Source organism: Caretta caretta, chromosome 3, assembly GCF_965140235.1.
Source record: "Caretta caretta isolate rCarCar2 chromosome 3, rCarCar1.hap1, whole genome shotgun sequence".
Lineage (NCBI taxonomy): Eukaryota > Metazoa > Chordata > Testudines > Cheloniidae > Caretta > Caretta caretta.
In genome coordinates this window covers 120,697,005-121,273,720 of record NC_134208.1, presented here as the reverse complement: position 1 = coordinate 121,273,720, position 576,716 = coordinate 120,697,005, and the positions used below count along the sequence as shown (strand labels likewise).

At 43.3% G+C, this 576,716-nt stretch overlaps 5 protein-coding genes across 14 annotated transcripts; 2 read left to right on the top strand and 3 right to left on the bottom strand.

The window, feature by feature from the left end:
• The first annotated feature begins 9,513 nt into the window (after positions 1-9,513).
• Positions 9,514-64,574, top strand: EZR (ezrin). 2 transcript variants are annotated; one of them, XM_048844140.2, is made up of 14 exons: positions 9,514-9,619; positions 10,449-10,544; positions 31,169-31,252; positions 44,944-45,039; positions 47,143-47,417; positions 48,321-48,404; positions 49,185-49,331; positions 53,010-53,106; positions 57,691-57,854; positions 59,263-59,393; positions 60,239-60,399; positions 60,747-60,839; positions 62,223-62,474; positions 63,134-64,574. In XM_048844140.2, exons 2-14 carry the CDS (start codon positions 10,533-10,535, stop codon positions 63,296-63,298), a joined length of 1,761 nt encoding a protein of 586 aa, XP_048700097.1. In that variant the 5' UTR covers positions 9,514-9,619; positions 10,449-10,532; the 3' UTR covers positions 63,299-64,574. The 2 variants fall into 2 exon arrangements, with proteins under 2 accessions (XP_048700097.1, XP_048700098.1); XM_048844141.2 differs by lacking the exon at positions 9,514-9,619 and adding an exon at positions 9,694-9,717.
• A 2,078-nt stretch (positions 64,575-66,652) lies between these two features.
• On the bottom strand, positions 66,653-138,114 carry SYTL3 (synaptotagmin like 3). Of its 7 annotated transcripts, XR_012667702.1 has the most exons (19): positions 137,775-138,114; positions 136,728-136,911; positions 135,738-135,964; positions 120,544-121,147; positions 118,839-119,054; positions 110,972-111,036; positions 93,309-93,360; positions 91,761-91,827; positions 90,795-90,867; positions 89,069-89,196; positions 85,281-85,424; positions 81,223-81,401; positions 78,941-79,043; positions 75,913-76,083; positions 75,526-75,640; positions 73,278-73,386; positions 70,900-71,105; positions 70,358-70,451; positions 66,930-67,004 (listed from the first exon to the last, which is right to left on the bottom strand). XR_012667702.1 is itself a non-coding variant. In XM_075126837.1 (18 exons), the coding sequence occupies exons 4-18, from the start codon at positions 120,651-120,653 to the stop codon at positions 66,883-66,885; spliced, it is 1,860 nt and encodes a 619-aa protein (XP_074982938.1). In that variant the 5' UTR covers positions 120,654-121,147; positions 135,738-135,964; positions 136,728-136,911; positions 137,775-138,113; the 3' UTR covers positions 66,653-66,882. The 7 variants fall into 7 exon arrangements, 6 of the variants coding, with proteins under 6 accessions (XP_074982938.1, XP_074982941.1, XP_048700094.2 ...); XM_075126837.1 differs by lacking the exon at positions 70,358-70,451 and having other exon boundaries at positions 66,653-67,004; positions 137,775-138,113; XM_075126840.1 differs by lacking the exon at positions 70,358-70,451 and having other exon boundaries at positions 66,653-67,004; positions 135,738-135,846; positions 137,775-138,113.
• A 612-nt stretch (positions 138,115-138,726) lies between these two features.
• Positions 138,727-146,634, top strand: DYNLT1 (dynein light chain Tctex-type 1). 2 transcript variants are annotated; one of them, XM_048844146.2, is made up of 5 exons: positions 138,727-138,832; positions 143,064-143,105; positions 144,669-144,792; positions 145,719-145,796; positions 146,200-146,634. In XM_048844146.2, exons 1-5 carry the CDS (start codon positions 138,806-138,808, stop codon positions 146,268-146,270), a joined length of 342 nt encoding a protein of 113 aa, XP_048700103.1. In that variant the 5' UTR covers positions 138,727-138,805; the 3' UTR covers positions 146,271-146,634. The 2 variants fall into 2 exon arrangements, with proteins under 2 accessions (XP_048700103.1, XP_048700104.1); XM_048844147.2 differs by lacking the exon at positions 143,064-143,105 and having other exon boundaries at positions 138,736-138,832.
• Positions 146,635-150,821: 4,187 nt separating this feature from the next.
• Positions 150,822-209,860, bottom strand: TMEM181 (transmembrane protein 181). Of its 2 annotated transcripts, none has more exons than XM_048844142.2 (17): positions 209,303-209,860; positions 190,362-190,465; positions 184,268-184,320; positions 178,948-179,038; positions 178,179-178,300; positions 172,066-172,185; positions 169,396-169,476; positions 168,302-168,401; positions 167,629-167,759; positions 166,482-166,573; positions 165,258-165,315; positions 164,173-164,275; positions 164,003-164,054; positions 160,600-160,682; positions 159,047-159,136; positions 157,729-157,795; positions 150,822-156,327 (listed from the first exon to the last, which is right to left on the bottom strand). In XM_048844142.2, the coding sequence occupies exons 1-17, from the start codon at positions 209,431-209,433 to the stop codon at positions 156,249-156,251; spliced, it is 1,557 nt and encodes a 518-aa protein (XP_048700099.1). In that variant the 5' UTR covers positions 209,434-209,860; the 3' UTR covers positions 150,822-156,248. The 2 variants fall into 2 exon arrangements, with proteins under 2 accessions (XP_048700099.1, XP_048700101.1); XM_048844144.2 differs by lacking the exon at positions 209,303-209,860 and adding an exon at positions 198,190-198,313.
• Positions 209,861-233,445: 23,585 nt separating this feature from the next.
• Positions 233,446-531,133, bottom strand: TULP4 (TUB like protein 4). The gene is made up of 15 exons (XM_048844124.2): positions 530,906-531,133; positions 474,572-476,856; positions 333,747-333,875; positions 332,935-333,096; positions 295,840-296,020; positions 293,004-293,138; positions 283,336-283,502; positions 259,883-260,107; positions 256,317-256,551; positions 255,689-255,833; positions 253,935-254,079; positions 252,409-252,502; positions 250,230-250,373; positions 242,536-245,108; positions 233,446-240,427 (listed from the first exon to the last, which is right to left on the bottom strand). Exons 2-15 carry the CDS (start codon positions 474,821-474,823, stop codon positions 240,311-240,313), a joined length of 4,704 nt encoding a protein of 1,567 aa, XP_048700081.1. The 5' UTR covers positions 474,824-476,856; positions 530,906-531,133; the 3' UTR covers positions 233,446-240,310.
• Between the last annotated feature and the right edge of the window lie 45,583 nt (positions 531,134-576,716).

Below are 576,716 nucleotides of genomic sequence, written 5' to 3'. Positions count from 1 at the left end.
CAGCCCAAGCCCAAACCTATATACAGCAATTTTTAGCCCTGTAGCCCAAGCCTCACAAGTCCGACCTGGGCTGACCTGGGCCAGCTGTGGCCATGCCATGGAGCTTTTATCCCCATGTAGACATACTCTCGGTGTACCGTTAGATAAGGGTTGGAATGAGGCAGGGGAATGTTGTGAATCAGGTACGGGTCTTGTGGATCTCTACCTCATTCTGAGCCAAATTCTATTTGCAATTATGATAGTGTAAACCAGAATAGTAACTCCATTAATTGCAATGAAGAGTCACTACTCTGGATTTAGGCTGGTGTAACCAAGAACAAAATTTGGTTCTGAACTCATACTTTGGACAGTGCGCTGTGGTTTAAACCAGAGTAAGTGGTGAGTGAGGACAGCAGAATACGCCTTCCTCAGTGCAGAGGTTGGACATGAGGCAGAAGTGCACTCGCTGACCAGGGAGGATAAAACACCATGTTTACAATAATATATTATTAATCATTTGATTTCTTAAAGAATATTTTAACATAGGTATTTCATTTCTCTAAAGAACATGTGTCGTTTTTTGATGTTGTCAATTAGCAATTGTCCTTTGGGCAGCCTCCCTCCTGCTTTAATAAGTTATTTTTAAAATCAGTGTTGCAGCCCCATCCTCATTCAGGGCCTGATCCTGAACCACTGAAATCAATGGGAGTTTTGCCACTGGAGCAGGAACTCACTGTGCAATGCTCAGCCTGCGACACAATGAGACAGGGAACCTCTGGAAATAGTCTGGGCGTATATGATTAAAAAGACTGTCATATTCATTTTCAGGTACCAACATGGATTTATTTACACAGAGCCACATTCTGGTCTCATTGAAATCAGTGAGAACACGATGTGGACCAAAAGCTCTTGTTTTACATTGTATCATGTTTGTTTATCTCAGCTAGTTGCTGTTCCCACCAAAACCCAGTACTTAATGTAACTTTGAGTGTTTACACAATGGAGTAATGAAGGAGGCAATAAATTATTTCCTTTCCAATAGACCAGTTTGTACATTTTGCTCATTGCCACCTGAATTAAGTAATTACAGTTCTTTGAAAAAAAGTCCACAAAAGCAAAGTATCATTTCTTGTGCCATTGATCAATATTTCGATATAGTTTGTTTTGGTTACATTTTGTATGATATGATATTGTGTGAAGCATGAGGGTTACCAAGGGTTACTTAATTCACAGTATTAAGTACAATCCTTATACCAACAATGAGAGGGATTTTATATTTTCATAGAAAACATTCTGGAAACCCAAGCATCATTACCTATAAAAACAAGAATAGAAGGAAATGGTATTTTTAAAGAAAATTACTTTTTTATTGAAGCAGCAAAACAACTTTTATGGGCATTTGACTTTACTTTTAGGGTAGCAGTGGACTTAGAATCATAGAATCATAGAATATAAGGGTTGGAAGGGACCCCAGAAGGTCATCTAGTCCAACCCCCTGCTCGAAGCAGGACCAAATCCCAGTTAAATCCCAGTTAAACTTACCTTCACCAAACCCAGATCAGCCTGCCCTCAAAACAAAACAAAAAATGTCCCATACTCATTGCTTGTGTTCACCCAACCCACCAGCATGCCGCCTGTGTTGGCATCCATGTCACCTTCAGTGTGTTTCCCAAAGAATATAAGGCCTGATTCTTCCACCCATACTCATGTTGTTTAAATAGGAAAACTCAGTGAGTCAGATACTACTAGACATAAATAAGGGTGGCAGAGTCAGGCTCATAAGCTTTTAAAGTTTCCATATTGGTATGAAGGAGTAATTTATGACCTCAACAGTATGTATGTTACATGTTAAACACATATGAGGCTCGACAGTAATGTCACTTACTGGTTTTGCACCAAAGTAACTTCATTGACTTTGGTGGAGTTACTTCAGATTTAGCTTGGCTTGACTCTGATCTCATACAAGGGCAGAAGAATCTCTTACTTTTATGCATGCAATCCTTTGGATAGTACTTAAACTATGAACACAGTTCAAGGTTATCACTATGAATTAACAAGAGTTAGCTGAGAAATTAGTCTAATGTAACTAATTAAAAATGGCAATGGAGTCCAGCTATAATGAAGACATGGCTTTTTTCACACAAAACATCTCCAGTATGGGTCCAATCCTGCAGTTCTGATTCAGGCAAGACTTTCTTTGAAGTCAAAACTGGACTGTAAGTTTGGGTCCTATAAGCAGAGGCTCACTAACTGGCACTGTAGTTTGTGTATTTCAATGCATTTGAAATAATTAAAGTTTCCATTCTTCTCCCCTACAAATGGGGGTTTTCTATAGATGAGTTTCCCATAAATGGGTTACATTTAAAGAATGTCTAAATCTGAAAAGTAATCAATTACCTATTACTGATTGCTCTGAAATTGCTTTTTTGAGGTGCTTATGAGTTTTTGGTGAAACTGTGGCTGTACTGGGATGGGTAACATAACATTGTGGCTTAATCTCTGGAGAGGAATAAGAGTCCTAAAGTAAAGCACCTAAATCTATATTTGGGCACATAAAAAGTGGGTTGTTTTCAGAGGGTGTGAATACCCACAGCTCCCATGGAAGTCTGTGCCTGAGCTACTTACTGTGTATGCATACAGGACAGAAACCATGCTCCAGAGCTAAGCTAGCACAAATAAGTGCCTTCTATACTGTATTTATTATTTCATTAGAATTTTCCTTTGTTCCTGTTCCCTTCTCTTTCCTCATAGCTTACCACAGTTTCATCTAACTGGAAGTCCAACCCTTAACTTTAAGCCCATGTTTCTGTAGGCCAACATGAAACAAAATGTATTTATCCATCCTTAGTGTATAGGATTGGCATGAGTATTTGTGCACTATAAATATTCAAAAGCTATAGATTTTAAGGTCAGAAGGGACCATTTTGATCCTCTTGTCTGACCTGCATAATGCAGGCCTCAACCAGTAATTTCTGCATCAAGATCATAATTTTTGTTTCAGTTTCTGTTTGAGTTATATTGCCCTTGTTAAAATGTGGTATTTTAGAAAGCAAACAAAGCTCAAGAAGTGAGTTTGTGCCCGCAGTTGCTGAGGCACTGTGGCTCCTGTTCCTGCAATTCCTATTTTAAGTACGGTATAGAAAAAAAGACATTGTCTCAAATACCACGGTGTGGGAACTGTGAGCAAATGTTGACTTTTTAATGGCAACCACTGCATGGCTGACTTTCCTAGGTAACCAATACCATTCAAGGTCACTCTGGTTCTTTTGAATATCCTCCTGCCCCCATCTTTTTTTAAATGTACTTTTTATTTAATTACATTTACAAGCCTTATTTTGAGGATTTAAACGGTACTTAGTGGTGCCTGGACCCATGCTGGTTCTCTGTACAAGAATGAAATTCACCTTCTGTTTTTAAAGGCAGTATAACAAGAAATACTTTACAGAGTGTTTTGAAAGGAGTTGCTAGCCAGCATATTGCAGAACTTCATATTTACCTTTTGTGCCATGAGTCAGAGCTAATTACTTCACAGCCACGCACCTCAGACTAGGTGTGTCATTGGGAGGCATTGAAAACTCCATTTGCTTTAGATTACCTCCATGCCTAACAGCATCAGGTGAGCAGTAATCAGCGCAGTACCATTTTCTCCCAGTGAGGCCTCAGAATACATTTGGTTTGGTGGCCTCCTTGTTTCTGAATTGCCTCTTTGAAGGCACCAGTGACTGATTAGATAAGGCAGTTATGTGTATGCAGAACTGTATACAGCCCAAATAATAAAACGTGTTAAGTTTGCTCTCACTGTTTATCAGTGTAGTTTAAAACTAATTGAGGATTTATTTGTGGATGTGTAAACTGCGCTGTTCAGCATGAAGAGCTCTTTATCTCAGGGGAAGTGGACAAGCCTATGTCCAACAGAAGTTTGATTCCAGGTAGGTTCTACAAAATACCAGGGACCAAATGCAGACCTGGTTTAAGAAGGCACAGTTCTACTATATTCAGAGGCATTGCCCCGCTTATACCATGCCTGAATTTGGCCCAGTATCTTTAGCAGTAGCCATCCACTTTCAACACATTTGCATTATCATAGAGCAAACAGAGGATCTCCCAAGTGTGTCCCTGTACTCCATCTTAGCATCTTACTCATGATTAAGGTTAAGATTTTGTCACAGTTATTTTTAGCAAAAGTCACGAACAAGTAGCAGGCAAAAAAAAAAAATTAATTGGAGCCTGTGACTTGTCTGTGACTTTTACTAAAAATAACTGGGAAGAATGACAAGCTGATAACTGGGGGGTGGGGTGGATGACAGCTAGAGCCCAAGACTCACTGCCATGGCCGCAGCTGCAGCCTCAAGGTGTGGGGGCTGCAACACTGACAGCTGAAGCCAAAGAAGTTATGGAGGACCAGTAAAGTCAGGGAATCCGTGACCTCCATGACTAAATCATATCCTTAATCATCACTCTGTTTTTACAGACAGAGAAACTGAGCTGCAGAGATGTTAAATGACTTTCCCAAGGTCACACAGGCCCCAATCCTGCAAAGTGATCAGTGTGGGCAGACCTTTATATCCACAGAGTCCTTACTGAGCAGGAGTGGGACCTCAATGAGGCCCAGTTTCATGTTCTGACTACTGGTTCCCTGAGCCTCACTCCCAAGCCTCAACTGACTGGACAACATTACTTTTCCTTTCATTATCATTACCTTTGTGTAATGAGTAGGTGGCAGGTAGTGATGGGTGGACCTGAAAAGATTCAGACGTTTAGGCTTGGATATTTAACCATTCAAATAAATGCCCAACCCTCATCCATGCTATCTGAACATTTGGGATCTGCTAAATTGGGCTTTATTCCTCCGTGGAGCTCTGTGCCTGCTGAGAGCTCATTGCAGGACTTGATTTGGAACTCTCACAGATGCTGACTTTGTCCTCACCCATAACTATTTCACATTTGGGGACAACGTATACCTTCAAATCAGCAGCACTCCTATGGGTACCCGCATGGCCCCGCAGTATGCCAACATTTTTATGGCTGACTTAGAACAACGCTTCCTCAGCTCTCGTCCCCTAATGCCCCTACTCTGCTTGTGCTACACTGATGACATCTTCATCATCTGGACCCATGGAAAAGAAGGCCTTGAGGAATTCCACCATGATTTCAACAATTTCCATCCCACCATCAACCTCAGCCTGGACCAGTCCACACAAGAGATCCACTTCCTGGATATTACAGTGCTAATAAGCGATGGTCACATAAACAGCACCCTATTCTGGAAACCTACTGACCTCTGTACTTACCTGCATGCCTCCAGCTTTCATCCAGACCACACCACACGATCCATTGTCTATAGCCAAGCTCTACGATACAACCACATTTGCTCCAACCCCTCAGACAGAGACAAACACTGACAAGATCTCTATCAAGCATTCTTACAACTACAATACCCACCTGCTGAAGTGAAGAAATAGATTAACAGAGCCAGAAGAGTACCCAGAAGTTACCTACTACAGGACAGGCCCAACAAAGAAAATAACAGAACGCCACTAGCCGTCACCTTTAGCCCCCAACTAAAACCTCTCCAGCGCATCATCAAGGATCTACAACCTATCCTGAAGGATGACCCATCACTCTCACAGATCTTGGGAGACAGGCCAGTCCTTGCTTACAGACAGCCCCCCAACCTGAAGCAAATACTCACCAGCAACCACACACCACACAACAAAAACACTAACCCAGGAACCTATCCTTGCAACAAAGCCCATTGCCAACTGTGTCCACATATCTATTCAGGAGACACCATCATAGGGCCTAATCACATCAGCCACACTATCAGAAGCTCGTTCACCTGCACATCTACCAATGTGATATATGCCATCATGTGCCAGCAATGCCCCTCTGCCATGTACATTGGCCAAACCGGACAGTCTCTACGTTAAAGAATAAATGGACACAAATCAGATATCAAGAATTATAACATTCAAAAACCAGTCGAAGAACACTTCAATCTCTCTGGTCACTCAATTACAGACCTAAAAGTCGCAATATTACAAGAAAAAAACTTCAAAAACAGTCTCCAACAGGAGACTGCTGAATTGGAATTAGTTTGCAAACTGGACACCATTATATTAGGCTTGAATAAAGACTGGGAGTGGATGTGTCATTACACAAAGTAAAACTATTTCCCCATGTTTATTTTTGCCCCCTACTGTTCCTCACACATTCTTGTCAACTGCTGGAAATGGCCCATCTTGATTATCACTACAAAAGGTTTTTTTTCCTCTCCTGCTGGTAATAGCTTACCTTAACTGATCACTCTCGTTATAGTGTGTATGGTAACATGTATGTTTCATGTTCTCGGTGTATATAAAATATTCCTACTATATTTTCCACTACATGCATCCGACAAAGTGGGCTGTAGCTCACAAAAGCTTATGCTCTTATAAATTTGTTAGTCTCTAAGGTGCCACAAGTACTCCTGTTCTTTTTGCGGATACAGACTAACACGGCTGCTACTCTGAAACCTGACTTTTCCTGGAATTTCTACAAATACTGATTTCTGGTGTGTTCAGACATGCCACAAAGAGTGGCTGAGTTTGGCATTTTTTCTCCTGAGGACAGCCAGAAACCAGAGGTTCACACTTAGGATACATGAAAATAGAAAATATTGGAAAGAATAAAATGTTTTTGAAGCTCAGAAAATGTTCACTTAGACATCTGGCACGCAAATACTGAGTTACAGGTGGTTTATGTTGATGTGATATGTGTATTTATTGCTAATGTGTGAAGTCTCATAACTGCTGCTGCACAGACTGTCAATTCGATAAAATTTAGTGGTAAAAAAGTTAGTATAAATGCTCTATCTTATGGTGATGTCACACACAAGATAGATTTTGGATGGGAGACTCTCACGTGTGACAGAATTACCAACTTAATATCACTTCTGCAGGGCTCATGCACTGTAAAATTTAGCACTACATCACTGATTATATCACACAAACACACACACAAATGAGCTAGCCAAAGAAATAAAAAGTGTCAGAAAGTTTTCTTAAGGTGTGAAAAACATCTTGTTTCACATTAATCAAAACCAGCCGTATCCATGAAAATTTGCAAACTACCAAAAAGACAACCACAAAATCCTCCTCTCTGTGCTGAGAATAAGCATGAAACTTTCCAGCCCAAAAAGCAACTGGAGGTCTAACATAGTGAATGCCAGTGAAAATGAGGTAGGATCAGAGTCTAAAATAGGGAAAGAACAAGTCAAAAATTTCTGAGACAAGTTAGATGTCTTCAAATCACTAGACCTGATGAAATGCATCCTAGAATATGCAAGGAGCTGATGGAGAAGATATCTGAGCCATTAGCAATTATCTTTGAAAAGTCATGGAAGACGGGAGACATTCCAGAAGACTGGAAAAGGGCAGATATAGTGGAAATGGAAATAAGGACAACCTGGGGAATTACAGACCAGACAGCTTAACTTCTGCACCTGGAAAGATAATGGAGCAAATAATTAAGAAATCAGTTTGCAAACACCTAGAAGATAATGAGGTGATAAGTAACAGCCAGCATGGATTTGTCAAGAACAAATCATGTCAAACCAACCAGATAGCTTTCTTTGACAGGGTAACAAAAGCCTTGTAGACAGGGGGGAAGCGGTAGATGTGGTATATCTTGACTTTAGTAAGGCTTTTGATACTGTCTCGCATGACCGTCTCATAAACAAACTAGGGAAATACAACCTAGATGGAGCTACTATAAGGCGGGTGCATAACTGGTTGGAAAATAGTTCCCGGAAAGTAGTTATCAGCGGTTCACAGTCATTTTGGAAGGGCATAATGAGTGGGTTCCTGCAGGGATCAGTTCTTCGTCCGGTTCTGTTCAATATCTTCATCAACGATTTAGAGAATGGCATAGAGAGTACACTTATAAAGTTTGCGGACGATACCAAGCTGGGAGGGGTTGCAAAGTGCTTTGGAGGATAGGATTAAAATTCAAAATGATCTGGACAAACTGGAAAAATGATCTGAAGTAAACAGGATGAAATTCAATAATTCAAAGTACTCCACTTAGGAAGGGACAATCAGTTGCACACATACAGAATAGAAAATGACTGCCTAGGAAGGAGTACTGTGGAAAGGGATCTGGGGGTCATAGTGGATCACAAACTAAATATGAGTCAACAATGTAATGCTGTTGCAAAAAAAGCAAACATAATTCTGGGCTGTATTAGTAGGAGTATTGTAAGCAAGACATGAGAAGTAATTCTTCTGCTCTACTCTGTGCTGATTAGGCCTCAACTGGAGTATTGTTGTGTCCAGTTCTGGGCGCCACATTTCAGAAAAGATGTGGACAAATTGGAGAAGTCCAAAGAAGAGCAACAAAAATGATTAAAGGTCTAGAAAACATGACTTCTGAGGGAATATTGAAAAAATTGGGTTTGTTTAGTCTGGAAAAGAGGAGACTGAGAGGTGACATGATAACAGTTTTCGAGTACATTAAAAGTTGTTACAAGGAGGAGGGAGAAAAATTGTTCTTAATCTCTGCGGATAGGACAAGAAACAATGGGCTTAAATTGCAGCAAGGGCAGTTTAGGTTGGACATTAGAAAAAAACGTCCTAACTGTCAGCATGGTTAAGCACTGGAATAAATTGCCTTGGGAGGTTGTGGAATCTCCATCATTGGGGATTTTTAAGAGCAGGTTGGACAAACATCTGTCACAGGTGGTCTAGATAATACTTACTGCTGCCTTGACTGAGTGCAGGTGACTGGTCTAGACCAGTGCTACTCAAAGTGGTGGTCCATGGACTGGTGTGGGTCCCCTAGCCATCGGCTACCGATCTGCATGCACATTGGAAAAAAAATTGTTGGTCCCCCACATCAGATAGCTTGAGAAGCACTGGTCTAGATGACCTCTCCAGGTCCCTTCCAGTTCTATGATAAGGAAGAAAATGGAGAAAATTGTAAGCACCTGCCAAAGTGGTAGTTGCAAAGAAAGTGTTTCTTCAAATTACATGTGGAGAGTACAATGCGGGGGTGGGGCGGGGAAGGGCTAGTGGGGTGAAGAATTTTTGTCCAAACCCCAACAGCGCTAAATCCAAACAAACCCAACTCTGGGTAAATTCCCCAGGCACGTTGTTATTTGTTACTGGAGGCTCGTTCCTGTTGTTTGCTTCGCTCGCTAAACCCGGACCTAACGCTCGTTCATCACTGCACCCTAAAATGCCCGGCGGTAATTTCCCAGGCTCAGTCCTGGGAGAAGAGCGCCACGCTGACTGGCCGGGGGGGAAGCCGAGAGCGGTGCAGGTGGGAGCAGCCCTGCCTGGGGGCTGGCGTGCGCAGGGAGGCAGCCCCGCATTCACGCCGCGTGTGGACACTCTGAGCCGGACCCAGGCTTGTCCACACGGGAGAGGAGAGGAGAGGAGAGGAGAGGACTGGGCGCGCGCGCGCCGCTCTTAGCGCCGATTGCGGTCCCGCGGAGGCAGGCGGAGAGAGGGAGGCTGGGGCACAGCCCGGCGAGGAGGCGGGCCCCCGCTCGGCCATATTGCAGGGGGAGCGGCGGGGCGGGGCCAGAGGCGCGCACAGGGACCCGAGCGCAGCCCACGGCCGGCTGCCAGTGTGCCCAGTCGCCGCAGAGGACGGCCGGGTAAGGGCCCTCCCAGCAGCTCCCCTCTCCTAGCCGCTCAGCTTCCCGCCCTGGCGCCTGTGTCCGGCCGCGGGAGGACGAGGCAGCGCTGCCAACAGGTGTTGCGGGGATTGGCGCGCCGGGAGCTGCCGCCGCCGGTCTCCCCGCTTCTCCAGGGCGCGGTGCTGCCCGCAGCGCAGCGCCGCGCGGCAGAGGCAGAGTGGGGGGCAGGCAAGCGAGCCCTGCCGGCTCCGGGTGTGGGCAGACCGGAGCCTAGAGTCCGCCTTCGGCTTGACCCCAAGAGCTGTTGGGCTCCCCCCCGCCCTTCCCTGGTGGCTGTTTAAGGGCAAAGGGAGCCCGCTGCTGCCCTGGCCCCTCAGGGGCTCTCTGGGCAGGACCCTTCAGCGGCTCCTCGCAAGGACTCTAAACCAGCTGCTTTGCAAGGCAGGATCTTAATTGTATTGAATGCGTCCGACCTGCCTGCTGGCAGCAGCCCGGGCGGGCGGACTGTGTTGCAAACCAAGGGCTGACAATAGTTTCCAGTTTCTGCTCCCTCCTTCTTCTTTCCCAGGTTATTAAGCTTATACCGCTCAGGAAAGGTGTGTCTGGCCAAATGACCTTCTCTGGTTGCAGCTGGCTCCCTCCCCCCCCCCCCCCCCAAGTGGGCGAGGTCACTTGTGGTTTTCTTTTCTTTTTTTTAAGCAGTGGAGTTCCTTAGTAATTGTTGGTCATGTCTGAATCATCCTTGCTGCTCCCCCTGATTACTTAAGAATCCCAGCAGTGGTTTTAAAGTTCTTTACTTTTCCCCCTTCTCGGTAAACCAGAACTTTTTCCACTCTCCTGTTACCAGATCTCTTTAAAATAGAAGAAACACCTTCAAGCCACTGCACCAGCATTTGTTTCTGGAATAACAGAACCACTGCAAGAACTGAAAATGCCCAAACCGGTGAGTGTTATATTTCATGTCTTCTATCTTGTGGCATTCAATGTACATTCTATGTTTTACTGTAGATTGATAATTTACTTTTTTTTAGGTGACTGTTTCCTTCTAACACTTTTCACAGAGCAATCACACTATATCTGGTCTCAGTCCTAATCCTCAAAGGAAATCAGCACAACCCCTTCAAAAGTTGAGCCTGGGAGCTTAAATTATGACTATTAGACACTAAAAAGAACAGACTGAACAGAGACGGTGGTTTATAACAATCTATAACCCTTTCCCCCCAGCTGTCTTCCCCCTCCCTCCTTTCCCCCCCCCATGACTGAAGGGGTGTTAATGGGCCCTTTCATCTTGAATGATCCCTTGAAATATGTATTAACTATTTATGCTGAACAATCTGTTCCACCTTATACTTAGCTGTAACACCCTGAGTGTATCTCACAAACCTGAAGAAGAGCTCTGGGTAAGCTCGGAAGTTTGAGTGTCCTGGTCCAAGAAAATATATTACCTTGCCTGCCTTGTTTCTCTATTTCCTTCTATGTTTAGAAGGATTATAGAAATTAAGACATCACAATTTGAGAGATCCATGCGAATTTCAAATCTTTTTGATAGGGCATAGCAGCATGATGAAGTCATATAACCAGAGCCACTGGTTTTGTGGTTTGATGGTTTTGTGTACCTGTTGTGCAGGGGGTGCTAGGCTGGCCTCGAGGGGTGGGGTTAGGGTGCAGGGGGTGCTAGGCTGGCCTCGAGGGGTGGGGTTAGGGTGCAGGGGGTGCTAGGCTGGCCTCGAGGGGTGGGGTTAGGGTGCAGGGGGTGCTAGGCTGGCAGCAGAGGTCAGGCCTGCACTCACTGGCAGGAAGCAGCAGGAGCGACCCCAGCCTGCCCCACTCGAGCTCCCGGAGTTGTTAGGGGGATGGGGCAAAAGCTGGAAGGGGGCAGGGCCTTGGGAAAAGGGGTGGAGTGGGGCCTCGGGTAGAGTGGGGATGTTGTCCTGGGCCTGCACCCCCCTAGGGATGGCCCTGCATATAACCATCCAATATAAAAATCAAATGTTGTGTGGGGAGAGACAAGGTGTGCTCAAGTGAGAGAGACAATTTCTAATTCTAACAATCAGAAATCCTATCCTTCAGTTCTTAATTTAAACTTTTATTTATTTAGACTTTTTTAAATTTTAAACTTTTTATACTAGTATTTAAAATTATATAGTACCTTAATCTAACTATACAAAACTCTACCCCAAGGGCAAGTAACTGTTTTTGGTGGGCAAAAATATAATTAATTTTGTTCATTTATGGTTAACATGGGTGAGCAGACTTTGAACCTGAGTTGGTAAATCTTTGTAATTTTGCAAGGTTGCCTTAAAGGTAGAGGGGCATGTGTGTGTTCCTTTGTAAAATAGCTCATTTATAGCCTGTGGACTGACAGGTGTCTGAGGCTAAGTCTATTTTGTAGTGACTTAAGTGTTTTGGTTTTTTTTAAGATTCATTTGCTATTAAAATGTAATCATTCCAAAAGAGGAGAAATAGACTTATTTCTATGCATTATGAAGTATACTATGTAAACTCTCTCTGTGTGCATGAAGATATCGGAGCCAAAGAATTCGCTGGTTCCAGCAGAATGTATAACTGAAAAAGGGGTTTAGTAATGGACTTTGATTGGAGATGGGAGGCAGAGGTCAAACAGCTTGATAAAAATTATATTGTATTCTCTGGAAAGATAGTGAAACTAATATGCATACTTAAAGTTCATTGAATAAGTCACTTAATGAATAGGTCACTTCTAGGACAAGAATGCCAAAGGCCTTGCTTTTTCAAAGTGCTGAGCATTTAAACTCATGGGAACTGCAGATGCTCTGGACCTGAAAATCAGGCCTTGGTTGTGTCAACTATAACTATAAATTTATAAACTGATTTTTAGACTAGAAAGAGAGCATAAGAAGTTTTTTAAATCAAATGCATTTTGTATTCTAAAACCTTCGTATGTTGGTAGGAAAAATACTAACCCTTGAGTAACTTAAAAGGGAGGGATTTTATTATGCTCCCAAATGTAACTTTTAGAGTTAGCAGTTAACAAAGTTGCAACTATTTTGTTTTATCTTATAGAGACACACACACTACCTATCCTAGAAGAGAGTCCTGTGGCCTTTTATCTCTGTTTCTGTCTAGTCAACACTAATATAAGTGTTCTTCTGTAACAGCTCACAGGAAGCACTACATAGGATTTTATTAAGAGGCGTGATTTTAGATTTTCATCCAAATATAGGCAGAAATAACTCAATTTTTTTTTTCTGTGCAAGCTTGGTCTACTTTTTTTTTTTTTAAATGTTGTTGCCAACATTGCTATAAATATCTTAGAAAACCCGTTGCTAGTTGGGGACATACCACATATAACAATTAATTCACTCAAAAGACTAGAGGCCTGATCAAAAGCTCATTGAATTCAATGGACTTAAGATCAGGCTTTTGCTGTGAGCTATGGTTCGCTGTCAGGGGAAATCTTAAAGTTGCTAACCATAAAGGACAAAGTTAGTGCATTACTGCCACTGTATATCTTCCACAGAGGCCTGTCATCAATTTATTTTAAAATGCGGTGCGGCTGTAGCAAGTCAGAGCTCTGTGGCTTTGGGGTTTTTTAGTTATAGCTCTGCTTTGGAAAAAGGGTAAACAGATTTATCTTCCAGTGACTAGCAATTGATGTTCCACCCATCATAATGAAGAGTTTGTTTAATTGTGTTGCCAATGACCATTGTACTACAGTCCAAGGTTAACATGTATATGGACTGCAGAATGTCTAAAAAATTTCTGACTGACGATTCAATGTTCAGTAAAAATAGTACAATCTCTCTCCTTTCTTTATGTAAGAATATATGCCTTTCTATTGATGAGAGGTAGTAATGTCCATATGAAGGTCTTTTATAAACTCTGCCCCCCTAGAAAAAAACCTTTTTGAGATTCTAATATATTGCATTATGAACAATTTACCCAGTTTGCAATCTGCTTAACAGGAATGTGCATGCACACACAAATATCATATCCATTGAGAGCTTTATTAAGTGGATCCATTTTGTCTTCCCTCCTCCTCCATGCTGTTTCTCCAGTTTGCATCTTGGTATTGATGTTTTTACAGTTAAGATGGAAATATAGTAGTGTCAGTGGAAAGTGTAAAATGCTGCAAAGACTATCCTATAACCTTCATAGACTACCAAAGTGGCATTGGCAAACAAACTTTTTGAAATCATTCAGTTGGAATAATCTGAACTCATGGGCTCTGATTAATTTATGCTGAAAGGTACTGTAGGCTGAAGAAAAGTTCTTTCATCTAATCAACAAAAGCTGCTTACAACCATGTTCTTAATTCTACCTGAACTGAGCATGACACTGGAGCAATACCGGACAGAGATTGATATTGTTCCTCTCCTTTTGCTGGCTACTAAGTGAATAGAGAAGAGCCAGAATGTTGACAGGTGTGTGTGTGTGAGAGCAGCTGGGGAAGGGCAGCCAGCACCTCCTTTGGTTGGTTTCTGAGCCACGTGCCTTATTGGCTAGGATTTACAGGCATGGCTCTGTGGCAGCACTTACTGATCTAGCATAAACCCAGTCTTTATAATCAGTACTTAATCTGCTGTTCAGTAGACCTAACTCGTATGTTTACTGGAAAAGGATAGAAGAAGAATCATACTGGGATTACTTTATTAGAATACGTTGCTCAGTCTGCCAGTTTCAAATTAGGGGTGATTAATTTGGACTCTTCCCAGCCCTGCTGCTTGTTTTTTACTATCATTAAATAGGATTTTTATCAGTTTATAGGGCATTGTGGGATAGAAATTAAAGCCGTCACTTCAGAGCTGGAACTGCATTGTGAGAGATCAGAAAAGGATAATGCCCTCTGGCCAGAAGATTTAGCGACTCCTAAAGGGGAGTTAACATACTAAGTTAGATTCTGTCTATTTTCCGTTTAAAGTAGGTAAGATGTTGACTCCTTTATACCAGATCACCACATCACTGTAAACAAATATGATTTATCTATTCATATTTCATACCATCATTGATGGGAGACTTTGAGATGACCGATTGCTCTTATTTTTCATAATAGTCCCTTTTTAAAATTGATTAAAAAGCTCTAATTCAGTAATTTAAAAACTTTAAAAAAAAATCCTTGAAAGCAAAACCAACAAAACAAACCTACACAGTTTAGAGCAGTGGTTCTCAAAAAAAATTTTCGTGGACCACTTGAAAATTGCTGAGGGTCTCGGCGGATAACTTAACGATCTTTCCAAATGGTGTTTGTACCATTAGCTAACTATTGTAAAGTGCTTTGGATAAAAGCACTATATTAAAAAAAAACTTAATAATTAACATTTTTTGGTTCTACAGATAAAAGCACACAACTCATATTTTAATATCAGTATTCTTACGTTTCTAATGCGATGGATGTGCCCTCTCTCCCCTGCTGTGGCAGCCCCCGAGCTGGGGCTGAGAAGGAGGAGGGGTCTCTCCCTGGCAGCTGCAGCTCTGGATCTGGGGAAAGTTGCCTCTTTCTCTGGCTGCCGCAGCCCTGCACATCCCAAATTCCCCCCACCCCTTCTTGTCACCCCTCTGCCCCCTCCCACCTACCCCTTATTCTCCTCCCTCCCCCTCCCCCCAAGGCCACCACCTCACCTTACATGTGCATCTTCTCCAGGGTCCAGACACCAATTTAGTGGAGCCACGCCTGCTCCATGAGCCATGGCCTGTGGCCATTTGTTTTCTTGTGTGCAGCTGCCCAGGCTCACACCTTAGAGAGAACTATCCGTGGACCACCTGAATGGAGCTCACAGACCACTGTTTGAGAACCTCTGCTCTAGAGATCATTACCTTTTTGGTTCCATTTGTCATTTTATACAAAGAGATTCATTGCTTAAAATCAGGACACTGGCAGTACTACTGCTCTAGTGGCTTGTATTTTTTAATAGCTTTTTTCCCTTACTACTAAATTAACCCCATCATATCCCAGCACTGTCAGCTACATTTGAGGGAATTTCTGTTGAGTCTTGTGATGTACATTTTACCTTACAGAAACTGCTATAAGATGAATTAAAAACTATCAGCAGTACTATATGGCAGCTCCAAAAAATACCAACACAATTAAACTAAAATTGTGGATTTTGCAACAAGCATGTAATAAGTACGAAGTGTAGCTGTTCTGGAGGTAGACACGCTCTTAAATAAGCTATTTAGTGCACAACTTTAGGTCCCCAATCCGTGTGTGTTTGGAGGTTGGGATGGAAGCAATTATCAGTCAATTACTAGCAAACCAAAATTGTGTAAGTTCCTTAGACAATGGTTCCCTAGATTATGCATACTAAATTATTTGAGCAAGTATAAGTAGATGTCATCCTGCTCTGAAGGGATTTACCTAGACTCTGTCTGAGATTTGTTTATCTTAAAAACAAAATAGTAGAAAAAAGTCTAAACTCAAAGTTCTGCAGAAGTTGCTAGGGAAGGGTTTGCAGAAGTGTACTTTGGTGAAACCCTTCTCAGTAAATGAGGGAGGGGAAGCCACAAATGTAAGGGGCAGCAGAAGAAAGTGTGTAGGTGGCAATAGGGAGGGAGCGTAGTTGTTGGCAGGAAGTGAGTTGTATTGGGCCTGGAACATGAAAAGCTTGACTTGGAAGGTGAGAGGAAGCCAGTGAAGGGCATTGTGAGATTGATATGGACACAATGGCAATACAGGAAGGTATTTGACTTTTTTCTAATGCAGTAATCTTTTTGTACAGATGTGGAATGGTTCTTTCAGGATCTACAACCAAAGCTCTGTATACGAACATCAGTCACTTTTTTTTCTTTGTACTGAGTTTGATAGTGATTTATCTCTAACTTTTTGCCCAGCATATAATTTGGATTTTTTAGTAAATTCTTTTTCTGATCAGAGCTGAGCAAGTCCTGTGTAATGAATGATTTACTTAACAAACCTAGTCTTGCCTTCTGCTGGTGGAATGTCTGTGTGCTGATGGCAACTTTCTCAGACTTATTTGGTCTTGGTTCCTTTTTATGTGGGGCTGTTACCTGTGGATGTTTCCCCCTACCCCCAAGCTGTGTGCGGCAGTGACTGGTCAGATAAGTCTCAGGGTATGTTTCCTGATTTAGTCAAGTGCATACAAGTTTTGTGAATACCGGAAAGCAGATTTCATATTTAGCTTCTACAGATTTGTGAGATTGGCTCTCTCTACATTTATGCCTCTAAAATTCAGTCTCTTACTTTCCTGGAAGGCAACCCCTAAAAAGGGGGTGAGTACGGTCAGAAGAATTCATTTTTAAACACCTGAGAAAATAGTCGTGATAAACTTTTCCCCTTCCGTACCTCCATCCCAAAACCTGGCTCTATTCCTCATTATGTACCTTTAACTGTGGAGGACAGTGGACTCCTGCCTTCATGTTTCATAAAGGAATTATCTCCTTCAATTCTTCGTATCAGATTGGCGTAACTGGGTCTTTGAGTCTAAAATTAACAAAACTCTTGTATATGTTGACACTCACAAGCTGTTCGCAACGTCTATTGCACTTAATTCCTCCTCCCCCCAAGATGAATTTTTACTATCCTTTCAAGATTGGTTTACCTATCAAAGCCAATTTAATGTTTAAAAGTACTCACGAGTAATATAAGCAGTATATTTATATTTGTACTGTACCGGTCCTTGCCGCTTGTCTCCTTCCCCCCCCCCCCCCACCTTGATCCTTAAGCGTTGTGTGTTCCACCTCTCTCCAGAGAGGTGACACGTGCAGGAGCAACAGGGAAAAAAGGGGAGGGGCTGATGCTTCCCCCACCACTGCCCAGGAAACTGCCGTGGCAACAGGGAAACCCCCTGGTGGCTGCATGTGGCCATGGTGGCTGCATTTGAGAAATGGTGGTTTAATGTCTTGTCTTATTTGAAATTTAAAAACAAAAAAAAGTGGGCTACCTTATAGTAAAGAAAAAAGCTCTGCGCTTCTATTTGGAGACATTACACAACAAAAAACCTGATAATTTTAAAAGTAGGTCAGATTTTGAGACTAAAATTACTTCATGACCTTTACACATTTGCATGTGTGTGTAATTAGCACTCTTATTTAGTGCTTCTGTCCCAGGATCTCAATGTACTTCACATGATATTGGGTCTTGCATCAACCCTGAAGCAGATAAGCATTGTCCCATTTTACAGATGAGTGATCTTGTTCCCAGTTGTATGGTGGACTTTAGTGACCTCAGGTAAGCTACTGAAAATTGTATCTAGCCCACAGAAGTCTGGGACTGAGCTGGGAACAAAACTTGAGCCCTGACTTGCGTCCCCTTACTCTAACCACTGAGACCACACTCCTTTCCTGAAGGATGCAGTGGGCCACATCTGGCTTCTCCTCAGTCATGTGAGGTAATTCTGTTGATTCATGTGAATAAGCAAGCAGGATTTGGTCCAATATGTAAAGTTGATAACAGCTGAAAATAAGCCCTGGGGAGGAAAGATGGTCTTGTGGGTAAAGGTTTCTGATTTGAAGATTTGGATTTTTATTCTTGGATGTGGCACAAGCTTGACTTCTTTGCACCACAGTCTCCTCCTCTATAAATGGAGATAATGTTTCCCTATCTAAAAGGTGCATTGGGAAATAATATTTAATAAAGGACTTGGAGATTCTCAGTTGGAAGGTGCACTAGAAGTGTAGAGTATTCTGTATAAGCTTTCTTTCTCATGGGTACTGTAAATTCCTGATACTCCACGAAGAATATCCAAGAAGATTTTGTTTAATTGGTTAGCAGACTCAACTGTCTAAAACAGGTGTCATCCAAAGAGGAGTCTAGTTTAAAATTGAGCATAGTTTGTTTACAAACCTTTCGGAAAATTGAAAACTATGCTCAATTTTAAACTAGACTCCTCTTTGGATGACACCTGTTTTAGACAGTTGAGTCTGCTAACCAATTAAGCAAAATCTTCTTGGATTTTCTTCGTGGAGTATCAGGAATTTGCAGTACCCATGAGAAAGAAAGCTTATACAGAATACTCTACACTTCTAGTGCACCTTCCAACTGAGAATCTCCAAGTCCTTTATTAAATATTATTTCCCAATGCACCTTTTAGGTAGCGAAGCATTATTCGATTTGACCACAAGCCTTTTCTCCCCCTTTTCTTAGGTTTCACCCATTCCACAGCTACCTGCTTCCCTCCATCACATTACACATTCTCTGTGGGCATCTGTGGAGTGCACTGCCTTAAAAACTTTACGTTCTAGTCAAGGAGACGCTTTGAGTGATAAATAATTACTATTTGCTCTCACGTAAAGAGAGGTCAGTGCAAGCCAAGATGGAATTGTTTTGTTAGTAATAAGTGATGTGAGAGGCAGGCTGAGCTGTAGGGAAAAAAAATGTTTTATTAGCATGCAGAAGGTGGCATGAAAGCCTTGCCCCAGCTTGCATTCCTGAGCCCCTGGTGCCACTGCAAACTGCGTTCTTTCTGAAATGCAACCCTCTCTTCAGTTCTACTCTTACTTCATTAGCGATACTGCTACTAAGAGTAGAACTGAAGAGAGGGTTGCATTTCAGAAAGAACGCAGTTTGCAGTGGCACCAGGGGCTCAGGAATGCAAGCTGGGGCAAAGCTTTCATGCCACCTTCTGCATGCTAATAAAACACTTTTTTCCTACAGCTCAGCCTGCCTCTCACATCACTTATTACTAACAAAACAATTCCATCTTGGCTTGCACTGACCTCTCTTTACGTGAGAGCAAATAGTAATTATTTATCACTCAAAGCGTCTCCTTGACTAGAACGTAAAGTTTTTAAGGCAGTGCACTCCACAGATGCCCACAGAGAATGTTTGTAATGTGATGGAGGGAAGCAGGTAGCTGTGGAATGGGTGAAACCTAAGAAAAGAAGGGGGAGAAAAGGCTTGTGGTCAAATCGAATAATGCTTCGCTACCTAAAAGGTGCATTGGGAAATAATATTTAATAAAGCATTTTTGACACACATGGGATTGGCATGGTCTCTGAAACTAGGCACAGATGATAATGCCTTACTTTGGGGAAATTGTAAGTGTTGCCACCTCTTTTCATGTTCTCTTCTCACACATTCAGTTCCCTAAGAATATCCCTTCGTTTACCATGATGCCTCCGAGGTAACTGCGGAGAGCCTGATTACTAGTAAGAGCTTTCCAATGGGTATAGCTTGTGCCTCTCATCCCTTTCTGGGCACGTTCTTACTCTTCCACTTCCCCCGGACCCTCACACTGTATTTTCTGAACTGCCTGGACATGACCCTCTGGAAGTGTACATGACTGGCCTCTCCTTTCATCTGCTTTCCCTGTTCTCACTTCCTCACCCATTCATCTGCTCTGGCGGTGCCATACTTAGACCCATAACGTTCATAGAGCACCTCTTGAATAGTAATGTTATATGCTGGTAGTGCTGAGACATTCTAAGCAGGTTGTGTTCATGCTACAGTGGCCAGCGTATTTAGTCATTGGACAAAATCTACTTTGAGAAGGGAAACCTGGACTGTGATACTGCGTGTTCCTAGGCAACAAATTTACCATAGGATCTTCAGCTTCCACCAGATATGGACTGAAGGATCTTAAGGTTAATGCATCCTCCAGGGGGTGTACCATGAGAGAGTAAACTTTCAAAGCAATGCCACCACTGAGCGAAAAACACGAGTATTACTGGTTTGGGTTTGAGTTAAGCACCTGAACTTGCACTTACACTGGTAGTTGTTTTCCAGATTGATCCCTTAAATTTAATAAAGATACCAAGTGGTCTTGAAATATTTTATAGGGCTTATCCATAATATTAAGCTTTGTTTTATTTGATTACAAAAGGGTATTCCATTACACGGTCAAAAAACTACTAAAGCAATGTCAAATGGCTAAAAATCCCTGAAATTGTTTGTAAGCCTGAAAGTTTAGAATGTTTATTTCTAGTGTTAGTCAAACACTAATATTTACGGCTCTTGCTAACCATGGAGCAAACTTTGAACTCCATTTTTAGTCTAGACTGAGTGGCAATACATTCAGCAACTTCTGTAAACAAAGCCATTCATGTTTTAAAAGCTTCAGTTTAGGGTGTAAAGAGCTTATTCTTGTAAATACATTGAACTATATTATCAGGATGCAATTTTTTTGTGTACAGCTGTTGTGACAAAAGTGTCTAATCTGTAAAGGAGTTTCATGCAGTGGCTTGCAGATTTCCTTGGTGTTTATCATTTTAATACAAAGAATCTATTGTTTGCTGTGGTCTGTGAACCATTTGTCATCAAGAGGAGTAGTGCTGTGTTGAAGTAATCAGAAATGGTTGTGTGTTACAGCAGTTCTTGTGTGTACAAATATGGCACACTAAGTAAGTGCTAATAAAGTCTTTACCACATCCCCTATTCTGTAATAAGCCAAATAATTAAAAGTATGTTAGCTTTTTTTAGTGGAAGACTTCAAAAGTTCTCTTCACTTTTTAAAAGCCAGGCTGCATTAATAAAATGACAAACTCGATGTTATGACAAGTTTAAAGCTTAAAATTTTGGAACTTTCCAGGGCTAAATAAAATTGCTTTGTCTCACTGAAAAGTTGGGAATGTTTTTTGTTTTTATTTTTTGTCTTAAGCCATGAAAATTTGAGACATTGGATCTTAAACCTGTCACTCATCTGAGATTGAATGCTTGTTCAAGGTGAAGTTGGTACAAATGTAGTGTGGGAGGGGCTGCAGGAAGCCTGTGTTTGGGAGAGGAGGAGAAATGTTTCTCTGGGAAGTAGGTTTTTCTTTTAATGGCAATTGTTTGAAGCTGCTCAGAGGTCAACAACATTGAAAGCCCCAGGGAGGGGGTGAGTGAGCAGTATGCATGTGAAACTATTGATGCAGGATCAATTAAACTTCTCACACAGATATCATAGCCATATCTGTGTATGCATGTAATCTAATGCTTTGCAGCCAAAAGGTTCCCAAACACTTGAACTATTTGCATAAAGCTCCACTGAAATTCAGCCACCTCTGGGATAGAGGGCAGCATGTAGTTTTGTTGCATGTCAATGGAGGGGGGTAGAATGTTTTGGCCAAGGACACCAGTGCAAACCTGAATTCCAGTTTAAAAACTGGTGTGGTATTTTCTAATGTCCATTTAGACCAGAGAGGACTCTGTTTTGAGGTTTCTATCCCAGAGACACCCTCCCATTAAGCTGAAATAGTGCTCATTTATTTATCTTGGGCTGAAGAGCCAAGTTGGCCTTATTAATATAGCTGGCTGAAGAACAGGAATGAGTCTTTGTCTGCCCCAAGTCTTTTTTCACTCCAAAAAACTTTGACTTTTGACCAGCTCTATTTGTTGGGCTTTGATCTTATAATTCTAGAATTTTCAGACCAGGGGTCTCTGTTTTTGTGCACGTTGAAGTTACTTACAATAGTGGAAACTAAGTTTAAAACAGTGTCCTACAATACCTTGGGCAAACCCTATGGAATTAAGTAAAACCTTACCGAATGACGTTTAATAGCTTTGGGGTCCATTGTATTGAAAATGCATATGTTTATGTACTATTGTGGGCTTGTATGGAACTTTGCTAGGAGGAGGAAGGATTAATTTAATCTTTGGGAGATGATGTGAACTTCAAAAGATTACATTGACCAATATAGCGCAGACAATTAATCTTTTGGGACGATATGTGTGAAGTGGAATTCCTAGGAAGTACTGTACTGGGCAGGAGGGGATTGCAACCCCCTACCTACAATCTGAGCCTATGAAACTTCGCTCAGAGGGGAGACCTTTTGTCTGGTGATCACCTGTTGCAGGAGGACAGTTCAAAGACCCAAAGTGGATTCTCTAGGGACCAATAGACAAAAAAGGATTTTTGGATAAATAGCCTGGTTTTAAACAGGCCCAGGGCATTCATTCTGATCCAGTAAATGGACAGGACCCTGAGACCTTAGGGAAGCGTTGGAAGGACTGACACCAACCAGAGCCCTTGTGTATAGATGGATGGGGGTGATCTCTGGTAATCTTATTGGCATGTGTGTAGGTTCCTTTATTGTTTTTTTAATGTTTTCTCTGCAGTGCTTTTACCTTAATAAAATATGCTTGCTTAGAATGAACTGGGTAGTAACTTCTAATTAGCAATGACACCGTTTCATCTCTGAGACGAATAGTGAAGCAGGTCTGTTTAGGCAGGCTCTCTTTTGCTGCGAATAACGCAGTGAAGGCAGGGAATTGTTCAGCCTGGACATACTGTGCTCAGAGGAGAGAAATATGAGTCGCCACTGAAGAAGAGCAATGGCTAGGAGTCCAGAAGCATGAAAGTGGGTGCCCTTGCTGGATCACTGAAGGGGGATACAGATGTCATTGCCCTGAACTGTGACAACTACCATTCTGACGTGTTGGTGTTTTACACTCACTTTGCCGTGCCATAAATAATTACATGAGGATAGGGTAATAGAGAATTGGGGCCCTGGACTAGCCACCCTAGAACCACAAATTCTCCTGTAAAGGAGGCTGTATTCTAGGCAACACTTCGCATTGCCATATTCCTATCTCTCTCACCCTCTCGTTTCTTTATGTAAGAAAATAACACTGTCAGTAATTGTGCTATCTTTAAAAAAAAAAAATGCTTAGGGAACTAAGTCCTGCCTACCTCCCACTTTATTCAATAAGTAAAACCTCACTAACTTGCACTGATAAGCATTCTGCCTGTGACCGACTAACATCTGAAAGTAAAAAAAAAAGAAAAGAAATTATTCTGTTTAATTCACAGAACCCTAGTAGAAGTATTATATAGCTTATAACACTGTTTCTTTTGTAGTTGTCTCTTGCCACCCTTCTATAGAATGGTAGCTAAAATTCATAGTTTGTGTTGCTTTGAATCCTTTTACTGTCAAAAGAGCTTTTATTACATTTATATAGCAAAGGGGAAGTATGCCTCAGCTGGAAAATGACAAATTCCTTGACCCTCGTTCTTTCAAGTGCTATTTAGCTGAGATTCCCCAAATTTACATAATTATCCTGGAGTAGATTTCAGATTGTGACTCCTGGATCTGTTTTTAGGATACTGCCAATACAAGAACTCTTAAGGCTTGGTTACACTTACATTTTATAGTGCTCTAACTTGCTGGCTCAGGGGTGTGAAAAATCACCCCCCCCCCCAGCACAGCAAGTCAGAGTGCTTTAAAGCGCTAGTGTAAACAGACTCCAAGCACTGGGAGCTGCATTACCAGCACTGAGAGCTAATCGCCTCCTGGAGGTGGATTACCAGGAGCACTGAGAGCTCTCTCCCAGCACTTGCGCGACCGCACTCGCACTTCAGAGCACTCCCGCGACAGCGCTTTGAAGTTTCCAGTGTAGCCATGCCCTTACTTAAATGATGAATGTAAGTAGGTAGATACTACTGTGTACTAAAAACTCATTTAAGAAGGCATGAGTTACTATATTAAAACTGATAGCTTTCTTGTTAGAAAAATTGCCCTTGAAGTATAGTAAATTAGATGCAGTAAACATATGGGACAATCTGAAGCTATGTAATATACTTTTTTAAAAACTGAACTTCCTAAGGTTATTGAGCTGCTGTATTTACTTTCAGCATGTTTCTCCCACCTTGCCATGAAAGGCACAAAAGGTCTGTGACAAAGTCCAGCCTGTCCAATTTGAATTTTTATCTACTATCTAAACATTAGTGATTGGTGTTCTAAATCTGCTTTGTAAACCCTGAAAAATAATTTTTAATTGTACTGCATGTTGTGGGAGGGGAGGGGGGGGGAGAAGAGGGGCGATTTGGGTGAATATGACCTAATGCCCAAATTTGCTTGTAATGAGAGAAGAAACATTTAGGAGAAACTAATATCTGAGATGTAATGTTTTGCGGTTCAGTGTTAATAAGCAGATGTTGCATCATAGAAAGGATTATCTTGTATAGAGGCAAGTATCTCTTAGCAGTCTGATAGTGTCATTTATTTTAGAGACACAGATGAGTCCCATCTGGTAAAGACAAGTTCATAGCATGCTGTATGACTAAGAAGTATTTCCGTATTCTGTAACTTTAGTGCCAGTCTAGCTGTGTTTCTTACCATGTTATCTGTCTAGGTATGTGAGTTGCAGTTGTTCTCTTCTTCCCCTCTCCCCACCCAAGCTGCCAGCAAGCACTTAAAGTTTTGAGCCAATCTGAACTTGATATTTGTTACCTGGGGCAGTTGGAGGCTGGCACTTTCAGAGGAAATTGAACTAGGATCCTTGTTTAGGAAAGGGAGGATAGGCAGACAAAGGTGAAAGTAGTGCTGGCTGTTTCCTGGCTCAGAGGTACCCAGAAGACTGATTTCCTTCAGAGCAGTTCCATAGAACTTCTTGGGAGGGACATTATGATCACAGAGGGCAGTATAACCTTTAAAATCTACATTAAAGCCCAAATATTATAAATTAGTTGACCTTCTTTTGTACTATACTGGCACAGAACACTTTAAAAGATGTGTATGACATTCTCTGTCAAATGTCTGTCTTGATCTTTCTACTGAATCCAAAAAACTTAAAATACCAAGACAGGCTAGTTTAGTGAGTAACAACATTGCAGATTTCGTGATGAAATAAAAGATGATCAAGGAGGGAGTGACTGGAAACAGTGGTAGTTTCCACAAATGGCTTCTCCTACTCCTGTCTCAATAGACTTTTTCAAGAGGAGTCTCTTTATTTTACAAGCAATGTTGGGTTACAAATTAACTATTTTAAGAGGATAAGCACAAAATTGGTCATTATAACTTAGAACACAACTATTTAAAAAGACTGGGTTAAAATTCCATTCTGAAATTTTTCAGTGAGTGTACATGCTAAGTCAAACAGCTTATGCTACTAAAAACATCAGACTTGCTGCCTTTTATTTATTTTGAAGAACTTTGGTTCAGAAATTAAGTAATGTTTCAAAGGAACACACAAAGTACATGACTTCATTCCATCACTGAAGTGGAAATACAAGCCTAATGGAAAACTGAGTAGAAAAGAATGCTTTTCTCTTTAGCCAGAAAATCAAGAATTAAAACAAATAGATCATGGATTAGCGTTGACTAGTTCTTGACTTCTAATTTTTTTTTCTAAAAAAAGCTTAAATCTTCCTTAAACATTGTAGTTCAAATTAATAGTTGTCTGAGCCTTTGCTGAAGAATGGAAATACAAACCACAGATTAAAAGTCTGGTTATAAAATCCCTTGCCTTCTCAACTGCTTCAGCTTTCATACTCTAATTTTCCAGACATTGGTGTCTTCTGCAGTAGAGAAGACCTTTATCCTATGTACCACCCCTCCACCCCCAAAATAGTCTTCAGAATAAACCTTTCAGGCCTCATTTATGCACTGTATAGAATCATAGACTATCAGGGTTGGAAGGGATCTCAGGAGGTCATCTAGTCTAACCCCCTGCTCAAAGCAGGGCCAATCCCCAGTTTTTGCCCCAGATCCCTAAATGGCCCCCTCAAGGATTAAACTCACAACCCTGGGTTTAGCAGGCCAATGCTCAAACCACTGAGCTAAAGAAGTAAAAAAGGTCACAAGCTCAAATATTTTTCCTCCTCTTGTGGGTCACCTTTTAGGATAATGATAGAGGGGACCTATTTAAAAAAGAGAGATGAAGAGGGGGAAGATGCCTTGAGTTTAATTGCCCTTAATGAGGGATTAGTAAACCAACAAATTGGCCCTGCAAGGTGTAAAAGTTACAAGGAGTCTGGAACCCATTCCTGATACACACCACAAAAATACCCAGTGATGAGTTTAGTAGATAATAGCATAAAAGCTGTTTTCACGCTAAGCTGCATTTTATGCTTTTTGTACCATTTTATTTCAAAATCCTCTGCAACTTTAAGAGGTAATCTAAATTGCTAAAGACCTAATCCTACAAAGAGAACCATGTGGCTGGAATTCAGTGTGGAGTTCCATTTACTTCATTGGGGTCCTGTGCAACTACAGGTGTCTGCCTGTACTGTTCTCTCTACAGCTTCTGAACATGGGGCCTTATCTAAACACAAGTTGTACCAATTTAAATCTGTTTAGAGACTGGCATAGTCAAAGCAGTGTAACCCCCCTCGTGTGGACGCTCTTGAATCATTTCAAATTAAAAATCTGTTCAAGTGTCCACAATCAGATTTGCACTGAATTTTAACTGCCCAGTTTCTAAACCATACCACAGCTTCTGTGCTGCTGCTGGCAGCAGCTCTGCCATCAGAGCTGGGCTCCCAGCCAGCAGCCGTTGCTCTCCAGCTACCCAGCTCTGAAGGCAGTACTGCCACCAGCAGCAGCGCAGAAGTAAGGATAGCGGTATCAGAACCACCCCCCCCTGCACACACACACCCCCACACACAACTCCTTTTTGGGTCAGGACCACTACAATTACAACACTGTGAAATTTCAGATTTAAATGGCCAAAATCATGAAATTTACGATTTTTAAAATCCTATGACCGTGACATTGATCAAAATGGACTGTGAATTTGGTAGAGCCCTACTTAAAAAGATACTGCTGATCTGATACTAGATTAAGTAGGTAGGAGCAGAGCAGCCTTATTTATGGGTGGGTCTGAATTAAATTTTTCTTCATACTTCCACTTTTCTGTCCCAATAACAAGTAGGTTGTTCAGAGTAGACATTGTTCAAGTCCAAATCATAGGCTTAGTGTTCCATAGTCCAGTAGATAAGGCTTGTAAAAACTGTGATCTTAAATCTGAGCAGTTTGTCTCAAGGCTGGGTGTAAACTTATTTTATGATCATGCTGAAAAGCTAAGAGAGGAGATGATTATATAGTTCATCACTTGCACAGTTCTCTCTCTGGCTCTGGGATGGGGTGTGTTCATTCTCCTCATCTTTTCCACTCCCAGTGCACAAGAGTCTCTCTGCACAGGCCAAGCCATGTGTTTTGGTTTTTTTTTTTAAAACTTCTGTATATGAAAACACAACACAATATTTAATACATTTGTTTAAGGCCCTGATCCTGTAAACATAAATAAATAAATATATATATACATGCCTACTTAATTCTATGCTTGTGAATAAATTATTCGATGTCCATAAGTGTTTGCAGGATTGGGGCCTAAATGTGGAAAGCCAGCATCTTACTGTTCAGCACTTGTATATGCTAAAGTGTAAATATTTCATACATTGTGTATAGTACATACATTATCCCTTTTACTTTTCTGAGCTTCTACCATATTGGTGGGTTTTGCTCTCCCTTAGCTAAGGGCCAAATTTCAGTCTTGGGATAATGCCAAGATTTATTAGTGATGTCCTAAATGGTGAGCTGTCGTGCTGTCCCGTGCAGAGATGACTTCCCCTTTGGAAGTCTCCCTCTTATGCATCAGGCTTCCTCCTTAACTCCCTTCACTGAGGTTTCTGTTGCTGATAGGTTAGTAGTCTATCTGCTCCCACCATAGCATCTTCTCCATTTTGTCTGTACCTATGCAATTTAGATTGTCTGCCTGTTTGCTTTGGCTCTCATCTGTAGCCACTACTTTTCTATGGGCCTTGCTGATTACAGTTCTGGCATCGACCTCACCTTATGGGGAAAAAAAGTCCTTGTAATCCCTGACTCCTACCAATGGTCTCAAGGAGGCTTAGGCTCTAGACATTGCCTTTGTTACCTTGCCTCAGAGACCAAAAACTTCTACCATGTCTCTGTGTGAATATCCCAGAATCAGCTTTCAGATGGACCACAGAGCTCTTGTTTAGAACAAGGCTTATTAGGAGGGAGGGAGGAATTGCGAGGGGGTGCCTCTTAGATGGAAGACTCCGTAGCCTTACCAGGAAGGCCACAGACCCTTGAAAGTACAGTGGATAATTGAAAGCATGTTTCTCTTTCTAGAGATCAATCTCTTCAGCTATCCAAGTCCTTGTCTGACCTCTTCGGCACCGACAGAGATCCAGGCCTCAGAACCAAGTCCTTCCCTTAGCTCTGCTGGCCACTTAAAAGTTGATCATGAACCATTTTTTGAAATGCAGAGTGAGAGGGTTCATTAACTTAGTTTCATAGTCCCTTCGTTGTCTCAGTCTAAGGAAATTTAATATCTGGATGAACCAGGCAGCCAGTCCAATACATGTTTAGCATTATGGTATAGCCCCACTGCAACAGAGAGCAGATAGTTTACACATTAACAGTTTTGCCCTATGTTCTTACAGCTAACCCCTGTTTAAACAACTGAAAAACAAATGTGAGATGTGGGACCTTTATAAGGGCGCATAGTAGCTGATTGTATGGCTGTTTTCTGTAGCTTCTTTCAATTCTTAAAAATGAAGTATAACCAGGAGGATACCTTGCTATTGGAGTACTTAATCTTTGATATCCTTTCAAACTAGGGAGATAAAGAACTCTTAATATTCCCACCACTCATACTATAATGATGTGCTAGTTACTACTAAATCAAGAAGTGTCTCTTATGTCAGTTGGAATGCCATGTATAGGTAGGCAGTAGGATTCAACTCTACAACAGTAGGAAAAATATCCTTTCAACCTCCCTAAATCTCTGCAAAAATGTACTTTACCCCACAATGTGGCTTTCAGCCAAAAGTGTAAATAATCTAAAGGAACTGCAGATTTAAGGATTATGAATGTAAGCATTCCTTAGAGGGTGTGGGGAGAGATTAGTGTATAATATTATCTGACTTTCTTGTGTTGCAGGGGGTGGGCAAGAAGATTTCTTATTTGGCAGGGGTTAGATCTTGAAATCTTGGTCTTGCCATTTCTAAATAGAACTTTTTTCTGCTTTCATGGCCCCCGCCCCCCGTTAGGTACCCCTAGTGCACATTGTCGAGTTGGAAAATCCTTCCCTTTTGACAGGAAAAAGCTTGCTTTATTTATAAGCATGGAAATTGGGTACTGTCTTACATTTTTAAGGCTCCTAGAACTCTGCAAATACTAGAGCTAGAGTGGAAAAGAAGCTTTTGAAAAGTTTAGATTTAGTTGAAAAGAAATCTAGAACCTTCAAAATTCTCTCATGCTTGACAGTTTTTAAACAAATTGGGTCATCTAGCAGACAACTTCTGGGGTTTGGCCACGGGGGACACACAATTTTGCAACTGTTGATTCTCCAACAGGTAAATAACTGGAAGGAAGGAATGGAGAGATTTTTCTAATAACTTGTTGTTTTAATGACTCTTGGCACCTATGTAACTCACTGAAAGTGTCTTATGTTCTAACTTGAAGGTGTTCCATTTTGTAATTAAATACATTAAAACTAGTATTGCCAATATTTTACAATTGACGTAAGTGTAGTTTCATATATAAATTATAATTTTAAAGGACAGTCTCCAGTATCTACATTATTTTTAAGTAGCAGAAAGCTATTTAAACTTGAAACACTGTGCAAAAGAGCAGATATTTCTCTTCTACCTCTTAATCCTGGTCTAAATTTTTTTTGTAAATTTCACTGGTATAGAAGTTTCTCAACTATAGCAGACTTTTCTGGTCTGTTAGTTTTGGCTTTCCATAGTGTTGCATTCGTAAAATGATGCCTCCATCTTTTCCCCCTAAGGAGGTGGAAAAATACACCAAAATGTACAATATGTAGCTGGTAAATAAAAATATCCTTGCATTATTTTAGAAATGCAAATTATACATGGAACAAAGAAGGAAGAGGAGGAGTACATCACATCCCCTTTCCCTCATCTCACGTAGCAAAACTGCCTGTGGTTTCAGGTTCTTGTTCTCATGGTTTTTTACCTCTCCCTTATGGATATTTATGTTGCAACCTTGGGGGTGAAGGGAGGAGTCTTCCTGAGGTGTGCAAAGTGCAATACTTTTTAGGTGACAGTATTGTTGTATCATACCTTCAGATAATCCTTTTCTGGGCTGACATTACTGTGCTGCTCCTTATGATGCTTCCTGCAGGCTTGGTTGCTGCTTTCCTGGCTTTTTTTAATTAATAGGCAATTTCTTTGTTTACTAGTAAAATATCTCTAGTGTTCTGCATGCAATACTAACCTTTCCATTTTATACACTTGATTACTCCTTTTGCCTTTGAAATAAACACAATTAATCAGATTTATTATTATTAAAATACTTGTTCCACAGTGTTCTTAAACCTCCCTTAACGCCTTTTTACATGCGGAGTAGATCTGTTATAAGCATAATTATTGATGTTTATTGGATTAATGCTGATTGGCTTGGAAGAATAATCGGCTGCCTTTTACCTTTAAAACCTCATGTTAAATCCCAAATTTAATTTGGTCATTATGACATCCTTTTAGGATTAAGGGGTATCTTAAATGCAGCATGCGGTCCTTGCTCACCATGTGCTGTGCTCAGAAGCAATCAACACTAAAATGCTTTCTTATTTAACCAGAAGTCCAATCCAATTCCAGGCTGAGTAACAAAACCTGTGGAGCAATCTGGATAAGCCAGTGAAGTCAGTGCCCTTAATTAACTTTGTCTACGTGATAACACAAAACTCTAATTGAGGAATACACTAAAATGAAAATAGTCTTTTCAAAATAAAAAAAAGAGCAAGAGACTAGAGCCGTTGTTAATGCTCATTGTCCGTGAGATAAAGATGCCTACAATGACTTTAAGAATTATTTTTACTGGAAATAATGCTTAAAAACATGTACAGTACTGGTTCTATGAAATATACATATAGTTCACACTGATGATATGGTTTTTCAATATTTTTTTTAAATCACACTCTACTTATTTTCTCTTTAGCTCAATGTTCGAGTTACCACTATGGATGCGGAGCTGGAATTTGCCATCCAGCCCAACACTACAGGCAAACAGCTATTTGACCAGGTCAGTTGTGCATGTGTGTGAAACCATATTAGATTGTAAGCTCTTGTTCAGGTCAGGAGCCATTTCTCTTCTGTACAGGGCCTATCACAATGAGGTATTCTAAAGCCTGACTGTTGCCTTTGGACTTCGCCACAATAAATAAGCAAAGATTTTTTTAAATAAATAAATAAATGACCACTATTTTTAATATGAGCTTTCGTGAGCTACAGCTTACTTCATCGGATGCATACCGTGGAAACTGCATCCGATGAAGTGAGCTGTAGTTCACGAAAGCTCATGCTCAAATAAATTGGTTAGTCTCTAAGGTGCCACAAGTACTCCTTTTCTTTTTGCGAAGACAGACTAACATGGCTGCTACTCTGAAACCTCGCTTTATATTGAGTTTCTTTCTCCGGGTGCCAGAGGTGCAGTAGAGCGTGCTGGAAAGGTTTCACTGTGCACCGTACTAGTTTCTTCCATTGCTGATGTGCTGTCCTGTGAAGAATGAGCTGTTTAAAACTTTTTCATATGGGTAATGTCTTACCCTAAGCTACTGATATGTCTTGTCGAGATTACAGTGACTTTTGTCTTTCTACTGGTGTAGAGGGCATACTGTAAAATGAGCCCTGATGTACAATATACCGTTAGAGCAACATAGGGTAGATTGTCAACCTAACTATGTCAGTGTACACACTACAGCCTTGCTCCCATCAATATAAGTGCCCTACTACACCAACATAATAGGGCCTTGTTTACACTACTAATTTTTGTCAGCAAAAGTTAAAGTGCTTTAATTAAAGCAGCATAATTAAAACCGCCATTGCATGTCCACACTAGCTCCTTGTGTCGGCAGAGTGCATCCACACTAGCAGCTCTTGCATCGACACAGAGCAGTGCACTGTGGGTAGCTATCCCACTGTGCAACTGGCCATGGGGTGCTTTGGGAAGGGTTTGCAGTGCCTCATGGGGCAGGTACAGCATTATGTGATGCAGGTTTCTCAATCACAGGGAGTCCCACTAGATTGAAAAAGCAGCTGACAACTGAAGTGTGTTGGGGGAGAGAGGAGAGCAGTGTGTCTGGGGCGGGGGAGTCAGCAGGCTGACTGACCTGTCCTGGGGGAGGGGGACACGTCAGGCCCTGGCGGCACAGCAGCTTCTCCCGAAGCAGCCCGCTCTGTCTGCCTGCCTGCCTCCCTGCCTGCAGTTCTATGATTCCCTCTAAGTTCTCCCACAGCCTCCTCAGCTCAGTATTGTGAGCAGCTCTGTGAGCTCTCCGTGCTGAGGGATGTCAAAGCGGCACAGCAGTCCAGTCCCCCATCCTCCCTCCCCCCCCCCCGCCCTGTTCCTAGTGCAGGGCAGAATAGGAGCATTCCACCTTAATTATTTGCTCTTTGCTCTCCAAATGGAGCAGCACCGCTCAGCTGTTGGATACTTCAGGTAGCTTTGAAAGGGGAGGGGTGCATGTCTGCAGGGCAGCGGAGATCAAAACAGTGAGCAGAGCGGTTACAGAGGGCATTGTGGGATACTGGTGGAAGCCACTTATGTGGACAAAACAAACAGCAGTGTCTACACTGATGCTTTGTCACTTTGACTTTGCTGCAGAAAGCTTTATGCCTCTCGTTGAGGTGGTTTTATTTTGTTGGCAAAACAGAATTTTGCCACCAAAAGTAGCTTTGTAGTGTGTACAAAGGCAGCTTTTGCTGACAAAACTTTGTAGTGTAGACAAGGCCTAACTCTACCTCCATGAGAGGCGTAGGGCTTATATTGGTACAGTTAGGGCCACTATGTCCATGTAAATGCTGCTTACTTATGTCAGCTGTTGGCTGTCATTCTTGTCAATTTCACGGCTCCAGGCTGGAGCTGTGAAATTGACAAGAAAATCCTCCCCACTCCCAGCCAGGCTTCTGCCCCCTGCACAGGCTCCCTGCTGGGAGCCAGGCTGCCTCCGGGGTCCTGGCTCCATGCTCCACACGAGAGCATGGGTGCTGCCTGGGCTTCCCATACTGTCCCTCTTAAGTCAGTGGAATGTACACCACTGACGAAAGGAGGGTAGTGTGGATATGAACTCCGCAGTAATTACTGCAGGGGCTGTAAGCAGTGGTGAGCTGGAGCCGGTTCACACCAGTTCGCTAGAACCGGTTGTTAAATTTAGAAGCCCTTTTAGAACAGATTGTTCCGTGAGGGACAACCGGTTGTGAAAAGGCTTCTAAATTTAACCGGTCAAAAGTGGCACCTTAGGCACCGACTCCATGGGTGCTCCAGGGCTGGAGCACCCAAGGGGAAAATTTGGTTGGCGCAGAGCGAAGTGTGGAGTCCCGGCGGTGCTTACCTGGGGCAGCTCCCAGGAAGCATCCGGCAGGTCCCTCTGGCTCCTAGGGACGGGGTAGCATAGCTAAGGGGGTAGCAGTGGGAGCGGTCACTCCCCCCACTGATCACATCAAAAGTGGCGCCTTAGGTGCCGACTCCCTGGGTGCTCCCAGAGCACCCCCTGGCAGCTCCCTGCCCCACCCCCGGCCCCAGCTGACCTCTGCTCCGCCTCCTCCCCTGAACGCACTGCCCCGCTCTGCTTCTCCACCCCCCATCTCGCCCAGCTTCCTGCAAATCAGCTGTTTGTGCGGGAAGCCGGGACAGGCTGAGAAGCAAGCGGTGGCTTCCCACTCAGGCCCAGGGAGGCAGAGCGGAGGTGAGCTCAGGCGGGGAGGGGCGTGAGGAGGGCCGCCAGCGCTGCAGCAGGTAACCCGGGGGGGCGCACGGGCGGGCGCAGGGGAATCGCTCCCCGCCCCAGCTCACCTCTACCACCCTCAGCCTGAGCGGGAAGCCGTGGCCTGCTTCTCAGTCTTCCCGCCGAACAGCTGATTCGCGGGAAGCCAGGGGTGGGCGCGGAGAAGCAGGGTGGGGCGGTGCATTCAGGGGAGGAGGCAGAGCGGAGGTGAGGTGAGCTGTGGCCAGGTGCGGGGCGGGGAGCTGCCAGTGGGTGCTCCAGCCCCGGAGCACCCAGGGAGTCGGCACCTAAGGTGCCACTTTTGATGTGATCAGTGGGGAAGCGACCGCTCCCCCCCACTTAGCTATGCTCCCCCGCCCCTAGGAGCCAGAGAGACCTGCCAGATGCTTCCTGGGAGCTGCTGCAGGTAAGCACCGCCGGGACTCCCCACCTCATCCCCCCGGCAGGTGCCTCTGGCTCTTAGGGGTGGGGTGGGCACCCACTATGGTGGCCCACGAGACCTTCCTGCCCGGTTCAGGGGGAGGGGGGTGGATGGGGTAGGGATCCTGGGCGGGGGGGGGCATCAAGGAAAGCGGGGCTGTTGGATGGGGCAGGAGTCCCAGGGGGTGGGCAACGACCCCCTCGTGGGGTGAGGAGGGAACGTGTTAAGGTTTTGGCAGCTCATCACTGGCTGTAAGTCGACCTAATATAGGTCTATATGACAATATGAGGGTTGTGTGTTAAGGGAGAATTCTTTTAATAACTGAATATACACTAGAACATCAGTTACAAACACCAGAGTTAGAAACTGACCGGTCAATCACATTAGCTCATTTGGAACCAAAAGCAAGAGACCAAAAAAAAAAGGCAAGTACAGTACATTGTTAAACGTAAACTACTAAAAAAAAGAAAGGGAAAGTTTAAAAAGATAGATGGTTAAAAGCAGCATTTTCTTCTGCATAGTAAAGTTGTATTTAGTCAATGTTCAGTTGTAAACTTTTGAAAGAACTGTAACCTTGCATTCAGAGTTATGAACATTTCAGAGTTACAAACAATCTTCATTTCCAATGTGTTCATAACTCTGAGGTTCTACTGTTTATATAAATATGATGAACACACTTATTTCCATCAGGTAGCTTTTTAAATATCTGGGTTAAAATATTGCGTACATGAATTGCTGTTATACCTTGCACTTCTACAATAACACCTCTTGATTCAAGTCTAAGTACCTGCCTTTGGCAGTTGCCTTATCACCATTCTGTGCAGATGGGGAAGCAAGGAGGAAACTGAGGGACAGCAGATGTGAGTTGGCTGCAGAGTAGCAGGACCCCAGGAGAGTCAGGCATTTTGTATATTAAGCGTAACCGCTTTTTACAGGGCACATCCACCCTGTGCATTAGGACAAAGCAAAGAGGCTGGCCACTGGTGTTTGTGGGTTCTTCAAGGCACACACAGGACTTATAAAAGGAATGAGGAGTACTTGTGGCACCTTAGAGACTAACAAATTTATTTGAGTATAAGCTTTCGTGGGCTAAAGCTCACTTCATCATAGGCACTGAAGAACATGGGCAGCCACTCCTCTTGCTGTTGCTCTGAGGATATGCTTAAAAGAAACAGCATGAGCTCATCCCTGCTGTCACTAGTAGGAGGTGGGGCTGCTGTGGCTTAGAACAAGGAAGAGGCAATGATTGGATTGAGGCAAGTGGCATTTTTGTAAACCTTTTTGTACCTTTTTTTGTATGTGTAACAAATACCCAAGAGTTCTCACTGATTGGGTAGAACAGAAATAGGCCAAGAATGGCCTAATTTATCCTAGGCTTGCTTTTTGCAAAGACCTAGCTATGCTTCTGTATATATGAGAGATGAATTCACAGCTCTTGCTTGAAGGAGAACTTGTTTGTAATCATAAAGACTCCTGTATGCCAACAGAGCATTAATATTGCTTGGAAAGAGAGACTAAAACTGTACACAAAAATGGCAACTTTAGCTTAACGTCTCTTACAAAATGTTGAATGAGTTGGGTCAAACAGTTTTTCTTTGCTCCTCTACTGGTCCTTTTGTTAAAAGGCTGTGTAGTCTGGCTTTCAGCTCAAGTAGGCAGAACTGGCTGAATAGCATGCATTCTTTGTACAAATGTTGTCAGTACACTTTGAATGACATTTCAGACAAGAGTTGGCCAGAGCCAACTCAATCTTGTGGGAACTGTGTGGATTCCTTTTCTATAGAAAAGATAGTCTGAGTGGCTTTTGTTTTGGTCTGACTTGCATTCATTGCTGTACTTGAACGCTAACTTGCAATACCACATTTTATTGTAAGAATGACACCATTTTAATTTCTTTTGATCACTACAGACCTGGGCTAGATTTGAAATCTATAGACTGTTTGTCAAATCTCAAATAAAATGACTCTTAAGTGAAGCAGCATTTAGTTGTATGACCTAGCTACTGTAGCTACCTGTAGATCTGGCTTGACTTGCTACCCAGAAAATATAGGAGGGATGCAGCAGGAAGGAGGAGAATATATTTACTTGAATCTTTCAGGGTATAACTTTCAAAAGTACCAAAGTCTCACTTTCAAAAATGATTTAGGAACTATTGAAAAATCTTATCCTCAGTCTTTAGTGTTGCCTGCTATAGATGCAAGTCAAATATTTCAGGCAGAAATGATTGTTTTCCTTGAATTTAGCCAGAAGCTGGCAGTTAGCATGTGAGAATTCCTTTAAAAAAAAAAAAAATCAGCAACTATGTTGATTACCACAGGGGGGGCGGTGTATAGATTCAGTGGCCATGGTTGATTAGTGATAGACAATCTGTAAATTACAGCAATGCATATGACTCAAGGGAAACTGGAATTCAATGGAGAGATTATACAGAGGAATTACAAGCTAGATGCCCTACTTAAGAACATAAAGGTCATCTCGCACACCTGTGGGGGCCATTTCCCCTTGTTTGAAGTGTGCCATTTTAAAAAAACAAAAACAAAAACGGAATATGCTCTTGCACAACTCAGAATGCGAGCCATATGATTCTTGTGCCCTACTTTGGCTGACTCATAAGTGAAACGCTAATTTTATTAAAAATAGACTTTAGGTCAAAACGAATCTTATGTTGTCGTCAGCCAGAAGACTCCACTAAAATCTGTGGTTTTTGACAGTGGTAGGTGGTAAGAGGAACACACAGCAACGAGTAACTGGTACATAACTAGAAAAGGAGGACTTGTGGCACCTTAGAGACTAACCAATTTATTTGAGCATTAGTCTCTAAGGTGCCACAAGTCCTCCTTTTCTTTTTGCGAATACAGACTAACACGGCTGCTCCTCTGAAACCTGGTACATAACTAAAATCCCTCCTCCTTCCCAGCGGCAGAATTGGTTTGTTCCATCACAAAAAGCCTGAGAGGTTCCTGAGGTCCAGTTGTATTTTGAAGAGTGGGGAATTGAGCTTTACTCCAAACTCTCTGGCAGGGAGATAATGGTGACAAGAACGCCAACTCTCAACATCCATTCTGCTGCACAAAGCCCAGTTCTCATGATTTTTATTGCAAGTGTCATGATGGGAGGTTTTTATTAAAGTAGCACTCAGGTTATCAGAAAATCTCAAGTTTAATTGAAAAATATATAGTTTTCTAGCCTCCATGGCTGCAGAGAAAAGCTGAAAAAAATGAGCCCCAAGTCTTCAAAGTCAGATTTTTAAATGCATTTAGGTGCCTAACTCCTATTTCAATGGAAGTTAAGCTCACACACACACATCTGCCCCCAGCAACTGAAGACAAAGAAGCCTAATTTTTTTTTAAATCTCATGAGTTCTGATTTGAATCAGGATTTGACCGTGTGCGGATGGTAATACAGAAAACCTGGGTCAAACCACAAAATCCAGCAACTGGATTCATGCATCAGCTCACCACTGAGACCTTTTAAAACAACTTAAAATATATATATATATATGGGTGTGTGTGCTTCCCATGGTCAAGAAGGCAAGTAAAGAGTACTGAAGCAGCAAATTCTAGAGTCTCGTATCCGTTCCAGATGGAGTAAGATGCTTCGTAATTCTATGAAAGCCAACTAACAGCAGCATGCTAATTGAAAGGGGAAGATGAAAAAATAAGACCACATACTAAAGTTATTTTTATTGCCTACAACCAACACAGTCACACTGCAGGGCCTAATCCTACTGCTCTTCTTTGAATGGTCCCTTAGGAAACACTATGGTAGCCAATAGGAGTACTCCATGAGTTAGGCAAGCAGGATTTTGCTCATTTTTGCAATGAAGGACTTAAGCCTTGTCCTCAGTACAATTAAACCATTTTAAGTTAAAATCATGTTCAACAGAACTATATTTAAATCTACTCTCCAGCAAGGTTACAACTCATTTAAAAAGGCTTTTAAGTTCAAGGATCATTTGGCTCTTTCCAGATCAAATAAAGCAATTGTACTAATTTAAAAAGTCAAGACACTATTTTAGCTGATAGCATACATTATTTAGTTTATTGACTACCCCGTCCTTCAAATAGGCAGACCACATGCCAAATCTGGACCATCAGATGCCTTTGAAAGGACCCAGAAATTGTAGTTACTTATTTTTTTTTTATTTTTTTTTTCTCTGAGAGTCTGGACCCTGACTATACCTTGACCAAGAAATGTGTAGCCTGACAAAAAATAGACTACCTCTGTTGCAGGGGATAACCTAGTTCACCTTGACAAGCTATTACAAATGGTCTACTTGACAGATGCTGCTCCCTTTACCCTCTAGGGATTTCAAAATGTTAACTCTAGGCACTACACTCAAGATAGGTTTTCACAGATCACAAGAATGTGAAAATGCTCGCTCATATGCCATGATGGTCTGTGATTCTAACAAGTCATATAGAATTAACATGTGCTCACATTTTGCATAGGTACTTAAAAAAAATTACATGATGCAATAATTAAAAAAAATAAGCAGATGGTATGTAGCTTTTTAACTCAGTACTTTTCCTATTATTTTGTTTGTATTAAAGATATTGACTAGATGGGAAATCAGCCACTGATAGAGATGGGACTAAGTTTTGGCTAACTGATATTTGATCAGTGTGAATGTACAAACAGAATGACACAAACTGGACTACAGATCTTAAATTTAATCACAAAAATTGTTTGTTAATTAAGCCAGAAGCTCTCAAAGTAGGGGTTGCCTTCCCAAGTGTATTCTCAGAAGCGGTTTAAAGGAAGAGTGTGTGCCAAAAACTTGATCCCATTCCATTATCCATAAGTTACCATGCAGAAACTAGTGGCTGTTTTTGAAAGATTGTAGGAATCCAGGATTGTGAAACACCTTGTACTGTGGGAAAAGAATGAAGACTCTGAATATGAGCCTGATCTAAAAGGAAAGGGGTTGGAACATTCATAGGCTTAACTATTTTATCATTTAAAAAAAAAAAATCTTCACACAAGCCAGTGAAGTAGTTTCTAATTAAATAAAGGTTGAGAGGTCTGCTATACACACAGTAAGTTTTGTGGATTACTAGCAAATTCTGTTTTCAGAGCTTGCACTACATGTATTAGAGCCTGCTCATGCAGATTTCAATCTTACTCTGCTGCTTTCAGGTACGCTTAGATTTACAGGCTTGTTTGGGCTTGTCTACATAGGGAAGTTGTTTGGAATAGTGGAATAACTGTTTTGCGATAGCTTAGTCTATCAGTTCCCCCATATAGACAAGCCCTTCGCATTACTACAAGCAGAAAACCAACTGATGTTCAAAAGCCTGAAACTAGGCTACTGGGGTAATGAATTAGGCCAATTTAAGATGAATACTTGATGTTATACTTCCAGTGCTCTACATTCTAGTTTGAGGGATGGGATATTTTCCCTTGTCTTTTGAAATCTGTAAGTTTAACAATATCAACATTCTAAGTAGGATGTTTACCAAAAAAGGAAATAGTGGTCTACATCTGTTTCTCTTCTAGAACATGGGTGTATTTACAAACACTTATACAGAAAGCATAACTTGAGAGAATAGCATACATTGTGGCTCCTTTCGGCAGAAGACTACTGAAAGTCCAATTCTGCTCCAGATAGTGATTCTAAACATGGGGGCGGGGAGAAAATCAATCCTCTGTGGATTTCTAGATAAAGTGTGCTGCCTCCCAAAAGAAAGACGCCTTCCGACTGCCAGCCCTGAAAACTCCAGCTATGATATTATCGTCTATCTGATTCCTTTCATACTTTCACATCACCAGCAGTGAGGGTTCTGCAGCCCAAGTTAGATGTGTTCAGTCAAGTGGTGGCTTTTGCCAGACTATAAGTGCTCTTTAATCAAAACACTCCCTAAAACACACATGAAAAAATTCACTGCCAGATTGTGACTTTAAATTGGAAATAAACTGGTACTTTAGTAATGAAAATTGAGTTCACAGTCACCTTTCCTTTTAAAGTCTCCCATTGCTGGGCAAAGGCCCGCACAAATAATGGACTGACTGAGTAGTGATATTAAATCTCATGCTTCAGGATTTAAGACAATCTAATTATTAGGGGTTAGGACAACTGGGGGGAGGGGGCAGATTATCACACATCTGCCTAATGTGCGGTTTCTTGCCCCTTCCCCTAAGGCATCTGTTGCTGGACCCTACTGGAGACCGGATACTGAACTAGATGGATCCTGGGTCTAGCAAGTCTTACCTTCCTAGTCAGTTTCACTGTTTCTACACACCTAATGCAAAGTGAACAAAATGAAAGAGCAGGAAAATTATTTCTCTCTAATCTTAGGTGTCACTTGCAATAGCAGAAGGAAAGCCCACCACCACACGCACATAGTCTGAAGTTTTTAAGTGGATGTTATCCCTTTACGGTAGTTTATAGGTTGGGGTTTTTTTTTAATCAAGAAGACTTTCCTTTTCTTAATTCATATAGAAAGCCTGCTTCTAGTCATTACCTTGTTACAATTGCCCTTTACATTGCACTGTTGGGGAGTCCTTGGGAGCCAACTTCTGCATGGACTATGGAAAGATGTTGGGTAGACTATAGCTTTATTCTGCATAGCAGCTATTGTCACACAGCAGAGTGCCTCAGCAACCAGAAACGATTCAGGTGTGGGAGTTTTAAAATGAAGGTCAGTTTACGTTTCAATCTCATCCCTTCAAAACATAAAAACCCAACACTCTCTCTCAGTGCAGCTTTTCAATTAGACATAGTTGAGTATTGCTGTTCACCTGCAGCCCCCAGAGCTAACTGGTTTCTGATGGGGAACTGATCCCCAACTCTTGTTCTTTTTAATTGTTTGATGAGCGATGGGAAGAGTTGCTGGAACAGAATATCATGATGGGATAAATGAGACTTTAAAAATATGTGTCTGCTTTGGATTATGTCCACATACATTCTCCATAGACACATGGACCTCCCTAGCCCTCTCAGCATTTACCCCAATATAGAACAAATTCCTGAGGGAAATTAAATAAGATCTTCTCATTTCAGTATGAGCTTTTGGCACTGTACCTTTTTAAATTTCTGTTTCACTAGCTACCTCATTTTTGTGTAGTCTCCCTTTCTGAAATTAAATGCTACTGTGTTGGGCTGGTGTGGTGTTTTCCCTGCCACGGGGATGTTAAATTTAATTGTATTGTGGTCACTGTTACCAAACAGTCCAGTTATATTCACCTCTTAGACCAGATCCTGTGATCCGTTTAGGACTAAATCAAGAATTGCCTCTCCTCTTTTGGGTTCCAGGACTAGCTGCTCCAAGAAGCAGTCATTTAAGGTGTCAAGAAACTTTATTTCTGCATCCCATCCTAAGGTGACATGTACCCAGTCAATATGGGGATAGTTGAAAGCCCCCATTATTATTGAGTTTTTTATTTTTATAACCTCTCGAACATCCCTGAGCATTTCACAGTCACTATCACTATCCTGGTCAGGTGGTCGGTAGTATGTCCCTACTGCTATATTCTTATTATCTGAGTATGGAATTACTATCCATAGAGATTCTATGGTACAGTTTGGTTCACTTAAGATTTTTACTTCATTTGATTCTACACTTTCACACATAGTGCCACTCCTCTACCAGCAGGACCTGTTCTGTCCTTCAGATATATTTTGTACCCTGGTATTACTGTGTCCCATTGATTAGCCTTATTCCACCAAGTTTCTGTGAAGCCTATTAAATCAATATCCTAATTTAAATTAATATGAGGCACTCTAGTTCACCCATCTTATTATTTAGACTTCTAGCATTTGTATATAAGCACTTTAAAAACTTTTTAGCTGTCTGCCATTTTTCTTTTGACTGTTTCTCATCAAATCCTACCTGTATTTTATCCTCTTCTATCCTCTTCTCATTAGGACACAGGGAATCTCCATTTATAGATCCTCCCCATAGGGATGTGTCTCTCCGAGCCACATGCTCCTCCGCATCTGTCAGCTTTCCCCCAGCCCTTAGTTGAAAAACTGTTCTATGACCTTTTTAATTTTAAGTGCCAGCAATCGGGTTCCGTTTTGGTTTAGGTGGAGCCCATCCTTCCTGTACAGGTTCCCCCTCTCCCAGAAGTTTCCCCAGTTTCTAGTAAATCGAAACCTCTCCTCCCTACACCATAGACTCATCCATGCATTGGGACCCTGCAGTTCTGCCTGCCCAAGTAGCCGTGCACGTAGAACTGGAAGCATTTCAGAGAATGCTACCATGGAGGTCCTGGACTTGAATCTCTTACCTAGCATTCTAAATTTGGCCTACAGGACCACTCTCCTATCCTTCCCTATGTCATTGGTACCTACATGTACCACAACCACTGACTCCTCCCCAGCAGTACACATAAGTGTCTGTCTAGATGTCTTGAGAGATCCGCAACCTTCGCACCAGGCGGACAAGTCACCATGTGGTTCTCCCGGTCATCACAAACCATGCAATTTATGTTTCTAATGATCGAATCGCCGTAACTGTTGCCTGTCTCTTCCCAATAACTGGAGTTCCCTGCCCCGGAGAGGTATCCTCCATGTGAGAGGTTATCACAACATCATCTGGAAGGAGGGTCCCAACTATGGTTTTGTTTCCCTCTGTTCCAGTTGGATGTTTTCCTTCCCTGAGACTTTCATCCTCCTCAACTGCATAGAGGTTGTCAGACCAAGGGTGGGACCATTCTACTGTGTCCCAGAAAGTCTCATCTATGTACCTTTCTGTCTCCCTGAGCTCCTCCAGTTCAGCCACTCTGGTCTCCAAAGCCCGTACATGGTCTCTGGGGGCCAGGAGCTCCTTGCATTGAATGCACACATACGTCACCTGCCCATAGGGCAGATAATCGTACATGCTGCACTGGGTGCAATAAACCGGATAGCCCCACTCTGTTGCTGGACTTCTTCCTGCATTTTCTTTTTACTCCTGAAGCTCATTCCTTTGTTGCTGTTTTGTTTTTAACGGGGGGTGTTTGGCTGTAAGTTTAAAGAATGTTAAGTGTATCTTCCTTATACTCTCACAGAACTCCCATTAGCTGCTTCTGTTCGCTAGCTCCTCTGGTTGCTTAGTATCAGGCTTTTTAAAGCCCTGGTCTTCCTGAGTAGCCCCGCCCCCTGGTTAAGGGTTGAGGGGTGCTAAAGGCCTTAAGGATCAAAGCCTCGTTAAGAAGCTCTCAGCCTTGCCTAGCAGGTGACTAGGCTCAGCACATAGTCCCTCAGGCAAACAGACCACACAGTCTGAGAATGAGTGGATAGGGTTCTGGCCAGGAAGCATAGGTGCTGGATGGGGGTGTGCTGCAGAACCCCCTGGCTTGAAGTGGTTTCCATTATATCCAGGGTTTACAGTTTGGTTCAATGGCTCTCAGCATCCCTGCCAGGGAGTCAGGAGACCTAGTTTCTTGCGCTAGCTCTGCTACTGGCTGTGCAGCCTTTAGATGAATACCTTCACATCTTTGAGCCTTTTTACCCTCACGCCATCTGTCTGTTTAGATTGTAAAATCTTCAGGGAAGGGACTACTTGAAAGTTGGCAGCTGTCTAACACAATGGGAGTGGTACTTCTAGATGCTACTGTAATAGAAGTACCTAGAGGTGCTTCTAGTTTGTGCTAAGTATTGTATCTGCGTTTACATTTAAACTTTCTTTGTTGCCAAAAGAGGGGTGTGTGCGCTACTGTGGGATAACACTTGTTAGCTGTTCCACTGCAATGGCTTGTCTACACGTGGGGTTGTTCCTGAGTAACTCCATGTATGGACCCTTATGTGGAATAAAAGTACCTTGTTCTCATTGCTGTTCAGCTTAACCCACTGGAACCAGGTGTTCTTATTCCTGATAAGTGTCCACACATGGAGTTACTCAAGAACTACCCTATATGTAGACAAGTCCTAAAATCCTAGTGGATATGAGGCACTTATAGTGTTTACAGTGACCTCAACTGCAGGCAGAGGTATAGGGCTGACCTCACCTAGCTGCCTCACAGAAAAACTGCTCATGCCTTGTCTCCACAAGGATTTTAGTGGGTTAATTTCCCATGGTAAAAATGTACCATTTTTTTGCAGTGAAGATGAAACCTTAGAGGAGAGGGGCTTTTATAATTTCATCATTTTGATTCTTAAAAATAATGGTATCCACTGGCTCCACATACAATTGTGAACTCCCCTTTCCCTTCTTCCAACCAACACATCTTTCGAAGTGCCTTATACCAAGCAATTCTGCTTGAGTAGTATCATGAAGCAAAAATCCATCAGTCACCACTGATATGTATGCACAGATGGTAGGCCTTCCATCCGTCATTTCTCACCCTCCTTTTTGGGAGGTGAAATACGCAGCTAATGCTCCATTACCTCCTGTTTTCCAGGCTTCTTTTTTCTTCCCTGTCTAGGAGATCAGATTCTTGGATAGACTAGCTCATCAGGTAGGGGCTGCAGCTGGAGGTCCTGAAGCTGAAAACCTTGGGTGGATGGGAAGAAGGGAGGCCTGTTAGATCATTAATTAGATGTGGGTGGTGGGTGTGTGGGTTGGGGGGAGGGTTCAGCTGAGACAGCTGATAGTCCAAATAACATTTTACAGGTATATTAACTCTCTTATTATTTTGTTTCAGGTGGTTAAGACAATAGGCTTGCGTGAAGTATGGTACTTTGGTCTTCAGTATGTGGACAACAAAGGATTTCCAACTTGGCTGAAACTTGATAAAAAGGTAATTGAGATTTTGGGTTAACTATTGAAATTAGGCTAACTTTTGGTGTAAGAGTCATGCTGTGATATCAATTGCTGATGTCTGTCCTGTATATGCTGTTGTTAATTCCTTACAACTCCATGTTTCTGACATTTTTTTAAAGAGAACCAGCTGATTTAGGGTGGCAGGAATCCTGTGAACAATGGTCTGGCAAACCAGAGGGTCATTCCCATTCATGCGCATGCATATTGGCAGTCTGGTGTATAAATGTGATAGGGTTGTTTGCAATCACTTTATCAGGATGTACCTTGAGTCTAGCCCCAGCACATCAGGGCTTTCCACAAAATAAGCAGCTATTTTTATTTCTCTGAGTGGAACCTGTTAATTTATGGTGCTTAATCTTCCATGCTGGCACAGAATTAGTTGCGAGGCTCATTAGAATAGATGGTTCATTTCTAGGTTTTAAAAAAGTGTTATGCTATAATTAATGTACTCTTCATTCAGTGGTTTTCAGATGTTTTCGGGATTAAGATGAGCCCTTGGTGAGCAGACAGATTATTCCAAATCTGCCAATTGTAAAGTTTCTTGTACCTTTCTCTGAGGTGTCTGGTGCTGGTCACTGTCAGACAAGGAACTGGACAGATCACTGGTCTGACCCGGTATGGCAGTTCTTCTATTCCTGTGTTCCTGAATATACAGAGTGTATTGTGGAAGTCCTCTGCTCCTGTATTATCAGGGACTTCAGGTCTTAAACCCTGGCCCACTGGACTCTTAAGAGCTAGTAAGTTCCAACCTGCCACCTAGGGACCGGCTAACAGTTTCTGGAGTAGAAGCTGAACCCTAACAGAGGACTCCGGTCCTGGATGCTGACAGAATGCCTGGGGTCCTGATTGGTTCACAGCTTCTGTATAAACCCATCACAGGAACAGGAGGTTGGCCATGCAACTGGGTTCTCCACTAGGTCAGACGACTGCACTTCTCAGTCGTGACAGATTTATGGAAATGACAGCAAATGAATTTTTGAGTATTTTGCCACATAAGATGCATAAAGAGCATTAAATACTTTTCATGCTGTTTAGCAGCTGGGAGTAAGGAGGGGGGAGAGCACTCTGTGAAGCAATGGAGTGAGCACATGGAACCACAGGCATTCCATGAACCGTAGTTTGGGGTGGTCTTCTGTTTGTTGCTTAAAATGCAAACAAATCTTCATTTTTCTTCTAGTCTCCCCTAACAAAACCATCTGGCATGGAGTATAGATCAGTCTGAGGCACATGTACCCCTTTGAAGTAGTATCCATTTGTCCCCACTATCTAGTGCAGGGGTCTCAAACATGCAGCCCGTGGAGTTATTTGCTGCGGCCCACCAAGCTCCCCTCGCCCACCACCCTCCCTCCCCGCCAGCGCGCTGTGTCCCCGCTCCTCTGCCTACCTCCTGGCGCTTCCTGCCTCCAAACAGCTGTTTGGCAGCACTTAGCGCTTTCTAGGAGGGAGGGGGAGGAGGTGGAGAAGAGGTGGGGCAGGGATTTGGGGAAGGGGTTGGAATAGGGGCAGGGAGGGGGCAGAGTTGGGGTGGGGACTTTGGGGAAGGGGTGGGAAGAGGTGGGGCAGGGGTGGGACCTCATGGAAGGGATGGAGTGGGGGCGTGGACAGAGCGGGGGGCTTTTGTATCTTTATATTAAAAGGTGTCAGTGATGCGGCCCTCAGGCCAATGTACTAGTCCTCATCTGGCCCTCGTGGTGATTTGAGATCCCTGATTGAGTGAAAGGAGTTGCTAGGGAGTGTAAGAAGGATGCTATCTTTGCCTTTTTCTTGTAACTAAACAGGCTGCTTTTTGAATTAGCTGTGTGTTAAATTTTGTGCTATTGTAGGAGTGATCCTACAATGAATGCCTCATGGGTGGACCCTGGCACTTACACAGGTGCCCATCGATTTGAAAGGGATCCCATGCTGGTGCAGGAGTTTGTTGCAGAGTTGGGGCCATATTGACAGTAAATTCCTTGAGTAATCTGGTCTGTAAACCTGTACTAGAACACCGTCAAAACCCTTTTCTTTGTGAAAGAAACCCCTCCTATTATCAGTTAGCCATCTGCTCAGTTTTTGGGTCTGTGTGTTCGTTTTGTCTCAGGTCTCTGCTCAGGAAGTCAGAAAGGAAAATCCCCTCCAGTTCAAATTCCGTGCCAAGTTCTTCCCTGAAGATGTGCCTGAGGAGTTGATCCAGGACATCACCCAAAAGCTGTTCTTTCTGCAAGTGAAGGAAGGGATCCTCAGCGATGAGATCTACTGCCCACCTGAAACAGCAGTTCTTCTTGGCTCCTATGCTGTGCAAGCCAAATTTGGAGACTACAATAAAGAATTACACAAGTCTGGGTACCTCAGTTCTGAACGCCTGATCCCTCAACGGTGAGTGCTTTAAAATAAAAGGGTAAAACTGCCCTGAGTCTTCCAGTGTATTCCAGCTATTTGAACTCCCCCCAAAAATGGTATGATCAGAAGGCATGACTCTTCAAAAGTTAAAGCCTTTGCATCTCATTGTCCTCTGTTCCATCCAGGCTGCATGTGCATGACTGGAGGGCACTATTCAATACTTCCTTTCATCAGAAAATAAATAAGGGAATATTTTCACTTCTTTCAGTCAGAGTTTGGATTCCCTCCCACCCCCAAGTCTAATCACTAGCAACTGTTAGCAGTAACGTTTTGACTGGGGAACAGCAGATTGCCTTTATGAATATCCCTGGACCTGGAGAAGTTCTTTTTGCACATCATTAATTTTTAAAATCAAATTATCCCAATGACACACTCTCCCTGTACCGGACATCCAGCTGCAAAAATGAACTTCTCTTTTTAGCTCATTCCTCCAACTGTCTCAATGGTGTGCATTTTTCTTTCCATAAACTGTTCCACTTGGTCAAGGGGTCATGTGTTCTACCTTCATGCCCTTGTGGAATGAGGCTGTGGCCTTGGTCAATGACAGCCAGGGGTGCTTGCTGGGGAGAGATGGGGAATTATCTATGTTCCACTTCATGAACTAGTCCTTCTCCCAAAGGTGTTTGTTCTTGGCTGAGGGGTGGGGGGCATTTAGGGTTTTAGTGAGGTTAATTTCAGCAGCACACATCTGCACTTCCTGTAGAGGGATACAGTTTTGTTCAGAAATGCTACAGCAATAATCTTTAAAACAGCTTTATCTCCAGGTCTCGAGAGGGGACAAAGTGTGACATAAATATAAATGCATAGCAAAGTTAAATATTGCAACTGTATGACGCAGAACAAGTAACCTAATACTTCTAACTTCCTTCCATGTATCAGAGTAATGGACCAGCACAAACTTTCCAGAGAGCAGTGGGAAGACCGGATTCAGGTCTGGCATGCTGAACATGGTGGAATGCTCAAGTGAGTACCCCTGTTGGGCTGTATCTAGGTCATCTTGATTTGTTCTGTTAATCTCCTTAAGCACGCAGTTTTATTATGTATTTTTAAAGTGGGATCTCAAAGTAATTGGCCCTGGAAATAGCTGGACTATTATTTTCCAGTCCAGCATGGAATAACATGAAAATTCAGTAGAATTGGAAACCAGTTTTATAAAGTGTACTGCAGCCAAGCACAATGCATTTCCAGTCCAATTAACAAACCTGTAGGTCGGCATTGACTACTCTGATGTTCATAAAAGTTAAGATGACGTGAATGCTGGCACACACGGAGAAGACCTCAGTGAATGTATGCAACCTTCTGAAACATTCATTTTGAAAGCTTCTTGAAAGTCCCTTTAAAACAAAATACAATTAGGCTTGTAGAATGGAAAGTCGGGTTTACATTTTTCCATTGTCCACATGTTGGTTGGTTGTCCCCTACCCCACGCCATGACAGATGAATGCTACTAACCATCTCTTACTGAGAAGTCATGATTTAGGATTTAACTAAACAGGAATATTTTATTCTGTTCAATAATAAACTAAAACACATTCAGGACTTCTCCTGAGGCCAAGCATCAGAACTGGAGTTAAGCGCGAACTATTTGTCCCAGAAGCGACTCCTCTTTTTTTCCCACTTGCACAGATGTTTCTTCCACTAGCTTTGGCTTGTAATTTCTAAGGAGTTGGTTATCTTATGTATATATTTGTATTTCTCTTCCCCGCCCCCCCCCCTTTTTTTTTTCCCCTCCACCTCAACCAGAGAGAATGCAATGCTGGAATATCTAAAGATTGCCCAAGACTTGGAGATGTATGGGATCAACTACTTTGAAATCAAGAATAAGAAAGGAACGGACTTGTGGCTCGGAGTAGATGCACTGGGCCTGAATATTTATGAGAAGGATGATAAGTAAGTATGTGTGTGCGCGCACGTGCCTGATCCCTCCAAAGGACAATGGGCTGGTGCTGGAGCCCAAAGAACTTTAAATTAGTAAAATTAGTGCTTGCTTGGTGAATGTCACCTGAGTTTGGATAGCCCTGGGGTAAAGTTTATGCTGGGAAGCAGGGCAAGACTTGTGCTTTACGTGAATCCTGACTTGCCTCTTCCTTTCCTCACAATGTGACTGCTTTCTTCTTAGGCTATGCACCAGCATGTCCGAAACTTGAAATTATGTCTATAACATCTCTTTAAATGTAGTGCATGAAATCACAGAACTAAACTGCCAGGATTGTTAACTTCCATTTCCATACACGGCTGTAAAATCAGGCCCTAAAGAATTATTTTAGGGAAATATCAATGTTGTCCAAAGTTGGGTGATCAGACACCACACCATCACAGTGGTTGCAGCGTAAGAATCTATAGACCAGATTCTCATTATGCACTCCCAGGAACTGCCTTTTTCAGGGATGAGTGCTAAACACAGTTGCCAATAATGTAAGAGCTAATTAGAGTAAATTCCTTTAGTGTGTCCGTAGTTGCAACCGATCCTTTCAGTAGTTGTGGGCTCACTAGTAATGGAGTATGAGGGGGGGAAAGGAAGTCTGAGAAGCAGGAAGAAGTAGACTGAAGATTAAAGAAGAATAAAGTTTAAAAGGAAATGGGTCCTCTTTGTGTGTGTCTCATTTTGCTGGATTCTAAAAAATGAAGCACAGGCCCAAAGTGCGGCAAGGTGAAATAAGAGGAAGTTTGAAATGAAGGATTCTGTGTCAATGACTTAGGCTCTTAGTCTTGGGTTCATTTCTCTGAATTTCTAATATAAATTGTAAGACCTAATAATATTAGGGTTGCAACAGGACCTTAGGGGATGGAGAGTAAGTCTGGATCTAAAATGACAGTTGAGATGTAGCATTAATGGGAACTGTTTGAGGTTCCTGTTAGGACTGCAGAGGAAAAGAACGCATTTCTCTTTGCTGTGTTAATGTGTGCCATCACCCAGAAAACAAGGAGTGTCACATGAGATATTACATGAGTGAAACTACCTTTCTTTATTTCTTGAATGACTGGTTTCGCTGTGTAACCATGGTCACAGAAACAGGTTTTTCGAGCTGCATAACCAGGCAATATGTAGCCTTGACCTCTGAAAGAGAATTATGTAGAAAAACTTACAAAACAAAATAAATGTTAGGTCACATTATTTATTTTATTCAACTTTTTTGCTACTATGTAATTGGATCTTCCGAGCAGATAATGTCAGGACTAGGAAAAACAGTGGTGTACATAAATCAGGACTGGATGCACTGGCAGAGTTTTGGGATTGGGATGGGGGAGGTTGGGGAAAATTTTGCAAATGTTTTGTTTGCTGTTGAGTAAGGTATTACTACTGATTAAATACAGGAGTCTTTGCTATGTCGGTACCTATATTTAAGGGTGAATACCAGTCACCCCAAACTTGATTTCTACTACAGTATTTAAAATGTGGGGTGGGGGAGAGGGAAGACTATCATTATAACGTACTACATCTGGAATTTATTCAACAAGGTATCCGTGCCACCTCAAGTATACTGTATTACTACATGCTGGTGTTAGATTTCTTACTTAATTTAATATGGAGGAGACAGGAGCAGTTATTGCCAAAAACCTAGGCAAGCAGATTACTCTGTCTGTACAGACGCACAGGCACACAGAATAAAGGTTAAGAAATGCTAAATTTTAATAGGTGTTCATTTTACTTTTGCACTGGTTTAAAGGCTGGTGCTGGGAAGAAGGCGTGGGCCCAGTGTTTCTACCATTTGATACAAGACTTGGACAAATTTGCCTTAAATTGCAAGCTCTTGTTTCTCTGGGCCTCTTTTCCTTTCCTTCCCTCCCCTATGTATAGTGCTTATAATCTTGAAGAAACTCCAGTTATTAGAAGTAATAACCTGGAGTTGTTAAAACATTAAATATTTCTAGTACACTAAAGAGGTTTTTAAATGTTTGTTAGAAATTCCTTTGTCATTGAAACTGTTTGCCATCTTAATGATGGATTACTGCATGCACAGCTCCCCCACCCCACCCCCCAATGCAGTGTGCTATAGAACTTGTAAGAATCTGCTGTTCTTTGTGAGCAAGCACTGGAATTCTGCAAGCTTAATTTCTTCACTTCCACTTTGCTTCATTAAATTTATCAAGATGCAATCTGCCTATTCTATGTTTTAACTGAAACAGAGAAATTAAACTCGTGCTTGTCACTTCATCTAGGTAAGGAGAATTTTACACTGGCCCTTTCTTGTAAAGGGATGCTGTCTGAGCAGATTTTTGGCTCAAAATTTAGACTGCAAAAATAACTTTTTAAAATACTAATGAAAACTGGTTTTTAAAAATAACTGCACGTGCCCCAACAGTGTCTGAACACAGATGCTGCAGTATTGGGCAGGTATATGAGAACCTAAAAATGAAATGGACTAGAAAACAATTAGACTTAGTAATTTCTCTTTTGATTTATCTCTTATTTTTCCAAGCTCAGAAATTCAAAAAGTATTTGGCATAAATAGTGAAAAGTTAAGATATGGACTTGTAATTTTTTCGTTTTAATAATCTGAGGTCTTTGTATTACTGAGAGGAATTCTTGTTTGTTTTAAAATAGACTTTTAGCCTACCAGTTTGTGCTTTAACTGCAGGTATGTTTTCCAGTAGCAAAGAACTGGATAAGACTGTTTAGCATATGAGCGAGCCCATGGTTTAAAGTTCTGCTGTATGACTTTTGGGCAAAGTCCCTTGTGCAGGTTTCATGCAAGAACAAAACACCTCTTTGTCTCCAGTCTCACCAATAATCTGGGGGAGGGGAAGAAATATAAAAGAGGTGTCTGCTTCCCTTAACTGTCTCTAATAAGCAAGTGGCTGAGTCCCATGATCATATTCTTAAAGAAGATTTTCTGGGGCCTAAATCCATAGCATGCTTAAGTGCTGTCCTGAATAGGGATTGCAGAACATGGGCCTTAAAAGACAAAAATATGTTCCATTGTATATTTTATTAGTCAGAAAATAGATGTAAACTTCGGAGTCTGTATCATTCCAGACAGTGTTTGTTAATAGTTTTGGAAGGGCCCTATATACTTCAGTGCAAGAAAAAAAAAAGGGGGGATTGTGGGGTTTTTTGTGTGTGGTTTTTTTTTTTTTAAGCCAAGATTTTCAAAAACTGGTGCCTGAATTAAGGCTCCTAAATCCATAGTTAGATACCTTAAAAAAAGGGGCCTGACATTCAAAAGTGCTGAGAATGTAACAGATCTTGCAGTAGTCAAATGGAGCTGTGGGGACTGAGCACTTCTGAAATTCAAGCGCGCACACTCTTGCATTTAATGGCCACAATGTCACTAGGTTGGTTACATTGAATTAGGAAAGGGAGAGCCGCTGAGTTCAATAAGGGATGTTGAGGGACATATCTTCCTGTAGGCAGAAGAAAATGTTTTTCTCATGTTTTATTTAGTATTTCAAGTTGTCTAGTCTGTTTTAGAGCATGTGGCTCAGGCCCCTCCACCCCTTCCCCCCGCAGAGGAGTGAAGTAATGACGCATTGTATCAAATTCTGGAAAGAAGATCAATTAACCACACATCTTGTTGTTGTTTTGTTTGTAACTTGGCTTCTTTTAAAACCTGTCTTTGTTTTCAGATTGACCCCAAAGATTGGCTTCCCCTGGAGTGAAATCAGAAACATCTCTTTCAATGACAAAAAGTTTGTTATAAAACCTATTGACAAGAAGGCACCTGTAAGTACATTTAGAATGAACTCTTGCATATCAAGTTTAGATTGTTAAATACTTTTCATCTCCACGCCACAAAATACAGTTTTTGTACTCCTTATAAAACCTCTCATTGCATCAGAAACAGTATATGCTACTACAGAGTAGTCCTCAAATATTTCTTCCTATAACTAAGGCTGCAGTTCTGTCACAGAAGTTGTGGAAGTCACAGATTCCATGACAGTCTACGACCTCCGTGACTTCTGCAGCAGCCAATGCGGCTGACCCCAGTGCCAGCTGCTCGGGCAGCTCTAGGCAGCGCTGGCCCCAGGGAGTACCCACGCAGTCGCTGACGGAACTGTTCATCTTAGCAAAGAGATGACTAAGGGGGAATATGATAAAGGTCTATAAAAATCATAAATGGTGTGGAGCAGGTAAATAGGGAGGTGTGTTTTACCCTTCATGAAACACAAGAACCAGGGGTCACCCAATTGCATTAATAGGCCACTGGTTTAAAACTAACATAAGGAAGTACTTTTTCACACAATGCACAATCGACCTGTGGAACTTGTTGCCAGGGGATGTTATGATGTCTAAAAGTATAACTGGGTTCAAAAAAGAATTAGATAAATTCATGGAGGCTAGGTCCATCAATGGCTATTAGCCAAGTTGGTCAGGGGTGCAACGCCATACTCTGTCCCTAAACTGTTGACTGCCAGAAGCTGGGACTGGACAATGGGATGGATCACTCTAACTGCCCTGTTCTGTTCATTCCCTCTGAAGCATCTGGCACTGGCTGCTGTCAGAAGACAGTCTACTGGGCTAGATGGATCTTTGGTCTGACCCAGTATGACCGTCCTTATGGCCCTAAGGAGTTGGAGTGCAAAACAGCACTTCAGAATTATAGAAACATCCTTGTCTTGCTATACCCCACATACCACCACCCAAACACTCGCCACTGCCCCACCAAAAAAATATTCTCTACAATTCTATCTCACGCTCATATCTGAGGTACTTCCAAAGGTGATGTCTAAGTTACCTCTTCATAGACAAATAACTTTTGAGTCATTTTAAAAAAAAAAAAAAAATTATCCCAGGGCTTCTCTCTTCTCAGAACACCTGGAGTTGCTGGATAATTGTTTTTATACTAAAGGCTTCTTGTGATGCTCTCTAAAACTGAACATACATAGCATTCTTACTGAGGGTTTCAGGAGCACGTCACTCCAAAAGTGCATATCACACACTAGATTGTTGCATATTTTGACATCTGAAACTTCACAATTTTTTGGAGACAGATTAGGGGGCAACTCGCATTGCAATTCTGATTCCAAGAAAGGAACAGAATCTCTTAAATGAGCTTCTAGACTTATTAGGGTAGGGAGAAGCAAGGACATGGATACCTGAAAAGAGGTAATTTTAAATATAGTACTTGTGTATTTAAAATAAGCACGTTTTCCCAGGTAACTGTAGCGAATTGACTAATATCGCTATCAGTTATCAAACCATGAAGAATGGAATAACAGGAATAGGTGAGGCTTATTCTGACAGTCCTGTCTGCTGTTGGAAAAGCAGGAGAAAAGGACATTGAGAAAAGGGCATGCTCTTGCAGTAGCTCATCTATTAACATAAGGCTTGGGGAAAATGCAGCTTTTAGAAACAGTCAGTTTGGTTTTGGTAGGGCTTTTTGAGAAAATAATTGTGGCTCTGGAGTTAAAAGCAAATGACTCAAGAAACTTTAAATAATGAACAGCAGAATATTGAAAAAGTGTCGGTGTGAAATCCATCCTTTTCTTAGAAACAAATCTGTTTTATAATGTAATTCATGGCAACCACCAAAACAGTGCCCCGCTGTAAAGGTTCACCTCCCTGTTCATGCTGGACTTCTCAGTAGGAAAGCCCCTTTATGATCGCAGCCATACTTCACGCTGAGTACAAAATGTTAATCTCCTGTTTGTGATTCATGGACACAGCTTTCCACCCACTCTCCAATTGCAAATCTGAATGCATTTAAAATGGAAACTTGCAGGAGACTAATACAGTAAAGCTGTTACTATTGAAAACACCTATTATGTCTGTTCCATTCAGTTTCGAGTGCCTTGTATGCTCTAGATGCTTCTTGTATTCAAACTTTGCTACAAAAAAGAGAAGAAGAGGTCTTGTTTTTTCTGGACACATGTTTTGAGCTTCCAAGGACAAACGTTAAAAACAAACCAACAGAAATAACAACCCAGCCCTTGGTACCTACCTGAAGAATCCCCAAAGTAAAAATAGGATTGCCATTTTTTCTCTTTATATTGACAAGGCTTTAAGTTTACTTGGAGCAGAGTCTCACTCCTGAGTTACTTAGTTCTGTGGAGTTTCTTTGAGTCCATGTGCCATGGATACTGAATAGAGATGGAAGATTTTGCTGGGGGTATCAAAATACCAAGTGAGAATGCATATCTTCATCTCAAGCCAGGGTAGGGTGGGACTGAGCTCTTCTGTGCCTCTGATTATAATGTTCACTGCAAAACTCCTGTGTTCTTACATGAATTCATTTTCCCTTACTTACAAGGCTATAGATGACAAATGTGACTACCATCCATGACTTTAGTATTTACCTTCTTGGAGTTAGACATTGCTTAGAGATGGAGGCCATACCTGCATACAATACACATAGCTGTTCACCTTTTTTTAAACGTTTGCCATAAGTGAAAGCATAATGAATAACTTACAGCTGTAGACAATATCAGGCATGCCAAAGACATTGTGATCTGAATAGTCAGAAAAACCAAACAGACCACCTTGGTTGACTGCAAGGTGTGTATCCTTCAGAGTTTCTATGTGAATAAAACTTATCCTTGCCAGTTCTCGCTAAATTTGGAGTTAGGAGCATTTTTCATTATTTCTAGAGTCACTTCCAGTTTTATTAGTCATAGGTCCAAAATACCTTCTGAACTGCAGGTGTAATTGAAATGTTTGGAGCGGCAGTCATTGATGTCACAGACCCAGCCTCTGTAAATGCACAGCTCTGACTCTTCTTGTGTAAATTCTGTTTCATATGAACTATGAGGCACTCCACAGGAGGGTATTTCTAAGGGATTAGTCCATTTCTCAGGTGACTTGTCATTCAAATACTTGTCATTTTATCTGTTGATCTGTCTTATCACCCTATGGAAAGCATTCTGTAATAGCAGAAATGCAATGCTTTATTTATTGAATAATCAGTGTTTCTTGAGTTCAAAGCCCTACTGAATCTATAATTGTTCATATTAAAAAGCTATCTGGCCCAGTAACAGATGAAAAATTCTATGGCTTTGGGCATAGCCTTACTGAAGAACTTACTTTTGGAGGGTCCAACTGTTACCTACAGGGAGAATGAGTTTTGTTCTAATAAATGGATTGTTGGTTGATTTTGGATTTTGTGCAATTTTTGTTAACTCAGAAACTTTTCCCTGTTCTTTAACTCTGTTGGTCATCAGTGCTGCATGTAACCCAATACCCAAAGCATTACTCATGTGGTGTTGGTAGCTGGGGAGGGTGATAGAATAGTTCACTAATGCTCAACTAGAGCACTGATCACAGCGCAAATCTTCTTAAAAATGTCACCAAGAGACAAAGATGACAATGCAGATGTCATGAATGCAGAAATCTTGCTCCTATTAAAAACTCCCAAAGTTATTTTTGGCTCAGTAGCAAAAGGAGTGAGGAGTCTCCCATCTTCATTCTAGAGGAAGGAATTAAGGTGTTTCTCCTCTCCTTTCCCCCATCATCTAGGAGGAAGGGCAGCATGAATGCTTGATGGTGGCAGTCCCTCAGTGGCCTCTTCAGAAGTGGCTATGGACAGTCATTTGTCAAAGTGATGGTTCCATTAGTGTGTAGCTACACTCATCCGTGTTCTATATTTTGCACCTATGTAGAGATACCACTGCTGGGACTCCCAACAAATATTGATACAACTATTGTGGCTGGACTCTCCAGTACTGGAGACTTTCTGTGACATAGTAATGTTTGTAGGTATGCGACCCCCTGAAAAGTATCTCATGGTACAATTGGCTGAGAGTGCTGACAATTTTTCATCTTTGTCTGAAGAAAGAGATACTAGCAGGGTCTAAGACACTGAATTAGAGGGATCAGTGATCTGACCTATGACTGTAAATCCCTGCAGTATTTTTTAATATTAATCATATACTATTACATTTCAGGTCTCCTTAGGTTTTATTTCCATTCATAAGACCTCCTTGCCCACTTTGTATACAAACGAATAACACAGTAACCACACACTGTCATGTCTTGTGTAATAAATAGAGGTGGGTGGGTTACATGGCTGCTTAGGTATCCTCCCAAAAAATCTGATGGTCTTTCCAAGTGTTTCAAACCTCAGGAAACCCCTTCTGTACTACCGCCACTCTTGAATCAAGGTATTTATGGGAGTGTTGTTAGTCACTGGGAATACATAATTGAAAATGCAGCTGCTATTAATATATGAATGCCTGTGCATGTCTTTGGATTGCAGGAGGATAGTGGCCATGTGATTGCTCTGCCTACAATAAGTTAGAAGTGCTTTATCTCCTTCCATAGGAAACCATTGCCTCATGGACTGAATTCCATTGTTCTGCGTCTCTTCCATAGGACTTTGTGTTTTATGCACCTCGTCTAAGAATTAACAAGAGGATCCTGCAGCTGTGCATGGGCAACCATGAGCTGTACATGCGCCGCAGGAAGCCTGACACCATTGAGGTCCAGCAGATGAAAGCTCAGGCCCGTGAGGAGAAACACCAGAAACAGCTGGAAAGGTGAGCTGAGCTTGAGAGAGGAGGGTGAGAGCTCGGGAGAAATGTGGGTGACTGAATGGAAGCAAATTGGCAGGATTAAGCATTTTAGTTGTGATGACAGCTGAACTGGAGCCAATAGGGTGGGGTTGCACCAAAGCAGGTGAACCATTCAGACCCTGAGGGCTACTGCCCTCATCCCACCTTAGCCAGAGGGGAGGATTCAGGGCCAGATACTAACTTAGAGGGGGTATTGACTAAAGAGAGAAGAAACAATTCAAAAGAACATAGGAATTGCCAGACACTCTCAGACCTGAAGTCCACATGCCAGTATCCTATCTGACAGCGGTCAGTACCAGACGCTTGTGAGGAAAGTACAAGAAACTACATAGTGGGCAGTTAGAGAATAACCTACCCATAGAGAAATTTCCTCCTAACCGCATTTGTTGGCTTCTTCCCTGGAGCATGAGTATTTATATCCCTTCAAGTCTTTGTGATCTAACGTAACTGTAGGTATTCTTCTTATCCACATGGATTTCTAATCCCTTCCTCGAATTCTGCTTAAATCTTGGCCTCAATGGTCACTAGAGGCAGATAGGTCTGCCAGTTGATTGTCTTGTAGGAAAAGTGTTCCCTTCTGTCAGTTTTTAATTTGCTGCTGCTGTCTTTCATCTTATATTATGAGATGATAAATAGGAACATGTGATTTGACTATGGCTATTGTTACTTTGTATACTTCTAGCAGGTCTTTTGTTTAACTCCAGTACCATTTAGTGTAGAGCAATCTTCTCAATGGTTCTCCGTCTGAAAGTATTTACATGCCTCTAATCATTTTTAGAGAGGCATGGTAGGAGAGAGAATCTCTTATTGGACCATCTTCTGTTGGTGAAACAAGCCTTCGAACTTACCCAGAGCTCTTCTTCAGGTCCTCGAAAACTTGTGTGTCTCACCAATAGAAGTTGGGCCAATAAAAGAGATTACCCCACCCACCTGGTGTCTCTAATGTCCTGAGACTGACATGGGTACGACTATACTGCATCTGTCTGTGAATCCTTCTTTTTGCAGTGGGGTGTCCAACACTCAACACAGTGCTCTTGGGTAGGATGTAGCATTGACTTGGAAAAGAGAGACGGAAAGTATAGAACTTATCCCATTCCTTAGTAGTAGTGGTAGTATTACCCAGAGTATCTAAGAGACCTGGTTATGGCCCAGGACCCATTGTGCTAGGTGCTGTACAAACACAGAACAAAGACAGTCCCCACCCCCAAGGACCCCCTAACATAGTTTTTGACTGCCATTAAACACTGAGCAGAGGTTTTCACTGAGCTTTCTACAGAGATGCCCAGGCCTCCTGCAGCATGGATGCAGTTCAGTGGAGCAAGCAAACTCCTACCTTCCTATGTTCTAAACTTAAGTTATTTCTCTCTAACAGGCAACAGTTAGAAAGTGAAAAGAAGAAGAGAGAGACGATTGAAAAAGAGAAGGAGCAGATGTTGAGGGAGAAAGAGGAGCTGATGTTGAGACTGCAAGAGTATGAAATAAAGACCAAGAAGGCCGAGAAAGGTAAAGGGCTTGCACTGGTCAGCAGGCAGGGTCCGGGTGATTCCACCACACTGGGCTTTGCCCTTCTACTTTGCAAAGCAGTGATGTGGCTTGACAGCTGCCCTTATCCTAAACACTACCATCTTGTGACACTTAGATCTGCTGCACAAAACAGACTTCTACCAGTGTGTCTGTGCGCATGTATAAATATAGGGACAGCGAAATCCTTCCTTTTCAGTGTAGTGATCACCAGCTATTGTATAGAGAAAGTAGATGTCAAGTGACCTTTATTTTTTTGTCTGGGAACTGAGGTTCAAAACTGAATGTTCGCTTTCCCATACGAGGAAGGTGTAGTATGGCCACTTCCATCAGTGACTGACTCAAACATTTCTCACTCAAGTAGCTTTTAATGGTCACTCCTGTAACTCCCCTGCCAGGACACCTGATGCTTCGTTAACAAGACATCAGTGAAATTGGAGTCTGTCTCTTCCCTACCTCCAATGTGTAGAGAAATATGGAGGACCAGAAGCAGCAACATCCAGTCCTACTCCATAAATAGGTATTCTAAGACTTTGGAGTTGCCATCTTTTCCTCAATATAGAGTAAACCCCACAATTAGACTCTCGTTACCTACATTCTGTAAAGGGAATATTACCTAGAACATAAGCTACGGACCTCTTGCATATGATGTGTCAGGTAACTGCATTTAGACTTGTTCAGAAACCAAGTTGGAGTTTGTGGATAGAAAACTGGAATGAAGTATTTCTTAGTCTTGCTCCCATGAGCATTTGCACCAGTGTGCAAAACCCCTTTTGTAAAGTGGTTAGTTAAACCCACTGACTTACTGCTTTCCTCTTCCTTTACAGAGCTCTCAGATCAGATCCAAAAAGCCATGCAGCTTGAGGAGGAGAGGAGGCGAGCAGAGAAGGAAGCTGAACGTCTGGAGGCTGAGCGCTTGGCTGCTCTCCAAGCCAAGGAAGAGCTGGAGAAGCAAACTGTTGACCAGATGAAGAGCCAGGAACAGTTGGTAGGAACCATAGGCTTTTTGAGTCTTAGCATATAAAGCCTTGAGTCGTATATTTCAGTTAATGTAGGCTCACTACTGCATATTTTTAAATGAAGTCTTGGATACAAGGAAATGATCCATTAGGCCAGAGGACGCACTGCAGTAGCATAATCATGGAATCGGTCTTTGACTGGGAAACTTTTCAAATGATATACCAAATAAGTGCAAATTGCCCATAACTTAATGGAGTCTTTATCACAGTGGAGGAATCTATTCACAAAATCATGTAACATTTGTGTCATGTTTCTTATTCAGAAAAGCATTATTGAAAAAGCTCCAAATATAATTCTAGCCTTGCTATTCAATAGGCTACAGAACTTGCAGAATATACAGCCAAAATTGCTCTTCTGGAAGAGGCAAGGAAGCGTAAAGAGAGTGAGGTTGAAGAATGGCAACACAGGGTGAGTTTTTCTGCTTTCCTAAATTAGTACATTTTACTAATTCAAGTTTAAAGCTCTGGATCGATCTGCTTAGCTTTGTATAACACCACAAAAGAGAATCTTTACTAAAGTCCTAAGGGAAATGCTGAATTTATGAATGTGGCTATTAACTTCCAACCCAAAGTGCAATATGTAATTTCCCTCCTCCAACAAATCTGACTCTTCTCAAACCTCTAACCAGTGATCTATATAACAACTTAGAATGCAGTCTTAACTATAGAGTCATGATCGTAATGTATTTGGGCATCTTAGGAAACACATGTTCTTGTATGAAAGTGTTGAATGAAGGAGAGAGAAACGGACAAAGTAAGTGTAACAGCACTAATGTAGTGGTCCCAATAACTTTGTGCTATTGGAAAGTGCCTTCTTTTGGCCTTGACACAGGGGACTGAAGTATTCCTAATGGAATGCAGCAGAAGTGAGAGCAAATCTGGAAGATCCTTAAGTGTGTAGTTATATGTATGTGCCAACATAAATTAAACACTATATCTGGAAAACATTTCCTCATTCTTTGGTTTTCTATTTTGTCTTTGCTATTTTGCACTTCTAGGAAAACAACCCTGCAGCATTTTGTTCATGAATAATTATCGTGTAGAGGAAAATGTGTGTTCTTAACATTTTTCAAACACTGATTAGAGATCTGATAGCAATCCAAAAGTTTAGAGCTGGCTGGGGATACTCTGGATATTTCAGAACTTCAGTGAAAACTGCCAAAACTCTTAGCAACAGTTTTCCTTCTCTCTCCACCCCCCCCAACCCCAGCTACCTTTAAAGTTGAAGCTTGCCACAGTATTACAGTCCCCATTCTACATTTGCTGGAAGCTGAGTTCAGTTTTCCCACAAGACCGTAGCTAGTCCTGAGGAGGGAAGAACTGTTTAGCAAGCAAGAAGCCCAATTTCTTGCAATTTACACACCACTTTAAAGTTCCACAATTTAGGGATGTAATTTCTCATTTCTCATTGTATCGACTTCCCAACTAAACTGTTGGTCAGCCTTCTTTTTAATTGACAAGTAATATGTTATAAATATGGATTCCACATTCCCCTACAATACTAATTCTTCAGACATCATTATATGTCGGAGGAAGACTCTTGCTTAGTGAAATTATACTGGCCTCATCCACAATCCTAATCAAATTTTGTTTTGGTTTTTTTTTTTTTAATCTCACCACACAAGAGTATATTGAAAGCATTGTCTTCTGGTTTAGCAAATATCCAGCCACTCTAGCGCATCCCTTTCTTTCTGTCCCTTCCCCTTTGGGTGCTACAGTGTGTTCATTGAGCTGGGTTTAAATAAACTTCACATCTGCTTTTGTGCCCATTTTTTTGTTTCCACTTTTAAAGGCCAAGGAAGCCCAAGATGACCTAGTGAAGACAAAAGAAGAGCTACATTTGGTAATGACTGCCCCACCTCCACCGCCAGCCCCTGTCTATGAGCCAGTGAATTACCATGTCCATGATAACTTGCTTGATGAAGGAACAGAATATTCAGGCTACAGTGCAGAGTTCTCAAGTGAAGGCATCTTGGGTGATCGAAATGAAGAGAAACGCACTACTGAAGCAGTGAAGAATCAGCGTGTTCAGAGGCAGTTGATGGTAAGAAAACAAAATTATTGGGAGAAAACTTAAATCTAATGTTGCTGAAAATTGAGCCCTGTTTAAATGCACAGCTCTTCCAGAACGGTGTATGTAAAATATTAAAGGATCATCTATATGGAAACTTAGTGTACAGCAAGCAGGGTGTAAATCTGCAGCATGCTGTGAGGACCTGCTACTGTATACTAAAAGTTCATAGTGCACTTTGACCTACTGCTGGGAACCGTACTGTGCGCTGCAGAACTGTTTGTACATGGCAGCAGGGTCCACATGGCCGGTTAGCGTGCTGTAGGTTTACACCCTGGTTTTCCAGGCACTAAATCTCCATGTCGACAAGCCCTATAAGACGTCTTGAACATAAAGTTGCCTGTGCTTTAACATGATTGATTTTCTTGCAATACATATGGGCTTTGCTTATTAGTAGGGGTGCACTGACGCTTCTGGTTCTTTCAATTAGCTAGTGTTCACGGTCTGCACACTGTAATACTCAAATGTCCAGATCTCCAGTTCACCCATTTCCACCGTACTCTTCTGCATCCCAAGGATGTTGTCAAATGCCTCTAAAACATTATTAATCCTTGACTCTGTCAAACTCTCGTGAGATGCAAGGTCTTTCATGTGTGACTCAGATTTGTGACATTCTGTACTTAATATTGCAGACCCTGACAGATGAGCTGGCCCAGGCCAGGGATGAAAACAAGAGAACCCACAATGACATGATCCATACAGAGAACATGCGACAGGGACGTGACAAGTACAAGACGCTGAGGCAGATCCGACAGGGCAACACCAAGCAGAGAATCGATGAGTTTGAGGCTATGTAAGCGCACTTTACAGCCAAAAAGGCAAGACTATGGGAAAGGCAGAGCTTATCCTACAATCTGCCTTTTCTGAGGGGTCACTGTGTAACATCTAAATATCAAATGCTCTAAACCTAGAGAAGCTCCCACTGTCAGCTTATCCTCCAGTTTTTACTATTAAAATGTGGTGACTGCCCATTAAGTCTGTCAGCCAAGCAATTAACTCTGATAACTTTTGCTCATTCATATCCTAGTGCCAAAAGGCCTATAAGTCACATCCACTTTTTTTTCCCACGCAGGGTTTATTTTAATACTACATCTTTCTGTTCATAAAGATGATATGCTGTGATAGGTGGTACATCTGGATTCAGCAGTTTAAATAAAAACACAACGCTGTGGGTGAATTTTGTGCCATATATCTTTACACTCTTTAAGTACAGCACATAACCTGACTAATTCTACATTCTGCTTTGTCAGCAAAGACCTGCAGGCCCTTGTTTATAATTTTACAAAATGGTACCAGCAACCATCTGGGAATCTGTTATTTCTACGTACGATAAGTGTGAGGGGTCTTTTTTGTTGCTCTGTTCAATTGGAGAAATTCCTGCAGTGATCGCTCAGAAGAAATGCAGTATAGGAACACTCTTTGATACTCTCCTTGCATAGGTAGGCAAATATTCTTTCTGTTGGACTCATACTTGTTGATGTGTGTTATACTCCAGCTTAATTAATGATCAGCTGTAGTGTAGTATTTATATATAAATATAGTTGATAAATATGGATTGTGACACTAGTTTAAAAAGGGGAAAAGTTTTGCTCTGTATATTTTGTTACCTTTTTCAGATTTAGTATTAAAATAAATTGCATATGTAAAAACATTTGCCTAAACAAGATACTGTCTGCGCTACAGAAGGCGTGTAAAACTGATTACTTGCTATAAAACACTATCTGTAAAGTGATTTTTTTACTTCAAATAAAATTGTGATATGCACATAATTCAGTAAATACAACCTTACTGCACCTATTTTTTCTAACAAATTTTCTAATTTTTTAAAATATTTGATTTAATAATATTTCAGACTCCAACTATGAAGGGATTGTTTGTTTATATCCCCCTTGTATTCTGTCCATGAAAAGAGCATCTGTAGACTTCCTGTTACCCCCACCCCATCTTTGAAAATGTGTCCGTCTCAGTGTGTTGATTCAGTGCTGCTTTATACTCAACATTAAAGCTTTATACCAAGGGGGTGTGGGTTTTTTGCAACACGTGACTATGAATAAAAATCTGCAAGGTAACAAAGGATTTGAAGTTGTGTGTTTTGTGCTGCGTAGGGTGTTTAACCCCAGCGGAGCAGTGCTGCATGCACGTTAAAACTACAGTGCAGCTCTACATTTCTCACTTTGGAAATATGAACTCTTCTATATTTGCAGCTTCACAGTGAAATGTCCTGGGAGGGGGGGAAGAGAACACTTTCTCTTTTAGTGAGGGTGCAGGCAGAGGAAGACAACTGCTTGTTGCAGTAATGTGTGATTTTGGGGGGGAGGGGGTGTGAAAGGGATGAGACCTTTCAGATAGAGCATTCTCCCCACCCCAGAGAAGATGCATCCACCAGGAAACTGGTACTTTGCTTGATCTTAGACTGCGTCTACACTGGGAAACCTTCACACGCCAAGTTACCATTTGTTATAAGGTAGGCTTGCTTTCTGCAGTCAGACTTGCTGAGGCTGACTAACACAGCACTAAAGATGTCTTTACCCACAAAAGCCTCCCACTGGTACTTCCATGTCTTCATCTGAAAGTGGTGTCTGCCTTTGGTTACAGAATGTGCAAGGCTCTGGCCAAAAGGCTGACCTATGAGCTCTCCAGTGTGCTGCCACTCAATCAGGAGTGAGTTGTGAGGGGTGCCCCATTCGCTGAGAGCAAGAAAACTGCTGCATCACTAACAGTGTGCTCACTCCCCTCCTGCAGCTGCCTTCATCCAGCCTAGGGCAGCTTCTCAGCAGCCCCCAGAGCTTGGCTCTATGATAGAAGTGACCCTTTCTACAGCCTTCCTGAAGTGGCTCTACAGCTTTGAGCACTTCCCAGCCTCTGGAGCGAAGAGCTCTGTAGTTGAGGAGACAAAAGTAACTAGCAGCAACCTCCCCCCCACATTCCGAGAGCCTGGAGCAGGTGTTTCCAAACAGTGGTCCGTGGACCATCAGTATTCCACAGATCACTTGCTGGTAGTCATAGAATATCAGGGTTGGAAGGGACCCCAGAAGGTCATCTAGTCCAACCCCCTGCTCGAAGCAGGACCAATTCCCCGTTAAATCATCCCAGCCAGGGCTTTGTCAAGCCTGACCTTTAAAAACCTCTAAGGAAGGAGATTCTACCACCTCCCTAGGTAACGCATTCCAGTGTTTCACCACCCTCATAGTGAAAAAGTTTTTCCTAATATCCAATCTAAACCTCCCCCACTGCAACTTGAGACCATTACTCCTTGTTCTGTCATCTGCTACCATTGAGAACAGTCTAGAGCCATCCTCTTTAGAACCCCCTTTCAGGTAGTTGAAAGCAGCTATCAAATCCCCCCTCATTCTTCTCTTCTGCAGACTAAACAATCCCAGTTCCCTCAGCCTCCCCTCATAAGTCTGCAGAGAGCTGGCTGCCCACCAGCTAACTCTCATTAAAAGATGCTCATTAATAAATATGCTTTCCTTCTCCTTGTTAGCTACTGCTCTAATTGCCACACTATGGGGGGAAAAGCTAAGGATCTCTGCTCTAGAGTATTTGGTCTTGAGTCAGTCTCCCTCAACATGCATATCCCATTGTCCCTTCTGTATTAAGTGCCAAACTCTCTTGCAGTCCCAAGATATCAAAGTGACTAACATCTGAGGGGATACCTTATGCTTTCTCTCCCTCCTGCATTCTTCTTTTTTCTTTTAGTAACTGTACTGCAAACAACTTGCAAGCCAAAATCCATCCGTGCTTCAGGTGTCATGGTTTCCTAAGGGAATGTGAAGAAGTTTCACCTCTACTCAAACAGATGGGCTTCGACAACAGTTGTAACCATGTTAGTCTGTATCCGCAAGAACAATGAGGAGTCCGGTGGCACCTTAGGGGGTGGGTTTTTTACCCATGAAAGCTCATGCCCAAATAAATCCCTTAGTCTTTAAGGTGCCACTGGACTCCTCATTTTTAACCATAGTAACATTTCTGGCAACAAGTGCTGAAGCAACTCAGCAATTGTAGCTTCCCCTTTTGTAATACATACTACAATAATGCATCACTTAATCCCCAAAACACCGCCAGCTAGCTGCTGCTGATAAATGTCTTACCAGAGCTGCTCATGATGAAAAATCACTCATGGGATTTTTTTTAATTAAATGCTCCTGGAGTGTGACAGTTGAATATTTTATTAGTTTTGTAATGATTCTAATTACACAGTTCTGCTCTATGTATAGAAACAGGTGGCTTACTTGTAGAGAGCTCTTTTCAAAGGATGTTTCTTTCCAGAAGGCAGAAGTGACCAGGAAGCATGCCACGTTGCTTAACCTTGAGTATAATACTTTCTTCCATGTGTGAGCAGTTGGAAAGGATATGCTTGTCAAATGGGCGCTATTAGGATTTAAGTGTCCATATTTGAATGCAGCATAAGTGTAATATCTATCCAGATGTTTGGGCTGCTGAGTATTTTCTGCCACTGAAGTTTTGACTGGGGGTCTGAATCCCAGGTGCCAGATGGTTCTTCTACAGGAAAGTTGAAACAAAAGGGTAAGGCCAAGTGTACATGAACATTTCTGCCCCAACTAACTTATAATCTGTCTCCAACATTTCTTCTAATGCTTCGTGTCTCATTCTGTAACTCCATCCTTAGATACATGTGTCAAACTATTTAATTCAGTACAGTGAAGACACCATGTATTCTGCAGCAATCCTGATTTAAATTCTGCAGTAAGGACCCTGGTTTCTGCGGCACCCCACTGCTGCAGATTGGAGACTGCTCCATTTAAACAGAAGTATATTCATGTAAATATAGGAAATTAAAACCAGCACAGCCATGCTTGAGTTTATTACACAATTTTATTTTATTGTAACACTCCACTGTATCACAGAAACTGTTGGTGAAGAAGCTAGAATTTTTGTCAGGCAGGCAGGGCAGTGGCTGTCAACCTTTCCTGACTACTGTACCTCTTTCAGGAGTCTGTCTTGTATACCCCAAGTTTCACCTCACTTGAAAACTTGCTTACAAAATCAAAGATACTGTCACAGCACACTATTACTGAAAAATTGCTTACTTTCTCATTTTTACCATATAATTATTAACCAATTGGAATATAAATATAGTTTTTACATTTCAGTGTATACTATAGAGAGCAGTATAAACAAGTCATTGTCTGAAATTTGTTTGTACTGACTTTGCTAGTGCTGTTTATGTAGCCTGTTGTAAAAGCAGGCAAATAGCTAGATGACTTAATGTACCCTCTGGAAGACCTCTGTGTACCCCTGATTGAGCTTCTGGTACCCAGGAAGGCAGATTAGGACAAGTGCTCTACCTAGATGCTTCTGCTAAAATAATCAGCAGTGAAATAATGAAGTATGGACACGTACTGTCACTTATTTTCAAAGTCCCCCACTCAGAGAATGGAGCTGTTAACAGTTAGGAGAGATGAGGTTTGACTGTCAGCAGGCAATAAGGCATTGGCTTACACGCAGCTCATATTTTTAACCATGCAGTTTACAGATTAGTTTTAAAAGAAGAGGTGGATTCTGCCACGTACTCCGTGGCTAGAGAATTACATTGCACTGTCCTATTTCCAAGCAAAAGAATCTCTGGTCTCTTGTCTTAAAATCTACTTCAAAGCATGAGACCCTTTTGGTACAATTGCTCTGTGGGGTGCTCTGAGAGCAGGACTCCACTACACTCAGTGGCATGCTGGTGCTGTATTTGGTAACAATGGAAATACAGCAGCAGTTGAGTGGATTAACTGTTTTCCAGTTTGCACAGCATAGCTGGCAGATGGGCAAACAAAACTGCAAAAAAACTTACAGCTGTGCCTACACCACGGCTGGAGGCAGGCCTGGCAGCATGAGTGGACAGCTGGCTGCTAGTTCTGCTCAATCCAGCACACTACAACTAGCAGTGTGGGTGTGGTGGCATGTGCAGCAGCTCAGGCTAGCCACCCGAGTTCAACCCTTGGGTATGTGCTCGCATGGCTGGCCCAGGCCTGCTGCATGCACCACCCTAGCACCAGAGCAAGTCTTTGTTTGTCTAGCTGTGCTAGGAAGCCCATTCCTAGCTGCCCCGGAGACATGCCCTGGGTCTCACTGAACAAAGCTAATGAGGCTGAGCCTTTGCCAGATGAACTCATCCCCCTAGGAAAAGCCTAAGTGAAGTTCAACTAATCGACTGCAGTGGAGCAGAGGCATAGCAAGGTTATTCAAAGGGCCTTCTACTGAGAACACCAGCACTGGTTGCAGACCCCACAAAGGAGAAACCTTGGAGCGGAAGAGCCAGGTCTATGGCATAAGATTAAGGCAAATAGCAGCCGGTGGAGAAGCCTGCACAGTAGCAGAGCCTGGCCAGTGCCACCACACATCTAAGTCCTCATGCTATAAGCAAAAGTGTCTTTAAGACAAAACCTTATTGGAGGGATGGTCCCCTGCCCCACTCTCAAATGGATGTTTCTGTAATAGAGAAAACAAAGCACTTAGGTATGGGGGTGGACAGAGGCTTGCCTATCATTAAGGCTGGCAGGCAAGATAATAAAAGCTAGGTTATGCCCTGCTAACACTACTACTTGGGCCTATATTAATCTTCAGAAAACTGCCCAGTCGCCCCTGAGGAATTTGCTGCAGCACTTGCCCCGGAAGTTGAGATTTCATTCAATAAAGAGATGTTTGGAGCTTGGTTAGTTCAGAAAAACTTAAAAATATTAACTGAGTATGAGCTGGCAGCTAGCCTGAAACACCGCTCTCTTGAGCTAAATGGGATGTTTTCACATTGTGTCAGCAAGTTGAACTCTGAAGCCTACGGATGAGGATTTAAATCTGGCCACTTAATATTTCTCTGCCAGTTATTTAAGAGAAGCTGCCAGCTCAGATGGTTCTGCTACAAAACCAAAGCATGGCCCTTGCCTTCCTGGGTGCCTAACCCTCCAAATTCCCTCACCCAAGCCACCAAAATTTCCAGCTATTCCCCACCCCCAACAACTTTCACGCAGCAGTTCTATTACAAAACTGCAGCAGCTTGAAAAAAAATGGGGAAAGAAAAACAAATACCCATATAAAGCCTGGAGCTATGTACTGAGGGTACTTATTAGTCAGGTTCAGATTTAATGTAATAAACCTCTCCATTTTAAACTGTAAATGAAGCGGTTGCAGAATTTCCTAAGTGATGCAGATAGCAGGAGATCCTTGCACAGAACACCGGGGTCCTTGCTAGTCAGCTGGTAACCAAAAGCAAGTGCTGTCCACTCTAGTGCGGTGTTGTGAATTTCAGTTCTGTTAACTGGGTGGGCTTTGGTTTTAAAGCATTAATTAGACCAGCTGTAAAACATTAGGGTTTGACTTGGTCTGTGGTCATGTCAAAGGAGGGATGGCTGCGGGAAAGCCTGGCAGGAGCCAAAGCCACCAGAGAGCAACTCCAAGCAGGGAGTGGTTCAAAGGAATTCTCAGGCCCATTCCTTAGTAAACAAGCTAGAAAGGATGACTGGAGTTCCGTCACCTGACGGACAAGGGCTGGCGCCAAAGCAGCAATAACAGGCCCCAGTGAGTCAGTTCCGGAATAGGGTGATTTGACAAGCAACAACTGGTTGGGCTAGTGGGTGTGGTCACATGCTGGACAGCAGGTGAGAGTCTGACAATGGGTGCATACAAAATTAGGAGCCCACAAGCTACCTGGAGCAGCACAGGCAGAGGTTAATAATTACAGAATGAGAGCTCAACCAGAGCTGTCTGAAATGTTAAAGAAGAACGGAGTTCTAGCCTTGTCTCTTCTAAGATAAATTATGCAGAAGTTACCAGTAAGGCCCTAATTGGGCAAACACTTATGTTGCACATGCTTAAGTTTACACCTGTTCTACTGAATGGGACTAACTCACATGTGAAAAGTTAACGGTATAAGTGCTTGCAAGATTGGGACCACTCCCCCTTCTTTCTTCAAACTTGTCCTCCACACCTAGCTCTATCATGAATCTGTAAGAAAATAGTCAATTAAGGCTGGACAGAATGAGAGGCAGAGAGCTGGCACCTCCTTTACCTATTTGTAATTATTTTTAAAATCACACTTGTTTTTGCAGTTGGCTGCCCCTGCCTTTCACAGGTCTGCTGCCTGTGGTCTTAGGCTCTGATCCCAAATCCTGCCCCTAGTTAGCAGACCCCTGTGCCCACATGGAGCCCCATTGACTTAAGTGGCACTTTTCACAGGCGTAAAGTGAAGCATGTGCATAAATATTTGCAGGATCAAGGCCTAAGACTAAGTGCTTCAGGCCAAGGGCTGTTTCTTTGTGTGTTTTTGCATAGCACAAGTCCTGAGTGGGGCCTCCAACTGCTACTGCATTGTAAATAATAATTATTATTGTTATGTACAATAGGTATTGGAGTGTTTCTTTTGTCTTCAATTTTTTAATGATAAAAGACTTACTTGTGCTAAGCCTGGCTCCCCCCAGGAACCGGTCATTTGAGCCAAAAGATGCCTGGTTCCAGACGGCCAAGTCCAGACAAGATTGCCGTAGCTGAGATGGGGTCACACCGTCAAAGACAAACAGGTGCTTCCACTGAGGACAGCCTTCTTTCTTCAGGACAGGAGACTTCTGTCTTATCTTACGTTGGTCCGGGAGAGTGAGACAACTTCCAAAAAGGAATAAAATAGATGTTGGGTGAGGTCACTGACCTAAAAGATATTATCTCATCCACCTCGTTACTACTCATTGGAATGCTTTGACTATTAAAGTGAGGCATAAATACGAAATGGTAGTATATTAACATCACTTTTTTTTTTAAATCGTAGGCTTGATCCTCCTCCCATTGAGTCTATTCCCATTAACCTCCAGGGGAGTAAGAATGAGCTCCTGTGGCTCTGTTTGCTGATCCAATTGTCGGGGACCACTGTAGCAGCCTTTGCTTCCCAACAGCAGCTGGTCCTCCAGCCCATCCAGCAATGCCTGCGTAAGAGCAGCATTTTTCTCACTGACAAAACTAAAGAGACCATTCCACCTCTGGTAAGGTGCTCCTATCAGGTACAAGACATATCCTCACTGCAGGTATCCGATATCCTGCCTCCAGCTGTGTACGATGCTTGATTGTAGGAAGGTAAAATGACCCCATAATGCTAACTCTGCAATGCTGCACATGGGAGAAAAATTCCTTCCTGACTCCTGAAGTGATGGAGCAGGAAATGTGATTAGCTCCATCTTAGCTTGCACAGTAAGAACGTGTTAGGAAGGTAATCCAAAACGACGGCAAAGATGACTGTGCATGGGGTACGTGATTCTGTGATATGCTGACTGAACATAACAGAGTTTCACATACAAAACAGAGGGCGTGGCTACACCTGTGAGTTAGAGCGCATTAAAGCAGCCCCGAGCGCCCTAACTCACGACCCGTCCACACTGGCAAGGCACGTAGAGCTCCTGGACTCTGCAGCTGGAGCGCTCCTGGTAATCCACCTCCACCAGAAGCATAAAGCTTGCTGCGCCTCAGCTGAAACACCACAGCATCAGTGTGGACGAGGGGTTGCATTACTGCGCTGTGATTGGCCTCCGAAAATGTCCCATAATCCCCTGAAGTCAAGTGGCCACTCTTCTCATTGTTTTGAACTTGCTGTAGGAATGTGGATATGCCCTTTCAAAGCGCCGTTTCTGACAGCCGGCTGCTCATCTCCTCCAGGACAAAGCAAGCATTACTGTGGAATGCTGCTGTTGTGAGTGTGTGTGAGAGAGAGGGGGGAGGGAGGGGAGGTCTGCTGCTGTCTGAACTTACAAGATAGCATGCTGACATACTCTCAGCCCCCCAAAACACACTGTCTCTCCCCTGACATACACACAACTCACTCCTCCCCACCCTCCCCATCTGAAAAGCAAGTTGCAGCCACTTGCATGCTGGGATAGCTACCACAATGCACTGCTCTTTCTGGTGTTGCAAGAGTTGCTAATGTGGCCACACCACTGTGCTTGAATCTGATAGTGTGGACATGCTGCGCTCTCCGAGGGCTGGTTTAACGCACAGCGCTCTACATCTGCAAGCGTAGCCATGCCCTGCGTGACAGTTTTCACGGAGTGCACCCTTCCAAGTCACCGTGACAAACGCAGGATGGGGGTGGTCTCCAACAGATATGTGTACTTGTCACCTACATCAGTTCCAAACATTCTGAAGAACTCTTCCGAACTGCCTAGAATGAGTAGGATAATAGGTTACCTCTCCCAGTGAGTACGATGCTGTAATTCACTTTGCAACAGCACGGCTCAAAGCATGAATTAAGAAGACAGGAGTGGTTCTCCTCCCTTGTTGTTTGTAATCACATTTCCTAAGTTACAGAGTAGCAGCCGTGTTAGTCTGTATTCGCGAAAAGAAAAGGAGTACTTGTGGCACCTTAGAGACTAACCAATTTATTTGAGCATAAGCTTTCGTGAGCTACAGCTCACTTCATCGGATGCATTCAGTGTTTTCCTTTTACTGCTTCAAAACTTGACATTTAAACACTTTTGCAACTGTGAAAGCAGAGATTAAATCTCAATAACTGGTGGAGTCTCCTCAAATCCTAAATCTGTCTGAACAAGGCCTAAGCGTCAGATTGTGGCCCCTTTCCTTATGCTGGTAAGTGCTGCAATCTCAGGAGCTACTTGGGTAAATGCTCACCATCATGAGAAAGGACTCCACAATCTGGCTCCATACTCAGGTGTAATGTCTTTTACTCAAAGATCTACTCCCTGGAATGTGTTTAGCTCATTTTTAGCTCCATGCAGAAGTGGCTGATGGTTTTAAAAGATTCTAAATCTGAAGAGTTAAATCTCAAAAACATACCCTTTAACAAATGAGTTCAAAGTGCCACCACACCTCATCACAGGCAAGTTCTTAGCTCCAAGCACCACAAGGTGAAGCTGGCCATCAGCAGATGCTTGGTCTTCTCTCCCTAAAACAGAAACATTGCTTATAATTAGCGACCAGTGTGGGTAAATGGTTGGCTAGTTAACACAGGGCTAAGGGAAGGAAAGAAAGTCCCTAAGAACTGTTGCCCTGAAGTGAGAAAGTGCAGCGTGTTTGCTGAACTGCAGAGATATTTTAGACAAGAGGAAAGGTTTGAAGACACTTTTACAGTATGTGATTTTAAAAAATGGAGGGAGGGAGGGAGGAAAATCAGTGGCATGATGATGAGGAAGCTTTACCAGGTCCCAAGTGCACCTGCAGAGATCAAGGGAACAATCCACGTCCCGTAGTTTTACTCTGAGGCAGAACCAGCAGCAAGGATAATTGGCACAACCCACAACATGATGCACCTTGCCTCTGTTACTCTGTTAGTGTGTGTGTGTTTTTGACAGAGGAGGAACACATAGGTGAGTGTAGAAAGGAGAGAGGGAACAGACAGCATGAGGGAAGAGGAGGAGGACTGAACCAAGAAGGGAATGGTGACTGGGATACAGAGAGAGGAGATGGGGATCCAGGGGACAGAAAGAAATAAAACTAACAACTTACTTGATCTTTCCATTATTTCCTTCCTACCTCTATGTCTAGGACAGGGGTGGCCAACCTGTGGCTCCGGAGCCACATGCGGCTCTTCCGATGTTAATACGCAGCTCTTTGTAGAGGCACCGACTCCAGGGCTGGACCTACCGGTGCCAACTTTCCAATGTGCTGGGGGGTGCTCACTGCTCAACCCCTGGCTCTGCCACAGGCCCTGCCCCCACTCCACCCCTTACCGCCCCCTCCCCTGAGCCTGCTGTGCCCTTGCTCCTCCCCTCTTCCCCCCTCAGAGCCTCTTGCATGCCACGAAACAGCTGATCGAGAGATGCTGGGAGGGAGGGGGAAGCGCTGATTGGCGGGGCTGCTGGTGGGTGGGAGGTGCTGGGCGTGGGGACTGCGGGGAGCTGATGAGGGGCTGCTGACATATTACTGTGGCTCTTTGGCAATGTACATTGGTAAATTCTGGCTCCTTCTCAGGCTCAGGTTGGCCACCCCTGGTCTAGGAGATCTGCTGTAGAAGGCTAACAACAGCCAAAATAGCCACATCTGGAGCTCTGCCCTGCAGTGCTTAGTATTATCCAGTGAGCAAAAGAATGTGAAGCTGTCCCAGTCATCGACCCTCTACAGTTTTTCCTTCCTTCAGCAGTGACTGCACCATTTACAGAAACTGAATCCCAGTTAGAATGCAAAGTTAAACTTAACTCCGCTGAGCGTAGGCGTCGACTTCTGCCGGTGCCAGTGGGTGCTCGACCCCCCTCCCCACCCTGACTCTACCTCTGCCCCACCCCCATTCCAACCCCTTCCCCAAATCCCCGCCCTGGCCCTGCCTCTTCCCTGCCTCCTCCCTTGAGCGCGTCGTGTTCCCGCCCCTCCCCCCTCCCTCCCAGAGCTTGTTACGGCGCGAAACAGCTGTTTTGCGGCGGCAAGCACTGGGAGGTAGGCGGAGAAGCAGGGACGCGGCATGCTCAGGGGAGGGGGAGGAGGCGAAGGCAAGGTGGGGTGGGGGGGGTGGGAAGGGGAGTTTGGAGGCTGGTTTCCCCATGGGTGCTCCAGCCCTGGAGCACCCACGGAGTCGGTGCCTATGCCACTGACGGAACAAAAACAGTCTGAAGAGTGCAGTGCTTGTACCTAGCAGACATTTCCCCATCACCCGATTTATCAAAACTGATAGTCTCTAACTCCCGAGGGCTCCTGGAGTGGAATAACTGGCCTGCTACAGCTCAGGAATGAGGTGCACTGGCAGAGATCTGAGGGCACAAGCTTGCTTCAAGAGCATCTGAGTTCACTATGCCAAAGCTACTTTAAGAAGCACATTTATATCTGCTTTTTTGGTGTGAAAAGGAAAAAAATGTGAGACTGACAAGTCTGGAATTCAAATCATTTTACCAAGTTTTTGTTTTACCTTAAAAGGCTTCTAACTATTTACATAAGCACAACACAATACAAGCCACAATATGTAGGGACTATTTACTCAAGCAGGAATACGCCCCTATGCAGGCAGTGTTTATACCCAGATGAACACATAAATACTTTGTTTGTTTCCATGTTTTCATAGCCAGGGTAATTCATACAAGGCTGAAATGCTTTGTACCTCCTTTCGTCTGCTCTTCACACTGGCATTTTTTAGACTGGGATGGTAAGATCAGTTTTGCACACACCAGGAGTTCTCCGTTGTACTGAACCAGGTTGTCTTCAGGTTTTTCAGACTGAAAAAAGAGACACACAAAAGTCTGTATTATTATGATCATCCTATACCACCTCCCCTTCTCCTCATTCTCATTGTTTACCTATATCTGGAACATTCCCGCCCAGATCCTGGTATGGCAGGACTGGCCTGCTACATCAAAATTTCATTCTTCCTCTCCATGATCTAGTAAGGGTGGGCACTGATACAGCTTTCACTATATGCTATTTTTTAAAAACACAAACCTTTTTGAAAATTAAAAATAATAATGATAACCTAAAGTCTAGGAATCACCTTTGCTTTAAGCTGATACCAATTGAATGACTGTGTTGAATTGTCTTCAAAATTCCAAGATGCCAATGGAACAACCACTTCTCCAAGGAACACCCTTCTCTTGAGTGTTTCTGAGTGCCACACAGATATTTGAAGTTGCCGTGTTTCCAGCTGGGAGTAGTCAATCTTATACTAGAAAAAAGATAAATAGCAGTACAGGATTAATGAAAGCACATACACACAAACAAGAGCCAATCACAACACAATCACCAGTCTCCGCTCAAAGGAAGCCAAAGAATGGACTTGCTGAAGCCATGGAGATCTAGACTGAGCAGCATTATTTGAGATGGGACTGGGAAATCTGCATACTGTCTGCCCGCACTATGCTTGTCTCTAGCCAGTGTAATGGCCCCTCACTTCTAAAACATTGTATTCACTCACTTTTAACATTACAAAAATAAAACAGGACCACCTATGTCACTACCTGTGCTGCTAACACCTTAGATTAATAACCTGAATTTAAGAGTTTAAATAACTTTTCACGCTCTTTGCTTACTTTTTGCACCTCACTCAGCTGAGACAGCAATATTGGACAGGCCAATGTCACGTTCTAGTTCTCCAGCACTAGCATAATGCAGTTGTGCTTGGGGCGGCAGCACTGTGCAGATTAATATTTAAAGTGAAGAAAAATAACTTTTACATTGAATTATTTTTAAGAATCACGAAAACAGTTCTCTTCACAGTGGGCCTAATCTTCATTTACTCGACGGCCCTTTGCACTGCTCTGGCCACATAAAGCGCGGTAACTGTAATTTATTGCTGCTTTAAGTCTCTTTACAGGGCCAGAGCAAAGTAAAGAGACCCCAGTATGAATGAGATTTAGGCCCATTCACATTCTGTAAAAACCCACTTTTTATGTTATCAAATCTAACTTTGGATCCTGTTTTCTGGCCGCCTTTTAAGATGTAGGGACAACCTCTCCTGTATGACTGCACACATCTTGAAGAGGCTTGCGCACAATAGAGGCCACCAATTGGAAATTACCTGGCCTATTTACATTTATGGATTGGATGGTGTTTGAGAAAGTGAAATGGTGGATACACTGCCAGAGCTCTAATGCCTCTGTATGCCACCTGTGCACTGTGTTAGAAGTGGGCCAATTCTCAGTGTTAACACAGCCCTGTATCTTTCCTGGAAACAGTCTGTGCCAAAACACACTGATCTGTTCCTTATAACAGGAACTACTGGACTGTCCATTCACATGTTTAAATGAAACAGGCTTATGAAAAGTACTCTAAATACACATACGGGGTAGAGTGAACATGCTGAAGTCATGGATCTTGTCCTGGTAGGGAGCGTCAGCTGAGTAATAGCTGCAGGATTGGGCCCAGAATCTGATTTCTGCATCTCATGTCATGAGGGAGGTCTTGAAGATAACATATTGTCTCATGATTCCCTCACACAGTTTAGAATATTTCCCATTCCCATCCTGTTATTCTCCACTGCAGACTGAGCAAGACCCTATCCTATTTTACTCTGTAATTGTACAACAATAATTAGCAATAATGGCCCATGTGCTTCACCCCCTTCTCTCACTTTGCAGTGTGGAGGGGAATAAATCTGTGCAAAAAGTCACAGTGGAGCCATGCTGAAAGGGAAGTAGCTACGCTGGACACTTCTGCACATAACTATCTTTGCCCTCCTCTGCAAAACCACTCAGAGGCCCAAAGCTGGCATGGCAAGCTGTGAAGGGAGAAGACACCGCAAAATTGTGGTTGATCTGTAGGAAAAGCTTTAGGGAGCATTAACACCGCTGCACCCTCAGTGACTCCCCAGCAGACAAGGGGCACTAGCCGTGCCATACTGCCACGAAAGGGGGTATACGGCAGAGAAGCACAGAGCAGGAGGAGTTCTTCTGCAAAGCTGGCAATAATCTGGGACTTCAGAGTCCAAATCTAGGGCTTTCCTCTGCCTTTTGAGATCCTCCCCCACCATCACCCACTCCACACCCCGGCTGGTTCTGTGGACTCAGGGGAGGAGCAAATGCTACAGCTTTATTAGAGTCAAGGAGTCTGGGCATTAATCTTTCCCTTCCCATGCAAATGATCAGATTCCATTGGGGCATTTACTATCTTGCACATCATTGCAGTCCCTCAGCTACACACAGAAGGTGAGGTCTAATGGCCTTAGTACAGGGTGGGAGGTAAGAACAGCTGAGTTCTAATCCCAGCTCTGTCTGTAACTCACTGCAGCCTTAGCAAGTCATTCAAACTCAGCTTCCCCCTCAGTCAAACTGGGATAACAACACTTACGGACTGCACAGAGGTGCTGTAAGGATTCATAAAATAATGCTGTAAAGCACTTTGAAAATGAAAAATTACAGCCACCCTTACTCTACTGTGATGATTAATGTGTTGTAAATGAACAAGTCCAAACACTGGTGAATGAGACATCAATTGTGGTGGGGAAGAAAAAGGAGGAAACTAACACTTTGGATCTATCACTCCTTTGAGCACAATAGGAATGAATGGAATAGCTATGATTCATGTAGCAAATTGCAAAGAGACACTCCCTTTGACACTCACAAAAGAGATGTTAGTTCAAACAGATAACAGTACAAAGTACTAATTTTCCTTTGTAATATACACAATTAGTCTATGTAACCATAAAAAGATATGAGAGTTTCCTTTTACCACATTTCCGATCTCTTTAGCCAGAAACTGCAACAGAATTCGGTCAACTTTATGTTTTCTATGGACAAAGCCAGATGTTCCTTTTTTTTGCCAGCTTCCAACTTATTAATAGAGCTGTACAGAAATGTACAAGAGGTTGCTTTTATTCTGATTGGCATCCATCATTAGTTAATGGTTAAGTTCACTTTGACCCATAGAACTGAAGGGTGTGGCACAATCCTAAAAGCCCTCACACAGGGCTCTTCAAAGTCAAAGGGAGTTCTGTTCACAGAGAGCTTGTAGGATTGGGCACAAGAAGTGGAGACTTTGCTATGCATGTGAGAGATCTTTCCAGGTCACAAATGTTTACAAGTCACCTTTAAAGTTTCATGGAATGCTGGATCCACTGTGTTCTTTTTAACAGCTGTCTTCCGTTTACTCCGAGATGATTTATCGGGAAGCAAATAAGTCTTTGCATACCTTACAATTACAGAGAGGGATGGGGGAGAGTGCAAAATTTAGGACAGTTCAAACTGAGAAAGAAAAGGAAGGAAATAAAGCAGCATGTTCCCCACTCTCTAATCCTTGGCACATTCTTAATTTTTCCAGGGTATATTCAGTGCTGGTTAACGGTGCCAAATTCAGACTATCTGAAGCCTGACAACCTCAATTTATCAACAGAATGGACAGATGCAGTGCAGTGTTGCCCCATACTGGCCAGTTGGTGTGTTACAATCCTATCCTGATCATCTCTAAGAGTTAGAGGGCAGGTCAGTTTCCATGATCTCTCAGTCATTGGTCTCTGCTAAAGGGGCCTTGGGCTGGCTATGGGGTGGGGGGATGACAGCGCTGCCCTTACCACGGGACCCTGGGTGGTCATCCACCCATAAGGCTAGCTCTGCTCACACCCCAAAAAATGATGATCACCTCCCATACCATGTGACCCTCATGTCTGCACTGCACACTGCCCTCCGGCTGCCCAACTCTAAAGACAGTGCCTCTATCACAAACAACGCAGAAGTAAGGGTGGCAATTCTGCGACCCCCCTACAATAGCCTTGCAACCATCACCACAACCCTCTTTTGGGTCGGGACCCCCATGGTTATAACATCCTGACATTTCAGATGTAAATATCTGAAACTCTGAAACTGACAATTTAAAAATCCCATAACCATGAAATAGACCAAAATGGACAGTGAATTTGATAGGGCCCCTGCCACATAAGTAACTCACATTAAGCAATATTATCTCTTAATCAGAATTCTATGGACTGACAGTGGTCTACACCATGGAGTATGAGTCCAGAGCCAAAGATGATTGATGGCATTATGGATGCCCATTATCTGCTCGTAGGGCCTGTGGTGAAGGAGACAAATTCTACCAGAACATTCTTTAAAAATGTAGTATTTTATATTTAATATAACAGTATATAACTGTTAAACCGATCTGGGTTAAATTCTGGGGAAACTGAAGATCAGATGTAGCTTTCAGCAGCAACGCACTGCTTCCCTGTGCTTCCCAAGCCCCTTTGTACTGTGTGTGTTTTAAAAGCCTTTTCAGCAACAGGGAGTCATGCAAACCAACCAGCCATAGCTCAAACCAGCCAACAAGCTGACAGTTTTGACAGGTTGCTAGCATAAGTGTTGGAAACAACACCTACCCCAGCCAACTTTTGTGTCAAGTGTTCTAACTGTAAACAATGCCTGTACTTTTTCCTACTGGCTGAGACACAGCACTCTGTACACCAAATACAGAATGTAATGTTCACTACTACATGGAACTTCCCACACTATGCTCTCAGTTTTTTTGTGATTTGTATGCTGGCTACGCCATCAGGAAACTCAAGGGTTATTCAGTCACTTATTAAATATTCTCTAACTGTGCCATGGCATTAGCTGGCATTCCAACAAGGATCCTTTTATTAGAGTTCAGTTTTAGGATCCTCCTCTGCAAGAGACTCAATGCCAAATTCTTCCTGGTAGAATCTAAGCACAACTCTGGAATTCCAGCATGCTTATTGTTGGCCCAGCTGATCCAAATGCATTCAAACAATGTATTACAGTAGGGTCAAGCACTAACCATACAGCTGGACATTCTGCCTGATGAATTCCCATGAATGACTTCTGCCATGAAAAGACAGACAGAATCATTCATAACCAAAACAATAACCAGAGAGGAGACACTGGGTTAAACGTTCCAACATTAGCACCTACATTGCAAACAAAAAACACAAAGGCACCTTTCATACACAGAAATGGGTACTGTTAGCACAGTTAATATTTATATATTATATTTTGCAATTATCATTAGCTGTCATAGCATTTTACAAAAGCAGAGATTCGTATTCTCATTTCATAGCTGAAGATGACAAGGACAGACATGTTAAATAACTTGCCCAGTGTCATGCAGTGAGTCAGTCAGGAATGGAACATAGATCTCCCAACTTTCTGCCTCATGCCGGAACCACTAGACAATGAGTGTACAGGCATGTTTTACAGGCACAACTTAAGTGCTAACGGTCTGACATCTGGCCCTATGTGTAAGTTGATAAGTGTATAGTACACAGTGGCAAGTCAGACACACACATATGTACTATCTTAAAAAACTGAACACCTTGTTTTTGGCCTTTTTTTTTTTTTTTTTACATCAAAACACTTACGGGTTACACTTTTTCTTCTTCTCTTCTCCATAAGCCAGGTTCTTGCAGGCCTTGATGCAGACTTCTAAAGTGCAGGCTTTAAAGACGTATCTGATGGCAAACTCTATTTCTCCTGTGACATTAGCCATGTCAAAATTGCCAGCCTCGGTGCAAGTGCTGTTAATGCTATATAAACTACCCTAAGAAAAGACAAGGATTAAAAAAAGTGAGCTCAAATCCAGTAAGATAAAATAGTTTTTCTCCCTCAAATCTTAATATCTTTGCATCAAACTGACTGCTAAAGTCACAGCAAACAACTCAGAACCAACACAATACGTGCATAAAGCTATTTCTTCACTTGCCATACTAGACCTTAAATTCCGTTGAAATTCTACCAGATCTTCATTTTTCTATACAGAATTAACCATCTTTATATAGTAAACTCCATGAGGTAAGGGCAGTGTCTTCCTCTGTCCTTGAAACATGGCTGAGCATAACTATCCTATAGGCACCCACTGTATGAGACCATATCTCTATCTTGAAGTTGACTCCCCCAAAAATTAGTGTGTGACCAAAAAGAGGATTTTTTAAAAAGCATGTGACAGGAACAATATGGATACTGGATTGACCAGCACCCACTGATGTCAAAGGCCAAAGTCCCAAACATCTAAAAATGTACAGCCAGACTGTGTTTGTAGTATACAGCCCATAGTATGGGGCAGTGCTGAAGTACACAGCCCTGGAAAGAGCCTCAGGAAGTGTTGTAGGAAACAAAAGAGAGTCACTTATTAAACATTCCCTAGGGCTCCCCAGTGGCATATTTAAAGGGAATAGCATACTTTTCCTGCATAGCCAGCCATCACTGGGTACCAGTGCACAGGGGAGGTGGACCCCTGGCTCCACTCTTCCTTGCCCACTCTTTATCCTCCTTGGGGGGGAAGGTTCTGGGGTGCAGCCCCTGTGCTCCCCCAAGCGCCTGGACAGCACTTGTGGCCAGTCCTTACACAGGCCCTGAAGGTAGGGTGAAGAAGGAGGCTTTACTCCCTTCTGTGCCTCAGTGCAGCCACATAACTGCAGGGGGCAATCTAGCTCTCCATGTATTGAACTATGTATTTAATCAAGACAGTTCTGGTCTCTCCTCTCCATTTTTGTTTAACAATAGGCTTGAATGTGAGTGCTTCAGGGTTTCCTTTTAAGTACTATTACTTTGCAAACTGGACACCATCAAATTAGGCCTGAATCAAGACTGGGAGTGGTTGGGTCATTACAAAACCTAAACCTATTTTTCCCCATACTAATTTCCCCCCACTGTTACTCGCACCTTCTTGTCAACTGTTTGAAATGGGCCACTCTCATTACCACTACAAAAGTTATTTTTCCTTCCTTGGTATCCTGATGTTAATTGAATTGTCTCATTAGACTGACCTCACACTTGGTAAGGCAACTCCCATCTTTTCATGTATTTATACCTGCTCCTGTATTTTGCACTCCATGCATCTGATGAAGTGGGTTCTAGCCCACGAAAGCTTATGCCCAAATAAATCTGTCAGTCTCAAAGGTGCCACAAGGACTCCTCGTTGTTTCTATTACTAGCAAGTGTGTCTTCAAGATCTTGTTATTACAGCAATCTCTTCTGACACTAACACCTTCACAGAATGCAATGTCATCAGTATTTGACATCCCTCCCTCTGAAAAAACAGTCCAGTCCTATTCTACACTCCCACCCCAGCTTAGTTAACCAAGGAGTTCTTACTTTGCGTGCCTTAGCAGCTAACAAAACAGGCTAATGATTAGAATAGACTGTATCTCTCTGCGCTGCAGTTATTTTTAATTTGTGCAGTTTGCCAAGCAACCATTTCAAAATTCACAACATCTTTGACTGAAGTCAAAGAAGTCACCCTCTCTACCTTATAAGTTCCAAGTAACACACATTGCTTTTTTGGCCTGAGGGTGGAAAGAGAAGTCCTGACAGGAGCTAGGGTTACATTTTGAACTGATGTACAGCTCATGTAATCCAGCTGACCTCACAGGATGTAGGCCAGAGCAGCAACTAATCTCTGATGCAGTTTTCTTAAATTCTACTCACCCCTTCACCATAAGGAAGTAAATTATTTGACAGCTAAGTAAAAAACATGTTCATTTTTCACTATCACTCATCATAGGGAGGGAAGGCAAGTAGATTTAGTGCCTCCGCTGATAGATTTTAATGACAGTTTTGCAAAGCTGCCCTACTGTTTAGTTCATTGAACCTCTTATTTATTCAGAGGAACTGTATGCTTATTCCAAACAGTGCTTCTCAGGTTGGGTAGCATTATGTGTTCCTTGTTTTCAGTGTGTAGTGGCTTTAGCAGGGGTCAGATCCTCAGACGAAAGCGGGCATTGTAAACATTTAACAAGGAAATACCGCGTCCATTTGGTCCTCCCTCATAATAAATTAACAATGACTTCCTGTACTCAAGCCCAGCTGGCAGAAGTTGGAGCGACACCATCTCTTAGGTTAAATGATAGATTTTGATGAATCAATGATCAGCATCGCAGAACTCCCCCATAAAGACGGTGCTTGATAAAGCTGGGCCTCCCCTTTGACAGTACAGCAGGCGATATTTCACTGTTTAGACTGGGCTGTCCACAGTGCAGCCACTGGAGTCCCAGAATGCATCCTGCAACTGCCCTCCAATCCACTGCAAGCTAGGTTGTAACGGGCTTGACATGGATGCAAGGTCGGAATGATGCTAGGATGCACAACCCCCCTCCGAGATTCTCCTGGGCAGTGGGGCAAGTACATCTCCATACTATTCTCCAACATAGAGCTGTGCCTTATGGGCACAAACTAGCCCTATATTTCAGATACAGAGGTATGACTCATGGAGACAAGGGTTTCTAACAGGAGAGACCTCAAGTCCACTCTTCCATTCTGAAGGCTTTGTCCCTGGTCTCTGGTTGTTTCATCATTACTGGGGTATTTATCCATCAATAAATATCTATTCATGTTTGAAGGAATATATAATTATAAGCAATGATTAGGGTTATGTTCATTTATTTTTTGGTAAGAAATACAAGTTAAGTAAACCCCTTATATCAACGGGGTTTGTAACTGTTTTTTCCCCACACCTTGTCCCATCACTCAAAAAAAATAATCATGTTCTACAAGGAAAAGGAGGAATACAGGCAGATCACTATCCATTCAGAAGTCATCTCTGCTAACTGCATCACAGTTATGACCTATGTTAAGAGGAAATTTATGGCAACTCAGATACAACTGTGCGGTGAACTGTTGGCAAACACCGAGGGCCTGACTGTCCACCGCCTTGCACTTTGTGTAGTTATTCACACCTCTGAAAAGCAGGTGTAAAATTATCTCATCGTTCTGTCACTAAAAAGCAGGAGGCTGGTTCAATTACGTTTGGCCCCTAAGAGCCATTTTAGTTTCCTTCCTTCTTAACTCCAGCTCTGAAATTCCTAGACACTGCATACCTATTGTGCCCTGACAATTCCTGTCAAGTCATTTATAACATACTGAAAGCATTACCCTCAGTGACATACAGTTAACATAACAGCTAATCAAAGAGACTTTAAAACCCTTGTTGAATTAACTTCTGATTGGTTTTCTTCTCTCCCTTCTGGCTAAGATCAAGTGCAGTATCTGATGTGTCATCAGTTAGGGGACTATATTTTGTAGAAAATGTCAATGATTTAGAAAGGCTTTTCCATCCATAATGATTATGATCGCCTTTGCACTTCAGTGTTTTTGTCCTTTTCTATAAACCGTTCTCAGTGAAGAGAATGAGGCAGCTGAGTTTGCACACCTTAGAGGACATTAACTAAACTTCAATTAACCTGAGGTTTCAGCTAACTGCCATTCATTCAGCTGTATTTATGCTGCAGTAAATTTATAACACTGCTATAAGGACCATGCCAAGGACAGACAGTCTTTCCCTGATCTGAACGAAAGTAGAATTCTCTTCTTATTTCTGAGCATAATCCATGACACATGCTATATTGAACAAGCTTTTAACTCCTACCCTTCAGTCCATTTTACACCACTGTTCTATTCTGCTTCATCTTGCATTGACACTTACGTGTTTTTTGCCACCACAGAATACAGTGTCACTTCTGGGACTGGTTGAAATGTCTTCTCCCTGCTTGTAATACCTTTTGGTAAAAACGTCATTGTTGTCCAACGCCCCATTGATGAGTTGCTGAAAGCTCGGTATATTTTTTATCTGTAAGAGACGTAGCACTGAACTTCCATTCATTTGTTTTGTTAAGTCAAGTGCCCGGTGTTTCCTGCCCTCCTCCCCCTTGTGTTCTGCCACATAAATATACGGTCCATACCTACAATTCACATATGGGTGTGTCTATTTTGGGACACTGTTTGACTAAGGAAAAGGTCTATAACTACATTTTATTTGTAGACACACTGGTTGATCCATTGCTGCTCCACCCGGTCCACAGTATACCCCTAATCTTGTGTGGTGGACATGCCATTATCCACCATATGATGACTGCTAACATGTCAACTACAATTAAAGGTAATTACTGTAGCAGTGTATTAATAAAAGGCTTCATTAGGACAACTCCACCCCCACCCCCAAAATCCTGGCAGTTTGCCAAAAGAACTCTTCCTCCAGGAAATTACAAATTGTATGCTGCAGCAGATATGGCATATGCCTGTCTCCACCTATATGAAGAAAGACCGGAATGAACGTAACTTGAACGTGTTCTACAAGGATGGAGTGACAAGTCTTACTTTAGCCATGACTCCAGAGAAAGGCTGAACATTCAATGTTTGTTTAACTGTAACTTTGCTATAGTCCAGAATGAGGGAGTTCCAAGCAGCACATCTTTAAATTCCACTCCCCACACGAAAATTCTGACTGTGTGGGCAAAATTAAGAGATGAGGTAGGATTCCTCAGGGTCTCCTGTCCATCTGCCTCTGTTCTTCCAAGAAAATACAGTCTGTGAAACACACTTCATCAAGGGAATGGGCGGGGGGAGGGAAACAGCAGTAGGAAAGAAGGAAAAGATCACTTTGGATTAAATATTTGTTTGAAGAAACACTTTAGTGGAGTTTACTACCAAAGGACTAGTGAGAATATTCCTGCCTGAATGAACCAACAACATTAGTGAGAATTATCTGCACACAGGGAGGGGATAACATGCCCTTAATAAACACAGGGATTTCCTGTACTACTAGTAGAAAGACCTACAAAAATGGCCATTGATGAAGATGAAATGGTGAGATTAATTTGAAAACAGACCTCATTCTGAACACCAGGTTATGCACAATCCAAGCCATTATACTTCTCTACCGCGCTAAATACAAAACAATCATAAAGATGATGGATAGGGCAATGTTAATACCAGTGCTAAGGTTAGAAAAGCACATACACCTCTACCCCAATATAACGCTGTCCCCGGGAGCCAAAAAATCTTACCGCGTTATATCGAACTTGCTTTGATCCACCAGAGTGCGCAGCCCCACTCCCCCAGAGCAGTGCTTTATCGCATTATATCCGAATTTGTGTTATATCGGGTTGCGTTATATCGGGGTAGAGGTGTAAAAAAGGGACAAAATCAGAAAGGCTGAGGCACAAAGTGAGTTACACCTAGCAAGGGACATAAAAGGCAATAAGAAGTAGTTCTTTAAATAGGTTATGAGCAAGAGAAAGATGAAGGCCAGTGTAGGTCCTCTACTTAGTGAGGAAGGAGAGCTAATAACGGATGACAACAAGAAGGCTGAGGTGTTGGTGCCTATTTTGCTTCAGTCTTCATCAGTCAGCCTAACTTTGATGCCTGGAAAGATACTGGGACAAACTAACAAGAGTAAAAATAAATTTTTACTGCTTTATGTCATCAAAGCAAGGAGGCATGTCTGAGAATACATAGGGATCAGATCTGTTGAGTAAGAAGGTGCCATTTTGATAGTCACTCTTCAGCATAGAACTGCACTTTTAAGATCACTTTAAGAGTTCTGGCAGAGAGAATGCAAACAGTGTGATCGGGGGAAAAAAGAAAGGCGGTAACCTGGTTTACAAAGATAAAAAGAAACTAGGAAACCACAGAGGGAATAACAGATGAGGCATTTGATAAAGATTAACAAACAGGCTACACAGTGAAGTGTAAGAACTGATGGACACTGCCACTAGAACTATCAAAAGGAAGACAAAGATCAGAACTAGAGATAATGCTAGGAAAAAGTAAGACAGGGGCACAACAGCTCACAGAGATTAAAAGTAAATTTAGGGATCACACAGCATGAATGCTCAGAGCCATAAAATAGGGGTGGGGAAAAAGGTGTGAGTAAAAACTTCAACCAGAAATAGAAAATCTAGATTGCAATCATGACATCCAAAATAGAAGATCAACCAAAACTTCACCCAAATCAGCCAAAACTTCAACAGAGGCTTGGGTTTTTCAGTTAGAGGGACATTAGAAATTCCTGTTCTCCAAGAGCAGAGCTCCGACAACAGAATCAAGAAAAATGTTACCTTTCTATATCCCTAATACAAAGTGCTGACGTACCTTATCACCCTAAAACCTTTAGAATTTATAGCCAATTACAAAATCCAGACATATTGTTTGGCAAACATATCACTGGGAGATTTCAAACTATAGAGACCTCATTCATCTATAAAACACAATAGGATGTGTGTTTAATGTGCAATGAAAGCATGGTTAGGGTGTGTAGAGAATGTCAGTATATAAACTCCTTCCTTATTGCTTCTCAGTGTAGTGAAACACAGCAATGATTTTCCAGTGAAACCAGATAGATGAGGAAACACTGGGGATGTGGTTGGTCACACACAACTGGCATAGAACTAAAAGGAAGCACTGCGGTGATTAACCTATCTATATTTTTCCATAATATTTATAATATAATTTCAATGCATCCCATAAAAATAAACACCACAGAGATAATTTGCTTCATTTTCTAAACTACTTAGGATTTGCTGTACCAGGTCAGATCATTGGTGCATTACGTCTGGCATTCTGACACCGACACCAGCCAATTCCCGATGCTTTAGTGCAGGGGTGGCCAACCTGTGGCTCCAGAGCCACATGTGGCTCTTCAGAAGTTAATATGCAGCTCCTTGTATAGGTACTGACTCCAGGGCTGAAGCTACAGGTGCCAACTTTCCAATGTGTCAGGAGGTGCTCACTGCTCAACCCCTGGCTCTGCCACAGGCCCTGCCCCTATTCCACCCCTTCCCGCCCCCTCCCCTGAGCCAGCCGTGCCCTCACTCCTTCCCCTCCCCCTCAGAGCCTCCTGCACGCCACGAAACAGCTGATCAGGAAGTGCAGGGAGGAAGAGGTAGGCATTGATCGGGGAGGCTGCCGGTGGGTGGGAGGCACTGGGAGGGGGATTGGGGAGCTGATGGGGGGCTGCTGACATATTACTGTGGCTCTCCTCAGCAAATTGCCCAACAAGTCCCAGGAATGGCGTGGAAGAGACATAGTTCAGTCTCCTCTGTATCAGTAGCGGATGAAGGAGGGCCAGCAGATGGACTGGGAGAGTAATCGGAGCAGCCTATTGGCTAGTGTAGAGTGTGTACCAAGCAGCCCCAGGAGAGCTTGTGAGCTACATGCACTCCTGGTGTTCCCTGTTGGAGCAAGGTGGCTCCATGCAAACTAGCCCTTAGCTTTGAGCTAAGACTAAGGCTGGAGAATTTCAGCCAAAAAGAAGAATTACTGGAAGAGTTAAAAAAGGAGGAGATCCAGTGGCCATCTCAAAGTAACCTTAACTAGCTTCCACTACTCTAATAAAGCCAGTACTGTATCACGACAATCATCAGTCCTCTAATCATATTCCAATCACAAAACAGCCCTTAAAACTATAATGACTATGTATAATGAATTGCATACCCTGTTTGCAATATCGATGGCAGTGTCAGACTGACTCCTCCTTTCCTTCCTCCGTTCCATGTCCTGCCCATAATCTGTAGTTAGGAGACTTTTGTCAGCCCTCATATCATTCTGGGACTTTGAGATTTCTAAAATGAATACAAGGAAAGAGGGGCACATTTATAATGAACATTGTCAGCAAATCTGGAGATGTAGGAAGCTAATCCTATGCCTTTCAGATCTTTTAGATTACAGAACTACTATTGATTACCTGAGAAAAAGAAACAGATGGGAAAGCAAGTACCTGTCCCATTTTGTGTAACTGCATTCTGCCTACCTAAATTCCCCTTGCAGTCTCAACTGGAAAAGATATTCTTCACTCCTTGTTCTCAGCTACCGTGTATTTTTGCTGTATGCTATCAAACAGAGTTTCATCGCAGAGGTGCCTGCATTTCAGAAGCGGGTAAGAGGATGATCCCTACATATAGTTTAGATATTGATCTGTAAAGTGCTTTGAGTTCCTTTGGGATAAAAGGCACTACACAAATGCAATACCATTATGATCATTTACGGGAGTGCTACAGTGGAAATTAGGAAAATGGGGAGTCAATTAAAATGGATACAAAATATGGAAGAAAGTGGAAACATTTTATATTCAGGCCCCAGACCAGCACAAATGTAACCACATGCATGATTTTAAGGATGTAAGTACCCCCACTGACTTCAAGGGAGGAGGAGTCTCATTAGAAAGAATTCAGAGTGGTAGCCATGTTAGTCTGTATCACCAAAAACAAGGAGGACTCCTCATTAGAAAGGCGTGATTAAGAGGAAAGATGACAGAAAGGAGGCAAGAGACTAGTGCCAAGTTACTCGGGTCTAGTTTCATTTTATAATCCTTGGGATAAGGATACTACTCTAGCCATGAGGGACAAAATTTACAACTGCGCCCAGTCTGTGCAGCAGGCAATGGATTAGTAAAAATATATGCAAACAGTGGGGTCTCTGGTCTTCATAAGGGTCGGAGCTTGTTCTCTTCTGGCTACTGCTCTCTTTTGTTATGCACCCGGGGCCAAATTCTGCCCTCCAGTAGGTGCAGGTTGTTCCATATACGTATCCAAAGCCTAAACTTGCACTCTAAAATTACTGAAGAAGAGAGAATAGCAATAAGTCAAAGAGGAAAATGAGAAGGACAAAGAATATCAGGATTAAAGATGGACTGACGGGAGAGGATGACTTTTAAAAACACATACACTGACAGGAAGATAGAATGAGGGAGAAAAGGAAGGGAGAGGTTTTTTAAAAAAACTGAGAGGAAAGAGAAAGACAATACTAAATCCCTCCTTCTGAGAGTGATCAAAAAAGGGCAATCTGTGACAAGTTCACTTGGGGAGGGGAAGATGGAGAATACAGTGGTTACCACAATAGAAAGTTGGCATATTCCACGCCACAATAGTTGAGTTTGCTGCAGTATTTTCAGGTTTTATCTCCACATATCTGAACTGTTGCATTTGTTTAAAAAAAACCTCACCTTCATATATAGTCTTTTTGCTACTTAGCAAGAAAAGAGAGAGTGCTCAGCTGGGATCATCAGTTGCTCAGCTTGTTAAAAAAATCTGAGGGAATTCTGATGGAAAATGAGACATGCCTTATAAATATTTGTTGGCCTTAGCAGCAGTCACTAACAGACCCTTCACTTGTAACCACTTGTGGCTCAAATTTAAATGGCAAAGCACTGAAGGATACTTACTTTTCATATTTGTGGCAAGAGATAGAAACAAGTTTTCCACAGACTTATTAAAACTTTTAGATTGGCTGATTTCCTGCAATTGAGAGAAAAAAAAATTAAGAGATAAAATAAAGAACTGTGTTTTCAAAGCTTCCCATGTTCACGCGCCTTTAAAAATTGCAAAAATAGCATATGTGTAAGATTGCCCAGGGCTATCATTTCTGTAGCATTTATAAGCACATATTTTTGTACTACATGTAAATATTAGCACCAAAGTATCTGGTTGGGGAAGGGGGTGGCTCTTTCAACTGAGTTCTTTTGCACTACCAGCAGAAAACTCTCCAGGAAATTTCTATATTGCTTTCATAAATATAAACAAATGACATAGCTGATTATTTTTTTATAATACTGTTTGCGTTTACATTAAGGTAAGAAAGAGTCTGGCAGTCTGGATTCAGAGGATCCTCACAAGGATTGGAAGTAGAGCTAGTGAAAATTTTTCATCAAAATCAATGGGATTTAAGCATATGTATAAAATTAAAGATGTGCTTAAGTGCTTTCCTGAGCAGGGAAGGGCTGCTGAATTAGGGCACCAGAGCCTAATCCAGAGCCCTATGAAGTCAATGGTAGTCTTCCAATTTATTTCAATGGATTTTAGATCCGATCCTAATAATCCACCTGCTAGAAACTGTGATGAAATTGTAACCACCAAAATCATTCTGCTCTTCACTCATTTATACAAACACCACATGCAAAGTTTTCATTACAAATGGCTACATAACATGCACTAAAAAGTTGGTGACTAATCTAATATGTCCCTAAGAGACCAACTCCTCAGAAAAAGGAACGAGACAAAGGAAATAAAAGCATCATTTATATAGCAACAAATTCCTAAACAATATTACAAGTTGTTGCTATTTGCTACACTTCTGCGGCTGGCCGTTTCCACTGAAAGAGCTCTTAAATATCTGCACATATATACATTACCATTGCAGTGTTTCCCTTAGTGGTTTCCGTGAAAGGAGGGGGAGTAGGAGGAACCACAGAAATTTTACTAGGAAGTTAGGAGAAAAGAAACAATTAACATATTTTTCACAAGGCTCTAATATCTACAGCTTTCCCAACCTCTTTCTTTGTTTCTTCTCTTTCCTCAGAGGAGCCACCTCTCTCCTGCAACCTAAAGATCTTGGATGAGTCTGTGCTACGCTTCTTACAGGCTCAGCAAAGAACTTGCAGCCACAGGAGTGAGGGCTAAAGTGGCTTTGCACCCTCCTGATCCTTAGCTGCTCCAGCCAGTATAATTTAGACTGACCTGAGGGCCTATTTAAGTCACTGCAGCCTCCTTGGGCTGCCCTATGGTCACCAGTGCATACTATACCCCCACCCCACCCCACCCCGCCCTACCCTGCTGACTCCAGCGTGCATGCATCTTCCTGCCATCAATATCAGCAAATGTTGCCCATTTTTTCATGTTCTCTGTGTAGATATATCTTCCTACTGTATTTTCCACTGCACGCATCCGATGAAGTGGGTTTTAGTTTACGAAAGCTTATGCCCAAATAAATTTGTTAGTCTCTAAAGTGCCACAAGTACTCCTGAGTTTTTTTGCTGATACAGACTAACACAGCTACCACTCTGAAACCTGCCATCTACACCAGTTTGTGAGAGGATCCTCAGAAATCAGCCTTATGGCCGTCTTCCATGGTTCCTGTGCTGGAGGGATTCACCCTGGCTGGAACTGGGGCTTTTAGAGCACTTTTATTCTACCCCAACCCCTTCATGCAGCATAAAAGGGCCAGATCAGGGGCAATGATCTGCCCCTTGATCCTGTACTCTTAACACAATCAAAACCTCCAATGCAGACAGTGCACTTCCCCGTGCTTCTACTCTGTTCTATCTAGATACTTATATGATCATCCTCACCATTGTATCCGACCATCCACAGGTTCTCTGGTGATGGACCTATGCCCCACCAGAAAGCCTCAGTTTGGTCTATGATTTGTATCTATTCTTATTTACTCATTTTTAAAGGAACAAGATTCCTTTAACAGAATATACACTGCTTACACTTAGGTGCACCTTGACAAATAGGGACCTTCCTGTCTTATATTTACTTAAAAAATAACAATAGGCAAAATCTCCAGTCAGTTAACTGCATGTTTGTACCACTACTGTTTTTCCTGCAATGATTTTCAACCGACATCATTTACACAGAGCCTGTAAATGTGAAAAGCACTGGAGAAAAAGTTTACAGCAAAATACTGTATGCTTCCCTGAATTTCCAATAAGCTAAAGCAAGGAAACTGTCCAGCTAAAAGTAGGATTCTTTCTACTCTTTCTATAGAATGTACAAAGCCAAAAAGAGTGGCAATCTTTCTATAGTACTCTAATTGCATTCCAAACTTTTTTAAATCTTGAGATTTGCCGTCTTGGTAATCAGAAAACTTAAGCAGCAAGCTATTTGGTATTATAAAATATGTTCATTGTATTGTAGTCTCAGTGCCCTAGGACAATTTGTCCTTCTACAAGTCTTACCTCAGTTTTTGATAAGATTTCAAGAGCTTTGCACCAGCTGTTTCGTGTCTACCTATGAAGCAAGAAAATAATGTAGAGGTCATTTTGTAGCAATAACAGTAATCAGCACTTAGATAACAATTTTCAGAATCAAGGTGCTTTCAGGCACCGGACTTAATATATAAAAGCTCGAGAGGATGTAAATCACTATAGGTGAAATTAAACCAAGTGCAACAGACCACCGCAAGCCCTAAGCACCACTTAAATCTCACCTAAGCCAAAAACTGTTTTATTAGCTTACCTCACCCTCTCTTCAGAGGTAGTTTGGCAAGACTAAAGATGCTAATAATAGAAGTGTAGGACTGCAAGGGACCTCAAGAGGTCATCTAGTCCAGTCCCCTGAACTCAAGGAAGGACTGTGTAATAACTAGATCATTTCTGAATGGTGATTGTCTAACCTGTTCTTAAAAACCTCCAATGCCGTAGATTCCACAACCTCTGCAGGCAATTTGTTTCAGTGCTTAATTACCCAGACAGGAAGTTTTTCCTAATGTCAAATCTAAACCTCCCTTGCTGCAATTTAAACCCATCGCTTCTTGTCCTATCCTCAGACGTTAACGAGAACAATTTTTCTCCCTCCTCCTTGTAACAACCTTTTATGTACTTGAAAACTGTTATCATGTCCCCCCTCAGTCGTCTCTTCTCCAGACTTAACAAACCCAATTTTTTCTATCTTTCCACACAGGTCATGTTTTCTAGACCTTTACTCATTTTTGTTTCTCTTCTCTGGACTTTCTCCAATTTGTCCAGATCTTTCCTGAAATATGGTGCCCAGAACCGGACATGATACTCCTGTTGAGGTCTTATCAGCACAGAGTAGCGTGGAATAACTAATTCTCATGTCTTGCTTACAACACTCCTGCTAATACATCCTAGAATGATGTTTCCTATTGACTCATTTATCTTGCAATCCACTACAACTCCCAGATCCCTTTCCACGGTACTCCTTCCTAGGCAGTTATTTCCCATTTTGTACATGTGCAATTGATTGTTTCTTCCTTAGTGCATTTGTCCTTATTGAATTTCAGACTATTTACTTCAGAACATTTCTCCAGTTTGTTCAGATCATTTTGAATGTTTATCCTATCCTGCAAAGCATTCGCAACCCATTGCAGCTTGGTATCATCCGCAACTTTTATAAGTGTATGCTCTATGCCCATTATCTATATCATTTATGAAGATATTGAACAGAACCAGACCCCGGACTGATCCCTGCAGGACCCCACTTGATATGCATTTCCAGCTTGACTGTGAAAAACCTCTCATAAATACAGAAAAGTAATCTTATCTGATTCCCAGATACTGGGCCTATCTATCTAAGATACTTATATGTATATATATATCACCATAATATCTGAGTACTTTACAACATTTTAATGTATTTATCCTCACACTCTTACATGGTAGAGAAGTACCATTATCCCCATTTTACAGAAGGGGAACTGAGGGCAGGTCTTCACTTAAAATGTAGAATCAGCGCTTAAATGAAGATGCTCCTTCACCAACAGGAGACAGCTCTCCCACCAGTGTAATTAATCCACCTCTCCGAGAGGCAGTAGTTATGTCATACCCCTGAGAAATGTAGTTCTACTAACATAAGTCTGCAGTATAGATCTGGCCTGAGGCACAGATCTAAGTGACTTGCCAAAGGTCACACAGGAAGTCTATGGCAGAGCAGGGAATAGAACCAGGGTCTCCAAGTCCGAGGCTAACCAATACAAGACAATCCTTCTTCTCTAGGGTGCTAAGTGGAGGTAAATGGAACCTGAGTAGTGCATAGGTGTTGTGCTGACCCACTGTACAGAAGTAAATATGATCTATAAAACATAAACACTGTGAAAAGTAGTGCAAATGAACAGACAGAAAAGTAATACTCATGGAAGCACTTTCAATGTGATTTTGAAAAGGTCTTTTCATTTTTCACACAATACATTTGAACAATTATGAATATGCACCAATGACTCACAAACAAAAAAGAGACTGTGTATAAAGCTTGGGTCATCCAATCAGGGAGCAGAAACAATGACATGACTTAGATGACCAATCACAAGTCTTTAAGAACAACAATCATAAGTGCTTTATCAATCACGAACAATTAGAGTCATAAAAATCACAAACAGACAAAAGTTGTAAACTAAAATAATTTAATAAATGGAAAATAGCAAGTAACTGGCTCATTGCTAAGTCACTGTTAGCAATGTCAGCATGTCACTAGTAATATTGCTCTAAGAGCAATGTGAGTATTGTGGTCTGTTGCAGAAGACATCATTAACTATAACAATAGAGGAGGTAACACCTTTTAACAGTTGGGTTTGGTGGTAGTAATAATTTTTTCTAAATGTTATAAAGTTTACCAAGTGTCCTGAATTTGATGCTCAGTTGACCACAAGGACAATTATCATGAGTAATGTCCGGTATCTGGGTTTATTGCTGCTTTAGCCCATTACAGTAGAGCCTCAGAGTTAAGAACACCCACGTTACAAACTGACTAGTCAACCACAGACCTCATTTGGAACGGAAGTACACAATTAGGCAGCAAAAAAATAAAGGGAAAGTTTAAAAAAAAAGATTTGACAAGGTAAAGAAACTGTTTCTGTGCTCGTTTCATTTAAATTAAGATGGTTAAAAGCAGCATTTTTCTCCTGCATAGTAAAGTTTCAAAACTATTAAGTCAACATTCAGTTGTAAACTTTTGAAAGAACAATCGTAATGTTTTGTTCAGAATTACGAACATTTCGGAGTTACACACAACCTCCATTCCCGAGGTGTTCGTAACTCTGAGGTTCTACTGTAATTTACTATTTAGTAAAAGCAGCTAAATGCTTTTATGAAGGTTGGTTGTTTAAGCTGCTAAAATATTAACAGGAGAAGTGGCATACCGGTATAGCATTTCATTTTTTAAAGCCTATAACATGGAAAGAATAAAAATGTTAGCCATAGTGTATACTAGTAAATGAACCTTGTATTACTCTATCAAGCCAAAAGAGGGCTCTGTCAGTACACTCTTGGAGGATGCATAACTAAGCACAATGCAGTGTTTCAGTTATCCAGAGACCTGATCCTGAAAGGTGACGAATGTCATCAACCACGGTTTACTTCATTAGGAATTGAGAGCACTCAGCACCCTGTAGGACCAGGCCCAGTGTCTGAGAAAAAACGGTTACTCCCTTCTTGTAACTGTTGTTCTTCGAGATGTGTTGTTCATGTCCATTCCAAACAGGTGTGTGCGCACACACGTGCGCGTTGGCTGGAAGATTTTCCCCCTAGCAGCATCTGTCGGGCTGCCCTGGGCGCCCCCTGGAGTCGCACTTTCATGGCACTCAATATAGAGCCCTGCCGACCTGCCATCCCTTCAGTTCCTTCTTGCTAGCTACTCCGACAGAGGGGTAGGAGGGTGGGTATTGGAATGGATATGAACAACACATCTCGAAGAAAAACAGTTACGAGAAGTGAGTAACCAGATTTTCTTCTTCGAGTGCTTGTTTAATGTCCATTCCATCAGGTGACTTCTAAGCCAAATTCAGGAGGTGGGGTCGGAGCTGTTCACTGATTGGAGTACTGCTTTTCCAAAGGCCGTATTGTCTCTGGCCTGCCAGGTGATTGCATCGTGCGTGGCAAAAGTGTGTATGGAAGACCACGTTGCTGCGCTGCAGATTTCCTGGGTGGGAACTTGAGCCAGGAATGCCATCGATGAAGCCTGGGCCCTGGTAGAGTGCGCAGTGATCGGAGGCACGAGGACCCCTTCCAGGTTTGTAGCACTTGCTGATACAGGCCAAGATCCATGATGAAATGCGCTGGGCCGAAACCAACTGGCCTTTCATCCTGTCTGCCACTGCCACAAAGAACTGGACCGACTTCCTGAACAGTTTAGTTCTCTCTGTGTAGAAAGCAAGCGCTTTTCAGAAGTTCAGAGTGTGGAGTCTCTGCTCCCTGTTGTTAAAATGAGGTTTAGGGTAGAAAACTAGAAGGAAAATGTCCTGGTTGATTTGGAACTGCGACACAACATTTGGGAGGAATGCAGGGTGTGGCCTGAGCTGAACTTTGTCCTTAAAGAACACCGTGTAGGATGGGTCTGAAGTCAGAGCCCTGAGCTCAGACACCTTCTTGGCCGAGGTTATCGCCACCAGGAACGTGACATTGTAGGAGAGGTAGAGCAGGGAGCATGTTGCTAAAGGCTCAAAGGGGTGCCCCATGAGTTTAGAGAGGACCAAGTTGAGGTCCCAAGCAGGAACTGGTTGGCAAACATGCGGGTACAGCCTGTCGAGCCCCTTTAGGAAGCGGCTGACCATGGGGTTACAAAAAAACCAAGCGGCCTTGTACACCCAGGTGGAATACCAAGATGGCAGCAAAGTGCACTCTTATAGAAGGTAACGAGAGACCCTCCTGTTTCAGATATAGAAGGTAGTCCAGAATGTGCAGCACTTAGGCTAGTATCAGTGGCGAGTCGCGCTGTGCCGATGAGATTAAAAATCTCTTCCACTTGGCAAGGTACGTGGCCCTCATCGAGGATTTTCTACTGCCAAGGAGGACCTGTCTAATCTGGTCTGAACAGGAAAGCTCTGACAGATTCAACCATGGAGCTTCCATGCTGTGAGATGGAGCGACTGCAGGAGACTGTTGGAGACATCCGTGATCCTGTGTGAGAAGGTCCGGGAAGAGCAGCAAGGTAATCAGGGCTCCCACTGACATGTCTAGGAGAGATGTTGACCAATGCTGACGAGGCGAGGCCGGTGCTATCAGTATGACCCGAGCACCATCTCTGCACATCTTGAGCAGGACCTTGTGAACAAGTGGTATTGGCGGGAAGGCATATAAGAAAGCCCCTTCCCAGTGGAGGAGAAACACATCTGCTGTGGAGCCCAGGCTGTGATTCTGGAAGGAGCAGAACTGCTGGCACTTCCTGTTGCGTCGTGTGGCAAAGTGATCGATCAAGGGAAATCCCCACCTCTGGAAGACTGAAGTTGCAACGTCTGGGCGAAGGGAGCACTCATGGCTGCGGAACGACCTGCTGAGGCGGTCTGCCAGTTTGTTCTGAATCCCAGCCAGGTATGACACCTGGAGGTCCACTGAACGTTCTACACAGAAGTCCCATAGCATGAGGGCTTCCCGGCACAGGGGAGAGGAGTGTGCGTCCCCGTTTGTTGACATAGAACATTGCAGCTGTATTGTCCATCATGACTGAAACACATTGTCCAGTTAGGTAAGGGCAGAATGTCTGACATGCTAGGCGCACCGCCCTGAGCTCTCTGACATTGATGTGGAGGCACAGATCTGCTTGCAACCAGAGGCCTTGGTTCCTGCGGTCCCCCAGATGAGCTCCTCAACCCAAATCCAATGTCCGTCACCAACGACAGGGATGGCTGTGGGGCAGCAAAGGGGACCCCTGAGCACACCTGCTGGGCATTGGTCCACTACCATAGTGAATCGAGGACAGGGGGAGGCAAGGTCACCATCTTGTCCAAGCCGTCCCGGGCAGGTTGATAGACTGATCCTAGCCACGACTGTAGTGGCCAAAGCCTGAGTCTGGCGTGTCGTATCATGTACATAAGGCTGCCATGTGCCTGAGAAGCCCCAGGCACTTTCTTGCAGCAGTGGTGGGAACCTGCGTGACTCCCTGGATCATGTCGTTGAGGGCTTGAAACCTCACCTGTGGGAGGAATGCCCTGGCTTGGGTCAAGTCCAGTACTGCCACTGTGAACTCTATCCTCTGGACGGGGGACAGAGTCGATTTTGCTTCATTTAGGAGCAGACCCAGGTTGTCAAAGGTGGCTTTGATAAACGTGACCTGAGTTTCCACTTGTGTCCTGGAGTGGCCTTTGATCAGTCAGTCATCGAGGTACGGAAATACCTGTACCTGATGTCTCCGCAGAAAAGCGGTGAAGACAGCCATGCATTTGGTGAATACTCGAGCTGCTGCTGACAGGCCGAACGGAAAGACAGTAAATTGGTAGTGGGAACCATTGGCCACAAACCTGAGGAACTTCGTGTGGTTCTGAGTGATCGCGATGTGAAAATACACGTCCTTCAAGTCGAGGGCGGCATACCAGTCTGCTGGATCTAGTGAAGGGATGATGGAAGCCAGGGAGACCATGTTGAACCTGAGTTTCTTCACGAACTTATTGAGCTCGCGTAGGTCCAGGATAGGCCTGAGGCCACCGTTGGCTTTTGGTATTAGGAAATACCGGGAATAGAAGCCCTCGCCCCTGTGCTCCAGAGGAACCTCCTCCACCACCCCTAGTGATAGGAGCGACTGCACCTCCTGAATGAGAAGTTGCTCGTGAGAAGGGTCCCTGAAGAGGGACGGGGAAGGAGGGTGGAAGGGCGGGAGGGCACAGAATTGGATGGAGTATCCCCTCTCTACTGTGCGAATCACCCAGCTGTCCGAGGTGATAGGGGACCATGAATGGTAGAAAGGGGATAGTCACGAGGAAAAGGTAAGGCGGGTTAGATCCAGTTCATGATCTGGTGCGCCATCCTCGACTGCACCTTCAAAAGGCTGGTTTAGGGCCAGAGGGCTGTTTGGGCTGGCCAGAGCCCTGAGTTGCGGAAGGGTGTTGCCTCCTCCTGCCACTCCTGCTCCTCCTCCGAGAACCGTCCTGGCAGCTCTGCTGCTAGAACCTTTGAGGGGGTTCTAGCAGAGCGGGCGGAAGTGTCTCCACTGCGTGGTGGGGGCATGCAGGCCCAAGGATTTGAGGGTGGCTCGGGAGTCTTTCAGGCTGTTCAGCCGCTTGCCTATCTTTTCTGAAAACAGTGTCCCGCCCTCAAATGGGAGGTCCTGAATGGTTTGCTGGACCTCGTAGGGTAACCCTGAGATTTGGAGCCAAGCTTTGCGCCTCATAGCTACCCCCATCACCATCACTCTAGTGGCGGCATCTGCAGCGTCTAATGTAGCCTGCAGGGAAGCCCGGGAGATTAGCTTCCCTTCCTCCACCAAGGCTGTGAACCCTGCTCGGGAATCCGAAGGGACGAGTTCCATGAACTTTGCCATTGCTGCACAGGTGTTGTACAAGTACCTGCTCACAATGGCCTGTTGGTTAGCGATACAGAGCTGCAAACCACTGTCGAGTAGACCTTTCTCCCCACAAGATCTAGGTGTTTAGCATCCCTGTTCCTTGGGGAGGGTCTTTGGAAGCCCTGTCTCTCACACTGGTTAGCCGCATCAACCACCAGCGAATCAGGAGGTGAGAGTATAAATGCTCGAACCCTCTGGAGGGGATGAAATACCGCTGCTTGTTGCGATTGGCAATAGCTGCAAGGATGCCGGCGTCTGCCACTAGGTCTTAGTGGTGTCCACAATGGTCTTTGTAAGTGGCAAGGGTATACGTGAAGGTCCCGAGGGCGCTAGGATGTCCACCATGGGATCAGCCTCCTTTACCACCTCCTCAGCCCTGATGTCCAGACCCTGGGCAGCCCTACGTAGCAACATATGGCTATGGCTGTCCCCACCAATGCTTCGTGCAGTGATGATGGGGAGGAAGCATGTGCCAGGAGTGGAAGCTCCCTACCATCTGCCCCTGAGGGGTCACATGACTCTTGAGGCAGTGTTGGAGGTAGTGGTGCCATGGACGATGCCAGGGCTGTGGATGTTGAAGCAGGTGTCAGCGCAGTCACCAGCCCTACAGGAGGGAGCTACATCGGCACGCTCACAAGAGCCACTGGAAGCAGGGGCCCTGGTGCCAACATCAGTCCTGGGGCCGCCGGTGCCTGCATCAAGGTCAAGCGTGGGAGATGGGTGTGTTGATGCCATGAAGGGCGGTGCTGAGGTCGGAGCCAAGCACAGTGCTGGAGTCAACAATGGAGCTGGAGGCAGAGGTGTCAGGACCGTAGACACCGAGGGCAGATGCGTAGCAGAAGGTGGCATGAAGGTGGCAGAGTCCACGGAAGATGTCCCAGAGCATAGACCCTGGGTTCCTCCCTGGCCCTGGTGAAAAGCCCAGGGGGTCCAGAAGGGCCACTGAGGCGGGTTCTGCCACTGCGGAGGCCATGCCTGGGGCTCTCTCATGTCTCTGCCGGACCTCGACCTGCAACTTCTGCTCCACCCAGAGCAACAGGAGACGGACTCTGACTTCGAGGTCTCAGACACTGAAGACCATGGAGGAGCCGATCCTCGGTGTCTTGAATGTCGAGAGCTCAGGGAACGGGTAGGCTCTCTGTCCAAGCAGGTAGGTGCCGAGGAACATGGCGAGGGGGATTGTCTTGACACCATACCCGACTTCCCCTTTGAATGCACTGGAGGACGCGAATCCACTGGTGCTGAGGGTTCCTCCCTGGCAGGCGAGAACGGTGCCGTAAGATGGAGGAGGTCCTGAGCAGCCTGGTACGCTTCCAGCGATGATGGGAGCTGCAGCTGCTGTGTAGGCGCCAGTAATCGAGGTGGGGCCGGACTCAACTGCCGCACTTGGGCAGAAGTTGACATGGCCCCGGCACGGGATCCTGAAGAGTGGCCCACCTGGGGTCACATGTCTCGTAACTTGGCTGGAGGAGAACAGTCACCCGGCTTCTTCTTTTGAGGCACTGGTGAGTGGGAATGGTGCCTACTATCAGATGGGCCACATGAGGAGCTGTGTCAGTGCTGAGTGTCTCGGGAAAAGACTGTTACCTACCTTTTCGTAACTGTTGTTCTTCGAGATGTGTTGTTCACGTCCATTCCAATTAGGTGTGTGCATGCTGCGTACATGGACGTCGGAAAGTTTTTCCCTTAGCATCTCCCATCAGGAGGGCAGGGGAGCCCCCTAGAGTAGTGCCCTCATGGTGGTATATATATTACCCTGCCAGCCCGACCCCCACTTTGGTTCCTTCTTGCTGTTGACTCCAACAGAGGGGAAGGGGAGGTGGGTACTGTAATGGACATGAACAACACATCTCAAAGAACAACAGTTATGAAAAAGTAGGTGTCATAAATATACAGGGAAGGGTAACCATCTTTCTGTATACAGTGCTATAAAATCCCTCCTGGCCAGAGGGAAAACCCTTTCACCTGTAAAAGGTTAAGAAGCTAAGGTAACCTCGCTGGCACCTGACCCAAAATGACCAATGAGGAGACAAGATACTTTCAAATCTGAAGGTGGGGGGGAACAAAAGGTCTATCTGTCTGTGTGATGCTTTTGCTGGGAACAGATCAGGAATGCAGCCTTATAACTCCTGTTAAGTTAGTAAGTAATGCAGCTAAAAATGCGTTAGATTTCCTTTTGTTTAATGGCTGGTAAAATAAGCTGTGCTGGATGGAATGTATATTCCTGTTTTTGTGTCTTTTTGTAACTTAAGGTTTTGCCTCGAGGGATTCTCTATGTTTTGAATCTGACTACCCTGTAAGGTATTTACCATCCTGATTTTACAGAGGTGATTCTTTTACCTTTTCTTTCATTAAAATTCTTCTTTTAAGAACCTAATTGATTTTTTCATTGTTCTTGAGTTCCAAGGGCTTGGGTCTGTGTTCACCTGTACCAATTGGTGAGGATTATTATCAAGCCTTCCCCAGGAAAGGGGGTGTAGGGCTTGGGGGGATATTTTGGGGGAAGACATCTCCAAGTGGTCTCTTTCCCTGTTCTTTGTTTAAAACGCTTGGTGGTGGCAGCATACTGTTCAAGGACAAGGCAAAGTTTGTACCCTGGGGAAGTTTTTAACCTAAGCTGGTAAGAATAAGCTTAGGGGGTCTTTCATGCAGGTCCCCACATCTGTACCCTAGAGTTCAGACTGGGGAAGGAACCTTGACAGTAGGTAACCGTCTTTTCTTCTTTGAGTGATTGTTCACGTCCATTCCAATTAGGTGACTTCCAAGCTTACCATAGGAGGAGGGTAGAAGTCATGGAACGATTGATTGGAGAACAGCTCTGCCGACTGCTGCATCATCTCTGGCCTGTTGGTTAACAGCATAGTGGGTTGTAAACGTGTGTACTGAAGACCAGGTGGCTGCTTTACAGATCTCATGGATAGGGACCTGAGCCAGAAAGACTGTCGAAGATGCCTGTGCTCTGGTTGAATGGGCCGTAATTGCTGGGGCTGGAACCTTGGCCAATTCATAGCATGTGCAAATGCAGTCTGCGATCCAGGATGATATGCGTTGCACAGAGAAGGAAGACCCTTCATTCTGTCAGCTACGGTGACAAACAATTGAGTCGACTTGCGGAAAGGTTTCGTTCGCTCTATATAGAACGCCAAGGCTCTCCGGACATCCAGGGTGTGTAGGCTGCAGTGTCCCAGGCTCATGTGGGGTTTTGGAAAGAACACCGGTAAGCAAATATCCTTACCCATGTGGAATTGGGAGACCACCTTGGGGAGAAATTTAGGGTGTGGTCTAAGCTGCATCTTGTCCTTATGAAACACTGTGTAAGGCAGTTCAGAGGTGAGGGCTCTCAGCTCAGACACCCTCCTTGTCGAAGTAATGGCCACCGGGAATGCCACCTTCCAAGAGAGGTAGAGGAGGGAGCAAGTGGCCAGGGACTCAAATGGTGGGCTCATGATTTGGAGAGGACCAAGTTTAAGTTCCAGGTTGGGACCGGTGGGCCAGAATTGGGGGAATCCCCTTTCCAGACCTTTGAGGAATCGCCCCACTATGGGATTAGAAAACACCAAGCGCCCAGACTCCCCTGAATGGAAACCTGAAATGGCTGCCAGGTGCACTCTTATGGAGGAAGGGGACGGACCCTGATGCTTAAGGCGCAGGAGGTATTCTAGAATAACTGGGAAGGAAGCCTGGAGTGGTTGAAGGCACTTGGGTTTACACCAACAGGAAAACCTGTTCCATTTTGCCAGTTAGGTAGCCCTAGTGGAAGGTTTCCTACTGCCGAGGAGAATCTGTCTCACCGACTGAGAGCACTCTCTGTCCATGGAATTTAGCCACAGAGTTACCAAGCCATGAGATGCAAAGATTGCAGGTTTGGGTGAAGGAGGCACCCGTGGTCCTGCGTGATCAGGTCTCGGTGGAGGGGCAGGGCAATAGGGGCATTCATGGACAGCTCTATAAGGGTTGTATACCCATGCTGTCTGGGCCAAGATGGGACAATCATGATTACCATCGCCCTGTCTCTGTGAATTTTAAGGAGGACCCAGTGGACAAGCAGGATAGGAGGGAAGGCATACTTCAGACCCCAGCCCCATGGTGTTAAGAACGCATCAGAGACCAAGCCTGGACTGTGGTTTTGGAATGAGCAGAACTGAGGGCACTGACTGTTGCTCTCGGGGGCGAAGAGGTCTACTTGGGGATAACCCCAATTCTGGAAGACTGACTGTATGATGTCCAACCTGATTGACCACTCGTGCATGTGGTAAGACCTGCTGAGGCGATCCGCAAGCTTGTTCCGCACTCCTGGGAGGTAGGATGCTTCGAGCTGAATGGATCGGGCTATACAGAAGTCCCAGAGAAGGAGAGCCTCGCAACAGAGAGGTGAGGAGTGGGCTCCGCCTTGTTTGTTTATATAGAACATGGCAGTGGTGTTGTCTGTCAGGACTGTCACGCTGTGACCTTGTAATGTGGCATGAAAGGTTTGGCAGGCCAGATGAACCGCCCTGAGCTCCTTCAGGTTGATATGGAGAGGTATCTCGTCCCTCGACCACAAGCCTTGCGTCCTCAGGTCCCCTAAGTGTGAGCCCCAGCCCAGAACTGATGCATCTGTTACTAACGTCAGAGAAGACTGGGGCTTGGTGAAGGGGTCCCCTGCACAGACCACTAGTTGGTCCAGCCACCAGCACAGGGATTCTAGCACCTGAGCCAGGACTGTCACCATGCGGTCCAGGGGGCCTCTGTACGGACGGTAAGACAGTGCGAGCCACGCTTGTAAGGGTCTGAGTCTCAGTTGGGCATGCCTGACCATGTACGTGCATGCTGCCATATGTCCTATCAGCTGTAGGCAACACCTGAATGTGGTAGTGGGATACCAAAGCATTGAATTTACGATCTGCTCTATGGCCTGGAATCTGGGCTCTGGAAGGCTTGCTTTTGCCTGTATTGAGTCCAGGACTGCCCCTATAAACTCTAACCTTTGGGTGGGTATGAGAGAAGATTTGGGCACATTGAGGAGGAGCCCCAGCCTGTGAAACATGTCCATGGCCATCGTTATGTGGGACTGAACCTCTTTCTTGGAACGACCTGGGAGAAGCCAGTTGTCGAGGTACAGGAACACTCGAACCTGCCTTTTCCGCAGGAAGGCTGTCACCACCAACATGGATTTCATGAACACTCAGGGGGCTGTGGAGAGGCCGAATGGGAGAACCATGAACTGGTAGTGATGTTGGTTTATGGCAAACCGGAGGAAGCGTCGGTGTGTCAGATGAATAACGATATGAAAATATGTGTCCTTCATGTCGAGAGCAGCGTACCAATCCCCCAGATCCAAAGATGGAATAATAGTGCTCAGGGAGACCATGTGGAACTGGAGCTTGACCAAAAATTTGTTGAGTCCGCGAAGGTCTAAAATGGGTCAAAGACCCCCCTTTGCCTTGGGAATTAGACAGTAACAGGAGTAAAACCCCTTTCCCCTTAGCTCCTGCGGAATCTCCTCCACCACACCTATCTCGAGGAGCGAACAAACCTCCTGCATAAGGAGTTGCTCGTGAGAGGGGTCCCTGAAGAGGGACGGGGAAGATGGGTGGGAGGGAGAGGAGGAGGAAAACTGGAGAGTGTATCCCACCTGTACTGTGCGTAGGATCCATCGGTCCGATGTTATATGGGACCACGCATGGTAGAAGTGGGTTAATCAGTTTAAAAATCATGGGGATGGATCCGGCAACTGGGTTGGTACACTGTCCTCAGGCGCGCCCTCAAAACCCTTGCTTGTTTCCAGGTTGGGGCTTATTCTGGCCCTGGTTAGGTGTGCTGTTCTGTCTGCGCCTGTTATTTCTGCCCCACCTGCGATACGGCTCCTGCCTGGGTCAGGGTTGATACTGCCTCTGCTGCGGAGGCTGAGGCTTGAAGGGCTTTCTCTGGGTTGCCGGCGTATACAACTTCAGCGTAGCAACTTCAGCGTGGCTCTAGAATCCTTGAGGCTGTGAAGCCTGGAGTCCGTTTGCTCCGAGAAAAGGCCTGACCCCGCAAAAGGAAGGTCCTGGAGGGTATTCTGGACCTCTGGAGGGAGGCCCAACGCCTGGAGCCACGCTGAGCGTCGCATGACTACCCCAGAGGCAATGGTTCTGGCAGCACGAATTGAGGGAGGCTTGCAAGGAAGTCTTAGCCACCGCTTTCCCTTCCTCGATTAAAGCTGCAAACTCAGGGTGTGTGTCCTGGGGCAGGCGATCCTTAAACTTGGACACTGCCATCCAAGAGTTGAAGTTGTGTCTATTGAGGATCACCCGTTGGTTGGCTATGCATAGCTGGAGGCCCCTGAAGGAGTAGACCTTTCTACCGAAGAGGTCCAAATGCTTAGCTTCCTTGGCCTTGGGGACTGAGGCTTGCTGGCCGTGTCGTTCCCTTTCGTTGACTGCTGAAATGACTAGGGAACAAGGAGTCGGATGCCAGAACAAGAACTCATACCCCTTGGAAGGGGCCAAGTATTTCCTTTCTACCCCCTTAGTCGTCAGCATGATGGAGGCTGGGGTCTGCCAAATAGTGTTGTAGTTGGACTGTATGGTCTTTATGAAAAGGAGAGCAATTCTGGAGGGACCCTTGGGGGCCAGAATGTCCACCATAGGATCCTCGTGCTCGACCGTTTCTTCCACCTGAAGGCCCATATTGAGGGCAATTCTGCGGAGCAGCTCGTGGTGAGCCCTGTGGTCTATTGGTGGCGGTCCTGACACTGACATACCCACCACCTCGTCTGGGGAAGAGGTTGTCCTCATCTAGACCCTCCTCTGTGTCCCCACAGACCTGGGTCACTTCAGGGCCCTGCGGGGCTGGCACCTCTTGAGGTGTCGCAGAGCTTGGCGCCATCTCGGATATTGGGTCTGGGGGCGCCAGTTGCTCTTGTGAGTCTGGGGGTGGCCGGGAGAGAGTGGCATCCCTTGTCCTTGATGGGTGCCTGTGCGGCGACTTGGAATGGCTACTATAGCTAGAGCGACCAGAGTCGGCCTCGGATCCCAAGGATGCTGACTGAGTGGACCACAGCAGTGCTGAACATGCAGTGGTCGCAGGGTGCCAGGGAGTGGTGCCTGGCTGACCAGGACAACGAATGGTACCGGGAGTTCCGGGACTGGGATCGGTGTCGGGGACTGGTGTGCAGTCGCCGCGGGTGGCACTGGCTGGTTCGCCTCCAGTGCTGTAACCTCACGCTGGGTTGTGGGCACCGGGGAATAATGGGATGCCGAACTCGACCAGGAGTGGTGCCGAGATGGTGACCTGAACGGCGCACCATTGCTGGCTTCCCTCTGGATAGCACCCTTCTAGGTGGTGCCGGAGGGGGCTCGGCACTGACAACTCAATGAGGTCTTTTGCTGCCTCAAAAGTGTCGGGTGTGGAGGGATCTTCAAGGACCTCCTCCAACCCCTTGTCAGCACTAAATTCGCTGGGTACCGGACTCAACGGGCCCTGTGGCGCCAGAGTCAACGGTGCAGCTTCTTGGCTTGGGCCCGCAATGTGTCTTTGCGTGCCGGGAGCATCTCTGAGCGGCTTAGCAGCTCTCTGGGGAGAGCGCCCTCTTTCTCCGTGCTTGTGCCGCTTAGTCGGTGCCGGAGAAGTCGACCAGTGCCGAAGTTTGTTGTCCCGTCTCGGTGCCGATGATTTGCGGTGCCAGGTCACACACGGATGCCGGGGCACTTGGCACCGAGGATGCCAGTGCCGGTTGGTTGGAGGCTGGAGGTTGTAACGCAGCCTCCATGAGCAACTGCTTAAGGCGAAAGTCTCTTTCTTTCTTAAAAAGAAAAGGAGGACTTGTGGCACCTTAGAGACTAACAAATTTATTTGAGCATAAGCTTTCGTGAGCTACAGCTGGAAAATACAGTGAGAAAATACAGTGAGAAAATTTATATACACAGAGAACATGAAACAATGGGTGTTATCATAGATACTGTAAGGAGAGTGATCACTGAAGATGAGCGAATACCAGCCGGGGGGGGGGGGGGGGGGCGAGGGAGAGAAGAAAACCTTTTGTAGTGATAATCAAGGTGGGCCATTTCCAGCATTTCTTTCTTGGTGCACAGCTTAAAGGCCTTGCAGATCTTGCAGCGCTCTGCTTGATGAGACTCTCCCAGACACCGGAGACAGGAATTGTGGGGGTCGCTGTTGGGCATAGACTTGTGGCACGTGGCGCAAGCTTTAAAACCCTGGGCTTGCGGCATTCACCGCAGCCCAAGGCTGGTGCTGGAAGTAGCTTCCAGACACCTGAGACAATGGATTTCTAACTACTGATAACTAACTGATAACTACATATGAAAGGCTAAGGGATCACTCACAAGCGAGAGAGAGAGAGAGAGAGAGAGAGAACATTCCAACACTGCCACGGACGGTAAGAAGGAACTGAAGGGGGGTCGGGCCGGCAGGGTAATATATACACCACCATGAGGGCGCTACTCTGAGGGGCTCCCCTGCCATCCTGACAGGAACTGCTAAGGGAAAAATTTCCGACGTCCGTGCATGCAGCGCATGCACCCCTAATTGGAATGGACGTGAACAATCACTTGAAGAAGAAGAATCCTTTCTCGGTGCCGAGCTCGCTGATGGCACCAGGGCATTCCACATCGAGGATGACACAGTAGGGGTCGTGTCTCCCAAGCCTGGGTCAGAGTGGGGGCGTAGAGCTGTCTCCATCAGGATCTCCTTGAGCACTGTTCCCTTTCCTTAAGAGTTCTCAGACGGAACTTGCAGCACATCTTACAACGATCTTTCTGATGGGTCTCCCCAGGCACCGTAGACACGACAAGTGCGGGTCACTCTTTGGCATGTGCTTGGTGCAGGCCACACAGTTTTTAAAACCTGGGGAACGTGGCATATCACGGCTCCAGGAAGCAGAGTGGGGGAAAAGGCGGTGGGCAACAAACTCTATACTAAGACACTAATAACACTAACGAACTAACTATATACAACCAGATACAGAATGAACTTGCTGAGCAAGAGCTACGGGAAGTTCCAGCCACTGTCACTGGCAGTAAGAAGGAACTGAAGGGGTGGCAGGTCGGCAGGGCTATATATTAGGCACCACGAGGGCACGACTCCAGGGGCGCCCAGGACAACCCAATGGATGCTGCTAGGGGGAAAATCTTCAAGCCAACGAGCAAGTGTGCGTGCACACACTTGATTGGAATGGACATCAACAAGCACTTGAAGAAGAATAACAGAAAATCACTTTTCTGTGTTTGTGAGAGATTGTTTAGATTTACATCTTTACTACTCTCACCAACCACCTCTGGGGAGAGAGAGAGAGAGAGAGAGAAATGAGCGCATATAACAACTTTTGGAACTCCACTGACCGCAAGAAGGTGAATCAACCAACATTATTAAATTGGGAAATGTGTTCTATCTAGAAGGGGATTCAGTGAAGTTGATAAATAACTGCTGTCTGATTTTTAGCAAGGAAGTGTATCATTACTCATCTTCTCACTTTGTTTTGATGCCAGCTTTCAGTGAATACCTGTTGTTTCAAAGACTGCTTGATTACTTAATGTATAACATCCTTCTTCTCTTATATTGCTAATGTTTCCACAGATAAACACAGCTCCCTGAGGGGGTATTTTAAGGACCAGTGTCTATTGGCTTCACCTGCGTATTATCCCTTCTTACATCTGAAGTCATAAAATGGGGATACTATGGTCCAGGTTGTGTCATTTAGACACAGGTCCCAGATAGGGAAAGTGGGAAGCGACACCACCCCCAGGGGAGCTCAAGAAGGGACTATGTCTCATAAAACACAATCCTTTCCCCAGAATGCAGGGGTAGAGCACACACTGTAGCAGCCCTTTGGGCGATGCAGCATGTTCCTCATTCACTTGACCTGCTTTGGGTTCCAGTGCTGTGGATGAGGATGGATCTGCCACCACCACATGATGCAGCATGTTCCTCATTCACTTGACCTGCTTTGGGTTCCAGTGCTGTGGATGAGGATGGATCTGCCACCACCACACACCCATTGGCTACTTTGTGTCCCCAGTGGCATAGGAGGGCCCTACACAAGGGGGATGGCATAACTGGGCTCCAAACAGGTTTTGGTTTAGGTTCCCATAGATTAGTATGTGCTGAACACTGTCTCATGGTAGGTTTGTAAATTTCCCCTTTTTATTGTCTATTCTATCCTGTCCTCTTTGTAAGCTTTGAACCTACATCACTGAAATCAATAGGAACTTTGCCATTAACTTAAAAGGCTGCAAGACATCTCTTTGCAGTCCACATACGCTAGTGCATCTATATTTATTTCACAGACCATTGTATTTCTTATTCGTCTTAAGGTGCACACTTATTTGGTGCTCACAATTTCAGTTACATTGTTCAAATTGATATAGTTATCATGTTTCATTTTACCCAGTCAAAGTACTTTGCCCTTTAAAGGCCTTCTTCTGGCTTATGCTTGAGGCAAACAGGCAGGCATTCTGCTGTCTTACACCCACTGTAGAGACACATACCACAAGATCTAGTCTTTATTTCAGACCTATCTCCTACTAAATGGGCTAAAAATGAAACAAAGCAGTGTGTCAAGATTTTGTATTGTATATTAGTTAGATGAAGACTATACACCGCAAAGCAGTTTGTTGCCTGCTCCAGTAATTACCGTCAGCTGGGAATTTCTTGGCACGTTCCTCAAAGAACCATTCCCCAGTCTTCACTTTAATGTCTCTGAAAAACAAACAAACAGATATTTGAACCTTTTTCACAGTTTCCAAGATGAATTTTCAGGACCATATACATGTGCACTTAAGGCAAAAATCTAATTAACAGTCAAAGACTACAGAGTGATCCTTCTTAATTGTACAGTATAACTAATGGGAGATCACTACAATCTGACCCTGAGTTCAGCTTTGTGATCAGCTTTGTGCTCCCTGTAAGAACTCTTCTGCCCTGACATATTATCTAGTGTTTAGAGCAACACACTGGAAGTCAAGAGTCCTTGATTCTATTCCTAGCTCTGCACCTGACTTGCTCTGTGACCTCAGATAAGGTCCTTAGGGCTAGCTTGCTGTTTACTGCCATAACCTAGCTTGAGGGAATGTAAAGGTACTGTAGTGTGCGCTCCTAGGTGTAAGACAGAATGGCTATATAAGAGCAGCACATGCTGCAGTGCCATAACCCTAGAAGGTGCAACACACTCCCTCCTCATTGATGTGGACAGTGTGGTGGTGCCATGGCCTAACCCTAACCTTACCCTGCTCCTCTTTCAAGAAGCTAGTGCCACTGGTAGCAACTGTCATGCACATTACTTGCATGCATCAGGATCATGAGATCAAATGGGTGATATTTTAATGAGTATGAAATGCACATAAGGACAGATCCTTGAGAAAAATTCAAAAGCCTGTAACTAAACAAAACCAAAAAACTATATATAATTCTGACTGAAATTCACAAAGGCCAGGAAATGCAGCGGTTGAGTTGCCATGCTGGTTCTCAATTCATTCCCTTTTAAAATATGGTACAGTGTTTAGGACGCTGTGTGCTTTTGTTTCAGCTTGGTTTTAGGTTCCATTTTTAGGCACCTAAATAAGTGTCTTTGTATTCAGAGGAGCTGAACACCTGCAACTTTAACTTACTCCATTGGAAATGGAGTATGTTCAGCTCCTCTTAAAATCAGGCCATTTATTTAGGTGTCTAACCATAGATTATGGTGCTTAATTTAAGACAATGGAATCAGAAAATTTGGCAGTAGAGGTTCTGGTATAACTGTTCTGGACACTGCTTTAAATCCATATAATGTGCTATGATTAGGCTTGAAGGATTAGATTTGTATCGGTAAATGCAGGTAAACATCTATTTCACCATACACACACAAACTGAAGAAGAAATATTTCCATCAGTAATAATAAAAATGTATAGATAGACAAAGTAAGAAACGTACTGCTTGAGAATTTATTAAAGTTTGACTTGAGGATATTTACTTTGTATATTTTGACATGTGATGTAGACAATTTGTGTTTTGATGGTTATAAAGCTTCAATTTTTTGAATCTCAACGTCTACTATGATAAAATAATTATTGTCTGCCCCCCCTTGTGTGAACTCCCCCCATAATTTCCCACAGCTGTGAAAATTTAAATCTATAAATGAAGAAAAAGATGCTTAAAACCCATAATTTTGTGCAACTGTGAAAATTTAATCAGATAAAATAAAAAAAATGCTGTGGATCGGATACAAAGTGCCATCAAATGCATAAAACAATCAAAGAAAAATAGACAAAAATAAATATATTTTCTCCAATCTCATTCTATTATTTGTAACTTTAGCAGGTGAAAATATTCAGACAGAAGTGTTATTTTTAAGTTTTCTTAGATTCATACATTTTAAGGCCAGAAGGCCTTATGACCATCTAGTCCACGGGTGGGGAACCTTTTTTCTACCAGGGACCACTGACCCACGGAAAAAAATCAGTCATGGGCCACACACAGCCCAGCAGGTGAGGGGGTTCGGGGCCTCCCCTAGGCTCCAGGGTAGGGACAAGGGGAGAAATGAGGGGTTCAGTGTGCAGGAGGGGGCTCTGGGCTGGGGGCTGAGGTGTGGGAGGGAGTGAGGGCTCCGGTGTGGGGCCGGGGATGAGGGGTTTGGGGTGCAGAAGGGGGCTCCAGGCTGGGGCCAAGGGGTTTGGAGTGCAGGAGCATGCTCACGGTTGGGGCAGGAGGTAGGGAGGAAGTATGAGGTGCGGGGTCTGGGAAGGAGTTAGGGTGCGGGAGGGGGTTCCAACTTGGGGCAGGGGGCTCAGGGTGCAGGCTCCGGCCGGGCGACACTTACCTCAGGCGGCTCCTGGTCAGTGGCACAGCGTGGCTAAGGCAGGCTCCCTGCCTGCTGGGGCTCCGTGCTGCTCCCAGAAGCGGCCGCCATGTTCAGTCCCTAGGCAGAGGGGTGAGGGGGCTCTGCATGGTGCATGCTGCCCAGGCCCAAAAGTGCTGCCCCCGCAGCTCCCATTGGCCGCGATTCCCAGCCAATGGGAACTGCGGAGCCGGCGCTGGGGATGGGGGCAACGCGTAGAGCTTCCCTGATCACACCTGCTCCTAGATGCCACAGGGACATGCTGGGAGCAGCACAGAGCCAACCAGACTTCTGGCAACCTGGCAAGCAGGTGCTTGCGGCTCAAGCCCCGTGAGGGGGCGGAAGAGAGGGCACCAAGGCCGGGGCTTCCGGCCTGCAGCACAGAGACTTGCCGTGGGCCAGATGAAATGAAGCAGCGGGCCGGATCTGGCCACAGGTTCCCCACCCCTGATTTAGTCTGACCTACACACCACAGGCCAGTGATCTTCACCCAGTAATTCCTGCCTCAAGCCTATATCTTGTGGTTGGACTGGAGCATATTTGCTAGAAAGACATCCAGTCTTGACTTAAAGACTTCAAGTGATGATGAATCCATCACAACACTAGGTAACTTGATCCAATGGTTAATTACACTCACTGTTCTAAATGTGCACCTTATTTCTAGCTTATATTTATCTAGCTTCAGCTTCCAACCACTGGGCATTGTTATGCCTTTGTCACATTTAAGAGCCCTATGCTACCAGAACTACTCCCCATGTGGCTATATATAAACCATGGATTAGATAAATAGAGTTAACTTCTTAAGTTTCCACTGTAAGGCAAGTTTTCCAGACCTCATATCATTCTTGTAGTTCTTTTCTGAACTCTTTCCAATTGTTCAACACCCTTTTGGAGTGTGGAGACCAGACCTGGACAGACTATTCTAGTAGCAGTCTCACCAGTGTTGTACATAAGAACAGCCATACTGGTTCAGACCAAAGGTCCAGCTAGCCCATTATCCAACAGTGGCCAATGCCAGGTGCTCCAGAGGGAATGAACACAACAGGTAATCATCAAGTGATCCATTCCCTGTCACCCATTCCCAGTTTCTGCCAAACGTATGCATACATAAATTATATCAACTTCCTGTTTGATTTTCCCCTGGTTATACATCCAACAATTGCATTAGCCAGTTTAGCCACAGTAACACACAGGGAGCTCATATTCAGTTAGTTATTCATCATGACCCCTGAGATCCTTTTCAGTGTCACTGCTTCCAAAACAGAGTCCCCAATCCTGTAACTGACCTATATACGTTGTCTGTTGTTCAAATGACCTCATCTCACCAAGTGATCTAGACTGCTCTGTATAATTGACCTATCTTTATCATTATTTACCATTTTACTTATTTTCATGTCACCTGCACACTTTGCCAGCAAAGATTTAATATTTTCTCCTCGATCATTGATAAACATACAAAATAGCATTACACCAAGAACAGATCCCTGTGGGAGCCCACTAGAATCACCTGCTTTGGATGATGACTCCCCATTTACAATTATTTTTGGAAGTTTATCAATTAGCCAGTTTTTAATCCATTTAATATGTGATATATTGATTTTGTATAGTGCTAATTTTTTAATCAGAATGTTATGCGGAACTAAATCAAACACCTGACAGATGTCTAAATCCATACTATGTCAATACAGTTACCTTTATCATCCATACCTGTAATCTCAAAATCAAAAAAATATATCAAATTTCTTGAACAAGAGATATATTTTCCATAAAATCATGCTTTTATGGGGGGAATGGACAGGGGTAAGGGGGATGCTACCCTGAAAAGTTTGGGGACCACTGATTTAGAAAGACAAACAACATGATAAATAACTTTATCCTTGTTCACCGCTTCCATCTTACCACAGGATGTACATATTTAAATGTTACTTTACATCTAGCATTCATTCAATCCAGATTTAAATCTATAAATTTAAATCTATAAATTTATAAATCTATAAATTTATTTAGTTTGAATACATTACATGACTAACAATATGATCAGCCCCAAAATCCCTGATCTGAACATCCCCAAACTTTCTGAGGTTAAGATGCCAATTGGAACATTGCAGCTTGGCCTTCTTTCTACTCACGATATAGCAAACCAAATGCCGACCTCAGTTAAATATTTATTTTCTTTGGACAGGTGGGATGTGAGCACTTAAGAGTTGAATTTGGCTGACAGTGTTCATCTAGCAAATGGGGACATGTATGTAGCCCTGTGATAAATCATATCCAAGGCTATAATGGGACTGCTTTAGAGATATTTGCCCTCAGCCATGCACAGAGAAAGGGCATATGAGAAGTTAAAAGATACTTCTATTCACATTTATAAACTTATCAGAGCAAGACCATGAACAGAGGATGATGGCTGATTTCTGTTCACTTATGCGTGACTCATAGTAATACCTACAATCATCTAGATACAGCACACAGGAAATACATTTCCATTTTGTTTTTGAAATGTCAAAAACGGTGTTTTATGGTAGCCTTTTTGTCATTGCTTATGCTCAGTTTGGTCTATGAAGTTTGTCTCCACAGATAATCTAATATCTAAAACTAGTATTTAAAGAGCAGGGTAGGGGAGGAAGAACGTCAGTGATGTTGCTGATACCAATGTTTTGTGGGGGAAAAAACATTTTAACAGCAACTGAGAGCTAGATAATAGCATCAGGATTAAAAAAAATCAAGATGAAGATAATGAAATTATACTGCCTATCAAATGTACACCAGTATGTTTTGTAATTGATCATTTATAAGCAGTCACTCTACTTGCCATCACAAAGACACACAGAGACTCTGCTGGCCTAGATTCTGCAAGAAGTCATTTAGACGCTGATTTTCGGAAGTCAACGTGCTTTTCTTGACTTCAACAGAAGGTATGAGTGCTCAGTACTGTATCTCTGAAAATCAGACTCTAAATTTCTACATCTTTCCTCTTCCCATAAAATATAGGGCACTGAGTAGAACTACTCCATTACAGAGGGTCCACACATAGCCCTATCCATCTCTTAAGCTTTATAGTCCTGAACCAAAGCCCATTAAAGTCAATGGAAAAACTCCCAATGATTCCAATGGGCTTTGGATCAGGCCCTAAGTGATAAGCTCAAATGAGGCTTAAGCGCAGACAGGGCCTTGTGCTGTCCTTCTCCTCAAAGGTAAATTTCACTCACTGAGGATGCATAATTTTTCAACGTCTGCAATAGACAGAAAAATAGATTTCCTTGGGCGTGTTTATGTGTGTGTGTCTTGCTGCATGCATTACTAAATATCAGGATAAGTAATGATATGAGATACGATATGATGTGATCTTAATTGGCTGAAATGACACTTTTATTATAAACCTCTATTTTTAGTTGCTTTGGGATAAAAAGAGTTTTTCCATGTTACACTTAGCCTCTGAACAATAGTCTTAAAAAACAAATGAGAAAAAATGTGGTCCATTTGTCTTTAACTTATGGTTTCCTACACACAAAAATAGTTATGAATCCATCCCCTTTTCGCTAAAAAGAAAAGCACTTTGGAGGTGGAGATAATGGTTCTGGAGCTCATATAATTCAAAAGCTGCTTTTCCCTCCTTCCCCCCGAAAAAAACAAACTCATAATTATTTAGCCCCAAATGTCGAGCAAACTACTGTGCCTGTTTTGTGATAAATGCATTTCAAATACATTGTTTAAAAATCACAATTTACATGAAAAGACATTCATTGTGCATTCTTAAAGTCTGCACTGTCACCCAAGATACACAAACTGACTTTAAAAAGAACAGGAGTACTTGTGGCACCTTAGAGACTAACATATTTATTAGAGCATAAGTTTTCGTGGACTACAGCCCACTTCATCGGATGCATAGAATGGAACATATAGTAAGAAGATATAATTAATTACGATGAGCTATTATCAGCAGGAGAAAAAAACTTTTGTAGTAATAATCAAGATGGCCCATTTAGACAGTTGACAAGAAGGTGTGAGGATACTTAACATGGGGAAATAGATTCAATATGTGTAATGATCCAGCCACTCTCAGCCTCTATTCAAACCCAAGTTAATGGCATATTAATTATTATGCAAACTAAATACCATTAACTTGGGTTTGAATAGAGACTGGGAGTGGCTGGGTCATTACACATATTGAATCTATTTCCCCATGTTAAGTATCCTCACACCTTCTTGTCAACTCTCTAAATGGGCCATCTTGATTATCACTACAAAAGTTTTTTTTCTCCTGCTGATAATAGCTCATCTTAATTAATTAGCCTCTTATTCCACCTTTTCATGTTCTCTGTATGTGTGTGTGTGTATATATATATATATATATATATATATATTCTTACTATAGGTTCCATTCTATGCATCCGATGAAGTGGGCTGTAGCCCACGAAAGCTTATGCTCAAATAAATTTGTTAGTCTCTAAGGTGCCACAAGTACTCCTGTTCTTTTTGCGGATACAGACTAACACGGCTGCTACTCTGAAAACTGACTTTAAACTGGCAACCATCCACAGATCGTCAATCCTGTTCAAAAAGCTAGTACAAGACCTATGTACCACTTGAGTTCTTATTTCAACCTAAATTTGAGGTGTAAAGAGGGATTTACGTGGTGCATAGCCCTTATACTGACCTCCTTCACAGTGATGAATTTCATTTAAAATACTTGCCCTATGCACAGGGATGAATTTCACCTTCAGAACTGCTCGTTTGATTTCAAAACTCTGTTTTTGCCTATAAAGTACCACAACATTTCTCATCAAAGTCAGAAATGTATCAGAATATCCCTGATTTGGACTATTGAGCTTAGACAGGATGTTCTGAATAAGAGTATATTCAGTGGAGGTATTTAATATAGTAGTACAGAGAAGGTAAATCAAAAACTCTTGTTTACACTTTCTGGTAATACAAGAACAAAGTAATATGCAATGAAATCAAAAGGTAACAAATTTAAATTAGATAAGCATAGGGCTGTCTCTGACTATATGCGCTTGTCATCAGAATGTTGTTATTAATATTTGTTATACATTTTTAATCTACATGTACTATAGTTTCATATTATTTATTATATTAATTATTAAGTATTATTATTGTTATTATTATTATTAAACACAATGGGGATACCTCTACTCTTGTGATAAGGGCCTTGGGAAAAATAATGACAAGGAAGTAGTCAAGAACTCAGCCAAACATCTCATCCAAAAGATGGCACCTCCTGTGGCACAAGATCCCCAGCACCCTGCAGGAATGCACTGGTTCAGTACTGACTCATAGGGAAGATAGCCATCTGTGAGAATCACAGTATCAGTTACTGCAGCTATCTGGGTTTTCTTCAGATAATTTCTATGGAAGAACTGACTATACCAAATCCTGCCCTACCTTATGAGATCTAACACTATCACAGCCCCAGGAAATACTGACGCATGTTTGAGTCTCTGTGACCTGTCCATTTTGCTAAACAGAAGGGGTGAAATTCTGGCTCCACTGAAGTCAATGACAAAATTCCCACTGACTTCAACGGGGTGAGGTTTTCACCCCAGGCTTTCAACTCTTGTCAATGCTACCTTAATTATAACAATTTAGGCATTTTATTTGCTTCTCTAACTATTACAACACCACAAACAACAGAGATGGCTCAGCAAAACTAGTCAAATTTCTCACCCATGAGCATAACAGATGGTGCATTTCCACAAATAGGGATTCAGGCAGACACGGCACTCAGAGCACACTCGATGACTGCATCCATTGCACACTGCACCTCTATTCATCACCAGTCCCAAGGATTTCTGACAGCGAGCGCAGGATCTTTCTTGGTACTCATGGCTTACACTTTTTGCCCCCTTCCAACGAAGTTGCTGCAGCTGAATTTTCAATTTCCTGTCCACACCAAGCAAATAAAAATATGTACAATCACAAACTGATAATGTTTGTGTCCAATAGTGATAATAATTATGGGTCAAATCTTCAGATTGTGGCCTCTATTTTTACGTTGCCTGAAATCACTTTCATACAGTATTTTTTTGCATTATCAGTTGCACATGAAACCCCACTTCTGCACATAAATGGAGTTCTAATCTAGTACAAATGGTGCTCTGCACATGCAAATTATGCACATGTAACAGGGAGCCAAAAAGTATGTATGCAAGTGATCATGTGTTCAAAGCTGTGCACATGCAAAAGAAGTGGGGTTTGGTTCCCTTTGCAAATTTGACTCATGAATGAGAATTGCAAAAACATCTTCATTAAATACATGAATCAGCTAAGGTGAATTTAACTGAATTATGTGTAGACTTAAAATTACAAAAACTAAAACCAAAACCATTTTAAAACAAAAAATTGAAAATTGTTGCTTTTACTTACCTGACATAACCGTAGTTCAGTGTTTCTCTGACAAGGATCAGTAACATTAAGAATCCTGTTCCCTGCACTATTTGGTTACATCATAACCCTTCTGCAGGAGAATATTCTGACTATACAAAGTTGAACTGAGTAAATACCAAAGAAGTTACTGTATTTGCTCAAATTTAAAAATGAATTTGTTTCAGCTTTGCTTACAACCTATTAGCATTTGTTTTCCACAGACATTTAAGTTTTAATCATACAAATACTTGCAGAAAGCAAACTGTAGGGCCTACACTCAAATGTGAAAACATAGAGAATTTTAAAGTTGCATGTGTAAATATTAGCAACCCAAATGGTATGTTTTATATGGGGTGGGTTATTGCTTGAGAAAGTAGGTTGCAAGGTTCCAAAAAAACAATAACACCTTGTCAGAGCCCTAGTACACAGGAAACAAAATAAGCTAGACAAAGATTTAACCTCACCCTTTACAAATCAAATATCCGTGTGAAGGTACTGAGAGAGAAATAAATTTAAACTCTTCATTCAGCCAATAAAACCCTCTGGTGATGACAGAAAATTGCACGCTAGTACATGCAATGCACTTGGCATAAAATTTATATGGGATGGGACACTGCTTCACTCAGCATGGGGAACAGGTTCCCAAAACCCCTTGTGAGAATCCTGGAACAGATGAAATGACGTAAATCAGTCAAAGACCTGATCTCATTCTTTGTAACTGGGACAATCCACGTGCACCTGTGAATGTGATGAGGGAGAATTAACTATAAACTCTCCACTGAGGGAGTAACCCTTGTGGTAGCCTGATTTTTTCTAGGAATGCTAGAAGCTAAATTCATTGAGTAGTTTATTCAATGCACAGTATTTATTCAGCTCTAATGGATAGTGAGCCATGACACACTGGATACCTCTCAGTTTTCCCAACTGGAAAAAAGATAGGAGATGAAATAAGATTAGAGAAGAAAGCAAAGAGAAATGGTGGCATAGTACAAAAAAGGCAAAATACCTTATCCTTTCCTCATCCACTTTTCTCACCATCTGGTCACGGTACAGGACCTGTAAAACTGTCTCTCGTTCCAATTCCTTAAGGAAGTTCAGATTCAGTTCACAGGTCATTTTCCCCACACTTCACTTCCTTTAGAGACTCCTGCACTACACAGTTCTACTATATCCAAGCTGACAGATATGACTGTTGTCTGGAGTATAATATGGCATGCAGGAGGTCTATGAGTTCTTTTATGTGCCTGTGCTCTTATTTCATTGGTGATACATTTCTACTGTGTCATACTCTTGAAGAAAAGAAAAAAAGAGTGTTCATCTCCATGCAAATCATAATTTCCAGAGTGTCTCTGCCCCCTGATGAATACGGTCATTTAGCAGGGTCACAACAGTCTGCTGCCTTTCATATGAAAGTTCTTTTTTTGCTGAGAGTGGCTCCAAAACTGACAATAGCCCAAAGTAAGATTTTATTTGTAATCACCAGGCTGAGGGACCCTTCACACAGAAAAAGGGCATGAAGGAGAGGAAAACAGCTTGTCTTACTTGCCCTCTTGCTTTAGAAATTTCATGGTAGGAAGTAACTAGAATAAAAATAGTATCTTGTTCAGGACCTAGAGAAAAACAAAGATAAAGTGTTATTTTTCCTCATTTCTTCTTCTTCAACATCTCTCTGCTAGCATCTGGGCATTACTCTGTGAAAAACAAACTCTACCGTACACAAACTATACCTTTCACACACTGATTCAGACATGCTGGAGTAACCTGGAGATACTGAACAAGACAGACCATTCTTCAGTCAGCATTACCATCATTCCCACATGTTTCATTAATGCTTAGCTTTCTGCATTAATAGCTTAGAAAAGACTAATTTTGGTGTTGTGCTGATAATGCAAAAAAATCAATCAATTAATAAAAGTAGCTGCCAAGAAAATTCAGAGGCTGCCCTGGGGGCCTCATGATTTGAAGATATATTGGTTATGATATGTGCTCCTTAGCTGACTAGTAGCTGTACATCTCATCTTATGGAAGTGACAAAGCATTAAAAACTTGTAATAAAAGGAGAAAGAGCAACACCCCTTAGAGTTGTTTCTATCAATTATTTATACGTTTTAATAGCTAATGGACCTGTCATCTGAATCATAACTAGCTTCTTTCTGTAGAGGCTAGATAAAAGGTTTTGCACACAGCAGAGCTGCTATCTTTGTTAAACATACACAAACACAAAAAGTCAAGAGGATACAGTTTTATTTCTTGCATTGTGCACAAATAGCTCCTCATCCCAAACTGATGAGTTACTTATGTGCAAACATACAAGAAGCAGGAAAATACAGAAAGAGAAATAGATGAATGTGACACAGAGACCCTTTTTTCTCATCTCAGACCTGACAAACTCACTACACCAAAGATGTCTTTTACATGTCTTATTCATTAAAAAGTAGTATGTAAGGTATCTAGAGAAAGCTCCTAATTTGTCAAGAGTCATAATCTCATTGCAATATGTATGTACAAGTAATATTTATGAAATAATGTATTTATATGGAAAATAGGCTTTATGGACTTTGAGTAAAAATTAGTCACCGGGGTAACGTGTCTCCATGATGACCTATTCAAGCAAGAGGGAGCTGTCACCCCTCCTTAGTCAGCCATCGAGGTAATGCAAGGTTCTATTGTCTACCCTTGCCACACCCCAGAACAATCAACAGAAAACTATCGAAGACAATTGCAAATTATTGAAACCACTTGGAGGTGAAAAGGAACATTATAGGAGGCCGGAAATGACTCTGGGTATGAATAAAGACAAAAGACTGCTTCACTTTAAGAGAAGCAATGTCTATACTATAGCCTATGTCAGCAAAATTTATGTTGCTTGGGGGGGGGGGGGGAGTGGTGGAATCCACCCCCCGCCCCCGAGCGACATAAGTTACACAGACATAAGCACTCATGTGCACAACGCTATGTCGGGGGGAGAGCTTCTGCCACCGACATAGCTTCGGCTGCTCTCAGAGGTGGTTTTTTTATGTTGACAGGAGAGCTCTCTCCTGTTGACATAAAGCGTCGTCACCAGATGCGCCACTGCAGTGCTGTACATATAGAGATAACCAGAGTGTACAGGAAAGCACTCTGTATCCATTCACTGAGGAAAACCCCTGGCAGAGAAGGGTGCTTTCATGAGCATTTGAATGCTGGCTCTTCCGAAACTAGCCAGCTCTGCAACTGACAAACTTGGGGGGGGTGAAATCTACTTTATTAGCTAAGAAAAGTAACTATTAATAAGTGAAGACCCAGGTTCACATTTTATGATTTTGTTTCATATTGTAACCACTTTTTCTACCACTCTCACATTTCTACTTAAATCCCTATTCCTACTTTAATAAATCTTCTTTGGTTTTATAAGCACCCTCAAGTGCTCTGTGATTTACAGGAGCAGTGGTTTAAGGTACAACTGCTAAATTAGGGTATACTGCATCTTTGGGTACAGAGGATTGGAAATTGCTGAGAGTAATCAGTGTCAGGGGCTGGATATTGCAGGGGAACACTTCAAAGGGACTTCGGTGCACCTATTGCTAACCTGCTAAACTAGGGCTGGCATAGTCCAGAGGAGAATGCTTGAGTGGTTGAAGGGCTGGCACAGTCAGGAAGCTAACACCCAGCAACCACAAACAAGACTTCCTCTTGCTGGAGGAGGGGGGCAACAAGATGATTCACAGTTCTGGGTACCTCAAGAACCAGGGGAGAGATAGCTCAGTGGTTTGAGCATTGGCCTGCTAAACCCAGGGTTGTGAGTTCAATCCTTGAGGGGGCCATTTAGGGATCTGGGGCAAAAATTGGGGATTGGTCCTGCTTCAAGCAGGGGGTTGGACTAGATGACCTCCTGAGGTCCCTTCCAACCCTAACCTTCTATGATTCTATAAACCGTGACAACAAAGTTTAAATAAAAACACGCAAGAATTGCTTTGTATCTATGGGACATATTCTGTGGTACTTACTTGTACAAAACTCTCACTGAAATCAAAAAGCATTTGCTTGATGAAACTGCAGAAACTGGCTCTATATGTATAGCTTTCAAAAAACTGAACACAAGAAAAAGTGTGTTATTTTTTAATAATAATGCATATTACTGTTGCATCTGCAGAAGGGAAACAGTTATTGAATCATATTCAGAATATTTGCATATCTTACAAAATCATACTGTTTCTATTAGGTTATAAAGTCTATATTTGGGTTGGTCTGACCTATTCAGGAGAGTTTAAAAGCAGATCAGTTTTGACCCACCTCTATTATTAAAAGGCAATAAAATAAAAATTAGTTTTGAAATCAAGTCTTGAGTGTTTAATCTAAGTATTATAACAGTCTTGGGGTTCATTAAACAACAAACCAAATGAATGAGAAAGGAACAAAACTTTAATAAAACAAACTGGAGAGCATCTCTGGTGATCTACACACAGCCATGTGGTGTTCCCAACCACTGCCTCAAGGGCACATCTCCAAATTCCTATGTTCATAATACTGTCCCTTATGAGGGAGCGTCTCTAAATTATAATCTTCTACAAACATATCTCTATATCTTCCCTGTTAAAGAAAAACAAATTAACTCATATATAACAGCTAACAACTATCTAAAAACACATGCATTAAATTCTAAACCCATCTACTATATTTCCATAAACCCAGTTTGTCAACTACCTAGAGAGGACAGATTACTAGCACATCACTCTCCAGTGAGTCTTTACCACTCACTTTTCCCAAGTAACCTTACTCCAAGCAGGTTAGCAAGTCTCTATGAGTCTTCCAGGAAGTTTAATCTCACACTCTGATCTTCTGAGGATCAGCCTTTCATTAGAGTCTGAGTTGTTCACTTGTTCTTTGACAGTTGCTCCTTTGTGCATCAAAGGATCAGTCACATGGGAAATGCCAGAGTCCACATCAGCTGTCAATGTTGTGGAACCTTCTGGGATTAATCATACATCCCTTCAATTATGTCAAAATGTGTCCACCTGGTCTGTCTCGACTACATAAAACCTTGGATGCAGCTGTTCTTTAATGGCACCCCTTTGGCCCCAAGTATCAGAGGTGTGATTCCTCAGGTACACTCTATCACCTGGGTTAAGAGATGGGAGATCACAGGCCCTTTTGTCAAAATAATATTTCCGCTTCCACTTCTGATTTCCTTTCATCTTCTGTACGGTTGCACTGTTATGAGATTTCAGCAGGTCATCAGTAATTGGTAAATTAGATCTGATCTTTCTTGCCATTAACAACTGAGCTAGAGAAAAGCCATTCTCCAGGGGTGTACTTTGGTAACCAATAGTGCTTTATATAAATCACCCCCCACCGTCAAAAGTCTTTTTCATAAGATTCTTTACTGTCTCTATAAACATTTCCTAAAGTCCATTTGATTGGGATTTTCATCACAAAACATCAAATCCAAATTATCCCCAATCTCTGGCAAATTGCCTAAAATCTGCACTGAAAAATTGTGGCCCATTATTACTAAAGACTTCATCTGGAATTCCATGTTTGGAGAAGATTCTCTTCAAGCCGGCTATCACTAATTTATTATTAGTACTGTGCAGTGTGCAAATTTCTGGATACAGAGAATAATAATCTGTGACTATTAAATAATCCTTTGATTGTCAGGGAAATATATCAGTACCAACCTTCTAATAAAGCCTTTGTGGAACTGGATGCATTTGACTTTTCTGCATTTGAGATCTGCAGCATTTTGCAAAATGATTATTTCCCCCACATTTATGACAATATCCTAAAGGCAATACACTGTTTCTGACCTGTGACAGGTTCGGTCTGAGAGAACCCCTTGGGACTGTCACCTGATGTGCTGAAATTACCTCTGAGCCCATTTTCCCTGAGGGCTTGGAACTCCAGAACCCTGTCTTGTTGAGCCAGACACGCTAGTCTACTGCAACAGAGACCCAGGTCTGAACCACGCCCCCAAAGCTGCAGGCTTTAACTGAAAACCACTTAGCAGGTTACCTATCTCCAGCATCCAGACACCCAATTCCCAATGAGATTCAAACCCCAATAAATCTGTTTTACTCTGTATAAAGCTTATAGGATAAACTCATGAATTATCCGCCCTCTATAATACTGATAGAGAGATATGCACAGCTGTTTGCTCCCCCAGGTATTAATCACTTACTCTGGGTTTGTTAATAAACAAAAGTGATTTTATTAAGTATAAAAATAGGATTCAAGTGGTTTCAAGTAATAACAGACAGAACAAAGTAAGTTCCCAAGCAAAATAAAACAAAACATGCAAGTCTAAGCCTAATAGATTTAAGAAACTGAATACAGGTAAATCTCACCCTCAGAGATGTTCCAATAAGCTTCTTTCACAAACTAGACTCCTTCTTAGTCTGGGCCCAATCCTTTCCCTGGTACAGTTCTTGTTAGTTCCAGCTCAGATGGTAACTAGGGGTTTTCTCATGACTGGCAGCCCCCTTTGTTCTGTTCCACACTCTTTTATAGCTTTGGCACAAGGTGGGAACCCTTTGTCTCTCTCTGAGTTCTCACCCTTCCTTCTAAATGGAAAAGTACCAGGTTTAAGATGGATTCCAGTATCATGTGACATTATTCACTGGCTGGAATCCACGTATACAGGAAGGCTTACAAGTAAACAGAGCCATTTACAACCAATTGTCCTAGTTAATGGGAGCCATCAAGATTCCAAGCCACCATTAATGGCCCACACTTTGCATAGTTACAATAGAGTAATAAGAAAAGGAGTACTTGTAGCACCTTAGAGACTAACCAATTTATTTGAGCATGAGCTTTCGTGAGCTACAGCTCACTTCATCAGATGTATACCGTGGAAACTGCAGCAGACTTTATATACACACAGAGATCATGAAACAATACCTCCTCCCACCCCACTGTCCTGCTGGTAATAGCTTATCTAAAGTGATCATCAGGTGGGCCATTTCCAGCACAAATCCAGGTTTTCTCACCCTCCACCCCCCCACACAAATTCACTCTCCTGCTGGTGCTAGCCCATCCAAAGTGACAACTCTTTACATAATCAAGTCGGGCTATTTCCTGCATAAATCCAGGTTTTCTCACATCCCCCCCACCCCCATACACACACAAACTCACTCTCCTGCTGGTAATAGCTCATCTAAACTGACCACTCTCCAAGTTTAAATCCAAGTTAAACCAGAACATCTGGGGGGGGGGTAGGAAAAAACAAGAGGAAACAGGCTACCTTGCATAATGACTTAGCCACTCCCAGTCTCTATTTAAGCCTAAATTAATAGTATCCAATTTGCAAATGAATTCCAATTCAGCAGTTTCTCGCTGGAGTCTGGATTTGAAGTTTTTTTGTTTTAAGATAGCGACCTTCATGTCTGTGATTGCGTGACCAGAGAGATTGAAGTGTTCTCCGACTGGTTTATGAATGTTATAATTCTTGACATCTGATTTGTGTCCATTTATTCTTTTACGTAGAGACTGTCCAGTTTGACCAATGTACATGGCAGAGGGGCATTGCTGGCACATGATGGCATATATCACATTGGTGGATGTGCAGGTGAACGAGCCTCTGATAGTGTGGCTGATGTTATTAGGCCCTGTGATGGTGTCCCCTGAATAGATATGTGGGCACAATTGGCAACGGGCTTTGTTGCAAGGATAAGTTCCTGGGTTAGTGGTTCTGTTGTGTGGTATGTGGTTGTTGGTGAGTATTTGCTTCAGGTTGCGGGGCTGTCTGTAGGCAAGGACTGGCCTGTCTCCCAAGACTTGTGAGAGTGTTGGGTCATCCTTCAGGATAGGTTGGAGATCCTTAATAATGCGTTGGAGGGGTTTTAGTTGGGGGCTGAAGGTGACCGCTAGTGGCGTTCTGTTATTTTCTTTGTTAGGCCTGTCCTGTAGTAGGTAACTTCTGGGAACTCTTCTGGCTCTATCAATCTGTTTCTTTACTTCTGCAGGTGGGTATTGTAGTTGTAAGAAAGCTTGACAGAGATCTTGTAGGTGTTTGTCTCTGTCTGAGGGGTTGGAGCAAATGCGGTTGTATCGCAGAGCTTGGCTGTAGACGATGGATCGTGTGGTGTGGTCAGGGTGAAAGCTGGAGGCATGCAGGTAGGAATAGCGGTCAGTAGGTTTCCGGTATAGGGTGGTGTTTATGAGGCCATTTTTTATTAGCACTGTAGTGTCCAGGAAGTGGATCTCTTGTGTGGACTGGACCAGGCTGAGGTTGGTGGTGGGATGGAAATTGTTGAAATCATGGTGGAATTCCTCAAGGGCTTCTTTTCCATGGGTCCAGATGATGAAGATGTCATCAATATAGCACAAGTAGAGTAGGGGCTTTAGGGGATGAGAGCTGAGGAAGCGTTGTTCTAAATCAGCCATAAAAATGTTGGCATACTGTGGGGCCATGCGGGTACCCGTAGCAGTGCCGCTGATCTGAAGGTATACAGTGTCCCCAAATGTGAAATAGTTATGGGTAAGGACAAAGTCACAAAGTTCAGCCACCAGGTTAGCCGTGACATTATCGGGGATAGTGTTCTTGACGGCTTGTAGTCCATCTTTGTGTGGAATGTTGGTGTAGAGGGCTTCTACATCCATAGTAGCCAGGATGGTGTTATCAGGAAGATCACCGATGGATTGAAGTTTCTTCTAGCTTCAGATACAAGAATGATACATTCATACCAATAGGATGAACACACTTAGTAGATTATAAGCTTTGCAATGATACCTTACAAGAGACCTTTTGCATAAAGCATATTCCAGTTACATTATATTTATACTCATAAGCATATTTCCATAAACATATGGAGTGCAACATCACAGGGCCATACTGTGATCCACAGCTTCCTTATGAGCATCTGTAACCAGTCTTCCCCGTAGCAATGGTTTTCACAGCGAGTAGTTCCACTCTGATTTGACCTATTCTGGCTCTATTCTTTTGCACTTAGTACATGGATAACCCTTTCTGATGAATTCTGCTCTTTGGTTTGTTGTTTCACAGTTTCTGCTGCCCTGCATATTTGGAGAGCTTTTTCTAACGTTAAGTCTCCTTCAGGTAGCAGTCTCTCTCTTAACACATAGTCTTTAATGTAAAAATGAGTCTATTTCTGACCAGAGACTCTGTTGGCTCACCAAAGTCACAGGTTTTACTGAGTTTCCTTAATTTTGTGACATATTGCTCTATGGTGTCATCAGTTTTTTCATGCATGTAAAAAATGTCTCTCTTAAATATTTCATTCCTTTTTGGCATGCAATTTTCTCAAGTTTAGTCAGTATCTTGCTCATCTTCATGCTTTCACCTTCTTCAAACATAAAGTTGTTATAAATATCCAATGCTTCCTCCCCAACAACATACAAAAAGATTGATGATTTCACTTTATCATTTTTTTCTCTGCCCTGATGGCTGCTAAATAAATTCAAATCTCTGTCTGATATTTTTTTCAGTTCTCTGCAACATTGCCTGACAATTGCAGACTGGATGGAGGTTGCAACATGTCCATTTTTGGCTTTTTCCCCCCTTCTTAAGCTAGTCAAGTTCTACTGTGATCATCAAATACAAGCAAAAGCCTCTGTGCCCGGTGCTCAACGTGTTTCTCTTGTGCCTACCTTTGTCTCTGCTTTCAGTTGCAAACTCAGGAGTCAACTTCAAAATCACTGCACTTCCCTTATCTTTCAACTCTTCTGACACCATGTAACTATCTTTGGGTTCATTAAACAGCAAACCAAATGAATGAGAAAGGAATAAAACTTTAACAAAACAAACTAGACAGCATAATTGGTGAACTGCAGCACACAGCCATGGCATGCGATATTCCCAACCCTCACCTCCAGGGCACATCTCCAAATTCCTATGTTCATAATACTATCCCTTACGAAGGAGTGTCTCTAAATTATCATGTTCTACAAACATATCTCTACAGGTATTAAATACACGGGGCCAGATCTTTCACTAGTATAGATGGGTGTAGTTTTATTGAAATTAATGAAATTACACTAATTTACACGAGCTGAAGATCTGACTCATTATCTGTATGTTTTGTTTCAAGTATCAGAGAGTCCACATTGCCAATTTATTTGCGCATATCTACAGCTATTTTATGTTTTTATATGTGTGTTTTACATCCAAACTGTCAAGGATGGGCAGCAGCCATCACAGGCTGGGGGAGACTGTGCCTCCCCAAACAGCAAGGCGTGGCCCCACTCATGCTCTGCCCCCAGCCCCTCCCTCCTGCTTCCCGCTCCACTGCCATGGCTGGAGTCCAGCCTCCCTCTGGGGAGGGACTTGGGCCGCATCGCCATCCCGGTGCTCCGGGGCTGCGGGGGGGAGCTAGCCTGGGACGGGTGCCGGTGGCTGTGGTGGGGGCTCTGGTGGAGGGGGTGCGGAAGAGGCGGGGCCTTGGCTGGAAGGGGTGGGGCTGGAGACTAGCCTCCCCCCAGCTGGCAGTTCATGCACCACCCATGCTGTCAGGCTAACTCAACTTTATCCACCTAATTTTGCAAAAGAAGGCAGGAGGAGATGCTGCTTTTTATATCCAGACAGTAGCTTTGTATATGCTCCTCCTTTTGCGTTCTTTTGATAAAATCCTTTGATGACAAAAAACTGACAGATTTTCACATAGAAAACTGTTAAAGAAAAAAAAGATATAACATGAATTTCCGGTGGAAACAGAGGAGGCAAAGATATGAATAATCGTATTTTATTTCCTCACCAATTACATTTTCACCGGAAGTTACTAAAACACATTGAAAGCCACAGCAATTATGAATTCTCACAACATAGGCCATTTTCAAAGACATGTACAACCACGGCTCAAGTTGATCTTTCACTACAGTCATTTCTTTAAGGCTCTGCTCTTTTGGAGTCTGATCCTCCCAGGTACTGAGTCCCTCTTAAGTGGTGCTGAGAGGCCTCAACTCCCACTGAAGTGAGGAGGCATGCAGCACCACACAGCATCAGGCCCCCAGAGAATCTGTGAGCAGTGCCTTCTATTTCTCTAGGATTGATTTGAAAAGCTAATATTGTTACAATGTCCTCAATAAATCTGAAGGCAAAATTCTGAGGCATGTCATTTGGAGACTAGCAAATTCCACAGAAGTGATTAGCAGTGGGACGAAGCAAAACCCATCTCAAAGGGTTAATATTAATACACGGCTAATAAGAGCAACACCTACAGTTAGCAAATAAATAAATGAATAGTTATGTTATTTCCCATCCCCTCCATATTTTTAAAAACAAAATGGTTTTCCCACGGGTCTACAAAATGCCACACACAGAATGAAAGATTTCGGGCCCATTTTGTGAAACAGCTTTTTGACAGCAGCTATTTCTGAACAGTACATAACAAGCTGATAATGGGAAGTATAGAGAATCCTTTTTAGAGATTCACAGAATAGTTTATTTGTACACAAATAGTGATATTTTCAAGGATTTGTATTTGTACAAATACAAAATAATAATCGGCCAAATTCTGGCTAAATTCCCGTTTAAGTACATGGGAGTTTAGCCTGAATAAAGACTGAGGCCCAGATCCTCAGGGGTATTTAGGCTCCTAATTTTTCCACTGATTTCCCTGCAAGTTGGGAGCTAGATACCTTTGTGGATCTGGGCCTCAGCAAACAATTGAATAAAGACATTCGGAGATGGCCCAAAATAAGTACTTAGAATACCACCATTCAGCAACAATGGATTTGCTGCTGCTACTCAGATTCTGTGCACAGTAAAAATAAAAAAAAAAATGGGGCAATTGTACATTCAGTTCTGATCTCCTGAGATATAAATTATAACATCTGGCAACATTTAAAACATACAGAACCAAACCATGGCTAGGTCTGATTGGGGGTCAAACTGAGAAGAAAGGGCCCAGAATCATTTCCCTCCCCATGCCCCTATGCAGGTGTCAGCCACAGTCCCAGTTCTTGCATTCTGAGAGGTTCTGGAGAGTCTAGTGCAGTGGTAGCACCAGATTTCCCAAAAGGGATCAGGGCTAGGGATGCATGGCCAAGCTGAATTAGCACGGAGGGAGTGCCTGTTGCACCTAGCCCAGTGAGCCAAAATGCCTCTGGTGACTCCCACTGCTATGCGACCCCACCCCACAAATACAGACTGTGGCTTAAAAGCCACAACACAGCCAATAGCTTTACACAGCTTGGATGGAGGTTGGCTTGAATCATAAAAATGTAGGACTTCAAGAATTTATATAGTCCATCCCCCTGTGCTGAGACAGTACTATGAACACCTTGACCATCCCTGACAGATGTTTGTCTAATCTGTGCTTAAAAACCTCCTGCGATGAAGATTCCACAACCTCTCTTGGTAGCCTCTTCCAGTGTATATGTATAGTTGAAAAGCTTTTCTTAATATCTAACCTAAATCACCGTTGCTGCTGACTAAGCCCATTACTTCTTGTCCTACCTTCAATGGACATGCAGAACAATTGATCACCTCTTTAGAACAGCTCTTAACATATTTGAAGACTGTTATCAGGTCCCCCCCAGTCTTCTTTTTTCTAAGACTAAATATACACGGTTTTTAAATTTTTATAAAATCTGTATTGTGTTATACTTTGACTATTTTTCCCTACTCGTGAAAAGACAGAGTCAGGCAATCTTTGTTGCTCTGGCAATTTTCTTGTTTTTTGTTGTTCAATTATGTGTAAGCAAGGTCTGAATGAGCTCTCCCCTGACATCTGGTGATCAGCAGGGGAATAGGACTTCTGAAGCCAATCTTGTTTGCATGGACACACCCACTCAGTCTAGCTGTGCAGCATGACCCCAGAGAGAGATGAGCCCCTCCAAACACCACAGTGGACAGAGCCCGGGAGCTCTGAGCCCACCCCCCAGAGGGTCAGGTGTGGCACAGGAAGTATAAAGGCCCGACCCCAGAGCTCACTGAGAGAGCAGCCGCTCGGGAAACCAGACGCCTCTAGCCTATCTCCCAGTTGAGAAGCCCCAGCGACCTGCGGCAAATTCAAGGGCTGGCTGAGCCTGCCCCAGGCCAGCTACCCAGAGGAGTGGCCGAGCCTGCCCTGCACCAGGGATCCTGAGGAACTCACGGTGTTGGTACCCCCTGAGGACACCACCCTGATCCATGTACCTCAAGACGGGGAGTCCAGAAGTAGCCCGGGGGCAGCTGACCCTAGTCTGGCTGTAGCACTGCCAGAACCCATATCAGTGTGTTGCGGCCAGGATCCCCACTGACGCAGTGGTGGGTCTTCTGCTGCTGCAGAAATAACTGAGCACTGAAAGCTGTGTTAAGTGGTGGGACCTCAAGACATCTCAGAGGGTGTGGTGGAGCAGTGAGCAAGTGGCTGTGGGAACAAGAAAGCTGTCTTCTCCCCACAAAGGTGAAAGATGAACTCATGCAAAATCACCTCTGAACGCTGGGTCTCCACTGACCAAGGACAACAACTGCAAGTGGAGTGTGACGGAGGGAGGGGGACATTAAAGGAACTTTTGTTGATGGACTTAAGAACCTGAGACAGAAGACACTGCCCAATGTACTCTGGGATGGGTGTTTTGCTCATGGTCTTATGCTTATGAATCCTGCTTGTGCCATTTTCCCAAGATAATGCTGTGTTACTTTCCCCCTTTATATTAAAAGTTTCTTATCTACACACAGACTCTGTGCTTCTCGGAGGGGAAGTATTGCCTCGTAGAGGTGCCCAAGAGGTGGTGTGTACTTTTCCTAGGTTATTGGGTGGGGACTTGAGCAAGTTTTGTGTTGTATTGTTAAAAAGGAACCCCCAGATCAGCAGTTCTCAAACTTTGTTGCACCGTGACCCCCTTCTGACAACAAAAATTAATACATGACCCCAGGAGGGGGGACCGAAGCCTGAGCCTGCCCAAGTCCTGCCACTCTGGGCGTGAGGGCCCAAGCTGAAGCCCCAGGCCTCAGCAAGTCTAACACCAGCCCTGGCGACCCCATTAAAATGAGGTCATGACCCACTTTGGGGTCCCGAACCACAGTTTGAAAACCGCTGCCCTAGATATTGCACCCAGCCCTGTAACTTCCGACTCCACCTGGAAGAAGGGTTACATACCTAATTTTCTATAAATGTTCTAAGCTAGTTTAGAATCACAGTTAGGGAGTTTAGAGGGTAAACAAAGTGCCCTTATGGGGGCAAAGCTTCATGCCTCACAATCACCAGATTTTGTAATTATTTTGCAGATGTGGTCAAATTGGATGGAACAGGTGATTACTTTTGTAACAGTAGAGAAGAGCTTTTTTGAATCACTGAAGTTACCTGCATCAGACCTATTCTTAGGAGAAATCAAGAAATGATATTTTTAATAACGACTGTTCCTCAGGAGTCACAGGAAAAAAAAAATCTTACAAAATCTTCAGATACCTTCCTTCATTACATGCCTTCTGGGAAAATCCATCTAGCTAGCTTAGAGTTTTATACTGCCCTCATCATTATAATGCTTGAGCACCTTCTGTGTAGACTCAATAGCAAGGTTCCTAATAAACTTCATGGTTCCTCTCCCTTTTTATGGTATAAACACTTTGATTAAGATAGGGTTATGGTTTTGTTTGTTTGATTTGTTAATTTTGAGGCCGGGGGACTTTCCAGGGGCATTCCTAAACTTGTGTGAGGAAATGATACAGGGCCAATGTACACAGCTCTATGCCTTTCTCCTTTGCAGCATCCAGTGCTGGGTTCAGACTACGGAATCTTTGGAGCACTCTGAGCTCTGGCAATTTTGAGCTGGAGAGCAGCACATTGGTAGCAGTAGGGAAGCTGTCACAAGTTAGAGCAGCCCAGAATCCAGGAGGTCCAAATGTCTATAATATGATAGAGCTAGGTCTCATCCGCTTTCACAGAATGCTTTTTGGAACGCATATGCCGTATGAACTCGGCTATGCGGTCCACAGCCATCACTCTAACAACTAAACCACATTCTGATCACAAAGTCAGGAACAGAGCCAGAAATACTGATTCCCAGTATTCCACTGCTCTACCACATATAGTTGCCATTTTGTCACAGACAAAGGGTGTATCATGTTCCTGTCTATGGACTGGTCCACCTAAAAGATAACAACTTAGTTCTGCTACATTACTCCATTAGCCCAAGAGGACTGCAATGTGGATCTGGAAGTTCTGCGTACAACCTTTGCTGATGACCAGCCATTCAGGAAAATATAATATATGCTCACATAATTACAGGCTATAGCATAATGTATACATACAAGTGGGCACGATTAAGTTTGCATGAGTAACTTTACTTCTGCCATTTCTTAATCTTTCAGTATTTGACTTTGCAACTTTACCCTTCTCTTAAGGTTGCTTGTTTGCATGTAACATATATAAAGACTCTCTCTTAAATTACTACTTGTTTGGGGGCTGGATGCCACTAGGCACTGCTAATAAACCAGAGATCTTTTTGCTAATAGGTCACCAGTCTGAACTCAGACAAGCTCAGTAGGAGTAAAAATTGGGGTCTTTCTAAATTAAAATCCTCAGATGAAAGGCAAAGTATTTTATTATCATCTTTATTATTATTTATAATAAACAACACCTAAATATTGTGGTGATATATGGGATAATAGTATATGATTGTATATGAACATTTTTGTTTAATTTTAAATTACTCAGATATTTTCATTGTGAGATCTATGAATAACATTTCCAATTCCTATAGCCACATTTATTTTTTGGTTTTGGTTGTGACACTGAATCAAATACATACAAAATAATCTGTGAAAATGAGGTCCTGATTTGAGATAATTTGACTATTAGATCCATTAATTTAAAAGAGAGACGTGGCATATCTATAATAGAAACTCAGAGTAATGCTATTTCCTGGAAAAAAAACATGCAAATCACAAATGCTAATGGACTTTATGGCAGTTGCCTCTCATACAAATACCAATCAAATTAATTAATTAGAACTCACTTGACAAGCAGAATTATGAAAAAAAAATTTGCACTATCGGACTGCAACATTTTAATTTTCATGTAGATATAGAATGTTTTCCCATAACAATGTCTTTTGTGTTGTAAAAGGAAATATTTTGCTTGCACTTGTCTCTTGTAGTATTAATATCATCCTACTCAAGTTTATCCAGTAAAAGAGATTACTTCACAACAAATCACTTCCAGTTCAAGTTCCAGCTCCAAGTCTTTCCACAAATCCTTTAAAAACTAAGCAACATTGTTTAAGCAAAAAATCCATTTCTCCTTGCTGTGTTAGATAAAACAGATTGAAAATATCCCTTACCTTTTCAGCTGCCACAGAAGAAAGAGATGTGGAAGTGAACTGTTGGAGATTGAGGAGGTCACTTCTTCTTTACTGAAAAAAATTGATTTTCTCCCCACTCTTTTCCTTCCTGCAAGGGCCAAAATTGGAGTAAAACATCTGTAGAGGGTGATCCTGTGGCAGCCAACAAGGACCTGGCTCAGGGGATGGTTGCTACTGCTGCCACAGGCTCCAAAACACTGCTGTTCCTGGGAGCAAAGCAGAGACTAGTGACCAAACGGAAGTTATTAGCTTCTTTAAAATTTTAAAAAGAGGTTTCACCGTGTGAAAATGCAATGCTGTATTAATCAAAATGTGCTTACGGCCTCCAAGCCACCCACAGGAAGCGTAGTGGCTATGCTTTCTTAGACTTCCGAATGATTTTGCTTTCTGAAGAATAGATTTGCAAAAACTGCAAACCTCAACCTCCCCAGAGAGACTGAAAAACGCTGGTAAAGTGAGCAGGCCCTTTACTGGAAACAAGATAGCCTGGTTTCCTTTCCAGTCAGCTGCAGATCACAAAGCATGACAGATAGATAGACAATATGAACTTTCCTGAATGAACACCTATGAAAAGTAGAAATGAACCTTGTTGCGGTCCAAATACAAGACAGCACAAAGCTTTAAGCAAGCAAGCAGGCTGGTCTGCCAACGGGCTGCTCCTGTCAGCTTTCCACCCTCTCCTTTATTCTCTCTCTCCCCCCGCGCATTACATTCTCCAACAGATAAAAGGAATACACTGGCTTTGTTTAACATTCTTATTTACCAATTTCTATCTACCGCATTCCTTGCTCTCGGGTCTTGAGCCCAGTCCTGGGAGGCTTCCCACGGTTCATGTCATCTGGGCGAGATTCCAAGGTTTATGCCCTTGAGAGGAGCCGTGTGTGCACTGCTCCTACACAACACTCCAGGTGTGCCCTGAATGTTGCCAAGTGCATGAACCTTGCATGAATGCTACAGAACCTAACTCACCAAGAATGAGTCTGGAATCAGATGCAAATCAAAAATTCATGGATGTCTGGATTGGGGATTCCAGTCCAACCAGTTACAGAGATAGGCGGAGTATCTGCATCCAAACTTCTTCAGATTCTGGGAGGGGGTATTGAGCCTCTTTTTCCAGGTCAAGCTCATCTCTAGTTTAAAGGAGCAGTTATTTCTGGGTCAAACACAACATATAAAATAGGACAACAGGGTTCTTTTTATTTCTTAGATCTCTTGAAAAATGGCATTATCAGTACAAAGTCTATAAAGCATTGCCATCCACATGGCAAAATGAAGCAGCTCGTGTGACTCTTTAATTGCATAGCTCTACTAACCCAATAGGTTCAAATAGCTTGTGCTTAACTTTAAGCATGTCAGTAGTCTCACTTAGGTAACAAGAACTGCTCTTGTGCATAAAGATAAGCCCATGAGGAACTATTTGCAGGATTTGGGCCTTCGTCTTTACTACAGGGACCTTTGTCTTTACTCCGGTGACGTTCTTATTGGAGTAAAGACTTATTGGCAGTCTTGCCATCCAACCTTAAACATTAAAAAATGAGTTGGGTCCCCCAAAATAATGATAGTTATTTTTAATCTCATGATTTTTAAGACAAATGTTGGATTCTTTTTGTCTTTTGGTTTTTGAGCCTGTAAGATCCACTCGGGTCATGTTTTCAAGCTTTCCTCAACAGCCATGAAGACCAGACACATTCCCCCACCTCCACTTTTTTTTTAAAATGAAAGCTGAGATTCTTATGTGGGAGACTTGAGATGAAATCACAAGAGTTGACATCTCTGGATCTGTTATGATTCCATCATATCTCAGCATCTTCCATCCAAAGCCTCTGATGTGCTTTATCAACATAAAAACTCACACCACCTCTGGGGGAAAAACTACTTGGGCACCCCGGCAGGATTTGAGGCCAGACACAAAGGGCCAAGTTGCATGGGGGTGCAAACCAGAGAACAATCAGCACAGATGTGTTTGGGGATAAGTCACAATGGGGAGAACTCCAAACACATCTCACTAAGACCAACCTTGCCACCAGTGCCCGCTGGATTTTTTAAAAAAACTTTTCATTAAGGCAAAGTTACCACCCGTCTGTTACTATTCCGGGCTCCGGACCAGGGTAGCAGTCACAGAACCGGGATCCGGCTCGCCGGCTGAGGAGCCCCCCCCCAACCTCCGAGCACACTAGAAGGGGCGACCACATTGCTAAAAAGCTGGCCCCTCCGTGGCACCGCTCTGGCGGAGATCCGTGGAGTGAGAGTTTCTCCCAGGCCAGGCCGCGCATTACTGCCCCACTCCTGCAGCCGGGGCCCGGGCAATGCAGAGTCCTGCGGATGGCGGGAGCTGCGCCAGCTGCCGGGCGGGCGGGCGGGCGGGCCGGCCGGGGCCAGCCTGGGCACATGGCCAACGGGTCCCGGGAGCGGGCAGCGAGGCTCGCGCCACGCCTTGGCAGACCCAGCCCAGCTGGGCCCACCCTCTGCCGGGCCTATGGGTAACTCAGGAGGGGGTCCGGGTTCCCGTGGAAACCGACAACGACGCCCCCTTGTCACGTGGGAGGCGCTGGGCGGGGCCAAGCGCTGACTGACTGCTGTCACGAGATTAGGCTGTGGGGTGGGGAGGAAACGGCGCCTTTCCGGGCACCAACGTATCCCAGCATGCACCGCCCTGCCTGTTGCTATAGCTGGGGAAAGGCGCCTAAAAGAGCAGGGGTCGACTCCGCAGGCACCAGGACGAGCTGCAAACTGGGAGGGGGTGGAGGCGTCGGATGCGCCGGCGCAAAATGAGCCACTCGAGAACGGCGGAGGCAGATGTCGGAGAACAGAATGAGGTTGAATGCGCAGGCGCACTGTAAGCAGGGCTCCGAGCCGCAGAAGGCTGTGAGGTAACTGAGAGCGTTGCGCCGCCGCGGTTGGAGCGGCGGGGACGCCAGTGGGCGGGGTGGGTGCGCAGGCGCGGCGCGAGCGGCCCGCGGTTGGCGGAGAGGTTATTAGGGGGGCGCGGCCGCGGTGTTTCCTGCAGGCTGGCGGCGTGAGCGGCTGGGGTCCGGGCCGGAGGAAAGATGGACGAATTGCAGTCGGGGGAGGAGGTAACAGCTCGGGCAGCGGGGCAGGGATCCCGGCGAGGAGCCTTCTAGGGGCGCAGGGATCCCCTGTTCGCATCGCTGCCGCCCTTCCCCGACACACACGGTGGTTGGGGGCGGGCGGGCGGTGTTGCTAGGAGACCCACCCTCCGCGCTCCTGGGCTGCTCCGGGAGAGGGGGCGAGCTAAGCGTCCGGGGGCAGGGGGAGCCTCGCGCGTTCCCGGAATCCCCAACGGCCGGAGCGTGCCCGAGCTCCAAACGGGCTTCCCCTGGCTCGTGCCTTGCCCGTGTCGCGGGGGGCGGGGCTGCTGCAGCCCCGGGGCGTAACGCCCAGTGCCCCCCTCCTCGGTGCTTGTGAATCCCGGGCAGGGGGAGCCGAGCCTTTGTGTTCTCCATGTGGCCGCGCGGTGCTGCTGCCGCTGCCGGTTGCTTGCAGGGGCAGGGTGCCATTTGATTAGCGAGTACGACACATCCAAGGAATAATAAGTTGGCGTCCTTGTGGCACCTTAGAAACTAACCCATTTATTTGGGCATAAGCTTTCGTGGCCTAAAACCCGCTTCATCAGCCTGTCACCAAGGAATAACGTCTCCCAGAACCGCATGCCCGCTGTGGGGTTTTGATAACCTCACAAAGCAAGTGAATGAAGCTTGATTAATCCAAGTCTTAACATAGAATTCAAGCTTTAACTCTTTGCACATTAATGGTCATTGAAATATCTCACGAAGCAATATTCCCACACCCTGTCCCTCGGTCACTTTTGTGTCTCTGTATCTTGGGTACCCCTTTATCTTTCAGCCTCCTTCTATGCCCATATTATTTTCTTCTATCCTGAAAGTTTCTCTTTCAACACTCTTTTGTAGGCTATGATAGAGAAATATCGTAATAGACATTTTTCTGACATAACTACTGAACAATAGACTCCTGTCATTATATGAACTTCATGATTGCATTAAGTGCACAGAAATGTCACAGAGCATAGAAGCTTGAGCACAAAAGCAAGGGCACGCTGAATTAAGCCAGATAAACCTCCCAATTGTGCCTCAATTTTGCAGCACACAGATATTTTCTTTCATTTCAGGTGAACGAGCCCCTGATGGCATGGCTAATGTGATTAGGTCCTACGATGGTGTCACTTGAATAAATATGTGGACAGAGTTGGCATCATGCTTTGTTGCAAGGATAGGTTTCTGGGTTAGTGTTTCTGTTGTGTGGTAATTCCACCATGATTTCAACAATTTCCATCCCACCATCAACCTCAGCCTAGACCAATCCACACAAGAAGTCCATTTCCTGGACACTACTGTGCTAGTAAGCGATGGTCACGTAAACACCACCCTATACCGGAAACCTGCTATACTTACCTACATGCCTCCAGCTTCCATCCAGGACACATCACGTGATCCATTGTCTACAGCCAAGCTCTAAGATACAACTGCATTTGCTCCAATCCCTCAGACAGAGACAAGCACCTATAAGATCTCTATCAAGCATTCTTAAAATGACAATACCCACCTGTTGAAGTGAAAAGACAGATTGACAGAGCCAGAAGAATACCCAGAAGTCACCTACTACAGGACAGGCCCAACAAAGAAAATAACAGAACGCCACTAGCTGTCACCTTCAGTGCCCAACTAAAACCTCTCCAGCGAATCATCAAAGATTTACAACCTATCCTGAAAAATGATCCCTTACTCTCACAGATCTTGGGAGACAGACCAGTACTCGCTTACAGACAGCCCCCCAACCTGAAGCAAATACTCACCAGCAACCACACAACAGAACCCCTAACCCAGGAACCACTAACCCAGAGCCCGATGCCAGCTCTGTCCACATAGTAGTCAAGTGACACCATCATAGGACCTAATCACATTAGCCATGCCATCAGGGGCTCGTTCATCTGCACATCTACCAATGTGAGATATGCCATCATGTGCCAGTAATGCCCCTCTGCCATGTACATTGGCCAAACCGGACAGTCTCTACGCAAAAGAATAAATGGACACAAATCTGACATTAGGAATCATAACCCTCAAAAACCGGTAGGAGAACACTTCAACCTCTTTGGCTACTTGGTAAAAGATTTAAGGGTGGCAATTTTGCAACAGAAAAGCTTCAAAAACAGACTCCAGCTAGAACCTGCTGAGCTTGAATTAATCTGCAAACTAGATACCGTTAACTTGGGTTTGAATAGAGACTGGGAGTGGCTGGGTCATTACACATATTGAATCTATTTCCTTAAGCTAAGTATCCTCACACCTTCTTGTCAGCTGTCTAAATGGGCCATCTTGATTATCAATACAAAAGTTGTTTGTTTTTTTTTCCGCCTGCTGATAATAGCTCATCTTAACTAATTAGCCTCTCACAGTTTGTATGGTAACTTCCAACTGTGTGTGTATGTATATATACACACACACAATCTTACTATATGTTCCATTCTATGCATCTGATGAAGTGAACTGTAGCTCACGAAAGCTTTTGCTCTAATAAATTAGTCTCTAAGGTGCCACAAGTACTCCTGTTTTTGCGGATACAGACTAACACGGCTGCTATTTTGAAACCTGTATTATAACTTGTGACTACCATACCTGAATCAATGATCGTTTGGTTAACACATTAGCGCTGTCGAAGAGACCACCAGTTCAGTAAACTTTGTATTTGTTACCAAGACTTGTTTTTTAAGAAGTACTGATTCTGTGAAGATTTGTACACACAGATTATCAATTGTCTTCTCCTTTACCATTTCATATGGGAGAAACATATAATTTTATAAGCCTCCGATATCAGGAAATGTGACTGTAACATAATGGTCATGTTTGTTTAAATATTCTAGAACCTTTTCTTTTTTCAAATGCCAAAGAAAGTCCAGTATGAAAGCGTTAATGATAAGACTGAGAATCTAAATGTACAAGTCAAGAAGGTCAAAATTATGGATTCTACAGCAGAAGTAACTTAGTTTCATTACACATACACAAAGGTACAAATTTAGCAGTTTTCTGTTGGGACACCACATTGTTAACAGAATCCATCAACCAGAAAGCTGGCTTTCTTATTTTTTAATGAAGATTACATTGCCACCATTCCCCCTTTTCTTCCCCTCCCCTGTTTTTATTAATTATTCAGGACAGAGGAACTGATCCATCTTCATTCATAAAACATAATCTCATGTCAAGGGTTGACTACAGGCTCTTTGGTCTCTAAAGATATTTTGCAAGGGTCAGGTGGAATAAAACAATACTGTAACAAGTAAGGAATAAAGACACTTAAAATGGAACTCTATCAAGGAGAAACACATTATCCAGTTGCGCATATACACACGGCCAGTTTGACCGTGTCACTTTCCTGTTCTGCACCCACTCAGCAAACTTGATCTTGATGTTCTTTCTCAGGCAAAACTTCAATTTTACCAAGCTCAGTCATTTTACTATTACCCTAAGTATCTTCATTCCAATTTTTCCTGTTTTCTCCATCAGTAGTCACATCAGATTGTAAGCTGTTTGGAGCAGAGGTTATTTCATGTGTATACAGAGTCTAGCATTACTTGTGCCCTAATAGGAGCCTTGATACTACCACGATACAAACAACCTGGACTTCCAAGCAGAACTGCAAACGTTTAAAAAAGTTGTGGGGAGCCAGGAGACAGCTACCTACATGAAAGGGAACTTCAACAGAATAGTAAAGGTGGAGTGGGGATGGACATGTCCCCCTCCCCGTAAGGTTGCATCTGTGCTGTCTGCTTTTAACCTTTGTGTCTAACTGTAAATTGTAGTCTTAGATTTGAGTATATGTACTCAAGGACTGAGTTACTCAAGAAATCATAACTCCCTTTCCTGGCTTGTTGAAAGTCTTGATTGTTGCATTGTATAGGCATAGTTAGTATCATGCCACTGTCCTCCAAAAAGAATGGAACTGCTCAAAATAGAACTAATATGCTGAATTTTATTGTAAAAATGAAATGTCAGTTAAAATCTTACTTAATTCCATGCTAATCCAAGTGATAAGAAATATTTTATTAGCAATGAGTAGGCAAAGTACTGATTCAATCCAGTGAGAAGCCTAATTAAATGTAAACGAGAAAGTTGATTTATGTCTGACCGACTAACTGTCTAAATTATCCTAAAAAATGTACTTACTAGCTAAATTTCCACTAGTGAAACTTGTACTCGCAACTAGAAACTGGCTCTGAAACATTTAAAAGTATTCATTTATTTAAAATTCTACCTCTGAATTTTTCTGTAGACTTCTTTTGTTATTGATGAAGTGAGTAACATCGTTAAAGAGGTAAGAAGTTACCAAATGTCGTCTTGTCATGTGAAAATGTAACCTTGTATGCCCTATATTTGTGTTATGTTATTTTCTCTCAATAGTTTCTTTGTGTACAAAAAAACTTCCAACCAATACATTGATTAGTATTAGAAATAGATATTACATAGGTTATTCAGTATTCTATTAAGACTGATACCAGTTAATAATAGTCTGTTTGAAAAATCTATTTAAGTATTGTTATGAACTTAAAATATATTTAATATTTAGAGTATGTTCCTCTTCTAGTGTGAACCTGCCTTTCCTCATATTAATTCCTAGATGGTGGAAATTACATGAATAAAGTGAAACTTGCGCAGAAGGGCGTAAGCTCCATTTAAAACTCTTAGCATAAAGAGCTTTGCACAGGCCCTCTGCACAAACAGAAATTTCACTTAAATGTCTCTCCTTTCAGGACTTTTTCCTCAGAGATAATGTATGAACTACATATTTGATTTAGACACTTTAAAGTGTATTTGAGATAAATGCCCTGTAGTTGCAAGTTGCTAAGAAACTTGCATCTTGCCTACAAATCTTCAGAGGCGTTTGTTTGTGGCAACCACCTTTCCTGTTGTAGAAATTCAATGAAATGGCAAGTAGATGGGATTATGACACATTGGAGAGTTTATTTGGTTACTGTACAATAAAACAAAGTTACAGATTAATGTAGTCCTAATTAAGTGGAGTTACTGTCAATGAATTGTGCCCATTTAACATGTCTCTTACAAATTTTGGAAGGCCCCTTTCATATACTGTATATTTTTTTTCCTACACACTAAGTGAATTAGTTCTTTGTTTTTATTTTTTTAAGGAAGCAAACTAACTCTTCTGTAAGAAAAGTGCATGACCTAAAAATACCCATTTCAGCCATAAAAAGTGTGTGCCTCCTTACTTTGAAAATGTACACCATTGGGTACAAGTGAGAATCAGTACCTATAAGTAGTAGAATTTCTTCATACTTGCTTTTCTTAAATAATCTTCAGTCACGTGGTCTGTCTTATTTTACTACACCAATAGCAAGAATTTTTTTTTAAATCCTGTTACTTCTGATCAAGACTACTTCAAAGTTTAAGCACAGTTTAAATTCTACTTTCAGACCCAGCTCTCTGCACAGTCATACAGCAGTACCAAACATGTATGTGTGAATATCTATGCTTGTGATTCCAAATGTTTCCAGTCACTCTAGTTCTGTTGCAAATGCAAGTAACACTTGTAGTTCATAATGCATATTTGGGATTCTGGATTAGGGGTTTGAGAAAAGCAGGAATACAAATTAAAATCAAAGGCTAAGGTAAAACTGTTGACATCATCATGCTAACAAAGAGCAAATCATTTGGAGTGCTTTGTTCTTAAATAGTAGGTATGTGGCAAAAGTATTTCTAATGTATACCACTGCTACAGACTCTGGCATCTTCAGTGCTAGTTAACTTGGGGTTCTCCATAAACTGAATTCCAATGTGTTAAAAACATGAAGCACTTAGTTAAAATTAGAGGTCTAAGCTGGACAGTGGCAACAGATATATTTCTGTTTGTCACTTTTAGGCTATAGAAAGTGCAATAGGTGGCAATGCCTATCAACACAGCAAAGTGAACCAGTGGACTACAAGTGTGGTAGAACAAACTTTAAGTCAACTTACAAAGCTGGGAAAACCTTTCAAGTATATTGGTAAGTTTGTGCTGCTATATTGGCTTTATTGACTATACCAGAAGACTGAAATGTAAGCAGTCTATTAGTGAGATTTATTTAAAGATGAATGCAAAACTTTTCATAAAAACTTTACTCCTAAACTAGTAACTATATTTTAGTTATAAACTACGAATATACAGTCAAACTATAAAATAAGCTTTATTTACTTGTTAAGTATTTAGCATCAGTCTGTGGAAGATTAAACAGTCTGGCACTAGTATCTTGCATGCTGTTGATTTTGCTGCCTTTGCCCCCAAGAAGAAGTAGGAATATTGTTCCCCTTTCAGGAGGGGGGCTGGGAGGAGTGAAACATAGATTAAGTGACTTGCCTAGCATTCCACAGGAAGTATGTGGCAGAATGGGGGAAGAATCCCCATCTCTTGTCACATTTCACTGTCTTAACCACAAGACCATCCTTCCTATTACAGGTTATAGGCTTATTTATTTGTATTACCATAGTGCCTATGAGTCCCAGTCCTGGACCATGACCCCATTGTGCTAGGTACTGTACAAATGGGGGGGGGGAAGCCTTTCCCTGTCCCAAAGATCTTTGTCTGTCTTGAGCTGTTTGGGGGTTTTATGTAGATGATGGCCAGGGCTGACTTTTTTGGGACACCTTTGAAGTGTCCGTGTTAGCACCTTAGCTTTTTCTTGCTTTGTTTTTTAGTGCTTTATTATGTTGTACCATTTGACATGTAAGGGTCTGCATCTTTTTGCCAGGAAGTTTTTACAGTAAATTGCATTCATGTGGATATTGTATGTAGTGAATTTGAGTTCATAGACATAGGGGACTGATAACACAAATGCTAGTTTAATGCTAAAACTAGGCACTGATGTAAGCTGTGTTGATGATGATAATAGTCAATTTTGGTTCTCTAATGGAAGCTTCCTTTGTGTGTTAACAGTGACCTGTGTGATTATGCAAAAAAATGGTGCTGGCCTTCACACAGCAAGCTCTTGTTTCTGGGATAACACCTGTGATGGTACAGAAGCGACTTAATTTTCTTTCTTAAAAATAGCAACTTTTCATAAATATTCTCATGCTAGAACTTGTTTTTATTTTCAAGATTCTGTTGCCTTTATCTCAGATAAGACTGACAATCTTAAACTACTGTTTTGGAGCAGCGTGGTACGGATTAAACTGCCTTTAGGGGAAAGGAGGGGCAAAAGTCTCCAAAGCAGGAGGCTTATAAATTTATTTTGATACATGTGAAGTTAGCAGCTGATTTTTTTTTTAAAATGCACAGCTTAACTACTGAGACAGCTTCACTCTTTCTTGATTAAAAAGTGAAACTTTCAAATTCTATTTTTAATATAGATGCCTGATCATGATATGGGGAAGCATGCATAACTTCTTGGTTTTAAATACTTTCTCTTCTGCTGTAGGAAACTGCACTGTGAGATGGGAGAATAAGACTATGTACTGTATTATCAGTGTCTTTGGACTTGCAATATAATTGCCTTGGAACTGCTCAGCCTTCTACGGAGTCTTTTCTTCAGCACTTCCATTTCATAATCTGTTCAAACTGAATACACTTTTGTTTTAATGTACTTTTTTATGTAGTTCTTTCAAATGTAGAAATGTGAAAACACTAGTCATATGCTGTTACAAGGACTACACATTTGATCTTTATTGCACCAGTGTTGCTAGGCTGTCTTAACATTTCAAGGGCTTCTCAAGGTGCTAATAAAAAAAACAACAAAACCCTGAAACCTGCTGCAATGTAAAGGTTTCTTTAGCTTTATTCTCTGAAACTAATTTAAATAAGAATTTTCACACTTTGTACTTTTTGGTTAGCATTAAATTATTGAAGTTCATAACTTTGTGTGACTCTTCTATTGAATTCAACTGTTTTGTGTTTTTTGGGTTTTTTTGGTAGGGGAAGTTGAAGGGAATAACTTTTCATTCTTTTCAATAACTACTTGTTTTCAAGGTGTATGTCATACTTAATCTCTGATGTAGACAATCTGCCTACGCTGAAGTGTATGCAGAATTGCAAAAATCTTATTTGAGACAACACGCTTGAAATGCCACCATGGTAAAGACTAAGTGAGCAAAGGCACAGTCTAAAAAGATTATCTGATCTTCTCTCTGCTGCATTGAACACTGGTCCCAAGAATGCATTTCTTTGATATAGTAATTCAGTAATTTTGTGACCACGTTCTGCACCATTTGTGTTAAACAGGAGGGATCAAGAAGATCTGAGGCATCTACTATGGTCCAGTCCTGTCTCATCCAAATGGCCTAGCAGACATCTGAAACTTGGGTTAAATTGAAGTGCTATTAACTAACATTGGCTTATATGGGGGACACAGGGATTTGGATAACTAGAATTTTTCAGACGAAACAAATGCAGATAAGTGGAATTATAGTTTCTCTGGTTCTCTCCACAACTCTTATAGTTAAGGTAGATGTTTTCAAAGTCAACAAGCTTAAAAGAAATAAAGGGGACTGCTACGTCCCTTCTGAATGTTTGTGGGACCTGGGGTTGTACATGGGTTTTTTTTTGTGTTTTTCTGTGTGTGAAACTTATTTCCCAGTGGAAAAAACTGGATACACACAAACCAAAAGAAATGTATATCCTATACTATTCTTCAAAATGTTAATCTTGCCTTCTAAAATAGTAATCAGATGTTTAACCATTAGTTCACTTGCAGAAATGTGCTCTAGTTATCACTTGTGTCCTCAAATGTCATAGGGCATCTATATTGATGTATTATGAACACTTATATCTAATAAAAATGACCTACATATCTATAAAAGCAACTTCCACAGCACAACCAGAAACATGCAGGCCTGTGCTGGTTTCAACCTCCTAATGAACTGCTTCTGCAAAATTATTTAAATGGTTACAGGTTTGCAGAGTCAGGCCCTAAACCAACAGTGCAGTGTATAAAGAGGATTGAAATTGTTGTATTTTCTGCTTGGTTAGTATCCTTCAAAACAGGAGGCTGAAGAGGGCTATAAAGCCAGCTGCTAGTGGAATGATTTGGCTCTTTATGCCTCTTGCTTTTGCAGATTGGTATGAGGGACAGCCATAATTTTCACTTTCTCTAAGTGCTGCTGATGGTTTTTGGTGCAGTATGCTGTCCCTAACAAGTCACAGTGTCTATGCAGATATATAGGGGTATGTGTTGATCGACTAGTTAAATCAGAGGTGGGCAAACTATAGGCCACATCTGGCACCTGGGACCATCCTGCCCAACCCCTGAGCTCCTGGCTGGGGAGGCTAGCTGCTGGCCCCTTCCCCATAGCCATGCTGTTGGGCAGGAGCACAGCTTGCACCTGCCCACCTCCCAGGCTTTTTAATAAGCCAGTTCCACTGCTCTGAGTGGCATGGTTGGATAAGGGGCAGACAGGGAACAGGGTGTGGGGGATGGGGAGGTTGGATAGGTGTGGGAGTCCCAGGGGGCCTGTCATGGGGCAGAGGTGTGGATAGGGGTTGGGGCAGTCAGGGAGTGAGGTGGGGGGGGGGTGGATAGGCATGGGAGTCTGTCAGGGGGCAGGGGATGGGGTCCCAGGAGGGGGCAGTCAGGACAAGGTATGGGGGAGTTGGATAGGTTGAAGGCTCTGATAGGGGGCAGGAGCTAGGCTGTTTGGGGAGGCACAGCTTTCCCTACCCAGCCCTCCATACTGTTTTGCAACCCCTATGTGGCCCTTGAGCCAAAAAGTTTGCCTACCCTGAGTTAAACATTGAATTATAGTGTTGAAGAGCTCTATGAGCTCAAAAGCTTGTCTATTCCATTAACACAAGCTGATCCAACAAACCAATTACCTCCCCTGCTTTGTCTAAGATCCTGAGTTCATCTTGGCATCAGTGCCCCCATCTCAACTGAAGGGTGAAATACATAGCTGGAATCTGTCTGGACTAAATACCTAACCTATCAATATTAACCCACAAATGAACCAAACACTTAAAATTTTATCAAATGCTTGAGCTGCTGCATATGTTAACCTTACTTGTAATGTCTATATTCCATATTGTAATAATAATTAAGCAGGTGCAATGTGAGCCTTTGACTGACTGTATTAGCCACTGCAGAGGAGAGGGGTAATCAGTAGTGTGAAAAGCTCTTCTACAGAAATTGTTAGGCCCCCTCCCTATATCTAGATTGAGGAATAATGCAACAAATGGCCTAAAGAGACATTGGTATTCTGTTTGCCTCTGTGAAGATAAGTCATGGACATGGCCTCCTGAGTTACCAGCTGAGCACATTGGGGGTGGGGGGGAGAAGAACAACCCTGAACTTAAGGTATGTCTACACTGCACTTGGGCCCAGGGGTTTAATTGTAGTGCGCTTCAGTCCAAGCTCTAGGACCCTCCCATCCCACAGGGTCTTAGGCCCCAGGCTTGAGCCCTAAAATAAACAGCCTCTTAGCCCAAATCAGCTGATATGCTAACTGCTGGTTTTTAAATGCAGCATAGGCATAGCCCAAGCTTTCTATGTTGCTGGGATCTTGGACAGGGGAATGAAGTTTCCTAGGCCCAAGCAAGAGATTCCCAGCAGTTTAGGTTAGCTTTAAACGACAAATAGAGGCTTCTATAATAAGCTTGTTCTATTATCTTTTTATAAAACAAAAAGACTCCCTTATTCATGTAGCTACAGGCAGCTGTACACCTAAACTGCTGCACCAGTGCCACTATAGCGCTTCAGTGGAGACAGCGCTATGCTGATAGGAGAGCTTCTCCTGTCAGCTACTGCCTTGTGCAGGGGTGGATTAACTATGCTATGTCAACTGAAGCCCTCCTACTACCATAGATCACTGTCTACATCAGAGGTTAGGTCAGTTTGACTGTATCACACAGGGGTATGGAGTTTTCACACCCCTGGGCAATGTAATCATCGCTGTAAGTCTGTTCATAGACCTGGCCTATATTTGCTTGCTTTAACCTTGTAAATAACTCTAGTTTCCTTTTTCCTCTGGAATAAAATTGTATTCAAGCATTGTCCTTGGTGTGAGCTTTAAGGTGCAATTGATCTGAGGTAAGTGACTGGTCCTTGGGACTGGAAGTACCTGGAATATTGCTGAGTCTTGCTGTTTCTCAAGGGCCATCTATCACACAGATACTCGCCTAAGTGGCAAGACAGTCCTTGGATAGGCTGGTTTATCTGACTATTTAAGGCTATTAGTATGCCTGGAGTTTGCCCTTGAACTTCTGATCAATTTAGGGTTTGACACCTGGTTGTTTTAACAGTCCATCCTGGGAGGTCTTTAGTGATCTTGACTGAGGCCTAGACCAGGTTAGCCCAAGCAGCAGTATCTAATCAGAATGAAGTCTAGCCCAGCAGCTGAGTAATGCCTGTCACAGTAGCCAAAAAACAGCTCCAAGCCCAGAACCCGCAGGCATGCTACCAGGCTTCTCTCTACATGCTATAGCTGACATGGGGCTGAGGTAGTTAAGAGTGTATTTTTCCTGACCGTAGGGACCAGAAGGCATTTGATGAGATGCTAGTAATACACACTCTTTCACATTAGCTGGATATTTCTAAAATAAAGTACATTGAAATACTTGCCATTAGGTTCTAGGGTTAACATTGAGATGGACAAAAGCTAGCCCCTCCCCAGTTTGTCTCTGCATACTCAGAGGACCTTGCTCATGTTTGTAAAGTTGTCTTTGCAATCTTAATGGTTAGGAATCAAAGTGATTGCTTAAGTTCTGCAAAAAATGTCAAAGCAGCTACATACCACATGAAACAGCTCACTAGAAAACCCCAGGTGAGCACTGCTTAGCTTGTTTGTTTTCTTAACTGCAGAAATAATAAACCATCTCCAATCCTAGGAAGTCAAAAAGAATCTCTCCCTGTCTACACTGGTATTAGTTAGAAGTATTTAAACTCTTAAAGTTTAAAGAAGTATTTAAACAATAGAAGTATTTAAACTCTTCCACTGCTTGGACAGTATCAGTTGTATGTATGCATACCAGGCTGTCTCTTGCACCTGTAAAGAAAAATAGTGCTAGGTTATCATCCCCTAATGAAAGGAAAATGAAACCCAAATGCAGGTGTAAAGATATAGTATGAAAACTATTTATTAACATATTTAATACACAAAGTCTTCCATGTATCAGCACCCAGTTTTTGCTGAAGGAAAACAATCAGTTTTGCTTTGTATTCTATACCAGAAAGATTTCCAGTATAAATAGATGATTTATTAACAAGTTTCCCCAAAACACAATACTAATGCATCCCATGCATACCTTCCCAAAGCAGCACCATATTTACAGCTTCTCATTAACAATGTTTATCTTACACATTCTATACCATTTTGGCATACCATAGTTTTACTTCATTTTACATATATTTACAAACTTTAAAAAATTAAGTTTTACAATAGCATGAGGGTTTTGGGTAGTGTATGGCAGTTACTGGCATGTTCAGAACATATGGCAAAAAGGGAACAAGCAGGTTTCTAATTCTTATTACAATTATTACCTTTTGGCTTAAAGAAAGCGATCAAGTCCAGAATCCTTTCATTTCAAAACAATCTTCCCAAAGCAGTTCATGCTCTCTGTTAAACAGGATTTTCATTCTTAACCAAAGGTAGCAAAGATTTCTCTTCCCTAATGTATTCCTCTGGGTTATACTTCCCCTTCTTGGCCTTAAGAGTACAAGATATTAGTTTCCCAGCCAGCCTTAACACTGATGATGTCTTAAAGCCAATACAACAGCAAAAATGTGCATGAGAGTTCAGGAGCTAACAATACGTGAATCACCAGTGTAGGCCCGAGACCTGATCAACACCCCCACCCCCACATATTAAACCAGCCTTGGGTGAAACTCAGGAAGTTCACCACTAAACTTGAAAAAAAGGAATGTTCTGCTGCTGCGAAAGCACCCCCACCTCAGGAGTGTCCTTAACAGTTATAACCACTTGGTTACAACCAAGTTGTAACGTTGCTGGGAAATTAGGGAGGATACAGAAAGAGACTCAACAAATGGTAAAATAAGCTCTGACCATCTGCACAAATAGAGAAGATCACAATTTGGGCATGAAAGTTAAAATGTAAAGAACTTGGGCATCAAGAAGGACAAATGAATGTCAGTGCATAATTGGTTAAAATGTTTGTTATTTAGGAGTGTGGGATAATGTGATAGTTTTAGTATATTTGAAGGAGGGAGCTAGTTTTACCTATATAATGTAAATGACAAACAATGCTCTTTGGGAACCATTTCCAGACCTCAGTTCATCAAGCTGCTGGAATTCTGACCCCTCTGTACAACCATGATGTGCAGAGGCATCGCAGGGAACTCCCAGATGAATGAATCCTAACTGGTCATTGGGTGAAATTTGTCTGTATATTGGGAGTGGTGAGCATAAGAGATTTCCTTGGTATATGGATTCTGGGTGTGTTGCTAATAGATGTTTAAAGCACAACTGTGTAAGGCTCTTTCACTGGGAAAAGGTTCCGTAGAGCCCTGAACCCCGAGGGAAAGGGTGGGTACTTAAATTGACCAGATTTCTTCCTGAGGCCCTGGGTAAGGATACCTATCCTTACACCTTACACTCTGAGCCCTCCATAGGGTATATGCAGGGTGCCCTAAATTGAGTAGGTAACACCAGGGCCAGTGATATTTGGCTTCTACACAATGCACCAGAAGGATTTTTGAAAGTAAAAAACCCTACATGTTGTAAAAGAGGAAGCATCTCATTTTTGCCGTAAGCCAATACATTGTGGATGTATTTTGTATACATTACTCATTTTGCTGTGTTCCAATCTAATCATCATTCTTGAAAAGGTTTAATCTAGAATAATTACATGAAAGCCTGAAGTGTGTGTGTGTGGGGGGGGTTTAAAAACCCACCCCAATGTTTTTACTAGTTGTGTTTTAACAGCCCAGCACAAGTTCACTTTGACCTAACTGGTTCTTTGGGAAGAAAAAAATTCAGATTTACAAAATAAAAACAGCCATACTGGGTCAGACCAAAGGTCCATCCAGCCCAGTATCCGGTCTACTGCCAGTGGCCAATGCCAGGTGCCCCAGAGGGAGTGAACCTAACAGGTAATGATCAAAATGTACTTCTCTCATTGACTTTTCCCACTGGCCATATGGAAAACACGCAGCTAGCCAAGTGAATTTCTTACGTAGGTACCCTTTCATTTAATCCTTGGGTCATAATAGCACAACACACTGTGCAGAGACACATGAATTTAACTCCCCACAAAATATTTACAATCCATCTTGTTGCCACAAGAGAATTCCTCAGAATAATCTTTGGTTCCAAATTGTGCATCTGTGCAGTTTTCAATATTCATCGCCACAAGGCATGAAATATGTGATCTCTTGCTAGGGAGACTATTCTCCAGCCAGCCTTACTACTTCTGCCTATTTACTAGTTAGGTAGTGAATTTAATGCTGTGCTGCTTTAGCCAAACTTGCTAAGTTACATTGTAACATTGTTTTGAGTATAAAATACAATATGCATGAGTAGAGCCCAGCAAATCCGCAGATATCTATATCTGCGGGTGATTTTTTTTTTTTAAGATCGTGGATGGATGAGGATCCAAATTTTATTTCTAAAGCCCTGCAAATCTGTAGATATCTGCTTTATATCCCTGGGTGTGGATATCCACAGATCATTTTTGCAGATTGGATGTGGATACAAATTTTGTGTCTGCACAGGGCTCTATGCATGGGGAAAGGCAGTTCAATGCAGGATTTCTACAAAAGAATTCATGAACAAAATAAATAACTTTGTTTTTTAAAGTGCACATTTCCCCATCCTATTCTTATTTTTGTTCCTCTAACGAGCCATGTAATAACAAAAAAGAATAATAAAGGGGAAAAAAACAGCCTAGGAAAATTTTTCATTCTCAATACCATGATTTCTTGAAGTTGAATTTTAAAAAAAATGTTGTTTTCTTTAGTTAATGGAATCCAAAACCATATTTTATAGTCAGACTTAATATACTGTATCACAAGCATTCTGGATTATAGTAAGCAGCATTAGTAAAACTCAAATATCCTACATGGAAAAATATTTTAGCAAATCAAAAAAATGACTTTTACAACAGGAATAAAATAGTATTAAAGTGCCAAAAAGCTTTGAATGCACAAAAGTAAAAATCTGCATAAACATAAAGGCCTGATCCTTGTGTCGCTGCCTCCCACCCCTGACTCCCATGAAAGTCCATGGAAATTTTAGGTGCACAGGGAATGTCAGTGACTGGATCTTGAGCTTGACTTTACAAAGTCAAACTCAAGTACAAGCAAGCCCTGGATTAATTTTGCTTTCTTATTTAAGAAAAAGAGAAGCCAGTCTGTTTTTGCATTGGATTAAAAAAGCATCTAAAACACAACCTTATATTAAAAAAAAGTCGGTTAGCTAAAAGGAGTTGTTAAAGGTGCAACAACTACTGCAGTTTACAAAGACAATTTAACCCTGTCAGAATTTTTCCACATATTGTTACAAGTAACACCTACCATGCTAAGGGAAAAAAACTATTTGTTCTATTTCTTTACTTTGTGCACATGACAGGAGTAGGCCTTCTCTTGGCTTTGGTCTACACTAGAGACATTTGCTGTGCTAGGTATCATTTCAACTTCCTAGTATGTTTGTTAAATTTCATAGCCACAAAATGGTTTACACAAGCATGCTAAATATATTTTGTATTCCACTTGCTTTCAGCTGAACTAAATGCTAATTTTGTCAGACCCATTTAAAATGCCATTAAGAATACACACTAGCTGTAGTAGTTCAACTAGTCCTTCCATAGCACCCTGCGCAAGTCTCCCAGAATGCATTGCTCCTGAACATGAAACAGATACCCAGAGGTTATTGCAGATGAAGTGGTTTAGGACAGTTTTAATGTGAATGCAAGACAAACCTGCAATGGTTCCCAATGCAATTCAGCATGTTCAGTGTGAACACAGAGAACATTTATGATTAAACCAGTTCAATTCCCTAGCGTAGACAGGTCTTTGCAAAAAGATCAAAATCACTCTTTGTTCTGTATATGTTGCCAATTTCCCCATTTGTTTGTGTGGGTATTTCATTTAGCAACAGGGAAGAGAAACAGTAAAAAAAAAAAAAAAAAAAAATGGTGATTGTGAAACCACAGGAAAACCCACAGAAAGTCTCAGGGATAGGTGGCATACCTGAAAATACTAAACTTTAAAAAAAAAAAAAATTAATAGAAATTGACAGCCTCCCTTTTAAAAACAAAGGGATACCATGGTAGGGAAACTGAAACACATATTTAAATATCATGAGCAGCAATATTCCAGTAAATATTCTGAAGTTCTGTAGCACACTGTTCTAACATAGCCTGAAAAGGTACAGTCAAAAAGATACTTGTAAGTAGCAGGCATTTTAAGTATAGCTATTTAGGGGTTTCTAAAGATGAAGAGGTTGAGCTATCTACAGAACATGCTGAAGAACACACTTTTGTACATTTGTTCAACATGTCATCAAAAGTGATTGTTCTTATAATATAAACTCTTTTCTTTTTAACAGCTATGAAAAGACTGCATGAAAAATCCTAATTTAGGAAAGGATCTAGCAATTAAAAGAAGGTGTCTGTTAAAAATATTAAGTTGTATATTGTACACTTTGTAGGAAATGTAACCATTTTCTCCCTCCTCCGCCCCCAACACACTGATGGATTTCCAAACCAAGGTCTGCAACAGTTTAAAATATTTAAACTCGACGTTTTAACTTATTTTTGTCTTATTTTGTTTTGCTCATTCTAAGAGAAACCCTTACAAATTATTTTGCACTACTGATTATAATATATTATTCTGTTTATAAATTTAGGCCTCAACAGAACTTGAATATTTGTACTTGTCTCATATTCATAACTGTAGATATTTGAAAAACTTCCATTTTATGAACTCCAATCAATTACAGAGCTGACCACTGAACTGTGAATGCTTCCCCCTTGAAGCAGGAGCAATAAAGTTTGTGCTTTCTCAGAAATCAATGGAAATACCTGCCATTTCGCACGTCCAACTCAGGTGGGTAGGGTGAGGAAGGGAAGAAGAAAGAGAGGCACTTTATCACCAGTGGACACTGTACACAATAGCTAACACAAGCTGCATCAGGAGTGAAGATGATGTGCTGTACATAATCCTCTACAAACAAACAGCAAGGAAGCAATTTTAAATCAGCATATACTCAGTGACCCTCTTAGTTGGAACCAGACTCTGAAAGCCTCATTGTTTTAGCAATCTGTTCTCCACAGAAATCCTGTATGTGACATTTTCTAAACCTAGTGTAAAGAGAGAATTCGGTTTCTTAGAAGCCCGCACCACAATCTTTTCAAGCATTTCCATTTTTCCTTCAGTTTTGTAAACAGAAATAAACAGGAAGTCCTTCCTTGGGAGATAGTGTTCAGTAGAAAGCAGACTCATAAGAAAGCCAAAGAAGTGGTCATCTAGGAAAAACCTCAAGATCACTTTCATTCTCATAAGCAAGTCTCCTCCACATGAACTCAATCACTGTCTGATTCTTCCTTGTACTTGGCTCTAATGGCTTGACCATTCTGAAGTGGCATTTCTTCATAGTCACTCCTGTTAACAAACAGATATTTGTAAACATCCTGAACACAATGGCCAGCTACTTAGTTTCATGTAAACAGAAAAAAGCCAGTTCTACAATAATTTGGGCCGTCAATTCACAACTGATACAAGTACATCATCATTCACTAGGATTCACTAATCCAAAAGAATGCATTTCAGTTAAGAGACGTGAACAATACACAATCCTAGTCTCCAAATTCTTCCTCAAGGTTTGCTTCTATGCCTTGTCTACACTTGCGGCAGCGTGTAGAATACAGGCATGACCCATGGAGCTACATGCCACAGGCTTCGTCCACACTTGTCAGTGCAGTGCATAGTGCAGGGAGGCAGTGGGCCACTGCTAAAAATAGAAGTGGAGATGTGGAAGGCACTGCTTGGGCATGTAGAGAGCCGTTTAGGGTACATACCCCCTAGGGGTTCAGGCATGTATAGCATTCTACTTGCATAAGCCACATCTCACCATCTAAACAGCTACTTATACCTGTGCTAGCCGGGTGTGCAATGTGTTACTTTACATGCCACTGTAAGTGTAGACTTGTCTTTACTGTGACACCTATGGGACTGCTCACAACAGCTAATCAGGAGGCAAGCTGCTACTGATCAAAACTAAACACACACACAAGCAAAGACAAAAAAGCTATCACTACAAACTGCACATAACTAATCTATGCTAAACATGTTACCATGTCCTCACTCTTTCACCTGTTTTTGTTTTTTTGTTTTTTTTTACAAAGTCTGTAAGCCCTCAAGGGTAGGAATTGTTTTTTACTGTGTGTTTGTCCAGCACCAACGGGACCCTGCCTGGGCCTCTAGACGCTATGTAAATACTAATACTACTGTCGAGTTCAGAATCTGAACTTAGGCAATTGCATTTGATTATTAATATTTTTAATGAATATTGGATACCTAAAATAGGAATTGTCCTGCCCTACGGCAGTGGCCATTTTAAGTATGGCCTAGCTCTCTACTTATTCCCTCCTACTGCAACCTGCATCCTGCCAACCTGACTCCAGCACTCATTCCCCATCTACTCCCTTCTGCCAGCATATTCTCTTCCCAAAACCCGCCGTCCATATACTCCCCTCTCACTGCAGCTTGCCATTGTCCTCACACCTACAAGTCGGGAATGTACCTTTTAGTATCTGTCATGGCAGTCCTTTTTTAAACAGGAAAAAAAGAAGCCAAGATAGTATGAAATCTCATTACAATCATATTTTGGAGTAAAGTGACCCAAAATAGAAGACTCAAGCTACAGTTGTCCTCCATTCTGTAGTCAGTCTGTTTGGATTTTCACTAAGAACCACACAGCAGGTCTGAAAACTTTTTACATTAAATACAGCAACTCCACACCCACTGAATCACCAACAGATTTTTCACAATTGTGTTACTTACCCATAAATCACATCATCATCTGAATCATTCAGCATAGAAAAGGCAGGATTGTCTTTCAACTGTGACTCTGGAAAATATAGATATGATTTCATTTAACCAGAAAATTGCATTCCTGACTTCAAACTTTTAGATTAGACTTTTATCCAGAACTGAAGGGAGAGACTTTGTAGTTTCCAAGGAAGTTATGACTGGGATCTAGCCTGGAGTTTTACCCTGGCAAGGAAGGGATTGGAACCTGTGATTTAAACTCTTCAACCCCCCTCTCACAGTATGTCAGCATTCACAACAGCTGAAGTTGACACCATTGTCTAAAAACCCCAGGAGGTGGATAGTCTTTATATTTTATTAGCATCATTATTTCTTCCCAGGTACAATTTCACCTGTCCACATTACTTATACCTGATATTTTAGAACACAACACATTAGTCAGTAAATAATCTGGTTGAAAAGTATAGGCAGATTTTATGAAACATTTCAGTCCCTTTCCCTTATTTATGACTGAAGTTCTGAAAGTAATGAAATCTAAGAATTGTTTGGTCATTAATGCCTATCTAAGGTGTTATAACTTAGGGCAGAGTATTTTTCACTTTCACATAGGGAGGAGGAAGGTATGGCTGTAATTTCATGCTGGACTGGAAGGATGCACACTCTCTTTCCACTGGCTGTCTACAATACTGCCTCTCCAGGTTTCCCAGCATAGGCCTGTGAAATCTAGGGGCTAAGTATATCCCTGATGTAAGTTGACAACTCCACTGAAGTCAGTAGAATTACAGAGTGAAATCTGGCCCTAATGGTTTGTCACAAGATCCCATACCTTCTGCATGCTTTTTAATTCCTCTAGCCCAGGTACAGATGTAAATATTTGTTCCGAGCCAGCTAGCTAGTTGCATCTCCTATAACGGAAGTATGGGATTCCTGAAGCAGCTCCATTCATCTTAGTCCCAAAATCAGTTTAGTGAGAAACTGCTCTGCCCCAAACATAAGGCCCTCCACATGCATGTAGTACATGCTAGTTGCCCAGCATATTTACATTCAATGGTTAAAGCAGAAGACATCCAGTAAAATAAATAGCCATTTTTTTTATTGAGTATCCTAAAGCTATACAATATTAACAGGCACATACAATCCAATGTAAAATTTTCATGGATTAGATCAACACATATTTCTGTCATTACTGGCTATTTGAAGCCACCGTAAGCTGCTCCTACAGAACAAAATAAAGTGCTAATGAAACAGCCAACATGTGAAGATTTGATGAGCTCTATTGGCATGCCAGATCTCAGCAGCAATCTGGCAAATTTTACAGTAGGTCACTTACCATACAGTGCATTCTTTGATGGGGAATACACAAAGGCTAAAGTGTAAAGATAGAAGTTGAGTAAACCATAGAATGATAAGAATTCTGCTGGTAATAATAGTCAAGGATATTACACAATACAGCTACGTACATATTAACTTTGAATAAGCCAAACATTAGGCAGGATTCTCCCCGCAACAACATTTTCGGGAAAGCTTGATGATTTTTGCCCAGCACTTTCAAAGTATGAAGTGTGTACTGTTAAAAAAAAGTTTTGGGACACTGACGTTTAGTTTGGCATTGTCTTAGATTAAGTTAACTGGGTGGGAGGGAGGCGTGACTGCAATCAGATAGAACACGAAGACATGGTGGGGCTGTTGCCCTTGTTTTTAAGGTACCCTATTAAAGCGCTCTATTTTAGTTTCCACTAGTTTCAGAAAAGTTCAGCATTCATTTTCTAGCTGATAATGGGCACTTCTGGTCACACAGCCAGTTTCAGAATCTAGAGAGAACTGTACTCTAGTGGTTTGAGTTGAGGATCCAGAAATACACGTTCTAATCCTGGCTCCAACACGAACACTAGCTGGCAACATCTGGCAAATTGGCTTCCCCATCGCAAAATTTAGCGTATCTAAAAACCTGTACTTTATAATGAATGAGATGGAGCCAACTGCTTGACTATCAAATTAGAATTATGCAAATGCTGTTTCTAAACCGGAAGTTTTGGGAATATCTTCCAATGGTCGAAGCTCTAGAGCAGACTGTCTTTGCTTCCACCTTCCCCACCCAACCCTGCCCCGAAATGCCCTCTCTCTGTTATCTAGACCTGCACTGAATGGGTCTAAACAACACTGTAGTAAACATGCTAGTAACAAGTCTTTAGTAGTACTCCAGCTGTCCCTATACCAGAGGAGCTGTACCACAACAAAGGGAGATTTCTCAAAAATTGCCAGTGTAGACAAGACTGAACTGTAGCAAGATATGCATGAGCACTCTCCAGTTATAACAACATGATATTGCAATATTATTTTCCTTTCGTATTGGAAACTTAGCCCTGAACTGGAAAATGCAAGATGGCAGTTTACAGAACTACTTCCTGCCTCCTGCAATTACGCAGCCCATCATACTTTTGTTTAAGTGAATTTAATACCTATGCCAATTTGCAGACATCTGCTAGCTACATAATACGGTCAGCATAGGCAGCATCCATGTAAATTACCCCACAGCATCCTTCCAACATGACTCAGCCTTGCTCTGAAGGGATAACCTACTACACATATCTGGAAAGAAACTTGTCCTGTCTTTGTGCACGTTCAAGAGTGCCAATTATGGTTGTGGATTTTGTGATGTGGACAGCTGTTCAGAGAGACAAACTGAAACCAACACATTCATTTGGCAGCCATCATGAATAACCGTCAGAAAATAACTTGCAGTCACTACCAACCCGGGTTGGATTTGAACTGGTGATCTAGTGGTGAAAGGCACAATTCCTGAGCCATCGTCTCGGTACATTCATTTAACTGAAACAAGTTAACAATATTCCTAAATGACTGGAAGCCACAATGGAAGGATATAATTCTGATAATGAGTTGACAGCTCAGCTACAAAGTCGTCCTGTAGAACTCGTGCTCCAAAGCGTAGATAAAGTATAACAATGCTGTGGGAGACAAGACAGACACTGTGGCTATATGCACTGAACTGTAACAACATTTGATGAGGTGGGTAATGGGGCAGGGGTAAGAACAGAGTTATAAGAAAAAATGGCACCTTGTCTTAGACTAATGTGACAAATCTATTCAAATGTCTCTTAGAATAAGCAGCTGATTTCATACTCCTAATTCAGAATGTTTTTTGAAATTAAAAGTCAGTCAGTTGAAGGATGGGGAAATTTAGCCTATTTTTTCCTGGGTTTCCCATAAAGCACAATCCATGAAAGTCAGCAGTGATTTGACCCTACAGTGATGGAAGGTGCGTATTAGAACCTAGTTTAGAAAAAAAACATTGACAACTCACCCCAACCTCTGAATTTCACATACTGTCAGGATCCCAACTATACATATAAAATGATGGGATCTAAATTTGCTATTGCCACTCAAGAAATAATCTTGAACTCATTGTGGATAGTTCTCTGAAAACATCCACGCACACAATATGCAGCAGCAGTCAAAAAAGCGAACAGAATGTTGGGAATCATTAAGAAAGGGATAGATAATAAGACAGAAAATACCATATTGCCTCTATATAAATCCATGGTAGCCCACATCTTGAATACTGCGGGCAGATGTGGTTGCCCCATCTCAAAAAAGGTATCTTGGAATTGGAAAAGGTTCAGAAAAGGGCAACAAAAATGATTAGGGGTATGGAATGGTTTCTGTATGAGGAGAGATTAATAAGACTGGGACTTTTCAGCTTGGAAAAGAGACAACTAAGGGAGAATATGATAGAGGTCTATAAATTCATGACTGGTGTGGAGAAAGTAAATAAGGAAGTGTTATTTACTTTGTCTCATAACACAAGAACTGGGGGACACCAAATGAAATTAATAGGCAGCAGATTTAAAACAAACAAAAGAAAGTATTTCTTCACACAACGCAAAATCAACCTGTGGAATTCTTTGCTAGAGGATGTCGTGAAGGCCAAGACCATAACAGGATTCAAAAAAGAACTAGATAAGTTGATGGCGGATAGGGCCATCAATGGCAATTAGCCAGGACGGGCAGAGACAGTGTCCCTAGCTTCTGTTTGCCAAAATCTGGGAATGAGCGACAGGGAATGGATCACTTGATGATTACCTATTCATTCCCTCTGGGGCACCTGGCATTGGCTACTGTTGGAAGACAGGATACTGTGCTAGGTGGACCTTTGGTCTGACCCAATATGGCCATTCCTATGTTCAGCACATGAAACTCCACAGAAGGTGAATGCTGCCTTGCAAACAACTCTGCAGGGTGGACATCTCTCTGGTAGATACACATGTCCATAACTACAGTCTGATCAGTGTGATGGTGGCAGTAGTGGACAGTTCACTCTAAATAACTCATGAAAGGAGGTTACAGAGCAAGAGGTGTTCACCAGAGGACGGATTAGTAAACCACTCCCGGTTATAGGTGGCGACCACAAAACTGCTTTAGAAATAATTGATTTACAGGGGCAACCACAATGTGGGCTGCGTTAGCAGCTTGCCAGGACCCCAAAGGTTTTACCTAATTTACGTAAGACTGAAGTAGATTGCAGCTGTCCCCATCTTTAAATATGGAGGTGTGCCTCATGGATATTACAAGTCCCAACATGAAATGCTCCATCTTGTTCTGATAACCCTCACAGACTGATGCATACCAGGTCTTCTCACCTCTGAGGGCTGCACCTCCAGGATGAAAATAAGTGCAGCCACAAGCAACAGTACAGAAATCTGTCAGCTATATTTAGCCCTTGGTTGCCTCAGATTTAATCAGAGTGGATACCATCTCTTTCCAAGAGATAACACCAATTCTGTACCAAAACAGGTTCAGTCTCCTCTTAACTGTTGATGCTTGTAAACCACATTTGCTTAGTGTGTTTTAGACAGAAACAATTTTCCCTTTCATAAGAATATTCTAGATATACCACTTAAGTTTACAGTAACAGCCCCTTGCTTTCAAACACCATTCATGACGACACCATCAACCCCATTAGATGGGAGGAACAATCCCATATGTTTACGGCTCTTATACACATTCCCCTTTTGCAACATTTTAGGGCTGCCCTATAAAGAGCAACATAAGTCAATCTAAACTTTTTCCAAAAGGCAAACCATTTTCATGTCATGGAGAGTCAGATGTGGGACTCCACAAATCACTGCAGAAGTTTGAGCATTTACAGACTGCTCAACTCTCTCAGATGATCAGCACAATTGTATTTTTTTAATGCAGGCATACAGAGCAGGTTTTTAGCCACTCATCATTCTACTTATCCAAGAGCTTCACTGCCAGTTCACCAATCTCATCTTGGCCTCACTGATTCGAGACATTAAACAGGTCAGAGTGGGATGTCTTCATTTTGGGTTATCAATGTTCTTTCCCTTTCTGCTTCCCCTATTATCGAGGCCATTTGCCCCAGAGTCTAGGTTAACTAAACTCTCTGCATCCCTTAAAAACAGGCATTGTTGGTGCCCCACTGGCTTTCCTGGGCTAAAGACAGAATTTAATGGCAGACTTTCAGAAGAAAAGGACCATAAAAGTATGAAAGCTTTGTGAGCATCTCACAAGCTTCTTGAGCTCTACTGTTCTGAGAAACAAATTATGAAATCTGTCTCACACAATCTGCCTGGACAGCAACAGTGCAAGCTGAGCCACTGCATTTGCTTAAAAAAAAAAAAAAAAAGGTTCTTTATTTTTATAAACAGAGGGCCATGCACTTTCCAAGATCCACAGCATTGTTCTAGTGCAGTGGTCTCCAAAGTGGGGTGCGCAAGACCATCCTTGGGGGTGCACGGCAGGAGAAGTGCCGCTGAAGGAGTGCTGCTGGCACGGGGGCAGCAGCGCTCCCGGACCTTTGATTCTTTGGCGGCAGCTCGGCTCTCCCCGCTCCGTCTTCAGCAGCACACTGGCGGCAACTCTTCTTCCTTTTTTGGGTGGGGGCACTTTCCTAGAGCTGGCCCTGGGGGTGCGCGATCCAAAAATTTTGGAGACCACTGCTCTAGTGGGATATCAGTAGGAATTTTTTTTGAAAAATAAGAACTCTAAGATCTATCGATTATGGAACTGAGTGGTGTAATTTATTATTTGGTAAGTGCCGGTAGCATGAAAGATTTTAAAGTGTAGTTTGGATGCAGTGGCATTTTTAAGAATGAACCCAGAGAAAGTTGTGAATGGATAACCTGTTCTGAGGGTGCACCATTTTACTGATAACTTGATTGCCAAGAACTGTTTTTCTTTAAGAAAGTTTTACAAAGCTATAACTAGTACAATGCAGAGAATATGTACTTTAAAGACATCTTACCTAATGACAAGGACTACAAAGGTCAATGCAGTCAAGAATTTTAACCTGAGATCTGGAAGGATTAAGAACAATTGTCAGTCATTTGAGAGCTTACACCCCCCCTGCCCCAAATATCTAGCCATTCTTGGGGGAAACCCATTTGAAGGAAACATGAAGAAAATACTGCTTACCAACATAAGGCATGTTGCGAAGTTCTGAACACGCCCTCACTATCAGGAACAAAAGGTACAAGATATACACAGTTGCCACCACAAGGAAGAAGATTTTCATTCCCTGTAATAGAAAAAGATATAATCTAGTTTTACTAAACAAGAGCTATCCTTTTCTTTCTTCCTTCAGATCCATCCCAGAGACAGAAACCACCATCTCCAAAAGCATGATCCATTTGTTCAGGGCAATTAGGCTGGAGGAAGGAAGCATGATACTCCCTTGTCTGTAGCAGAAGCGGCTTGGTGGTTGTGTCAATCTTGGGACGTGGCACGGTGGAGCGGGTGTTTCATTAGCAAAGGCCACTTCTTTCAGCTGAATGGTTCAAATCTCAGAAGATTTCTAAAAATGGCCACACAGCTCTGTGAAGCTACAGGAGGCTGTACAGAACTGATTTCTCCTACAGAAGGGAAAGCAGAGATTTACTGAGAAGGCCAAATGTTCTGAGAATAGGAGGTGTGGAGAACTAAGAGGCCTAACAAGGAGCTCTTTTTTGGCTCTCTGAAAGGTAATGAATATGTTTCTGATGAGACCCAAGATGCCCTGGGTGGTTGCAACTGAGTTGTTACTGGTTAGAAAACAGTTCCGAACGGTCTTCCCTGGGGTGACAGCTCAACATTCACACTATGGCCTCCTTTCTTAATAGTGCAGTGGGCCTATGGATACATGCCCCTTAATCCAGAAGGAAACATTCCATGTCTCCAGTACAGAATATGCAATGGAGGGAGCATCTTTCTATAAACACACAAGTCCATTTTAAAGACATTCGCATTAGCCAAACAAAAAATCATCTGAACAATTTTCCTTAAAATAGTGAAAATATATTTTTAATCTTCAGATCTTCCATTCAGCATTTGGTTTTTTTAAAGTTTTACAGCAAAAAAATAGTTACATTTCAGCCTGATGAACAATATATAATATAATGTAATACTAAATAACTGCCAGATCTCTTCACACACCTCTTCCCCAGTCTTACCTGGGTAGACATACAAAATCCATATGGAAGTGTCAAAAAAGTTTGGGTTCAAAAAGGTTGATTCAAACTTACCTGAAAATTACCTGTGTCAACCCTGTACTGGTATGTTGGATCATGTAGTTCATTAACACTAGAAAATATCAAAGATCAGGAAGTAATCACAGTTCTAATGGTGTCAGGTTAAACCGGAAACATGCATTGACAAAAGACACTATTGGAATTCTAGACTTTTATACTGAGATTATGGATACTGGGCCAGATCCTCAGCTGATGTAAACTGGTAGTTCCACTGATTTTAAATTGAGACACATGGATTTATATCAGCTGAGGATCTGACCCATTGATTTTACTTGTCATGTATGTGGGGATTCTGGGTTTTCAGCTATTCTTTATTAATTTCCCATGTTTATTTTTGGCTACTTTAACACACAGTAATTTCCTACAAAACTTGGGCTTCACAGATTTATTGAGTTTGATTGGAGCAATGAAAAAAAAAAATGCAGGATCTGACTCTTCACTCATTGTCAAGTATGTATCCCTTATAGGACAGAAGGGCAGTCTCTGATTTCAGTAGCATTTTCCTGAAGCTGCATACCTTTCAACCTTACCCACCCAACCCCACTGTTTACTTCCCCCAGAAAAACAAAATATAAGAGGGACACAATTGTGGGTAATGTGCCTTAGAAAGCCACATCACTACAAATGGTGGGGTAGTTGTCTGGGAGGGGAATGTTTCTATCTTTATGTTAGCTTATCAAATTAGAAGGTCAGAGGGACTGATATAAGAGGAAAAATTAAATATATGTATTACTTGGCTAAACAACAGCTTGATGAGGTGAGTAGGACAGTTTACAAATACATGTAGAGTGTAAATACTGAGATGCAAGGTTCAGCATGGTCTAAGAGGGTACAGCACTTGGCGTAATGGAATAAAATTGAACAAACGAACATATCCTAACAGTAAGGTCTCTGCCTGGCCTTTCCAAGGGAAGGGGAAGCTCTACTACCTGGAATCCGGTTCTAAATTGAACAAAACACTGGAAAATGTACTGTAGGGAGCCATTATGCACAGGCTGTGGAATTTATATAGCTGTGTGTTATTAGGGCAGCCATTAGAAATTTAGTCTCAGTTTACAAAATGGGAAGATCTGACATAACTGGTGTAGCTCAATTTATCCATTTCCGGATCACAATCAAAACATCAAAAGACAAACAGACATCACTAATTGTAAACCACCTCCTCTTTCCCGATCAGCTTTTCCTCACTAAAACTTAGTGCAAAGGGAAATTACTTACGTTTGCCATATTCCTAATGTAACACAGGCCAACCATAGAAGACCAACGATAAAGAATTTGGGAAAATAGAACGTTAAGCATTTCCTTTCTCCCTGTTGGGGCAACAGAATACAGGTTAAGAACATCTGAATTCACCTGAGAGAGAATGTTAGTTCTCAACATATTAAAATAGGAACAGCCATACTTCGGGTTCACTCCCAAAGTGCTTTTTAAAAAAGCACCATCTGCAATTTATTTTGTAAGATCCAAAGCTCACTACAGACTGTATAAAAACTATGTTATAATCACATGCATGTTAAAACAAAGTGAGGCTATTGCAAGATCTGATTCACTTCATAGATTCTGAAGCTGCAGAATCCACTTCTTTCCATAAAATTGTGCTTCAGAATTTGAGTTCTCTTATTTTTTTTAAGATTATAAAATGTGTGGTTGCAAAAAAATAGACTTCCAAACATGAACCAAGTGGAAACTACCGCAGTGTTGCTCTGCAACTAGTCTAGAATAAGAACTGGGAGGTGTGAACCACGCCAAGAAGGCTGTGCCAGAATAGCTCAGTATTTCACTGCTAATCATTTTAGCCTCAAAGTCACATGACACATTCTCTACGCCGGTTTCTGAGATCTCCCTGACACAGTTTAAGAAAGGCAACAAGCTGGGTTTCTGAGATCTCCCTGACACAGTTTAAGAAAGGCAACAAGCTGGTCCTTGATATCAAAAAGGTGAAGAAACACTGCTCTATAACAGAGCCCTGTCTCTTCCCTAGCACAAGGGACAAAGCACGCAAATGGCTAACCACAAATCACATATTCAAGTCATAATACAAACAGTACAACACTATATCAGGCTTTCACAGCAGCTTTGTCACCCTGCAAATCCATTAAACGATGAGCTAGAATATATAAAACAGCTGATCTGAAATAAAATGGAAGAATGAGTTTAGTATATGGGACAGAATAAAAAGTCACATTACACTGTGTATTAGAATGAGCTTCATGAACACTTTCATATTAGGCATGATTTCATTTTGTTAACAGCTTGGAAAAAGTGTAGCACATAAATCAGGGAGAAAAATTAAAACTACATAATGCAAAATGGAGGTAATGTTAATATCTCTGCAGCAAGTACTGAGTAACTGTCCTCTCCTTACCTGCACTCGGATCCCGTGGTAGACACAGAGCCAGAACAGCAGCAATGCACACAGAAACACTGACTGAAAGAGATCATCAAGCAAGCCGGGAAACCAACTGTTCACCAAAAATGAGAGGGGGAAAAATGGATCTGTAACCGAATGGAAGAAAAAATTATAGAATTTTCTTTTCTTCTTCAATTTTACCCATTATCAATCAAAGGGGGGGAAAAACCCCAAACAGTCTTCAGAGAACAAGCAAGCAAATTTTTCAAAATCTTAGCAAGTAAGTGGCACTGCAGTTGGTTAAATCTGAAAGTTCATAACAAATACAAGGCACCTCCAACAGGTACTCCTCTCTGTGCTAAGCAATCACTAAGATTTTCCCCAAGATTTCCAGTAGAGTTCATGTTTTGTTAGCCCTTTAGTTAGAGGGCACCTACTACACAACTGTTTCTTGCTGGTTGCCTACAGTCAGGTCTCAGTGTAGTTCTAGTGTTAAAGTTCCTGAGGACATGTAACACGGCTGCTGCTGCCTGAGCAGTCCCTCATGGCCAGAGTCCCCTTTGCACTCTCTTGTCAGGACCACTTACACTTACTCAATTCCTATAAACAATCACATATTTTAAAGGGGCCAAGCTGATTGTAAGAGAACCCTACAAAAATGGCATAATATATATATACACACAAATACCATTGTAAAGCAGCAACAGGGGAAGGAGGATGGACATCCATTTCTGTTCAATTCCCCAGTCCCTCATGGAAAATTTCCGGAGGGAATGTGCAAACAGACACTGTAAAAAAACCAAAAATGTTATTGGCAACTGCCAGTTACTATATTACATACATCAGGCTTCATCTATCTTGTCCTTCCGAGCCTCAGCAGAGCTAACAGAGACTGTAATGCACTAACAATGTCACTCAAAAGGAAGTGTGCTCTGTCGAGCAGATTTTATCACTGGGAGTCAGGTCTCTTTCTCAGGTCTATTTCTCATTCTGATATGTTGTGTGACCTTGAGCAAGTCACTTAACCTCTGGGACAAACTGAAATGGAAACCAGCTGCTACTGCACAAATCAGCATAATTTGTGTGATGCTGCCAACTTACTGTTTGATATTACTATATATACACACACACTATAACAACATACCGATATCTGCCTAAACTAGCCAACAAAATTCACTGTCAGGTCAGGTCATATACCACATTCATTGTTAAAAGTTGTGTGTACACGCGCACATGCATGTGTGTATATATATATATACATACACACACACACACACACTCATATACATTATTCTAGAAAGTGTGTAGCAGCACCCACTACATTCAAAATTACATTAGGACTTTTATTCTAACCCAGTGTTTTCATTCATTAAGTCAGAAATTTTTCACTCCAGTTTTTCAGAAATATTTCATTACTTGGTCTCAGCCTCAAAGTGAATTTTTTCTTGAAAGTATGAGCAAAATTCTTTCAACCATTTTGAGTTGTACAAAGTATATGATTTTCCCTATTTGCAATGCTTCCCCCACCCAATCCAAAAAACACTCAAACACGGCTGAACTTGAAAATTTAGGTTGAACTAAACCCTTCCATTGTTTGTACAAACTTTAAAGCACAAACTGAATTATAAGTACTTTTAAAAATGGTTTTGCACATGCACAGTAGGAACCTTTGCCAATGTTGAGAGCTATGATACCAAACACAGGACTGTGTAGCAGTTGAATTGGCCACCTGCACACCTATCCCCAGCCCTCCAAAAAAGGTAAGTAAGAGACTGTACTCACAGTGACCATGAAAGTAAGAACTACAAAGACAAATCGGAACCAGATTTCCACTTGTGAAAAAGATGGGTTATAGGTTTTCCACTACAAGATAATAAAAGATAAATTGGTATGTTAAGAGGAAGCTGATAGAATTTGCATGACATAAAAAATTACTAGTACTTGCAGACACAATATTGCATAAAAGTCTCTACAGATGAACACACTGGCTTTCTCAGGTTTAATGGCCAAGCCATTTCAAATTCCACTGCACCACCTTAGAAAGATTAAGGCTAATTCATGTCTTGCCACCTTCTCCAACCTCGATATTGTTATGAAAATTTCAATAAATTAAAACAGAGCTAAAGCAGCCTACTGTTCCTCATGCTTAATACGAAGTTACAGGATAAAGAAGAAGCACGGTACATTCTCAAAGTGCCATCATACATGCCAAACCATAAAACTAAGGCAAAAAAGAGGATGAAACCAACATAGGTTAACTTCCCTTTGTTTAAGACTTTACAGTAAATTCATCGATTGACTCAATCCACTGCAAGCTTCTTTATTTTTTGAAGACCAGGCATGTTCGTAGCTGACTAAACTTGCTAAATTAAGAAGAGATTAATGATCGCTAATTAGCTCATTTATTTCTCCATCTGGTTTTTGCCTCAGGAAAAAGGAAAGCAAGTTCTAAAAATGTGCAACTAACTTAATTTCCTCCCCCATAACACATTTTATGGATAAAATGAAAAGGAGTACTTGTGGCACCTTAGAGACTAACAGATTTATTTGAACATAAGCTTTCGTGAGCTACAGCATCCGATGAAGCGAACTGTAGCTCATGAAAGCTTATGCGCTACAGTTCACTTCATCGGATGCTGTAGCTCACGAAAGCTTATGCTCAAATAAATCTGTCAGTCTCTAAGGTGCCACAAGTACTCTATTTCTTTTTGCGGATACAGACTAACACGGCTGCTATTCTGAAACCTGTCATTATGGATAAAATGTAGCTTATATAAACTTTTACAAAGGATAAGGGTTTAAGTTATTCTGTGGTCCACATATTAGACTTTAAAGGAGACTTGGAAAATGGTTATAAAAATGTACAAGCCCAGGCACAAAAATCTACTCGCCAACACTCTCTGGCCCCTTGCATGACTTTGGGCAAGTCACTTCACCTCTCTGTCACTGGTTTCCCTCTTTGTCAGTCTTGTCTATTTAGACTGCAAGCTCTTTAGATCAGGTACCATTTATTTTGCACTACATGTACAGAGCCCCACTATGTTACACACTGTGCAATCTCAGCTGGGGATACTAGGCACTAAATGTAATATAAACAATACAAGAGCATAGGGAAGACAAATAAAATGTGAATTTATTTGCCCTGGGAAAGCAGAGTTTTGCAAGGCTGCCTTAAAGGTCATGTGCAAAGCAAGATGATAAACTCTATCGCTTCACTAATGTGCTGAATACTCCCCACTTACCCAGCAAAGAGGTGCATTCAGTGTATAAAGAACTAAAAACTAACGTTTTCCCTTTTCATTTTAGGTCCCTGCATGCTAGCAGCTGTGACACACACACACAATGCTATACGCTGGAATACCACAGCGCAGCGACCACTGCTAGAACATACACCCAGACCACAGCAGCACAGGCAGGGTCAACCTCAAAGTTGCTTTTTGTATATTGGCTTTGGAGTCACTCAGCACAAACTGGTGAAGTCCTGTAAACATTTTGTTTTGCAAGTCACCTTTATACGCTATGGTTTACACTCAGCATATTTCTTCAGGGAAGAATGCCTCTGCTTGTCTTGAGTACATTTTTCCCTTTCTGCCCAACACTGTGTGTGCAAAAACACCCAAACAAAAACAAAAAAAACAACCCAATCAAGAGAGTTTCCTATAATGATAATTTTCTAACCCCATATGCTTTTGGAAAGTCTGGAGAAATCCTGCTAACCTCAATACACCTACCATAACAGTTGTAAAAGGCCAGTATATATTTGGGGATGTAAGATTTGAATTCACATATTAACCTATCTAAATGAGACATTTCTTGTGCGCTTAGATTCTAACACTGCACTCAGTTGAACATGGGAATGACAGAAATGCTATTTTTGGATTGCCTATTTGTATGATCATAGCCAGGAGGCTTTTCCATTTTACAGTTATTTCTTAGCAGTGCTTGAGTTCAGAGCTGTAAGAACAAGACAAGGGTTTCACATATGCATTCAAGTTCTTTTCAATGGTGTGCTTTGTAAGAAAATATAGAATGGCTTTCTGAACAGGCTTTCCTTATCCACACTAATCCGAACTGTACTAGCTGTAATCATGTTTGAACAGCTGTTGCTAGCTGGGTCTTAGTATGGCTTTGAGTGCTGATAAAGATTTCTTTTCTAGAGAACAGCACTACAGACTACTGCTCTAGGTAAGCACAAGTTCATAAAGTTCTGACAGAAGAGTCCTTCTCCAGAGTAATCAGAGAAATAGTGCTAGAACCTCGACAATGGCAAATAAAGTATGTTTACAATCTCAGTGAGGATAGGGCCTTAGCCTCCACACTTTTTCTGTGCAAGTGTTTCACCTTCAAAAGAGAAATGACGTACATTTTACTATGGTTAAAGTCGCCTTCTGCAACAATAATTAAAACTGAAGATTTTTTTTTTTTTTTGCTAGCATGATACTGTTCACTTACTGTGAAATTCACATTCTTGATGGGGTACATCAGCTTATTCAGATCCTCAAAACCAACAATGACTTCGTACTGAGTGTAAGTCAGGTAGCCAAGGTGAACCACAATGATTTCGGCACATTTCTATGAAAACACACAGTAGAGTCAGAATACCTCATAAGAGCTTTATGCTGTAATTTATATTTAAGGGCTTACACCTCAATAGGATTCAATTACAAAAAAACGACTAACATAGTAAAGTTATAATGGAAAAACAAATAAGGAGATCTGAGAGAGATTCCAAAGAAACTTATTTAAGGCACTCAGACAAAGTAAAAGCTCAGTGGGTGTCAACTGCCCATCAGCCAAAATACAGCTTTATTTCTCAGTAGAAACGGATCCAAGTGTAAGGTCTCCTGGTACCACTGATTTTTTTTTAAAAGATGACCTGCAAAAGACAAAAAGGGGTCTTTTTTTTCTTTGATGTATGAATAAAACTTGAAAGCTTTCTTTAAGAAGTGGCTGTTTTTTTAAAATGTCTTATAAATTTCTGATCTTTGATGTCTTCTGTTGTGTTTTCTTTCACTTTGAGATAGTTACAGATTAAAAGCACTAAAAGACTGTCTGGCTCTGAGGTGGTATGAGGTTCTGCTGAGGACACCAAAGCAAAGGATTGGAGAGCTTTATACAGACATTTTAAAAAATGTTAATGTGGGTCCCTTCTTAACCCACATTAATATACAGTACAAGGAAATCACATCCTCCAGAGCCAACTAAAAATGTACAGAACCACCAACAGTGTTTTTTGGGGGGGTAGAGGGGTCCCCAAACAAGTGACAGTTTTAGATTTGTCTGTGTGCTATTCTTTCTTTCAGTGTCAGAGAGCTAAGGAGAATATCAGAAAAATTCTAACCTTTCCAAAGAAGGTAAGCACTCAGTGAAGGATATTTATATGCCTTTGTACCTATGAAACCAAAAACTGTAAACATATGAGCAATTAAATGCTCCAACAACTCAGCAGCAGCAGAAGTGCTCTAGGCTGTCTTTGCTCAATCCACTGTTTCCCCAGATTATCCAGCAGATTAGTTCGCCATGCTGTGGTAATTTTCAAGTAATTGCTCAATTTATCATCTATACCTAGGGCCCTACCAAATTCACGGTTCATTTTGGTCAATTTCATGGTCAGAGGAATTTAAAAACCATAAATTTCATTATTTTGCCTATTTGAATCTGAATTTTCAGAGTGTTGTAATTGTAGGAGTCCTGACCCAAAAAGGAGTTGTGCGGGAGTCGCAAGGTTATTGTGTGTGTGGGGGGGGGGTTGCGGTACTGCTACCCTTACCTCTCCGCTGCTGCTGCTGCTGGCGGTGGCGCTGTCTTCAGAACTGGGCAGCTGGAGACTGGCGGCTGCTGGCCAAAAGCCCAGCTCTGAAGACAGAGCTACCGCCAGCAGCAGCACAGTAGTAAGGATGGCATGACATGGTATTGCCACCCTTACTTCTGCACTGCTCCTGGCACGGTGCTTCCTTCAGAGCTGGGCAGCCAGAGATGGGTGGCTGTTGGCCAGGTGCCTAGCTCTGAAGGCAGCATAGAAGTAAGGGTGGCAATACTGCAACCTCTCTAAAATAACCTGGTAAGCCCCCTGCAACTCCTTTCTGGGTCAGAACCCCCAGTTTGAGAAATGCTGGTCTCCCCCATGAAATCTGTATAGTATAAGAACGGCCATACTGGGTCAGACCAAAGGTCCATCTAGCCCAGTATCCTGCCTTCTGACAGTGGCTAATGCCGGGTGGCCCCAGAGGGAATGAACAGAACAGGTAATCAAGTGATTCATCCCGTCGCCCATTCCCAGCTTCTGGCAAACACAGGCTAGCGACAACATCCCTGTCCATCCTGGCTAATAGCCATTGATGGACCTATCCTCCATGAACTTATTTAGTTCTTTTTCAAACCCTGTTATAGTCTTGGCCTTCACAACATCCTCTGGCAAGGAGTTCCACAGGCTGACTGTGTAATGTGTGAAAAAATACTTCCTTTTGTTTGTTTTAAACCTGCTGCCTATTAATTTCATTTGGTGATCCCTAGTTCTTGTGTTATGAGAAGGAGTAAATAACACTTCCTTGTTCACTTTCTCCACACCAATCATGATTTTATACACCGCTATCATATCCTCCTTTAGTCATTTCTTTTCCAAGCTGAAAAGTCAAAGTCTTATTAATCTCTCCTCATATGGCAGCCGTTCCATACCTATAATAATTTTTGTTGCCCTTTTCTGAACCTTTTCCAATTCCAAGATATCTTTTTTGAGATAGGGCAACCACGTCTGTATGCAGTATTCAAGATGTGGGCATACCATGGATTTATATAGAGGCAATATAATACTTTGTGTCTTACTATTTATCCCTTTCTTAATGATTCCCAACATTCTGTTCGCTTTTTTGACTGCCGCTGCACACCTAGTGGATATTTTCAGAGAACTATGCACAATGACTCCAAGATCTCTTTGAGTGGTAACAGCTAATTTAGACCCCATCATTTTATAGGTATAGTTGGGATTGCTTTCGAAGGTGCATTACTTTGCATTTTCAACATTGAATTTCATCTGCCATTTTGTTGCCCAGTCACCCAGTTTTGAGAGATTCTTTTGTAGCTCTTTGCAGTCTGCCTGGGATTTAACTATCTTGAGCAATTTTGTATCATCTGCAAATTTTGCCACCTCACTGTTTACCCCCTTTTTCCAGATCATTTATGAATATATTGAATAGAACTGGGCCCGCAGTACAGACCCCTGGGGGACACCACTATTTACCTCTCTCCATTCTGAAAACTGACCATTTATTCCTCCCCTTTGTTTCCTATCTTTTAACGAGTTATCAATCCAAGCAGGACCTTCCCTCTTATCTCATGACAGCTTACTCTGCTGAAGAGCCTTTGATGAGTGACCTTGTCAAAGGCTTTCTGAAAATCTAAGTACACTGTATCCACTGGATCCCCCTTATCCACATGCTTGTCGACCCCCTCAAAGAATTCTAGTAGATTGAGGCATGATTTCCCTTTACAAAAACCATGTTTTGTTCCCCAACAAATTATGTTCATCTATGTGTCTGACAATTTTGTTCTTTACTATGATTTCAACCAGTTTGCCTGGTACTGAAGTCAGGTTTACTGGCCTGTAATTGCTGGGATCACTTCTGGAGCCCTTTTTAAAAATTGGTGTCACATTAGTTATCCTCCAGTCATTTGGTACAGATGCTGATTTAAATGATAGGTTACAGACTACAGTTAGTAATTCTGCAATTTCACATTTGAGTTCCTTCAGAACTCTTGGGTGAATACCATCTGGTCCTGGTGACTTATTACTGTTTAGTTTACCAATTTCTTCCAAAACTTCCTCTAAGGACACCTCAATGACAGCTCCACAGATTTGTCACCTAAAAAATAGGTTAAGTGCACACAAAAGACCAGATTTCATGGTGGGATACCAGATTTCACAGTCCGTGATCCGTTTTTCATGACCGTGAATTTGGTAGGGCCCTATCTATACCTAGTAAGAAAGGGACATGGCTTACGTTCTTAAGTCTGCCCATTTTTAAGCAGTCTCCATTTCAACCAACAAGACTGCAGTACAAATACACCTTTGCACCCTGCTCAAGTTTCTAACTCCAACAGCTGTGACATTTCAGTGGCTATCTCCCAGAACAGTGCTGGGAACTGGAAGAATGCAGGGGAAGAGACACACTCTGGTACTTCAATTCCTTTCACAACTAGAAATGGAAGTCTAGGTAGAAAGAAACTAACTTCCAGACACTGTCAGGTGAATGACATTTATCTTTTCCACTGGTTCTGACTAGTCATCCAGAGTTCAATGTTACTCAGGTAAGATCCAAAGTTAATCTAACTTTCAACATGTATATAGTATAGACACTCTACTGGTTTTTGGAAGAGACTACTCTTGAGAAAGAGTGAGGGTAATAAATCTTTGGAACAATTTTTACCAAGGGTTGTGGAAGATTCTCTATCACTGGCAATTTTTAAATCAAGATTGGATGTTCTTCTCAAAGATCTGCTCTAGTTCAAAGAGGAATTATTTCAGGGAAGTTCCAGTGCCTGAGTTCTGCAGGTCAGACTAGATGATCACAGTTGTCCCTTCTAGCCACAGAATCTGTGGAAAGATGCCAGATTGTCCTCCAGTCTCTGTTGCTGTCAAAGTGAGTCAACAGAATCAAGAGAAACAGAAGATGCACAATACTGTTGTGATAATGCATGAAACTTTCATAAGCACTTAAATGACTAGGAGCCTACGACCCAATGAATGTAAATAGGATTTGGGTTCCTAAGTCATTTAGGCACTTTTGAACATTTTACCTAATCTTTTTATTATTTTCTTTTTTACATCGTTTAGAGGGGAACACAAGCCAGAAAACTAGAAGCAGCATCTAGACTGACTTAAGACATTCAAACCGTTCAGAATGCCCATGTGTAAGTGAGACAAAGTGACTAAGCAGAGACAGAACATCTCTTAACATACTCAAGTTACAAATATTTGAAATATTTCACTAAGACTGTCATAAATATAAAGGGAAGGTTAACCACCTTTCTGTATATAGTGCTATAAAATCCCTCCTGGCCAGAGGGAAAACCCTTTCACCTGTAAAGAGTTAAGAAGCTAAGGTAACCTCGCTGGCACCTGACCCAAAGTGACCAATGAGGGGACAAGGAACTTTCAAATCTGGAGGGAGGGGGGACAAATGGTTTTGTCTGTCTCTGTGATACCTTTGCCGGAAACAGATCAAGGATGCAAGTTCTCCAACTTCTGTAAAGTTAGTAAGTAATCTAGCTAGAAAATGCGTTAGGTTTTCTTTGTTTAATGGAGTTGCAGGGGGTGGGGTGGGGTGTCACAAGGTTATTTTAGGAGGGAGGCGCGATATTGCCACCATTACTTCTGCGCTGCCTTCAGATCTGGTGGCCGGAGAGCAGCAGCTGATGGCCAGGAACCCAGCTCTGAAGGCAGCGCCCCAACAGCACCAGGGCAGAAGTAAGGAAGGCTTGGTATGGTACTGCCACCCTTACTTCTGCGCTGCTGCCTTTAGAGCTGGGCGGCTGGAGAGTGGCGTCTGCTGACTGAGGACCCAGCTCTGCAGGCAGCAGCTCAGAAGTAAGGTTGGCAATACCATACCAAGCCTTCCTTACTTCTGTGCTGCTGCTGGCAATGGCCTTCAGAGCTGGGCTCCCAGCCAGCAGCCGCCGCTCTCCTGCTGTCCAGCTCTGAAGGCAGCACCACCACCAGCAGCAGCGCAGAAGTAAGGGTAGCAGTACCACAACCCACTCTACAATAACCTTGAGACCTCCCCCCCCAGCCAACTCCTTTTTGGGTCAGGACCCCTACAATTACAACACCATGAAATTTCAGATTTAAATAGCTGAAATCATGAAATTTACGATTTTTAAAATCCTATGACCATGAAATTGACCAAAATGGATGGTGAATTTGGTAGGGCCCTAATAATGATATATGGTCCTCACTGTGTAATTAAGATCTTTCTTCTAAAGAAAGTCTCACTCATGAGGTGCTATAGTTTGATGGCTCTAAGTTAAACTAACTCAAATCTTAGATGCTGGAGAAAAGGGATGCTAGAACTTAAAAACCTTAAATGAATACACTTAAATAATGTTTTGTCTCAGACTCAAGGCAGTGACTATATTACAGCATTCTGATTCTTCCATTTAGGATCTGTTCACATTAATACTAAAACAGTGCTAGCAGCAACTGCGTTTAAGCTAGTTGTCACTAGCTGAGTTTTACCATTTTCCCAGTGTGAAGGGGATTTTTTTTTTCTGTAATTCAGTTCCATTCATGCTATTGACAACCTGAAAAGTAGTCTATATTCTGGTTTGGTTACTATGGATCTCAAAAGAAGTCATGCCACACAGCTGGACGAAGCCATTTTACAACCTTGCTAGCAAAATCCAAGAAACACAGTATTACTAGCACAACTTCAAGCATAATGTAGACAAACTCTTACTGCAGGTTTTCCCCTGTGGCCTCCTTATCAGATACTCTCCCCACATCTACCACGCACGAGTAGTTTTAGAAGAATAAACTTTACAATCAGTGTTGTTTCAAAAAAAATACTTACTTGTGCACAGTTCAGTATTCTCGTCCGATTGTAAACTTGGTTATTAATAAATGATGAGCTTCCATTTTCTTCTACACCACGTATTTTAACTGTCATAGTAACATTTGTTTTGAAGCTGGACTCTGTAATTAAAGAGAAAAATATTAGGCTGTTGTCCAAAACAAATGCAGAAATGAAATCTCAAATAGAGTTACTACATGCACCAATACTCCCAGCTCACTGAAACTGATCCAGTTATGCTTTGTTACAGTAGAGAGGAAAAATCCTGCATTTCTGACTTGGGCAAGAATTCCCATTAAAGTCAGTGTGGTATTCAGTGCAGTTAGCAATACCTGATAATGTGATTTGAGAATCTGAGTGTTAATCTAGGGTCAATATCTTGTAACATCAACTAGTCTAATCCCAAAAGAGGAAGCTAGAGAGAGAGAGAGAGAGAGAGAGAGAGAGACAGACAGACAGACAGACAGACACAGACAGAGACACCACATTACTGCTTTAGCAAAAAGTATAAAAAAGAAACAACTTTGAAATGTCCCTGCAGCCATTCCCTTACTTTCTTAGCTAATAAGTCAAGTTCTGCATATTTCTTGTGATGGGTGGGTTTTTTCCATGCATTTTGGATCCAGGTAAAACTACATGAGAATATACATGACAGCTAAGTGAAATACAGGTCAACTACTGTAACCGTAATTGACTTGTTATACCTACTGTAATAAAATTCCAGGATAACATCAGTTTTCTGAAATAATAAATTGGACAAGGTGCTTACCGTTAGGCTGATCCAGCTGAATCACACATGTCAGCCACAGCTGCTGATTGTAAGTAGACAACGGTTTTGAATTTAATTTAAATGGCCTCATCTGGAAGAAAACAAGAAGGATTTGAGATAATTCACGTTCATCCTACTGCACTAGCCATTTGGACATGCAACAAATAAATACTTCTGTTACCATTCTACACTTCTGACAGAAAAGCATGTTTTTCTTTTAATCCATTAAATGATCAGTTCTTGGTACAGTGCTGGTGGTGTGAACACCACCCTCGAATACATTTCATTTTATCAGCACAGAGAGTTTGTGTAGCTTTTGAATTAAGAAGAGACAAAAGTATTTAAAGAAAATAAAAGCAGCAGCAAACAGTTAAACAAAGAAAATGTAAGTACAGAAAGGAAATACAGTTTTATGTTTTCAAATTAAGTACCAACAGTAGTTTATTTCTAGCTCTACACTTCAAGAATCGGAGTTTTAGTCATCAGATTGCTACATGTCAAGCTCATTCAATCTTTTGTATCGAAATGGCAGCCATTTCCCCTTGGATGTTCTAAAACTTTTATATTCCTTTTAAAACCATGAAACAAGAAATGGATAGGTACAAACTACAAGCAGAAGTAGGTCAAATTCTGAATGGAAGTTTTTCTAAAAGATATACTCTAATTCAAACAGGAATTAATTCAGGGAAACCTGTGTTTTATACACGAGGTCAGACTAGAAAGATGATTATAGTGGTCTAGATTCACAGATTACAAGGAGTAGTGGTAGAAAAGAAAGGCTTGGCTTTTCCTTGCCATACCTCTGCTCATTTGGGTACAATAAATGTGTAAGAATGAATTTGAGCATAACCTTTCGTGAGCTACAGCTCACTTCATTGGATGCATTCAGTGGAAAATACAATGGGGAGATTTATATACAGAGTGATCAATCAGTGAAACAATGGGTGTTACCATACACACTGTAAAGAGAGTGATCACTTAAGGTGAGCTGTTAAGCAGAAGAGCTGGGGACGGGAACCTTTTGTAGTGATAATCAAGGTGGGCCATTTCCAGCAGTTGACAAGAACATCTGAGGAACAGTGCGGGGGGGGGGGGGGGGGGCTGAGGAGGGGGGTGGCAGAAATAAACATGGGGAAATCGTTTTACTTTGTGTAATGACCCATCCACTCCCAGTCTTTATTCAAGCCTAAGTTAATAGTATCCAGTTTGCAAATTAATTCCAATTCAGCAGTCTCTCGCTAGAGTCTGTTTTTGAAGTTTTTTTGTTGAAGAATTGCAACTTTTAGGTCTGTAATCGAGTGACCAAAGAGGCTGAAGTGTTCTCCGACTGGTTTTTTGAATGTTATAATTCTTGACGTCTGATTTGTGTCCATTGATTCTTTTACATAGAGACTGTCCAGTTTGACCAATGTACATGGCAGAGGGGCATTGCTGGCACATGGTGGCATATATCACATTGGTAGATGTGCAGGTGAACAAGCCTCTGATAGTGTGGCTGATGTGATTAGACCCTTTGATGGTGTCCCCTGAATAAATATGTGGACACAGTTGGCAACGGGCTTTGTTGCAAGGATAGGTTCCTGAGTTAGTGGTTCTGTTGTGTGGCTGCTGGTATTTGCTTCAGGTCTGTAAGCAAGGACTGGCCTGTCTCCCAAGATCTGTGAGAGTGATGGGTCGTCCTTCAAGATAGGTTGTAGATCCTTGATGATGCGTTGGAGAGGTTTTAGTTGGGGGCTGAAGGTGATGGCATTCTGTTATTTTCTTTGTTGGGCCTGTCCTGTAGTAGGTGACTTCTGGGTACTCTTCTGGCTCTGTCAACCTGTTTCTTTACTTCAGCAGGTGGGTATTGTAGTTGTAAGAATGCTTGATAGAGATCTTGTAGGTGTTTGTCTCTGTCTGAGGGGTTGGAGCAAATGCGGTTAGATCATAGAACTTGGCTGTAGACAATGGATTGTGTGGTGTGGTCTGGATGAAAGCTGGAGGCATGTAGGTAGGAATAGCGGTCAGTAGGTTTCCGGTATAGGGTGGTGTTTATGTGACCATCGCTTATTAGCACTGTAGTGTCCAGGAAGTGGATCTCTTGTGTGGACTGGTCCAGGCTGAGGTTGATGGTGGGATGGAAATTGTTGAAATCATGGTGGAATTCCTCAAGGGCTTCTTTTCCATGGGTCCAGAGGATGAAGATGTCATCAATGTAGCACAAGTAGAGTAGGGGCATTAGGGGACGAGAGCTGAGGAAGCATTGTTCTAAGTCAGTCATAAAAACGTTGGCATACTGTGGGGCCATGCGGGTACCCATAGCAGTGCCGCTGATTTGAAGGTATACATTGTCCCCAAATGTGAAATTGTTATGGATGAGGACAAAGTCACAAAGTTCAGCCACCAGGTTTGCCGTGACATTATCGGGGATACTGTTCCTGACAGCTTGTAGTCCATCTTTGTGTGGAATGTTGGTGTAGAGGGCTTCTACATCCATAGTGGCCAGGATGGTGTTTTCAGAAAGATCACCGACGGATTGTAGTTTCCGCAGGAAGTCAGTGGTGTCTCGAAGATAGTTGGGAGTGCTGGTAGCGTAGGGCCTGAGGAGGCAGTCTACATAGCCAGACAATCCTGCTGTCAGGGTGCCAATGCCGGAGATGGGGCGTCTAGGATTTCCAGGTTTATGGATCTTGGGTAGTAGATAGAAAACCCCAGGTCGGAGTTCCAGGGGTGTGTCTGTGTGGATTTGTTCTTGTGCTTTTTCAGGGAGTTTTTTGAGCAAATGGTGTAGTTTCTTTTGGTAACCCTCAGTGGGATCAGATTGACAGGGCCAGTAGAGTACCCAGAAGTCACCTACTACAGGACAGGCCCAACAAAGAAAATAACAGAACGCCATCACCTTTAGCCCCCAACTAAAACCTCTCCAACGCATCATCAAGGATCTACAAACTATCCTGAAGGACGACCCATCACTCTCACAGATCTTGGGAGACAGGCCAGTCCTTGCTTACAGACCTGAAGCAAATACTCACCAGCAACCACACAACAGAACCACTAACTCAGGAACCTATTCTTGCAACAAAGCCCGTTGCCAACTGTGTCCACATATTTATTCAGGGGACACCATCATAGGGCCTAATCACATCAGCCACACTATCAGAGGCTCGTTCACCTGCACATCTACCAATGTGATATATGCCACCATGTGCCAGCAATGCCCCTCTGCCATGTACATTGGTCAAACTGGACAGTCTCTACGTAAAAGAATCAATGGACACAAATCAGATGTTAAGAATTATAACATTCAAAAACCAGTCGGAGAACATTTCAATCTCTTTGGTCACTCGATTACAGACCTAAAAGTTGCAATTCTTCAACAAAAAAACTTCAAAAACAGACTCTAGCGAGAGACTGCTGAATTGGAATTAATTTGCAAACTGGATACAATTAACTTAGGCTTGAATAAAGACTGGGAGTGGATGGGTCATTACACAAAGTAAAACGATTTCCCCATGTTTATTCCCCCCCCACACCATTCCTCAGATGTTCTTGTCAACTGCTGGAAATGGCCCACCTTGATTATCACTACAAAAGGTCCCTGTCCCCCACTGTCCTGCTTAATAGCTCACCTTAAGTGATCACTCTCTTTACAGTGTGTATGGTAACACCCATTGTTTCATGTTCTCTATGTATATAAATCTCCCCACTGTATTTTCCACTGAATGCATCCAATGAAGTGAGCTGTAGCTCACGAAAGCTTATGCTCAAATAAATTTGCTAGTCTCCAAGGTGCCACAAGTACTCCTTTTCTTTTTGCGAATACAGACTAACACGGCTGCTACTCTGAAACCTGTGTAAGAATGGTTTCTGTTCTCTAAAACAAATATACATAGGTGGCAAGTTAAATATAGAGAGCACAGGTAAAACATTTAGGGCTCAACAAATTGAACACACAACTTTATTATTTCAAAGCAATTTAAGTACTGTCCCAAATACCCCATCAGATTACTGCCCAAGATAAAACTGGAGTGGGTATAGAAAAAAAACAACAGCTAAGATGCAGGAAAAGTGCAGAGCCTTGAAAGTGAGGATGTGAAGGCTGCTTTTAGGAAACCAGATCTCTGGTGTTTACTTCATATCTTTCACTTACCAGTGAACAATTGCCAAGAAAAAACATTCCTTCCCGTTGACAGAATGGAAAATGGATGTGGGGGTGTTAGTCCTCGTTGAGGACATTTTAAATTCTCTGCTTTCAATTTCCCCTCCACCCCACTCCCTTACGGATGCACACTGTGGTTGTCTTTCTTGGCTAAAGAGCAATGCATGGGTTCTCAAGGGAATCCCACACTTTGGTTGGCCTCTGCCCTATTACAGGTCTCCCTAAATTACCAGCCTGGAGAAGAACTAACTGAGACTAGAAACTGATTCTGGCTACTCATGAGTAAGGCTACGTTTTAGTCACGGGTATTTTTAGTAAAAGTCAAGGGCAGATCACAGGCCGTAAACAAAAATTCACGGCCCATGACCTGTCCATGACTTTTACTATATATCCCTGACTAAAACTTGGGGGGGGGGGGGGAGAGAAGGAGCAGCTCAGGGGGACACGCGGCCCGGGGTTGGCGTGACGAGTGCTGGGCCAGGGGGCGCAGTGGGTGGGATGGCGGGTTTCATGGCTGATGCTTGGGGGGTGGGGGGAGCACGGCGATTGCTGGGGGGGGGATACCATAGGTGCGGGGGGAGGGGGGTTGGCGGGGAAGGTTCCCTACCCAGCTCCTGAGCTCCACTTGCTGCCTCCGCTCCATCCCAAGCTCCAGTTCTGCAGCTCCCATTGGCTGGGAACCGCGGCCAAAGGGAGCTGCAGGGGTGGTGCTAGCCAGCAGAGGCAGCACATGAAGCTAGGAGCTGAGGGAGGGGAGCCCCCCCCACTCCAGGTAAGCATTGCCCTGCACCCCAATCCCCAGGCCTGAGCGCCCCCACACGCAAAGTCCTGCTGCTGGGGAGGGTTGTGGGGGGAGAGCAGAGACTGCTCCAGCAGCAGCCAGTGTGCCTGGCCCAGGGGCCACCCAAGCTGCTCAGACGGCCCCCGGGTCAAGCACACCAGCCACTACAGAAGTCACGGAGATCATCGAGTATTACTCATGAGGCAACATAAAGCACTAATCTGAGAAAATTTAGCCAGTAAATTCTGAATTCCCGTGCAAGTTGGAAAGCACAACACACAGATATACCAAAATATAATTTTTCATTTAAAATCTGACTTCTTAAGCATGTGTGTAAACTAATAAAATGCTTTTTAACAAATAAAGTCACCTGCCATGTAACAATATAATGTAGTTCTTACCTTTAAGTTATTCAATTTAGCTGTTACTGCAGTGGATTCAATTACACTAGGACCTAAATGACAGTCAAAAGGAGAGAAGACAGTACTGAAGTAAATCCATAAATACTGACATCATAGTATGATACTTCAAACTTGAATAATTATCTTTAATCTCAGGATTCAAAGCAGTTTGCAAATATCAGTTACGCAATACTCCAGTGAAGCAGGCAAACATTACACCATGTTATAGATGTGTAAACTGAGGGGCAAGTCCCTTGATAGCCATACAAGGCCACTCAACAATTAGGTAGCAGAACAGGGACTAGAAGTCAGGAGTGCCAAGTCCCAGATCCCTACTCTGCCACATGCTACAAATGCACTCAAATAAAACACTAGATATTTCCTTCCAACTAAAATTATTTCTTTTACAATCCTATTAAAAATTCACAGCCCACCCCAACTAATAAATTGATTCTGCTATATTTGTGATTAATACATTTGTAACTATCCAATAAAGACTGGTGCTGTGGTTAATACTTGTGTCTAGAGATAGAAGCGAGGAGGCATTATTAGGGAAGAGAGATCTATTTAAGTTGCCCTACAGCATTAGAGCACCCAGTGCACCATTTGCACACCCTGGGGTTACAGTAATGATATTTTGTGGAATGAGTGCTGGATTTTGACCATCTTGGTCGGTTGAAAGGAATTACCTATGTTTGTGTCTAGGTTACATATAATTAAGGCTAAGATTTTGTCATGGTTATTTTTAGTAAAAGTCACAGACAGGTCATGGGCAATAAACAAATATTCTTGGAAGCCGTGACCTGTCTGTGGCTTTTGCTGCTGAGGCTCCATTGTTTCTCCCCACCACTGTGGTGGCTGGGAGCTGAGGGGTTCCACCTCTGGGCCCGCGGGAGCTGGAAGCTGCAGGGTAACCATATTTCCCAAAGAGAAAATGGGAAACCCCCAGCCACTCACCTGAGGCAGTCCCCCCACCCTGTGTGCGAGGCTGTCACCTGTCGCTGGAACCCTGAGGAGTCAGCTATTTTCCTTAGCTACTCTTGTGCAATCCTCACTAAAGGCAATAAGGTTTGACAGCTGTAACTAAGGGCAAAATCTGAGACAACAGGGGTGCATTAGTATAAATGAGTGGTAAATTGTTTGTACTACTGAAGCTGCACAAGTTAAAGAACGCAGTTTGATTCTCAGATCTCAAGCTGAATTCACAGTTGCAGTGCTGACAGTTACACACACACACACAAATAGTAAGCCTCTCCTTTTGTTTGTAAACTGAGCACATTTGAGACGTAGTCATTGAGACAGGAGGTGGACCACCACACAATACCATTTTTCACAGAGCCACTTTGAGTAACACCACAGCTATGAATGGTACCCAGATTTCTAACACCCAGTCCTGTGCTTTAATCACCATACTTCCTCTTAATATGCTGTTTTTCGATCCCAAATGTTTGCTGGGATTAGCCACCTGTAATCAGCAGACCAATGCTTCTTAGCCTTGGTCTACACTAGGAGCTGAGGTCGAATTTAGCAGCGTTAAATCGATTTAACCCTGCACCCGTCCACACAACAAAGCCCTTTTTTTCGACTTAAAAGGCTCTTAAAATCGATTTCCTTACTCCACCCCCGACAAGAGGATTAGTGCTGAAATCGGCCTTGCTGGGTCGAATTTGGGGTACCGTGGACATAATTAGATGGTATTGGCCTCCGGGAGCTATCCCAGAGTGCTCCATTGTGACCGCTCTGGACAGCGCTCTCAATTCAGATGCACTGGTCAGGTAGACAGGAAAAGGCCTGCGAACTTTTGAATTTCAATTTCCTGTTTGGCCAGCGGGGCAAGCTGCAGGTGACCATGCAGAGCTCATCAGCACAGGTGACCATGATGGAGTCCCAGAATCGCAAAAGAGCTCCAGCATGGACTGAACGGGAGGTACAGGATCTGATCGCTGTATGGGGAGAGGAATCCGTGCTATCAGAACTCCGTTCCAGTTTTCGAAATGCCAAAATATTTGTTAAAATCTCCTGGGGCATGAAGGACAGAGGGCATAACAAGGACCCGAAGAAGTGCTGCGTGAAACTTAAGGAGCTGAGGCAAGCCTACCAGAACAGCAGAGAGGCAAACGGCCGCTCCGGGTCAGAGCCCAAAACACGCCGCTTCTATGATGAGCTGCATGCCATTTTAGGGGGTTCAGCCACCACTACCCCAGCCATGTTGTTTGACTACTTCAATGGAGATGGAGGCAACACGGAAGCAGGTTTTGGGGACGAGGAAGATGATGAGGTTGTAGATAGCTCAGAGCAAGCAAGCGGAGAAACCGGTTTTCCCGACAGCCAGGAACTGTTTCTCACCCTGGACCTGGAGCCAATACCCCCCGAACCCACCCAAGGCTGCCTCCTGGACCCACCAGGCGGAGAAGGGACCTCTGGTTAGTGTACCTTTTAAAATACTATACATGGTTTAAAAGCAAGCAAGTTTAATGATTAATTTGCCCTGGCATTCGCGGCTCTCCTGGATGTACTCCCAAAGCCTTTCCGTCCACCATGGTAGGACACTTTACCACTCCAAGCCTGTAGCATGTACTCAGGAATCATTGTAGAACAAAGCATTGTAGTGTATGTTTGCTGGCGTTCAAACAACATCCATTCTTTATCTCTCTGTGTTATCCTCAGGAGAGTGATATCATTCATGGTCACCTTGTTGAAATAGGGTGCTTTTCTTAAGGGGACATTCAGAGGTGCCCATTCCTGCTGGGCTGTTTGCCTGTGGCTGAACAGAAATGTTCCCCGCTGTGAGCCATTGGGAGGGGGGAGGGATGAGGGGCTAGCCATGAGGTGGGGGTAGGCAAAATGCAACCTTGGAACAAAAGCACGTGCTATGTATGTAATGTCAACAGCAAGGTTTACCGTCAAAGAGTGTACCCATTGTTCTATAAAATGGGTCTTTTTAAATACCACTGTCCCTTTTTTTTTTCCTCCACCAGCTGTATGTGTTTAGAGGATCACAGGATCTTCTCCTTCCCAGAGGCTAGCGAAGATTAGAAGGCGAAAAAAAAGCACTCGCGATGAAATGTTCTCTGAGCTCATGCTATCTTCCCACACTGGCAGAGCACAGACGAATGCATGGAGGCAGACAATGTCAGAGTGCAGGAAAGCACAAAATGACCGGGAGGAGAGGTGGTGGGCTGAAGAGAGGGCTGAAGCTGAAAGGTGGCGGCAGCGTGATGAGAGGAGGCAGGATTCAATGCCAAGGCTGCTGGAGGATCAAACTAATGTGCTCCAGTGTATGGTTGAGCTGCAGAAAAGGCAGCTGGAGCACAGACTGCCACTACAGCCCTTGTGTAACCAACCGCCCTCCTCCCCCAGACGCCCAAGAACATGGTGTGGGGGCCTCCGGTCACCCAGCCACTCCACCCCAGAGGATTGCCCAAGCTGGCATTCAATAAGTTTTAAAGTTTTAAACTTTTAAAGTGCTATGTGGCCTTGTCCTTCCCTCCTCCACTACCCCTCCTGGTGCTTCTCTCCTCCACCACCACTCCTGGGCTACCACCTTGGTAGTTATCCCCCTATTTGTGTGATGAATTAATAAAGAATGCATGAATGTGAAGCAACAATGACTTTGTTGGCTCTGCAAGCGGTGATCGAAGGGAGGAGTGGAGGGTGGTTAGCTTACAGGGAAGTAGAGTGAACCAAGGGGTGGGGGGTTTCATCAAGGAGAAACAAACAGAACTTTCACACCGTAGCCTGGCCAGTCATGAAACTGGTTTTCAAAGCTTCTCTGATGCGCACCGCACCCTCCTGTGCTCTTCTAACCACCCTGGTGTCTGGCTGTGTGTAACCAGCGGCCAGGCGATTTGCCTCAACCTCCCACCCCGCCATAAACATCTCCCCCTTACTCTCACAGATATTATGGAGCGCACAGCAAGCAGTAATAACAGTGGGAATATTGGTTTCGCTGAGGTCTAAGCGAGTCAGTAAACTGCACCAGCGCACTTTTAAACGTCCAAATGCACATTCTACCACCATTCTGCACTTGCTCAGCCTGTAGTTGAACAGCTCCTGACTACTGTCCAGGCTGCCTGTGTATGGCTTCATGAGCCATGGCATTAAGGGGTAGGCTGGGTCCCCAAGGATAACTATAGGCATTTCAACATCCCCAACAGTTATTTTCTGGTCTGGGAATAAAGTCCCTTCCTGCAGCTTTTGAAACAGACCAGAGTTCCTGAAGATGCGAACGTCATGTACCTTTCCCGGCCATCCCATGCTGATGTTGATGAAACATCCCTTGTGATCCACCAGAGCTTGCAGCACTATTGAAAAGTACCCCTTGCGGTTTATGTACTCGCCGGCTTGGTGCTCCGGTGCCAAGATAGGGATATGGGTTCCGTCTATGGCCCCACCACAGTTAGGGAATCCCATTGCAGCAAAGCCATCCACTATGACCTGCACATTTCCCATGGTCACTACCCTTGATAGCAGCAGCTCAGTGATTGCATTGGCTACTTGCATCACAGCAGCTCCTACAGTAGATTTGCCCACACCAAATTGATTCCCAACTCACTGGTAGCTGTCTGGCATTGCAAGCTTCCACAGGGCTATTGCCACTCGCTTCTCAACTGTGAGGGCTGCTCTCATCTTGGTATTCTTGTGCCTCAGGGCAGGGGAAAGCAAGTCACAAAGTTCCACAAAAGTGCCCTTACGCATGCAAAAGTTTCGCAGCCACTGGGAATCGTCCCAGACCTGCAACACTATGTGGTCCCACCAGCCTGTGCTTGTTTCCCAAGCCCAGAATTGGCGTTCCACCGCATGAACCTGCCCCATTAGCACCATGATGCCCACATTGCCAGGGCCCGTGCTTTGAGAGAAGTCTGTGTCCATGTCCTCATCACTCTCATCACCGGGCTGACGTCACCTACTCACCAAGTTTCGCTTTGCCAGGTTCTGGTGCTGCATATACTGCTAGATAATGCGTGTGGTGTTTAATGTGCTCCTAATTGCCAAAGTGATCTGAGCAGGCTCCATGCTTGCCGTGGTATGGCGTCTGCACAGAAAAAAGGCGCGGAACAATTGTCTGCCATTGCTCTGACGGAGGGAGGGGTGACTGATGACATGGCTTACAGGGTTGGCTTACAGGGAATTAAAATCAACAAAGGGGGTGGCTTTGCGAGAAACAGAATGGCCCCCTCAAGGATAGAACTCAAAACCTCAAGGATAGAACTCAAAACTGGGTTTAGCAGGCCGTTGATTTCACGGAGGGAGGGAGTAGAAAATGAATACAAAACAAATCTGGTCTATTTCCTGTTTTGATCCACTTCATCTATCTTTATACATCTTGCTGGCAGCAGATTGTGTAGTATGACCGCTAGCTATCGTCATCTCCTGGGTGATCAGCAGAAGACAGTGCAGTATGACTGCTGGCCATCATCTTCTGCTGGCTGCAGATTAAAAGACAGTGCACTGCCGGTAGGACTGAATCGCCATGAAACAAAACTTAAAAGGGAAATGACTTGGCTGAATCACTCCCATGTTTGCCCAGGTGCCCCTGACCTCATCGAGGTCAGTTAAAAGAGCACCCTGGACTACGTCGACAATGGCTACCAATCATACTGCACTGTCTGCTGTAAACTGTTGCTGTGTAGCAATGCAGTACGGCATCTGCCAGCACCCAGGAGACATATGGTGACGGTTAGCTAAGCGGGCTCCATGCTTGCTGTAGTATGGCATCTGCACAGGTAACTCAAGAAAAAAGGCGCAAAACTATTGTCTGCCCTTGCTTTCACGGAGGGAGGGAGGGAAGGGGGACCTGACGATACCCTTAGATACATCAATCTTCCATTTAGCTAATCTTAAATGTACCATTTGTTTACTTAGCATCTACTTTGGTATAGAAACCGTATAACTAAGCAAGGAAATTATTCAATACATATGTAAGAAAACACCTGTAAACACCAGATGCAGACTTGCAGCTAAGTACACCTCTGGAGATCTCAAGGCACTAGCCTCATTAACACTGGAGCAAATCTGTGGAGAACATGTTATTTACACAAGTTAAGGTATGGAAACAGCCAAAGCTTTTAAAAAAAGACAGTAATAATCTTACCTGCAATTCCTATGAACACTGTCAAACCAAAACAAATGAAGAATACAACAAAGACCAGGACAAAGTGTCGTTTGGACAGTGTATACAATCGCATTGGTGCTAACCTGCAGGAAGCAAAAGAAAGCCCAGAATTAGCACTCAGTAATGGAACTTGTAAAAGAGACTGCATCAGCCAGCCCACAAAAATAAAAAAAATTAAAACAATTTCTGTGGCAATGTGGAATACCAAGAAGACTCCATCAATGATGCACTTTTACAGAGCAAGCATAACAGTTTCCTTCCAGCCACGCACATTCAGTGTCTCCAACTCTCATGATTTTTTTTCTAAGTGGTTAGAGGTTGAAAATACTGCACACTAAAGAACGTGAAGTTCTTCTTGTTCTAGTACTTTAAACTGCAGCAGTTACCATTCCTTTCATGCCAAAAGCATTTTCTGCTATCCTAGGATCTAAGCGTGGGAAAGAGTCTCCTCCTTAACTCCTCCCAGATAGAAAAAAGTTCTATATTTGAGCTCAACTATCTGATATACAGACGCACACAGGGTATTGTGAGGGTGCCATATTTCTAACCATAAGAGCGAAAGCTGATGCTGATGCCCTGTGTTGCTTAACTGAGATACACATATCTAACCAGCTTTCCACCCATTTTGTATAAATATGGTCCTGGAACTTCATGTAATTAAATACAGTATCTGCATTCCAATTGGAATTGCAAGAGTTAAGACATCTTTTCCAGCAAGTGCTTTGTGGACCAATGGTAGTCCACAGAACACAGTTTGAGAGCCTCTGCCTTAATGCATTTTTATACTGTATTCCTCATGATTAAAGTGCCTTAATATTCTTAAAATTTATTAAGCCCAAATCTGTGATCCATGTTTCCTTGACATGATCACTTACATGCAATTTTGATTCAAATGGTATCTTCTTAGCATATTGGATCAAAATGTAGAAGTAATTGCCAGATACTGTATTTAATTAAAGGCATCTTTCTGAGGTGTGACATTTTAAACAGCTGAAACTTATATGCTCATTTTAGTTCACTCAAGGGGAAAGCCAAGCATTAGTCAGATTTAGAACAAAGATGTAGGTGTAAGGAGGGATGCAAATGAGTCACTGTTCACACGGCAAGTTTGCACAAACTGGCTGTATGGGATTCTTGTGGTAGCACCTTGCACTGGCAGTCCATTGCACTGGCAGTCCAAGGCCCGTTAAGCATGTCTGTCTCTCCTGTTGCTGTGCAAAAGGTCTATAAAACAGGAGAAACTGACTGACTATACAGGGAAGAGTGAAACTAACTATCCATAGGAAGTTCTCCAATGCGCAAATAGAAGTACATAGGAAAAATATTTCTCTGATCTTTCAGATACATAAATCTTCACTTGCAACAGCAGGCACAAGTTTCTTAGAGAAGTGTGGTTTTTAAATTGACAATGTCCCTTTAAGTTAGAACTGTTTAAGTTTCTCACCCTTGACTACACATAGTTTTTGCACTCATTTAAATTGACCAGTTTAGCTAAGTCAGTACAAATTTTTGTGTGGACACACTTATACTGGTTTAAAATGTTTATATGGGTGTCTACTGCATTGGTATGAATAGATGTGACACAATGTTGTGCTATTCATCATTTTCCAAGGGCTTTCAGTTCTATAAGTTGCCTGGAATTTCTTGCATAATTAGCAAAAAGAAAAGGAGTACTTGTGGCACCTTAGAGACTAACCAATTTATTTGAGCATGAGCTTTCGTGAGCTACAGCTCACTTCATCAGATCTGATGAAGTGAGCTGTAGCTCACGAAAGCTCATGCTCAAATAAATTGGTTAGTCTCTAAGGTGCCACAAGTACTCCTTTTCTTTTTGCGAATACAGACTAACACGGCTGTTCCTCTGAAACTTGCATAATTAGGAATGTCCTACATTGGATATTTCTTAGATTGTATTGGGAAAGAAATAAACATGCATCATAACAGGTAGCTACTTAGTCAGTTGCAGAGTATCCTGAAGCAGTTAATATCAGGATCAGATAAAACAATGTGTCATTTCTTCATATGCATACTTTTATCTCCTCATTTCAGCAGAGATTTCAAAGCATTTAACATGGACACAAAATGCAGCTAAAACAAACATTCTTCTGAGTATCCACAATCCTCACGTAAAGTAACAAGACTCCTCACTCACAATATTTATGGAGCTGGCTTGACAACTGCAGACATGTAGGTCCTTTATTTACTCATAGGACAGAGATAATGTGAGCAGCAGTGGTGCATGCTTCCCCACCCTGTGCTGCAGAAACCACTTCTACAAATGGAAGCTCAATTTTTATGTTCACTCATTATTAGATGATGTAATAGGTGTACAAAGTATTTTACAGCTGATTAAGACAACATGGGCTTTGCTGAGAAGAGAGGAACTTACAACAAAATGACAAAAGACTACTGGGGGAGAAAGAGGAACAGAGCAAATACTGGTTTCAGAGTAGCAGCCGTGTTAGTCTGTATTCGCAAAAAGAATACAGACTAACATCCGACGAAGTGAGCTGCAGCTCACGAAAGCTTATGCTCAAATAAATTTGTTAGTCTCTAAGGTGCCACAAGTACTCCTTTTCTTCTTAGAGCAAATAATGAGAGACATAGCAAATACTGAGATGGGGGATACTTCTCTTGGGGAGCACGGGGCATTAAACATACAGCGTGAGTGGTTTTCATATCTTTCACCAGTATGTTTATTTAAAATAATTTAAACTTCTGCTACTGGTGAGTTATCACTGAAAGGCTTTGAAAATAAACGTTCTGTATGTAAGGAAGGATTTCAGTGAAGTGAGGCTGGAACACAAGAAAGACTGTTCTAAGCAAAAGGGGCAGCATAGAAGAAGGCATGAAGATGAGAATGGAAAAAGGAAATAAAGGGAGCATGCAGATAGGGACTTATGTGAAAGGAGTGAGATGTGGAGAAAATGAGAGCAGAAAAAGCAAGCAGAAAAAAGTTATATAGCGCCTTGAATTCAGGATGAAGAAATGCGAGCAACGTACAGACTCCATCATAGGCCTCTGATAATACATCTAAAAAGAGCATCAAACTGTGAAGCAGAGGCCTACATTGCTGCCAGTTCTCATGATTTTAATCACAAGTCTCATAAAATTTTGTTTTTCTTTTAAGCTCCAGCTCCTGGGTCCTGTGACAAAAACAGAATGAAAGCTGAGATTTTAATGTAAACTAAATTTCTAGCCCTTATGGTTACAGAGAAGAGTTTAAAAATGTGAAGCCCTAAGGATGCAAAACCAGAAGGCAACCAAACAATCCACCTTTTAAAAATCTCCGTATTTTTAAGCAGATGGAGTAGGTAATACTGCATCTGTTTATCACAAACTGAACAGGACAACTAATTTCACAGAGGCCACCAAACAGTTATAATGATAATCTCTTTCAAATCTGTCTCCTAGGCTGGGTCAGATTTGAAAGAGATGATCTGGAGGTGAGATGCTCTGTATTCCCATACTAATCCCGAGCTATTAAGTCTCCACACTGTCATGAACAAAGCTCGGAAACACCTGCTTTCGCAGCAATGGCAACGGAAATTGTTTAGGAGAGTACAGCTGTAGCCAGTATTTTACCTGTCTAGATGCTTCATGAAGGGCAGACCACTGAACAAAACCCTGTCTCCCACCAGAAGGACAGAGATCTACCAAGTCCCATGACAATGGTGATTCCCATCTTTCAGAGCAGCCAGGAACTTGAGTGTTCAAGTAACAATGACACACACAAAGGCCAAGCAAGGGAAGGGGAGCTCTATTTTTTAATCATACACCTCTCAGTCAAAGCCTATAAAGAAAGATGTTCCCACACCCTCAAGGCCCAGGGGCAGCACGCTGTAGGAAATACTAACTAAGGCATGCATGTCTATGCTGCCTTTCACCACAGCAGCAGCCAGGGAGGGCTAATACGAGACGCACACTTGGCTTTTTAGCAGAATGCTGAGCCTGGACCCAACTGCCCCCACCACCCACTTTGGTACTGGCCTTGGTTAGAAGCTGTTTCGTAAATTTGTTGACCACATACAGTGAGATACTCTGTGCTTTTCTATTCACTTGTATCAGGTCCTCTTCCATTGTTTTTTTCTTGTCTCAGCTGGCAACATTATTCATCCATACACTTTAGAATTTCTCATTTGTCTAGACTCAGTCCACTTAATCTTTGGTAAACAAAATATGAACTTTGGACTATCCATTTCAATCACTTTTTCATTCCTTCCTTCCTTCAACAGTTTCAGTTCTCTCCAACTAAGAATAACCGGTCTTATTCCACAATCAGCTAATGGCTGTTTCATATACTAGAAGTATCACCATTGATTCTGAGCATGCTGCAAATAACAAAAACAGAATTTTACAGATGTGCAAAAACATGCAGGTGGATAAAGGATAATAAAAAAATCAAACAAGGATTGGCATCACACGTTAAATGAGGACATCACAAAGGAGGAAACAGCTTTTGAAATGGTTGTATCTATCAGTGAAACGAAGTTCAAAAAAAAAAAAAAGGCTGGGGAGGAGGAAAGGAAGTTATTAAAGTCTTGGTCATTAACAGAAACTATGGGTATGTCTTCACTAGTAATGTTATAACAAGGCTGTGTAGTCACGGCAGAGTGCTGCGAGAGCGCTCTCCCAGCGCTGTTAAAAAAAAAACAAAACAACCCCACCCCCACAAGGGGAGTAACCACTGGAACTGGGAGCAAAGCTCCCAGCGCTGGTGCACTGTCTACACTGCCACTTTACAGAGCTGAAACTTGCAATGCTCAGGGGGGTGTTTTTTCACACCCCTGAGCAAGAAAGTTGCAGCACTGTAAAGTGGCAGAGTACACAAGGCCTAAGTTGAACAGCTGGGGCTGAAGGAAGAACTAAGGCCAATCAAGAGTGGGAGTCAGAGTCAAATGAAGGAGAAGGACAAAAAGGAGCCTAGAAAAGTGATAAAGTTAGATTGAGGCAACAAGGTAAACATAAAAGTCAGTATAGAGGAGCTTAATACTTGCCTAAACTGCCCACCATGAAACTAGTAGTAGATTTGGTACTATCATCTTGGGAGAAAACATTACAAATGATCTTTCCCATTCCATGAGAGAGCAACTGTGATCTCACCCTATTCCTGCAGTAAAGTTTCTATCAATGTCCACAACTCGAGTAGTCTGAGGAAGGGATTTTAATATAATGATCCCGATATACTTCCAGCAGGCCAACCTATCCTTGTCATCTGGTCACTGACAGATAAAAGACTATGCCAACTCTCCATCACATCCATCACATCTCCTTTTCTGTGTTACTCTACTTTAGCTTCTAGAATAGAGAGCAATTCTTACGGTTTGGCCAGTCAACAGAGGTTCTCTTAACATACTCAAATATTCCCAATAATTGATCTAAAAAATACAAAATTATCCAACTACGGCCAGTCACCAAGTCACTGAAAGTCTTGTCCCAAGTTGCAGATCTCAATGAAAAATCCTAGATACTGTAATATGGTGATAGTGAATTTGTGGATAATAATGCAGCAGGTTTTGTATACGAACGTGCAACTGTCAGCCAACTGGAGGGGAGGATATTTGAAAAATTTTGCCAGTTACAGGGCTCAAAATTATACTTTTTCTGCATTGCCACAAAAGTCAGTATAATTTACTTTGGTTGCTTATTTTGTATATTCTGACCAGTGATTTAAATCATGATTTAAATCAAATCCACCCTGATAGTTACAGTCTACAATAATTTCTAGAACTTTAATTGGGTACAGGGTTCTTCACTTTCCCCCCTGAACCGTTATGTAGTTGCTCTGCACTGTTAAATTGACATATTCTAACCTAGAGGTGGCTGCACAAAAGTGGCAGGCAAAGTGACCCCTCTACGCATTTATTGCTAAATCTATAAGAGACTTTAGAATGAAAGGTATTAAGTATATAAATGCAAAACAATAGCTCCCCACTTAAACATGTAATTTGAATATCTTTTCCAGAGAATAAATAATACAGAAGTCCTCTAGAAAAGGCAACAGTGAATCCTTGACTGGGCAAGTTAGCTTGGTCTGCAAGAGTATGTTCAAATACCTAACAAATTTTAGAGACATTTTCCTGTGCCACTGGATAAGTTAAAGACAAACGCACACATCAACATACAGTGGAGGGCACAGAAATACCGGTAGATCGTGATCGACTAGTTGATCCCGGAGCCTCTGCCAGTCGATCTCAATCTCTGGCCCCTAAAAGGTAGGCGGTGCAGCAGGGCTAAGGAAGGTTCCCCCCTGCCTGCCCTGGCCCCACACCACTTCCAAAAGCAGCTGGCATGTCTCTGCAGCCCCGGGGGGTGGGGACAGTGGGTCTCTGCGCCCTGCCCGCGACCGCAAATGCCGCCCCCGCAGCTCCCATTGGCCGCAGTTCCCAGCCAATGGGAGCTGTGGAGTCAGTGGCGGTGGGTAGATTTTTCACAACCCTGAGCAATAGTTATACCAATATAAGTTTATAGCATAGACCTGGCCCGAAACATATAATGCAAAATCCTTCAAAGGAAAGAGACTTTCAACACTATGTTTATGTTATACAACTGTCAAAATCAAGACCAGTCTCTAAATGAGTGAGTAATGCCAGGTTTGTATTAGAAGCCATACAATGTTTAGCAATTCATGATTGTGACATTCCAAGTTTGCCTAGAGTAGCAAACATTCTAGCCCTAATTCCTGAATAAAGTCTGCACACAGAAAACAGCATACGTAGGTAAACACAAAAATCAGAACTGCCCTAGAATTCAACAGCAAATTAAACTATATCTGCACATCTAATACATCTTCAAACACCATAGCAGGCCCTTCAACCAAAGCAGCCTTCCTAAGAGATCCGCATTCACCTGGGCAGTGTTTCTCAGCGACCAGTCCGTGGACCAGGGCCAGTCCCTGAGATCTCCCTGACACAGTGTAGGAAGGCAGCAAGCCAGTCCCTGGTATCAAAAAGGTTGAGAAACACTGACCTCGAGGATCAAGTTACTATTTAACTAGAAGTTAGGTTCAATGCCTAATCTGATTTAGATGATGTTTCCTATACCTTTCCCCTTCATTTCTATCTAAAAACAGCCCCACGCTAAAGGACACACATTCAAGGCTCTAGACACCTTTGAAATGCAGGTAAAAACACAATGCTCAAGGGACTACAACTTAAATCGTCCAACACATCCGCTTTTTTCTTTCTCCCACCCAATCACACCTCCTCTCACTGCCAGTCAAGCTGGCCAACGGGACTTCAACCACACACCCCCACTGAACAAGAGCCACCCCCCGCCCAAGATCGGAACACCCGCTCGAGGGATGCGTGGGGAGGGTGCTCGCACTGGGGCAGGCAATGCGCTAAAGCTGCCTTTCCAAGGCTACGCTCCTTGCCGACCCCACGGTCGGGTGACCTGGTTTCCCCGCGAGGTTCCCCCAGGAGCCAGCTGCGAGGCTGCTGAACGCTCTGCCGGGGCTCGTGTCTCACACAGGGCGCCGGCAGCAGGCGCTGGCTGGGGGCGGGGGGTCACAGAGCACAAGCCCAGAAGGGACGGTGGGGAACAGTTACGCTGGCTGCCCTAGGGCACAGGCCCTGCCCGAGTCCCCCACCCCCGTGTGTGTGTGAGCGGGGGGCTCTGCGCAGGGCCGGGAGCGCTGCCTAAGGGCGCAGCGAGGGGAGGAGAGTCGTTCACTGGGGGGGGGGGGGGGGGACACCTAGACCCAGCGCCCAGGGTAAGGAGCAGGCTGGGGGAGCGGGGAGAGGGACCGCCCCGCCTTGGACGCGGCTCGGAGCCCGAGACACCCGTCCCCGCGCCCCCCACTCACAGCTCCATCTCCGAGCCGCATGCGCACTGGTGGCGCCTCCTCCCGCAACAGAGTCGGACGCGAGCCGCAGTCTCACATCCGACCGTGGCAAGATCAGCGGCAGCAGCAGCAGCGCTTCCGCGTGCGTCAGCCAACCGCCACGTCACGCCGGGATCTGTCACGTGACACCGAGACGCTTGCCCAACTCTTGTTCCTGGGGGCGGGGGGAAAGGTCCTCCGTGCGCACCTGCTCGGGGAGTGAGGCGCGAGCGGGCTACGGGGGGCGGACAGGGACACGAATCTACACCCTGATTACTTCACGACATCCATCTATACCCCCCCGCCCCCCCGCCCGGGACGCTGGCCTGGCCCGGCCCGCCCATGTCATCGGCAACCAGCGAGCCCCGCCCCATCACCTCAGCAGGGCCACGGGCGGTGTTGGCACCACTTGAACTAAAGGGTAGGAAACGGGATCGAGTTAACTCGGTGCCCCAGGCCGTGTGTGGACTCGGGTGACCAGATAAGACGTGTGAAAAATCAGGAACGGGGCGGGGGAAGATTTCCAACTTTCTAATCGCGGTGGCACAAACCGAACACCCCGCCCCTTCTCCATCCGCCCTGCCTCTGGGTCTCTCCCACCCCACTCACTCGCTCATTTTCACCGGGCTGGGGCAGAGGGTTGGGGTGCAGGGGGGGTGAGGGCTCCAGCTGGGGTGCGGGTTCTGGGGTGGGGCCAGGGATGAGGGGTTCAGGGTGCGGAAGGGGGCTCAGGGCTGGGGTGGGGGAACAGGAGAGGGTTCAGGGAGAGGGCTCCAGGTGGCGCTTACCTCGGGGGGCTCCCCAGAAGCAGCGACATGTCCCTTGGCTCCTAGGTGTAGGGGCAGCCCCATGTGGTGCGCGCTGCCTTTGCCCGCAGGCACCACCCCTGCAACTCCCATTGCCTGCGGTTCCTGGCCAATGGGAGCTGCAAAGCCAGCGCTCAGTGCGTGGGCAGTGCGCAGAGGCCCCCTGGCTGTCCCTCTGCCTAGGAATGGAGTGACATGTTGCTGCTTCTGGGGAGCCATGCGGAGTCAGGTAAGGAGCCTACAAGCCATGCCAACCGGACTTTTAACAGCCCAGTCAGCAGTGCTGACCGGAGCCACCAGCGTTCCTTTTCGACCGGGTATTCCGGTTGAAAACTGGACACCTGGCAACCCTTGAGTGGGGATAATAGGTGCCTATATAAGACAAAGCCCCAAATATTGGGACTGTCCCTATAAAATTGGGACATTTGGTCACCTTAGTGTGGAAGCAGCTCCACCCGCACCCAGGGGCTCCGGGCACAGAAGGGCGGGTCCCTGTTCACCCCCAACCACGTCCGTTGCTCCCCCGCCCACTCCCCCACCATAGGCGTGTGCACAGCCGCCTCCTGGACATGGCTCTAGCCCCGTGCAGCACTGGGACTTGCGCTGCCCCACCCCCAGCTGCTGCGACTCGCGCCCTGGCCTCGGGGCCACACTCAGCCTTGGTACTGTGGTAGCAGCAGCACGACCCCAGGGCACGCGGCAGAACAGGGCTGCAGAGCAGGGGGCACAGGGACAGGCCAGCATTGAAAGAAGAACCTGTGGGCTCAGCAGCAGCACACACAGCTCAACCCGTCCCAGGGAAGGTATCTCCACTGTCTATGTGCGCCTGGTACTTGGCATGGTGGTGAGGGTTCCATACATTAGCATCAATGATCAAGGGATACTCTCCTCTTCTAGCAGCTGTCAGGGGGCCAACAGCATCCCATCAGTAATGCTGACCTACCAGCAGGAGCAAGTGCTGGGCTTGTCTACACTTACAGCGCTGCAGATTTTCCAATACGACCCCGAGCAACGTAGTTCTATGCTACAAACTTATGTTGGTATATCAGGGCCAAGCTTCAAACTGTAACTCCAGAACACAGCTGAGGGCAGACCTACACTTAAAGCTGCAGCAATGCAGCTGCGCAGCTTTAGCACAGATGCTACTATGCCCATGAGGGAGTTTCTCCCCTCAGCATAGTTAATCCACCTCAAGGAGAAGCGGTAGCTATGTTGGCAGGAGAAGCCCTCCCGTCATCCTAGTGCTGTCTACATCCGGGGTTAGATCAGTATAACTGCATGGCCTAGGGGGTATGGATTTTTCACATCCCTGAGCTATGTAGTTATACTGATGTAAGTTTGTAGACCTGGCCTGATTGTGATATCTATATATACTCAGCCCTGGTCTGCACTACAAACTTATGTCAGTATAATTACGTCGCTCAGGGGTGTGGAAAATCCACACCTTTGAGTGATCCAGTTATACCAGCCTAACTTCTGGTTTAGACAGCGCTATGTTGACAGGAAGGCTTCGCCCGTTGACATAGTTACGGCCTCTCGGGGAGGTGGAGTACCTACACCGACAGGAGAAGCTCTCCTGTCAACATAGGTAGCATCTTCGCAAAGCACTAGAGCGTGCATCTGTAGCACTGTAAGCATAGACAAGTCCTTAAGCATGTTAAGTAAACATAACCACAAGGGAAGCAAATAAACATTTGCAGTACAGGAGAAGGTGTGCTGGTCTGTTAGTTGACCTCCAAGATTTCCCCCTCTCAGCTCATGATCCTGTTTTAAACTGTTAACTGCACAGAGTAATGAAATTTTAGAATAAAACAATAGGGCTGTTTAAAGTACTAGCTCAAACAGAATTCTTAACAATCATTTCTATTTCCACATGTATGTTTCCAATTATCTCTGCTCCAATGTTATTTTTAAAATAGGTTAGAAGAGAATAGTTTAGCCATTATTAAATATGTAGGGCTTGACTCAGCATTGTGTTACTCCAGGCTCACCCCAGTGGAAATCCATTGATTTTTATGGAGTTACACCAGCTGACAACTGGAGTAATACAATGCTGTTTTAGATCTGTGGTATCTATACAAACACTAGAAAAGGTTTAGCTGTTTAAGAGCCTGATCTTGCCTCAGTGAAGTGAGTGGAAAGTCAATGGCCTTTGAGCTTAAGCCTCATGTCTCACAAGGCACCTGAGGCATGTCAGTAGTAATATCTAAGAGCTCACTGCTTAGATGGTTTGTCAGTGGCAGACAAGTAGGGGAGTGACATCAATGGGAATTGGATCAAGATCTGGCATACTGCACACTTTGATGTTATATAACTTACTTAAAACACCACATGCGTCTTTTTATCATATTCCCTACACTGCTATGCACATATGTTAGAAAGTTGCAAAAGCTGTTCTACAGGACAAAGAGCTTCTTGTAACCACTCTAAATTCTGCTCCAGGAACTAGCTGCTGGAGACCCTGCAGAGTGATGCAAGCTGAGCCTACCACTTCTCCAGAATTAAGTGTGTCACATATATGACACTCTAAGCCTCCTCTAGCTTTTGAAATTGCTCCTGCATTTGGATCTGCCAGGAGCTAAGCCAGCAGATGGACCCCTTATGCTTACACATTTCTGAAGCTACTTTGCTTCTTAAAAAAAATTCTTTATTGAAGCGAGTACCAAAGTAATATCAGGGATTCCTCCTATATCTGGCAGGAGTGATTTTACAGACTAAAGCCCCAATTCTGCAAATAATCATGTGCCTATTTCATTTATATGAGTAGTCCTCTTTCCCAGATGCACTAAACAGAACAACTGAGGATTGAGTCACTTGTGTTTAAGTGACATGAGACATTCCTTCCTCTCCAGGACCTTAACGGTACTCCAAGACCTTAAGGGTACATCTACACAGCAAGCAAAAACTTATGGCATCAAGTCTCAGAGCGCAGTCTACAGACTTGGGCTCACACTGTGGCACTAAAAATACCAGTGTAGACATTCAAGCTCTGGCTGAAGCTCAGGTTTTGAAGCCTAAGGAGAGGGGGTGAGCTTCAGAGCCTGAACTCCAGGCCGAGTCCAAACATCTGTACTGCTATTTTTAGTGCAGTAGCACCAGCCTGAGTCTGTAGACCAGGCTCTGAGTCTTGCTGTCGCGGGTTTCTGCTTGCCATGTAGATGTACCCTAACTGGCTAGCAAATTAAAGACTAGAAGTGAAATCCTGATCTAGTTGAAATCAGTGGGAGTTTTGCCATTTAAGCAAATGTGGCCAGGAATGGAAGTTAAAACCATGTCTCCCATATGCCACTATAGAACACTAGGCAATGAGAGTTGCCCACGCACACCCCTTTTACAATAAGGCAACTGAGTGCAGGCTACATGACAAAGTACATTAAATGCACTTGCTTTTCTACTGTAAAAATCTGTGTTTGAAACTGGCTTGGGCCACAAGTAAAATGAGTTTGATGATTTCATTCTGGTTGCCAGGGGACATTCTCCATATCACAAAATTACACAGCAATCTAACATCATATGCTTTCTGTGTTCAGGAGAGGCACAGAACTGTAGTAACAGAGAGTCTTGAAGGTCAGGACAGAGATATATTGAACGAATCATGTGATACAGCCTTCATCAAACTTGCCCACACTTGGTATAGCCCAGATGAGATTCCTTAGACCTGGAAGGATAAGATTTACCTACCGTCTTTTGAGTCAAAGTCTGTATGATCTTTATCTGCTGCTGTAAACTTGCTCTGAACACACCTGTTGAGTTTTGCTTATCAGCTTTCAGGTAGCATCTACTTCTATTGCTGGTGAAAGTTAGGGATTAATGGCACAAGCTATTGTATTAAAATTAACCATATATTTAGAAAGCAAAAAGCCAGACAGGTGTTTTTGAGGTTGAATCAAACCTATTCATCTAAGGTATAAGGACTGACATCTTATATTTTGAGTCTGTGTGTGCTTAGTTCATGGAAACATCACTTCACCTTAGAGACAGCATCCTGTTTTCTGAATGAGTTTTGAATAGCACTTTCAATAGAAAGATAGTGTCAACATTGTTGTCACATTGGGACCAGCTTCAGTGTACAAGAGATAAAAATGTTTTTAATGTGCCATGTTACAGAGACTCTAGTCAGATTACAAGTAGTTGCAAATTAAAGCCTATCTAGTAAGCTATTGCTTTAAACACACTACTTAAAATATAACAATATTGCATATACTATTGCTTAATGAACAATCATTTGCACAAATGTTAATGCTTATCTGTTGAGTCTTCTGAGAGACTGGACAGCAAAGGCTGTCAAAGACCCACTGAGCAGGCAGAGAGGCATGGGGCTAGATAGTTTATCAAGTCCCTAAACTCACCCTATGTTTCATACTACTCTTTGGTTTTGATAATAGCAAGTATCTAGTAATAAATAAAATGTCAAGGTTGCTGCTAATTAAAGACATGAGAAACCTGCTGTCTATGCCAGGATAAAGTTCAAAGTACTCCCCAGCTTTGAAGTTTATCATCTACGTAGGATAGAGCCGTCTCAGGATGAACCCCGTGCATTACACCAAGAATTCGTAGATGGTTCAGGCAGTACAAGACAGTGTATGATAAAAGCTTATCACATCTTTTAAACAAGCCGAGTATTTCCTGCGCCAGTTTACTTACATGGTGTAGTGTTTATGTTATGGTCATCCTTTAACTTCACTTATCATTGATAATATTATATATTTTATTAAGTTGTCTGCCTGTGTGATTTTAAAATATTATTAGACACATGGGACCCAGTTCATCCCTACTGTAACTCCACTGAACTCCGTGGAAATATACCATGGATGAATTTGGCCAATTATGTAGATATTTGTACAGGCAATTAGAACTATATATTTATAGCATTGTTGATTATTTAGTTGTCTTCTGGTGCTGATATAGTTTTGAATACAATTAAAAGAAGTGATATCATTTTACCCAGAATAAGTATTTTGGAATACCAAATAAGTGAGGGAACACATTTGTGAATTTTAATGGACAAAAATAGATAGTCCAGGACACACAATAAGGATTTGAGGACTCAGAATGATCTAAGAGATTATTTCTGACCCAGAATAGGCCTTTGTTGGGATGGCACTGCTAAACAACACTTTGAAGCAACTACGTCAGGAATATGCAGGCTTGCAGCTCCCACCCCCTTTGAGGTTTTTCAACAAGTCCTTCTATCTTGGAGATGAGAAAGTGATGGAACAATATATTTACAATATCTGTGAGCATTTTTACCGTGTTGGGAAGAGAAGCTGCAGAGTCATACCTTTAATGATTCATGTACGTACACATTCAGTATCTCACAAACATTAATTGATTTATCCTTGCAATATCCCTGGGAGACAGGGAAATGTTATTGTCGTTTTATAGAAGGGAATAAGGCACAGACAGATTAAGTGACTTGCTCAAGGCCACACAAGAAGTATGTGGCATAGCTGGGAACCCAGCCCACCCACCTTTACTTTGAAAAGTTCTAGCACCTCCACACTTTGGAATAGGGACTTGAAATTTGCCAGGGGGGAGCCTTTGTGTCATAGATGAGCCTAACCTTATTCTCAAAAACAGCCGAATCATTTTGACTGAGATTTTCCCAAATGGTTGAAATTTGGCAAGTTATAAGCAACTGAAAATAGGTTCTTACACTGGGAAGTGTTGCACAACCTTAACCAAATGCTGCTTTTAGTTATAGATCTGCTGTGACATCATGGAATTGCATAATTTGGCCACTACACTACCATTTGAAGGACTGTGTTCCTGCCATTTCCTCCAAACAGCCATGCAAGTTAACTTATAAATTCCCTTCCAAAATTTAGTCATGAAAGTTGAGATTTTCAAAACCTAGGGGATTTAGCTGTTCAACACCCACTAAAATTAATAGAAGTTCTGTTGTGAGGCTAAATCTCCTAGTTTGCTTTGAACATACATACTGGTTGAGATTTTCTAAAAGGGCACAAATGTAGAGCCTCTACTAAATCTCCGTTGCATCACAGGAAGACTTAAAGCAGCAGCAGAGGGTCCTCCTCGTATGGGAAATCTTCAACTACCAGCCCTACATCAGTTGCTCTGCTCCTGCCTCCCTACCTGGCATCAGAGGTATTCCAAGGTCAAGAAGGAGCATGCCAGGGTGGAAGGGAGAGTGGCTTCTTGAGAGCCATTATTCATTGGCATCAGTTAGAGCAACCCTAAAGCTGCTCTAACTTGTGTGGAGGCCAGTATGGCTCACATCAGTCTCCAAGATTAAGAAGGAAACATGATGGTAAGCCACCAATCTTTTCCCCCTTCCCCCAGTGCACTGAGCATTCTGTGACAAACCTGGCCCTAAGTATACTAGATCTCTATAAATACCATGAGTGGTGATACCAATTATATTATTTACAATATTATTAGATATCACATACACAATGCTGTTAATTTACATGGTGCTTTACAAGCATATAGTAAAATGCATTGCTTGCCCTCAAGAGCTTCCAGTCTAGACACAACTGTAACTTCATTGCCCTGCGAGGTGGCTGATTGTTTTGTCTCCACCCCCAGGATGGTGCACGTGACTTAGGTCACACTGGTCAGTGACTCCATGGACTTGCATAATCAAAATACATATTATTTGGGCAAAACTAACTTGCCAGCATTTACATTCTTAGCCCAATGCAGCAGGATATAGAAACCTAGGCTTAAGACTTCTGAATTCTGCCCCTCCCCCATTAGTCTGGGGTGGCAAGAGTTTCATGAAAGTTCATTAAAAGAGCTGTATCTAAAGAAACTAAAAGAGAAAAAGCCTCATTCTCACCTTTCAGCCAGACAATGACAAATCCTGTAAACGTCAGGGGCCAGACCCACAGCTAGTGTAAATTAGCATTGCTCCAATGATGTCAGTGCTGATTTACCCCAGCTGAGGATCTAAACCCAAGTTGCTGATGTGAAAACCATAGCCAGTCTCACCCACTGTTCAATGTCACTTCCAAAAGTAGAACAGAGCACACTGGTGGTAATATCAGATGTACAGGAACTTTTGTAAACAGTGTAAAGACTCAATATCCCTACCTGTGAAGGAACTGCTACATTTTATTGGGGTTATCCAAATTAATTACATTCAAAACACAACTTATAACCAATATCAGTGAAGTATACTTGACAGGAGCGAACATGTCTGCATGAAGATTCAGCATGACTGAAAACAGTTAATGTTCTAAAGGATAAATGATGCAAAATCAAAGCCATACAAAACACAGAAGCATCCCACAGGAATACTATCATATCACAGATGTCACAGTTAAGGTTGTCACCTTGAAGACTGTGGTTGAGAGCTTGATTTGCTTGGGGTAGAGATGGTGTGTGTTTGCAAGTGAGTTTGCATTTGTGAGAAGACAACCATATGTACCTGTATGGCTTTATTCTGTATTTCCTTGTTTCGAATTAAGTGTTATTTGCCCCTCACAACCCTAACTGTTTTTAGTGACATTTTTATTTTTGAATTAAAGACAGGCCACACAACCTGATATTTCTAATACTGAATTGCCAAAATCCCCCACACCTCCTAAGAAGCAAGGATTTCTGTTAAAACCTTGTCTAAAAGCTTCATCCACAGCTCCTATTTATAAATTAATACTAGTATACTGAGGATGATATAGCTGGTTCTGCCCATCACAACTTATAACCAACAATCGGAAGAGCACACTACAATGTCAAGGACTAGTGAGACTGTAGCTGTCCTTACCAAGAATCTAAAAAGCAGATGCAATTCTATACCTGTTAATGAATTAAAAAAACGGAAGTGCCATGCAGACTGGACTGCTAGATTTACAGTGGATAAAAACAGCATATGTAAGCCCAGTGGTTCAGCAATAAATGTAACAATACTTAGCCCAAGTCATCCATAGATCTCAACATCCTTTGCAAAGGAGACAAAGTATAATTATCCATATTTTACAGATGGGGAAACTGAGACACAGATGGGGTAAAGTGACTTGCCTAAAGTCACACAGTAGGTCAGTGACAGAGCCAGGTCCTTAGTGCAGTGCCATGTACACTGGACCATGTTGCCTCCCCTTCCATATTTACCAAGTGGAACATATTTCTATGTGGAAGATTTGAAATTGACAGGTATTCTTGATCTGCAGGCTTATGTGGCTAGGAGCCCTGAATGAACTAAAGCACCAGCTTCCTCAGAGGCAATGTACAGCTGTGTTATTCTAGAAGAGCTAATACCAGCACAACCCACAGCATCATTCTTGATTCAAAAAGCTATTTCCCTGTCAACCACAAAGATAACAGCATAACGTTTTACATTTCTATAGCATCTTTCACCCCACTGGTTCTACAGCAAGTAGTGCAAGCATTTACAGCTGCTACTATCAAGAGATGATGGCACTGGAAAATGGCAGCCCAGAATTAACTTTACAACTACATTTGGGCCATTCCAATATAGTCTCTGCCATGTAGTATTGAAAGCCCCTTACTACATACTGTTGGTCAAAACAGGGGGTTAAAGAGAGTTTATATTGGAGAGCTGCTGCTTCTTACTGAAAACAAAGCAGCACAGCTGCTGGATGGATACAGTCATCTCTCAGGCTCTATTCATATCACATGTTTGTTATCCCTAGGCCCAAATCCCCACTACCTGGTACATTCTATATTCATTGACCCCTTTGCAAATCAGACTGGTAGCTTTTTACATCCACACAGTATTCACTTTGCACAGGTAAAAGTGACCACACAAGTTGCAAGACAGTGGTCATCAGGAACCCCATGTCCAAAAACCTAGCAGAACCAGCAGTTGGAGTCTACGTATGGCATAGCTGACATGTACTATATTGCCACAGACAGCATGCTAACATAACAATTATAGTGCTGACATGTTTGCCCCCCTTCCTCTGCCCCATTTCTAATTATTTCCCACAACTTCTCAGACTGGGCTTTGGAACAATGAGCCACTGTTTTGTTGGGGGAAAATGCAGCTATATTAAACCCTGCCAGGATACATGGATGGTGCCAAGTTATCAGACAATGCTTTCTGCTTTCAACTGCTCTTGCTGCTGTGGATGTAGTGACAATTTAAATATAATGGGCCAGATCCTTAGCTGGTGAAAATGGGTGCAGCACCACTGAAGTCAAAGGATCCATGCTGATTTACCCCCAGCTGAGGATCTGGTGCATTGTGTACAAATATTTAAATGGATGTAGTCATATACTGTGCTCAGATACAATAGAGATCAGCATAAGCTAGAAAGAGCTATTATATAATAGTTTATGCTACTTAAAGCAGAGAAACAGGTGATGGAACTTCCGCACAGAGGTTTTCCTAGAAATCACTTTTCAAGGAGAGATAACAGACTAGTTCACAATAGTAGGGAACCTCTTTCATATTGTCCTGAGTGCTCAAGATCCTGGGAGGCCTGGATCCATCTTTCTGTGTCCTAGAAATCTATGTCCAGGTTTTATCAGTGAGATTACAGCATTGGCGTTTTAGACAAAGGCCAATTCTAGGTGGTTCTGGTTGATGGACTCTTACTGCAGATGGTTCCATATGAAGGGATGATTAATTTGTTTTGGGCTCAGTACAAAACCCTGACCTAGGTTTTTCCCGCACAATCACCAAAGGCCCTTATTGGGTGTTTCCATGTCATGGAAAGTAAATTATTCCACAATAATCAAGGGAATAAAATGGCCTGGGATATTTTTGAAAGGAAAGTAGAAGGAACTCATATATAGTAGAACCAGAGAGATCCTTTCCTCGCTCAGCCTATTCACCCTATGGAATTTCAAGAGGACGAGCCTCTTAGCAAACCCCTCCCAACTTTCCAGTGCCCTATTTAAAATGGCCTTTTCGCCTTCAGCTGCCCGGACCAAACCACCACTAAGCAACCTAGGAGGTTGCCACCGCCATGATTCCTAACTAAACATCACCCAACCCCATCAAATCCCAACACAGATGCGGTAACACAGGCCCGGCAACTCTCCTTCCTTAACACAGCCATGGGAGAGCCTGGCGCTCCGAAAAGCCCCTCTCCCTCCTAGCCAAGCCGCCTGCAAACGTCCCGGGCAGGCCAGCTGGCGGGGACCGTGCACGTATTTAACCAGCTGAAGGCAATTGGGGATTGCTTTCGGTTCCCCCGCTGAGCAGAACAAACACTTCCCACCCCCAGGGGCCTGCAGCGCTGAGCCCTGCGGCTGCAAAGCAGCTCGGTAAGAGCCTGGCCGCCCCCGGAGCCCAGCCGCAGCCCCTCCGTGCTTCCCTGCGGGGGGGTGCGCGGCGCTGGCCGCTCCCCAGCCCTTACCGGTAGTAGCGGTCATCCTTGTAGGGGGTCAGGTCCTCTCGGATCTCCCTATAGGTCTCCTTGACCCTCCGGCAGAAGCGCTTGAGCTCGCCGCAGAGCGGGGTCTCGAAGGCGGGGTAATCCGCGTCCATGCCGCCGCCGCTGCCCCTTCAGCCCCGCGCTCAGCCCGCGGCAGCAGCGAGCCAGGCCCCCCGAGCGAGCGCCCTCCGGTTCCGGGGCCGAGGCGGCGGGTGGCGCTGCCGGCCGGGGGGAGGAGCTGCCGGGCTGGGCCGCCCCGCTGGCCGCCTCACACGCGCTGCTGAGGTGAGTCCGTGGGGGCAGAGCTGCCGTCCCCCCCCGGCAGACGGGAGCCTCCCCCGGCCCCGCTGCTTCTCCTGCGTGATGCCGCAGCCCCGGGGGGTGTTGCGGACAGGAGAGAGGGCCGGGCTCGCGGAGGCGGGTAGGAGTGGCCAGTCTGAACGGGAGCGGGGAAGATTTCAGCACCCTGGACAGATTCACCGGGGTGTTACTGGCTTTACCGAGCAGCTCGCCCAGTCCTCCAGCCCAGCGTTTCTTCCCTCGCCGGCTGCTGTGAGAGGACAGCCCCCAACGTTGTCATAGCTGTTGAGATGATTTTCATTCCCACCCAGAATGTCGTTTTTGTCTGGGCATTATTAAAATGGATTATGATGATGATTATTATTAAACCTTTAGCCGTAGATCTACTCCTCCTTAAGTGTAAGGAAAATCTCGGGGGAGATATGTTGTTTTAAAAAGTGTATACGTGTATAAAATGTCCCCCTCCTCCATCATCAGCGGCTACACTGAAAATGTTAAAATATACATAATGAACAAAGCCCACCAAAACAAAGAGGAAATAAAAAGATATTTACCATCATAAACACATAACCTCCAATCAGTTTCTTTTGTGGTGATTACAGATGAAATTCTTAATTAAAAGGAAAAAAAAATCCCAGACAAAACCTCTACATTAAGAAGCCGCTAAATTTAAGAGTCATTTAGGGGTAAAGTATTCTACAGGGATATTGTAATTATCCACAAATCAATGGTTCTAACTCCAGGACGGTCAGTTAAGGTTAAACTTAAAATAAACCAAAACATGTTAAGGGGAATACAGTCAGGTCTCTCAAACAACTTTAACTCCACCCTGTTGGGATCCCTGGAGGAGACACAAATGAAAGAAAAAGCGTTTAAAACTCAGTTTAACCTAATTTGGGTCCCCAAATACTAAAATGCCTGATTAATTGTATAGTTATTGCTGCTGTCACTAAAGGGTAGAATTAAGGTTTCTGCTGAAGGAAAAACTTTCAGCCATCAAGAAAAATGGGGAGACATGGACCTTAATCCTATATATTTCCAAATGTAGCCAATGCTCAGGATTTCAATGAGTTTTGACTATTTTTTGGAAGTTTGAAGACTCTGTGACAGGGCAGTTATAGTTATTTGGCCGCTCTAACTATGTAGTCACGTAATATAATATATTTGAATTTCTTTTAAGTTTAACCTTAACTGTGAATTTCCCAGCAGTATAATTAGGGCCCTACCAAATTCATGGTGCATTTTGGTCAATTTCATAGTCATAGGATTTAAAAATAATAAATTTCACAATTTCAGATATTTAAATCTGAAATTTCCCAGTGTTGTAAGTGTAGGAGTCCTGACCCAAAAGGGAGTTGTGGGGGGGGGGGGTGTCTTGGTATTGCCACCCTTACTTCTGTGCCTCTGCTGGCAGCGGCTCTGTCTTCAGAGCTGGTTGGTCGGAGAGCGGTAGCTGCTGGCCGGGAGCCCAGCTCTGAACACAGAAATAAGGATGGCATGGTATGGTATTGCTATCCTTACTTCTGTGCTGCTTTCTTCAGATCTGGGTGCCTGACCAGCAGCCGTTGCTCTCCGGCCATCCAACTCTGAAAGCAGCACAGAAGTAAGGGTGGCAATACCATGACCCCCTTGCAGTAACTTTGCAACCCCCTTTTGGGTCAGGACCCCCAGCTTGAGAAATGCTGGTCTCCCCTGTGAAATCTGTATCGGATAGGGTAAAAATACACAAAAGACAGTTTTCACTGTCCGTGAATTTGGTAGGCCCCTATGTATAATGCTTGGTTTTGGAATAAATGGCTAAGTGAAACAAGGCCCTACTTGCAACTCCACAGCATATCTGTCTGTAATGCAATAAATTAAATATCTGATCAATTCAAAAATTTCAGGGACTGTTCATAGCATCAATGGGCAGAACCCTATTGATTTGGGGGGAAATTGGAAATCAGGCTTCTCCAGTTTTCCACTAAAATCACCATTTTATCACTCAGGATACAGGATTGAAGCAACGAACCTCAGGGTTAGGGTGCTGGAGAATTTCCTCTGCCAACAGTGCCATCAAATTAGCATGCTGCTGCCTGGTTTTAATGGAAATCAGGCTGCTGAAAGCCTCTCATCCCCCCATTCTGACCACCTCCTGCCAGGTGCACTTTTCATCCCCTGCACTCCAACCAGGCCCCCAATTAGACAGGCCATTTGTCTCCCTACTCTGACCAGCTCCACCCTCACCTGGGCCTCACCAGCCAGCCTCCTCACTTCCCCATTCTGAGCAATATATCCTGAGTGCCCAAATGGGCACTCAGGATACAGAGATGGAGGTCAAGGGGCTGTACCATAGTGGGGGCAAGGGGTCCAGCTGGGTGAACAGTTCAGCCTACACAAGCAACAGTATGTAGTCCTCTAGTACAACAACCCTGTAATGTATTTTACTCTAAATTACTGATAGGTATTCCCAACCATCACTCCACTTTAATAATTCCTGGACAAAAACTACATTATCTAAATTATATCCATTTAAAAACAGTATTAATTCAGAGGGAGCAAATTAGTCATAGATTTTTTTAGGGCCGAAAGGACCACTGTGATCATCTAATCTGATGTCATGCATTACACAAGTCATAGGACTTCCCTGAATTTCATAGAGCCGCCAGATGAGGTTAGTATTAAGATAGACCTTTATGGAAAATTTCTATAGGCATTAATTCAAAAGAATCAGCTTTCAATATGTTTTTGAACAACCCTAGAATTTAATAAATAATTATATCCCTGCTATAGAAATCTATACGATTTTTTAAAAAGCTATACAAAAATATCATTCCTGATTAAATTCTATAGACCTGATTTGTATTTACATGAAAGCTAATTTAGACCACTCTGGTACTGTAAAGATGGGTAACTGTGTGTGTAAAAGAAAATCACGCTTTAAGAGCCCTTTGCGCTACAATAGCGGTGTAAAGTATAATGAGAATCAATCCTTGTAGGTTTTTAGAGAAATTTCTGTAGAACTCTATTGAATTTTATAGGGTTTTTCCTGAAAGGAATTCACACTTAAGCCTTGTTTTAAAAGTATTCTACTGAAAGTTACATTAGTAGCTTCATGAACAAATGTCAATTATTTGGTATCAGTACTCATTAAACTTGAAGGAGTTTAACATTCATGTCTCATTTTTAATCTCTCAAGAATAAATAAAGGAGGAAAGCAACCTTTATTATTATGAAGGCTCTTCAAATTTTGGGAGGATTTTTCCATCTTTACTTTTAGATAGTATTTTATTTATAATAATATTAGAGCACACACTCTTAATTAAACATCTTCAGATTAGAGGTACTCAAGAGGCCACCAATGTAGCAGTGTCTTTTAGAAAATAAAAATTTCAAACTCAGAATAGAGACAGATATATTAAGGCATATATACCTTCCTGTCCTGTGAAACAGTCAAATAGGATTTCATGAAAACATTTATTGAAGTTGAAATGTTATAGAAAGTATGCAGGCATTAATAGTGCCTTCATAGTGATGGTTGAATTTTGCACTTTAAAACAGGGATTAAGCTTCTTTGTGTGAATAATACTGTGCATGGGTTCTCAACCTGGTGGTCATGAACAGGTATCTGGGGTCATGGCTGCCTTCTTATATATCGGGGGTAGCCGTGTTAGTTTGTATCCACAAAAATAACGAGGAGTCCGGTGGCACCTTAAAGACCAACAGATTTATTTGGGCATAAGCTTTCGTGGGTAAAAAACCCACTTCTTCAGATGCATGGAGTGAAAATTACAGATACAGGCATAAATATATATTGGCACATGAAGAGAAGGGAGTTACCTTACAAGTGGAGAACCAATGCTGAAAGCTAATTTAGTCAGGGTGGACATAGTCCACTCCCAATAATTGATGTGGAGGTGTCAATACCAAGAGAGGGAAAATTGCTTTTGTAGTGAGCCAGCCACTCCCAGTCCCTATACAAGCCCAAACTGATGGTGTTAAGTTTGCACATGAATTGTAGCTCAGCAGTTTCTCTTTGAAGTCTGTTTTTGAAGTTTTTTTTTGTTGAAATATGGCTACTTTTAAATCTGTTGTTGAGTGTCCAGGGAGACTGAAGTGTTCTCCTACTGGCTTTTGAATGTTACCATTCCTGATGTCTGACTTGTGTCCATTTATCCTTTTGCGTTGAGACTGTCTGGTTTCGCCAATGTACATGGCAGAGGGGCATTGCTGGCACATGATGGCATATATCACATCAGTAAATGTGCAAGTGAATAAGCCTCTGATGGTGTGGTTGGGTCCTATGATAGTGTCGTTAGAGTAGATATGGGGACAGAGAAGGCAATGGGGTTTGTTACAGGGATTGGTTCTTGGGTTAGCGTTTCTGTGGTGTGTAGTTGCTGGTGAGTATTTGCTTCAGTTTGGGGGGCTGTCTGTAAGCAAGGATTGGCCTGCCTCCCATGGCTTGTGAAAGTGAGGGATTGTTTTCCAGGATAGGTTGTAGATTGTTGATGATGCACTGGGGAGGTTTTAGCTGGGGGCTGTATGTGATGGCCAGTGGTTTTCCATTATTTTCCTTGTTGGACCTGTCCTGTAATAGGTGATTTCTGGGTACCCTTCTCGCTCTATCAACCTGTTTCCTCACTTCCCCAAGTGAGTATTGTAGTTTTAAGAATGCTTGATAGAGATCTTGTAGGTGTGTGTCTCTGTCTGAGGGATTGGAGCAAATGCGGTTGTATCTTAAGGCTTGGCTGTAGACAATGGATCGTGTGATGTGTCCTGGATGGAAGCTGGAGGCATGTAGGTAAGTATAGTCATCAGTAGGTTTCCAATATAGGGTGGTGTTTATGTGACCATCACTTATTTGAACTGTAGTGTCCAGGAAGTGGACTGGTCCAGGCTGAGGTTGACGGTGGGGTGGAAATTGTTGAAATCCAGGTGGAATTCTTCAAGGGCCTCCTTCCTGTGGGTCCATATGATGAAGATGTCATCAATGTAGTGTAAGTAGAGGAGGGGCGCTAGGGGATGAGAGCTGAGGAAGCATTGTTCTAAGTCAGCTATAAAAATGTTAGTATACTGTGGGACCATGAGGGTACCCATAGCAGCTGTGCTGACTTGAAGGTATAGGTTGTCCCCAAATTTGAAATGGTTATGGGTGAGGACAAAGTCACAAAGCTCATGTTGCCTTCTCATGTTGTTAAATAGGAGGGAGGTACCATTGAGCTGGGGAAAATATTTGTCAAAAGGAGGAATTAAAGTGTTTAAGGCTCCAGTTCAGTAAAACCACAATTTTGAACTATTTTAAAAATTGCCATCTTTGTAAAGAGCATCACTTATTTTTAGTTTGTATTGGAAGTTGTGCAATAATTGTAATAAATAAATGAAAAAAATAGGTTAAAAGGTTAACTGCTTGTTCCCATTTAACTACATACAGCATACAGTTAACTGACCTTTTTTCTCAAAAGGTAACAGCAACAGGGTATGCTTCAGACTCTGAACCAGCAGAAAAAACATTATTACAAAGATGCAAGCTGGTTTCCTTCCTATTGTTCTGTTACTATATCCATCAGAGCACCAGGGGACATTAAGCCTTTGGCATCACACCATTCCAGAGACCCTACATTAGCATGAATGCAGTTTTATTGGCACATCAAGAAATCATGAGTATTAGTATACAGAGATCAAGTCTGCAGGTTATAAGAGGTTTATCGTTGGCAAGATAATTGTGTGGTCTTTAACTGTTAGGATTATAGCATTTCCAGACAAATGAATACTAAGAATCATGTGTATTTTACATACATATAAAGATTCATAATGAAACCACAGCCTCACTGAAGTCAATGGCAAAGCTCCCATTAACTTCAAGGAGGTCAGGGTTTCACCCTCAGTCGCCAAAGGGTCAAAGTCATATATACTTAGATTTTCAGAAAGCCTTTGACAAGGTCCCTCACCAAAGGCTCGTAAGCAAACTGAGCTATCATGGGTAACTGGGAAGGTCCTCTTATGGATTGGTAACTGGTTAAAAGATAGGAAACAAAGGGTAGGAATAAATTATCAGTTTTCAGAATGGAGAGAGGTAAATAGTGATGTCCCCCCAGGGGTCTGTACTGGGGCCAGTCCTATTCAATGTATTCATAAATGATCTGGGAAAAGAGGTAAACAGTGAGGTGGCAAAATTTGCAGATGATACAAAACTACTTAACTATCTTAAGTCCCAGGGAGACTGTGAAGAGCTATAAAAGCATCTCCCAAAACTGGGTGATTGAGCAACAAAATGGCATATGAAATTCAGAGTTGATAAATACAAAATAATGCACATTGGAAAACATAATCCCAACTATACATATAAAATGATGGGGTCTAAATTAGCTGTTTCCACACAAGAAAGAGATCTTGGAGTCATTGTGGATTGTTCTCTGAAAACATCCACTAGGTGTGCAGCAGCAGTCAAAAAAGCAAACAATGTTGGGAATCATTAGGAAAGGGATAGATAATAAGACAGAAAATATCATATCGCCTCTATATAAATCCATTGTACGCCCACATCTTGAATACTGCATGTAGATGTGATCACCCCATCTCAAAAAACACATATATTGGAATTGAAAAAGGTTCAGAAAAGGGCAACAGAAATTATTAGGGGTATGGAACAGCTGCCATATGAGAAGAGGTTAATAAGACTGGGAGTTTTCAGTTTGGAAAAGAGACAACTAAGGGGGGATATGATAGAGGTCTATAAATTCATGACTGGTGTGGAGAAAGTAAATAAGTGTTATTTACTCCTCATAACACAAGAACTAGGGGTCACCAAATGAAATTAATAGGCAGCAGATTTAAAACAAACAAAAGGAAGTATTTTTTTCACACAACGCACAGTCACCCTGTGGAACTCCCTGCCAGAGGATATTGTGAAGGGCAAGACTATAACAGGATTCAAAAAAGAACTAGATAAGTTCATGGAGCATAGGTCCATTAATGGCTATTAGCCAGGATGGACAGGGATGGTGTCCCTATCCGCTGTTTGCCAGAAGCTTGGAATGAGAGACAGGGAATGGATCACTTGATGATTGCCTGTTCTGTTCATTCCCTCTGGTGCACCTGGCATTGGTCATTTTCGAAAGACAGGATACTGGGCTAGATGGACATTTGGTCTGACCCAGTATGGCCATTCTTATGTTCTTATCCTCCTTCAGATACTAAGTTTAGCTGCATTGAGTCTCTCTCAGCATACACGACTAAGTCACAGATAACCAGACTTTTTGAAAATATTGGACTTCATTAGCCATTCTCAGAAAAGCAAATACATTGTACAATAATTTACTGTGTAGTTGATTCTTAAATACAGCCATGTGGAAAGTGACTCCAAGGAACTGCTTTTGTAATTGTTACAGTTCATTTCTTCAGCTTTCAATAAAGGCATAATTTCAGTTACTGCAATTTTAAGGGGATTGAATTATAAGTTATGTTTGAGCATCTATATATAATAAAACCGTAAGACCTGTATCTATGCTAACAGTCCTAGATCATTGTGGTATCAGAGGTAACTCAACCAATCACCACTCTTACTCTATGGCTAATTTGCATTGCAACAGTTTCATTGGTTGTACAAAGTCAGTGATATAAGGAGACAGCAGAGATGGTAAATTACTTAGCCCAGATGTCACACAGTTCTTCAAAGTTGATTCATCACCTGTACAACTCAATGCAAATTTCCCAGTGCAACTCACACACCCATAGAGATCAACACGACCATCCACACAACACCACAACCAGCACACACAATAACTCCAAACAAACACACAGGTGTGCATGCTGCATGGGGGGGCTGATTCACCATCCACCGTTCACAAACCAATTCAAATCTCCCAGCTGAATGCACACTCATTCACCCTCACTCATACTTCCCATACATTGTAGCAGCAAAGTCACAGGTCATCCATAGTTTTTAACTGAACTTACCCTGGGAGTGAAATACCCAACTCCACCTTTCACCAAAGCAAATTTTAACTTTAAACACAATTCTGTAGGCAGGACAGGTTTGTGGACAAGACCATGTTGATTTCTCCCCCAACACCTTTGGAAATGGTCAGGCTATTACTACTTGAAAATTGGTTATTGAGTCTGTAGGGTAGTTATTCAAAGTGTTTTGTTTTGTTTTTCAAACAAGCATACCATATTGCCCTCAGAATGGTCCATGTGAATTGCTACAATACTGGATGTGGTATATTTCTTTAAAGAAAAACTGACGTAGGTAAGTGTGACTGGATCCCTGGGGTGCAGCCTGGGACTGTGGGACCGCTGTACCCGCTTAACTTTCTCCAGCCTGGGCTCTCTCTCACAATGCCTGAAACCGGTGTGTTTGGGAAAGCTGAAGACGCCATGAAAGGCTGGTTTGGACTGGTACACAGAGCATGGGGAACAAAGGTCTCTGAAGGAGACACCCCCAAGAGACCCCAGGATTTCAAACCCTCCCAGGAGATGAGGCAAATCGGAGATCAACAGCGGACCCTGGACAACCTGTGCGCACAGGACAGAACTCATGCCCACCCTTCCCCCTCTTCTTCTTACGTTACACCCAGACCTAGCCTGCCTTGGGTAGTGCGTGTGTGAGTATGAAAGTAGGTTAGAGCTTGGGGAACTAACTAGAAATTTAAAAACAATGTGACAGACTGACAATTTCCTGCAATATCCTGAATGAACTTGATTGAATTAAGTTAAACTTTATTGAATTAGGTTAATACCTTGAGGGGTCGTTGTATTAAAAATGTGGTTGTGTATGTGTTATTGTGGCATTATAGTATTTCCATGGAAGGGTAAGTAGGAGAACAAACAGCAGGGAGTTTCAGGTTATAACATCTCAGGAAAAACTACCTTCTGGAAAGATACACATACACTAGTGTAAACTGGATTCTCTCGGAACAAACAAACAAAGCCAGGGTTTTTAAACTGGCTCATGGCCTTCCTGATCCAGCAAGTGGACAGGCCCTCTGGTCTGTGGAGGGCCTCAATCCTTAGGGTAGAATTGGAAGCACTGTGCCTCTAAAATCCATGTTAGGGTTAGGGTTAATTCTCGTAAGCTTATTAGGCTGTGTGTAGATTCTTTCGTTGTTTTTAAGATATTTGCTCTGTAATTTTTTATCTTGAGAATAAAGTAGGCTTGTACAGGAAGTGAGGAGTGGTAACTTTCAATTGTTGACACTATTATCAGTCTCTGAAGAGAAAGCAACCTGTCTGTGCTGGGAAATATACAGTGAAGGCAGGGACCTGTGCAGCTTGGGAATACATCAGTCAGAAGGGAGAGAGATGTGGGTCTCCACTCAGAAAGGCAATGGCTGGGAAGCTGGAACCTGAAAGTGGGGGCTCTTGTGAACCACTGAGGGGAAATACAGGTGCAGTTGCCCTGATCTGTGACAAAACATGTCTAGTGATATAGACTGTCTGTTGTTTATTTTTTTTAATCTACATTTTGGTCTTAAGCATTGTTCCTTTCAAAAGGCAGGCATGGTACTTTGAGACACATACTCCAGTCTTCTAAAATACTAGGATTAACTGAATAATGATGCTATTTACACCATATCATTATTCAGGGAAGATATCACTACTCAGCTATATTATTTATCATACTTTTTATATTTGTTTCCCAGTTGCCAGAGTGATTCTAGGAATCTCAGAGGATTCAATTAAAACTAATGTGAAAATATTAAAATATGACAAAAACTTTGGAAAGTTCCTCCCTTGCTTTTTTAAAAAACAACTTACCGTCTATACTACAGAAACCATTTGAGGAAAGGTGGGTGAGGTGAAATGGGATGAACTCATACTACTGCAACTCGTAATCGTTAATACTAGGGGACCTAATTCAGCAAGGTAGTTAGCCGTGTGCTTAAATGTAAGCAGGAGTAGATCCATTAACTTCACTGGAAAAAAATAATAAAGGCTTTAAGATGTGCTTGTTAGGCAGTGTTGTTCCAAACAGTAATGTATGGAACAATCTTGCATTGACAAATAGATGGACATCAATAGGCTTTTTTTTCTGGTTTGCCACTTTCCAGATCTGTATGGCTTTTTCTAAAGTTCTCTCACACATTTTCTTATTGCTGCAGCCTTCCCTAATCAGGGAATCTCTTAAGGGGCCAAAATTGCAAGACTGTCTCTTTTGCTTCAACCCTCTAACATATTCCTCAATACTTTTGGGGTGGGGGGTTGTTTGTTTGTTTGTTTTCACTTGTGGAAGAGGCCTCTTTCATCGGTTTCTTTCTTCCTTCCTGGGTATACAATAAGCTTCCAACTATCCCTATCAAAACCATTGCTGTCCCCAGGAGAGAACTGTAAGGTATTAAAGATATCTAACTCTTCTGCACCAGATACAGCTAATTATAAGGTCACTTCCCTGGTACTGTCCATTATGTCTGCATCCACTGCGATCATATTCAAGCCCCTGTTTGTGATTCCTGCACATTTCCCCCCAACCTTAATTCTGGTGGTGGTTTCATGCTGTCCATCCTTTCTGGCTGTGTATGTGCAGTGCAGGCCCCTGGAATTGCTGTGAAAGTTCTGCCTGGGTGGTCTCAAATCCATCCATTCCGGATAGCAGGTGGTGGTGTATGGCAGGGAGAATGTGGATTTAACAATTATATTAATTTTGTTCTAACATGTGAGCTTGCTGCAGTCTGCACGTCCCTGATCTGTCCCTGCTGTCCTGAGTCTCACCTTCCATGGAGAAGGATGACATTTGGTCTCTGCAACTAGACCCCAGGTCCTTGCTTAACAGCAGCTTCACCAAAAGGGCACTCTGTCGGGGGGAAAAAAATGAAGGCTTTGGGCATGAAGGTAGGCTGTTGCTTTCACACACCTGGGGCACATAACCTCGGTCTCATTTCAGTCAGTATCTTGAAACTTACACTATTTTCTTTTGTCTCTTGGCCTATTAATGGGATCCTCCCCTCTGTCACCACTGCACCACTCCCCTCTGAGGCTGGTAGCATACTGGGTGTAGCACACACTCAGAGACACATGCTCTTGGTGCTTTAAGCACTAGGCTCAAGCCCTAGGTGGGTTCCCACAATGGTATAATGTTTTGGGTACAACAGAGAATTCCTTTACTAGGGCTGCCAGGGAGTCATAGCGATGTAGGGCTGGAAGGATCTTTAAGAAGTCATCAAGTCTAGCCTGCTGTGCTGTGGCAGGACCAAGTAAACCTGGACTATGTCCAACTTGTTTTTAAAAAGCTTCCACTGATGGGGACTCCACAGCCTCCTTTGGAAGCGTATTCCAGAGTTTAACTATCCTTATAGTTAGAAAGTTTTTCCTAACATCTAACCTAAATCTCCCTCGCTGCAGATTAAGCCCATTACTTAATGTCTTACCTTCAGTGGACATGGAGAACAATTGATCACGATCGTCTTTGTAAGAACACTTAACATAGTAGAAGACTGCTATCAGGTCCCCTCTTAGTCTTGTTTTCTCGAGACTAAACACGCCCAGTTTTTTTAACCTTTCCTCATAGGCCAGGTTTTCTAAACCTTTTATCATTTTCATTGCTCTCCTCGGGACTCTTCCCAATTTGTCCACATATTTCCTAAACTGTGGTGCCCAGAACTGGACAGAGTACTCCAGCTGGGGCCTCTCAGTGCTGAGTAAAGCAGGAGAGTTACCTCCCGAGTCTTACATACAACACTCCAGGCAATCACACACTGGCCAGCAGATCCTCAAGTCAGTCCTCTTGTCTGTAAGCTGTGATCTTGTTCAAGCTGTGAGAGAGAAAGGGGTAATTTTCAATTGCTGGATGCCAAGTAATTTTCTTCTAAAAATATTTAGTTTAGAGAAACAAGAAGTGGTAGGCCAGCTCTCAGTTTCTCTTACTGCCAAACCTCAGAAAGCCACATCAAAAGATGGCATTATTGATACAGGCTACTCATGAGACTATCTCAGGGGATGTGACTCTCACTATTTTGTCCCAGGGGTTCTTTTACATACCTAAGGGGACACCAGATTCAAGACTAAGCAAAATAATCACAGTTATTAACCATGGCTATTTATTATTACAGGAAGGAAAAGAAAACATTAGACAAACACAAATGATAAACTGATTACTTCTGTTAAAATTTCTTCGGTATGCCGCTGTGGCGAGCTTTTAGCAGATATTACACCTTTGCGAATGGACTGGCTCTGAGGTGTTCTTTGTTTGGTAAGTTAAGACCAAAGTATATGGTTTCCCAAAGTTATTGTGAACTAAGTCTTAGTATTTTATTAGATATATAAAAGCTGTTTTATGTGTGGGCAAGACAAATTTAGCTAGGTTCCACCTGCCCTTATTATTAATAACAATCGCCACCAGCAGCCAGTTTATAGATGGGCATAATAAGAAATCTTAACTATATCCTATGAAATCAAAGAAAATATTTAAATCAGTTACTTAGGAGAAGCCATTTAAGAGCTGTCTTGAGACAGGCTAGTAAACAAATATTAAGAATCTTAAATCAATTAAAACCCACTATTTTTCTATCAGTCTTTAGCCCATTTCCTCTCCAGGAATACACGGTCTTACCATTTGGTGATTAACAGGAGAAATTGTTAATATTTTAAATTACAACAGCACTTCAATATTCCAACAAAATCATTACACAAGTTTTTTAAACATAATCCCTTCCCCGTGTCTTAGTTAACTTTCTTTCACTAATCCACGTTGAACTGTTGGGGAGGTTTCCTTGGGTTGGTTTCTTCTTGAGTCTTTTCTGTTTTTCTCAGCTGCTGTGGCAGCTTGCTTGTTGAGATGGACAGGATACGCTAAGTGCCTGCTGTTTAGACAGGGTAGCAGAAGGCGAGTGGTTATGTGAGGAGTGGTCATTTCAGATTTATTTATGCTCTGTTCATAATTTCATGGAAACAGGAAGGAAAACACACCTCTTTCAGTCTTGTTTAGAATCAAAGGTGATTGTTGTTACTCTTTCATTGGCTCCATGCCTTCACAAGCTGGTTTAGGCTACACCTTCATTCCTGAATATGCAGTCTGTTTAAGAAATATGCATCATTCCTAACTGTCTTTGTTCTTCTTGTGGAGGGAAAAATCCAGATAATCTTTTACAGTTAGAACTTAACTCTTCCTTTTTATTCAATTCATTTTGAACTATTCCTTCAATTTTATTAGAGTTCAACAGGAAATTAAATTCTGTTTTCAGAAAGTCCAAACACTCCTGTTCTTTACAGGAAGTTTTTAGTTTTCAAAATCTTTAAATTTAAATAACCTGTAGAAAGTCTCTATCTTAAGTTGATACCACAAGACTATTTTTCTTGTCTTCCTGAGTTGTATGAGGGAGTTGCTTGAGCACTGCCACTAATTAATTTCCCATGAATATAAATATTCTATACTTAAATGGCTTTTTATATTAGTAATTAGTTTAGCAAGTTCATAAGATTCCTTGTTGATATATAAAGCATTTTACATAGCAATGATATTAGGAACTTTGTATTTAGTTAACATATTTGGAAGTATGCATTTCACAAAGGCGTTTGCCATTTCAACCTTAACAAATAAAGGTTTGAAACATTTCCAGCTGCACATATTTTCCCTAGAGGGTTTTAAAGATAGAAGTAGAACTTTTTAGTTGAAAAGAAGGGGGGCTGGCAGAGGTCCTTTTTACCCCCAAGGTTTTATTGTTTGATAAGGGTCTTTAATTTTACTTCTCAAGTCCTTCTTGTGTTTACCAGTTGGGGTCTTTACAATTAACGCCTATCAAACATTCCATACAAAGCACCAGTCATCACAACCAAGCATACATCCATTTTTCAAAACACAGCATAAGAGAAATGGGCATAAAAAGTTAAAGCATAGGCTTAAATTGCAGCAAAGGAGGTTTAGGTTGGACATTAGGAAAAGCTTCCTAACTGTCAGGGTGGCTAAGCACTGGAATAAATTGCCTAAAGAGGTTGTGGAATCTCCATCATTGGAGATTTTTAAGAGCAGATTAGACAAACACCTGTCAAGGATGGTCTAGATAGTACTTAGTCCTGCCATGAGTGCAGGGGACTGGACTAGATGACCTCTCGAGGTCCCTTCCAGTCCTATGATGCTATGATTCTAAGAAAGTTTAAAATTCTGTTTTTCTGAATTTGTATAAATACTCTTACTGGTAATAAACATGATTTTATGGCTAAGGAGGAGTTACATTCCTGAGACTTGTCCTTGGGAAGAGAAGGTAAAACATCCCTTTTGTTAGCTTGAATATTTCATATAATCAAAAAAATATATTCATGGAGGTACACTTCCCCAAGCATCTTAGGTAATAAATTAGTGATAAATCTCTTGTAAACTTCAATAAAGGCACAGGCAAGTCTAATGACAAATGTATAATTTATTAATATAATTTCTGCATAGATATGTAGGTCTGTCCACCACAAGGACCATCCACACAATCCTCTTGTTTGCAGAGCATTCCCAAGTATTCACCAGCCATGTTGGCCACCTGCCTGTAACAGGCTGCTCCCCACTCCAGCTCTCAAGCTTCTGTCCACAGTCAGCTCCCAAGCTGCTGCTGCCTCCAGTCTGTTACTCCTGCTGCCATGCAGTTGCCAGGTCTCCTCTGAATATCAGTTCCCTTCCCTGTGCTGGAGCAATTATGGAGCCTGCCACTGGCTGGCTGTTGAACTGGGAGTGGGGGCACCACTGCCTCGTAATGAGCCAGCAGGTTTATTCACATTCTCACTCCACATTTTGTTCCACCCCTTTTTGATTATCACCCCGCAGACACTCCCCATTTCCCCTTTTGGAAAAGGCCCCGGCTGAACGTGAGAATTGTGCACCCCTTGGCAGGGTTGCCAACTCTTGCTATTTTATTGCAAGTCTCATAATATTTGGTGTTTTTCTGTAAGGCCCAGCTACTTTAGTCAAGTGATTATGTGACAATCTCAACTTTCATTTAAAGAAAGTAAGGAAGTGTCTAGCCCTTGTGGTTGTGGGGAAAACTTCAATACGTGACCTGAGTGCATCCTAAAGCTCAGGAACCAGAAGGTAAAGAAAAGAACCCAAAATATATTATTTAAAAAAACAAAAACAACTTTTTTGGGCCCTGATTCATGGCCTGACTGCTCAGGGTTGGCACTATTCATTTTCAATTAATCTCTCTGACCAGAGCCCTGTTTTCCTTCCTTTCCCCTGTCTTTGTAGCAATTATAGCTGGTGTGATTGGGATAATATTGAAAAGCATCAAGAAGAGAATACTTATCTCCCAGCTACATAGTATCTCATCCATGTCTTTCGGTCAAGGAGAGAGCATGTCAGTGTCAGGAAAGAGCTTCTCAAAGTGAAACTAAGCCAGTCTTTTTCTCTAGGAGGTCCTTAAATACAGATCTCCTCATCAGTGTTCATTTCCTTCCCAGCTACAGACCAAGCACAGAACTGATCTGGTCACAGGATTTCCCCTGGTATTAGCAGATTTAAGATGTCTAAAATGGAGAGATTGGGCTTCCTGTGGCCGAGTTTCAAGGTGGCTTCAAACAATACTAGCTAAAATGGCAGCTTCACCTAATAGCTTTAAGCAAGAATGCCTGGGGACGCTAGATACAACTGGACCAACTGATGCCAAGAATCTAAGGCAAAACATAATTCATCAATGTTTCTGATGTGATGCCCTGGCTGGAAGTCTGCTAGGAAATGTAAGCAGATGCTAATATAAGAAAAGAGAGGACCCCTGCCATCCAAGGGCAATACCCCAGTGAAGAGCCCAGTCCATCCAAGCTGCTGGGATTCCTACGAGTACTGATCCTGGGCTCCACTCTGGAGCGTCATCTGTTGGACCAGCTTCAGTGTAGAAGGGGTTAAATTGGAAGCCCTCACTGTCTGCCCTCCTACCTCAGAGTTTTGAGGCTGTTGTGAGGAGGGAGGATCTCCACTGCTTTACCCCTTGCCTTGTGTGAGAGAGGACATCTCCCCTGCGCTACCCAGCACCAGCTGTCCCCAGAAGCACTGAAGTCAAATTGATGCAATTCATGGCCATTTCACAGGTTTCTGAACAGCAACAGTGAAAACTGTGATCACTAATGTTGGCATAAGACACATTCTAGGTGAGTGTTGTTCGGAGTCAGTTGAGAAGGTTCAAAGGCTGATGATTTTACTTACCTTTAGGTTTCCTTTTGAGTAGCTTCACTTCCAAGATTCCCCATTGTTCTTTGGTTCTTAACAAAAAATGGCGCAGATGCAGAATGGAACCAATTATTGCCATACTAAAGCTATATCTTGAGGAAAGCATACATCACAAGTGCCCACAGGGATAGAAGCCACTTTGACTTCTAAAACTCCTTCGTTGTCAGTAGCAGCATGACTTTTAAAACAGACTCCAAACTTAGAAGGCCAGGTGGTAAGCACTATGTTACAAGCAGATGGACCGCTTTTTTCAGCTTTTTTGACAGAGATGAATTTCTTTTTAATTTCTTATGGCTTGATGCATACATCAGGGAAAAAACAATATAGAGAAGCTTGGAGGAAAGTTGTAAGAACATTTAACAGACACTCACCTCCAGTGTGTCCTAGTGGCTGGATGTGGTACTACACTCTTTGTCCTGCTGCTAGTGCCCCCTTGTTGACCTTAGTAGGCAGGTCTTCAATGACTCAGCCCTCCAGCCAAGTTACACAATCAAAAATGGATGCAGCCCTTCCAGGGTAGCAAAAGTCCAACAAAACTGTCTGCCCTCACGAGGGTCTTCAGCCCTGTCTCTGGGCCCTTTAAAATTCTGCTCTTTACTGCGACTTCTAAACAAGCCTCTTCCCCTCTTGGGGCTTAGGCCACTTTGCTAGTGGCTGGTGGGGGAACCCAGGCCCACCCACTACTCCAGGTCCCAACCCAGGGACCCTGTGAATAGCAACCACATACTGCTGCCTCCAGTTCCCTGGGCCTTTACCCATGTAGCCCCTTTCGCTTCACCCTGACCTCAGGGCTGAAGTTCTCAGATCCTCTTCCTCCTTGCTGCACGCCAATGCCACCTGAGCCCACCTTCTGCTTCTCCTTCAAGCACCTGTGACCAGCAGGGAATCCCCAGTCCTGTGTCTCTGGCCCCAGCCAGGAACTGACCTGCTCCTTTCATCTGAGCCTGCTGGGCTCTGATTGGTTGTTTCTATGTACCCTCTCTAGGCAGGCCTGGAGGACCCATCTTCATTGCTTCTTTACTGGGGCAGGGTGTGGTAGGACCTTGGGGCTTCTGGTAGGGGGCCATGAAGGGCCAGGTGCACTGTGTCACAGAACGCAGCACTGGTGAATTGTAATGATAGATTAGCCACTGAACAGATTTCACTATGGATCTGACAGGAGTAACAGTTACTGTGGTGCTCTTCAGCTTTACGGCATTAGAAAAAACTCTGCCAGGAGCCACTTGGGAGGGAGCTCCAGTTCATTTGCCCAGCAATCCCAGCACAGCATCCAGGGTGGATTTGATTTAAATCACTAGTCAGGAAGACTCGATTTAATCATGGATTTCTACATAAAAGTGCATTCTTGTTGGTTGTTATAACCTTAATACACATTCTTCACAACTCAGAGAGAGATGGAGGTTTCATTTTTAGAAGGTACACACTATACATTTTTAAAGAGATTTATTTTGAAAATTTTTCAGATTAGTTTTACAGCTATATCAGAAAATGAATGATTGTTTGGTTATTTCATTTACCAAAAGTAATTGAAGCAGATATTTATGAAGTTATTGGGAGGTGAACTATCAACAGGTTAATCATTAATATTTGGAGGATTTTCTTGCCATGCTGTATTAGCAGGAGATCATCATCAGACAGTCATTTAAACTGTTTTATTTAACTAAAACAACAATGAAGTATTCTGGATTTTTTCTTCAACAGCAAGCCTATAATAATTTAACAAAACAAGCATATGAATTTTTGAATTTAGTTAAACATTCAAGTTTTTTAAAATCAGGTTTGTTTTTGTTAAAATTGTTTAACTAAAATAGTTAAATTAAATATTAAAAAAAAATTAAATAGACCGTCAGCCAGGTCAACATGAGAAACTTAAAATATTGGCTTCTGCAACTAACTCAGTCATCTTCACCTTCATTTTCCTGTTTGTTCATAATCTGGAAAAGAAAAACAAGCTTTCCTGCTTTTTCAGGTCCCAAACGATTTCTCAATTTGGAATGAATTAGTCCAAAGGAAGAAAATATTCTTTCTACACCAGCAGAAGCTACTGCTGTTAAAAGTGAGATTATCACTTCAACAGTGTCTGAATCCAAGTGCTTAAGTGACTTCCACCAGTTCACTGGTATGACTTTCTTTAAATCATCATCAGCAAACGTATATTTTTGAATGGTTCACCCTTAGCTCTGAAGTTTATTATATTTGGCATTATGGAGGGATGATTGCTGGATGTCCATGTCATAGCCAACTCCTCTTCTTCAGCAGTTAAGGTTTGACCCTGGTACCAACTATTGAGAATATTTGTAAGAAAATGAGCTGGAGATAGTGCTTGTCCCATTCGTTTTTTAAATGCTTGTAATTTAACTCTGTCATTGCACATTTCTCTTTTTAAGATCTCACTCAATTCCTTCCAAATTTCAACAGCGTCAGCAATAAAACAGCTATTTCCCTGCGTTTTGTTCAAGGCTACAGAAATAGGCTTCAGGGTACGCAGCATGTGTTCAACATTTCTCTTAAGCCCAATGTTGAGAACTTTGGCTGTGACAATGCCGTCTATTTTTTCACGATTTTGTTCACAAACTCATCAGATTAGGCCAGTTCTTGATCTAGTGCTCAAAACAGTCCACTCCTGAGTTCTACTGCACGTCTTGTGGGAGAGTTCGCTTGGTTCCTTCCACTTTTTTCAGAGCAGCTGCTGCAAAGTGGTTGTTATGGAAGTATTTTGCAATTTCAACATTAGCCTTTATTTCTGGAACACTGAAGTCTTTGGCTAGGAGGTGCATCAAATGAGCACTGCAACCGTATGTTATTAACTTGGGACTCTCTTTACTCTCTTCTAAATAATTTCTTCTCATTTTGGATATATTTGCAGCATTGTCTGAGACCAAGCTGCACATTAGACATTTGAATTTTTTTTCACAGTTTTTTATAGCTATACTGCTACTTCTTGTAAGTATTCTGCTGTGTGTGCATTTCTTGATGTATCAATTGTTTCTGTAAGGAAGACATTCCCTTCTGTTGTCACACAAGCACATACAACAGGATCATTGTGGACATTGCTCCACCCATCAATTTCACCCTCTAGGTCTTTTGCACACTGCTCAATTTCTCTTTCATACACTTTATCCAGCAATTTGCTGCAACCTCTGCTCTGTTGGGTGGACTGTATCCTGATCTTAATGACTGAACCATGTTAATGAAGTGTGGGTTCTCAATCATACGGAAAGGAGAGTTTCTTGCATAAACAAACCGGGCAATTTTTTCATCAATTACCTCTTTTTGTAATCTGCTGGTTCTTATCACAAACTTATCTATGCTTGTTTCTGGATGATGGAGTTTTTTTTTCTTTTTGCTACAGGTGATTTACTGTGGCTATGTGACATACATGATGTGACTGAAACACTGTCATTGGCAGATCACCTTCAAGATCACCATCATTTTCTATAGTTTCAGAGTTGATAGTCTTCAGAATCCTGTATGTTGAGGATGGATTCTCCTAAACAAAATAAGTCAATGCAGTTATTTAATTATTATTACCAGACTGCTCATTTAGTATAAGTCATTGCATTCACTGACACTGAGTACTACTTTAAAGATGAAATTATAAAAGGAAGATCTGCCTATTTCAGCTATTTATTTTTTATCACAACTGCATATAAAATGATAGTACCATAGAGTAAGAACAATATTTTTTGCTCAAACATGAGAATTCAAGAATAGTCCAGAAGGAAGAGAGGCAGTCCTTAAGAAAGAAGCATGAAATAAAAAAGTTTACCAACCCTGAAGATCCTGCACATTCAGACATGTTCCTTTCATCATCTTCAACGCAGCTTCCTCCTGAGAAGGAACTCTTCTCATGATGTTGTTTCATTCGGGTAACCAGGCCTTGCATTTCTTTGTTGCACTGTTTGCATTTTGCATGCAAGCCTGTCTTACCAACAGGTAGAGGAACTTCATTAAAATATTCCCAAACTGGGTCTCCTTTATGGCCTGCTGCCATAATAGGTTTTCCCTTCTAGTAAGAGAATGGTATGGTAGATCTCAAATTAATGAAGACTCAGAAAGACCTCAAGACTTCTAGAATATGCTGCTCAAACAGTTTCACTTTTGTTTCTACTGCCTGTCCCTCCCTTCTCACATTTATCTCCGGACTACTACTTCTTGTCCAGATCTATTCCACCCCCAACAATCTTCTATTCATCTAACTTTTTGAAACTTTGCACTTTTAGAGAGAGGTAAGGGATTGACTCTGTGTATACAAATTTGCAGAGGGACAATACGGTTGAGGTCTGTTATTTCTTACCTCTATATATTATTTATTTGAAAACATTTTTGCTGTTAACAAGCATGTTATATCTGAAGACACAAATCCACAGTTTGAGAACTGCAAAACTAAGCATCTCTGATGGTATCTTCGAGACTGAGCACTGAGTCCCATTGGGTAGATAGAAAGATTAATTTAAATAATCTATACAGAAGCCCCTGGAGCCCTATAAAATTGGGTCCCTAATCCATGAACTATTGGAACTCATTTACAAAACTTTTCTTAAGCATTACATGAATATATTGTCTCGTACTATAGAATTAGAATATTTAATCCCTATTCCATTATGAGATATCTTTGAGCTATAATGTATCTTAATTAAAATTATCTTTAGATAGGGTTTTCCCCCAAAAAGCATTTTATCAAAATCCAATTTTTTGATTAAAAAAATTGATTTTTATCCACCCTGACTGCATTATCTGTAATCCCCAAGACAAGGACTCCTGTGATCAGCATTCAGCTCAAGGCTAGATCCAGACCAGAGATGTGTTGAAACCATGCATGTTTTCTTCAACAAAGAGTAAATTAACTTGTGAAATGGAAAGGTCAGTCAAGAAAACAGAATCATACTAGTTACTCAAAGGCGTCTGTCGCAGGGCGGTCTGCCCCTTTAAGGGCCCGTGGAGCGGCCAGCCCTGTCCTGAAGAGGAGCCCACAAGCAGCTGCTGGCAATCTGACCCAGCTGGACAGAATCTAGTGCTTGGGTCTGATAATTCCTAGCCAGGGGATACAAAGGAGAGCTCCTGCCCCAGGAGACTGGCTGTGACCAGGAGAGGACTGGGAGTGCACTCTCCTGTGGCTACAGCAGAAGGCTGTGAGAGGCAGGGAAGCCCTGCAGATGCCCTTAGGCTTGGGAAGGTCCAGCACATTAAGCTATTGGAAACAGAGGGCTCCACAGTCTGAGCTAAAGAACAGGACTGTTGCTTTTTGTTGTTGTTTCAATTTCCCTTTTTTTGTGTTAAAGACTAAACAGAGCCCTGAGGAAAGGGCTACAGACTGAACTGGGCATAGCTGATTGTTTGTCTTTGCCTGGTGATTGGGTCCACTATCCTAGAGTCCTTTTAATTGAATGGTCCCAGGGATGGGGGGGAAAAGCCACTGTATCTTTGTTATCTTTAGTGTCTTTCCTTTGCTGCGCCTGGACAAATGCTATTACCGTTACATCTTCTACACATGTTGTGGATGCCTCTTTTCCAAGATAAACATTCATTTCAGTTTACAAAAAATAACAGATTATTTAAATGGCTTTGAAATCAAAGAGTCACACAGCAGAGTGGTCAAGGCAAAAGGAAGAGATTAATCTCACCAAAGCTATGCACTGAAGGGAACAATGACACCTTTGTTTTGAGGGAAAAAAAGCCATCCAACTGGAAAGCAACCAGAAAAATGGAGAACAAAGACATGTTATTTATGGTAGTTAAAATATAACTTGTATGGCTTTCCTCTTTGTCCAGGGGAAGTATGTGGCGAAGTTGGAAAGGATGGACATATCAAGGGATGCAACACAGTAAAACCGCTTTCAAAGATGAATAGGTTGCCCTTTGGTCAAACAAAAAATAGATTTGAAAATTTGCCTCTTGTGAACAGAAGAAAAAATAAGAAATAGAGAACACACAACTGTCATGGATGAGGAACTAGATGAAGGGTCTGAAATGAACCTCACCTGATGGAAACTGCTGTTTTTCCTTTTATAACATCATGCAGCTCCTTCCACAGCTAGGCATTTCTTTAATTCCCCAGCCTGTCCCATTCACGCTGTATCAACAGTATTGCTAAATGCTGTCAAATAGTTTAAAATATTTAAGAATAAAGGCAGGTTGTCTCCTTTCATTTCATTGTTAACACTATCTTAGCAAAATAGTATGCCAGCCACACGGAGATAGAGTATATAACCTGATGATCAGAGAATAATAATACTAATGAGAACTGATCTAGAAAATCACTCATTTTGACTTGTGGGCTACATATTAAGTATTTAATCATAAATATAGGTTTACTATAATCAGGGCAGCTGTAGGATTTGTAGTCCCTATCTGAAGACAAATGCTGCCCAATCCAGCTCCCTCTCCACCTGCAACTGCCCTTCCCACCTCGGTGTCTGTGATATCACCCCCAACAACCTCTTGATCAGGTGATGTAACCAGAGAGCACTGGAGGCAAAGGACTCTGTGTCAACTTAGATGGCATAGACTTAATGCCACTACTGTCTACAACACATATGAAGAGAGACACATACAAATAAGGGGGATCCACTGGAGCTCTTCATGCCCATCTGATGGGAATGCAGAAGGTGCTTGGACTCTTACTAGGATGCTTTTCCTGTACACGTAGACACTTCTTTTTCTGTCACTCTTTGGCTAATGGGTGCATGATAAATTTGAAACTAACTTACCTCCATCTGGTTGCTAAGAGAGGGAGTTTCTATTTCTTTCCTCCCAAGTTCAGAGGTCAGCAAGGAGGACCTGCCTAGCCTCCATCCCTGTCTGGCCACCATCATTGGGTCCTTTTCCCCTCTCTGTATTGCAGCATCTTCCTCCAGTGCAGCTCTCTGGGTGAAATGATTCCTGTCACAGTTTCATTGCTGACCACAAAGTTCTGAACTGCAGTGGTGAAAGTCTTGTTTATTTGATTCCACCGATTCTTGGGAAAACTACAGCAGCATTAACACTAGAGCTGTCTGCAGACTCAGCAGACAACACAGCATCAGGCTACAATTGGATCCAGGTTATCTTTGCAACCATAAGGGCTCAAGAATTTTTAAAAAGCTGAAAATCTGCAGAAGGTGATGGTGATGTGGGACTGCAGGTCCTTCACACTGGGCAGTGACATACAAGGGAGTGGATTTTAAAAGTCCTGCCCTATTACACTTTATACTGTAGTTCACATTTAATGTTTTATAAATATTAGCATCACAAAACAAGGTAATCCATTTTAGTCTTATTTTTGCCCATTGCTTGTTTTTCAGTAAAAAAAAAAAAAAAAAAAGACAGAGGCACACTATCAACTGTCATTGCGTTTTTATTTATTAAAGATGAGAGCACTTGAGGTAACATTAAAGTTTCCAGTATGTAAGTGGCAATAAGAAAAATAACACAAATCCCAAATGTAATTTACTTCAATTAAGAGCAAATTGCCTAATATCCAAGCACAGTAGAACATACTGTAAAAACTCTTTGTCTTTCATCTTCCCACATGAATGACAGCAGGTATGATGGGCAGGTCTCCGAATGAGCAGGGAAATCCCAGTCTAGAGACGTAGTTGTTCAGGAGAGCAAACTATAAGAAAGCTGGCTCTGGAATATTAATGTATTTCTGATTAAGACTAGTCTCCTGTTTTAAAAGCATTCAGGATGTTCAACAAGAAGCAAGATACAACAAACGAGTCACAGATTTTCTAGTCTGCAAAATTTTATTAAGCAACAGCTGGACAACTCTTACAACTCCAAATCATCAAGGAAAAATAGGGCTATCAGTCCATCTCTCAATCATGTAGACAGTAAAGAATTTGGACAAACCACGTTATTAAAGGGAAACCATTAATGCTTTCTAGGTACCACCCATACAATCTATTACACAAGATACATAAAAGGAGAGGCAGATCAGGGTAAGTCTATAATTACTATGAAAACCTGGTTCTGAATGGCATATTTTAAAAAAACCCAACATTTCCAGAAAGATGTTTTTAAAATAGTGTACGTATGTAATAGTACGCAGCCGTGTACCAAGTTCCCCGAAGGCTTGAAAAGAACATGCTGGGTCATTTGGCTAGAGATCTCGGCACCCGCATGACTGCACACTTGTTTAAAAAAAAAATAAAGCCAAAAACGGTAGTAATAAATTCAGAAATAATGTCAAAAGTTACAGTACCAAAATAATGCATTTATAAACAAATGCAAAAAAATACCTTTTTCAGGCAATACTACCGTGCCTTTTTCAATCAAATGCATCCTCATGCGATTCAACAACACTACATATTTTGCATCTACAACAAACAAGATCTTAAACACCATCCCCCCCAACACACACATCCACAAAGAAGAGAGAAAAACGCAGTAAGAAATAAAAGAATAGGAAGCAGAGGCAAAACATAGACCAAGCTAACAAAAGAAAAGAAAGGAAAATTACAAGTCTTATTAACAAGGAACCGGAAATAACATAGATTGATGGGAACTATGCTGAGCACTATTTTGATGAAATACTGAAAACGCAATCATCTGCTAACATTATACGAAAATGTTTCTCTCGATTTTATTATTATTTTTAATCTTAACACTTTTATTATTTGAACCAGCTGTTAATCTGGCCATCTTTTCACAATCAGTTATCTGGCCAAAGTGAACATTCAGACAGACAGCTTTGTCACTATCCAAAACTCCTGTATCAGATTTTATTTTTAAATTTGGAGTTAGTGTAAATTGTAGGGGAACAACTAGGAACATTTACAGAACCTTTACATCTGTCTACCATTATGAATCCAATTTTTCTATGCACATTTTGGAGAGAGAAGTGGTTTGGGGTTGTCTTTCAGCCCCCAAAGTCATTATGGTCCCAATTGTTCAATTGTATCTGTGTGGACAGACCCTTGCAGAGCCCCATTCAAGTCAATCTGTACAGTGCAGGAGCCTGCCTGCATAGACAGATTTGCAGAATTATGGGCATAGAGTTGTTTTTAATTTTAATAACAAAAATTGCTTCAGTGACTACTCCTTTATCCTCTTACTTGGTTAACTGTTCTTGCTATTATTTTCCTATTTGTGCAGATGCAGCACAAAACAATCAAAACCCCAAAGCAATTCTTTCCTAAAACTTTTCTCAACATGCAATGCTCTGTGCTGGGTTGGATTTTTTAATCCTTAAAGTTTCTGTGTGTGATTGTGTATTTGTGCACACTTGAAAAAATTTAATCTTAAAATGATTCCCCTTTGAGCCCACTCCTGGGAGATGGTAATATAGCTTCATTCACTCCAGCATGATACATGCAGCAACAGCCTTAAGCCCCGATCCCGGAGAGGGATTCATGTGTGAAGACCCTTATGCCCATACAGGATTGTACTAAAATCAATAGGACTCTGTGCTGGCAACGTAGCACTAGGTTGCCAACAGTGTAGAGTAGTTTGTGCCCTGTAGAAATATCCACTTTTATTATAGTGCAACTAACTACTGCTCTGGCAAACACCATCTTTCAAGCTAGTAGAAGCCAAATTTTTCCCTCTTTTTTGTCAAAGCTGCTCCTCCTCCATCATGTTCACCCTTTCAGATGAAGATTTACACAGTTACCAAGTGCTCATGGGGCACCCCGATGTAACATAGCCACAAAAAACAGACTTCAGAAATACCTGCACTCAAATTATCTGAAGCAACAACTCAAAACACAAGCAAAGTCTGATTACCTCATAGTGGCAGTGAATCTTCATTGAAACATGGAACAAAAATGGAACGGTAAACCTTGGTAAACGGTAAACTTCAAAGAGGTTGCTTAAGATGGTGGCTATTTGAGGTGGCCCCAAGTGCAAATTTACTGTACTACTACACAAGATCATTCTGACTGTATATGGAAATTGCCATTGCCTGCTCTGGGAATGAATGTAAAACTATTAACTTGACCCAATAATTTTCCTTTATGCTACTTTCATCTCCTCCCCCCCCACCACCACCTTATTTCTGCTATTCTAGAACCATAGTACTACTGCTGAATAGTACCAGTGGTTCTCAGGATGAAATTCACTCCTCTGCAGAGGGCCGACAAGGTCTTTGTATTATTTTTTGGACCCACTTAAACCACATTTTGAGGGCTAGAGCCAGATTGTCAAATGAAATCTGGCCCCTTTGTGCCACTCAGGCAGTGCAATGGGGATGGATTCTGGCTGCAAATCAGCCAGCAGGGAAATCCCCTGGCACAGGGGAAGTCACTGCTGGTGTAAAGCTGGTGCAGTCAAGTCCTGCACGAGCTGCTCTCTCGACTCTTGGAGCCGGAGGTATGTTGGGGAGATAGGCGCATGGTGGAATGGTGCTCCGCTCTGCCTATCCTCTATTGTAGGGCCAATTAAAGCTTCTCAGCTACTCTAAGCATTCCCAGGGCTGTGGGTCAGCTCAGATTAGCCTCAGAATCAGGGAGCTGTAACAGGAGCAGAACTTGACCACAACAGACAATCTAGCCCCTTAAATAGGATTTCAGTGATGCACAGGCTGTGTATTAGCCCTCTGCACAAAGATGAAAGTCACCCAAAGTGAGCCATATATAAAACACTTATTTTATACATGAACTCTCCTCTGTTCTGTACCTCAAAACCAAGGCTAGCTCTAAGAAAAGAAAGCAAATCATGATTTGTGTTTTTTAAACCATCTCCGTGACTGAAAAAGCCAGTTAAAACATAATGGGAAAATACACAGTATAGAGGACAGATTTCTGCAGGTCCCCCCCCAGCCACCAAAAATCTACACTGTATGTAATCTACAGAATCCCCAATAGCATATCTACTTTTTCCAACTGCCTGATAAACAAGATTCTTCCCTACATTATAAAATGTTGAATATTGTCCAGCAAAAAAAGTCCTATACACATTCTTAAACAATTTCTTGCAGCAAAACATATTGCTAGCAAACAATTAATTACAAAGATCCTCTTTTCATATAAATAAGAAAGTGTGTATAACTCACTGGTACATAGTAATAAAATAAACCCTAAATCACTTATTACATTAAGCAAGATAAATAATTTGACTCAGACATTAACAGGAAATTTGCATTAAATTATCTTTAAAAAATAACTCAACCCCTCAAAAAACAAAACATAAGCCTCTTGGCTTAACAATTATTGCACAACTAAAAAAAAAAGCTTTTGAAAACCATATTGAACTACTGGAAACTATTGTATGTATAAAAGAATTAGGTAATTCAGAACACGTTGCTATTTTCTTCCTAGAAGAACTTACAATTGTCTACACAAAAACTAAGTTGTAACACTTAAATATAAAATGTAAAATTAGTGTTTTGGCTTGAACGCAACAGCAATCTTCATGATTAAAATCATCCTAGTGGAAGTATTAGTTTGGAGGGCTTTTAAAGTTGTTTCTTAAATTTTCTCTCAACATACGAAGAAAAAAAAAGGAGAATGATCATTATGACCTGCTGTCTTCATAATTTAGGACGCAACTGTACACTCATAATTTAGGACCCAGTTGTCCATATACACAACTCAGTTGACTTCAGCAGGAATTGTGTATACTTAACTGAGGGCAGAATCTGTCCCTAACCCTAGGTAGTCTTTATGCCATTAAATTGTTGCCTTAAAGGGACACTGTCAACATACTTACAGAAGAAAAACTCTTTACCTTATAACATAAAAACAGAACGAACGTTAGAAATCATCATTTTCACCATTTGTGGTGTTTGTTTTTGTGCTTCTGTAAGGTGGGAACAAGGCCTTCTTCTATGTCTGGAAAGCTCCAAGACCCTGTGGGCTACCAGAACCAAATACCAATGGATCCTGGATAATAAAACTAGACTGGCAGGTTTCACTTAAGTTTTCGCCACATTTGCTTTCTGGTTTTCCTGCATTTGCACATTGCTGCTGTTAATTTGGTTCTTCATACTGCAGGGGAATGTTAAAAAAAAAGATGACAAACCTTTGCCTGGAAAGTTAAAGAAAACAACAGTATGAAAACAGTTCTGTTTAGATGAGGTATGCTGAGCACAAACATGTGCAAACATACTTAATTCCATTAAATCTGCACTCTTGGCCTAAAACTAGTTGACAATGTCTCTTTAAGAGGATTATTTCTAAAAAGCAACAGAACACCTTTCCTCCTAAAAGAAGAAATGAATCAATATGCTTTTGGCCTCAACGTGTTCAGTGCACACTTCTCAATATTCCAATACTGCTTATGGGATTAATTAGAGCTATTCGGATCTCTTCAGAAGCACGATTGGGTCAAGCCCCGCAATCCTCACTCATATGGGTAGTGCCACTGAAATCATGTGAGTAAGGAATAAGCCTGTTGCCTAGACAGCACGTAATTCTGCACTGACTTTGGGCCCAATCTCGCTCCCACTAAAGTCGATGACAAACTCCCACTGATTTCAAAGTCAGCAGGACCAAGCCCATTTGATCCGTCTACCTCCTCCTCCACACACACTCCAGAAGCTGTTACTAAAATCAGCTACTAAATAACTGCGGAGGTGGGGGTGGGGTTCCTCTGTAACAGAAAGATATACACCTAATTGGTGGAGTTTCAACAAAAGTGAATACATAAAAGCAAATAGAAGAGTTAATGCCAAGGGAAATATTGGGCTTGATCCACTCCCATGTGCAAGCAGAGACTGCTGAGCCCCACGATGATACAGGGATTATACCACCATTTTCCCCAGGGGCTCTATGACCGAAGGGCAGCATTATCTTGCAGGTGGGTCTTTTTGGGGCCACACTGGTGGAGGTTGCCTGGGAAATCATCTGAATCAGCACATCCCTAGATATCCTTGTCAAAACCTGGCTCTGGCCAGCATTACCTACCCTGTGTTGTCTGGTTTCAGAGTCCCCAGTGGAAGTTGGAGCCAGGGAGCTGCTGCATCCCTTCCTCCACTGGGGGTCCTGGGCCCGCGATGGGTTCCCTCCAATGAATCAAGACTACTTAGCCTAGCCTACCTTTACAGACATTTCAAACAATCACAGTGATGTATTTTACTCTCTTGGTGTATGGTTTGTGTTTCAAACAAAGTTATGAAGGGCTTCCTAGTAAGGAGTAAAACTGAGGTTTACAGACAGAGATAAACCAGCCACTACCCCATCTTTCTAAATGTGTTCTGATTTGAAAGAGTATTTTTAAAGGAAATCTACAGTTACATTTTGCAACCTACTGTGGATTTAATTTAATGAACAATCAGGGTTTTCATGTGGTACCGGGGAAGCATTTCCAAATCAAACTGTATTCAACAGAGATGTGGGTGTGCATGTGTGTGTGAGAGAGAGAGGGCACTAGAGCAATAAACAGAATCTCTCTCCACTAAAGCAACCCATTGAAACACCTAATGCGGGCTTTGACTTCTATTAGACTTCTACTGCAGTTAGAAACAGTCTTGTTACTGTATATAGTTGATTAAAAAGCCATAACCAGCTATATAAATTTTGGCTTCCCATTCTGTTTTTGGACTGTTAACCATTCAAACTACAGCCTATAATGCTGTACTCCAATAGGAGATCGGTGAAAGGGGCGGTACTCTCCAATATTTTCTTCCTTTTCTCCCTTTTTTCCAAGCAGCAGTGATGAGAAATCCCCTACTGTCATCACATGCCTTTCTCTTTCCCAATTAAAGCAATGCTCTGATTCACCATAGATTTAGAAGAATTTTACTCACTGGGCCCATTTTATTTATTTTAACAATTTTGTTCTTAATGTGTAAACATCTTTTAGTGAGGAGCAGGTGTAGCCCTTGCCCATGTGCGACACCAGGCTGCATCATGTACTACACACATGTAGTACAAGTCAAAGAATACTGCTTACCTATACATGTACATATGCAACTCTCACAACTCCTCCCTCCTCTGTTCTCCATCATCTAGTGAAACACATTTATCCCAAGTAACAGCACACACAAAAAGCAGACACAAACTTCTTCGATGAAATGTGTTCTGAAACCATCCAATGTAACAGTTTTGTTTCTCTTCTGAATAATACATCAGTATTTATAAATTAAATATTGACCTTCGTAAACCTCCTTGGTACCTGCAGTGCTCAGCTATGATCAGAGAAGAAACCTGTGTCTTCAAGTATTATAGCTTTTTTTTTTCCTGCTATCACTGATGTAGTAGTACAAACTGGACCAGAAAAAAGGTTATGTTCCCTGTTTTAAAAAGAACAGAATGATATAAGGCAGTCTACCAAAGAGAGCAGTCTTTTTTAACCCCGCTACGAGCTTACGTCAGCTACTGCAGCAAACACAGCAGAACCACCACAACAAGCCAAAAGCCACATTTCCCAACATAACACTGAATGGCTCTCACCCGATGCTCTTTCTGAAACCCCAGCACAATGTTAAAAAAAAAAAAAAACACAAAAAAACAACCCAAACAAACAGCTCCCCCACCCCAATAATGACTAAAGTTAATGCCCTCTTTTGGGCACCAAGAGATTTTTCCAGTTTTACTGCCTTCTTCACTCCCTGGCACCTTTCTGCACCTAAAACAGGCCGCCCTGACATTTTCCAGTTCGGCCCTTAGGAGATTTTGTTAACGTTTTTCTCTCTCCAGTCTCTGCTCTTTTCATTTGAGGCGTTGAGTCACGTTAGCCAGAGCAACTGCAAAGGCCTGCACTGCAGAAAACGGATATTGAAAGTCCAAAATGTAAGCATTGCCATCAATCCTTCCGAACTGCATTACCTGGGGAAGGGTGGAAGGTGGGGGGAGGAAAAAACAAGGAACAAGAGGTCAATAGAAGGGAGAGACCAAGAAGTAATAAGGCAAAAAGCAAGACTGTGATATCCTTATTCATACTGAATAGTACCTTACTCCATACAAAATCAATAGGGCCAGTCGCAGAACAAAGTACAAGTATGAGTGAGGACATCACAATCTGGCCCATAGAAATCTACTCTGTAGAGGAAATACACAGCCTTAAAAGACCCAGGGTCAGATTCAGCCATGGTGTAAGTGGATTTAACTCCACTGAAATCATTGATGCTGAGTCAGGACTAAGGTCCATACCATCTGCTCCTTCAGACAAATCAGAGGAGGATCTCCACAGGGGATCCTCAGAGAGAGATCCCACTGCATCACCCTATCAGAAAGGCAGTTTTATCCCAGGAGAAAGCCACAGCAGGCCCTGCCCCAAACCTGGCAGAACTCCTCTGACCCACGTGGATCCCTGGCATATGCATAAGGCCAGGGCCATCTGCACAAAGGCCCTTTGACTCTAGACCACCTCTGGGGGTCCTCCAAATTCCTTGGAAACTGCTACCAGGGCTTCCATGTGACCACAGCACACCCAGGAAATTATAGGCGAGGAGCTCTGAGGGAAAGATTTTATTTTTTTTATTAATTTTTATAAGACCAGAAGGGGGACAATTTGCATCACTCCAGCCTGCTCACATCTCCCTCTAGCTCACCAGACTCCATCCTTTCCCTGAGCACAGCTCCGGAGCAGTATGAAGAGGCCTCTATAATCTCTGGTGGTGGTGTGCAGACCTGCCAAAGGTCACACACCTTACATGACACTCACACCTATTCCTTTGCTGTCTCTTTCTGATGATCATGATCCCTTTTGGGCCTTAACATCTATAGATCTATAAATCTGGACCCCGGCCTCCAAAACAAGGGCAGTACAAGCTGAAGGGGAAACTGGCATATATCATATTGGGTAGAAACCAATGTCACTGCTTTCGTATTTGTCCTTCTGAAGTTATTAGCCATCTGTTTTTTGGACAGTATCAGTGGTAAGCAAATTAACATTTCCATTGGTTTATGCTGACAATCTATCTTGGTATTTCTATGACCCTCATCACTGCAGTATCCAAACCCCTCACGGTCATTAACATATTTTATCCTCTGAACACCCCTGGGAGGTAGGCAAGTACTATTCCCATTTTACAAATACGAAACTGAGACACATAGAGAAAAAGTGACTGACTGAAGGTCACACAGGCAAGTCTGTGACAAAGCCAGGAACTGAACCCAGCTCCCTTGAGTTCCAGTCCAGTGCCTTAGCCACTATACTAGCCTGTCAGCAGCCCACTAAGGTCTGGTTTTGGTGTATTAATGTCCCACTTGGACAAACTGAGAGAACCACATTCTTCTGATTTTGGTTTTCTGAAATATCTAAAGACCTCTTCTTCATGAGCAGCACACGATCCTCCTACTCCAATTGGAGGGCCATAGTTTCTGCTCCTCTGGAAATAAGAACCAGCTGGCCTCCTCACAGGTACTATTGATCACTGTTCATTGGGAGTGATTTGGGGTTTGGAGGGAGACTGGTTGCTTGCTCACATCTCTATCTCTGCTTCCTTATGTATTTGGAGAGAGAGAGTGTGAGTGAGTGAGAGAGAGTGAGTGTATACTGGGATTCACTAATGCTATCAAACTAGCTATCATGAGCAATTTCTAACTTGATTTTTAACTGCAACTGGAGTTTGCAGTATTAAGAGCAAAATTCTTGGATTTTTCCCTGTAATGCTGTAGGTTAAGACTATTTACTAAAAGTACATTTCTTTAGAAGTGATAAGTAGTGAGATTAAAAGAGAGCCTTTCCCCGGGTCTGACAGGAAAAGGATATTAACATGCTTTCATTGTATATACGTAAAGGCTGAACCTCATTCTTAAAAACTGCTGATCACAGAGCTACCAGCAGAACTAAGAAGCTCTTTATAGAAGCGCAGGAAGATTTGTGTAAGTTAGAAGCACAGTGCAGCACCCCACTCTCAGAGATAAGGGAGCAGAACAGAGTATCTTTCCCCCCGGGCACCTTGTCACTGCAATTGCTGCTGCCATCCTACCTGTCGTCCTTCCAGCTCAATCTGGAAGTTTTTTGCAGACTCCTGGGTCACCCGTCCTCCGAAGTCCAGCTGATACACCTGTGTCGCCTCGTTCCACAAAGGCTGCTTGTTGGCCATCACATACACAAAGCCCTGGCTTCCCAATCTCCCATCCTCCTTTTCATTGGCCTTCCGGCACTTGAACTCATCCAGCTCACTGGCTGTCCTCAAATTCCTTTTGGTTTTCCATCCCTTTTTGCTGCCTTGGCTCTGGTTCATCAGTTCATCCCCACTGATAAAAAGCTCTGGCTCACTCTCTGAACTGTCCTGAAACTCATTCGTCTTGTTCAGCTTCTTTGACTTCAGCTGGTCCTTCTGGCTCTTGACTTTCTTCTTCTCCCTTCCTAGCCTAGGGCTGGATATTAGGGAGTTGAAGTCAGTCAGTGTCCTTGCCTCCTTTTTGACCTTGCCCTCTGTGATAGCCTGCACATTTCCTTCCTCAGCTCGACTATCCAGGCGCTTCCGGTTCTTTTTCCCAAACTTATCTGTCCGTTGAGGAATGGGACTTTCTGTGAGGGAGAGAACCTCCTGGAAGGTGTCTGCTGTCTCCACCATTACTTCTGTGCCCACATGACCCTGAAGCTCTGCTGGCGGCGGAGACATAACTGGCTTCTCCACCACAAGAAGTGACTTGGGGGGCAAAGTGCCTTGGGAATTCTGTACAGGTGGGCATGCACTGTAGGAATTCCATGGGTGCAAGGCTATTGGTGGCAGCTGTAAACTAGAGCAAGTGCTACTTCCTGGATACATGGGTGGCAAGGGGCAATAGGAGAGGTTAGATGGATAACCTGGCTGAAGCACTACAGTTGGCTCTTGTTGTGCAAACTGTGTTGGGGCCAGAGCTTCTTTGGGGGAGCAGGGGGCCTGCATTCCCTGGAGAGGAGGGGCACTGTAGCTTCCTGGATAAGGTACTCCAACCCCATAACTCATCTGGAAAGTGGCAGTGGGACTGGTTGGAGATTTGGGGGAAACAAATGGCACTCGAGACATATCAAGATGCTGAGCTTGCCCTATTAGGGGAGCAGGTTTGAGAGGATTGGGCACTGAACTTTGAGCTGTCCTTTCCTGAGGAACCCATATCTCCTCACTCACCATAGGATCCCATTGGTACGGGGGTGGCCGCTTCACACCAACGGCAGCCTCTGTCAATGCTACAGGCATGTGCCTTATCGATTTCTCCACTGGACAGTGCTGAGAAAGTGCCTCATCCTCTGTGAAGGCAGAATTGATATAATCGGTCCGATCACGAGAGTTATCAGGTGGGCTCAGCAAATTGTATGAGGACTGGGAGGCCAAGGGCGAAGTACTGACTGAGTGAGCAATGACAGAGCTGTGCTGGGAACTGCTCCCAGTGGTTACGTCAGGCCTCATACTGCTAATACTGGAAGTGCTGTTGCTAGCATTGGCATGACTGATGTTCCCACCACCGCTGCTACTCGTGTTGCTGTTACTGCTGCATTGGCTACAGGTGTATAAAGCTGTCGGTGCCCTCTGCTGGTACTGTGCTGTCACAACATTGCTCTTAGGTTTTGGTGGATGTTGTAAAGTGGCTCTTTGGCTGTCGACCAACTGAGCCATTTTCAGAGCTGCCTCTCTGCTGTTCCTCCGCAGAGTAGCATGGATAATACTACTGTCCAGCCTCTGTGTGATGCTACGGCCCTGTGACAGCTGGCTGGCAATTTCTGGGTAAGGTGGTGGATCCCCAGTCGGTATAGAATAACGAGGAACCGTCAGCCTGTTCAGGGTAGCACTGGAACAGGGCTGCTGGATTTTCTTCTCTGTTGCTGTAATCCTTAAAGTGGCAGAGCTGCCGGGACCTGGCAGGGTGTAAGTGTTCAGCATCCTCGTTCGAGGCCGGCACACCTCTTCAACATTCCCACTGCTATCAAAGGTTGTTATTCGCTCATAGCCAAGAGGGGTCTGATAATGTCCTGCTGGATAAAGGGAAAAGTCTCCCTTTTTCAGACAGAGATCCATAGGTGGCTGGGGCGGGATAGGCGGGGGAGGTGGTGGTGCAGTGGGAGCAGCTGGTATGGTTCCAGGATAAGGAGGGGGCGGGTTCATTTTGTTCAGTTGTATTTCTTGTGCAGTGCTGAAGACAACAGCATCCCCTTCTGCCAGCTGTTGCACTGGCCGTAAAGTTTTTGCCTTTTGGTGGTGTTCGTGGTCTCTGTCTCCATCTCTGTGATCCATTATCGCCATCTGTATTGCACCCTGCGGCTGCAGGGATAACTGAGGCGGTGCCTGGATGATGCGCCCCATTTCCACTCCTCCAAAAATCACCTGTCCTGGATTGGAGTACCTGCTTGAGACTGGGTACTGCACTGCGTTATCACCCACATGCTCTGTCGTCCCCACAGCTGTCGTCTGATTGGTCAAGACATCCAACTGCACGTTCTGATTGGCCAACAAGGACTGGACTAGTCCTATGCTCTGAGTCGGTGACATAGCTTGCGCTGAGCTGTGAATAGGAGCAATAGGGATATTGACGGTGCAGGGGGGGTTGTTCTCAGGGACTCCAGATGCTCCAGTTACTGCAATAAGAATCAAAATAAGCACAGTTTAGAGACTGCTATAATCAGAAAGGAAAAAAGGAGATTATTAGATTCCCTCCTCGTGTGCTGCAAAATAACTTTATTTTATCTGTGCTACTGGCAATCTGGTAATCCATAATATATCATCATTCATACTCCAACTAATGACAATCATTTCGGCCCTGATCCAGCAAAGCACTTAAATATGCATGTAACTTTAGGCAAGGAAGTAGTCCCAGATTAAAGTCAACGGGACTACACATGGGTTTAAGTGTTTTCCTGGGTTATGGCTTTGTATAGCGCTATAAATTTATGTGGCAATTTCCCAACAGACAGGAAGGCGCAAACTTGTCATCTAAGGTAGACAAGACACAGAACAACCGTTCAGGAAGGGGAAGGCTGAGGCTGGCTAGGACGATGATTCATGGAAATAGTAAATTTTTAGGGGGCATTTGAAGGAGGAGACAGAGATGGACAAGAAAAGTTAGAGTATTGCAAGAGCGCAGGACAGCATGGTAGGGGTGACAAGGGCAACAGTACCACAAGAGAAATGGGAGGATCATAGGGAGAGAAAGGGTGGGATGGAGGAAATGAAAGGACAGGCAGCTACAGTCACTATGATTGCCAGGTATTGGATTTGATGCCGTAACAGACAGGAAGCCAATGAAAGGTTTCAAGGGTAAATTGGTCAGAGCACTGGGGAGGGAAGATGACTTTAGCAGCAACATTTTTAATAGACTGGAACTGGGATAGGTGAAAAGCCACGTGTAAGAGAAGGTTACACTCATCAATGTGAAAGGGCCCAGGTGCAAATGAGGGTTTAGCAGTGGAGATAGGGAGGAAAGGATAGATTTTGGTGATATTCATTAGAAAGTAGCAACAAGACATGGAACTTGATCCAGCTCCCATTGAAATCAACAGCAATGTTCCCATTGACTTCAATGGGAGCAGGATCAGATCATTAGCAAAAGACTGAATATAGTGTGAGGAGAAAGAGAAAAAAGAGTCAAAGAAGACACTGAGATTTTGAGGACAGGAGACAGAAGAGATCATAAAGTTGTCAATGGAGACTGAGAAAGGAGAAGGTGCAAAGAGGTCAGGAGGAAAAATAAAGGGCCATATTCTTAGCTGATGTAAACTGCTGTCACTCAATTGATTTCAATTTACACCAATGTAGGGTGTGGCCCAAAAAATTCAGGACTGAGCTTGGAACTAGTGGTGCTACTCCTAGAGGAAGTGCTTGAATGGTAGCTTGTGATGCAAAACTCGGTAGATGGGGAGAGGTTTGGGGTAGAGAGTAGATTTGAAAGTAAGGGAGTGAATGAGAGTCCAGAGTATAAGAGATACCAAGAGACTGAGGGCAATGAGGAGCCATTGAACCAAAAGAGCACCAATTCACAGAAGGCAAGAAAAGAACAAAAATAGATGGGAGAAGAAAGAGTGCTCTACAGTGCTGAGGGAAGCTGACAAATCACAACGACAAATGAGCATCACTGACCTTGGCCAGGATTGTTTCAGTGGACTGGAAAGGGCAGAAGCCAAATCGGGTACCTCCTTTTCATTTCTGGCAACTTCCCATGAGCTATCGACTGCCCTCCTGCTTCCCTCAGACCATCCCAAACCACCAGATATCCTCCTGTCTTCATCTCAACCCCTCCTGTACCCCCAACCAAGCCTCAACTTGACACCTTCCTACCCAAACACATTCTTGCCCCTATAGCCCCTAAAGTCCTTGCATCCTCATAGGATTATCTTGGAAAAGTTTTTTTCTAAAATGTTGATACCTTTGGATCAGGGACAGAATTAGTGAATGAGAGTGGAGTGCAAAGGATGGAGATTAGTGGGACAGTGAGAAGGGAAAGAAAAGGAGTCAAAATGAGAAGAAGTGGCAGAGTTAAAAGGAAACACATGGTGCCAACAAAAGGAAATGAAGGCAGAGAGGGAAAGAAAAGGCTAAGAGACTAGTTTCATCACCACTGCAGTGAGTAAGGGAGTCAAGTCACACTGTGATGTGGATTAACACAGAAGCCTTATTAAACTCTCCCCTTTGTTAGACTTCACCTTTATACAGTGCAATTAATTTCTGTACCAAAGCTGAAGCACAGGTTTGATTTCTGGCAATATCTGACCTAAATGGACAGTATGATAAGCAAGGGATAATTGTTGCACCAGCAATTACCCCAAGAATCTTGCAAAGTTCCCTGATGATTCTTCTTAAATAAAAAACATGAAGGATGACTGGTGAATTAGAACTGGCATTTGTACATAAATCTATTACGTTTGTCTCCATGATTATTAGAATGTATGATACCCATAGAAACATGGGACCAAATCAAACCCAGATCCATCTAGTCTGGAATACTCTAGTCATGGCCAATACCTGATTCTTTTGTATATCTGCAAAATTCTACTCACCCACTCACCCAAGGATAACTTTTTTTCTGATAGCATTAGCTTTTTCATCAACATCAATCATCATGACAAAGGGTAGGTGAGTAGATTTTTGTGGCTGGGCTGGTAAATTTTCAGGGCAATTCTGTCAGGTTGTTTTAGAGGAAGGGAAAAAGCTAAAATAAACAAACAAAACCATAAAGTAAACCATAAAGTACCTGGCCAGCTGTGCAAAATATACGTTTGGCTTGTCATACATTTTTTCTGATGGCCACAGGTTATCAATTTATGCCCTGAAGCATGAGATTTGATTATTACCTAAGCTTTACACTCATCCAAGTAAAATTTCCATTTGCCATCATGCTGTCAGATATCCCAAGTGTTTAAATCTAGCAGGAGTTTCTCACATTCCTCGATGGCTTTTTCCTAATTGATTTTTTGCATAATGTGCAAATTAAATCAATTCATTGTTCATTTTCCTTTCAAAATCATTAGTGGTTATATTAAACTTGCCCCTGGGGCACCTCACTACTGACTGCTCTTCAGCCCAAGAGCAGCTGTTTACTATAGCTTTAGTTCCTAGTGCTTAAGCACTATTTTTAAGCTACAAGATATTCTTCATTACCTCATGGCTATTTATTTTCCTTAATAGTCTCTTATAAGAGACCTTGTGGAAAGCTTTTTGAAAATCTACATAAACTCTATTTGCTAGATCAGAAGTGAATTTTCAGGAGAAATTTGACAGAAAAGAGAAGAGGAAGATTGCTGAGGAGAACAGGATAGTATGTATTTTTATTCGCTTTTAAAGAGTTCTATCAGATCTCATAGTAGTTTGATCAGATGAGGTTATACTCAGGGGTGAAAGTGAGCCAGTACGGGCTGGTACTGCATACCGGTAAGAACCCGCACCGGCCCATACCCAGCCCACATTAAAGTGTTGCCGCGGCAGTGTTGCCACGGGGGAGGGGGAGAGGGAAGGGACAGCAACATTAAAGCGCGGCCGCGGCAAAGGACCCTGCAGTGCTTTAACGTTCCTGCCCCTTTTGGCCCCCCGGCCGCCGACGGGCAGGGGGCAAAGGGAGCAGCTGCCCTGGGGCCGGCGATTTAAAAGGGCCTGGGTCTCCAAATGCTGCTGCTGCTGCTATGGCAGCAACCGCATCCGGAGCCCTGGGCCCTTTAAATCAACACAAGAGCCCTGAATGGCGCGGGCCAGCCGGACTGGAAGGGCTGGCTGGGGGATGCTGACCCCCCCAGCCCCGCCCCTTCCAACCATGGCCCCGCCCCGCCCCGTACCGGTAAGTGGCCTCAGTTACTTTCACCCCTGGTTATACTTGTCCAAATATTGCACTGCACTTTCCTTAACTCTCCCCCAGTCTCCTTAAAAAGGAGGTGAGGTTCACACAGCACGTCTTTTAGCTCTTTTCAAATAAACGGAATAGGCATATTACAGATCCACTCCAACTCTCAGTGAAGTCCATGTGGGTCTTTCCATTGATGTTCATGGCAGCTGGATCGGGCTCCATGTTAGGAAATATTTAATACTGAGAACAGCAATTGTTTTCAAATACATACTAAATCCCCTCCTCCATATCTCCACAGCATTGTGCCTTAGTTCCTTCAGTGTTCTTGGCTGAATACCATCAAAAGCCTGGTGATTCAGCAAAGCACTTCAAGCATCTGATTAGTCCCATTGAAGTCCATGAGGCTACTTTGATGCTTGAAGTTAGACACACTGTCAAGTGCTTTAAGAGATCAGGGCTTTAGGGCCCAATCCAAAATCCCAGGAAAGGCAACAGGAGCCTTTCCCATTGGTCTTTGGACCAATCCCTTATTGGTTTGTAATTTTTCAACTTTCTTCCACACCTTCCTCCTTAAAGAGACTTGAGTCTCCATGAAGCCACACTTTGGATTCCCATGAAACGTGACCATGGAACAGGAATTTCCCCATTGCCCTCTACACTATAGGAATGATGCAAGCAAAGTAATTTAAATGATTTGCTGCTGCGCCAGCCTCTTTATTTGCATGGCTTAATTTTACAGAAGGAGATCCTAGTGCCTCCACCTGCTTTCATTTGCCACGTCTGCATCCTCAATTCTGCCTGCATTGCTGGGGTCTCCCATTATGTCTTTCATGTCTGGGCCGGATAATCATGTACATATCATCCCAGATTATAACATTAAAAAGAGGCTACTCAAATATTCCTGCCATCCTTTTAAGCATAATTATAAATAAAAAACTGAATGAGCATATCACATTTCCCAGTTGAGCAGAGTCCTCGCTGCTCTGGGAATCTCAGCTCCTCTCAAACCCAAGTGTCTGGCACAGCAGTGCTGTGTGCTGCTGCTCTCATATCCCAAGAATGGGTCTGACAGGCTTCTACAATATTAGTTCCCCACAGATGTATATAAAGGGTTTCACTCTATGGAGAATTCCTGTAGAATTTAATAGAGGATGTTTAACTTTCTGCTGAACTTTAAACTAAGCAATGGAATTCCTTCATAGGGATGTAATTCTCTAATAAATTCTATAGGCTTTTAAATGAAATGTCTATAGAAACCTGTTTAGTTTCAATCCTATTAAATTCTATAGGACCTTTCCGTAAAGGGAACTCACAGAATAGGGATTTGCTCTGTTTGTTTATTTACAGGGGTGGGGCCAGGGAGTGAAGGAATCTGTCCTCAAAACTAGCCAGACCCATGGAATTGTGCAGACATTGAATTCAACCTCACCTGGTAAATCATCTTCATCTTCACTGAAAACATTGGGGTTGAAAACAGGCAGGTTAATATAGTCCATGGAAATCTTACGCACTTCAGGGAGATAAATAGTCATCTGCCTGGGCTGGAGATGCAGCAAACTGGTTTTATAAATCACTTGGAAGGGGGGGAAAAAAGAGGAAAAATACTTATTAGGTAGAGAGGCTAAGAGAAGATTCAGAGTTCAACAGAACAGAGAACCAAGAAAAATCAATTCAAAGCAGAGAGTAGGGCTGGAATTGATTTTATGTAGTTTGGTTAACAAACAAATATATGTACTTGTGTTTAACTAAACAATCATGAAATACATTACAGTAGCAGGACTTCAGAGGTGGTTCCTTACTGCATGGAAGTTTTCTGGGATTGTTTTTTTAGTTACTCGTCCTTAACTAGAAGCAGCATCACTTTAGTTACCCATTCTATAGGAGCTACACAAATACTGAATTTCTACATGTCAGTACAACAGGCCATTGGAGCCAGTTAAAATTTTTCACTGGATCAAGGGGAGAAGGAAAAGGGTTATCATCACCTCCTAAAGGATTTTTTGTCCTGTTTCCCCCTAAATCTCACTATGTAAAAATGTGAGGGTCAATCCTTGCAAATATGGGGTTGTAAAAATATTGTTATATAAGCTTTTGGGGGGGCATGGTGCTGTATATAAACAATAATAATAATAAATAATAAAATGGAGGGAACATCCCATACAGTTACGAAACACCGCTCCTTAGTCAGTAGGAGGGACCATCGCTGACAGACAAACACTGCTCCTATCCCAAGCAAAGGAACTCAGGAAGCTTGTTTAACATAGCCCAGTGACGAGCATGGCATCAATACCTAGGAATTTGATCCTGCATCCTTTGACATTAATGGCAACACTCAGTGGGTGCAGGACTGAGACCTAGTTGAATTAGATAGGTATTATTTTGTAATTTCATTAATTCTTCCATGACAAGAGATGAAGCCCTGTCTGCAATGTAAAGCTGCCCTCCTCTGGCATAATCTCCTAACACTCTTGCCCTCCCCAGGAGGTTAATCCCCTCAGGCGAACACTTTCTCCACTGGTACAGGGTGGTGCAATTTGCACCTCTCTTGTGCCAGCAGGAGAGTCAAGCCCTGCATTAAATAGTAGTACTGTAGTTACTTTAAGACTCCAGTTCAGGGTGGCGGGGCTTTAAATAAAGATACTTCTTCAAATAAATTTGAAAGCTAACAGCAATAATATCCACTTTAGGGTTAAATATTCACATTGTTCAGGCTTTCAACAAAAGATTCAATGAAAACTCCAGAGATTAGTGACATCCCATTAAAAAGCTACTCTGTATAAATCTTTCATAAGTAACAAAGATGGGGCCAAACCCAAACAGCCATTGGGAAATTTTGATCTGGATCCAGTTCAGAGCATTGTTGCCTGGTCCCATCTCTACTAAATAAGAATATACAATTAAAAAAGGGGGTTTTCAAAAGAGTTTTTAGAAATTCCTATAACTGCTTCAGTATCTTCACCAACACTCCAATTTTGCCACCCTTAATCATGCTGAATGGGACCTTATTCTGCTCCCACTGACATCAAAGGGACTGCACTTGGAGATAAGGCCTACCCAACATAAGGGTAGGAGAAAGGGCCCTAAGTGTATAAGGCTGCTTTCAGTGAGGGCGACCATTTTGCTGCTGTCTGTCTAAGCAAGAGAGCTGTGTGACCATGCAAATACTTGACTTCCCCCATTAAAAGCTCTGGAAAAGTTGCTGTAAGGTAAGATCTTTTAAAAGTTATTTTGATATGTATAATAGTTGTTAGAACCGTTGTAAAAAATAATACATTTTTTTTTAAATTATAGCACTTACCTTACAATAACTTAGAAGCTCCCTGATTTCTGAAGTTTTCTAACTGGAAAGATTATTCTTTCAATCCTAGTTCAAATAACTGAACTGTCAAAATGGTAGGTTCTGGTTTGATTCTTAGTGGATCTTTTTTTGACTGAGTTGTTGTTGGATTTAGAGATTTAAATGGCAATTGCACTGAAATTTCCCTGGGACCGAGATTAACAGCATTACTGAAGCAGGCTCTTCATCATTTTAAAGAAAATCGTACGGAGCGTTTGTTATTTGTTAGCAAGAGCTCAACATTGGAAAAATCAAGACGGGTCAGTTTTACCTGCACCAAGGTTAGTTGGTAGGAAAGCAGCCAAACCCACAATTTTAAATTTGGTTCCCCAGATATTAGATGTGACCTGAGCAAGGTAGTTGTGCTGCAAAGGGAGAAAAAAAAAAAGGTTTAAAGTTTTTTTGGCTCCTACAAAATCAGCAAAAGTAAATATTTGTTTTCAAAAAATAATATAGCACTGCTTTGTAGAAACTCTAATGATGAAATATCTCCACGTAACTCACTTATACATATTACTGTCTGCTCTCTTGTGATCCTTACAAAAATATTCGGAGCACTAAAGCTATTTCAAATACAAGACAATTTCATCTCATTCTCTTTTATGCAGTGGCCTAATGTCTCTAACCATCCACTAAGTACACCCCTTCATTCAGGACTGTATTTTGCTACTGTCCCATTTTGCTATCTGGCCACCATCAGAGTAGCTCGCATGAATCAGATATATGGCAACCACACAAACAACTTGGTGGAAGACCTGGCAGCAGGGATAACTGGAGAGCACTGCAGCTGGCCAGTAAGATCGTTGCTTCTCCCACACAATAGCATAGTGTATCATTTGTATATCTTTGCAGTAAACAATCACAAGATAGCATATAATTTTCTCATTGGATTTTATGTTTAATAACCACTTAATGAAGAATAAATACAATAGAAAGGAATTATTAACAAGCATTTATACAGCATATTTTTCCAGAGATCCCAAAGCACTGTACCACAGTGAGTACATTATTATATTATCATTTTAATTGATGGGTAAGTGTCATGGCTTCTGGACTTCTGCCCTATTTTCTATTGCTGATATATAAGTGATCCAGAACATTTCACAAGCCAATGGTTACCATTTGCGTATTTTAAATACAGAAAGTATATAAAGAAATACAAAAAGATCAATTTAGTGCTAGTGAAATGGGTGAGATAGGCAGTCCTGGGGCATGAAGTGTTCCATTTACCCATGGACTGTGCACAGTACAAACAGCAGAAGTGCTAGCCTCCCCAACATGGTGTTCCCACCATCACCTGGCAGAACCAGTTGTGGGGGACAGGATGGTTCTGTCCCCTGACCCATTAAATTCCTTTGTCTCTGTAGACCGACAACAAAGCTGGTGACTATAGTGGTATTATGATACCAACACCTAGCCACAAAGAACTGAATAAGGACTAGAAAATAATTCTACATAGGGCATTCGACAGCCAAGAACATAGCAACTGGAATTTAAGTCTGTTATATAAAGATTCCTAAGATAAATGGTTGCCTTTTAAAAAGTCAGAGTGAAATCAATGGAGCGAGCACCCTCATCATTTACCAGCTCTTACCACATAATGCTACCTGAGATTCTACCGAAGTCTCCTATTATAAATACAGAGACATAACTAGCATCTCAGATACCACTGCGTAGTAACTCCATTAAATGACAGATTTTCAGTGGTCACCACTGGATATATATTATAAATTGTTGTTTCTGGAAAGAGAAGATATATTTAGGTACAGGTCTGGTAATTATGCAGTCATGCAATACCTGAGTGATATCTTCCAATGGGAACTCTCGTCGAGTTAGGCTTGGTGAACCAATAGAAGGTTTCCTTATTGGTAACCTTGGAGATCTTGATATCTCCTGAGCAGCTCGCGACAACTTTGGAGATTTGCGGGCATCTATATTAATTCTTCACGTAAAGCAATAATTAGAGTTATCAGGCACACACAGATGGACATACTTAACATTTCTGGATACACTAAGTACAGTGAAGAAAACTGGCATATTCTCTTTAGGTGATGTAAGCTACAGAAGAAAGTGGTAGGATTACCTAAAGTCTGCTTAGTCTAATAGATAGAATCTTAAATTTTATGGGCCAAATTCAAAGGTAATACGTAAAGAGATATAAATCAGATTCCCTTACTCTAACTTAGACTCAGATTCCCTTAGGTCTGATTAGTGATGCAAAAGGGAGGTTAAGATGACGCAACTTATAAACTCCACATAAAGGCGTAAGAATATGTTATTAGATTGCACTGACTTTAGACAGTGTCCATGAGAACATAAAGAGGATACTTTGGTTACTGGACACCTGTACCACTAGTTCAAACTAAGGTTTCACAAACTTGGTCAGTACTCCTCTGAGCATAAAAAAAATTACTTACACCTCCCTCACGTATGTAAACATTGTAAATGAGGTTCCAGAGTGAGAGTCTGAGGGGGTGAAAAGGGCCATCAGTAGAGAAAATAATGAAACAAATGTAACACAATGCATGCAAGTAGACCCTGGATACGCAGGTAGCCTTACTGATATCAACAGGGCTCCCGGATTCTCCCTGTGCACATGGCACTCAGGACCAGGGCCCAGGTTTACAGAGTCAGGCCCTGTTTAATGGTGAAATGCAAAACAAAAAGAACGATACAGAATTATATTATGTGCATGTATGTGTACTAAGATATCACGTAACACAGAGCTGGGAAAGAAATATTTTCTTTGGGTAGAACGCCCCTTCATTCTGGCTAGTGGGGGCAACGTTTGTAGAGCACCTATCATACTGGAGCTCTCATTCACGATGGGCCCATAGGTGCTACTCCAATACAAATAATAATAATAACGTTGAACTTGATGTAATTTTCTCTACTTTTTTTCTGTCCGTTCTGCTAAGCCTGTATGGACATTATTGCTGAATGAATTATCAACAAGTGGCAGCTGCTTAGAAAACACATGATGAAACACTCACAATTTTTCCTCCAGTCACTGGGACAAGGCAATTCAGTCAACAGACCTTTCTACATTTAGCGCTTTCATCACAGATCCAAAATACTTTCTATTAAGCAGATACAGATCCCCCTTCTACTCCCCTTACAGATTCCATCTACATATTGAGTGTGCATCTGGGTGTGCATCTGTGTGTGTTGGGGAGCGAACAGAACAGGCTAAAGAATGAACTTGAGAAGCTACAGACTATTCCTTTGCTATCTTGAACACAGAGTGTGCCTTAGACTATTTTTTCTGATCTGATTAGCTATTTGTGAGAGGCAGACCAAAGCAGTGGAGTTTGCCTATTATTATTATTACAGCTAACCACAGAGAAGGTCTGAGTTCTTCTTTCTCAGAGAGAGAGAAAAAAAGAGCTCCTGAAAAGCTGTAATTTCCACAGGCAAATTCTTTCTTATGAAAGGCATTAGAACATCCCCCTTTGCCTTAATTTAGGTTGTCATGACAAGATTAAAAAAACAAAACAAAAAAAATCATACCCACAGAAAAGAAGAAGAAAAAATGCCCAAGAAATCATTACCTGGGGAGTTTGGGTGATTTGCTAGCTCGAGTGATTTTGGGAGATTTCTTTGCAGCCCAGTCATCACTCAGTTCGATATCACTGGAGTCTGAGCAGTTGCAGCTGTCAATCACAGTAGAAATCAAGCTGTTTCCATAGATTTCATCTACCAAGACAGGCCCCAAAAAATTTAAGAACTGTTTTAGAAACCTGATCCCAATTACAACTATCAGTCATCGGGGGGAAAAAAACAGTAGCTAAGATAAAAGTCTAGCAGGGTGTGTTTGCTGCCAAGTATAAACTCAAAATTTCTGATAGCCTAAATTCAGGGGAATAGTGTTCAATTGTATCAGGTGACTCACAGACAGAGACTGAAAAATATTTATTGTTAATTAATGATCCACTCCTCACCAACCAGTGTGCAAGAGGTCACATTTTATAAACCAAAAGCCAACATGAAATGAGTTTGGTGGCTTGATTCTAGCCCACAGTGGAGACATCTTCACATGACAAAAAACAGCAGTGCAACTGCTTCATGCTATACTAGTTATGTGGACAAAGAGGACTTAAATCTCTGACTTTCAGCCTAAACCCTTTTGCAATCAGCATTTTTACAAATATGAACAATCCACTTATAAAAATATGATACCTGCTTTTCCATCGGTTTTAGGGTCCATGATGACAAATTCTGGCCGCAGTTTGCTGATTCGGCGCCCTTTTAGGATAGGCACCAGTCCCCCTAGGTATTCCAAATACAGCGTGTAGCATGGACCTCCAACCTCTGGATCATCTTCTGTCCGCTTCATCGTGCAGTGAAGCCTTTCATTGCCAGTTGTTGGGTAGCTGACAAAATCTCTCATATTGTTGGGGTCTGGGATAGGAGGCTAAATTGAATGGAGGGAAAGAGAAACACATGTCATTCTTATTCTCTGGGGTTAGGTAGTTATATAATACTAACCCTACCCAGTGAATATGGCCTGTGATAGCTCAGAATTAGCATAGATTAATGTCTGGCCTATTGAATCACCCACCACCAGGACGCACGTGCCTGTTGATTCGATCGATAATTGTACTCAGAATAGAAAAAAGTTAGCTACCGTTTAAGAGGAAGGATTGTCTCGTGATTAAGATGACATTGAACTGGGATCCAGGAAATCTGAGTTCAATTCCCAGCTCTTCCAAGGTCACTTATGTGACCTTAGGCAAGTGATTTAGGCCATTTGCTTAGGAGCTCTGTTAAACTTTGGCCTCAGTCTTTCTGCAGATCAGTTTTCCATTTGTAATATGAGACTAATAATCCTTCCTTTGTCTGGCTTGTATATTTAGGTTGTAAACTCTTTCAGGCAAGGACTGTCTCTGTACTTGTACAGTGCCTTGCACAATGCACCTTTTAGACATTACAGTAAAACAAATACTGCTAACAACATAGAATCTACACTCCTCAATTTGCTTCAAAATGAATATAAAGAAAAAAACTGAGCAAGACAAAAAATAAGCATCCTTAACTCTGAGAGAAAGGCCAGTACCAGATTAGCAGAGGTCTATTGTACACTACATATCTTCTGAGAGCAAAGAATTACAGGTATAGTAAGGTTTCAGAGTATAGTAAGCTTCTGCAAAGGTACCAGTTATAATAGAACCCTGCACTGGGATATTTCTGGGATTTCTGTGCACACAAATTACCTAATTAGCAGTACACAATTTTTTTTTCATAAGCAAGAACCAGCCAAAGCATGATTCACAAAGCATAATTCACACTACATTATATTATGGGCATGGTTTGCTCTCATTTTAAACAGTGCTGGACTAACTCCACTGTCTACAGTATAGTTACTCTCTATCATTGGTATAAACAGAAGATGAATCTGACCCAATATAATGAAACAGGAACAAGAAAGAGATAAGATGCACCTGATCACATAAAATATACTACCTAAGGCCAGAGTCATGCAAAGACTGATACATGTAAGTAACCCTGTGCATGAGCAGCCTCTTAATGCTTACTTTAGTGACTAAAATAAGTTTTTAGTCCATTTTGGGACTATTCACATGCATGTTTGCAGGACTGGGGGCTAAGAGACATCCTAGGGGAAAGAGGAAAGATTCATAGATTGCAAGGCCAGAAGGGACCATTGTGATCTAGTCTGACCACTAGTGTGACAGTCCATAGAACTTCCCCAAAATAATTCCTAGAGCTGCTCTTTTAGAAAAACATCCCGACTTGATTTAAAAATTGCCAGTGATGGAGAATCTACCACAAACCTTGGTAAATTGTTCCAATAGTTAATTACTCTTACTATTAAAAAATTACACCTTATTTCCAGTCTGAATTTGTCTACTTCCTGCAACTTGATTGTCTTATACCTTTCTTTGCTAGATCAAAGACAGAATTATTAAATATTTGTTCTCCATGTTGATACTTTTAGACTGTAATCAAGTCACCCCATAACCTTTTCTTTGTTACACTAAATGGATTGAGCACCTTGAATCTGTCACTATAAGCCATATTTTCTAATCCTAAAATATGGTCTGGCAGGTGCAAGTGATCTCAGCAATATAATTTCAGCAGTTCACAAAATACAGAGTTTTTTTAGAGTGGGGTAGATAAAGCCTTTGTAGGGAGTCTGGGGGAATCCATTCCCTTTGTATTAATTTTTGTTTTAAGTACTAGTACACTGCATTTGATGCAATCTGGTACATTCTTTAAAAAAGGGGGGAAAAGTGATCCAAAACAAACTATATTCTCTAAACAGACTGGACACACATCAATAAAAGAAGTACATGACAGAGGCTTAGCATGCCAAAGCCCTGACTTCCAGCTACTAATCAAAGAATACAGTTCTTTTAAACAGGAAAGTACAAAAATGAGCACTTAGCTGTAGGAACTGAAAGGCACAAGAACAAAGCAGCAACTTTAAAGCATCAATCAAGCTGCTGAAGCTAGAAAATTGGAGCACTGAACACTAGCGCTTAAGAGGAGCTTCCAGTTCTATCCGTGGAAGGAGAAGAACTGAAGAACAGGTGTTACCAGCCATTAGAATGGTAAATGATGCAATCACTCAGACCTTTGAGCTGTTCAGGTAGCTGTCATCTACCAGTGGCATGAGACTCACAGAGTGAGACTCTGTTACAGTTAGTGTGAATCTTTTATACCCTTTGGAGAAATCATTGTGAATATGGGTGAAATGAAATAATTTCACAGTCTGACTCTACTCTGGAAAGTGACTCTCTACAAAATGGCACCTCCTTACATAGCAGACCCATTCCCTGTGTAAATCCAGAATCACATCTGTTGAAATTAATGACGAAGACAAGTTTTTACTGTCATTCACTCCCGCTAGCCTCGCTGAGGCAAAACAGATAAGAGCAAACGAGCTAAATAGTATCCCTTCTTGTGTATCATCAAAAGAATTGCTTACCAAGTTTTAATCACAGGGCCATTTGCCCAGTCCCCTTATCTTCTAATTGTGCTCTCAGTTACACTTGTGGTGAGCAGAACTGAGCAGAATACCCAGGTGTGCATAGAGTTGCATAGAGAGGAGACTTACCTCACTACTCTGTGAAATGAGGCCTCCTCACATGCAGCCCAAAATACCCATCTCTACCAAGAGACAAAAAGGAGGACTTGTGGCACCTTAGAGACTAACACATTTATTTGAGCATCTGATGAAGTGGGCTGTAACTCACGAAAGCTTACGTTCAAATAAATGTGTTAGTCTCTAAGGTGCCACAAGTCCTCCTTTTCTTTTTGTGGATACAGACTAACACGGCTGCTACTCTGAAACCTACCAAGAGACAATATACTGAGGATCAAGGCTGCCACTAGAATCTGAGTTTTTCTGAGAGAGAGCTAGTTAACCACGGGCTTTTCCTTTACAGGCCATCCCTGAAGGAGACCTCGTAGCCAAAGCATTCTTAGTCTTAATTTCTGATTTTAATATGTGTAAAAGCTTTTGATCCATTAGTAGAAAGAGAAGGAGTACTAGTGGCACCTTAGAGACAGGTGCCATTAGTACTCCTTTTCTTTCTGCGAATACAGACTAATACGGCTGCTACTCTGATCCATTAGTAGTTTCCCTCCTTTTATCGTCCTCTTTTCTAACGGAGAAGCATTGGGTGAAATCCTGGCCTCACAGAAGTCAATTAAACGTTTGCCTTGATCTCTTGGGAAGAGTTGGGTAAAGAAGAAAAAGAAAAGGCTGTGATTCCTTTTACCTTGATAGTTGGTGTAAAGGCAGTGGTGAGGTATGAGCAGAGCCGAGGAGGCAGCGTCAGTTTGCTGATATCCTTGTCATCCCGCAGAGAGCCAGCGATGGTCTGCTGGCAGAGGAGCTGCAGGCTGGAGACCCTGTGCTCTACTCTGACAACATAGAGTGCAGGGCCGGAAGCCATGAGCAGGCGTGAGTCCCTGTGGCCCCAGCAAATGGAGATTATGGGACGCTGCGAGAAAGGAAGATTGCACAACTTAACACAAGAGGCATTTTCTCCCAGACACCTGTGCAGCAAGACATATGTTCTGTAGTGCCAGTTTAATCTAGCACCAGCTGCATTAGCAAAGGCCTTCAAAAACCAGCTAAAATAAACATAACTGTGCATTATGTTACTGCTCACAAAGGGGGCTAGTATAGAGTAACACTGAGCATTTATTTTCAGTAACAATACTTAGCATTTACATAGCATTCTTCAGCCATAGTTCGCAAATCTCTTTACACAGGTGGGTAAAGCATTCTTCACCCCATTTCACAGACGAGAAAGGTGAGGCCCCAAGTGGTAAGTCACTCCTTCAGAATCACTCACTACATCAATAGCTGAAACAGGAAAAGGACTCGGGTCTTTGGATTCCCTGTCCAGAACCCTGTCTACTACCAGACTACCTTGTAAGAGTTTTACAAAGATTTAATCAGACTTCACAACACCTGGAGTTACCTGTTAAGTGGTATAACTCACATTTTCATCTTGGAAAACTGAGACACTGAGAAGTTAAGCAACTCAGTTAAGGGCACTCAGCGAATCAGTGGCACAGCTGTGATTAACACGCAGGACTTCCTGCCCCTGAGTTCCAAACTGAAGTCACTACCCCATGCTGCCTCCCCAGGATATATTTCCAGATGAAAATAAAATCTAAAGCACTATCATAAACAAACTGCACCTATTGCCCTTTACTCATCCATTTGTTTGTGGTGCTAAATGTCTAAATTCATATCAATAAAACACAAGAATAAAGAGTTAGAGGAGACGGGATTGAAGTAGGTAAACCCCAAGGTACAGCAAAAATCAGATTGGGCCATCCTTTGCACTTCCACAACACAAGGACATGAAAGGCTCATGTGGGGAAATTTAGAACAAATCAAAGGAACCAGTTTTCAGATAGTGTATCATCGAGCTGTGAAATTAATTCATGTAGCTGGATTAAAAAATAAATAGAGTGTATACTTTTATAACCACCAGCTTTTATAGTGATCTGTACTAAGGATAACCTCGTGCTTCAGGGTGTAAACTGATCCTCATTTGTTAAATTTTCCTACACACCCCTTTGAGCTTTCTCCCACCCTGCTCCTTATGCAACGGAGGGGCTTCCCAGAAACATCTGCAAAGCCACTACACTCTATCCTCCTTACAAGTCACCTCTGTCCCAATGCCTCCAAAACACTCTAGTCTACACGACTGCCAGGCAGGCGTGCTGGGACAACTGTGTTTGCTGTATCCACCTCTTGTCTCTCCTCTTAGAACTTGTTTACACTGACATTTAGTTGGCAGCAAGCTTGGGGTGTAAATCTACCCTGTACTAGCCTGCTGTGCACTAAGCATCAGTATGGATCTGCTGCCGTGTACTAAAAGTTCCCCAGTGCACTTTGATCTACTCTCATTTCGAAGCACTGTGCACTTAGCACCATGGAGTCTTGATTCCAGATTGGGCCCTGTAGGTGCTCACACAATACAAATAAACAACAGGGGTGAGAAAGAAATGGGTTTTTTTGGAAATAACGCTGCACAAGAGACTATAGTGAGTGCATTGTAGAGAGTTATTCCTTTCTCTGAAGCACCAGCTCCTGGGCCACTGCTGGGCACAATCCTGGTCTTGATGGACTAGGTTCTGATCCTACAAATGTCTAGATTAGAGGTGTTCTTTAGGTAAAGAATGAACACAATTTACTGAAAGGTTAGGTATACTTTGAAGTGGTCACGTAAAAATTTCTTCAACTTCTACCCAAAACACACTGAACAAGAATTGAGCATGCAGAAGGCAAGCAGCAACAGAGAATTAGTAATCAGGAACATGAGGTCTCCATCTGAAAGATTTCATAGTGCACAGATATCTGGGTTAGATCTGCTAAGAAGAAAATATTAATCTAGCCCAGAAGAAAGACTTTTTTCGACTTCAGAATGTTTAAAAAGGAGAAACTGGGGCAAGATGATTTTAGGTGAATGACAGATAGCAAGTGCAGCTGCTTCACACCACCTCAATGCTTAGCATCCAGAGAAAGGGCAGGATGAAGGAACTTAATAAAAGACAGGATTTTCCCTGCTGTGCCATCTCACCCTGGTTTTAAATGTAAAGGAAAATATTGGTTTTAAGGTGGGAGGATTACAATGAAGTACAGCCACACACACACTCCTGTGGAGGTATCAACCTTCAGGCTGACTGCTATGGAAATGGAAAACTGCAACAGGGGAACATTCCAATGTTCATAGCGACCACTAAAGGCACTTTGTAGTGGCCAATGGCACTTGTAGCCCAGGGGGCTAGCTTGCCTTTATTATATTCACTGCTTTGCATTCTATTCTGCTTTGCATTCTGTTTCCATTGGCCTGTATCTTGTAAGACATTACCTTCAGCAAGTTAGTATAAGGCTGGAGGCCTATGAATTTTGCATAGATAAACGGCCCAATAAAAAACCCCAAGTATTTGGGGAGCTGAAAATAGAGTTTAAGGGAATGTTCTGACCACAGGTACATGATTCAACCACAGAAGTGTCCTGGAAACGAAGTGACATATATAACAGGTACATGAGATACATCTAAGGCTAGTCTGCTTTCTTGCTTATATATCTTTTCTTATAAGTTTCTAATGGGATTGATTATTTGTTTTATTATAATAGGTTTACAGATTGATAGTAGAGTATATTTTGGCTGTATCGCAAGAGACCTACAGGCCACATCCTGTATGTTGAGCTAGGGCAAAGTTAGCATACATATGTTTGGGACCTGTCACCTAGATAGATGATGATCAGCTAAAGCATAAGTACCATATATGGCTGTGACCTTTAACATAGATAGCTAAAGGATGCATTGAAGCAGGTTGGCATAGGGGCTTTCCTAAGTTCATACCCTTTTAAACTTAACAGGTACACCACAACTTGGAAAGAACCAAAATAACCGGTTAGGACAGAAATAATAAATGTGATACCTAACCACAAAAGGGCCATGGTAACGAACTGATGTATATAATAATAAGTTGAGATCATTGATATACTAATCTATAGGAAAAAGAAACTCCTACATTAGTAAGGTGAGGAAATACAAAGAAAAGGGGGGAAATCCCCTACTGAATATGCATCAAACATAATGGTGTCAGTGTAACATATTATAAAAATGGCATTGCAGGCTAGGGGCAGTAGGAGAAGGAGATGTAGTCCTTGGGAGGTGCCAGAATGATGGCCACTGGTGATGAGGGGGAAGGGGATGGTGATGAGGAAGATAATGGTTAACATGTCAGGTTGTTCTACAGGAGATGGTGTGAGTATATGGATGTGCAGATGTACATTCTGTAGTATCTATCGATCTTACTAAGTTGGGGTGTTTGTGACTGTGCTAAATGTATTAATAAACTATATTTGTAAATATAAAAGAGTTCCTATAGTGTGAGTTGCAACTGTGCACATCGGGGTTCCCAACTACATAATAATTTAAATACTGGGCCTGATCCTGGGACAAGAACCTGTCAACACTCAAAGTGATAACCAGGGATTCTTAAGTAATCAATATAATTAATACATAATCTAAAGATCAGGCAACACACTTAAAAGAACTGAGAAATCCCTGAAGTATCATCAACAACCTATTACACAGCCCAGCATAACCACACACTTGGGAGATTTTGTCTGTTCTACATTATATTTAATTGTAGGTACTTTTTAAAAAGTAGGAAACCCATTGGCAGTAGATTCTACATAGAATCATGAGACTGGAAGGGACCTTGAGAGGTCATCAAGTCCAGTCCCCTGCACTCATGGCAGGACTAAGTATTATCTCATGGCAGAACCTAGCCTTGGGCCACTACCAGCAGGAATCTCCCTTGTAGTCCCTTATGCTCGTTCATCAGTTGCTTATTGGCCAGAACCAACCTCCACCCTGTGCTGACGGCACCTGGGACCTGGCTCCATAGGTCAGGAGTTAGAGTCTTGGTCTTGTAAACCAGGGAGATGCAGCAGGGTTGGGAACTCAGAACTGGTCAATGCAGCTCATAAAATAGGGAGGACTGGACAGGGAAGGGGCAAGGCCAGGGCACATGGGGATGTGCTGATTCATGCTGTGGAGCCCTGGAGAGGACAGGGGCAGAAGTGCCCCTATTTTCTCCAAGGGTTGAATTCCACTGAGAGTACAGCTTTCCCTGGCAGTACAGATGGTCTAAACTACACTCTTTTCTACATGCTGGATGAATCAACATGTTACTCCTGGGTGAATTCTGCATAAAAAAATTAAAAACTCTGCACCAAAAAATTTAAAATTCTTTGCACCATATTTTAAAATTCCGCAAAATTTTGCATATTGTATTTGTCAAAATAACACAATATAATCACTCAAATTTCAATTATTTTGGTAATTTATTTCAAAATACCTGTCAACAAGTATATCAAGAATACAAACAATGGGGGGAAAAAAAGATTCTCCCAGGAGTAGAGAGTTAAAGAAAACCCTACAACAACCCAGTTCCAGTTTGGGGGTGCTGGAGGTGGCTGCATGGGGCCCTCCAGAGCCCAAACACCCACACACCCATTCCCCCACAGCCCAGCCGTGGGGTCCGCCCTGGCCCAGATACCTGCACTCCCTTTCCCCCCAGAGCCCAGTTGCAGGGCACCCCCCAGTCCAGACACCTGCACCCCTCCTTACCCCAGCCATGGGGCACCACCCCATCCCAGATACCTATATCCCCCTCACCCCACAGCCTTTACTCCCCCCAGCTTCTTTACCGTCCCACCGGGTGATGCAGTGCCGCCCTGCCTTTCCTCACCCTTTGTCAGAGCCGGGTCTCCCAGGCGCTCTCCCATCTCCGGGCAGATGAGGATCAAGTCAGGCAGCTGGAGCATGCAGAGCCTCCATCCCCACCGGGTTGGGCGCTCTGCTCACTGCAAGCTGGGCTCTGCAGAGTCCAGCGGACCCGAGGGGCAACTAGCAGCTCTGCAGCACCAATTCTACAGGGAAAACATGAAATTCTGCGCAGAACATTAATTCTTCACAAATTCTGCATTGAACAGTGGCACAGAATTCCTCCAGGAGTAAGATGTGTATATAATACAGAGAGAAGGAATACACAATTGTGTGATTTAGCACTGGAGTTTTATCAATATGTGGGTAGGATGGACACATCATTCATGACTTTTGAAACCATGGGTGACACCTCTGGCAGGAAGGTGGTGTGAGTGTGAGCAATACAACGTGGGAAGTTAGGAGGGCATGAGTTCTAGTCATGGTTCTGCCACTGACTCACGGTGTGGCCTGGTGCAGTTCAGTTTCAATTTCCCCAACTTAATTTTGTTGTTTCCTCACTTTTACATGCTTGACTTGACTACATTTTCCAATGTAGATTTTTGAGTATGTGATGTTTATAAATATACAGATATGCATGTGTGCAGTACATACACACTATATATACACACACACACACATATATACATACACATACATATTCTATTCAAATCACAGTGCTTACACGCTCCCATTGCTATCCCTGTATCATATAAAATGGCTTAGCACAGTTCCCTCCCACAGATCTTTACATCTTTTTATCTCAACATTTTCTAGGCCATCAGCCAATCTTCATGCTGGTATTGATTTGCTTTTGCTTATTGATACTGCAGAAATGCTTTGTTGGCATTTTCTTCAGGATAGCACTGCAGTAGGACAGTTCTACAGCATTCTTCATATCTAACATCCAGTATCACCTCACATAAGGGGAAGGACTATAGGGATTCAAAGTGAGGTACAGTAAAAAAAAAAAAAAAAATTCACTATTAGACAGGAAAAAAACCCAACTGCCAGATGTGGCCTGACCTTTAAATGCATTGATCAGAATAGCATTTCTCAACAGCTGCCCCTCACACATTTCCTCCCTGAACTGTGAAGATGTGGATCGATTACTGCAGCAAGTCAATTATCTACCTGCCACAGTGCTCTATCCGAATTCTGCTGTGTGAAGTAGCTGGCCTGAGATGTCCTTGCTTCTCATAAAGCATTCCATTTATTTAGGGCAGTGCCAATAAAAAAGGGGGGAAAATGCTGTTGATAACCATACCACTTTATATACGTTCTATTATACTTTACAGGGAATCATAGAATCATAGAATATCAGGGTTGGAAGGGACCTCAGGAGGTCATCTAGTCCAACCCCCTGCTCAAAAGCAGCACCCATCCCCAATTAAATCATCCCAGCCAGGGCTTTGTCAAGCCTGACCTTAAAAACTTCTAAGGAAGGAGATTCCACCACCTCCCTAGGCAACGCATTCCAGTGTTTCACCACCCTCCTAGTGAAAAAGTTTTTCCTAATATCCAACCTAAACCTCCCCCACTGCAACTTGAGACCATTAGTCCTTGTCCTGTCCTCTTCCACCACTGAGAATAGTCTAGAACCATCCTCTCTGGAACCACCTCTCAGGTAGTTGAAAGCAGCTATCAAATCCCCCCTCATTCTTCTCTTCCGCAGACTAAACAATCCCAGTTCCTTCAGCCTCTCCTCATAAGTCATGTGTTCCAGACCCCTAATCATTTTTGTTGCCCTTCGCTGGACTCCATCCAATTTATCCACATCCTTCTTGTAGTGTGGGGCCCAAAACTGGACACAGTACTCCAGATGAGGCCTCACCAATGTCGAATAGAGGGGAACGATCACGTCCCTCGATCTGCTCGCTATGCCCCTACTTATACATCCCAAAATGCCATTGGCCTTCTTGGCAACAAGGGCACACTGCTGACTCATATCCAGCTTCTCGTCCACTGTCACCCCTAGGTCCTTTTCCGCAGAACTGCTGCCTAGCCATTCGGTCCCTAGTCTGTAGCTGTGCATTGGGTTCTTCCGTCCTAAGTGCAGGACCCTGCACTTATCCTTATTGAACCTCATCAGATTTCTTTTGGCCCAATCCTCCAATTTGTCTAGGTCCCTCTGTATCCTATCCCTGCCCTCCAGCGTATCTACCACTCCTCCCAGTTTAGTATCATCCGCAAATTTGCTGAGAGTGCAATCCACACCATCCTCCAGATCATTTATGAAGATATTGAACAAAACCAGCCCCAGGACCGACCCCTGGGGCACTCCACTTGACACCGGCTGCCAACTAGACATGGAGCCATTGATCACTACCCGTTGAGCCTGGGAGTCTGCAAGCAAATCTACCATAGAGTATTTAACATGAGTGCACATTTCTTTTATGCTAGGAGCAGGGAAATATAGCCACAAATTCTGGTACTTTCATTTCCATTTTTATTAGGGCTGTCAAGAGATTAAAAAAATTAATCGTGATTAATCGCACTGTTAAACAATAATAGAATATCATTTATTTAAATATTTTGGATGTTTTCTACATTTTCAAATATATTGATTTCATTTACAACACAGAATACAAAGTGCGCAGTGCTCACTTTATATTTATTTTTAATACAAATATTTGCACTGTAAAAAACAAAAGAAATATTACATTTCAATTCACCTAATACAAGTACTGTAGTGCAATCTCTTTATCATAAAAGTTGAACTTACAATGTCGAATTATGTATAAAAAAATAAAACAAAGTCCACTCAGTCCTATTTCAGCCACTCAGACAAACAAGTTTGTTTACATTTGCAGGAGATAATGGTGCCCGCTTCTTATTTACAATGTCACCAGAAAATGAGAACAGGCATTCGCATGGCACTGTTGTAACCAGTGTCACAAGATATTTACAGGCCAGATGTGCTAAAGATTCATATGTCCCTTCATGCTTCAACCACCATTCCAGGGGACATGCATCCATGTTGATGACAGGTTCTGCTCGATAACAATCCAAAATAGAGCAGACCAATGCATGTTCATTTTCATTATCTGAATCAGATGCTACCAGCAGAAGGTTGATTTTTTTTTTTTTGGTGGTTCATGTTCTGTAGTTTCCACATCCGAGTGTTGCTCTTTTAAGACTTCTGAAAGCATGCTCCACATCTCATCCCTCTCAGGTTTTGGAAAGCACTTCAGATTCTTAAAGCTTAGGTCGAGTGCTGTAGCTATTTTTAGAAATCTCACATTGGTACCACCTTTGTGTTTTGTCAAATCTGCAGACAGTGTTTGTAAACCAAACAACATTGGCTGGGTGGGTCATCATCTGAGACTGTTATAACATGAAATATATGGCAAAATGTGGGTGTATAAGAGGAGGGGACATACAATTTTCCCCCAAGGAGTTCAGTCACAAATTTAATTAACGCACTTTTTTTTTTAAACTAACATCGTCAGCATGGAAGCATGTCCTCCAGAATGGTGACGGAAGCATGAGGGGGGCATATGAATGTTTAGCATATCTGGCACGTAAATAATACCTTGCAACGCTGGCTACATAAGTGCCATGTGAACGCCTGTTCTCACTTTCAGGTGACATTGTAAATAAGAAGCGGGCAGCAGCATCTCCCGTAAATGTAAACAGTCTTGTTTGTCTTAGCAATTGGCTGAACAAGAAGTAGGACTGAGTGGACTTGTAGGCTCTAAAATTTTACATTGTTTTGTTTTTGAGTGCAGTTATGTAACACAAAAAATCTACATTACACATTAAATTACACTTTCATGATAGAGATTGCACTACGGTACTTGCATGAGGTGAATTGAAAAATGCTATTTCTTTCATTTATCATTTTTACAGTGCAAATATTTGTGATCAAAAATAATATAAAGTGAGCACTGTACACTTTGTATTCTCTGTTGTAATAGAAATCAGTATATTTAAAATGTAGAAAAATATCCAAAAATATTTAATAAATTTCAACTGGTATTCTATTGTTTAACAGTGTGATTAAATCGCGATTAATTTTTTTAATTGCAGTTAATTTTTTTGAGTTAATTGCGTGAGTTAACTGCAATTGACAGCCCTAATTTTTATCATACCAAATACCAGCAGATTTTATAAGGATCCCACCAGAAAATATAAATGTCTGAATGAATCCTAGGGATCAAATAAAAACACACCAAAAAAAGTGTAATTTCTATACAAATAAAAAGGCTTTTAGGGCTAAGCAATGCTAATTTTAAACACAGTACACCGAAGGGCAATTATTTACATGAAGCATACTGAGTGCAAACACAGATTCAAAACTTGGGTAACAATGAGCTAGATTGTTTCAGAAACAGAAAGGGGAATAGAGACTCTAGTATGTCTCCTTGGCTACATGCATCCCAGTTGGGAATGTCCTTCCTTATATTATAGCAGTGTCCTGAACTGGATACTCCTAATTAAGTTAGATTCCTGTGCTATTTTTTCTTATTTGACTCATTCCTCCCCCTGCCAGGGGACCAGTATAATTAGGCTTGGAAGGATTAGATTTTTATTGGTAAATGTTGGTCAACATCCATTTCACTGCACATACAAAAACTGATGAAAAAATATTTCCATCAATAATCTAAATCTGAAGACAGAAAAAGAAAGAAAAATGCTGCTTGAGAACTTATTAGAGTTTGATTTAAGGATATTTACTTTGTATATTTTGACAGGTGATGTTGACAATTTATGTTGAACAGTTATAAAGCTTTAACTTGGTGAACCAACTTCTACAGTCATTAAATGTCTGACCCTCCCCTCATAATTTCCCACAACTGTGAAAATTGAAATTGACAAAAGTAAAAAAAAAAGCTAAAAAATAAACAGATAGTATCCACTGAAATTATTAAAAAATAAAAATCAAATTCTGCCAAGTCTAAATATAATATACAAACCTTTCATCCCATTCACACAGTTCAGTCAATCTGAATTTAGTGAAAGTCATACGCTCCTTATTGATTTCCTATGTGCTCAGAAATCCTGTGCACTAAGGCCTGCTCACTGTCTGAACCAATACCTTGCTTCTTGGGACTGGAAGCTCCGCTGGTTGTGAAACACAGTATCCATGAAAATTAGATTTGGGGGCAGGAAGTCTCACTGCTGGACACGAATCAATGAGATGGGATTTTGGCATTGATAAGTATGGTAGAATTTCAAATCTTTCAACAACGAGCACCTAGTTATAAAGGAGAATCTGTCTCTGACTAATGAATATGTTTAAGTACACCTGAAAAGAAACTAAACATATTTTGCTTGCTAATTCTTTCCTTCACTTAAGAAACATTGAAGTTTTACAGGCGCACGTTCAACTCCTAGCTCTTCCTTCTTTCTGTCTCTCTCTTTTTTTTTTCTTTTAAAGAGAGGAGGGATGGCCCAGTGGTTACGGTACTAGCCTGAGACTTAGAAAACATAGATTCAAGTCCTTGCTCTGCTCCATGCTTTCTGTGTGACAAGTCACATAGCCTGTCTGCCTCAGTTAATTTACCAGTGTGTTGTGAGGATAAATGCATTAATGACTGAAACACACACTGATACAATAGTGATTGGGCCATATAAGATTTTTCAAACTGCAGAACTGACAGTTAGTTTGCTGTTTTGTTTCTTAGTTATTTCAGCTCAAAGTTTCCATAATAAAGCATCTTTTCACACCTCAATCCAGCTGAAATATGTCAGTTTTAACTGAATGAGTCTTTTCCAAGACAAGATAATCAACTTGCAGAAAAAGAGATTCAAATTCTAGGACATGAACAACTCTGAAGATTCCTGAACATGTTTGCTGGTGTGACAGTGACCAGTTTACATGGGTTTTTATGGCCTGTCTTACTTGAACACTTCAAGGCCTTTACTGAGATCCTGAAACACATCCCAAATTGCCTTTGTTGCTATTTCTGTAATAAACAAACTCATGTTGAAGCTTTAGTGGCAATCATCCAACAACCCCCAAATAGGATTCAGTTCAGTAGATATAAGCAAAAGGCCACAATAACACAGAAGCAATGAATCTGAGGACTATAAGTGATGTCAATTAGGACCATGTACGTCAATTAGGATCATTAGCACGTCAGTTCAGCTGGAGAATATAAAAGGCAGACTCTTCCCGCATTATCTTTTTTATCTGAAGTTAACCTAAAATTCCACCCATCTCCCTGGAGCCCTGAGTTGAATGGATTTTATACCATTACAGGGTATCTGCAGAATCCCTTGATCTTTAATCCACCAATTCAGATGCTGGGACTTTTATGGGACAGAAACAGCATTTAAAAGGCAGAGAGGCCTTGTGCTTATAGTAAAGTGCTAGGAAGCAGGCGAATCTTGCTTTTAAATCCAAGCTGTGCCACTCAGAGTACAGCCATAAGGAAGTCACTTTATTTCTGTATAGTTCAACACAGTTTGTGAATTTGGTGAAAGATATCCCTGAATACCATATTCTGCTGAATTGAGCTATTTTAAATAAAAACTTACCTTTGTTAAACACCTGTCAACACTTGTTCCTGCAGGAAGTTCCACAGTCCATAATGCAAGGTCTGTACACTACAGACAAAACTCTAGTATTCTGAGAAAGTTAGGCCCAGGCCAATTAGGAGTTTGCACATACCCATAATCTGTCTGAAACAGGCAGGGCAGGAATTAATTCTTCTCTTTTACTACACATCTGGAGGAATCATAATGCTTTTTTTTTACCAGGTGAATCTGATATACGTGTAGGGCTTGCTTGCTTATTACAAAAAGCTGCTACATTATGCCAATTTAGGGGAGCTCAACGTAGGGAGTCACAAACCTCCAACAGGTGTTAGGTTTTGAGCCACACTGCCTTTCCCATATTGCTCAATGTGGTATTGGAGATTGCCCAAGTTTGAGAACCTCAGTACTAAATGAAAAGGAGTACTTGTGGCACCTTAGAGACTAACCAATTTATTTGAGCATGAGCTTTCGTGAGCTACAGCTCACTTCATCGGATGCATATCGTGGAAACTGCAGCAGACTTTATATACATACAGAGATCATAAAACAATACCTCCTCCCACCCCACTGTCCTGCTGGTAATAGCTTATCTAAAGTGATCATCAAGTATTTAGCTTCATTCTTTTCAAAAAAATTTCAGTTCCACTCATTTTATACTAGGTCTACCTTCCTGAATTTGTACAGCTCCTGTTCTATTCTAACAATATCAGAATAAAAGATTCTGTAACAATCAACAAAAAATTACACACAAAACTAAAACCTTTTAAACAGAACACCCCACTGAACAAACATTTAAATAACTGATACATTGAGAAAAATGTGATCACACTATAAAACTGTCTGTTTATCAAGGTCAGCTGTAAACCTAATATTGCTAAGTATACAGTCAGTTATGAAGTGTGCCATGTTGGTTCCACTCTCTCCCTCCACACAGGTAGTTCTCTTTGGCCTGATTCTGTTTTACTTACCACAATTTTACACTGGTGTAACTCCATACACTACAGTAGAGTTACTCTCAATCTACACTCATGTAAATGAGATCACAATCAGGATCTCCAGGCCCAAATTCCCGTTGCTATGGTCCTCTTTGTGCCATGTAAGAGAGAATTTTAAGGCCCATAGAAAGGATCAGCACCTAAGCAAATTATCTGCGTCATTAAGCAGAATGAATGATCACAACTTCACAGATTTTTGTAAAAAGAAAAGGAGTACTTGTGGCACCTTAGAGACTAACAAATTTATTAGAGCATAAGCTTTCGTGAGCTACAGCTCACTTCATCGGATGCATACAGTGGAAAATATAGCGGGGAGATTTTATATACACAGAGAACATGAAACCATGGGTGTTACCATACAGACTGTAACAAGAGTGATCAGGAAAGGTGAGCTATTACCAGCAGGAGAGCACGGAGGGTGGGGGGGCAGGCGGGACCTTTTGTAGTGATAATCAAGGTGGGCCATTTCCAGCACTTTACAAGAACAGTAGGAGGGGAAATAAACAAGGGGAAATAGTTTTATTTTGTGTAATGACACATCCACTCCCAGTCTTTATTCAAGCCTAAGTTAATTGTATCCAGTTTGCAAATTAATTCCAATTCAGCAGTCTCTCGTTAGAGTCTGTTTCTGAAGGTTTTTTGTTGAAGAATTGCCACTTTTAGGTCTGTAATCGAGTGACCAAAGAGATTGAAGTGTTCTCCAACTGTTTTTTGAATGTTATAATTCTTGACGTCTGATTTGTGTCCATTTATTCTTTTATGTAGAGACTGTCCAGTTTGGCCAACTGTGTCCACATATCTATTCAGGGGACACCATCATAGGGCCTAATCACATCAGCCACACTATCAGAAGCTCGTTCACCTGCGCATCTACCAATGTGACATATGCCATCACGTGCCAGCAATGCCCTTCTGCCATGTACATTAGCCAAACTGGACAGTCTCTACGTAAAAGAATCAGTGGACACAAATCAGACGTCAAGAATTATAACATTCAAAAACCAGTTGGAGAATTCTTCAATCTCTTTGGTCACTCGATTACAGACCTAAAAGTGGCAATTCTTCAACAAAAAAAACTTCAAAAACAGACTCCAACGAGAGACTGCTGAATTGGAATTAATTTGCAAACTGGATACAATTAACTTAGGCTTGAATAAAGACTGGGAGTGGATGTGTCATTACACAAAATAAAACTATTTCCCCTTGTTTATTTCCCCTCCTACTGTTCTTGTAAAGTGCTGGAAATGGCCCACCTTGATTATCACTAGAAAAGGTCCCGCCTGCCCCCCCACCCTCCGTGCTCTCCTGCTGGTAATAGCTCACCTTTCCTGATCACTCTTGTTACAGTCTGTATGGTAACACCCATGGTTTCATGTTCTCTGTGTATATAAAGTCTCCCCACTATATTTTCCACTGTATGCATCCGATGAAGTGAGCTGTAGCTCACGAAAGCTTATGCTCTAATAAATTTGTTAGTTTCTAAGGTGCCACAAGTACTCCTTTTCTTTTTACGGATACAGACTAACACGGCTGCTACTCTGAAACCAGATTTTTGTAATGTCTGCAGTGAGGCAACTGTGAAGTGATGTGGCAGGAGCCTCCCCTACTGGGAAGCTATGAAGCAGTTGTATCCAGTCAGAGGATGTTTTTTTTTAAGGGCAGGTATAGTAAGCTGATATACTGGGAGTGACTGGGTCATTACACATATTGAATCTATTTCCCCATGTTAAGTACCCTCACACCTTCTTGTCAACTGTCTAAATGGGCCATCTTGATTTTCACTACAGAAGTTTTTTTCTTCTGCTGATAATAGCTCATCTTAATTAATTAGCCTCTTACAGTTTGTATGGCAACTTCCACCTTCTCTGTATGTGTATATATATCTTCTTACTATATGTTCCATTCAATGCATCCGATGAAATGGGCTGTAGTCCTCGAAAGCTTATGCTCTAATAAATTTGTTAGTCTCTAAGGTGCCACAAATACTCCTGTTCTTTTTACTGAAGACCCTGCCACACATCCAATGAGTAATTCTGAAGTGACGGAATTGGGTTGCAGCATTCTTGGTAAACAATTTTAGCAAGTCTGTAATGAGAGTCTTGAGTAAGTCCAATTATTACTATCACTGTCTGCTTAATGCAGGAGAAGGAGTTATGATGATTTAACAAATAAATACAAAAGGTTTGTAAATGTTCCTCCAGTAAAGAATGCATGAATAGGGCATTTCACTATTTTTATTCTATGTTAAAATGCAAGAGAAGCATTACTGAAAAACAAAACCACTAAAGAAAGGAATTTGGCTTATCTTTGCTTGATCAGATTTGGGTGAGGGGAAGAAATGTTAAACAATTAGGTTTACAGGAACGGACAGTATTCCTTTGACTAGTTTTCAGTTTATGGGCAGCCTTTAAAATATATTCTTTGTATAAACAAGCACTGGAACTGCAAGTGTGCTTGATACCCCAACATTACAAGTCTTTGCGTTTTTATTCAGATAACTGTGCATAGGGGATGGTCCCCATAAGATGAAGGCTCAGTACCGTGGGGCGATGCTCACCCTCAACTCTCAGTGAGTTCAACAGGAGCTGAGAGTACGTGGTGCCTCATAAGGTAAATTCCAATACTGGTTCAAGGCCTGCCACTGTTGTTCAGTCTATCCAGGTTTTTTGTATATGCATTTCTGTGATGTTAAGGGGAGCTATGAGTGTTGCGTTAATGCCACTGACAGGGCAATATGCCAGGGGCTCTTACACCTTGATTTCTATACTATCCCAACTGTGAATTATTTTTCATATAAGTCTTAAGCTGGATTGAATGCTTCTAACTGAGCATGATCCCCTTGCTTATGATGTTATTTATATTCAGAGATCGAAGCCAGAAAACTAGGTTATCCATTTATGAACAATATAATCACTTATTGATGGTCAGGGATTAAGAGTTGATAACCAGATGTTATGTAGGACACTGTACCAAAGCAGGAGGAGAAGATGGAGACATAAAGCACAGTTTGTTCTCAAGGGAAACTGTGACAATGATCATCATCATTATGAGTAAACCAAAGTGAACAGTTATGAGGTTCTTATTCCTACTCTGTGGCTAGCTGTGGCTTTACACCAAGTAATGTACGATCTAACTAAACTGAATGTAAATTCTACAGCAGTTTTCACTGAGTTATTGTTATAAACTACCCAATAAATTGTCACTTAATCCCCACCAAAACATCCAGGATATACAAACAGCATAAACAATAACAGTTTAATGTATTTTACAGTGAAGACATCAGATAACTGCTTTATCAGACATACGAACCAGGAATACTTCACACTAAATCAATTTTGCACCAGTAACCTGATCTCTGCAACATTCATTGCTGCTAAGCTTTCTTGCCATTAATTAAATCAGGAATTGTGCTGGTATAAAATAAATGCACCATCCCATTCATACACTGCCTGTTCAAGAGGAAACAGCTTTCATAGCAGGGTTTGAGATGAGACAAACTCTCCTCTTCCCACTCATTCCCTTTCAATTGCCAATGGTCAGTTTTATAAAATCCCATCGCAGCATTGACTGCCATTCTCCAGCAGATTTTTGATTTTATTTCTGCTGGTGTTCATAAGACAAATTACTGGGATCATGGACTCAGTCTGTCCACTACATGTATCTTTGGAGCAGCCATGTAGAATAACAAATGTCATCTACTATCTTTTTGTGCAATACGAAGTTCTAGCTGATTTTGTCAGTAATCCAAAGGATCTACAAATTGTAGTACACTGCTGCTTAGATCAGGGATGGGCAACTGGAGAGCAGGGGGCTTCATCCAGCCAACCAGATCATTTCATTTGGTCCGCCAGAGTCCCAGCTCAGGACAGAAGGTCTGGCAGCACCAGGGCTAAGAGGGGGGTATGGCAGGGTGGGGCATCGCGGGGGGGAAGGCCGGCCTGCACATATGCATGTATCACATACCCTGTGGCGAGATCCAATGGGCTGGAGCAGAGAGCTGTGTCCAGCACCGTAGGATCAGAGCTACTGCTATAGGGTGAGTGCAGGGCGGGTTCGCTCTCTAACCCTGCCTGCTTGGGGCCTCCCACAACCCAGGGACAAGGCACTCTCCCACTCAAGTTATCCTTCCCCTGGGGGCAGGACCCAACACTCCCCGACCCACCAAAGAATTTTAGTGGATTTTGTGGCCCTCTAGTACCTTTCAAGTTGCCAATCCCTGACTTAGATGGTTATATTATTAGGCCCAGTGTTGAAACCTGTGTACGCATACAATCTAAATGGACCAAGGACAGGAGAAACAGATCTGAAGTACCTTGGTTAGGCACCCCCTCCTCTCAGTTTCACCAGTGTAAATTATAAATTAGTTTAACTGAAGTCAACAGAATTACACAAGCCAATGTAAGATGAAAATCAGGCCCTAATCTTAGGTCTGGTCTACACTCAGTGTTTGTACAAGTATAATTATTTTGGTTAGGATGTGATTTTTTTTTTTCTGAAAGTTATATACCAGTATGGTCCATAGTGTGGACACAATTATACCAGTAAAAAGGTATCTTGTACTCCTATAGCGTATTCTGCTTCCTATCTGGGGAATTATACTGCTATAACCAAAATAGTTATACTGGTGTAAGCACTTTTGGGGCTTGGCTACACTTGCGAGTTACAGCGCATTAAAGCAGCTCCGGGCACCCTAACTCACGACCCGTCCACACTGGCAAGGCACGTAGAGCTCCTGGACTCTGCAGCTGGAGTGCTCCTGGTAATCCACCTCCACCAGAAGCATAACGCTTGGTGCATCTCGGCTGAAATGCCCCAGCGTCAATGTGAACAAGGTGTTGCATTACTGCGCTGTGATTGGCCTCTGGAAATGTCCCATAATCCCCTGAAGTCAAGTGGCCACTCTTCTCATTGTTTTGAACTCGCTGTAGGAATGCAGATATGCCCTTTCAAAGCTCCATTTCTGACAGCTGGCATGCTCATCTGCTCCAGGACAAAGCAAGCTGTTACTGTGGAATGCCGTGTGTGAGAGAGAGGCGCGGAGGTGAGGGGGGGTCTGCTGCTGTCTGAACTTACAAGACAGCATGCTTACATACACTAAGCCCCTCCAAAACCCACTCTCTCTCCCCCGACATACACACAACTCACTCCCTGTCACACTCCACCCCACCCTCCCCCATTTGAAAAGCATGTTGCAGCCACTTGCATGCTGGGATAGCTACCACAATGCACTGCTCTCTGTGGCATTGCAAGAGCTGCTAATGTGGCCACGCCAGTGCGCTTGCAGCTATCAGTGTGGACAGACTGCAGCGCTTTCCCTACTGTGCTCTACGAAGGCTGGTTTAACTCACAGCGCTCTACATCTGCAAATGTAGCCATGCCCTTACACTGAGGAAAATTAATCTCAATTAACTAAGGGCTTGGCTACACTTGCGAGTTAGAGTGCATTAAAGCAGCCCCGGGCGCCCTACCTCATGACGCATCCACACTGGCAAGGCACGTAGAGCGCTCTGACGCCATGGCTAGAGCATTCCTGGTAATCCACCTCAACGAGTGGATTAACATTTGATGCGCCCCCGCTAGAGCGCCACAGCGCCAGTGTGGACGCCCTGGTCTGTCAATGCGCTCTGATCAGCCTCCAGAAGTGTCCCACAATGTCTGTTCTAGCCACGCTGGTCATCCCTTTGAACTCTACTGCCCTGCCCTCAGGTGACCAACCATCAGACCCGCCCTTTAAATTCTCTGGGAATTTTGAAAATCCCCTTCCTGTTTGCTCAGCCAGGTGTGGAGTGCTCTCACCGAATCCTTCCAGGTGACCATGGCTCCAGGTGCCAGGCGATCCCCAGTATGGAGCAACGGTGTGTTGCTGGACCTCATCAGTGTTTGGGGGGAGGAAGCTGTCCAGTCCCAACTGCACTCCAGCCGCAGGAATTACGATATCTTTGGGGAGGTATCAAGGGACATGGTGGAAAGGGGCCATGAGCGGGACGCACTGCAGTGCAGGGTTAAAGTGAAGGAGCTGCGGAATGCCTACCACAAAGCCCACAAGGCAAAGCACCGCTCTGGTGCTGCCCCTGCGACCTGCCATTTCTACAAAGAGCTAGACGCTATACTGGGGGGCGACCCCACCTCCACTCTGAGGACCACCATGGACACCTCAGAGGCCATTCAACAAGGCAGGACGAGGAGGAAAGCGGGAGCGAGGGTGCTGAGGAGGAGGGAGACACCCCGGCATCCCTAGATGCATGCAGCCAGGAGCTGTTCTCAAGCCATGAGGAAGGTAGCCAGTCGCAGCGGCTGGTGCTTGGGGAAGGACAAACACCAGAGAAGGTTCCTGGCTTTTATAAGTGGCTTTCATTTTGGGAATGAAGTTATTCAGTGCAGACTCTTGGGGCGAGGAAGGTTAGGGCTGCATGCATGCCTAGATGCGGAATAGGGAGTTGATTTGCTTTCTCACATTGCAGTAATTGGCCTCAGTGATCTCTTCAAAGGTCTATTCAGAAGTTGGGAAATGCGCTTGTGCAGGTTTCTTGGGAGAGCCACGGTGGTCCTTGTCCCAGTCAGGCTAACATGTCCACGTCACTGTGCTGTGAGGGGCGGGGGAACCACTGCTGCACACAGGCAAGCTGCATATGGGCCAGGGCGGAAGCCACATTGCAGTAGAAGACCCTCCCTTGCTTCCCAGGTCACCCTCAGCAGCGAGGTATCTTCCAGGACGAACTCCTGTGGAAAATGTGGGGAGAGCGTTCAGTATAGGGGCCCCTTGCAGCTGTTGGCTCTTCCCAAGGCACAGAAACCTAGAAACCTAGAGGACAGTACGGCCGTGAAACTATCAGTCCCCCTTGACCCAGTGCTTACTCCCATTTTGGGGCTCCCGTGGGTTATGTGCGCTCGCTTTGGGATGGGCAAATTATGCTATTGTGTAGACTGTGCATGCCCTTAAGTACTGGGGAATCATTGCTCCGTCTGGTGTGAACAAAGCTGCCTCTGTTAAGTGTTGCATTTTGCCTTTACAGATGCAACCTTGAGATCTCAGCCGTCGGTGTTATCACCGACCGAAAAACTTCAATGAATTAGGAAGAGGCCACGTAAAAGCAAAGAAGCCATGCTGCATGAAGTCATGCAGCAGTCTCTTAATGAGAATCAAAAATTGCAGGAGTAGAGGGAGAGTGAAAGGAGGATCTGCCAGCAGAATGTGGAGCACCGGCAGAAAAGCGCGGAGCTCTGTCAGCAAAGCATGGATTGGCTGATAAGCATCATGGAGCACCAAGCGGACTCGATCCAGGCACTCGTAGCCATGCAGGCAGAGCACTACCGCGCTCACCCCCCCTGCAGCCCTTGTCCCAAAACTCTTTCCCTTGTGCCCCCATGTCACCTCCAACCCACTATCCCCAACATCCGGGTTCTTATCGCCACCAGCTGCCTCCAACACTTGCAGCTTCACCACCCAGCCCTGAAAACTACGACCCTTACCCACTGCACTCAACCCCCATCACCATGCAGTATAGCCACCCTGAAGTGCAGCACTCATTGCACAGCACTCCAGACAGGAAGGCTGAGTGCTGATAACAGGACATAACATGATAACAGGACATATGCAAATCTGTGATTGTACCGTTCCCGACCCCGCCCTTGCCCTTTCTGTTTCCCAAGCAGTTGTGTTTCTTTTCAATAAATGGATTTTTTGGCTTTGAAAAATTCTTTATTATTCCATAAAGTAAAAGATACCTTAGCCCAGGAAAGAAAAAGGCACTGCAAGTCAGCATAGCAAACACAGATTCCTACTAACATTGGAACCAAGGCACTTCACTCCCATGCAGGGCACCAGACATTACTGGTGGCTTTCAGCCTCAAATTGTTCCCTCAAGGCATCCCTAATCCTTGCAGCCCCACGCTGGGCCCCTCTAATAGCCCTGCTCTCTGGCTGTTCAAATTCAGCCTCCAGGTGTTGAACCTCCAAGTTCCATGCCTGAGTGAATCGTTCACCCTTCCCTTCACAAATGTTATGGAGGGTACAGCACGCAGATATAACTGCGGGGACGCTGTCATCAGCCAGGTCCAGCTTCCCATACAGAGAGTGCCAGCAGCCCTTTAAACAGCCAAAAGCACACTCCACAGTCATTCTGCACTGGCTCAGCCTGTTGTTGAACTGCTCCTTGCTGCTGTCAAGGCTCCCTGTATAGGGTTTCATGAGCCATGGCATTAAAGGGTAAGTGGGGTCTCCAAGGATCACAATGGACATTTTGACTTCCCCTACGGTGATCTTCTGGTCTGAGAAAAAAGTCCCGGCTTGCAGCTTCCTGAACAGGCCAGTGTTCCGAAAGATGCGTGCGTCATGCACCTTTCCAGGCCAGCCTGCGTTAACGTCAATGAAACACCCACGATGATCCACAAGCGCCTGGAAAACCATAGAGAAATACCCCTTCCAATTAACGTACTCGGAGGGTAGGTGGGCTGGTGCCAGAATTGGAATATGTGTCCCATCTATCGCCCCTCCACAGTTAGGGAAACCCATTTGTGCAAAGCCAGCCACAATGTCATGCACGTTACCCAGAGTCATGGTTCTTCTGAGCAGGATGCAATTAATGGCCCTGAAAACTTGCATCAAGGTCGATTTTCCCACTCCAAACTGGTTAGCGACTGATCGGTAGCTGTCTGGAGTTGCCAGCTTCCAGACTGCAATAGCCACCTGCTTATCTACCATAAGGGCAGCTCTCAATCTCGTGGCCTTGCGCTGCAGGGTGGGGTTGAGCTCATCACACAGTCCCATGAAAGTGGCTTTTCTCATCCAAAAATTCTGCAGCCACTGCTCATCATCCCAGACTTGGATGACGATGTGATCCCACCACTCAGTGCTTGCTTCCCAAGCCAAAAAGCAGCGTTCCACAGTGCTGAGCATGTCCATGAATGCCACAAGCAATCTCGTGTCGTATGCGTTACTCGAGTCAATATCATCGTCCGAGTCCTCAGTGTCAGTTTGGATCTTAAGGAGTAACTCGACTGCCAAACATGACGTGATGGTGAGACTCGTCAGCATATTCCTCAGCAGTTCGGGCTCCAGTCCCGCAGACCGAATGGGAAGACAGAGCGTGCTGTACAAAAAACGTTGAAAGATGGCACCAAGTGTGGATGGAAGCACAGGGATTGCTGGGATGCGAACCGATGCATCACGGGGTGTTGGGACAGGACCCAGAATGCCCTGCACTCCCCACCGCCTTCCCACAAGCCATAGCGCCAGAATATCAGCACTTAGATGCCTATATGCACATTTGGGTCCCTAATGTTTTGCACCCAAGCTTGGATGCAGAGCATATTATTATAAACAGACAAAACTTACAGAAGAATTAAATCCAAACTAAAATGTAAGGAATTAATTACTGTATGCTACTCTTGAGAGATAAATAAATACAAATATGGAAATGCGGGAGTTAGTTTGCTATGATGTCCTTAACTCAGCCTTTTGTACTCACTTCATCTCATGGTATTGCAGAATAAACAAAGTAAACAACAAACAATAACAATAATAATAATGACAGGTTTCAGAGGAACAGCCGTGTTAGTCTGTATTCGCAAAAAGAAAAGGAGTACTTGTGGCACCTTAGAGACTAACCAATTTATTTGAGCATGAGCTTTCGTGAGCCACAGCTCACTTCATCAGATGTGTACCGTGGAAACTGCAGCAGACTTTATATACACACAGAGAATATGAAACAATACCTCCTCCCACCCCACTGTCCTGCTGGTAATAGCTTATCTAAAGTGATCAGCAGGTGTGTATATCTATGGAACATTCCATCACTTGAGGATTTCAGAGCATTTAAACATTAACTAAGCCTCACAACACCATGGAGAAGAATGAAAGAGTTGTTGTCCCTATTTTATAGACAGTGAACCAAGGCATAAGGTGAAATTCATTCCTGTTCAGAGAGCCAGCATAAAACATATGCACCACTTAAGTCTTATTCTGTGGACTTACGTGGCATATAGGTCTTTTGCTGAAGTTCACCCAGAGAGATTAAGTGACTTGCCGAAGGTCATGTGGGAAGTCTGTGGTGAATCTGGGAACAGAAACAAGCCCTCCCAACTCAAAATCCTGTGTTTTACCCATAATACCATCCTTGCCCATAAAGGTAATAAAAGATTCATACATCGTAGGACCTCCTGTTCTATCAGGTCATCCTACCCTATACTAAGACAGAGTTGTCTGTATATGTAAGGAAATAATAGAAAGGGAGGACAGTCTTGTGGTTAAGATACTGGATTTAGACTCAGGAGATATGAGTTCAAGTCCTGGTTCTGCCACAGATTTCCTTTGTGACTTTGGGTAAGGCACTTAGGCACAGATTGTTAAAGGTACTTAGGTGGCATTGTGCTCAGTGTTGCCACACCTGACTGATTTAGGAGCTTAAATCTCATTTTCAAAAGGGATTTAGGCACTTAAGAACCAAAATCCCATTAACTGTCACTGGGATTTTGGCTCCTAAATGCATAAATCCCTTTTGAAAATCAGGTTTAAGCTCCTAAATCAGTTAGGCATTGCAACGCTGACCACAACAATGCCTAAATACCTTTAACAATCTGGGCCTTAGTCTCGCTGCTCTTTAGTTCCTCGTCTCTCATCCTTGTGTCTGTCTTGTCTAGACTGTAAAGTCTTTGGTGCAACTGTCACTCACTATATGTCTGTACAGTGCCTCACACAACGGGGTCCCAATCTCAGTTGGAGCCTCAAGGCCCTACCATAATACTCATAATAATAATAATTTGTATGATACATTCCTGCAATTCAGATTCTAGGAGCTCTATGAGATCAAAGACTTAGAACTCGTTAAACACATTCAGTTGAACACTTCAGTAATGTGTGCCTATATTATTGGGATAATGTAGGTGAAAAGTTACTAAAGCTCTGGTATTAATACCAGGGTTAACTTCTAAAACATCCCTTACCTGCACAGGAGTCTCCAGAGTGTAGATATGTTCCCCACGGACATTGTAGAACTTGACGAGTGCACTTTTCAGAATGGAACTGCTACCAAGGTCAGCTAGCTGACTTTGCTTTTCCATGCCTGCTACAGCCAGCAGGTCTCCCTGTGTACACCACTGCACCACTACATCTGAAATCACAAAGATAAGACACCTGTGGGGTAGGACACAACCAATATGGGTAGCAAGTCCCATTATCAAAAGTTACTTAGGAGCCCAACTTTCACTGAAGGTCAAGAGGAATTAGACTCCAAGGTCAGTTAGGTGCTGCAACACTTAATAGAGCAATACCTAAACACCTTTAAAAACTCAGCTCGTAGAGGCCTAAGTCCCACTGACTTTCAATGACTCTTAGGCTAATATGTCACTTATGCACTTTTGAAATGTAATCTGCTCTATCTTTAATAAAATATAACAGGTGTGTAAAAACTATATTGCCTTCTTTAGCTTTGCAAAGAGTCTACAATGTATATCAGGGCCTACATTTTGGATGCAAGTATCAGCAAGGAGCAAAATAATGTATTATAGATGTTATACACAATATACACATCAATACACACACAGCTACTCTCTTTTGATCAATAGGGATCCCTCTCCTACAGACATCTGCCCAGGCCTTTATTTTGGGATGCTGATTTCTGCCCCTGACGCCCTCCAACCCCCATCTACTTCAGCAAGAGCACAGGAATAAGATCTTGCGTTGCTGCCTTCAAGGTCAATGGCAGTTGTGTGTGTGCAAGGACTACAGAGCAGGCCTGAAGAGACTTTTCCCTTTAAACCAGAGATGGAAGGCAGGCCAGGCAAACTCTGTGTTGGTTGGGGATGCTCAGTCTGCCAAGAACCTTTTGAATACAGTGTTGTTGTAGCCAGGTTGGTCCCAGGATATTAGAGAGACAAGGTGGGTGAGATAGTATCTTTTATTGGACCAACTTCTGCTGGAGAGAGAGACAAGCTTTTGAGCTTACACAGAGCTCTTCTTCAGGTCTGAGAAATGTACTCAGAGCGTCACAGCTAAATTGTTTCAAGAAACAGATTGTTTCAAGGGGTCATTCAGAGTGAAGCAGCCCATTAATACCTCTCCAGTCATGGGGGGAGGGGGGAGAACCTATGGGTGGTGGTTAGTAGGTTACAGATTATTGTAATAAACCATAAATCCAGTGTCTCTATTCAGTCATTAGTGTCTAGCAAAGTTATGAATTTAAACTCCCAGGCTCATCTTTTGAAGGTGTTGTGCAGGTTTCCTATGAAGATGAGGACTGAGAGATCAGATATGGAGTGATCGCTTTGTGACAAGTGTTCACCCACAGGAGATAGGGTGTTTTTGTCTTTTATTATTTTTCTGTGAAAATTCATTTGAGAACGCAGTGATAGTCTCATGTCACACACATGGTTGTCACTGGGGTATTTAGTGCACTGGATGAGGTATACCACATGTGACAGGCATGTGTAGGACCCATCAATCTTGAAAAGTGTGTTGTGGAGGGTATTGATCATCGTAGCAGAAGAAATACATTTACAGATTTTGCATCTGCTGTTCTGACAGGGTCTGGTGAGTTGATGTGTGCTGGTCTGTGGGGAGCCTGCTTCTAATGATGAGCTTGGAGAGGTCCTTCAAACAACCCCCCAACATGTGCTGTACCTCATCCAGTGCACCAAATGCCCAGACAACAATGTGGGTGAAACCAGACAATCACTGCACTCTCAAATGAACTCTCTCAGAACAATAATAAAAGACAAAAACACTGTATCACCTATGGGTGAACAATTTTCACAAAGCGATCACTCTATATCTCTATCTATCTCAGTCCTCATCCTCAAAGGAAACCTACAAAACACCTTCAAAAGATAAGTCTGGGAATTTAAATTAATAACTCTGCTAGACATTAAAAATCGTGGACTGAACAGTGACACTAGATTTATGGCTTATAACAACAACTATCTATAACTCACTAACCTCCTACCCCTGGTTTTCCCCTCCCCCCTCCCAATGAATGGAGAAGTATTAATAGGCCACTATTCCATGAATGATTCCTTGAATTATGTTAACTACTTATGCAAAACAATCTGTTCCACCTTCTCTCTCTCACCAACAGAAACTGATCCAATAAAAGATATTACTTCGCCCACTTTGTTTCTCTAAGAACGTTTGAAGACATTTATGGGCAAGAAGTGGTCTTCAAATGAAGACGCAGAAGAGAAATGAGAGTTGGCAGAAAGGATCTCAGAATTGTTTTAAGTTGTCAGCTTGTCATTTTCAGGGACTTCTATGTGCAATTTTAATATGGTTTTGTATTACTGCAACTGTTGCCTTTCTGATGATATTTCTCACTGGGATTATGCTTCTGAACATAACAGAGACAGGATATTTGTTTTTTAAGTGGATTTTTTCATAGACTAGCACGCATGATGTTCCTCTAAATTCTCTCCCTTAAAGTGTTTCTACAGTGGGATTTAATTTCTCTTCCTAGAATACTATGACAGACATATTAGAAATCAATGAGACAGACAGACCAAACCCATTTCTAATAACCTTCCTAATTCTGTTTACCCAAGAGAACAGAACAACCTCTTTTGGGCAAAAGTCTGAGGTGATGTGCTGTGCCATACTTGAACTCTCAACCTAGTAGGAAGAGGGGGATTATGGTGGATTTAAGACACCTTTGTGCCCTTTTGATCCTGGCCTGCTCCAGAAGCTGGAGCGGCCCCCAGCATCAGTTAGACAGCTTTGAAGTCTAAGACGTGGCAGCCTTTCTGGAATCTGCACAATGCTATGTGCTGCAGCCCTACCCCCAATATGTCCCTCTTCTCCCCATAGCCACCCCACCACACACACAACATGCCCCTATGCCAGGGCTTGTTGAGGGGTTCTTGAATAACAGCCTCACAGCTATCTTCCTCAGGTCCTGCACCAGGAGAATCTTCCCTGGCAGCAACTGGGGCTTTTACAACCCATTTATGTTGCTCCACCTCTTTTACCTGGTGCAAAGAGGCCAAAGTAGAGGTGGCGATCTCATTTCTAATACTTTTTGGCCTCCTCTTGTCCTCATTTCAAGAAAGAGAACAAGGACATTAGTGTGGCTTATGTAGCTTTCTGGGTTTAGAACATCTGTCCTTTAAATAATAATGATATAAACTGTAACTGTAATTATTCGGTTTGTGGTCTCACACAGAATGGGGCTGGCATTTCTCAAATGCAGAAGACACAGTCCCTGACCCAAGGAGCTTAAAGTTTAAACAGACAGAGACCGATGGGAGGTGTATGTATGTGTGGGGGGAAGAAGTGGAAGGATCACAAGCAGAGTGATCCTGGTAAAGACGGGCATGTGTCTTGTTAGTTCAGCTTTCCTGGTGATGATAAATGCCACCAGAACTGGCCTACCACATGAGGGATAGTAAGCTGCCTCCCATGAAGAGTTTAGTAGCAGATACGAGTTAAATGCCCTGGAGCTCTGGGACACATTCCTTCTGGGACAACGTTACTCCACACAAACTCTTATTCTGGGCTGTGCCCTCAGGGACAATTGAACCCTGAAAGAAAAGCAACTCACTGTAACAGAGAGTTGGGTTCAGTGTAGGCAGAGACACAGCTTGCATCTAGGGCATAAACTAAAAGGTAAAGTGTAAGGATTAAAGGGAGATTGTTGAATAACGCAGGACCTATATTTACAGGTCTATTACAAGAGTGGGTGGGTGAGGTTCTGCGGCCTGCAATGGGCAAGAGGTCAGACTAGATGATCCCTCCTGGCCTTAAAGTCTATGAGTCTATATTTAACTTGCCTCAGGTCTGTTAGAATTTCCATGCATCTTTGGTGGATGGAAAGAGGAATTTGAGTTTGGGAAAAGCAAATTTTGTTCCAACAGCGAAAGCAAGCTTTTTTCTGAATGCAACATAATATGAATGTTCCTGGCAAAGTGACAGAATGTTTTACACCTAAAGCAAAGCTGGTATAACAGCAAAAGGATGTTGATGTTGCTTTGGGTGTGATATCCTCACAGAGGCCTATTTGGAAAATACATATAGTAGCCTTCAGCAGTATATACAGACAGAGGAGCCTGCTGCAGAGTCCACAGAGCAATATTTGCATATTTCAAACACAGACCCATAGACGAGAGTTCACATGCAATATTGAAGACTATCCAGTTAATATGAGGCACTTCTAGTAGTGCCCTCTGTAGCTAGAGAGCACAGAGAAACTCCGTGAGTTGTTCTCAAGTTCTCCCACATCCTTAGCATGGGATGATAACCACCAAAAGTTACAAAGATGCATGACCACTCTTTTGACAAGAGGAAAAAACATAGGAAATACGAATAAACTTACACCAGCAACCCCTGAAATACCTACAGGTATACAGCAGATCATGGGTAGGCTCAAGCCACAAAATGGTGACATAACCTCTCTCTCTCTGCCTCCCCTATTGCCTCTCAATAGTCTGATCCTACAAGGTGCTAAGCATCCTCCATTCCAACTGAAATCAATCACACAGTCAGGCTCACAATCTTTAAAGATGTTGATACTATAGCTTGTGCCCTAGCATTTAGCCCAGGGGGATTAGGGGGGGTTACATGATCATACGTACTTCAGGAGGTCTGATATTCCATCTAGTAAAGGGTAGAAGAGACAGACAGACAGACATAGGCCCAGATCCTGGGTCATGGCAGCACTATGCTCAGCACAGCTCTGGAAATGGAATGGGGTATGACTTGTGCCTCTTGTTCCTTGACTGAATGCTGGGCCGGTCCCCGGTGGACATTAGACCAGAAAGCAGCTCTAAACTGTCCCAGCTCCCTATGGCACCAAGGAGCCATTCTGGCAGCTGGGGATTCCCAGGTCATAGGGGTTCCTCCCACCATGACACCATTTCCCTGACTGAAGAGCCTCCATGTCACCCAAGGATCCCCTATACAAGGTGATATTCCCAAAGCTAACCAAGCTGGTTTTAGGGCAGCTTTGCACCAACTGTGCCAAACTACCATAGTGTGGCTAAGGATCTGTCCCCCAATAGCAGTAGTTTAATTCTACGCAAAAACCTATGCAATGTTAGGGCTGAAATAGCTAATGTTCAAAAGACAGGAAATTCCAAAATTTAGGGTCCCTAACTACACCAGCATTAATTCATGTTCTTTTTTATTATACACAGGAATAACAAACCAACAATAGTATACTAAAGGTTATATTTTAAAAGAAAACCGGGCTAGAAGATACAACCAGAATGCAAGGTGGCTGAGTTAATTCTTGGAGGACCAATTTCAACTACTGCAACTTCCTGACTTAGAAGTTTTTGATAATTCAAGATTAATGCTGAGATGCCACTAGTTTTTTTATATGTATTTTTCCAGACTTTTAAAGACATAATATTGGTGGAAATAAAAGAAAAAATGAAACCAGAGGATGTCTGTCTTGTTGATGTCACCAAAGCTAACAACTTCCTTGATCAGAAGCCTATTCCAAAGATTTCCTGGACTTATGGCGGTTTTCTCTGAAGAGCTTTCAGGCTTTACTAGAGGGGCTTCCAGGATCCTTGTATCTGGATTTACTATGATAAAAGTCACCCTACATGGGGAGCTCCTGTCATACCCCAATGGTCCCATCCCTCAGGAGGTCCCCTGGGAGAGGCAGATCAGCATTGTATATTGCTAATGCTATTGCAAGCTTCGCAAGGCATTTTGGGAAGGGACAAAGGTGTGAGTGTGGAGTGGAAGATTCCTTTGCAGGCTGTGAGAGGCCAAAGGGGGAGGGAGGAAGAGAGTAGAGAATGGGTTAACTCAATACTTCAGCTAGCTCAGTCAGAAGATAAGACGCTGGCCCCAGTCCAAGGTCACGGAGCCCGACGAGAAGTCTGCAGCTCTATTCATATCTTAGCCAACCCCAGCCAGCCATAAGAAAAGGAGAACTAAGCTGAGCAGGACTGCAGAGATTGCAAAAACGAATGAGATGGCGAAGGCCAGCAGAAAGGGGGGAAAACAAAGTTTTGCATCCCTGGAGCTGATGTGTTTTGGGAAAGCTGAGGAGGCCACAGAGACCCGGTTTGGACTGGTACAAAGAGCACGGGGAACAGAGGTCGCTGAATGAAATGTCCCCAAAAGAACCCAGGACTTAAAAACCCTTCTGAGAGGCGAGGCAAATCGGAGATCAACAGCGGACCCTGGACGATCTGTGTGCACAGGACAGAACTCCCGTCCATCCCTCTCCCTCTTCTTCTTACGTTACACCCAGGCCTGGCCAGCCTCGGGTAGTGCGTGTGTGAGTATGAAAGTGGGTTAGGGCTTGGGGCACTAACGCTTTCTTCCTTCCTCTGTGTGACATGGGGAACCCCTCCCCCCCAGCACTCTCTGCTGCTACTTTATTATTTTACTAATAAAGCTTTAAAACTTAGACCCTTGGTGTGCTCCTTCATTCCCCCCCCCCCCCCCAAAAAAAAACAAACGATCCTGCAGCCTCAGCCTGATCACGTGATGCTTCAGGCAGATTGGTAACTAGAATCTGTCACACTCCTAAAAGATCATTGTTAATAGTGGTGACCTAAAGCTAGCTATTCTTTATGTAATCTGAATCTTGAATACTCAGCCCTGGCTCAGTGGGACTTGAAATATCAAACCACGTTTAAAGAAAATCATTTGAAACTGGAAAAATATCATGATGTTAAACAATTTTCAAATCCTTACGAAAATGCACTTCATGTTGCATTCAGGCTTGAATTTATTTTCAGATCTAGAAAATCAGAAATGTTTGAGTTAACCATGTGCAAAATGTCTGATTGAAACATTGGGAAAGTGCATAATTAAAAAAAAAATCCTAATAAAAAATCCCCCAGATTTGCTCAAGTGACTTTGCTTTCCCCCAGCAAACTCAGTCCCTAACCCCCTCATCCATGGTCTGATCTCAAGCACTGACTAGTACATATAGTATAACTAGAACTATAATTGTACATGGTGTATGTTACACATATGCATAGAAAATGGTAAAGGGTGAAATGACCATAGTGCATTTTGTGTAAATATTTTTTTACATAAATTTCTAAAATATAGGTGTTAAGGATGAAGTTGTAGTTTTTGTTTGTGTGGATACTGTAAATATCAGGAGATCAATAAACTCATTTCTTCAATTCTTTTTAGTTCTGACTGAAAATGCACTTTTGCCCATCTATGATTATAACAACATGCAGCTCTTATATATTGCTTCTCATCTATACAGCTCTAAGTGCTTTACAAAAGAAGATCAGTATCATTACCCCCATTTTACAGATGGGGAAACTGAGGCACAGAGAGCTGAAGTGGCTTGTCCAAGGTCACCCAGCAGCAGAGCCAGGAACTCAGATCTCCAGACTCCTACTGCAATGCACTATCTTCGAGGCCAGATTCTGCCTCTCTTACCCATCCTGAGAAGTATCTTAGGACCCAGTTCAGCAAAGCAGTTTTGCATTTGTTTAAGTCCCACTGAAATCAATGGGACTTAGTCACACACTTAAAATTAAGGATGTGCTTAAGTACTTGGTTGAATTGGGGCCTGGGAAGCTGGCCCCAGTAAATGAAGTGGTTCCAGCTCCCCGGTGCCAGAGCAGACTGGTTCAGTCAAGAAGGGCAGGTAAGGGTTGCCAGGTTCAGTCAGAGGAGACTTAATGAGGGAGAGAGTCCTTGTGAGAGTCAGTCAGGAGAGGTGGGAGATTGGAAGATGTCTCTGGGGAAAGCTGAAGAGGGAGAAATTGGCTAGGAGACCATATGTTTGGGACCTGGGGGGGAGGCTGAAGGCAGGAGAGCATTAAGATGCGTTTGCTGGATGGTGTCCCCAAGCCAGAGTGCTAGAGCCGGAGGGCTGAAGGCAGGGGAAGCAGGGAAGAGAGTTGCCTGCTGGCTCTAAGCCAGAGGGCTGAAGACAAGGGCCGGAGATGGCTGAAGGCTGGGCAGCAAAAGAGATGCTTACCGGCTGACATCTCCAGAGCTGGACCGAGAGGAACTGAGAGGGCTAGGGGAGTGAGGGATGCTCCCCTGGCAAGGATGCTCCCAGCAGAGAGGCTGTGAGGGTTTCTGTTGGGAAGAGCAGGGTGGCACTCCAGCTGGAAGGGATAAGAACTTAAAAACGGCCATACTGGGTCAGACCAATGGTCCATCTAGCCCTGTCTTCAGACAGTGGCCAATGCCAGATGCTTCAGAGGGAATGAACAGAACAGGTAATCATCAAGTGATCCATCCCCTGTTGCCCATTCCCAGCTTCTGGCAAACAGGGGCTAGGGATACTTTAGATCATGGTTTTGCATCCCTGCTCATCCTGGCTAATAACCATTCATGGACCTATCCCCCATGAACTTAGGCAGTTCTTTTTTGAACCCTGTTATAGTCTTGGTCTTCACAACATCCTCTGGCAAAGAGTTCCACAGGCTGACTGTGCATTGAGTGAAGTACTTCCTTTTGTTTTAAACCTGCTGCCTATTAATGTCATTTGGTGACCCCTAGTTCTTGTGTTATGAGAAGGAGTAAACAACACTTCCTTATTTACTTCCTCCACACTAGTCATGACTTTATAGACTCTATCATATCCCCCTTAGCTGTCTCTTTTCCAAGCTGAAAGACCCAGTCTTATTAATCTCCCCTCTTATGGAAACTGTTCCATGCCCCAAATCATTTGTTGCCCTTTTTTGAACCTTTTCCAATTCCAATATGTCCTTTTTGAGATGGGGCAACCAGATCTGCACACAGTATTCATGGTGTGGGTGTACCATGGATTTATATAGAGGCAATCTGATATTTTCTTACTATTATCTGTCCCTTTCCTAATGATTCCCAGCTGTCCTAGCATAAGGACTGGAGAGGGCTGTACCGGAGAAGTGGAACACAGTGAGGGACACTAGGGCTGTATGTTACACTGTTCAGACTATGCTGGGGAAATCCAGACTATAGTAATAGGACTTTTGTTATGATTAATATGCATGGGATATTTGTAATCAAATTGACCCCACAAGGCCTATTTATCTGCAGAAAGACTCCGTGGACAATTTCCGGGAAGTTTGAAAGGGGAATCTGTAGCAGGCACATGCCTACCAAAACACAGCAAGACACCACTCCCAGTTGGGACGGCAGCCTGATGACAGTGTCTTACTCTGCAAGAAGGTGTGCATGCGCACATAGACAGACAGACAGACTTAGTAAATATTTAGCTGTCTACAGATTATAACTAATCACTGAAGTTTTCGTTTTCTCAAAATGACTTGCATCTTAATATTTCTACCTAATACTCAATAACTCTACCAGCTATAACTTACATTTGGCTGATACAAGAATGACTGATCCTATAATGAATTTAGGATACAAAGAAAACTAAGTTACCTGGGCATTCATAAACAACCACGTATAGGCAGGACCATTATGGCATTAGCCTGGAGGAAAGCAAACTGTTTAAATAGGTTTTAATATCCGAAATGCCTCCTAAAAATATAAAATCAGCTACCAGCTTATTTCAAAAGCAAGAAGTCTAATAGCTGTACTTTGCTATTATATCAATAGGTGTCACTGCTGACAATGAGAATCACTGTAGCAGGTACCAGGCAAGACACTAAACACAACCATATAGACAATAAATAAATGAAACCATCAGAAGAAAAACTGTGTATGTGAGGGGAGGGATGTCTCTCTTTTGTACCTCTCAACCCTGAGCGGATGACAGTAGGAGACAAGTCATCATAGTTGTTCATTAAACTAATGTCTCCTGACGTGAAGCTGACAGTGAGTAGTGGTTTGGTGTTCTGCACCGGGACTGGATATGCAGCTGGACCATCTGCAAAAACAAGATTGTTGAGTAAGCGAAAAAGGAGCTATCAAATGCGATTAAACCCAGGTAAAAGCACATTTCAGTCCAGCCTACTGTCACAATGACCAGTTCTGAGACTTGAATTCTGCCTGATTATTTTTTCCCCATGGACATGAGCAAAGGCAAAATACACTTGGCTAGTTAGCCTGCCTCTCTGACACTATGAAACCAACCTCTGACCTGTACCCTCCCCATCCGAAGAACAGTACCTCTAGAGTGTGATCGCAAGAAACTGAAAGCAAATTTTCCACTCCTCTACGGTATTCTAGTATTCCTTGCCTGAAACTCTGTTGTTATTCCATTTTAGACCTATGCCTCTCTCTCTCTCTCTCTCCACAGCCACTGATGGGAGGGTGGAGTCATTCATTTCAGCTGGCGTTTGAAAGTACTGGGTAGTCAGTGTCACCAAGAAGTAGCAAAGACTAGGTACCAGACATTTTTACCACAGCACACCTATAAAGCACTATACATATAATACTGTATTATACTATTATAATCATACTTACAATTATATGCTTGCTACATTTTATCACATTGGTGGATTCTGCTGAAGACACCAGGAACATCGTAAGTGCATCTGAGTATAGCAACTAACCCCTTACAGATTTCAGTGCTTTACATGTTAAGCGCTAAATAGTGTATCCTCTGACCAGAGTCCAAATATGTCTTGATGCCTACATGCAAGGGGGATATGAGCAAACGGTGCTTTGGTGACCATTTCTTAGAATGTCCTTGCCTCCATAAGCTTATTTTTCAGTGTTCATGTGAAACTTCCTTTGTATTTAATATTTAATGACCAATAGCACCATCTGTATCATTCATTATTTAATTCTCTTCTTTGACTGGTTCTGACAGAAGACATTGCAGTCCCTAGATAAGACAGTTATCAGGACCCAAGCGCAGTGCATTTTGAGTAATCAAATATGACACAGTTGGCTAAGAATGGCAGTGCTTCCAGAACTCACAAGAGGGGTGATCAAAAAAGTACCTGGAGGAAAGAAATTGTCCTATAGTTGGTACATTTCCAAATAAATACATAAATTGGCATTGTTTTTTAGATGAGTAAAAATCCATCACACGTCAAGTCCCTCCCACACATCTATGTGAGTCAAAGGCTTGTCACCTTTGAGAAGTTTCTGATGCACCTGTAAAGCTTTAAAAAGAACACATCATATTAGAATAATCATTAGAAGCAGGCCTGTAATGAGAGTCCACCCACTCCTGATTGACTCAGCATCAGTAAGCATGTTTCCTGCTCTACGAAGGATCATTTTGAGTTGCTAGTTCTCTCCCATCCTTCATCCAAATCCACCACCCCAAAATTGGACCCTTGGTATTGCAAAATGGCAACAAAATACAACTACCTTTTTCCTTGCCATTCATCTAAAGCTTCCTTGGAAATCTGAAGTGACAGGAATCCTTTTCATCCTCTTCTTTTACAAAGGCAAGGCTCCAGCACTACTGGAGAGGGGCTGAGGTGGTGATTCATATCCATATGAAAGCCTGAGCGAAAGCCAGGTTCAACGGTGCTGAACTCTCGCTAGCTGATTTCACAAGATTTCTGCCACTCTAAGTTACACCTAAACTGGTTACAGAAAACATGCCCCTTTTGGAGTGGATCTGAAGTAGATCTGAACTGCCAGGGCATGTTTGGAACCAACAGATCAGATCTGAGGTGCTGGTTCAGACTCATCTTTAGTCAATATGTACTTTAATTTTCCACTGTCCCATCAACATTTATATTATTCTTTAAATTAGTTGGACTTGATATACTGGAATAACAATTTTGTCCCCAGCACTAGCCAAGAGGAGTATCAGTTTAGTATCTGAACTGTCCTTTTACTGGGGGACTATATCCTGCCCTTGCAGGAGAATGAACACAATCATCTATTAGGTCTTTGCCATCTCTAACTTCTATGATGGTTTAAAAGCCAATTGGTGCACCTAATCATGCGATACTATACCATGGTAGGGAGGAAGGGACTTCATCCTGACCGCAACTGGTAATTAATGTATGCTTGGAAGCATGAGGACTGATAAGCCTAATCACCCTTTTCCTAGCTAGTGTAACCGCAGGGCTATTTTCACATCTAATCCTTTTATGAAAAGTACTAAGCTCAGTACTAGCAGGGAGGGACTTTATACTGAGAAGCATGATCACTGGTTAAACAGGATTTCTTGGAAATAAAACTCACACTATTTATAGATATGTTTAACAGTACTGGAAATATTATTGCCATGGGTGACCCTTTATATGGATCTATATTATAATGCACTAGTTTCTCTGACTACCTGTCCTATGACAATATGCATTAGGACAGCTGGCTTATACTGCTAAAATGTGTCAGACATGCTCAGTAACGATACTACTTTGCTCTTACGCCATGTTTTTCACTCACAGATCTCAAAGCACTTTATGAAGGTATCATTATCCCTACTTTACCAATGGGGACAGAGAGGGGAGTGACTTGCAGTGGGTCAGTGGCAGAGGTGGGAATAGAATGCAGGTCTTTCACTCCCTATTCAGTGTTCTATCCGCTGCCCCTTGTGGATGAAACCTTGGAAGATGTATGTTCCAATACTACTATAAAGCATGACTGCTCCATGGCACTGCTGTTAGTTAAGTGTTAGCAAACATTAAACAAAAAAAAGCTGAAGGCAACATCACCTTGCGGTGGGGAGTAGTCATCAGAATCTGTGTCACTTTCACTGCTGTCTTCCACCAGGAAGCTGGGGTAGTTCCAAGACATACTGAGGATGCCATCTGACTCGTGAAGGAGAACATGTGCCAGCATTCGGCCATGGCAGTCCATGACGATAACTTGACCATCAGCAGTGCCAAACAGTACCTGAAAACAACAGAATGGGACACTTAGGAGAGAGACAGTTCCATCAAATGTAACTGATTTAAGACTTCTTAGAATACATCTTGTCAATTAACTAGGTGCATTGAAAATTAATCCAAAGCAAAGTAGTGAGATGTTCCACGGGTCAGTCTCTAAACTGGTACTACAACCCAGAAAAAAACATGTTCAAAGAATGTTGTTAAGGTTGCAAAGTCAAGCACTCAAATTAGGAAATGCAAGAAATAAGGCTGCCTGTGCAACCTTAATTTACCCCCTTCTGCTTATGCGTTAGGATATTGCTCCTGTTGACCTCAATGAGAGTGGGACTGAAGAGAGAACTTTCTACCCACCTGATTGAAGTGGGGTGGACTGGATTTTCAGGTGAGGCCTAGGAGGGGATTCTGCTGGGAGGCAGAACTTTAGAGGGACTGGAAATCAACCAGCTGGCCTCATTAGTTTAATAGTTGATTCGATTGTCTATTTATCCCTAAATAAACTTGATTGTGTTCCTCACATACCCAGACTCTGAGTGTACTTGGAAGAAGGGAAGACACTTAAATTACCTTTAAGGATGACCACGGGGTTTAAAGTTTAAGTTCCTAAAACCTGAGTAAGTTTTCAGGTGAGGACTCAGGACAAACAATTTGTTTATTTTAAATAAAAAGAAAAGGAGTACTTGTGGCACCTTAGAGACTAACCAATTTATCTGAGCATAAGCTTCCGTGAGCTACAGCTCACTTCATTGGATGCATACTGTGGAAAATACAGAAGATGTTTGTTTTTATACACACAAATCATGAAAAAATGGGTGTTTATCACTACAAAAGGCTTTCTCTCCCCCCACCCCACTCTCCTGCTGGTAATAGCTTATGTAAAGTGATCACTCTCCTTACAATGTGTATGATAATCAAGGTGGGCCATTTCCAGCACAAATCCAGGTTTTCTCCCCCAGCGCGCCCCCCCCCCCAAACCCACTCTCCTGTTGGTAATAGCTTATCTAAAGTGATCACACAGGAGAGTGGGTTTGTGTGTGTGTGTGGTGATCACTTTAGATAAGCTATTACCAACAGGAGAGTGGGTTTGGGGGGGGGCGCTGGGGGAAAAAACCTGGATTTGTGCTGGAAATGGCCCACCTTGATTATCATACACATTGTAAGGAGAGTGATCACTTTACATAAGCTATTACCAGCAGGAGAGTGGGGTGGGGGGAGAGAAAGCCTTTTGTAGTGATAAACACCCATTTTTTCATGATTTGTGTGTATAAAAACAAACATCTTCTGTATTTTCCACAGTATGCATCCGACAGCATATGCTCAAATAAATTGGTTAGTCTCTAAGGTGCCACAAGTACTCCTTTTCTTTTTGCGAATACAGACTAACACGGCTGTTACTCTGAAACCTTTATTTTAAATGGAATCCCTACACATTATTTGAACCTTGCCCTTATTGCTGTTAATGGCATGTGAGAGAAAGATTACAAGAGTGTTTACAATACCTCTAGAGTTTATATAATCCAGAACACCAAGAGGCGGCGAAAGGAGATTATGTCAGCTGTTACAATATTAAAGGGACAGATGACTAAGTGAGGTTTTAGCAGAGATTTCAAATGGATTATGAGAAACACAAAGGTGGATAGAGGAGGATGAGTTATTCAATTGATGAGCGACAGTTTGGGAGAAAGTGGGAGAATGTCCTCCGACAACCGTGACAAAAGACAATACAATCAATCAACTGGAACTAGATCATTATAGCCCAGGAGGAAGGCAATATGTTACACCTTCAGGAAAAGATAGAGGAGAGCTTCCATCCATTATATCAAACACAAAATGGATGATGTGAGGATTTTTCTTGTTTAAAATAGTATTTAACGAAGATGCAGTAAGTCTACAGAAACTGGAACTTACAGTTCTCTCTCCCTTAAACATGTCCTGTGCCTTTATGCTTTGAACAAGTTAAGGTCTCTGTGTTTAGAGAATTTTAGAAGACTGGCAACCAACAATAAATAAGTTATAATAATGAATCCATGAAATGACAAATGCATTATTCAAGGCAGCTGCTGCTACCACATAGTTCTAACCAAGACACGTATATTTTAGGCAAATTTAACTGAACAACTTGAAATCTAGTGAGTTTCCAAAAAGGAATTAAAAGTAGTTTCATGTACTACATCTGCCCCTGTGCCCTTAGTGCACTACCTAATTTTGTGGTTTTACCCTTACATTTTTCATTATTTCAAGTGTGTTTCTCTAACCTGTTGCTGTGTGAAGCACTCATACAAATAAAAAGGGAAAATGACTGACTATACAGGGGAAACAGTGAAAATGTACAAATTAAACAAGCTGGGGAAAGGGGAAATACAGATTTTATTTTCTCATCTGCTACAGTGATCCTAGGTTTTACTGGTACAAATAGTACTTTAAAAAGTTTCAGACAGAAATGTAATTGTAAAGTTCTTTCCAAGCAGATGAAAGGAGGACACATTCCATATTTCCCATCATGTGCTGATCAACAGCTACAGAAGGCTGAAAGTGAGAGGAGATAATGCAAATGGGGGAGGAGCTTGGGGAAGCTTTTCATGGCTGGAAGTTTAAAAAAAATAAAATTAAACAATGCAAGCCAAATCCTGCTCTCATTTACACTGGTACAAACCTGGAGTAACTCCACAGGGGAACTTCAATGAAGGCCTTATTGAAGGCAATGGCGTTATTCCACCTTAGTTAGCACTGCTATAAGTCAAAGCAGAATTTGGTCATTAACTATAATCACTTTGTGATACAAATGCTTGTGTGCTAAATTCTGATTAATGTATATGCTAAGTAATGGTTTGGTTACCAGCCTGCCAATATCATCTTTAAGTATGAGGCTGGAAACGCTCTCCCTTTGCTCAGCCAAACCTTGCCTCTTATTTGTCACCATTTGTACTCGTCTCCCACTCTCATCTTCTTGTCTCCTTTCAGGCTGCCCTGAGATTTTAACTGTTGCCTCCCCACCCAATCTTCCTGTGCACAAAAAACCTCCTACTTCTCCTTCCAATACCTCCTCTAACTGTTCATCTTCCACAGATAATCACCACCTTCACGTCATGCCGCGACAACACAGACTGTTTCTTTGACCGATCTACTTTGAATTTGACCTGATTGTAAAACTGACTGAATTTGATCTGTTACAGGGAATGTTCCTTCATACTTGTTTGCAAAGTACCAAGCACAGTGGGTGCTTAGCAATAATGTTGTCAAAATGAGATTTTCGGCAGCTGAACTACTGTAGCAGTAAGGAAAGCATTTGATACTGTTCCACATGGGAAATTATAGTTAAATTGGAGAAGGTGGGAATTAATACAAAAATCGGAAGGTGGGTAAGGAACTGGTTAAAGAGGAGATTACAATGGGTCATGCTGAAATGACAACTGTCAGGCTGGAGGGACATTACTAGTGGAGTTTCTCAAGGCTTGATCTTGGGACAAATTTTATTTGACATTTTCATTAATGACCTTGGGACAAAAAGTGGGAATGCGTTAATAAAATCTGCAGATGACACAAAGATGGGAGGTATTGCCAATATGGCGATGGACCGGACTATCACACAAGAACATGTGGATGACCTTGAAAACTGGAGCAATACAAATGGGATGACATTTAATCGTGCAAAGTACAAGGTCATGAGCTTAAGGACTAACAACAGTATTTATTATAAGTTGGGGACTTACCAGTTGAAAATGACAGAGGAGAAGAAAGACCTGAGTGTACTGGTCAATCACAGGATGACTGTGAGCTACCAATGTGATGCAGCCATGAAAAAGGCTAATGCAATTTTAGGATGCATCAGGGGAGATATTTCCAGCAGAGATACACAGGTGTTATAACCACTGTACAAGGCACTGGTGAGACCTCATCTGGAATACCTCATCATGTGCAGTTCTGGTCTCCCATATTTAAGAAAGATGAATTCAAACTGGAACAGGTGCAGAGAAGGGTACGAGGATGACCGGAAGAATAGAGAACCTGATTTATGAGAGGAGACTTAAAGACCTTGGCTTGTTTAGCTTGGCAAAACTAAGACTGAGGGGAGATATGATTACCCTCTATAAAAACAGCAAGGAGGGAGAGGAATTATTTAAGTTAAGGGCCAAGGTTGCTACAAGAACAAATGGATATAAACTGGTCATCAACAAATTTAGGACTGAAAATTAGACAAACGTTTTTAACCATCAGAGGAACAAAGTTGTAGAACAGCCTTCCAAGGGGAATAGCGAAAGCAAAAACTTAACTTGTTTCAAGGCTGAACTTGGTAAGTTTATGGAGGGGATGGTATGACAAGACTGCCTACAATGGCATATGGACCATCCACATTTGCTTTTAGCTAATATCTCCTAAGACCAGAGATATCTGTGTTATGAGACAGAGAGAACAGAATTTCCTTTTCTACACCTCTAAACCATTCTTTATTTTTATATCAATCATGTCCCCTCCTACTTATCTCCTTCTAAGGTAAACAATCTCCCATCCCTGCACCATTCAGACTGATTTCCCTCATACAGACCACTCATTTTATAAAGGCTATCATATCCACTCTATTCATCTCATTTCTAAGATAAACAATTCCAATCTTTTCAATATCTCTTTATATGAGAGTTTTTCCAGGTCTCTGGTTATTTACATTGCTCTTCTCTGAACCTGCTCTAGTTTCATAATAGCCTTTATAAGTCATGGCAAACAGTACTGTACACAGTATTCGAGATGCGGCTGCACCACTGATTGATATAGAGGCACCATAATATTTTCCATATTCTCCATCCCATTGCTTATATATCCTAACATCTTGTTTGCTATTTAGATCACAGCTGCATATGAGCAGAGGTCTTCACTGAGTTGTCTACAGTATAACCCAGGTCCATTTCTTGAATTGAAACAGCTAATTTAGAACCTTGTAAGGTGTGTATGGTAGTTTAAATTTTCCCCTCCAACGTGTATTACTTTGCATTTATTGACATGGCTTTCCTTTGCCATTGTGTTGCCCGTCATCTAGCTTGTTTAGGTCTCTCTGTAGTTCCTCACAATTTTCTCTGGTCCTAACATAAATAACTTTGTGTCATCTGCAAATTTTGCTACCTCACTGCTCACCCTCCTTTCCAGATAATTAATAAAAATATGAAACAACACAGGACCTAGTACAGAACCCTGGGCTATCCCATTGTTAACTCTTTGCCTTTATGAAAATTAACCATTTACTCTTACTCTTTGTTTTCTGCATCCTAGCCAATTTTTGATCCATGAGAATAATTTGCTTCTAACCCCATGACTACTTACCTTTTTTAGTAGCCTGTAGAGCAGTGGTTCCCAAACTGGGATTCGCGAAATGTTACAGGGGGTTCTCGGGAAAAAATTCCCTAATGGCAGACAGAGCTGTCCCTAGGGACCCCGGGCAGCACGGGGCCAGCAGCCTGGAGCCCCTGGACTTCCAAGAACTAAGCAGACCAAGCAAGCATATCTATCCTACTGAGGAAATTTAAACATCAAGACTCCTTATAAGAAATGGAAAGGGAGGGGGATAGTTTTTGCTGTTTTGAAAATTAAATTGACAGCTAGTATAGTTTTTAAAATTATGAAGAACAAGTTTAAGCTTTGTTGTAACGTGCGTTGTTTGCCTAGACTGTTCAAGACCTGAATGCTTGTGTAGTAGGAACTCTTTGAGTTGACTTCTTAAATATCTTCATGCTGTTTCACATCTGATACTCCTTGATGAAACATAGGAGCCTTGTCTTATAACAGGCTTATTCAAAGTGATACAAGCTACAGAAGTGAGATCTTGGAAGAGTGTTGCCATTTTCATAATGTAATAAAAATACTGTAATGGTAAATATTACTTAATAATAAATAGTGCATAATAAGCATGCCATAAAAACAAATTTTATATTTCCAAGATCACTGCTTTTATAATTTATACTCAGGTAAAGGAGAAAATCCCTGGAAATATTCATTTTTAGGAGGGGGTTCGCAAGACTTGTCAGTTTATTGAAAGAAGTTCACAGGTTCTTAAAATTTGGGAACCACTGCTCTAGAGCGGGACCTTGTTACAGGCCTTTTGCAAGTCTATATAAATGTCTACCAGTTCTCCTTTATCCACTGCATTATTGACATCTTCAAAGATGTCTACAAGACTAGTAAAACACAATTTTCTTTTGCACAAACCATGCTGGTTAGTCCCTATCATATCATGATCTTCCGGGTGTTTTGTAATTGTTTTTAACTATCATTTCAACCAATTTGCCAGGTATATAAACATACTGGTTTATCACTCCCCAGATCATCCCTACATTTCTTTTGAAATACAGATACATTTGCTACCCTCCAATCATCTGCGACAGAAGCTGTTTTTAATGAGAGATGCATGTTTTTGCTAGCAGCTTAGCCACTTCATACTTAAGTGCCTTCAGTATGTGCCACCTTGGTCTGGTGACTTACTGTATTTTAAATTGTCAATCTGCTTCAGCACCTCTTCTTCTGTCACCTCAATCTCTGAGAGTATGAGATACTGAAAGAGAATCTTTGTTACCAAGAAAGAGCATGTCTAGGGCAGGAATCTCCCCAACATTCTTGATGGTGAAGACTGACGCAAAGAAATAATGTAGCTTCTCAGTAATGTCTTTATCTTCATTAATTATTCCCTTTACCCTCTGGTGATCCAGTGACCCACCAAATCTTGCAGTCTTCTTGCTTCTGGTACATTTAAGAATCTCTTGCTGTTTGTTTCTACATGCTTAGCTATTTGCTCTTCTAACTCCATTCTGGCCTTTCCCTCTTATAATTTAACTCCTGTAATTTATGCTCCTGTTTATTGGCTTCTCTAGGGTTAGATTTCCACATTTGAAGAATTTCTGTTTTGAATTGCCTCTCTAACCTTGCCATTAGGGCATATTGATTTACTCCTTGCCTTTCTGGTTCCCTTTTGTTCATCAGTACACATATCTTCTGAAACTCTAGTATTGATTTTCTAAGTAGCATCCATTTCACCTCTAAGGATTTTACTTAATTTATTTAACTTTAGGGCTTTTTTTGACTAATCATCTTTTCTTACTGAAATCTTCCTTTCTTAAGTTTAGTGACACTTTTTGGTATCCTATGTTCTGGCTTCATTTGCTCTGGCGTTGCTGAACTCTGTGTGTGTGTGTGTGTTCGCGTGCGCACGTGCATTGCTCATCACAGAACGATACCTCAAAAATGACACTGCAAAAAGAGACATTAATGCCAACTGTAACTGCATTGTCAGAAATGCAGTACATGGTTCAAGAAGGCTGCATCAGAAGCTCTGTTTGCTTTAATTCAGCCATCTGGCCAAACATTAGTATTCATCTAGAAATCCACATTACACCCTTTGCCATAACGCCGTCATATTAATAAAGATAAATCTATTTTTTGTGATCCACGGTTAAAGGACTATAAACTGATTAAAACATAAAACAAACGTACAAATATCTGCTTATGAAGAGGTATTTAACAACCGACAAGGGATATGGAAAATTATTACCTCTAAACATTTTCAGTCCTTATTCTAATATAAAAATGTGAATCTCCAGAAAGATTTTGGTTAGACCATTTTATAGTCCATGTAGTCACCAAATTAGCATTGTGTATTCCCTTGTGCGTCCCTCATTTATAGGAGCTACACCTGCAAATTGTGGACAACACAACAGCAATAATCAGCTGCTCCTCTGGTGCTGAGAAACAACTTTAGGATTTTTTTTTCCTTCACACACAATCAGAGCAGCATTTCTGGCTTCATACCCACTTCCCTTCTAAACACGCAGAGCGGTGGGATACGGACAGGAGCAGACAGCTGCTCTGCTGCAGAGTGCTTTTTATTGCCATTAAAAATTCAGCTGCTGTAATATGATTTTCTGAACTTTAAAGATGACACAGAAAGAAACATCACCACAATTTGCACAAAAACTGTAAAGAAAATGTGTTAGATTTTTCATTACTGTCTTTCAACCTCAACAAAACTGAAGGCAAGGCTTCAATTTCCTTCAGGAATGAAAAAGAGGCAACAGCCAACACATGGATGATATACTAGTATATCCTGCTGCTTGCTCCCATATACATAGAGCAGACGAATTCTCATTCCAGGCCATGAACCATTTTCACAGGTGCTGCTGGATAGGCTGCATACTTTCACAGGAGAAGTCCTCAGAGTAAAGATAACTATTACAAAGCTCTCAAGTGAGAGGACAAAGCAAATACACTGGAGATCTTAGTGACAACACTGTTTAAGAAACAGTGAAATACTAAAACCAGGGTACCCAGCCAATATTTCTTTACTCCTATCTAACATGATGATATTACAAAGGAGTAAATGTAAATTATCGAGAGACTTTTAATATCTTCTTCCTAGAGCCAAAAATACTTATATTCTCAACTTCTGGATCCCAAACAGCAAACTGACTTTGGACATGAGAGAATGGAGACACTTGCCCACCTGAAAGAGATAATCTTGCATATACTGTTTGAAGGCAGACAAATTCTATGAAGTTTGATTTCTTTATAAATCAATAATTATATCTGGTCTAGTTTTGACTCTCTTATCACACAAAGTACATATACATCTCTACATTCTTTCATGACTCTCGAGACACACTTTAGCACCCATCATGACATACCAATTAGATTATTAAATTAAGAGAATGACCCTCCACAGAAACACTTGGCTTAACATGCTGAGTCTTGATTGACAATATGCCTCAGTTACACTACACAGAGACAACCGTTATTTTTTGTTACATAACTGCATTCAAAAACAAAACAGTGTAAAACTTCAGCGCCTGCAAGTCCACTCAGTCCTACTTCTTGTTCAGCCAATCGCTAAGACAAACAAGTTTGTTTACATTTACAGGAGATAATGTTACCCACTTCTTGTTTACAATGTCACCAGAAAGTGAAAACAGGCATTTGCATGGCACTTTTGTAGCCGGCATTGCAAGGTATTTACATGCCAGATATGCTAAACATTAATATGTCCCTTCATGCTTCAGCCACCATTCCACAGGACTTGCTTCCATACTGATGACGCTTGTTAAAAAGATAATGCGTTAATTAAATTTGTGATTGAACTCCTTGGGGGAGAAATGTATGTCCCCTGCTGTTTTACCTCATTCTGCCATATATTTCATGTTATGGCCGTCTCAGATGATGACCCAGCACATGCTGTTCATTTTAAGAACACTTTCACTGCAGATCTGAGAAAACGCAAAAAAGGTATCAATATGAGATTTCTAAAGATAGCTACAGCACTCAACCCAAGGTTTAAGAATCTGAAGTGTCTTCCAAAATCTCAGAGGGACGAGGTGTGGAGCATGCTTTCAGAAGTCTTAAAAGAGCACCACTCCAATGTGGAAATTACAGAACCTGAACCACCAAAAAAGAAAATCAGCCTTCTGCTGGTGGAATCTAACTCAGATAATGAAAATGAACATGCATCGGTCTGCTCTGCTTTGGATTGTTATCAAGCAGAACCAGTCATCAGCATGGACACATGTTCCCTGGAATGGTGGTTGAAGCATGAAGGGACATATGAATCTTTAGCACATCTGGCACATAAATATCTTGTGATGCTGGCTATAACAGTGCCACGAGAACACCTGTTCTCACTTTCAGATGACATTGCAAACAAGACGTGGACAGCATTATCTCCTGCAAATGTAACCAAACTTGTTTGTCCGAGTGATTGGCCGAACAAGAAGTAGGACAGAGTGGACTTGCAGGCTCTAAAATTTTACATTGTTTTATTTTTGAATGCAGGTTTTTTTGTACATAATTTTACATTTCTAAGTTCAGTGTTCATGATAAAGAGATTGCACTACAGTACTTGTATTAGGTGAACTGAAAAATACTATTTCTTTTGTTTTCTTAAAGTGCAAATACTTGTAATAAAAAACAAATAGAAAGTGAGCACTGTACACTTTGTATTCTGTGTTATAATTGAAATCAATATATTTGAAAATGTAGAAATCATCCAAAAATATTTAAATAAATTGTATTCTATTATTGTTTAACAGTGCGATTAATCGCTTCCCAATCCTAATTGTTAGGAAATGCAATATGGTCATCGGAAGGTATTTTCTTCACATACATCAGGATAGCAGTAGTGTAAAATACAGGGTAATTTTTTCTGCTAATTGTTTTATGTGCAAGCCCCATTAATTCTACCAAAAACCACCGAATCAGGCAGTGGAAGCCAACTGACATTCAGCATTCTCACACACACTTGGCAGCCTCCTGTACTGTCTCCAAACCAAGACTTCCTTAGCAATTTTCTGAAAGACAGCATAAACCTACTCTACTTCCCTCAGAGAGTATGCTAATGAACTGTTGGTATGAAGAAAGAAAAGGCAGGCTAGAAATGCCATCCAAAAAGATGGCCCTAGCAACAAGGGTGACACTCTGAACTAGCGAAACTGCAACGGAGAAAAGACTTAGCTGGTAAAATCTACACTGTTTTGGTTCTATTAATTCAGAATTCATAGGTGGTTATTATCACACAGGGTCAGATCATAGCCCAGCTTAGATGTCTATGCAAGATGTAAGAGGCACTATACATCCTGCCCACTATACAGGCTCCCCAGATCTGGAGTCTGGAGATCTGGAGGGGTAAAGAGGCTACCTCCCTGGGAGCAAGAAGAAAGCAGGGAAGGAATCATTCCTTCTCAACTGCTGCAATCACTGCCTCTACTAAAATGACAGAATGCTGACAAGAAATCAGCTCTTGGATAAACATCAGCTGCCTTAAGATGGGACCGAGGCAAGACGGAAGTGATACTAGTCAGAACACAGAAACGCTTTGAACAGCTAGCTGAGATGTTGTCTCCACCTTCCAGTGAAGGCAGCCAGGCCCCATTCATCTAATTGATGTGAAGCCTCAAGGTCCTGACTCCTGTTGACTCCTCCCGCAGCCTGGAAGACCAGGAAGCACCAATATTGAAAAAATCCCTTCCTTCACTTTCACTTCTAGCTTGCTGGCAAACTTCATCCCTTCCCCTACTGATTTTATATGGAAGGAGCTTCCCCAAATGCCTGTGTAAAAGGGAAGACTTTGCAGAGTAACCAGAACTTAATAAATCTGGGTTATGATTAAGGCTGCGAGTCTGTCACAGATTCCGTGACTTTCTGTGACCTCCGTAGCGGCTGGTGCTGTCTCAGGGGCTGCCCCTAGGCCAGCAGCAGCAGTTTGGGCGTGTGGGAGGGGGCTCAGGGCTAGGTGCAGGGGGTTGGAGTATGTGGGGGGGGGAGGGCTTACCTTGGGGTGGGGGGCTCCCCAGCTCCCACTGGCATGGCTCTGCAGCTCCTGGGTGAAGAGCCCAGGGGGCTCAGCATGCTGCCTTTGCCCACAGGCCACGCCCCCGCAGCTCCCATTGGCTGCGGTTCCCAGGCAATGGGAGCTGCGCAGCTGGCGCTTGTGGCAGGAGCAGTGCATGGAGCCCCTGGCCCCTGCACCACCTAGGAGTTTCAGGGACACACGGAGCCAGGTAGGGAGCCCCTGTCAGACCCGCCAACCCTCCCCTTCAGCACCAGGAGTGGTCCTGAGTCGCATGCTGCTGCCCGGCCCCTCCCTAGCACCAGTGGGGTCCCAGGCCACCTCCCCCAGCACCTGTGGCACCCCCGGACCACCCTCCCAGAGCACCCACGGTCCCCTGCATTTTACTATATACCCAAGTTTTAGTTAGGGCTATATAGTAAAAGTCATGGACAGGTCACAGGCCGTGAATTTTTGTTTACTGCCTGTGACCTGTTCATGACTTTTACTAAAAATACCCGTGACGAAAACATAGCTTTAGTTATGGTCAACCAAGGGCGGAAGCGATCTCCAAAGTTTGCTGCCAATATCCACTTTAGGATGGGGCACAGAGACACAAACTGCACTTGTGCTGATGGGTGACCTCCTACGGTCCAGTCACAGGATGTACAAACACATTCATCCTCAAACATCTCCTGTGCTTCCTCTCAGACTGAACCCACACGGTCGTGATGGGCAACTTTTCCTCACAAGGCTCAATTCTCTCCCTCACCCTATACCTGCATTGGGTGCCCTCTGAACAGAATCCAGTTCAAGGTCTCTGTCAAAGGCCTCTACACAATACATCCCAAACAGAACACCAAAGGCCCTTAAAGCCACAGAGGAACCACAGAAGGCCTGGATAGAATATGTTTAATCTTTACTCTGAAGAAAGTCCACTGAGGATAGAAGTGAGGCCTAGGAAAGCATCTACTGTGCTATCGAACTGATGATGTGGCTGCTCATTGCACACAACACAGAATGAACTGTCAGTGCTTGGCTGCAAAGTGGCTGTGAGCTCTGAGCTCTCTCACCTTCTGTCATCCTTATCCTCAAATGCTGTGTGCTCGGAAAATGGTGCAACAGCATCCACTTGATTCAAAAAAAGGCAAGGGAAAGACCAGGGAACAAACACTAAAGGAAACTGTTTAGAGGACTCAAGAAAGCACTGAGAAACCTATTATTTCTAGTAAGTGCAAAATGCATTTTAAAATAATCCAGTAAAAAGAAGAGAGAGGGAGACCAAACAACATTCACTAAACTAGCATCACTTCCTTTCATAAAGCTCTGACATTGTTATTTGGTGTTTAACGGTCAAGTTACTAAGCAAAGAACAAATACATGTTACTTGTTTCCAACATTTATAATATATATCTCTCTCTCTCTCTCTCTCAAGAGTATCAAAGTCTCACCAAAAGCCTTTAAACATTCTGAGTATATATAAAAATCCCACATGTTTTGTCTAGAAAGGACTGCATTAGGATATTAAACATTCATAAAACTCTTAGCACGAACAACCTAAGGTCATTAATTTTAATGACAAGCCTTCCATGAAAGCTTGAAATGCTTCTAAAATAGTCCAAAAATATTAAGATATTTAAGTTGTGCAGGGTTTATCTAATTGTTTTTCTAAATAAAAGAACTTGTCTTGAAAGCCAACTGAAGTGTACTTTTCCTGTTGTCTATTTTCTTTTTTGATGGTACTGCTACCAGTTTTTTGCTCCATTATGCAGCACAAAGCACATGGTCCCTTTTATGTGTAATTTAACCACTGAATTCTTTGTGGATTGAATAAATTACCTAGTTAGTTAATAACACTTCCTATATGCCATAAAAATTTTGAAGCCATTTTCCCCCAGTGATTTGTGCACTGTATCTATCAATGCAAATGTCTTGTTGTGCCTTCTTAAAGGTTACAACGTCTTCACTACAATACTGATCATTTCTAATCATCCTAAATATGTACAATAAGCACACTGGAAGGTGAGATGCATTCAAAATTTTGATTGGGGAAAAGCATATTTGCATGTGCAAAGAGACAAAAATATAGCTATTTCTTGGCATTTTTAAAAGAACCATACTAGGAGGTGGGGAATACTTTAATAAAGAAAGACCAAATGCACTGCTTATACTTTCAGTTCTTACATCCTGCAGTTTTTTATGTCCTTCCTCCCACCCCCACATGCAACATAATTAGGGCAAATTCCCCCATCACTGCCACTGCCACATGTACATAGCTCCCTTTCATCATTCTGTCAGCTCATTAAAGTCCCATCTTTAAGATTTTTTCACAGTTACATGCATGTACGTAATTAAACTTGATAAATGCAAGCACTACAGTAGTAACAAGTACCTGAATCATGCTGCTGCTACAGCACCTGACTAATAACTAGTGATATGGTAAATGGAAACACAATCCATAAGTCTGGAGCACCACACATCAGTATAGTGTGTAAAAGAAGACCTAGGGGGGAAAGACATCATGGACCATGTGTGGTGCAAAATTTCCAAACACTTAGAACTCCATTATTTCTAAGGTAGATTTTTTCAGCTATGTCAGAGCTACTTCTCCTTATTTCAGATAAAGTCCAAAACAGCTCCTTCCCTGATGAGGAAGAAGCAAATGCAATCTGCGTGCTATATGTGAAGGCACGGAGATCCAAGACAAGCACAGTGGGAGAAACCATGGCAGTGTGCACCATGACCAGGGACAGATGTGTCTGTCGGATTCCTCTCCACAAAACTAGGAGCATACCAGAGTATTTCAGGGAGGTGAGAGAGGGACTGAGGTCACTCCCCTTGGCAGGCTGATCCCATAGGCAGACATGCCAACTCTTGCGAATCTATCGCGAGACACACAATTTCCAAGTACAATTAAAAGCCTCATTCATGATCTTGCAATAGACTTGCCAAATCTCAGGATATTTTTCCTACTGACAGGGCCGGCCTTAGGGGTAGGCCACGTGGACGACCACCCAGGGCGCCATGGTCGGGGGTGCCGTCTAAGTGCTGCAAGCTGGCAGGCCTGGGCTGCTGGAGCGGGAATGAGTGCAGGCGATGCTGCTCAGAGCTGCCAGTCCGACGGGGAGGTGTAGGCAGCAGGGCTCGCCCCTGCAGAGCCAGTGGACCAGTCTCTAGGTTTCCCCTTTCCACAGGCATGGTGGTCACGGGGTGCATGTTAGAGGAAGCCCCCAGGCTCAGAAACTCCTCCCTGTACAGCCTGGCCAGCTGGAGAGTGGCGGCTGCTGGCTATATGCCCAGCTCTGAAGGCAGCAGCACAGGAATTTGATGCCAGCAGGAGGAGCTGTTGTGATGACTCAAGAAGCTCCTCCAGCCCTGTGATTTCCAGGATTGGTCATGTGACAGAGCTCTGTGTGGCAGCCTTGGGGCTAAGGACACAGACCTGACCTGCCACCGAGACCTGCCTTCATGTATGGCCCTACAGCAGAGGAGAGGGGGAGGAGTCAGGGAAAAGCTGCTGTTGAGTCCAGGGCCTTCCCTACTTTGGATCTTTTCTCTACTTGGGATCTGGATAGAGGAGAAGCCCAGGGGGGAGGGGAGCATGTCAGGGGAAGGGGGCGTCAGTGAGGTAATGTTGGTTGGTCCAGGGAAGGGGAGAAAACCGGAGGCAGCAAGCCAGGAGATGGGCGAGGGAATCAAGACAGTCACAGGAAATGAATGGCAGGTGAGGTCCCCTATCATAGAGATGAGGAGAGGGTAACTGGAGTCTCCATCTGAGCAGCCAGGGAGAGACTTTTCAATCTGAAATTATCACACATAGTCAGAACATTAGAGAGGGGTGAAAATGTAAACAGGCAAATTCAAAAACCTGGTTTGATGTTTTTAAAATCTCAGGATTTTTTGAGAATCCGACTCATGATCCTACTGCACAGGTTATGACTTGAGTGTGCTTCTTGTTAGTGAGTTGGTAGTTGTGGGCCCAATTCTGTGAGGTGCTGAGTGTCTTCAACTCCCATAAAACTAAATGGGAGTTGAGGGTATAGCCTATAGGGCAAAGTTTGCTTATGGTAATTGAAAATGTGCTGAAATGGAAGTGGGGAGCAGGCCTTTAGGCCCAAAGCTGAGTCTTCATATTAGCTAAACCAATTTTTAGCATGAATCAATAAGAGGTATTAATAGAAATGACATAAGGCATAACCTTTGGTCGTGTAGTAAATAAGGCTTTGTTCTAACTGGTTTTAGCAGGCATTATAGGGGAATTTTGGGATTTTTGGAACATTGGTAACTGCAGAATTTGAACTGATGCAAATGAGAATTTGAATGATATTTGATATTAACAGCTAGTAAAGAAATAGAAGATATTTGGATTTGGGAGTATGGAAGATTAAACATGACACAGTAAATAAAGATAGAGTAAAAGGTAGGTTAATTAGGTAAGTGGTGTTATAATAAGTGGTTTAGATTAGCGCACGCTCATCCACCATGGAGGTACTGTTAGAGAAAGGATATATACTCATTCTTCTCACCCAGGGACACATCATCCCTGGATGCACCATTTCACCTTGAAATGTAAGTATAAATGCAGTGTATGGTTAAACAGTAAGGCTTGTTTGCTTTAACCAATTATTTCATTTTAAACAGTCTTTAATTCTATCACTCGTGTCATTCACAGTCCTCTACTAAATAAAATTATCTGTAACTGCCCCAGAGGCTCAAACCTTAGAGAGTTCAGTTTGCTTCTATTCCTTATCTTTAAACTATTAATTGGGAACTCATAAATCAAGGCTGTCTGAGAATTTCCCAGGAGGCACTCAGCACATTTTATTATTATAGTTCAACCTCAGATATTTGAAGGACTGTGGAACAAGTATGAAACCTTCAGCTCGTAAGAGATGTTGGTTCTGCAGGTTTTAAGTCTATACTCAGTTAGGCAGACCTGAGCATAGATTTCTAATGCACAAATCTTGCAATTTTACTCCTGGGGGAATTCTGTGCCAAAAAATTAAAAATTCTGTGCACAATATTTTAAAATTCTGCATATTTTATTTATCAAAATAACACAATATAATCATGCCAGCTTCAATTATTTTGGTTTTGTTTTTTTTTTCAAATTACCCATCAACAAGTATGTCTGTAACAATACAGACACAAAAAAAGATACAGGAAATGTTTCTTTGACAAATAGATCCCTTACTAGACATATTAATACGAATTACATATGAATTGAGTAATTCATTTAAACTACAATAAAGATATGTATTTCCTTTACCCCTCAGAAGCAGTGCAAAGGCTTGAGGGAGTCAGGGTAATGGAGGAGCTGAGGGAGAGGAAAGGAGCCTGGGAGTGAACCTGGAGGGTTTTTGGGTATGGTTTCGAGAAGTATGAAAGAGGCCAACCAGGTTTACCTTGTCCAGAGGTGCTGCTGGGAAGTGAATCCACGGCAGGGAGGGAGCAACCAGGGACAGGGCTCAGTGGGGCTGTGACCCCAGACCCAGCCAGCGAGAGGGAACAGGTCCCACTCCCTTCCCCAGCAGCTGAATTCCAGACAGAGCTGCAGAAGGATCCCTCCTTGGAGAAGCTGAGGAAACTTGCTGGCCACAGCACTGCAAACCCCCTTGGGGAGGGCTTCAGGGACAGATTCCTGTGGGAGAAGGGATTCCTGTACCGGGAATGGGCTCCCCAAGGGGAAGTAGAACTGTTGGGAATCAGGAGGCAGCTGATGGTGCCCCAGAAGTATCGCCGCAGGCTATTGTACCTGGCCCACGATGTCCCTCTCCCAGGACACCAGGGGATCCAGCACCCCAGGCAGAGACTGCTGCAGAACTTTTACTGGCCTGGAGTCTGTGACGCAGCCCAGCAGTACTGCAGGTCCTGCAACCCCTACCAGAGGGTGGGGAAAGCCTGGGATAAGAGTGAAGCTCCCTTGAGACCCCAGACCATCATAGAGGAACCTTTCCAGAAGGTGGCTATGGACATAGTGGGGCCCCTCAGCAAGGCGACCCATGCAGGGAAGAAATACATCCTGGTGGTGATGGATTTCGCCACCCGCTACCCAGGGGCAGTGGCTCTGTCCTCCACCGAGGCAGACACCATGGCAGATGTGCTGCTGACCATCTTCAGCAGAGTGGGCATCCCCAGAGAGGTCCTTAAAGAGAAGGGATCCAATGTCATGTCAGCCCTGCTCCGGGGCTTGTTGGAGAACTGTGGGGTCTGGCCCACCTGGGCCTCTGCATATCATCTTCAGTCTAACAGGCTGGTGGAGAGATTTTATGGGACCCTGAGGATGTTGCTGAGGACTTTTATGAATCAGCATCCACAGGATTGGGACAAGTACCGGCCCCACCTGTGGTACAGGCTTCCCTTTTGAGTTGCTGTATGGGAGAAGACTGAGGGGACCCCTGGACCAGGTAAGGGACAGTTGGGAGGAGAAGGGGGAAGACCCCCTGGTGGATTCGTTCCCTGAGGTGGGAGCCAATCCTCCCATCAGGTGTATCCTGTTCAGAGTCACTGGGAAAACAGCCCAGAACATGGAGAGAGAGGTCAAGGACATGCTGACTTTAGAGGTGATCCAGCTGTTCAACAGTCCATGGGCCTCACCCGTGGGGCTGATTTCCAAGAAAGACGGGTCAATCTGGTTTGGGGGGACTATCGGAAGCTTAAAGCCATCACCATGTCTGATGCCTACCCCAGGCCTAGGCCTGGTGAGATTCTAGACAAGCTGAGGGGGGGTGGAGAACTTGGCCCTGGCGTACATTAAGGACATCTGTGTCTTTAGCCAGACCCGATACGAACATGTGTCCCAGGTGAAGACGGTGCTGGGCTGCCTCAAGGAGGCAGAACTGACTGTAAAAGCTGGAAGGTGTAAGGTGCAGATGGCAGAGGCATTGTACCTGGGCCACAAGGTGCGGAGAGGCAGACAAATCCCAGGAGGCTGCCCACCAGAGAGTTATGGAGCCAGTGAAAGAGGCAGAGAAGACCCAAGAGGCCCACAGGAGAGCTAAGGAGGCAGAGAAAACCCAGGAGGCTTCCCACAGGAGAGCTATGGAGGCAAAGGAAAAAGTAATGGAGAAGAGGAAAAAAGAGAGGAAGCAAGCACTGGAGATAGAGAAGGCAAGGGCTCAGCAGAATATACCGGATAACCCTAACAATCCTTCCCCAACAATCCACAAATGGGAGTGACTATGTCCACAGTATGATGAATTCAGTAATATTGCTGAATATTTTCTCACCTTTCAGAGACTGTGCACACTCCATAAAATTCCTGAAGCTCACAAGATGACCACACTGATCGCAAAATTGACTGGAAGAGCTCTGGACATATTCAATAAGATGCCTATTGATGAGACTTCTGACTACAATAAATTCAAGGATTTGGTTTTAAAGCAATTTCAAGTTACACCTGAAACTTACACAGTAAAATTTCGAACCCTTAAGAGAGGGCCTGGACTAAGCAATGGGGCTTATCTAAACCAAATGACAGATTTTGTTTGATAAATGGCTCAACGGATGGGCTGTAACTAACTTTGGAGGAATGCGGAATTTGATGACTCAGGAGCAATTCCTGAATATGTCCAAGGAGGATATAAACAGTGTTTGTGGGATAAGAAAATGGACTCAGCAGGAAGTCTTGCTTCTTATGCTGATCAATACGAGCATTCCCAGACTGCGAGAGAGGAGGGGCAAACCGGAACAAAATGGGTGGAGGGAGGAGAGAGAAACAACCCTGGTCGCAGTTGGAGTGGATACCAGAAGGAACACCCTCAGACCACACCCTACTATCAGGGGCAGCCCAAGGCCCCAATTACACCCCAAGGAACACTCCAGACACCTTATCTTCCCGCCACACCGTTCTCCAGCAACCCACCTCACTCCAGTGACCAGTCAGCTGGGCAATGTTTTAAATGTAATGAGCTGGGGCATGTAAAGGCCAACTACACCAAGAACCCCAACAGACTACAGATCATTGCACCGGAATCACCACAGAGGGCCTCAGGCCCAGATGCCTCCCAGACACCCTCAGAGCAGAGGGAAACTGTGAGTATGGGCGGGAAGAAGGTCACCACATGGAAGGACACCGGAGCACAAGTGTCGGCTATCCATGCTTCCTTAGTGGACCCCAATTTAATCAACCCAGAGGTCCAAGTGACGATTCAACCCTTCAAGTCAAACTCTTTTGACTTGCCTACAGCCAAGTTCCCAGCCCAGTACAAAGATTGGTCAGGAACGTGGACTTTGCAGTCTATGACGATTATCCCATCCTCATGTTGTTGGGGGAAGACTTGGCCTTTCATGTGAAGCGGGCCAAGAGGGTGGGAATGGTCACCCACAGCCAGGCTAAGCAAGCTGTCATGCCTAGCTCTGTTCCGGAAACTTTTACCAAGACCCGGTCAGAGGTGATGGAACCAGACCCCATACCAACGTCTGCAACAGCAGTAATGGATCCAGTCCCAGAGACCCAGACAGAGTCAGTCCCGGAACCGGCGGAACAACCAGAACCAGAACCATTGCCAGCACTGAATCCAGTACTTGCAACCCCAACACCAGAAGGCCCCACTGAACCTGCACCGGCAGCAGCAGATAACCCCACACAAGAAGCTCAGCTGGAGCCTGAACCCCAACATAGTGCACCAGGGGAGAGCGGTTCACAGTCAACAGAAACAGCCCCATCACTGGCATCACTTCCAGAGGGACCAAGCCCCGGTCCACAATCCAATGAGGAACTAATGTCTCCAGCATCAAGGGAAGAGTTCCAGACTGAACAGGAAGCAGATGAAAGCCTCCAGAAAGCTTAGACGGTGGCACGGAGCAACCCACTGCCTCTCAGCTCTTCTAATCGATCCAGGTTTGTGGTAGAAAGAGGACTTTTATATAAGGAAATTCTTTCTGGTGGACACCAGGGAGACTGGCGTGCTCAGAGACAGTTGGTAGTTCCAACTAAGTACCAGGTAAAGCTATTAAGCTTAGCCCACAATCATCCTAGTAGCCATGCTGGGGTGAACAGAACCAAAGACCATTTGGGAAAGTCATTCCACTGGGAGGTAATGGGCAAGGATTTTTCTACCTATGTCCGGTCTTGTGAGGTGTGCCAAAGAGTGGGAAAACCCCAAGACCAGGTCAAAGTCCCTCTCCAGCCACTCCCCATCATTGAGATTCCATTTCAGGGAGTAGCTGTGGATATTCTGGGTCCTTTTCCAAAAAAGGCACCCAGAGGAAAGCAGTACATACTGACTTTCATGGATTTTGCCACCTGATGGCCGGAAGCAGTAGCTCTAAGCAACACCAGGGCTAAAAGTGTGTGCCAGGCACTAGCAGACATTTTTGCCAGGGTAGGTTGGCCAATGACATCCTTACAGATGCAGGAACTAATTTCCTGGCAGGAACTATGGAAAGCCTTTGGGAAGCTCATGGGTGAATCACTTGGTTGCCACCCCTTACCACCATCAAACAAATGGCCTGGTGGAGAAGTTTAATGGAACTTTGGGGGCCATGATACGTAAATTCGTAAATGAGCACTCCAGTGATTGGGACCTAATGTTGCAGCAGTTGCTCTTTGCCGACACAGCTGTACCACATCCCAGTTTAGGGTTTTCACCATTTGAACTTGTATACAGCCGCGAGGTTAAGGGGCCATTACAGTTGGTGAAGCTGCAATGGGAGGGGTTTACACCTTCTCCAGGAACTAACATTCTGGACTTTGTAACCAACCTACAAAACACCCTCCAAACCTCTTTAGCCCTTGCTAAAGAAAACCTAAAAGATGCTCAAAAAGAGCAAAAAGTCTGGTATGATAAACATGCCAGAGAGCGGTCCTTCAAAGTAGGGGACCAAGTCATGGCCTTAAAGGCACTCCAGGCCCATAAAATGGAAGTGTCGTGGGAAGGGCCATTCACGGTCCAAGAGCGCCTGGGAGCTGTTAATTATCTCATAGCATTCCCCACCTCCAACCGAAAGCCTAAGGTGTACCATATTAATTCTCTAAAGCCCTTTTATTCCAGAAAATTAAAGGTTTGTCAGTTTACAGCCCAGGTAGAAGATGATGCTGAGTGGCCTGAAGGTGTCTACTACGAAGGGAAAAGTGATGGTGGCGTGGAAGAGGTGAACCTCTCCAAAACTCTTGGGCGTATGCAGTGACAGCAGATCAAGGAGCTGTGCACTAGCTACGCGCCGACGTTCTCAGCCACCCCAGAACTGACTGAACGGGCATACCACACCAGTGACACAGATCATGCTCACCCAATTAGAGCCGAACCTTACCAGGTGTCTCCTCAAGCTAAAACTGCTATAGAATGGGAGATCCAGGATATGCAACAGATGGGTGTAATCTGCCCCTCTGGCAGTGCATGGGCATCTCCAGTGGTTCTAGTTCCCAAACCAGATGGGGAGATACGTTTTTGCGTGGACTACTGTAAGCTAAATGCTGTAACTCGCCCAGACAACTATCCAATGCCACGCACAGATGAACTATTGGAGAAACTGGGACGGGCCCAGTTCATCTCTACCTTGGACTTAACCACGGGGTACTGGCAGGTACCGCTAGATGAATCCACCAAGGAAAGGTCAGCCTCCATCACACGTCAGGCTGTATGAATTTATTGTGCTCCCTTTCGGGCTGCGGAATGCACCCGCCACCTTCCAAAAACTTGTAGATGGTCTCCTAGCAGGATTAGGAGAATATGCAGTCGCCTACCTTGACGATGTGGCCATATATTCGGATTCCTGGGCAGAACACCTGGAACAGCTACAAAAAGCCTGCAAGCACCTAAGGGAGACTAACCGTTAAGGCTAAGAAGTGTCAAATAGGCCTAAACAGAGTGACTTACCTTGGACACCAGGTGGGTCAAGGAACTATCAACCCCCTACAGGCCAAAGTGGATGCTACCCAAAAGTGGCCTGTCTCAAAGTCAAAGAAACAGGTCCAATCCTTCTTAGGCTTGGCCGGTTATTACCGGCGATTTGTACCGCAATACAGCCAAATCGCCACCCAACTGACAGATCTAACCAAAAAGAAACAGCCAAATGCCGTTCAGTGACGAAGAGTGTCAGAAGGGCCTTTAACCAACTTAAAGCGACACTCATGTCCAACTCTGTGCTCAGGGCCCCAGACTTCGACAAACCGTTCCTAGTAACCACAGATGCGTCCGAGCATGGTGTGGGTCTTAATACAGTCTTAATGCAGGAAGGACCGAATCAAGAGTTCCACCCTGTTGTGTTTCTCAGCAAGAAGCTGTCTGAGAGGGAAAACCACTGGTCAATCAGTGAAAAGGAATGTTACGCCATTGTCTACACTCTGGAAAAGCTACGCCAATATGTTTGGGGACTGCGTTTCCACCTGCAAACTGACCATGCTGCGCTACAGTGGCTTCATATCACCAAGGGAAATTACACAAAAAACTTATTCGGTGGAGTTGAGCTCTCCAAGATTTTGATTTCGACATACAACACATTTCAGGAGCTTCTAACAAAGTGGCTGATGCACTCTCTTGTGAAAGTTTCCCAGAATCAACTGGTCCAAATCATCCTTAAGATGTGGAAAATATTGTTACTCTTTATACAGTTAGTAGTATATTTAGAGGTGTATGTGTCTTATTAACTCTGTTTTCCCCTTTGAGCTCCAGGAAGAAATCACAGCCAGTGTTCACCCTATCTGTGATTTGGGGTGTGTGTGTCATAAATATAAAGAGAAGGGTAACCACCTTTCTGTATACAGTGCTATAAAATCCCTCCTGGCCAGAGGGAAAACCCTTTCACCTGTAAAGGGTTAAGAAGCTAAGGTAACCTCGCTGGCACCTGACCCAAAATGACCAATGAGGGGACAAGATACTTTCAAATCTGGAGGGGAGGGGGGAACAAAGGGTTCTGTCTGCCTGTGTGATGCTTTTGCAGGGAACAGATTAGAAATGCAAGCCTTACAACTCCTGTAAAGTTAGTAAGTAATCTAGCTAGAAAATGCGTTAGATTTTCTTTTGCTTAATGGCTTGTAAAATAAGCTGTGCTGGAGGGACCTTGTAAACTGGAGTAATAGTAATAGGATGAAATTTAACAGTGAGAAGTGTAAGGTCATGCATTTAGGGATTAATAACAAGAATTTTAGTTATAAGCTAGGGACACATCAATTAGAAGTAATGGAGGAGGAAAAGGACCTTGGAGTATTGGTTGATCATAGGATGACTATGAGCTGCCAATGTGATATGGCTGTGAAAAAAGCTAATGCGGTCTTGGGATGCATCAGGAGAGGTATTTCCAGTAGGGATAAGGAGGTTTTAGTACCGTTATACAAGGCACTGGTGAGACCTCACCTGGAATACTGTGTGCAGTTCTGGTATCCCATGTTTAAGAAGGATGAATTCAAACTGGAACAGGTACAGAGAAGGGCTACTAGGATGATCCGAGGAATGGAAAACTTGTCTTATGAAAGGAGACTCAGGGAGCTTGGCTTGTTTAGCCTAACTGAAAGAAGGTTGAGGGGAGATATGATTGCTCTCTATAAATATATCAGAGGGATAAATACCAGAGAGGGAGAGGAATTATTTAAGCTCAGTACCAATGTGGACACAAGAACAAGTGGATATAAACTGGCCACTAGGAAATTTAGACTAGAAATTAGATGAAGGTTTTTAACCATCAGAGGAGTGAAGTTTTGGAATAGCCTTCCAAGGGAAGCAGTGGGGGCAAAAGATCTATCTGGTTTTAAGATTAAACTCGATAAGTTTATGGAGGAGATGGTATGATGGGATAACATGGTTTTGGTAATTAAATATTCATGGTAAATAGGTCCAATGGCCTGTGATGGGCTATTAGATGGGGTGAGATCCGAGTTACCCAAGAAAGATTTTTCTCTAGTATCTGGCTGATGAATCTTTCCCATATGCTCAGGGTTTAGCTGATCGCCATATTTGGGGTCGGGAAGGAATTTTCCTCCAGGGCAGATTGGAAGAGGCCCTGGAGGTTTTTCGCCTTCCTCTGTAGCATGGGGCACGGGTCACTTGCTGGAGGATTCTCTGCTCCTTGAAGTCTTTAAACTACGATTTGAGGACTTCAATAGCACAGATATAGGTGTGAGGGGTTTTTTTTTGTAGGAGTGGTGGGTGAAATTCTGTGGCCTGTGTTGTGCAGGAGGTCAGACTAGATGATCATAATGGTCCCTTCTGACCTAAATATCTATGAATCTATGAATGTATATTCCTGTTTTTGTGTCTTTTTGTAACTTAAGGTTTTGCCTAGAGGGATTCTCTATGTTTTGAATCTGATTACCCTGTAAGGTATTCACCATCCTGATTTTACAAAGGTGATTTTTTTACCTTTTCTTTAATTAAAATTCTTCTTCCAAGAACCCGATTGATTTTTCATTGTTCTTAAGATCCAAGGGTTTGGGTCTTTGTCCACCTGTACCAAATGGTGAGGATTATTATCAAGCTTTCCCCAGGAAAGGGGGTGTAGAGCTTGGGGGGATATTTTGGGGGAAGACGTCTCCAAGTGGGCTCTTTCCCTGTTCTTTGTTTAAAATGCTTGGTGGTGGCAGCATACTGTTCAAGGACAAGGCAAAGTTTGTATCTTGGGGAAGTATTTAACCTAAGCTGGTAAGAATAAATTTAGGGGGTCTTTCATGCAGGTCCCCACATCTGTACCCTAGAGATCAGAGTGGGGAAGGAACCTTGACAGGGAGGTGGAGGGGAAGGAAGGGATTGTTAGGGAGTTGGGGAATCTCCCCTTGCAGAACCTGGCTGACCTCTAGACTTTCCCATTCAGTCAGACACATATTCCCCTGTATCTATGTGTCCCTGCACCTCCTACCCCCATCCCCATGTGTCCCTGCATCCCACCTCCCATTCAGTCCCAGCTCAATGTTGTCACCACACTAGCTCCTGAGCCCATGCCCCAGTCTGTCCCCGCACTAGACCTTCTGAACCACAGTCTGTGACCTCCAGCAGCTCTGCATGCCCTGCTCTGTCCATCTGGTGCCTCCTCACCTGTCCCCACTGTGAGGAACACAGCCACTCTGGCTGGTTGCCCCCTCTTCTGGCAATGCAGCAGCCCCTGCTGGGCAAAAGGTATAACTGCAGTGCCTCTCTAGCAGAATCTATATTCTGCAGAGAAAAAAAATTGGGAGGACGGGGGGATGAATTCTGTGCATGTGCAGTGGCAGAATTTCCCCAATGTACAAAACCCCATTGAAGTTAACAGGGCTCTCAGAGGGTGCAAGGATGTGCGTGCAACGCAGTCAGTTCTGGAATCAGGGCCTAACTCTGCAGCACCTGCTCCCCAGATATAGAGAATGTCTGGCCTCGGAGAGGTTTTCTCTGTACTAGATTAGTGCAGGGACTGTGTGTTTATACAATCCCAACAATGGGGATCTTGACTGGGACCTCTAGGTATTACTGTAGTACAAATAATAAAAAAACTACATGCACTGAAGGCTACAAGTGCTTTTGAGCTTCAGGAGAGAGAAGGTCAGCAGGCTGAGAAAGGCACAGTAAAACTAGAATGCTCTAGTCCCTCTGATGTATTTTTTCGAAGTGTTCAATCACAGGGGTTTCTCATTTTCTGATTGCCCAACTTGAGAAACCTTGGGCCTGATATTCAGAGATACTGAACAGGGACACAAATCAATCATTAAAGTTGTGTAATTTTAATATTTTGATTATATCTTGTCCATCCATTACTCTTTGTTTGACTTATCTATTTAGCTTGTAAGCTCTTTTGGGCCAGGATCATGTCATACCGTATCTCTGTGCAGCACCCAGCACAATGGGGTATTGATCCAACTATAGACATACAGGACATACAATGTACACAGATTCCATCTGTTCTGCATCAATGCCCAGAAAGGAGAAATTGTTTTAATGTTAATTCTTTTCTGGGTCCCAGATTCCATCAGGAAATTCAAGATGTTCAAGATATGATTTAGAAATTGAAGTCTGCCTCTGTTTGCTGGATGAAACAAAATATGATGCTGAAGCAGCCAGGGTTGCTATGCAAATAGGCAAGGTGAGTCCTGGGGACAATAACGAACCTCTCCCCCTCAAACATCCGACACGGCCTTGCACTGCAAACTACCAATGTTCCAAATGCTGTGCTTATTTTCTGCACCACTGGTAACAATAGTGATACAGATATAAATGGCTAATTGAGGCACAACCAAGAACCCAATCCTATATATCCTTACTGCCGCCTATGGAACTACTCATGGTAGTAAGCAATATGCCTGGTACTATTTGCAGGACTGGAATCTAAATGAGCTAATTGCCTATATATTTATTTTCATATCAAACTGAAGAAAGAAAGTACCTTGTGATGTTTCACATCAACCACTCCCCCAGGTCAAACAGAATATTAACAAGCCCTTGAGTCTCCATAAGGAAAAACTAATAGTAGGAAAAGAGAAACTAGACAGTGAATCTTATGACCGTAAAAAAAGAAGTCTAATAATTTACTTCACTGGTAATGCAGGGAATAAATGTAGGTAAATAGTACCTCTTGAGATATTAATAGCAATAACTGAATATGGCCTGTTCCAGGAATTAAAACAAAGTCATTCGTTTTCAACACGACTTTACTGTGTTGAAGACAGTGGGTCTGATTCTTCTCTCACACGCACCAGCAGAGCTCAGTAGTAACCCCAGTGAAGTCAATGGAGTTACACCAGTATCAAACAGTCATAAGTGAAAGAATTGAGCCCCATGTGCAGTTCTTGTCCAACCCTCTGGCAATACAGCACCTCCTTGTCATTATTAGATATGTCAAAGCCCTCGCCCAGCTCTAGTATTTTGAGATAAACTTCTATACATGGCCAAAAACCATCACAAACATGATTTTAAAATCCAGTATACAAGTGCATCCTTCCAGGTAACAAGATAAAAGCTTTCTTATCACCAACTATTAAAATAATCCCTTTTTTGTGGGGCACATTTTAACAATACTCTTTAACAAGGATTGATGCCAAACGAGTTTTTCTGAGAAAGGTGCGGAGCTGCGTACACTCCACCTGCCCTGGCCGGGGGAGTCTGGGGGCACGGACACAGGCCGAGGGCTGCTTTTGGCAGGCTCCCTTCCCAGGGGAAGTGGAGGGTCCGCCACAGCTCCCCACAGCTGCCCACGTGGCTCTCATCATGGCTAGGCTGAGGCTCCGAGGCCCCCCCCAAGCTGAAGCCGGGTCAGAGAGAACCGCATGGGCAGTTCTGGGGAGCCTGGGTACCTCCACCTGCCATGGGCAGGGGTTCCTGGGGGTGGGGACATGGTCAGGGGACTACTTTCACCCTGAGGGGCGGGGGTGTCCCTGGCCCCCCTCCGGCTTTCGGCTTGGCCTGGGGCAGGGCCTCCAGGGGAACAGGAGGGAAGTAGGCAGGCCCTTGGGGGAAGGGGAGAGGTGGGGGGGCCCGGCCCCCCCACTTTTGGGAAGGCTCCAATACCCTTGGTCTCAGGACAGCGGCTAAGACTTTATACTGTCCATCATTTCAAATTACATTTTCATTCCTGCATTATCCTTCCAGATTCTTCCGCCAACCAAAAAGGGACTTCACAAGACCCTGACAAAGCAGGAAAGCAGCCATTTCCAAGAAGCCACGAGGTCATACCCCTGAATGATTCAGTCAGTGGGAGCTGAAGTAAACTGTAGCAGGTCACATTGCTCCGGGGGTGCTGGAACAATTTTTATAGTAGGGATACTGACAGCCATTGAATCAAACTGTAAATCCTGTATATGATGGAAACCACTTCAAGCCAGGGTGTGTGGCAGCAGACCCAGTTTCAGCACCTATGCGATGCCCTCCAGACAAAGGGCCCAATCCTGCAAAGTCTTACCACTGAGTATATAGTGCTAAGTATCATGAGCAGTCCCATGCAGCTGATGGGGCTCTATGCAATAGTATGTGCAATGTCCAGTAATAAGGGTTCTGGCCCATGAGGTCAGATGCTCCAATGCGGGGCTTGGAAAATGGGGGCAGGCTGAAAAATGATGCAAGCCCCATGATTGTTTATTGAACTGAAAAGCCCTGCTACTGAGTGTTGATTTATGTTTGTGAAGCACTTTGGAGATGAAAAATGCCATATAATTATGTGCTATGAGTGTCCTACTTGAAGTGACAACCAGTCAAATGTCATTCTCTTTAGAACATTAGAGGAACATTTCTTACTGGTAACTAATTCCTGAAGCAGCATATGCAAGAAATCGGGGTTTGCAACTCACCTCTAGATTCCTGTGCCCTGGCTGTTGGAGTCTATCACCTAGCTCCTCAAAGGTAGGCAGGTACCTAACTCCCATTGATTTCAGAGGTTACAAGCATGGTCCTGTTCCTACAGATGAATGATTCCATGTGGGGTCAAAGCTCCTTCTAACCAGGGCAGTGAGCAAACAAATCTCCTGAACTCACAAGGTTTTCAACTTGAGCAAGGAGAACAAGCCATTCAATTACAAGACCAAGGTTCCAATGAGTTAGTACAGTCACCTGATATTCACTACCATGAATGCCTTGGCCCCAAACCATCTTCTCCCCCCACCAACTGGGAAGATCACCATGGTTCACAGATGAACTACAGCAGATGAAAGTTAGACTGCCAGTTTCGCAAAACACATTCTGAATCATTCCACCAGCAGCACAAACAACCCTTACAGGACTTAGCCAATGGAGAAAAGGAAGCAAAATGAGCCTTCTACTCCTCCACAGTCAATACAGAAGAATCTCGGCCAGCAGAGCTATTTCGCATAGTGTAACAGGTAACCTACCAAGATTGCATCACCCAGACACCAGATGCAAGCATCAAACACTGCAAAGAACTGTCAGCACACTTCATTGATAGGATCAACTGAATACATATGGAGCTAACATACCCCTGACCGGATTGTATTATCGACCCCACCACCCCTGACTGAGTTGGGCTTCCTCACACATCACAAAGTTTAAGATGCCCTGAAAAATATTAGGGCCGCAACATATAAAACCAATCTATGTTACTCATGGCTGGCAAAAGCCAGTGATGAACAACTATGCCCACTATTAATGGAAATAGTCAGTGCCTCCTTCAGAGAAGCACATCTATCAAACGCCTTGAAAAATGCAATAGTTCCTCAATCTTTAGGAAGCCTGAACCTGAAACTCTTTCCAACTATCATCCCATCTCCAACCTCCTGTTCCTGGGCAAAATAATTGAGAAAGTAGTAACCACCATGCTTCAACAATATGTGACATCAGTCAACCTCCTGGATGCCTCACAATAAGGGTTCAGACCTGGGCATAGCACAGAGATGGCTCTTGTGACACTAAAAAGTAACCACCTCATAGCAATAGACACAAGTAACAGCTCCGCCTCTCCAAAGGCCCTCAGAGATCCATATTATCCATACTTCTCTTCAATAGCAACATGAGACCACCGGGAGAGACAGAGACATGGTAGGGGACTAACAGCCCATGCTTTCGACACTCAGCTATATACCTCATTCTCAACTGATGCAATCACCACCATTACTATAATGTTAGAAATCCTACAGGAAATTAGCTATTGGATGAAGACCAGCTGGCTCAAGCTGAACCCAAGCACGACTGAAATAATACTGGTTGGAAACTGGCCAAGACGCTCTCTCCACCTTCCAGTGAGGGCATACAGCTTTCATTCATCAAAGTGGTGTGAAACCTCAGGGTCCTCTTTGACTCTTTGTTAAATGTGGATGACCAGGTAGCAGCAGTTTCCAAAAATGCCCTCTTTCACCTCCAGCTTGCTAAGAAAATTCATTGTTTCCTCCCGGATGAGGTCCCAGCTGCAGTGATCCAAGCATTTGTCATCTCCAGGTTGGATTACTGTCACTCACTGTAGTTGAAGCTGAAATGTGAAGAGAATGCATGGGTTCCATCTCTTGCAGAATGTAGCTGCCCACTTTCTCCATAAGTCAAGCCACCGTGAGCCCATCAGGCCCATGCTCAAGTCCTTTCATTGGTTCCCAGTCAACTTCCAATGCCAGTTTAAGGTTTTGGTCATCATTTTGAAAGCAATTTATGGATCTAGTCCCAGATACATCAAAGAACAAATTTCCATCTGTGACCCACTGCAACAGCTGTGCTCTTTTGGGATGATGCATATAGCAAAGCCCCAGACGGAATACCTGAGAGCTGGAATAAAGCATTCTTGGCTGAGGGAATAGGCTACAGAATAGTCTTCCCAAGGAGATCAGACACATCCAGTCGGACTGTGTTTAGGAAATGTTGCAAAACTTTTGGTAAAACTATTGTACTGTGACACACAATACGAACATTCTCTTCTATTTCCAACCTCTGCCACCTTAATAAAAATATAACAAAACAAACAAACAAAAACCTTACCCCAGGCAGTGTTTCAACCGCGAAAAGGAAGAAGTGTTAGAGACTCCATGAAGTTCACTAGGGACTTCGCTATTGCTATTGATTTTATGCAGAAGGCACTCAGATACTTGTTACCCAAAATTGGGCCAGCTAGCAAGCTTAGGGAGGACTAATGACCAACCAGAGTTTGGCAGAAAGCAGCACGTTTATTACATTGATAGCTAAGCTCAAAAGAAGTGTGGGGGGGTCACACTCACATACTCACACTCCCAGGACAGGCACAGCACTGGAGAGGTTAGGATTCTTCAAAGTAAGTGAAGGTAAGTTTTCCCGAGGCATGCGACAAACCACTGGCCAGGCAGTCTGGGCAAAGGGCCTTCACGGGAGGTACAAGCTTGTGAGTGCACTCCTGAGCACATGGCCCCTTCCCCTTTTAAGGGCTGCTTCTCGTGGCCTGCAACTAGAGATGACTTGGCCACATCTAGCTGGTCACACTCCACCTCAGACAGTGTCCATTCATTGGGTGTGTGAGCGCTGCCTAATCAGAGTCCCAGATACCTTGTCTACCTGGGAACTCTTCTTGATCTTCCAGCTGTTCAAGCAGCCCATTCATCCCACAAGCATTCCAGGAGGGAGGGGAAGGGGGAAAGCCACTTCACAGGTATTCAAAGAGGGAGAGGAGACAAAGGGGCGGGGGGGGAGGGAGTGTAACAGACCTTTTGAACATACAGGTTATACAGAGCATACAGATCACTGCTGCTCCTAAAACAATACTACAGCAACTGTTGGCTGTATCAAAGCCTATGGGCTTGTCTACACCTGAAGCGCTACAGCAGAGCTGTAGACATGACCTATGCCAAAGGGAGGGGTTCTGCATCATCATAGGCAATCCACCTCCCCAAGAGGTGGTAGCTAGGTCGATGGGAGAATTCCTCCGTCAACCTACCACTGTCATGGGGACTTCGGTCGGCTTAACTATGGCTATGTCTACAGTAGAGACCTTACAGTGGCATAGCTGTATACCGCTGCAGTTGCACCGCGAAAAGGTCTCCCGTGAAGCCCCTCTATGCCGATGGGAGAGAGTGCTTCCATCTACATAATTAAACCACCCCCGACGGAGCGGTGATAGCTGTGTCGGCAGGAAAGCATCTCCCAAGCGCTGTCCACACTGGCACTTCTGTTCGTGAAACTTATGTCGGTCGGGGTGTATGTTTTTTTCACACTCCTGACCAACAAAAGTTTTACTGACAAAAGTGCTAGATATAGCCTTAGTCACTCAAGGATCTGGATTTTTCACATCCCCTGAGTGACATATGTGGTTTGATCTAATTTTCTAGCCCTAAAATAGATGGATAAGACAGTAGCACTCAGCTGCTCTGAGTGGCTGCTGCAGGCAGAGAGGGAAGAGAGTTCCTCTATCCTTTCCAATGAGGAAAAACTGGTAAGGGGTTGGGGATAGGACAAGTGGGTTGCTGTGGGAGGGGAATAGGACAAGTCATCATTGACTGTTGGTGACAAATTGATTGCGGGAGAGAAGTGTGTGACTAAACTGGAGAAAGAGAGACGGACATGTATGAGAGCATGAGAGGGAAGGAGAAGAGATTAAAAGGAAAACTAGGTGGGGAGTCAGGCAAACATAATATTTCAAAACGTAGAACCTTCCCATCTGTAAGAGTATTGGGGAAGATTTCCTCTCCCAACAAATTAAATGGAACCGCTGAGTTTATATATGTTGGCTACAGCATGGAACTAACACATTTCCTTTGGTGTCAAACAAATATTCAGGTTTCCTCCTTTCTCTGTTACAAACTTCAAAAAATATTTTGCAGTTCTAGCATAGAAAAGAAAGGAAGTGGAGAGGTGGGGTGGGGGCAAAGGAGGGACGACACTAAAATTTCATTGAGGACAAGTAGAAAAATTAAAAGATAAACCATCATGGAAATTTAACCTTTACAGTGCACTGTTTTAAAGGTCACAGTATCATTTTGTGGAATATCTTCCAGGGATGCCTTCATTATCAATTTTCATAAGTATCAGGTGTGAAAAAAATCAAGAAAATAGGGAAAATGTACATTCAAAATTTGACATTTACTTGCCATTTGCTGTATCACCAAGTGATGCTGCTCTAGGTAACAGAGACAGTCCTGAAGCTACCATAGAATAGAATATACTGTGGGGTTGATTCTCATCTCACTCACATGAGTATTAATCAGGCATAACTCTACTGAACTCAGTGAGGTTACATAAGATTAAAACTGGTGTGAGATCAGAATCCAGTCCTGTACATACATGTCTATGTGTGTAACAACAATACAGTCCATTCCCTCTAAGTCCTTATCACATAAGTGCATAGTCTGTTCATGTCCTTAGTAATCACCTGGTCACAGTCGCTTTCCCTTGGACCTCATGTAATCCCAGTCCCTTTACGTGGACAGAGTATTATGTTGAAGCGTATACTGAAAGCTACCCTCATCTGCATACTGTCTCTGGATAATGCATACAAATATGCACAGTGTCATGTGCAAACATGAGGGTTGAGTGGAAAATGTCAGACTACACAACAGCACTCATATAGTGTCAATTTTTGGTTACTATCAAAGCATTTGCCTACAGTAAAGATTTTTAACTCAAGTTAACTGATTTCTAACTAACCTGAATTAGCGAACACATTTGTACATGCTAGTCTTGGCACTCCACCAACATTTGTGCCCTGGAACATACAAATGTGAGAGCTAATTTCAATTAGCTGGCAATTAATGAGTGACCAGAGTTTAACCAGTGAAACAGAGGTGAAAGACCCCATGGAGAGGATAGTTTAGTCAGGGAATAAAGCATAGGACTTGGAGCTGGTAGATCTGCTGCTTGTTTGTTTCCACTGACCTCAAGCAAATCATTTAATCTCTGTTCCTCAGTTTCCTCAGCTTCAAAAAGGGAATATAAAACTATCTGCCTCACTAGGGTGGTGTTGCGATAATTAATTCATTACTCTTTGCAAAATACTTTGGGATTCCAGTCCTATGATTATAAGCAAGCTCTGTGGAAATACAAAGTACAGGCTAGTCTCATCTTATGCTGGTGTTACGTTCCACAGTCAGCGCGTAAAGCGAAAATCCCGTATAGTCAAAATTATATTGAGTGTAATGGCGGGCAGAATCGCCTGCACTACAGGTACAGTATTTAAATTGTTATTTTTCTTTTTGTTTTGTTTTGTTTTTGCCAACCGCGCAAAGCTAAATTAGCGCATGTAAAATGCCCGTAAGATGAGACTCACCTGGATTTTTATTATTATTATTATATCCCATTAACAATTCCCTAATGGGCTTTGCATGGACTGTTGTGTTTTGTATGGATTTATATTCCAAATATACGTCACAGGTACCTGGAGCCTGGATCTGACAATTTTTAAGGAATTATAAAGCACATAAATAAAATGATCCAATCCTGATAAAATGCAACTTCTATTTCCACAAGGTAATCTGTCCCCATCCTCTCTCTCAGTGCCATATGACAGACATATTAATTATAAAGAGGATGAACATTGTGGAAGAAGAGACTGTTCAAGTAAGGACATGAGCTGAATAGTGAATGAGCCATTGGATATACTGCAAATGAAAACCAAAGGGCTACCGCAGTGCCCACTATAATTGACACCATGACCAACATATTATGTTGAATTAGGAAAGCAATAATGGAGAATTTTACATCTGACTTTTTCAAAGCTCAGCAAGATGTATTCCATGGTTCAAGAAATCTTTTTATTTTATTTTTTAAGGAGATTGATTGCTTCAGGTCCTCGTTTCTCTCAGCTTTATTTTCAAAATTTGGTAGGTCCATTTACTCGTTCAAAGATGCAAATGGAAATGCACAACTAATGCACAATTCACAGACACAGTCACTTTTATTGCTTGTGCAAACTGGGCAACTGCAAGTTCAAATGACAGTATAAGTAACTGCCTGTTTGCACAAGCCTTACCCCAGTTCACTTGAATCACTGAGATAATTGCACAAATGCATTAGGTGCATAACAGCACGGTCCCTTTTTGCATGCATAATTTGAAATGAGGCCCCAAATGTTTCAGTATACCAGGAGTGAAAAATGGCCCTGGATGACACAGTAATTTAGAATTCACATTGTCCAATGCTTTTGTCTAGTGCATGAGAATTACCTCTTCACGTAAATTTTCATAATATTTAGATGGGCTCTGGTTAGTCTCAGTTCTGAGGGTTACCAAAAGAAACTACACCATTTGCTCAAGAAACTCCCTGAAAAAGCACAAGAACAAATCCGCACAGACATACCCCTGGAACTCCTACCAGGGGTATTCTATCTGCTACCCAAGATCCATAAACCTGGAAATCCTGGACGCCACATCATCTCAGGCATTGGCACCCTGACAGCAGGACTGTCTGGCTATGTAGACTCCCTCCTCAGGCCCTATGCTACCAGCACTCCCAGCTAACTTCGAGACACCACTGACTTCCTGAGGAAACTACAATCCTTCGGTGATCTTCCTGAAAACACCATCCTGGCCACTATGGATGTAGAAGCCTTCTACACAAACATTCCACACAAAGATGGACTACAAGCTGTCAGGAACAGTATCCCCGATAATGTCACGGCAAACCTGGTGGCTGAACTTTGTGACTTTGTCCTCATCCATAACAATTTCACATTTGGGGACAATGTATACCTTCAAATCAGCGGCACTGCTATGGGTACCCGCATGGTCCCACAGTATGCCAACATTTTTATGTCTGACTTAGAACAACGCTTCCTCAGCTCTCGTCCCCTAATGCCCCTACTCTACTTGTGCTACATTGATGACATCTTCATCATCTGGACCCATGGAAAAGAAGCCCTTGAGCAATTCCACCATGATTTCAACAATTTCCATCCCACCATCAACCTGGAACAGTCCACACAAGAGATCCACTTCCTGGACACTACGGCGCTAATAAGCGATGGTCACATAAACACCACCTTATACCGGAAACCTACTGACCACTATTCCTACCTACATGCCTCCAGCTTTCATCCAGACCACACCACACAATCCATTGTCTACAGCCAAGCTCTACGATACAACCGCATTTGCTCCAACCCCTCAGAGACAAACACCTACAAGATCTCTATTAAGCATTCTTACAACTACAATATCCACCTGCTGAAGTGAAGAATCAGATTGACAGAGCCAGAAGAGTACCCAGAAGTCACCTACTACAGGACAGGCCCAATAAAGAAAACAACAGAACGCCACTAGCCATCACCTTCAGCCCTCAACTAAAACCTCTCCAATGCATCATCAAGGATCTACAACCTATCCTGAAGGACGACCCATCACTCTCACAGATCTTGAGAGACAGGCCTGTCCTTGCTTACAGACAGCCCCCTACCCTGAAGCAAATACTCACCAACAACCACACAACAGAACTACTAACCTAGGAACCTCTCCTTGCAACAAAGCCCGTTGCCAACTGTGTCCACCTATTTATTCAGGGGACACCATCATAGGGCCTAATCACATCAGCCACACTATCAGAGGCTCATTCACCTGCACATCTACCAATGTGATATATGCCACCATGTGCCAGCAATGCCCCTCTGCCATGTACATTGGTCAAACTGGACAGTCTCTACGTAAAAGAATAAATGGACACAAATCAGACGTCAAGAATTATAACATTCAAAAACCAGTTGGAGAACACTTCAATCTCTTTGGTTACTCAATTACAGACCTAAAAGTGGCAATACTTCAACAAAAAAACTTCAGAAACAGACTCCAGACTCCAATGAGAGACTGCTGAATTGGAATTAATTTGCAAACTGGATACAATTAACTTAGGCTTGAATAGAGACTGGAAGTGGATGGGTCATTACACAAAGTAAAACTATTTCCCCATGTTTATCCCCCCACCGTTCCTCAGACGTTCTTGTCAACTGCTGGAAATGGCCCACCTTGAGTATCACTACAAAAGGTTCCCCCCTTCTGCCCCCCGCCACTCTCCTGCTGGTAATAGCTCACCTTAAGTGATCACTCTCGTTACCGTGTGTATGGTAACGCCCACTGTTTTATGTTCTCTATGTATATAAATCTCCCCACTGTATTTTCCACTGAATGTATCTGATGAAGTGAGCTGTAGCTCATGAAAGCTTATGCTCAAATAAATTTGTTAGTTTCTAAGGTGCCACAAGTACTCCTTTTCTTTTTGCGAATACAGATTAACACGGCTGCTACTCTGAAACCTGTTCTTACAATGTACTCATTCTCCTGTTTATGTTGATTTTAGATGTGTTATTTCATAAAACATGAATATAGGTATTAATTTCCTTACTGTAAATGCCATTACCTGCTGATCATCAGGAGTCCATATGCCACAGGTGATCTGACTCTCCAAGTTAATCTCTGAAGACCAATGTCTCTGTCCACTGACTGAACCAACCAGCACAAATCCATCCCTATAGGAGATGAGAGCTTGTGTCCCATCATGGCTCCATGTAAAGTCGCTCACCTTAACATATACATAGATAAGAGATTAGACATTAATCATGCAATAATCTCCCAGTTATTATAAGTATTACTATACCCATTTTATATATGATTTATTATGGAGAAGTTTAACATGGAATCAATATATGGTGTCATAAAACTTGCTTAGAAGAACGCATTTTTATCACATGGAAATGGAAATCAGAAGAGTTTCTGATGGTGATTAATTGAGGGTTTAGCAATTTCACACTGTCCCACCAGTGAAAAACTCAATACACTGAGAACCAGTAACAAGAGTTAAAAAAAACTTCTTGAGATTGTTAACTAGATACAATGGGATAAAAAAGGACTATTCCTTTATCATGCTCCTTCTGAGTGAAATTCACCAGTGGGCCACTGAAGTCCCACTTAAGTCTCACTTAAGCCTTGTTTTGAAATCTTAAGTAGAGTGTGAATCTTGTCCTGGCTTTCTGCCTCATAGCAAATATCATCCTGTTTGTAAAACACAAGGAGCTCAGTGTAGCAGGAATCTCTATGACACTCCCTGTTTAGTTATTTTAATAAAGAAATGTTTTTAAAAAAGGAAGATTGCACTTTGCATTTTCATCGTTTTCATTTTGAACCTCTTATGATTTGACTGTTCTTGACTAAAGAGAAAATGTTCACACCAACCTGTGCCCCACGATCATTCACAAGCTCCACAGACCATCTGCCTTCATATTGAATCCAAACAAAAATTCCTCCATCTGCATCACAGGTTGCCAGTTTCTGGAATGGTTCATTCCATCTCACCAATACAACCTAAAGAGATTCCAAACAAATGCAGCATTACCATGACTGTATACAGTGTTAACAAGTGTTTTACTAGAGACTCAATTAACTAATACTGCAAAATAAACAATGTCATATTTAAATTCTGAATAAGATCTACAAAATAGTAATTTTCGGCATAATATCATGCAACTCTCAAGAACAGCTGGACTCATTTTATTACAGGACTCATTTTATTATGGCTGTCAAGCAATTCAGAATTCTCCCAACTGTCAGGCCTTTATGGAAGACATCAGATACTTTTGAAACTAACAAAAACATGTGGTAATCCAGAGTTCCACTGCAGAAAGAGTAAACAAACCTTGAAGTCCCTGTACACACAATCTGTCTTTCTCAAGCCACTTTCCCCTGTCCCTCACCTCAAATGCTACCAGATTCCCTGGGTCAAATTCCCAATTCTATTGACTTCAGTGGAGGCAGGTCCACTTTCACCAGGATTGAATCTAGCTCCCAGCATCAACAACCCCTTTAAAAACATTCCAGTCTCCCTAATTCATGAGAATTAGGAACATAATTTAACTTGAATGTTTCTTCTCTGCTACCGATTGCAGAGGGAATAGAGGCTTTGTATGGGTTCTTCTTTCTCCCATTAGAGACGTTTGGATTCTTCCTACAGAATTTAACCAAGCTGAAGTCTGCCATGACTGGTCTCTCATTTATAATTAGCATGAAGTTAAGTTAATAAATGAAGCCACTTTAGAGGCCTCAATATGTACCTGAAATGAACCACGTCATCTTAGTGCAGGGGTGGGCAAACTTTTTGGCCCAAGGGCCACATCTGGATATGGAAATTGTATGGCGGGCCATGAATGCTCACGAAATTGGGGGTTGGGGTGTAGCAGGGGATGAGGACTCCGGCTGGGGGTATGGGCTCTGGGGTGAGGCTGGGGATGAGGGGTTGAGGGTGTTCCGGGCTGGGACCGAGGGTTTCAGAGGGTGGAAAGTGGAACAGGGCTGGGGCAGGGACATGGGATGGGGTCAGGGGTGCAGGCTCCAGGTGGTGCATACCTCAAGCAGCTCCCGGTAGCAGCTGTCCCCCCCCCCGGCTCCTATGCGGAAACGCGTCCAGGCAGCTCTGTGTGCTGCCCTGTCCACAGCCGCCACCTCTGCGGCTCCCATCAGCCGTAGTTCCCAGCCCATGGGAGCTGCAGAGGCGGCGTTTCAGGCGGGGGCAGCGTACGGAGTCCTCTGACTGCCGCTACATGTAGGAGCCAGAGGGGGGACATGCCGCTACTCCCAGGAGCCACGCGGTGCAACAGCATGTGCAGAGCAGGGCAAGCTCTGACCCCGCTCTCCAACTAGAGTGCTGGAGCAAGGCAAACCCTGGACCCTGCTCCCTGGCAGGAGTTCAAGGGCAGGATTAAAACATCTGAAGGGCTGGATGCGGCCCCCGGGCCGTAGTTTGCCCACCCCATCTTAGTGCCTTAAACAGAAATTAGCCTTAAAAAAACATTTACCTTCTGCTCTCATCTTTCACATTTTTTTTCTGATTTAGTTTAATTTCCAAGATGTCAGAATAATCCAGCTAGGTATACATACATACTCACCACCATATAAGAGCATAATACATGAAACCTGCAGACAAAAATATTAAATCGACAATTATCAGAGTGTAAATTTAGTTGTTGAATGGACACTCAGAGTCTAGGATGAGTGAATGTTAGATGCTGAATTGTTAGACAGCACTCATCAATCCAAATAAATACTCTTCATTTCCCAAAGAACATGACTATGTTTCCTGAAATTCATTTGGCTGTTGACTAAAATGGGATGATACTCTTGAAGGGCCCCATTCTGTGGCTGATTCTGCACAGGAGGATCCTTGCACCCATCAGCCCCACTGAAATCAGAGGTTCTGGACAGAGCCAGGATCAGGAGCTAAGTTTGCAACATTGGGACTTAAATTTACTAGCTAAAACGAACTCCTGTACCAGTTTATGGACTGTAAGGGCCAGATCCTTAGCTGGTATCAATCAGCATAGCTTTCCATTCTTGAAGGATCAATCTTGTAGCTACTAAAATAACCCAACAGAAATTGTCTCTTGGTGCGCTATACAGGGCTCTTGAGTAAAGGTTGTGGGGAGAAATGGGTGTGGTGAACCTCTTATTTGCTCTCAAACAGCAGAACAGAATCCCTCCAAACATCCTGCTAGAGTAATAGCCTCACACCACAGCTCCAAGTGGCTTCTCTGGAGAGGGTGTCCAGCCCTGAGCTGGATAGCTCATCCAATGCTGTCAGGCACACAGATGGCTTTTGTTTGGAAGAACAGTAAGCAGCACATTGCTCTAGGCTGCTATGAACCATCCTCCACTTGGGCTGGAGTTGCAGTCGAAACGGCTCTGCTGCCCCCTTCCTGAGCTGCTCCAGCAAAGAAGGACCAGATGTGTCAAAATGGCATTATATGTATAACATGTCTTACTGTATAAATTAAACATATACAGAGCAATCACTTCATTCATATTGGGGTGAAATGCAGCAACCAGGTAGGGCAGGGGTTCTCAACGATTTTCTTTGAGCTTCCCTACCTCCCCCAATACGCTATAAAAATTCCACGGCCCACCTGTATCACAACTGTTCTTCTGCATATCCAGTAGATTAAAAGCCAGGGCCAGCATGAAAGGATAGCAAGCAAGGCAATTGCCCAAGGCCACATACCACAGAGGGCCCTGTGAAGCGAAGCTGCGCGGGCTTCAGATTCAGCCCCAGGTGGAGGGGCTGGGGCTGGGGCTTGGGCTTTCTGCCCTGGGCCCCAGCAAGTCTAACGCCGGCCCCTCTCTGGTTTATTTTGGCGGACCACCTGAAACCTGCTCGAAGCCCCTCAGGGGGTCCCAGACCCCAGGTTGAGAACTGCTAATGCAGTAGAACACACCATTGATTCTCAACAGTATTATGAAGGAAGTCAACAAAATACCTTCTCTAGCAACCTTCTCTAGATCTTCATTTAAATCAGTGGAGCTGCAAATACTCCCCCCACCTCTGGAGTTATGGGTGCTCCACACCTCTGGAAATCAGGTCCTTAACGCCTAGAACAGAGGTGGCCAACCTGTGGCTCTGGAGCCACATGCGACTCTTCAGAAGTTAATATGCGATTCCTTGTATAGGTCACCGACTCCAGGGCTGGAGCTTCAGGCGCCAACTTTCCAACGTGCTGGGAGGTGCTCACTGATCAACCCCTGGCTCTGCCACAGGCCCTGCCCCCACTCCACCTCTTCCCATCCCCTCCCCTGAGTTTGCCATGCCCTTGCTTCTTCTCCCCCCGAGCCTCCTGCATGCCACGAAACACTGATCGGGAGGTGGGGGAGGGAGAGGGAGGCACTGATCAGCAGGGCTGCTGGTGGGTGGGAGGCACTGGGAGCCTGGGGGGGGGGAAACTGATGGGGGCTGGTGACGTATTACTGTGGCTCTTTGGCAATGTACATTGGTAAATTCTGGCTCCTTCTCAGGCTCAGGCTGGCCACCCCGGCCTAGATAGTACTGACTGGGCTTTTCATAGACAAGATAGACAAACTGCAAGGGGAACTTAGGTACAGGAGATAAACCAACTGCTCTAACGACATCATAGTTCTTATCTAATCCCATAAAAACCTGAGTTAAGATGCCCCTGCATTTTAAGATCACCTTGTTGTGCATGGCTCTTATAAGGATTTGAGAAGAGGATATGATTTTACAGATAACACTTATTAACTGGCCTGCTGACATGAGCTAAGGGCATAGTGGCAATATTTAACTTGAAATGCCTTGGCTCTTATCTATTTTCAAATGGAACCTTAGCGAAACTTGACAATTTCTCTCTCTCCTTCTTCTGATTATAGTATAAATGGAAGTGAAGATGATTGGGTGGAAGCGATCCTCTAACAAAATATCTCTGCTTTCTTTGAATTTGATACACTGTCCAAGAGTTCATTTAGATACCTAGACATTCATACAATTAGAATAATTAGGCCCATGTATACTCTAATATTTATACCTCTAGTATACCCAGACTATCCAATTTAGTATGTTTCTGACCAAATCTCAGCCTGATGTGAGCTGCCATGATCAAAATACCAAAGAGCCTCTGACATTTAGAATCATAAACTCACTTCTATAATTACAAATGAAAGTAGGGCAATGACTTCATATGTCTGATGGTAGCTAGCTCAAAAAGAAGTCATTTTTGTGACAGCATTTTATAATCCAACTTTTTTAGAACATGGAGCAGATGTTCTCATTTCACAAGATCATGTTTAAGATATGTTTCCTTCATTTAAATTTAGCACCTGACCAAAAGGTGCTGACTCCACAGCTGCTCAAATATCTCCAATTTCATATTTGGCACTTACTGTATTTGGAGGAGAGATAAAGAAAGGAAGAAAGGTTGCCCAGACCATTCAAATGACTTTTGAATCAGCTAAAATGCATGAAAACAAATTAAAGGTGAAACTCAACCCTGAGCAAAGAGCCAGAGCAAGGCCTATAATACACCCCACCACACTGCATAAGCTTCACTAACAGCCCAAATTCTCAGGGTATACATTGCAATGTAAGCCCTAAGTCCTGGCTTGACACAGGCTCAGACCCTCCACCCCCCTAGGGTCCTAGAATGCTGGGTCCAAGCCCTGAGTTAGTGAGACTTGTGTGTAGATGGAAGGTGGGCTAGGCTTGAGCCTAAATTCAAACACTGGGCTTACATTACAGTGTACAAAATACCTCCAGAGGCTCCAAGCTTGTGTTACCTTTAATATTCTCCATTGGGCTTTCTGGGCCCAAATCCTCAAAGGTATTTAGGATCTGGGCCCTTGTATCCTCATTGTGTACTCATAGCTAATAGTTTTTTGGGGTTTTTTTTAGTAAGCCCTAATATATTCTAAATAGTGCTTGAGCCAAAGGCCAACAAAATCAATGGGAGTCTTTCCATGGACTTCAATGAGTTTTGGATCAGGCCCTTTTTGTTACGTTTTTTCTACAATATGGGATGATGATGAATTTGTTTGAAAAGTAAAGCATTCAAAATTTTCCATAGTTTTGTCTTCAGTGTCATCTTCATTTTGTTGGATTACATTTAATTAATACTAAAGGCACTAAAAACTCTCCACAAGAACTAACTGCATTGTTATTATGATGACATGAACACAATAGAAACAGCAAAAAGGAAAGCCTTTGAAAATAATTTTTCATATAGTATTAAGGCTTTCTTATTCTTGTGACACATCTTTTGCTTCCATATTATAAATTAAAACTCAACACATCTATGCAAGGATTAAATGTCACTTTTTTAATGTGAAAAAACAACAACAATGTGCAGTCCAAGCTCTAGTGCCAGGCTTTAAATGGGTAAGGAAATATTTTTAAAGTTCCTTGTTTATCTAGATCCCAAATTTGGCTGGCCAGGGACAAAATATGCTTCCGTCTTTTCTTTCTTTTTTTAAAGCCAACATGTAAACATATTGTTTATTAAGGCCCTACTTAATTTGCGATATTGCAGATCCCACAATACTAGGCTTGCTCTGGAATTTTGATATTAATTAGCTTACTTTGCACAGTCTGAAGTTTTGCATACATTTTGAGGTTTTGCAATACAAACTTTTTCCCCCATTAGTACAGTAGAATCCCATTTAGCTGAGCTGATAGCGGCTGGGGCTTGGGCTGTCAGCTCCAAGCATGGCAGGGCTCCCGCTATAAGCCCCATGCATTAATGACTGTAATATAGTTGCAGCAAAATGTCTGGTTATCAAAAAAAATTGCAGGCATAACGTAATACTTGAGCATTTATACTGTTCCAGCAATTTTTCTAAAACAAATAGGTCTTCGCCAGCTTTTCCAAATTACTGCAATTAATAAAGGTCCATTATTACTTTTCCGCGATTTTCCATGTCTTGTCCGCAACTCAGCTGCAATGATCTGACAATCATCCTGCAATTCAAGTAGGACCTTATTGTTTATTAAACAAAAGATGTGCTGTATATCAGCCACGATTATTATTTATATTCTGATAGCACCTAGAGCTCCCAGCTGATTTGCCTGAACTCTGTTTTTGATTTCTTGATTGTGTGTATGATCAGTGGTTAACCTTGACTGCAACAGGAGGAGGAGCTCTTATCACACCAACCCAGGAGGAGGGGGATGGGAGCTGTGCGGGAGTGCTGTTTAGCCAAGCCAGGGAGAGCTGCCTTGCACCCCATATACCTCACACACAGTCCCTTGCTTTACCCTGAGTGTGTGATTTCTAGGCAGATATAGCTATGAACAATGTTAAGGAGGGAACCCTCTGCTCATACAAGTTTTCCAGTCAGACCACCCTGCCCACACCATAGTAGGAAAGTTACACGAGTTTTGCACTTCCACTGATGCTAAAAAGCAGCAAATTCAACTGCTATATTCAGTCATTCTCTGGCCTATTTACATCTGACATGGAATACCGGGACAAGTCACCACCTGATTTGGCGCAGTATCCTTAAGAATCAGTATTTCAGATTAGTACCAGAGTAGAAATTGTATTCCTGCAAAAAGGTAATAATTTGGCTACCATTCCTGAGACACATGTCCACAGTATAATTGTGATTTCATCATGAGTCTTGCAATATTCAGTTTCAGAGTAACAGCCGTGTTAGTCTGTATTCGCAAAAAGAAAAGGAGTACTTGTGGCACCTTAGAGACTAACCAATTTATTTGAGCATAAGCTTTCGTGAGCTATAGCTCACTTCATCGGATGCATACTGCGGAAAGTGTAGAAGATCTTTTTATATACACACAAAGCATGAAAAAATACCTCCTCCCACCCCACTCTCCTGCTGGTAATAGCTTATCTAAAGTGAAAAGAAAAGGAGTACTTGTGGCACCTTAGAGACTAACCAATTTATTTGAGCATGAGCTTTCGTGAGCTACAGCTCACTTCATCAGATGCATACCGTGGAAACTGCAGAAGACGTTATATACACACAGAGACCATGAAACAATACCTCCTCCCACCCCACTGTCCTGCTGGTAATAGCTTATCTAAAGTGATCAAGTTGGGCCATTTCCAGCACAAATCCAGGTTCTCACCCCCCCCCACACACACAAACTCACTCTTCTTACAATGTGTATGATAATCAAGGTGGGCCATTTCCAGCACAAATCCAGGGTTTAACAAGAACGTCTGGGGGGGGGAAGGGTAGGAAAAAACAAGGGGAAATAGGTTACCTTGCATAATGACTTAGCCACTCCCAGTCTCTATTCAAGCCTAAGTTAATTGTATCAAATTTGCAAATGAATTCCAATTCAACAGTTTCTCGCTGGAGTCTGGATTTGAAGTTTTTTTTTGTAATATCACAACTTTCATGTCTGTAATCGCGTGACCAGAGAGATTGAAGTGTTCTCCGACTGGTTTATGAATGTTATAAATCTTGACATCTGATTTGTGTCCATTTATTCTTTTACGTAGAGACTGTCCAGTTTGACCAATGTACATGGCAGAGGGGCGTTGCTGGCACATGATGGCATATATCACATTGGTGGATGTGCAGGTGAACGAGCCTCTGATAGTGTGGCTGATGTTATTAGGCCCTGTGATGGTGTCCCCTGAATAGATATGTGGGCACAGTTGGCAACGGGCTTTGTTGCAAGGATAGGTTCCTGGGTTAGCGGTTCTGTTGTGTGGTATGTGGTTGCTGGTGAGTATTTGCTTCAGGTTGGGGGGCTGTCTGTAGGCAAGGACTGTCATGTCTCCCAAGATTTGTGAGAGTGTTGGGTCATCCTTCAGGATAAGTTGTAGAACCTTAATAATGCGTTGGAGGGGTTTTAGTTGGGGGCTGAAGGTGACGGCTAGTGGCATTCTGTTATTTTCTTTGTTCCACACAAAGATGGACTACAAGCCGTCAAGAACACGATCCCCGATAATGTCACGGCTAACCTGGTGGCTGAACTTTGTGACTTTGTCCTTACCCATAACTATTTCACATTTGGGGACAATGTATACCTTCAAATCAGTGGCACTGCTATGGGTACCCGTATGGTCCCACAGTATGCCAACATTTTTATGGCTGTCTTAGAACAATGCTTCCTCAGCTCTCGTCCCCTAACGCCCCTACTCTACTTGCGCTATATTGATGACATCTTCATCATCTGGACCCATGGAAAAGAAGCCCTTGAGGAATTCCACCATGATTTCAACAATTTCAATTCCACCATGATTTCAACAATTTCCATCCCACCATCAACCTCAGCCTGGTCCAGTCCACACAAGAGATCCACTTCCTGGACACTACAGTGCTAATAAACAATGGTCACATAAACACCACCCTATACCGGAAACCTACTGACCGCTATTCCTACCTACATGCCTCCAGCTTTCACCCTGACCACACCACACGATCCATCGTCTACAGCCAAGCTCTACAATACAACCGCATTTGCTCCAACCCCTCAGACAGAGACAAACACATACAAGAGCTCTATCAAGCATTCTTACAACTACAATACCCACCTGCGGAAGTGAAGAAACAGATTGATAGAGCCAGAAGAGTTCCCAGAAGTCTCCTACTACAGGACAGGCCTAACAAAGAAAATAACAGAATGCCACTAGCCGTCACCTTCAGCCCCCAACTAAAACCCCTCCAACGCATTATTAAGGATCTACAACCTATCCTGAAGGATGACCCAACACTCGCACAAATCTTGGGAGACATGACAGTCCTTGCCTACAGACAGCCCCCCAACCTGAAGCAAATACTCACCAGCAACCACATACCACACAACAGAACCGCTAACCCAGGAACCTATCCTTGCAACAAAGCCCGTTGCCAACTGTGCCCACATATCTATTCAGGGGACACCATCACAGGGCCTAATAACATCAGCCACACTGTCAGAGGCTCGTTCACCTGCACATCCACCAATGTGATATATGCCATCATGTGCCAGCAACGCCCCTCTGCCATGTACATTGGTCAAACTGGACAGTCTCTACGTAAAAGAATAAATGGACACAAATCAGATGTCAAGAATTATAACATTCATAAACCAGTCGGAGAACACTTCCATCTCTCTGGTCACGCGATTACAGACATGAAAGTTGTGATATTACAACAAAAAAACTTCAAATCCAGACTCCAGCGAGAAACTGTTGAATTGGAATTCATTTGCAAATTTGATACAATTAACTTAGGCTTGAATAGAGACTGGGAGTGGCTAAGTCATTATGCAAGGTAACCTATTTCCCCTTGTTTTTTCCTACCCTCCCTCCCCAGACGTTCTTGTTAAACCCTGGATTTGTGCTGGAAATGGCCCACCTTGATTATCATACACATTGTAAGTAGAGTGATCACTTTAGATAAGCTATTACCAGCAGGAGAGTGGGGTGGGAGGAGGTATTTTTTCATGCTTTGTGTGTATATAAAAAGATCTTCTACACTTTCCACAGTATGCATCCGATGAAGTGAGCTGTAGCTCACGAAAGCTTATGCTCAAATAAATTGGTTAGTCTCTAAGGTGCCACAAGTACTCCTTTTCTTTTTGCAATATTCAGTGTTTTCCTTAAAGCTCCAGCCTTTGGAGTCATACAAAGACAGGAAAATCTCAATTTTTATTTTATTTATTTATTTATTTAAAGAAAGTTTCTGGCTCTTCTGGTTTTGGAGAAAAGCTTGAAAACATGAATCTTAAAAGCTCATAAACCAGAAGGGAAATGCAAAGAGACCAAATTTTATTATTTTTTAAAAATCTTGTGATTTTTCAGCCAAAAATATTCCATTCCATGATATTGGAATCTTTGAGGTTGGCAACACTGAAATATGCTTGAAAGATATATTTTCAGTTCTACACAAGCATGCACAGTTTATTTCAGCTGCACTTTCAATAGGCTCACGCAAGCCTTGAAACATCATTATTATTTTTACCATAGCACCCAGAGGATCCAGACAATTGCGCTTAGTGCGATACTAACTCATAGGAAAGAGATAGCCCCTTCTTCATAGGCCTTACAGTCTAAGGGCATCAATTCTGCAGCTTAATACATGCAGCCAGGCCCCCATCAATTTCAATGCACAGGCAGCAGGGGCCACACATATAGATCATTTTAAGACAAGTTAGCTTAAAACAAGATGCAATAAACTGCTGTAACAAAAATGGAAGGAGAGAGGGGAGGAGGAACTGGGTGACAGTGACAGAAATACACCAGGGCTAACAGACTAGCTATGTGTATAATTTGTAGGTTTGATTCTTTTTAAGGATATAAATAAGCAAGAGACAAAATGGTATCAGTAATCCCTGCTGGCCACCTGCCTAGCCATTATCAGTTGGCAATTTATTGTAGGCATCACAGGCAATTCAGGTCGTAAGGAGAGATGATACAGAATCATCCTTGCCTCCTACAAAATGAAAACAAATCTGGGAAAGTCGAGATGATACATACAGAGTAGACAAGGCGAGTGAGGTAATATATTTTATCGGACTGACTTCTCTTGGGGAAAGGGACAAGCTTTCACATTCCACGGAGCTCTTTTTTAGGTCTGGTATGATAAATGATACATCCAGGTTGGCTTGCATCATCCAGGCCTTAGATCTGTGAGATTATATAAGGCAAGGTGGACAACTGTCAAAATGTCCAGGGCTGGACTATTTGACTCTGACTTGTGTTGAGCAAGGCAAGCAGATCATGATACTATTGCCCAGTTACACATTTACTGTATTTATGTTATTGCATTTATTTTGGGGGGAAAAACAGCTTACATACCCTCTTCCCCACCCTCACAAAATGACGATTACCACTGAGTCAGTCTTTTATAAATGTTTGAAAACACAAGATTAATCAAATTTAATTTAATATAATAAAACAGTGGTTCTCAAACTAGGGCCGCCGCTTGTTCAGGGAAAGCCCCTGGTGGGCCGGGCCAGTTTGTTTACCTGCCGTGTACGCATGTTTGGCCAACCGCGGCTCCGACTGGCCACGGTTCGCCGCTCCAGGCCAATGGGGGCTGTGGGAAGCGGCGCAGGCCGAGGGATGTGCTGGCTGCCCTTCCTGTAGCCCCCATTGGCCTGGAGTTACAAACCGCGGCCAGTGGGAGCCGCGATCAGCCGAACCTGCGAACGCGGCAGGTAAACAAATCAGCCCGGCCCGCCAGGCTTTCCCTGAACAAGCAGCGGCCCTAGTTTGAGAACCACTATAATAAAATACTAATAAAATAAAATAAAACAACATGTATAGAATGTTGCACCCAAGGATCTCATACACATTGATGAAAAGTAAATGATTTAGCATCACAACACACCTGGGAGGTATGAAGTACTATCACCTTCATTTTACACATTGTGATACTGAGGCACAGAAAGTTAAGACCACATTTTTCAAAAGCAGTGTCAAGGTTCCTTCCCCACTCTGAACTCTTACAGATGTGGGGACAGATGTGGGGTACAGATACAGATATGTATGGATGTGGGGACCTGCATGAAAAACCCCCTAAGCTTATTTTTACCAACTTAGGTCAAAACTTCCCCAAGGTACAAACTATTTTACCTTTTGTCCCTGGACCTTATTGCTGCCACCACCAAGCGTCTAACAAAAAACAGGGAAAGAGCCCACTTGGAGACATCTTCCCCCAAAATATCCCCCCAAGCCCTACACCCCCTTTCCTGGGGAAGGCTTGATAAAAATCCTCACCAATTTGCATAGGTGAACACAGACCCAAAGCCTTGGATCTTAAGAACAATGAAAAAGTAATCAGGTTCTTAAAAGAAGAATTTTAATTAAAGAAAAAGTAAAAGAATCACCTCTGTAAAATCAGGATGGTAAATACCTTACAGGGTAATCAGATTCAAAATATAGAGAATCCCTCTAGGCAAAACCTTAAGTTACAAAAAGACACAAAAACATAAATATACATTCCATTCAGCACAACCTATTTTATCAGCCATTTAAACAAAACAGAATCTAACGCATATCTAACTAGATTGCTTACTGACTTTTTACAGGAGTTCTGACCTACATTCCTGCTCTGGTCCTGGAAAAAGACAACACAGACAGAGAGAAGCCTTTGTTTCCCCCCCTCCAGCTTTTGAAAGTATCTTGTCTCCTCATTGGTCATTTTGGTCAGGTGCCAGCGAGGTTAGCTTAGCTTCTTAACCCTTTACGGGTGAAAGGGTTTTTCCTCTGGCCAGGAGGGATTTAAAGGTGTTTACCCTTTCCTTTATATTTATGACAAGCAGCTTCTGAGTTTGGGTGCTGAACTTGGGATACCTTGGGCCAGATTTTCACAATGTTGAGCATCAACAACCCCCAATGACTTCTAATGGAGGTGTGAACAATCAACAGTTCTGAAAGTCCAAGCCAAGATAGCTCAGCTTTTGCACCCAAAAACAGAGCCTCCTGAAATCAGAGGCTTCTCTTAAAAATATTGGCCTAAGTGACTTGGCCACGGTCATATAATGATTCTGTGGCAGAGCCAGAACAGACTCCAAGTCTCTTGACTATCTATCCCGAACCTTGACCATCCTTCCTCCTTTGTGAGGAGAGGAGAGAAAGGCAGGAGAGCTCCCACTGTTAGAATATTCCCCCTGGAATATTCCCCCTGGGAATCTTGCTCCACTGTATCAATAGAAGTTGATATATGATGAGTATTTATTATAATTAATTTTGTTCAACTGAAATTATTATAATGAGCAATAGCCTAAACTTATTCCCCACATGACTGTATTACTCTAACTATTGCTCTTCCTCAACCCGTACCCTCCCTCCTGTTTTTGGCCTTCACTTTTTCTATCGTTTCTACATGCAAGAGACTGTATGCTCTCCAGGGCAGGAAATATAGCCCTCATTTCCATAAGTGTCCAGTGACTATGGGAACCTCAATTTTTGGATACCCAGTTTGAGATACAGTACTGTAAAGAGGCCTGGTTTTCAGAAAAATGCTGAGCACCACTCCATGAAAATCAGACCCCTTTGCAGCTCTTACTAAAGAAAGAAGAAACAGATGAAAATAAGAAAAGCATTTCAATTTAATTTGGGGGATTAAACTACTTGGTCATTTCTTTCTATCCTTGGAAACAGAAATATATTATTGTTTCTTTTAGAGAAGAAAATAAAAAAAATGAGTCACCTGGTTTACAAGTATGATCAGGAAAGCAGATAAAACTGACTGAAAGGGCTGTGCTCCCTACTCAAATATTATAAGCACCCAAATCTAACATGACTTTGCAAAATGCAATATAAAGACTTCTAGATAAATCATTAATAATGATTGTGCACAAAGCTAAGTAGCTGGTGCAGTTTTTGGAAGTACAATACTGATGACATTACATATCATTACTTCTAGGCAGCATGGAAAGCACAATACAAAGGATTAAAAGGAAATGATGGTCTCCCTCTGTGTTTATGCTGTGAACATACAACATCACCATTCATCTTAGGTCCTAAACAACCATTGCTGCTCCAGTCATGGACCCTGTCCCTAACATGTTATGAGGTGAGAAAGCAGATGCGATCGTTGGAACTTCATACAGTCCCCTATGTGATTCCAATATCAGACTGCTGTTACTCCCATCTATCGACAGCGGAGAATAAATTTTTCTCCCCCACAATCCTCCATCACCTAGAACAGCCTCTATTTCTTTCTTTACCTACTTGATCAACTCTCTTCAAATCAATTTCCATCTCTCCTCCTCAGCCTCACATTCAATCCTTCCAGCTAATAAAACATTCCTATTCTATTTTGTTAGCCTCCCAGTTTCCATGTTCTCTTTCCCCCCAAAGCTCCCAGGTAAAACACACAACTATTTACTTTTATCATACCCCTGCTTTACAACATACAGTAGTTTGCATTTAATGCTTGTACTACGGACTAATCAACTATGAAGTGGTTAATAGGACTTTTGTATGAAAGATGCTATAACAGGAACACTAGTTACTTCCTCTCCTCTTCTGTTGTCCCACCAGCCCCGATTTACACAAACTATGCTCCATGGCTGAAGAAACATAAGAACACTGCTGTGGTTTAATCTCTCTGCTTTCTAAACTTTGGGGAACTACTCTCCAGTATATTGACATCATATCACTTCCTGGAAAACCGGGTGAGCCTAATTTAAAAAAAAAAAAAAATCAATAGGCTAGTTTCACTGATTGTTTAAAAAAAAGAAAAGGAGGACTTGTGGCACCTTGGAGACTAACAAATTTATTTGAGCATAAGCTTTTGTGAGCTACAGCTCACTTCATCGGATGCATTTTCACTTCATCGGTCCTCCTTTTCTTTTTGCGGATACAGACTAACACGGCTGCTATTCTGAAACCCGATTATTTTAAAAGATTGAATGTTTAATCGTACTTTAAAACATTAGCTTTTATTTTGTTCATTTTCTATTGCATTGCTATAGGTAACAAAATAAAGTCCAAGCACAGTTAGTGCTATAGCCATGGAGACTGAAACTTCATAGGAAGACACTACCCCAGAATGATCATCCAGCACGCAATGCAATTACTAAGGCTTTTGACAAGGCATTTTAACAAGGTCGCTACATGTTTTTGAGTTGACATGTGTATGATTTATACCAAATGGAACTTCTTCCCAACACCACTTGGCCCTGGTGATTTTAACTATTTATGTGGTCATATTTATTTTATTACATTCTGAGTAAGATCGACCTTTCACATTTTCTTCAGTTTCATATAAGGTTAGGCCTTGGTGGAATATATGGCCTTCTGCTGCCTTTAGCATTTCTGATTTCACTTATTTCTGGCACAGATGACTAAATAGGCCAGTATCTGCCAATTCTTACAGGATAGGTATAATTTACTAAAAACGGTCCTCTTGACCTAAAATAGTGAGGAGTCTATGGTGTTGAAATCTCTGCTTTGTGGTTTCAATCTTGATCCCAGGTCTCCTTTGCTTTTAACATGTGGTACTTAGATTAGTTACTACAGTGATGGAGGCCATGCGCCTAGAGACATATGGGTAGCTAGAGCAACCAGTTCCTAGTATTCCTTCTCAAACCTGGAATGAACTGGCGGATGGATCACTAAAAGAGATCTACACTCAGTGCTAGCTAGTGTCAATCTTCCTCTGCTCCTCAGCAAGATCCTACTGGAGGGCAGGTGGCTCTGGAGGATGAGGATGTTCTTCTGACAGACTTCCCCCTGCCAACACACACAACGTGTTACTACTGCAGCAGAGAATATTGGGCAATGCCACACTAACTGATAGAAAACATGCAGATACTAGATATAAATCCAGGGTCGAATTCTATTTGCCTGACATGAGTCATTTACTTCATCTGGACAAGTCCTATTAGTTGGTGAGGCAGATTTGACCCCTTGGTATTAAGCATATTGCACTGGGTTATACACATTTTTCTGTCCTTGTCTATAATGCTTCATACGATGTTTCTAGTGATATTGGGAATGCTGATATGGAACACATTAATGCTGCTTAACCAATAATGAGGTTCATTTAAAATAAAACCCCAAACACTACAACAAGAACATTTAACTATTGCTATTTGTCTCTACGGACTTTACCTAGCTGTGGAATTTATACAGAGCAGGTAGATAGAGTTGGTAAAGCCAGTAGATTACTGGAACATCTACAGTACAGAAGTTTGAATGGGCATGTTACCACATGGTCAGCGCACAGTCAGGGAGGCAGGAGTCTTGGATCCTATTTCTGGTTCATAGCTTATATGATTCGCCCAAGGTCACACACCAGATTGGTTCAGTCATCTATTTCATACTTATTCACCAGAGCAGCTCAGAACGGGGTTACTGTGTAGCTTAATTAATGTTAGTGAAGCGCTGTCAGAGCCTCAGAAGAAAAATGATGATATAGGAGGGCAAAGATTTACTATTCATTGACCTTTAACCTATTTAAACAAAACTTACCTAGGTCAAGATGAAAGTATAACTTCTTTTAAAGCAAAGAGCAGTGATACACTATAAGTTTCAGAGTAACAGCCGTGTTAGTCTGTATTCGCAAAAAGAAAAGGAGTACTTATGGCACCTTAGAGCAATTTGACTAAATTTGAGCATAAGCTTTCGTGAGCTACAGCTCACTTCATTGGATGCATACTGTGGAAAGTGTAGAAGATCTTTTTATACACACAAAGCATGGAAAAAATGGGTGTTTACCACTACAAAAGGTTCTCTCTCCCCCCACTCCACCCTCCTGCTGGTAATAGCTTATCTAAAGTGATCACTCTCCTTACAATGTGTATGATAATCAAGTTGGGCCATTTCCAATCATACACATTGTAAGGAGAGTGATCACTTTAGATAAAGCTATTACCAGCAGGAGAGTGGGGTGGGGGGAGAGAGAACCTTTTGTAGTGGTAAACACCCATTTTTTCCATGCTTTGTGTGTATAAAAAGATCTTCTACACTTTCCACAGTATGCATCCGATGAAGTGAGCTGTAGCTCACGAAAGCTTATGCTCAAATAAATTGGTTAATCTCTAAGGTGCCACAAGTACTCCTGATAAGTATAGGCCCAATCCTGCAGTGCTAATTAAGGCAATATTTAAATTCAACCTAAGTTTTGCCTGAACAGGAACTGCAAGATAACTAACACCTGTATGTATTTCCCTGATTACATCATTTGTTTTCTCCCCCGCAAAATAAATCTATTTTAATTCTGAAGCATTCCCATCAGACAATTTAGATATCATCCCTCAAGTTATAAACATGTTCCAAGGCAAGAATATATGAGAAAGACTGAGTGAAAACAAAAGTTAAGATACAAATAAAAAAATATTTCAAGTCTTTTTATTTTGAACTAGCCGCAAGGGTTAGACCAGCATGCTCATCATATTTGTCTGGATCCTTTCATTTCCTATACAAACAAACAATTCTAGAAGGTGGGTATATTAAAATGTATTAAATAAATATATTAAAATGTAGCTTGTGTTAAGGCAAAAAAGAAAGCAAATCCACTTTGATAATCCAATCATTAAAAAGCAAATGCTGTTCAGACAGCTTGAAATCTCTGCAGAACAAGAATATTTTTTAAATTAGAAACTGAATCCTGAGCAGTCTAGGCCAGTAAACTCCTCGCATTTAAAGGTGACAATTGAAAGTTATCCTTTAAGACAGCATAAAGAAAAAAAGAGAAGTAGGCAGATTTAATATTAAAACAGACAAGTGCAATTTCAAATTTTACTGATGTTACAATCACAGAGCATAGTCTAAACATCAACCATCTACAATAAGTCTTTCCCCATTTTGCTAAATGGAATTTCAGACATTTACATGGTTTGCTCTGCTACCCTGATTCAAGCTTTACATGACATGGTAATAAAAAGCACCCTGACAGAATAGGCTGTTCTGGACAACATTTTCATTTGAACCAATATGTACATTGCTTCCAATATGGTTATACCAAAATTAATTTAGAAGTTTTCTCTATGTCCTCCTCCCTTCGTGTGTTCTAATGGATAGGGTACCAGATAGAGGTAATCAGGAGACGTATGTTCTATTCCCAGCTTTGCTGCTGATTCTCTGCTTCACCTTGGGCAAGTCAGCTTTACCTCTGGTCCTCAGTTTCCTGATCTGTAAAATGGAAATCATGTCCCCTGTCCTACAATGAGGTCTGCCCATTCAGATCCAGTTCTGGTATCATGCCCAAGGCTGTATGTTTGTCACAGCCATGACATCCATGAAAAATACCATGACAAGAACTCTGAGAACGTTCCCCAGACCTGAAGAAGAGCTCTGTGTAAGCTCGAAAGCTTGTCTCTCTCACCAAGAGAGATGCTGGTCCAGTAAGATATTATCTCACCCACCTTGTCTTTCTAATATCCTGGGACAGACACGTCTACACCAATACCACATATATAGCAAGTATCATGACTCTTAGGGGGGTTGTTTAGAATACAAAAGTCGTGTCATACCAGCCAGTCAAGCAAGATTCAGTCCTCACATTTTTTTTTTTTCAATTGGTTCTTCGTGCCTAGTGTAGTGAAACCTGGAGTTCAGTGGCTTTAAACATTTAATTATTACATGGGATTTTTTCTTTTAAAATAAAGGATATTTAGTTGATTTTTTCCATCTTCTCTCAATAATTTATTATTCAGATATTGTGTGCCATGCCTTTTCCTTTTTGTTTTTAAAATTCAGTTATGGCTTTGGCTTTTCCCCCCCCCCCAAGATGATAATGTTGTCACAATGATATTTATCTTCCTTTGTAAAGTGTGTTGAAAGCCACAGTGCTATAAAAGTATTTAAGTATTATTCTTATTAATAATACATGACAAAAGATTTTTTTCATACAGCATGCAATTTAGCTTGTCAACCACTGTTTTTTATTTTGATATACATGTATTTTATCTTTTCTGCTTTTCTTATATTGCATTCAGCAATAACACACTCTTTCATATACATGCTATGTTTTTGTCTTTTGGTTTCCAGAGACATTACATTCCCTTCTCGGCTATAAGTAGGCTTGGAAGGATTAGATTTCCATCAGTAAATGTTAATTTAACCGTACACACACACACACACACTAACCAATGAAAAAATATTTCCATCAATAATAATTGAAATTTACAGATAAAGTAAGAAAAATGCTGCTTGAGAACTTAGAGTTTCATTTAAGGACATCTGCTTTGTATACTTTAATGGGAAGCTGACAATTACTGTCTGACACCCCCATTGTCTGACTCCTCCATAATTTCCCATAATTGTTAAAATTCACATAGATAAAAATAGAAAAAAATGCGTAACCGCCTAATTGTAAAACTGAAAATTTGACAAAAATCTAAAAATTGCTTAAACATAAACATTGATGTTATCTGTTGAAATTATAAAAAAATATTAATTCTGCCAAGCCAAGTTATAACAATGCCTTTATTTTATATTCAGAACTGTCCTCTCTCGTGTTACAATCATAAAGGAATTATTATGAAGAAAAATATAGCGAATAATAAATGTTGTGCTGTAGCTAAAGAATTGCAAACTTTCAGTAATCATAGTCAGAATTTCTTGCTCTCTCTCTCTCCATCTTTCAGTATTTTAGTAAGCACATCAAAGAGAAGTCATGGTCCCTGCTGAACTGCATAGCAAAAGGTTTAGCCTCTAGAACTCTAGAATTAATTCAGGTGTTTGAAGAACAGTTGTATGGGTTGTTTCAAAGCATCTTTTTTCCATTAAGAAAAAAATCTGGTGGAGAAAAAAAAATAATTGCACTTACAACAACAACAAAAATCAGAAATTAACCATGGTGGGTGTTGTAGAAAACGAGTCACACCCTCTGTTTGGTTCAAACAGTCTGAGGTCCTTTTATTTGAATACAAACATGCAGGGAGAAGGAGACAGAGATGGTCACATGCAGGTGCTACCCTGGTCTCTCTCTGTCCTGCCTCTAGAATACCAGTATTGTATAGTTTTTTTTCATTCAAGTCAAATGATACACTTCCTTAATTTTTTTTAAACACTCAAGCATTGTTAATAAAGCCTATAAGGAGGCAAAGTAAACAGTATCATAATTAGCACTGTGCAGATGCACTTTGTTATTATCAAGATCTGCGGTTTGCTTGTGGCAACGTTTTGTCTAGGGGCTTTTGCAGGTTTGGGTTGGGGGGGTTGCATATAATGGACAGCTAGGGACTTGAGCTAGGCTAGAGGTTGGCCTAGTTTGTTATCTGGGTCAAAATACCACAGGCCCAGCATATGCAAATACTCTTAGTTTAAGCAAAGTCTTACAGGATGCAGGGCCTGTAGGCCTCTTGCGTTACCGCTCTTGCCTATGCTGCATATAGTGCGTAGATCTTGTCACAGAGAGGGATGGGGTCAGGTCAACAATACTTTCCTCCACAGTGGGGGAGGGCTCTCTAATATCCTAGGACCAGCACCGCTACAACACTCCATACAGAAATTAATGATGTCACATACCCTTTCACACATCAGGGATAAATGAAGGGGAAAAACAGAAAAATGCCAACAGACAAAAAATTAATACGTAAAATGTTGCTTAGAATAAAATAAGGATAGGAAAGATTAGAAAAGAAGCCTAATGGGGCTGAGAGAGAGAGAGAGACAGAGGGAGAGAGTATTCTTTATGGCCTTGACCGAGCAAAGCATTGAAGTACGTGAATAGTTCCATTGGGTTCAGTGGAACAACGCAGATGCACAGACAGCACATGCAGAAGGTTTTGCATGAGCAAGGCATTGGGAGTAGGGTGACCAGATAGCAAGTGTAAAAAATTGGGACGGGGGGGAGGGGATTAATAGGTGCCTATAGAAGAAAAGGCCCCCAAAATCAGGACTGTCCCTATAAAAGTGGGACATCTGGTCACCCTAATTGAGAGTCTTTCTATTGACTCCAAAAAGAGGTGGTTTGGGCTATACAGGACCAATTCTGGGAGATGCTGAATGCTTCCTGTGAAGTCCATGTGAGCTGGAGGCACTCATCACCTCACAGGATTGGACCCTCATTTCACAGCGCAGGGCATTTCTGGAAAGGGACTGAAAAAACTGTCAACATGCGATAGCTGCTGTGTGCATATTTTGGTCAAGGCCAAGTGACTGGCAGATCAGAGCTTGTAAGCTCTTCAGGACCTGGACTCTTCTTTATTGTTTGGAAAGCATCTAGCACAAACTAAATAGCAACAAGATGAACTTTCTTCCTGGAGTAGCCTTCAGACATCTAAGGGACTGCAGGGATATCCTTTAATAACCCGTACCCCTGCCACTGGCATTAGGAGAAAGAACTGCCACTGTCAACATGCAATGACAGCACTGAGGCTGCACGCAGACCCGGAGGGCTATGTCTGCTACACTGGACAGCAGTTTCCAGTTCAACTCCTATATTCAAGTGCTAACACTTTGTCCCGCAATTATTCCTTTTACTTGGAGAAAAAAATATTATTGTGCCAGTTGTTGTTCCCCTGAGTTTTTCCTCCTTGAGAATGAATTTCAGCTTACATGAACATTTAAACAAATATGAATAGTATTAATGGCATTAATTTTAAAAAATGGTAATGTTTATAGAGAGTTCTGAAAATACAAGAAGTGCTATATAAGGATGAAATGTTATTAGTTGATTTTTTTCTTTTCCCAGAAGATTGGAAAAAAAAGATTACATTTAACACAGTGATAAAAAAGAAACATCTCATTTTTTAGTATAGTTTAATGCGATCACTAAATTAGACAAGACACCAATACCAACCATGGGCCTAACTCTACTCCAACTGAAATCAACAGCTACACTAGGGGTAGTCAACAGGCGGACTGCAGGCCAAATCAGGACTGCCAGACACTTTTGAATGGACTCTCAAATCTTATTATTTACTTGTGGTGGGGGGATTTTTGGGTTTTATTTTTTTATTATTATTTTCCTCTGGAGTCTGGACCTTGACCAAGAAATTTGGACGTTGAGAAAAAATAATTGACTACCTGTGAGCTAGTCCGAGAGGAAGGTTGGCCCAGTGGTTAGGGCACTAACTTGAGAGATCTCAGTTCAATTCCCTGCCACAGATTTTCTGTGTAACCTTGGGCAAGTCAAGTGGTCTCTCTCTCTCTCCCCATCAGTTTCCCTTCTGTAAAATGGGGATAATATTACTTTCCTATCTCACAGAGGTGCTGAGAGGAAAAATACATTAAAGATTGTGAGATGCTCAAATACAATATGGTAGCCAGATGACGTATATATGACCACATCTGTAAAACTGTACCATTTAATAGTATTTATACTCAGGCTGTTTTAGTTTTAAAGCAACCTTTGCTGTACCATTTTTCTTTATTTAAAAAAAATCCCAAAGTGCAGAGTTAAACTTTCCCCATCCCTTAATTTTTCTTCTGCAAACAACTACTATTTATGTGTGTAAGAGCTGTTGGATAGGACCTTTCATTTGCAAACTGAAAATGAATCAAGACATACATAAATAAAACTTTCTAACTACAAGTGTAGGTAAGCTCTGGAATAGGCTTCCAAGGGAGGTTGTGGAATCTCCATCATTGGAGGTTTTTAAGAGCAGGTGAGAGAAGTACCTGTCAGAGATGTCTAAATTTACTTGGGCCTCAGCACAGGGGGCTGGACTTGATGACTTCTCATGGTCCCTTCCAGCACATTTCTATAATTTGACAAATGACATGAAATGAGAGGAGGTGGTATCTGTGCACCACTTTGATGACGAGTGGGACACTGATCTTTTCCCCCTTCTCCTTTTAAAAATTTTCATGCAAATTTAATGCTCATAAAAGGTGCCAGATTGACAGCAAGAGACTATAGTCACCTGTTTATCCACAGAACAAGCAAAGCATGGGCAGTAGCAATGCAGATTTCCCAGCCAATTTGCCTCAACCACCACCAGAAGTAGCCCTTCCACCATTTAGAAGGGAGATGGTAGTTCAGCCTTCCTGATCATTCAGTCCTTTCTCTTTCTGATGAGGCTGCCAATAAGGGGGAAATTAATACCATTTTTTTATGTGATGTGATCTTTTATTTGCTCTGAAGCTGAACACCACAGCTATCTGTTTTCTAAATAGACTGAGGCTGGGATTTGCAACGGTGGCTAAAGGAGTTACACATTTGACCCCACATAGAAAGGCAATGGCAGTTGGGTGTCTAACTCCCTTCAGTGCCTTTGAAAGCCTCATCTTAAAACACTCTAGGTGGTAGACTTATGGAACTCCTCCAAAGGTAGATTGGTTCTAAGGATTAAGGCCCAGTTTCTCAAAAGGTATTTAGGCTCCTAACTTACACTGAAATCAATGGAAGTTAGGAGTTTAAGTACCTCTGAGGATCTGGGCCCAACTACTTTGTGAATGCTCCTTTAGGAACAGAATGTGCTCATTAAGACTCAGTGTGGTTAAGAAGCCTACTTTAAAATGCCTGTCACTGAATGCACAAAGGCACCTTGGTTTTAAACTGTTTTTCAGGGGGCACATTAAAAGATCTAAAACTTAACAAATCTCCCTATGTGCCATAAGGCACATATTTTTGTATTTAAAAATCTACATACGAAGTCTATTATCCGAAACAGTGAAAGGATTTGCCATAAAATTGTTTTGTGTGCACCTACAGAACACAAAACGTAACATCTGAAGAGATGTCCTGGAGGTGTACCCAACGCACCCCTAAAAATGGCAAACAGATTTAAGAACAAAAATTCAGTTCCTCTGAATAAGTTAATGTAAGGCCTAGAGTCCCATTTGCAAAGAAAACCCCATTACTGCTTGTTTCACATAGAAACTATTGCACTTAAACTGCAAATACAAACTTTGTCCAAAGTATTTTTACAAAATGTATTTGGACAGTTGAGCATCTCGCTCAGGGCTTTGTTCAGGTGTGGAGGTGATATGTGAGTTATGAAAATGACAAGACATTCATCTTTGTCTACAAATATTCATTTGAGTAACAATTTCTGCTCAACATTTTAAAGGATTATTAAAGAAGAAATGAGCTAGATGCAAGTCTGAAAGAAATTAAGACATGAACTAAGTTAAAACACCTGACTGAACAAGATCCACATGAGGTCTGCTCCAGTGCAATATTTGGCTATGTCTGTTCTACACAGCTTTTAGTGACACAGCTGTCTCACTACAGCCGTGCCGCTAAAAGGAGCACAGTGTAGCCACTGTTTGTCGACTCTCCTGATGACAAAAAAATTCCACTGTCGGCAGGAGAGCTTTGAAGGAAGGCTGCCAGTGGCCTCTTTCTTCTCTCCTCCCCTCCAGAGAGGGAAGGATTGGGGTGGGGATGCCGCTGGTGGCTCACTTTCCTTCATGCCCTACCTTCCTAAGGCTCCCCCTTCCCCCATAGTAGAGACAGCTCTTTGCTCAATGAACTGTCCTTGGACTCATACAGTACTCATTCCCCATGAGACATACACCTCCACAGCATGGACACTCTGCCCCCCTTGCCCTCATGTCTCCCATGTGTGTACACTGCTTTATCTGTGAGAAAATAGGGAGGCAGTCCTATTGTCCAACTCTCACCAGAAGTGCATGAGCCACCTTCTCAATCCCGAGTAACCTGCAAACAAAATTGATATGAATAAATTGATATGATGAGATGACATTTTAATTTGGATTATTTTTTAAATGCTTTGGCTTTGTCTGTTTGCTCTTTTTTTCTGAATACGCAGAAGATCATCAATACAGAAAGGAGTGCCCAGCACCTCACTGTATGAGGGCAGAATTACAGTTCTGTCTCAGCTACCCTAGGACAAAACTACAGAGAAAAACAGTTATCCTTTCCTACAATGAAGCATTTAGTAACCTTACTGCAGGGGCACAGACAACTTTATTTGAGGGTGCTACAGTTAAAAATAATAAAATAACAGCTGTTTATTATTTTCATGAGTAATTTTGTACCATGATTAAGATTGTCTATTTTTATACAACGAGATAAACTTCTATGAATACAATCTGCACATTTTTTGATGGGCTAAAGACTCCCCAAGTCCCCACTTATCTCCCCTCATATATTGGCTGTATTGGGAAAGGTGCCATCCTGCTACCATAGTGAGTACCATACACAGTAGTTGTAGGGCGACCACGTGTCTGGTTTTCAACCAGAACACCCGGTCAAAAAAGGATCCCGGTGGCTCCGGTCACGTTGACTGTCCAGTTGCCGGCACCATGCAGCAGTGCTGGCAAGCTCCCTGCTAGCCTCTGCGCTACATGGCTCCCGGGAAGCAGCCAGCATGTCCCCCCTCTGGCTCCTATGCATAGGGGCAGGCAATGGGCTCTGCATGCTGCTCCCACCCCAAGTGCTGTCCCTGCAGCTCCCATTGGCCGGAAACCGCCGCCAATGGGAGCTGCAGTGACAGCGCCTAAAGACAGGGCAGTGCACAGAGCCGTCTGTCCAGTGCCGCGCCTCCATGTAGGAGCTGGAGTGGGGGACATGCCACTGCTTCCGGGAGCTGCTTGAGGTAAGTGCCGCCCAAAACCTGCACCCCTGAGGCCCCCCAGCTCATGTCCCAACCCCCTTCCCCAGCCCCGATCACCTTCCCACCCTCCGAACCCCTCAGTCCCAGCCCGGAGCACCAAACCACTCATCCCGAACCCCATCCCAGAGCCTGCAGCCCTAGCCGGAGCCCTCACCCCACCTCGTACCCCAACCCCCTGCCCCAGCCCAAATCCCCCTCCCGCCCTCTAAACCCCTCGGTCCCAGCCCAGAGCACCCTCCTACACCCTAAACCCCTCATCCCCGGCCCCACATCAGAGCTCGCACCCCCAGCCAGAGACCTCACCCCTTCTGCCCCCCATCCCCCTGCCCCAGCCCGGAACCCCCTCCCACACTCTGAACCCCTCATTTTCAGCCTCACCCTGGAACCCGCACCCCCAGCCCAGAGCCCCCTCATGCACCTCAAACTTCTCATCCCTGTCCCCAACATGGAGCCCACACGCCCAGCTGGAGCCCTCACCCCCTCCTGCACCTCAGCCCCCTGAGCCAGCCCAGTGAAAATGAGTGAGGGAGTGTGGGGACAGCAAGTGACAGGGGGAGGGGGGATGGAATGGGTAGGGGCAGGGCCTTTGAGAAGGGATGGGGTATGGGTGGGTCCTCAAGGAGGGGCAGGCGGGGCAAGGGTGTTCGGTTTTGTGCAAGTAGAAAGTTGGCAACCCTAAGTAGCTGTGCAGAGCTGGTGTCTCCTTGGGTGCAAATTACAACACCAAAAACCAAATTAAAAATCCATAGAATTCTGAGCAAGGTTAAAATAAAAACAAAAAACAAAAAAACACACAAACTATGGACCTGATTCTCATTTACACTATATTCTCTTTACCCCATTTTGGCAGAATAAAGGGGCCTTACAACAGGATAAAGTAAGCTCACTTTACAAACTCTACATTTACTCCCAATTTAAGTGACATGCAAAAGGGCCTTAGTGTAAATGAACATCAAGTCTTATACAATCTAAATTAACCCTCCCACTGAAAAGTAGTTTAGCGGTCAAATACATTCTTGTTAAAAGTTTCAAGAAGAAAGGAACCTTCACAACCCTTCAAATTATTGCCCGAAAAAGTGTAGAAAAAATTGCTGGAGAGGGTGTGGGCTGAATGCAGAGAAAAACAGACACCCTACAGCAGAGCTCTATGGATCCTTTTTTGTGTCTCTTTTTCAAAAGTGCTATCAAAAAGACAAAATACTATTTGAAACCAGATCTTAGAGCACTGAAGAGGGATGGACCACTAGCTGATAACATGAAAGCAAAACAAAAAGTGAGAGGAGACAGCAGAGGCAAACAATTTCTTTAAAACCCACATTCCCACCCAGCATCAGTTACATGAGAACTTTGAATCAGTGTGTTCCTGGAGGCCCTCATTTATTTGGTAAGCACTATCTTATTTTGGAATGTGAGTGTGGCAATGGAATTGTTGGAGAAGGTCAGAGAGGAGAATGTACTGGAAGACTAAACATTTACTCTTCCCCATCCCACACCATTTTGTCTTCCTAATCTGTGGGTTAACCCTTCTGCTCAGATAGACGTATACATAATAGTGGAATACGACACCTGTACTGTTTATATTTAGATGTGCTCAGGGACACCTTGTTAGGTACATTAATAAAAAATAAAGTTAAAATGAAAAATAGATACAAATAAATGTTTGGTTTGCTAGGAACCTTTACAAAGGATCCAGTGTCTAGGCTAGATAAAGTGTCAATAGGAATGTGCTGATGTAGCTTGGACTAACAGTAAGAAGGCAACAGCCCACAACATTTTGCACAATTTGGGTTGCACTCTGAGAAATGACTGACAATATAATGGGGTTCCACATTACCTCTCAATATCCATACAGATCAGCTGTGCTCAGCCCACAAGATAGCTAGCAATTTTCCCAACTGCTAGGTCTTCAAACTCAAATCAGCACTGAGAAAAATCAAGCAGTGCTGTTTCTACCTCTTCCGAGTCCACCCACCCTCAACTGTAGTAAAGATTCTAGAATCAGAACTCAACTGACGATTTTGCTGATGGATGTGCAAGGCGAATTGCAATCTAGCTTGCACTGCCATAGCTATAATGGCTACAATAGCCCTCCAAATAAGACTTATATGGGACTTGATTGTTGCACTGGCCTTGTGTTGGCTCTCTGCACACAGAGGCATTTCACCCCAGTGTGAAACATAATAAAAATTTAATTTTGTCAGTAAACAGATCTGACACCAAAAGTCTAGGAGCAGACATGCTATGCATGAAGGTGCCGTTTTAATACCGTTACTTATCTGCCCATTATCACACTTCAAAACTGGTCATTCAAAGAAAGATTTACAATAATCCAAACTTAAATAAATAAAAAGCAGAGATCAGCGCTTTCAAATCTCTTGACATTTCCCAAGTTACAGTTGTAACTGTCCAATAATCACATTAGCATGGATCATAAGAGACAGAATGGAGACAAACAGTACACCAAGGTTTTCCACTGCTAGAACTGGGGCTATTTGACTATCCCCAATTCTCAAAGAAATAATAAATTACTGATTAGCCCCATAATGAAGTCTAACTAAGAGGAACTCAGTGCGAGTGGTCCACAAAGACTGTGGGTCCCCCATCTTTTGGGAGGCTGAACCCAAACTTATGGGCAGCAATGGGGAAAGCTGCCTGCAGTTCTACCTGCTATACAAGAGGTCACGTGAACTCCCTATCAGCCTGCAGCTGTGTGGGCCCCTTCTCAGAACTGTTTTCATGACATCCAGCCAAAGAGGACTGAGGGCAGCTCATTAAGATGCCAGTTCATCGGCAGGCAGAGGGAAGAGGAAGAGTTGGCTCAACCTCCTCCCAGCCTAGAGTGGCAGGGTGGAAAGAGCAGGTGAAGCACAGGTGCACGGGAAGGGAAGCACAGCACTGTCCTACCTCCAGCACCAATGCTTTTAAGGGAAGAGGGGGGAAGAGGAAAGGGAAAAGCTCAATAAATGGAAGAGGGACCTCGAGGGAAGGGAAACCTGAGAGAGACAGATGGGGACCTCAATGGAAGAGCAGAGAAAGAGATGGGACTGTTATGGGGGAGGTATGTGAAAATGCAAGGAACACGGGAAGTGAGTGACTGAGAGTAAGACAGTGCATGACAGATGGCTTGTCTTCATTGCAAAGTTAACTCAAGTTATAACTTGAGTCAGGTTTCAGAGTAGCAGCCCTGTTAGTCTGTATCCGCAAAAAGAACAGAAGTATAAGAACAGGAGTACTTGTGGCACCTTAGAGGCTAACAAATTTATTAGAGTATAAGCTTTCATGGGCCACAGCCCACTTCATCGGATGCCAGAAGAGGAAGATTGGCAGGGCCAGGGGAGTGCCCAGAGGTTGCCTACTGGAGGGCAGGCCAAGCAGGGAAAATGGCAGGGCGCCTGTCATAAATATAAAGGGAAGGGTAAACCCCTTTAAAATCCCTCCTGGCCAGAGGAAAAAATCCTCTCACCTGTAAAGGGTTAAGAAGCTAAAGGTAACCTTGCTGGCACCTGACCAAAATGACCAATGAGGAGACAAGATACTTTCAAAAGCTGGGAGGAGGGAGAGAAACAAAGGGTCTGTGTCTGTCTATATGCTGCTTTTGCCGGGGATAGACCAGGAATGGAGTCTTAGAACTTTTAATAAGTAATCTAGCTAGGTATGTGTTAGATTATGATTTCTTTAAATGACTGAGAAAAGAACTGTGCTGAATGGAATGACTGACTATTTCTGTCTGTGTGTCTTTTTTGTAACTTAAGGTTTTGCCTAGAGGGATTCTCTATGTTTTGAATCTAATTGCCCTGTAAGGTATCTACCATCCTGATTTTATAGGGGTGATTCCTTTACTTCTATTTCTATTAAAAGTCTTCTTGTAAGAAAACTGAATGCTTTTTCATTGTTCTCAGATCCAAGGGTTTGGGTCTGTGGTCACCTATGCAGATTGGTGAGGATTTTTACCAAACCTTTCCCAGGAAGTGGGGTGCAAGGGTTGGGAGGATTTTGGGGGGGAAAGACGTGTCCAAACTACGTTTCCCAGTAAAGCCCGTTAGAGTTTGGTGGTGGCAGTGGATATTCCAAGGACAAAGGATAAAATTAATTTGTACCTTGGAGAAGTTTTAACCTAAGCTGGTAAAAATAAGCTTAGGAGGTTTTCATGCAGGTCCCCACATCTGTACCCTAGAGTTCAGAGTGGGAGAGGAACCTTGACAGCGCCGCTGGCTGTCACCTTTGGCCCCCAACTGGAGCCTCTCCAGTGCATCATCGGGGATTTACAACCTATCCTGAAGAACGATCCCCCACTCTCGCAGGTCTTGGGGGGTGGACCGGTCCTCGCTTGCAGACAGCCCCCCAGCCTGAAGCAAATGCCCGCCGCCAGCTGTGCACCACACAACCAAAACACTGGCCCGGGGGCCTGTCCTTGCAGTGGGGCCCAATGCCAACTCTGTCCACATGTTTATTCGGGTGACGCCGTCATAGGACCTAGTCACGTTAGCCATGCCGTCAGGGGCTCGTTCACCTGCACATCTGCCAGTGTGCTGTATGCCGTCGTGTGCCGGCGATGCCCCTCTGCCATGTTCATTGGCCAGGCTAGACAGTCTCTGTGTGGAAGAATAAATGGACACAGATCTGACATCAGGAATCGTAGCATTCAAAGGCCGGTGGGAGAACACTTCAACCTCTCTGGCCACTCAGTAAAAGATTTAAGGGTGGCAGTTTTGCAACAGAAAGGCTTCAAGGACAGACTCCAAGAAGAGACTGCTGAGCTTGAATTGGTGTGCAAACTAGATACCATTGACTTGGGTTTGAATGGAGACTGGGAGTGGCTGGGTCATTACACATATTGAATCTATTTCCTTAAGTTAAGTATCCTCACACCTTCTTGTCAACTGTCTAGATGGGTCATCTTGATTATCACTACAAAAGTTTTTTTCTCCTGCTGATAATGGCTCATCTTAACTAATTAGCCTCTCACAGTTTGTATGGTAACTTCCAACTTATCTGTATGTGTGTGTGTGTATATATATATCTTACTATATGTTCCATTTTATGCATCCGATGAAGTGGGCTGTGGCCCATGAAAGCTTATGTTCTAATAAATTTGTTAGTTTCTAAGGTGCCACAAGTACTCCTGTTCTTATAACTTGAGTGTTACTCCTAACTCAGATCCAATCTACATACAAAACCCCTTGAAATGCTGGCAGGCCAGATGCCAGCTCTTGCCAAGGCTGCAGGCATTAGCTAAGAACTAACGAACTCATAGCTGGGGACGAGACCAGTTCACTTATGTTTTAGTGTTGCTCAAACCAGGTACTAGTGTTATAAGAATTTACTCTGTGTTCAGACTCTACAGAATGTTTGTAAATTGCTGCACACATTAATCTTATTTGTAATGTCTGTATTCCATGCTAGAAAGCAATATGTAAGTTTTGCTTTATAACTTTGAAAATATTTGCTCTATACTTGTGAACTAAGATGGGAAGTGATTCCCCTCAACCCTTCTGGAAGAACCATCAAAATCAGATGGGCCATCAAGGAACATCAGAATACAAAGGATTGGTTAATGGCCCAATTGCACCTTGGAAATGCTACATGCAAGGAAGCTCCTCCTACAGACTTTAAAGGATGAATGAACAAAATAAAACAAAGACACAGGAAAATGTTCATTCTCATTGCTGTTGAACTCTCACAGGGCCAGCAGCCAGAGACACCAAACTGAAGCCAGAGATCCCCGGGGGCTATCTCCTGAAAGACACTTTGAATTGATAGATCACGACAACTCTGTCATTTGTAGGATTTACACTGTAAGTTATTTGTGTGCATGTTTGCTTGCTTTAACCGGTAAATAATTCTCTTATTTATTTTTCCTTGTTAATAAACCTTTAGATAGTTTATTACAGAATTGGCTACAAGCATTGTCTTTGGTGTAAGAGCTAGGGTACCAATTGATCTGGGTAAGTGACTGGTCTCTTGCGACTGGAGACAATCTGAATATCGTGTGTGATTTTTGGAGTAAAAATGACCATTTATCATCAGCTCCAGCTTGGTTGGGTAGTAAAATAGAATGGAGAGTCTAAGGGGACTGTCTATGACTCCATGGTGAGACTGTTAGAGTGATTCAGGAGTTCACATTTGCCACTGGCTTGGTGAAATCCAATGATAAAACTTACCCCCAGTTTCGGGTGTCTGCCCTGAAGTTGGCACTCACAGCCATGAGCCACTTCAGACAGTGTGACAGCCCTCATCTCAAGTGTGGTGGTGTTTTCAATTCAAGTTGACTGGGCTGTTATGGGGTACAGGGTAACGATCGAGTGAGTGCAACTCGTTAACTGCTAACACAACCATTCTGCAGTATGGACACAGGCACATATCCACTCACATGCCCTTAATTGTCCAATGCCTTCCCATAATTCCTCCATGTGCCCAGAAAGGACCAACAAGTTCTCCCACAATTCACCAGGAAAGAATTCTTAGAATGGCTCAGCTTACTATAGTACAAATAAGCAGGGGATATGCCCCTAGAAGTCTTAGGGCTACTACATGAGTGAGTGCAGCACCAGTGTGGACACAGTTGCTCAAGTATTACTTTGCAGTGTGTCCACTCTCACTCAAGCTACGCTAACTTGAGAGAAATAAGTCTAGGATAACTTGAGTTAACTTTGCGGAGACAACATACCAGAGACGGGAGTAAAAATGAGAGAAAGAGTAAAAAGGAAGGAGATGCTGCTTTTCAGAGAGGCAGGGGAAGTGGAAAGAAAGGAGACCAAATTAAAAAAAAAAAAAAAAGAGGTTGGAGGTTAAGAAACTGAATAACGGAAAAACAAGAAACAACTTTTTGACTAGTGAAAGCAATTTAAGGACCTTTATTTTATTGTAGTTGCCTGGCAGACATCCTAAATTGTTGTAAGTTTGGGAAAGAAAGGGATGCTTATTTTGAGTACTTACGTTATATTAATGCTGCTCGCTACTCTGGATTCTGCTGTCTGGGCCCCATGGATAACAGTTAGACTTTATAATTTACCTTTTTACTAAATTGCCAAATACCATAAAACTGTTTGTGTCACATACAAGCTTCTTTTTTTTGGTGTGTGTATGCGTGCACTCCTGCGCTTCTCCACTCCTCACTTTGTCTTCCTGATTTATTCTCTTCCGTTTCTTTTTCTGCAACATCTCCCTAAAAGAAGTTCAGTAGATTTCCTTTGCTTATTTCCATGCTACTCCCTTTACAAGAATGGAACAGGAAGAGGTGAGACGGAGATCCTTCCAAACTGCAGACACAGCAGCAGGGACAAGAGTGGTCACTAGCCTATCTGGATCTTTTCTCAGGCTATGTCTACACTGTAACGTAAAGCCCAGAGTTTGAACTCAGGCTCAAGCCTAACCCCCTTCTGTCTACACACAAATCACACTGACCCAGGGCTCAGATACAGGGTCACAGCACCCCATGGGGGTGCAGGGTCCAAGCCTGAATCAAGCCAGAAGCCAGGTTTCAAACCCTATTGCTTGAAGGGAAGGGGTTGGAATGGGGGCTGGGAAGAGGTGGGGCAGGGGCGGGGCAGCAGGTGGGGGTCAGTGATGCAGCCCTCAGGTCAATGTACTAGTCCTCATGTGGCCTTCGTGGTCATTTGAGTTTGAGACCCCTGAACTAGTCCAAAGAATCAGTTCATTAGCCCTCTCAGAAACTTAAGGCCACTAACCTAGCCCAGAAAGCTTTTGCCCACTATGTGTAGATGGTTTCCTTAAATGAATTAAACCTTTAATATGAAAGTGGTCATATGCTTTTAACAATGCCATCTGCTTTTCTCTGCTTGTGTCAGAGCAGAATAGGTCACATGTCAGATAGGCTATTCATGAGGACGGATGCCATCTAGCTCCGAGTGGGCCTGATCCAGCTTCCATTGACTTAAAAGGAAGTTGGATCAGGCGCTTTCCTAGCAAGATTTGTTAACAATTTGCCACAAAAGAAGGTGAGTAATGTGTTCCCTTGATGTTCCTGAGACTGTAAGCTTTTCAGGGCAAGAATTCTTTTTTTGTGTTTTTGTATAGCACTTAGCACAGTGGGGTCCTGGTCTAAGACGAGGACTCCTACACGCCACCTCAACACAAATAAAAAAAAATAATAATAAATAATTCATGTACGGATCCAAGGATGTGGTCCTAGAACTCAGGAAGCCATAGATTGCTGATGCTCCCTTGTCACCACCAAGGGAGATAGCTGAGGCAGCACCTCACTAATCCTGGAAGGCCAGATCCCACAGGAAATCCTATCCGAGTTCCCAACCCCTCCGGCCACCTGATTGGCTCACACCAATTTAAATCTGGAAGTGACTTTGGGTAGGCTCATAGGTGCTGACTCCGTGGGTGCTCCGGGGCTGGAGCACCCATGGGAAAAAAAGCAGCCCCACCGATCAGTTCCTCTCCCTCCCTCCTAGCACCTCCCATCTGCCACGATCAGCTGTTCAGCGGCGTGCAGGTGAGGGGGAGGAGCGGGGGAAGGAAAAGGCAAGGAAGGGGGTAGAACAGGGTGGGAAGAGGCGGGGGGTTGGAGCAGGCACGAGAGCTTGGGGGAAGGGGTGGAGTAGGGGCAGGGCCTGGGGTGGAGCAAGGGTCAAGCCCCCACCAGGAACTGGGGAAGTCGGCACCTCTGAGTGGGCTGTCTGAGCAACTGTGCAGATTCCTTGCTGCTAATGCTGCCACATTACTAGATCCTGCTCTTGTCTGTCTTGCTCAATCTGCATCCAACCTTGCTCTGGCTCCTAGCTTCTGCCTCGCCCCTGCCCTAACTCCCATCATTCCTCTCCTCCAGCTCCTGCCCTTATGCCTCGCTCCTGATCATCAGCTACTGATCCTGGCTCTGATCCCCAGCTCCAACTTCTGAGTCTGACTGGCACCAAAAGACTTCTCTCGTAATTAGACTTTTCTTTCTGTATAGCCCGAAAAGGGTGGACTACAATATGTGACCCAGCCGGAGGGCTGAACCAAAAAAGGACTGACCCCACAGAAAGGAGTTGAAGAAAGGGGGACCATTGGCCCCACCCCTTCCTGACCACTAGCCAGTCACCTTTCACAATACAGTAATGAGAAATGTAAGTTACCTGCATTACTCATTACAGTCTATGCTATCGTAACAAGTAGTCTCTTCATAATGTTCCCTAGTGTGCTTTAACATAATACTGTTTCAGACAACACTACATTAAAGCACACTAGGGAACCTTTAGTGCACACCAGCACCGTTTACAGAGACCAATTAATGTGCAACACATTAGTGTGCTTTAGAAATCACACCATCATAGTCCATCTTACTGCTCCATCCATGTAGACAAGCCCTTAGATACAAAGTAACCATTTTTGGTGTAATTCTAGTATTTAATGGATAAACACCTATATCTTTTGCTGTTGTAATAGTATCAGAAGTGTTTTATCAGTTGAAACCTAAAATCAGAGGCCATGCCAAAGTGATACAAATATTATTCAACAATCGGCTAATTAGATCATGACATACAATACCCTAGGGGAATGCCATCTGGCAGATGTTGCAAATGTCATCCTAGCTGTGTTTGACCTGTAATTCTTTGTATACTGTATTCAGAACAAATTCCCACAGGCAGTTCTTCCTCATTTCATATAGACTAAAAATCACACCAATTTCATTACAATTGCAGCTGGTCCAATAACCAGCCCCCGCTATTTTTTCCTAGTTGATTTAACAACCCAACAAGGGTGCTACAATCAAGGGATGCAATCAACTACACATCTAGCAACATAACAGACATGGACTTGACAACTCAGAGAAGCAAAGTACTAACATTATTATTTTGTTTATAACGATAGCACCTAGAGGCCTCAGCCCAGGTCAAGCCCCCATTGTTCTAGACATTGCACAAAAAGACATAGTAAATGACAGTCCCAGCCCCCAAAGAGCTTACAATGTAAAGTCAATACATACCAGTTTGTTAAAACAATGAGGCTATGAGGGGAGGAAAGCTATTGGTAGGTGTCCTAATAGGATGTTTTAGCCAATAGCAGCTATATGCTCAATGCCTAGGTGAAATAAGCCCCTCAATTAGAAGTAGTAACAGCAACAGGCCATTTGCTGGGCTGTTATTACTTGGCATTTCCTGTACGCATCCCAGAGGGGGTATGTCTATGCATTCTTTCATCATAAGATTTGTAGGTTTTGTAGGCTGCAAAGAATCCTAGAGGTGATACTTCCACCCCTGCTTTCTGGTAGTTCCCAATAGTCCATGTCTTGCTAACAAAAGACCTACTCTTAGCCAAACTACTAGAAACACTTCACCTTTTTTTAATGTGAATATAGTGCGGAAGAAAAGCAATGGATTGACAGCCTTGGTGACTAAAGTCCTCTACTAATCCACTGACAGTAGAAGAAGCTTCGTCATGTTGCCCCATGATTGACCCTAACCTGGGTGGACTATTTCAAAGAGGGAAAAAGTAATTATGGGAGACTCCACTGGCCTGCTAACAATACCAAAAACGGTATCAATTACTGTGGTGTGGACATCGGTCTATGAGAAAATGGAGTGAGATCAAACTTGTTTCACACAGGCCACCACAGAGCTACCAACCCAGGTTGTATCTGAACCAAAGAACTAGAGATGAAAGAATCTATATCCAATTTCCAAGCCTCTGAGCCATCTAGACCACGTGTTTTGCTTTGTTAAAAAGTCGTCCTTACAGTTTAGATATTTATGTATCTCCCCACCTCAAAAAACAGAAACTAAGGGAATAGTAAGCAAGTAGTTGCGGCACCAGCGCTAGGAGAGAGCTCTCCCAGTGCCATAAAAATACCCCACCTCCACGAGGGAAATAGCTCCCAGCGCTAGGAGTGCGGCACCCAGCACTGGTGCCCTGTCTACACTGGCACTTTACAGCTGTCAAGGTTCCTCCCCCACTCTGAACTCTAGGGTACAGATGTGGGGACCTGCATGAAAAACCTCCTAAGCTTATCTTTACCAGCTTAGGTCAAAACTTCCCCAAGGTACAAAATATTACACCCGTTATCCTTGGAATGGCCGCTACCACCACCAAATTAATACTGGTTACTGGGGAAGAGCTGTTTGGACGCGTCTTTCCCCCCAAATTACTTCCCAAAACCTTGCACCCCACTTCCTGGACAAGGTTTGGTAAAAAGCCTCACCAATTTGCCTAGGTGACTACAGACCCAGACCCTTGGATCTTAAGAACAATGAACAATCCTCCCAACACTTGCACCCCCCCCTCTCCTGGGAAATGTTGGATAAAAAGCCTCACCAATTTGCATAGGTGACCACAGACCCAAACCCTTGGATCTGAGAACAATGAAAAAGCATTCAGTTTTTTACAAGAAGACTTTTAATAAAAAATAGCAGTAAATAGAAATAAAGAAATCCCCCCTGTAAAATCAGGATGGTAGATATCTTACAGGGTAATTAGATTCAAAAACATAGAGAACCCCTCTAGGCAAAACCTTAAGTTACAAAAAAGATATACAGACAGAAATAGTTATTCTATTCAGCACAATACTTCTCAGCCATTTAAAGAAATCATAATCTAACACATACCTAGCTAGATTACTTACTAAAAGTTCTAAGCCTCCATTCCTGTTCTGTCCCTGGCCAAGACGACTACAGACAGACACAGACCCTTTGTTTCTCTCCCTCTTCCCAGCTTTTGAAAGTATCTTGTCTCCTCATTGGTCATTTTGGTCAGGTGCCAGCGAGGTTACCTTTAGCTTCTTAACCCTTTACAGGTGAGAGGAGCTTTCCCCTGGCCAGGAGGGATTTCAAAGGGGTTTACCCTTCCCTTTATATTTATGACACGCCCCCCAAATCTCAGCTAGGGTGAAACACTGGCTGGGATTTCTTCCTGGAGCTCTAGGAAAACAGAGTTAAGAAGACACATGCATCTCTAAATATACTACCAAGTACATAAAGACTAACAATATTTTCCACATCTCAAGGACGATTTTAACCAGTTGATTCTGGGAAACTTTCACGGGAGAGTGCATCAGCAACTTTGTTAGAAGCTCCTGAGATGTGTTGGATGTCGAAATCAAAATCTTGGAGAGCTAAACTCCACCGAAGAAGTTTTTTGTTAGTTTCTTTGACGGTGTGAAGCCACTTCAGTGCAACATGGTCGGTTTGCAGGTGGAAACGCCGTCCCCAAACATATGGGCGTAGCTTTTCCAGAGCGTAGACAATGGCGTAACATTCTTTTTCAGTGACTGACCAGTTGCTTTCCCTCTCAGACAGTTTTTTGCTGAGAAACACTACAGGGTGGAATTCTTGATCAGGTCCTTTCTGCATTAAAACTGCTCCCACACCACGCTCGGATGCATCTGTGGTTACTAGGAACGGTTTGTCAAAGTCTGGGGCCCTTAGTACAGGGTCAGACATGAGTGTTGCTTTAAGCTTGTTAAAGGCCTTCTGACACTTTCCGGTCCACTGAACAGCATTTGGCTGTTTCTTTTTGGTTAGGTCTGTCAGTGGGGCAGCGATTTGGCTGTAGTGCGGTACAAATCGTCTGTAATAACCGGCCAAGCCTAAGAAGGATTGAACCTGTTTCTTTGACTTTGGGACAGGCCACTTTTGGATAGCATCCACTTTGGCCTGTAGGGGGCTGATAGTTCCTTGACCCACCTGGTGTCCAAGGTAAGTCACTCTGTTTAGGCCTATTTGACACTTCTTAGCCTTAACAGTTAGTCCTGCCTCCCTTATGCGCTCAAGGACTTTTTGTAGACGTTCCAGGTGGTCTGCCCAGGAATCCGAAAATATGGCCACATCGTCAAGGTAGGCGACTGCATATTCTCCTAATCCCGCTAGGAGACCATCTACAAGTCTTTGGAAAGTGGCGGGTGCATTTCGCAGCCCGAAAGGGAGTACATTAAATTCATAGAGCCCGAGATGTGTGATGAAGGCTGACCTTTCCTTGGCAGATTCATCTAGCGGTACCTGCCAGTACCCCTTGGTTAAGTCCAAGGTAGAGATGAACTGGGCCCGTCCCAGTTTCTCTAATAGTTCATCTGTGCGTGGCATGGGATAGTTGTCTGGGCGAGTTACAGCATTTAGCTTACGGTAGTCCACGCAAAAACGTATTTCCCCATCTGGTTTGGGAACTAGAACCACTGGAGATGCCCATGCACTTTCAGAGGGGCGGATTACACCCATCTGTAACATATCCTGGATCTCCCGTTCTATAGCAGTTTTAGCTTGAGGAGACACCCGGTAAGGTTGGACCCTAATTGGGTGAGCATTACCTGTGTCAATGGAGTGGTATGCCTGTTCAGTCAGTCCTGGGGTGGCTGAGAACGTTGGCGCGTAGCTAGTGCACAGCTCCTGGATCTGCTGTCGCTGCATACGCCCAAGGGTCATGGAGAGGTTCACCTCTTCCACACCACCAGCACATTTCCCTTCGTAGTAAACACCTTCAGGCCACTCAGCGTCGTCTCCTCCCTGGGCTGTAAACTGACAAACCTTTAATTCTCTGGAATAAAAGGGCTTTAGAGAATTAATATGGTACACCTTAGGCCTTCGGTTGGAGGTGGGGAATGCTATGAGATAATTAACAGCTCCCAGGCGCTCCTGGACCATGAATGGCCCTTCCCACGATGCTTCCATTTTATGGGCCTGGAGCGCCTTTAAGACCATGACCTGGTCTCCTACTTTGAAGGAACGCTCTCTGGCATGCTTATCATACCAGGCTTTTTGCTCTTTTTGAGCATCCTGTAAGTTTTCTCTAGCAAGGGCTAAAGAGGTTCGGAGGGTGTTTTGTAGGTTGGTTACGAAGTCCAGAATGTTAGTTCCTGGAGACGGTGTAAATCCCTCCCATTGCTGCTTCACCAACTGCAATGGCCCCTTAACCTCACGGCCATATACAAGTTCAAATGGGGAAAACCCTAAACTGGGATGTGGTACAGCTCTGTAGGCAAAGAGCAACTGCTGCAATACTAGGTCCCAATCATTGGAGTGCTCATTTACGAATTTACGTATCATGGCCCCCAAAGTTCCATTAAACTTCTCCACCATGCCATTTGTTTGATGGTGGTAAGGAGTGGCAACCAAGTGATTTACCCCATGAGCTTCCCAAAGGTTTTTCATAGTTCCTGCCAGGAAATTAGTCCCTGCATCTGTGAGGATGTCAGAGGGCCAACCTACCCTGGCAAAAATGTCTGCTAGTGCCTGACACACACTTTTAGCCCTGGTGTTGCTTAGAGCTACTGCTTCCGGCCATCGGGTGGCAAAATCCATGAAAGTCAGTATGTACTGCTTTCCTCTGGGTGTCTTTTTCGGAAAAGGACCCAGAATATCCACAGCTACTCGCTGAAATGGAACTTCAATGATGGGGAGTGGCTGGAGAGGGGCTTTGACCTGGTCTTGGGTTTTTCCCACTCTTTGGCACACTTCACAAGACTGGACATAGGTAGAAACATCCTTGCCCATTCCCTCCCAGTGGAATGACCCCCCCAAACGGTCTTTGGTCCTGTTCACCCCAGCATGGCCACTAGGGTGATCATGGGCTAAGCCCAAGAGCTTGGCCCGGTATTTAGTTGGAACTACCAACTGTCTCTGAGGATGCCAGTCTTCCTGGTGTCCACCAGAAAGAGTTTCCTTGTATAAAAGTCCTCTTTCTATAACAAACCTGGATCGATTAGAAGAGCTGAGAGGCGGTGGGTTGCTCCGTGCCGCCGTCCAAGCTCTCTGGAGGCTTTCATCTGCTTCCTGTTCGGTCTGGAACTGTTCCCTTGATGCTGGAGACATCAGTTCCTCATGGGATTGTGGACCTAGGCTTGGTCCCTCTGGAAGCGATATAGGGGAGGGAGCTGTTTCTGTTGACTGTGAACCGCTCTCCGCTGGTGCACTATGTTGGGATTCAGGCTCCGGCTGAGCCTCTTGGGTCAGGTTATCGGCTGCTGCCAGTTCAGGTTCGGTGGGGCCCTCTGGTGTTGAGGTTGCAAGTACTGGACTCAGTGCTGACACGGGGTCTGGTGTTGGTTGTTCGGCTGGTTCCGGTTCTGGGACTGGTTCCGTCTGGGTCTCTGGGACTGGATCCACTACTGCTGTTGCAGACATTGGCCTGGGGTCCAGGTCCATCACCTCTGACTGGGTCCTGATAGAAGTTTCCGGAACAGAGCTAGGCCTCACGGCTTGTTTAGCCTGGCTGCGGGTGACCATTCCCACCCTCTTGGCCTGCTTCACATGATTGGCCAAGTCTTCCCCCAACAGCATGGGGATGGGATAATCATCATAGACTGCAAAAGTCCACATTCCTGACCAGCCCTTGTACTGGACAGGCAACTTGGCTGTAGGCAAATTGAAAGAGTTGGACTTGAAGGGTTGAATCGTCACTTGGATCTCTGGGTTGATTAAATTGGGGTCCACTAAGGAAGCATGGATAGCTGACACTTGTGCTCCGGTGTCCCTCCACGCGGTGACCTTCTTCCCGCCCACACTCACAGTTTCCCTCCGCTCCAAGGGTATCTGGGAGGTATCTGGGCCTGTGGACCTCTGGTGTGATTCCAGTGCAATGAACTGTAATCTGTTGGGGTTCTTGGGGCAGTTGGCCTTTACATGCCCCAGCTCGTTACACTTAAAACATCGTCCAGCTGACGGGTCACTGGGGCAAGGAGGGTTGCTGGAGAACGGGGTGGTGGGACGATAAGGGGTCTGGAGGGTTCTTTGGGAGGTAGGTGGGGCTTTGGGCGGCCCCCGGTAATAGGGTGTGGTCTGGGGTGGTCCCTTCTGGTCTCCGCTCCAACTGCGACCAGTTTTCTTCTTCTCTGCCACCTCCACCCATCTGGCTCCAATCTCTCCTGCCTCAATTACAGTTTTGGGTTTCCCATCTAGGATGTATCTTTCTATTTCCTCAGGAACATCCTCTAAGAATTGTTCCATTTGCATTAGGAAGGGCAAATTTACTGGAGATTCAACACTTGCTCCTGATATCCAGGCATCCCAATGTTTTACAATGTGGTAGGCATGTCGGGTAAATGACATGTCTGGTTTCCACCTTAGGGCTCTGAACCTCCGACGAGACTGCTCGGGTGTTATCCCCATTCTGACTCTCGCCTTGGATTTAAACAGTTCATACCTGTTCATGTGTTCTTTAGGCATTTCAGCTGCCACCTCAGCTAAGGGTCCACTGAGCTGCGGCCTCCGCTCTACCATGTATTGGTCAGTAGAGATGTTGTACCCAAGGCAGCCCTTTCAAAGTTTTCTAAGAAGGCCTCAGTATCATCACCTGCCTTGTAGGTGGGGAACTTTCTGGGATGGGAAGTGGTACCTGGAGAAGGATTGCTAGGGTTTGTTGGTATATTCTGCTGGGCCTTTATCCTCTCCATCTCCTCCACATGCTTCCTCTCTTTTTCCCTCTCCTCCTCCACATGCTTCCTTGCCTCCATTTCCCTCTTGTGGGCAGCCTCTTGGTGTTGTTCTGCCTCCCTTTCTTGTTCCTTCTTCAGCTGCATGAGTTCTATCTGTCTTTCATGTTCCCTTTGTCTTTCCTCAGCCTGAAATTTGGCTAATTCGAGCTGTAGTCGAGCCGCGGATTTTGCCATTCTAACCTCTCTGTTTTTACTAACTTTACACCCGAGGTTTAGAAATAAACAAACAAAACTTGGCTGTAAAATTTTGCTGTGCTGGAATAGAATACCTATTCTCTGATAGTGACTGTCAGCCTACAGAAAAAGACAATTCCCTTGTCTCTGCTCTGGGCCCAAATTAAAGCAAAAAACCTCCAACTACTTGGAAACCTGCTTACCCAGCCCAAAGAAAAAGCAAATGGGTAGAACACACACCCCCTATTTACTTTTAGGAAGAAAAGAAAAAAAAACCTCTGGGTTGGAAGACTGTGAATTTCCCTGCAGGAGTTAAGTACCCTGCCTCCAGGCAAAGAAAACCTGCAATTCACAAGATAATCCCCTTTTGTCTCTGCTTGGCCACAAAGCAGAGAGAAACCAAGCTGCTTTCAGTTTCAAAGCTGCTTTCTGGACTTTCTTTCCAAAGAAAAAAAAATTTCCTTTTTAAAATCTGTATTTCTAGTTCAAAAAATCTCAACTGGATCTCAAAATGATTTCAGGTTAATCCCACCACTATGCCACCATGTCAAGGTTCCTCCCCCACTCTGAACTCTAGGGTACAGATGTGGGGACCTGCATGAAAAACCTCCTAAGCTTATCTTTACCAGCTTAGGTCAAAACTTCCCCAAGGTACAAAATATTACACCCGTTATCCTTGGAATGGCCGCTACCACCACCAAATTAATACTGGTTACTGGGGAAGAGCTGTTTGGACGCGTCTTTCCCCCCAAATTACTTCCCAAAACCTTGCACCCCACTTCCTGGACAAGGTTTGGTAAAAAGCCTCACCAATTTGCCTAGGTGACTACAGACCCAGACCCTTGGATCTTAAGAACAATGAACAATCCTCCCAACACTTGCACCCCCCCCTCTCCTGGGAAATGTTGGATAAAAAGCCTCACCAATTTGCATAGGTGACCACAGACCCAAACCCTTGGATCTGAGAACAATGAAAAAGCATTCAGTTTTTTACAAGAAGACTTTTAATAAAAAATAGCAGTAAATAGAAATAAAGAAATCCCCCCTGTAAAATCAGGATGGTAGATATCTTACAGGGTAATTAGATTCAAAAACATAGAGAACCCCTCTAGGCAAAACCTTAAGTTACAAAAAAGATATACAGACAGAAATAGTTATTCTATTCAGCACAATACTTCTCAGCCATTTAAAGAAATCATAATCTAACACATACCTAGCTAGATTACTTACTAAAAGTTCTAAGCCTCCATTCCTGTTCTGTCCCTGGCCAAGACTACTACAGACAGACACAGACCCTTTGTTTCTCTCCCTCTTCCCAGCTTTTGAAAGTATCTTGTCTCCTCATTGGTCATTTTGGTCAGGTGCCAGCGAGGTTACCTTTAGCTTCTTAACCCTTTACAGGTGAGAGGAGCTTTCCCCTGGCCAGGAGGGATTTCAAAGGGGTTTACCCTTCCCTTTATATTTATGACAACAGCACTGAAAGTTACAGTGCTCAGGGGGGTGTTTTTTCATACCCCTGAGCAAGAAAGTTGCAGCGCTGTAAAGTGTGTGTGTATTTCAGTAAAATCCTATAGGAGATTCTGCTGGGCAAGATATGCAGATATTTTCTGCCTCGAGTCACTGGCTTGTCTACTGAACATCTGGAAAATGAGAAAGACAAAACCTGCTAAAGGAATTAATTACATTTAGGCAAGTAAGTCCATATCTTGCCTCTCATTATCTCCTGATGCCATTTCCCTCTCTCCTGTCATATGAAAAATCTCAGGACTAATTCCTGATTTACTGAAGGTCTGAGAGGACAGCCATTTATCTGGACAGATGCAACACAGAAGCAGAGGCAGGTTGCTGCTAGACTGTTCTAAAAGTGAAAATCTATCCCAGTAATGAGAAACTTTGGTTCTATTTTTACAGGTCAAAGGTATTTTTTATTTTAAAGATGTCTTTGGCTTGACAACTTATACATCTCTGTCGAATACCTAAAGGCTCTGACTTAAAGGAATATCGTCACCCATTTAAAAACAAGTACATGCCAACATGGAGTTTAAATTGGTTTAGGTACCACACTGACCTCTGAAACGCCCTGCCAATTTTTGTGGTTTTACAACCAATCATTTTCACCTCTTCTCCCACTGCAAAGCCCATCCCCCTAATCTCCAGTAATGGCTTGCTCCCAATATCCACTATTGTTTCTATAAAAAGAACAGGAGTACTTGTGGCACCTTAGAAACTAACAAATTTATTTCAGCATAAGCTTTCGTGGGCTACAGCCCACTTCATCAGATGCATAGAATGGAACATAAAGTAAGAAGGTTTTATATCTATCTATCTATATACACACACACACACACAGAGAACATGAAAAGGTGGAAGTTGCCATACCAACTCTAAAAGGCTAATTAATTAAGATGAGCTATTTTCAGCAGGAGGAAAAAGAAACTTTTGTAGTGATAATCAAGATGGCCCATTTCAGACTGAACATTTCTTGAAGAGGTCCCCTGACGAGGCAGACTTCCCCCCACTGCAAATCTGTCATCTCTTCCTTCAATTCTGCTTTCTTCCTCATCATGATTTCTCCACCATCCATCCATTCCCACGGTCTCTGATGCCTATTTGTTACCTTTAACTCCCTCCTTAAAATCTTTCCCTGTAGGAAAAAAAATTTACCACCAGAAAAATTAGACAATGGAACAAGTTCCTGTGGGAAGCTCTGAAACTGCCATCATTGGAGGTATTTAAAGCTAGTCAACCAACACAGGTTTGGCTTGGATATAATGAAATCAGCACTTCCATAATGCAGGTGGTGGACTAGATAATCCACAAGAGGTGCTGTCCAACCCAAATGGTTCTATAAAGTCCAATTTCAAAAGCAATAAAACCTGTCTGCTGGGATATTTCCTTATCAAGCAATGATGTCAGAACTGCAGAATGGGCTTTCTGACTCTATGTATGTAGGAAGTGAAGTTTGGGTTTCTTTGTCCTTTATTAAACTTTGTGTATTTAAATCATGTGATCAATGGCTCCATGTCTAGTTGGCAGCCGGTGTCAAGTGGAGTGCCCCAAGGGTCAGTCCTGGAGCCGGTTTTGTTCAATATCTTCATAAATGATCTGGAGGATGGTGTGGATTGCACTCTCAGCAAATTTGCGGATGATACTAAACTGGGAGGAGTGGTAGATACGCTGGAGGGCAGGGATAGGATACAGAGGGACCTAGACAAATTGGAGGATTGGGCCAAAAGAAATCTGATGAGGTTCAATAAGGATAAGTGCAGGGTCCTGCACTTAGGATGGAAGAACCCAATGCACAGCTACAGACTAGGGACCGAATGGCTAGGCAGCAGTTCTGCGGAAAAGGACCTAGGGGTGACAGTGGACGAGAAGTTGGATATGAGTCAGCAGTGTGCCCTTGTTGCCAAGAAGGCCAATGGCATTTTGGGATGTATAAGTAGGGGCATAGCGAGCAGATTGAGGGACGTGATCGTCCCCCTCTATTCGACATTGGTGAGGCCTCATCTGGAGTACTGTGTCCAGTTTTGGGCCCCCCACTACAAGAAGGATATGGATAAATTGGAGAGAGTCCAGTGAAGGGCAACAAAAATGATTAGGGGTCTGGAACACATGACTTATGAGGAGAGGCTGAGAGAACTAGGATTGTTTAGTCTGCAGAAAAGAAGAATGAGGGGGGACTTGATAGCTGCTTTCAACTACCTGAAAGGGGGTTCCAGAGAGGATGGTTCTAGACTATTCTCAGTGGTAGAAGAGGACAGGACAAGGACTAATGGTCTCAAGTTGCAATGGGGGAGGTTTAGGTTGGATATTAAGAAAAACTTTTTCACTAGGAGGGTGGTGAAACACTGGAATGCGTTACCGAGGGAGATGGTAGAATCTCCTTCCTTAGAAGTTTTTAAGGTCAGGCTTGACAAAGCCCTGGCTGGGATGATTTAATTGGGGATTGGTCCTGCTTTGAGCAGGGGGCTGGACTAGATGTCCTCCTGAGGTCCCTTCCAGCCCTGATATTCTATGATTATTTTAAAATAAATGTAAAAAATTAGGGGGGAGTTCAAAGAGCAACAAAATTAAGTAAGGAGCAGGAGAGACTGGCTTAGGAGGAAAGAATAAAATATCTAAATATATTTTATATCTTAACAAAGCAGCGATTAAGCAGGGTCATTGTAACAGCCTACCAGTACCTGAATGATGTAAAACAACAAGGGAGAAGAGGAATTATTAAGTGCAGAGATACACCAGGAAGATATTAAGAAAAGGAAAATTTAGTTTAAAATATGAGGTGAAACTTCCATGCAAGATCTAGATGGTAGAACAGTCTCCAAAAGGAAGAGGTGGAATGAAGTCCAGCCCTGGAAATATTTAATACCATAACTCACAAAGCTTTAGAAAATTTATTGTAGGGAACTATCTTGTACTGACCACGGATGATCTAACACGTTGTTTTCCAAATGTTTTACTAAGGGGAACCACCAACTGCATTTTGTCTTTTTTTGCGACCCCCCATTAAGTATATGAATCCTCCACCCCAGGACTGCAACCCCAGTGATGAGCTGCCAAAATCTTAACAGGTTCCCTCCTCGCCCCACAAGGGGGTCGCTGCCCACTCCCGCCCCCCGGGACTCCTCCCCCCATCCAACCCCCCCGCGTTCCTTGACGCCCCCCCCAGGACCCCCGCCCCATCCCCCTGACTGCCCCCTCCCCTGTCCCCTGACTGCCCCCGGAACCGGGCAGGAGGGTCTCGTGGGCCACCGTAGTGGGTGCCCACCCCATCCCTAAGAGCCAGAGGCACCTGCCGGGGGGGGCGAGGTGGGGAGTCCCGGCGGTGCTTACCTGGGGCAGCTCCCAGGAAGCATCCAGCAGGTCCCTCTGGCTCCTAGGGGCGGGGGAGCGTAGCTGGGGGGGAGCAGGGGGAGCAGCTGCTCCCCCACTGATCACATCAAATGTGGCGCCTTAGGAGCCGACTCCTTGGGTGCTCTGGGGCTGGAGCACCCATGTGGAAAATTGGTGGGTGCAGAGCACCCACCGGCAGCTCCCTTCCCCACCCCACCTTCACCTCCTCCCCTGAACACGCCGCCCCGCTCTGCTTCTCCGCAACTCCCCCCCTAGGCTTCCTGCGAATCAGCTGTTCAGCGGGAAGCTGGGGAGGACAGAGATATTTGGGGATAGTTGGGGATATTTTGGGGATGGACAGCGAATCGCTGTTCCCGCTGAACAGCGAATCAGCTGTTCAGCGGGAAGCTGGGGAGGACAGAGATATTTGGGGATAGTTGGGGATATTTTGGGGATGGACAGCGAATCGCTGTTCCCGCTGAACAGCGAATCAGCTGTTCAGCGGGAAGCTGGGGAGGACAGAGATATTTGGGGATAGTTGGGGATATTTTGGGGATGGACAGCGAATCGCTGTTCCCGCTGAACAGCGAATCAGCTGTTCAGCGGGAAGCTGGGGAGGACAGAGATATTGGGATGGGTTGATCAAAAATTAAAAGATTTTGGAGGAGAAAGTGCAACCAAAATCTGAGGTTCAGCTTTGAAGGAGGCAGAAGAGGGGCTACAGCCTGGCATACTGGAGTGAAGCATTCATAAGGCTCTCCCTCTTGCCACAGAATAGACGGGCATCAAGGCAACTCTGTGAACCAGAAAGGTACAGATAGCAATAGAGACTAAAACCCTTCACTGGGCAGGAGCATCATGAGTAGCTGCCATACAAGCTTCCCCATGAAGCCTCACTAAGGTATTCCAATCCTGACCTGAAAAGAACACCTCTAAGGATAGAGGGTAGCTCAGTCAAAATGCCCACAGCATGTCTGCGGAGAACACCAACAAATATGTCAGCCAGTACAGCAATGGTAGTGGTTTTAACAAGGTTGACATCTGCTCACCAGAAAGTGGAATGAGATCAACTTGTTTCATATTGGCCACCGAACCAACCATCAGATGGCAGAAACTTTTGGTCACCACCACCCTCGCCAACCTATGTCAGTTTCTAATGGGAGTTCACAATATTGCTTAGGTCACAAGGAGCCTCAAATCTAATCTCATCAACATTATTGTTGATGACATGAATCCCCCACAGCTTGTCAAAACTGGTAACCTTTACTCAGGGGAGTCAGGTAGTATGACTATTGCCTGTCAGAATCCAGATGCCCTGGCCAAGCGCAGAAGAGGGGGACTAGAGAGTAAACGCCTGTACCCAGCCTAACTACCAGTCTCACACTTTTTTTGTATTAGAATTGGTCAGCACTAAAAGTAAAACAAGACAATGCCAAGTCATGTACTACATAGATTCATCGATATTAAGGTCAGAAGGGACCATTATGATAATCTAGTCTGACCTCCTGCACAATGCAGGCCACAGAATCTCACCCACCTACTCCTGCGATAAACTTCTCACCTATGTCTGAGCTACTGAAGTCCTCAAATCATGGTTTAAAGACTTCAAGGTGCAGAGAATCCTCCAGCAAGTGACCCATGCCCCATGCTAAAGAGGAAGGCGAAAACCCCCAGGGCTTCTTCCAATCTGCCCTGCAGGAAAATTCCTTCCTGACCCCAAATATGGCGATCAGCTGAACCCTGAGCATATGGGCAAGATTCACCAGCCAGATACCCAGGAAAGAATTCTCTGTAGTAACTCAGATCCCACCCCATCTAACATCCCATCACAGGCCATTGGGCCTATTTACCGTGAATATTTAAAGATCAATTAATTACCAAAATCATGTTATCCCATCATACCATCTCCTTAGAAATGTAGATTTATTTTTTGTTACATAACTGCACTCTAAAATAAAACAATGCAAAACTTTAGAGCCTACAAGTCCAGCCCTACTTCTTGTTCAGCCAATAGCTAAGACAAACAAGTTTGTTTAGAATTACAATGTCACCTGAAAGGGAGAACAGGCGTTTGCATGGCACTTTTGTAGTAGGCACTGCAAGGTATTTACATGCCAGATATGCTAAACATTCACATGCCTCTTCATGCTTTGGTCACCATTCCAGAGGACACGCTTCTATGCTGATGATACTCGTTAAAAAAAAATAATAATAATGCATTCACTACATTTGTGACTGAACTCCTTGGGGGAGTCTCCTGCTCTGTGTTTTACCCGCGTTCTGCGATATATTTCATATTATAGAAATCCTGGATGACCACCCAGTACATGTTGTGCATTTTAAGAACACTTTCACTGCAGTTTTGACAAAATGCAAAGAAGGTACCCATGAGAGACTTCTAAAGATAGCTACAGCACTCGACCCAAGATTTAAGAATCTGAAGTGCCTTCCAAAATCTGATAGAGACGAGGTGTGGAGCATGCTTTCAGAAGTCTTAAAAGAACAACACTCTGATGTGCAAACTACACAACCCGAACCACCAAAAAAGAAAATCAACCTTCTGCTGGTGGCATCTGACTCAGATGATGTAAGTGAACGTCTGTCCATCCACGCTGCTTTGGATTGTTATCAAGCAGAACCTGCCATCAGCATGGACGCATGTCCTCTGGAATGGTGATTGAAGTACGAGGGACACATGAATCTTTACCGCATCCGGCACGTAAATATCTTGCAACACCCACGTTTTTTCTGTATGTTGTTTCGTCAGAACGATGCTACAGGATGCACCTGCATAAGATATTGACTGCACACATGCTAACTATAAAGAGACTCACTGCTAAGAAACATTTTGATATAACTGGTTCCAAGTGCCATACTGTATTCTCAGCAAAGGATATTAGGCTATATTCTCAATGACACTAACATCCCTTTAATTATCCAGAGCAGCAGAAAGAGGCTTAAGTATCTGAGAATCTGACCTATTACTGGCACACAGTTCAATCACTGTCCTGTGTTTTTAGTATTCTCCTCTCTCTGTGTGATTAAGGGGAATATTGCAAGAGTAAATGTAAAAATGAAAATATTACATTGCTCAACTAAAGAGATCTTTACAAAAAGTCTGGTTCTGAAAATAAGAGTGCATAAATACATAAGACAGACTACACTATTCTGCAGTTTCACCATCTATAGTCCAAACTCTCCCACAGCTATTTGCCAATAGAACTGCATGACACAACAACAGCTTATATAACTGCAGTACTAATGGTATTACTGCACTGCCTACAAAAAAACCCATTTAGCTCAAGAGTAAAAGTCATTCATGATTACTTAATAAGGCTAGATACTTCATGTCATTAGGAAGGCCATATGCTTTTGAAATGGATCCCCAAGGACATAGGTATTTCAATCAGGGATACAAAAGGTGTTTCTTAACAAGTAATCTTACAAAGCTTGAGTCACTCCTGCTGGAGACACAAATACATTCAGTGCTGGCTGGAAACAATAACTTTGCATAAGGTATGTAATGCTGTCACTGTTACACCATATCTACTATCCACATCACTTCCTTTCCCTTTCCTCCAATTCTGTCCTACAGTGGTCCAGGACGCGAACAAACAAACAAAAATACACTCTCCATCCCAACAACATTTACTTATTATACATGACTTTCCATCAATAGAGTGCAGAGTGCTTTACAGGTGCCATGCCTCACTGCTATATGTTGTGATGGTGATAACAATTGCTTTGTACACATTCAGTTTCGTCTTGAGGGAAATGTTTTTGAATTGCCACATGTTGTTGAGTCTTCCAAATGCTGTGTTTGCCTTTCCGACTCTTCTTATTTCCTAGGAATTAGTACCATCTTGACTGATGGTACTTCCAAGATACATAAAATTGTCCACCTTCTCCAATTTTGATTTCTGTCCCTGTAGTCCCCATTAACATGACTTAACATTTCTTTGCATTGTATCTCAAACCTATCTGTGATGTTCTGTACCTCATGGGAATACTCTACACTGGCATGCTCATCCTTATAATACGATTGTGTGGTATCTAACACAGTTTGTCATGTTGGGTGTCATGATCCAGTGAGCATTGTTGTTATAGTGATGTTATAGTAACTGTTGTTTCAGTAATGTTATAATTTCATGTATATAGTTATGAGTCTGAAAATGTATCCTCATGGCTTAAAGCAATCCCAGGCAAAAACTCTAGGAGCAGAGCTGCAGTTCACACTTCATCAGGGCATGTATGGGACAAAACCAGCCCAGCCTCAGAGGAACAAAGGACACTGGCCTAGGCAACAAGGGATCTGTTGGACTCTCCAGTAAGTCACCCCCCTTCCTTTGGTCAGTTTGGGACTGCGATGAGGTAATGCTCACCTGACTCTGAAAGGTGTGGGAAGAAGGAAGAGGGAAGAAAGGACATGATAAAAGAGAAAGACATTTGCCATGCTCTTCCTCTCTCCTCCACCCTTCATCTACAGACATCACCACCAAGCAACTAAAGCACTGATCAAAGGGGAGAGCCTGGCTGAATTGGCAACCAGCCAGCCTGTGGTGAGAAACATCTAAGTTTGTAAGGGCACTGAAAGTGTTAAGATCAGCTCAGAATGGGTTTTGCTTTTATTTCATTTGACCAAATCTGACTTGTTATGCTTTGACATATAATCACTTAAAATGTATCTTTATAGTTAATAAATCTGTTTGTATATTCTACTTGAAGCAGTATGTTTGGTTTGAAGTGTGTCAAAGACTCCCCTTGGGATAACAAGCCTGGTACATATCAATTTCTTTGTTAAACTGATGAACTCATAAGCTTGCAGTGTCCAGCGGGCATAACTGGACACTGCAAGACGGAAATTCCGAGGGTTGTGTCTGGGACCAGAGATATTGGCTAGTGTCATTTGGTTGCACAATCCAAGGAGCAGCTTACATGCCAGAGGCTGTGCGTGAACAGCCCAGGAATGGGGGTTCTCACAGCAGAGCAGGGTAAGGCTGGCTCCCAGAGTCAAGGATTGGAGTGACCTAGCAGATCACTGGTGCAGACAACACCAGAAGGGAATGTCACACTATCTTCTCCATTATTTCTTTTACTTAGTTTGTATATTTTTGTACTCCATTGGCATCTTTATTGATAAGAGCAATGTCATCAGCAAAGTCTAGATCAAATAGCCTTGAATTGTTCAATTTTAGGTCATATGTATTACTGTCGCATTGTTTTAATCCATAGTCGATGACTAGCATAAACAAAAATGGAACCAGGATGCACCCCTGCCTTACTCCTGTCTTGATACTGAATGGCTTAATCCATTTTAATGCAGCATTTTGAGTTGGCATACAATGGCTTCATAATGTTGATTAATTTTGTTGGAATTCCATATTGTTCCACAATTTTCCACATTGTTTCTCTGTCTACACTATGGAATGCTTTTTGAAAGTCCACAAAATTGATGGCAAGACTGCCTTGGAATTCAATTGTGTTCTCAATAATCTGTCTCAGGGTGAAAATATGTAATATATGCTTATCACTATAGCATGAGTCCTTCAGAAACATTAGTCTACCTATCTTCACAACACCCATGTGAGATGATGGGATGTTATTACTCCCATTGAACAAGTGGGGAACTGAGGCACTGAGCCATGAAGGTATAAAATGTTCACTATTTTTGGATGCCCAAACTGAAACCACTAGTACTGATTTTTCAGAGTACTTAGAATTATACAGCACTTTATGTTCAAAGCACAGCTCCCAATTACTTCAGTTACACCTGTGAATGCTCAGCACTTCTGAAAACCAGACCATTAGGTATCAAGTCGGGCACCCCGAAAATGAGGAACACAAATTAGTGACCAGCTGTGAAAAGTGTGGTTAAAGTGACTTGCCCAGCATCACACAGGAACTCTGTGACAGAGGCAAGGATAGAATTCAATTTTCAAGGTACTATTCACTTGCCTTACTCATATGACTGCCCTTTCTCTTCATGCAATCCCCTATGTCATTCACTACACACCTTCCAAATTCTGCAAGAAACAAAGTGGTCATCCTACAGTAAAGAGTTTCCTTTATTGCACAACCTTGATTCATGTCGAGAGAGAGAGAGATTTCCTAGGTTTTTAAAAAAGCAAACTGAAAAAAATTTCAACATGTGGCATCATAATGACACACATGTAGGTCATCAACAGAGTTAGAACCTTTAGATGCACCCCCCAGACCTCTGCCACTTGAGCTAATGGAGTAATTGATAGCAGTAGTAGGTTGTCATCCTCTACATGGACTGGAACTCAAGGGGGATGAGACATACACTTTGCCAGTGGGTTTCGAGGACATTTGCTGACAAAAAAGGAATGAGGAGACTCAGGAATCTTAGGTTCCATTCCATGCTCTGGAGGGGAATGTGGAGGTAGTGTACACAGACTCTTCTGCCTATTCCCTCCAATCTCAACCCATTTTGCCCCATCCCCTCCAACCAGACCCTATCCCAGTCCTGTCTCTTCTCAACCCCTTGCTTCTTGCTCCAGTCCCATTCTCTTGCCAACCGGTCCCAGTCGCCACTTCTCAGGCTTTTCCTCCCAATCCCAGTCTCTTTGCCCAGCCAATCCAAGTTTCCCACTCCAGGATTGCTGTCCAGTTCCAATCTTCCCACCCACTCCCCTTCTTTCCCCCTCCTCACACACAGTCCTAATCTCCTAGTCCAGCAAGTCCCAGTTCCCCTCCCAGCACCTTGGTCAAACTGTCTTTCCCCTTTCCACTCCACTAGCTCCCACTCCTCATCCAATCTTAGGGCATGTCTACATTTGCCATTTAAAGTGGAAAAAGTCCCTTTTTTGGGCAAAAACCATGGGAACATCTACACTTGCCATTGACTTTTTGCAGTGAAACTTCTGAGTTTCACTGCAAAAAGAAAACCACCACCACGAGAAATGTACAGCTCTTACTTGTGATGCTTTTGTGGTGCTAGGCAAGTGAAGACACGTTTTTCCTGTTTACAGAGCTTTTAGCCTCCGCAGGATATCCCACAGTGCCTAGGTGACCACTCTGGCCAGCAGCTCTGCTGCTCTGACGCCAGGTAAAGAGACATCCACTCCTCCCCCGTAAAGCCCCAGGAACTTTGAAACTCCCCTTCCTGTTTTCTTGGCAAGTACTCACTTATCTGGCCAGGTGACAAAGCCTGCTCCTTGGAGCAAAGGATCCCCTGCTTGGAGCAATGCTGAGCTACTGGAGCTGATCAGTGTTAAGGGAGAGGAGGCTGTACGGGGACCCAGGATGCCCCACGATTGATCACACACACATACCACAGCTCCCCCCCCCCCCGAGCGAGAAAGTTGTAGCACTGTAAAGTTCCAGTGTAGACAAGCCCTTAGTGTGTGTTACCCTCCAACTGTCTCTCAATTTCCCCCCTGCTATTTCCCTTACTGGCTCCCAGACCCAGTTTTCCCCTAGATCCCCGTCTCTATGTCCACTCAGTTCCAGATTCCCCCCCGTCACCCCTGACTCCCAGTCACCCCTGACTCCCAGACCCTTGTCCCATCCCTGACACAAAGGCCAGCTCTTCTCACTCCCACCAAATTCAAGTCTGTTTCAAAGCAAAGGGGTGCTAGAGCTATTCAAAGAAGGTTGCCAGAATTTTTTTAACACGGGCAAAGCACCATATTTTTCACTAGCCTTATTCTTGGAAATTACTGCACTCTTTTAGCTTAATCAATAAATAAAATAAATAATTCAGCTTGAGGCAAACACTTACATGGAAAATTTCAGCCCATTTAGAAAACTTAGATGCAACTGAAAACAGTGTCTTACAATGGGAAGTGTCAGACAGCCTTAATAGCAGCTGGTGCTTCCAGCCCCTTGTATATGCCCAAATAAATCTGTTAGTCTCTAAGATGCCACAAGTACTCCTCAGTTTTTTTGCTGATACATACTAACACGGCTTCCACTCTGAAACCTGTACCATACCTGTGAATGGTGCTTTACTGGAAAATAAGAAGAGACAGCTCTCTGCCCAGGGGAGTTTACAATCTGATAACCATATCCATACAAATTCCAAGTCATAGAAGAGGAAATCTGAACACATCTGGGAAATGCCTGATGTCCAGTCCTACTATGGTTCACATACTGCCTGAAGATTTGTTATATTTCTTTGCTCACAAAAGATACAACCTGCATCTAAATCCTACAATATGGATTTCACAACATAACTGCAATGGTAACAAAGCACAGACTGTCTATGATACTGTCAATGAATAGTGGTATCAGCTCTTGGTTTACAAACTGCCAGTGATTAGTTTACTGAACAAAGAGAAAGACACTCATTTTCAGATATACTTTTTCACTTTAAAGCTATCCAATAGCATACATCTTTGATATAAGCCTATTGACTTCCAAGTACATTAATTAGCTCTTGAAGGGTAAGGGGAGAGAAAAGGCAAGCTTATCTCATTGCTGTCAAAAATATGCAGTCTGACTGCTGGTACAAAGGAAATTACCCATCAGAAAACTCAAAATGGTGTTCTAATGAGGGGGCAAGTATTTGACTTAACTCTACAATCAACCATATTGATAAGTGTTTAGTACCTGATAAGTACAGCATTCTTGCAGAGTTCCAGCAGATCAATGACTTCGAATTACATGAGCTAACATTCTCCTCTTAACTATTCCTTCATTGGGGAGAAAATGTAAAATACAGTACATCTAATAATTGGCCAAACCAGACAGTCTCTAAGCAACAGAATAAATGGACACAAATCTGACATAAGGAATCATAACATTCAAAAACCAGTAGGAGAACACTTTAACCTCTCTGGTCACTCAGTAACAGGCTTAAAGGTGGCAATTTTGCAACAGAAAAACTTCAAAAACAGACTCCAAGGAGAAACTGCTGAACTTGAATTGATTTGCAAACTAGATACCATTAACTCAGGCTTGAATAGAGACTGGGAGCGGCTGGATCATTACAAAAAGAAAAGGAGTACTTGTGGCACCTTAGAGACTAACCAATTTATTTGAGCATGAGCTTTCGTGAGCTACAGCTCACTTCATCCCACTAATTATCATTACACTAATTGAATCTATTTCCCCATGTTAAGCATCCTCATACCTCTTGTCAACTGTCTGAAATGGGCCATCTTGATTATCACTACAAAAGTTTTTTTCTCCTGCTGATAACTAGCCTCTTAGAGTTGGTATGGCAACTTCCACCTTTTCATATTTTCTGAGTGTGTGTGTATATATATCTATCCTCTTACTATATGTTCCATTCTATGCATCCGATGAAGTGGGCTGTAGCCCACGAAAGCTTATGCTCAAGTAAATTTGTTAGTCTCTACATAGCCACAAGTACTCCTGTTCTTTTGCGGATACAGACTAACACAGCTGCTACTCTGAAACCTAATAATTTAAGACAGCTTTGTCCTCAACTGAAAACTCAATGCTATGTGCATTATAAATTCTGTCCTGTAAACATTCCTAGCTTTCAACTTTGGACCAGCTGTCATGTACATCTGACTACTTGGTCCATTAACTTTCTTAAATACTAGCTTTTAACTCCATAAGTGGAATGGATTGCTACATGTTCAGCCTGCAGCATCCTCAGCTGATAGCCAATCATCCTGGACAATTGTGATCCTAAAGCTAAATAGTCCCTCAAGACAAGTGGGATGCTATCGCAGGTTAAAACAGCCCCATGCAGAGTATTCTCTTGAAGTTCACTTCTTACCTTACACTTACAGTAGTCTTCCAATATAACCCAAATTTGTCTACTGAATTAGCATAGTATCTCTGTGACACTCTGTACCTCAAAGTAGCACCCTGGGACGCCCATAGTCACTACTGTGATATGATTATATATTTTGTACAAAGTATACCTTGTGATGTATCATTTTAAAAGTTTTGATCTGTTGAACATTAATAACCTGTTGGATTGTATGTATGATCATTGTATGTGAAGTTATGAAGTATTGCTACATATGTTACTGAAATATGTTGTGAGGTTGGGAACACCCATAACCAGTCTTTCAGTTGCAACAAAGGAGTAGCCATCAGTAGCCACATGGCATTAATGGCTCATCAACACACAATCCACTATCCTATGGACTTTTCAGAGGAGGCACATAAACCATGGAGGTGGACTAATCCACGTCACAGCAAAGATCTTTCCAGCAAGCTGGAAGAAAATATAAAAGTATGTGGCAAAATACCTTGTTCGCCTCAGTAGGCTCAGTCCTTTTTAGCCTTGGAGACTCAGGTTTGGGGCAAGGCGAATCCTTATAGGTGGCACAGGGTCCTGCTACTCCTCTCCTCAGTCAGTCCCTTGTGCTTGTTTTCCTTCCCTTCTGGGGAGTAAGTGCATCCTCCCTAGTGGGAAGGTCTGGTGTCTTGCTGCAAACAGCCTACTGACAGATTCCCTGCTCCCCTCACTCTGCCCCTCCTACCACCCAGGGGAGGGTTTAAAAAGGTCCCAAGTAGTTGGAGTCAGCTGAACCTAATTGGTTCCCTAGCAACCCCTTTTCCAGCTGAACCTTACTGCCCCATGGTTCTCTCTCCTCAGTGGATAGGGAGGGGCCTTTTAATCCCCTGGGACTAATTACTACCCCCCCCTTTTGTAGCTGTTTGTCCTGGGTTTACCACAAGAGACACAGTGACATTATTACTTGGCCTCTTCCCGCCCCACAAATCTCAACACCTGGAGGAAAGTCTGAACGACAAAGACAATTGAACTGGGGAAGGGTGGTCCCAGACTGGAAGGGTGTCCAGTCTGTGTATTGAGGATCTGTAACCTGATTTACCATCTGTCAGGATGAGACACTGCTTGATTCAAATCCTGCTTAGTTTATAGAACTTAAGAAACAAAAATAAATTCACAGTCTAAGTAACCAACTTTGATCTCTATGCTTGCTACTTATAATCACTTAAAATCTATCTTTCTGTAGTTAGTAAATCTGTTTTATATTTTACCTAAAACAGTGTGTTTTGGTTGAAGTGCTTGAGAAATCTCAGCTCAGGTTAACAAGGGCTGTTGCATGTCCACTACCCTTTTGTCAGAGTGGCAAACTAGGTAACGAACTTACACTGGCCAGGCTTCTGACCGGTGCAAGATGGCACAGTTCTGGGGTGCAAGACTGGGGAGCAGGGGGGAATTGGTTGGAGCCTCTCTATTGATAGTTCATGACTGGCTGGGAGACCATTCATGTAACACAGTTGGGTGTGTCCCTGCCTGTGGTTGGCTGTGTAAGTGCAGTGCCTGTCAGAGGTTTGTAGCTTGACATCAGCCTTACAGTGTGGTGGGACAGATGCTCAGTGGTTCCACAGTCCAGGTTGCACCCCAGGGACCCCGTCACAATCTCCCAAAAGCACTGTTTCTTTATGATATCTTTCATACTAAGACAGGTAGCACAAAAAGTTTAAAAGCTAACTGCTGCCTTGAGTATTTACACCCAAGTAAGATATTAAACAAAGGCAACTGACTGACAGTGATATAATTTTCTGGGGATGCTCTGCTGAGGTAACACCAATACTTACAACTTACAGAGTGGCTTTATATGTAAAAGTGTAATACAAACATTAATCATAAAAGCTTATTAACCACAAAACACATGAATGCACTTAGTGTCCTAATATAGAATCATAACCCAATAGTTCAAAAGATGCCTATTATTTTATATAATGCTTCGATTCAAATCACCCCTCTATTTTGCTCCCCAAACTCTAGCTGACTCCTTGCTGTTGTCTAAGAAGCTAGTTCAGCACTGCTACCTTGGCAGAGGCTGAGCATTCATTCATGTGTCACAACCCATGAATTACATGCTGCAAGTGAAAGCAAACAGACTGAGGTTGTTCTGCCTAAATTTTCTCATCCTCAATTATTTTCTCATACACAACTGCTGTGCATTTAATATGTGCCATTCGTGTAACATGGGACAATATTTCATAAAGAAAGACACCTCCAGATAATCCTATTCCAAAGAGATTCCACACAGATCCATCCATCAGTAATAACACTCAGCACTTAACACTGTATTTGTAAAGTGATGTGAAGATGTAAACACACACAGCCTTACAACATCCTTGCAAAGAAAGCATTACTATCCTCTTCACGGATGGAGAAACTTGCCCATAATTACTCAGCAAGTGAAAGAGCTTCAAGAGTTCCTCTTTCCTCATCCAGCAATTAGTGCACTAGAGAGATCCTGCTGCCTCTCTTTTTATACATTACCAGTGAAAACCTTGTCCTATTGAAGTCAATGGGCGTTTTGCCATTGGCATCAATGGGCCAGGATTTCATCCTGATTTCTTCCCCCACAGTTCTTCCTACCATTCTCCCCCCGATCATGTTGTTTTGTTGTTGTTGTTGTTGTGTGTTGTTTTATTTATTTATTTTTGCTTCTTATTATTTTCAGGTAGATATTTTTACCAGTAGCCTTGTGACACCCAGCACTTGAACAGGATCCTTCACTCTTGACGTCCAAGTCATGACTCTCATTGACTTCAGCGGCAGAGGATCAGATCCTTAGAAAGGGTCTTTAGAAAGTATCCTAGCATCTACAATCAACAAGATACCTTCTCTTTTTCTCTCCCTCTCACTTAATTAATCTTTACAATTAAAACAGACTTGGCAATTTGTCATGAATCTGAAAATATGGCTTTTGATTCCTAGAACAGTCTGAGCCAACTGTGTTGAGAGGTGATGTTCCCAGGACTACAGGGAGTAAAATAAATTAAATCTAAATGCATAATAAGGATGTGGATGACCTAAATACATGTGTCTGGTCTGCAGCATAGCTCTGATGTGTTATTTGTAGATTTCAGACACATGGGGGGAGGGCAAGGGGGGGAGATAACAGCTATCCAACAGCGAACTCCTGTTTGCATTTAAAATAAAAATCACTCTCAGAGGGTTTCATTATGCGTCCTTTAATGATTACAATAAAGCTTTTGTGACTATAAATATGATTGAGACCAGTCTTAAAAGTCCTTTCAGAATGCTCAGCTAGATGCAACCTGCATGACTTAAGTTTTATGTTCCTGCTCCCAATCAAATCAATGCAAAAGCCCCAAGCCCCATGTAAGGATGATGAGCAAACTTTAATAGATCAGTTTGCAGTTTTTAGCCCAGCCCCTTGTGTAAAGAAAGCACAACAATAACAGCTCGATATGAGCAAGTACAATGTCCAGTAATAAAAGGCCTTGAGTGCTTAGTCTGAGTTGCAATCCAGCTGTATCAAAATCCAGATGACTGAATGTGTAAGAATCTACTGAAAAGTAGACATGTAATCCCACCACTCTCAGTTACAGAGATGAAAATCTGGGGAAACTCCAGTGAAGCTGGTGAAGTTAGTTCAGATTTACACTGACGTAACAGAGCAGAATCTGCACTGAACTGCCTTAAGGTAAATTCCCTCTCTTGGTCACCTGCTCCATTATGTGTCTGAATTATTATTGTTGATTTTCAGCGTGATCCTCCACTGCGATTAGTATCTCTGGGGAAATGGTGAGAGCACTCAACTCCCGATGAATTCAGTGTGACATGATTCTCAGAGGCCACTCATGCAGAATCAGCCCCTTAGATTACAAGATCTCTGGGACAATGACAATGTCCTGCTTCATATTTTGAACAAGTTGGGTATGCTGCTGGCACTCACTACATAACAATTAATACTAAATTTTCAAGTGAGGAAAGAGTTGGGCAGCAATCAACATAGGGTAAAGTCACAAGTGTTCATCAATACAGAATGGAAAAAGTGGTAAGCAGCCTCTGAGCTGTTTCAACATGATCAAGATGTGGATAATCAACTCTGTATATCCCGACTCTGCATAGTTATGACTAAATTATGGGAGTATTGCACATTCTTCAAGCAATTCAAGCTATTTTTGGCTTCCAACACAAAACAGTGCTGCTTTTCTTTTCAAAACAGCCTAATTTACTTTGGCTTATTCAAGATCTGAAAATGCTGAAACAGCAAAAAGAAAAAAAATATCATGGCAGCAAGTCATTTTCATACAAACACATTTCAGCTGGTGACAACTGCAAAACATGGAGAGAGAAACCTTGGATCCTGGGAAATTACCAGAGTACTGGTTACAAAAGTGCAATGTATGATCGCGTGCACAGGCCAGGGCAGTGCGGATATTCATCTGATGATTTTAGATAATCTGAAAATGGCAAAACATGGACTTTTACTGTCACAGAGAAACAAAAGCAATAGGTGTTGGTGAATATTCCAGTATTGGTTCAAGCCTTATTAAAATCTCATCAGGGAGTCCTTAACAATGGAGTTATAATATTGTGGAGCTATGACAATTTACACCCGTGAAGGATCTGCCCTTTGAGTTCTCTCTGTATACATGCTACACATTATTGTTTGTATTTGTACACACAATACACCTACACACGTATGCTTTCTTTTCAGTGAAACTTTGGTGCCATTTGGAATGACCCACTTAACATGGGGCATATTCTAAGGAACACCATCTTCAATTTATAAAGTTAATGTAAAAAGAAAGCAAAAGTAATACAAGCAGAAAAGCAGTACCTGAGTTACACTGGTGTAAATCCACAGTAACTACATTACATGGATAAGCTACTGAAGAAATACACAGCTGTATTACACCCTCTTTCGCCTCCCCCAGGATGAAAGATATGCCAAATATTATAGACAAGTTCTCGAATTTGTCACATTTTTGGCTGATTTTTTTTAAAAGGTATATTTCTGAAGTTAAAAAAACCCAAACTTTTAAAACTATGACCTATATTCTGATCTCAGATATACTAGTGTAAAACTAGTCACTCCACTGAAGTCAAGGGAACTGCTTAGGATGTACACCAACGTAAATCAAAGCAGAATTTTACTCTTCATCTCCATAACTAAGCAAATAACCATATGGTGGCTTCTTCGCTAAGCTATTTACTGAAATGTTGGCAGTTCTTCATTCAACATTATGTCTAAAGTATAAATAAATAAATCCAGCAATCATTCAGTTAGAAGATTTTTCAGTTGTTAAAAACACCCTCGGGAAAAAAAAAAGTACCCCAGTTTAGTATAAATATGAACTGAAACCATTTTAATACAAATCTATAATCAAGTTCACAAAGGAGAAGGAAGTTTGCTGCTCTCAAGGAACCCTGTCTGATTTCAAGAAGCATCACTGCAACCGTGCTGGCATATAACCAGGCGATGAGAGGGACAGCTGCAGTCCCTCACCACCCGCATGATTCTGAGTGAAAGAACAGAACAATCACGAGGCAGAGCTCCTCTGTTAGGAAGCCTGAAGGGATGTTCTTTGCGATGGCATCAAGTGAGAAGACAAGAAGGAAAAATCCCAACATGCAGCTAACAAATACTGAGAGGGCAGGCCCTGTCAATCTTTAAGAAGTTTTCTGGAGAACAGCACGTAGGTGTTAAAAATAATTCTTCAGACTTTTGACATTATGAATTCAGCGTTCCATTTGGAGTTGTTTGAGAAGATACAAGGTGCACGTCGCCTTTAACATTCCTTTAAAAAAAACCAAAAACCTACTCTAGCTAGCATGTAAGGGGTTTGATGTGGTACCTCATAACATTTTGATTAAAAACCTAGAGCAATATAAAATTAACATGGCACACATTAAATGGATTAAAAACTGACTAAATAATAGGTCTTAAAATGCAACTGTAAACAGATAATCACTATCAAGCTGGTGTGTTTCCTTATTCGGTGCCAAAGGGATCAGTTCTTGGCCCTGCACTATTTAACATTTTTGTTAATGACCTGGAAGAAAACATAACATCATCACTGATAAAATTTGCAGATGACACGAAAATTGGGGGAGTGGTAAACAATGAAGAGGACAGGTCACTGATTCAGAGCAATTTGGATTGCTTGGTAAACGGGGTGCAAGCAAACGACGTGTTTTAATAATACTAAATGTGAACATATACATCTAGGAACAAAGAACATAGGTCATACATACAGGATGGGGGACTCCATCCTGAGAAGCAGTGACTGTAAAAAAAGAATTGGGAGTCGTGATGGACACTCAGATGAACATGAGCTCACACTGTGATGCTGTGGCCAAAAGAACGAATGCAATCCTGGGATGCATAAACAGGGGATCTTGAGTAACAGAGAGGTTATTTTACCTCTGTATTTGGCACTAAAGAGACCACTGCTGGAATACTGTGTCCAGTTCTGGTGCCCACAATTCAAAAAGGATGTTGATAAATTGGAGAGGGTTGAGAAAAGAACCATGAGAATGATTAAAGGATTAGAAAACATGCCTTGTAATGATACACTCAAGGATCTCAATCTATTCAGTTTAACAAACAGAAGGTTAAAGATGACTTTTACAGTCTGTATCGACATGGAGAACAAATATTTAATAATGGGTTCTTCAATCTAACGGAGAAAAGTATAACAAGATCCAATGGCTGGATGTTGAAGCTAGACAAATTCAGAATAAAAATAAGGTGTAAATTTTTTACAGTGAGAGTAATTAACCACTGGAACAATTTACCTAGAGTCATGGTGGATTTTCAATCACTAATAATTTTTAAATCAAGAATGGAAGTTTTTCTAAAAGATCTGCTCTAGGAATTATTTTGAGGAAGTTCTATGGCCCGTGTTACACAAGACATTAGACCTGATCATCACAGTGATCCCTTCTGGCCCTGGAATCTATTAACATAAACTGGTTTGGTTTATATTTTAAACTATCACCTTTCTGTATTTAACAATTATTATCCACCATGTGGACTGATTTAAATCGAAGTGATTTAAGTCAGCAAGCAAGAATTTTTGTACTTTCGAGTTATTTTCCAAAGGAAAAGTTGATGCTCTTTGGCTAGTAACTGTTAAAACATAGTGATTTGCAAATAAATACTTCCTTTACACTACATTTGATATTTCTTTCTGCTAACCAGGAGGATATACAGTATCTATATACATTTAAGTAACTAGATAGTTTAACGCACACTTATTCAGATTCTTAATTTTTACATTTTTTATAATGTTAGAAAATGGTGAATGTTGCATTTCTCACTCTAATAGATCCTGATTAATTTTCTTCCCTGTGATTTGAGTCAAGCTCTATTTGGAATTAAATTGGAATTCAATTAAAAATCTGCAAAAATAGCATTTTAATTTTTGTATTAGTTAAAATTACCTTAAATATGGTGGGTATGCAAGAAAAAAGTTTATCAAAACCTATTTTGCATTTAAAACTAACTGTATTATGCATAATTAGAGAGTGAATTAAACTAATTGTTTCTGGTCACCATGTCCTTCAAGATTTTAGAACTAGTAGATCTCATCATCTTACATCTTGTTTGTGTTCATAGACTGGAAAAGCAAGAGCTTTCCTGCTTTTTCAATTCCCACTCAGTTTCTTAACTTTGAAGTAGTCATTGAACTGAACCAGCTGAATAAACCAAAATGAAGAAAATAGTCTCTAAGCACCGGCAGAAGAGGGTACTCCAGTCAAAAGCTAGTTTAGTGTTTCAACAAACGCTAGTTCTAGGTACTCAGCCAGGGACTTTCACCAGTTTGACTTTCTTTGACACTTTGGCAGCAAACATATACTACTTAATATTATTTCTTTGAATGTAATTGAAATAAGTTTAATAGATCAGTAAGTTTAGGTCTTACCATGGGTTGTCATAATTTTAAATAGGTTTATTTTTAAACACAAAAATTTATTTAATTTCAATAAAAACCCGAATTTAAAAACAAAAGCAATCTGTTTTGATTTATTTTAACAAACTTTTTTCCACCCTGTTATCCACACGGCAGCCCCAGTGAACCAGCACATCAATCAAAGTGCTAAGTGTGCATCTGAAGAATTACAAATCCATGTGTAATACAGGCATATCAAAGCTCACTCACTGGGTGTGAGACTCTCTCATTAGCATGCCATCTCACTCTCACACACATTCCTAAGCTTATCTCACTCATTTTGAGTAAATATATAAAGATTTAAAACATTTCTCAGACACTGTAAGAGACAACAATTTATCCAGGGCCTCAGGCACAAGGCTCAGAGCTTGGAAATTGGTGTACTGTGGTAACCATAGAGACTACAGGCTCTTGTTCTATGCGCGCACATGTGGCGCCTACACAGGTGTGTGTGTGTGTGTGCACGTATACTTAACAGTCAAAAAAATATGAGTTTGCCCAAAAAATGAGCAAGACTTGAACAAACGTTTGTGGGTTCTGCAAAATACAGTTCAAAATTTAAACCACACTGGACAACTTTATATCCTCAGGGATCTCCAACCATCTAGGTTTTTGTTCCAACCCGCAAATAAATGTTTTTATTAAAATCTACTGGTTTGCATTGCATATAGAATTCTCACATGCCCTAGACTAGGGTTTAGGGTTGCCAACCCTCCCGGATTGGCTGGGAGTCTACCGATCTCCTGATGCCTATTGAAAGCAATCTGGGAGATTTTAATAGGCCACTAAAAGTCTGGTCGGTGGCGCAGCGGGGCTAAGGCAGGCTCCCTACCTGCCCTGGCTCCAAATGGTTCCTGGAAACTATCAGCACAGCTCTTCTTGACCTGCTGCTCACAAACCGGGAAGAATTAATAGGGGAAGCAAAAGTGGATGGGAACCTGGGAGGCAGTGACCATGAGATGGTCAAGTTCAGGATCCTGACACAAGGAAGAAAGGAAAGCAGCAGAATACGGACCCTGAACTGCAGAAAAGCAGACTTTGACTCCCTCAGGGAGCTGATGGGCAAGATCCCCTGGGAGAATAACATGAGGGGGAAAGGAGTCCAGGAGAGCTGGCTGTATTTTAAAGAATCTTTATTGAGGTTACAGGGACAAACCATCCCGATGTGTAGAAAGAATAGTAAATATGGCAGGCGACCAGCTTGGCTTAACAGTGAAATCCTTGCTGATCTTAAAAACAAAAAAGAAGCTTACAAGAAGTGGAAGATTGGATAAATGACCAGGGATGAGTATAAAAATATTGCTCGGGCATGCAGGACTGAAATCAGGAAGGCCAAATTACACCTGGAGTTGCAGCTAGCAAGAGATGTTAAGAGTAACAAGAAGGGTTTCTTCAGGTATGTTAGCAACAAGAAGAAAGTCAAGGAAAGCATGGGTCCCTTCCTGAATGAGGGAGGCAACCTAGTGACAGAGGATGTGGAAAAAGCTAATGTATGCAATGCTTTTTTTGCCTCTGTCTTCACGAACAAGGTCAGCTCCCAGACTACTGCACTGGGCAGCACAGCACGGGGAGGAGGTGACCAGCTCTCTGTGGAGAAAGAAGTGGTTCAGGACTATTTAGAAAAGCTGGACGTGCACAAGTCCATGGGGCCGGATGCGTTGCATCCGAGAGTGCTAAAGGAGTTGGCGGATGTGATTGCAGAGCCATTGGCCATTATCTCTGAAAACTCATGGTGATCAGGGAAGGTCCCGGACTACTGCAAAAAGGCTGATGTAGTGCCCATCTTTAAAAAAGGGAAGGAGGAGGACCCTGGGAACTACAGGCCAGTCAATCTCACCTCAGTCCCTGGAAAAATCATGGAGCAAGTCCTCAAGGAATCAATTCTGAAGCACTTAGAGGAGAGGAAAGTGATCAGGAACCGTCAGCATGAATTCACCAAGGGCAAGTCATGCCTGACTAATCTAATTGCCTTCTATGATGAGATAACTGGCTCTGTGGATGAAGGGAAAGCAGTGGACGTGTTGTTCCTTGACTTTAGCAAAGCTTTTGACAGGGTCTCCCACAGGATTCTTGCCAGCAAGTTGAAGAAGTATGGGCTGGATGAATGTATTATAAGGTGGATAGAAAGCTGGCTAGATTGTCGGGCTCAACGGGTAATGATCAATGGCTCCATGTCTAGTTGGCAGCTGGTATCAAGTGGAGTGCCCCAAGGGTCGGTCCTGGGGCCGGTTTTGTTCAATATCTTCATAAATGATCTGGAGGATGGTGTGGATTGCACCCTCAGCAAGTTTGCAGATGACACTAAACTGGGAGGAGAGGTAAATACACTGGAGGGTAGGGATAGGATACAGAGGGACCTAGACAAATTGGGCCAAAAGAAATCTGATGAGGTTCAATAAGGAGAAGTGCAGGGTCCTGCACTTAGGACGGAAGAATACAATGCACCGCTACAGACTAGGGACCGAATGGCTAGGCAGCAGTTCTGCGGAAAAGGACCTAGGGGTTACAGTGGACAAGAAGCTGGATATGAGTCAACAGTGTGCCCGTGTTGCCAAGAAGGCCAATGGCATTTTGGGATGTATAAGTAGGGGCATTGCCAGCAGATCGAGGGACGTGATCGTTCCCCTCTATTCGACATTGGTGAGGCCTCATCTGGAGTACTGTGTCCAGTTTTGGGCCCCACACTACAAGAACGATGTGGAAAAATTGGAAAGAGTCCAGCAGAGGGCAACAAAAATGATTAGGGGACTGGAACACATGCGTTATGAGGAGAGGCTGAGGGAACTGGGGATGTTTAGTCTGCGGAAGAGAAGAATGAGGGGGGGATTTGATAACTGCTTTCAACTACCTGAAAGGGGGTTCCAAAGAGGATGGCTCTAGACTGTTCTCAATGGTAGCAGATGACAGAACAAGGAGTAATGGTCTCAAGTTGCAGTGGGGGAGATTTAGGTTGTATATTAGGAAAAACTTTTTCACTAGGAGGGTGGTGAAACACTGGAATGCGTTACCTAGGGAGGTGGTGGAATCTCCTTCCTTAGAAGTTTTTAAGGTCAGGCTTGACAAAGCCCTGGCTGGGATGATTTAATTGGGGATCGGTCTTGCTCTGAGCAGGGGGTTGGACTAGATGATCTCCTGAGGTCCCTTCCAACCCTGATATTCTATGATTCTATGTGGCTCCTAGGTGCAGGGGCCACCAGGAGGTCTCTACACGCTGCCCCCAGCCCAAGTGCCAACTCCGCAGCTTCCATTGGCCGGGAACCACGGCCAATGAGAGCTGTAGGGGCAATGCCTGCAGGCAGGGCAGTGTGCATAGCCATCTGGCTGCCCCTGAGCCTAGGAGTTGAACATGCTGGTCACTTCTGGGAGCTGCTTGAAGTAAGCGCCACCCGGTCAGAGCCCACACCCCTCGCCCCCTCCCGCATCCCAACCCCCTGCCCCAGCCCTGAGCCCCCTCCCACACCCAAACTCCCTCCCAGAGCCCAGACCCTGCACTTCCTCTTGCACCCTGGTTAAAAAGGGGACCTGGTAGTGTCTGGTCAGATGTACTGACCGGACGTCAAAAGTCATTAACCCGCTCCAGCCCCTGCTCACCCAGAATCTCCTCCTCCCTGCAGGCGGGCTCTTTGTCAGGTTGGAGCAGCTCCGGTCCCAGCCTCAGAGCAGAGGGAGGCCAAGGCTGTGGGGAAGGGGAAAAAGGAAGGTGCAGATGATCCAGTGAGTGATGAGGGGAGCAGTGTAGAGGTGCAAGCGATGGGGCAGGGCCTTGTGGGGGAAGAGGCAGAGCACAGGCAGGGCCTTGGGGGAAGAGGTGGAGCAGGGGGCGGGGGTTCGAGGGAAGAGGCAGGGTAGGGGGCAGGGCCTCAGGGGTCCAGTTACCACCAATTAGAAAGGTGGCAACCCTATCCTAGACTTTAGCATGAATTAGGACATTCAAGTGTTTCATATGCTATATTAAGCAGTGAACATTTTAAAACAAACTATTAAGTGCTGGTTGGATTAAAAACCTGGACTATTGCATGTCGCCAAGAACCAAAGATGAGAGTCCCTGTCTTAAGTAGTGAACTAACATTCCACCTAGAAAGTCTCACTCTTTGTGACTGTAAATCTCACTCTTAAGGACAGCCAACCCTTGGCATCTCTGATAATAATGACAGATTTCAGAGTAACAGCCGTGTTAGTCTGTATTCGCAAAAAGAAAAGGAGTACTTGTGGCACCTTAGAGACTAACCAATTTATTTGAGCATAAGCTTTCGTGACCTACAGTGAAGTGAAGAAACAGATTGATAGAGCCAGAAGAGTTCCCAGAAGTCACCTACTACAGGACAGGCCTAACAAAGAAAATAACAGAATGCCACTAGCCGTCACCTTCAGCCCCCAACTAAAACCCCTCCAACGCATTATTAAGGATCTACAACCTATCCTGAAGGATGACCCAACACTCGCACAAATCTTGGGAGACAGGCCAGTCCTTGCCTACAGACAGCCCCCCAACCTGAAGCAAATACTCACCAGCAACCACATACCACACAACAGAACCACTAACCCAGGAACCTATCCTTGCAACAAAGCCCGTTGCCTACTGTGCCCACATATCTATTCAGGGGACACCATCACAGGGCCTAATAACATCAGCCACACTATCAGAGGCTCATTCACCTGCACATCCACCAATGTGATATATGCCATCATGTGTCAGCAATGCTCCTCTGCCATGTACATTGGTCAAACTGGACAGTCTCTACGTAAAAGAATAAATGGACAGAAATCAGATGTCAAGAATTATAACATTCATAAACCAGTCGGAGAACACTTCCATCTCTCTGGTCACGCGATTACAGACATGAAAGTTGCAATATTACAACAAAAAAACTTCAAATCCAGACTCCAGCGAGAGACTGTTGAATTGGAATTAATTTGCAAATTGGCTACAATTAACTTAGGCTTGAATAGAGACTGGGAGTGGCTAAGTCATTATGCAAGGTAACCTATTTCCCCTTGTTTTTTCATACCCCCCCCCCCCCCGATGTTCTTGTTAAACCCTGGATTTGTGCTGGAAATGGCCCACCTTGATTATCATACACATTGTAAGGAGTGTGGTCACTTTAGATAAGCTATTACCAACAGGAGAGTGGGCTTGTGAAGGGGGGTGGGGGGGAGAGAAAGCCTGGATTTGTGCTGGAAATGGCCCACCTTGATTATCATACACATTGTAAGGAGAGTGATCACTTTAGATAAGCTATTACCAGCAGGAGAGTGGGGTGGAGGGAGGTATTTTTTCATGCTTTGTATGTACAAAAAGATCTTCTACACTTTCCACAGTATGCATCGATGAAGTGAGCTGTAGCTCACAAAAACTTATGCTCAAATAAATTGGTTTGTCTCTAAGGTGCCAAGAGTACTCCTTTTCTTTTTTCTGATAATAATAATACTGGGCACACCCATGGCACCTTCATAGCACAAAACTGCAAAACACTTTGCAGCCATCATTAATTAAGCATCACAGCAATCCTGTGACGTAAGCAACTATCATTATCCCCAGTTCACAGAAATTAGGGCATAGACCAGTCAGGAGATTTGCCCAAGGTCACAAAAAAATAAGTCAGAGATAGGCCCAGGATTACAGCCATGATCTCCTGACTCCAGTCATGTGTTTTGTAGCAACACCATGTTTCTTCATTAAGATTTCTATTACAGGGCCCTGCTCCTGCACACAGAAGTCAACTGGGATTTTGCTATTGACTTCAACAGGAGCAGGTTCAAGCCAATGGTGAGCAAAGCCTAACCACAGACTAGCAGATAAGGCCCCTATCCTGCAAGTTGTTTTGTGGAGGCAGACTCGTATGTGGGTACCTAACTCCCTTAGGTCACTCACAGTTTCCAGCCTAAGTCACTACTTGGACAAGAAACAGACCTGTTGGGGGAAGGAGTTGACTGATACATCCTGTGCTGTTCACACCACAGAGCACCTTTTGTCTCCGTCCATCTCATAAGAATATAGGACAACTCTACAGAATTTCAGAAATTATAAATGATGGGAAGTCTAAATATACATTTGAAATATTCTAAGAGGTTTGTTGCCTCAGGGTTCTGCTGTTTCAAGCTTCCCCTTACCGACTCACATTTTCAAAATAGCCCAGCTTCCCAGTGCTCAGGTCACAAGAATGCATAAGGCATCCTTCTGGAAGAGCTAAAAGACAGACTGCATTGCCTCTGATATACAAAGTGCTCCCAAATCACAAATTCAGACACTATGTCTTGCACTGGAAAACTGCTCCACTATCACCACTGGAAGTGACAAGGGACATACATCTACAATAGCAGAGAGAAGAGCCAGGAAGAAAAGTGGTATGGAGCAAAACCCTTTTAATAATAATGATGGAATGCAGTCATTCAGGAGGTGATGGATCGCTTTTCATTGAATGGAACAAACAGATTAACTTAAATTTATCCTGGTAAAAACAAAAAAGGAACCCTGCTAGTTCCAGCCACCTCTCTTCCTTTCACACTGCAAAGTAAATTGATACTAGCTTCAAAGAAATTTTGAGGAGAGCACAATTTTTTACCCAACACTTTCTTCATTCAGTTCTGTGTACTTTTCCCCCTTTTGTCCCTCAGTTTCATGTCTGTGCTCTCTGCATCTGCCCTCCGTCTGCTGCAGTACTGTCAGCTCTCCTGATTTTGTCATGAGTCTCATTATAATTATTGTTTTTCTTAAAGCCCCAGCTCCTGGAGTCAAATGGATGTGTGATGTTTTAAGCCTTCATTCTTAAAGAAAAAATAAGTTTCTAGCCCTCGCAGCTGTTGAGAAAGCTTCAAAATGGGACCCAGTGCACCCTAAAGGTTCAAAAAGCAGAAGGTAAATAAAAAGAATACCAAATCTATTATTTTTACATAATCTCATGATTTTTTGTGAGCCTGACTCATGGTATTTGAACATTTGAGATTAGCACTACTGCTGCTGTCAGTCTCTTTCTCCCAATTTTAGGCTTCCCTTATCCTTGCAGCCAGCGGCAGATTAATGCACAGGCCCACAGGGTTTATGCCCAAGGGCCTTGGCCAATTTGGGGGCCCCAGGAGCACCGGAACCTGTGCAAAATGGGGAGGACCACCAGCACCAGAACTCGGGCCCTGCCCCTGCTCCTCCTCTTCCCCCAAACCCCGCCCCTGGCCACACCAGAAGCTGGAGGCTGAGGTAGGAGCCATCCAGGGAACCTGGGCCACTGTAGGGAGTCCCAGATCCTCCACCTGCCCTGGCCGGGGTGCCAGACAGCAGCCCCCTGTCTGTGTCCCTGCCCCCCAGGGCACGCCACCCTGGGCGGATGGAGGGTCCAGGGCTTCCCATAGCAGCCCAGGCTCCCTGGGTGGTTCTTAGGGGTCTGGATGGGGGGAGAAGAGAAGGAGACGGCAGAGAGCTGACCACTTTATCAGCTCTCCCACTGTGAAGCGCAGCCCCTACTGCTGCCACTCTGCACCTGTCCGAGGCTACAGAGGCGACATGGAGGGGCATGTGTCCCCCAGATTTCTTGGGACGCCTCTGACAGGGGGCCCAGCAGCAAGGAGGAAGAGTTCCCCCTGACAGCAGCACTCTCCCTGTGCTCCTGCAGTCCCGGGAGGGAGGACGCAGCAGGGGAGTGGCTGGTTGCCAGCTGAGCTCCTGCCCCACCACATGGGGCTGCTTCACCTTCCCTGCTGCTGGTGTCCCAGTGCTGCTGCCTGCTTTGCAGACCATCTGCTGAGGTGAGTCAGAGGTTACAAGTGGGACTCCAGCAGCATTGAAGGCAAAGCAGAACCCACGTGCCAGGGGAGGAGCTCAGCCGGCAGCCAGCGCCTAGCACAATGGGGTTCTGCTCCGTGACTGAGGCTTCCAGGTGCTATGATAATACAGCCAGCAGCCCTGCTGCTTCCTCTTTCCCCGGGCTGCGTAGACACACTGAGAGCACTGCTTCCCAGGGCAGTGCTGCTCCTCACTGTTCACAGCTACTTACCCACGTGATAGGATGAGCACATGGGGTTTTCTATTGAAGACCGCATAGAAACCCAATTTCACGTCTGCAAAGCACGGTGGAATTACCACTAACAGGTTTCCGGAAAGAAGGCTGAAAAAAAGATGCGGTGCTACTGATGTCTTTTTGTTTTCACCTAAGTATTTTATTCTGTTGCTGAGAACTCATCAGCATATTTCATTCCCCCGTCCCAATGACACCTGTGAGGGTGCTTTCATGTCTTTTCCTAATCATAATGATACACTGTATTGTTCATATTGCTATTTGGCTTTCTAAGCCGGTAAAAAAACAAGAACAGTATGGAGACAGAACAACAGCCCTCCTAAATTAGGAAACAGGTGAGCAAATTTAACTCACTTCTGGACGAGGAGCAGAGTTCTGTTCTTCAAAGCCTGTCCCCTTTGGTTTGAAAATGGTACTCATACAATGAGATCCTGGAAAAAATATTTTAAAGTACACAGCACAGATGAGTTTAGGTTGAGGGATGTGTCTGGTTTTAACAGTATGTAGGTAGAGAACTTTCAAACACTGAAGGGCAAATCGTATTGACTAACACAGCCCCAAACAGCAGCAGAACCAGGGCGGACAGAGAGCCCAGGCAAAAGAAGTTCACGCCCTGACTAACGTTCCCTTTAAGCCAGGTGGACACACGATCACACAACAAACTAATATCGACCACACACCTCACGTGGCTGGGAGCACAGCTGGCAGCTGGGCCCTCAATGTACCAGAACCCATGACTGCTCCTTTCAGCACAGGCTGAGCTAGCAGGAAGAAGGGGTAAACAGTGGGGAAGGGGGATGGGGGGAAGCAGGGGCTCCTGGGAGGATCATGCCCAGCACTCAGTTCCTGCTCTACCTGCTGGGCTCTCCTGTCAGAACCCACAGCAGCGCCTCTTGGAGCTGTGGGAAGCCTCAAGCCAGTGGGGCGGGGAAGGGAGCAGGGTGGGGGATGGGAAAGGAGCCAGGGATGCCATTCGTGGGTGAGCTGGCTGTTCATGGTCCCATCCTGTGGCCCACGGAGCTGGGTGCGGAAGGACTAGTCCCTGGCACTGGCAGTAGCATTCAAGGGGCGGCAGTGCTGAAATGAGCCCCTGGCAGCCTCGTCTGGCAGGGAGCTGCGGCGCAGGGCGAAGCATGGAAGAGGGGGAGCCTGGAGCTAAGCTGCATGGTCTGTGTGGTCCTGCCAACTACTGGCTGTGACAAGAACTCCCTCCTTGAAACCCCAGCGGGGAGGGGTGAAAGCAGGGCTGCCTGTGGGACAGAGAGGGAAAGGCCCTAAAATCCCTTCCCCCATGAAAGCCTCGAACCTGCTGAGAGGGGTAAGGAGCTGGTTAGGGAAGGCAGGGACTCCTGGGAGGGGGTGGTGTAGGAGCTCAGTGGAGGAAAGACAGGTTCTCCTGCTTTCCTGGGTTTTTAACTGTGTGTGGATTTTAGCTCTAAAACTCTTGAAAGTCAATAGGTACTCAAAAGCAATGCTGTATGCCTGTGTCACCCATATGGATATGCATTACTGACATGTCACTTTAAAAATATCTTACCCTTCTCAATGCAACACAAAGTAAGAAGACTAAGCCCTGGTCTACACTAGGACTTTACGTCGAATTTAGCAGCGTTAAATCAATGTAAACCTGCACCCGTCCACACAATGAAGCCCTTTATTTCGACTTAAAGGGCTCTTAAAATCGATTTCCTTACTCCACCCCTGACAAGTGGATTAGCGCTTAAATCGACGTTGCCGGCTCGAATTTGGGGTACTGTGGACACAATTCGATGGTATTGGCCTCCGGGAGCTATCCCAGAGTGCTCCATTATGACCACTCTGGACAGCACTCTCAACTCAGATGCACTGGTCAGGTAGACAGGAAAAGAACCGCGAACTTTTGAATCTCATTTCCTGTTTGGCCAGCGTGGCAAGCTGCAGGTGACCATGCAGAGCTCATCAGCACAGGTGACCATGATGGAGTCCCAGAATCGCAAAAGAGCTCCAGCATGGACCGAACGGGAGGTACGGGATCTGATCGCTGTTTGGGGAGAGGAATCCGTGCTATCAGAACTCCGTTCCAGTTTTCGAAATGCCAAAACTTTTGTCAAAATCTCCCAGGGCATGAAGGACAGAGGCCATAACAGGGACCCGAAGCAGTGCCGCGTGAAACTGAAGGAGCTGACGCAAGCCTACCAGAAAACCAGAGAGGCGAACAGCCGCTCCGGGTCAGAGCCCCAAACATGCCGCTTCTATGATGAGCTGCATGCCATTTTAGGGGGTTCAGCCACCACTACCCCAGCCGTGTTGTTTGACTCCTTCAATGGAGATGGAGGCAATACGGAAGCAAGTTTGGGGGACGAAGAAGATGATGATGAGGAGGAGGTTGTAGATAGCTCACAGCAAGCAAGCGGAGAAACCGGTTTTCCCGACAGCCAGGAACTGTTTCTCACCCTGGACCTGGAGCCAGTACCCCCCGAACCCACCCAAGGCTGCCTCCTGGACCCAGCAGGCAGAGAAGGGACCTCTGGTGAGTGTACCTTTTAAAATACTATACATGGTTTAAAAGCAAGCATGTGAAAGGATTACTTTGCCCTGGCATTTGCGGTTCTCCTAGATGTAGTCCTAAAACTCTAAAAACCTAAAGCCTTTGCAAAAAGTTTCTGGGGAGGGCAGCCTTATTGCGTCCTTCATGGTAGGACACTTTACCACTCCAGGCCAGTAACACCTACTCGGGAATCATTGTAGAACAAAGCATTGCAGTGTATGTTTGCTGGTATTCAAACAACATCCGTTCTTTATCTCTCTGTGTTATCCTCAGGAGAGTGAGATATCATTCATGGTCACCTGGTTGAAATAGAGTGCTTTTCTTCAGGGGACACTCAGAGGAGCCCATTCCTGCTGGGCTGTTTGCCTGTGGCTAAACAGAAATGTTCCCCGCTGTTAGCCACAGGGAGGGGGGAAGGTTGAGGGGGTAGTCACGCGGTGGGAGGAGGCAAAATGCGACCTTGTAACGAAAGCACATGTGCTATGTATGTAATGTTAACAGCAAGGTTTACCCTGAAAGAGTGTAGCCACTGTTTTATAAAATGTGTCTTTTTAAATACCGCTGTCCCTTTTTTTTTCTCCACCAGCTGCATGTGTTTCAATGATCACAGGATCTTCTCTTTCCCAGAGGCTAGTGAAGCTTAGAAAGAAAAAAAAACACACTCGCGATGAAATGTTCTCCGAGCTCATGCTGTCCTCCCACACTGACAGAGCACAGACGAATGCGTGGAGGCAAATAATGTCAGAGTGCAGGAAAGCACAAAATGACCGGGAGGAGAGGTGGCGGGCTGAAGAGAGTAAGTGGCGGGCTGAAGACAGGGCTGAAGCTCAAATGTGGCAGCAGCGTGATGAGAGGAGGCAGGATTCAATGCTGAGGCTGCTGCAGGACCAAACCAGTATGCTCCAGTGTATGGCTGAGCTGCAGCAAAGGCAGCTGGAGCACAGACTGCCACTGCAGCCCCTCTGTAACCAACCGCCCTCCTCCCCAAGTTCCATAGCCTCCACACCCAGACGCCCAAGAACGCGGTGGGGGGGCCTCCGGCCAACCAGCCACTCCACCACAGAGGATTGCCCAAAAAAAAGAAGGCTGTCATTCAATAAATTTTAAAGTTGTAAACTTTTAAAGTGCTGTGCTTAAAGTGCTGTGTGGCATTTTCCTTCCCTCCTCCACCACCCCTCCTGGGCTACCTTGGTAGTCATCCCCCTATTTGTGTGATGAATGAATAAAGAATGCATGAATGTGAAGCAACAATGACTTTATTGCCTCTGCAAGCGGTGATTGAAGGGAGGAGGGGCGGGTGGTTAGCTTACAGGGAAGTAGAGTGAACCAAGGGGCGGGGGGTTTCATCAAGGAGAAACAAACAGAACTTTCACACCGTAGCCTGGCCAGTCATGAAACTGGTTTTCAAAGCTTCTCTGATGCGTACCGCGCCCTCCTGTGCTCTTCTAACCGCCCTGGTGTCTGGCTGCGCGTAACCAGCAGCCAGGCGATTTGCCTCAACCTCCCACCCCGCCATAAACGTCTCCCCCTTACTCTCACAGATATTGTGGAGCACACAGCAAGCAGTAATAACAGTGGGAATATTGGTTTCGCTGAGGTCTAAGCGAGTCAGTAAACTGCGCCAGCGCGCCTTTAAACGTCCAAATGCACATTCTACCACCATTCTGCACTTGCTCAGCCTGTAGTTGAACAGCTCCTGACTACTGTCCAGGCTGCCTGTGTACGGCTTCATGAGCCATGGCATTAAGGGATAGGCTGGGTCCCCAAGGATACATATAGGCATTTCAACATCCCCAACAGTTATTTTCTGGTCTGGGAATAAAGTCCCTTCCTGCAGCTTTTGAAACAGACCAGAGTTCCTGAAGATGCGAGCATCATGCACCTTTCCCGGCCATCCCACGTTGATGTTGGTGAAACGTCCCTTGTGATCCACCAGAGCTTGCAGCACTATCGAAAAGTACCCCTTGCGGTTTATGTACTCGGCGGCTTGGTGCTCCGGTGCCAAGATAGGGATATGGGTTCCGTCTATAGCCCCACCACAGTTAGGGAATCCCATTGCAGCAAAGCCATCCACTATGACCTGCACATTTCCCAGGGTCACTACCCTTGATATCAGCAGATCTTTGATTGCGTGGGCTACTTGCATCACAGCAGCCCCCACAGTAGATTTGCCCACTCCAAATTGATTCCCAACTGACCGGTAGCTGTCTGGCATTGCAAGCTTCCACAGGGCTATCGCCACTCGCTTCTCAACTGTGAGGGCTGCTCTCATCTTGGTATTCATGCGCCTCAGGGCAGGGGAAAGCAAGTCACAAAGTTCCATGAAAGTGCCCTTACGCATGCAAAAGTTTCGCAGCCACTGGGAATCGTCCCAGACCTGCAACACTATGCGGTCCCACCAGTCTGTGCTTGTTTCCCGAGCCCAGAATCGGCGTTCCACAGCATGAACCTGCCCCATTAGCACCATGATGCATGCATTGGCAGGGCCCATGCTTTCAGAGAAATCTGTGTCCATGTCCTGATCACTCACGTGACCTCGCTGACGTCGCCTCCTCGCCCGGTATCGCTTTGCCAGGTTCCGGTGCTGCATATACTGCTGGATAATGTGTGTGGTGTTTAATGTGCTCCTAATTGCCAAAGTGAGCTGAGCGGCCTCCATGCTTGCCTTGGTATGGCGTCCGCACAGAAAAAAGGCGCGGAACGATTGTCTGCCGTTGCTCTGACGGAGGGAGGGGCGACTGACGACACAGCTTACAGGGTTGGCTTCAGGGAGCTAAAATCAACAAAGGGGGTGTCTTTACATCAAGGAGTATTTCAGGCAGGACTTCACGGAGGGTTCCAATAAGAAATGGTGCACCTACGTTATCGTTCTTATTGGAACAAGGAGGTTAGCCTGGCCTCTGATTGATACATGGCTAGATTTACCTCGCTGCACCTTCTCTGTGAGTGACTGCAGTGTGACCTAGAGGAATGAGTCCCCTAGACAGGGGAGGAGGCAAATGAGTACAAAACAAATCTGGTCTATTTCTTGTTTTGACCCACTCCATCTATCTTTTACATCTTTGGCTGGCAGCAGACGGTGCAGAAGGACTGCATGCCATCCACATCTCATGGCTGCTCGGCAGAAGATGGTACAGTACGACTGCTAGCCATCCTCATCTCTTGCCTGCCTGGCAGAAGATGGTACAATACGACTACTAGCAATCCTCATCTCTTGCCTGCCTGGCAGAAGATGGTACAGTACGACTGCTAGCAGTCCGTATCGCCTGCCCGCTCACCATAAGACGGTTCAATAGGACTGACTGCAGGACTAAAGAGAATGACCTGGTCAAGTCACTCCAAATTTAGTCCCTGCGCCCATGTCTGTCCAGGCGCTCCCAGCCGACGTGGCCAGGAGCACCTCGGACATGATGATGATGGCTACCAGTCGTACTGTACCGTCTGCTACCACAAGGCAAGGGGTTGCTGCTACTGTGTAGCAATGCCGTACCGCGTCTGCCAGCACCCAGGAGTCATAGGGTGACGGTTACCTGAGCGGGCTCCATGCTTGCCGTGGTATGGCGTCTGCACAGGTAACTCAGGAAAAAAGGCGCGAAACAATTGTCTGCCCTTGCTTTCATGGAGGGAGGGAGGGAACGGGGGCCTGACGATATGTACCCAGAACCACCCGCGACAATGTTTTAGCCCCATCAGAGTGCTCCATTATGACTGCTCTGGACAGCACTCTCAGATGCCCGATTGTTTGTCGTTGCTCTGATGCAGGGAGGGGCGACTGAGGACACGGCTTACAGGGTTGGCTTCAGGGAGCTAAAATCAACAAAGGGGGTGTCTTTACATCAAGGAGTATTTCAGGCAGGACTTCACGGAAGGTTCCAATAGGAAATGGTGCACCTAAGTTATCGTTCTTATTGGAACAGGAAGGTTAGCCTGGCCTCTGATTGATACATGGCTAGATTTATCTCGCTGCACCTTCTCTGTGAGTGACTGCAGTGTGACCTAGAAGAATGAGTCCCCTAGACGGGGGAGGGGGGGAAGCAAATGAATACAGAACAAATCTGGTCTATTTCTTGTTTTGATCCACTCCATCTATCTTTTACATCTTTGGCTGGCAGCAGACGGTGCAGAAGGACTGCATGCCATTCACATCTCATGGCTGCTCAGCAGAAGATGGTACAGTACGACTGCTAGCCATCCTCATCTCTTGCCTGCCTGGCAGAAGATGGTACAATACGACTGCTAGCAATCCTCATCTCCTGCCTGCCTGGCAGAAGATGGTACAGTACAACTGCTAGCAGTCCGTATCGCCTGCCCGCTCACCATAAGACGGTTCAATAGGACTGACTGCAGGACTAAAGAGAATGACCTGGTCAAGTCACTCCAAATTTAGTCCCTGCGCCCATGTCTGTCCAGGCGCTCCCAGCCGACGTGGCCAGGAGCACCTCGGACATGATGATGATGGCTACCAGTCGTACTGTACCGTCTGCTACCACAAGGCAAGGGGTTGCTGCTACTGTGTAGCAATGCCGTACCGCGTCTGCCAGCACCCAGGAGACATAGGGTGACGGTTACCTGAGCGGGCTCCATGCTTGCCGTGGTATGGCGTCTGCACAGGTAACTCAGGAAAAAAGGCGCGAAACGATTGTCTGCCCTTGCTTTCACGGAGGGAGGGAGGGAACGGGGGCCTGACGATATGTACCCAGAACCACCCGCGACAATGTTTTAGCCCCATCAGGCATTGGGATCTCAACCCAGAATTCCAATGGGCAGTGGAGACTACGGGAACTGTGGGATAGCTACCCACAGTGCAACGCTCCGGAAGTCGACTCTAGCCTCGGTACTGTGGAAGCGCTCCGCTGAGTTAATGCACTTAATGCACTTAGAGCATTTTCTGTGGGGACACACACACTCGAATATATAAAACCGATTTCTAAAAAAACGACTTCTATAAATTCGACCTTATTCCGTAGTGTAGACATACCCTAAAGAAAGTGTAAGTTTGCCCCAGGACAAACATGTAGTGTTCAGCAGGGCTTGTAGCTAGCTCAGAAGAAAATGTAGAGGGAATGCTGACCCTTCCGTGGCATGTCACTCCTCCATACAACACTGAAGGCTGGTGTGCAGGGCCAGTAAAGTCGTAATGGTTCTCCCCTGTGGGTGTGTGTCATATTTAACACTAAACTGTAAGATCCTTGGGGCAGGGACATATAGCTTTATGTTCGCTGCAAAGTGTTTAACATAGTTTAAGGCTTTGCACAAATAAAAATGATAAACAATATAATAATGCTGGGCCAGTTGTGAAGTTTGATCTATACAGAAGTTTTAAGGCCTCTGCTTGATTTTTCCAAGGATCCCTTTGGACAATCCAATAGTTTTAAAACTGTATTTGATGCTTTCTTGTCTGCTTACTGCCTTAGACAACTGGGTCTGGCTACGTACCAACATTGCCCAAAGTGGTTCACACTGGCAAAGGTCTCAGTATGAGTCAATGAACCAGTGCTGGCCTTAGATTTATGGATCATTAGGTAGAATTCTAGCTAGATTCATAGGCCGAAGGGAGAAAACAGCACAATTTCATAAGCAAGACTGCTGCTCATCTGACAGAATGTGTGCTAGGCTGTCAGGCCAGAAATCTCACCTGCCCTCTAGACAGTCACTCTGGAACTTCATGGTAAAGATTTGGAAACTGCTCTCAACCTGGTGCACAGCTAATTGTCAACAAGCCTGCAAATGCCTCGCAGGCGACATGAAGCAATAGTTTTAAAACACACACACACACCAAGTTACGAAAATAGTCTTTGTCATTTGTATCTACACTGAAGAATCATGGTCTCATTCAGTGATTACCAGCATTTATTGATACATTTATTTTCCTCTTTCATTCAATATATATCAAAGGTCCTGCTGGACAGATACTGAGAGCAAGGTCTTTTCCAGCAGTGTTCAGAGGCAGCATGCTGGCTGCTGAAAGGAGGACAGCAAACTATACACTGGGCTTTCCAACATGACCCTGGCCTGACACCCTGCCTTCTTACATTTATCTTTGCCTGTGGAAACCCTCCCAGTCACCTCCATCGAGTGCTGCAACCTACAGCAGCACAACTCTCTTCCTCCTCCATGAGGACTGCTGGCAGCCATCTTTTCCGCAGTACGGGAGAAGCTGTTCCTCAGTCTCCAGGGTGTGGAAGCTCTACTCTCTATGTACTTTGGCAAGTTCAACGATGAAACAGCAGAGGTGGAGCACTTTAATACATTGCAGGTACTGAAGTACTATGATTGGGCACAACACAGAAATGCCTCTCACTGGTAAAGTGTTTTTGTTTTTTGCTTTCTTTGTTTTTTAAATAACATTCTTTATTTCAACAGGATGGATTCCCAAAGAAATCCATAATTAAAACTCTTTTCTTCTTAATTAAAACTGGGCACAAAGGAAAAGGCAATAAAAAAAAATAAGTAAATTACAAAGAAAAAATACTTGAACATGGTTGTTGGGTTCTCTTTGCTCCTTCATTATTTCCTCTTCTGCAGTTTCCACCATTGTAAAAAAAAATGGTTAATTATGCACTTTGCAGGGTGTTTGAGAGGACTGAATCATGCTTGCACAGTGATTTGAACATGTAACGCAAGTGTATGTGTTCATACTGTATTGGCTGAAGGCTACCTCTAGTTTTTTCCTTCAAAACTTTTTTCTGCTTCTTTTTCAGATTAGAAATATCATGTCTTGTCACTCCAGTTTCGCTAGAGGACTGGTCAGCTGGAGTGGGATAAGGACAAAAATAAATAGGTCAAAACCATAGCTACAGCTTTCTCAGCTCTCAAATGATTCACCGTCCCTCCCACCTAAATAAATAGAGGACTAGAAGAGCCACCGCTCAGGGTTCAGTCTATTGAGACATTACTACATCCTCCAAAGAATCCATCACTCAAGAATAAGGAAGCCAAGACCGAACATTTCAAGGTAAAAACCAAGCAGAATTTTTATTTATGAAAATAATGAGGTGCACCAAAGGGAACAAACAATGGGGGGTTTTTGACTCTGCAGATCACCTTTAATAGTTGCTGATTGTACTGGATGACCTGTGGAGGTTGGGGTTTATGGAAATTCATAGAGCCAGCTAAGCTCAATATACTAGAACCTGGACTCTTGGAGCAGGAAAGATTTCTGTTACCTAGGCAATGGAAGCATAAAATGTTCTTTAAAAGGAGGCTTATAGTTTGGTCTTTTGACAAATCTTACAACTGAGTCATTGGCAGCTTTAGATCAACTGCACCCACAGAACACATAGCACCACCCAGGTTTCGCCCAGAAGTAGGTAATGCTGTGACCTGTGCACAGCGTACTCAGGTTTGGCAACCGCCATCGATAGTCCGGGGAGTGACTCATCTGCCCTGTCCAGGCCTAGATCCCACTGTAGCTGCAGCTAGCATCAACACACTGGGTCTAAGTCCATCCACCAGGCCAAGAGCCTGGAAGTAGGAGCAGGGCTGGTGGTACTGCTCCCACTGACAGCAATGCCAGAGCTCATGGAGAAGCAAGACCGGGAGCAGCCCCCATGGCCAGAGGGTAGAGCCCCCCCAATCTCAGCTACCCCACAGGTCTGGACCCTTTCTGAACCACCAATCCCTAACCGAGCACCCCTATCCCTCACTTCCTAGCACAGTGCACCCATTGAATCGGGAGGCTACATCTGCCCCTGAACTGGGCTCAGTGAAAACTGAGATTACTTTTGATGTATGTTCATAGACTCAGCATTTAAGGCCAGAAGGGACAATCACGATCATCTAGTCTGATCTCCAGGCCACAGAACCTTGCCCACCCATTCCTGTAATAGACCCATATCCTCCAGCTGAGTTACTGAAGTTAAAGACTTCAAACTTCAAAGAATCCACCATTTATTCTAGTTTAAACCTGCAAGTGACCCATGCCCCATGCTTCAAAGGAAGGCAAGAAATCCTTAGGGTCTCTGCCAATATGACCCACGGGAAAATTCCTTCCCAACCCCAAATATGGCAATCGCTTGGACCTTGAGCATTTGGCAAGATCCAGCGAGACACACACCGGGGTAAGTAGTAACTCTGAACCCACCCCATCTAGCGTCCCACCGGCTGTTGGAAATATTTGCTATTAGCAATCGCATGCCATTGTAGATAGTCTCATCACACCATCACCCTCACAGACATATTGTTTATTCTTTTGGCTGTCATAGGAAAATCAGGGTCTCAGAAGCTGTGGGATGGATTTGGGCTGCAGAACCCAAAATTGCTAAGAACTACTGCTGAATTAGGATTGCCAACCCTCCAGGATTGGCCGGGAGTCTCCAGGAATTAAAGATTAATCTTTAATTAAAGATTATGTCATGATTAAATCTCCAGGAATACGTCCAACCAAAATTGCCAACCCTATGCTGAATTGAGTTGGGGCTGTAAAAAGTTCCCTCCAGCAAAGTGATTCTGAAACCCATTCTTTTTCTAACATTGTTCTGTCTTAGCCTTTGGGTAAGGTGAATTTAAAAAAACACCATCACATTTTAATAATAAAGAAGTGATCATTAATTCTTTCCTTTCATAAACATCAAACCTATTTTCAGTGGATCTATAAATGATTTCTTTGGTGCTTTCCCAGTTTTGATTCATTCATCCCTATGAATCTGCCTTTCAAAGTGAACACTGTCCAATATGCCAAATGGTTTAAAAAAAAAAACACGAAGAGTTGTAAGAGAATGAAGGAATGTGTTGAGAAGCCAGGATTAGCCTTCGGAAGAAGCAGCACAAAATAAATCCTTGATGGCAACCTTGTAGAAGGAAATTTAGGTCAGGCATCTTAGTGTACAAGCAGGAGTGTGTCTGACAACAATACCCTATATGTGTGCGCTTACTATCTAACATCTATATAGTTGTAAAATCATTCAGTCTAAGAGTGCCTGCTTTTTTATGATTAAATCACACAGCCTTATTACAGGATTAATTGAACTCCACAGAGCATGAATTATACTGGAAGCCAATTAGAAGAGCGAACCCTTCATGCGGACAATTCAATCAGGTAACCAACAATAAATAAGACTTATTAAGAGGGACAAATTTACAGCTTTCCTCTCCAGATAGAAGCATTCAGAGGAAGGTGAATGGGATGATGAGTTTTCACATGCTAATTATACAAGTTTGTATTTCATACGCAATCACACTAGACCTCCATTAAGAAGCACACATGTAACTTCACCCCCTCTTCCATCTAATCAGCTAATCAGCCAAGACTTCTAAAAACCAAATTTCTTCCAAGATAAAGGATTATGCAGAGATATTCATTACACATGCTAAATTACCACAGTTTTTAAGCAAGCACTGTTAGTGTTACATACAGAACCCTGATCCACATGTGAAAACATGTTTGTACTTTCAATTCAGAGAGGTAGAGAGAGGAGAGAAATCCACCTTTTGCCTGTGAAGGAACATTATTATTGTGTCCCTAAGTCTTATGCAGCCACACTTTACAACATGACATATAGCAGGTAAATCTGATATGTAGATTGTTTTGGGATTAGAGCTACAGATGCAGGATTCAATACTGCCCTGATTTATACCCCATTCAGTGATTTCATAGGATTTACATCAATCAGAGTGGAATTTGGCCTTCAATTTTGACTAATCTGAAAATCTTCTGGACAGGAAAGTGCACTGGAAAGCCAACTAAGCTTGTGCAATAATGAAATTGGCTCTCTATGCTCTTCTAGAGTGGCCTGGGGTTTGCCTGTATTCTTACTTATCTTTGGGCATGAAGGGTGTAGACTGAATTTATTAGAGAGCATTAAAGTTCTATGTGTCATAAGGAACAGACTGCACCCCTTTCATTAGGGGGCTGATCACTTTTCTAAAAAAGGCAATGTATAATTATCCCCTTTTGTCCTATGTTGTAGTTCATTTGATCCAATTAACAAGAGCTGCTGTTTAAGTTATAGCCACAAGGCCAGCTCATTTAATCAACTATAAAACATGATGATACATATTGTCAAGGTTCCTCCCCCACTCTGAACTCTAGGGTACAGATGTGGGGACCTGCATGAAAAACCTCCTAAGCTTATCTTTACCAGCTTAGGTCAAAACTTCCCCAAGGTACAAAATATTACACCCGTTATCCTTGGAATGGCCGCTACCACCACCAAACTAATACTGGTTACTGGGGAAGAGCTGTTTGGACGCGTCTTTCCCCCCAAAATACTTCCCAAAACCTTGCACCCCACTTCCTGGACAAGGTTTGGTAAAAAGCCTCACCAATTTGCCTAGGTGACTACAGACCCAGACCCTTGGATCTTAAGAACAATGAACAATCCTCCCAACACTTGCACCCCCCCTTTCCTGGGAAATGTTGGATAAAAAGCCTCACCAATTTGCATAGGTGACCACAGACCCAAACCCTTGGATCTGAGAACAATGAAAAAGCATTCAGTTTTTACAAGAAGACTTTTAATAAAAAATAGAAGTAAATAGAAATAAAGAAATCCCCCCTGTAAAATCAGGATGGTAGATATCTTACAGGGTAATTAGATTCAAAACATAGAGAACCCCTCTAGGCAAAACCTTAAGTTACAAAAAAGATACACAGACAGAAATAGTTATTCTATTCAGCACAATTCTTTTCTCAGCCATTTAAAGAAATCATAATCTAACACATACCTAGCTAGATTACTTACTAAAAGTTCTAAGACTCCATTCCTGTTCTGTCCCTGGCAAGAGCAGCACACAGACAGACACAAACCCTTTGTTTGTCTCCCTCCTCCCAGCTTTTTGAAAGTATCTTGTCTCCTCATTGGTCATTTTGGTCAGGTGCCAGCGAGGTTACCTTTAGCTTCTTAACCCTTTACAGGTGAGAGGAGCTTTCCCCTGGCCAGGAGGGATTTCAAAGGGGTTTACCCTTCCCTTTATATTTATGACACGCCCCCCAAATCTCAGCTAGGGTGAAACACTGGCTGGGATTTCTTCCTGGAGCTCTAGGAAAAACAGAGTTAATAAGACACATGCATCTCTAAATATACTACCAAGTACATAAAGACTAACAATATTTTCCACATCTCAAGGACGATTTTAACCAGTTGATTCTGGGAAACTTTCACGGGAGAGTGCATCAGCCACTTTGTTAGAGGCTCCTGAGATGTGTTGGACGTCGAAATCAAAATCTTGGAGAGCTAAACTCCACCGAAGAAGTTTTTTGTTAGTTTCCTTGACGGTGTGAAGCCACTTCAGTGCAGCATGGTCGGTTTGCAGGTGGAAACGCCGTCCCCAAACATATGGGCGTAGCTTTTCCAGAGCGTAGACAATGGCGTAACATTCTTTTTCAGTGACTGACCAGTTGCTTTCCCTCTCAGACAGTTTTTTGCTGAGAAACACTACAGGGTGGAATTCTTGATCAGGTCCTTTCTGCATTAAAACTGCTCCCACACCACGCTCGGACGCATCTGTGGTTACTAGGAACGGTTTGTCAAACTCTGGGGCCCTTAGTACAGGGTCAGACATGAGTGTCGCTTTAAGCTTGTTAAAGGCCTTCTGACACTTTCCGGTCCACTGAACAGCATTTGGCTGTTTCTTTTTGGTTAGGTCTGTCAGTGGGGCAGCGATTTGGCTGTAGTGCGGTATAAATCGTCTGTAATAACCGGCCAAGCCTAAGAAGGATTGAACCTGTTTCTTTGACTTTGGGACAGGCCACTTTTGGATAGCATCCACTTTGGCCTGTAGGGGGCTGATAGTTCCTTGACCCACCTGGTGTCCAAGGTAAGTCACTCTGTTTAGGCCTATTTGACACTTCTTAGCCTTAACAGTTAGTCCTGCCTCCCTTATGCGCTCAAGGACTTTTTGTAGATGTTCCAGGTGGTCTGCCCAGGAATCCGAAAATATGGCCACGTCGTCAAGGTAGGCGACTGCATATTCTCCTAATCCCGCTAGGAGACCATCTACAAGTCTTTGGAAAGTGGCGGGTGCATTTCGCAGCCCGAAAGGGAGTACATTAAATTCATACAGCCCGAGATGTGTGATGAAGGCTGACCTTTCCTTGGCAGATTCGTCTAGCGGTACCTGCCAGTACCCCTTGGTTAAGTCCAAGGTAGAGATGAACTGGGCCCGTCCCAGTTTCTCTAATAGTTCATCTGTGCATGGCATGGGATAGTTGTCTGGGCGAGTTACAGCATTTAGCTTACGGTAGTCCACGCAAAAACGTATTTCCCCATCTGGTTTGGGAACTAGAACCACTGGAGATGCCCATGCACTTTCAGAGGGGTGGATTACCCCCATCTGTAACATATCCTGGATCTCCCGTTCTATAGCAGTTTTAGCTTGAGGAGACACCCGGTAAGGTTGGACCCTAATTGGGTGAGCATTACCTGTGTCAATGGAGTGGTATGCCCGTTCAGTCAGTCCTGGGGTGGCTGAGAACGTTGGCGCGTAGCTAGTGCACAGCTCCTGGATCTGCTGTCGCTGCATACGCCCAAGGGTCATGGAGAGGTTCACCTCTTCCACACCACCAGCACATTTCCCTTCGTAGTAAACACCTTCAGGCCACTCAGCGTCGTCTCCTCCCTGGGCTGTAAACTGACAAACCTTTAATTCTCTGGAATAAAAGGGCTTTAGAGAATTAATATGGTACACCTTAGGCTTTCGGTTGGAGGTGGGGAATGCTATGAGATAATTAACAGCTCCCAGGCGCTCCTGGACCGTGAATGGCCCTTCCCACGATGCTTCCATTTTATGGGCCTGGAGCGCCCTTAAGACCATGACCTGGTCTCCTACTTTGAAGGAACGCTCTCTGGCATGTTTATCATACCAGGCTTTTTGTTCTTTTTGAGCATCCTGTAAGTTTTCTCTAGCAAGGGCTAAAGAGGTTCGGAGGGTGTTTTGTAGGTTGGTTACAAAGTCCAGAATGTTAGTTCCTGGAGAAGGTGTAAATCCCTCCCATTGCTGCTTCACCAACTGCAATGGCCCCTTAACCTCACGGCCATATACAAGTTCAAATGGGGAAAACCCTAAACTGGGATGTGGTACAGCTCTGTAGGCAAAGAGCAACTGCTGCAACACTAGGTCCCAATCATTGGAGTGCTCATTTACGAATTTACGTATCATGGCCCCCAAAGTTCCATTAAACTTCTCCACCATGCCATTTGTTTGATGATGGTAAGGAGTGGCAACCAAGTGATTTACCCCATGAGCTTCCCAAAGGTTTTTCATAGTTCCTGCCAGGAAATTAGTCCCTGCATCGGTGAGGATGTCGGAGGGCCAACCTACCCTGGCAAAAATGTCTGCTAGTGCCTGGCACACACTTTTAGCCCTGGTGTTGCTTAGAGCTACTGCTTCCGGCCATCGGGTGGCAAAATCCATGAAAGTCAGTATGTACTGCTTTCCTCTGGGTGTCTTTTTCGGAAAAGGACCCAGAATATCCACAGCTACTCGCTGAAATGGAACTTCAATGATGGGGAGTGGCTGGAGAGGGGCTTTGACCTGGTCTTGGGGTTTTCCCACTCTTTGGCACACCTCACAAGACTGGACATAGGTAGAAACATCCTTGCCCATTCCCTCCCAGTGGAATGACCCCCCCAAACGGTCTTTGGTCCTGTTCACCCCAGCATGGCCACTAGGGTGATCATGGGCTAAGCTCAAGAGCTTGGCCCGGTATTTAGTTGGAACTACCAACTGTCTCTGAGGATGCCAGTCTTCCTGGTGTCCACCAGAAAGAGTTTCCTTGTATAAAAGTCCTCTTTCTATAACAAACCTGGATCGATTAGAAGAGCTGAGAGGCGGTGGGTTGCTCCGTGCCGCCGTCCAAGCTCTCTGGAGGCTTTCATCTGCTTCCTGTTCAGTCTGGAACTGTTCCCTTGATGCTGGAGACATCAGTTCCTCATGGGATTGTGGACCTAGGCTTGGTCCCTCTGGAAGCGATATAGGGGATGGAGCTTTTTCTGTTGACTGTGAACCGCTCTCTGCTGGGACACTATGTTGGGATTCAGGCTCCGGCTGAGCCTCTTGGGTCGGGTTATCGGCTGCTGCCAGTTCAGGTTCGGTGGGGCCCTCTGTTGTTGAGGTTGCAAGTACTGGATTCAGTGCTGACACGGGGTCTGGTGTTGGTTGTTCGGCTGGTTCCGGTTCTGGGACTGGTTCCGTCTGGGTCTCTGGGACTGGATCCACTACTGCTGTTGCAGACATTGGCCTGGGGTCCAGGTCCATCACCTCTGACTGGGTCCTGATAGAAGTTTCTGGAACAGAGCTAGGCCTCACGGCTTGTTTAGCCTGGTTGCGGGTGACCATTCCCACCCTCTTGGCCTGCTTCACATGATTGGCCAAGTCTTCCCCCAACAGCATGGGGATGGGATAATCATCATAGACTGCAAAAGTCCACATTCCTGACCAGCCCTTGTACTGGACAGGCAACTTGGCTGTAGGCAAATTGAAAGAGTTGGACTTGAAGGGTTGAATCGTCACTTGGATCTCTGGGTTGATTAAATTGGGGTCCACTAAGGAAGCATGGATAGCTGACACTTGTGCTCCGGTGTCCCTCCACGCGGTGACCTTCTTCCCGCCCACACTCACAGTTTCCCTCCGCTCCAAGGGTATCTGGGAGGTATCTGGGCCTGTGGACCTCTGGTGTGATTCCGGTGCAATGAACTGTAATCTGTTGGGGTTCTTGGGGCAGTTGGCCTTTACATGCCCCAGCTCGTTACATTTAAAACATCGTCCAGCTGACGGGTCACTGGGGCGAGGAGGGTTGCTGGAGAACGGGGTGGTGGGACGATAAGGGGTCTGGAGGGTTCTTTGGGAGGGAGGTGGGGCTTTGGGCGGCCCCCGGTAATAGGGTGTGGTCTGGGGTGGTCCCTTCTGGTCTCCGCTCCAACTGCGACCAGTTTTCTTCTTCTCTGCCACCTCCACCCATCTGGCTCCAATCTCTCCTGCCTCAATTACAGTTTTGGGTTTCCCATCTAGGATGTATCTTTCTATTTCCTCAGGAACACCCTCTAAGAATTGTTCCATTTGCATTAGGAAGGGCAAATTTACTGGAGATTCAACACTTGCTCCTGATATCCAGGCATCCCAATGTTTCACAATGTGGTAGGCATGTCGGGTAAATGACATGTCTGGTTTCCACCTTAGGGCTCTGAACCTCCGACGAGACTGCTCGGGTGTTATCCCCATTCTGACTCTCGCCTTGGATTTAAACAGTTCATACTTGTTCATGTGTTCTTTAGGCATTTCAGCTGCCACCTCAGCTAAGGGTCCACTGAGCTGCGGCCTCAGCTCTACCATGTATTGGTCAGTAGAGATGTTGTACCCAAGGCAGGCCCTTTCGAAGTTCTCTAAGAAGGCCTCAGTATCATCACCTGCCTTGTAGGTGGGGAACTTTCTGGGATGGGAAGTGGTACCTGGAGAAGGATTGCTAGGGTTTGTTGGTATATTCTGCCGGGCCTTTATCTTCTCCATCTCCTCCACATGCTTCCTCTCTTTTTCCCTCTCCTCCTCCACATGCTTCCTTGCCTCCATTTCTTGTTCCTTCTTCAGCTGCATGAGTTCTATCTGTCTTTCATGTTCCCTTTGTCTTTCCTCAGCCTGAAATTTGGCTAATTCCAGCTGTAGTCGAGCTGAGGATTTGGTCATTCTAACCTCTCTGTTTTTAACTAACTTTACACCCGAGGTTTAGAAATAAACAAACAAAACTTGGCTGTAAAATTTTGCTGTGCTGGAATAGAATACCTATTCTCTGATAGTGATTGTCAGCCTACAGAAAAAGACAATTCCCTTGTCTCTGCTCTGGGCCCAAATTAAAGCAAAAAACCTCCAACTGCTTGGAAACCTGCTTACCCAGCCCAAAGAAAAAGCAAATGGGTAGAACACACACCCCCTATTTACTTTTAGGAAGAAAAGAAAAAAAACAATGGGTTGGAAGACTGTGAATTTCCCTGCAGGAGTTAAGTACCCTGCCTCCAGGCAAAGAAAACCTGCAATTCACAAGATAATCCCCTTTTGTCTCTGCTTGGCCACAAAGCAGAGAGAAACCAAGCTGCTTTCAGTTTCAAAGCTGCTTTCTGGACTTTCTTTCCAAAGAAAAAAAAATTTCCTTTTTAAAATCTGTATTTCTAGTTCAAAAAATCTCAACTGGATCTCAAATGATTTCAGGTTAATGCCACCACTGTGCCACCATGTCAAGGTTCCTCCCCCACTCTGAACTCTAGGGTACAGATGTGGGGACCTGCATGAAAAACCTCCTAAGCTTATCTTTACCAGCTTAGGTCAAAACTTCCCCAAGGTACAAAATATTACACCCGTTATCCTTGGAATGGCCGCTACCACCACCAAACTAATACTGGTTACTGGGGAAGAGCTGTTTGGACGCGTCTTTCCCCCCAAAATACTTCCCAAAACCTTGCACCCCACTTCCTGGACAAGGTTTGGTAAAAAGCCTCACCAATTTGCCTAGGTGACTACAGACCCAGACCCTTGGATCTTAAGAACAATGAACAATCCTCCCAACACTTGCACCCCCCCTTTCCTGGGAAATGTTGGATAAAAAGCCTCACCAATTTGCATAGGTGACCACAGACCCAAACCCTTGGATCTGAGAACAATGAAAAAGCATTCAGTTTTTACAAGAAGACTTTTAATAAAAAATAGAAGTAAATAGAAATAAAGAAATCCCCCCTGTAAAATCAGGATGGTAGATATCTTACAGGGTAATTAGATTCAAAACATAGAGAACCCCTCTAGGCAAAACCTTAAGTTACAAAAAAGATACACAGACAGAAATAGTTATTCTATTCAGCACAATTCTTTTCTCAGCCATTTAAAGAAATCATAATCTAACACATACCTAGCTAGATTACTTACTAAAAGTTCTAAGACTCCATTCCTGTTCTGTCCCTGGCAAGAGCAGCACACAGACAGACACAAACCCTGTTTGTCTCCCTCCTCCCAGCTTTTTGAAAGTATCTTGTCTCCTCATTGGTCATTTTGGTCAGGTGCCAGCGAGGTTACCTTTAGCTTCTTAACCCTTTACAGGTGAGAGGAGCTTTCCCCTGGCCAGGAGGGATTTCAAAGGGGTTTACCCTTCCCTTTATATTTATGACACATATAAAGCCAATGCATCTCATTTCATAAAGAGGCATGCCCAGGGCTGCCCTGGAAGTGGACACAGTAAGTGTTATGGGCAAAACAAGATGAAAATATCCCTGGTGACAGCTTAAGAAGCAGTGCATTGGAAAACACATTCAAGTATGACAAGATTACTATACACTCTTGCTTCAGCCTCAGCGCTCTTTCAAGGTTTATGTAAACACATTCTGCATATAAAATTGCAACATTAGTGCACGGGCACATACTTTATATACGCCTCGTATAAAAATGACATCCTTTCATATGCAATCATTTTAACTGCCTACATTTCTATGCAGTGTTATTGTAGTCATGTTGGTCCCAGGATATTAGAGAGACAAGGTGGGTGAGGTAATATCTTTTATTGAACCAACTTCTATTGTGAGACTAGATTTCGAGCTTACGACAGAGCTGACCTGAAGAAGAGCTTTGTGTAAGCTCGAAAGCTTGTCTCTCTCACCAACAGAAGTTGGTCCAATAAAAGAGCCAACAAAAGATATTACCTCACCCACCTTGTGTCTCTACATGCCTATGCAGTATTTTGTAACACAAGGGGTCACCCATGCAACTGACTGACTCCAATGGGGTTATGACTAAAAAATACAATGCAATATATAGATTGACACTCCTTCTTCTTCTGAAATAGGCATGCTTTTTTCAGATGGCTCTTCCCGATCTTACACCATGTACCACACAGAACAGAACCCAATTGAAAAAGAAAATGTCCCCCATCTACAGAGCTGTAACTAAAGCACAAGTTCTGGAAGTTGATTATTGCAACCACACCATGCAGAGTTCTGAAAGTTCTACTGGTTGAAAAACAAAGAAGCCATTTTGCGTTTAAGTGGTTTTATACTTAAAAATCACTGGCGATAGACAGCATTAAGCTAATATGTAACACTTGAAAAAATAAGAAATGTCAAGTCTCCGTAAGTGGTTATCTTGCTATTTGCATAATTACTATTTTTCTAGTATGCAGCATTACAGAGCAACCTGCAAAGTGCCAAGTACAAAAAATACTGTAAACCATCATTCCCCTTTAACATCTCAGCTCAAAGCATCAACCAAGTTTTCTTAATTACCTTATTTGCAGATCTGGTGAATTATATTTGCCTGCCTATTAAGATGGGGTATTAGACCTTCCTCAGTAATAAGTGCTGTAAAGTGCACAGATTTAATACCAGTTAATTCTGAGAATAGAACTCAGTCTCATCCTTGCTCACAAACCAGTACATCTCCCCCTATATCAAAAGGGAATGGAGGGGCTGGCATCTGCTGCTTCTCCTCCTCCTCCACATAGAGCATACTCCAGCCCCCAAAACACATCCATGCTCAGAGCAGTCAGCATGTAGGTTGTTGCGTGGGGCTGGAGCCCGATCAGCGCAAATTGAACATTCAGAGATTTTATCTGCAAGCCTCTACAAACTCTATGGATCCATGTGCAAATGGGTATTTTCAAAGGCCACAAATTCAGACAATTCTGGGTGAATTTTCATGGGACTCAACATTTTTCTGTTTCCAATTCACACTCTCTCACGTGTGCGCACACACACACACACAGTTATCTTGGGGGAAGTTTGTTTTAATTTGAATAAAAAATATTTCTTTTGATTAATAACCTTTTCATTACTTCAGCTAATGTTTCTGCACAGCAAAATGATAAGGTTCAGTACCTGAAACGTGGGTATTTACATTTGATCCAATAGGTACCCCTTTGCCAGCATCTGAAAGTCTCTACATGATTTAAAGCTACACAGGGCCATTAGTCTAGGTAATGGCAGATGCTGCACCTCACTAGTCTCCAACACAGTCAACCTGCTTTTTCAAATGAGCAGATATTTCAGATAATCCCCAACTACGTAAATCATGATTTGGCTACATAGCCCTGACCCATATGTGTCTGGACCAATTCCAACAATGATTTTCTCTCCTTTACTCTTCCATATTTACAGCTCTCTGAGATCAAAATCAGGAAGATAGGTGGTAAATTTCCATACAAATAAGAAATACTATAATCCTGCAGCTTCATTCTGAGCATTCTCTTGATCTTTCAGACTCTTTCTATTTCTGTAGATTACCTCTGTTCTGTCAAATAAGCAAAACCTTCTGAAGGTCTTCCCAGGTGCTTGCTTAAATGAATCTATCCACTTGGAACCTGATATTTTAGCTAAACCAGAGACTATTTAAGTATATTTATAAAGGTAAGACATGGAGCAGGTGGTGAAACCAAACAAATCAAATTTGAATTGTAAACCTGTCAGCTCAGATATTGTAGTTTGATTGTTAGAAAAGCATTAGTCATCAGGAAACAAAGTGCTTTCTAATATGTTTAGTCACAGCGGGCGCTCAATCCAGTAGTGGATATTATAAGATGTGTATCTAGAAACGCACACAACTTATAGTAAAAAGGAGCCCTGTATACACCTGCATTCATACATTCAGTTACTGATACTTCCACATGCATAATATTTATTATAAAAAGAAAAGGAGTACTTGTGGCACCTTAGAGACTAACCAATTTATTTGAGCATGAGCTTTCGTGAGCCACAGCTCACTTCATCAGATGAAGTGAGCTGTGGCTCACGAAAGCTCATGCTCAAATAAATTGGTTAGTCTCTAAGGTGCCACAAGTACTCCTTTTCTTTTTGCGAATACAGACTAACACGGCTGTTCCTCTGAAACCAATATTTATTATGGAAGCCAACAGCAGTTAGTTAAGGGCGGGTTAGTTCTGCATGTGAATTCAACCGCTTTGTTATATGTGAAGAACGCCGCATATCCTACCAAAATTACAGCACTCAGTCTTTGAACAAAGTAAGATTTTTTTTTTAAAGAATTCACAGGTAAATCTGTTACTTTATGAGTTACAGTTAAATGTAAAAAGGGTCCTTTCAGAACTAAAGCACTCTGTGTCACCCTATTTCTTTGTTCCAAATTATCTTAATGAAGCCTCTTCAAACATCTCAAAGTTACAACTCACTGTAATCTCATGCACTGGCTACATTTGAAAATAAATTATATTTTATTTTATTTTTTAGGATTAACAGTCATTTCTCCCCTTCCCCATTATTCTTCATAACAGAAAGTTTCTTCTTCAGCAGAGACTGATAAATAATGTTCTGCTACAGAGATTTCCATGAAGAACTCCCCTATCTCAAAAAGTCTGCCATCTCCTACTCTTAATGAACATAAGAACGGACATACTGGGTCAGACCAAAGATCCATCTAGCCCAGTATCTGTCTTCCTACAGTGGCCAATGCCAGATGCCCCAGAGGGAATGAACAGAACAGATAATCATCAAGTGATCCATTCCCTGTCGTCCATTCCCAGCTTCTAGCAAACAGAGGCTAGGGACACCATTCCTGCCCATCCTGGCTAATAGTCATTGATGGAATTCATCTAGTTCTCTTTTGAACCCTGTTATAGCCTTGACCTTCACAACATCCTCTGGCAAAGAGTTCCACAGGTTGGCTGTGCATTGTGTAAAGAAATACTTCCTTTTGTTTGTTTTAAACCTGCTGCCTATTAATTTCATTTGGTGACCCCTAGTTCTTGTGTTATGGAAACTGTAGCTACAGTCTACTCTTAGGGAAGATTGGGCACCCTCTTTTAAAATGGCCAGTATCTTCTCTTCCCTTAGGGGCTAACTTCCCTGAAAAAAATGCAGTTTAGAAATATACAGCTAGTGCACCCAGACAACCTTAATTTTTTCCTGTAGTGACACCAAGAGAAAAAAGAAACAGGAAAATATAAACTATTAGGTTTTTAAAAATCAGTTTTGTGACGCTGAACGAAATATGGGTGACCATTTATAGTATTATCAATATCAATATTACAAAATTGCAATGAATCTTATAAAAGATATGGTATGTAAGGTATCAGTGGAAAAGTTATGATTTACTAAATATGATACGCTTGTTTATATGTACCAACTTTGTATTATGAGTTATAAATGCGTGGTATATTGTTATCTCAAACTTGTGCTGTGCATCAGGGCAACACCCATAGGCAAATTGGCATAAGCATTATCCAGCCTGCTTGATGGCCCATCAATGGCAATCAGCTGTACAATGAATCCATTGAGAGAAGCCAGGGGCTACACCTATGAGTCAGCAAGCCATATAGGGGCATGCCTACGGACAAGGGACTCCAAGTATCTTTCCATGCCCATGTGCTGTGAGTTTGTGTTTGGGACAAACGATTTACAAGCCACATGTCAAAGGATATAAAAAGATAGTTGCATCATTTCCATTTTGTCTTCAGTCCTGCTTCTCACGTCTGGAGTAACTTCTCTACAAACTGAAGCTTTGAACAAAGGACTGATAGACTAATCCAAGCTTTGGATGTAGTCCAGAGGAACTTTACAAGCCAGCAAACTCACCAATGCGACTAAAAACCTGATATATGGACTCTGAAGTCATATGTATGTATCTGATTGCTTTGACCATTTAACAATTCTCTTCTCATTCTTTTCTTTTACAGTAAACCTTTCCTTTTGGATACGAAAGGATTGGCTGACAGCATGGTACTTTGGGTAAGATCCAAACTAGTACGGATCTGGTAAAGTGGCTGGCCCTTTGGTGACCAGAAGAACATTTTGTACAGTGAATAGAGTTTTAAGTAGCTTCTCACTTTACTGGACCTATTTGCTGACTGGGAGCCAGAGACTGGAAAATGCAGTAAAAGAAGCTTGAAAAAAATAAATCACATGGCCGCTTGACAACCAGTGTGGGGGATCAGGAGCATAGTTTGTGACTAGATGGTGAATCTAACTACAATGTTAACCACCAGTTTTGGGGAAATCTGTTCTCCTTTTGCAGCCTGCCATGACCTTGGCATTTTCAGTGTGGGCTACCCTAGGCACTTCGGGTCACAAATTTAATCTAATCTGGGACCACAAACACTTTTATCCAGGAATTATAATGGTCTGTTTATTACATGGGATCACTAAAAAGTTCAGGTTAGTCCAAGTGCCTCAACTGTGAATTTCCATACCTTTTAACATGTTTGGATTTTTTAAATGTAAACTTAATTCTGAACTTCCTGGGTAATGCTGGGTTTTGGGATATTTATACATTCCAGGTAACTTTACCCTAAAGTACTGATATGTACCTCTCAACATTAACTCCATCATACTGAGGTTTTTATTTAGGAATATTAAACTGAAGTTGAAAAATGAATGCAACAATACTAAATTAAATTTTTGTCCACATGAGTGCATTCCACTCCTGACTCACAGCATGACAGCATTTTCCCCAACACTGCCTTCGGCACTTTGCTAGGTCTTATGTAAAGCAACAGTCTCAAGAGCACTCTTGCTTGTCCTGAAGTTTAGAAGAGTGAGGAATGGAGCTTACTTACTATTTCTATTCTTACGTGTATTATGGTAATGGGCGGAGGCCACCCTGAGACTGAGGCCCCATTGTGTTCAGCTCTGTACAAAGATATACAGTCCCTAAGGGCATGTATTCACTGCACAGTTAACCTGGGCTCTTACCTGGGTTTTAGCCCAATGCCCACAAACCACGCCTGCACACAAACACACCACCACCCAAAACCCACACAGAAGAGTCTCTGTCCAAGTTTGGAGGCATTCTAGGACTGGGCTAGCAAACTCTCTGGTGGTGGCAGGGGGGCATGGAAGAACCAGGGCTCTGTTTTAATTGAGGCTGGAACCAGTGGTGAGCTGGAGCCGGTTCACGCAAACCGGTTGTTAACTTTGGAACCAGTTTTAGAACTGGTTGTTAAAAATTGTTACGGCTCCCTGAGCTCCCATGCAGGGAGGCTCCCCCTGCCCCTCCCCAACCTTCCCCCCTCTTGCAGAGCCTCAGCGTGCTGTGCCGCCAGCATCAGAGCTCTGGACTGCTCCTTGGCAGCTCCTGCCGCTTTGAGCCGCATGGTACGGGGCTGGGGCTGCGAGCTCCAGCGGGCTGCACGGCATCCATACACACTGCCCTGAGCAGCACGGTAAAGGGGCCGGGCCAGGGCTAGGAGGAGGGATTGGATAAGAGATGGGGAGCAGTTGGAGGGGGCGGAGGTTCTGGGGGGGCAGTTAGGAGATGGGGGGCTTGGGTAGGTGTGGGAGTTCCAGGGGGTCTGTCGGGCAGGGCCGGTGCAAGCACTAGACAGACTAGGCAGCCGCCTAGGGCGCCAAGTGGTTGGGGGCGCCAAAAAGCAGTGCCCCCCAAAAAAATTTTTAAACAGCAGCGCACAAAGCTGCTGCTGCTCCCTACCTCCTGGCTCCAGAGGGGCCGCCCATGGTGCGGCCAGTCCCTCCCCCCAGGGGAGCAGTCGGTGGAAGGGAAGGGTCTAGCACTAGCAGCTGCGCCTTCTTCCCTGCGCCGCGGGCCGAGCCGAGCTCCCTGACACCCCTGAGACTCTCAGGGTGGCTGCTGCCGCCACCACTGAGAGCCCCGGGGGCAGCAGAGAGCCCAGCTCGGGCGCGGGGTGGGCTGGCTGCCTGTGCCACCACTGAGAGCCCCTGGGCTGGCGGGGAGCCCAGCTCAGCCCTTGGCGTGGGGAAGAAGGCGCAGCTGTGTTCTGCTCTTCGGGCAGAGAAGCTGGGTGTCTACTCCGCCTGCAAGGTATCTAGCTGGGCTGCGGGGAGCCACACGGGGACGAGGGGTGGGCAGGTCCAGTCCCTGGCCTGGGGAATGGTATATGTGGGAGCAACCCGGGCATCCCTCCCCCAGCCAGTGCCACCCCCTCCAACACCCAGCTACCTTCTCCCCTGTGCACCCCTCCCACCCCAATAACCCACCTTGTCCTGCCACTTTTGCCTCTGGGCAACCTTCACCCGGCAAATCCCCCAGCCAGCCATGGTCACCTTCACCCCTGCATCAAGCTTGGGACACCCCCGCCTGCCATCTCCCTCCTGCCTATTCCTCCCTTGTGCAAACCCCTCCCTGCCACCTTCACCCCCCTGCAACAACCCCAGGCACATGCACACTCCCACCTGCCAGCCCCTTGCAACAACCTCTTGCCTACTTCTCCCTTGTGCCACTCCCTCCCTGCCACTGCACCCCCTGCAAAGAGCCCCTTTTGCCTCTGTGCAATCTCTTCCCTGCCACTACACCCCTGCCCCCTCCACTTCTTGGCACATCCCTTAAATCAGAACTTTTTATAGGGAACCAGTTGTTAAGATTTTGGCAGCTCATCACTGGCTGGAACCCACCCTCTTTGTAGCGAAGATATAGGAAAACAAATTCTACCACAAATAACACAACTGACAGGGAAAGAAATCTGGAGTATCTCAGCACAAATAAGCATGAAATAGGTCCCCAGACACACATGGGTGAGTGCAGGAACAGTGAGGACACAGTAACACAGGAAGGGCTTTGCTGTGGGATGCTCACAGCAGGGCTAGACCAGTCCAGGTGCACAGGTTAATTGTGCATACAGACATACCATGAGAGTTTACATTCCTAATATACAAGCCTGACAAAACTTGGGAGTAAGGAAGTACAATTACCTCCATTTTAAAGAGGGGTAACTGAGGCACAAAGAGATTAAGTGACTTGCCCAAAGTCACACAGGAAGTCTATGGAAGAGCCAGGAACTGAAACCAGCTCCAAGTCTTGGTCCAGTGCTTTACTCACAAGATCATTCTTCTTTTCTTTGAGATTCTGTGGTAGGCACTAAACACTGGGGGTTCCTGATGGCTTGTGGGAGAGGTTATGTGGTACTCTGGGCCCAAAAGAGCTGGGAATGAAGTGCCTGAAAAACACCATGAACATAACTCATCGTGGGAAGGGAAAGAGAAAGCTACTGATTTACTGCAAGGGTGTGTGAGAGAGTGCAGTGCTTTCCCTCTCACACGGGTGAGAAAATTAGAGGGAGGGGAAAGATAAAAGAAGGTGAAGCTTCTCCATTCTACCAAAGACACCTAAATCTACTAAACAAGGCTGTTGAAGATACATCTCAGCTGACAGCCCCTCAGGCTTACTCTGAACCCCACTAGAAGCCCCTGTTTGGTGTAGTTCTCAGGTAGCTGGTGTCCAAAGTGTTCATTTTTTAATATTAGAAGAGAACTCTAGCTGGTCATCTAATCTGTCCTCCTGCATTGTAGCAGGAATGATTTTATTGTCAGGAGAGATGTGTGTCTCGTTTTACTCTATTATCTTAAATTATGGTAATTTCACCACCTCCTTGGCAATTTCTTCCACTGACTAACTGCTGTTGCAGTTCTAAGTTATTTTCCCCTAGTATTTAAGCTTATTTTCCCAGATTGTGTTTAAACCCACTCCTACTTGTTCAGCCCTGTTGAACAACTAGAATAATGTAAACCCTAATCTTTATAAAACCCTTTTACACACATGTAGTTCATGACTGTGTCTTCCTTCAGCTTCCTTTTCTTTAGGCTGCAGATATCCAACACACTCCACCTTTCCTCAATGGTCCAGTTTCACAATGGTTTTATGGTTCTCCTTTTCTCTCCAGTTTTCATTAACAACTGAACCCTGTACTCTGTAAATAAGGCCTGAGTGTTATCAAGCAGAGCAAAACAATTATCTGACTAGTTTTTAAATTGGTATTTATTATTGTATTACAGAAGTGCCCACAATGTGCTAGGTGCTGTCCACACAGAGATAATATTCCTGAACCAAAGAGTTCATACATGCAATAATCATACTAATACACTGGATAGTAATCTAAGTAAGGGCAGTCATGATAGGTACCACTCTGTCCCTTCTCCCCCATGTGGTACTATCTTTTGGAAACTTGTTTGGGTGGTGATGATATGTCATCCTGAACCTCACTCCTCACAATGCATCCAAAATATCCATTATGCATCAGGGTTGAATGCAAATCACTGGTCTTCAACTGAATTTTACACAATTATAGCTTTGATATAACTCTTTTCCCCATGTCTCTTACATTTCTGCATTCTTGATTTGGCTGTGTCTACACTGCCACTTTCAGCACTAAAACTTTTGTCATTCAGGGGTGTGAAAAAACACACCTGTGAGCAACAAAAGTTTTAGTGCTGAAAAGCGCCAGTATAGACAGCGCTTTTGATAAAGCTCATTCGGGGTGGGTTTTATTTTAATTGCCAGGCGAGCTCTCCCGCAGTGATAAAGCGTGTCTACACTACCGACTTCAGAGCACTGCCTCGGTGTAACATGGATAGTGTAGACATACCCTTAGCAACTCTCTTCTCATTACAGTACTTAAAAACTGCGGACGGGATCCAGGAACTGGCTCCATGCAGGCAGTCCCTTGTCTCCACCTGCATGAAGTCAGATGTGGGATCTGGGCCTAACATTCTCCTTATGAATGCAGTTCTAACACTATCATATGTACCTAACTCTACAATTCATTATCATCCTATATCTTTTGTATTCTCAGTTATTTGAAATTTAACATAAAAAGTAGGGTGGGGAAATCAACAGGCTGCTGTTCCTATTTTTCCAGTAATTAAGTTTCATGTGTGAAATGGACACGGTCAGATTTGATTTAATGGTTCCAATTAAGCAAAAATTTCACTTAAAATATCTTTTCAAAAATAGAAAGCTATCTACATTGTAAAAGTAGCAATATTATGTAGATACTATCTGAAACTCTGTAATAAACTGTTTGCTATATGCCACCTTGGCATTTAGGCTTTTACTGATATTTTTCTAGAGACTTTAAAATATGGGGAGCTGCTAGTCATCCTTATCTTTAGATGACCTACCACTTTAGAACACCTGCAGCCAATCAAGAAGCTGCCAGAATCAATTAAGACAGGCAGGCTAATCAGGGCACCTGGGTTTAAAAAGGAGCTCACTTCAGTTTGTGGTGTGCATATGAGGAGCTGGGAGCAAGAAGCTGAGAGTGAGAATGAGAAGTCGTACTACTGGAAGACTGAGAAGTACAAGCATCATCAGGCGGAAGGTCCTGTGGTGAGAATAAAGAAGGTGTTGGGAGGAGGCCATGGGGTAGTAGCCCAGGGAGTGGTAGCTGTCACGCAGCTGTTACAGGAGCCACTGTAGACAGCTGCAATCCACAGGGCCCTGGGCTGGAACCCGGAGTAGAGGGTGGGCCCAGGTTTCCCCATCCCTCCAGTCCCCCAACTGCCTACTTGATACCGGAGGAGTTGACCTGGACTGTGGGCTCCACGAGAGGGGAAGGTCTCTGGCCTGTTCTCCGATCCACTAGGTGGATCAGCAGAGACTGCGGGGATTGTTCTTCTTCCTTTTCCCCATGCTGGCCAGTGATGAGGCTAATTGAGCGAATGGCAGATTTGAGCCACGAAAGTGGCCAAACTGAGGGTTGCTGTGAACCTCTGAGGTGAGCAAATCTGCCAAAAAGTGCAGGACCCACCAAGGCAGAGGAGGAATTTTGTCACAATAGCTACTGTGTGTGTGCAACACACATTCACAATTTTATAACAGGTGCAATGTAATAGTTAAGTGCCTGATGCAATTCCATTTGAAGTCAACTTCAGTGTTTCCACTGACTTAAGTGAAAAGCTGAATTGGGCCTTAAAGCCTCATTGCTGGCAAAATATTTATTACACAGCCTCCCTGAGGCAAAAATGCAGTATGATTACAGGATCAAAAGTATCTGTGACATATGTTTAATTATAATCTTCTTACTCTGAAATATGACCAAAGCTTTTCTTTTTTAAACAATGAGTCAAAAAAATCCTAAAAAAAGGGCAGTTCAGTCCAACATTACTCTTACTAATAATTGTAAAGGTTGTTATGACTATTTTTCACTAATGAACTGCCCATGGGAAAACAGATATAAGATTGCTGTAAGGATAAGACTCCAAGTTATCCAAAAATAAAGAAATAAGCAAATGAAAGAAAAAATTACTAATAGCTGAAGAGACTCATTTTTATGTGCATGCACCTTATTACATCCTGGTATTTATTATAAAGTTTAAAACATGACTGGGCCAAGGTTTGATCCAATATCTTTAATTCATAAATTTGCCACTTTAGAGCATGTCTGTAGACTTCCAGGATTACTTAAACTGTAACGAACAAACCACAGATGATCTGGGTGAGGCAGTCACATTTATACTCTATTCTGATGGAAAGAGTTCAGCCCCCCCACATTTACTTTAAGACGGCATTGTTTGGGTTTTAATGGCCACAGTTTTCAAATACAGGCAGGGCTGCATGCATTTCCACAACCCAGCTGGAAGTTCACACATCAGGGATGGTCCGATGACTCCTGCTCTTGGTCCCCAGGGGCTGGTGTGTTCTCCACTCTGTAGAGAGCCCAGCAACCTCTCTTCTGCCCCTTTGCTAGAGTCAAATGAGGAAGGAACATCTAAAGAGGAGGCGGCAGCAGCAAATCGTGGAACCTGTGGCCAGCAGAGGCAGAAGGGGAGGGGCCCAATACTGGCCCCAGGCTCCCCCAGCCTCCTGTAATGTCACTGTAGTACACCCTCATCCAGTACCGTGCCACCCCCAAGAGCCCTCCACCATCAGGCACCACCCCCAAAACTTCATCCCCAGATACTCTCCAGCAACCACAGCTGCCAAGTTTTGTGCAGTCCCACATCCCCCCCGCAGGCGGGGGGGAGGAAGTCAGCGACTCTCCTCTCTTCCATGACAAATATCACACCAGTGGTTACACAAAGATTGGCCATTAAGCACCTAAATCCGTATTTAGGCACCTGAATAAGTGACCTGATTTTTCAGAGGTGCAGCTGAGCAGCCACAGCTCCAACTGCCTTCGGTGGAGTTACTTGAGATTTTCACTATCCGAGTGCAAAATTTGGCCAGCCCTCTAGCATCTCACTTGCCAGGCTTGTGGGAGCTAGCAATACCATGGAGGCAGTACTCTTAGCTCCATTCCCCAGTTCAACAGCCACCCTTCTGGCTGATTAAGAATCCGTGTTGACAGGCTCTGTAGCGTGTGCCATCCATTCAACTGAGGTTAGAATAAAAGAAAAAGCAAAAATACAAGCAATCTGTAAGAAGGACTAATTGATGAGAGACTGTAAAGTGAACTCAAAAATTAATTGCTTGGTTTTGTGCTATTAAAATGAATAGCAATGGTGCCACCTACAGACAGCGTGTAACTCAAGTTTAAGTAGAGTGAGCAAGAATGGAATACAGTTTCATTTGGAATCCAAACAAACTAAATCCAACCATTGCTTGAATTAAATTTTCATTATGTATTGTGTTTTGGAAAACTTGTCTTAAAACTAGAAACATCAGAGTCTTCAGCATCCGTGCTAGTCTGAGGACATTCCGTTCCTAGACCAAGTTAATCTGTTCTTTGAACAGCCAAAAACCAACAAGACTGACTGGCTGCCATAGAAGCAAAGAGTTTTAAAAGCAAAAGTGCCAAGATCATTATTGAGAAATTTAAAGTTACCCCTTCCCTCCTTTTGACATACCAGTTTTGGACAATATGTACTCCAAGCTCTAAACACTAGTTATGACTAAAAAGAACCCCATACCACTGTGCACATTTGCAATATAGGTGATCAGGAACAGTCAACATGGATTCACCAACAGCAAGTTGTGCCTGACCAAACTGATTGCCTTCTATGATGAGATAACGGGCTCTGTTGATATGGGGAAAGCGGTGGACAGGATATACCTTCACTTTAGCAAAGCTTTTGATATGGTCTCCCACAGTATTCTTGCCAGCAAGTTAAAGTAGTATGGATTGGATGAATCGATTATAAGGTGGATAGAAAGCTGGCTAGATTGTTGAGCTCAACGGGTAGCGATCAACGACTCGATGTCTAGTTGGCAGCCGGTATCCAGCAGAGTGCCCCAGGGGTTGGTCCTGGGGCCAGTTTTGTTCAATATCTTCATTAATGATCTGGATGATGGGATGGAATGCATCCTCAGCAAATTAGCAGATTGCATTAAGGTGGGAGGAGAGGTAGATACGCTGGAGGGTCCAGAGTGACCTAGACCCAATTGGAGGATTGGGCCAAAAGAAATCTGATGAGGTTCAACAAGGACAAGTGCAGAATCCATGCACCGCTACAGGCTGGGGACTACAGAAAAGGACCTGGGGATTACAGTGGACGAGAAACTGGATATGAGTCAGCAGGGTGCCCTTCTTCCCAAGAAGGCTCATGGCATATTGGGCTGCATTAGTAGGAGCATTGCCAACAGATCAAGGGAAATGATTATTCCCCTCTATTCAGCACTGGTGAGGCCACATCTGGTGTACTGTGTCCAGTTTTGGGCCCCCCACTATAGAAAGGATGTGAACAAATTGGAGAGAGTCCAGCAGAGGGCAACAAAAATGATTAGGGGGCTGGGGCATATGACTTATGAGGAGAGGCTGAGGGAACTGGGCTTGTTTAGTCTGCAGAAGAGAAGAGTGAAGGGAGATTTTATAGCCTTCAACTACCTGAAAGGGGGTTCCCAAGAGGATGGGGCTAGGCTGTTCTCAGTGGTGGCAGATGACAGAACAAGGAGCAATGATCTCAAATTGCAATGTGGGAGGGCTAGGTTGGATATTGGGAAAAACTATTTCACTAGGAGGGTGGTGAAGCACTGGAATGGGTTACTGTAAAGACGCAGCCTTTGGCGGGACACAACTGAGAGTATCAATTCAGGACAAATTGCTTAGAGCAGGGCAGTCACAGCCCAAGGCTGGGTGTCCTTTATTACTAAGACACACCAAACCAGCCAAACAGAGAGGACTTTGGTTTCACCCCACTGGCTAGCCAGAAGTCATACAAGCAATTCCCTCAGACACTCCAGTTTCCCAGTATCACCACCAGCACCACCCCTTATGGGGATGAATGGTTATGAAAAGCAATACCCCAGTAAAAGACACAAGGTTCTCTCGATCCCAAAGGACCAAGCTCCAGACCCAGGTCAATATACCAGTTAGATCTTACCCACAAATCACGCTGTTGCCAATCCTTTAGAATCTAAAGGTTTATTCATAAAATGAAAAATATAGATGAGTTGAAATTGGTTAAATGGAATCAATTACATACAGTAATGACAAAGTTCTTGGTTCAGGTTTGTAGCAGTGATGGAATAAACTGCAGGTTCAAATTAAATCTCTGGAGTATATCCACAGCTTGGATGGGTCATTCAGTCCATTGTTCAGAGCTTCAGTGTAGCGAAGTTCCTCCAGAGGTAAGAAGCAGGATTGAAGACAAAATGGAGATGATTCAGCTACCTTTTATAGTCCTTTTGACATGTGGCTTGTGCTTCCTTTGTTCCAAACACAAGCTACCCAGCACATGGCATGGAAAAACCTTAGAGTTCTCTTGTCCCTGCATGCCTTGCTGAGTCACAAGATGTATCTGCCTTCTCTCAATGGGTCAATTGTATAGCTGATGGTCCTTAATGGGCCATCAAGCAGGCTAGGCAGTGCTGATGCCAAATTGTCTGGTGCCACCCAGAAGCATAGCACAAGTTTGAAATACAGTCAGGATAGAACAAATACTTTAAATACAAAAAAGATACATGCATACAGATAGCAAAATCCTAACCAGCAAATCATAGCCTTTTCATAGACACCCTACTTGACCTCCTTTGTACAAGATTTGGTGCCACTATAGGACCTTGATTGCAACAATGATCTATATGGTCACAGTTCATGTCAATAACATCAGTTACCTAGGGAGGCGGTGGAATCTCCATCCTTAAAGATTTTTAAGGCCCAGCTTGACAAAGCCCTGGCTGGGATGATTTAGTTGGGTTTGGTCCTGCTTTGAGCAGGGGGTTGGACTAGATGATTTCCTGAAGTCTCTTCCAACCCTGATATTCTATGATTCCATGACCATCCCAGCCTTTTCCTTTTTAAAAATGCTACCTGAATAAGTTAATATTCTGGGAACCATTGGACAGCCAAATCAATTCTTTCATTTTAAAAAGGTACAAGGCTCTGACCACATTCAGTGGCTTGCATTTATATTTCTGGCTCTCCACAATCCATACTCAAGCAGAAATATGACAGCTTACATAGAGGTACTTTTGCTTATTAAAGATTCAACTCGGGTGCATTTCGCAGGCAACTCAGTGATCACATCAAGCTATATTTTTAATCTCCCTTTCCCCAGAAAGGAAATGTAGACCTAACTGGTTTATTGCAGTTGCTGTGGTCTTTCATAAAATAAAGCAGATTGACATTAACACTAAATGTTGATTGCAGGATATCAACATTAGAATGAGAGGGGCAAGGTACAAATTATCTAAGCACAGGACTAGGAACCAGCCGCTCCAGAGTTCTAATGACTCTTTCTTTCTATGGTTTTGGCTAAGTCTCTATCTCTAGTAACCTTCCCTGCCTTACCTACCTATCAACAGGTTAATAGTTTTGGATGTAAACAGTGTAACAACTGAACATTTATTTAGTAACTCATCCTGATGTATCCCAACAGACTTCACCATTTTCACAGAAACCGGTTTTCAAACTGCAGACCAGGATCACTAGACCCATCGCTAAAAGGAAGCCACTATTTAACGGCTTACATCATTACAAAACAAGCAGAGTATAGCTCTTCCAGTTGAAATTGCAGAAGGGCAGAATGCTTTTACCAATCACATGAGCCCGAACACAAGTTATTGGGTTCAATACAAGGGTAAATAGGTGGCATTTAATGGTGTATAATATACAGGAGGTCAGACTAGAGGATTTAATGGTCCCTTCTGGCTTTAAGTTATAAGAATCTAGGAGAATGTAATTTCCTAAATTAAAATGTGGACATGGATTCTGGGACTGAACATTACTTCTGTCACTTTGTTCATGCTGACACTGTGTACACAGAAAAGGAGTACTTGTGGCACCTTAGAGATTAACAAATTTATTTGAGCATAAGCTTTCGTGAGCTACAGCTCACTTCATTGGATGCAACTGTGTACATAGCTCATCAACTATATAAGGAAATAGGATCATACTTGTAGCAATGTAAGCACCATGGGTTTCAGGATAAACGTGAACTATCATAATGACCATGTCACCTGGCCTGCTGACTATTTTTGTAACTTCTAGTTGTTCTTTTAAAATTCTATATAAATCACCTTGAAGCTGGAGTCAGGTGTTAGGTCTTTGGTTTTCATCGCATAGGGCAGGATGGAAATCTTGAACACTGTTTAAATACATACATATCCCTAAAGTTTCTCTTTCTATTCCTGGAGCAGTCTTCAAATTACACTCCTAAGAATGCTGGAAGAATTACATAGCACTGGGCTGGCAAAGGGTTTCTGAGAGAGCTGAAATAGCCTAATGTGAATATTAGCCAGCAAGCAGCTTGGCCTCTTGACAAGGAGCTACCATAACCTTCAGCCATCAACCAAAAAACTAAAATAAAATGTTGAAACAATGGAACAGAGCCTTCAGTGGCCAAGGAAAATGTGACTGTTAAAGGTGTCTCGGAGGGAAAGGAAGAATTGCTTTCACAAGCGAATAAAAGAAAATAAAGCTTTAAAAATAGATCATAATGAAAATAGATTCTAGTTCTAAAAAAAGTAGCACTCCAGACCCATTTACTCACTACTGGGAATTCCTGAAAGTTTAAAAAGCATAGTTTAAAAAAAGAGACTCCACTCCCCTGCCTGCCACAAACACATTCTTCAACATTGATTTAAATACCTCCACAGAGAAGGTTCTAACTTGATATTCCCACTCTTAGCCCCATTTCTCTTTTGTCACCAACTCTTCCTGTCATCTGTTTTTCATTCTACTTTGCCATCCTCATTTTGTTTCCTTTTCTTCAACACCACCATGAGGAACTAAGACTACACTTTTGGGAGAATCCTTCCACCATTGCACTGCCACTGGTGTGGCTCCATGCAGGGCCAGTCAGCACTCTGGCCCACACTTAGCAAAGCACTTAAAGCTTAGGCTTTGTCTATACTAGCACTTTCGTCAGCAAAACTTTTGTCAGTCAGGGGTGTGGACAGCACTATGTTTGCAGGAGAGGTTCTCCCGCTGACATAGCTACTGCTCATTGGAGGTGGTTTAATTATGCCGACGGGAGAGCTCTCTCCCACTGGCATAAAGCGGCTACACAGGAGACCTTACAGGGGGGCAGCGGTATAGCTGTGCCACTGTAAGGTCCGTAGTGTAGACACAGCTTCAGTCCCACTGATTTCTTAGGCAGTTTCTTCTGCTAATAACATGCGTCACTGGACAGTAAAACTCTGTAGAATGTTTTTTAAATAAGCGAATTTATTTAGGTTCCATGTAATTGTGATTGGCTCTTTGTAAAATTCTGAAGCCACCTCCTATATGGGGTTCCTTTAAACAAATAACTACAATAAAACTGGGAACTGTTATTTATTGGGAGGTAGATACGGGGTAATATTCAAGTAGCTTTATAAAAAACAGTTTCGTTGCTGTGAATATTTTTAATCTGATTTATTTAAAAATACCCACAGGATACAGTTTTGCTGTATGTGAACACTACAGCATTCATTCTTATTATTAGTGAAATCAACAAATAAATGGTAAGCAAGTTCTTGGTATTTGAAAGCTACATTTGCTTTCCTTCATTTGCATAGCAGCTTAGAGCTCTCTTCCACTTTCACACTATGGGCCACACATTTCGCTCCTTCACAACAGCCATATATTTATAGACACACACACACAGACATATATATAAAAGGAGAAAAGGCAGTTTTACTGTCCTTCACAACCCCCTCCTCCCTTAAGTTCAAAATAGCTCAATTTTTTTTTTTTAAAAAAAACACTTGTTTCAAGTTTGTTCCATGGAAATTAAATTTATTTTACCATCATGGTAAGATGGAAGAAGAATTTTATCTGAATTGCAGATGGATTTGAAGATGTCAGTTTTAGCTATATGAAAAAATTTCAATATGAAAAACAAGATTTCATATTCTGAAAAGCAATAACTTCTGTATCAAAGCAAAGATGCAGTCTAAATGTTATTAATCTGCACTGCCACAGAAATCTGAAATATTATATAAACTCATAAAGAGACTCAGGTACAATATGTTTGACTGTCATGTTGGCCATATAGGATTTTAAAAGATACAGTTTTAAATGTCTTCTAAATTAAAATGTGTTTAGAACAGTCACTTCTGCATATATAGAAACAGAAAGTGAGTGTTAGAAGTTACAATAAACCACTGGAGCACAATTCAAAGATTAGAACATTAAAAGAAAAGAGGGAAAAAAATGCATCAGTTACGGAAATCACCACCACCAGCAGCAGCAATTATTGTGAAACCATGGAAAGTGATAGGAAACAATTATAGCCTCACTTGTAGAGCAAAAGAAAGATTTTTAAAACATCTGTTTCCCAACAAATACAAATGGAAAAAGATAAAAGGAAATCACAGTGAGACTTGGACTGGGCCACAAAAATAATCAAAGTGGATTAAGACCAGTGGTCTAAAACATAATGACAATACTTAGCACATACATAGAACTTTTCATATTAAAAACACTGTACATACATTAACTAATTGAAACCACAAGATACTCTGCCCTTAAGGCATCATAATTCGGCTCTAGCTAAGCTGGTAATTGCAAATGCAAGTAATAGAATAAAGTTCAAAGAGCTAGACATGTAATTTCCTTCAACTGTAAGGTTCCATTCTTCCTTTCAACCCAAACCTAACAGAAAATTCTATAAGGTCAGTCATTCAGTTTATTTACCTTCTGGGTTATCCAATCTATCCAAATTGTATGTAAGTAGGATTTTCCTCCACTCTACTCCCTAAAGTGTTTTAATTCATCTATTCTTGAATGCCTCTAGCAATGACCATCCCTCAACAGAACTTTACATCTATATCACCTGTAACCCACAGCAAGATACTATTCTGATCTCTCTAGTCCACAACTCGTACTGAAGGATGGATTTTTTCTGTTATTTCCTAATATGAATAATTCTAAATATGAATACTCTAAATGCCAGCAATATAAAAGAGAGACATGGTGGCTGAGGTAATATCTTTTATTGGACCAACTTCTGTTTTGGTGAGAGAGACAAGCTTTCCACTTACACTGAGCTCTTCTTCAGACCCGAAAAAAGCTTCTGTCTCACCAACAGAAAATGGTCCACAAAAAAAAAAAAAAATACCTCACCCACCTTGTCTCTCTAATATCTTGGGACCAACATGGCTACGACAACACTGCACACAGCAATATAATAGTCATTTCAGTCTATTCACCCCTACCAATGGATCTACAATTGACAGCTATACCAACACAAAATCCAGTCTAGTAGTGCTTTGTACAGATCTTTCAGCAGTTCTCCTGTTCCAGTTTGATCCAAGAGATGACCTCTCTTAAAAATTTAAGAACTGTATGAGGCATCATCAGCCCTCAGATCCATGTGGTAACTACCACCCAATACCTCTGCTCAAAACTGCCAGCAAAATCCCAGTAAAAAGGAATTACCAGAAGACTCAAAATTCACTCCTTTTATTCCTCATAATCAGCTAAGATTTATCAAGCAGACAGTTACTGGGTAACTAATTTATGACCACTGATAAATGTGATACCTATTTCACAAACCCCAGACAACTCCTTGGTGGTTTTCTACTTAGAGAATAAAAGAGCTTTGGGATGCTGGATTAGTGTTTTCTTTACTGACATTAAAGCCAATAGGCCATAGCAGCCTGATGTTCATCCTCTTTAATCTAGGTTGTGATATATTACAAAGATGGTCTTTGTCCCTGCCCCTGTTTGTCACAGCTTTAGAACCGCTAGCACTGGACAGCATCAGTGGCATAAGGCTGGAAATAGCAAGTGCTGCTGATGCTTTATTTCCCAGTCTGAAGTGTCCACTCCATACATTCAGATTCAATGCTTTTGGATCCCTGCTGAGTTTTAAGATTGAACTACAAAAGTCAGATTACTCTCTCTGTTGTTATCTCAAGGTTGCATCAGAAAACATTTTGATCACTGGAACTTCCACTTGGTCCCCATAAATCTCAAATACCTGGGGTATCTCACTAACAAACCAGATGTCAAAGACATTAAGTCTCTTTCACACAGTTCCTTCTGATTTGAGAAGGTGAAACGTCTTTGCTCTCTCTCTCTCTGAGGTCATGTATTCTTAAAATAAATATTGTCAAATGTATTCCAATTCCTAAATTCAACCCTTGTTTTTATCTCCAGTAAATGTTACTGAAAATATCAAAATAATTGTACATCCTCCCAGAACCCATCATAACCAAATGCTCCTACAGCATATACACCAAGGAGCCTTTATTTCCTCTTTAGACAGCAGCTCTAGATAGAATGGCTTATGAAGACTCAAACTGGAGAAGACTAGTAAAAAATTTAATTTAATTGTTGGATTATACAAAACAATTGGACTTCACAGCTGATATGTCATAATGAGCTACAGAAAAATGAATGATTCTTACAAATTATGAACTTCTGGATCCACACAGTATGTTAAGTATTTACCCCCTTAATTTCTTCAATTTAATTTATTTCTTCTATTGTAGCACCCCAGGAGCCCCAGTCATGGCCCAGGACCCCATTGTGCTATGTGCTGTACAAACACAGAACAAAAAAACAGCCCCTGCCCCCAAAGATCTTACCATCTAAATATAAGACAAGAGACATATAGGAGAGTACAAAAAAACACTGACACGGTTTTTGGGTTCCAGCCCACCCCACCCCTAGCCCTGAGTATTCTCCCTTATAGGGATCATTTTAATGTAAAGTTGCAATGTAATCCTCATTTGGACACAATCCCAAAAGCTGAACTATTTTAGATACTTACATGGCTCCCAATAACATACTGAGTGCCTCATAATCCTGAATGCATTTAGTATCACAACACCCCTGCAAGGTAGTACTCCTAGGGGAATTCTGCACCAAAAAAATTTAAAAATTCTGCAAATAATATTTGTCAGAATAATATATTTTTCAATTTTTTTTAGTTTCAATTATTTTTGGTCATTTATTTCAAAATACCTGTCAGCAAGTATGTCTGTAACAATACAGACGACAAAAATTCAGGAAATGTTTTTTTGACAAATAGATTCCTTACTAGGCATATTAATACAGAACTCTGAGTAATAATTCATTTAAACTACAATACAGAACCGTATTTCCCACACCCCTCCAAAGCAGTGCAAAGGCTTGGGGGAGTCAGGGGTAACAGAAGAGCAGAGGGAGAGGGAAGTAATTGCTGGGAAGGAGCCTCGGTGTGAACTTGGAGGGTTGTTGGGTATGGGTGAGAAAAGCATGGAACAAGTTTTTTGGGGTTTTTTTGGGGGGGGGCAGAATTGTTAGGGAGCATCCCCCATGTAGACCTTGGCTGACCCCTAGCCTCTCCCATTCAGTCAGGCACATCTGCCCCTGTCCCCAGGTGTCTCTGCACCCCCCCATGTGCCCTTGCACCCCATCCACGTGTTCCTCACCCACTCCCCACATTCTCATGTGGCCCTGCAGTCTTCCTCTGATCCATGCCCCAACTCAGCCACTCCCCTGTCCCTATGTGGCCCTGCAGCCCTTTCCCCATCACCATGTGGCCCTGCACCTCCACTCCCATTCAGCCCCTGCCCCAGTCTGTCGTCCCCCACTAGCCCTTATGAGCCCCTGTCTGAACCCCTAGCAGCCCCACACTGTCTCCCCATAGCCCCTGTCTCCTGACCTGGCCTGGCCTAACAGGTGCTGAGAAGAAGGCAGGCTCTCTCTCTTCCCTAGCTGGCCAGGAGCTGCTGCTCTGTTGCATTGCCACAGCACCCTCTTGTGGGCAAAAGGCAGAACTGCAGCAACTTTCCAGCAGAAGCTTTTTTCTGCACAAAAAATTAAAAATATGCACGGCTCATTATGTGCATGTACACTGGCGCAGAATTCCCCCAGGACTAAAGGTAGGGAAATGTTATCCCCATTTTAGAGATGGGGAACTGAGGCACAGAAAGGCTAGATGACTTGCCCAAGTTCACACAGGAAGTATGTAGCAGAGCGGGAAACTCAATCCAGGTCTCTAACCTCCTAAATTAGTGCCCTAGCCATTGGGCAAACCCTCCTCTCATCTTTGCAGAGACCTCTGTGTTCATGAAGAACTCCATTAATTTAAATGGGGATCTGCCTGGTCCGCTAAGGTTATAAGATTAGAATCTTGGTTTGTTTAGGTTTTCTTTTTAGGTACCTATAAATCAACACAGAAACCATAACTTTTTATTTCCTTCTTGTAGACATGTAAATTCTCAACTGTACTGTTTTGTTAAAAGGTATACTGCAAAGATTTTGCTGAAAATTATTAGTTTAGTTGCAAGCCCCCAAAATTAGGGTTTAAAAAAAAAACATAGCTCTTTAATATAATTAGTGTTATGAGTTAACATCTGCAGGACAATCATTTATTCCCTCAGATCCTGAGGAATCTAAACCACGATTTCTCGGTCAGTGAAAAGACATTAAGGGTATGTCCACTCTGCAATTAAAAACCCACAGCTGGCCCATACCAGCTGACGCATGCTTGCAGGGCTCAGGCTAAAGGGCTGTTAAATTGCAATGTAGATGTTCAGGCTTGGCTTGGAGCCCAAGATCTAGAAACCTGCAAGGTGGGAGGGTCCCAAGCCTAAACATCTACACTGCAATTAAACAGCTCCTTAGCTCAAGCCAAAGTCAGCTGGCATGGGCCAGCTGTGGGTGTCTAACTGCAATGTAGACATATCCAAAGAGACATTACAATGACAATAAGTATTCTATCAGCTGAAAGGCCCTTTCCACTCTCAATCTCTTGTCAACTCCTTCATATCTGTCTCAAAAACGTATTTTTGGCTGAAATTCCTCAATCCGAAGTCCAAAGGTGAATATTTCTTTTGAAAGTGTCAACTAAATTTTAAGTTATGCAAATGAGAACAAAAATATTCCTTTCTAAAAATTAAAAGGCTTTTTCAGCAATTTACTCAGAAAAAGGTTCATTGTTAAACTACCAACATTCCAAGGACTTAGTTGTCAGAGAGGACAAGTGTCTTTGACATATTTAAAGAAATTTAGGTCACAAATAAAGCTGTAAGAACTTCACCTATATTGTTTTTATTACTTGCTAATTTCCTCCGTTTCCATTTCCTTGCACAATTTTTCGCTTGCAAGCTTTAGTACGTTAAACTAACTCTCTTTATAGCCATATTGGCCTTTTCTTTGGGATTGTTTTCTTTTCTACGTTTGCTCTGGTATCCCGAAGGCTCCCCCATCCTTCAGCTACCCTTTACATCTTAATATCTCTTCCCGTAGGATCCTCCTCACTAATTCCCTTCATTTCCTTACATTTGCTTTACAGAAGTCAAGAACCTTTGTACTGATATCTGCCCTTTAAACCCTTTCTTACAAGCCTGTTAAGGAATGTTCAGTGTTCTCAAGGAGGACTTAAGTGATGTATAATAGACCCCAATTGAAAGGCTGACTCCATTAGCCTGACTATGAGGTAACAGTGTTTTGTTCTTGTGCTGTCACATGCAGCACGATAAAAGCTGGGAAAGTGAAGGACTCTGTACAACACCCACGGGTTCACCTCTTCCATATTAACTTCCTGTCCTGGAGGCAGTAATAACAGCTGTTGCCAGAGGATAGATAGAAGTATATTAAAATTACCCTGAAACAATCTTAGCAAAACAATGTAACATATTATTTGTCTAGAAATAAAAAAGGAAAAGAAAATTCAAGAATCCCACCTGCCTGAACACTTTAGAAGAAATTAAACAATGAGCACAATTTTAAACAAACAAGTTACTCAGTTTTGTACTCTACAAAAGGATTAAATGAGAATAACCAATAAACTTAAAACAATTTGCATAAATGCTATAGACACACTATAAGCAAAATTCTCCTGCTGTTCTGGACAATACCTTATTCCAATTAACTCCTTCAAAAATTCCAAAACCCATGGAGGAGAATCAGACCTTCCAGCATACTGAAAAGCAAGTTCTGCTTGGCTCTAGGGCTTTAACACCATTTAAAAGTTCCTCCCATAATTCCAGGGTATAGGCTACTAGAATGTATTTTCCCTGGGACTGGTTACATAGTAGCATATGTTGATCTGGAGCACTGGCATGTACCTCCTACACAAAAGATCTAGTAATACTGGATCTGGAGAAGCAGAATTGCAATTACACTTCCTGATTTCATTATTGTTGGGTGGATCTATGGAAGAGAAGTAACAGAGGCCTACACTTTCCAGCATTTATCACACCTGCACTCTTAGGAGGCATGGGCTTTTCTCAGGATCTCTCAGGAGCAGAACATTCTGTGGGGTCTATTCAAATTTACAACCAAATGGGCCACTTCTTACAGTTTATTTTTCATACCATCATTAGCGACAAGAGTGGACATCCCCTCCAAAGCAAACCTAGGGAAGAAACAATATTTAGAGAGACAGCAGCACATTTTGTACTATCCAGACCAACATTCCTTAAGTGGGGGAATCCAACATAGTGCTGTAAACACTACCACTCATGCTGGTGAAACTTCTGTCGCTCAGGGGGGTGTTTTCTTGCCAACATAAATGGTAGTGTAGACATGCCCTCAGACGACTCAGGCACCATTGCCCATGAATTAGAACACTGCCTGCCTCAGCTTTAATTTTCACCTTCTCTGTATTTGTTAGATTCTGTCCCATTTCTGTCTCTCTGTCCACAAAAAGCTGTGATCATTAGCCTTGCTTTTCAGTCTCTTCTTTCCGTCTCTTCTTTCCCTTCACACCACTCATCAGGTTTCTTGCCCGCCTCAGTTTTTAACCTGCTTTCTCTCTTGCCTTGAGCGGTGGTGACCTCAACTACAATTCTTTCCACCACCCCGAGTCTCTGTCTTTTTGAGCCCTGACAGAAGCCATACCATACTTTCATCTGTTTCACTTGATGTTCTGTAGAGCCAACAGGTACCAATGGGACAGTCCTGCAACCCTGAACAAAAGAGAATCTTCACTTTGAATTTCCTTGTTTTTGTCTGACATAATATTGGTGGTTTACTGCGTATTTTTTGTTTTAAACAATTAGTAGCTTTACATTTTTTAATTTTAGAAGTCTTTCCTGATAGATTAAAAGATAACTGTGTTTTTAATATAACCTAAGACAATGCCATTTTGGATTAATATACATTTAGGCCCTACCTCAAACAAAATCTTTTTTTTTAAAAATGTGAGAAATTGCAGTGTTTGCCTCTGAGAAACTCTGTGTTGAATAAATATTTAAACTTACCCAGTGGACAAAGGCTCCCTAAGAACTGTTTCAGCCTTTTGGGGAAACACACACATTGTATGGTGTTAAGACTTTTTTCAAAAGCATAATTAAGTCGTCACTCTGACACAAGAGCATTTTGGAACATAGAGCTGCAGCTGTGAGCAGAAAAAATGTTGAAGGGTAAAGACAGAAAACAAGCAGGCAGATTCTTTCTAAACCCATGGACCCGCTTCTAGAATAGAGACCTCCTGGAACAGAGCCGCTCCAGACCTAATGCCTCAGACCATGGATCAATTGAGGCCTTCTAAGATTTTCTGCAGCATGTCACCACTGGGAAACAAGATGGAAATATTGTTTGTGTGACACCATTGGCAAGCAATGGGAATCAGGCCGGAAAGCCAAAAACTAAAACTGAGCTACTGGTGAGAACTATATGTGATTTGCAGCTTGTGTAGTTAAGGCTTGCCAGGTCACAGACGTAAAAACAGAGACAGGCAGAGAACCACTTCAAGTTTAAGACTGTGTGGGTTCTGAGCAATACTGGCAGGTGATGAGAAACCAGACCTGAGTATATGGAACATTTTTCTCTCTCATTCTGGAAATTAACAATGAAAAAAGGTAAAATTTCTATTCAACACAGTTAAAAAAATTCCCTCACGGAAGATACTAGGAAGGGCAGCAACACAAATTCCAAACATGTGTGATGGGAGGGTCCCAGAGCTCAGGCTTCAGCAGGAGCCCAGAAGTCTACACACCAATGAAACACCCCTGCAGCCCAAGTCGGCTGGCATGGGCCAGCTGAGGGTTTTTCTTTGCTGTGTAGACATACCACAAATGACAAAGGCATGGTACTTGTGTTGGCAGTCTCCAGGCATGTTTACACAAACACTGGCACACACCATCTATGTAGGTCAGGTTGAAGGCACAGTAGTGGAGCAACGTGGGGAAGTTTTTATTGCCATTAGTGCCCCTCTGATTAGCCACAGAACAGACAGACAATCTCCAGGACAATCAACCAACCAATCTGGCACCATTCACGAGCACTCAATCATCTGAAGAGATTCAAAAGGAACAGACAAAGGAAGAAAAAGTAAAGTGGATGCAAATTAGAACATTCTCATTGTGAAAGAGGTTGGAGGGAGGGGAGAGAGAAAGGGAATGTTACTTTAGGCCCAGGGAAAAGCCTACAGTACTAAGGAGATTTTTTTTAACCACAATTAAACAAAGACCTAAATAGGCCAAGTGGAAAAAACAACAGTAAAAATTCCATAAGATGGCAACTACGCAGAGCAGAAACCAAATGCTGGTTGCCAGAAGGTACAATAAAACAGCGGCATAATGTCCACTGAAACTAATACACGTTTGTTTTGGAAGTTCAGAGCTAGGAGTGTGGGTGGATCCCATCAGAAATGCCAAATTGTGCATTGTGCAGGCTTCCCACTTCCCTCCCTTCTACTAAATAATTTAACCTGTTTCTGGACATAACTAGACACAGGTGAAAGAATTAGGCTCAGATTATAAACCAGAACATATCGTCATTCAACTGAAATCAGCCATAATAGCCTGAGCCCATTTGGGGAAGAAGTTTCCCATTAAAAGATGGTGTTCTGGGTGAGTATTTGCACTCACCTTGACTTTTCCAATAGGAACCTGGAAGACATAAAAGGCTTTGTTGGAAAGGAAAGACAAGTAGCGAGGCTGGGAAAATAATGAAATCTCTATAGGATGGGTCTTTTAAAAAAAAATCCAAACAAAAACCCACCACCACAATTTTAGGCCCCAATTCAGCAAAGTATTTAAGGAAATGGAAATTAAACACATGCTTAAGTGCCATCCTGAATTGGGTCCTGAGGCCCTGATCCCACAGTCTGAGTTCTGGAAGTCTCCAATTCTGCCATTGTTCTTTCCCAGGCTGACTGCAAGGCCTGTTCAGTTACACTGATGCCAACAGATTTCTGTGAAGGCACAGCACTCTGCCCATGCCTAATCAACTGCGGGATCAGGGCCTAACTTGGTAAACTGCCTTCTTCCCATGGGCAGTAATTTATTTTTGTGTAACGTTTCACTATGTGCTTCTCTATTTCTTCTTCTTGGTCTTTACTACAAGTCTTGTTTATTTCCGATAACCTGTTTTAAACTATTTTTTGGGTCCCTACCCTGCGGTTTTGTATCTGCTACCCATGTTTTTCTCATTTCTCTGCTGATTGGGAACTGATCTCTTTGTGGGTGGTTTGAACGAGGTCTATTGAGCTTGTCCTTGTGCCAATTTTATTTTTAACTCTTGTCTGGCTGTGTATTTTATTTGGCTGTTTAAGGTCGGGATTTGGTTTTAATGTTTTGCATTTGTTTTTTATTCAGACCATAGACGCATCACAATAGGCACCTTATAAATGAGCTAAAATAAATATTAAGAGACATTCTAATGGTATCACATGATGCATAGGCAGAATAGAGCTGTTACAATATACCCTTTCAGTGATAAATGAACGAACAGACCCAGACAAGAAGTAAACATCCAAAGGCACCATTATATAGTGCCTTTCATCTGAATGGACCCTAAAGTGCTCAAGAATTAAGCTATATAATAAAAGAGCAATAATAAATAAACAAATATTCAAAGAAGTCTAGTCTGCTATTTGTACAAGTCTGTCACATACATGCAATATTTAACAGCTGCGTGATATCCCTGTGATTGGTAGATCTCTTCTCAATACTTCTGTGTCCTACAGCTTGTATTCAGCTTGTTCCCACTGGGATCTCTTATTGATGACAATGTACAGCTGGAACAGAGTGACAAAAATGAAAGGTCTCCTGCAGCTGTGTTTCAAGAGCGGCGGCTTCATTGCTAGACTGCACTGTTTTAAATGTTACCTCATGCGCTGCCATTATGTCACTACTTTGGCTCTCTGCAATTGCAAATGCATAACATCAGCCCATCATGACCAAAAGGTGATGAAGAGCTAAAAGCGTACTCGGGTCTCCGCCATCCACATGGCCTTTACAAAGCACACTAGCTAGACATTCATACCACAATTATCAAAACATGGCAGTAAGGTCTGAAATCAGTGGTTCTCAACCCACCCAATCAGCACACAGCTGCGGCCCATGTGACATCCTCAGGACTGTAACTAGGATGGGGCAGGAGGGGCATCTGCCCCAGGTGCAGAGCTGCTGGGGGTTAAGAGGCAGTGCAAAAACTGGGGAAGCACAGGATCAGGAAGCATCAGCAGGAGGCCAGGGTGCTCAGCACCCCTGACCCCACAGGATTGCAGGTCCATTGACCCTAGCTGGAGCAGGCTTCCCAGCCCTAGGACAACAGCGGCAGGCAGGGCTGCAGGACTGAGCTACATACAGCTGAGGCAGGAGATCAACGGGGGGGAAGAAATGCAGTGGGATGGGGCCAATGGGATGGGGGTGCAGCCAGTTCATGGCAGACAGATTCTAGGAGGGGGGACCGGTCACTGGGGGCAGTCCTTGGATGGGGAAGTTGAGTGCTGGCAAGCAGTTTTTGGGGCAGCTGGAGGGATGTCCCTGGGTGGGGCACTGGATGAAGCAGTCCCTGGGATAGCCGTTCCGCCCTACACAGGGCACTCATGTGTCAGCCCATCCTGTGGGGTCTGGGTGCATGGGGAACAGGCCCTGGCTGGGGGGGGAGGGGGGCATCCCACACGGGGCAGGGCTCCCCATCTTTGCAGCTGTGTTCTCCAGGAGCTCAGCCCATCCATGCCACCAGCAGCAGCGTGAAAGTGAGGGTGGCAATACACCATGCCATGACACCCTTACAGTAAATTAATTAATTTTAACAGTTAAGGTTTTGACTTATTTTGCTAATTTAAAATGCTTTTAGACATTTGCCAGTGTTGAAATGAAAGGTACTACCTCCATCTGAATTGTATTGCTGTCATATAACAAACACTAAAATGGATTTTTTTGTAGATATACAGGGTAGTATATATATTGTGTGAATGGGGCCCAAATAACACATAGAGCACTGAATATGCAGCCCACAATGTTAAATGGGTTGAGAACCACTGGTCTAGATTGATAAATACTGCCATCAGCGGCATCTTATTGGGAAGGTGGAATAAATGCCTGGTCTACTTCACAAAGCTATACAGATCATTCCAACTCTCACTGGTAAGAAAGAGTTGGAAAGAGGATTTTGAAAACCGTTGCTAAAATTCAGAGTTACTATATCTCCACTAACCCCTTAAACAGAACACTGATCAGTGCACTGCCCTCTGCCAAACACTGCTGTAGATTTATAGCTGTAACTAGAGTGGGATGAAAAGATTTCCTAGAGGAAAATGTAGTTTTGTGGAAATCATTATCCACAGAAAAGGTCATTTTCCATCAACATTTTTTGATTTTCTGAATGGAAAAATCAAAATGGAAAACTGTGTATCAAACTGACATTTCAAACAAAGAACTTTTAATTTTGACCTAAAATTTTTATAGATTTCAAGGACCATTTTTATTTAAGTTTTTGGAAACCAAAGAATGTCAGTTTTCCCTTTCCCTGGGGTATTTTTGAGGTTTCCTTCTCCCTTTCCCAACAAGGAAAATGGGGGTGAGGGAGTTGAATAAGTGATAAGGGGTGGAGGGGAGAGCCCGATTTTTTATTTTTGTAACTGAAGTATGAAAAAAGTTGTTTAAAGAAATGAGTGAAACGGCTTACTCTTTCTAAGGCCTAGTCTATCCTACAGAGTTAGGCTGACAGAAAGCAGTTTGTGTCGACCTAATAGTGCCAGCGTCCACAGTACAGCCTTGCTCCCGCCGATGTAAAAGTGCCCTACTACACCTACATAATAACTCCACCTCCACGATAGGCATAAGGTTTATGCTGGTGTAGTTTTAGGGCAACGCAATGTCTGTGTAGACACTGCGGATTACTTACATCAGCTGTTGGCTGTCATTCTTGTCAATTTCACAGTGCTGTGCTGGAGCCGTGAAATTGACAAGGAAGCCCAGCTCACAGATCAGGCTGTCACCCTGGGGCGGGTGGGGGGCTCAGCAGCCAGCCGAGGTCTGGGCAAGGAACTCCCCACTGGGAGCCCAGGCAGCTGCCAGACTCCCAGTGCGGAGCAGGAAGCCAGGAGTAGGCAGCTGTGTGCCCAACAGAGAATGGGGAGCAGAGAGCCTGGGGGGCAGCTGGGCTCCGAGCCCCTCACTGCCCCTCTTAGGCCGGTGGAAGCGCTCCCAGCTGCGCACCACTGACAGAAGGAGGGTAGTGTGGACATGAATCACTGCAATAATTACTAATATAGGTCAACTTAAGTTTGTAGTGTAGACATGCCCTAAATATTTAAAAGAAAATCTTCACACTTTTTCACTTAAAAAAAAAGTTAAATTTCCCCATCCACTTTCTTTTGATTTTAGAAAATTTTTCCTCTTGGGGGATAAGGGGGGGTCCAGAGAAGGAAAGAGGGGGAGCCTCCAAATCCCCAAACCAAAATGGAAATTTGTTGTTTTGTTTGAAGTGGACATTTTAATTACATTTTTCACTTTATTTCCAAATGCCCCAGAGAAAAATCAGATTTCTTCCATGGGAGATTTTTTTCCCCTTGTAAAATTCTGCTGGAAAAATCCTGGTTTCCCAATGAGCTTTAGCTAGAGAGCTCTTGACAGAAAGATGTTACCTACAGAACAAGAGTCATGGCACTGTGAAATAGAGCTGCCACCCATGCTAAACAGCTTTCAAAAAAAAAAACTCTCTCAGGAAAACAGAAGTCAGCATTGTCCGGGACAGCAGTAACAAAGACAAAGGCTGCTTTAAACTTATCTGGCATGTACGCAGCCTGTAAGTGGATTTAAATTACACTTACAACCACTTTCACACTGCCTGAGTGGTACAAAGGGATAACAAAATTTGGTACAAAAGAATTTAACCATAAAAGAGACTTAGGCCTGGTCTACACTACAGGGTTAGGTTGATGTAAGCTGCCTTGCGTCAACTTAGCTAAGGAAGTGTAAGTACCTAAATTTGGCTTCTGCCAACATAAGGGCTTCTCTACACCGACGTAATAACATCTCCCCAAGTGGCGCAGAGTACTAGTCAATGTGATTAGGTCAACACAGTGTCAATGTACACACCGAGTTACTAGAATTGATTGTTAGTGATTCCCAGGAGCCAACCCACAATGTTCCCATTGAGGACACGCACCACCAAGTTACAGAGCCAAATGTGCGCACACACAAGCGATTTAATAACTGTGGTGGTTGTATGCGGACGTAAGTTAAATTGACATCATTTTGTAGCATAGACACAGCCTTAAGCCATGGAAATTAAGTCGGTTTAACTGCGTCGCTCAGGGATGTGGATTTTTCACTCCAGGCATAGACAATGCTAGGTCGACAGGAGCATTCTCTCGTCAACCTAGCTACAGTGTCTCGAGGTGGAGGATTACCTATGCCGACGGGAGAACCCATTCTGTTGGCGTAAGAAGCATCTTCAGGGAAGTGCTACAGCGGCGCAGCAGCACCATTGCAGCGTTTTACATATAGACAAGTCCTTAAAGTGCAGTTCTACCCCGAAAAGTGCGCCATCCAAAAGGAACAACTTCTGGCTCAAGAGATCTGCTCCCTGTGTATATTCAGTCTCACCTCTACCGACATTCGTGACAGATATAAGCTTTTTTTTTTTTTCCCACATCTGTTAGTTGCACAGCCAACACAGCAGAGAGAAGAAAAGCTGGATTCTATTCCTCCTTTGGCACGATCAAAAGCATTACTTATAAGGCTATGTCCACACTACAAGTGCTACAGCCGCAGCTATGGCGCTGTAGCACTGTACTGTAGACACTTGCTACGATGACAGAAGGGGTTTTTCCATCGCAGTAATAAATCCATCCCCTCAAGAAGTGGTAGCTAGGTCAACAGAAGAATTCTTCTGTTGACCTACTTGCGTCTGCACCAGGGCTTTGTTCAGCTTAACTACATCTTTCTCAGGAATTTTTCACACTCCTAAGCAACATAAGTAAGCTGACCTAAATTTTAGGGGTGGACCAAGCCTTAGAGCCACTCAATTATACATGTGCAAGCCCACTGAAGGGAATGGGGTTGCACTGCGGGACTAATTTAGCCTACAGAACCTTTATTGATGACTCTGAGCCAAGGTGGGGGTTTGCAGTGCTTACAATTGGGGCGGGGGGGGAGTTGTTTTGTAAACTGACATTTTTTATGAAAAATCTTTGACAGATCATGAACATGGAACTCTACCATGCTATTTTTACAGTCACTTTTCAGAGAACTACAATTTAAAGTTTGAGATTCTTTTAAAAGCTGTCATTCCCAGCCTTAACTCACTCAATCAGTGCAGCATATAAGAAAATTATATAATTTTATGAGAGCCCTGCAAAACTTAGGTACAACAGGGTGAAGTAAGGACAGATATCTCCCTGACTACAAACAGTATAGTGAATTTATAGAATACCTCTTCTGAGAGTTTATTTTATACCACTGAGGTGTGATTTGCATTATTAGATGTGTTCTCTACAGCTGACTTTATGCTGCTTTTTTGGCTAGAGTTTTTAAAACAAGTCAGACACTAACTGTCAAACAATGACACAACCAAAGTAAGCTCACATATAAAACACAACTCAGCAGTCCATGGTGCTCTTTTATCCCCATGAGAACCAAACATCTGAGCCCATGTCTTTTAAAGGAGAGGATACTGCCCAATCTAAGGACTGTCCCAACACACACTAGTTTTAGATGCAGATCACAGAAATGTTGGTTTGGTGGGCATGAGGAACAGTTGTTTCCTATTCTGCATGCCAGGGAAAAGGGAGGTTTCAGAGTAACAGCCGTGTTAGTCTGTATTCGCAAAAAGAATTTCAGGTACAACTGTATAAGAACAGTGGGAAAACATATTTTAAATGGTGAACTGCATTTACTGTTGCTGGGACTTATTCAAGTAGATGTCTTGCTAAATCAATCTGCAGGAATCTAATATTTGTTTATTAGCCTTTAATGTTAATTCCCTCCCATCTCCTGCAAAGATACAATGCTTTATTATTACTGGATTTTGAACTGCATTTATACATCAAAAAGAAAAACCCCTACTTCTTAAAATTAGATTGATTCCCATTTATAGGATAATTGAGTTACGAACATCACTGTTTGTATTTATAAATCTTGACTTAATCCAAAAAGTTGACGAAGTAGAAAGTTCAGGGGGAGAGAAGGACTTTGGTCCAGCAGCTTTAGAAAGATAGGAACCACTCTTCCATGTAAAATACAGAGATTGCTCATTTTTTTGAGAGTGCTATTGGAGTTGTAATAGAGATGAGATTTCATCTTGAAGAATGACCAAGGTATGATTGTTTATCTCCGTGTTGATAGTGTACTTCATCCTTAAAATGGCACTAGGGAGTTTTGTGGCCTACTCTAGATCCTGGATGTTGTGCTTAAATAATAAATCCATTTAATGGATTTAGGAGGATTTTTTCCATACCTTGAACTTTGGAGTCTATGCAGTTATAAAAACATCTGCTTCTAAACTTTGTTGAACCTAAGGAGAATTGTTAAATGTTTTATTTTAAAAACAAAACCACCCCCACCCCACCAAAACCACATCCAAGTGACTGGCAAAGGAATGAAGAGGGGAGATTTTGTCAGAGAGAGAGAGAGAGATATGGGGTTTTGTTTTTGTTCATTTTATAATGTGCAAAGAAGGCCTCAAATTTGTATGCTGAAAGGTTTTTCCTACTTTTTTAAAAAAATATTAGAAATTTAGGTCCAGTCTATGTAAAGGACACTTCTGTACTCATGGCCTAATCACCGCACTATACAATAAGCATCATGAAGCCATTTTGAATGGGGTATAGAAAAAGTTTCATTCGAAACATCAGTTTCAGAACATTTATAACTACATATGGAGCACTCCCAGTCCTTTTTGATACACTCAGATATCGCTTGATCTGGAAGCTAAAAGCTCCATACTGGAAAATCAAATACAGTTGATATATTTTTTTCTTCCCACCGGTCTAATTTAGTGTAGTTAACTCGTGGTCATACCGCTGCTTGCTTCCCCAGGATCTGATATGGTGTTGTCCAGCTTTTTGCTGCTTCTTTTCTGGTTCTAATCTGGTTGCCCTTCCATGACATTAGGCCATGACCATCTGAACCCAGCCAGTTTAAGGCAAGCTTCTTTCATTGCCTGTCCAAATGGAGGACGAGGACTCCTGTAGCCTTCTTCACGATAGGATGACTAATCTTGGCAATAACTAGAGTCTGCAAATCCATGGATATCCGCTTTGTATCTCCACATATCTGCGGATCATTTTTGTGGATCAGATGCGGATACAAATTTTGTATCTGCGCAGGGGTCTAACAATAACATCTCCAAATAAATTGCCCAGGTCATACTAAAGTTATTGAACTCAATTTGTGTCCACTTATGGCCTGAGCCAAAGCCCACTGAAGTCAATAGAAAGACTCCCCTTCACTTCAGTGGGGTTTGGATCATATCCAAAGTAGAAGGGAAGAATAATACCCTCCTCTACAGGAATTGTGGGGTGAAATTCTATGGCCTGTTTTGTGCAGGATGTCAGATAAATTACCATAATTGTTGTCTGTTCTGGGCATAAAAGCCTATGAAGCAAGAATACCCTTACACATCTTTTTACCGGAGAAGAGTATAACTATTACAAAGAAAGGCAAAACTACTGCAGCACCTTGTGTATGCAAATAAGAAAAGTTTTAATTCCTTTTCTCCAATAGGAGGCATTACAAAAAAGTTTTAAAATGGGTCTTATTCCCCTCATATCTACCCTTTTCCCCCAACACTATGGGCTACTGGACAACTGGTAGGATTATGACAGAAATGCCATGAAATGCCTGAGCAATTGAGAGAGACATTCTGCAGCCGAATTCTCCAAATATTCCATTGGCACTGAGCATGTTCCAGTTTCTCAGTTCCTCCGTATGGCCAGAGTGCATGCACTACTTCCATGGAGCAACAGAGTAGGCTGTAGGGGCTGAGTAGGACTTTACCCACAATTGCTCCTTGCTTGACTTAGAAGCCACTGTGGTGCGAGGCACTGGAACTGTACTCCGTCTGGAACGGTCTTCTGTACTCCCAGTGCTTCAGATGCTGGCACTATGGAAACCTGGAGGAAGCTAAAAGATTGTAATACAGAGGGATGGGGAGAGGCGTTAGGAAGATAAATTCATTAATGCTTGTGAAACACTCAGATACTGTAGTTATGCACTAGCAACCTTAATTCTGGCATTTCCTAACTTTTGAGTGTTTCAAGAGTCTTAATTTTCTTTTAATATAGCTTTCTGGTTGTTATATAGTATAAAGAGGGAGGAGGCACTTACCTTTTTCTCTTTTACAAGTCACCTTTAAAACATAATTTTTAATTTTGTTTTTAAGAAAGATTGCTCATCTCCTTCAGGGTTTGATTATGTGAAATGAACAGTTGTCTCCCATACCACTGCATGGTACCTGTTAGGAAATGTTGATTTTTTAATTTTTTTTTTTAATGGCAAACTATAAGTAGCCTTAAAATGTCACCCATATAGAGAAGGCAAGGCTTTGATACAAATACTTTGACCAAGACTTTTCAGTTTTTGGATGTCCTGGAGTTTGAATTTTTTTTAAAACAGCTATTTAAATCTATATCTTACAATTTTCAGAAAGGAGATATTTGCTTCTTAATTTACTTGCACTTTTCAAGATGCTTCAATATAAAAGCCTCACTAGAAAGAACTATCTTGATATAAAATGTCCCAACTGAGATGGCAAAAGGTTACTACTATACGGTGGTAATCTTCACCTTGCGTGCACTTACAGACTCTAGTTTTGCCTGAACTATTGTTATGCATCTTTAAAGCAGTAAAGATGGGAAAAGTAGTACTACTCTTTCCTGATGTTAGAAAAAATACTGGAAAATGCACGTACAGCCATCCATATTACAAAAGATAAATGCTTCCCTCTTAATATACCTGATGAACAAGCTAAAATATGGGGATTACCAAAAAAAGAAAGAAAGAAATCTTACTCTTTCAGTATTGCAGGCTGATGCCCATGACCAATGCCACACCTCACTACTGATTTTAATGTGACCCCTTCTGTTACATGCAACATTAGAATCTTACAGGGTCACTATCAAAATAGTTTAGACCTTTTATTTAAAGCAGGGGTCCCCAACGCGGTGCCCATGGGCGCGATGGCAGTTGTATGCGCCCGCAAGACACCGTACCGCCAAAATGCCATCGAGAAGTGTTGCTGTTTCTCGGTGGCATTTCGGCGGCGGGGTGTTTAGCGCCCGCCACAGTCTGTTGGGAATAGGAATGTGCTATTCCCACAGAAAGATTGGGGACCACTGATTTAAAGCATCTCTCATCTGTATATTTGTCAAGTGCCATGTAAATGTATAGCTCCATATAAGTAATTTCTTCCATAAGAGGATAGTGGATCCTGACGGACATATATGTTTCAAGTGCACAGACGCTCCCCAGCACCTCTGTGGGGTGAGATTTTCATGACTGCCATTCGAAAATCAGAACATGAGGTGTCATGGAATGTCTGACTGTCTAACCACTACCACCACCGGACTTCTGTCTTGTAATCACTTTCCTCAGCTAATGATGTTCATAGCCTGATTCCACTTAGGATAGCTTCTGGTTCATCTGCGATGACTCTCCAAATCACATTCACTCACTCTCCCGTTATGCAGCAGCTGAACCCTTGGTAGGTTCTGAGTAAACAGACAGAAATGTGCTGCATATAATGGTTGGTACCATTTGATAATTTATGGGGGAAGGGGCCTTAATTGCTGCAAAGAATAATCTTCTTTATATAGCTCCATGTACCAGAGCTGTCAACCTATGGCTTGTTTCAGAGGAACAGCCGTGTTAGTCTGTATTCGCAAAAAGAAAAGGAGTACTTGTGGCACCTTAGAGACTAACCAATTTATTTGAGCATGAGCTTTCATGAGCTACAGTGATGAAGTGAGCTGTAGCTCATGAAAGCTCATGCTCAAATAAATTGGTTAGTCTCTAAGGTGCCACAAGTACTCCTTTTCTTTTTGCGAACCTATGGCTTATGGCCTTATTAAATGTGATTCATGCAAAGCAGCTTTTCTGATACTGGCACCCCTGTGCTTTTGCCACAACACACTGCCGATAGCATTAAAGCACGTGGAATAAGCACAAGTGTTGTGTTCTTCTCAATACTCCCTCACTTTGTGCTTAGCAAAAAGCACATGGGTAAGGAGCAGGAGAGAACATGACGATGAACAAGAGAGGAATAACAAAGGCAGAACATGGAGGAGCTAGGAGGAAGCACATACTAAGACTGTGAAAACAAATGAGACTGGGAATGGGGTGGGAGGAAGTAAAGGAATGAGAGGCAAAATCATCAGACAGAAGAACAAGGAAAGGTGCTGAAATATTCAACAGAGATTGGAAGCCCTTAGGGGAAGGGATCATCTTTTTGTTACATGTTTGTACAGCACTTAGCACAATAATGCTCTGGCACCTAGACACTACCACAACACAACATTAACATTTATTTTGCAGACAAAGGTTCACGGAAAAGGGATGGATGGGGTGACTGGTTTTACACAATCCCTACTGTCAATCGCTGTTACTACTTTTTGTCTCCAGCTACTTCTTTCTTGTTGTTTCAGTGCAGTGCTGAATGCCGTGCACACACACCCTCCTTAAGCCAAAATAGCTGGTGAGTTCTTGTTACATTAGTGTCATTTAATTGAACTGCTCCTGGTGGCCATTCTCACTCTGGAGAAATGAACGGGAGTGGTACTCCAATGTTTTGCATAGTGTGCTCCATAACGTCCATAAGGAGAGGAGAGCATTAACTGTATAATAAATCCATCATTCTTTGAAACTCCATAACAGAGCTACTGGAAGTCCCCAGATAAACGTATTCATTTAATTCATCAATTAGTTTATTTCTCTGTAGTACACACTTGTTTAACTTAACCCTTCCAACAGCTGTCCATTTTCAATCTATTTGTATATTGCTTATTTACACAGTTAATTTTTCTAATACAAGAAAGTGCCACATGAACTGGCTTTGATCACATATTTCTAAAGAAAAAAATTAAAAATCTGAAGATTTTATCTGTTGTCACATCAAATATTAAGAATCAAAGTTATAGGAAGACTAACAATGATGGAAACATGTAGTCTAAAAGAGCTAAAGGGAAGCAATGGAAATACATGCACTGACAAACTAAAAACAGATAAATCACATCTCAAATTGGCAGTACATAATACATAAGCCACTGACTAAACAAACTAGATTTTTGGCTTATTACAACAAGCAGCAATCCACTAACCCCCCTCTTTTGCCACATGACTGCAGAAGTGCTAACTGGCCACTTCACCTTGAATGGTCACTTACAATATGCATTAACTACTCATGCTAAATAATCTGTTACACCGTGTGTTTAGCTGTGACACCGAGTGTATGTCTACACTTAAATGGCTACAGCAGCACCGCTGCACTGTGCTGCTGTAGCACTTCAGTGTAGACCCTCATTACAACGACAGGAGGGGTTCTCCCATTACTGTAGTTAATCTCTCTCTCCAAGAGGCAGTTGTTAGGTCAATGGAAGAATTCTTCCATTGACCTAGTGCTGTCTACACCAGGGGTTAGGCTGGCTTAACGACATCACTCCAGGGTGTGGATTTTTCACAACCCTGACCAACATAGCTGGGTCTACCTTACTTTTTAGTGTAAACCTGGCCTGAGCACCTTTCCCAAACCTGGAGAAGAGCTCTGTGTGTGCTCAAAAGCTTGTCTCTCTCACCAACAGAAGTTGGTCCAATAAAAGATATTACCTCCCCCATCTTGTCTCTCTCTCTCTCTATAAACAAGAGCTATTATAGTGCCTAATACAACGGCGCCCCAAGGCACCACTGTAATACAGAGAAGAGTAAATATTATGGTGACAAAGCCAAATGTGGAACTATTTAATCAGCAGAATTTTGATTCTTTAGTACATATAGTTTAATAGCCTAGTTGTCTAAGGCAGCTGTGTTATATCATGCCACGTCTAAACTGGGTGTGCTATTTATAACATGGAGACTTTAGTAATCTGACTATACACTACTCTAACCTAGTCTGTCACTCTACATACTAATTTGTTTTATAATAAAAAAATATTTATAAGAAGCAGGCCAAATCCTATTCTCAATAACACTGGCATAAATCTGAAGCAACTCTTTGGAAGGCAGTGGGATTTATGCTGGGTAACAGAACAAAATTTGTCCCAGTATACAATAATCATTTGCACTTTGTACCTATGCTCAAATATGCTGCTTTACAGTATAAAATAAGAAGTCATCTTATGATATTGATCTTATGTTTGTGATGTTATGTTTATCAATACTCAAGATAAATCTATTCTTCCTAATGTAAACCATGACATCCCTCCCCACAAAAAAACACCACACACACACACACTATTCATGGTCAATTAAGGGCCTGCAAAGTTAAAAAACTATAACTAACCTCCAAGTTAAAATAACCTAAAAAAGGAGAAAGAACGAGGAGTACTTGTGGCACCTTAGCAACTAACAAATTTATCTGATCATAAGCTTTCGTGGGCTAAAGCCCACTTCCTACTGTATTTTCCACTGCATGCATCTGAAGAAGATAGACAGATAAACAGAGAACATGAAAAAATGGGGGTTGCCATACCAACTCTTAACGAGACCAAACGATTAAGGTAGGCAATTATCGGCAGGAGAAAAAAAACACTTTTGTAGTGACAATTAGGATGGCCCACTTCTTGTTAAGAGTTGGTAAGGCAACCCCCATTTTTTCATGTTCTCTGTATATATATATCTTCCTACTGTATTTTCCACTGCATGCATCTGATGAAGTGGGCTTTAGCCCACAAAAGCTTATGCTCAAATAAATTTGTTGGTCTCTAAGGTGCCACAAGTACTCCTCGTTCTTTCTGCTGATACAGACTAACACGGCTACCACTCTGAAACCTAAAAAAGCAGATCATTTTCCAAAGCTTATTTCCTTGTACTTCTACTACTTGCACACATACATGGAAGAAGCAAAACCTGACTGTCAGCACATTAATACTTCAAGTATAGTAGGTCTAACTAGGAAAAGTAAACTAATATTTTCTTCACTAATGAAGTCAACTCTATGCTTATTTTATTTCTACAGCTCATTTCATCTCCTGAACATGGAAAGAATGGAGAAAAATAAAAAAGATATTATTTTCCTACAAGGTAGTCTTTTGGCAGGTAATTCCAACTGAATTATCTTGATTCAATTTTTACAGTTAAAACTGCAACTTGACTGTGAATGTCCACAAACAAATGAAACAGTTTCTTTGATTCAATCCTTTCTTTTCGCCCATTTTTGGTAGGCTAAAAAGGAAGGCTACTTCTGTTTAAAGCAGTACCTAAACCAAACATAATATTTATATCTCTCCTAGAAGTTTAAACATGCGCATAAAGATGCTGTCAGAAGTCAGTTGTCGGTTGCCCAGAGACAAGTGTCTATACATTTTTTGTCTGACCTAAAACAATCCTGCTATACTTGACAGGCAATTACTTTGCAATTACATTGTGAAGTGTTTATAGTTTTTAATGGGCATCTTATCCATTATCTTAATAATTACCGTAGCTCATAAACCTCATTCCTCTGCCATTTGAATGCTCAATGTATTTTGTGTATATTTATATTCAAGACAAAGTTACATGAGGAGGTTAGAAGTGACCTTTATCATCAAAATTCTGAGAGCCAACAGATCAGCAATCTAGTAGTAATCTTGCTAGTTTTATAGCTGGCTCCCTAATAAACCTCCTTCAAACAAACAAGTACGTTTTCTTTGAATACATTAGAATACCCCTGAAAAATAACGTATATTTCCCAGGTATAACAAATCTTCATTGCCATTGAAGTGATAGAAAAAACCTCCAGGCACTGAAATCTTAAAAGGTACAATATATATATATATTTTAACAATCAGATGTGAACAAAGGTTTCAGGTTCATTTATGGAAAGCTGTTGAGTCTGACTCCAGTTCTAAAGTTCTTATTTAAGCAGAATACATTATCTGGCAATAAGAACTTTTTAACAACACTACTGCACAGTGAAATCTAAAGGGACAATGTCAACCTGCTTAAAAATATGGTTATTTCTAAAACCTGATAATCCTATTCCCAAATCATATAAACTCTTTACTTCCTCTCCTTGGATTCTTTTCCACCAGTGCATTAAAATGAAAAATTTTGGTAACATTTTTAAACCAAAAAATATTGACTAGGTGACCAACAGTCCACAGGAAATACGCTTTGTATACATGCACCGCAAAAGCCATTTCAAATCAACAAAGCAAAGCAGTGTTGCCAGCTCTTGTGATTTTATTGTGAGTCTACAGATATCCAGCGCTTTTCTTAAAGCCCCAGCATGTGATTAGGGGAGAATTTCCACTTTCCATTTTAAAAAGGATGTTTTTAGCCCTCACATTTGCAGAGAAAAGATTGAAAATCTGACTTGAGTGCTCCCTAAAGGCTCAGAAACCAGAAGGCAAATAAAATTACCCAAAATGTTGTTTTGTTTAATTTTATGATGGGGGGAACCTAATTCATGATTTTTGAGCGCTTGAGGTTGGGAATGCTGCACTAGGGCCTGCCTTATTGTCAGTTTGTGGGATCTCCTGTTGGCATACTAGGCCAAGGAGTCTAGCGATTGTGGAGACAATAGGTTAGCCCCTACATAGAATATCGGAGCACCACTCTCCCTTTCCTTCACAGAGTCCCTTACTGGTGTGACTACGGCCTTATGCTCCACGCTAAAGAGGATACTATCAATACAGGGAGAATTGGCTCTAGGTTCCTCAAAAGAGATCCCTGGTGTGACAGTAGCAGCCAGAAAATATCTGAACTTGCAGGGGGAAGAGGTGAAGATACAGAGTTTATGGAGGGGCTGAGGGAAATAGGCAAAGGGAAGCTATAGAGATGTTAACACGTTACAGGGCGAGAGTGATGGCAGTAGAATTTTCTGAAGGGGACTGAAAGGCAAAAGCTGACCGTAACTCAAGAAGAGGTCAAAGTAAACAGGAAATAAAACGACACTTGGAGGCTGTCACACTGGACAAGAGATGAAGAGGAAGGGATTGGACCACATCCCTGGCATTCACACGCTGCTCTCTGGGGGTGGGGACAGGAAATAACAGGATCGGTGCTGAGCTATTTAACAATTGGGGTGGGAGAAAAATGAACAGAGCACAAGTTAACTCTCCAAATAAAAAGGCTTTGAAAAGTATTTGTTGCAACTGCAATGAGCAAGTCCAAGCCCATTACCAGGGAGGCCAGCTTGCTGAGAAGAAAGAGCGTCGGCCCGGGTGATACCAGCAGTATGGAAACTTGACAGAAGAGAATGAAAACAGTTTCTAATGTGCTTTAATACGGAGTTTAAAAAATTAAAAACATTCCAGTCAGACTGTGGCTCCCCTGCAAGGCCCATGGTATGGAGAAGGCTCAGGGATCCCATTCCCTCCCTCGACTACAATCCCAGAACTCATCCCTCCTGAGTGCAAGCAAAGCACTACTGGTCACACCAGAAAGGCCACTGTGCCCACCTCCAGGGTTAGGTCAGACACTTGAGCTCCTCCACTACAAGTTGCCCTTCCCTCTCCATCCCCTCTCTGCCTCTTTCCTGCTCAGCCAGAATAGCTCCAGGAACGAGCTGCTTGTGAAGAAGAGATCTTTCCTACTCCCCTGCCGCACATCTGAGACTCCTAGAGCCATAAGGCAGCCCTCTGGTTCCTCCCCACTTCCTCCCAGTTGCTAACTATTCACATCCTAGAACTGTTCTATCACTATTTGCGGGTTCGGATTGATACCAAGCATCAACCCTGTCAAGGGTTAAAAACGGTATCATCTTTTCTTTTTAGTAACCGGACTAATGCTTGGGCTCAAAAATGCCAATTCTAATTTTAAAAGGACAAGTTAAAAATTTCATTCTGGTCTAACATTGGTAACAATAATAGATTAAAAGTAACACCTGTAGTTACTAACACTGAATAACCGCAGGGGAAAAAAAGAACTATTTACTTTGTGCATGAAACCGCCCTTTGGGAAGAGTCCGTTTCCTTTCTGCTTGGGTCCTTCAAACAGCAAAAGGGGACAGAGATTCTTTTATTTTATTTTTAATTGGGAAAACGTGACTCTAAACCCATAAAAATTGGCCAGGCACTCAAGAGGAGGCATAATATCTGAAGCAAGATTTAATTCAACTGTTTTTTAAACTTGATCATATCCCTTTAAAATCTGAATATGAAAATACATTTCACTCTACAGTCCTGCTGAGCAGGGATTCTCTACTAATTCTCAAACCACTGGGGTGAGAAAACAGGTGCAGTCGTCTTTTCAAACTAGAATTTTTACAGCTAGTTAAAGCCTCTCATGTGAAGTGAATTACTTCTGATATTTTGAAAAGGAATGAAAACAAATGAGTTGCTCTACTTTACTGAGCACAAACAGCAATTTTTGACTGACAAAAGTGGAAAGTATTTAACCTGTGGTCTGGATTCACTGCATGGGCATATACTTATCCTCACTATGTTTTAAGTTCTATCACACTGGAATGCTAGTTAACATACAAAATTTTACTAAATGCATTGAAATTCACTCTGCAGTTTGCATATTTGAAAAAGAAAAATGTACACACACACACACGCACACACCACAAAACTATTTTAAAAGAATGTAAGAACTACTGAACACAAGGACATTCACTAGCATCTCCTATACTAGGCACAATGGCGTGCATTAAGGGCATGTCTATACAGCAGCTGTTAGCATGCTTCCCAGCATGAGCAGACAGACACATGCTAGCTCTGCTGGAGCTAGTGCAATAAAAATAGCAATGTGGCCAAGGCAGCACAGGCTCACTGCTGTATACAAGCCTTCCCGACCCCATGAGTACATACTTGGGTGGCTAGCCCAAGCCGCCACCACTACACTGCTATTTTTAGTATGCTAGATCAAGCAGAGCTAGCATGCATCTGTCTTCCTGTGCTGAAGCATGTACCCAGCTGCTGTGTAGACACATCCATAGGCGCCAACTTCTGCTGGCACTGGTGGGTGCTTGACCCGCCTCTGCCTTGGGCCCCACCCCCACCCCGCCCCCATTCCAACCCCTTCCCCAAAGTCCCCACCCCAACTCCGCCCCCTCCCTGCCCCTATTGGACTTCTTCCCCAAATACCCATCCCGGCCCCGCCTCCTCCCCTGCATGCAGCGATCCCGTGCCTCCCCCTTCCCTCCCAGGGCTTGTTACGCCATGCTGGGAGCTAGGGGGAGAAGCAGGGACGCGGCGTGCTCAGGGGAGGAGGCGGAGGTGAGGTGAGGCCGGGGGGGCAGGGAGGGGAGCTTGGCTGCAGGTGGGTGCAGAGCACCCACCAATTTTTCCCTGTGGGTGCTCCAGCCCTGGATTTGGCACCTATGGACACACCTTAAAAGGAAGTAGCCAGAGCAGTGCCTCTGTGGTCTGAATGGAACTGAAGGATATTCAGCATGGTGCATTTCAGACTCTCAGGGTGAAATCCCACTGAAATCAATGGAAGTTTTGCCACTGACTTAAATGAAGCCAGAATTTCACCCTTGGTCCTTAATTCACTATAGAAACAAAAGTAAGGGTAGGATTTTCTGAAGTGCTCAGAGTTAGCCTAACACTGCTTCTACCAAAGTCAATGGTAAAACTTCCACGAGTCAATGGGAGCTCAGTTAGGTTAACACTGAACACTTCAGAAAAATCTCACCATTAATTCCTTTCTGTTTCTATAATATATTACATGTATGTCCATTTTAAGTCCCTTTTGTAGTACCAGAGTGGTGTCAAGGAGCCCTAGAGTAAGTGAGAATCAGGCCCGTAACCTTTATCCCAAGGTAACAAAAGCTCTGTCACAAAACAGACCACTTGCACATGCTGACATCTGCAACAAAATAAATGGGACCAGGCTATTTCATTACACAGTTTTTTCTTACGCAACCGCAAAAACATTAATTTGCTAGTCAGAGTAAGATGGCAGCCACTCTGCAGTTTCAAATTCTAACAATTATCCTTTAAATCTCCAGTTACCTTGCAGCAGAAAATGTATAACACACAGCCATGGCTTACACCAAAGAGCCTTTCCATACCCAGTTGTTGTATGATTCAATGAGTCATTTAAGTAGTGAGTAAATCAGCCACCACCTATGCACGTCAGTATCCTGTTACTGGAGACTCTCCCCTGGTAGTCACTCTCACCACTAACAGGAATGCTAGGACAATCAGAGAGAACACTGGATACCAAAAAAGCAGGTTTTCAAATGAACATTTTCAACGATCATCAAAAATATCTCAAAAAACATAGCAATGGCATCCCAGTTCCTCTATTCATTTAACAACAGTCTCATGTGCTGCCCCAAAACACATTGTTATATTTACCTTCTCTACAATCCCCTCCCTAAATAAAAAGCAGCAGAATTGAAACTTTAGGGTCATTTGCTGTGCTAATAATATATTGTTGAAATTAATTATACCCAAATCGATAGCATTTGTCTATGTAAGTTTTCACCTCCTACACTCTATTCATTACAGGAATCCATACATTTATAATTCAGTGCATGATAATGATAATAAAGCAGCGGTGCATGTCAGGAAGACAATAAACTTGACATACAGCAGTAGCTTTATCTCAATGGGAGTATCTAGAACAGGGGCGGGCAAACTTTTTGGCCTGAGGGCTACATCGGGTTTTGGAAATTGTATGGAGGGGTGGTTAGGGGAGGCTGTGCCAGGCTGTGCCCCCATCCCCTATCCGTCCCCCCCTTGCTTCTTGCCCCCGGCGCCCCCCCAGGACTCCTGCCCCATCCAACCCCCCCACTCCCTGACTGCCCCCCCCGGGACCCCTGCCTGCCGCCATTCAACCCCTCCCACTCCCCGCCCTCTGACCGCCCCGACCCCATCCACACCCCGCCCCTCTATCCAAACCCCCTGCCCCCTTACCAAGCAGCACAGAGCACTGGTGGCTGGCGGCACTACAGCCCCGCTGCCCAGAGCGTTGTGCCGGTGTGGTGTAGTAAACTGCTCTCCGTAACTGCTACCAGTAGCACATTCCGACGCAGAGCAGTTTAATACACTACACCAGCAGCAGGGCACGCTGAGGCTGCGGGGGAGGGAGAACAGTGGGGGAGGAGCTGGGGGCTACCCTCTCAGGCCAGGAGCTCAGGGGCCAGGCAGGAGGGTCCCACGGGCCAGATGTGGCCCGTGGGCCATAGTCTGACCACCTCTGATCTAGAAAAACATCTGTCACCACAAGCAAGGGACAAGATGACACCCAAAGGGCTGGACTGGGGAATTCCCAGTCATCAAATAACTATGCCTGTGTATTAGAGGCTTAAACTTGACGTCAATCTCTTCCTATCACATGCACTTTGTGCATCAGTTATAGGTTTAATTAGAGATATCCTACTGTGTATGTGTATGTCTCCAAAATCAGCAGTCAGCTCATTGTGTCAGGGGGAGGGAAGAGAAAGGATGAGACCTTAAAAACAAGGGAGAGAAGAAACTATCTTGGAGCTGAGAGATTTCCAAACACTACACTAGGCGTGGTTAATGTCACAGATTTCACCCTCAATCCCACTTGTACACTTGGGAAACCTCTTTTGCAGAAGGTTTCATACTACTTATTGCCATACATCAATTGAAGTAAAATCTTGCAATTAAAATTTATTCCAAATGTTTCATAAGTGTATATTAAAGATCTGAATATTTTGGGTATTTCCATGGTTCAAGAATTTCATTTATTTAAAAAATAGAACTAAAGGAGTCTAACTTTGATAGAAAATAACTTTTCTATCAATATTTTTGAATCATCCTATAGAATTTAATAGAGTAGTATATTCCTGCTATGGGCTAAGTAAAAAACCCTAAAAAAAACCACAACCTACTATAGAAAAGTTCTCATTCTCCATTCTATCCTATAGCTTTTTAGAATAATTTCTGTAGAGCCCTATTGGTTTTATCCCTAGGAAATTCCATAGAATTTTCCCATAGAGGAAAATTAAAGAAGGCCAAATGCTGCAAATCTGGCACAGAAGTTCCCATGCCAGGCAAGCCCAAAGAGGCAGCTTTCATTACACTAGCATTTGGGGTACTAGGCCAGCAGAAGCTTCTAATAGCAGCCACTGAATCAGAATCCTAGCTGCCCAAAGCCACTTTCTTCCCCGTTTTCTATCAGGACCAGGCACTTATAATGCTGCTCTGCCCCCTTTTGTAGCCCTAAACATAGAAATGGAGTTATGGACCCTATGCACTCCCAAAACCTGATCATTTGCTCAATTTCCAGTACCAGGGATCTCTGCCATTATTTGCAGAAGCACAAACCCAATGGAAAACCGGGCCCAATTACAAAGAAAATATGTTCATTTTATTTGTGAGTCTCTGTAGTGCCCAATTACAGGTAACTGGGAGAATGTGCTATGATTACTACAGCTACAATCAACATGAAACAGCCCAGAGACCCAGAAAGAAAATACTCCACCACAGCCACTTGGGTAAACAAAGGAAAAATGGCCAAAGGACGTAATTCAGAATGGAGAGAAGGTGGCGGAGAAGGAGGAGGAGTGGAGATGTGAAATATCAATGTCTTCTTTATTTAACTGGTACAGATCAAGGCCTAGTCCCAGGTTTCCACATTTGCTCTTGAACAACTGGACTTCACTGTCCATAAATACAATGTCCTGCACTATTTCAAGTGTTCCCTTTGTGCAGCAGGGGAAAACTCAGAAGGAAGATGGAGAAGGAGAAAACTTGGGTAGTAGAAGTGATTTTCATATAGCATGTTAAAAATGTACAACGTATTTGTAATTGAAGGCCATATGCGTGAACACACAGAGAGATGGGCCTCCACCCAAAATCCTGGATACAAACACCCACCCCAGACTTGCTCCAGACTTTATGGTTCAGCCCCCATCTCTGTGTTAATGTGTTAATGATTTAGAATCTTAAATCTTTTAACTTGTTTTTAAAAGAACATAGTCATTCACTTTTACACACTTTGACCCCCAATATAACAAGCACAAAAGATTATGCGAGTTCAATTTTTGAAGACACTTCTGTCAAAAGAGCAGTGCACATTAGAGCTAAAGTTAACAAGTATCACCAAGAACAGTTAAATAGCATAATATCTTGGATTTTAGATATAGGAAATAAATTGTAAGGTGGAACTGTACTGTAAGAGTGGAGTTTCCAATTCCAGCAAATATTATCCAGTGGACACTTCCTGCTGTTACCTAATCAAAAAGCAGGATTACTAGTAAGGATTAAACTATAATCAAAAGCTCTCAACACTGTACACTCCACTCTTTGTACCCACCGTTGGGCATCAGTGACCCATGCCATGCCATTTGCCCAGCAGGGAGTGCATGAGGCAGTATGCAGTGGCACAAATAAGTGCCAGAAAGAGTGGTGTTTCAGTTGTGCATTCCCAATTTTACCACCCAAAAATATCCCTTTAATAAAAAATAAATGCAAAAATCCCAGGGCCATTAGAGTAAGGGTGATGCTCTCCATCCCGGAATTACATGAAATTACTGCGGAGCATCTCCACATTATTCTAGACAACCCCATCCATCTTCCTCCACCAGTTGGGCATTTTGTGAAGTCCCCAGTCGTCATCTCTCACTCAAGCCTGCTGCAGGGCACTTCGGTTTGTAGTTTCTAGGAGAGAGCCAGGCTCCATCCTCGATAGCTTTCCTTAGGCTGCTAAGCAGGAGTTTAACATTATGTAAACCACCACTAGCACAGTCTTTAAATCCACCACAGTCTATTTATTGAACTAGCCTGGGGATTAAAATACATTGGGGGAAGAAGAGGAGAAAGGAGCAAACAAAAATAAATTCACTCCCTGCAGTGTCCCAAGACCTTTTCTCTCCATGGGCCTAATCCAAAAATCCACTGAAGTCACTGGAAAGACTTCCACTGACTTTAATGGGATTTGGTTCAGGCCCCAAGCCTCCAACCCTTTTCACTGTCATGCCAAATTTTAAACAGAAATGCCGCATCCTCCATTTAACTGCTGCCGAGGCTAGCTTTAAATTCAAGCTTAACACGTGACATGTAGTTCCCTTACCTCGCTGTTGTGGCCCCTCAGATTGAAGTTGATTCTCTGAGGGGTGTTTCGGTCTCTCCGACAATGACTGGAGGTGAAAGTCACTCCGACAACTCCTCTGCCATTGCCTGTTGCCAGCCAGCCCTCTTCATAGTACCGCCTCCTGCACACTGGTTTCTCCTTCTCGCTTTTGGGAACTCTACCTTTCCAGGAGAGGCAGAGGATGTTGGAATCGCTGCAAAGAACAGGCCCATGTTCCACCGCTGCATACATGCTTTTCTTTATCTTTAATTTTTGACATAAGAAAGTAATATGTCTAGTGCACAAAATTTAAATCTATTTTTTTATTGATAAGACTGACCTGGGATAGATCATTGGAGGGGAGAACATGGGTCAGTGTTTATAAATATCCACCAAATGCATAGTGAAAAATTCTTCTATAAAAGACAATGGCAGTTGGCTAAGAAAAAGTAACACTTAAAAAAAAATCAGGTTCCTTTTGTCTTTGAGTCATTAGAGTGAGGGTGCACTGATCCTTTGGAGAAACAGCTCCTTCATAAGAGGCGCTCAAGAAGTGGTAATTCGTCTTTTTGCTCAATTTGATATAATCTTTATACAGCCTGAGATTCCAGTTTAGCGTAATGCAATTCCAGAGACAAAGAGTTGCAAATGTGTAGATTTCAAGTAACTTAAGGCTTTAAGATTTCCTCCAGTCAGATTTTCTTCAAAAGTTCAGTCGCAGAAATTTAAACACGCACACATATATACGTGTAGATATATATATATATAGAGAGAGAGAGAGAAATATATATATATGACATTCATCTTTCCCAAGCTGCCCTCTGGCATAACTTCTCCACCAAGCACATTTCTGCTGCTAAAGTTGAGAGAGATTGCATAAAGGGAAAAAAAGGCACACAAACCGTGCGAAACAACAGATCCGAGCTTGGGCAGGCACCACCGTGCCAGGCCAGATGGGAAATCCCTCTCGGTACTAACCTACTCAATGGATTCAATGGTTTTTGCAATCCAGAGACAGTCTTATTTTCATTGCAGCTCTTTCTTCCACCAGAGACCCAACACAACCTGAACTGTTTATCATGCGAGCTCGCCTGCTTTCCCACTTCTCGCTGCCACACGGGCATGAAAAAGAAAACCCCTTTTCATTTAGCAGAACCAAAATGCTGTAAAGCTTTTAGAGCAGATAAGTTTGCCTCAGGTGAGCCATGAAATTCTCTCTCCTACAGAAGAGGGCTGCACGTCAGGCTGTTTTTCTTTTACTTTTCCCTTTTTCCTACTACAAATGAATCACAGACTTTTCACCCTGCTGCAAAAACAAGTGCCAAAATTAAAGCACGTCAAGAAAGCACTCATTTGCAAACCTTCTAGGATTCAAGGAAGGAAGAAAAATAATCAACAAAAAGAGGAGCAGTACTAGAAATCTGACTTCCCAGTTTCACTATTTCCCTAGATATTTTCCTTTCTTGTTTGATGGGCTCCTTCCTTCTTGAGGCTTGTCTAGAGCTCAGATTCATAGTTCCAAAAGACCACATTTGCAGCTGTACATGAAGGAAACATATGTAGTCTTCTGATGGTTTTAGATGAACAACATTTATTAGTTTATACCATACTAAGCAGAAAGAGAAAAGAAAAGGAAAGGACAAAGTACGTTCAATGACCCGGTTAACTCAATACAGAGGATGAGGTTTGTCAGTTCAATGCCCAAACTTGTCCCATTGTTCCTAAACTTACTTTCTTCCAGTCATTACCACACAATAAATGGTCACCATGTATTAGTCCAGTACATTAAACTCAATTACAGTTTACTGAGCTCAATGCAAAAAATGTGCCAAAGACAGTTCATTGTTCCTTTTGCAATATCTAAGTCAGTTTCTTCCCCACACTGCCTCTCTCTCAATTATTCCTTTAGATTGTAGAGGTATTTGTGAGGCTTGTTCTGTGGCAGAGGGTGTTTTCTTCCTCTTCTTGCAAACTTTTTTCACCCGTGAAGACCATGTGGAAAGCAGACCATTAATGGCAGGTGTCTTTCCATGGGCTCTTGATCCCTGTGCTGTTAAGTTGCTCCATCTGGTTCCTAAGTTAATTTTCATCAATTGAGGAATTCCCAGGAGTATGCAAGAACAAGTCTGCTTGGCTGTGGAAATATGTGGGTATATACATACACGCGGTGTACACAAGGTCACTCAACCTTGTATTTGGAACTGCATCTGCCTTTTCAGCTTCAGTATGGTAGTCTAATAAGATGTCTATTCTTCAAAGCCTTGACATCCTGGATTCTTCCCATTCTGTAAAACAAAGCACACACAAAAAATACAGTGAAAAAACAAGACTGCAAAACAATGTAGTCTGAGATATATATGCGAGCTATTGGGGCAGTTATTCAGTATTATGATTTGATATTTTATATGTATATAGCTTTTTTCATTCCAAAGGATCACAAAGATTTTCACAGTCTACACACATACAAAACCTAACAAAATGCAACCAGGTCTGGAATAGAGAGGGAGCAATTAACTATCGCATAGCACACTACACCACAGTTGGGGAAAAGGGAAATTTGGGGGGAGGAGGAACCAAAGTTACTCCCACTCTCACAAAAGAGTCATGGGATCTTTACTGTAAGCGAACAGGAGACAGAAGTAAGGTTTTTAAAAAGGTGTCACCTGTAAGAGACATAATAAAGTACATAGTGCTATACTCCATTTATCTGCCTCCAAAAAATGAAGAAGGAGTGACTTGATCCCATTGGGATTTAACTTGTGATTCCAGGAAGTCTGAGTATTCCCAAACAGGATGCCTAGAACTTCGGGTAAAATATTTATGGGTTTTAAAGACAACTGATGTCTTGAACTGAAAGGGTCACAGCCACCAAATATACATTTGAATTAGGGGGGAAAGAACCAAGCAATTAAATTCAGTTTTATAAAGATGAGCATAACTATAAGATAAGAGGCATGTGTTTAACATGCATTTAAAAGTTATTGTGTCTACACTAATTTTGTCCTCTTTTTGATTCAGTATTCCATTAAAGAAAGTATTACAGCTGCAAAGATAGCCTTGCCTACACTACACACTAAACTAGTGGTTCTCAACCCATGGCCCAATCAGCACAGAGCTGCGGCCCATACAGGTAGCATTGGATGCAGCCTATGTAACACATTGTGGGCCCTATATGTAGTGCTGCCAACTTTCTAATCGCACAAAACCGAACACCCCTGCCCCGCCCCTTCTGAGGCCCCGCCCTGCCCCTTCTCCAAGGCCCTGCCCCCCGCTCACTCCACCCCCCCCCCCACTCACTTTCACTAGACTGGGGCAGTGGCATGGGGTGCAGGAGGGGGCGAGGGCTCTGGGATGAGGCCAGAAATGAGGGGTTCAGAGTGCAGGCTGGGGATGAAGGGTTTGGGGTGGAGAAGGAGGCTCAGGGCCGAAGAGGGGGTTAGGGTGTGGGAGGGGATGCGGGCTCTGGGAAGGAATAAGGGTGAAGGATGGGGTTCCGTTCTGAGGCAGGGGGTTGGGGTGCAGGAGGGGGATCGGGCTCCGGCCAGTGGTGCTTACCTGAGGTGGCTCCTGGAAGTGGCCGGCATATCTGGCTCCTAGGCAAAGGGGCCAGGGGGCTCTGTGTGCCGACCGCACCCACAGACACTGCACCCGCAGCTCCCATTGGCCGCCGTTCCTGGCCATCGGGAGCTGTGGAGCCGGCGCTCAGGGTGGTGGGCAGCGCACAGAGTCCCTGTGGTCACCCCTGTGCCTAGGAGCTGCATGTGCTGGCTGCTTCCAGGAGCTGGGCAGAGCCAGGGCAGGTAGGGAACAACCGACCAGACTTTTAGTGGCTCGATCTGCAGTGCTAATCGGCGCCACCAGGGTCCCCTTTCGACTGGGCATTCCAATCAAAAACCGGACGCCTGGCAACCCTATGCATACGCGGACCACAATGGTAAATAGGTTGAGAACCACTGCACTAAACTGTGCTAACGCCATATTTAGAACAATTGCCATTACATGAGAGTCAACAGCGTCTGGCAAAGAGTTTATAAATCCATTCCTTGGACAACCTGGTGAGGAGGTGGTGTAGTTTACAACACAATCTAGCTAGCATGCTTCTTATGAAATAGTCTGTTCATGCCAGTCAGGAAGACAGTATCAGAACCTGCCTAGCAACAACTGGTCTAAAAGTGGTGGTTGCTAACAGTTTTTTCATAATAGCATGGTAAGGATTTAAAAACAAAAAACCACACACTGTTTTCTGAATTTACAGTGCTCCTGAACCAGATGCTGAATGAACTTGGCAGTGAAGAATAACTAACTCAAATCAGAATTTGGAAAGCAATGGCTTCAGAGAGAAACTCTCTGCTTGTACTGTAAACAATCCTGATCCTTGAAATCGTGAAACAGAGCTGTTAGTTGCACCCCCTGCCAGGCTCTTCTTAACAGATAACAGATTTAAATTCAACAGTATTCCCTTTGCCTTGTCTTCAGTTGACAGCAGGGGCCTGTACTATGATGCGGGTCTTAACAGATCATACTGGCAGACAACAGAACTGTTTTTAATATGCTGCAAAGGGTGTCATTGAAACATCAACAACAGAGACATGAATAACACTTATGATAGCAATTGTTTGAACTGCATGAATACCATGTTTTTAAAAGGGGATTTTCAAAACCACAGACAAGCATACATAGCCTTGCACAGGTTTTTCATATAATTTCTTGTTTGCTACTTATGAAAATTAATAGTTTTGCTTTTGAAATGACTCACTCCCCCGATTCCCCATAGTTTTTTCCCCATTTGATTCCACAGTTAAGTAAAAAGGCTGACTTTGTATCATCTCTTCCATGGCTACAAACCCATGCCTAATGTTATATAAAAAATTCTGACTTCATTAGAGAATCAAGAAGAAGAAACAGTTGAACTGCAAGGCAGAAATAAAAAATACCTGAAATAACTGCAAAAGGGATACAGCAAGTGATTACTCAAGAACATTTTGCTTAACAACAATGGTTACTTCTCTAGCAGGAAAGTCTATCTATAAAATCTATGTGCAGCAGAATTACACACAGACACAGACACACACACACACAAAGTTAAAAGAACATTAAGGTTGCAAGTTCAAGCACTCAAAAGTTAAGAAATACCGGAACTCAGATTGCCTCCAGGACCTTCATTCAGTCCCCTTGTAGGTATGCATTGTGATGCAGTTTTTAATTACACGGCCACACATTATTTGATCCCAAAGGACTTCTGCTTCATTTAGTGCCCGATCGAAAAGGGACCCTGGCAGCTCTGGTCAGCACTGCCGACTGGGCTGTTAAAAGTCCAGTCAGCAGCACAGCAGGGACCCGGGCTAAGGCAGGCTCCCTACCTGCCCTGGCTCCATGAGGATCCTGGGTCAGCCAGAGAGGCTTCGTGCACTGCCCCCACCTGCAGAGCCAGCTCCGCAGCTCCTATTGGCTGGGAACCGTGACCAATGGGAGCTGCAGGGGGCAGCACCTGTGGGCGCAAAGGCAGCGCACACAGCCACCTGGCCGCCCATGCGCCTAGAGGCTGCAGGGATCTGGCGACTGCTTCTTCGGAGCTGCAGTAACCGCTGCCGAGAACCTGCTCCCTGAACCCCTGGCCCAGCCTGGAGCCCCCCTTTTGTTCCCCAAACCTCTCAACCGCCCCCCACCACTCCTCCACCCCAGCCCTCACCACCACCACCCCACTGCTCCCCAACCCTCTGGCCCAGCCCAGAGCCCCCTTCTGCACTCCAAAACTCCTCATCCCCGGCCCCACCACCAGCTGGAGCCCTCACCCCCCCACACACACATCCCAACCCCATCCCAGAGTCCCGTCCCACACTCCAAAACCCTCATTCCCAGCCCCACCCCAGAGCCCACACCCTCAGCTGGAGTCCTCAACCCCCTGCACCCCAACCTTCTGCCCCATCCCCCATTCCTCAACCCTCGGCATTTCATTGAGTCAGGTAGCTTATTCCTTGGCACCAGCTGGGAGGACACTGACAGCACCAGAGTGTGTCCCCCTTCTCAGTTCCAGTGCCTGGAACCTCAGTAGCCCAGAAGAGCAATTCCAGGATAAGTCCTGCTCAGCCTCTGCAGCCCTGGGCATACAGCTTGCTCAGCTGCTTTGTAGGGATGATACATGCGCAGTCTGGTCGTACATAGCAGCTGTGAGGGGCTGGAGCATGATCAGTACAGACTGAGAATTTAGCTGTCAAACTCCAAGTCTCTACTCAGCATGTAAGATCTGTGAGCATCTGAAAAGTCATGGGAGGCCAAAATTTTGGAAATTTTTTTTAGGAGCATAGAAATCCCACACAGTACAGTCATCCTGCTGCTAAATTTCAAGTCTCTGCTCCAAAGTATAGAGGTGCTACAATGGCTCAGTGAAACAGTTGTAAGAATTTGGGGTTTTGTTGTTGATGGTGGGTTTTTTTATTTAATTACTTTTAAAGATTAGGGGGAAAAAGCTTTTTTCCCTAACCTCATTCTCCAAAATGGCTCAACTGTTTTAGCTGAACCTTTCCAAAAATTCAGCTGTAGGCAGACACCAGCATGAAAAATTTAACTACAAACATTTACATATATAAGCCACAAAACAGGGTCTCACATTGGAAAATGTTGGGTATCCTTAACTATAAGTAGTATTTTCTCTCATCACTGGTCAAACACCAGTGTCTAGAAAAGTTTACTGGTCCTGAAAGTATTTATACTTTCTAGCACTGGCACGTGTGGTAGAAGTGTAATTGAATATCTGTACCTTTCCTCTGGCTCCCTCCCTAACAGCGTCTCAGATACTGTGACTCTCATGGTGATGATGTAACATCTACAGTCACCTAGCGAAACATCTATAGCAGGGGTCCCCAAAGTGGCGCCCACCGGGGCAGTTGTGTGCACCCACAGGACACCGCGCCGCCGAAATGTCACAAAATACCACCACTGAGAAGCATTGCTGTTACTCGGCAGCATTTCACCGTCGGCGCTTCTTTCCGCTGCTGCTTCTCGGCGGCATTTCGGCGGTGAGGTGTCTGGCGCCCGCCACAGTCTTGTGGGAATAGGAATGTGCTGTTCCCACAGAAAGGTTGGGGACCACTGATCTACAGTCATCAGACTGGGGAGGGAGAAGGGAAATCCAATATTCTCTCCACTTGAATTTGTTGGGCAACTCTAGCACTTCATGAAGAGTGAGTGAGTGAGTCCTTTTTAAGAATAAATAAAGATTTTAACATCAAGATCTGGCTTTTCTTGCGTCTTTTAGGGCCAAACTACTGAGCATTTCTCTCCCAACTGCTTCCATTAACTTGTACAAATCATCAGTATTAAGCAAAGTTGGAAAATCAGAAAAATATTCACTTCCTCTCATGCATCTTTCATCAAGCTGTCTCCCTTTTGTCAACACAAAGAAGTCATGCACAGCCAAGTGCACAGATACTGCAGTCAGCTCTACACCACTTTACATTTCACAGCTCCCAACCTGTAGGGCTTCAAATTAAGAGCTTGTCTACACTTAAAATGCTGTACCTCCTCAGTGTAGAGACCACCTACTCCAAAGGGAGAAATACCTCCGTCGGCATAGGTAATCACAGAATCATAGAATATTAGGGTTGGAAGGGACCTCAGAAGGTCATCTAGTCCAAACCCCTGCTCAAAGCAGGACCAACATCAACTAAATCATCCCAGCGCAGGCTCTGTCACGCCGGGCCTTAAAAACCACTAAGAATGGAGGGTCCACCACCTCCCTACGTAACCCATTCCAGTGCTTCACCACCCTCCTAGTGAAATAGTGTTTTCCAATATCCAAGCTAGACCTCCCCCACTGAAACTTGAGACCATTCCTCCTTGTTCTGTCATCTGCCACCACTGAGAACAGTCTAGCTCCATCCTCTTTGGAACCCCCTTTCAGGTAGTTGAAGGCTGCTATCAAATCCCCCCCCCCCTTACTCTTCTGAAGACTAAATAACCCCAGTCCCCTCAGCTTCTCCTTGTAAGTCATGTGCCCCAGCCCCCTAATCATTTTTGTTGCCCTCCGCTGGACTCTCTCCAATTTGTCCACATCCCTTCTGTAGTGGGGGGGGGACCAAAACTGGACACAAATCTCCAGGTGTGGCCTCACCAGTGCTGAATAGAGGGAAACAATCACTTCCTTCAATCTGCTGGCAATGCTCCTACTAATACAGCCCAATATGCCATTGGCCTTCTTGGCAACAAGGGCACACTGCTGACTCATATCCAGCTTCTCATCCACTGTAATCCCCAGGTCCTTTTCTGCAGTCCCCAGCCTGTAGCTGTGCATGGAATTCTTCCATCCTAAGTGCAGGACTCTGCACTTGTCCTTGTTGAACCTCATCAGATTTCTTTTGGCCCAATCCTCCAATTTGTCTAGGTCACTCTGGACCCTATCCCTACCCTCCAGTGTATCTACCTCTCCCCACAGCTTAGTGTCATCTGCAGACTTGCTGAGGGTGCACTTAATCCCATCATCCAGATCATTAATGAAGATGTTGAACAAAACCGGCCACAGGACCGACCCCTGGGGCACTCTGCTTGATACCGTCTGCCAACTAGACATTGAGTCGTTGATCGCTACCTGTTGTGCCCAACAATCTAGCCAGCTTTCTTTCCACCTTATAGTCCATCCAATCCATACTACTTTAACTTGCTGGCAAGAACACTGTGGGAGACAAGCTTTACTCAAGTCAATATATATCATGTCCACCGCTTTCCGCATACCCACAGAGCCAGTTATCTTATCATAGAAGGCAATCAGGCTACAATCCAGGCCTTTACACAATGGAATTGGCAGGGCTCAATCACAAGGAATATAGGATTCAGGCCTCAGGGTGTACACTCAAAAGAATATCAGGTTAAGGATCAAAACTTCTTGTTATTAACAGATTATTAAAACAATGTTTTAAAAAAAATCCATTTGTCATTTAAATATTTAATTTCTCTTGGTTTGAGCAATGAAAATCAAGTGAACTTTCATGAGGATGGAAAACACACAACCCTAACAAAGGCAAGCCTCCTGCCAAATTTCAAGTCCTTGTTCCAAAGCTTGGTGACACCAGAGCTCCTTAAAGAAAAGGTCACCAAAACTTTTTTTTTTTTTAAACGAGGACAAAACAATGGATTTCTTAGGAAAGGTTGAACTGTTTTAGCTGAAATTTTCCAGAAATGTTCAGCCTGATGCAGACCCCAACATGAAAAATTTTGGCCCTAACAGATAAAGCTTGGTAAAACTATAAGCAACTGAAAACAGTGTTGTATAACAGGAAGTGTTGAACAACCTTAACTAATGGGCAGCATTACCACCTCCTTGCCTATAATGCTGTGTATAGTCACTGTGACAGCGACATTCAAATTATAAATTAGAAGCAAGAGGCTAAGTTACTACAATGTTAAAAGTTAGAAATCTAACACACAGAAGGCAAGAAATGACATCATCTTACAGCTCTCAACGCAGCACTGATTTGCTTACATTGTACATTCTGGAGCAAAGATAGCCTCTCCATAATTAATGTTGCAGTTACATTTTTCTTAAAAATCTAGTTTTGTACTGCATCTAACCTCTGCATACATAGATAAATAGGCTTGAAATCTGGTGGGGCAGACTTTATGAGGAAAATTTTAGGCCATTTGAACAAAGGGTTCTCAAAACACAGCACAGCAAAGGGTTCTCAACCACCCACCCTTTTCAAAGTTCTAGAGGTTCCAGAGGCAGCTAGGCAGTTTTCTTCCAAGCCGGGGCAAGCTTGTCCCTCTCCCAACCCAGGAGTGTTGGGGGGGTGGGGGGTGGGGGGGGAGAGAAATGTGTGTGAAGAAAACAGCGTGTTCCCCTCCTGGCAGGGGTGAGAGAGAGAGAAAGAAAAAAACAGCACACACCCCCGTTCAGGGGACCAGTGTGGGAGGAAGGTGGCTAAAACAGCACCCACTTCTTACAGGAAAGCAGTGCAGACCCCAGTCCTGGTCCTGCTCCACCTGCCTTGGGAGCGCACAGCTTTGCCCACTTCTTACAGGAAAGCAGTGCAGACCCCAGTCCTGGTCCTGCTCCACCTGCCTTGGGAGCGCACAGATTTGCCTGCGATTCTCAGCATCTTCAACTCCTAGCTGTAAATGGGTGTCCCACGCATGGGGGTGGGAGTAAGGGTGGGGACAGGCAGCCCAAATGTGTCTACCTTTAAGCTGCAATGCAGGCACAGTACAGTATTTGCCCTTTCTTTCTTTCTTTTTTTTTGGGGGGGGGGGGGGACGCGACGGCCCTCCATGGCTGCCTGATTGGTTACTTCCGATTTCACATGGTGTTAGGTTGACCAGTCAGTAATTCTGGTGTTCGTATCTTTGAGGTTCTACTGTACCATATGCCACAGTTCTTCCAAAACTCACAGTATGTGCTGAAGGAACAGCCTCAGCACACAGTCTCCTTGAAACAAACTATCAAATCCCACTGAGCCATGGGGGTGTCCTTCATGGAGACAAGCAAGTACAAATCTATCCAACAGCACGCAAGAGGCTAAGTTTATTAACAGAAATGGTACCTTGATGGTTTCAGAGTAGCAGCCGTGTTAGTCTGTATCCGCAAAAAGAAAAGGAGTAATTGTGACTACTCCTTAGGGTATGTCTACACTACGGAATAAGGTCGAATTTATAGAAGTCGGTTTTTTAGAAATCGGTTTTATAAATTCGAGTGTGTGTGTCCCCACAGTAAATGCTCTAAGTGCATTAAGTGCATTAACTCGGCGGAGCGCTTCCACAGTACCGAGGCAAGCGTCGACTTCCGGAGCGTTGCACTGTGGGTAGCTATCCCACAGTTCCCGCAGTCTCCGCTGCCCATTGGAATTCTGGGTTGAGATCCCAATGCCTGATGGGGCTAAAACATTGTCGCGGGTGGTTCTGGGTACATATCGTCAGCCTCCCGTTCCCTCCCTCCCCCCGTGAAAGCAAGGGCAGACAATCATTTCGCGCCTTTTTTCCTGAGTTACCTGTGCAGACGCCATACCATGGCAAGCATGGAGCCCGCTCAGGTAACCGTCACCCTATGTCTCCTGGGTGCTGGCAGACGCGGTACGGCATTGCTACACAGTAGCAGCAACCCCTTGCCTTGTGGCAGCAGACGGTACAGTACGACTGGTAGCCGTCATCGTCATGTCTGAGGTGCTCCTGGTCGCCTCTGTGAGGTCGATCAGGAGCGCCTGGGCAGACATGGGCACAGGGACTAAATTTGGAGTGACTTGACCAGGTCATTCTCTTTAGTCCTGCAGTCAGTCCTATTGAACCGTCTTATGGTGAGCGGGCAGGCGATACGGACTGCTAGCAGTCGTGCTGTACCATCTTCTGCCGAGCAGTCATGAGATGTGGATGGCATGCAGTCCGTCTGCTGCCAGCCAAAGATGTAAAAGATAGATGGAGTGGGTCAAAACAAGAAATAGACCAGATTTGTTTTGTACTCATTTGCTTCCCCCCCCTCCCCTGTCTAGGGGACTCATTCTTCTAGATCACACTGCAGTCAAGGTGCAGCGAGGTAAATCTAGCCATGTATCAATCAGAGGCCAGGCTAACCTTCTTGCTCCAATAAGGACAATAACTTAGGTGCACCATTTCTTATTGGAACCCTCTGTGAAGTCCTGCCTGAAATACTCCTTGATGTAAAGCCACCCCCTTTGTTGATTTTAGCTCCCTGAAGCCAACCCTGTAAGCGCCCCTCCCAGCGTCAGAGCAATGGCAAACAATCGGGCATCTGAGAGTGCTGTCCAGAGCAGTCACAATGGAGCGCTCTGATGGGGCTAAAACATTGTCGCGGGTGGTTCTGGGTACGTGTCGTCAGGCCCCCGTTCCCTCCCTCCCTCCGTGAAAGCAAGGGCAGACAATCATTTCGCGCCTTTTTTCCTGAGTTACCTGTGCAGACGCCATACCACAGCAAGCATGGAGCCCGCTCAGGTAACCGTCACCCTATGTCTCCTGGGTGCTGGCAGACGCGGTACGGCTTTGCTGCACAGTAGCAGCAACCCCTTGCCTTCTGGCAGCAGACGGTGCAATACGACTGGTAGTCGTCCTCATCGTGTCCGAGGTGCTCCTGGCCGCGTCGGCTGGGAGCGCCTGGGCAGACATGGGCGCAGGGACTAAATTTGGAGTGACTTGACCAGGTCATTCTCTTTAGTCCTGCAGTCAGTCCTATTGAACCATCTTATGGTGAGCAGGCAGGCGATACGGACTGCTAGCAGTCGTACTGTACCATCTTCTGCCAGGCAGGCAAGAGATGAGGATTGCTAGCAGTCGTATTGCACCATCTTCTGCCAGGCAGGCAAGAGATGGGGATGGCTAGCAGGCGTACTGTACCATCTTCTGCCAAGCAGCCATGAGATGTGGATGGCATGCAGTCCTTCTGCACCGTCTGCTGCCAGCCAAAGATGTAAAAGATAGATGGAGTGGGTCAAAACAAGAAATAGACCAGATTTGTTTTGTACTCATTTGCCTCCTCCCCTGTCTAGGGGACTCATTCCTCTAGGTCACACTGCAGTCACTCACAGAGAAGGTGCAGCGAGGTAAATCTAGCCATGTATCAATCAGAGGCCAGGCTAACCTCCTTGTTCCAATAACAACGATAACTTAGGTGCACCATTTCTTATTGGAACCCTCCGTGCAGTCCTGCCTGAAATACTCCTTGATGTACAGGCACCCCCTTTGTTGATTTTAGCTCCCTGAAGCCAACCCTGTAAGCCGTGTCGTCAGTCGCCCCTCCCTCCGTCAGAGCAACGGCAGACAATCGTTCCGCGCCTTTTTTCTGTGCGGACGCCATACCACGGCAAGCATGGAGCCCGCTCAGCTCACTTTGGCAATTAGGAGCACATTAACCACCACACGCATTATTCAGCAGTATATGCAGCACCAGAACCTGGCAACGCGATACCGGGCGAGGAGGCGACGTCAGCGCGGTCCCGTGAGTGATCAGGACATGGACACAGATTTCTCTGAAAGCATGGGCCCTGCCAATGCATGCATCATGGTGCTAATGGGGCAGGTTCATGCTGTGGAACGCCGATTCTGGGCTCGGGAAACAAGCACAGACTGGTGGGACCGCATAGTGTTGCAGGTCTGGGACGATTCCCAGTGGCTACGAAACTTTCGCATGCGTAAGGGCACTTTCATGGAACTTTGTGACTTGCTTTCCCCTGTCCTGAAGCGCATGAATACCAAGATGAGAGCAGCCCTCACAGTTGAGAAGCGAGTGGCGATAGCCCTGTGGAAGCTTGCAACGCCAGACAGCTACCGGTCAGTTGGGAATCAATTTGGAGTGGGCAAATCTACTGTGGGGGCTGCTGTGATGCAAGTAGCCCACGCAATCAAAGATCTGCTGATATCAAGGGTAGTGACCCTGGGAAATGTGCAGGTCATAGTGGATGGCTTTGCTGCAATGGGATTCCCTAACTGTGGTGGGGCTATAGATGGAACCCATATCCCTATCTTGGCACCGGAGCACCAAGCCGCCGAGTACATAAACCGCAAGGGGTACTTTTCAATAGTGCTGCAAGCTCTGGTGGATCACAAGGGACGTTTCACCAACATCAACGTGGGATGGCCGGGAAAGGTGCATGATGCTCGCATCTTCAGGAACTCTGGTCTGTTTCAAAAGCTGCAGGAAGGGACTTTATTCCCAGACCAGAAAATAACTGTTGGGGATGTTGAAATGCCTATATGTATCCTTGGGGACCCAGCCTACCCCTTAATGCCATGGCTCATGAAGCCGTACACAGGCAGCCTGGACAGTGGTCAGGAGCTGTTCAACTACAGGCTGAGCAAGTGCAGAATGGTGGTAGAATGTGCATTTGGACGTTTAAAGGCGCGCTGGCGCAGTTTATTGACTCGCTTAGACCTCAGCGAAACCAATATTCCCACTGTTATTACTGCTTGCTGTGTGCTCCACAATATCTGTGAGAGTAAGGGGGAGACGTTTATGGCGGGGTGGGAGGTTGAGGCAAATCGCCTGGCTGCTGGTTACGCGCAGCCAGACACCAGGGCGGTTAGAAGAGCACAGGAGGGCGCGGTACGCATCAGAGAAGCTTTGAAAAACAGTTTCATGACTGGCCAGGCTACGGTGTAAAAGTTCTGTTTGTTTCTCCTTGATGAACCCCCCCGCCCCTTGGTTCACTCTACTTCCCTGTAAGCTAACCACCCTCCCCTCCTCCCTTTAATCATTGCTTGCAGAGCCAATAAAGTCATTGCTGCTTCACAGTCATGCATTCGTTATTCATTCATCACACAAACAGGGGGATGACTACCAAGGTATCCCAGGAGGGGTGGTGGAGGAGGGAAGGAAAATGCCACACAGCACTTTAAGCACAGCACTTTAAAAGTTTACAACTTTAAAATTTATTGAATGACAGCCTTCTTTTTTTTGGGCAATCCTCTGTGGGGGAGTGGCTGGTTGGCCGGAGGCCTCCCCACCGTGTTCTTGGGCGTCTGGGTGTGGAGGCTATGGAACTTGGGGAGGAGGGCGGTTGGTTACAGAGGGGCTGCAGTGGCAGTCTGTGCTCCAGCTGCCTTTGCTGCAGCTCAACCATACACTGGAGCATACTGGTTTGGTCCTGCAGCAGCCTCAGCATTGAATCCTGCCTCCTCTCATCACGCTGCCGCCACCTTTGAGCTTCAGCCCTGTCTTCAGCCCGCCACTTACTCTCTTCAGCCCGCCACTTACTCTCTTCAGCCCTCCACCTCTCCTCCCGGTCATTTTGTGCTTTCCTGCACTCTGACATTATTTGCCTCCACGCATTCGTCTGTGCTCTGTCAGTGTGGGAGGACAGCATGAGCTCGGAGAACATTTCATCGCGAGTGCGTTTTTTTTTCTTTCTAAGCTTCACTAGCCTCTGGGAAGGAGAAGATCCTGTGATCATTGAAACACATGCAGCTGGTGGAGAAAAAAAAAGGGACAGCGGTATTTAAAAAGACACATTTTATAAAACAGTGGCTACACTCTTTCAGGGTAAACCTTGAAAGTTAACATTACATACATAGCACATGTGCTTTCGTTACAAGGTCGCATTTTGCCTCCTCCCACCGCGTGAACGGATTTTGGTTGAATGCCAGCAAACATACACTGCAATGCTTTGTTCTACAGTGATTCCCCAGTACGTGTTGCTGGCCTGGAGTGGTAAAGTGTCCTACCATGAAGGACGAAATAAGGCTGCCCTCCCCAGAAACCTTTTGCAAAGGCAGAACCGCAAATGCCAGGGCAAAGTAATCCTTTCACATGCTTGCTTTTAAACCATGTATAGCATTTTAAAAGGTACACTCACCAGAGGTCCCTTCTCCGCCTGCTGAGTCCAGGAGGCAGCCTTGGGTGGGTTCGGGGGGTACTGGCTCCAGGTCTAGGGTGAGAAACAGTTCCTGGCTGTCGGGAAAACCGGTTTCTCCGCTTGCTTGCTGTGAGCTATCTACAACCTCCTCCTCATCATCTTCTTCGTCCCCAAAACCTACTTCTGTATTGCCTCCATCTCCATTGAAGGAGTCAAACAACACGGCTGGGGTAGTGGTGGCTGAACCCCCTAAAATGGCATGCAGCTCATCATAGAAGCGGCATGTTTGGGGCTCTGACCCAGAGCGGCCGTTCGCCTCTCTGGTTTTCTGGTAGGCTTGCCTCAGCTCCTTCAGTTTCACGCGGCACTGCTTCGGGTCCCTGTTATGGCCTCTGTCCTTCATGCCCTGGGAGATTTTCAGAAAGGTTTTGGCATTTCGAAAACTGGAACGGAGTTCTGATAGCACGGATTCCTCTCCCCAAACAGCGATCAGATCCCGTACCTCCCGTTCAGTCCATGCTGGAGCTCTTTTGCGATTCTGGGACTCCATCATGGTCACCTCTGCTGATGAGCTCTGCATGGTCACCTGCAGCTTGCCACGCTGGCCAAACAGGAAATGAGATTCAAAAGTTCGCGGTTCTTTTCCTGTCTACCTGGCCAGTGCATCTGAGTTGAGAGCGCTGTCCAGAGCGGTCAGAATGGAGCACTCTGGGATAGCTCCCGGAGGCCAATACCATCGAATTGTGTCCACAGTACCCCAAATTCGAGCCGGCAAGGTCGATTTAAGCGCTAATCCACTTGTCAGGGGTGGAGTAAGGAAATCGATTTTAAGAGCCCTTTAAGTCGAAATAAAGGGCTTCATTGTGTGGACGGGTGCAGGTTTAAATCGATTTAACGCTGCTAAATTCGATCTAAAGTCCTAGTGTAGACCAGGGCTTAGAGACTAACAAAATTTATTTGAGCATAAGCTTTTGTGAGCTACAGCTCACTTCATCAGATGCATGCAATGGAAAAAACAGTGGGGAGATTTATATACATAGAGAACATGAAACAATGGGTGTTACCATACACACTGTAACAAGAGTGATCAGGTAAGGTGAGCTATTATCAGCGGGGGGGGGGGGGGACCTTTTGTAGTGATAATCAAGGTGGGCCATTTCCATCAGTTGACAAAAACGTGTGAGAAACAGTAGAGGGGAAATAAACATGCGGAAATAGTTTTACTTTGTGTAATGACCCATCCACTCCCAGTCTTTATTCATGCCTAAGTTAATTGTATTCAGTTTGCAAATTAATTCCAATTCAGCAGTCTCTCGTTGGAGTCTGTTTTTGAAGTTTTTTTGTTGAAGAATTGCCACTTTTAAGTCTGTAATCGAGTGATCAAAGAGATTGAAGTGTTCTCCAACTGGTTTTTGAATGTTATAATTCTTGACGTCTGATTTGTGTCCATTTATTCTTTTATGTAGAGACTGTCCAGTTTGGCCAATGTACATGGCAGAGGGGCATTGCTGGCACACGATGGCATATATCATATTGGTAAATGTGCAGGTGAACGAGCCTCTGATAGTGTGGCTGATGTGATTAGGCCCTATGATGGTGTCCCCTGAATAGATATGTGGACACAGTTGGTAACGGGCTTTGTTGCAAGGATAGGTTCCTGGGTTAGTGGTCCTGTTGTGTGGCATGTGGTTGCTGGTGAGTATTTGCTTCAGACTGGGGGGCTGTCTGTAAGCAAGGACTGGCCTGTCTCTCAAGATCTGAGAGAGTGATGGGTCGTCCTTCAGGATAGGTTGTAGATCCTTGATTATGCATAGGAGAGGTTTTAGTTGGGGGCTGAAGGTGATGGCTAGTGGCGTTGTGTTATCTTCTTTGTTGGGCCAGTCCTGTAGTTAGTAACTTCTGGGTACTCTTCTGGCTCTGTCAATCTGTTTCTTCACTTCAACAGGTGGGTATTGTAGTTGTAAGAACGCTTGAGAGATCTTGTAGGTGTTTGTCTCTGTCTGACGGGTTGGAGCAAATGTGGTTGTATCGTAGAGCTTAGCTGTAGACAATGGATCGTGTGGTGTGGTCTGGATGGAAGCTGGAGGCATGTAGGTAGGCATAGCGGTCAGTAGATTTCCGGTATAGGGTGGTATTTATGTGACCATCGCTTATTAGCACTGTAGTGTGCAGGAAGTGGATCTCTTGTGTGGACTGGTCCAGGATGAGGTTGATGGTGGGATGGAAATTGTTGAAATCATGGTGGAATTCCTCAAGGGCTTCTTTTCCATGGGTCCAGATGATGAAGATGTCATCAATATAGCGCAAGTAGAGTAGGGGCATTAAGGGACGAGAGCTGAGGAAGCATTGTTCTAAGTCAGCCATAAAAATGTTGGCATACTGTGGGGACATGCGGGTACCCATAGCAGTGCCGTTGATTTGAAGGTATACATTGTCCCCAAATGTGAAATAGTTATGGATGAGGACAAAGTCACAAAGTTCAGCCACCAGGTTTGCCGTGACATTACCGGGGATACTGTTCCTGACGGCTTGTCGTCCATCTTTGTGTGGAATGTTGGTGTAGAGGGCTTCTACATCCATAGTGGCCAGGATGGTGTTTTCAGGAAGATCACAGATGGATTGTAGTTTCCTCAGGAAGTCAGTGGTGTCTCGAAGGTAGCTGGGAATGCTGGTAGCGTAGGGCCTGAGGAGGGAGTCTACATAGCCAGACAATCCTGCTGTCAGGGTGCCAATGCCTGAGATGATGTGGTGTCCAGGATTTCCAGGTTTATGGATCTTGGGTAGCAGATAGAATACCCCAGGTCGGGGTTCTAGGGGTGTGTCTGTGCAGATTTGTTCTTGTGCTTTTTCAGGGAGTTTCTTGAGCAGATGGTGTAGTTTTTTTTGGTAACTCTCAGTGGGATCAGAGGGTAATGGCTTGCAGAAAGTGGTGTTGGAGAGCTGCTGAGCAGCCTCTGGTTCATAGTCTGACCTATTCATGATGACGACAGCACCTCCTTTGTCAGCCTTTTTGATTATGATGTCAGAGTTGTTTCTGAGGCTGTGGATGGCATTGTGTTCTGCACGGCTGAGGTTATGGGGCAAGTGATGCTGCTTTTCCACAATTTCAGCCCGTGCATGTCGACAGAAGCACTCTATGTAGAAGTCCAGTCTGTTGTTTCGACCTTCAGGAGGAGTCCACCCAGAATCCTTCTTTTTGTAGTCTTGGTAGGAAGGTCTCTGTGGGTTAGTATGTTGTTCAGAGGTGTGTTGGAAATATTCCTTGAGTCGGAGACGTCGAAAATAGGATTCTAGGTCACCACAGAACTGTATCATGTTCGTGGGGGTGGAGGGGCAGAAGAAGAGGCCCCGAGATAGCCCAGCAGAAGAATCTGTCCTTAGAGTATAGTTGGATAGATCAACAATATTGCTGGGTGGGTTAAGGGAACCACTGTTGTTGCCCCTTGTGGCATGTGGTAGTTTAGATAGTTTAGTGTCCTTTTTCTTTTGTAGAGAAGCAAAATGTGTGTTGTAAATGGCTTGTCTAATTTTTGTAAAGTCCAGCCAAGAGGAAGTTTGTGTGGAAGGTTGTTTTTTTATGAGAATATTCAGTTTTGAGAGCTCATTCTTAATCTTTCCCTGTTTGCTGTAGAGGATGTTGATCAGGTGGTTCCGCAGTTTCTTTGAGAGTGTGTGGCACAAGCTGTCAGCATAGTCTGCGTGGTATGTAGATTGTAATGGATTTTTTACCTTCAGTCGTTTTGGTATGATGTCCATCTGTTTGCATTTAGAAAGGAAGATGTCTGTCTGTATCTGCACGAGTTTTTTCATGAAGTTGATAGATTTCCACTCCATACGGCTAAATTCAGAGCCTGGCATAATGACAGGTTTCAGAGTAGCAGCCGTGTTAGTCTGTATCCACAAAAAGAAAAGGAGTATTTGTGGCACCTTAGAGACTAACAAATTAATTTGAGCATAAGCTTTCATGAGCTACAGCTCACTTCATCGGATGCAACTTGATGGTGCTTCTTGTTTTTGATGTGACAACCATGTCTTGGGTTAATTACTCTACATTTAGAAAATGGAGGCCAGGGTATAGATTTCATCTTCTGGGTTTATTTAGTCCAAGTCATAGTTCTTAAAAGAGCTAACAGTAATCATCAATTACAATGACATATGACATGTTCACATTTTAAAAGAAAACTTCAATAAAATTAACCATCAGATGCCTAAAAACGTAACACAAACAAGGTAATAAAATTAGTTGAAATCTCATTTTGAATTTATGAAAAAGGTATATTTTCTTGCAAATCGTCTTCTTTTCAACCAGCCCTAACATATTTCCTTTTCACCCATTCTCTTTAATTATCTCCCCTTGCTCACTCGCCTCACTTTTATTTCCTGACTTCACCTCCACCAGCCTCCCATTATGTTGCAGCATAAGTCCCAACATAACTGCAAAATAAATAAATTACATATAAACAGTTTTGAAGTTTCATTGGGAGTGAATGGAGATTCTAAACAAACAACGAAAACACAAATCTGGGGATAAGAACTTTGTTAGCCTGTGGAAAGGGAAGGGAATAGAGCTGGAGGAGGGAGGTTAATGATGCTTGATTTCTGGTTTGTGCGATTAAATACACTTTCCCTCAGTAGTCCGACAGACCCATTTCTTTGCTTTCTACTAGTATACTTTTTTCTTCTTTTGGGTAAATTTGAGAGGTTTCTTCCTCTTTCTACTAAGGCTGTGTATACCACTACAGACCTTACAGCAGTGCAACTGTAAGGTCTCCCATGTAGCCACTCTGTGCCAGCGGAGAGAGCGCTCATGCCAACATAGCACTATCCACACCAGAGCTTGTGTCAGTGAAACTTACGTTGGTCGGTGGGTGTTTTTTTTCCCCTCACACCCCTGACCAACAAAAGAGCTACTGTAGACATAACCTGAGGCAGCACCTTCACTGTTTGCAAATGGCCTGAAAATTCTGGGTATATGAGACAGTCAGCCAAGTACAAGAGCTAATCAGAATTAGAGAGAGATGTATATGGTGGTTTCTCAGAAATGACCAGACAGGGCATACGCAAACCTGTGCCCTTCGATTGGTGCCAGTATGTATTAGCCGAAGGAAGTAAGTGTACAATGATTATGCAAATAAAACACACAAAGTGCAGTGACTGGCATAACTGGGGGAAATGAACAGTTGATACCAGTAGATGACCAACAGCCCTACATCATGGGCAGTCAGAAAATTCGACCTCACCCTAATATAGTGACACACATTAAAATCAAGCCAAACAATCATTTTGGAGGACCTAAAATGAGAAAATTTAGGTATCAGGATTCCTTATGTGTTCAATTGCCCTATTATTGACCCTGGATATTTGAGGGGTGGGTGGGAGGGGAAAAGACTCTCTATACACACACACACACTTTGATGTATTATTTATAATTTTTATAAACCAAAAAATAATTCAGTTTTTCAGGGCAGAGTCCAAGCATGGTATGGAAAATGAGGGAACTAGCTATTACTTTTATGAATATTACATGTACCTCAGTTTACCTTCTTGCTGTTATTCTGTCTGACTACACAGATTTAAATAGAAAGGGGCTGCTAGGAAAAATAAGCAGCAAATGAAACAATGACCAGAGATATGTTTTACCTCCAAGGAAAACAAGAAGAGAGCAATTGTGGGTTGTTAACTGGGAAATGCCTGCCTGCCTGGCTCCAGACAGGTTAACAGGCTTATTTTTCCAGGGATGGGCCCCAAGATCAAAACAACAATGAACAAGCGTTCTCCCAAACAGTAGGTCATGACCCATCAATGGGTTGCAGGAAGGGTCTATGTGGGTCACGTGTTCCCTGGAGGCAATTCCCTCCCCCACCGCCATGCTCTCCCTTCCCCAGAGTAGCAAGCAGCGGCACAGGAAGTGGAATCCAAGTAGCAGCAGCCTGGAAGAAGCATCCCCAGGGCACATGCAGGGCAGGGCAGGGACAGACTGCTCACTGGTTCCAGTTGCTTCCTTCCTGCTGCTGCTGCCGCCCAGCTCCCACTCCCCACACCTCTGCCCAGGGGAAGTGACAGCAGGATCCAGGCAGCAGGAACAACCTGAAGGAAGCAATCAGAGCCAAAAAGTGGTCATTCAGCAGCCTGGTACTGATCACAGCTGAGCCATGAGGAAAGAGGGATCACCTGGGACTGCAGGAGGGGACAGACCTGGGAGAGCAAGAGCAAGTGGATTGGGAGGAACCAAGCCGGGAGTTTGGGGGTCAGGCTGGGCTGGAGAGGGAGAGCAAGGATAACGGTGGGTCTCCAAAAAGAAACAGCAGTTGATGGGTCACTTTAATAAAGTTTGGGAACCCCTGCACTAAACCTCAAGAAAGAGATTTTGGAGTTACCATGGATAGTTCTCTGAAACCATCCGCTCAATGTGCAGAGCAGCAGTCAAAAGGAGCTAACAGGATGTTTGGAACCACCACGAAAGGGACAGATAATAAAGAAAATATGTCACTACATATACTGTATCCCGTGTACACCCACTCCAGAAATACTACGAGCAGTTCTGGTTGCCTCTTCTCATAAAAGAGGAATTAGAATTGGAAAAAGTACAGAAAAGGGCAGCAAAAATGAGGAGGGGTATGGAACAGCTTCCATAAGAGGAGAGATTAAAAAGGCTGGGACTGTTCAGCCTGGAAAAGAGACGACAGAGGGGATAGGAGACAGGTCTATAAAATCATGACTGGTGTGGAGAAAGTGAATAGGGAAGTGTTATTTACCCCTTCATGTACCACAGAACTAGGTGTCACCCAATGAAATTAATAGGAAGCAGGTTTAAAAACAAACATAAGGAAGTAATTATTCACACAACACACAGTCAGCCTCTGGAACTTACTGTCACGGGATGCTGTGAAGGCCAAAAGTATAACTGATTTCAAAAAAGTAGATAAGTTCATGGAGGACAGGTCTACCAGTGGCTATTAGCCAGTATGGTCAGGGACACAAACCCATGCTCTGGGTGTCCCTACATCTGACTGCCAGGAGCTCGGACTGTATGACGTAGGATGGATCACTCAATAACTGCCCTGGTTTGTTCATTCCCTGAAGCATCTGGCACCAGCCATGTCCGAAGACAGGATACTGGGTTGGATGGACCATTGGTCTGACCCAATATGGTCATTGTTATAGAATCATAGAACAGGAAGGGACCTCGAGAGGTCATCTAGTCCACTCTCCTGCATTCATGGTAGGAATAAGTAAGTATTATATTCTTAACCATTAAAAACCCATTTCTAGAGAGGAAGGGGGTATGAGTAGGCAGCAACTGATTGGGTGAGGCACTGCAGCAGTGACACAAAAAAATGCAAGAAGCCAGTCTGTCTCTCCCAGCCCAGAAGTAGAAACATCTGGGTTAAGCAAAATTATCCTAAACATGCTATGAAAGGATAAAGTGTAACTAAGACCAGATGTGTATAGGTTTTTGTTTTTTAACCCTTCTCTCTAATGGCTATGTACCTTTGTGTGAATAAACAAGTCACTTGTTTCGAAAGGGCTGTTCTGAGTCACTTTAATCAGTCACTGTTCACAGGCTCCTGGATGGAAGTTTCTTGCAGATGCAAAATACAGCTGGGTCTGGTAACATAGTTTGAAAACAGAAGAGTTGCAACCCAACCCAGAGCTCCAGCCTAAGATGGTTTAAAATGCAGGATTCCACCCTGGAGAGAAGTGAATGACATGAAGCTTGTCACCTAAGGGGTTCACTCAAGAGGGACTGCAAAGGCATCTAAGGGTATGTCTACACTACGAAATTAGGTCAAATTTATAGAAGTAGTTTTTTTAGAAATCGGTTTTATATATTCGAGTGTGTGTGTCCCCAGAAAATGCTTTAAGTGCATTAAGTGCATTAACTCAGCGGAGTGCTTCCACAGTACCGAGGCTAGAGTCGACTTCCGGAGCGTTGCACTGTGGGTAGCTATCCCACAGTTCCTGCAGTCTCCGCTGCCCATTGGAATTCTGGGTTGAGATCCCAATGCCTGATGGGGCTAAAACATTGTCGCGGGTGGTTCTGGGTACATATTGTCAGGCCCCCATTCCCTCCCTCCCTCCCTCCGTGAAAGCAAGGGCAGACAATCGTTTCGCGCCTTTTTTCCCGAGTTACCTGTGCAGACGCCATACCACGGTGAGCATGGAGCCCACTCAGCTCACTGTCACCGTATGTCTCCTGGGTACTGGCAGACGCAGTACTGCATTGCTACACAGCAGCAGCAACCCATTGCCTTGTAGCAGCAGACGGTGCAATAGGACTGGTAGCTGTCATCGTCATGTCCGAGGTGCTCCTGGTCGCCTCTGTGAGGTCAATCAGGAGCACCTGGGCAGACATGGGCGCAGGGACTAAATTTGGAGTGACCTGATCAAGTCATTCTCTTTAGTCCTGCAGTCAGTCTTATTGAACCATCTTATGGCGAGCAGGCAGGGGATACGGATTGCTAGCAGTCCTATTGCATCACCTTCTGCCGGGCAGGCAAGAGATGAGGATGGCTAGCAGTCTTATTGTACCATCTTCTACCGAGCAGTCATGAGATGTGGATGGCATGCAGTCCTTCTGCACCGTCTGCTGCCAGCCAAAGATGTAAAAGATAGATGGAGTGGATCAAAACAAGAAATAGACCAGATTTGATTTGTACTCATTTGCAAATCCCCCCTCCCCCGCCCCCCCCCGTCTAGGGGACTCATTCCTGTAGGTCACACTGCAGTCACTCACAGATAAGGTGCAGCGAGGTAAATCTAGCCATGTATCAATCAGAGGCCAGACTAACCTCCTTGTTCCAATAAGAACAATAACTTAGGTGCACTATTTCTTATTGTACTCCTTTTCTTTTTAACCCAGATGGAGCTACTATAAGGTGGTTGCATAACTGGTTGGAAAACCGTTCCCAGAGAGTAGTTATCAGTGGTTCACAGTCATGCTGGAAGGGCATATTAAGTGGAGTCCTGCAGGTGGTTCCTCGGTCCAGTTCCTCCGTGAAGTCCTGCCTGAAATACTCCTTGATATAAAGCCACCCCCTTTGTTGATTTTAGCTCCCTGGAAGCCAACCCTGTAAGCCGTGTCGTCAGTCGCCCCTCCCTGCGTCAGAGCAACGGCAAACAATCGTGCATCTGAGTTGAGAGTGCTGTCCAGAGCAGTCACAATGGAGCACTCTGGGATAGCTCCCGGAGGCCAATACAGTCGAATTGTGTCCACAGTACCCCAAATTTGACCCGGCAAGGCCGATTTAAGCGCTAATCCACTTGTCAGGGGTGGAGTAAGGAAATCGATTTTAAGAGCCCTTTAAGTCAAAATAAAGGGCTTCATCGTGTGAACAGGTGCAGGTTTACATCGATTTAACGCTGCTAAATTCGACCTAAAGTCCTAGTGTAAACCAGGGCTAAAGCACAGCTCACCCAGTAACTGTTACAAATGGTATAATAGGGAGATAGCTCTTTCAACCAATTTCAGATGGACTAAAACCACTTGTGAAACCAGAGGAAGAAAGTCAAATTCACTGATAACTTGAGAGAAGAAAAGAAATTTAAAAATAAAACCCATGGCCAGAGGAAGTTCACTGCCGATTTTCCTATATGCCAGCGAGGTACCATTCAAATTTTTTTGAGGACCAAAAAAAAAAAAATGAAATAGGACTGAGAAATTCTCTTCATTTACAGTTGTAAATTATCTTTCTTGAAAGTTTCACTGTCATTATCACATGCCATATATTAAGACAGAGATCTCTGAAGCCATTATTTATTTATTTATTTATTTAAAGTATGGAAAAACTGTATCCTGGTTAACTACATTCAACCAACTTCAATGGGTCCCAACTCCCACTCTTTCTTTTCCATTTAAGTGACTGCAATGACCTTGCCTGTAATTACAGAGCAATTTCTTTCCCTTAGGAATGTTCTGCAGCCTGCAAATATCCCCCAAGCCTGCAGCACTTTTATGTGCTTCCTAATTATCTCCAATATCTGCCCACAGGCTCTTTTAATACTTCCCTTATGAACATGCATTAAAGTCTTGCTATCCTCCCCCAAAATCCCAATGTGCCTCTCTAAGCCAGGCGTGTCATACGCAACACTGGAAAGTCGAACGAGAGAGAAGGAAGGAAAAACAAAACAGAAGCTACCAACTCCCTAAATATGTAGGAACAATAAATCAAGTATAATCCTTAATGGACAGCACAAATCCATTTCAGTCAGGATCCTGATAAATGGCACATCTGCTTAGTCTGGACTGTTGATGCAAAGTAGATTCAGTGCACTGTGTTACAGCAGGAAAAGAGAATTATCTGCAAGGACAATCCTGGTAGTCTCTGCAAGCCTAATCGTAGGTGTGAAATAGCGTGTGTGGGCATTAGCTTCCCACTGTGCAGCCCTTTGTTCACTTCAGGCTGCTCTGTTAGGACTGTTAAATAAGTCACTCACCATAAAGAAATCCTTCAGTAGGTTGGAAGGACTGTGATAATTAAAACAGGCAAATCCGTGATTTTAAAATAGCTGGCACTGCCCACTCTTAGAGGTGGGGATCAGGAATAAATTCCCCTTCCTCGGGGGTCATTATTGGGGATTTCACTCTACTCTAGAGGAGTCCAGTCATCTGGGGTTTTCCCCATCACCATCCTCAGGTGGTTCTAGATCTGGAGAAGGAGTGCTTTCCACCCTCGCAGCAAAAAGCTGGGGGGAGAGCATCTCTCCATGCCAGTCTCTTTCCAGTCTAGGTTTCATGATATTCTTCAAGACTCTAGAAAGTTATATTTAGCGGGTCAAGGTACCCCAGGATTACAGGAATATAAGGGAGGCAGGTTGCAGGAGTGCTTGTGGGACGGCTTTTCGCCTGGAGGAGTACAACCACCAGAGAGGCCTTGGTAGAAGCTGGGAGCACTGTATGAGTGCTTGCAGCAGGACAGAGAATCACCCAAGGAAGGGGCCGGTTCACTTCTGGAGCAAGCTTAGAATCAAAGGGAGTGGGACCACGAGTGCCCCTGCGTTCCCAGCAATTTGAATGGTCTCTAAAAGTTGTTCTGTTTGTTTAAGTGCCCAATGAGTCCCAGAGCTAGCTGGACATCCTCCACAGGCATGGGGAGGCCTGCAATCAAAGTTCCATCAGGGACAGTAACATTTTGGTGGATGCCCTGAGCCTGTGGACCAGATCCTCACCTGATGTAAGTTCGCACTGTCCCATGTTGGTCCAGTCTTCCTACTCTGTAAAACGTCCAAAGCTATGATTGTTCCCTCATTCTGGCCTGATGCCTCTGTTCTGTATCGGAGTCTCTGTTCTATATCGGAGTCTCCAGCTGATGAAGATGGCATCAACAAAGCTCGCACTGGGGTTCAACAGCAATGACATGCGGTAGCTTTGGATGTTCTGGTAGTCTTGCAAGACTCAGCCATGAGGCATCCCAGATAGAAAGGCACACAGACATTCTAGAAGTCATGGAAGATGTGAGAGATTCCAGAGGACAGGAAAAAGGCAAATATAGTGCCAATCTATAAAAAGGGAAATAAGGGCAACCTGGGGAATTACAGACCAGTCAGCTTCACTTCAGTACCCGGAAAGATAACGGAGCAAATAAGTAAACAATCAATTTGCAAATACCTGTAAGATAATAAGGTGATAAGTAATAGTCAGCATGGATTTGTCAAGAACAAATTGTGTCAAACTAACTTAATTGCTTTCTTTGACAGCGTAACAAGCATTGCAGATAGGAGGGAAGAGGTAGATGCAGTATATCTTGACTTTAGTAAGGCTTTTGATACCGTCTCACATGACTTTCTCAAAAACAAACTAGAGAAATACTACCTAGATGGGTTTCAGAGTAGCAGCCGTGTTAGTCTGCATTCACAAAAAGAAAAGGAGTACTTGTGGCACCTTAGAGAGTAACAGATTTATTTGAGCATAAGCTTTCGTGAGCTACAGCTCACTTTGAAGTGAGCTGTAGCTCACGAAAGCTTATGCTCAAATAAATCTGTTACTCTCTAAGGTGCCACAAGTACTCCTTTTCTTTTTGACCCAGATGGAGCTACTATAAGGTGGTTGCATAACTGGTTGGAAAACCGTTCCCAGAGAGTAGTTATCAGTGGTTCACAGTCATGCTGGAAGGGCATATTAAGTGGAGTCCTGCAGGGATCAGTTCTCGGTCCAGTTCCATTCAATATCTTCATCAGTGATTTAGATAATGGCATAGAGCGTACATTTATAAAGTTTGCAGATGATAACAAGCTGGGAGAGTTTGCGAGTGCTTTGGAGGACAGGATTATTATTCAAAATGATCTGGACAAACTGCAGAAATGGCGTGAAGTAAATAGGATGAAATTCAATAATGACAAATGCAAAGTACTCCATTTAGGAAAGAACAATCAGTTGCACACACACAAAATGGGAAGTGACTGCCTGGGAAGGAGCAAAAAGGGATCTGGGGGTCATAATGAATCACAAGCTAAATATGAGTGAACAGTGTAACACTGTTGCAAAAAAAAAAAAAAAAAAAAAATCTATATCTATATCATCCTGGGAGGTATTAGCAGGAGTGTTATACCCAAGCATGTGGACCAGTACAGAAGGACAAAGAAATAAATATACTAAAGGAAATATTGAAACAATTTTTGGAAAAATCATTCACAATCAATTAAATGAATGGGGCTATTTATCGGGGGGGGGGCACAAAGGTCAAAAGGAAATTAAAGCATGCCAAGTACAGCTGAAAGAATCAACTCCTTCACTTGAAAAAAAACACTGGGAAAGAAACTTTCAAAGTTGTTGTAAGGTAAATTGTTTAAAATTAACCCAAATGGGTTGAGGGGGTGGGGTTTGAAAGCTGGCTTTATTGCTGCTAAAGCAACAATCATCATTTATTTTTAAATGTATAACTTATGTTACAGCACACTCAGAACTCTGATTTCTATTGCTTTTAAATAAGGAAGCCAATTCTTCCAGTTCTACTATATTAAAAACTGTAGAGAAGCCTTCCCAATTAATTATATTTCTGAAACTGAGATGAGACCCTGTGCTGAGCAACGGACAATTTTCCCAGCATAGACCAGGTCTAATGGGCAATCCTACAAACACTACCAGACAGAGTGCTGGTTATCATGAGTAGTCCCTATGAAGTCAAGGAGAATGTCCACAGTAAAAAGGTACAACATCTGATAGGGGCCCATCAGACACTAAGTACTTTTTTCCACCCAAGCAAATGGGTCAAAACAACTAGACTTGATTTATCTGTAGCAAAAAAAAATAAACAGCATTTATCTTGTCATTATTTATATACTGTTACTCTAGAGTGCTTTTATTTTAAGCATTTTGCTTTTTCCAGAAAACCATTTAATACAGGCTTAGGTCCAACTGTTTATCTTCCTTAAAGCAAACCTCATACAGTATCCTTGGATGTCTTTTCTTTATTAAGATTCTTATAAACATAACAGGCAAAAGTCCAGTCTCAGATGTCTGTCAGGTTTGGCAATCAAAAGGGAAGATTCATTATATTAGTTAACAAGTCTATATTTTCCCCAGATATAACTAAATAAATCCAAGACTGAAAAAGAGAAGTTACTTAAGTTTCTTTAATTAGGGTTTTATTTTGTCCAATTCTTCTCGATGCTAAGTTTCATCATACTAAAAGATACTAAAGAACATGTCTTCAGATGAAGTGGTGGAATTTTTGGAATAGTCAAATTAATGGAGAAAGATGAAACTCTTGATGAAAAGTCAAATAATACCTAAGAACAGCAACTTCATAAATTTTCTACTTACGTTTTGTATTAAAACTTGGAAAGTAATATACGTTTATATTTACATAACAGGGGAATGCCTAATTCTGTAGGCTTTTCTGATAAATACTTCAACAAATAGCTCTAATTGCTCTAATCCTGCAAACTTTTATGCACAAGTAGCTTTATGTACATGAGTTAGTCCCACTGATTTTACATTAGTGTTTGCAGATTTAAATTGCAAAAAGCAGTTTTGACTTTATTCCTTTTTCTTATTAAACCCATGAATTGGAGAGTAATGTTGGGTTTTACTTATGTTTTTAATGTGGCTCTTTAATTTGGCAGCTATTTTGCATGAAGTAACCAACTCTAACCTAAATGGAATTTGACTAATTAAAAAATGCAGTTTGGGCTTAGTTCTTTGTGTGTGGAATTCCTACATGCATATATAAAACTTCAGTATAACCAACTTTTCCATTTAGTCAATACTTATTTCACAAGGTGTCTGGGGAAGTGGGTAACAAGAAAGTTTATTGTATTAACATTATTGCTTTACCATTCCTGGAACGTGCTTGATTTTTCCACCTCCAATAACTGTCTTATTGATTTAAAGTGTTGACATTATAAATAAAACTTCAACCTGTATTTTGTTCAGATGAATTGCTATAGTCAGTATGAAAAGGTGAAAGAAAAACGATTGGAGGTACAGGACCTATTGACACAAATAACCCATTCTGACTCTTCTTTCTATGCAAGGCCTCTTCCCCCTCATACCATACCATTCCTTTTCTGCACTCAAGATCTACTTGTAAACTGCTCAAAGAAACACAGTTTGGTTTTTTAATGGTAAGCAGCTTGGCAAAGTGGCACCTTAATCTTAGTATCATTGGCCCCTTTGGAGCTCTCAAAGTGCTTTAAAACAAATTATACGAGAACATGCTCCTCGAGCTTCTGACTTCATAGTTGAAAAGGATCAGTATATTCCAGTTTCTTTCTGGAACCAAGCACCATCGGGCACTATAATACTTCAGTGCCTAAAGCTATCACAACATAGCAGGGTTCTGTTCAATAACAAAACTTTGAACTGCTGTAGGCCAAGGAAGAAACATGCTCTTCGGTTTTCTTTTTGCCTGCATAAAATAGGTTATTAAAATGGACATTTCAGCATCTGGTTGAATCAGCTCATATTAGGGATTACAGATTTGGGGTGACATTCATGTAAAATGGAATAGTGTCAATTTCCAGATGCGTGAAAAAGAGAAATAGGTAATACACACACAGGGTCATTGATTCCTCAGCACAAGTGATCTGGAATTTCTAATATTACGTACTAACTCAAGAGTGGGATTTTCAGAAAATTCTCTCTCCACCCACTGTTCTAGGGAATGCCATTACAATGCAAAGAGCAGACAGCTGAAAGTTGTTCTATCACTTCCTAGTCACTGCAAATCGGAGAGAGAAATATCACCATGATCAGGCAGAAAATACAAACGTATTTCTACTACTAGAGATTATCAACAACTAAAAAAAAAAGAAAAGAACTAACAGAACCATGGAAAGTAGTTACTGAGTTACTTCAGAACACACAAATGGTACCTAAGTTTACATGGCCCTAGAGTGCTGACTATGGGGGTGTAAACTGCAGCACGCCAAAGCACTGAGCTGCAACTGTCCCGTACAGACTCCGCTAATGTGAACTAAAAGGTACCTAAGTTCATATTAATAATGCAAACTAGGCACCTTTTAGTTTGCACTAGTAGGGACTACATGGGGCATTTACAGAGCAACATGTGAGCGCATACTGCAATTCACTCTGTAGCCAGCGCTGCAGAGCTGCGAAGACAAATTCAAAGGGCCATATTTTAAAGGTATTTGGGTGCCTAACACCCATTGATTTCAGCAAGAGTTAGATGCCTCAATACCTTTAAAATCTGGGCGCAAGTCAATAAATTACTTTAAGACAAAAACAAAGCTATATTTTGACTACAGTGGACTGCCAATCTAATAACCAACTGCATAGCTGAAGACAAACTTGCTCAGTACCATGAAGAGTTCAGGACTATAAAAGCATCAATTAACAAATAACCATTTGTTCATTCTCCTATATATTATTATATTTCATTTCCTTAAGAGAAAGGGATAGCAACAATTACAGTGTTAGGAGCTTGAGTGGTTTCTTTGGATTAGTCAATCACAAGTCTGGAAGAAGGAAAAATAAGTGCCGACTGCTCACTCTCCAGTATGAGTACTCTACTGGACAAATAAACTTGCATAACCAGAAACACTATCCCCCTAGGCAAGTGGCATTCTCTGTTCCAAAAATGGTTATATACATGTTCATTTATTATTTAGTGGCTATAAGACGGTTGGCAAATAAACAAGTTAAATGTTCCACCACACTCCTGAAAAATAAAGAAAACCAAATGGTAATTATTATAGAGGAACAATCTTACAAATTCATTCACCTGGTTTAAATCAAGGATTCATAAAATACAAGCCTCGGGTGCTTCTTTGATTATCCCTAACACATTGTCCGATGTCATAATTTCTGTACTACAACCATCCTGCTAAAACCTGTGATGCTGCCCGGCAGTGAATTACGAGCAGCTAGGACAGCGAAGGGAAGGGCGGTGGGGAGATGAAGGGGGGCTATATAACCATGGAATTTTAAAAGCAGGCACTGCACACTCTTTTCTCTCCATCACATAAAGTACCACAGTTGCTTTGAAGTAAGAAAGTCTCTTTTATGTCCAAATAAAAAAAGACATGGATTTGTCATTGTAGGGGCCAGAGAACAAAAATTATCCAAAGCACTGAACTCGGATCACTCTACAATCTCTCTTCTGTCCATCTACACAGGACAGAGATCTCTCACTCTTGGGTGGGAAAGCATGCATGCTGAATTCTAAGGCAAGGACTACAAACTGCTCGCAGCTGTCTAGTTTATGTGATATTCTTTTGCAGTATTAAATACGTTTGTAATTTATATCTGTTAAACAATAGGTGCTGATGTGCTCTTAATGGATTTTTTTCTTTAACAATACCAAAAAAGTTATATCATCCCATCATCAGGTTTCTTTCTAATTTCTAAATCACAATTAGCATCCGAAAGAAATTTCAGAAAGTATTTGTCAACTGATGTCAACAACAAAGGACTGGGAACTGATGCTACCACAGATGGATATCAAACCTTGCTAATAGGATAGCCAGACCCCATTATGTGTTTCATTTTGCATGTTTGATGTTGATTAGTTTTAAAGGTTGATGGGTGAAAGGTGACGCCTGAAACATATTACCGTATATGTAAATTTGGTATTTCGGTGGCCTTTTATCACACATACTAGTGGAGCAGCTTTTTATTATTGGAATTCATAAAACAAAGAGCAATTTTCTCTTGGTTCACCTTGCATTTGCATGCTCATAAAAATTTCATTTTAGATGGAGAAATCCATCTTTTAAGACAGTGATAGTAACAGTAAAACGAAAGCAAGACAAAGCTGTACTCTAAGTGGCCCGATGTACCATGGCAGAGCATAATGTCCTAAATTAGATGGATTTTTCTCCTGATAACGGGGTCCACTGGAGTAAGTATTCAACATGAGGGCTACCAATGACTGTTAATGGACATTGTATACTTATTCCCTCTTTAGTACTTCAACATTTTAACCCATTAGGGATTTTAAACAGAGCATGGCAGGGCACAGAGTCTAGTAGTAATGCTCCTCTACACTATCAACTCTGTGATTCCTGATCCTTTGCTCTCTTCTCTTCAGTAAGCAAGGGCTGAGTGCAGTCCAGAGACAATGGGCTGAACACCAGTGCCACTTGTCGTTCATTTCTCAGAGCCCAGGCCAATTAATGTGCAGCGCTGACAGGCTCTGAAAGGAATCCCATCCAGACTTCTGCTAGGGACAAAAGTGGCTGTAATGTGGAGGCGTAAAGCATGCTGGAAGAATGTAGGGAGAGTTCCTCAAGAATTCAACAGGGATGTTAAGAATCTCATCCCCTCAGGAAGAGGAAAATCACGTTAAAGCAATAAAGACGGATACAGCTGGTGGGTCTACATTGGTTTGTTCTTTTCTCTATGAGGGATGTCTGGATACAGATCCACTTTACTTTTTTTACATCTTTACTCTATTGGTTACTGTTTCATATGCTCGGAAATGAGAATTACAAATAACTTAAAGCTGGTCTATTTTCAAAGTAGCTTTTGTAATTAACCTGGTGTGCCCTGTGGAAATGCTATTGTGTTGAGTCTCACAGCAAGTTCTCAGTGAATCACAATAACTAGCCCTGTGCTTCCCATAGCATTGTTAATCAAGGACTGTTTCACTTTTATCCTGCCATGGAACAGGTGCCGCACAAACCACTTCACTATGTCAGGGCACAAGCCCATTCTGCCCTTACACAATTAGGAGGTATCGCTAACACTAGAAGCGCTACACTCTTTTTTTTATAACATCTGCTGCAACGCTCTTTGAAGCGAGGTGACTGTAGCCTGGCTCATTACATCAAACTCCACCATAGTTATAAAGAGAGTAATTACTTTATAAAAGCTACCACTTTATTTTTAAAAATTAAAATGGACAAGCCAAACACTGCATGCAATTAAACAGCACTCGTTATGAGACACCCAAAATTAGCCAAACAATATTTTCAGAAACGTTATTAGGATATTTTAACAGTTTTTACTGTTTGAAATCTCATCGATAGGTACGTTTACTTCTTTCCCTATCTCTTCTTCAATAGACTCTGGAAGCGTATATGACAGCAGATAGCAATGCCAGTTCTTTGATGGTGAAGCCCCTCAATCTAAGTTATTGCAGAGCCGTCATATGAATGGCAGTATTATCATCATCTGAATGCAATGCCTTCAACACATTTATCTCTTAAGATACAATGTTTCAAAGTAAGGCAGCTTATGACAGAGGTAGGCAATGCCTCTATAAGCCCTATACATCCCACCACTTATCTTAGCACTTACACATCTTGAAAGTACTTTGCAAACCACAGTTGGCTAATCCACACAACACCCTTGTAAGGGAGGCAGGTATGATCCCAATTTCAAAAACACAGTTTGAGTGATTTGCTCAACATCACAGAGGAAGACCGTGTCAGAGCAGGGATCATAGTTCAGAATTCCTGGCTCCCTGTCCTGTGCTTAGATCATCTCTCTCCATCAACATGGTATGACGGATGTCTTCAAGTATATTTTAATCTTGCCCAAAACGTACACCCTTTTATGTCAAAGCCCATGAACACTGCATCAAAATAACCAACATTTTATTTCTTCCTCTCACATGTAAAAGGCACCTAACACCTTGTTATTTAAGAGCCAACTTCCTTTAAGTGCCTCTTGTATGAAAATATTTTCTCTTGCTAGGAGTGTAGGGAAGTGACACCAAATAATACATAACAGAAAAACCATGGTGGCCATTTTACTCAGAAGAAGGTTACTCATTAAATGGAAACAGAACAGGTTCAATAGCCATAACACTGACGAAATATACAAACTCCATTATGATCCTGTCCCAGGGAGAACTGGTCCTTTCAGGGAGTTGGTATCAACCCCACTTTGTGCCTAGTTAACTGACTCCCCAGGTGATGGGCTATTGAGGCTTTCTATAAGACAGCGAGACCTGCAGGGAGAAACCTGTGGGGAGTAAGAAGGCTCTCCTACAGTAGATACAGATGGGTGGCAGAAAGTACTCAGAGCTTATCTATAATGAGCCCAGAGAAAACACCTAGAGACACACATATATACTCATATTTAGCTACATCGTTCAGAACTGTGAAAAATTAGATTAACCTTCCCCTGCTGTAGACACAGCCAGGTTGACAGAAGAATTCTTCCAACAACCTAGCTACCACCTCTCAGAGAGGTGGATTAGCATGGGACATAGGAAGTCTACACTACAGCAGGACATCTGCAGCACCTATAATGCAGACATGGCCAGGGAGCACAGGAAGAATGTGGGAAAGACAGAGGGCCTATTAAGCCTGGAGTCAGACAGAATACCCAGCAAGAGGTTGCTGGCCCACTGCTTGTTTTGTTGGACTTCTTTTTCACCTCCCAAAGTAGAAGCAAACTATGATTTGGCCAGATGAATCAATCATTCAGAAACACGGGAATCTGCTTATCCAGGAATGGGAGACTGAATTGCCTGGAGCAGGAACAGAGAAAAACTGAGAAATGAGGCATCGAGTTCCAAGATGATGATGTCACAGTTCCCCTGGAGAAAGTTGATGGATATTAATTTACATGGGACTCCTCCAATATATGGTGATAAAAACATGAATAAAATTCGTAAGTGACACAAAGTGGGAGCATTAACTCATACAGCCTCTATTTATTTCTGGACTTCCTCAGGATAACCCATGGCCAGGGTCCTACCAAATTCAAGGTCCATTTTGGTCAATTTCACAATCATAGGATTTTAAAAATCAGAAGCTTCATGAGTTCAGCTATTTAAATCTGAAATTTCACAGTGTTATAATTATAGGGATCCTGACCCAGAAAGGAGGTGGGGGGGAGGGGTCGCAAGGTTATTGTGGAGGGGGTTGCAGTACTGCTATCCATACTTTTGCGCTGCTGCAGGTGGCGGCTCTGCCTTCAGAGCTGGGCTCCCAGCCAGCAGCCGCGGCTCTCCAGCTGCCCAGCTCTGAAGGCAGCAATGCAGAAGTAAGCATGGCCTGGTATGGTATTGCCACCCTTATTTCTGCACTGCTGCCTGCAGAGCTGGGCCCTCAGTCAGCAGCTGCCCAGCTCTGAAAGCAGCAGAGCAGAAATAAAGGTGGCATGGTATAGTATTGCAACTCTAACTTCTGCACTGTTGCTAGTGGGGTGCTGCCTTCAGGGCTGGGCGCCCAGCCAAACGCTGCTGCTCTCCACCCACCTGGCTCTGAAGGCAGTGCAAAAGTAAGGGTGGCAATACTGCAACCCCTCTAAAATAACCTTGCAACTCCTCACCCCCACCCTACCCTTCTCTTCTGGGTCAGGACTTCGAAATTGAGAAACGCTGGTCTCCTCTGTAAAATCTGTAGAGTATAGGGTAAAAGCACACAATAGACCAGATTTCATGGGGGGAGACCAGATTTCACAGTCTGTGACATATTTTCATGGCCTTGAATTGGTAGCGTCCTACCCATCACGTTTGACAGACAAGGTGACCCAGGCACATATTTTTATATTAGGTAGACACCCATACAATATGAAAGCTTAGGTCTCCAGCACTCATTTGACATGCTATGCCAACCTAGAACCATTACCTCTTAAAATTATAATTTAATCAGCTAAATTTTGGTTATGTGAATTTAATCTCAGCTAAAGGAGTCCAGTAAACTAGGTTTCCTTTTTCTACTGCTTTTTAGAGGTGCTACAAAGTGGCAAAAAAATTCACAAGAGTTGATAAAGTATTTTAGTGTCACAATTCAGCAACCCCTTTGTCCCATTCATTTCAAGTTGTGCGAGTTTAACCAATTTAGGCAGATCTGGGATTTTCTACTGGGGGTGGAGGGTGTCACACACAAAATCAGTCTTACAATGAAAACTCAGTTGCAAATTTACTCATAGAAAATCTGCCATCTCTCTAACTCTGTTACATTTTTCTTCCTTTCCCATTCCTTCCTTGGAGGAGGTTTCAAAATTTAACCACTTACTAGCCAGACGCTATTGAAAAATTGAGCCCCAAGAACGGTCCAGGGGCCATATCCCAACAGCTCTCCTGTTGCCACTGTCCCTGAACAGTTGTGGCCTCTCATCTTTCATAAGCCTTCGAGCTAGAATGTTTAGTCTTTTAGCTATAAGGTGTCCACTTAAGTTTTCAAGCACAGCATGTGGGTTTGAGAACGTTTCAGGAGAAAGAAAAATAATATACATAAAACCACACACACTGAACAGTTAAGTACGCTACACATTAAATACTGATGGAGAAACATTCAAACGACAATGATTCATTTTATACTTCAGGTGAAGAGCTAGCTGATAAAAGGATCAATTAGTCATTTGCCATCAGTGTATGTAGATTGTAAACTCTTCAGAGGAGATGTCATGTCGACTTATGTTCTAGGTGCTTTCCAAACACATTACTGGCCACTACTGCCGTAATATAGCACAACTGAAGAAAACAAATCAAAACCACAATCAGCAAGGTGGTCTCAACCCAGAAACTGCATTTATCAACCTATGTTTGAGGGATAAAGTGCAGGGACCATCTTTTTGTTCTGTGTGGACAGCACCTAACACAACAGGGCCCTGGTTCAGGACTAGGGCTCTTAGCAACTACCATAATACCAGAGAGAATAAAATAGAAGCAGAAGGTAGTTAAGTGGCTTTTACAACTGATTAATGCCCTAATTCAGCAAAGCATTTAACAACGTGCTCGAAACCCAGTGGTTTCAGCTGGACTTACGAATGTGCTGAAATGCTTTGCTGAATTTGGCCCTAAAAGCTACAGTAAAGATGAGGTGTTTGACTACAGAAGCCTTTGGCTGCAAGCTTACTTCAGTATCGTGAAATAATTCTTACAATACAAAAACAACAACAAGAAAATTCAACACACCACCACATTAAGTGGTGTTTCTTACTGGGAGAGAAAGCTGCTGGGTTCCAGTGGTTCCAGCTTTTTCACAGACATTGTTTTAGAGAAAGGGCAAATTGTTCATGTGCAGATTCAGCTCTGTCTCTACTACAGGCAGGGATGTACCCTCACTAGCTTTAATCTAGCTAGCCCGCAAAAAACAGCGAAGACGCGGCAGTGCAGGCTTCAGCTCAGGTTGCACAAGCTCACCGCCCCCTCTCCACCCACCCCTTCCTGGGTCCACACTTGCACTGGCAGCCTATACCACACATTCTTATCGCTCTTTTCAGCGAGCTAGCTAAATTAAAGCTAGCACAAGTATGTCTATACCTACACAAGCTGCAAATGACATCCCGGCTGCAATGTAGCTATGATCAGCGTAAGGAAAATGTTTGGTTAGAAAGTGGACTCGTCCGTGAGAATGTCAGTATTCGCCACAAGCACAGCGTACAGATATGCCCAAGAAAAACCAATGTATAGTACAAATACGTAAGCATGGGTAGTTTTATGCACAAGCTGTTCAACTGAAGACAGTGCCAAGACACCTTGTGTGTGCATGTAAAATAACTCATGTACTTGAGTACTTGTGAGATCGGGGCGTTAGACGGCAATGATATCGTTCCTTACCACATTATGGAATTTTAGAAGCAAACAAGTCTGAGCCATTACACATTATAGCTTAGCCCTGGTCTACACTCCGAGTTTAGGTTGGACTTATCAGCATTAGGTCAATTTAACTCTGCACCCGTCCACACGACCAAGCCGGTTTTGTTGACTTAAAGGGCTCTTAAAATCAATTTCTGTACTCCTCCCCGGCGAGGGGTTTAGCGCTAAAATCAACCTAGCCAGGTCGAATTTGGAGTAGTGTGGACGCAATTCGACGGTATTGGCCTCCGGGACCTATCCCAGAGTGCTCCACTGTGACCACTCTGGAAAGCGCTCAACTCAGATGTACTGGCCAGGTAGACAGGAAAAGCCCCAGGAACTTTGGAATTTCATTTCCTGTTTGGCCAGCGTGGCGAATCACGCAGTCACAGAAACACAAAAGAGCTCTAGCATGGACCAAATGGGAGGTACTGGATCTGATCGCTGTATGGGGAGAAGAATCCGTGCAGGCAGAACTCCGTTCCAAAAGACAAGATGCCAATATATTTGCCAAAATCTCCAAGGGCAGGATGGACAGAGGCTACAACAGGGGGGGACACAGCAGTGCTGCTTGAAAATTAAGGAGCTCACGCAAGCCTATCAAAAAACAAAGGAGGCAAACGGTCACTCCAGGTCAGAGCCCCATACATGCCGCTTCTATGATGAGCTAGGGGGAGCCCCTACCACTACCCCACCACTGTCCGTGGACACCTGCAAGGGGGGAGTCTCATGCAACAAGGATGAGGAGGAGGAGGAGAAGGTAGAGGATAGCACACAGCAGGCAAGCGGAGAATCCCTTCTCCCCAGCAGACAGGAACTGTTCATCACCCTGAAGTCAATACCCTCACAACCCTTCCATGGGCTCCCGGACCATGAAGCCAGAGAAGACACCTCTGGTGAGTGTACCTTTGTAAATATAATAGAGGGTTTAAAAGCTAACGTGTTTAATGAGTAATTTGCCCTGAAGACTTGGGGTGCATTTGCGGCCAGTATAGCTACTGGAAAAGTCTGTTAACGTGTCTGCGGATGGAGCGGAAATCCTCCAGGGACATCTCCATGAAGCTCCTCCTGGAGGTACTCTAGAGATGCCCGTTCTTCCTGGGCTGTTTGCCTTTGGCTGAAAAGAAATCATCCCCGTTGTTAGCCACGCAGTGGGGGGAGGCCCATTCATGCTGAGCAGTTCGCGTTTGGCTGACACGGATCTTTCCTGATACTAGCCACACAGTTGGGAGGGGAAAAGGGAGGAAGCGATCATCCCAGAGAATTGGGGGAGGGGATGAAGCGATCATCTTAGAGAATTGGGGTGGGGGGGAGGTTGTGCTGCACATTCACCCTAAAACCACAGCCCCTCCTTTTAAATGGCCAACCCAGTGGGCTTTGCTTCGTATGCGAAAGGAGGGTGCTGCTGTTTGAAACCATTCCCACATGTTATGAAGGTTGAAGAAGCCGAAACCCTTTGCCTTACCATGGCTGCCTGCAAGCCAAATTCTGTTGCCCAGCCGAGCATGTGTGATGTCTCACACCAAACCGGCAGGCACTCAATATAAGAGGCAAAATGCAACCTTGTACCAAAAGCACATGTGCTATGTAATGTGAATTGCTTATTCAGTGTGAAATAGTCTTCCCTTTGTTCTCTAAAATGTATCTTTTTAAATACTACTCTCCCTTTTTTTCCTCCCACAGCTGCAAATGTTTCTACGCTCCCTCTATCATCTCCATCCCAGAGGCTAGTGCAGATCAGAAGGCGAAAAAAACGCACTTGTGATGACATGTTCTCAGAGCTCATGCAGTCCTCCCACACTGAAAGAGCTCAGCAGAATGGATGGACACAAACAATGGCAGAGTCCAGGAAAGCGCTAAATGAACGCGATGAGAGGAGGGAGGAGCACGATGAGAGGAGGCGTGATGAGAGGAGGGAGGAGCACGATGAGAGGAGGCAGGATGCAATGCTGAGGCTAATGGGGGAGCAAACGGATATGCTCAGGCATCTGGTGGAGCTGCAGGAAAGGCAGCAGGAGCACAGACCGCCGCTGCAGCCCTGTATAACCGCCTGCCCTCCTCCCCAAGTTCCATATCCTCCTCAACCAAACACCCAAGAACGCGTGGCAGGGAGGCTACAGGCACCCAGCCACTCCACCCCAGAGGATTGCCCAAGCAACAGAAGGCTGGCATTCAATAAGTTTTGAACTGTAGTGTGGTCTTGTCCTTCCCTCCTCCCCTCATCCACCACCCCCCCGAGTGCCTCCCTCCTCACCCACCCCTCCAGGGCTACCTTGTGAGTTTTCCCCCTGTGTGTGTGATGAATTAATAAAGAATGCATGAGTTTGAAACAATAATGATTTTATTGCCTCTGAAAGCGGTGATCGAAGCGGAGAGGTCGGTTGGCTGGCTTACAAGGAAGTAGAGTCAACGAAGGGGGCAGGTTTCATCAATGAGAAACCAACAGAACCGTCACACCGTAGCCTGGCCAGTCATGAAACTAGTTTTCAAAGCTTCTCTGATATGCAGGGCGCCCAGCTGTGCTCTTCTAATCACCCTGGTGTCTGGCTGTGTGTAATTAGCCGCTAGATGATTTGCCTCAACCTCTCACCCCGCCATAAACGTCTCCCCCTTACTCTCACAGATATTGTGGAGCACACAGCAAGCAGCAATAACAATGGGAATACTGGTTTCGCTGAGGTCTAACCTAGTCAGTAAACTGCATCAGCGAGCTTTTAAACATCCAAATGCACATTCTACTTCCATTCTGCACTTGCTCAGCCTATAGTCGAACTGCTCCTTACTACTGTCCAGGGTTCTTATGTATGGCTTCATGAGCCATTGCGTTAAGGGGTAAGCTGGGTCCCCAAGGATAACTATAGGCATTTCAACATCCCCAATGGTTATTTTCTGGTCTGGGAAGTAAGTTCCTTCCTGCAGCTGGTCAAACAGACCAGAGTTCCTGAAGATGTAAGCACCATGCACCTTTCCTCGCCATCCCACGTTGATGTCGGTGAAACAATCCTTGTGATCCACCAGTGCTTGCAGCACCACTGAAAAGTATCCCTTGCGGTTTACGTACTTGCTGCCAAAGTGGTCTGGTCCCAACCTAGGGATATGTGTTCCATCTATCGCCCCACCACAGTTAGGGAACCCCATTGCAGCGAAGCCATCCACTATGACCTGCACATTTCCCAGAGTCACTACCCTTGATAGCAGCAGCTCAGTGATTGCGCTGGCTACTTGGATCACAGCAGCCCCCACAGTAGATTTACCCACTCCAAATTGATTCCCGACTGACGGGTAGCTGTCTGGCGTGGCAAGCTTCCAGAGGGCTATCGCCACTCTCAACTGTGAGGGCTGCTCTCATCTTGGTATTTTTGCACTTCAGGGCAGGGGAAAGCAAGTCACAAAGTTCCACAAAAGTGCCCTTACGCATGCGAAAGTTTCGCAGCCACTGGAAATCATCCCAGACCTGCAACACTATGCGGTCCCACCAATCTGGGCTTGTTTCCCGGGCTCAGAATCGGCATTCCACGGCAGGAACCTGCCCCATTACCATCATGATGTCCAAATTGCCAGGGCCTGTGCTTTGAGCGAAGTCTATGTCCATGTCCTCATCACTATCGTGATTGCACTGTCGTCACCTCCTTGCCTGCTTTTGCAGGTTCTGCACATACTGCAGGATAATGTGTGAGGTGTTTACAATGCTCACAACAGCAACGGTGAGCTGAGCGAGCTCCATGCTTGCCGTGGTACGGCGTCTGCAGGAGAGCAGAGTTGCAGCGGAAGCGGTGGATGAGGACGGATGCCACGAGAATAAATATTTATACAGAATGACGAGACGACCTGCAAGGTGAGTTCATGGCACCAGGAGAGCGGAGTTGCAGCGGAAGCGGTGGATGACGACAACATGGAGAAATTTGCTATTGAGACTGAGCTCATTTACAAGAGCAGGAGAGCAGAGTTGCAGCGGATGACGACGATTAGCAGTCCTACTGCACCATCTCCTGACAACAGCACCCAGCACACAACAGCAGCGGTGATGGTGAACTGAGCTGAGCGGGCTCCATGCTTGCCGTAGTATGGCATCTGCATGGAAAAAAGGCGCAAAACGATTGTCTGCCGTTGCTTTCACAGAGGGAGGGGCGACTGACGACTTGTACCCAAAACCATCCACGACTATGTTTTTGCCCCATCAGGCATTTGGAGCTTAACCCAGAATTCCAATGGGCAGCGGAGACTGCGGGATAGCTACCCACAGGGCACCACTCCGTAAGTTGATGCTAGCTCTCCCACCACTCTAAAAAAAAAAAACACCTCAACAAGGTAAACAGCCTCTGTTTAAACTGATGCTTTACCACACTGCAACTTGCTGCATTCGGGGGGGTGTTTTTTCACACCCGAGCGAGAAAGTTGCAGCACTGTTAACTGCCATTGTACACAAGCCCGTAATCTCGAAGAGATTGTAGAAAAGGTCTTCTGCTGTCAGTTCAAGAACACTCCTAACACAGAAAGTGTGCTGCAAAATGCATGAGGTTTCTTGATGCCAGTAAACAAATTATGCAATTCTGGGAGTTTAAATTCAATACGGGAACAGGCAACTTCCCACATCTTCTCCCCCCTGCTACCTACAATGCACCCAATTAGCACACAGCTTTGAAATTTCCCTACGGGGAGGGAAAAAACAAAACTTAGAGAGAAGGCCTCTGGTGACAAGTGGCAGAGTGAAGATAGCACAGTCACTGCTACTTTTACTTTTGCTGTGGGACAATGTGCTGCATTAGCAGCACAGCTGTGGGAGAGGGTCCTTTAGGGGAATTTCAACAGTGCAAATAGGGATGGCAAGGGACATGAGAGTCACACTGCTGAATTTCGACCCCTGATATTGGTTTGGGAGATTCAGAAATCTATTGTAAGGCCAAGCAGACTTGTTACTTTAGGAATGGGTTCTTGAATTTATAGTAGCAGGACCTTCCCTACACTCCATCTGAAGGAAAGGAAAAGAGAGCTGAGCAACAGGGAGGCCACAGAAAAAAATCATGAGGAAGAAATGCAGTTCTCAGGGTAAATGGGAGAAACCCAATACCACCATAGCAAGGAGACATAGCAGGGGAAACTGACTAAAAATAATGCAAGACGTTGAATATTTTTGCATCCTTGAAGACAGTTTATATTTGATCCCCTCCCTAGTTTTCAGTGCTATCTCAACCATCTCCAAAAACATGGCAGGAGCTCCAAAGACTGACTGACTTCCTTTCTAAGGGGATCGTGGCCAAAGCTGAACCACCATCTAAAAGTACTATTCCCCTGATCTTGAAGTCCTTGCCCTTACTGGGGGGAGACGGGACATAGTAGTAGTTGGTCAAAGGAGTTATTTTCATCCAAATGACTGAGCATGTTTCACAAACCAATGGGCAAAGCTGCTATTCCCCTCTTAGCATTTTCTCCTTACTGTCTGCCCTCTTCTTTTAAAGATGGCCAATTCCTTCTTTCTCCAGCTTGCATACCTGTAAGCTGCAGCAGAAACCCATTTCCTGCTAAGTCACAGTAGCACGTTAAGGGACACACTACAAGTTATTTTCAAAGAAACGTCTACAGAACCCTTTAAACAGAGTCCTACAGCCACCAACATTTTTTTAAATCGCTGTGGCACCTAAACCTGCTCAGAGCAAGTTAGCAGGCATTTTTAACACAATGCCAATGGCTACAAGAGCCTTCTCTAAACTACCGCTTTCAACGTTGCTTCTACTTATGGAGCTGAAATGGCAGCAGCAATAGTCATAGGTGCTAGAACTAGAGGTGCTGGGGGTGCTACCACAACCCCCTGGCTTGAAGTGGTTTCCATTATACTGTATATAGTTCTACAGTTTGGTTAAATGGCTCTCAGCACCCTCACTATAAAAATTTGTTCCATTTTTAAAATTTTTTAAAATTTGCACCCCTGGCAATAATGGGAATTTTGGACAAAATACGTAGCGGCGTCATATAGCCCACTACAACTGCTATCACCCTTGAACAAACTCAGCCTATATTGCAGAGATGTATGTTTTACATTCCATCCTGCATGAGAGTAAGTCCATGATGAAGCAGGAAAGTTCAGACTGGATGTTACAAAGTTTGGTTGACTACAAAATCTTTCCAGTTCTCTTTTAGGGATAGGAGAGACCAGGAATTTGAGTGCTATCAGAATTTTAAAGAACAAAAATAAACGTTAACATTGGAACAATGTACAAGGGATGGGATGAATTCCTCATCACTTGCAGTTTTTAAATCTCTATTTACGAGATCTGCTCTAGCCATTAAGTACTAATGAAAAATTTCACCCTAAAACTGTTCACTGGGAAGGTTATTACTCCCTGATTCTTCTCAGTTTCAATAACCAATGACTTTTTTTTAAAGTATAAAGGCAGCCCCTACATCCAAACTCGAAAAGCTTCACTCAGGGTGAACAAGAAAAGAGAGGTTTCAGAGGAACAGCCGTGTTAGTCTGTATTCGCAAAAAGAAAAGGAGTACTTGTGGCACCTTAGAGACATCTGATGAAGTGAGCTGTGGCTCACGAAAGCTCATGCTCAAATAAATTGGTTAGTCTCTAAGGTGCCACAAGTACTCCTTTTCTTTTCAAGAAAAGAGAATATTTCTTTGAACCAAGATGAATGGCCAATATAAGTATTTTCTACTAGCTAGGAGTGACCGAAAAGCACTAAGACTGTCCCATCAGCTTCTCCTTCACAAACACATCCTTGCCAATGACTGATCAATACAATCTTGTCACTGCTAACTCCCAATCATGTCAGCAACTAGCATGCTAATTCAGCAATATGCAGAAACCCCTTCTTCGTTCCCTATCTACTCACAAACAGATGGCGTTTCAGAAGAGCAGTTTTCCAACTGCATCAATGCTAGAGTGATATCTACAATTACATTGCATCTTGTCGAAACATATATCATTACCAATGTTCACTTATTTAAAACTATTATTGTTATAGCAGCATAGCTGTGCCTGATGCTCTACAGAATTGTAAGATATAGGCCCTAAAAACTCACAATCTAAACAGACAACACAGAGACAAGAGAGAGACAAGGTAGGTGAGGTAATAACTTTTATTGGACCAACTTTTGTCAGTGAGAAAGACAAGCTTTTGAGCTACACAGAGCTGCTGCTTCTTCTTCTTTATTACCTCACCTACCTCATCTCTCTAGTATCCTGGGTCCAACATGCCTACACCACCACGGCATATGACATAGAGACAAAAGTAGCTAGGGAGTCATGCAACAAGATATCGCTTATCCTTTCCTATTTTTCCTTTTATATACCTTTTTAAAACCTTTGCCGACTTATCTTTTATTTTCAGTTGTGCGTGTGTTTGAACCAATGCCCAGCTACAGGATTTTCTTTAATAAAACACTGCACTTTAAAAAGCACCTTTCATCTAAGGATCCCAAAGTATTCTATAAACATTAAGCCCCACAAGTCCTATAGGAGGTAAGCAAAACGCATTATCCCCATTATACAGCTGAATATAGTAAGACAGAGAAGTTGAGGCTTATGCAAGATTACACAGTAAATTAGTAGGAACAGAATCCAGGAATCTTGACTCCCAGTCTGATTCTCTAACCATTAGGTAGATCTGCATAACATGCATTTGTGATCATAGTGTAACTCTTCAAGAGAGAAATGTGATTTCACTAGGAAAAAAAAAAACAATGGAATCTTCTCAGAGCACTAATCCAGATAGGTTAGCAGTTATTTTTAATATTTATATAGCAGTAGCATCCAGAAGCTATGATGATATGAGCTCCATTGTGCTGACCACGGAGAAGCAATGCTTAGAACACACACTAATGTAATTATTGGAATACTTGTTATCGTCATGCAAATACCAGGGTTTCCCCTATACAAACGACAGTGGAACCCGATCCAGCCTGGACTTAAGCATCTACGTATTAGCGAACATTGAATGAGATCCCAAAATTCATTAGGATTTCTCAAATCAATCAAGTGGAGGTAAACCCTGAGGGCATTCAAATGAGATGAAAATTGGGCAGAGCCACTTTTAAAAAAGCCCTGCACTTTTTGGCTGCACAACAAAATCTATTTTTAAAAAACTGCACAAGGATCAAGCTAAATTTTAAGACCACGTGTATGATGAGTGGTTTAAGTGATTTTGCTAAAAGAAAGCCAATATATTCAGAAAACAAAAGTTAGTATGGTGGTGGATACATAGAGTAGTGGTATAATAAAACATGCAGCAAAGTTCCAAAGGTCTAAACTTAAACAACAAAGGCAAGCAAGATGAGAGTGACGTTTGAATCCAAGAAATAGGTCACAGCCTCATGACCAGACAGATGGAAAGAAAGCATTGTGGTCACTGCAGCTACACACACCCCATTCAGAGGGGCCAATACAATCTTTACCACATTCTCTAGTGCTTCCACTAGCCCCCATCCTACCAGCATCACCACAGTCTTCTCTGGATTGACTCTCAGCCAGCCCACTCCTATCCAAGCCACAATCACTACGATTCAACCATACCATCTGGGGTAATGAAAATGCAGAGAGATCTGAATATTATCAGCATAATGAAGCTCTATCAAGCCATCTCTACACATTAACCTACCCAGGAGGAGAGGTGACAAGCTGTAACCCACCCTAAACCAGAGTCCTCAGAACAAAAAGTAATTACTCTCTGGGATCACTCAAAGGAACAAAGCTCTGTCTACTTGCGCACAAACCCAAGCAGGAGTCAACACCATCTCACAATCAATGGTCAGTCCACTAATATCAGCACAGACACCCAATCATCAATGCAGGCTCAGGCCTTGTCTACACTACACAGTTTTGTCGACAAAACAGTGGAGGTATACACACTACAATGCTCCTCCTGCCAATTTAATACTCTTGCCACACTGACAAAATAAAACCACCTCAACGAGTGCTTTTTGCAACAAGTTATATCAATACACTGTCAGCGAAGACACTGCGCTTGCTTATGTTGCCATAAATGGCCTCCAGGAGGTGTCCAACAATGCCCATCCTGACCACTCTGTTCAGCAGTTCGAACTCCACTGCCCTGCAGCCACGTACACAGGCATCTGCCCCTCCCACATTAAAGGACCAGGAATTTTTGAAATTCCACTTCCTGTTTGCTGAGCATGGAGAGCTCACATCACATCTTCCCAGCTGACCATGACGGCTCCATGCAGCAAACGCTCTCCTGCTTGGAGTACACCAGAGTTTTTGGATCTGCTGGGTCTGTGGGGAGAGGAGGCTGTGCAGTCCCAGCTCTGCTCCAGCTGTAGGAACTTTGATATCTACAGGCAGATTTCTTGTGGCATGTTGGGGAAGGGCCATGAACTGGACATGCATCAGTGCCGTCCAAAGATCAAGGAGCTGAGGCAGACGTACCAGAAGGCAAGGGAGGCAAACTGTAGCTCTGGTGCTGCACCAAAGACCTGACACTTCTACAAAAAGCTGGACACCTTCCTTGGCAGCCACCCACCTCCACCACCAAAAGCCCTGTGGATACTTCAGGGGGTCTGGAGACAGTAGCCAGCAGACTCAATCCTGAGGACAAAAGTGGTGGACGAGGAAATGGAGTTGGAGGATGAGGTGGGATAGGCGACAGGTTCATCTGGTAGCGTGGCAAGCCAGGACCTCTTCTCAATTCTGGAGGGTTCAAGTCAGTCCCAGCACTCCAGCTCTGGCACGCATGATACAGAAGAGGGGAAACTCTGGTAAGTGCTCATTTTGATTTGATACTGCTTGGTTACATGAGGTAGAGCTGTCCTTTGTTTCGTTATATAGAAGAGGGTTGGGGGATAGAAATGTAAAATACTAGCAGCATTTGCGTGTGCTTCCCGTTCCCCTATGCAGCTATGCAGTGGGGGCCCTGCAGAAAAGTTTGTTAATGCACACCAAAATTTCATGGGAATCCTCCAGAGAGATCTCTAGGAAACTTTCCTGGAGGTACTTGCCAATCCTCTGCCGAAGGTTCCTTGGGAAAGCCACTTTGTTTCTTCCCCCGCAGTAGGAAACTTTGCCACACCTATTGACAATCACTTGTTCAGGGCCCAAAGCAGCACACAAACGAGCAGCATAGGGACCCAGTCTGAAGCCGGACGCATGCAGGAGAAGCATCCTTTTTTACCCTCAGGAGTGAACTAATGGCTTCAATTACCCCACATGTGGAAAATGGCGGTAGAATATACAATAGTGTCCGTAGGTGCTTGCAGTGATCCCCTTAAAAAGACACTTAGGCTCTTTGCCCCATCTTGGACCTTTACCACCCCCATGGGCCGAACTCATCATGTTGAGGGCACTTGCTGAGCTGTGTGCTTGCCAAGGGAGAGTGAGAAAGAGGTGTATTTAACTATAAAATGATTCAGTGCTGTGAATGCACTCACAACACTGCCTCTGTTTATTGTGTTTCTGCAGCTGTGCCCTCGAGAGGAACCCCCTACACACCGGCAAGGCATCTCCATCAGATAAAGGGGGCGACCAGGAAAAGTAAGGAGGACATGTTTAGGGGGGTGCTCCAATTGTCTGATGCCCCAGATCATGACCATAGGGCATGGAAAGAGACAGTTAATGAAAAACTGAAAATAGGTAGCCTAGAGAGGAAGCAGGACCCAGTGCATATTATAGTGGGAGAGGAGCAAAAGATAAAACTGATGGAGGACCAAACAGAGATGCTGAACTCCCTCACTGTGCTGCAGTCAGAACACGTGTGTGCTCTCCTCCCCTTGCAGCCTATACAGAACTGCATTCCATACCCTCCCCAAACTCCTCACACACATTCCTTGCATGTTTCTGGCCCCTCACAGAAGCCTTTTCACACCACCCCTTCGGATAGGTTTCCTAAGGACAGCTGAACTTGTACACAGCTATGAGAGCCTACACTGAGGGAGTGCTCTTAAGTGGCATATCCCTTGCAAGAAATCAAATGCTGTGTATTGGTTATTGCTGTTTAATAAAAACGTACTCAGAAAGAAAAATAAAGATTCATTTTCTTTCTACATATGGTATTTGCTGCTGGAATTTCATACACAGTGGCAATGGCACATTTGCAGGTTACAAATCACGCTCAGGAAGCGATCAGCACAAGGGTCATTCCAGGCAGCAAGCAAACAGAGCCCAGCTGAATGCATTACATAGACACATTACTGGGGCTCATTGTCAAAATGCTACTTCAAAGCCTTCCTAATTCAAATAGCCCCTCTAATAGCCCTGGTATCTGGCTGCTCAAAATCAGTCATCAGTCTCGACACTCCACCCCTGTGGAAACTTTTCCCCCTTAGCTTCACAAATATTATGCACAGTACACCAGGCTGCTATGATCAGGTTCCTCACAGAGGTCTAACTTGACATAAAGGCAGCGTCAGCAAGTTTTTAATCTGCCAAACTCACAATCAGTGGTCATTCTGCACCTGCGCAGCCTGTTGTTGAAGCGCTCCTTGCTGCTGTCAAGGTTTCTGCTTACTCCAGGGGGAATTCTGCCCCACTGTGCAATACAGAATTTGCGCAGAAATTAATGTTCTGTGAAGAATTTCTTCCCTTCCCCCGGCCCATAGAAATGGGCTGCAGTGCTGCTGGCTGCCACTAGGGTCCACTGGACCTAGCAACGCAAACAGAAGACACTGCCAGGAGGAGGAGTTGAAACTGGAGGGTTCCAGGCAGCTGCACTTCCCAGCACACCCTAAAGGAAGGAGGTGGCACACAGGAAACTCCACACAAGCCCAGGTCCCAGCATCAGGCTGTTCTCCCTCTAGATCCCTGAGTTCTGGAAGGGAAGCGGTGAGTGCAAGTGTCTGGGCTGGGAGGGCATCCCACAGCTGGGCTCTGAGGATAAGGGACTGCGAGTGTCTGAGCTGGGGGGTCCCCACGGCTGGGCTTTGGGAGGGTAGGGCTGCACCTTGCAGCTGGGCTCAGGGAGGGAGGGGGCAGAGAAACAGGAACTGAGTTGTCATAGGGGTTTCTTTAACTCTCTACTCCTGGGGCAATTTTTCTGGTCTGTGATTACACAGTGTTATTCTGAGAAATTATGCAGAATTTTAAAATACTGTGCACAGAATTTTTTATTTTTTGGTGCAGGAGTATCCAGTGTAAGGCTTCATGAGACACGGGAGTAAAGGGTACACTGGGTCTCCCAGGATCACTATGGGCATTTCAACATCCCCCATTGCAATCTTCTGGTCTGGAAAGAAAGTTCCTTCTTGCAGCTTTCTATACAGGCCAGTGTTCCTGAAGATGCGTGTGTCAAGCACCTTCCCTGACCACCCCGCGTTGATATCAGTGAAATGACCCCAGTGATCCACCAGCACCTGCAATACCACAGAGAAGTAGCCCTTTCTATTGTCATACTCAGTCACAAGATGGTCTGGGGCCAAAATTGGGATATGCATGCCATCTATTGCCCCGCCGCAGTTAGGGAAACCCATCACTGCAAAGCCATCCACTATTTCATGCACATTTCCTAGAGTCACAGTTCTTAGCAGGATGCAATTAATGGTCCTGTACGCTTGAGTTGCCAGCTTCCACACAAGGATTCCCACATGATTCTCCACCAAGAGGACAGCTTTCATTTTGATGCCCTTGAGCCACAGGGCAAGGGAAAGCTACGCACACAGTTCCAGAAGGTGGTTTCGCGCATTCAAAAGTTCTGCAGCCACTGCTTGTCATCCCAGAAGTGCATAACACTGCTTGTTTTCCTGAGCCCCATAGCGACAGTCCACCATGTGCAGCTGCTCTCTGAATACCAAAAGTAACCTGGTGTTGTTTCTTTCCATGACACACAACAGGGCAGGCACCAGGAATTCCAGTTCGGATTCGCAGCTCATGAAATACTGCATGATCAGCCACATTGTGTTCAGGGGCTGTTGAAAAACGGCACAAAACGCAGTTGGAAGCCAATGGAATGAGGGGCCAGAAAAAACTGCATCATGGGGTGGTGAGCCCGCATCCACGATGCACTGCGATCCACTCCCCATTACTATAACTCCTAGTTGCAGAAGATGACAAGTTGCACAGTAGAATAGTTACCCACAGTGCACTCCTCGCTCTCAATGCTAGAGCACCAACTGTGGATGCGTTTCACCGACACAAGGAGCATTGTGTGAACATGCGTAAGTGCTGTCATTATAATGGTTTATGATTGTCAGCATAACTTGTGTCAATTTAATCCTGTAGTGTAGACACAGCCTTAGTGTCATAACAAGGACTAAAGTCAGCATAACAAGGGACAAGCTGATCTGAACTTTCTAGGTACTCACTGTACCCTTCTCCATAATCTCAACCAAAAATGGAAGACAAGAAACAAATCTACAGCTGCTCAGACTATCATAGTCAAGCAATGATGTCATGTGCAAAGTTTGTATGTATGTTTCCTTACAAGAGTGTACATTCTGCCCTCCTTAAAAGGGCCTGTCAACCATTTCCACCAGTAGAGGTCCTTGTTCTTTCCTGCTATCTTTTGAAGGACACAGAGCACAGACTGTGGAACAAAAAGTTATCCCAGTACCTCCAGAACTTCAGTGAGCAACACCAGCATAAATTCAAACAGAGAACATCCTGCTCTGTTCCAACAGCAGTGGACATCTCATTCTAAATCACAGCTACTTTCAGTATAAAACAGCTCAAAGTTTCCTCCCAACAGAAGGCACTTGAATCAGCCTCTGGAAGAAGAGCCTGGACTAAGCAGGCTATCCAACCCATGGAATAAATCTATTTGCCTCACAGGGAATAAATCTATTTAGCATCAGTAAAATCTCAAAGAACTTGTTTTTGCATTCTGCACAACCCTAGTACTGCATCTTAAGCAATTTTTAGGTCACCATCAGTCGTCTTCAGCCCAGGACTCCCACCAGTGCCATTCCAGCCATCTGCTCTCTTTATAAATAACCATCACAAAAACCACCAACGCAGTTCGTAGTGAAAACAAAACTGTTCTTATAAGACTTTTCAGATAATCCCTCTTCCCCCCCACAACAACATTATCCTCACTCAGTGCTCTCATATTTCATTTATTCAGAGTAACAAGTATTTCCACACAAAACTCTGTATTAATAAAAAGATGTTCTTGAAGCCGCAGACCTCTGGAGGTAAAGACAGTGGGGCCTTCTAGTGCAACAGATAAGCTAGCACTAGTAGTGAACCCAGACTATAATTTCTACAAGGGGTACTAACCCCTTTCCCAATTGAGATTCCAGGAGGAAGGCTCCCTGAACCAACGCTCCCATGCTTCTCTGGTGAATGATGTGGTTTGGTGTTAGAGTTTTATGGACTAGATATGTTCTGCACAGATATTTACTTGGTTAAAAAAAGGAACATCTCTTCAGTATGCTGGCAGTATGTGATGGGCACACCAATGAAGACAGAGACTTCTCGAAGACGTGCAGCTCTGAGAAGCAGAGGATTGAATCACCCCGTTTTAAAATTCTTATTTGCTTTTAATAGTACCACACAGAGATTTTAGTTGTTAGAGATACAAAATAATTGTTATTCACCGTGGCTGATTAGGATTCATAACAGGAGTTCTGTATCTTTGGGCTTACCCCACCCTATATACTTGTCCCATGCCTTCCTAGAAAAGTTGCTACAGGTATTCTCACTTGGAAACACATGCAACTGGTGCTGGTTTAATACTATTCAATGATTACTCAGCTAATTTAGCAGTTTTTCATCACATAATTGCTCAGCTAATAATGACAATATTCATCTAATACGTGTATTCAATAAATATGTTTTCCTAGTACTCAACCAGTTTTAACTGCTTTATCTAGTTCATTTTGTCGGGCAAGATCCTCATGACCCCCTTTATGCTGAGGAAGAGGGCTGGAGCAGCATTAAAAGGCTCTAAAGGCCCCACATCTATCCAGAGAAGGATTCCTTTGATGCAGGCACTGATGAAGACAGCTGTAAGGCTGCCTTCTGACTAGTTCCACTGAAGGAACTGCACATTAAAAAAAAAAAAATCGTGACAGACCAACCTAATTTCCTTATTTGGCAGGGTTACTGGTCAAGTGGATGGGGAGATATTATCTTACCATCAAGAAAGTCCTAAATGAAGCAATTCTTAAAATGCACTTATACTGTACTTAGTGATAATCAGGTGTAAGAAATATCCCAATGGAAAGTGATGGCTAGAAACAGAGCAATAATTCAAGAACACATATGTAACACCTCTAGCATCAAAAGGCGTTCATGGAGCAGATTTACATCAAAGGAGAAATGAAGACATGAGAGCTAGGGATATAGAATCTTGCACCTTACAACTTTGATTCAGGGAAGATGGGAAGTGAGGGAACACAAGCAGTTAGCTGGATGCTGAACATGCCTCTCTGATCTAGTAAACACCCATCCCAGGTTCACCCCTTTGTCTGACAAATGAACTCAGGACCATTTTCAAAACTCACTTGACAGCCATGCTCCTCTGCAACTGAGTTGGCAGCCTGCTCCGTTGTTACTTTTGGTACTTTAATGGGGCCCATTCTTAACTAGTTCCCCACTCCTCAGCACCAAGATCAGATCACTTCTGCCCACTTCTCCCATGGTGCCCCCTTCCACCATCAGGCAGTGAAGTCTGCCCTACCTAGCAAAACTCATTAGGCCAGGCTTTCCTTCCAGCCTGGATGTGGCAGGGGTAATATGTTGTTTCAAACATCACAAAAATCACTTTCATATTCAGTTGTAAACGGATTTTAATTTGAAGACTGATTATATTGAGCAGAACGATGGTCTTGTGGCTACAACACAAGGATGGCAGTCAAAAGAGCTGGGTTCTATTATTGGCCCTGCCCCAAACTTCCAGTATTGGTTTTGGGCAAGTCATTTAATCTCTCTCTGTCCCTCAGTTTTATCATCTGTAAAATGTTAATTGAAATCACACTAATATTTTTGTGGGTGTACGTTAATACTGAATCATTTAAACATACATTTTAACTTTGGATTTTTTCCTTCTCTCAACTCACTGTATGTTGCCCCTACTGAACTACATCATCAGGCTGAAGATCACTTCAAGAACTATTCAGTAATTTAAAACATAGTAATATGTGTAAGGATTTTAGAACAAACAACAATTAAGTAGGTGAGAACAACTATCACACTCTGTACAAAAGGGACTAAAGTGTAACATGAAAGTCTTTCTCCATGAACAAGCCAGCCACAGCAATTAGCTAGCTTCCAGGTTTACAACCCAGAACACAAAACATTTCAAACCTGTTTGTTTTTTTAAAGCTGCTATTTCACAGAAAACTGATGGACACATTTCTAATTAAGTCTCACCTTAAATAAAAAATAAGCAATTTTATATAGTTGCACTTTGTTTGCTGTTTGTACTATAAACTAAGAAACAGGTCCATTACTGCAACCTTTACTCATAAAAGTAATCCAGTTGAGTGCAATTAGTAAGGACTACTGGCATGATTAAGGGTTCCAGGATCAAACCCAGAGCTAATATCTCTGAGGTTCACCAAGATTTTACTGTTATGGAAAAAAAAGTAGCTCTTAACGATTTTATTAAAACAACTCTACCAAAATTCTTAATTTAATGAAAACTCCATTTTATTCTATTCATAAGTCACCCTTTTATACAAACTATTTCTATTTAAATTGAAAAACTGATCACTAGATATTCAGTATCCATGCTTTACTCATATATTCATCTCCAAAGCTATAAATATTTTAAAAATGGATTATGGTAAAGCACTTGCTATTTTGATGCTATATAGTGAATATCATTCAGCAGATTCTCTCAGTTCTAATCTTAAATTTCACAACCAGTCTGTGAAGTCTGGCATTTAAAATTCCTCTCTCTAGTTTACAGCTCTGATACACACAAACCCCAGTTGTAAACAACACTTATTAAAACCTCTAATTTGAAAACATTGTGTGGGGTGGCTCATGAATGGGTATTCCTTGGACAGGCATACTTCAGCCTGGAAGAATGGACTGGCCTACAAGAGTATATGACTGCAGTTACATTTTTAATGTACAAATTTAAGAAACCAGTTCTCTCTTCTAGAGGCCTCGTATTCAAATATTAAGTGCTGAACAGGCAAATAATTCCTTCACTTTTCAGGACATCATGCTCAAGCATGTGCCCTGGACATGGGCATTTACTGAACCCTTCAGTATACCCATACCAGAAAAGAGAAGAAGGAAAAGGAATTACAGTTGCTAGGCAAATTCCCCCCATCCTTCTGTAAATTTCAAAACCCCAGAGTGAAAAAAAGGTCATGGACAAAAACCTAGTGTTACAGATACTGCATGGAAGACTAGAGCTGACACAGGATCACATTACTACAGCTTCCCACACACACCAGCACAAAAGCACCCGCTTGCTCACTGTATCCCATCCTCCCCCACGGTTTCTAGGTGCAAGCTACCACCAGAAATGTCCTTACAAAGAGATGCAAAGTGCGGGACTAGCACCATTTAAACGAGAGAGATGAGGGCATAGGGAGCAATACAGTTTATTAGAGGAAGAGAAATACCCAAACAGAGCTACCCAGACGTCCATTGCATCTAGAACCGCAGGTAGATAGAATTTGTTTCTCAGACTAATCTCCTACCATCCTTCCCTTAGTTTGGGTAGCAGTGGTCCGAGGAGAGTGGAGGAGGTGGTCTCTCCTTTCCAGGGCACTAATTTGGAGCACCAAATCACACTGCTAACAAAATGTGGTGGCTGTTGCTGCTGCTGAAGCAGAAGATTGTCTGTGACCACCCAGCACCGAGCAGCCCCTCATCTCCGCGGCTAGCCCATGGATTTCACACCCACCTCCAGAACAAAAGAAAAACAGATCCGGAGCCGCCTGCCTCGGTGCGTGTGACAGCCTCACCCGGGGAGCCGGCTGCTCCCTGAGCCACCCCCCTCTCTCTCCCCCTTGCACAGGAGGCAAACTCGGCGAAGCGACCAGCACAGATCCCCCCTCGCCGCCCCAGCCGCGTGCGGGGGCAGGCGCGGGGGGCCCGCCAGCTGCAGCCCTGCTCCAGCCTCGGCGCGCACAGACAGCCCCGGCGCTGCCCTCCCCCGGGGCGAGCCTCCCCCTCCAGCCCAGGCGCTGGCCATCGCCGCTGCTCTCGCTGTGCCCCGCACAGGGTCATGCCCCACGCACCCCCCCGGCTTACCGCTCCCGGGCGCAGAGCAGGCGGCGGCCACCCTCCGGCTGCTTCCCTCCAGCCCCAGCCTGCCTCTGCCCGCAGCCCAGCGTCTGGGGCTGGCTCCCGTCTCCGTCTCTGCCTGCTACTGAGGCGGCTGCTGCTGGGCCTGGCTCCGCCTCCACGTGATGCGGCCACATGACCCAACACACTTCCCCGAGCCCCGGCGCCCTTCCCACCCCTCGGCCTCCCGCAGTGGCCGCGGCCGGAGCTGGCCGCGTTCAGGTGGGGCTGGCCGCGCGTCAGGCCGGCGAGAGGCTGGTGTGCCAGGGCTCATCCCGGGAAATGGGTCCACGCTGCCTGGCAACAGCCTGGCTTTTGCCTGGGACAGGAGCCCGCCATCAACGACAAGAGGCAAACTTGGACGTGGGGGCAGCCGGGTATTGCTAACGCCAAGTATTGCGAAATCAGCGGTCTGCCTACTCTCCCCTCCCCAAAAAAAACACATATTGGCCTAAAACTTAAAAATAATGTGAGGGTCTTTTGTATGCGATGTTGGTGCATAGAGTTTTCCCATCTTCAAGGCATGCTGCCTTCAGAGCTAGAAACTTACATGTAAAAAAAAAAAGAGAGGGCTCAGAGTCTCAGGTGATAACCTGAGCCCATGTGGAGCTTTAAGAACCACCACCCCCAAACTATTTAAAGACTTGCAGTACAATGGTGAGCAACACAATGCTGCAACCCTGCTTTTGTGTTTCCCTTCCTCTCACCTCCCATTCAGCTGTGTGTGCGCCTGAACGCACAAGGCCCCCTTTTGCAACTGAGAGACTAGGGTTTGTTAAAAACCAGAGTGAGGGCTTGTCTAAGCTACTGCTTAAGTCAATGTAACTAACGTCACTGGGGTGTGAAAAAGCCACCCCCTGAGCAACGTAAGTTACATCATCAACTTAAAGCAGTGTCTAAAACCCGCTATGCTGGCAAGACAGCATCTCCCACTGACGTAGCTTCCGCCCCTCGTTGAGGTGGAGTAATTATATCAATGGGAGAGCACTCTCCCATCAGCATAGTGCATCTTCCCCAGATATGCTACATCGATGCAGCTGTGCCCATGTAACGCAGTAGTGAAAACAAGCCCTGAGTGGAACGCCCTGACTGGTCGTATTGTAGCCTGCTACAGTTACCCAGAGAGTTGGAAACTACTTTTTCGGGGAACATTTGAGAAAAGGTCTGTGAGCAGTTTCTCTCCAAACCTCCATCCCCAAAGACAAAAAGGTCATAGTATAGAGGCAAAGGTAAACAGCTCTTCTGCTGGACACACCCTTCATGGACAATCTCCCTCCCTCAGGATGTATCCAAGTTCATCAATATTTTGATTGTGAAATATGGGGTATTTCCCTTATCTCTTGTGAGTCAGAAACGCCACAAATTATGACTGTGGAAGATAACCCTTTGTACTTAAGAATAAAGTTGGCAATGGGACACCGGGCCTTTCATCTCGAGGACAGCAGTTGGTGTCCAGGTTACGGCTCTTTGCTACAAAAGCAGGAGGCTTAGTAACAACAGGTTTGAAACATAGTGTAGTAGACAGAATCTGAACTATTTGCTGAAACCAGGCTATGAGCATATGCCCCTTCCTCAGAGGTGATCAAGAAAAAGCCAGAACATAGAAAGGCGCTAAATACTTCCTTGCTGAAGAGAGGGAAGAACAAATTGTAATGAGAGAGAGAGAGAGAGAGAGAGAGAGACTACCTATCTAAGTGATGCTCAGGCCTCCGTGGTTCAGAATCCAAATTAGCAATCAACATTACCCAAAAGAGCCACAGTAGTGTGAATTTATTTATACATATTTTTACACACACACACACACACACACCCTTTCACTATATATAAATAAAATAAAATTCTTACAGCAAAATGACCAAGTATTATATCAACTACAATTGGTTAATAGTGAAAGTATCCTGATTGGATAATAATTAAACACTATTTTACTATGTGCTGCAAACAACCACAGGAGACACATTAAAGAGCCACTTGTGGCTCGTGAGCCTCAGTCTGTGTATCACTGACTGAAATGCTACAGTTGTTTCTCTTCATGATAGAGTCAGCTAACCAGGAAAGCAATGCTGATAGAGAATCCTAGGAGAGTGTACACCCCAATTGCAGAGTTCTAGAATAGCTAGGCAGCCAGAAAGCAAGGCAATATTAGAGCAAGGGACCTGAATTCTCACCTTTCTGAGATTTAGCCAAATAGCCAGAGAGTTCCAGAACTAATGCCAGCTGTGGTATGTATTTGAGCTAGTCATAGATCGTTATCTTAAGAACAGAACCAAAAAAAAAAAAAATCTAGTTTTGATTAGGACATACTTCCTGTGCTTGAGATTTACTACCACATAGGCTAAAGCCTTAGCTCTTGCTAAAGGAGGAAGAATAGTACTGTGATTGAAGAACTGTGCTTGTTAGCAGGAGATTAGGGTTATGTTCCTCAGTGTGCTGCAAAATACTTGTACTCCCTGGGGAAAATCACTTAGTCTTTTTGTGCAATAGGCATCAGGAATAATACTGTCCTAGTTTACGAGGTACCATAAAGTTTCATTCATTAAGGCATGTTGGATTGTCCAATGCTACAGTGACAAACATCATAGAAATACTTACCAAAAAGAATAAGGTTCTAACCTGGTTTGCAAAACAATTAGGTCCTCTCAATACTACACATTTTAACAGTGTTGTAACCAGGTCAGGGGACAACTGTGCTGTAAACAGGTGCCTTTCCTCAATTGTTTTTTTGAAGCAGTTGTAGCTGGATGCTTAACCATTACCAAAAGTTGTTACTATTTGGTAACTGTTCATTGGCTTCTGTGAAATGAGTTGGTGGCCTCCAAGATACACACTTCATGAAAGCCACCATTGTCAAGTGTGCAGATGACACAGACTGGAGGAGTGGTAAATAATGAAGAGGACAGATCACAGATACAGAGTGAGCTGGATTATTTGGTAAACTGACCACAAGCAAATAATATATGTTTTAATACGGCCAAATACATCTAGATCAGTGGTTCTCAAGCTATGGGGCAGATCTCCCAAGGGAGGTGCTGGAATGTGTCAAGGGAGGCGCAAGCTTTGTGCCCTTTTTTTTTTAAAAAGCTCTAGTGATCAGGACCAGGTGGCTGGGGCTTGTGCTGAAGGGTCGTGCAAACCTGGGAGGTGGGGACATGGGATAAATGGGACAGCCGGAGCCCCGCCATCCAGGAGCTGACAACCAGAGCCCTGCTGCCCAGGCTCGGGCTCTCCTCCCCCCAGATCCCTCACCAGGAGGCAGACCAAGCTGGGGCTCGCATTTTCCCCTTCTTTCGATCCCTCACCAGGAGGCGGCCATGGGCAATTTTGATATTGCCACCCTTACTTCTGTGCTGCTGCTAGCATGGCTCTGCTTTCAGAGCTGGGTGCCTGGCCAGCAGCCATTGCTCTTCACTCTACTTTCAGAGCTAGGCAGTGGAATATGTACTTGGGGGGTGGGTAGGGGTGTAAAGGGGCTAAGCCAGGGCTCAACCCTCTCTAGGGCAGAAGAGAGCCACACCGGCTTGCTACACACAAGTACTTTGGGGAATTAGTCCAGTTACCACAAGGGCTGCCAAGGTTGACTCCAGTGGCTGGACAGAGCACCATAGGTCCGGGCCTTGAGTCAGGGCGGGGCATCAAATAGTCAGTAGCTCAGGGAAGGGCTGAGCAACACAGCAGGTGTGAATTAGCCCAGGCCTCTAAGGACCTGGAAGAGGGGGAGACTGCTGCCCATTAGTTGGGTGGCAAGGGGGCGGGGGGTGACACAGGCCCACCCACTCCACTGCGTCCCAGCCCAGGGCCCTAGCAGCGGCAAACAACCCGCTGCTGGGTCAGTGGGGATCCTGACTGCAACACACTGACATGGGTCCTGGCAGAGTTACAGCCAGACTAGGGTCAGCTGCCCCCGGGCTGCTTCCTAACTCCCCTCCTTCTGGTACCTGGGTCCCGGCAGTGTTCTCCAAGGGGTCCAGCACCATGGGCTCCTTGGGGCAGTGGACAAGCGGCCAGCCTAGTAACTCCCCTGGAGAGCTGGCGCAGGGCAGGTCCGGCCAGTCTTGGCGTGGACCTGGGGCTGTGGGGTTTTCCCAGTCACAAGCTAGGCTGGCTACATCTGGCCTCCCCAGCGGCTAGTCCTCTAATGGGCTCTGAGGGCCTGCCTTTCTACTTCCGGGTCGCCGCCTGTCCCTCTGAGGGGCTTCCTGGCTCCGCCCACGCTGGTGGCTGGAGGGGCTCGACCCTCTCCCGGGCGGCAGGGAGTCACACTGCCTCGCTACAGGGGGACACAAAACTGACTAGAGACACAAAGAAGGGGACCGCAATCAAATACATTTGAGAACCACTGAACTAGATACATACATCTACGAACAAAGATTGCAGACCATGCTTACGGGATGGGGGACTCTGTCCTGGAATGCAGCGACTTTGAAAGGGACTTGGGTGTCATGGTGAATAATCAGCTGAACATAAGCTTCCAGTGAAAAACTATAGCTAACAGAGCAAGTGTGATCCTTGGATGTATAAATGGGAGTATCAAGTAGGACAGCGGTTCTCAACCAGGAGTCCAGGGCCCCTCGGGGGGCCTGCCAGCAGGTTCCAGGGGGTCCGCCAAAATAAACCAGAGATCAGGGCTAGCAATAGACTCTCTGGGGCACAGAGCAGAAAGCCAAAGCCCAAGCCCTGCCACCTGGGGCTGAAAGCCAAAGACTGAGCAACTTAGCTTTGCGGGGACCCCTGTGTCATGGGACTCTGGGCAATTGCCCTGCTTGCTACGCCCTAATGCCAGCCCCGGCTTTTAATCTACTGCATATATAGAAAACCAGTTGTTGTGGCACAGGTGGGCCATAGAATTTTTATAACATGTTGCAGGGGGCCTCAGAAAGAAAAAGGTTGAGAACCCCTGAAGTAGGAGATTGTATTACCTCTGTATTTGGCACTGTTCTGACTGCTTCTGGAATACTGTGTCCAATTTTGGTGTCCACAGTTCAAGAGGGATGTTGGGAAATTGGAAAGGATTTAGAGAAGATCCAGGAGAATGATTAAAGGATGGGAAAACATGCTTTATAGTGATGGATTCAAGGAGCTCAATCTATTATTTAACAAAGAGAAGGTTAAGGGTGACTTCATCATTCTCTGAGTACCTACCTGGGGAACAGAAATTTGATAATAGAGGGCTTTTCAATCTCGAAGACAAACATATAACAAGATCCAATGACTGGAAGCTGAAGCTAGACAATTCAGACCAGAAATAAGTCTAAAATTTTTAACAGTTAAGGTAATTAACAAGTGGAACAATTTTTCAAGGTCTGGAGTGGATTCTCCATCACCAGAAATGTTTAAATCAAGATGGGTTTTTTCTAAAAAGATATGCTCTAGTTCAACAAGAATTATTTTGGAGAAATCTTATGACCTGTGTTATACAGGAGGTCGGACCAGATCAGTGATCCCCAAACTGGGGCAAGCTCCCCCCAGTGGGGTGTGGAGGAACATTCAGGGGGCTGCGTGACGAGGGCCAATCTAGCCCCCAAGGAGGGCAGGATGGGAGTGCCACCTAGTCCCGCTCTGCCCCCAGCCCAGCTCCAGCCCAGCCTCAGCTCCATTCCACCCCCTGCTCCGCCCCCAGCCCAGCTCTGCCTCTAGCCCAGCTCCTTCTCCAACTGCCGTTCTGCCCCCAGCTCTGCCATCAGCCCAAGCTTCTCTACTGAGCCAACTGTGCAGTAATGGAGGGGGGGCCACAGACAGATTCCATTACTGGTAAGGGGGGCGCTACAGGAAAAGTTTGAGCACTTGGCTAGATGGTCACAATGGTTCCTTCTGACTTTACAATCTATGTAATAAATCCCTGTTGCAAAACAGATAAAATCACTCCATAGAGTGCAGCTGGAATAAGAAGCCGGGTCCTTCAGTTTCCACATTACAAAGCTCTACCACTTGAGCAAAAACCTGAAGTAGCAGCCTGTGTTAGCTGGTACCAGCGTGGTCTCTAAACTGTTCTGTAGGCCAGTCACTAGAGAGCAACACTGCTCCCTCATTCTGTAAGCACAAAGCCAGGTCACCATTGCGGAAATATTGTGAAGTTGGTAAAAGAACCTTGTACTAGTACTGCCTTTGTTGCACCTGTTTTGTGGCTAAACTGGAGACTTGTGTGTCTTGAGGGTTGTCACACAGGTACATTTAATGAGCACATAACTCACACGCAAAACATATTTTAAAGTTAAAAATAAATAATAAGAGCTAGAGAAAACCCAAGAGAATACTGATTTCCCCTTTCCTCCCTAGACTCTGTAATTAATCCCTTTCTCCAGTGCAATAATTCTGACCTCAGATAATGATTTACTAATTGATAGAGCAGTGTGGTCTAAAAGTTTTATTGTCACGGGTTTGGCATTGAAAAATTTCTCAGAGTTGACGAAGCCACAAGTTAGTTGAGTAGATTACCTCAAATGAGTATCAATAAAATCTTCATACCACGCCATCATTATTTGGTTTATGCCTCATATTAAAGCTATTTTAGATATGTTTCAGCAAGTTTCTTTTAAGCTCATCATCATTTTTATCAGTTACCTGAATCAAACTCTGGAGTGAAAAAGTTATTCATAAAATGTTATAGTTTTATAAGCTAATTTTCAGCAATCATAATGTTGTGATTTTAAGGTCAAAGACACATTAGGTAACACCCTACCTACCCTTCCAAAAAGGATGCTGTGATCTTCAATGAACACTTTTGGTCAGGACTTTTGTTTTCCTTTTTACCCTCAGGAGAGCACCTCCAGTACTAGTGTCCTTTTCACCAGCCTAACACATTGGTTCAGCGATGACTCAGAGGGAAGAATGCCATGTATTGAGTCAACATCACAAATTTCAGCCTTATTTAGCTGTTTCTTGGCAGTCTCTCGTCTAAATACTGACCCACCCCAACATTGCTTAGCTGGGGAGAGCTGACAGGAGCATAAACACAAGGTGACATGACCACAGTTATTGCATGGACTATGATTACATGCTGGAGGCAACAAAGTAAATGCTGGCTTCTACAAAAGTCATTTAGGGCTTAATTGTGTCTTTAAGCCATAGTTGGCACAGGGACAGCGTGAAGTGATACTGCCTCAGAGGAAACTCTAGGAGGAGCTCAGCCCTAGGGAAACAGAATGCCTCGTAGAGCTCCCCAGTATGCAGTTGGAATGCATCCACTGCTACATGCATTTAAGGGAGTGCAGCATAGTCGCTCTAGTCATTTTGTGGGCTGGTTTGGAACGTGGGCAATATCCTCCTAACGGCAGGGACTACAGCTATGCCTGGCCTTTATGTGGGCCACACACAAAAGGCAGAGATCTCCTTGCACACAGAACAAGTCAAAGTTCCCCTGAGCCAATGGCTCATCAAGCTGACATAGTTCATGTATGTCAGTTTCATAGCTACAGTAAACAAGAAAGTGATATGGCCAGTATCACATCCAACCTCCTTTGCCCTAACCCAAGGGATCAGGTACCAATTTTGCAGCTGGGTGAACAGGAAATGGCCTTTTAATGCAAGATCAAGCAAGATGCAAATGTTGACCTTCAGCATTGTAGCCCAGCACCTTAATCACTCAGCCACCACATCTCATAAAATCTGCTCAAAATCCAACTCAGAGAGAACAGGGGTATGTACCTTTTTAGTGTTTAGAACACTTGTGCATGCAGTTGCCTGCCTTCATTCGTTTGGGCGTGTAGCAGTGGTTTACCTGGTCTGGAATCTCATTCTGCCACAGCCTCAATTTACCCATCTCTTGGCTTCTCCATCCTAGACTAATAGGCCCCTCTGGTGCTCCTATGCTAGAATCTTCAGTGCTTTGCTGGCACTGAGGTGATTTAATGTCCCAGCTAAGTAATGGAGTTCACCCTTTTCAGAGCATAAATAGAAGTCCCAAACAAAGACCAAAATGAAGTTAACACAATTTATCCTGCCCCTTGTCAACAGGCATCCCAGTCCTCCATCAAGGGCCTGTTCCTCTTGCCCTCTCTCCAGGGACTACAAACGGTCACCTTTCCCCAGGCTACAGTTTCCCAGCCCTCCTGGGATTTCCTCTTTTTAACAGGGCTGCTGCCCCACCTCGCAAGGTGGCAGCACAAGGGAGTTCCCACGTCCTCCCTCCACTACTGGCCACCAGCCCTAGGATCCTGTATTATTGGACTACCCAATCTATTGTGTGTCTGCCTTTGAGCTGGAAGTGTAAATTCCAGCTTAAGGTGACATACCTTTGCTAACTCTGATCCACTAACATGCTAAAAATAGTGTAGCTGTGTTGGTGCTATCACCCCTGAGTATGTACCTAGCATCTTGGACAGGTGTGTATTTGGGGTAGCTAGCCTCTCCTGACACAGCTGCACTACTTTTGGCATGGTAGGTGGATCAGAGCTAGAGTGAGTATGTCTCCTCAAACTGGAATTTACACCTCCAGCTTGCTGCGTAGACACATCCTTAGCCACCCAAGTTCTCGTCCTGTCTTTTCCTGTGGCAGCCATCTTGTGGCTTCCCCAAGGTAGGAACCCCTTTCCAACTTGCCTGTCTAGGCTTCTTTGCTATTCCCAAGCTTGGATGCTGAAGCACTCACTCCCAGCTTTGTGCTCTCTACTTCACTGCTGCAGCATAGCTTACCCAAACAGCCATCACACACCTTTGAACCTCCCCTCCTGACTGTACGCAGGCTACTCTCATATTTCCCAGCAGGCCTGGTTCTCACTCACACGCTCCCTCATCACATGGCCCTCACACTTTGAGAAGGAATCTAGTCACAGGGGCCAGCTCACCCTGTGAGAGTGCAGTTACTATAACAGGGCATGACAGCAGATTACAAAACCCATTTGCACAAGTGCAGTTGTGCAGTAGTGCTGGAACTAGGGGTGCTGGGTGTGCTGCCACACCCCCTGGCTTGATGTAGTAATAACAAACACCAAATACATAGTTTCCATCAGCAGCACACCCACTATAAACATTGTTCCAGCACCCCTGCAGTTGTGGGTGCATTTTTTGCATGTGCAATTGTTTTCTTTTCAAAAAAGAATATTAAAATAAGAATCAGCATCCTCTTTATAGTTCCCACTCACCCTCTTCATAGCTGGGACATTTCTCTTTTCTCTCTGACCCTCTCTCTCTCCTCAAGGCATTTTTAATTTCAGACTTGGCCTTTTTCCTCAGTTCTTCTTTTACCTTTAGTGTTTGCTTCCCCATTCACTCTCTCTCTCTCTCTCTCTCTTGCTCTCCCCATTGCTCATTTCTAAAACACCAGATTAGTCCTCTCAGGATGGAGACCAGAACACAGGTCCTGCTCACCCTCCAAATGCAGGTAATGGGTCTGTTTCAAAAGGCAACAGGGTGAGTTTGCAGGAATCAACCTGAGCTCAGAGCTGTATGTGGTCTTTTTTCCAATGAAAATTTGATTTTATAGGTGAAATCTCTTACCTAATACAGGTTTAGAGTAGCAGCCATGTTAGTCTGTATCCGCGAAAAGAACAGGAGTACTTGTGGCACCCTAGAGACTAACAAATTTATTAGAAAACTTATGCTCTAATAAATTTGTAGTCTCTAAGGTGCCACAAGTACTCCTGTTGTTTTTACCTAATACAGAGATTGCAGACTGACCTTTTTGTCCCATGTCAGACAGTAATGGAGGGTTTCAGAGTAGCAGCCGTGTTAGTCTGTATTTGCAAAAAGAAAAGGAGTACTTGTGGCACCTTAGAGACTATCAAATTTATTTGAGCATAAGTTTTCGTGAGCTACAGCTCACTTCATCGGATGCATTCCGATGGAGGGGTGTCCTTTGAGACTCTAACCTCAGGTTTATTTTCCTTCTCACAGTGAACGCTACAATTAAGACTCCATTCTAACTTCCACCCCCATCCCGGATTTCATTCATATCTTTCTCCAAAATGTCCTGTTTGGGGATAGAGCTTCCAGGCTTTATCTTAGCCCAAAGGTGATTTCATTTAAGATGGAGCTAAACTGGTTCAGATGATTAAGATAAATCCTTTCTTGAGTTATGAGTGCAAAAAAGACACTCTTTCCCACTTTCAAAATGCCATGATTTCTTGTTGTGGTTAAATAACTCAAAAGCAGTTGAAGGAAACAAGTGCAACATTGTCATCTAGCTATGGCTACACTTAGGCCCCAGTTATGCAAAGTAATTTGACTTGATTTCAGTGGGACTACTAAAATGCATAAAGTTATACATGCCTAAATGTTTGCAAGAATTGGGGACCTTAGCATCAGAAATCTCAGCAAATTTTATTTTTAAAAAGTATAAAGGATTAAAATTATTTGTTTATTTATGTGTAATAGAAAAAATGATTTGCTCTTGATTCAGGCTAAAGGGGCACTGCAAAGGAAAATCTTTGTACCCATTTTTGCTTGTTTATGAGGTATTACAAACTGCCTCAATGCTTTTGTTTTTAAACAGGCTGGTTTCCTGCTGGTTTTCTTTTCTTCTTTTTTTTTAATAACAGAATGAGCAGGTCTTGATTCTTGTGTTTTTTGCAGATGACCTCTTCGAGGACTGAGCAGGTACTGTCATAATAACCAGAAACCTGAGCTGCTGGCTCCCAGCCTCAGTAGAGGGGAAACGGGATGTTGAATTACATTCTGCCTGAGATTTTGTTCTGAGCCCCTTAGAAGACCAGGATAAAACTCATGGGTTGGGGAAAGGGGTCTATTTGCAATTCTTGTTTCTCTTTGAGGGAACACAGACCCTCAGTGGGCTGCCTAACTTATAGATGCCTATCCAAGCTGCCTAAGGATGGCAGAGCTGCCCAGGGTTGTTCTGTGGCCCTACCCCCTGCTGTTCCGAGCATATACCCTATGCCACGACTTGAAGAGGTTTTTTTGAGAAACTGTGGTTGTCTTGCTTGGTTCCAGCGCTGAGGGAATTCTCCCGCAGCAGATCTGGGACTTTCATGACCTCTTTACACAGCATAAGGGAGAATCCCTACCTCTGTTTAATCCCCTTTTGGGACCAGATTCTGATACCCTTACACTGAGTAGCGCCTACCAGTTCTGATTTTGTTTGTGTCAAAACCTGGTAGAGTCAGAGTTAAACTGGTTTTAACAAAAACAAACAAGCAAAGAGGTTTAAACCAAGTCTGACTCAACATCCATTACCCTGCAGCTGAAGGCTGGGAAGGCTGCAGATTGAGTGTCAGCCTGTAGTAAGGTCATTATTCCAGTCTAGTTCTCTAGACCTCTAGAGGGTTCTCCAGAAAGAACAGGAAGTCAAAGCAGGGTATTCCTAGAATTTCTTAAGTTAAAAAAAAAAGCAGAAAATGAGTGAGACCATCTTTAGATATCATAACTGAGTAACAAAAGGCACAAGCCATTCACCTTTCAGGACAGTACTAGGATGGCATATTGAACATGGGCTGTCCCACAATGTGAAATCTGGTGGGCTAGGAGCTTTCCCCACCCTTCTGTCTACGTTCCCAGCCTTTCAAAACCTTTTGTAATGGCTGATTATCTTGCATAACATTTTTACAAGTTTGACACCCTAACTCTACATTTTTTCCTCTCTGACGTCTTTCTCCTGATATCTTGGTCTGTACTCCTGAGAGAGGTTAGCTAATTAGTGAGTTATTTGGTATTAATGCACACGGACAAACTGGACACCTCGCTCCAGGTGCTGCAGGCCCAGCAACTTCCCCCTGACCCCCAATACATGGGTGGAGGGAAGGGTGAGAGAAGTAGAATAGGCTTCCTGGTGCTGGCCCCTAGGAGCAGGTGTACTTCGCCAGCAATAGTTGAGGGGAGCAGCAGGGCAGAAAGAGGCCTAACTGGTGCCCTTTGCCCCTTCCAGTTGATTGGCTGTTTGCCCCAGTCTCTTCCCTTGCTGACATTCTGGTGACAGCCTCACTCTCCCTGCCCTGCGTATCCCCTTCCCACTTCTTCCTTTGTCCCATCTCCCAGTCCTTCAGGGCTTCACATTCCCCTCCCTGCCTTTTTGTCACTCTTCCTCTTTCTCACTCAACCCCTCCTGCCCCATCGTGCTCCCACCTTGATCAATTTGTTTGTACCCATGCTGCTCCCCGCCCTTCGCTCTGCCTCATTACTCTGTTTTTGTCTAGTCTGATCGTACAGTGCTTCACGTCCATTTCTTACTCTGCGTTTGTATAAAGCAGGGCCTTGATCCCACTGGGGGCTTTGGATCTCCTGCAATATAAAAATAGCAATAATAAAATCTTAACTAACACTCTGTTTCAATAGAACCCATTTTGTAACATTAAAATAAATAGTGGCTATTGGTTGGAAAAGTACCAGGGTCCTTGGGCTTTTAGGACAAGTGCTGTAATGGTTGTGCTAAACTTGTGTCTTTTTTAGAATAGGTCTACAGAAACCCATACCATATTTATAGATTTTGCAAAACCTCTTATCATATCCAAGTGTGATCTCAAGAGCCGTTCAGGCAAGAGGGCTGCAAAGCAAAACGTTAAGTGAAACTTTTGCCCAAACTGCAGTGGAGGCAATACTCAAATGCAAAAATAAAGAGGGAGACACTGAAGAATATGAAAGCATAAGAGATAAATCATCAAGCAAATCAAAGTTTCAATCTAACAGGGCTGTTCTGCTGTCTAAAACCTTGGAAGTGGTTTGCCATCAGAACCCCAAATGAATACTCCTTGCATTACAATACTGCATGTTTGTTGTGTTTTCTAATATGGAGGTCTACAAGTTATCATATGAAATGTATTTTCTTGATCATTCACATAAAAACCTGTACACTTAAGCAATCATATAATTATATCAGGATCCCTGCATACTCTGGGGGTCTTATGAGGCACAAAGTCAAATATTTAAGTCTTCTCACCCACCTAAGAAAAATAATATTTTGCACTGATACAGCATCTTAATTTGAAAACCTAAAAGCATGCTGTAGGAAGTGCAAGTCTTCCCACATAAACCTATTTCTTGAATTGTGCTATTAACAAAATGTAATGAGGATAATAATATGGCTATCTGCACCTCACCAGAGCATTTAGTCTTCGTATCTGCCCAGTTTGGGACATGCACTGATTATTAGTATCCTGTTTTAGAAACAAATGAAAGAATACCCAGATATGAGTCCTGATTGTCCCTCCTAGTGCCCTGATTCCTCACATTTGCCCCTCCTCAAAAACCCCACCACCTTTAAATCTATGTTATGGCTATAATCCCTGTGGCTGATGAGAAATGTTCCTCCAGATTCCATCTTAATTGGAAGAGATGCTACCTCTGCAGGGCTCCTAGTCCCAGCTAGCTTGGAAAGACTGGGTCTGGGGAACAAATTCCTTCTTTTAATTGAGGCTTATTTAATAACTGTTCCTGTTATACTTCTGCGCTGTCAATCAGAACTGTGATTAGGATGTGGTGTCACGCATGCACAAGAGTATGTTTGATTGACAGGCATGAGTTTGTTATAAATTCATGTGACACAGTGTTAGCAAGGTCTTCTACAAACAGGTCTTTTAGGATTGACTTCTGCTATTTATATGCAGTATTTTCATATGTCTGTTATGAAGAACCAGAGCATTTAATTATTTGTTATCAAGAGGATGCTTTCATTTCAGCGAGGACAGAGACACATTGCTTTTCCTTTCTTCAGAGAAAATACAAAGAAAGAGCTCAATCCTTCTCTTATCAAAGCATTGAATGTTTTCCCAGTGACTTAAATGGGAGCAGGATCCAGCTCAAACAATTAAATTAAAAAAAAATGCATGCATGATATTGCTATTCCTTTAGATCCAGATAACACTGAAACCCCCCGCAGATATTGGCGTTGAAATAATACTCTGAGAAACATTTCACACTGATTTGTAATCCCTTTGGAACAAGTGATCTATTTTTAGAATTCTTAGTATGCTTTTGAGCATGCTTTTCAGTTATTTTAATCCTAATAATACTTAGCTTGTTATATACCACTTTTCGTCTGTAGATCTCAAAGCACATGACAAAGGAAAGTAAATAGTCTTATCCCCCTTTACAGAGGGGAAACTGAGGGACAGAGAGGTGAAATGACTTGCCTGAAGTCACACAGCAGGCCAGTAGCTGATTCAGGAATAGAACCTGTGTCTCTTGACTTCCAGTCTAGTGCTCTCATCACTAGATTATACTGCCTCACTTTAACCTAAAAAGATACTTGTTTTTGGTTTTGTTTTTTAAATAAGTAAAGAGATCCTAACACTGAAAGATCATTTTCATGTACAAAACCAACAGATTTCCATAATTATTGTTTAAGCTGTGTGACTTCCCATAACAACAAAAGGGACAGAGATTTTGACATTTTCTCTCCAGAGAGAACAAACTACATTTTACAAACAACTGCAAATGTGGAGCTTAACTGTAAATTGTCGCAATAGAACAGCTCACAGTAGTAAGCACTGCCCTTGGTAATAAAGTCAGCATTTAAGAGCAAGATCCTTACTTTTCTTTCTTAATATCTGCTTTGTGTGTTTTAGACTGTTTAGTGATTTTTCTTGGTGCATCATCACCATCTGTAAGAAATCCAAACTAATAACTAGCATTTTTATCTGTGCTCTTAACATTGTTATGTAACCAATATTATATGATTGCTTTATTTAAATAATCAATCACTTTGTACTGCACATAAAGGATAACAATATTTATAAGGGAGTTGCATTTACCTCTTCAGTGACATATAATAAGCATTAAGACATATATTTTCTTAAAGTAACGAGAGCTGATATAGCACTTGATAAACATAAGCTAATGAATCACTGCTACACGCCTGCAATGTAGGTAAATATCATTCCAATTTTACAGATGGGGAAACTACGACAAAGAAGATATGGACAAAAGCTTGGAAAGTATCCACCAATTTGGGGGGCATCAGTTTCTGGGTACCCAAATTGCAACACCAGGGGTCTGATTTGTAGAGATGCCAAGTACCCGCAATTCCAACTGAAGTCCATGGGAGCAGCAGGTGCTCAGCACTTCTGAAAATCATGTCCTATGTGTCTCAAGTTGGGGGCTCCAAAATTGGTGAACGCTTTTGAAAATTTTGGCCTAAGTGACTGGTCTGAGGCCATAAAGATAATGTATCAATGTTAGGCTTAAATCTCTGAAATTTCTCACTGTTTGTATTGGGCTCAAATCACTACACCATGCCTCTCAAGTTGTTTCCGTTGCTTGCTTTGGTTATATATTTCATATAACAATGGTACCCTGTATACAAAAATATTCCACTTGTCAAAATTCTACCTAAGTGTTTTAGATTAATTGCTTGTATACTAGTTCTTATAGGTTTCAGAGGAACAGCCGTGTTAGTCTGTATTCGCAAAAAGAAAAGGAGTACTTGTGGCACCTTAGCGACTAACCAATTTATTTGAGCATGAGCTTTCGTGAGCCACAGCTCACTTCATCAGATGTGTACCGTGGAAACTGCAGCAGACTTTATATACACACAGAGAATATGAAACAATACCTCCTCCCACCCCACTGATAACACCATCCTGGCTACTATGGATGTAGAAGCCCTCTACACCAACATTCCACACAAAGATGGACTACAGGCCGTCAGGAACACTATCCCCGATAATGTCACGGCTAACCTGGTGGCTGAACTTTGTGACTTTGTCCTTACCCATAACTATTTCACATTTGGGGACAATGTATACCTTCAGATCAGCGGCACTGCTATGGGTACCCGCATGGCCCCACAGTATGCCAACATTTTTATGGCTGATTTAGAACAACGCTTCCTCAGCTCTCGTCCCCTAAAGCCCCTACTCTACTTGCGCTATATTGATGACATCTTCATCATCTGGACCCATGGAAAAGAAGCCCTTGAGGAATTCCGCCATGATTTCAACAATTTCCATCCCACCACCAACCTCAGCCTGGTCCAGTCCACACAAGAGATCCACTTCCTGGACACTACAGTGCTAATAAACAATGGCCACATAAACACCACCCTATACCGGAAACCTACTGACCGCTATTCCTACCTGCATGCCTCCAGCTTTCACCCTGACCACACCACACGATCCATCGTCTACAGCCAAGCTCTGCGATACAACCGCATTTGCTCCAATCCCTCAGACAGAGACAAACACCTACAAGATCTCTGTCAAGCTTTCTTACAACTACAATACCCACCTGCAGAAGTAAAGAAACAGATTGATAGAGCCAGAAGAGTTCCCAGAAGTCACCTACTACAGGACAGGCCTAACAAAGAAAATAACAGAACGCCACTAGCCGTCACCTTCAGCCCCCAACTAAAACCCCTCCAACGCATTATTAAGGATCTACAACCTATCCTAAAGGATGACCCAACACTCTCACAAGTCTTGGGAGACAGGCCAGTCCTTGCCTACAGACAGCCCCGCAACCTAAAGCAAATACTCACCAACAACCACATACCACACAACAGAACCACTAACCCAGGAACTTATCCTTGCAACAAAGCCCGTTGCCAATTGTGCCCACATATCTATTCAGGGGACACCATCACAGGGCCTAATGACATCAGCCACACTATCAGAGGCTCGTTCACCTGCACATCCACCAATGTGATATATGCCATCATGTGCCAGCAATGCCCCTCTGCCATGTACATTGGTCAAACTGGACAGTCTCTACGTAAAAGAATAAATGGACACAAATCAGATGTCAAGAATTATAACATTCATAAACCAGTCGGAGAACACTTCAATCTCTCTGGTCACGCAATCACAGACATGAAGGTCGCTATCTTAAAACAAAAAAACTTCAAATCCAGACTCCAGCGAGAAACTGCTGAATTGGAATTCATTTGCAAATTGGATACTATTAATTTAGGCTTAAATAGAGACTGGGAGTGGCTAAGTCATTATGCAAGGTAGCCTGTTTCCTCTTGTTTTTTCCTACCCCCCCCCCCCCAGATATTCTGGTTTAACTTGGATTTAAACTTGGAGAGTGGTCAGTTTAGATGAGCTATTACCAGCAGGAGAGTGAGTTTGTGTGTGTATGGGGATGGGGGGGAAGTGAGAAAACCTGGATCTGTGCAGGAAATAGCCCGACTTGATTATGTAAAGAGTTGTCACTTTGGATGGGCTAGCACCAGCAGGAGAGTGAATTTGTGTGGGGGGGGTGGAGGGTGAGAAAACCTGGATTTGTGCTGGAAATGGCCCACCTGCTGATCACTTTAGATAAGCTATTACCAGCAGGACAGTGGGGTGGGAGGAGGTATTGTTTCATATTCTCTGTGTGTATATAAAGTCTGCTGCAGTTTCCACGGTACACATCTGATGAAGTGAGCTGTGGCTCACGAAAGCTCATGCTCAAATAAATTGGTTAGTCTCTAAGGTGCCACAAGTACTCCTAGTTCTTATAGTTACTCTCAACAGTTCTTGCGGCATCAGTCCTTTCTATTCCCTTCCCTGATTTTGTTATATGTTTAGCTAACTCAAAGATTCAGCCACAGTAACTTTGTGTGTTGATTAAAGTGACTTTTGACTGATCAGGGCCTATTTCAAATACCCTGTGAGGAACTGGAAGAGGCTTGCTTGGTATGGACATATTGTTAGGATCGAAGACCAACTGATTCCGAAATGTATTTACCAAGGAATGTTGCTATGCAACTGGCAATCACATGGCTACCAAAAGCTTCAGTGGTGCAATAAGATCACCAGTGATGGACCTAAACTGAATATCCAGCCACATCACCTTACGGACCTAGCTAGAGATAGCTCTTTATCTGCAAGGAGGCCACGGTCCTTTGGGATTCACCATGAAGATGAGGAGGAGGCGGAACTGAATAGGCCAGATTCTCCTCTCATTTTAAAGTGGTGTCATAGCTGTTACTCTCTTGACTTCCGAGGTGTTCTTCCTGACTTACACTAGTGTAAGTGGGATCAGAATCAGCCCCAGTTCTTCGGATAAGTAAAAGGATACAGATTTGTTCAGATCTTGATCAAGACATGAATGACTCTGTACCTTTTTGCTTATCATCTAAGGCAGTGTTTCCCAACCTTGGGACACCGCTTGTTCAGAGAGAGCCCCTGGCGGGCCAGGCCAGTTTGTTTACCTGCAGTGGCCGCAGGTTTGGCCGATCACGGCTCCCACTGGCCACAGTTCGCTGCTGCAGGCTAATGGGGGCTGCGGGAAATGGCGCAGGCCGAGGGACGTACCAGCTGCCGCTTCCCGCAGCCCCCATTGGCCTGGAGCGGCGAACCGCGGACAGTGGGAGCTGCGATTAGCCGAACCTGCAGATGTGGCAGGTCAACAAACCGGCCCGGCCCGCTTTACCTGGACAAGCGGCGTCCCAAGTTTGGGAAACACTGATCTAAGGCCTTGGGCCTGATTCGCCCCCACATACACATCATAACTACATTTTCAGAATAAAAAGAATAGGAAAAGTTATCAATCAGAGTCCTCTTTCTTTATAAACTGTAGTGATTTATGTGTTTAATTCACTAGCCAAACGATACAGATATGGTGCCAGCTAAACCACCATCACACACATTTGTAACAACACCTCCATATCTGTGAGTGCCCTGCTCACAACTGCTAAGGCAAGCAAAACCCTGAACATAAGCACCAACTTCATGGGTGTGCTGGGGCTGGAGCACTCATGGAAAAAAAATAGTGGGTGCTTAGCACCCATCAGCCACCCACCAATCAGCTGTTCGGTGGAGGGCAGAAGGCGCTCAGGGGCTGGGGTGGAGCAGGGGCAGGAAGAGGTGGAGCAAGGGAGGAGCCTCAGGAGAGGGAGTGGAGGGGGACAGGGCCTCAGGGCGGAGCAGGGGTGGAGCACCCACCTGAAAAAATGAAAGTCAGCGCCTGTGACCCTGAAGGGTATTTTGCAATTTGCCCCTGGGTCATCTGTAGCTGTATTGGTGAAGTGAACAGCAGTATAGCTGTGAGAGCCAACTCCTTTGAGCTACACTCCTCGAGATATTTTGTGTGTCATGGTTTTTCTGAGGCACACTTGTCTTATGGCTGATCAGTTACCCAAGAAGGGTTGTGGATTTTTCTTGTATGTATGAGCCTGTATCTCTTTATTAAAGAGACACTCAACTTGAAAGTAACATTTCTTCCAGAGTTGTTGCAGGTAACATCCAGGGTTACAAAAGCTTTGAGAGAAACAATATTATTCTATATTTCCATTCTGTTTACTTTGGAAACTTGACAGCACTTTGTTGGTAGCTTCACTGTTTCCCCCACAGAGTTACTAAGTTTCCTCTTTTGTTTGTGTGAGTCCTTCACACACCAACACAGGGGAGAAAAACATTTTTTTTTAATAGGAAAATGTTATTATAGAATCACTAAAAGTGGCAGAGGGGCTCTGGGGCAGATTTAGTATCTGGAACTTTAAAAAGAAAAAAAAAGACTAAATTTCAAGTGTTCATTTAACTTACCTGGTTGGTTGATTTTAGCTTTGTTTGGGGGAATATGGTTGATTTTATCTTTACTTCAGGAGGGATAGGAAAGCTATTTCCTTTTTGGTTTTGATTTGTTTGTGGTGGGTTTTCTTCATGGCCCACTTCTGAGTAGTACTAGCAACATTCCAGGCATATGTGGAATCAGATGTTTGCTTTTACTGCACAGTGCAGAGGGAAAGAAAATGAAGCTGAAAAACACTGCTATGTGCAATAGAGAAGGAGATGCACTTCTACTGCATACATCTCCCTTCCTCAGTGACTGCATAAGCTTGTGTGTGTTGGGGAGCAGCCCCCCTAAGTGGCATGCACCCCCTTAAGACTGTGAATTTCCAAGGAGAAATCTGCAGGGGAGTCACTGCTCATTGAAGCAATTATAGTTGCCGTCCTGAAATGTACCCCACCCCCACCAGGTGTTGGGGAGGTTAGGGGAGCAGACCCACCAGACATAACAAATGGCAGAACATCTCCTAAAGGAACCAGGCTGTTGGAGAGGTGCGGAGCTCTGATGGTTTTATTAGGAGAGAAGAGTTCTCCACAAGGAGAAGCCTAGGTCTGTACTTGGAATGCCTCCCGGATCCTGTGTGTCCACTTGGTTAATTAACCACACCCCTTTCCTGTAAGTGTTAACTCATGGAGTTGGGATGCATGTTTTAGCTTCCAGTCTGCAGCAGGATAGCATGTGGCTCAGATTTAGGGACAAACTGGTTTAATGGGGCTAACAGAACCCTACTGGCATGTAGGCTTACTTATCACATAGTCAAATGCAATGTTAGATGTTATATTTCTCCCCAGCATCCTTTTCCAGTTACTCTTCCATTGTTAATTACACCCCTAAAAGTAGGAGTGGGTTGAGAATTGGCGGGGCCATAGTGGGTGCCGCCTGAACTACTCGATGTCCCAAAATGGAATGCTGCTCTAATCTCCAGGCCTGTTTCAAAGTGTAGGGTGAAAAATCAAAACCCAAGTGCTGCCCAGCACCTGGACCCCCATATAAAAAGAAATAACACTAGTCAATCACCTAACAAATTCTAGGGTTCTGGGTATCTGGCCCAAAAATGAGCTGCTGCAAACATCTTTTTAGAAGGATACTGTGAAGTACGAATATTTGTTTTCATGGTCATGCAGAGCCAAAGATGAAAAGATATGTATGTTCCAAAGCATGATAGATCTGTAACCCAAACATTAACTATGCTGTGGCAGCTTTTAAAAGTTTAGTTTTAAATTTTGGTAAGAGCTCCCCTTACTGGCCTGCCTTCAAATTGTTTGGCCATTCAGTTCTGCACCCAAATTGATTTAAAACAAAGAAAGGTGAAATCTGAATTCTCTTCCAAAGTTAGTGTCCCTTTATAATGGGGAAAGAGCTTCACATTATGTTTTACTCCTATCATTTAGTCCTTACTTCTCAAATAGCCTGATGCTAAGTTTAAATCCCACCCAAGCTTGATGTTAGCTCATGTATGGCTAAGTCCTCAAACTGAAGACAATGGCTGTTATTTTTGGAAAGAAATTTGTTTCCAAATCATGATGATTTTCCCTGACTTCTATTTCTCTTGTGTTCCTCCTTTGGGGCCTGTGCTATACCTGTAGGACTTGTCAGCATCACTGAATTATGAAATAGCCATTGAAGGCCAGATTCTGATCCTCTTGAGTCTTATTCAAGTTGCAGAGCACCTCACTCCAGGGCTAGTCTCCCTGACTTCATTGGGACTAGTTATGGAGTAGGGTACTAGCTAATGTAAGTAACAATATTAGAATCTGGCCTTGAATTATGAACTGCAGATTGATTTTCTTCCTTCATGTCGTCCTTTTTTAAAATGGCCTGACTATCCTTTGGTTGCGACCAAATGCGCCAAACCCGTAACCCCCTCCCTAGAGATAAAATTCTGTGATAGTTGTATTGTCAATGTCATATTGATGATGTTGTTAAAATACAACACAAAAAGTTTAAATATCTATCTAAATGACTTTTTTCTCACTGCCAGCCCCGCAAACTCAATCTGGAATCTGAGAGTCAAGGTGGGCTTATTCCTTCTTCTGTATCATCACCAGTAATAAAGGCCAAAATATGCTCTCAGTAACAACATGAAACCCCACTGTCTTCAATTCATAGCACAAAATTCTTGTAATGCACAATAAGGAACAAAATTCAGCCTGCTTATTTCTTAGTTGAAGTGGTTCTGCAGGGTTAAGAGAAGCAAAAAAGCCGTAAAAACTTGCTTTCATCATTAAAGTCAGAACACAGGACTCTGAATACCCAGAACAGATCTGTTGATTAAGAGGCACCATTTTTACAGTTCCTTTCCAGAGTAGGATGGCACTTTAAGAAAAATTGCTTCTTATGGCTCACCTCCCAACCCAGCCCCCTAATCCTGATCCACTCATTTCCAGTAGGGGATAGAGTGCCTGGTTACATGAAAAAGTAATATGACTCTATACAGAACAACATTAACTCTTGCTAAATTCTTTGTCTCACAGACACACACACATCCATTGGAGAGGTCACATGCATGCATTCTTCAAGGCAGCCAGTGGTAGCATAGCTACCAAGACAAATGTACAGAAGTGAGACTACACATTTGACCTTAGATCTGGAGGTCACTCCCTGATGTATTTTCTCATGGATTTCTGGCCATCTCATAATTTTGAGGTCACTGTCCCTTTAGTACTGCTGCTGGGTCCTCACCTTTCCAAATGATGATGCTGTGGATGGTGAAGTTAGGAGAAGTCATAGGCTTTTTGACTTATTCATGTAAGCAACCTCACTGCAGGGTGTCATTTTGCATATGAGAGTACCCCAGTCCTTACTGAGGTCCGGTAGCATGCTGGGTGTACCACAAACTCAGAGTCAAGTGCTATAGGTGCTCCAAGCACTGGGCTGTATTGGCTCTAGCCCTTGGTGGGTCCCCTAGACATTCACAGATCTCAATGAATTAACAAAGGCTACCTTATTAGGGCTTCCAGAAATAAACAATGCAGGTACCCAAGCTGCAGTTCATTTAACGAACAAAACAACAGTTCCTAAATCAGCCTCTAAGGGAATCTAGTACCAGGGTACAGAGGCTGGGCTGGGCTCTTCAGACCTGGTGGCAGGGGATACAGCTTCCAGGCCACTCCTCTCCGAGAGGCAATCACACACTGGCCTGCAGATCCCCCGGCCTGAGCTCAGTCCTCTTTTCTGTTAGCTGTAATCTTGTTCAGGCCCATTCACATGGCTGTCCTCTTTTCAGACCATTCCCAAGTATCCATGAGCTGTGGCTACCACTGGCCTCCTGACAGCAAACTGGCTACTCCCCAGCCCAGCCCTCAACCTTTTGGCCCAGCTCCCAAGCTGCCCAGCCTTCTCTCCACAGCCAGCTCCCAGCCTGCTCCCTCCAGCCTGTTCCTCCCTCTGTCATGCAACCTCCAGCTCATTCTAGAGACAGGTTGGTCCCCTCTGCCCTCTGGATATCACTTCCCTTCCCTGTGCTGGAGGGACTCTGGAGCCCTCTACTAGCTGGCTGTTGAACTTGGGGGCAGGGGAACTGATTAGGAATTAGCCAGTGGGTCCTCCTTCCACAAATTTCAATACAGAAAGGGAACATAGGGGTCATTATTTCAGTATTGCCAACCCTGAAGATTAAAAAATCATGAAATGGGTCCAAAAATTACGAGTGTTTTTTTTTAAATGTATGTGGGGTGGTTCTTTTTATTTACCTTCCGGTTTCTGGGCCTTTAGAGTGCACTCAAGCTTGTCTCCACAAGTACAAAGACTAGCAGCTTACCTTTTTTTTTTAATGAAAGCAAAAATTCAACAAAGTCACTTGACTCTAGGAGCTAGGGCTTGACGAAAAACACCAAATGTCACTGGAAGAGCAATAAAATCATGAGAGCTTGTAACACTGCCTTTGTATAAAAGCACAGCCATATTTCCTATTTCCTTGCCACCACCACCCCACCATCTCCTGGACCCTTTACATTTAGATTGGTTGAGTTTGCTTTCATTATTTACCTTCCCCATTCTCCTGTTCAGCATTTTCCTCTTATATGTTAATGGACTGAATAATTCTCTCATTTTATCTTGATTAAAAATTGTGTTAATGAAGGTTATATTTATAAACCTATCCAACAGTACAGTAAACTTTAAAAAACAATAGCATGCTCCTTTGTTTCACAGTATGCACCAGAATGAACACAGAAGCCTGCTTGATATTGATAAATGTAGCTAGCAATAAATGAAACATAACTCAAATGCATGTCCTTTTTAGGTCCCAGTTCTGCAATGGGCTTCTTGCAAGGCGCAGAGTGCCTTCAATTCAGATTGAAATCAGTGAGAGCTCAGGATGTTCAGCACCTCACAGGAGCTGGTCAGCACCTTGCAGGACTGGGCCCCCAGGATGAAATTCATGCCTATGCAAAGGGCCAGCACAAAGCCTGTGCATTACTTTAGTCCTGTTTTCAGTGGTGCATGGGCCTTGGACTCGGCCTCTGCATGGGGGTGAATTTCACCCCTATGGACAATACAGTTAAGTTGTCCCTTATCCCATGTAAAGACTGTTAAATTAACCCTATAAACTGTGTGTCACAAATACTAAAAGGGAGCGAAAGCTGAGGCTCTAAAATTTAAAAGAAAAGCTTCTTAAATAGCTAATCTCAGTATGTAATTAATACTTGCATTGAAATATTTGACTAGTAGCTTGCAGAAGAGGCTACAATCAGGATTTGCATTAGATAAAAGACTTCATTCATTTGGAATGATCTTTCTCCTCTCCTTCTCACTAATGTGGATGTCCTTTCACATTCCTAAAAAGAATCCATCTAAAGAGTGATAATGCAAACTCACAGCCTAGCTCTGGCTCTGATGTCAAGGTCATTGACTGAGCTCAGCTGACAAAATATGCCTTCATCTCTGCCCCTAAGGCAACACAACAAGGATATACACAATCTGTTAATGGAGATGAAAGGTGAAAGCACAACTATATTATAACCACAACGTGTTTTGCAAATGTATTTATTTTAAAATTGCCCTTTGTTTTGAAATTTATTCAGCAATAAAATCAATAACTGTATTTGGAACATAATTCATCTTTATTAGTTCACAACATATGCTGCTGAGTGATCAGCAGTTCTGAAAGCAACCAATTATTGCACAGTGTTAAACTACTCAGAGGATCATTCACAAACAAAATTAATAGGTGCATTGGTGATGTTATATTCCTACATGTACATCAATCATCACCGATTCCTACCAGGCCCCAAAAGAGCAGGACCAGGTAGAACACACTACAACAACACACACTACTCTGACTCACTGGTAAAATGGTCTTTCACAGCATCCCTGAGCTGTATGTTTCCACCCTGAGCTCTTCTAATAGCCCTCATATCTATCTGCTCAAATTCAGCAGACATCCTCTCAGAGATGAAAGTAAGCCGGTATGGCTTACCCGTAAGAAAGTGGCCAAAGCATTCAGTACAAATGGGTAAAATAGGCTAGGTTTAACTGTAGTAATAACAAAAAATCAGATTTATCGCTTGAATTACATATATTTTACATTCTCTAGAAACAAAATGCTCCCCTTCAGTTTTCAGTTTTTACTTCTTGTCAGGTGGAAGATGTTCACGTGATTCCGAACGTTAGCTTTTGAGTGCCATCGTGGTAACCGCTGGCTTCTTATTGGTCAAGTCTGTTGTGTCAGGCATGCAATTTACAGTAGAACACACCCGGTGTGACTGTCCCCGCAGTTGAAACAATGTAATTAAATGTAGATGATTGCAGAATCACACACTACATAATTCAGCCTTCACTGAGAAGGAATGACTCAACTGAGCAGAGATGTTGCTGGAAGGGGACCAGTGTTGTGTAATCCATGAAGGCAAAATGGATTGCAACAAACACCCCTCTCTGCAAGCAAACCAACCACCCCTAAGCGTATTTGGAGGGGAAACAGAGTTGACCTTGGAGATTAGTGGAGCTGAAAGGCGGCAGGCTGGTGGGGGTCTAAGGAGCACAATGTGAGCAGGACCCAGGAGTGTGATTGTGCAGAAAACCCCTTGCTCCCCACCTGGTTCGCTCTTGGGCTGGTTCTCCTGCGGGCCACCTGCTCTCCAGCATGCAGATCCACACGCGCGGACCCTTGGGGGACGAGGCAGCTTGGGGAGTGAGTGTTGTGTGCACGTTGCAGGATGGAGGGGTGGCTTTGCGCTCTGCTTCCAGACCTTGGGTTCATCCATTATTCAGCCAGCTGCGGGAGGCAGAGCTCACTTGGCTGCAATCAGGGAGAACCAGAGCCAGGGACCAGGGGTGAAAGGGAGCCGGTAAGGGCCGGTACTGCATACCGGTAAGAACCCGTGTCAGCACTTTAATGTCCCTGCCCCTTTTGCCTGCCCTGTCGGTGACCGTGCTGGTAGGGTCCGTACCGGCCGGGCCACCGACGGGGGGAAAGGGGCAGCAACGTTAAAGAGCAGCGGCAGCAAAGGACCCTGCAGCACTTTAACGTTCCTGCCCCTTTTGGCCCCCCAGCTGCCGACGGAGGGGGGGCAAAGGGAGCAGCTGCCCTGGGGCCAGCGATTAAAAAGGGCCTGGGGCTCCAGATGTCGCTGCCGCTACGGCAGCAACAGCATCCGGAGCCCTGGGCCCTTTAAATCAACACAAGAGCCCTGAACGGTGCGGGCCAGCCAGACTGGAAGGGCTGGCTGTGGGATGCTGACCCCCCCAGCCCCGCCCCTTCCACCCACGGCCCCGCCCCTTCCCGGGGCCAGAGCCGCCCCGCCCCGTACCAGTAAGTGGCCTCAGTTACTTTCACCCCTGCCAGGGACCCTCCTTCCTTCTCCTGTGCCCAGGCTCTTTGGGGGAGTCTCTGCCGCAGTCCCTGTTGCAGGCAGCTGTGGGGCGCCAGAGGCAGGAGCTAGCAGTGGGGGTGGGGGGAGGACGACAAGGTGTGGGGCTTAGCAGCGCGCGAGCTGCGTTCCGAAGCAGCTGGCACCCTGGGTGAAACTTCTCCATCTGACGCCTCTTTCTCACTGGGGGGCGGGGGGAGGTGGGAGGGGGCTTGCTGCTGTTTGCTGGTCTGTGACAGGCCTCTGCCCATCTCACACACTAACGGGGAGGTTTAAACGTAAAAGTGAGGAAATGGGGGATAGCCAGTCAAAAAGAACAGCAACAAATGGAGAAGCTGAAAGTCATCCACAAAAGGGTACGTCCACATAGCTGAGGTTAAAGCACTGCCGTGGCACTGCTTTAACGTGGCTTTGTAGTCGCGGCTCCCGCGCTCGGAGAAAGCTCTCCCAGCGCTCTAATAAAACCATCTCCGCGAGGGGAATAGCGCTGAAACTTGCATCGCCTGGGGGGGAGGGGTGTGTTTTTTCACACTCCAGAGCTGCGAAGTGGCAGTGTAGACAGTGCACCCGCGCTGGGAGCTATTTCCCTGGCGGAGCTGGTTTTATTACAGCACTGGGAAAGCTCTGCCCCAGCACGGGAACCGTGACTACACAGCCATGTTAAAGCAGCGCCACAGCAGTGGTTTAACATGGCTGTGTAGACGTACCTTTAAAGCTACTACCAATACTTTAGAATAAGCTAGTAGACAGCTACTGTATCATAGTCATGCAAAGGGATCCATGAAGTTAAGTGTGTAGGAGTGGAGATGGGAAGGGGGGTTGCAATACGACTGTACCGGCAAGAACTTTAAGTTACTTATACCCCTGCATCCGTTCCACCTCTGTCCTGCACCCTGATGGAAACTTTCCCCCCTTTTCTTCATAGATATTATGCAGGACACAGCAGCAGCTATAACCATGGGGATATTTTTCTCTCTGAAGTCCAATCTTGTGAGTAAACAGTGCCAGCGATCCTTCAAAAGACCAACACCACATTCAACTGTCATTCTGTACCTGCTGAGCCGGTGGGTGAATCATTCCTTGGTACGGTGTATAGCTTCATGAGCCGGGGAGCCAGGGGTAGGCTGGGGCTTCCAGATCGGCTATGCATTTCAACATTCCCAATGGTAATCCGCTGGTCAGGAAAGAATATCCCTCCTTGTAGATTTCTGAACAGTCCTATGTTCTTAAAAAGGCAAGTGTCATGCACCTTCCCTGACCAGCCAATACTGATATTGGTGAAATGTCCCTGGTGACCCACTGGTGCGTGCATAACCACAGAAGAGTAGCGTCAAGGTGGTCTGGTGCCAAAATAGGGATATGCGTGCTCTCTATTGGTCCATTGCAGTTCAGGAACCCCTTGCTGCAAATCCATCCACTATGTCCTGCATATTGCTGAGAGTCACAGCCCTGTGTAGCAGGAGGTGACTAATGGCCCTGCACACTTGCATCACAATGGCCCCTGTGGTGGATTTCCTGACTCAAGTTGATTCCCGACTGACCGGTAGCAATCTGGCATTGCAAGTTTCCACAGTGTGATTGCCACTCACTTCTCCACTGTCAGTGCAGCTCTCATTTTTGTGTTCCTGCCTAGGGGGTTCGTGGGGCGAGCTCGGCACACAGATCCAGGAATGTGGCCTTGCACATCCAAAAGTTCTGCAGCCACTGCTCATCATCCCAAACCTGCATTACGATGAGATTCCCCCTAGTCAGTGCTTGTTTCTCGGGCCCAGAAGAGACACTCCGCCATCTGCAGCAGCTCCATGAACACCCCAACAACCTTGAATTGGTTCTCACTATGTCCCACAGCAATCTGTCCTCCCAGGAATTGTCCTGTTCCCCACTCTTCTGGGTCTTTTTGCAGCTCCACAAATACTGGAGGATTGTGCATCCAGTGCTTGCAAGGTGCATGACAATAGTGCAGAGTTGTGCAGGCTCTATATTTCTGTCAGAGATGGCGAACAGCAAGGAGGGCCATGTGGGATTTTGGAAAAAAAAAAGTGTGAAAATTATGGGATACAGATTACATTATGGGATGGAGATAGTGGCAAACTGGGAAGTTGACCCCATGCTCCTAGTCACATCTGCATGAGTTGTTTTGGTCCCATCCTGCATTGCCAAAACTTCCCAAAAGACAGTGCCCTGGACGGTGGTGAACTGCAGAGTGGGATCCATAGTGCACTGCACTCTGTGGCAATATAAGAACTCTTGGTGAGTATGCACACCTCAGACACAGGGAGCCAAGTATGAATGTGCACAAGTGATGAACCAACTGCAGCGGCTGTATGCCAATGTAACTTGAGTCGGCAAGTTTGTAGTCTAGACATGCCCTTAGTTATTTACTCTCCCTATCCCATGAAGATGAGTCATGCAAGTGAATTCCTCCCATCAGCTGTGTTTGAAGCTCAGTGCAGAAGGGGGAAGGGAATTAACCTCCTAACAAGGAGGAACTGTATCTCTGTACTGCTTGGACTCCAAGGGGCAAGGTTTTCTAGGCATAAGAAAGTAATCCCCAGTGCATAGCCTGGTTTAGCCCTAAAAAACATATAGAGCTTGCTTATTATAGAAACTTCTATTACCTTTTGAAGCTTTAGATTGTAACTCATCTGTGTGTATATATGTTCACCTGCTTTAACCTTTCTAAATAACTCATTTTCTTTTTAATAAATCTTTAGATAGTTTATTATAGGATTAGCTACAAGCATTGTCTTTGGTGTGGCATCTAGGGTGCAATTGACCTGGGATAAATGATTGGTCCTTTGGGCCTGGGAGTAACCTGAATATTATTGTGATTTTTGGTGAAAGGGACCATCTATCACAAAGGCAAGCTTCCCTGGGTGACAGGATAGATGGGAGTATCCAGGGGACTGTTTCTGACTCCAGGGTTAGGCTGTTATAGTGCCAGAGGAGTTTACATTTGATATTGGTTGGTGTAATCTAAGTATAGAACTCACAGTCGATTTGGGGCTTGTGCCCTGGTTATTAACAGTCTGTACGGAGGTTGGTACTCATGCCCTTGAGCCACTTCAGGAAAGCTTGACACATGTATTGACAGCTGAATAGTCTAGAGAAAAATCAAATGCATCCTCTCACTCACCATTCCTCTGCAGTCAGCTGCTGGGTCAAACAGAGGATGACAACGTACTTGTACTATCAATTATGCTGTTAGCTCACATGACAGATCTATATGCTGTGGATCTAAACACATGGGAGTCAATAACACCTTCAGCATGCTTTAATAAAGTGTGTTATATGTAATAATATATACAATAATGTACAGTATATCTTCATTCATAGGGTGGGACAAACTGGCTAGCAATCAACATAGCTTTTACAAAACCTACGAGGCCTTTACAAATATTTTAAATGTGCTCACCTCTGTCTTATTTTAAGGACTATCCAAGACCACGTTTCCCCTTAGGAACTGTTTTCCATCAAACTGCAGTGTGTAAACCTTTTTGTCATATTGAATAACTGCATGAGAACCAATGCAAGAACTTAATATTCAAAACACATAGATCAGCAGAACTCATCACTACGATGAAAGAAAGGAAGAAACCGAACGCATTTGTATGTAGAAATTTGCCTTGCCCACAGGGAATGTGAAGCGGAATTATTTCAGTTTGCCCAGCAGTTCTGTTACTTCAGGTAGACGTTGCTTCCAACATTTTCTCTAATTTATCCTGTGAGGAGAAAATCTAACTGATGTCTTCTTGATCTACTGCATTTTAGCATGTAATTAGTGGAAACTTTAATTAATACACAATCCTGCCTAATTTTGAGATATCAAAAGTCTAATGGCAATTCTTTAATATGATGTATCAGGGCAAATTGTCAGTTTCCCCCTAGCTCTTCAAACATAAAGGCCTTTAGAACTCAGCACTCGGAAAAAAAATCTGTACAAATGTTTTCAGTGAGCAAAAAGGATATGTGGGCTGCCGCAACTATTCAAACTTGTAACAGTAGTTGGTAGTGCGAGAAGCAGCATAGTGATAGCTGAAAAGGTCTTGCAGAGGCCCTTTGTAACACTCTGCCACCAAATTATAAGGAGAGTTGGGGTAATCCTCCTCCTCTGAATATTGCTAAACCATCCTTAACAAAAGTCATTTTTATCCCGATGGTGCTTAACAATTAATCCAAAGAGCACCTTTTCTTGACATTGGAATTCATTAGGTTGCATCACTCAGATATCATGTGTTTTAAACAAACTCCTGGGGGAGATTAGCACTGGCAAACACCTTTCAATATACATACATACACACATTCAATAACATGGGCTGTCCACTGCTCTTTAGTATCAATATAGTTTTCAGGAACAAACGATAGACATTTCCCCCAAATACAATTAAATACACATTTGTTTGCCCACTGATGCTGCCTCTTTCCTAGATTATAAGAGAATGTTTTTCTTTAGATGGGAAAATCCATGAATAGGTCCCTGAACTAATCACCCCTCTTCTCTTGAAAGTGCACAAAACCTTGATATGCAAGCAAGGATTTTTCACAAGCAAAGGGAAAATGTTTTGTGGGAGCCCCTAACTGACATCACATCACTGGCCCACAGGCCACCTGCCTGTTACCACTTCTGTCCATGGATGCCAAAGGACTCACAGTTGCTACTACTGTTTCTGTAAGGATATAGGGACCTCTATGATATAGGGACCTTTATAGATATAGGGACCTCTATGATGTGCTGGAGAAGGAAACACAGTGGATCAAAGTATGAGGGGGTGGGGGGGATTAGTGGAGCTGTGAGGAAGAAGATAGAAGTGATGAATTTTTGGTGGAGGAAGAGTATGGAATTCATGGGTATTTCTGAAGAGTATGGAATTAATCGTTTATTTGAGGGAAGAACCCTAGAACCAGAAAATGTCTCAAGTATTGCCAGAAGAGGCAGAACACTTTTGGAGGAGTCCCTGGTTGAAATGTTGATAGCACATCACTGAATGCTCCCTACCTGTATGTAGTATTCTGGGTAAGTGGAGAAATGCGGAGGAAGATCAGAACTACTGGAGTGGAAGGCGGGGAACAGAGGGAAGGAGAAAAGTCTACATAAAAAGTAAATGAGCAAAAAAGAATAAGAAAGCAAAAAGATGACAAGTTAAATTGAGGACAGGAAAGGGGAAGTGAAAATATGGAGAGTAAAAAGGAGAGACTATGGCATCTGTGCCGGGACATAACAGGAAGACATATGTAAGGGCACCCATCACCAGCCCAGCTCCAGCTAAAGAAGGTTGGGAACCCCTGCTGTATGATAGAGGAATACACAACAAGTGACCGAGGGAATTCAGCATGGGACCAGGGCAGGTAAGGGATTAAGGAGACTAACAACTCCACATACAGAGTTCAACAGGAATGTGCTTTGAGTAAGACGCTTTCATGTTGCTACTTTTGTACATTTTCCATGTTCATTTTTTTAAAAGTTTTGAACAAAGTAAGTGTGGTGGATTTGTCAGTGTGTTTAATATTTGTATGTAATTAAGCTCTGCAAAACATGTATTTAAATTTACCAGCCCAGGCACAAAATCTCCTTGGACACTCTTACCAACATGATGAAGATATATAACTAATGTTTCCTGCTTGTCAAATTACTCATGTTCAGCAAGGCACTGTAGCTCACGAAAGCTCATGCTCAAATAAATTGGTTAGTCTCTAAGGTGCCACAAGTCCTCCTTTTCTTTTTGAGTAAATTTGGTACGCTAGTTGAAGGGTAGTTTAGGTTACCTCTCTGCTAATAGAAAAAGAGTACTAGTGGCACCTTAGAGACTAACCACAAGTCCTCCTTTTCTTTTTGCGAATACAGACTAACACGGCTGCTACTCTGAAACCTGTCTCTGCTAATAGTCTATGATCATGGATGGGTCTATTTCTTATTCATATTAGGATCACAATCAGCCAGATTGTGCATATCAAATGAAAAGATTTGTGTACAAGCCAAATGCCAATATGAGATCAAACACATCCCTACTCTGGATTTGTTAAGTCACTTTTAAAATTCTATGCTGAGGTCCTTACTCAAAGCACAAAATGATTTTGGATAAAGAGGAATTTCTGGCAACCTCTATCACAAAGCTGTTGATATATGATTGAAATGTGTACCTCATGTCCTCTTCAAATGATACAAAGGAGCAAAATGTACTAACAACCATACACAAAAGGGGTCAATCTGCTATATTTGAAATCAAACAATCCTCTTCTAATTAGCTTTCTATAACAAAAGCAGGCTATCCTATGTGTGCATTCAGCTTTTTTCTTGGCAGCAAATGCATACTGCTGTGTTGATGATAGGCTAATGGATGATAACACCACAGGAGAAAAAACAAAGCCTTCAGCTGAGTAGCCTTGAAATGTTTTCACCAGTCTCATTTAGTGTATATGCTTTTGAATACAGCATTTGGGAATTTCAGTTCTGCATTAATCACGCTAAGTACCAATGTGGTTCATATCTTTTCCTATAATAAAGATAATATATACCTACTCCGTTGCAGAAATCCGATTACAGCTAGCTGTATGGATCATGGTGAACAGTTATGGTATGGCACTAGTGTTCCTATGATCCAGAGACTTAAAAGACTGCTATTTCTGTGGGCAGGTCCACACTTTAAACTGCAATGGGACAGCTGACCGATGCAGCTGTAGCACTTTAATGAGAGCTCTCTGTCGATGTAGTTAATCCACCCCCTTGAGAGGTGGTAGCTATGTATAACTACATTGCTCAGGAGTGTGGATTTTTCACACCCCTGAGTGACGTAGGGTTACCCAAGTAATTCTGTAGTGTACACCTGCCCTATGAGTTTTTTAGTACAGACGTTAGGTTTTTTAATCCTAAAATCTCTCCTTGCAATTGATTAGCCACTTCCCCCCAACACCCCCTTACTGTACCTGTAACCAGTATTTCTCTAATGGACAAAGGCCCAAATTTTTAGAGGTATTTGGTGTTACTTTGCTTATCACTGCAAGGCCTAAGTGATTTAGATGACTAAGTCCCATTTTCAAAATTGACTTAGTCACTTATGAAAACAAGACTCAGACAATTAAATCACTTAGGCCTTGTAAGGCTTTGCAGAGCAACACCTAAATATTCGTTAAAATTTGGGCCCAGGGCACTTTCTAAATAGATGGGGTTTTGATTATATTGTATTTGAAGAAGCACAATTGACCAATGAAAGTGCAGAATTTTTGAGTTGTCTTGAGGTTTCCCATTAGCTTCCCTAGCTCCATATGCTCTATATCAGGTGTACAGTAAACAGATACACTTGCAACTTGGGAGATGAGAGACTCTTGACTGTCTCAGGTGCAAGTTTAAATGTGCAAACTATAAACTACTAACAGATACTGCTCTCAAAATTGTAGCTGTGTCACACCGGTAGCATAGCCCATACCCACTAAGGATGGCACTTTGTTCCCATCTAGTGGTGGCTGGGCCACATATCGAGGTTAATGAGCCTTCTACAGCAGCATTACTCAAAGTGGTGGTCAGCGGACTGGTGCGGGTCCGCGAGCCATCGGCTGCCGGTCTGTGAGCACATTGGAAAAAAAAAATTGCTGGTCCCCCACAACAGATAGCTTGAGAAGCACTGGTCTACAGCATTGGCTAACAAAACTAGAGCCTTTTCTAATGCAGACTAGGCATAAGATTTTATAGCGATTTAAATCACCCTGAAGATTTAAGGCCAATTCCAGACCTATAGGTCCTCCAGGCAGTGGAACTAGCATTGCTCTGCTTCACAGGGTGGGGTTGGAAATGAATGCAGAGAGTACACCCACAATGAGTGCAGACCTGCTCCACATCAGCTCCCTGCGTAACAGTGCTTAGGAGATGGGGCATGATCTAATCCTGTGCTAAATGGATCCTTCCATCTCCCTGCCCCCAGCAGGGGGAGCCAGGAAAGCCTACTTCAGCCTTTAAAGTGGGCTTTACAGAGTGGCTCTGACAGGGCCAGGAAGGGATTCCTCATCTCCTCCATGCAACTGGGTTGGGCCAAGCACTGAGCTGTAGCTTTTGCCTTTATTGAGGTTTAAGTAGTTTATTAATGTTGCATAGATTCAGGTAAACCTGTCCAGATTGTGAGAGGAGCGCTGAACTGATGTTTGCAGGGTTAGGAGGACTTCCAGCTTTAAAAATCCAGATCAAGAAATGTGTTTGCTCAGCAAAGATTTTGGGGCAAAGTCCGTAAAAACTCAATGCTTGTAAAAGCTGAAAACCAAATTGTTGTGTCTTTCCCTTTTTGCCCCTCTGAATTTCTTTGCCTATATTAAATGTAAGCAGCAAGTTAATGCAATACAAGTTTGTACAGTTAAACATCACAAAAAGCCAGGAACTGCAGAAGTTCTTCAAAGACTCAAAAGGAAAATTACAAAGAATTTACAACTAAATTCAGCCTCCAGGTACAGAGGGGCTTAATGAGAGGCTGTCCAGAATCTTTTAGACAGAGGGTGATCAAAACCCTTGTTGGAAAACAATCCTGGATTTTAGTGAAACAGCACTTGGCAGATTTAAATGAACTTCTCCCTACATGCATGCATGGTAGAATTTCTTCCAGACTGTATCAAAGGAAAGAGATGTGGAAGAACTTCTGGATTTTAAGAGCCTCTTACTAATTATCCAAAATATTCATGCAATGAGGGAATAAATTTTACATGTCAGGTTATCAGGGCTAGCTTGAAGATTCAAGTGAAGAAATGGATCTCAAGACAGGAGGCTAGGAACCTGAATTTTTCTCTCCATGGAGATAGACATATCTGCGATCCATGGAATTCTTGTTCATGACGGGGACAAAAGGAAAGCATTTACTTTTTCTTTTTAAACTCAATTTCTTTTTTAACCATCCAGTCAGGGAAGGAAGAAAAGATGTGCAGACGGGTCTTTGAGCTCAAAACTGAGGCAGCATCCAATTGGCAGAGTAAGGGACAAAACCTGAGGAGTTCTGCATGCAGCGGAGAAGCCAAAAGATCCCGGGTGGAGAACTGGTGCTTGTTCACTGGGAATTGAAACAGTGCAGGGAAGAGAGTCCAGGCTCTTAGAGAACTGAATTTCTTCACAGTCCACCACCAAATAGATCTATTTTTCACACAATATGAGCAACCTTCAGAGAAGTGAAATATTTCTCTGATCAGAGGAACCACAAGCTTGACTCAGAGAGAAACCTGAAATTCTTGGTGCCTCCTAGACAGTCCTATTAATCTGTTAGTACCACTGATGAACTGGCTAGCCAGACTTATACTGGCTTGTCCACACAAGTACAAAAGTGCCTTTTTTGCAGCTCTTCATTCAAGAACCTTTATGTGGAATTTTAATTTGGAGTGGGCTGCTACCTGGAACAAAACCTAAATTAATCTGACATTCATTGGAAAAACAAAAGAGAAAAGGCAAAAAAATCATAGGGTTTCTATAAAAAAACCTTCCACGCATTTTTCTAACAGATCCTGGGAGCTGACATTGCCCTTAACTTGGAGAGAGGATTTTGAGAAGCAATCATCCCCGAGCAAATCTCATTGAATCATAGAGATGTAGGGCTGGAAGGAACCTCAAAAACTAATCAAGTGCAGCCCTGCACTGAGGAAGGACCAAGTAAACCTAGACCATCCCTGACAGGTGTTTGTCCAACCTGTTTTTAAAAACCTACAACAATGGGAATTCCATAACCTTCCTTAAAAAGGAAAGGCACCTTAGAGACTTGTGGCACCTTAGAGACTAACAAATTTATTTGAGCATAAGCTTTCGTGAGCTACAGCTCACTTCATCGGATGCATGCAGTAGAAAATACAGTGGGGAGATTTATATACATAGAGAACATGAAACAACACTGTAACCAGAGTGATCAGGTAAGGTGAGCTATTACCAGCAGCAGAGCCGGAGGCGGAGGGTGGAGAAAAACCTTTTGTAGTGATAATCAAGGTGGGCCATTTCCAGCAGCTGACAAGAATGTGTGAGGAACAGTGGGGGGAGTGAGGGGGAGGAATAAACATGGGGAAATAGTTTTACTTTGTGTCATGACACATCCACTCCCAGTCTTTATTCAAGCCTAAGTTAATTGTATCCACTTTGCAAATTAATTCCAATTCAGTAGTCTCTCATTGGAGTCTGTTTTTGAAGTTTTTTTGTTGAAGAATTGCCACTTTTAGGTCTGTAATCGAGTGAACAAAGAGATTGAAGTGTTCTCTGACTGGTTTTTGAATATTATAATTCTTGACATCTGATTTGTGTCCATTTATTCTTTTACATAGAGACTGTCCAGTTTGGCCAACGTACCCAGAAGTTACTTACTACAGGACAGGCCCAACAAAGAAAATAACAGAACACCACTAGCCATCACCTTCAGCCCCCGACTAAAACCTCTCCAACGCATCATCAAGGATCTACAACCTATCCTGAAGGACAACCCATCACTCTCACAGATCTTGGGAGACAGGTCAGTCCTTGCTTACAGACAGGCCCCCAACCTGAAGCAAATACTCACCAGCAACCACACACTACACAACAAAAACACTAACCCAGGAACCTATCCTTGCAACAAAGCCCGTTGCCAACTGTGTCCACATATCTATTCAGGGGACACCATCATAGGGCCTAATCACATCAGCCACACTATCAGAAGCTCGTTCACCTGCACATCTACCAATGTGATATATGCCATTATGTGCCAGCAATGCCCCTCTGCCATGTACATTGGCCAAACTGGACAGTCTCTACGTTAAAGAATAAATGGACACAAATCAGATATCAAGAATTATAACATTCAAAAACCAGTCGAAGAACACTTCAATCTCTCTGGTCACTCGATTACAAACCTAAAAGTGGCAATTCTTCAACAAAAAACCTTCAAAAACAGACTCCAACGAGAGACTGCTGAATTGGAATGAATTTGCAAACTGGATACAATTAACTTAGGCTTGAATAAAGACTGGGAGTGCATGTGTCATTACACAAAGTAAAACTATTTCCCCTTGTTTATTTCCACACCCCCACCCCCGCCACTGTTCCTCACACGTTCTTGTCAACTGCAGGAAATGGCCCACCTTGATTATCACTACAAAAGGTTTTTTCCCTCCACTCTCCTGCTGGTAATAGCTCACCATACCTGATCACTCTTGTTACAGTGTGTAAGGTAACACCCATTGTTTCATGTTCTCTGTGTATATAAATCCCCACACTGTATTTTCCACTGCATGCATCCAATAAAGTGAGCTGTAGATCACAAAAGCTTATGCTCAAATAAATGTGTTAGTCTCTAAGGTGCCACAAGTACTCCTTTTCTTTTTGCGGATACAGACTAACATGGCTACTACTCTATAACCTTCCTTGGAAGCCTATTCCAGAGTTTAACTACTCATATAGTTAATTTTTCCCCCCTAATATCTAACTGTGAGAGGACACGCCCACACACTGACTGAGAGGAGACTAAGAAGCTCCTCTGGACCTGTGCAACACCAATGAGGTACACCTGCACGGCTTGTTCTGCTTGAAGGGTAGGAGAGGGGAGCTTAAAAGGGAAAACCTGTCACAGGAAAAAGACTGCCCTCCCCCGACAATGGAGACAAGCTCTCTGAGAGGTAGACAGTAACAAGCCTTGCCGTTCCTGAAGCTGCATGACCCAGCCTCAGAGCAGTACTCCCCATGAGGAGGGGGCTGGAGGTACTCCATTTAGACTAAACCAAACGGGCTGACCCAGGAAGACTGCATGAGTTCCAAGTCACCCCTGCTTCTCTTTTTATTTTCCTATGGACTTTCCTCTCCTCTTAGGCAAGAAAGATGGGGGAGGACTTTTTTGTTTGCTCCAAAAACTCCCTTGGGTGTCTACTGGGGAGCTGGAAAGAAAGAAAGATGATATAAGGACTTGAAAGCGGATTTGTAGGTGACTTGAGGTGACCCTCCCCCTCACACTAACCTAAATCTCCCTTGCTGCAGATTAAGCTCATTACTTCTTGTCCTATCTTCAGAGGACATGGAGAACAACTGATCACCATCCTCTTAACATATTTGAAGACTGTTATCAGGTCCCTCCTCAGTCTTTTCTCAAGACAAAACATGCCCAGTTTTTTTAATCTTTCCTCATAAGTCAGCTACTCTAAACATTTTATCATTTTTGTTGCCCTCCTCTGGACTCTCTCCAATTTGTCCACCTCTTTCCTAAAATATGATACCCAGAATTGGACACAATACTCCATCTGAGGCCTTAATAGTGCCACCTAGAGTGAGACAATTACCTCCTGTGCCTTACATATGACATTGCTGTTCGTACACCCCCACAATGATATTAGCCTTTTTTGTAACAGCATCACATTGTTGACTCACACTATTGTTTGTGATCCATAATAGCTCCCAGATCCTTTTCAGCAGTACTACCATGTTGTTATTCCCCATTTTGTAGCTGTAAATTTGATTTTTCCTTCCTAAGTGACATACTTTGAACTTGTCTTTATTGAATTTCTTCTTGTTCAATTCACACCAGTTCGCCAATTTGTCATTTTGAATTCGAATTCTGTCCTCCAAAGTGCTTGCAGTCTCTCCTAGGTTGGTGTCATCTGCAAATTTTATAACCATACACCCCACTCCATTTTCCAAGTCAGTAGTTAAAATATTGAATAGTACTGGACTAAGGACTTACCCCGGTGGAAACCCATTAAACAGGCACTCCCGCTTTGACAGTGAACCATGGATAACTACACTTTGAGTCTGGTCTTTCAAACAGTTGTGCCCCATCTTATAGTAATTTTATCTAGATCACATTTTCCTAGTATGCTTATGAGAATGTTATGTGGGACTGTCAAAAGCCTTACTAAAATCAAGATACATCACATCTACTGCTTCCCACCCCATCCACTAGGCCAGTAACCCTGTCAGAAAAGGAAATTAGGTTGGGTTTGGCATGCTTTGTTCTTGACAAATCCATGCTGGCTACTCCTTATAATCCTATTAGCCTCTAGGTGCTTACCGACTGATTGTTTAATAATTTGTTCCAGTATCTTTCCAGGTACCAAAGTTAGGCTGACTAATAATTCACCAGGTACCTCTTTGTTCCCCTTTTTAAAGATAGATACTCTGTTTGTCCTTCTCCAATTTTCTGTGACTTCACTCATACCTTCAGGAATTTTCAGATATAAGTGTTAACAGTTCTGTGATTGCATTAACTAGTTCCTTAAGTACCCTAAGATGAATTTCATCAGGCCCCGCCGATTTGAATACATCAAACATATCTAAATATTTTCTTTAACCTCTTCTTTCCCTATTTTGGCTTGCATTTCTTCCCTTGTTGTTAATATTGTATTGAGTATCAGATCACCATCAACGTTTTTAGTGAAGACTAACACAAAATAACAGGTTTCAGAGTAACAGCTGTGTTAGTCTGTATTCGCAAAAAGAAAAGGAGTACTTGTGGCACCTTAGAGACTAACCAATTTATTTGAGCATAAGCTTTCGTGAGCTACAGCTCACTTCATCGGATGCATACTGTGGAAACTGCAGAAGACATTATATACACAGAGACCATGAAACAATACCTCCTCCCACCCCACTCTCCTGCTGGTAATAGCTTATCTAAAGTGATCACTCTCCTTACAATGTGTATGATAATCAAGGTGGGCCATTTCCAGCGCAAATCCAGGTTTTCTCACCCCCCCCCCCCCACAAACTCACTCTCCTGCTGGTAATAGCTTATCCAAAGTGACCACTCTCCTTACAATGTGCATGATAATCAAGGTGGGCCATTTCCAGCACAAATCCAGGTTTTCTCACCCCCCCACCCCCATACACACACAAATTCACTCTCCTGCTGGTAATAGCTCATCCAAACTGACCACTCTCCTTACAATGTGTATGATAATCAAGGTGGGCCATTTCCAGCATAAATCCAAGTTTAACCAGAATGTCTGGGGTGGGGGGGGGTAGGAAAAAACAAGGGGAAATAGGCTACCTTGCATAATGACTTAGCCACTCCCAGTCTCTATTTAAGCCTAAATTAATAATATCCAATTTGCAAATGAATTCCAATTCAGCAGTTTCTCACTGGAGTCTGGATTTGAAGTTTTTTTCTTGTAAGATAGCGACCTTCATGTCTGTAATTGCGTGACCAGAGAGATTGAAGTGTTCTCCAACTGGTTTATGAATGTTATAATTCTTGACATCTGATTGGTGTCCATTTATTCTTTTACGTAGAGACTGTCCAGTTTGACCAATGTACATGGCAGAGGGGCATTGCTGGTACATGATGGCATATATCACATTGGTGGATGTGCAGGTGAACGAGCCTCTGATAGTGTGGCTGATGTTATTAGGCCCTGTGATGGTGTCCCCTGAATAGATATGTGGGCACAGTTGGCAACGGGCTTTGTTGCAAGGATAGATTCCTGGGTTAGTGGTTCTGTTGTGTGGTACGTGGTTGTTGGTGAGTATTTGCTTCAGGTTGCGGGGCTGTCTGTAGGCAAGGACTGGCCTGTCTCCCAAGATTTGTGAGAGTGTTGGGTCATCCTTCAGGATAGGTTGTAGATCCTTAATAATGCGTTGGAGGGGTTTTAGTTGGGGGCTGAAGGTGACGGCTAGTGGCGTTCTGTTATTTTCTTTGTTAGGCCTGTCCTGTAGTAGGTGACTTCTGGGAACTCTTCTGGCTCTATCAATCTGTTTCTTCACTTCCGCAGGTGGGTATTGTAGTTGTAAGAAAGCTTGACAGAGATCTTGTAGGTGTTTGTCTCTGTCTGAGGGGTTGGAGCAAATGCGGTTGTATCGCAGAGCTTGGCTGTAGACGATGGATTGTGTGGTGTGGTCAGGGTGAAAGCTGGAGGCATGCAGGTAGGAATAGCGGTCAGTAGGTTTCCGGTATAGGGTGGTGTTTATGTGACCATTGTTTATTAGCACTGTAGTGTCCAGGAAGTGGATCTCTTGTGTGGACTGGACCAGGCTGAGGTTGATGGTGGGATGGAAATTGTTGAAATCATGGTGGAATTACTGGACAGTCTCTACGTAAAAGAATAAATGGACACAAATCAGATGTCAAGAATTATAACATTCATAAACCAGTCGGAGAACACTTCAATCTCTCTGGTCACGCAATTACAGACATGAAGGTATCTATCTTACAACAAAAAGACTTCAAATCCAGACTCCAGCGAGAAACTGCTGAATTGGAATTCATTTGCAAATTGGATACTATTAATTTAGGCTTAAATAGAGACTGGGAGTGGCTAAGTCATTATGCAAGGTAGCCTATTTCCCCTTGTTTTTTCCTACCCCCCCCCACCTCAGACGTTCTGGTTAAACTTGGATTTATGCTGGAAGTGGCCCACCTTGATTATCATACACACTGTAAAGAGAGTGGTCACTTTGGATGGGCTATTACCAGCAGGAGAGTGAGTTTGTGTGTGGCGGGACGGAGGGTGAGAAAACCTGGATTTGTGCTGGAAATGGCCCAACTTGATTATCATACACATTGTAAGGAGAGTGATCACTTTAGATAAGCTATTACCAGCAGGAGAGTGGGGTGGGAGGAGGTATTGTTTCATGGTCTCTGTGTATATAATGTCTTCTGCAGTTTCCACAGTATGCATCCGATGAAGTGAGCTGTAGCTCATGAAAGCTTATGCTCAAATAAATTGGTTAGTCTCTAAGGTGCCACAAGTACTCCTTTTCTTTTAACACAAAATAGGCATGAAACATCTCGGTTTTCTTGATGTCATCAGTTATTAGCTCTTCTTCCCCATTAAGTAGAGGACCTACACTTTAAAAACATTAGAAGCAAGAGAAAGATGAATGAAAGAACCTCTTTAAGAGGAAAAGACCAGCTAGCAAAGGAGAAACAGAGCTGAAGAATAGGTTTGCTGAGTTGGAAAATGAAGGGGAGAGGCAGGCAATTACAGAAGATGGGAGGGCAAGAAAGAAGAGAAGAGTGGCTAGTCCGACAAGAAGAGGGGAAGAGTCAATGGAGACAGCCAGAGTTCAGCTCCCCAGGAGGACAGAGGTGATTTGCAGAAGATTGCAAGTGAGATCAGAAGGCAAGAAGACTTACAGCCAGAAATAACAGAAGGAAGAAGGCCAGAGAATTGCACCAACACTCAGGAAGAGTCAGGTCTATGTGATTGGGGATCCCCTACTAAGAACAGAGAGGTCCATCATCAGAGCTGATCTAGAGAAAAGAAGAATGTGTTGTCTGCCGGGAGCTAAAATATAGGATGTGGACCTGAGGCTGAAGAGGATCCTAATGGAAGCAAAAAAGAATCCACTGACTGTCCTTCACGTATGAATAAATGATACTGCTAGATTCTCACTGGGATGCATCAAGGAAGACTATGCCAGGAGGGGAAGGCGCTTAAAGAAATGGAGGCTCAGGTGATCTTCAGTGGAATTCTACCTGTTACTAGAGGAGGAGAGCCAAGATAAGAAAAGATTATGATAATCAACAGACGGCTTAGGAAGTGGAGCTATAAGGAGGGCTTTGGGATGTTTGACCACTGGCAGGCACTCATCGACAGAGGACTATTCTCATGGGATGGACTGCACCTGAGTAGGGAGGGAAAACATTGAAATAAGTTTATTAACTACAGAAAGATAGATTTTAAGTGATTATAAGTGGTGGGCATAAAGGTCAGATATAGTTATCTTGAGAAAATAAAAAGTAAACATGCATTCTAACTCCTAAATTTTTAGTCTAACTTAGAGTAGAATCCAACAGCTTTTCTCACCCTGAGAGATATTACAAGCAGGTTACAGTTCCTTAATACACAGATTGGACTCTCTTTCCAGCCTTGGACCAAACTTCCCCAATTCAAAATCTTCGTCCTCCAGACGTTCTTCCAGGTGTTGAGTCATGGGGTGGGGGAAGAGGCCAAGTGATGATGTTGCTTTCCCTGTTTTATACCTTCTTCCAGCTTGCAGGAAAGATCTTTGCTGTGACATGCGAACCAGACAGTCCCATGGGTGGTGAGTTCTATGGGCCCGTGGTGCCTGGGCACCACAGGCCTGGCTCCAGCACTGGTCTCTCCCTCGGCCCTGCCTTCCGCCCCCAGGCGCCCCTCCCCCGCATCCCCCAGGACATTTAAAACAGCCCGGGGCCCCCACTCACCACCGGCAGCGCAGTGGAGCTGAGCGGCTTCCTGCCTGCTCACTCCACGTGGCTGCCGGCCCCTCCCTGTGGCCCCTTGGTGGGGTTGGTCTGTGTCCCACCCCAAGCCCCCCTGCAGCAATAGGAAGCTGCGGGGGCAGTGCCTGGGGGCAGCAGCACACAGAGGCCCCCTGGCCCACCCTGCCTAGGAGCCCCAGGTAAGCGCTGCACCCCACCACCCCCTCCCAGAGCCTGTACCTCCACCCCTTTCCCACACACCTCCTCCCACCCCCAAACTCCCTCCCAGAGCCTGCACCCCCTCCCTCCACACCCCCTCCCATTCCCGCACTTCCTCCCAGAGCCTGCACCCCTCACCCCCTCCTGCATCCCCACCCCTTGCCCCAGCCCAGAGCCTACACCCAAACGCCATCCCAGAGCCTGCACTCCTCACCCCCTCCTGCACCCCTGCCCCAACCCAGAGCCTGCACCCTGCACCCAAACTCCAGCCCAGATCCTTAGGCAGGTGGGGGGCGGAGTTTGGGGGGGTGGGCTCTGGGCACCACCAAAATTTCTATAAACCTGCTGCCCCTGGACAGTCCCCATTGGTTAAGGACAGTCCCCATTGGTTAAGCAGTCTTCATTGCATATGTGCGTTCTCTAAGGAGTCTCTGGGATAGTGGATTATTTTCTTGATGTGCCATTAACGTCATCTGGCTATCGATGGCTACTCCTTTGTTGTACCTGAAAGCCTGGTTGTGGGTGTTCCCAACCTCACAACATATTTCAGTAACACATATAGCAATACTCCATAACTTCACATACCATGATATTACATACAATCTAACAGGATATTAATGTTCAACCGATCAAAACTTTTAAAATGATATCTCATAAGGTATACAAAATATAATCATATCACTATGGTGAATATGGGGGTTCCAGGGTGCTACTTTGAGGTGCAGAGAAACACAAACTCATGACAGGCTGAACCTGAAGAAGAGTCAGGGCTGATGAGGTCTAACTGATGATGAAGCCCAGCTGGGCAGGGGAAGACTGAGGTAGTATAAAACCAGGAAGTCGTGTGCAAGAGGGGCTGCAGGAAGGAACTCTGCAGTCACTCCATAAAAATAAGGGGAGTTGGCAAGAGACAAGGAGTAAGCCCTGGGATCCTGTGTGGGAATACAGACTCCAGCAAGAACTGAAGAGGGGGTAAAATAGCCAGACGGAGCTGAAGAAGCTCCACTGGTAACCGGGAAGTGGGGGCAGAGCTAGAGAAAAATAGTAGGAAGGAGCTCACAGAAACAGCAACAGGGTTTGGGATTGCGTACCATGGTTGCTAGTTATAGGGTCCCTGGGCTGGAACCTGGAGCAGAGGGTGGGCCTGGGTTCCCCTACCAGCCACTGGGGAAGTGGCACAGTCTAGGCAGTGGAACAGAAGACTGCTTGAGACTGTTTGTCTAGAAGGACTTTGATAAACTGGAAGGGAAAACTATAGCAATTTCGCTGGAGGTCCAAGCCATGAAAAGCAAGCAAGCAAAAGTCCAGAGAGAGAGACCACAAGGCAAGCAATGAGAGGAGGGGTCGTCAAACTGGTTGAGAGCTAATCTTCCCATGAGCCACAATGAGGTGACCCAGTGGTGAGTAGTAAACCCTGTGTCAAAGGGAGAGTTGTTTTTTACATTAAGGGCCAATGCTGACACAAGAACAAATGGATATAAACTGGCCATCAACAAGTTTAGGCTTGAAATTAGACACAAGCTTTTAACCATCAGAGGAGTGGTTTTGGAACAGCCTCCCAAGGGGAGCAGCGGGGGCAAAAAAACTAACTTGTTTCAAGTCTGAGCTTGATAAATGTATAGAGGGGATGGTAAAATGAGATTGTCTACAATGGCATGTGGAACTATCCACAACTGCTGTTAGTAAATATCTCAAACATATGGTGATGGGACACTAGATGGGGAGGGCTCTCCGTTATTGCAGATAATTCTTTCCCAGGTGTCTGGCTGGTGGGTCTCCCCCACATGCTCGGGGTCTAATTGTTCACTATTGGGGTTGGAAAGGAATTTTCTCCCAAGTCAGCGTGGCAGAGACCCCTTTTTTTTTTTTTACTTTCCTCTGCTGTGTGGGGCATGAGTCACTTGCTGGTTTGAATTAGAGTAAATGGTGGATTCTCTGTAACTTGAAGTCTTTACATCAAGTCTTGAGGACTTCTGTAACTTCAGCCAGAGATCACGTATCTGCTCCAGGAGTGGGTGGGTGAGGTTCTGCAGCCTGGGAGACGCAGGTCAGACCAGATGATCATGATGGCCCTTTCTGGCCTTAAAGTCTGAGCCTATTACCTTTTATGTCCCTTGCTAGGTGATATTCATTTTGTGCCTTAGTCTTTTTGATTTTGTTCCTACGTGCTTGTGCTATTCTTTTGTACGCCTCTTTAGCAATTTGTCCACGTTCTGGCTTTTTGTAGGGCTCCTTTTTGATTTTTCAGGATATTAAAGAGCTCCTGATGGAGCCAGATTGGCCTCT

What these genes read in the sequence shown, in the direction of transcription:
- EZR (XM_048844140.2), top strand. An exon ending in ATTTATGAGAAGGATGATAA is followed by an intron (nt 49,332 to 53,009) that starts GTAAGTATGTGT and finishes CTTTGTTTTCAG; the next exon opens with ATTGACCCCAAAGATTGGCT. An exon ending in TGAAGAGCCAGGAACAGTTG is followed by an intron (nt 60,400 to 60,746) that starts GTAGGAACCATA and finishes GCTATTCAATAG; the next exon opens with GCTACAGAACTTGCAGAATA.
- SYTL3 (XM_075126837.1), bottom strand. Translation starts at nt 120,653, where the DNA reads ATGACCTGTGAACTGAATCTGAACTTCCTTAAGGAATTGGAACGAGAG. An exon ending in TGAAGAGCAGACGAAAGGAG is followed by an intron (nt 73,387 to 75,525) that starts GTACAAAGCATT and finishes TTTCTGTTTTAG; the next exon opens with GGAGAGAAGACCAAGCATCT. An exon ending in GGGAGCCAGGCTTAGCACAA is followed by an intron (nt 67,005 to 70,899) that starts GTAAGTCTTTTA and finishes ACTTTCCTGTAG; the next exon opens with AAGAACCATCTGGCACCTGG.
- DYNLT1 (XM_048844146.2), top strand. Translation starts at nt 138,806, where the DNA reads ATGGACGAATTGCAGTCGGGGGAGGAG. An exon ending in TGAGTAACATCGTTAAAGAG is followed by an intron (nt 143,106 to 144,668) that starts GTAAGAAGTTAC and finishes TGTCACTTTTAG; the next exon opens with GCTATAGAAAGTGCAATAGG. An exon ending in AAAACCTTTCAAGTATATTG is followed by an intron (nt 144,793 to 145,718) that starts GTAAGTTTGTGC and finishes GTGTGTTAACAG; the next exon opens with TGACCTGTGTGATTATGCAA.
- TMEM181 (XM_048844142.2), bottom strand. Translation starts at nt 209,433, where the DNA reads ATGGACGCGGATTACCCCGCCTTCGAGACCCCGCTCTGCGGCGAGCTC. An exon ending in AAGGATGACCGCTACTACCG is followed by an intron (nt 190,466 to 209,302) that starts GTAAGGGCTGGG and finishes TGCTTCCTGCAG; the next exon opens with GTTAGCACCAATGCGATTGT. An exon ending in ATCAAAGAATGCACTGTATG is followed by an intron (nt 157,796 to 159,046) that starts GTAAGTGACCTA and finishes TATATTTTCCAG; the next exon opens with AGTCACAGTTGAAAGACAAT.
- TULP4 (XM_048844124.2), bottom strand. Translation starts at nt 474,823, where the DNA reads ATGTATGCAGCGGTGGAACATGGGCCTGTTCTTTGCAGCGATTCCAAC. An exon ending in ACCAACTAACCTTGGTGCAG is followed by an intron (nt 250,374 to 252,408) that starts GTAAAACTGACC and finishes CCCCCTTCCAAG; the next exon opens with TGATTTATAAAACCAGTTTG. An exon ending in AGATGAAGATGATTTACCAG is followed by an intron (nt 245,109 to 250,229) that starts GTGAGGTTGAAT and finishes TTCTTATTGCAG; the next exon opens with TAACTGGAGCATCTGGAGTC.